At 40.5% G+C, this 437,500-nt stretch overlaps 22 protein-coding genes, 1 long non-coding RNA gene, 1 other non-coding gene and 1 pseudogene across 44 annotated transcripts in view; 17 read left to right on the forward strand and 8 right to left on the reverse strand.

Annotated features, from left to right (window-relative positions):
- The window catches only part of nanos2 (nanos homolog 2), a 2,594-nt gene extending 2,273 nt beyond the window's left edge, over positions 1–321 (forward strand). Inside the window, exon 1 of the mRNA XM_085172753.1 lies at positions 1–321. This exon is cut by the window's left edge and continues 2,273 nt beyond it. The gene's annotated coding sequence lies outside the window, so the exon portion shown is untranslated.
- Positions 322–3,082: 2,761 nt separating this feature from the next.
- On the forward strand, positions 3,083–5,100 carry LOC146511428 (uncharacterized). Its single transcript, XM_085173528.1, has 7 exons — positions 3,083–3,212; positions 3,302–3,446; positions 3,536–3,649; positions 3,983–4,127; positions 4,224–4,372; positions 4,454–4,593; positions 4,707–5,100. The coding sequence occupies exons 1-7, from the start codon at positions 3,113–3,115 to the stop codon at positions 4,856–4,858; spliced, it is 945 nt and encodes a 314-aa protein (XP_085029654.1). The 5' UTR covers positions 3,083–3,112; the 3' UTR covers positions 4,859–5,100.
- Positions 5,101–5,286: 186 nt separating this feature from the next.
- LOC146511429 (uncharacterized) lies at positions 5,287–8,678 on the forward strand. The gene is made up of 7 exons (XM_085173529.1): positions 5,287–6,533; positions 6,781–6,925; positions 7,079–7,192; positions 7,318–7,462; positions 7,592–7,740; positions 8,195–8,334; positions 8,459–8,678. Exons 1-7 carry the CDS (start codon positions 6,434–6,436, stop codon positions 8,608–8,610), a joined length of 945 nt encoding a protein of 314 aa, XP_085029655.1. The 5' UTR covers positions 5,287–6,433; the 3' UTR covers positions 8,611–8,678.
- A 2,446-nt stretch (positions 8,679–11,124) lies between these two features.
- Positions 11,125–23,179, forward strand: LOC146511430 (uncharacterized). Of its 3 annotated transcripts, none has more exons than XM_085173349.1 (16): positions 11,125–11,638; positions 12,866–12,909; positions 13,106–13,170; positions 13,267–13,409; positions 13,621–13,669; positions 13,854–14,064; positions 14,171–14,257; positions 14,649–14,792; positions 16,056–16,753; positions 16,956–17,474; positions 18,181–18,745; positions 18,850–18,920; positions 19,977–20,117; positions 22,453–22,613; positions 22,719–22,809; positions 22,951–23,179. In XM_085173349.1, exons 1-16 carry the CDS (start codon positions 11,615–11,617, stop codon positions 23,031–23,033), a joined length of 3,096 nt encoding a protein of 1,031 aa, XP_085029475.1. In that variant the 5' UTR covers positions 11,125–11,614; the 3' UTR covers positions 23,034–23,179. The 3 variants fall into 3 exon arrangements, with proteins under 3 accessions (XP_085029475.1, XP_085029476.1, XP_085029477.1); XM_085173350.1 differs by having other exon boundaries at positions 12,869–12,909; XM_085173351.1 differs by lacking the exon at positions 14,171–14,257.
- A 43,700-nt stretch (positions 23,180–66,879) lies between these two features.
- Positions 66,880–116,221, forward strand: vipr1b (vasoactive intestinal peptide receptor 1b). Of its 2 annotated transcripts, XM_085172014.1 has the most exons (13): positions 66,880–67,138; positions 76,891–76,981; positions 79,304–79,414; positions 92,513–92,613; positions 94,906–95,003; positions 97,111–97,243; positions 100,131–100,284; positions 100,416–100,476; positions 100,608–100,680; positions 104,241–104,332; positions 104,958–105,087; positions 106,914–106,955; positions 110,190–116,221. In XM_085172014.1, the coding sequence occupies exons 1-13, from the start codon at positions 67,088–67,090 to the stop codon at positions 110,379–110,381; spliced, it is 1,329 nt and encodes a 442-aa protein (XP_085028140.1). In that variant the 5' UTR covers positions 66,880–67,087; the 3' UTR covers positions 110,382–116,221. The 2 variants fall into 2 exon arrangements, with proteins under 2 accessions (XP_085028140.1, XP_085028141.1); XM_085172015.1 differs by lacking the exons at positions 66,880–67,138; positions 76,891–76,981 and adding an exon at positions 76,988–77,903.
- Positions 116,222–129,498: 13,277 nt separating this feature from the next.
- sec22c (SEC22 homolog C, vesicle trafficking protein) lies at positions 129,499–136,108 on the reverse strand. 2 transcript variants are annotated; one of them, XM_085172017.1, is made up of 7 exons: positions 135,858–136,108; positions 134,387–134,598; positions 134,019–134,182; positions 133,683–133,862; positions 133,409–133,527; positions 132,970–133,035; positions 129,499–132,869 (listed from the first exon to the last, which is right to left on the reverse strand). In XM_085172017.1, the coding sequence occupies exons 2-7, from the start codon at positions 134,566–134,568 to the stop codon at positions 132,669–132,671; spliced, it is 912 nt and encodes a 303-aa protein (XP_085028143.1). In that variant the 5' UTR covers positions 134,569–134,598; positions 135,858–136,108; the 3' UTR covers positions 129,499–132,668. The 2 variants fall into 2 exon arrangements, with proteins under 2 accessions (XP_085028143.1, XP_085028142.1); XM_085172016.1 differs by lacking the exon at positions 135,858–136,108 and adding an exon at positions 135,195–135,848.
- Positions 136,109–136,139: 31 nt separating this feature from the next.
- Positions 136,140–153,187, forward strand: nktr (natural killer cell triggering receptor). The gene is given in 23 exon segments (XM_085172006.1): positions 136,140–136,268; positions 137,936–138,014; positions 138,560–138,634; positions 140,953–141,060; positions 141,561–141,605; positions 142,955–143,042; positions 143,857–143,886; positions 144,531–144,676; positions 145,400–145,619; positions 145,803–145,970; positions 146,092–146,179; positions 146,371–146,519; positions 146,604–147,127; positions 147,130–148,667; positions 148,669–148,764; positions 148,767–148,914; positions 148,917–149,074; positions 149,076–149,136; positions 149,139–149,301; positions 149,998–150,081; positions 150,284–150,343; positions 152,248–152,349; positions 152,588–153,187. Coding segments are annotated over 22 exon segments (4,179 nt in total). The 5' UTR covers positions 136,140–136,268; positions 137,936–137,956; the 3' UTR covers positions 152,658–153,187.
- A 2,719-nt stretch (positions 153,188–155,906) lies between these two features.
- Positions 155,907–186,430, forward strand: zbtb47b (zinc finger and BTB domain containing 47b). Of its 2 annotated transcripts, XM_085172007.1 has the most exons (7): positions 155,907–156,212; positions 161,475–161,666; positions 176,096–177,478; positions 178,668–178,815; positions 179,263–179,378; positions 180,199–180,343; positions 180,957–186,430. In XM_085172007.1, exons 2-7 carry the CDS (start codon positions 161,622–161,624, stop codon positions 181,397–181,399), a joined length of 2,280 nt encoding a protein of 759 aa, XP_085028133.1. In that variant the 5' UTR covers positions 155,907–156,212; positions 161,475–161,621; the 3' UTR covers positions 181,400–186,430. The 2 variants fall into 2 exon arrangements, with proteins under 2 accessions (XP_085028133.1, XP_085028134.1); XM_085172008.1 differs by lacking the exon at positions 161,475–161,666.
- Positions 186,431–188,558: 2,128 nt separating this feature from the next.
- Positions 188,559–193,123, reverse strand: klhl40b (kelch-like family member 40b). Its single transcript, XM_085172012.1, has 6 exons — positions 190,452–193,123; positions 190,129–190,289; positions 189,922–190,029; positions 189,601–189,786; positions 189,244–189,393; positions 188,559–188,991 (listed from the first exon to the last, which is right to left on the reverse strand). Exons 1-6 carry the CDS (start codon positions 191,580–191,582, stop codon positions 188,880–188,882), a joined length of 1,848 nt encoding a protein of 615 aa, XP_085028138.1. The 5' UTR covers positions 191,583–193,123; the 3' UTR covers positions 188,559–188,879.
- A 98-nt stretch (positions 193,124–193,221) lies between these two features.
- On the reverse strand, positions 193,222–200,684 carry hhatlb (hedgehog acyltransferase like, b). The gene is made up of 12 exons (XM_085172013.1): positions 200,542–200,684; positions 198,536–198,679; positions 197,161–197,228; positions 196,959–197,072; positions 195,663–195,857; positions 195,373–195,582; positions 195,042–195,213; positions 194,683–194,827; positions 194,562–194,597; positions 194,276–194,477; positions 194,048–194,189; positions 193,222–193,973 (listed from the first exon to the last, which is right to left on the reverse strand). Exons 2-12 carry the CDS (start codon positions 198,639–198,641, stop codon positions 193,762–193,764), a joined length of 1,602 nt encoding a protein of 533 aa, XP_085028139.1. The 5' UTR covers positions 198,642–198,679; positions 200,542–200,684; the 3' UTR covers positions 193,222–193,761.
- Positions 200,685–201,257: 573 nt separating this feature from the next.
- On the reverse strand, positions 201,258–209,884 carry LOC146511437 (glycine--tRNA ligase-like). The gene is made up of 17 exons (XM_085172011.1): positions 208,128–209,884; positions 206,679–206,780; positions 206,452–206,554; positions 206,158–206,299; positions 205,999–206,087; positions 205,323–205,399; positions 205,095–205,240; positions 204,862–205,011; positions 204,625–204,787; positions 204,325–204,489; positions 204,104–204,216; positions 203,156–203,296; positions 202,985–203,070; positions 202,755–202,864; positions 202,577–202,670; positions 201,664–201,854; positions 201,258–201,568 (listed from the first exon to the last, which is right to left on the reverse strand). Exons 1-17 carry the CDS (start codon positions 208,302–208,304, stop codon positions 201,455–201,457), a joined length of 2,163 nt encoding a protein of 720 aa, XP_085028137.1. The 5' UTR covers positions 208,305–209,884; the 3' UTR covers positions 201,258–201,454.
- A 123-nt stretch (positions 209,885–210,007) lies between these two features.
- On the reverse strand, positions 210,008–217,153 carry LOC146511438 (glycine--tRNA ligase-like). Its single transcript, XM_085172010.1, has 17 exons — positions 216,856–217,153; positions 216,327–216,428; positions 215,507–215,609; positions 215,258–215,399; positions 214,851–214,939; positions 213,901–213,977; positions 213,663–213,808; positions 213,428–213,577; positions 213,168–213,330; positions 212,898–213,062; positions 212,703–212,815; positions 212,459–212,599; positions 212,286–212,371; positions 212,100–212,209; positions 211,726–211,819; positions 211,449–211,639; positions 210,008–210,515 (listed from the first exon to the last, which is right to left on the reverse strand). The coding sequence occupies exons 1-17, from the start codon at positions 217,105–217,107 to the stop codon at positions 210,390–210,392; spliced, it is 2,250 nt and encodes a 749-aa protein (XP_085028136.1). The 5' UTR covers positions 217,108–217,153; the 3' UTR covers positions 210,008–210,389.
- Positions 215,002–215,138, reverse strand: LOC146511439 (small nucleolar RNA SNORA84). Its single transcript, XR_014876269.1, has one exon. It is a non-coding gene; the product is annotated as a small nucleolar RNA SNORA84 (small nucleolar RNA).
- A 7,929-nt stretch (positions 217,154–225,082) lies between the features above and the next one.
- Positions 225,083–259,756, forward strand: ctdspla (CTD (carboxy-terminal domain, RNA polymerase II, polypeptide A) small phosphatase-like a). 2 transcript variants are annotated; one of them, XM_085173365.1, is made up of 8 exons: positions 225,083–225,704; positions 245,072–245,238; positions 246,463–246,495; positions 250,541–250,642; positions 255,298–255,354; positions 256,064–256,156; positions 256,245–256,430; positions 258,576–259,756. In XM_085173365.1, the coding sequence occupies exons 1-8, from the start codon at positions 225,629–225,631 to the stop codon at positions 258,699–258,701; spliced, it is 840 nt and encodes a 279-aa protein (XP_085029491.1). In that variant the 5' UTR covers positions 225,083–225,628; the 3' UTR covers positions 258,702–259,756. The 2 variants fall into 2 exon arrangements, with proteins under 2 accessions (XP_085029491.1, XP_085029492.1); XM_085173366.1 differs by lacking the exon at positions 246,463–246,495 and having other exon boundaries at positions 225,086–225,704.
- On the forward strand, positions 256,437–257,702 carry LOC146511441 (uncharacterized). The gene is made up of 2 exons (XR_014876239.1): positions 256,437–257,266; positions 257,311–257,702. It is a non-coding gene; the product is annotated as an uncharacterized LOC146511441 (long non-coding RNA).
- A 464-nt stretch (positions 259,757–260,220) lies between the features above and the next one.
- Positions 260,221–274,362, forward strand: vill (villin-like). 6 transcript variants are annotated; one of them, XM_085173360.1, is made up of 21 exons: positions 260,222–261,655; positions 262,795–262,833; positions 263,273–263,331; positions 265,926–266,006; positions 266,140–266,214; positions 266,312–266,511; positions 266,909–267,017; positions 267,326–267,436; positions 268,279–268,484; positions 268,588–268,666; positions 268,765–268,863; positions 269,096–269,249; positions 269,408–269,508; positions 269,620–270,021; positions 270,308–270,487; positions 270,599–270,744; positions 271,096–271,240; positions 271,579–271,767; positions 272,005–272,073; positions 272,239–272,526; positions 273,203–274,362. In XM_085173360.1, exons 4-21 carry the CDS (start codon positions 265,935–265,937, stop codon positions 273,314–273,316), a joined length of 2,739 nt encoding a protein of 912 aa, XP_085029486.1. In that variant the 5' UTR covers positions 260,222–261,655; positions 262,795–262,833; positions 263,273–263,331; positions 265,926–265,934; the 3' UTR covers positions 273,317–274,362. The 6 variants fall into 6 exon arrangements, with proteins under 6 accessions (XP_085029485.1, XP_085029486.1, XP_085029483.1 ...); XM_085173362.1 differs by lacking the exon at positions 263,273–263,331 and having other exon boundaries at positions 260,223–261,655; positions 269,620–269,757; positions 269,863–270,021; XM_085173357.1 differs by lacking the exon at positions 263,273–263,331.
- Positions 273,683–287,493, reverse strand: plcd1a (phospholipase C, delta 1a). Of its 2 annotated transcripts, none has more exons than XM_085173364.1 (15): positions 287,313–287,493; positions 283,888–284,046; positions 279,964–280,192; positions 279,750–279,879; positions 279,417–279,645; positions 279,096–279,297; positions 278,603–278,747; positions 278,304–278,456; positions 276,471–276,620; positions 276,223–276,379; positions 276,019–276,135; positions 275,748–275,926; positions 275,054–275,189; positions 274,810–274,959; positions 273,683–274,399 (listed from the first exon to the last, which is right to left on the reverse strand). In XM_085173364.1, exons 1-15 carry the CDS (start codon positions 287,341–287,343, stop codon positions 274,308–274,310), a joined length of 2,259 nt encoding a protein of 752 aa, XP_085029490.1. In that variant the 5' UTR covers positions 287,344–287,493; the 3' UTR covers positions 273,683–274,307. The 2 variants fall into 2 exon arrangements, with proteins under 2 accessions (XP_085029490.1, XP_085029489.1); XM_085173363.1 differs by lacking the exon at positions 287,313–287,493 and adding an exon at positions 285,967–287,012.
- Positions 287,494–291,243: 3,750 nt separating this feature from the next.
- dlec1 (DLEC1 cilia and flagella associated protein) lies at positions 291,244–302,549 on the forward strand. 2 transcript variants are annotated; one of them, XM_085173372.1, is made up of 39 exons: positions 291,244–291,653; positions 291,758–291,898; positions 291,996–292,152; positions 292,834–292,947; positions 293,028–293,206; positions 293,428–293,645; positions 293,805–293,870; positions 294,176–294,260; positions 294,362–294,449; positions 294,765–294,938; positions 295,040–295,176; positions 295,276–295,368; positions 295,522–295,612; positions 295,695–295,857; positions 296,105–296,297; positions 296,407–296,483; positions 296,605–296,773; positions 296,867–296,963; positions 297,071–297,201; positions 297,284–297,427; positions 297,520–297,650; positions 297,780–297,930; positions 298,085–298,201; positions 298,278–298,396; positions 298,491–298,670; positions 298,750–298,817; positions 298,893–299,044; positions 299,388–299,503; positions 299,605–299,675; positions 300,060–300,277; positions 300,405–300,566; positions 300,648–300,770; positions 300,880–300,974; positions 301,135–301,222; positions 301,338–301,535; positions 301,624–301,785; positions 301,870–302,020; positions 302,136–302,253; positions 302,365–302,549. In XM_085173372.1, exons 1-39 carry the CDS (start codon positions 291,540–291,542, stop codon positions 302,477–302,479), a joined length of 5,166 nt encoding a protein of 1,721 aa, XP_085029498.1. In that variant the 5' UTR covers positions 291,244–291,539; the 3' UTR covers positions 302,480–302,549. The 2 variants fall into 2 exon arrangements, with proteins under 2 accessions (XP_085029498.1, XP_085029499.1); XM_085173373.1 differs by lacking the exon at positions 293,805–293,870 and having other exon boundaries at positions 291,247–291,653; positions 296,611–296,773.
- Positions 302,550–305,831: 3,282 nt separating this feature from the next.
- Positions 305,832–345,718, forward strand: map3k22 (mitogen-activated protein kinase kinase kinase 22). 2 transcript variants are annotated; one of them, XM_085173375.1, is made up of 18 exons: positions 305,832–306,237; positions 317,354–317,437; positions 319,382–319,426; positions 325,096–325,205; positions 327,679–327,716; positions 331,479–331,578; positions 331,857–331,973; positions 332,193–332,307; positions 333,755–333,873; positions 334,446–334,519; positions 336,089–336,150; positions 337,560–337,631; positions 338,154–338,306; positions 339,481–339,629; positions 339,734–339,865; positions 340,836–340,965; positions 342,227–342,404; positions 343,045–345,718. In XM_085173375.1, exons 2-18 carry the CDS (start codon positions 317,419–317,421, stop codon positions 343,271–343,273), a joined length of 1,842 nt encoding a protein of 613 aa, XP_085029501.1. In that variant the 5' UTR covers positions 305,832–306,237; positions 317,354–317,418; the 3' UTR covers positions 343,274–345,718. The 2 variants fall into 2 exon arrangements, with proteins under 2 accessions (XP_085029501.1, XP_085029500.1); XM_085173374.1 differs by having other exon boundaries at positions 305,833–306,237; positions 333,740–333,873.
- A 1,276-nt stretch (positions 345,719–346,994) lies between these two features.
- cry-dash (cryptochrome DASH) lies at positions 346,995–351,994 on the forward strand. Its single transcript, XM_085173381.1, has 14 exons — positions 346,995–347,284; positions 348,223–348,395; positions 348,767–348,860; positions 348,945–349,075; positions 349,169–349,317; positions 349,428–349,516; positions 349,619–349,692; positions 349,806–349,895; positions 349,985–350,064; positions 350,161–350,220; positions 350,324–350,481; positions 350,594–350,713; positions 350,903–351,079; positions 351,722–351,994. The coding sequence occupies exons 1-14, from the start codon at positions 347,222–347,224 to the stop codon at positions 351,827–351,829; spliced, it is 1,566 nt and encodes a 521-aa protein (XP_085029507.1). The 5' UTR covers positions 346,995–347,221; the 3' UTR covers positions 351,830–351,994.
- A 478-nt stretch (positions 351,995–352,472) lies between these two features.
- On the forward strand, positions 352,473–355,930 carry myd88 (MYD88 innate immune signal transduction adaptor). The gene is made up of 5 exons (XM_085173382.1): positions 352,473–352,970; positions 353,399–353,530; positions 354,269–354,446; positions 354,989–355,080; positions 355,188–355,930. The coding sequence occupies exons 1-5, from the start codon at positions 352,661–352,663 to the stop codon at positions 355,340–355,342; spliced, it is 867 nt and encodes a 288-aa protein (XP_085029508.1). The 5' UTR covers positions 352,473–352,660; the 3' UTR covers positions 355,343–355,930.
- Positions 355,931–356,437: 507 nt separating this feature from the next.
- oxsr1b (oxidative stress responsive kinase 1b) lies at positions 356,438–396,257 on the forward strand. Of its 3 annotated transcripts, XM_085173380.1 has the most exons (19): positions 356,438–356,810; positions 365,280–365,392; positions 370,313–370,421; positions 377,063–377,204; positions 384,328–384,383; positions 384,613–384,722; positions 385,084–385,185; positions 385,277–385,410; positions 385,707–385,755; positions 387,151–387,216; positions 387,295–387,417; positions 387,619–387,696; positions 390,259–390,294; positions 391,418–391,594; positions 391,736–391,791; positions 391,881–391,933; positions 392,325–392,393; positions 393,069–393,133; positions 393,694–396,257. In XM_085173380.1, the coding sequence occupies exons 1-19, from the start codon at positions 356,741–356,743 to the stop codon at positions 393,766–393,768; spliced, it is 1,683 nt and encodes a 560-aa protein (XP_085029506.1). In that variant the 5' UTR covers positions 356,438–356,740; the 3' UTR covers positions 393,769–396,257. The 3 variants fall into 3 exon arrangements, with proteins under 3 accessions (XP_085029506.1, XP_085029504.1, XP_085029503.1); XM_085173377.1 differs by lacking the exon at positions 387,619–387,696 and having other exon boundaries at positions 356,441–356,810; XM_085173378.1 differs by lacking the exons at positions 387,619–387,696; positions 392,325–392,393; positions 393,069–393,133; positions 393,694–396,257 and having other exon boundaries at positions 356,439–356,810; positions 391,418–391,595; positions 391,734–391,791; positions 391,881–392,318.
- Positions 396,258–396,404: 147 nt separating this feature from the next.
- On the forward strand, positions 396,405–401,704 carry LOC146511449 (solute carrier family 22 member 13-like). The gene is made up of 10 exons (XM_085173376.1): positions 396,405–398,494; positions 398,716–398,819; positions 399,248–399,402; positions 399,890–400,061; positions 400,156–400,276; positions 400,358–400,452; positions 400,540–400,754; positions 400,871–400,979; positions 401,069–401,263; positions 401,340–401,704. Exons 1-10 carry the CDS (start codon positions 398,120–398,122, stop codon positions 401,413–401,415), a joined length of 1,617 nt encoding a protein of 538 aa, XP_085029502.1. The 5' UTR covers positions 396,405–398,119; the 3' UTR covers positions 401,416–401,704.
- Positions 401,705–407,656: 5,952 nt separating this feature from the next.
- LOC146511450 (solute carrier family 22 member 13-like) lies at positions 407,657–415,826 on the forward strand (annotated as a pseudogene). The gene is made up of 8 exons (XR_014876240.1): positions 407,657–410,312; positions 411,000–411,180; positions 411,436–411,607; positions 411,696–411,816; positions 411,896–411,990; positions 412,101–412,244; positions 412,343–412,451; positions 412,641–415,826. The product of XR_014876240.1 is annotated as a solute carrier family 22 member 13-like (transcript).
- Positions 415,827–416,369: 543 nt separating this feature from the next.
- Positions 416,370–426,555, reverse strand: LOC146511451 (xin actin-binding repeat-containing protein 1). Of its 4 annotated transcripts, XM_085173369.1 has the most exons (8): positions 425,609–426,555; positions 425,157–425,321; positions 424,962–425,049; positions 424,484–424,837; positions 423,384–423,462; positions 421,704–421,849; positions 421,300–421,347; positions 416,370–420,932 (listed from the first exon to the last, which is right to left on the reverse strand). In XM_085173369.1, the coding sequence occupies exons 2-8, from the start codon at positions 425,282–425,284 to the stop codon at positions 416,460–416,462; spliced, it is 5,316 nt and encodes a 1,771-aa protein (XP_085029495.1). In that variant the 5' UTR covers positions 425,285–425,321; positions 425,609–426,555; the 3' UTR covers positions 416,370–416,459. The 4 variants fall into 4 exon arrangements, with proteins under 4 accessions (XP_085029495.1, XP_085029494.1, XP_085029496.1 ...); XM_085173368.1 differs by lacking the exon at positions 425,609–426,555 and having other exon boundaries at positions 425,157–425,530; XM_085173370.1 differs by lacking the exons at positions 423,384–423,462; positions 424,484–424,837; positions 424,962–425,049; positions 425,157–425,321; positions 425,609–426,555 and adding an exon at positions 422,534–423,350.
- Positions 426,556–437,500: the final 10,945 nt, after the last annotated feature.

Raw genomic sequence — 437,500 nt, forward strand, 5'->3', positions numbered from 1 at the left:
TCAAACTTTGGAAAAAATTAAACTCTTTAAAGTCCTCGAGTGTTTATTGTTGTTGTTATTGTTGTTGTTGTTTTGTACAACTTCGGGGGTACTTCATAGGTCACAAGTGAAACACTAAAGTGGCTAACCTTTCTGTGGAATTAAATAGATTTCTAAAAATGTGCCCATAGTGTCAGTGCGTATTCAGTCTTTTAGTTAAAATGCAAATGCTATATTATCCCTCATGTCAGACAGTTTATTCGACAAAAACATCAGTATTTTGTCTTTTTTTTTTTTTTTTTTTTTTTGGTATTATAGAAAATTTTAACTCACATGCAACTCTTCCACTTGAAGTTACAGATGTTCCTGAACTCACCAGAGAACATGCGTCATAAAAATAATTAAATTAAATTAAAAGTAACACTTCAAGGCAAAAGTGAAACGATTATGTGAAGTGAGAAATTGAATTAAGGTTCAATAGTTTTAGTTTCAAAATAGAGGGGCTGGGGAAATACAGTATACAAGGTCAAAATAGAGTTTGTACAATTCTAATGAGCGTCAAAGTTATAATTTAGTATGACCACCTTCATTCTTGAGTTTTCTTTGAAGAATAGGCGGTCATTCTTCTTAGGGTTTTGCTGTTATGTGTGGACACAACACTGGTTCAGCCCTTGTGTTTCGTACTTTCAAAACATGCATAAATGATTCATAGGTCAGAGTTAAGTGGCTTAATAAAAAACAAAAGAGTCCTTTGAAAATGTTCAGGTACAAGAACTGGACTGAAAATGAATGGAAAAGCAGCAAATGTCCAAAGAAAAACTTACCTTTAGAAAGTAGTTTCCTAAAGCGCTGAGTACCTATTAGCTGCTGCTCAGGAGAGCTGGAGAAAATCATTTGAATCAGGTCTTCAGAGATCACCCCACCCTGTGTGGCACAACAATGGGGATTTTTTAAAAACACATGAATTGCTGTCACAGCCGACTTGATGTGTGCAGTAAGTGATGACATCTCATACGCCTGGATATCAGGAATCTTTTTGGTACAATGAATTTTGTCAGTTGACAAGAGGGAAGCGTAACTACACTTTTGAATGTTTCACTCTCATTTTTGCCACTTGGAGCAGGGAGTCTGCTCAGTGGTGCTGAGAAAGCTGTAGCTCACTCCTCTTAAACATGCTTAGAGACAGTGCCCTTACTGATTAGAACTAAATGCATCACATAGGAATTTATGCAAATTACAGTTTGTGTGATAAAATGTAACTTTGCACACATCATTGTGGTCTGGTGAGGCAACAAACACACTGCACGGTGTGTGAAAGATTCAACATGCTATTTGTGTGGCTCACTGCGTGTCAATGTCACTGCATGCATCAAAACTTGTGCTGTTTAGAACATGATACAGAAAAGCTCCTCTGCAGCCTCTAGCCTGAGTTTTACAGAAGAATGACCCAAATATTCATTCAGACATAAAGCCAAGATTTTTAGATCCCATCTGATTACCAGAAAGGAGTGTATGTGTAACAGAGCGGACATATGAATATATATTAAGTTGATAAAATACAACAATATATGGCTCCTTGGAAGCAAAATATTAAGAAATGAGTGGTCACTCAAGATGCTTGCACAGTGGTGTATATCAAGACAATTCAATTTCCTAATACAAGTTCTTAAAAATGTACATTTAAATACTTTTGCATACATTTAAATATGCATTATAAAGCCTACATTTCTAAATATAAGCTTATCTGAATACAATTCCAGCAAATAAATCTGAACATTATCATAGGTTTTGAATAGATAACATGCAAACAAACTTTTTTGTAAAAACTGTAAAACCCCCGCAACAAACTGCCTTTAAATACGACATTACATACTTATTGAAATGTTAATATCATCAGAATCAGAATACTTTATTGATCCCTAACGGAAATTATTTCAGTTACAGTGTTTCAGTACAAACAGTAACAAAGACAGACAATACAAGAAGTAAGAATATATATATATATATATATATATATATATATACACAACTATACGATTTATAGATCATCGCAGGCGGTAATGTTTTCCTGTGTCGTTCAGTGGTGCTTTTTAGTAAGCTCATTCTCAGACTTATATCGCCTGTTTTTTTCCCCTCAAGAATCCCCCAAAAAACAATGTTGGATATTAATTTCCAGATGGAAATGTATGAAAAAAGTGCAGTTAACATACTTCCACTATCTTTAAATGCTCCACAGATGTATAAAAATATGTCCTAAAGACCAGAACTTTATATATTACAGATATCTTTTGTTGGATCACGTGATTCAAATAAGAAACAAAACAGCTCAAAGAAACGAAAATTGACCAAACAGGTGATCACAAGCTCTTAACTCAGTGCAGCATTTTACATGTGTTTCTAGTAAAGTCTTGCTCTGATATGGTGTGTGTGGCCTTCAGTGTATGTGCGTGATCATACATGACCTTCTGTTTTCATGTGCACTCCAGCTCTATATAATCCTAGCTGATTTATTTTGCCTGTCAGTCATTAACAAACATATCATTGGCTCTTCTCATTTATCCGTAGAAGTTTTAGGATTGGGATACATAGATCTCCAGCTGGCAGCTACCCAACATTTCATAACTGTGAGGGTTAAATTGCTTAAAGCTGAAAATATCCTTTGGCTCTTCATTTCCTGGTCTCACCTGCTGCTGATACGAGTCTGCGATAAAAACTTGTTACTAAACACGACTGCTGGGGCAAAGTCCAGCTCTTATATATGTTTAAAGTTATGGAAGATGGTTATAAAGCTGAGTGAGTTTGGCAACAGGATTGTTTTCCTCCTTTTTTGTTCAGTTAATCAGCCAAAAACAGAGGACACGTGGAGGACGTCAAACATGTACACGTGCTACAGGGCTATAAAAGCTCCACTGTTACAAAACCAGCTTCGTTTTATATAAAAAAGAAAAGCCCACCCCACACAGCAGTCTTCCAGTGCTTTCAGTCAAGAAAAGACATTAAACGGTACGTCATGGCTTCTTCTGATTAGTGACATGTAATACTGATGGCAAATTGTTAATATGAAATTTAGAAACTTGTTATAATTTTTCTTCAATTATAATTCTTCTGTTTTATAGAAACTGGCTTACTAAAAATGGCAAAACACCACATCACTCTTGCCATTGCCATAGTGCTGGCAGTGATTTTCTACATCGTCACCATTGTGTTGTCTGCTCTGGCAGCGTTAGGAAAACGTAAGTCTGGCTTTTAATACTCTTAGAAATACGTTGTAACCTTTGAGCACTCTGTCTCTCTCTCTGATTTCTGTGTTTCTGCGCCACAGATCCATTTTTGTCCACCACCGCGAACATTTCAGATGAGTTTGTGACCCAGATCACGCCTTCAGGGTGGACTTTTACCATCTGGTCCATCATTTACATCTTTATGGGTTTAGGGGTGCTGTATGTCTTTGCAGGCATCTTTAGGAAGTAAGTTTCTTTTTTTCTTGAGATTTATTTTTTCTTCTCCTATATGATGTTTGTTGAAGTCTACATTTACCTCTGATTTCTTTCTGCAGGAATGCCTATGGTTATGTCTACTGCAGCCCTGCAGTTTTGCCACACGGATTTTTTGTGACTTTTTGCTTAAATCTGGGCGTCAATATTGGATGGTTGCTCCTGTGGGACAGAAAGTGAGTGTGAGAGTTTTAACTGATATCAGTAAAAAGCCATAGTATTGATTAATGTTTTTCCTTACTGCATTAGAAAAGGGGGCGTATAAATGAGGGCTGGATATAGTGCTGATTAGTTAGGTTAGTCCACCTAAGCTGAGTAACCAAATGAAGGTGTGTTGAATCACATTGTCAGGCCCTCTTGGCCTAAATATGCAGATAAGATTGACCTGAAATCATGAAATAAATGGGAAAAATAAGTATGTCCATGCAAGAAGCATGTAAACACAGCTTCTAACATGCAGGTTAATTGTTTTCATTGTTGTAAAATTCTGTTTTTCATCCCTGCTAAAGGTACACACCTGCTGCGCTGGCTTTCCTCATCCTAATCGCTTTGACTAACTACGCTGTAATATTCTTCTCCTGCCACGGTCTGCATAACTATGGTGCTTGGCTCAACAAATATCACAGAACAGACCTGTTGCTCCATCATCTGCTGGTTAGTATGGCACCTGATGTTTGCTTTTCTTTTCTTTTCTTCATGTACATGCTTATAATCTCAGCATTTCTGTCTTTTGCTTTGTCTTCATTGCAGATTCAGAATGGCATTGCCATCTATGCAACGTGGACAGCTATTGCCTCCCTGCTTAACCTGACCATTGTGCTGACGTATGATGCAAGCATGTCCCACACTGACGGCGCCACTCTTGCTCTTTCTGTTTTGTCCATTGTGCTGATAGTGTGGTAAGTTGACAAACAGAGGAAACAATAAGGGCGACTTCTTTAGAAAAAATGGATAAATAAAAGGTGCCGTCTCTCTCACAGGTTCATCCTGGAAAACTCCATTCTTGAAAAATATGTGAGATTCATCTTCAGCATTTACCCAACTGTGATTTGGGCGCTGACAGGGGTGTTCACCAAAAACTACAACACCGCAGCTCCTACCCGCAACAACATCTTTATCGGTGAGGATAAACCATCAACCGGTCTCAATGACACTATAGCACTGACTATAAATGATAACTTCATATGTGGATGCACACTGATGCCACGCTCTGATATTTTCTTTCCACTATAGCTGCCCTGCTGGGTGTAGCCTGTGCCCTGTGTGCCACTCGGATATGTTTGGTCATTTGGAGGCAAATGAAAAAGCCGCTTTACGAAGACGTAAACCCAGACAAAATGTCTCCGATGGAGATTTTAGAGAAGCAGAAAAAGATATTTAAGTGAGAGAGCGAGGAAAAGATTTGCAGTATGATTTCTGTATGATATCAGGGCTGTATTGTAAATGACTCCAGCCTCAGCTGAATATCATCAAGCCTCATAAAGTGATATATAAAGCTGAAGGTTCACATCTGTCAAAAAGTATAAACTGCAATAAAGTGTGTATTTCTGATTTCACCACATAAACATGAAAAATGTAGTTATGCTTTCATTTACTTTCCTTTCATAAGCTGTAAAAATAAACTTTAACACTGATTTTAATGGGGTCATTTTTAAGTTATTTAACAGACAGCACATCTGTTCAATAAGAGAGAAGACAAAGCAATTCAGATTCATTAATAATGAATAATGAATGAATAAAAACGTGAACAGAGTCAACAAATGCACAAAGGTAACAAATCTCAGTTGTGTTCAAAGTTTACAATTATGCGTGTTTTCTGCTCCAGTCTGAGTCCGCTGGTTTTGTCACGTACAGTCTTCAGCCTTAAGTCTTCAGAGCCAGCCTCTGTTGGTTGTACACCTTAATAACCTTTTAATGTATTGTATCAACAAGTTGCTGGTGGCAGACTGCATCTATATCTAGTTGCTGGGTGGATTTGTGTGGCTGCCTCCAAGATCTGTTGTTGTCTACTTACACAGATATGAGGATTATGCTCTTTACTTAGATTTAAAAAGCTGTACAATTTCATCAAATCTATCTTTTTATCTTGGCTTTGCTCTTTTTTTGTTTTTCAGATCAATAAAAAGCTTTGTTTAAAAAAAAAAAAAGACCTCCACCCACTGATTTCCTTATGCAAGCAATTACCTGTATATTCCACAAACCCTGTTGTCAAGAGTGTGTTCATCATCAGATATGACCTTATACATAACCAGGGATTACTATCATGCCACGCCACCCGATAAAGGACCTTCAAACTCCGAGTTATACAGTATAAAAGTAAATTTGTAATTTCTGAAGGAGGGCTGAGACAAATAGGAAGTGATAACATAATAAAATCATGCTGTAAACTGTAATTCATTAAACACATACATGTATATAAGTGCTTTCAAAATTATTTCATATATGAGTAGATATATTTATCAGCGTTTTATGATTGATTGTTTCAGAAATGTAAAGAGGATAAGAGATGCACGTGATGTCTTGAAGAGTCATAAACCTTCTTGCACAACTAGTTGCTCCATATAAAAGTTGGTCCCGTGTCCTCTGCAATTACTCTTGATCTTCACACGGCTTACACAACAAGGAGCAAAGCCAGGTAAGTCTTATTAATCTCATCATGTGGACGCTGTTTTATTAGACTGGACTAAACATGTATGTCGTATGGATAATGCACACAGGAAGCTTTAAAAAGTACTATCTGGCCCTCTCTTAAGAAGAGTAAATTTTCTTGTTGTAGTTTTGTTTTTTATGGTGGCAAACTTTGATAAAAGTTGTAAAAAGAGCTTCTGATAAATGTCTAAAGATATATTAAGTGGCTTCTGTGTTAACTGTGTGAAAGTGATCGATTGCCACTTCTTCCTGTTCCTGCTTTTGTTTTATAAAATGTTTTTTTCTTCCCATCTTAGAATAAGAGGACCGTGATGGGAAAACACAACCCAGGACGTATTGCTGCAGTACTCGTGTCTTTAGCTGCCTTTGTAGTGAGCTTGGTGCTTAATGGGCTGGCTGTAGTTGGAGTTAGTAAGTTGAAACTTTGTTAGCCATTTGTCAGCTGTGTTCAGTATCTTTGATATTCGTGTAGAGGATGGTAAATGGTAAATGGCCTGTATTTGTATAGCGCTTTACTAGTCCCTAAGGACCCCAAAGCGCTTTACACATCCAGTCATCCACCCATTCACACACACATTCACACACTGGATGTGAAGGATGTGAAAACACACGGCGAACAGTCAACTTTCCCTAAAATCTAACCTTTTTCTCCACAAAGGTCCTTTTCACACCACCCAAGCCAATGTCTCAGCTTTGTTTGACACCCAGCTTACGCCTTCAGGATGGACATTTTTCATCTGGACCCTCATCTACATCTGGCTGATCTTCATGATCATCTACATTGTTGCGGGTCTTTTCAGAAAGTTGTGTCCACTTCTTTTTATTTTCTTCTTTAAAACTACAGTGTTATTTTTAAAGCACAGATATAAGATATAATCCAGGTCTCTTCAGTCTATTTTTAAAACCCACTGAAAAACTGTTCCCACAGATTTATTGATCAACTTTTTATCTTCTAGGAATGGATATGGATATGTTTACTGCACTCCTGCAGTACTGCCTTATGGATTCTTTATTAGCTGGTGTCTCAATATGGGCGTCAATATTGGTTGGTTGCTGGTTTGGGACAGAGAGTAAGAGTCTTTGAGTGTCGTGTGTGAGTTAAGCCTGCAGTAATGCATGGCTCTAAAAGATGCAAATGAAAGTTGTTCAACAGATTCATTAAATGTGTTTTTCTGCTGTATCTGTCCTTAAAAAGACTGATGATTCCTGCACTGGTGTTTCTCATCCTCATCATCTGCACTAACTACTCCATGATATGCTTCATCTGCCATGGGATTCACGTTTATGGAGCTTGGCTCAACAAATACCACAAAGCAGACCTGTGGCTCCTCCAGGTGTTGGTAAGTGTGCATTATTAACTGTAAGCTAAGCTTTTAATCTTGCATGTAGATCAAGTTACATTAGCCTGTTGTGGTCAGACATTATTAATATAATGCTTGCTTGGACTCCATGAAAAAATCTGTTTGCAGGTCCAGAATGGTGTCATGATATACACGACTTGGACAACTGTAGCAACCCTCCTCAACCTGACGATTGTACTGGCTTATGAAACAGACATGTCCCAAGACGATGCTGCCACACTCTCATACTCTCTTTTGACTATTTTGTTGCTTGGATGGTGAGTGTGCTTCTTAAAAAAAACCCAAAAAAGCCAAACGAGAGCAATGAGAGAGCTCAGTTCCCTCCAATTCCCTTTGAAGGGCAACGGCTACACTAAAACTCAGATGCTTTATGCATCAGTATGGAAAGCTAATGTAGTATATTAATCTTTTTGTGATATTTGTCAAATAATGTTTGTTTAAAACAATAATGTTCGAAAGAGTTCAAATAAAGACCGCGCTTATTTCCCCCAATGATTAGTATATTTAAAATTTGGAGATGATCCAATGAAAGCTAAAAATTATGACCTATGACCTTGAAGCATGACGTACTAAAATTATACATTTTATGATCTTTAACCATATGACTGGAGTAGAATTGGCTGAACTCTTAGGCTTCTAACATATTAATATATGTTAGAATCTAACATATTAAAATTGAGATGCTAAAGCGATGCGTTTTGTGTTTCATAGGTTTGTTTTAGAGAATCTTGTCCTCGACGAGCATGTGCGGTACATCTGCATTACCTACCCCGTTGTGATCTGGGCGCTGTCTGGAAACCTTGACAAAAACTATGATGCTGAATCACCCAGTCGCAATGGCGTCTTCATTGGTAAGACTCCACATAAATCCCTGCATCCACACTAAACTTTTTAGATAAATACACCCACAAAATGAGCTCTGTGTCACCGTGTGTCACGTGCAAAAGCCGTACTGATTCGATTTTCTTCTCTCAGCTGTGCTGCTGGCTGCAGTCTGTGTGCTGTTTGTGATTCGGGTTAGTTTGGTGGTCTGGAGACACATCAAACAGCCACTCTACGAAGGTGTCGATCCTGAAGCCATGGAACCGATGGAGATCGCTAAGAAGCAGAAAAAGATATTTCACTGAGCAGCTTTATGATAAAAAACAAACCTGATTGTTATTATTACTGAAGGTTTTTCATGTATGATGTCATTGTTTTTCCCATCGTATTGATTTGTATTGTTTTAATGTTTATTGATGTATTAAAATGCACCGGAATTTTTTGAAAATATTGCATTAACAATTTTAACACTGATGTGTAAACATGTAAATACTGAACTTCATAAGACTATTATGTATAACAAATGACTGAATATATATTTATGTTTGCTTTGTATTAGTGCAAACTTACACTCTAAAGCCAAATGTAGTTTTCTTAACATTGACATATTTATTGTGAAATAGACCATACATGATCACAGCTGTTTATTCAGTGTTAACACCATATAAATCAAGGTGTTATAAAATATTATTTCTGATTTAAGATGTGGGCTAAAGATTTTTTTTTTTTTAATTTTAAGCAGATTTTTTTTTTACATTTAAAAAAATATAAGGCTTTTAATGTTAGAGAACATACTTTTACTATATGACTATATCATTTACATTTCCATCAGTGTAAAGAAATGTAAATACACACAAAATCCCTGAGATATCTTAATAAAAGAAAAGTAGGAAAATATCAGCTGTAGAGCTCAGTTTTTCTACATGATAAATAAATGTTCCTGAAAGTAAATGAAAAAAATCTGTCAGCATGACTCTTTTGGGCTTAAATTGTAAAAATAAATGTGTAAAATTAGCGAAAAGGTTCTGGCTGAAGATTGCCCAGACTGTCCTGCAATTATAAAACATAAAAAGGTTTTTGTTACTTCACAGAAACTGTGGACCCATTGTAAAAAAACAAACTTCTATAGCAGAAAGTGAAAAAACAGTTATTTTTATGCCATGTAATTGTTTATCTATTACTTAAATACCTTAGTGTATGGCCATGGGAGAGGCCTTTATCAGTAGGAAATGCTGTAAAATTTATGAAAATACAGTTAAAAGTCCAGACTTTACACCCTCTTTCATCTTTTCCAAAGCCATTCAGTGGGCTGCATTTGAAATTTGGCCCACGGGCCTTATGTTTGACACCCCTGATTTAGAGAATATACTCTATACAGTGCATACTTTACAGCACTTAATTATTTTTACATTCTTTATATCGCATGCAGATCATATATGGGTGTGTTATGTTACTGCTTTAGGGATGAGTTCTGTGCAGGCTGTGGTTTCATAGCAAATGACATACACCATAGAGCTTATATGCAACACATTAATATACATAAAGGAGAAACATTTTGATATGTTTTAATCAGTTATATGTCATATTTCAAAAGTACAAATAAACTTTAAGTTTCACTTATCAGTGTGCACTTGTTTTCAGTGAAATGTTACACATTTGAACATGACAATCATTTCCATTTTCTCAAGATAGCGTCCAAATTTTTGCCGTTACTTAACATTTATCTGTATATATGAAAACAAAGATATTTACCCAGTTTACCAAAAGAAAAGAAGTTTGTAGGAGTAAACGGCAACAGCTGGTAATTGTAACAACCATTGAACTCTTTCATGCATGAATTATGACAACCTCAGTATTTTTTTTTTCATCTTTAGGCATGAAAAAAATAATATTTTTTAACTTCTAAGGAGTTAGAGAAATTTCAATTTTAATTAAATAAGAAATGGTTTGTGCACTTACACTGCCTGAAAAGTGGGTGGCAGGGTATGGAGTGACACATGAGTGTCCAACGTAGTAGTTTATGTGCAAGTACACCATCAACACTGACACAAATACGAGAAAACAGCCTTTGAATAGCTGTCCACTGTAGTAACCACTATGCTTGAAAGGGTTAAAGGCCTCATTCAAAGCTGTGTAGCTTGTTAATTAACAAATCACAAAATGATACAACGTATTTCACCAGATAAATACATTGAGGAAACAGCTATTATAAACAGCAGCTAACAGCCATATTTTTTTTGCCATTAATGCACAGCTTTTGGCTGTTTGACTGCGGCTGATCAAGCCTAGAAATTAAGTCAGTTAAGTCATGTTCATGGTTCTGTTGTGAAATAGTGAAACAGCTACACCCTTTTGCACAATCTCTACAATGACCTACAATGACCAACCTAACAAATAACAAAGTTTTACATTTTAGAGTAATATGTCAATATGTATATTTCACCTCTGTAATATGCTATTTATAATTAAGTAAATATAAGTATTTGTATATATTAAGATAAGATAGCTCTTTATTGTCATTGTACAGTCATACTTACCATATGAAATTGGAAAGCTATTTATTAGAGCTATTTCCTATATTTTGTAAACTTAGTAATATATTGTAATATTGTAATAGTATTTAGTTCAGTCTTTTACTGTTATTTTCTTGGAGCAACTGTAACCACATAATTTCCTTAGGAAAGTACTGTATTCTGATTTTGATTTTGTTATCCAGTATATGGTGCAAGATGCTGGTTCCGACTTTAAACTGTAGAGGGCAGTAAGCAAAGCGCCAACTTTAATCTGCCGGAAACTAATATGTAAAAGAAGAAACAGTGAATACTGATTCCCTGTGCGTTGTTCTTCAGGCTGCAAGTCCGCTGCCAGCCAAAACTTTGTTAAAAATCAGTAGGCCCTAACAATTAGACAGTTATGTTCAAGTCATTACTTGATTAACACACTCACAGCGATGTTATAGAAGACATGGACTGTGAATTACAGCGTGCCAATTTCGCGACACTCCCGCCTTTGGTCAGTACTCGGGGCACAATGTTTCCTGAGTTTTCTAGAGTGCGCGGGAGAAGTACAAACTGTAAACAGCGCCGTTGTTGTGCTGACGAAGGATATCGGCTAGAAGAAAACGTTATAATTGGTCTTTGTATGGCTAAATAGTTATTTTTTTACATGATTTTTTAAGGTGTTCACGCGAGGGCTAACAAACTAGAGAGTAAACGAACACGAAATGATTATTACCTGTTAACTCGGGTCTCGCGGTCGGAAACAGTCGGCTAACCATACTGTTGAAAGAACGACAGCCAGCTAACACAAATGGAGATGGAGTACCCAGTCCTAGTAAGTTCTATTCGTGCTTTTTCACAAACTTATTACAAACATTACCCTAGCCCAAGGGTTGGGATTCAGACATTTTCCCGGTGACAAGTTTTTAAACTTCCGAGTCTGGCTGCAGACTGCCGTCTTTATTTACACACGCCGATCGTCTTTTGTATCTATTTGAACATGACTTGTCATTTAACTCGTCCTTTAAACTTAATATTAGGACTGCATTGTTTAATCTCTGTAGCATCTGTTGCAGCGCGATACTGAAAAAATAATCCGCGCTGCTCACTTGTGGGCTGGAATATTGTATTTCCATAATACTAAAGCTCCATGGGAAAACAAAGGTAAAAGCTTTCTTTATTTGGTGGGACTGGATCAGGTGACTGATCATGTGACTCTGACCCGTTCCTTCTCTGAAAAGCAGGGATGCTCTGATCCAACTTTTTCCACCTCCAGTAACAATACTTTTACCTCAGATGTAAATAAAATACCCCCCATCCCATTTAAATCGTGTTATATATCATATTAACAGTGCACAGGAGGGCGAAGAAGAGTGTGCATGCAAGGTGGAGTGGATGGAGACAAATGTTAGGGGTGATTTGTGACAGAAAGATAGCAACAAGAGTGAAAAAATGTTGATGGTAGTAATGCCTGCTATGACTTGAGGCTTGGAGATGGTGGCACTAAAAACAAAACAAAACAAAAACCAAGAGGCAGGCCTAGATGCTAAAATTTTCACTGGAGAGACCAAAATGCACAGGATTAGAAATGAGTACATGTGAGGGACAGCTCAGGTTAAGTGTTTTGGAAACTGAGTTAGAGAGGCAAGGCTGAAATGGTTTGGAAATGTGCAGAACCTCAAAAATGGGTTAACTGAAAAGATCCATCTTTTCTCACTTAAACCAAATGTGGGATTGCCAGTTACCAAGTATTTGCTCTGTTTGTTTAAGTTCTCTTTAATATTGTAGGATTTATTTTTACCATCTGGACAGAGACTCTTGTGAGATAATTGTTGTTATTGTAATTGGGAAGTTACAGTATATATAAACAAAACTGAAGTGAACTTGACTACATCCATGAATGTTATGATTCTTGTAAAGTTTTAGAGAGTTGATCATTTAGCCTTACATCTGTTGTCTCTTCAGACCCTTTGTATCTATTAGAACAGGGGCTGTGTTTGCTAAGTGAACATAGTTATTCATTTGATCCTGGAGTGGTTTCTAAGCTGGTTTCTCTTCACAGAAGAGACCCAAGAGGAAGCTCTGTTACATTACTGACAATGAAAGGTAAGTTTAAACACGTTTCTAAAATTTAGCTGTTTTATTTTAGTTAAATGTTTTTGTGTGTGTGTGTGTTTTTGTTTTGTTTTTTAATATCTATGAGCTTCATAAATTCATTTTCTGGATTTATTCATGCTATTGCAGATTTATTTGTATTATAAAAGTTTGGAATTACCCTTAAATTCTTACCTTTGTTTTTCAGCCCAGCTAAGCACTGGGAAGGTACGCTGACACTGCAAGATATTGATAAGATCTTTGATGACTTGGGTGAGTGAGATTCATCCGATTGGTGTAATTCTTTGTTATAAATTAGGTATTTCCATTTTATTAACCTCTTCTTGACTGTTTTTTTTTTTTTCCCAGATTCAGCCTCACATGCAAATCTGCAGCCCCCCTCTCTTCTGCTCCAGACTTCTGATTCAGAAATACACCAGAATAAGAGTGAGGACTCGGTCCCCCCAGAGAGACAGCTGATAAAAAAACCTCCAGGACACCAATTAGTAATGGTACAGTCAGTCGATACGGTGACTTCTGCTTATATTGCATGCATGTCCTAAGCTCCAGTGTTAGAAACATCTGTTGCAGTCCAGCTATTAAAACAAACACATTTTCTAACGAATTCTTGTTTACTGGCTCAGCCGTGAGCCTTTTTTAAACGGGGCAATATTTTTCGTAATTTGTGTTCATTATTTTAATTCACGTTTTGAATTTCTTCAGGGAGATGATGGAGATGTCTTGCATCCTGCAAGTCCTGAACTGGATATCGGTAAGACACTCAAATTTGTGTTCATAATGAAAATATATGCCTTGTGTGTGTGTGTTTGTTTAGTTGTTGTTGTTTGTTTGTTTGTTTGTTTTTTATTAAGATAAGATAAGGTAAGATGACCTTTATTAGTCCCACAGGTGGGAGATAAATGAATTGTTTAGGAGTGGGCTTTTTCTTGTTGCAGATTTGGACATCCTCTTTAAAGGACATCACCCAGTAAAGACTTCCAGTCCAGCAGAACAAAGTTTGGCTGCTGAAGAAGAAGAGCAGGACAATGAAAAAGCACAAGTTGTGTCCCCAATTCTTTTTATGTGTGAAGATGAAGGAATAGAAGAGGTGAAGAAAGCCTCTCTACCCACCCAGAATCCCCAGTGTAATGGACAAGTCACAGAGGAGTACGGAAATTTATACTTAGTTCCTAGCAGGAAATGTTGCCTCTACAATTTTTCATGTTTTTATTTTTTTATTTTCCACAAATCTTTCACTAATCCTGTTCTCTAGGAACGGCGAGTCTGGATTGGAGTCTCCCCCAAGTAATATTGTTTTAACAAAGATATCTGGCCACAAGAAGGAGATTGAATTACAAGGGTAAGGTTGCTTTTCATTTAAATACCTCGTTGTGTGTTTTTTCAGGAGGAAGAGACATTGATGCTGTAAATGTGACCATATGAGACCATTAATTGTACAAGATATTTTAGTTTTTTGCCATCTGCCATCTGCCATTTGCCCTGTTCTACTTAAAAACAATTCCCCAATCAAACGAACATACACAGCAATACTGCACAACAGTAATCAAAGATGAACAATATTCAAAGGCTACGAGATTATATAGCACATCAAACATACTGTATTGGTGATACGCTTCATTTTGATCAGTGGAGGCAGCAACGCCGATTCAAAAAGTTAGGGAAGTGTTTCTGGTCGCTTTTGAAAACTATTTGGTTATTTCAGTTACATTTTATGTCTTCTTTGTTTACAGGAGTCAAGAAAGCACACAGCCAGCTGTTCAAACAGTGAGCCGGGAGCCTGAAGTCGCAGCTCCTGTGGCATCCACACGAGCGGGAAAAAATATGACAGCTTTTCTGCAGAAACTAAAACATGCACCACAGTCAAAACCTTTCAGGTGAGTTGAGATCAGAGGACACCTTTATAACTTGTCTACGTAAACATGTCTGCATGACATACAGTGCTGGGAACGTTGCTTTTAAAATGTATTCCACTACAGATTACAGAATACATGCCCCAAGATGTATTTTGTAACGTTTTCCGTTATGTCTCTCAATGACAGTAACGTATTCTGAATACTTTGGAATACTTAATATATTATCATGCTTTTTACAACTACATGAATGTACTATTGCTGTGTGATTTATTACTTTTACTGAAGGTTATTCACCATACTAATACCAACTAGATTTTTAAATCTTAATATAAATGAGTAACAGTGGGGTGGACATTAGGTAAGGCTGCACTTTTTGCAGTGATCTCGTATTAAAACTGTTTCACGCGTATACAAAAAAGGTCCGTGGCTCCGAACCGTAGTAAAGGGTCCTCTGGCTAATACGTCGGGTTCCGTGTCGGGCTCGTAGCTGAAAACTAGCTTTACTTTGTTGTCTGTGTCAACTTTGCTAGCGAGAGACAAAGAGAGGCGTTGAAAGGCTGCTCCAACGGAACTTATTGTTTCGGAGGAAAACACGAACATGGTGTACAGTCGAGTCTTAATAGCTTACTTACAACTGGGCTCGTCAGGCACTCTTTTTGACTGCAGTGGTTATTATTATATTTACATGCTTCCAGCTCCCGTTTCTGCTCCGTAACAGCTCGTACTTTTCCACTCTCCTTTTTCAACCTCCATCACGCTCACAGACACATAATGGGTATGGCAGTCCATTCTCCCTGCAGCACTGCCCACGAAGCTACATTCTTTAGGGCTATGCCTGTAACACTCTACCACTCGCCTATTTCCTTCATATTAAATAATTTTTTGAAAAATAATTTGAAAAAATATTTCTTCACGTCATTATGCAAGTAGAGGTGACATGGGCCGCGAGATAGAGACACAGGCATTAGAGCCTCTTAATGCGTGTTTTGTTTGGGTTTCCACTGGTGTGGAATTACCAAAAATAGAGGGCATAGCCTAACATATGAAACAGGAAAAGACCGTGATGTAATCCATTTATTTCAACAAAGTAACTGTATTCTGAGTACCACCTTTTTAAATGGTAACTGTAACAGAATACAGTTACTCATATTTTGTATTTTAAATATGTAACACTGTTAAATGTATTCCATTACTCCCCAACACTGATCACATAATACCACGTGGCCTCAGTCACATTCTTTCCTAAAAAAATTTAATTATATGTATTTATCTTTTTTTTTTAAGTTCCGGGAAGAAACAAGTTAAAGTACCCACTCCTCCCCCTGAACCAGAGGATGATTTTATGATCCTAGAAGATGATACACCTCTGTGGTTTTCCATCCCAAGTAAAAGTGCTACCAGTAAGAAACAAAGTCACAGCAGAATTCCCAGCACAGACAAAGACAGCTCAGATAAGAGGACAAAGGATAGATCACTGGAGATGCCAGAGCCACTGCAGGAAACAGAAAAGTCAAAAAGTAAATTGGAAGATCAGCCTGTTGATCAGAAAATTAAGAAGAAAACTAAGAAAGAGAAGAACAGTGAGGAGACTGGGCCTAGAAATGAGGACGATAAGCTTCCTGCTCCTCAAGATGCTCCTGCGGGTGACTTATTGGTTCAAGAAGAGCCAGAAAAAAAGAAGAAGCAGCTCAAGAAAACTTTGTCAAAGGAGAGTGATGAAGCAGAAGATCAGCCTGAAGACACAACGAGTCGCAAAACAGAAAAAGCGAAGCCCTCTAAGAAAACAGAAAGGAAAGCAAGTAAGTCTGCTGAAACAAAGAAACAAAAGTCTTCAAACGATGGTAAAGAAAATACCAAGACACAGAGGGCTGACTCGTTAAAGGCGAGCAGGAAAGAGCTGCAGGGAGAACCTGCTGTTAAGGATGTTGATGAGCAGACCAGTGACAAGCACAGAGATACTGAAGACATAGTTTCTACTGTTGGTGAGTCCTTTGTACTTTCTAAAAATTCTTCTATAATTTGTTGTTGAATATTTGTGCTAGCTATTGTCATCTTAACCTTTGAAGTTTGATTAAAGTTTTGATCTTTATCATCAAAATATGTTAAATTTTGGAATTGCAACATAAACTTTTCCTTCATTCACTTAAAATTACTTTATATATGTTTTTCCTTTGATCCCTTTAGACAAAGAAGCTATTAATTGTGAAACAGACGGACAGGTGAAACAAAACAACCAGCCAGTTGTTTCTAAAGGGACTTCATCTGAAGACTGTCAGGTTCTCGGGAAAAGGAAATCGACAGGAGAGTGGTGGTTGAGTTGCCCTCAGAGCACAGAGGAAGCGGACAACAGCCAGCAGGCCACGCAAAAGAAGTCCAAACAGAAACCTAAAGACTCCAGCGCAGCAGTTCCTTCACCTGCAAAAGCAAAGAAAGACAAAGCCTCAAAGAAAAGAAATCAGAAACAGCTTAAAGTGTTGCCCAGTCAGGAGACGAGTGAGTTTAAAAAAAGGAAAACAAAACAGAGCAAAAAAGGAAATAAACAAGAAGAAAAGTTAGACAAGATGAAAGCAATTGATGAAGATTTAGTAACGGCTGAGCCGGAGCATGCCGACGAGCCGGAGCAGCAGGAGGTCCCGGATCAAGAATTGGACCAGGAGTCTAGCCCTTTGGTCTTTACTCAGAGGGACCACAGCCTTAACTCAGGTAAGGTCAAGGTAAAAGTGCCAGTACTACAGAGGAGTTTCTGTGACTGATGTTTTATATATTGTGCTATTGGACTCTTAGTACTGATGCATGTGTAGATAAGGAGAATTTGGCCTTTTGTGTTGGATCGACTTTTAACAGATGTCTTGACAGGTAGTTTAGCCTTCCAAAGTAAAATAGGTAAATCTTGTTGGCTATGAGTTAATACTGTGATAGTGTTAACAACTCATTACAATTTGGCTTAGATCCACCAAGCTCTTCAAGGTCAACTCAATGATTGATTTGTCTAGAATTGGCAAAATAAGGAGACACGATAAACTTGGGATCAGAAACTTTTCTTTTTATTGCTTAAAACTTAACACACATGTAAGTTACTAAACAGTGAAATGAATGCTACACATAAATAAAAAATAACTGCACTCAAAATTGTGTCCGGTATATTAAAATGAGGTTCACCAGGGCAAATGAAAAAAGGCTGTACTTTGCACTTGCTTTTATTGTACTCATAAAGCACAAACAAAATAAAAGTTTGATATATATAAAACTGTTAACTTAAAAGTAAAACTAAAGTATTCTCTTAAATGTTTGCGCTCTCAGAGTGCTCCTCGTTTGCCTCCTAGTTGGTGTGAAATATTAAGTAGCAAAGAATATAAACACAAAAGACGATCTCAAAACTTTATTTGAGGAAATGTGCTTTTTGTTACAGGAAATAAGTTATTTCAGAAAGTATATCGGCACGATTCTACTGGAAAACTGTCAGCCACACCAAAAGCACCCATGTCGCAAAGTCGACCTAAGGAGCGACTCACGGAAGCAGATTCAGCCAAACGGAGAAGGAGAGCCCCGGGCGAATGGTGGCTTGTCAACAACGTAGCTGAAGATTTGGAGAACATGTCCTCAAAGCCTCAGCAGCTTCATCCCAAGAGGCCTGAACCTAAAAAAGAAAAGAAGAAACAGTCTAAACAGAGCAAATCTCCCAGACTCGGTGTTCCCAAAAATGGCAACACGGCAGTCTCATTAAAACCTCTAGGAGGAGCTCCAGTGCCTCCTTTGACAGCAAAGTCACTGATCACTCCTAAGACTGTCAAATGCTCTCTGGCAACGTTTAAAGACATTTTTGCTTCAGTCTTAGAGTCTTCGACTGTGGACAGACGTCAGACTAATAAATGTAATGTCAGATCACGTCCGTTTGAGGAAATCTGTGTAGCAGGCAGTAACACTCATGCAGCTGACAACAGCCCAGACAACCAGGAGACCACACGAGACAGCAGGTATCAGCTACATGACATGCAAGGAAAAGCCTGAATTACTCTTAACCTCTGTCTTTGTTATATTTTCAGTATATTTCTGACTGTCGTTCATCTTTTATCGGCAGGTCACAAGTCCACAGGAGTGGACCGTCCTCCATGATTGAGCTGGAAGACTATGAAGACACTGACAGCATAAGTGGGTTTTAAATTACATTAAAACATTTTCCAACAGTTTTATCTTTCAAAGAACATTTTACACAATTCTCTGAAAAGAAAGCTTCACTATAACATTTAATAAAGTGTAAAGACTAAAACACTGGCTGCTTCACTCACAGTAAAAATGAGACGGGATGAGCTGAAGTCATTAAAATGCTTTTACTTTACATGAGAAAGAAATCTAATCAACAAGGATTTAATGTTATTGGCTTGTTTTGAAATCAAAACCCCTTTAAGTATTTCGCTAATTAAAAAAAAAGGCAGTTTATTGTTTTTTATAAGTCTCAAGGCCCTGAAATTCTTTCCATTTTGGGTCAGATTTCAAGCTGGTGACATGCCCAGAACCATTAAGCTCTGTGATCATCTGATATTTCATTCATAATCTCTCCTAGCCTCTCAGTGTTTCTGATGCTGCAGGCATCTGCAGACAGTCACACAAACCACTATAAAGTGCAGTGTTCGTGGACGGTCCTTTTCTACAAATATTATAGTATCAGTAATTGAAGCGGGAACTTGGGGCACTGGCACGTTTTAAAACCTGGATGAATAAGTAAATAACTGAGAGCAAAATTGTTTTTCACAATGATTTTCAATGTCAGACCAACTAGGAAAAAAACTGTCAGTCCCACAAACTACCAAACAGATAAAGAGACTCAGAAATGGTTTTGAAAGGATTAGAGGAGGAATTTAAAAGTACTGAAGCTTTTCCTTTGTTGTTACATAGTAGTATAACCGGCTGAAGCCTAATCTAGTGTTTGTTGTGGATGAATCAGTGTGTGTCACTGTGAGTTCAGTCTTGAATTAATGAAATGAATCCGTCACATTTGACATTTTCGTCTGTCAGGCTGGCAATACGAGCATTCATACTGTAGTATTTACAGCCCTAAAATGGTAGCCCTTGTTAACCTCAGTTGGCTTGAATATAAATGATAAATATCTGAAAGTGTGATCACTGTTTGGGTGCGTGCCCGAATGGTTTAAAAAAAACTTATTTTTTCATTATAAATATCTGCGTTTTATTTTTATTATGTTCCAGTTTTGCCGTCACCCAGGAACCCAGTTCTGCTCTCTGCTTCAGATCTTTGTGCCCCTCCCCTCAAGCCGCTGATCTTACAGCCGAAGGATACGGCCAACCTGGCTGAGTGGTTTAGGAGCCTCTGGTTGGCTACACCAGAAGGTAAGAAAATTCTAAGAAAGAAAAGAGAAAAAATAAGAAAAAATCATTTCCATGTGTTGTTTTTGCACTGACTTCACAGATACAGGTGTTTAAATGTCTGTTGTCTTTTACATTGTTAAATAAAATAAACTGTTTGTAGCCAATCTGCTTTACAAACTGCACGAACCACATTCATGACCGGTGTCTGCAGTCCATTCAGGTTGCACAGGTAGTCCAACTCCTCCAGGACAGCGAATCACAAGACGGTTTGCTATGTTTCCCAGCACAGTCTCAAGAGTGTGGAGAAGATGCCGTGACAGGGGTCATTAACCGAGGACTCCCGAACAAGCACGTAGAAGGGGATCAACACAGCAGGAGCAGCATCTGCTCCTTTGTTTTAGGAAGAACATGAGGAGCGCTGCCAGAGGTCTACAAAATGGCCTTGAGTGGGAGATTCATGTGCATGTTTCTGACCAAGCTGTCAGCAGCAGACTGCATGAGCATGCCATGAGTGCCTAATTTCCTTTAGTGGGACTCCTGCTCACAGCTCAACACTGTGCAGCTCAATTGGCATTCGCCAGAGGATGCCAGAACAGGCAGAACCGCCACTGGCCTCTCTTTTTACAGATGAGCACATGAGCACAGGGCCACACTGAGTACATGTGACAGATGTGAAAGAGTCTCGAGACAACCGTTTGTAGCAAATGTTATGCTGCCTTCAAAATCACCCTGCATGACTGGTTTGACCGTGGGTCAGCAATGGTCGGGGGAGATATATCACTGGCAAATGCCAGTTGAGCTGCACGGTGCAGAGCTATGAGCAAAGGTCCCACTAAAGGACCCTCATGCTATGCTCATGGAGTCTTTTCCTGACAGTTTGGTCATTTTGTGGGGACATTTGCAGCCATCCGTCTCCCTGCACAAAGGAGTCAATATCCGTTCTGCTGCAGTGCTGATGACCTTCTATGGCCCTCTTTGGCTCTTGTCATGTAATGGCCCATCTGTTATCTTGTCCACGCTCTTTAGACTCTGCTGGGAGACACGACAAGCCTTCTTGTAACGACACATATGAATGCGCCATCCTGGAGGAGCTGGACTACTTGTGCAAACAGAATGGGCTAGAGCAGGGGTGGGTAATCTCAGTCCACGAGGGCCGGTGTCCCTGCTGGTTTTAGATCTCACCTTGGGTCAACACACCTGAATCACATGATTAGTTCGTTACCAGGCCTCTGGAGAACTTCAGGATGTTGAGGAGCTAATTTAGCCATTTAAATCAGCTGTGTTGGTTCGAGAACACATCTAAAACCTGCAGGGACACCGGCCCTCGTGGACTGAGGCTATGTCCACACGTACACAGGCATTTTTGAAAACGGAGATTTTCCGTTTTCGTTTTAAAAAATAATCCCGTCCACACGTAAAGGCAGAAATGAAGGAAAACGCTGCTAGGAACATGCCAAAGCAGCAGGTGGTGCTATAGTCCTAACCGTGTAGAAATGTTGGCCAATCAGAAGTCTAGAAGCCTCGGTGGGAAAAAGTAAACAAAGCTGGGGCATAGAAGCAGAACCAAGTCGTATGTGTGGAGGGACAGTAACTGTGTGTGTATATGTAAGCATTTAAACACTGCAGAGAGTACAATTAACAGTATTGTAGAAATTCATTTCACCGAAACAATAACGTGGCGCACAGTGTGACGTCAAAAAAGGCGCACATCTTTGACGCTGCGTTTTCTGCGTTTTCTCCGTTTTTCTCGTCCACATGTAAATGCAAAAATTGAGTTTTAGAAAATATCCACCCTGGCCGGAGTTTTTAGAAATCTCCGTTTTCAGTGACCGAAAACGCCTTTTACGTGTGGACGAAAGGTGCAAACGCATAGAAAAATCTGCGTTTTCAAAAATACCCGGGTACTTGTGGACATAGCCTGAGATTGCCCACCCCTGGGCTAGAGGCATCATCTCATGTTACCAGCAGGAACAAAAACACAAGCAAAAAGCCAAACTGAGAACAATCAGTCAGCAGGGATAAGGAGAAAGCAGTGGTCCATGGCAAACACCTGTTAAAACCATGTTGTGGCCTCTCCAGTGCACCTGTTGTCACTTTCACTTGCACCAAAACAGCTGAAATGGATTCACAGTAGTTTATCCTTCCTAACCGGACAGATCGATCATCACGTCTTTTATTAATTTTCTCTTTATTGTCAGTTAGGATCAAAATAAAATACTTAAAATGCCTGCATCAAAAAACTCAAAGCATTTATGTGTCTAATTTAGTTTGCTTTCTTTTTAATGTAGACAAGACATTTTCAATAAATAAAGTTATGTCATCTAATGAACCTTATGTCTTCTTTGTATTACTGTAGGCGATCCTGGTGTCACTCCAGACCAGTTTGACTGGTACTTCTATCAAGACAGAGCTATGGGCCTCCAGGAGGACTTGAGCACCAACTCCTTCTGTAGTGGAAAGCTGCTGCTGGGATCCCTCATGAAGAAGCCTCTCTGGGTGGACCACAGTGCTACAACAGTGAGTATTACTTTATTCTGTTTCTTGCATATAATTATGCAGTAACTAGGCCTCTTATACAACAGTCCTAAAGTATTTCCATTATTTATTTCTGTCTTTTTAAAGGTTTTTAACTTACTAACCAGCTCAGTGGGTGTGACCATCGATGGCTGTGAGTCATGCTTCAGTCCTGGAAAATCTTTTGTGGTGGAGTCTGGTAAGAATATTTACATTTACTATAAGATCTGATCATAAAAACATTTTCAAATACATAATAGATCTTTAACATGGTTTAGTGATAAATGCACATATTTTTGATGCTTTTTTGTTTCTTACAGTTACTGTTCTCTTCTTACAGGACATGCATACGCCATCAAGAATCTGACTGCACAGCCTGCGGTTCTGTACTTCACCAGAATGTTAGCTGAAACTGTAAACTGATGCATTGTGAAAATGTAAATAGAAAATTGGCTGTAATTTTTTTTCCTAAGACCTACTTTATTTTATGATTCTAGGAAATAAAACTGAAATAAAATGTTGGTTAAAAATGTAAAATACTTGAATAAAGTTTGCTTTTAAATACCGTATTTGCCATTTCCAAAGCCTGCGTTAAACTGCATCTTTATCAGAGCGTGACTATTGAGAAATTCGGATATAATTTTAGTTCAAGATGTTTGGAGGTGGTTTTGTTTCCCCCTCTGAAGAAAAAGGTCTGCCTGTTAGCTGTCTGGCATTCACAGTTCTCAAGATATGTTGTTCAAATTTTGTGTTACGGTAGATGCCAATAACAGCTTGACCTGATTTCATTTTTGTGAAAATTGGGTCAAGGTCACACTAAATGTGAAAACCAGTAAAACTTTATATGATTCTCTTCGAACTTCTAAACAATATGCCAGGCCTTGGAGGACGAGAGTACAAAGGCTGGCTAAGCATTTAACCTTCATTTCTGGAGCCATATCTGGCTGTAATCTAAGTAGAAGAGGCCATTTATTTTTAATAATGTTGAAATTATGTTTTAGTTTCAGTCTCCAGCACTTGGATGTATGCAGTGGAGTGAAAGGTGGAGGTAGACATGTAAGCATCATTAAAACCTTTCTTGTCACATTCTCAGATTTTCACTGAAACACAGCATTCAGTGAAATCCTGACTTGTGAATGCATTCAGGGTTACTAGTCCACAGGTGTGCACAGACGGTTTGTCATTAGAGAAACTGCCCTTCAGAAGTCATGTCGTGTTAGAGGCATTGCCAGAAATGTTTGCCTCTTCCTCTGTTCTGAGTTTCTTTTCACGTCAAGTTTGAAAGAATTGTGATCTTTCAAAAAGATAAAGAGATGAGAAATACCACACGCAAACACATTATACATGCTACCAGTGATCTTTCACATCCTTAAAGACCACCTTTGAATATTACTATATTTAAGAGATACAGTATTCTATCTTTTTGCAGAAAAAATAAAAATGACTTAGCACCGTGTGTGACTCATCTGACATGCGACACAAGCTTGGACTCCACTGGAAGCATTTCTCTTCTCCCCACACTACTCCCCTCACCTGAACGCACCTTTCTGTCTTTCCTTTGGCAAGAATCCACAGAATAATGGATTATAGAAGTTTTGGTACACTCAAGGCTTTTACTGTGAAATGCAATATAAATGATGTGTAAGAAATAAAAAAGATTTAAAACAGCTGAAATTTCTGACCAAGTAACGATCACGTAACGCACGGAAGAAATAAAAAGCACATCACTGACAGCAGTGCAGTAAAGTCATACCAAAAGTAACTGATGATAAACGGGCATTTGTCATATGTTTGTTTTAAAGCAAAGCTCACACATCTGCTGGCAGGCACTAAGTCACACCCACCGCTCTGCTCTGTCATTAAATATTTACCGAACTACCTCAGGAGCCAAAATCATGTTTCCGTAAGTGAATATGGTATTTTCTCCCCCACTATACTGTTGAATAGTTTATGAGACAATGATACCAACATGTTTCTTAAACAAGAACTTTGGGGTTAATCCTTGAAGCTTCTCCTTCATAATGTATCATACACAAGTGGCTTTGGAAATCTTTCGCTGTGCAGCGAAGCGACTTCCATTAAGACGTCTGTTTCTGCAGGCTACAAAACGTCCATCACTGGTGCAGGCGCGCTGATAGTCGCTAATTAACTGATCACCACACATGACATGAATGTAAAATAAAGGAGAAATGAATCTTCTCCACGGTGAGGATCCAACCACCTGCCGGTTTGATAATTCATCACTTCTGAGCGTCTGGTTTTTGCATAGTGCACCCACGGACTGACTCGCCTCGGGGCAGGAACTCTCACTCAGGATGTGTGTGGACCACCAGAGTATTCACGGGAATTGCCTCCCAAGTTCTTTAATTAGAAACTACCGTAATATGCCGCCTGTAACGCAACATCTGTGCAAGGAAGTGAGTGAAATACATCAACCCTGATCTGCTGTTGTGAAGGAAAAGCAGTGAATAACGTTAAAGTGAATTTTTGCTCACTAACTGTCTCCCCGTGTTTCTCACGTTTAAAAAAAGAGAATGCAGGTGAGGTTGGTGGAAATGCAAAGGATGCAAGGATCAGAGATAGTAAAGGTGGATGCCTTTAAATGGCTGGGTTCAACCATCCAAAGCAACGGACAGTTCACGAGAGGGGTGAAGAGGAGAGTGCGGGCAGGGTGGAGTGGGTGGAGACGACTGTCAGGGGCAATTTGTGACAGAAGGATAGCGGCAAGAGGGAAAAGGGAGGTTTACAAGATGATGACAAGACCAGCTATGATGTATGGTTTGGAGACACTGGCACTGACAAAAAGACACGAGGCTGAACTGGAATCGAAGATGTTAAGAGTTTTGATGCAAGTGACCAAAATTGTAGAATTAGAAATGAGTTGTAGAGAGGCAAGGCTGAGGTGGTTTGGATATCTGCAGAGGAGGGATAGTGGATATATTGGACAAAGGATGCTAAAGCTAATTTCATTTAGAAGTCTAACGATATTTCAGTCACCAAAAGAACAAAGCTGCAAGCCAGTTTGAAAAACCCTCGGCTAATGAGTGACAGAGTGAAAGAAGTGTGCTGACTTAGTTTGCACTAAAGTGCAAATGTGGACTCCCATTCTCAGATAAGTTGGTTTAAGTGGTAAGACAGACACTGAATAATGTATCCACAGTCTGCCTAACACAGAGCTTAACATCAGCCTCTGCCAACGAAATTCACTCACTTACTCACAGTTTTACTCCTTAATGCATCTGACATAAGTGTATCTAAAACCGCATAATGACTCATTTAACTGCCACAGATACGGCGCTTACTTCGCCGGTCTAATACCTCGTGGGAATCAGTATGCATTTTATTAAAGTTTCACCTAAGATGTCAACATGAGAAAATGAAAGAAGTATTTTAAGTTTTGCACCCAGGGCTTGCAATGTAATCAGATGCAAATATATATATATATATATATATATATATATATATATATATATATATATATATTTAAAAGCTGATTTCAATCAAACTCCATGTGATTCAGCTCAAAGTGCAAAGCAGAGGTGTGTGGCTTCAGGCGTGCTCGGGAGAGATGAATGACCTTTTGTGTTTATCTCTTTCTGCCGAGAAACGTTTGATGCAGGAAGTTGTTGCTCAGATGTTTGATTTCTTTTGCAAAAACAGGTCCTTTGTGAGTAAAGTGCTTATCAGCAGACAACTTCTGGAGAGTCAGTGTTTACATTTCTGAGATAGTTTAAGCAGAGTTTAAGCTACGATGAGTCGGGATAGCAATCACAGCTTTCTAATCTTGAATTAAAGCAACTGGGATAAACGATGTACAGCATTTATAATGAGAAACCTGGCTGCCAGTGAGTATTTTTAACAGTCTGAGCCTACAGACATCACACAGGGCTTGTATTCACTGAGCCTGCCATGAATTCATTTGTCCAAACAAAGCCTATTCAAGTTTTCAGTCATTAATCTGAGTCTCAGTTCTTGGACCTGACTTCAGGCACTGATCATTGTTCCTTGCCTTTGTTCGAACTGGCTCCAAGTAACTGTTTGAGGCACTTGCTAATGAGCGCGTGAGTGTATGATAAACCAATTTGCAACAAAGCCGTTGTGTTGTTTCATGACTCACCCTTTATTAATCAGTGAGCGCTTTCATGTTCAGGCAAATAACAGGAAATCATTTTTTAAATGCTCATTTGAAATTTTAACACAAAGACTCGTCGAGAGGGAAAATAAAGCCTTTTAATTAATCCTGAAACACATGTTTGTGTTCCTGATGTGTACCCTGAGTCGAACAGCTGAAAGAACCAGTCTCATACCCCCGTCTCCCATGTCACTGAACTCCAGTGTGTTGTTTTACATCCTGTTTACACCCCTGCTAACAGAGGATACTGACACTTTTGGCACAAACAGAATTTAAATATTTGTCATTGAAAAATGATCCACAGGAGTTGCACTGAAGAGTACGCCCCTGCAAACAGACGCAGTGTTTTAGTTATTAGAGAGGGTAAATCATATGCACATCCATTATGCAGTGCGGGTGTACACAGAAGAAATGCAGAGATGTCCAAACAGTTTAGTTTTATCACAGGATCGATATCCTGTAATAAAACCGCTTCATTTTGACTTATTGATGTCTAAGAAAGATTAAGAAATAGGGATTAGCAGACTTTCGTAAAACTCTAAACACTCACTGGCCACTTTTTCCAGGTACAGCTGTTCAGCTGTTTGTTCAGAAAATTATCCAATGAATCACCTGCTGAAGTTCAAACCGAGCATCAGAATGGGGAAGAAAGTTGATTTAAGTCGCTTTGAAATTGGCGTGGTTGTTGTTTCCAGGCGGGCTGGTTTGAGTATTTCAGAAACTGCTGATCTACTGGGATTTTCCCACACAACAATCTCTAGTGTTTAAAAAGAACAGCCTGAAAACACGAAAATGTCCAGTGAGCACCAGGTCTCTGGGTAAAAATGATCCTATAGGTCAGAGGAGAATAGTCAGACTGCTTTGAGCTGATAGCAAAGCAACATTAGCACAAATGACCACTCATTACAACCGGTATATGCAGAAGAGCATCCCTGAATGCACCACAGATTGAATCCTGAAACAGATGAACTACAGCAGCAGAAGACCACACCAGGTGCCACTCCTGTCAGCTAAGTCAGGAAACTGAGGCTAGAGTTCACAGCCTCACCAAAACTGGACAACGGAAGACTGGAAAATGTTGCCTCATTTGATCTGCCTCAATTTCTGCTGCAACATTCGGATGGTAGGGTCATTCGGCATAAACAACAAGCAAGGATTCATCCAGGCTGCTGGCATTGCAGTGGTGTGATAGTGTCTTGTCACACTTCGGGTTCCTCTGTACCAACTGAGCATCATTCAATCACCAAAGCCTACCTGAGTATAGTTGCTGACCACAGTGTTGCCATCTTCTGATGGCTTCTTCCAGCAGGATAACGCACCACGTCACAAAGCTCATATAATCTCAGACTGTTTTATTTATCATGACTGTTTCCAACCTGGTACTAATAAAGTTTACCTAGCAAAGTGGCCGGTGAGTGTAAATTATGATTAAAATTGTAATTTTAAAACGTTTGTCTTGCCCCTGCTACAGTCCTGTATGAGAGGGACAAATATAATCGCTCAGGTTGGCGGACTTGGCTTTATAGACTGCGCACACTTTACTGGGCAAACAGACTGGAGTAAAAACTAACAGTGAAATAATTATCTTCAGCTGTGTAGGAGTCACTCTCAGCAGCAGCAGGAAGACATATTATTTGATTTCAATAACAACAACAAAAAAGAAAAAGAAAAAAGACTGGATTGAGTTTATTAATCCAAGCCTGTGTTAGAAAAGAATACATTCTGAACACACAAAAACCTTTTCAGTAAAACTCAAAGAGGTGGTTTGAACAGTCAGCCTTGTTCGTTTATTCTAACTATGTTGTAAATAGTTTGCAGTGGAGCATTCATCAAAATGAACATTGATTAAGTAGATTTAATAAATCTGGTGATGCACTGCACCAGTGTTTTATTCAAGCTAATATAATATATAATTGTAACGGTCTTTTGCATTTGATGTTTTGCATTTGATGTTTGTTGCATTTGATGTTTGTTGCGTTTGATATTTGTTGCGTTTGATATTTGTTAAGCTGTATGTCTGGATTTTGTTCCTTTGCGCCCTCTGGTGGTGAACTATGTAGAGTACAGCTTTGCTGTTTGGGTCTCCACCCAGCCACTTGTCTTTTGCTAGCGCACACGGTGTCTGCATGCGGCAGCTCACAGTTAGCTCCACACATGGAGAAAATGTTGTTTAAAGAGTGCAAATAATTGACAAAGAAGATGGAAGATAAGGCAATAAGGCCATAAAGGACTATTTAGCGCCTCCTGGATGTCAGCTCACGAGGTTTGTGTATTTTAAATGTTTTATTTTCTGTAATTAAGTATTTTTGATTGATTGACACTACGTACAAGAGCGCATTTTGATGTGATGTTTTTGTTTTATTGTTTTGTCCGTGAGCAGTTCTCACGGGTTGCCAAGACCAGAATAAACCCTGTTCTATACTACATCGTGCGTACGTCAATCCTTGAGGGTGCTACAGTGAGAACTCCTCTGCTCTGCACGGGTAGATGAAAGGACGCAGCCACCGTAGGAAAGTCAGGTGCCCCGAAAATAAGTGTTTCTTCAGGACTCAATATAATTAACCTCAAGAAAGAGGAATAAAAAGAAAAAAAATGGACAGTAAAAATAATTAAGATAAGTTTCCTTTTATAAATGAACAAAGGACTGGAATATTTCTTTTTTCTTTCTTTCTCATTGTTTACATTTCTGCTGTTTAAGTGACTGATATTCATACAGTGTTAACTTAATGTTGTGATGAGTAACCTGTGCATTGTGCATATGGTGGGCTTAAGCAGTTGCTGTAAGAAACAGTATTACTGGCTTGAACAAGATTTGTAATGTGACTTAAGTATATACGTTAAGTGATGTTTAAGGAGTAACAGTAATTACTGTGCTTTAAAGTTGTAACAGTAAACTTAGATTAATATTCAATTGCTCCTCAACTACCAAATCAAATTTAAGCTGCTGCACCTTTACATTAAGGCTAAGTAAGATACACAAAAAACAACCCAAACCCCTCCAACAATGGCAGAGTTTGAGGCTAATCCAGAAGTCAGTGAAAAGGGTGATGTGGAACAACTTTCTGCAGATGAGCAACTACAAGCAGTTGAAGGCACAGCTGATGATGTTTCTACTACCTCACAAAGAGCACGACAGAGCCAACGAGTCCGTACGTTGACGGAAAAGGGCAAAGAACTGTACGGTGAGCACGTAAAGAAGGCTGCACATCGTTTCAGTGTGCGCTATGAGAAGTGGAAGGTTGTCATTAAGGATGCCAAAGGAGCTATAGATGGTCAATGATCAAAGGATCTGCTACAAGAACATGTTTCCAAGGTTTTGAGTGCTTCTAAGGATGTGAATGCTGCCTATGATGACTTGAGACGTATTGAATCTCCAGATAGTGACACAAGACGAAGGATGGATACGTGTGAAGCCATAACAAAGACAATTATCGAATCTGTAAGAAAGTGTCCAAGCCCAAGTAGTGCGGAGGTTCAAAGAGATGAAGAACTTTGGAAGGACACTGAGTCTTCATCTAAATCCGTAGCCTCAGATGTGAAAAGTCAAAGGGATGAAAAATGGAAGGAGACTGAGTCTATGCCTAAGTTAGAAGCCTCAGACAGGATGAGTGTTAAGTCACACCACACTAAGCTCTCTTCTCATTCGAGAGTTTCCTCTAGACACTCCAGCCGGCTCTCGGCTAAAAGACAAGATGCAGCTGCTGAAGTTGCAGCAAATGAGGCTGCTCTCCAAGTTCTGCTTGAACAAGAAATCCATATGAAGGAAATTGAAAGGCAAGAAGCAGAAATAGCACAAAGACAAAAGGCTCTAGAAGCTAAGCGCAGAGAAGTAGAGCGACTTGAGACTGTAAAAAAGCTGAATGCAGCAAAGGCTCGACAGCGGGTGTATGAACAAAGTGAATGTTCAGATGAAGAAATATACAACCTACTTCACCACAGATCTGATAAGAAAAATGAAGTCAAGTCTGAAAACAATGACCAGCATATGAAACGGTGTTCCTCGCCACAAAATGTGACACCACACCGAGAGGTGAACACAGAAGATCTGGTCAAAGCATTTGCAGTGTCTCTTAATGCAAGTCGTCTTCCGGTACCAGAGCCAACCATATTCAGTGGTGACCCTATCAGATATAATGATTGGAAAATTTCCTTTCAGACTCTGATTGACAGGAAAAATATACCAACTGAAGAGAAGACTTATTATCTGAGGAAATATGTAAGTGGACCTGCAAGGAAGGCAATAGAAGGCTACTTCCCGCTTGGCACAGAGTCTGCATACTATGCAGCATGGACAGTTCTCGAAGAGAGGTATGGCAATCCCTTCCTCGTAGCAAAGGCCTTCAGAGACAAACTTGACGCATGGCCTAAGATAAGCTCTAAAGGCAGTATGGAACTTCAAGCATTTGCTGACTTCCTTTGCTGCTGTAAGACAGCCATGTCGCAAATGAAGGGGCTTGAAGTGCTCAATGACTGCAATGAAAACCAAAAAATGCTCGCAAAACTTCCAGATTGGCTTACTTCAAGGTGGAACAGAAAGGTTACAGAAGTGCAAGAAGAGACTCACACCTTTCCAAGCTTCAGCCAATTTGTAGATTTCATCTCACGGGAAGCCAAAATTGCCTGTAATCCCATAACATCTCTCTTTGCTCTGAAGCCAAGTGAAACTGAAGGGGCAAAAACAACAAGGAACAGAGGCAATGGAGTAAAGGTGCTAGCAACTAACTCAAATGAAAGGACTGTTAGTGCTAGTTGTGTGTACTGTGAAAGGTCGGGTCACAGCCTACTTAAGTGTAGAAGGTTCATAAATGAGAGCATTGTTGAGAGACTAAAGTTTGTTCAAGACAAGAAGTTATGTTTTGGCTGTCTGAACTCTGGTCATCGCTCCAAGGATTGTGAAAGGAGAGAAACCTGTGACACATGTAATAAAAGACATCCAACATGTCTTCATGACAATCGCATGAAGGAAGACAGAACAAGGAGAAATCCACACAAGAACAGTGACAGGACAAGACAAACGAACTCAAACATCTCACAAGACAACAGTGTCACACCATTAACAAGTGAAGCAACTTCTAACAGAGTCACGCAGAATGTTGACGACACTCACACATCTTCCATTATTCCAGTATGGGTGTCAACCAAAGGTGAGCCAGAGCATGAAATTCTTGTGTACGCGCTCCTTGATACACAGAGCGATACGACCTTTATTCTTGAAGAAACAGCACAAGCTCTGCATATCAAAGGTGAATCGACTCAGCTAAAGCTCACTACCATGTCTTCAAGAAACACAGTTGTGTCCTGTCGCAAGCTTTCAGGTTTACAAGTCAGAGCGTTCTACTCAAATAAGACCATTTCCCTACCAGTAACATATGCCAGAGACTTTATTCCCGCAAACCGAGATCACATTCCATCGCCTGCAACAGCTAAGGCATGGCCTCATCTTGAATGCATTGCAAATGAGATCGCTCCACTACAAAGCTGTGATGTTGGTCTGCTGATTGGGTACAACTGCCCCCAAGCACTTGTTCCTCGTGAGGTTGTGTCTGGAAAGGAAAATCAGCCGTTTGCACATGGCAATCCATGTCTCGATTATGGAGACGCCTTCGGAATAAGTCACCAAGTCATTGTGAAGGAAGTGGTGCCTGACATTCATCCCTCTTCAAACCTCACCAACAAGGTTCACTATGTCTACAGAACTCAAATAAAGGAAATGATCTCTCCCACAGAGGTCCTAAAGATGTTGGAGTCTGACTTTGTTGAGAAAGCACCAGAAGACACGAAGGTCTCTCAAGAAGATCTCAAATTTTTAACAAAGATGAAGGCCGGCATTAGGCACAAGGAGGATGGTCATTTTGAAATGCCACTCCCATTTAAGAGTGAAAGGCCGAACCTGCCGAACAACAAGGCATGTGCTATTCATCGCCTCAAATGTTTAGAAAAAAGGCTCAAGAGTAACAAGCAGTACTACATGGACTATAAGAAATTCATGGATGAGATCCTAGCCCATGGAGATGCTGAAAAGGTCCCAGAGCAAGACATTGACAAGACACCAGTTTGGTACATCCCACACCATGGTGTGTATCATCCACAAAAACCCGGAAAGATTCGTGTCGTCTTTGATGCCTCTGCCAAGTTCCAAGGCGCTTCCTTAAATGACCATCTCCTCACTGGTCCAGAGCTAACAAACACCTTGCTCGGAGTCTTGTGTCGCTTCCGAAGAGGCCCAGTGGCTTTCATGTGTGACATCGAACGCATGTTCCACCAATTCCATGTGCATGCTTGTGACCAAGATTACCTACGGTTCTTGTGGTGGGAGAACGGTGACCTTGAAACTCCATTCACTATCTACAGGATGAAGGTACACCTATTTGGAGCAGCATCTTCTCCAGGTTGCGCCAACTATGGCCTCAAGCATCTTGCAGCTGAAGGGGAAGGAAGTTTTAATGAAGAAACCGTCAAGTTCATCAAAACCAACTTCTATGTTGATGACGGACTAGCAAGTGTTGACACTGAAGATCAGGCAATACAGCTGGTTAATGAAGCACGCAAACTCTGCAGCATGGGCAAACTTCGGTTGCACAAGTTCATCTCAAACAGCACCAAAGTTCTAGCTTCGCTTCCGAAAGAAGAATGCGCTGCAGCTCCCAAACAGCTAGATATGGCACTCGGTGAAGTACATATGGAAAGAGCACTTGGCGTACAATGGTGTGTGGCATCAGATCAATTTCAGTTCAGAGTAGTTGTTAAGGAAAAACCACTCACCAGAAGAGGAGTATTGGCCACAGTCGCCTCTGTGTTCGATCCACTTGGGTTTGTGTCACCTTTCATTCTGCTGGGAAAGCAGATCTTGCAACAAATGTGTCGAGATAAACTCAGCTGGGATGATAACTTACCTGACAGACTTCGACCTCAGTGGGAGTATTGGTTGCGTGACCTGGGAAACCTTGCAGACGTAAAGGTTCACAGATGCTACATTCCTTCTAACTTCAAGGCACAGCACTACGAACTTCATCATTTTTCTGATGCAAGTGCGTCCGGATATGGAATGTGCACTTACCTCAGAGCAGTAAGCACAACTGGTGAAGTTCACTGCTCATTGGTGATGGGAAGATCAAGAGTCCCACCAACCAAAGTCACAACTATACCTCGGCTTGAGTTGTCAGCGGCCGTTGTTGCTGTGCGCACTGGTGACATGCTGAAAAAGGAATTGGAAATGGAAATTTCAGAAGAAAGGTATTGGACTGACTCGAAGGTGGTACTTGGATACCTCAGCAATGAAGCCAGAAGATTTCATGTGTTTGTTGCAAACCGAGTGGAACGCATCAAACAAAGCACAGATTCAACCCAATGGAGGTATGTAACTTCCGAAGATAATCCGGCGGACCACGCCTCAAGAGGCCTCACAGCAGAACAACTTGTAGCATCAAACTGGTTCAAAGGCCCAGACCTCCTTTGGCAGAAGGTCATACCCAGTGGGGAAATTAAGGTGGGAGAGTTATCAGCCAGTGACCCGGAGGTTAAGAAGGTTCAAGTCCACAAGATACAAGTGGAGGAACAAGGGTCCCTGTTAGATCGCTTACACAAATTTTCCGACTGGTCGAGGATGATCAAGGCAGTTGCTAGACTCAAGCGCTATGTGAAAGAAACAAAGGATCACAAGAGTAGATCACACGACATCAGTAGCCTACAAGAGAGAAAGGAAGCAGAGTTAACAATCATAAAGATGGTTCAAGAAACAGCCTTTGCTCAGCAAATAAAAACCTTGCAACACCATGATGTGATGCGGATGAAAGACAAGGTTAACAAGTTACACAAGTTATGTCCATTTCTTGATGACCAAGGCATTCTTCGGGTAGGCGGACGCTTAACACATGCAGCTTTGCACCCCAATGTCAAGCATCCTGCGATCCTGCCAAGAGACAGTCACGTGTCGGCATTACTGGTCAAACATTATCACGAGAAGACATACCATCAAGGACGAGGGATCACCATGAATGAACTTCGAGCTAACGGATTCTGGATTCTTGGATGCAGCAAGATTGTGTCATCTTACATCTATAAATGTGTAAAATGCAGAAGGTTCAGAAGGCGCACAGAGCAGCAGAAGATGGCAGACCTCCCAGAGGATCGGATGGAGACCACACCGCCATTCACCTACTGTGGGATGGACTGCTTTGGTCCTTTTTATGTCAAAGAAGGCCGCAAGGAGCTAAAGCGTTATGGCTTGCTAATCACTTGCATGTGCTCCAGAGCAGTGCATCTTGAAATGCTTGACGATCTCTCTACAGATTCCCTCATCAACTCCTTACGTGCATTCATGGCCATCAGAGGTACAGTTCGCCAGATAAGATGCGATCAAGGCACGAATTTTGTCGGCACTAGAAATGAGTTTATTGTAGCATTTAAGGAAATGGATCAAGCCAAGCTAGGGAAACTGGACTGTGAGTTTCTCATGAACACCCCAGCATCTAGTCATATGGGTGGTGTCTGGGAAAGACAAATTCGCACCATAAGGAGTGTTCTCATGTCCATTCTGGAACAATCAGCCAAACAACTCGACAGCTCCTCTCTGAGGACATTCCTGTATGAAGTCATGGCAGTGGTTAATAGCAGACCATTGACTACTGACCAACTATGTGATCCATCAAACCCAGAACCTTTAACACCGAATCACATACTAACCATGAAGTCCACAATCATCTCTCCACCTCCAGGAAGGTTTGTGAAAGAAGATCTTTATCTCCGTAAGAGGTGGCGTCGTGTTCAACTACTTGCCAACACTTTCTGGACAAGGTGGAAAAAGGAGTATTTGTTAAATCTTCAAGGCAGACAGAAGTGGACCAAAGAGCACAGAAATGCTAAGATCAATGATGTTGTCCTCCTGAAGGATGAGATAACTCCACGCAACCAGTGGAAGTTGGCAAGGATCATTGAAGTGTATCCTGGAAAGGATGGAAAAGTGAGGAAGGTGAAATTGCTGCTGAGTGATCCAACCCTGGATAGAGCAGGAAAACGTACCTCCAAACCTGTGCACCTGGAAAGACCCATTCAAAAGACAGTCATTCTGATGGAAGCGGAAGAAGATTCTCCACCGCACTCTGCTTAAAGGATAATTCATGATAGTTCATTCAAAAGCCGTTCATTAGCTCATAGGCAATACTTTATTCTTTTTAATCACAAGTGATTGGTGGGAGTGTAACGGTCTTTTGCATTTGATGTTTTGCATTTGATGTTTGTTGCATTTGATGTTTGTTGCGTTTGATATTTGTTGCGTTTGATATTTGTTAAGCTGTATGTCTGGATTTTGTTCCTTTGCGCCCTCTGGTGGTGAACTATGTAGAGTACAGCTTTGCTGTTTGGGTCTCCACCCAGCCACTTGTCTTTTGCTAGCGCACACGGTGTCTGCATGCGGCAGCTCACAGTTAGCTCCACACATGGAGAAAATGTTGTTTAAAGAGTGCAAATAATTGACAAAGAAGATGGAAGATAAGGCAATAAGGCCATAAAGGACTATTTAGCACCTCCTGGATGTCAGCTCACGAGGTTTGTGTATTTTAAATGTTTTATTTTCTGTAATTAAGTATTTTTGATTGATTGACACTACGTACAAGAGCGCATTTTGATGTGATGTTTTTGTTTTATTGTTTTGTCCGTGAGCAGTTCTCACGGGTTGCCAAGACCAGAATAAACCCTGTTCTATACTACATCGTGCGTACGTCAATCCTTGAGGGTGCTACAATAATAAAGCATTGATAAAGAACATTTTACGTGCCATGTGTTGTCAGAAGTCAGTAATCAAAAATTAGACGTAAATAAGAAAAGGCTTCCTCTGACGTCACTTCTTGTGACATTAACCTTTTCTACAAAGGATCATTATGATGCAATAATATGGAAGCAGTCTGAAAAATGTAAACATTTCACCCTGACGACCTGATTCACCTGCGGTTACAGAGAGAGGGGGCCCTCAGAGGAAAAGCACAACCATGATGGACCAGCGTTTCTCTTTATAAAGAAGTACAGTAGAGAGATGTGTTCAGGGTTACTGTCTTGATGAGGGAGCCGAAGAAGCCTTTGAATCTAAAATTTCCAATTATCTTTTGTCAGCAGGTTTGGCTGCTTCAGCCAAGTATGTTCGCTTGTCAGCGTAATACATATATTGAGAGCTTCTTGTTTTTTCTTTTTTTTAAAAGAAGAAATTTTTCTTCCCCGTGTTAAATGATAAAAGGTCCGTTTAATGGAAAATGGTTTTCCATCTGTGTGCTGTAATGACACACATACGCTTCAAGAATCCTCCCTGAACAGCTCGTTCAGGCCTCTCTAACCTTGGATTCAATCTGTTCCCGCTGAACTCTTCTACAGCTGCAGATGGATGCTGAGAGAAGCACCTTCTGCCAGGTGCACTGGCTGTAACTGGCCAGATATAATCTAAAAGAGAACAAGACGAAAAGCAGACCTGCAAATTCCAGTGGTAGTGTTTAAAAAATGGCCACGTGTGTTTTGAGTATCAGATATATTCGGTTACTAAGACCATTTAATTACATTTGTGAAAAACAAATAAATATACAGTCCAGTGAAAATTATTCAGCAGCTTGCAGGTTGAGGTAATCATCTTTTGTTTGCTTTCTCAGTGTCGCACATGGTTGTAGAGGATTTTTTTTGGCCCACTCTTCTTTTAGGCGTTGCTTCAGTTCATTGAGGTTTGCGAGAATTGATTTATGCACAGCTCTTTAAGCCCCGTCACAGTATTTCAGTCAGGTTGAGGTCTGGACTGACTGGGCCATTGCAGCATGTCGATTCTTTCATTTTTGAGCCACTCTGTTGTAGATTTGCTGCTGTGCTTGGGATCATTGTCTTTAGGCGTCAGAGAGATGGACTCTAAAACAGAGTTCATGCTCGACTCAGTGACTGGAAGGCCGTCATGTCAAAACAAACCCTAATCACTACCCCTCCACCACAATACTTGACCTTTGGTATGACGTGTTTGTGGTGATAAGCTGTGTTTGGTTTTCACCAAATATGCTGTTGAGCATCTCATCTGTCCAAAGGACATTGTTTCAGAAGTATCATGGTTTGTTCCTGGCAACAATCCTCCGTTCTTTTCTAATTGCACTCTAATGAACTTTAACATTTAACACACTAATGAGGCCTGTCGAGTCTCAGATGTAGTTCTTATGTCCTTTCCCTGCACATTGCACAATCTAACCTTCGTGTAAACTGTTTACCCAAGTATCCTTGATCCCATTTCTTCGCCGTGAGAAACTTTTAGGATGGTTTGGTAGGATGCTTTGGGTCATTAATTATCATTATCTGATCGGTTTTCTAGATTTTGGCTGAATTAGCTAAAAACAAAGACTCAAAGATTGAAACACAACTTTATGGAGAATTGATTTAAAACAGATAAACACTGGAATAAAATTTGTGTGTCAAAATAAACTGCTTAATCAGTATGAATCACAACACATCTGAGACATGACAAGTGGTGTCAGCAAAGGCTGTAGGAGTATACCTGACAAGATAAGGTGAGAAACCACTACAGCAGGACTGAAGGCACTCTCAGCAGCTGCATCCTCAGTGAAAGCTTGTGTAATATTTGAAAGTGTTTCCATTCTGTTGCCAATCTTTATTAAATTTCAATCAGTCCAATGTCATCCCATCATCTTCATCAAATGTAATCCACACGGGCCTTTTACTTTCCCTGCGTCGTCTCAGATGGTTGAAAATCAGTTGCTGATTCCCGTCAGAAGTGGCAGTTTACATTTTCCATATTTCCACTTTACAACCTCGCAGTCAGATTCATAGCAGCTGAAATCCACAAACAAGCTTTTCCCGTCTGCACCTTTCGAGGCGTATCAAATGAAAAATTCTCTCAAAAAAGTGCTCCGGCTTTAGAAAAGCAGAGCGAGAGCTTTAGTCACAGATACAGGCACGAACGACGAACGGCTCACGGATTAATCAGTGTTTTTCTGCTACAGCTCTTCTCAACTGAAAGCTGCTGAGAAATGGATTTCAGGGAAAGTCTCTTTTATTTTTTTATGATTACTTCTGCATTATTTTTAAAATATAGTTTGTTTTAACTGTTACGGTAATTGTTTTGTAATTACTATAACTAAATTGTTTCTAATGATTTTTTTCAGGTGTGACATGCATCCAGGATTCACACAAGTCTTAGCACATCAGCAGCCTTAATTTCAATTACAATAAACTTAAACCCTTTGAATGTTTAATAGTTATTTACAGCATATCAGAGCTGTGAAATTTTGTGAGGCTGCGGTTTGTGGTGTTGTGATTAAGCTGTGTGGTATTTGTATTACGGACTGTGCAGTTATTATTATTAGGTTTAGAAAAGGTTCAGAAACATTAGCCACAAACGTCCCAAACACCCACCTAACCTTTCAGTTCTGAATTTAACTTAGAATATGTACTTAAAATGTTCAGAGCATTAAAAAAAAAACACAGTGAGGCGAGAGATAACAGCTCATTTGTGCTTAGTTAAAAAAAACAGAACAAAAAGACCATAAAAAAGGAGGATTTGGCGCATGATAGATTCAACATTTATTTGATAATGAATATTGTGGAAACCCTAAACTCTCCAGACTCACAATACAGCTTTCACATACTATACCCACCTGTCAATTTGTTGCTCAAACATGATGTCGGCTCATTATTTGCTTTTCCATTGCATTGAAAATCGGAAAGCTCTGATAAAGGGTATTTTAGTAATTGTATCCATTATTTATTGACTTTATGGCTTGGCCGTTCCATCTCCTTCCCTCCCTCTGAGTCTCTTGTCTTTGCTGGGTGTGCCAGGCACCCCCTCTCCAGGAAACTCCACCTGGAGACCCGGCATCAACACTCTTCTTCCATTTTCTCATTACCTGCTGTGGATTTAAGAACCTTAGCAGCAACAATTTTCTTGTGTTTTACTTCCTGTGTACTAACCTTGCACTCTCATCCCGCTCCCTAGTTTTGCTGTTTGATCCCCTGCTGCATGAAGCTGCTGAAGTTTTGGATTGAGACTCTTCTGAAAAGAGGCTTTTACTTAAAAGTAACCACCTGTCCTGGAGTAGTTTTATCGCTCCCCTCCAAAGAAAAAAGACTCTTGCCTCGAGTACCTGCCTATTTGCCCACTCTCCATAGCCCTCGCAGTAATACTTACCCATCAGGCCTTTCCCTCCTGCTTACCTGCTCATTCATTATTATACACCCATGTATATGTGTTGGTATTAGAAGAGAAATACTGATTACTAATACACAATACCTTCCACTCAAAGTCTTCTAAGTCTGCTCCCCTGTAATTTCAGAAAATATAAGAGCAAAATCTGCCTCTTCCTGTTTGTTTGTCACAAGTTTACCAAGAGGCAGTTTATATGATTGTCAGTGTCTGCTTTGCTCCGAGATGTGTGTCTATATCCAGGAAGTATTTGATAAAAGGAGGTGCTTGGGGGTTGGGTTTTTAAAAAAAAACAACAACTCTTAACAGTTCTGACTTTAAACAGCTTCCCAAATGTTTTGAGCACCTCAATTTTGTTATGTCCTCTCTGAGGCTTTAGCCAAGGAGGTGTTTATCTGAGTGGATTTGTCACATAGATTGAACACAACCTGGCCAAGTCTTAGTGCGAGCAATGATTGAGTTAGTTTCCAGAACCAGAACCAGAACAGCTTTGAAAAGCCGATACGAGGTAGCGATTCTAATTTCACCTGTTTAGATTCATATCCATCACGCAGCACCAGCAGAGAGCTTTGGAACTCACTCCAAATTTAGTCTGCAGCATAAGTCATCCAGCAGCAAGAAAACAATGGCTCACTGTGCACACTAAATTGTAACAGTGGCATGACTGGCCTAAGAGCAATGGTCCTTTCTCAAAGTAGTTATCAGGTCCAGATTGTTTTTCAGTCTTTGAAAATAAATAAAATTTTTAGTCTGGAGAAAACGAATGTTGGGCAAATGTAAGCTGTAATATGTATAATTAAAATAAAGGATTACATTCACAACTTTTTCCATTAACTTGTGAATTTAAATAAAAATGATCTAAATCAGCCTGCCACTTACATTGTAATTAACCAACATAAAGCATGCAATTCTTCTGAATTTAGGGTGTAATTTTCAGTATCTGTAATTTTCATCATTGGTTTTAACTACTTCACATTTAGAATAGGGCAGTAACATTTTTGCAGTTTTAAATGAAAGCACAAGCTGATTATACTGTTTTGTTTTGTTTTGTTTTTTTAATTAATGTGCAACTTTGGAAAAGTACTGAATGCATTTACTTTAAAAATCCACCTGTTATCATCTTTTTCTGCTGTATCTATATATCACGTTTACATGGAAGGGTGATTATTCATTTTCTGATGGTTATTATTGCATTATTTAAATGTTATGACTCACTACTCTTAACTGTGCTTGCTACACTAAAACCACACCCGTATCTTCACATAGCTGGTCCTGGATCGTATAAATACCAGGAAAACTTTATTGATCGCGTCTGCGGTCAGTATCTTGCTGTTTTTCACAGATCTCAAGTGAAAAGCGTTATATGCTGATAGCACAAGAAAGCATGCTGGACATTCAGACATCATACACCGTGGTCATAAAAGGATGGGCATCATTAGCAACAATACTCAGGTAGGTAGGATACCAAGAAAATATCTGCCACACAGTAATGATTGATACCAGGTTGGGTGGATCCATGCTTTCATGCTTTCATGCTGTCAGAATGATCAGAACTCTGATCCTAACATCTGAATGGAGTAGCTGAAATCGAGACTCATTAGACCAGGTAACATTTTCCCAATCTTCCATTGTTCAGTTTTGTTGAGTCTGTGTGAATTAAAGCCTCGGTTTCCTGTTCTTAGCTGACCGGGGTGACACTCAGCAGCCCCCTGTCTGCTGCTTCTACATAACGTGGTTTTAATAAGTGGTTATTTAAGTCACTGTTGCTGTCCTATCAACTCAAAGATGACCTCTGACATCAACAACATATTTTCAACCAGAGAGCTGACACTCACTCGATATTTTATTTTTTATTTTTGGCCAACTATCTCTGTAAACGTAGAGATAGTTACGTGGGAAAAATCCTAGTACATCAGTTTCTGATATACTCAGATCAGCCTGTTTGCCACCAACAACAATTCCTACACGAAAGTTACTTAAATCACATTTCTTCTCCATTCTCCTGCTCAGTTTGAACTTCAGCACATTGTCTTGAATATATGCGTGAATGCAGTTAGTTGCTGCCACGTGATTGGCTGATTAGATATTTGTAGATATATGTGAACATGTGTGCCTAACAAAGCGGCTGATGAGAGCAGAATCACAAACTGATATTCTCTGAAAATGTCAGAAAAAAACGCATCTGAAAGTTGCGTTGCTTCTGTCATCCCAAAGCTCTGCTTAAAACCTTCCCACACTTGCGATCGTGGCTCAAGAGTTGGCAGTTCGTCCTGTAACCGAAAGGTTGCCGGTTCGAGCCCCGGCTCGGACAGTCTCGGTCGTTGTGTCCTTGGGCAAGACACTTCACCTACCGCCTACTGGTGATGGCCAGAGGGGCCGATGGCGCGATATGGCAGCCTCGCTTCTGTCAGTCTGCCCCAGGGCAGCTGTGGCTACAACTGTAGCTTGCCTCCACCAGTGTGTGAATGTGAGGCTGAATGAATAGAGGAATTGTAAAGTGCTTTGAGGGCCCCGAAAAGCGCTATATAAAATGCAATCCATTATTACACTCAAGAACAGAATAAACTTCTATCAAGTTCAAAAAACTTGGTAGATGCACCAATACAATTCCTCTATTCTGACCCATCACTGCAAAACTGGATCCATACAAACACGCTTCCTTCTTCTATTTCTGTGGGACGTCTTCCTCTAACCCTAACATCCACCTCTGTCTCACCAACCATTCACCACATCCACATCTGTGGATATTTAACCATGTTTGTCCAATATAACCATCACCCTCCCCTGCACGTGCCCAAACTATCTCAGCCTTGCCTCTAACTTTGCCTGTAAACAGCACAACCTGAGTTTTTAGGAATAAAGATGTCCTCTTGGGAATCTTGGGAAGAAAGGAGCCCAATTGAGCAAATTTCAAGCAGATCAAGATTGAAAAATCACAGTAAGGAATTCAGCAGGGTTTTATACACAATCTCCTCAAGCCATTAATAATGCTCTCCTAACCTCACAACTATCCACTCTTTCCTAGAAAACTCAAAGTTAGAGATAACGAGAATATTCTTTATTCCTAAAAAGATTCCCATTCCAACAGTAGGATCCAGTCCTTTATATAGCCCGTCTCTGATGCATATTAGGGGGAAAATCAGCTACTGGGGATCTTAAAGTGGGATTAATGTTGATGTTCAGATTAACTAGTAATGAGAAATGAGGAGTCATTATTACATCATTACACACTCTACTTATTGGACAGGCAACACTCATCATCTCGGTTCAACCTTCACTTTCACCTTTACAGTTTTGCGACTGTTGCTCAAAGATGTTGTTTTCGGCTTCTTGCTTTTTATTTCATCACATTAGGAACAGTGAGAAGGACTTTACATGTAACATGTCAAACTAAATCTGAAACTTTCATTCAGTTTATTTTCAGCTCCAGTGCTCCCAATTGTTGCTCTCGTGTAGCCTCCAATCACTTAAAAACTGAAACTGTCATTGCACAGAGATTTAGTGCGTGATCATGAGAGCAGTGTGGGTGACCCCCCTCCCCACGTGACTCCTTCCTGCGTCCCACTGTTCATTGTGAAGTGAGAGAGGCTTGAAATGTCACTGAGCTCACGGTTGGGAGGAAGCGGACGGATAAAGGATCCTGCCAGAGAATAGATCCCAGCAGGGCGACACACATGTGGCTATAAATTCAAAACTGCAATCTTTCATGCTGCAGAGCTCAACATTTTCCAAATATCCTGTTTTACGCTGCCAATAGAAATTTCTGTGTGAGAAACATGACACGTCAGTCATATCAACGGCACATAAAAGGACAAAAGCCGTAATTGAAAAGAGAAACGGATGTTTTGCTGCAAAATTCATCCACGGGGGGAAAAATGAATAAAAAGCTTTTTGTATTCATCTCCTATTTATAATAAAGATCCAAGGTTGGACTCAGTTCAGGTTTTTACAATCAGGCTCATAAGCTGAACATCACAAACCTTTATGCTTTAAAGGATGCGGTTTGGATTATTTTTTATTTTTGTTATTATGAACAAATCTGAAGAAAAGAAAAACACACAAACAAGCAATAATAATAATGATGATGATCAGCTGTGTACAGCTCACAAACACATGAGTGAGCCACACTCTCACATCTGCTCTACTATTCTTTGAGTATCTTTAACAGAAGGACTGTATTTTATTTTATTTTTTTATCATATAGTGTGAGATGTAACATCTGGCTACTGTTAAGCCACTCTAATAATTCATCTTGTCATTCTGCATTTAGTGCCAATAATCAGCACTATTATAAAATGAATTCATTATAAAGAGAGCTGAACGCGAGACGTTGGCATTTGCCTTGATCGTTATCAGGCTCAAGAGGTGGAGGTGGAGGTAGGTTGCCAACTAATGGGAAGGTCGTGATTCCTGCAGTCTGCATGTCGAAGTATGAAAGTTACCCTCAGTGTATCTGAGTGTGAGTGTAAGGTACTTCAATGAATGAGTGCTCAGTTAGATCATAAAAGCACTAGTCCCATGTATTTAACATAATCTGTGGTAATGCTTAATGCTAAGACCCGAACTCTTCCATGGCATGCATTTTTAATTTCTCTTTTATTTTTGGTCACATTGGGGCCCGATGAATGTAAAAACAAAGAATTACCAGATATTTTTTTTACCTTATTTTTGTTTTTAAGAGAAATGAGAGCCACATATGAGGATATTCGTTTAAAATTTTAATAGAACAGTAGCAGTATAATGTCCTCGTAAGTGGATATCAGGCCCATGTAGAGCAAAATTGAGTATTTTGGTCTAAATAACCCAAAATGTGATGTTGACATATGTGGACGCCAGGTCCTAGGAGGTTAATGCTAGAGACAGATTGTTTGCTATAACAATCATATTTTTCTACATTTATCTACACTCACTGGTCAATTAATTAAGTACACCTTTTAAATCCTTGTTTACAGAGAAAAGGTCAAAAAAGAGATGCTCTCTGGACAAAAATGCGTTATTTATGTCAGAGGTTGCTTTAAGCTGGTATAAATGAAACGGTTACTAAAATAACCGCTTTTAAAAAGAGCATCTCTGAATGCACAGCTTGTGAAACCTTGAAGCAGATGGACTACAGCAGCAGAAAAGCACCCTGGGTGGTATTCAGTGTGAATTAGGAAAAGACACTGGGGCTACAATTTGCAAGGGCTGACAAAAAGAAGCAAGAGAAGAAGAAAAGAACGCTTTAACAACATGGCAGCATTGATCTATTGAGGCTTCACACTGGTTGTGGTGTAATGTAATACTGGACTGCTCAGAAGGACTCGTGCATACGCACTCAAGCATTGAATATGTATTATTAAACAAAAGTTTCAAAATCCTCATCACATGTGCTAATTGCTAATTGTGCTAAATGTTTTGTTTTTTAAACGAATGCATACATCTGTGATCTCAAGTAGAAATTTATAGTTTCATGAGGGAATGAGGAGCTTGGTGCCACAGATCAGAAAGAGAGAGATTAACTGAGAGTCTTCTTTGTTGAAAAAATTGAATCATATATTCACATTTACTTTGTGATTTCTGTTTTTTTTATTTTTCAGCCCATCCCATTTGTACCTCTGGACAGGATGTTCAGTCGAAAACCAATGACACGAGCAGTCACGGCTAAGTTTATTTCTGGCCACAATCAAAGTTGGCCAGCTGGCTCCCTGCAGAGGGATGTTGTGTCAGGAGACTCGTCACAGGCTGTGCAAAGGAGGACTCCCCCCTCTGTCTGTTGCACTTATACAGCTACCAATTAGAGTAAAAGCTCTGTGGATCTTCCCTTTCTTCACCTTGTGAATGTGACATTTGGAGCCAGATATAATGGTGTTGAAAAGCAGCCAGTAACCTCTGAAATCCATCTGTGGTCTGACGGAGTAAATTAATCTCCAGCAGACGTTGAGTCAGCCTTCTCAGTTACCTTCTGCTTAGTGATTTAACAGCTTGAGACATCAACAATAAATTAAGGATGTGTAAGTGTGTCAAAGAAAGAAAGGAAAAGAAAAAAAGCCCCGGCCGCTGCTTGACGATCGAGACATTTTTAAGAAAACTGACACAATTGCATTCCCCATTTCCCATCAGAAATCTATATATAGTGTATTCATTTATCCTTATCTTCGTCTTCTTCAGGTAGTGATTTCCAACATGCCCCCGAAAATGATTTTTGCAGTCTGTGATAAAGGCTGTCGGCTTGTGTGCAATATGGATTTTAGCTCGGTGGACAGGAGCAGAAGAGAAAGATTTTCCGCCTCATAGCTGCAGTTCTCACTCATGGATGCGCCGTGACTTCTGGCTCTGCTGCATTTAGTGGTCTGTTAATGGTGCTGCCACATAAGAGTTTTAAAACGCCAAAAATCAGATTGAAACTTTCTTTTTTTGTTGTTGTTGTTGTTGGAGAAGAACATAATTTCTTTTTTTCTGATTTATACCATTGAGATGTAGATTCTACAGTTTCAGATAATTGGGCAGGAAATTGCACCAGTTGTGTGACGTTGCTCAAAATGAAACTTCAGTGATTGCGTGATACTTTTGCAGCCACCTTTTTACCACTTTAGAGGTTTACTCATTTTCCCTCAGTGCAATTGTCTGACCCTCCCTGATCGGTGGGCCTTTAATGACTCATGTGCAGTGTGAGTGTGTCAGCATAAAGGCTAATTGACACTCTTAGCAGTAATTCTATGGGAGGTTTCCTCTCCTGGGACCCTCCAAGATGAGTAATATAAGTAAGAGCTTGTGTTTGTATTACTTCAGTCTGCTGTGAAGCATGGCCAGGCGTAAATGCACATACTTGTGGTTTTTAGTTTATTGGAAATCATTGGTGTAATGGATGCTGTCAGCGAATGCTCTTTAAAAAATATCGGCTGGAATAAGACAATGCAGAGCAATATATTTGGATTTTACAAACATTTCTGGTTGCCAGTCTTTATGCAGGACTTGTGCAGGACTTAATGGTTTTTGATCTCTCACCTCTGTCGTTAATATTAACTGACTTTCATTTTATTTGAGAGCATTTACAGAGCATCTTCAATGCAACAACACTCCACAACAATACAGTTCAGTGTGGGCTAGACTTTCCGCCGCCTGGGAATTTAAATGCAATATTCTCTCTCATTTGTTCTCTGTTTTCAATCAGCTCTCATGGGAAATATCTGGCTATTTAGCTGCTAAGCGCTCTACTTTAGGGACACATAGAGAGGACAGGTATTAAATTGGGCACTGCTTCCAGATCAAAGTACCTAGACAAGCAGCGCCAAATTTAGCTGACGTTTTCAAACTGCCAGTAAGTAGCTGCATGAAAAATATGCAACACAAGCAAACTCAGGAACAAAAAAAACATCATGCAATGACTGAAGCTGTGACACATCTCAGCCTCTTCAGTGCAGCTTCCTGGCTCTAATGCAAGTCAACATCACACACAGTTATTTAAATGAGATTGATTTGTTTAAGACACACTTTTAAGAATGGGTTTTTTTTGTGTTGTTTTAAGAACTGCTTTAAATGTGCTGAAGTAGTGTGTTAGATAGAGGTGGAAAAAAGTGCAGTTCCTCTTTTGGCCACTTGAGGCTGGTGATAAAATGGGAATCAATCCCTATAGATTCCTATCTTATGTATTTAAATTTAACATATTCACAGATGAGGTTTGGGGCTCGATGGATAGTTTACTCCTTCATAGTTCTGAAGGGTGTGAATTTTTTTATAACTCACCTACATGGGCGATCGTGGTTCAAGAGTTGGCAGTTCGTCATTTAATCGGAAGGTTGCCGGTTCGAGCCCCGGTTCGGACAGTCTCGGTTGTTGTGTCCTTGGGCAAGACACTTCACCTACCGCCTACTGTCAGTCTGCCCCAGCACAGCTGTGGCTACAACTGTAGCTTGCCTCCACCAGTGTGTGAATGTGAGAGTGAATGAATAGTGGAATTGTAAAGCGCTTTGAGGGTCTTGAAAAGCGCTATATAAATGCAATCCATTATAATTGAGGGGAGTGGCCTCTTGATTGACATCGTCCTGTGAGCAGCTAGGGCCAGGTAGTGTCTGCTACCCTTTATCCAGTATTTCAAGTGATCAAAGTGGCCTTTTATAGTGTTTTTAATGGATTATATGCCTAATATTATGGCTGGCTCTGTAGTACAGATCATCATAGATTTTCAGTTAGCGAAGTTGGTGTTAGATTTACAAAATACTAATCAGCTAGCATGCATGTCTGTACTTTTTACTCCTAGAGATTTGGATTTGTATTTGAAACAAAAATATGAATACATACCACACAATGCACCACACAAATACACTGTGGACAGCTTTTTAGGTTCACCTTTCTAGTATTGGGTTGGACCCTCTTTTGTCCTCAGATCTGCTTTAATTCTTCATGGCACAGATTTTGTTCAATTTTGGCATGATAGCATGACACAGTTGCTGCGGATACATGATGTGAAACTCCTGTCCACCACACACCAAAGATGCTTTATTGGATTGAGATCACCATTACACCAGCAGCAGTCTGAACTGGTGGTGAACAGAAGACTGTAAAAACATTGCCAGTTTTGGCCAGATTCAGTTAATTGTAGCTGCAGGTTCCTGTTCTTAGCTCACAAGAGCAGCACCCAGCATGGTCTTCTGCTGCTGTAGGTCATCTGCTTCAAGGTTGGATGTGTTGTGCATTGAGAAATGCTCATCTGGCATCAACAACCATACCATGTCACTTAAATCATCACCATTATGATGCTCTTTAGCTCATTAAATATTTTGTTGATGACCAGTTCAGTGAGTGCACCTAAAAAAGTGGTGGTGAGTTTTTTTGTTTTGTTTTGTTTTGTTTTGTTTTTTTTTAAAAAAACACATAAATCTTCATAGCAAAAGATGAAATGAGGTGGACATCAAGTTTAATTAAGCCGTGTTAAAGATCAGATTTTCTAGAATTAACACACTGGGGGAAGATGGACTGGATTGGTTGGATTTCTTCTCTATTTGAGCACTCAAATGACTTTTCTTACTACAAGCCTCATTACTACAAGCCTCATTCACGCACAAAAAAATTTCTATGCACTTTTAACCAAACATTCATGCACACACTTTGACACATGCATCAGTGGCCACTCAGGGTTCAGTGTCGCCCAATGATGCTTCAACGTGCAGATTAGCAAGAGCCAGGAATCGAACCACTGACCTTTCTATTGACCTTTTGAACAAAGACTCTAACCCTTGAGTTTAGAGTCAAAGGTTGAAACTTAATGAGCTTAAACTTGTTGACAAAAAAATACTACCTCTTATTATCCATCTTTTACACACTCAAACGGACTGTATGGAGGAACTGAACAGTCGAAAAAAAGAAAAAAAACAAACTAATGGTATTCACATTTGGCAGGTCCTTGCAAATGTAGTAGGCTTCACCCTGCCCCCACCCCCACCCCCAAGTTAGTTAATTAAAGAGCATAGCGGGAGATGTTCTGACAACCAGAGATAACCCCACTTCCTTATTGCTCAGTGTTATTAATATTTTTTATCATACCACATTATCCCAGAGGCACATTGCTTGCCACCTGAAGCTGAGATGAACAAACACCATGGGGTATTTCTCAGCAGTAGTCATGGTATTTGCTTATTTTAAATCAAAATATAGAGAGCAGTATCAGTAATGATAAAAGTCTTACCATACCCATCTGTAGTGTTAATTGGCTAGTTGCCCCTCTAGCTGTTGGTAAACGATGAGCTACAGCAATTAAGTCTCAACATTTATACGATGTGTCCTTGTTGTGCACTATTGCAAAGTCACATTACTCCTGCCTCTGCTCCTGACAACAGCCATTACTCAGACAATACTTCAGTAGACGGACACTTGGCAGAGAAATGTAATTATGTAAGTATGTTACTTAAAGCATTTGACCTTACCTCTACTGCTCTCATATTTTTGCTGAAAACAATGACGAATGAAACTGGGCGTTTACCCCTCATCCACTCCCACAGAGGCATTAATCCCCCTTCAGATGGTAGATTATCGTGGGCATTTCCTTTCTTTTTGAAACCTTAAATTCTCACTGAATGCAAATCGCCATATAAATCTTGTAAAGAGGCCAATATACTATAGAGTACAGTGTTCCAACAACACCCACCTATAAATTCAGCAAGTGCAAACGTGTTTGTGCAACTACAATTAACTTGACAGGAAGCTGCAGCAGAGAAAAAGGGCCTTGAGATGGCGTACAGTGATGTACGAGGATTGGAAGGTTGTTGTGCCAATCCAGCAGCCAGGTCTACTCTTTTGCACATGCACAATGGGAAATGTCTACAATGTATTTGAATCCCTCACATTCTTAAGTAACCCTTAACTTTGCTGGTCACTTATTGTCTAAGCAGGAGCTTCTGAAAAAATGTTAAGGCAGTTTGCTTCACAGTCTTAATGGAGCGGAGCAAAAGTGTGCATACATACTGTGTTATAAATTCTGCTGGCAGTGATAAAGAATTTCACAGGGATCTAGCATCAAAAGGCGCTCAAAGTTAATATTCCGTCCCTCTCTGTAAGCTCTGCTATGTAACAAGTTGATTTTGTACACTAACTAAATGGACAAGAAGAGAAATACCTCTACATAATCTGACAGATCCCAGATTTCATGTCTGGTGTCGTAAATGGCCTGTATTTGTATAGCGCTTTACTTAGTCCCTAACGACCCCAAAGCGCTTTACACTACATTCAGTCATCCACCCATTCATTCACACACCGGTGATGGCAAGCTACATTGTAGCCACAGCTGCCAGACACTGGCGCCACCGGGCCCCCTGACCACCACCAGTAGGCAACAGGTGAAGTGTCTTGCCCAAGGACACAACGACCGAGACTGTCGGAGCCAGGGCTCAAACCGGCAACCTTCCGATTACAAGATGAACTGCCAACTCTTGAAACACCCCATATGGAAAAGAAATAGTAAAAACTTATAAAAGACTTCCATAAGATGTGGCCTACTTCATATAGTGAATCATATCAGGCTTATATGATTTACTCATGAAAGTGGCCACTTTCTCATTACTTTCATATATTGTTTTAGTAAGTATCCAAAACATACAAGTTTCATTTATATAATTTTTCAAGGGATCTTATATCTGTTTTCACTCTTGTATGCTTTTCATACAAGTTTCGCACAAGACAGATACAAACTTTATAAGATTTATATATATCTTTTCCATATGGGACATCGCCCCACAAATATACGTTGGTGTTCTGCTTGGCTGTCAGTAAAGCAGCACCTCTGAATTAACTCACAGAGGGTTTTGTTGTATTAAAATTCATCTGAAATTGTCCTACCCTGGCATTTTTAACCACGTTTAACACGTAATGATATGAAATTCAACATAATGAATGAGTATGACGCATGCAGGAGAAAGAAAATGAATGACCTTAAAGCAGCACACTAATTGTCCTAACGTCTGACAGAAGGACAATATTACTGTAGGGCTGTTTTCTGAGTTTGTTCAGGGCAATATTCAGCTGTGTCGTAATCAGGCTAATCAAATGGGTTCGAAGATGAACGAGCACTCTGCAGGATCACTGGAGCTGCACTACACTATATGATGTCCTTCCATTAGTGAGGATATTGGTGGAGAGGCAGTGGATATCCTAATTCTTAGCTTTCTGCACAAACCTGCTCTCAAACTGTCTGGAAAGCACATAAATGTCAAAAAGTCAGTAAATTGAGCCAAGTGCTCTAATCATGTAATTGATTTTTTTTTTTTTTTTTTTTAAACATTGATTTTCTCTTTTCAAATAAGGGCAGAGAGTGCAGTTTTTGGGTCTTCTTTTGTTCCTTTTTGGTTATTCTAGAGTAGTTCAGAGGTGAGTTTGTTCACTGGATCATTCAAATCCTTGAATCCAGTCTCTGTATGTAAGTTAACACTCTGTCAAGGAATCACTGAGTCGTTAACACAATAAATGACCAACATATGTGAGATGAAATTTTGACCAGTGCCAAGCATGAATGAGCTAAAAACAGCAATCCAGTTTCCCCCCAAAAAATTGAGTCTGCAGTTAAAGACTGAATGGGTGCAGTGAAGGTCGTGCACTGCATATGATGCACAGTAAACACCAAATACTTTAACTCGCTGGCATGGACCGTGGAGATGACCACAGTGCAGCTTCTGAAACACCTGTACTGCAGTTACAGAAATGTGAAGTGTTATGAGCGGATGATTATGGATTCAGACAAAAAATAAATAAATGTAACATTTTAAAGAACAACACAAAATGTCATCAATGTCGGCAACAAATTTGAAACACTATATTGACTTGAGTCCTGGGAAATATCTGATGAGAGAGCTTAACAAGAAATTGTTAATCATTAATATGAAGCAAAGGCCACAAAGTTCCAATAGAGATGAATAATGTGCTTTCTTGCTTCATGACTCATTGAGTGATGAAACGCATACTTGTACTGCAATCTGTCTGTGATTGTAATGTATTAATAATTGATTCATTTAGTCTGGGCAGTGGCAATGACTGGGGACTGCATAGATTGTAGGAAGTATGTCGATCCATTTTCTTCCACTTAACTGAAGTTTGGGCACATCGACAGCAGGATAAGCCGGATATTCCAGACAACTTTCTCCAAAGCAGAGCTTTCCAGTTCCTCCTGGGGGATCCTGAGCTATTCCCTGGCTAGAGGGGATATCTAATCTCTCCAGTGGGTGCCGGGTCCTAATTAGATGCACCAGCCACCTCACCTGACTCCTTTTTAACAGGAATGAAAAGCAGTTCTTCTCAGAGTTCCCTCCAGGAGAAATGAACATGAACTCATTTATTCTCACACTGTGAACTGTAACATTTTCCATTTATGAACTATGAGTGAGAAAAAAATAATTAGTACCTTAATATCAGTCTATGGATTCAATAGACACTTAAATATTAAATGAAATGTAAAGAATTTTAAGGAAAATATCCACACTGTGGTTAAAATGTCTCAGAATGAGGAACGGCAGCGTTTCCTCGTCAGATGAGGGAGGTTTACATGCTCCAAACTCTATATTTTGGGAGTTTGAAGCAACACAAAACAAAGAAATCTGATGTCAACACATGGGTCACACAGCTGTACTTCACATTTTCTCAATAGTTGTAAATCTTTTTCTAAACAATCAAGTGCCTGTGAACACCAAGCAAACACAGGCCAAGTTTATTTTTTGTTTCAGAGTGTGATTGTGTGGTTGTTTGTGTCCTGGACTTTACATCCCTGCAGTCAAAATTGTTTCTCTGAACAGACAGCCTGCAATGCCCCCCTGCTTCTAGCAGTGACATAATTACCTCACACAAGTCTCATAAGCAAGCTGTGAAATCTCTATTCATAACAAAAAACATTGAACTTCATATTTAGGGAATATCATGAGGTATGATGTAACATGTCATGCTATTCATGCTGCTCTCATGCACTCTCAGATACACAGCGCTGGAGGTAGTATCTAACAGTAGATAGGCAGCAAGGCAGCAGCAAACTGAGTCACAAACATGTCCTGTGGTGCAAATTTAAGCTAACCGCACACAAAAATAGAGGTTCTACTTCTGACCACCATACAGTACCTTCTGTTAGGACACTGGACTGTTATGATATCATCATTTCACGAAGAAAAACATGAGTCCAATTTGCTTCTGGAGACTGTGCACGACCAATGAAAGGTCTATTGAGAGAAAGAGGAAAACACTTCTTTGGATATATTAGAATTCATTGCTTTTCATCACGTCTTGAAGCAAAATGTGATGCTGTATTGCTGCAGCAGGTAATTGGGTGAATCAAAGGCTGATTCTGTAGGTTATTAAAACGTTGGGGATCATCACAATAGAACAAGAGATGGGTAGGTGGATGAATTCGAAGATCCCATCTTTATCCCACTGGGAGCATAAAGATGTGCACCAAATTACATTGCAATCCATCACAGGTTCATTATATTGCAACCTCGTGATAACACTGAAGGTGATTGCCAGTCATGCATATAGAAAGGGCAAGATTTGGCTTTTTTGACCTGCTAGTGATGCAATAGGAAAATTCAGGATATTAAAGTCATAAGGATGGGACCATGAAATAAGTGGCCTGACTGAGACATCGAGAGAAACACTTTATCCAGCCTGGTGGTGGATCTTGTGGCGGTATGTATTCCAGGCAGCATGCTAAGCACACTCAATTAAGAGAGGAAAAGCTTGGTGGGGGACAACAACTTTGTGATTCTTCTGGAGTGGAGGAGGACGTGTTTTTCCATACACCCAACCAGTGTTGCCAACTCCTCAGTAAGGAAAATCGCTATTGGTTGTCCTAAAAGTCGCTAGAAGTCGCTAAATGACGTCATCACCTAATTTGCATAATTGGTCATGCTAATGTAATTGTAACCTATGTTGTTGGAGAGAGAAATAACATCGTGGAAGAGACATAAAGTGAGTAAAAAACGTCCTAAATGCATTTAGAGTTTATTTAGAACTACAAATTAAATTTCTTTTAGCAATTATTGGTTTTTTTAATGTCACAATTCCAACCCTGCTCCTTTACCCGGGCTTGGACCGGCAAAAGTGACCCGAAATAGGCACTCTGGTGGAGTTACTTTGTGTGTGTGTATAAGTAGTTTTATACCTTGTGATCCACAAAACAGCATAAGAGTAAAAGAAGAACTGACTGCGTTACAGCACCCGCTGCTTGTTGAGAGTAAAAGCGATACGCGCTTTCACGTCTTTTTAGGGGGTCTGAAAACTCGCTAAATATTGCGACAAAGTCGCTAAGTTGGCAACACTGCACCCAACACAGCCGAATCAGAACACGACCAGAAAAGTTGGTGTGTAAAATATCACCACTGGATGTCAGTATCCCAGAAAGTTGATCCTTTTCATCTACATGTTGTGCATTAAGTGGGAGGAATGGTATGTCACTCACTTTGCAAATTGTAACGCCCGTCAATCAATAGCCACGAGTACAATTTCCAGAGAGTTGGGAATGGGTACAATGCTGTCAGTTCATTGTTTACCTCGTGTCAACATCTGTTCACTCTGGAGGAGGCTAAAACTTTGTGAATGGCATTTGTTATTATCCTTTGGGTAGCTCCTTTCTGTCGAATGACAGCAATAGTAACGTTTTGAGATACCGATTTGTCTTTTGGTAAGCGCTGGTGTTTTTGTTGCTGTTAGCTACTGTTAGCATCTGTTTCTTGCCGTTAGCCAGTATTTGTGAAATATTCCTTTTAAGTAAATGTAACATTACTGGACTGTAAATAAACTCACATATGATGTGAAAATATATTTAAACTGGTTAGCAGGAAAGTGTGATTTTTAGGATACGCCTAACATTATTTGATACAGTGTTAGCTTAAAACCAGCTTTTGTTGTTGTTTAGCTGGCTTGTTGTCAGCTGTCTGGAGGCAGGAAGGTCACATGTCGAATCTAATATCAGGAATAAATGCACAGTTTCATGTGTTAGAGTCCTGACTTGCATTCAGGACATGAGGCTTCTGTTCAATATACATAAAAAAGAAAAAAACGGCACCTTTAAAGCAGCATCAAGTGTAATAAGGAATTCTGCTTCATCTCCAGAGTACAATAGCTTCAGTTTTGCTTAGCTTCAACATGTTCTCCGACTTTCCTTTGGCCTCTCACTCCTTCATATGACTCCTGAGCAGGCTGAGTGGTTGCTGTTGTTTACCATTGTGAGACAACATTGTTTTTGCCTGAATCTCACTTGCTTTGTCTTCTTTGCCAGTTTTATTAAGTATGTTTAATTAGACGCTTTGTAGAGGTCAGATTCCTCTGATTCTGTGGCTCAATAAGAAGCTTATCATTTTTATTTTTAATTTCATGATTGATTCAGCTTTTAATTTCAAGGCAGTGTGGGAATCATCGTTTACAATTTCGGCCTTGAAATCCATGATCCTTATCTGCTTCCTTTTTGTAAAATATTAATTGGTTCAAGTCTGTTAATTATCAGACTCCAAATAGAAGCCATTTTTTCCACCATCATGTTTGTTTGGAGTCATTTTGCAAAGGGCTACAATAAACTTGTTATGATGCTCCTTGTGTGGTATGAGAGGCCGATAAAAGTAAAAAAAAATACAGAATAGGTTCTGAGGTTTACTGCACTTTGTAGCCAATTGTATTCAACAGCATATAAGAAAATGTTACAGTAGCCATCATGGCTGCTGTCCAAACCCTAGCCAATATGAAAATGTCACTTTAATTGGGAAAAACAAACAAACAAAAACACTTAAATTTAAGCAACGTGTTATTCAGCAGCCACACTAAAGTGCTTCAGTGGCCAAACAGGCACAAAAAGTACACAGGATATCAGATGAACGTTGATTTTTCTCTCTTCCAAAAAAAGAAAATAAAAAAAATCTTCCTGCCCTTCTATCTCTCCAAGTTTTCATTTCTGAAGTATTAAAAAAAAAGAAACTCGTGGGCTTTTTTTCTTTCTGAAAAACACATAACAGTTCTTTAGTGCCAGTCTACAGAGAAACTGTGTGTTTGCTGATATTTGTTGAGCTTTTCCAAATACCTCCCACTGCTCTCCTCTTCTCTAGCACTAGCAAGACACTTAAATTGCAACCCCAACTTTATTGGCATTTGCACCATTAATTCAGGACAGGGATGAGAAGGAAAAACAACCAAAAACACCACCTGGCTGCAGCACATGAAAAGTTAGCTTGATGGTAAGCTACCAGATTTAATTACTCATTAATTAAAAGTGCTGCAGTGCACTGTCCAAGCCTGCTTAAGCCATTTTCATACTTTATAAGAGGCCAATTCTTTCAATTATACCGTGGGGGCAGCTTCAAGAGAACTGGAAGGAAGAAGAACAACACAACACCACCTGGGGAATTGGACACGATGAAATATAACTCTAATGAAATATAATGAATTATATTAGCAGCTAGTGGAGGTACGTATTCAGTTTAGTTTAAACTCCAAAACCCCACAAAATTACATAAATACATTATTTTATTATAACCTGCCTACCTAAAACAAAAAGCTAAAAATCAAGCAATAATTAAAATAAATTAATAACTAAAAAATAAAAAATAATCCAAACAACACAGGATACAATACTATTTAAAATAAAGATGCTTGTGTGATTAATACATTGAATATAGAATTAGGCTAAAATACAATAAGAAGGCTTAAACAAGACAGCAGCAGGGTAGTAATATAAAAAGGGGGAAAAACACTGGAGACTTAATGGTGTGAAACTTACCATCATCATTGGGCAGCCAAACAATCACCAACAGAACTAACAACCATCAGGATCAGATTGTAACAGAAAGACAGTCATTAAATGTGCTCTAACAGTTAGTATAAACGCACTAAATCACCTTTCCACACAACTGCGACTAGAATGACAACAACAAATGTCAAGAGAAACAGACTGAATGATGGGCTGCAGGTGCCCCTTATAATCAAGCAATCAGAGGAATCAGAGTTAATGCTGCATTTAAAATCACTACTCAGATAAGGAAAAAGTGTCACTAGGAATTCCCCACTACGTATACAGTATGTCTGGAGGTTATAACCATTTTACTCTCTTGAAGCAATACATTTGGGATAAAAATAAGAACGCAGTGTAAGTTTATAGCTTACCGCTGATGTAATTTCCTCTCTGGGAGCTGTGACTGAGGAGCAGCTCTTTGACACACATGATCACACCTCTTCTCTGCCACAGCTTTGTAACACACAGGCAGTGTCCAGACAGAAGACAATACTCTGTGCTTTGTGCAGTCACATTGCTCCCACTATCTAAGCACCATTTCAAAACCCTTCATCCAAGTGGCAGTCACTATCCCACAACCTGCATCTTGTACTGATTGCCGCTCAATTGCATACTCGCTTTCTATTGGCTCAACTGTCAACAGCTTTCTATGCAGCATCAGCACACTGTTTATTATAACAGAGTCATGATTGCTAAGTGCATAATTGTGCACTCTCAGAGTGCAAGCTACAGGTGAGATGTACTTTAATGGTTGTCCTTGGAAGAAATGCTGCAGTCGTGCCCATTGAGGCTCAGATTAGACTGTCACTGCTGATTGTTTGTGAGGTGATTGTACGACTGTGCCAGTCATGCAGAACAAAAGAAGGACGCTCTGACGAGAGTGGAAGCATTCAGATTATTCAGTATTCAAATATTTTTATAGTTTTTAGAGTTCATTGTCTTGTGCAGTTTTGTGTGGAAGCATGTAGTTGTATAGAAAATCTAAAAGATAAAAATCCAAGTCTATTCAATGCTTTCTAAGCACCAGATGCAGATCTGAGTTGGTCACTGGCAAGTAAGAGTAATAAAGGAAAAACTATAGGCATTTTCTCCAGCTTATAGATATTAATACAGCGAAGGGACGGGCTGATATTAAACAATGCCAAATAAACATAAAAGAGTCTCTCTGCTGAAGGGGATACAGCTCCAGCAAAAACAATAAGCTTCCAAGGTTAAGACAGTAAAGCAACCGACTTCACATAATCTTGGAATATACAAGTTGCAGAAAGCTTCTTTAGCAGGCATTGATGTGGCCGGCCTGGTTGCGCTTGCTGACGCGAATGTGCGGCTGCAGAGGATTAAAGACGACGGCTGAGTGGCACTGCAGGTGGCAGGCTGTTCTTGCCGACCTCACCAGAGAGAGAAAATCAAGTTGGCTGGCAGTATGATTGCTGTCACTGCGATGTACCTCCATTATGATGCACCATGTGTATCACGTTTTCACCTTTCACTTCTTCCAGCAGCAGCATTTAGCACACCTCTGTTCTACATTTTTGAGGCATGAGAAGCCTTTAAACAACAAGAGCTCTTAAACTGTCTGACCATGGGGAACACTGGTAACTGAAGTCTGGCACAAACAGCCATAAATAGATGCTTCCGTTACTGACATGAAAAGCCTTCTGCTCTAACCAAAAGGCTAGTTCAAGTGAAAGGAAATCTATCTTTGAACCTTTTAAGTTAATCAAATTAAGCAATTGATCAATTTGTGTCACATTACAGAAAGTACAGTTTTATCACTGATCTGTTCAATATACAGTCATGAGACTGTATGAATGCAGTCCTGTGAAAAACTAACTACACCCATTAAAATTAAGAGGGTAAGTAGCAGCCAGGTGCTGTTAACAAATGCACTTGATTAATTGATAATCTGCAAGTGTGAGCACCTCTATACTAAAACAGACATTTTGGCAGTTTGTGGGTCTAAAGCATTCAGGTGTGTTAACACAATACCAAGGGAGAAAGATATAAGCAATGATATTATAAAAAAAAATCAATTGTGGCTGCCCATTAATCTGGGAAGGGTTATAAGGCCATTTTCATACAATCTGAAGTCCATCATTCTACAGTGTAAAAGAAGTGGGAAACATTCAAGACAGCTGCCAATGCTCCATGGAGTCAACACACAAGTAAATTAAATCTGAGGTGAGACTGTGAAATGCTCAGAAAAACTGCAAAAATCTAAGAGCTGCATGTCTGTACAGGCCTGAGTTAGCATGTTAAATGTTAATGCTCATAAGAGTACAATTAGAAAAACACTGAATAAGTATGGTTTGCTCAGAAGTTTTTTTTTTACTGAAAAAAGGTCATAGCAACATAGGTTAGGTTTGCAAAGTCTGAATCTGAACAAATCAAAGACTTGTGGAACAACGACAAAGCCAAAGTGGAGATATCTGCCCATAATCCATAGCACAGTTGGTAACAACCCACCATGCTGTGGTACTGTCAAGGATGGTGAGGGATGGGTGATGATTTGGGCTTGTTTTACAACTTTGTACTCGTCTGAGTATCCAAGTATTCCAGAGTCAACTGTGAGGACGTCTGTGCAACAGCCAAAGGTTGGCACAAGCTGGGGGATGCAGCATGACGAGGAGTCCAAACACAGCAGCAGATCTGCAACAGGATCACTGAAAAGGAAAAACATCAAGGTGTTGCGGTGGCTGCACCTCAACCCGACTCAATGCTGTCATTAGACCCTAAGAGAGCTGTGGATAAACAAATGGTCAGATGCCTCAATGAGATGAAACAACATTCATTGTAAAGACGACTGAGCAGAAATGCCTCCCCAATGAGAGACTGATAAGCTCATACAAAAAGGATTTTCTTTGAATTATTGCTGCCAAAGGTGATCCTACAAACTTGAATCATGGAGTGTACTTAGTTTTTCACACACTGCTTCCACACTTTGGCTCAGTTTTTGTAAAATAAATAATGACACTGTGTCACATCACACGTGTTTTTGTTCTTCTGACATGTTGCTTATGTAATTTTAAAACCTGATGATATTGATGATGATGATGTTCTGATAGGTAAAACCAAAGAATTAACAGAAGATGTATTTGCTTTTACCATAATTGTATAAATTAATTGCTGTGCACTTGATTTGAATAAACAAGGACATACTTATTATTTTTCCCGTGTTCACAATTAACAAAGAGATGTTCCAAATTGTAAAATGTCTTTGTGTTTAACAAAAAAAACCCCAACCCCCCAAAAACACAGGTATACAAACTATCTTCCAATTTCCTCTTGTTCTATTCACTCATAACAGGCTCAGCTGGCTGAAGTCCTGCATGCTGTGTGCTTGAATCACAGGCTGACAATGACACTCACAGATACTAATGGTCTCACCTTCACCTTGGGTTAAGGCTCTTTTTTAGAAAATGCAGGCAGGAAAGAAATGCTTGGTGCTTTGATGAACAGCAGCTGCAGCAATGGAAGAATGAATAGGAAAAATGCTGTGTGGGATTATAATGATGGTGCTTGAATTTACAGTGTTTATTGTTTCCCATGCAAACAAATGAAATGTGGACCGACTTGGGGGCAAAACTGTACATGCATTTATTAGCGTGACTGACTAGCTAAACCCTCTGCATTGATGTTTAAAAACAATCTCACTGAGCATTAATTAAAACTGAAAGAGATTATCATAAAAGCATTCTAGATATATCCCATTTATCAAATTTTACAGTTTTAGAGAGAGAACCCCCAAAATTTGATGATTTCCGGTGATTGAGTGCTTGGCGACTGTGGGGAGAGAGAACTCCTTTTTAACAGGAAGTCTGTGTAGGTCACAGGTGTCGAACTCCAGGCCTTGAGGGCCAGTATCCTGCAGGTTTTAGATGTGTCCTTGATCCAACACAGCTGATTTAAAGGCTAAATTACCTCCTCAACATGTCTTAAAGTTCTCTAGAGGCCTGGTAATGACCTAATCATTTGATTTAGGTGTGTTGACCCAGGGTGAGATCTAAAACCTGCAGGACACCGGCCCTTGAGGCCTGGAGTTCAATACCCCTGGTGTAGGTCCTCAATCATCCACATCATTGTGGTCTTAATCACTTTAGTTGAAAGAAACTGTTTCACCTCTCATCCAAGAGCCTTTTTCAGGTCAAAAACTGATGGATTAAAGATTTAACGCCTAGTGAGACTATCACCTTGGAGGTGTTGCCAAGAGTCATTGGCCCCACCTTGTTACCATGTCAATCAAACACAACTCATAAGACAGATGTGAGTGGGGGTTGAATTGACTGGAAGGGTTCTCCAGACTGAGTTGTAGGTGGCTGATATTTGGTGTCGTATGTTGTAAAAGAGGGTACCACCTTTGTTTTCACTCCTCACTCAAACCATTTTGGTCAAAAATGTGAACATTGACGCTCATAAAATTGTCTTTTCTTCGTTAAGTGCAGATGCACAGCTTAGTCCTGTTCACTTGTGTCTTACATTTGTGGCGCATGCACTTGGCCTCTCCTATGTTCTGTATGTCCAAGCTCTCCTCACTGCATTGCGCAGGTTACACAACACTGTCCATCTTGTGTTCAGGTGTTTTTGTCCTCTGGGATGAACTGGGATGGAGTTTCTCAGACAAACCCGCTAAATAAAAAGTATTATTCTACCTGTTGTTCTGTTTCCTCTGGTTAATGTCTCAGATTTTTGTCATGCTTAATAAAGACCCAGTTGGGATAATAGCATGCTTTGAGCATTCTCTTAATGATTGTGCTAACTTTCTTTCCGTTCTGCCTTGCAGGGAACGTTTTCTGCCAAGTGGCACAAGGTCCTGATAACCTCAAGTCTGTGTTCAAGTTAGTGGTGGGAGTCAAAGAGCAGGTGCTGGCCTGTATTTGGGTTTCTGGAAAACTTCAAAGTCCAGGCTATCGTCCTCCCCAAAGTACACAGCACAGTCCAGGAGTGATAACCTGTTTTCTTTGGTATCCTCCCTTGTGAGCACATTAACTCAGTGAACAGAAACAAGTTCTGCAGGGAGGATACCGAAGAATCATGATTAGGGAACAAGAAGTCCACTAAGCTACTGAAACTCAGGATTTAGGTGAGGACAAAGGCAAAAGCTTTGACACTGAGCTCACAGCTTTGACAAAACCCAACCACACTCACTCTGACTTTTTCTGTGTTAAATGTGACTCAGTACAATATCTGCCACAAACTTTAATAAACCTCTTTCTGAGATTCTGCAGTATGAATAGTAAATTCCTATAAATGCGATTGCCATAAGGCCAGCTGCAAAATTAGCTGGATAGTAAATATCAGCTGTAGGCACAAGAGGGAATTGTCTGGAACCAACTATTAGTAAATCTGGGACTTTGAATAATAACATAAAACCCATTTTATGTCGCATTCATTTTGTTTAACTCACATTAAGTCTGAGTAACCCTTGGATGCAGGGTAAAGCACCACCTACGTATAAAGCATTTCCCTTGTTAGCTTTGTAGCTGACAGATAGTAATGGGTATTATCGGCTCTGGTAACCCTCTTGTATACTTCCCACCCCTGCTGTATACCAGTCGGCTGCAGCCTTCGCTCCCACTGACAGCTGCGTTAAAATCTCCTTTTACAATCAGTTCAACACACCCTGTTATTTTATCCGTCACTGCAACATTTTATTGACAATTCACGGATGTAGTTGCCACATCGCCGCGAATCTCTTCGCATATGTATGGCCCATCAGGCATAGAAAAACTAGAGAAGCTGCTAAAATCACAGGTAATGTAACTTACTTAAACCTGCAAATTGAACCCAACAGAATTCACCCTACTTCTTACTAAAAATGTGCTGAAGAATTTGAGATGATTAAAGGAAATGTCAAAATTAGAGTCTATCTACCTAATCCTTAATATTTTCGGAGGCTTCAAGGAGCAATTTATCCTACTTGAGCTATAATTTGGAGAATTTATTTTTTGCCATCCTTTGCCTCTTCGTTGTGAAACCATCCCTACACATGGAGGTGGCCTAAGATGAATTCGGTAGCCTGAAAGACTCTTGACCTTACCCACAGAGAAGTCTGTTAATTTTCCATGGTCTGGTGGTCTAATACATCACTCTCTGGATCTAAAGGTCAGATGTGATTCAAATCCAACCAAATAAGAGAAACTATAGATTTATTTTAATCTAATGACTTAAAAAATTGTCTCTTTCAGTACAAAGGCTGCTCTTTGTTACCCCTCTGAAGGGAAAGCAAAGAGGTTTGTGCAGTCATATATACTTTGTAACAGCATCAGCTCTTTTCAGTAACTCAAAAAATAAGTTTTATAAAACTACTGTATATAAGAAAAAGATTTATCCACCTGACAGGGATCACAGCTTTTCAGTACAGTAGCAGCAAAATGTAAGCCCTGATTCATAAACATTTGCCTGACAGTGGTGCTAAAAATGTTTTAACTCGATGAAAACTGCATTTATATTTTATCTTTGCATACGATCCTACATTTATTTGTATATTCATTAGTGGTTATATGGCAAATATACTGCAGTGTGCTTTAAAACTACCAAGGCAGCATGTTTAAATGAAACACAAACCAGGGAGTGATGCCATAAGATAGAAATAACCTGTGATGTCACACAAAGAAAGCAAGGATTAAGTAAAACAAGAACACTCTATGTGTTGGTATGTGTTCTGTTGTGTTACGAGGCCTGAGCCAACCACACTATCCATCAATATTCATGGGAGAGCTCAGGCAGAGAAGTCCTTACTGTGCTGTGAGGTCTAGTCAGCTGTGAGTGGAGCCACCGTGACACAGACGGCATGAGGGTACCGCTGTGACTTAAGAAGATGGAGGGGTCGCCCGATGCTGCAGTCAGGATGGATGATGAGAGTATTTCTGTGACTGCAGGGGGACGAGACAATTTTAGAGGCTCTGCGAGAACTTATAGGCAATTTTGTGTCTCTCACTTGGTGCGGCTTGTTATTTTTAATCACACTGTGCTCATCTTTGTGCATTAGCAATTACAAAGGGATTGCCCACTTCAATTTGGGTAATGGACGTCTTGTCATTGAAGGAAGTAGCTGTTCAGTGCATCCCTCTTTATAGATTTCTTACCCTTGTGTCACATCAGGCTTTTACCCCAACATTAGGGTAACGAGCTGCTGGCCACCTACGCGTCTCCTCCTTCCTGCCGCCACAACCACAGAGTGCATCTTCAACCTCATAACTTTTGTTTTCAGAAAACTTTCAGAAACCTTTATCTTATTATCATGCCTTCAAGGATTATTTTTTTAATTTATACTGTTGTAAGAGTGGATATACACTAATGGTTTCCAAACAAAGATGCCTTTAGGCAGCTTTTTTTGTATTTGCAGGTACATTAAATTACTGTGAGTGATTATTCAAGTTACCTTTGTGCCATTTTATGTGTCAGATGTCAGTAATTTTTTGCAGGAGTTTGATTCAGTCTTGCCTAAGTTCAGAGTTATAAGGAAACAGGGAAGCTGGGTTCCCTTTTCCTAGCTCCCAGCTAAAATGTCCAGGCTTAGTGGCTTAAAGTTAGATGGTCACTTTATTTGGTAGGCAGATGTTAACACAGGCTGCTAGACATTTGCTAGGTCTAACATCACCTAATTCAAGCATTTCATCTCTGTTTTTGGAGCGTTTTCAGTGCAATTACCCAGCAAATGATACGTCTTCTTGTAGTTAATTGTTAACAGAGTACATTCAAGAAGTCTGCACTGATTCATTGACAGTTACTTGCAGGGTACACCCTGGACAGGTCCAATCCATCCACAGAGCTATCACATTAATGCCCTAAGCATCCTTCGAAGGACGTGGCCTATCACGAGGAGCCGAAGTGAGCGGTTAAATGGGATGGTCTAGCCTACAATGCGCCGCTTCTGTTGCCTAGCAGCTACAGACCTTATCATTGCTCAACATAGATGGAGGAGAAAATCTTCATTTTGCCTCATTTGTTTTTACTTTTACTAGAGGAAATTAAGATGTCTGTGATCTGTCTGAGGCTGAGAGACTATAGTCACATAAAAACAAGACTGTTAGCCAAATGTAAAACGTTAGCTTGTAAACAACAGCTAGCTAATGTCATTTATTTGACTGGTGTCATTACAATATAGTTTGAATAATATAAAAGGGCCAACATTGACATTGTTATATATATTTCTAATGAAAAATGACAAGTGGTGCAGTTTAACTCAGATGACTCATACTGAGCTTGAGTAAAAGTTCAAGATACATTTCCATTTCATATCACTGAATATCATCACTGCTCTATCTCAGCGATAAGAAATATTGTTAATATAGCGCAACCTACATTTGTCTGAAAGCTTTACTTATTTACCTGTCTTTCCCCAGGCTGTCGAACTACTTTACTACGCCCCCTTACTTCGATCACTACTCGATTAATGTGTTACAATAAGGCACTTACTGATACAGGCTATAATAGCTTTGCACACTGGACTGAATATAAGCATTTTGCACATCATGTTCCACCTACATATTGCATTTGCTCCCTTTTTGCTCATAACATTTACATATTTTTCAAATTCTGATTTGTATCCTAATAATATCTGTAGGCAGTTGGTATATATTCCTATTGTGTGCACTTATATTAATATTTATATGGCTATGTATGTATTGCATATACTATTCTATATTTTATTTCTGTGTCACTATTTTATTACACCATGAACAAACAACAAACAAATTCCTCCTGGTTTACATTTAAGCGCAGTATCCTGTAATTTTAGCAAAAGTTATAAAAAGAACTAACAAGATGTGACAATTTTATGTTTCTCATAAAGTGAAGGACAAATTGATGCTCTTAATATTTCTTTACTGAGTTATAAAATAATTTCATAACTACCATGACAGAGACAGCAAAGCATTCACACCAACAGACAGTTAATAGACATGTAAGCACATGTTATTTCTATATTTAAAAGCTAAATGCTAATTACCTTAAAAATCAAACTCACAAACTTACCCAACATGCATAGCGGACCTTCTTGCTGTAAATCAACAGGGCTAGCTACACAAAGTGAAAGTCTAGCAATATTTTATTTAAAAGTTAGCAAAGTTAGCAGCTATTGTCTGAATGCTACAGCAATACAGATGGATGGGCTCTGATAACCAAGCTAGCTTTTCTTAGCTTATAACTCAACACTTCACTGCTCCTGTCCAAACATCCAGCTGCAAAAGATAAAAGTGCTTAAACCAGGCGTCAGAACCTCTAATCTACAAACCAGTGGATGTCTTCGCAGTGACTTTTTCTATGTCGTACTGTATACAACCATATACAAACATTATGTTTCCTTGCAGTTAGTTTCACAGACCACATTTGATGGTAGTGAAATGCAAAGTAGTGACGCACCGAAGAAGAAAACACTAAGCAAGAAAACAATAAGCACGACAAATATTTAGTGAGTCAGCTTGGTAAATATTTCATGAATTCAAGAAACATATAACATTGTATGTCATGTTTATTTCTGTTTGTAATATTCTCAGTCTCTCCATAATCAATGTTTGACTCTTTGAATAATACAGTCATCTATGGTTCTAACACTTCATAAAATCTGCAGGAAAACACCAACCCACACTTGCAGGGTTTATTCCGCAGTGTGTGTTGTCACTAGCCTCGCTGTGGAGAATCGGCGTGTTTGTCTACAAAAGCATGCATTGTGTTCACAATTAACCAGCCTGACAGACTTGTCAGCAGTCTTCAGGGACGTGACAGGCGGCGTGGAGTTGTGAATGGGAGAGGGGGCGGGTACAGGGAAGCAGACGCAGCTCCTCTGCTGGAGGGGCGCACACAGAAAAGCGCAATCCGATGGAGCGTAGGCGGTTTACCTCACACACCTAGACACGCGTAAACATACGCACTCACTTCTCCTCAAACACTTAAACCAGTCTCCAAAGGAGTTTTTTTACCCAAAGAGAATAAAAAAAAAATCTAAGGACAGGATGGATTCTGCACAGCTGCTCCTTCTGGTGTTGTGCGGATACCTGCCAAAAGTAAGTCTCTGTCTCTCTTCATACTGAAACCATTAATTTATACTTTTACTACAGGCATATTAGATTAAATCCGCTGTTGGACTCTTAAAAAACATTTTTGAGTGTGTTTAATGTAATGAAACAAAAACCCTTTTACTACTATTTTACTTTTCCTGCTCTATGATATTTCCTGTTCATCTCCTCGTAAGACATCTGGCTTTAGAACGATAAACTAGGCTGCTTTCACTCAGCAACGTGAACAGTTGGCTTTAAAAAAAAAAAAAAACCGTGAGTGTAGTAAAATAAAAAGTCCTCTAAATCAAAAGATCGCACATGATAGTGGTTCAGATCAGAATTCGTTGTGAAACCTTTGTGTGTGAAATCCACCAGTCTGGCTGCTTTTTACTTTGTTCCTCCGCCTGTTTTATTTATTGTATACAATAAATATATATTTTCATCCATTCTCCCAGGTGGATGAGTGGAGTAATTTACCTAGGCTCTATTTTTACTACTCTAGTAAATAGTTGTACTCTCTCTAGGTTTATATAATTACATAGAAAGCCTTTGAGCATTGCCACCTGGTAATAAGTCACCTTTTAGTGGCACTCAGTGTTGCTGCTGGGAGTTTTTCTAAGCCTGCACTGTGAGTGATGGATGCATAGGCTTTCCCGCATCTCCTTAAAATTACACTCACTGTAGACATAAGCAGGAGTGAGGCATGAGTCTCTGCTGGTCTGCTCGGTTGTACCTTTTGGTCCTTTTGTGAGCAACAAAACGAAGCGCCGTCAGTTTTTGCCTCATTTTTCAGAAATGTTATGTGAATTTCACTTCAGTTTTATTTTTTTACTACACAATAGCACCGGTTCACAACAGTCAATATTTGAGAATATTTGGAATATGAAGAGGGCTCTCACTGCATTTCAGTAACTGAGGGCAGAGATTTGCTTGTTATTCATCTGATCTCTGTCAGGAACCTGTAGTTTCAGTGAACTGAGGAATTTTCAGACATGTGGGAGAGAAAAGAAATAGACAAATATCTACTAATAGTTATAATTTTGTGCTGATCTGAGTCATCTGTCCCTGAAGCAAGGCTTCCTCAATGCTTTCCACAGAAGCTCTCTTCAGGCAGACTACACTGTGAACATCTACTGTATTTGCCTGTGTGAGAATTTCTTCCCGCTCACCTCTCACGACTCTTTGATATCAGGCTCAGCCGGACGTTTTAGCTTAGCCAGATGTGTGATTAGTTGACATACTTTATTGGCTCATATGCAGTATATTTGTCTCTTTTTTCCCCCCTAAGTCCTTAGATGGCTGCTTTATAATAACACACCGTGACATGTTTCATCAATATGTCCAGTAAGGAGTTGTGGTGCTGAGTGAAGTGAAGAAAGTGGTTAAAAAGGGTATGTTAGTGGTAAGATGTTGCTGTTATTGATTTAACAGAATGCAGATGGGAGAAGGAGAAGAGCAGGGACAGGTATGAGAGGTAGTGGTGGGGGGTGGGTTTAATAATGATTTCTCTTCCTCGTCTCTCTCTGAATATGAAACCAGGCGAGAAAAACCTTAAGGAACCTTTCTTCCAAATAATCACAGAAACCCATTTACGCTGTTGGGTGGTGTGGGAGGTGCAGCACAAACGTATTTTATTTCTTCAAACAGTTTCCGTTCCGATGCTTGAAAATGACTTTTCTGTTTTGGTTCCTGTGTGGGAAAAAAGCAAATATATTTTCTGCCTTGTGTGTCTGTACCAGTGGCTGAATGTAACTAAGTACATTTACTCAGGTGCTGTTTTGAATTTTATGATAATTTCAATCTCTACTCCATCTCAGAGACAAATATTAACATTATGTATTTGTCCGTAAGCTTTAGTGGCATATTAAAACTATCATATTCCTCCTCTCAAGTCGAGGCGAACCGCATATCTACAAATTTGGAGATTTTAAAATAAAATCAAGCTGAAAGATATAGTGTTCCTTTGTTGGCTGACAATTCTTTTTATATATTAGCAGGTTATAAACGTAAAATAAAGCTAGAAAATGCAGAAAACAGGACTTTGAGATGCATAGTTCTCACAGGGCTCTGATCCTACAAACACATGGTGCAGATTAAACCATCCAACAGTTTATGAAGTTTGTTCAAAATAGCTCAACCTTAAATTTCTGCAGCAGTAAAACTCAGCAAACACATTAATGAATCAGTTATATTACCCCTAAAACATCATGGAAGATAGTAAAACACTTTTACTCGTGGAGTATTTCAACAGTAGTATCATATTGCTTCTTAAAGTAAGCAAGTGAAGGCACTGAATACTTCTTCCACCACGGGCTCTTAAAGCTTAGAGATGTTTCCACTCTCTCTGCAGTCACACAGTAAGTCAGCATTTCCAAACTTTGACTGCGCAAAAATAGAAATGAAAATATCTGTAGCATTAGGATTACTTTTAAAGGATAAGCATAAAGAATGCTTCAGAAATAATGGTGTGCAATCAAAAACAGTCATCTAAGGAAGCAGAAGGCCACAAGAATGCAGTTCAAAGCAGGCCTATATTTCTAAATGTGCATGTAATATGATCTTTTTTAAATACTAGCACGTGCAGATGTTACGGTATTGTTTGGTCTGTTCATGCTGTTGGCAAACTGTAATACTTAATCACATTGAAAAAACAGGGGTTGTAAATCTTATTTATATAAATAAGTAAAAGATAAATATGAGGCCTATTGTATAAAAATTAATCCCTGCAACACTCAAAGCCTGCTCTATTATATAAATCTGGCTGTAGTCTACTATTGTGTTGTCCATTATGTAGCCTCTTATGGCAACACAGTGGCATCATAATATCTACATGTCATAGTTTTGTGCATGTAAATTAGATGTTGCTGTGCTGAATTTAAAATAAAAAAATGATTTTTCGAGGTGTTATAGGTGCACGGACATTAAAAGTTATTCATTTGAGCCCATTGGTAGGTGGTTGCTTGGCAACAGGATTGCGTCATATATGTAATATTGATAAGAACCTTCTGTGGCCGAAGAGGTACCTGTGTGTCGAGTTTGGTTGTTCAGCTCCTGATTGTGTTGGAGGAGTTGGTGGACCAACAAACAAACAAACAGACAAACAGACGTTTGGTCCATTAGGATGTACATGGAGAAAACTGCGCTGTGAAAGACTGATGTGAAATATTCCAAAATTTTAGCTTTATTTATCAAAGATTGTATTTCACAAATACCGCACAATTGATGAAAGCTGAACTGAACTGATCATAGAGCAACAAGTTGTGTTAAAGCAGAGCTGCCTTTGGTTATTGGTTACAGATATGTTGCAGCAGCTACTCCGTCAGCTAATTTTGGCACTTGTACTGGCAACTGGAAATGGCACTGCATAATTGGAACCACATAAATCCACAGTTTGATCATTCAGAAACAACATGATAATCACTCAAGCTCTTTGAAGACCATGCATAAGCACATTGTTCTCAGTAACTGAGAGCAATTCAAAATACTGCTCAAGTCGTGTCAGACGTGTCCTGTGCTCTTGTTTGTTTGGCTTGCACTGCGTTTAATCCTTCGTTTTTTGTCAGATTTTTAACAACAGGCAACCATTATGTAGATGCTGCTTTATTTTTGTTCAGTCAAGTGTAGACTAACACATTAGTCCACAATGTCAGACACGAGTTTCACCTTTCATTCTTCTGTCAGCTCTTCCTCCTTTTTAGAATTTGATTGTTATCTCAAACAATGCCAGACTGGGAGCCACTTTGAATAACAACAATCACTAAATACTTCCTTGCACTGCTCACGATGAGGTCTACGCAACCAAAACTTTAAATCCTGCAGGTATTTATGAAACGTTTTCCACACTGAGACAACGTGCATACGAGTTCTGTGTGTATATGTGCTTGTAGCTAGGTCTTTGATGAGGTCCACTTATCATCTATACAATTTTGCGTAGTTTGGCGCTGAAATTTTGATTCATTCCTCAATACAGTCATCTCCATAGTTGGCTGTCTAAGTGCTTGGTATTAGTAGGTTTCCTGTATCTCAAGCGGCAAGCACTTAGTTTTTGTCTCCTCCTTTTTGAGCCCAGTTATAGATCACTGTCGCATCTCCTCCCCTCCTGTATCACTCCAGCTGTATGAATCCCTTGCTGTGAACTCTGATGACTGTTTTATCATTGGTCTACCTCTTTGTGTGCTCTGGCTCTATTCACAATATACAGGATTATGTGAACTAATAAACTACCTCCATGCAATAGAGAAAGCTTGATCCCAGCAGCCTACAGTAGAAAGCCATGCTCACATTCCACTGCTATGTCTGTTTTCTTCCCTGATGAGGGACTTTGTTTCAGTTTTTCTTCTGTTTATGCAGCATTAATGGCTTTTGGGAAACGTCACATTCAAAATGAGTTACATTTTGCAAAAGCTGCAAGACACGAAGCAACTTTAATTATCATTGACATTTTTAAAATTGTTGGCTGTTACCCAGATCTTTTTATTATTATTATTATTTTTAGAAAACACAATTTATTCAAATAAACATAAAAAAAAGAATTTAAATGGAGATTTGTCATTGTAAAGATAACACGCGTGTTGGGTGTTAATGAGATTCAGGATGGCCCTGTTATACTGTGGGGAGTCAGCATGCATAATCACTAAAGTTGAAAACACAAACAGATAAAGTTTAATTATTTAAACTTATTGAGTCTCTTGCTTTAAGTCCTTTGGTTAAACCTTGCCAGTAGGGGGCAGCAGAACAAACGTGAAATACAAAATACAAGTACATTAATCTCTATAAGTAAATATTTGCATGTTAACAGAGTCTGTATGAAAGGGACACAATTTATTGTCCTGTTTTTTAAATTTTATTTTGTAGTCTGATTTCTGTTGACCAATCACAGTTGACAGATATCGACCCGAAGTCCTGAAACACTGGCCATTCAAAAGACACCAGACGCCAAGTAATCAGAAAACACCTGACAGTAGATTACAAGTCAAAGAAATTTAGATTTTCACATATAGTTAATGACTTGGAGGGATTTTTCTAAGACATTAGGACATAAAACGGCTTTTTGCTCTCTATTTTTGGTCCCCATAATGAAGTATATGATATGACAGCTGGGACTCTGGAGGTAGAGCTGGTCACTTTCTATATAGAAGGTTGGTGGCTTGATCCTCGGGTCCTCCAAAATTTCAAAGTGCCCTTGGGCAAGACACTAAATTTCACTTGACTCTTGATGGATCCATCAGACAGTGTGACATCCATGTGACTGAAGTGCTTAAAGGCACAGAATAAAGTGCTGTATGAATGGGTGAATGAATCTCAGCGTAGAAAAGCACTCTATAAGTGCCAGACAATTTACTATTTGTTTGGCTGCTAAATTTTGCAGTAGGTTAGCTGCTTAACACACTAAATAACCAATCACAAGGCAGCAACTCAAACCATTTAGGCTTGTAGGGATGCTCAGAATGACCTGCTGAGGTTCAAGCTGAGTATCAGAATGTGGAAGAAAGGTGATTTAAGTCACTTTGGCATGGTTGTTGGTGTCAGTCTGAGTATTGCAGAAACTGCTGATCTACTCGAATTCTCTCACACAACCATCTCTAGGGTTTACAGAGATCTGTACAACTATCAAACATCAAGTGAGCGCCAGTTCTATGGGTGAAAATGCCAAGTTGAGGAGAATTTGAGCTGATAGGAAGGCAACAGTAACTTAAATTATCACATGTTAAAACCAAGGTATGCAGAAGAGCATATCTGAATGCACAAAATGGTAAACCTTGAAGCAGATGGGCTCTGGGAACAGAAGACCACACCAAGGTCTACCCCTGTCAGCTACAAACTCAAAACAGTGGCTCAAACAGTTAGTTCAATTGCTCAAATCTGCAGCAACTGCACGACACTATCATGTCACTGTGAACCAAATCTCTGATGTTTCTGTCACATAGTTCAGTCAGCCATGAAGTAGCCCAACACAATACAAGTAAGGTATAACTAAAGTGGCCAGTGAGTGAATATTTGACCCTGGGTAATCAGACTGCTGTGGGGTTGTCCAACATTTGGCGACTACAGATGCAAATCAGCTTTAATCTGCATCTGCCAAAGTAAATATAATGTTTTGATCAGTACATTTAGTGCATTGGTGAACCCTATTGCAGTGATATCATTACTACACCATTTTGCACACATTTAACAACACTATACTGATAGCAAACAAATATTCTCAATGGTGTAATGATTTTTTTAAAAGGAGCTTTTAGTGACTAATGTAACCGTCACTGTACTTGACATTATAATTGCAGTGGAGATGTTAAATCACTCGCGCACATAATAAAACTTTCTGTCACGGACTGGAGGAACTTGTAGTCTGCAATGTAAACTCACTATGAGGATAGTATTTTCCACTCAGAGAGGTTTCTGGACCCAGATCATCTCTAAAGTGCTTCATTTTTACATTGTCTTACAATCAACATCATTCTAATGAAAAACAGGGTTACTGAAAGGTCTGCCCAACATGAGAGCTAGCAGTTTTCTTTCCTCTCAAGCAGTGCTGCTACCATTTCCTGAGGATATGTTGGACTTTCTGCTGTAATCAGTCACAGGCAAAGACTCTCATCCTAAAAGTTGTGTGGATTATGAGAGTGTCAGGATGACCTTCAAGAGAGCAAGCGAGGCAATGAGCAACACTCAGGGAAGGCAGTGCAGTGTGGACAGGCAAATTACAGCGAGATTTTACATGGTTCGTACCGTGCACTGAACTTCATCATTAAAATTTTGCTAACTTTTTAAAGGAATGCCATCTTATTATACTTTACGATGTTTGAATTATCCAAGAAGGAAGGACTCAGTCTGGGAAAACATGAACCATAGCCCTGGCAGAACAACAACAACATGCAATCTCAAGTAATTTTTTAAATGTCATTCTTCTGATTGCCGACTGTTAAACAGTTTGTAAATATACAGAGAGTGTTGTTCTACTGGAAAAGGCATCAGATGAGAAAATCCTTATATGTGCTCCCACTGGAGGCAATGGTTTGCCATTTTTAGATAGTCGATAGATATCACAAGGTTAAACTAAAACATATTAAGTTTAACATAGTGTAGTGTAGTGGTTTGCACATTTGCTTAAAAAATGACCCCCCCCCCCCCCCCCCCAGTTTGATCTTGGGGGATGATTGGAAGGGTAACTACCATGTCAAACAAAATCAAACCTACTGTGGTGATTCCACAGCATATGGGAGCAACCAGAAGTAGCTTCTTCTGACAGCTTTTCTTGTGTTTGATCAATCATTGTTTGCAGGTCAGTCACTGGGGGCATCTTTTAATTATCTTTATGTTAGGTTAGCAAAGCTGTGACAACAAAGGTGGGTTCCTAGATTCACAAACATCCTCATCAGTTATATATAGTTTTCATCAAAGTGTCAAAGGTGGGGCCGAAGGGAGGCCCCTGGAACAAAATGCAACAATGGGTGGAAGCTACACAGGGGATAAAGAGGTCTCGCTAGTCCTACCTGTTAAAATTAAATATATTTACTGTTGAAAACAGATTATTTCTTATCCGGTTAAATTGCTGTTAGATCTTGTGCATCAGGGCACCTGCTATTAAATACTGGTCTCCTAATGTATGGAGGCAGGAAGTCTGTGCTCGTTACCATCATTGTAACTCAGCGAATGGTCAACTGGTCAACATCTGGTAGAAACAACCCCCCACCCCCCTTACTCATTGCTGGATCCCCCTGTGCCACCCGAATCTAAAAAAAAAAATCCTGGAAGTGCTCCTGTAAGCGTTATTTATGCATGAATAAAAACAGAGTTGTGAAGTAAAGCACTCCAGCCTTCCTGATCTCATTCAAGAATAATTTACTGCTCTTCATAATATTTTAATCTAAGTCTGATATAATGAGTAGGGAGTTGTTTTTGAACTAACTCTGTTGCTGCCAGAAGCATTGAGGCTGCACTAATTTGTTGTTCCCAAAGCTGGATCCCACTTGGATTCTACTATTTGAACTTTAACTAAAAGTAAAAGTAGGTGTAAGTTAAACTTAAATAGATTTTTACTACTAAAAAGGCTGATGGGGTATTGTTGTTACCCTGTCGGGCAGCTGGACAACTCGATTTCATAGATATACCTGCTAAAAATCTCAGCCGAACTCGAATCTCAGTAACCTCGACCTTAAGGTCAAGGTGAGAGGTCAAGTTTTCTGAACATTTTGTGAATGCAATAACTGTAAGCGTGTCTACTAGGACAATGGGGTAGCACTGGGGGCTCCCAGTATTTTTAATGTTGATGTTATGGTCCTGAGTGCATGTGATACTGCTTATTTTTGATACGCAAACAAGCTGCACTGATCACAGCAGACACACTCAGACTGATTGTAATGTCATAGAAATCTGTGTTTATAAATTAGATGGCAATTGTTTACAAAGCTTCACTAATGAAGAGTGATTCCAGTCAGTCCAAGTCAGACGATGATTGTTTGGAGACAGGTTGCTTCCCACCAGGTGTCTTGAGCAATCACCTTGACATCGAAAGTGGTCATCTAGAGGTTGAGGGTATTGCATGCTTAACCTATGAGCGACCAGTTAATCACCCCATCTTCTTGTAATTCAATTAGGTCACTGGGAAGCCGTCAATTTTCACTAATCACGCGGGTTAGTATTCTATTTTTAATCTAGTGTGACTGTGCTTTTTGTGCTTCTGTTTTTGTTTTGTGTCTCCCACCTGCCTCTGTGTTCTGCTTGTAGGTCCTCTCATCACTGTTTTATGACAGCTGATAAAGCGGGACATTTTTATTAGCACGTGTAAATGTCACCTCATTTGGTGTTTGACCTGTGGCAGTTAAGACGAATATTGGGCTCATGTCAGCGTATGATAATGCAACACTGATATATCAGTGTTCGTGCTGCGAGAGGATCACTTGTTTAACAGATGAACCTCTGACTATCCCATGCCTCATTAAACTACTAACATGAGACGTGTCCTTTTTCATTTGTGATGGTTTGAGGTGTTTCTCTCGCCCGGGGTGCGCATTGCATCGCTGACTGCTGTTTACAGCAACGTAATATCATTTGGGAACTCAACCCTGAACTAAGTAGGACATTTCTGGATGATTGATGAGGATCATTTGATGTTTGACAGTTCAAAGGTGGCCGGGTCTCATGAAGGACCACTTATAGAGAGGATGAGTCGAACAAGCGTAAATGCATCTTTGTGCTTTAGCCCTCCTCACTGTGACCTTTGCTGCTTTGAGCGTTGCCGCTTGGTTAGCAAGGTGCACACTGAAGCTCTTCACTAGCAGTTCATAAATACGCTCTGCTTCACGCCGACTTTTCCCTCCTCATCTCCAGTGACCTTCTCAAGCTCCTTACTGCTCGTCTTACACATTTTCATTGACCCACCGGCTCTCCACTAGCAGCTGTCATCCTGCATTTTTCAGCGTGTGTCGACACAGATGAACAGTCACAGCAGATTACTCAGTGGCTCCCTTCTCCTCTCCCTAATTTATTTGCACAAGACAATCTATTTCCCTGGAAAAAAAGGCTCAGTTTGAGAACATTTCTTTCTACTTAGCGTATTATTAGTTATTAGTTCAGTCTAATAACATATAGCATGAAAAGCTGGTGACGGTGACAAGAAAATGTTTACTAATATAACTGCAAGCTCATGTTTTCTGGTGTTCTTGTGTGCACCTTGCTAAATAGACGTTCTTTCTGTTGCAGGCCAATAGAGGCTTTTTTTCACTTCTGAAACTTAAATGTGCTTTCTGTTTCGTCCGTAGGTGCTATCGGTGCAGATGTGCGACGTGGTGAACGAGATCCAGCTGGAGAAAGAGCGCTGTGAAAATAGCACCTCTGGGAACGTCACTTCAGGTCATTATGGAAAACATATGTAGTCTCTCCAGCTCTTTAGGGTGTGCGAAAGGCTATTTAAAGAAAAAGGGAGGCATACTTAGTAAATATATAGTAAGGTGAGGTCAGACAGTGTGTGAATTTATATTTCAGAAATACATTTCTTCAGGACATGCAGCCACATTAAGACACAAGAGGGAAAATAACTTTCAAAATAAAACAGGAAGAGACTGAAATAGAAACATGTAACACAATGACAGACAAACAGCAGGAGACACAAACAAGGAGGCACAGCAATAAGCCACATGCATAACAGTAGTACACTTTTATCCTGTTAAAGTAGCTAAAACTACACCAATGCCTTTTAACTCAGACACCAATTTAGATTCAAGATGCAATATATGCTTCTCTTTTTGGCCCACTGAGATATCTGCTTGGCCGTCCTTCCTGTGACTTTAGGAACGCAGTGAAATATTGATGTTAAACGTCGTTGGCACTATCTCCATTTCCTTTCATTTTAATAAAAAAATCACTACACATGCTGTATATATGGCATGCTGCGTTAAGGGAACAATGGAAACAGCGTTCTTTATTGCTGTAATGGCCCTTATTTTTCTACTTTCTTATCTACTTCCTCAACCGGAAGATAGTTGAAGTGGCAGTCAGGGGTCACATTCTGAGTAACTGAGTTAACATGAGTGTTTGTGGGGAACCATAAGCTTACAGACTATATAAGCTTATGGTTCCTTGGTTTTCTTATAATATTTTAGACATTGAAACATTTTGATTGAAAGTAGATTTTAGCATGTAGCATTAATCAAGTATAAACATTTTATTAAAGGACAATATGGTGATTGCACAAGATGTCATAATGAAGCTGTTTGTTTGCTTTGCATTGCTCACGTCATCATTTCCTGGGGTTAACGCGGGTGTTATAAGTCAAGTAAGTAAGTCATGTATTTGAAAGGTGCAGCTGAATAACACTTTCAGACTGCTAGGTTTTCACTTTTGTTTTTCAAAATTATTATTTAGAAATTTGTATTTTTTATTAGATTTTATTAGATTAATAAAAATAATAATAACTAATTATAAATAAAATAATAAAATGAATTAAGAACTTAAAATACTTAAAATAAAAGCAATTAAAAATATGTTCAAAATAATAACAGATCAAAGAAAAACAATGGTGTGCTTGGTTTCAACGTAACTTTATTCTTTCTTTCATGAGTTATTTACAAGTTTCTGACCACTTATAAAATGTGTTCAATGTGCTGCCCATTGTGTTGGATTGTCAATGCAACCCTCTTCTCCCACTCTTCACACACTGATAGCAACACCGCAGGAGAAATGCCAGCACAGGCATCCAGTATCCGTAGTTTCAGGTGCTGCACATCTTGTATCTTCACACCATAGACAATTGCCTTCAGATGACCCCAAAGATAAAAGTCTAAGGGGGTCACCATTGTTTTTCTTGTGACATTACCAACAAGTTTGATGTGTCACATGGCCCTCTTCTTATTGAAAAAAACAAAAGTTGTATCCAAGATGGCCGGCTTCTAAATGGCCACCATGGTCACCACCCATCTTGAGGAGTTTGCCCCCTCACATATACTAATGTGCCACAAACAGGACTTTAATATCACCAACCATTGCCATTTTATTACGGTGTATCCATATAAATGGCCCATCCTGTAGAGTCAGAATTTGATGTAAACAACATGAAAGCATGGGTCCATTTTACCACGTATCACCATGTCACAAAGCTCGAATCATCTTAAACTCAGTATCATTTCTTATATATGACAGTGAGTTCACTGGACTCAAACGGCATCCACAGTCACCATATCTCAGCAAACCTGCAGCATCTGTGGATGAAAATCTCCATCTTTCCCTAAAAAATAGTTTCATCTATAGAATAATTATTATTAAGGTAGGGGCCTAACTCCATATTAGTGTATCTGATAAAGTTTCCACTGAGACTCTCAGGCAGTCCATTATCTCAGATAAATGTCAAGCTGATTAAATATTGTTTGTGACAAATCAATATGTTTAAAAATAAAATTCATCTGTTGCTTGAAGATTGGAGGCATAGAAGATGAAACCACCATGAATGAGTTTTTCTTTAACCCATATTATGACATTTACAAAACTCTAAACCTGTAACTAAGTCCCTAAAGTGAAACTGAGTGATAACACGCAGCTGCTGCTTGCCATTAATCATTTATTCAATTTGGCTTCAGTGTTGAACATGATTTCATTTTGTAATCGTGGTGTTGGTGCTTCCACGTTTGTCTCTTACAATATGAGCGATGCCATGTTGATGTTATTATGTTCACCTGGCAGGATGCCAAGGCATGTGGGACATCATCGCCTGCTGGCCTTCAGCTCGGGTCGGAGAGGTGGTTACAATAACCTGCCCGCCTTATTTCAGCTACTTCAGTGACCATCAGAAAGGTAAATCATTTGCATTGAGTTTATGTAAGTGCACAAAAGAAGGAATAACAGATGTTCTCTATGTGCTCTTCTGTAAAATAACAAGCTCGAGAAGAAGAAAACTAACCGTCATTTAAATGTATGTAATTTTCTTTATGAAGGAAATAACTGCTATGTGACCAAAAAGCCTAAAGATGCCATACAGATAGCAATAGCAGCACTTTGGACTAACTGCAATCGTCATAATCGTGCCTGGCACGCTCTGGCATATAAAGAACTGCAGTAATCGAGTGTGGCTGTGGTAAAATCACAGATCACATTCTGAAAGTTATTAAAAAAAATAAAAGGTCTCATTTTAGCTTTCACTGAGAAAAGCTTAAAAAAATCAAATCTGCAAATCTCATTTCAGACTCTGTTCAAATTTGTCTTTTTCTACCACATTTTCCCTGATTCCTGATCACGTGCTGTGAGGGTTTTCTGAAGGAATAGATTTTGCAACTTATTAAGATGTGCTTAATACCTCAAAGGAAGTCGTGGAGTGAAGTTTTACTGTACAGAATTTACCTGCATTCAGTTGGTTATGCTGATGTATAAATGCATAAATTCTTTTACATTTGACTGTAATTTACCACCAAGTCTATTTTATGCTGCTGGAACTGCAGGTAAAAGAGTAAAGATGAGAAGATTAAATTAAAGAATAATTAAATTTAACTTGGATGTGACCACAAATTACATTGATTTCAACATCTCTCTCTCTCTCTCTCTCTCTCTCTCTCTCTCTCTCACTAGGATATGCACTCATGTATAAATATAAATATGTTGTCAGAACTATAAGGTAGCAGCTGTCAAAGAGTGATGGTTAAGAAATAAATGTCAAGCACACGAGGGTTAAAATAAACATATTACATCTCTAAATATATTACCTCTCTTGACTCATTTGCAGGATCTGTGTTGCCTTTTGCGATTATATTTTCACATCCGATTCTTTATCTGTCCCTATCACCTTTTTTCTGATAGTGTCTTTGACAAAAATAGGCAGCCTTCAATTGATCCATTTTGTGCAGAAGGAGAGCCAAATGACACCTTTTATGTGAGCGTGCACACAGCCTGAAGCAGAGAGAGCTGATAAGCACTGTCATAATACCCGTCATGTCTGATTGAGGTTTTAAGCTGATGTGTTGTCAAGCTAATGCACAGAAAGCCTATAGCTATGCTGAGCTTGCTGCACAGTGAACTGCACTGTTAAATAACTGTGTCATCGTGCTGTGTGGAAGGACATTGTTCTGATCGAAGTGTCTGCACATAATACTAGTGTTCTGTGTTGAACCTGCAATGTGTATGTATGGTGCATATAGAATTTGAAAAAGCGCTTGATGGTAACGTTAAAACTTCAATGAGGTTGCTGTAGATGTAATGAATGGACAAAGACGATGGACTAGATGTAAAGTCTGGACAGACTCGATCACAGATTGGAAGAAAACTGCTCAGACCCCTGCTTAACCTTTATTCTGGACGAGGTACAGACACAAAGGAGAGGAAGGGGCTGCTGCTGTTTCAATGAACTAAGACAAGGAAAATAATAAAGCAATAAAACTTTTTTAATATCATCTATAAAGTCCAAAAAGGTTCTATATATCACACTTTTGCAATTGAGCCAAGTTTCTTTCCGCCCCTGCTCCCTTCTTACAGTAAATTAACACTTTTTACATCAGCAAGAATGTTTGATCTTGTTAGTGGCTCTACATAAGAAAAAAAGCTGAACGGTCATTTATCTTTTTGCAATTACATATTGCCTGTCTTGGATTTTTTTTTTTTTGTTAGCTTTACCTTCTTTTTAAACTCGTGTCCTTCAGATTTACTCTCAATGCCTTTACAGCCGAAGCTTCACATCTGTGACTAAACAAAGAAATCTAATTTCTTGAAAAAGAAGATAGATATTGTCACAGATGGTCTTTGCTCTTTGTTTTCGAAAGAGAAACGGATGTTTTGTTTTGTGTGTTTTAGGGGTTAAAGTAGGATTTGACAGACCGGAAAAAATAATTACGTCAAGGCCGGGTAAGGCTGCGATCAGCTGACCTGTGCTGCTCCTCACTATTCACTACTATTTTACTATTTACTGCTCTTTGTGGATTTAACTGAATTCAAAAAGATACACTCTGAAAAAAATGTAATAAAATTTTCACTCTCAATATACAAAAAGCAATAATTCAGAGTAAAATGAAACAGAAATGTATAAAAGCAAAGGTTGATTTATTTGAATACCTAATCTGTAAGGAAAATGTGCTTAGTATAAACTGAACGTGTACAAATCACCATTTTACACTGTACTTGTGTAACAAAATTAGGTGGAAAATTTACATGTAACTAAACTAAATAAAGTCAGCATTTTGAGCAGAAATCTTTTCTTTTCACTCCTTATACGTTGTTGTTTTATGAGCTGTATTCTAACTCATAGACACTATAAAGCTACTATAAAACATAAACAATGGCATAAACACCTTAAAGCTGCAATGTGTAAAATCTCAATACTAGATATAAGTAGATTGCAGATTGCAGTCGAGTGAGTTTTGTTTTGTAAGCCTCCCAGTTCAAGTGCATAATCCTAGCTAAGTTCACAGCTAAGTTCACATGAACTAAGTTCAAAGCTGTCAGTCAACGTCTGTTTACTCTGCAAGAGGCTGAAAACTTTGTGAAAGAAGTCATATATGAGTCAGTGAAGCTCTCTTCTGTTCGATAACAGCAAAATTGAAGTGAGTTGTTGAGCTGAACTTTTACTGTCAGTAAGTGCTGCTGTTAGCTGCTGTTAGCCTATGTTAGCTGCTGTTAGTTAACATTAGTGAAACTGTTTTTGAAGTGGATGTAACGTCGTTGTACTGTGGAGGACCCTATTTAAGATGTATAAAAACACGAGTTCTCTTTTCCTCCGCCTTTGAGATGCTACATATTGAGTCTTTAGCTACATACATAACATGTGGTTAGGCAGAACTCAAGATAGCGGGGCAACATGGTGGCATCAAACTGGTACCTTATGCACTTTTAATGGCTTGATTAATTCAGTTCAATCCAGTTTTATATATATAATGCCAAATCACAACAGCAGTTGTCTCGAGGCAGTTAATTAGAAGTTCATTTGAATGTGACAGTTTGTTGGAAGACATAATTACACGGTGTTAATGTCCGCTACCTTGATGTACCCTAGTAACAATACCCTAGATGCAGCCAGTCTAACATAGTGTATCGCTGTAAACTTTGATGCAGTACTCCAAACTAACCCACCTTTGAATAACACTGATTCAGTTGGTTTCCCAAGATGTTTCACAAAAATGTAATCCAGCAATACATCATGGAGATCCAATATCTGAGTTAAAAACTCTAAAATGATTAAGGATATTACTTGCAAATATCCTTAAATTTCCAGTTCATAACTTGCAGAGAAGTCCTTACCTTTGAAAATAATCTCTCATCTTCCTCTGTTTTCCTGTCTTTCTTACATCTTTCTCCATCTATCAATGCCGCACATTAACGTTTTTCTTTCTTCTCCCTGTGAAATGTAGCAGCTGTAATTTAGCTCATTTTGTAACAAGTAGCACACAAACAATTTGTGTGTTTGCTGGTGTTTGTTGTGCTGTTTGAAAAGTTGCATTTGACATTTTCTGCCACTTAAAAAAAAACGTTATTCCATTTATGCACGCTCCTCTTCAGTACCACTAGCTGTCCACTAAAGTACCACCGACTAAAATTTATTTACATCTGAACAAATAAACACAACACAGGAGGAAGAAAATGGTGAAAGCAGCGACAACCTTATTTTCTCATCACTGAGCACACGTCTCCATGCTGTCACTGGATGTAACACCAGGCACATGAAAAATCAACTCATTTAATAGTAATATGCATTAATCTGCCTACTGGATTTAATCACTCATCAATGGAGGTGCCGGTCCACTTTAACCCCTGGTTATATAAAAATAACCAATATAAATATTGTTGACAATGTTTTTATTTGTTTCCCATTAAAAAAAGGCATCTTGTATACTTTTTATTTGTATGTACTGCCAGGACTTGTGGGTAAATGTAGAGCAGTGACTTGGTAGTCAACATATGTGCAGTATTACAAACTATCATCTCTAATTAACCTTTTCAACCAATGCATTTGTTGCCTAAAGTTATCATCAAGGGTCTGGATGTGACCCTGGTTGAGCTTTACAAGCTCAGGTGTTGTACTAATTCACTAAATATTTTCTGGGGTGCCTGTAAGCTAGAAAGAATGGGCATTACAACAGTGTAGGTTGGTAATACGTGTGAAGTTTAAACTGAGGGAATTGCCTGTTAAATGTAAAAGTAAAATGACTAATTTTAATTACTATATGACTTGTGATGAATGAACAAATAATCTTCGAGTTTCTGGGGGCCTTAGGTGCTGAGGTTGTAGTGGTGTGTCGTTACAATATATCTACTATGCTGTAGATAATATAATAATGTATAATAATGGTTTTAATATTATTATATGAAAAAATATAAAAGGATGTAGTTTCCCAACCATCAACAGTAATGACGACAGCAGTTATGAAGTCATGAAATTAACTCAGTATTTCATGGGAGTGTAAAATAAACTGTCAGTGAACAGGAAGTAATATTTCATGAGAAGTTTAAAAAAGGAGGAGAGTCGTCCTCCTTTCTCTGCTCCTGGCAAGTTGGGTGTCAGTCACTCAGACGTCATATTGTCTTCAAAAGCATGCTGTGATTAACAGGTAATGCAATAAATTACTCTTGCTGTGATTGTTTTGATTCATTTTGCAGTAATGAGTGAAATCAAGTTAAGCATTATCTCTCACTTGAGTTTAAACCATTCATTTGTCTCACGTGCTTAGGCAGAATGTGGTTGTTACACTTCATACTTAGGTGATGAGGAAAATACGATTGTACGACACTGATGCGAGTTTTCTCTCTCTTCCCAAAAGATGATTAACTTGAAACTTTACTGAAGTCTTCAGTGAAACTTTTCCGTGACTCCCACCTTTCTCAGACCAACATAGATTGTAAATATTAGGTGATATTATGTTGCACAGGGACCTGCTACTGTGAATTTGCTTGCGTTAATCTTGTGCTGTTGAAGGTTAGCGTGTTGGACTGATGCGTTTGACTGTGACCCTGGGCTGTATTGAGACGGATCGTTAAACTCTAGTTTGTCAATTCAAGCATTATTACTGCCTTTCAAGCTGTTTAGGTTGTGAAAAACCTGCAGCAGGTCACTGCATTTTTCTATTTTCATTATATTTGCATGTGCAGTAAACAAGCTAGAAACATGAATAGAAAAGTTGGGCAGCACTTTATAATAATCTCACACGCTTAAGTGTGTGTTAGATATAGGTATCATTATTAGGTATAAGTAAGGTAATAGCCAGCACTTCATATCATTTAGATATCATTACTCCTCCTTATCATGTCATTTATAAATACAGATATGCTTATCCATCTGTTACTATTATACCATATACAGCTGTCAGTGTTGCTACATCACTGCTTGTAATAATCATAGTCCTAATAACATATCTGTATTTATAAATGGCCTACTAAGGAAGAGTAATGCTGTATAAATGATATATAGTACCTTACTAATACCTTAATATTGCCCAATAGTGTGCTATTATTATAAAGTTCTGCAAAAAATTGACTTGTGAGTGCTAATAAATGTTTACCCCAACAGGAAACAGGAAGCCACACAATGGCTCTAAAGCCTAACGGTGACGTTTCATCACCTGGGATGTCTAGCAGAGTCCCTGCACCACGTTTGTATCCACATCTTAAATAGATATGCAACTTTTATCCCTCAGAAACAAACACAATGTGCAGCTTGAACACAGTCAGTTTCATGTGCACGCGCATGTATTTGGCACAAAACATGAAGAAGGATCTGAGAGTAGTTTCGGTAAATGAAAAGAGTTTATTTTATTTATTTTAATCAACTTTATTGTAGCACTAAAGGTGTAATATAATACTGTTTTGTCAAGCTGCGGGGACACACTGGTTCACTATAAAGATAGTTTTTGCTATAATCTCGTAACACATGGATTCATATTCCCAATTTCTTCTGATTACATTTAACTGTGCCCTTAAAATCTTTAAACCCATTTTTACCGTCTCATATTCAGACGTGTTTCTCCTCTGTGTAACCTCTCTGGCCTCAGTTATTGGACATGCAGCTTTTAATAGTTTGAGAAGTATATTAATTCACTGACGTTCTTTACACTTCTTTTTTATCTGCCTCAGATTAAATGTTTGGATATTAAATTAAGCATGGCGTACAGGTGAACAGTGAAGCACGGGATCAAATAACATTTCCTGAAAAAAACCTCTCAGTCGTTTCCTTTCCTCGCTGAGAGCCATTTTTAAATTGGTGCTGATAGATAGCCATTACTTCTTTGCAACACCTGCAGGCTTTCTCCCTGCTCCTGGCTCTGTGACCCAGCAAGTTAATGTTACCCTGACTGATATGTGCTAATATCCAATCACTGACAGCTCCACTGGAAACAAAATAGGGCTGATGGGCCTTTTACTGTTACAAATCCACTTACACTAACTGATGTTCCTCACAGACAGACAGAGAGATAGACAGATAGATTTGATTTAACCATTAACATAACATAGAGTCATAAAATGGTATGTATAAGGATGTAGCTTCTGGGTATGAGGCCTAAGCCTACATCATCTGGTTATAAAATAATTGGTTAATTATTAGAGACAAAAAGGATGTAAAGCAGACTTTAGACAGTTTTTAAAAATTTTGTTTTTTAGGATATAAATAGCGTGACAAAAATAGCTCAGGGAAGACCGTTGTTCTTTGAGGGCTGCTTCTGTCTTATTAAGATGTTTTTAAACTCGCCTGTGGTTTGGCTTTAGGTTAAAACCTGGCCTGTTGTTCTGATTATTTGTATAATGTACACCTGTTTTATCTACACAAATGAATCAAAATATGGTAACAAATTATTAAAAACGTGGGAATTATTTTATCTTCTGCACTTTTATTGTCAGATTTTGCACTCAGTGTAGTAAAAATGTGTCCTCGAAATATCTTTATGTTTCATCTACACCCACTCCTGAGCGTCACAGCCAAGCAAAGAGAGACTTGAGCTTTGTGCAGTGGTTAAAAAATGTCATTTAAAACCTCTAAAGTTGAGTAATTAAAATGTTAAAATTCCTTTATTTAACCTGTAGCAAAAGCAAAATGGAAAAACACCAGCTTCTGTTGGTCAGGGATTTAGAGACGCTTGTTTTTTTGACTTAGCCCAACAGCTGATTTGTCTTTTCCAGTTTTAAGGCTAAGCTAAGTTGACAAGCTTCATATTTAACACCTAACTATTGGAAAGTGAATCAGCATCTTAAAAAAAATTAATCCCTCCTTTAAATTGTGTTGAACTTGTGTGTTATTTATTTCTGGAAAACGCTTCACTCCACAAACTGTGCCTTTTCTTACTTTTCTTACTCTTAAACTTTTTCACAAAGTTTCCAAACTTAACACCTCTCTGTATATTTTCCCGGCTTGTATCCAAAAAATGTGGCTTTTTCAATGCTGCATATTTTTTGGGTGTGATGAAAGCCAATCCATCACCTTTTAAACAGCCAGTCAAAATTCCCCTGAGCTTTTTCTGCAAGCTGATCTCTTCTTCTTTTTTTTTCCCCTGTGGAAGTGAAGATGCACTCATACCTGCATTAGCCCTTCAGAGAGTCAAACAGCAAATTGGAGTCCTGGGGAAATGTAACACTTCATAGATGGTAGATGGATTTTCAGCACTACATGTACAGATGCCTATTCAAAGCTAAAAATCTTGGATTGGTTTAAATGGACCTGTGAGTTTAAAATCACCACAGGCAGTATTGCATGTTGGCCAAATGTTGGCAAAAGACAATGTGTTGTGACAAATATAGTTTTCTTAATGGAAATCTTTATGTTTCGTCCCTCGATTTTCTGTTATTCACTTTTTGCTCTTTTTGCTTGCCCACTGTCTTATCTCTCTCTCAGATTAAAACCACGATTGACTTTTAGCTACAGCCACTCGTTTGTGATTGCTTCGCCTGTAATAAGAGGCATGGCTTTTACCTGAATCCAACTCATCTCTCTCATTTTGTGTTAAAAAGCTGTCTTTTCTATGCTTTAATCTTCGGTGCATTAAGGAGCCATGTTTATCAAAAAGCCCAGACTGTCCATATTTAGTAACAGACTTTTGTGTTTCAATAAAATTTCTGGGAGCTTATTAAACCCAAAGCGTACTCCTCTTATCAGCCTTAAAAAGCAAGGATTCAGCATTACACTTATGTCATGTGTTACATTTAGAGATCTGGGTCTCTGCTGTTTTTGTTCCCACCACTCACCAACACACACTGGATTAAAGTGAGAATATTACCGATTAGTTTCTCATTCAATTAACATCATGAAACTGTAACTAAACTATTTTTTTATTATTTTGATTTCATCAGTCTCTTATATTAGCAAGCCTCACTGAGTGAATTTTGCAGGATTCCCTTTTGGGATTTCAGGATTTCAGTCATTATTTTGGGCATAAATATCTTTCGAAGTGAAATCCATTGCCGTGCTAACACAGACAGATTGACTTCAATTGACACTGTCATTCATATCTATGGCCGAGTCACCACCTAACCTAACAGGCATTTCTTTGGACAGTTGGAGGAAACTCATCTCACCTCAAGTACATTTTTGATACCACAACATCAAAAGTAGGAGGGAGACCCAAAAAAGATAATATTCTACTGACAGTTTTTAAATGTTTCTTTCCCAAATCAGCTTTTCTGTATTGGAGTTCACTAATAAAAATAATCTAGCTTCAAGTAGAACAGATTGAAACTGCTCCCACCAGAAAAAGTGTTTTTTTGTTGTTGTTGTGGATTTAAACCCACCTCCTTCCTTCCAAAAAGCATTTTTTCCTGCAAAATAAGCATTTGTTCATGTTATTTTGCTAAATTTATATAAAAAGTGTAAAAAGTATAAATTGTAGGATTTCTGTCACCTGACTGCTCTTGTGTTCTTTTGTGGCAGCGATACCAGAGACACAAACTAAAGGAAACCATGGAAAAAAGACGTTACCTTTGCTGTCCTGGTGGGGGAGTTTCCCTGGGCGCTTGTGATAGAAAAGCTTGTTTACTGACATGCCTGGTGGACAAATCACAAGCTTTGCTTGTTGTGAGCTTCTTGTGCTCTCACAGCTTTACACCTGAGCTGCAGCTGACATTTGAGTGGCAGCATTAGCGCTTTGTCAGAAAAGCTGTGGAATTTATTTAAAGTCCGAAGTTCTGAGTTAGGTAAAAAGTATATATGTAACAGTCAGGGAGGTCGGTGGCTGCAGTCATTGAATATATGAATATCTGGAAACCTATTACAAAGACAAACAGCTAGAGAGATAAAATGTGTACATGAAATAGAAAGCTTGATGGTATTACCCGCTGATAACAACGACAAAGAGTGAATGCAAATAGGCAAATAAACAGAGAGGGAAATAGTTTGAGGTAAAGTCCTCTCGAGGGATACAAAGACTGCAACTGCATGTCTGGAATAAATCTCTTTAAATCTTCAAAAACAAAATTGGATTAAAGAAAAACATGAAAAAACAAAGTTTCCCGCACATCTCACTGCTGATGCCACTTGTTTGTCTCTCGTACATCTCTGAGACACCAACAACTTTGAGAGCTAGCACCTGAGTCCTCTCTAAGCGTATTGTAAATATTATTTACAATAGTCACATATTACATACAGTAAATATTATAGATGTTGCGCATGTCAGCATCTGGATGTGCTGCGTCATGCTGGGCATCATGATTGGCTAGCGTGCCTTTAACCAAAAAAGACAACCAGGACTGAGCCGCATCATTTTCCATCTAAACATCAATCTGACGTCAAAAGCAACACCAAATGCCAAAATGCATCAATTACTGCTGGGAAGCAGTCCGAAATATCCCAGCACTTAAATTTGTAACAATCTACTGGCTCATCAAAAATTCGATTAGAGAAAATTGCGAGCTACTAGACTGTGGCTATTAGAGATCAAATGAGTAGGAGATTTCTTTGTGTCCCAGTGCTTATTGAGTTTGCAGTTTGGCAAAGACAAATGCCCAATAAAGAAAAATCAATATCAAAGAGACGAAAATAATCTAATAAATCTTTGCCCTCACTTGAGTCATAATTGATTCGAGGGCATCTGTAGCCTTTGTGTGAGCTTTATTAAATACGCCCATGTAAATGTACTCATTTTTTTTTTTTTATGGAAATGACAGAGGACAAAAAGGAAATTAAAAAAATTAGCATCAGAAGTGATGATAAATCCGATATTATACTTCATACTTGAGGGACGAGTGAGATAAGTTCATTCATAAATGGCATTTGAAGATGCTCCTCATAGAGACCTGACCATGGTGGTGACTATGCACCAGTTCTCAGAGGGCTCTCCGTTTCTCTGCAAATGGCTCAACCCTGTGACCAGACAGCAGATCTCCACTTATGCAGCCTGACAGCATCCTGACAAAACCTTCGTCCTGCATGACAATTCACAGATTAAGCTGTTAGTCAGCGTAATGGGACTCTCAGAGTCCGCCGGTATCGCCTCTTATTATTATTGTGAATTGTGTCCATGCAATGAAAAAACAAACAGCGATCATGGATGACTTTACTGGTGTGTTTCTGCTGAAACTGTTAACATGCTAAATAAAGTGAAGAGTCCTTTGAAATCAGTTTTCTAGCTTTTGTTTCTGTACTTGAAGGTGGTTGAATTAAAATTTTGCTTTTTCTCCCCCGCTTTTCTTTTAGAGTGGGATTTGTTTGGATTATTGTCAATTATTTATTATTTTTTACCATATTTAGCACTTTTTGTTAAACCATATTCGAAAACATCTCTTATCAAGTGGTTGGTGCTGACAGACAAGCTATTTTCCAACTCTTTTGGGACATTGGTATATAGATTTCTTTCTGTAATCTAAGCGATCCATATAAACACAACATTTGTTCAAGGGCTCTATGCTAAGTTTTATTTGTGAAATGGTCTCGAGTATAGGTCAGGTCACACTGCTTCTTGGCGATTTTCTGCTTTGCCGTTTTGCAATACCCTGGAGTAAATCTAGTGGAAAGACCGAATCCCTTCCACCCAGACTATAAATGAACATGAGTCCATGTGCCTATACGATTACTTCAAGTCAGCTTTAGTCAATGTACTCATTCAGGATTCTCTGGAGGATTTATCTCATGCCGTTCGCTTCAAAAATTGTCTGAAAAGTTGTGTGGTGACAGATGAGGAATGTGAAAGATGTTGATTTAATGAGCCTGATGTTGTGTATATGTGTTTACTTACGCATCCATGAAGGTGTGTTTGGCAAATTGGGAAATTGATTTATGGTAAAATAAGACTCGAGCATCTGAGCATGATGTGTAAATGCAGTCACAGAAGAGGTATTTCAGTCACATAACCGCTCTGCGCTGAGCGGTGTTTATGCTGTAGAAACAACCTCCTGCTGCACTTTCTTTCATTAGCAGCTCACTGCCTGATATCATTTGGTTATAAGCAGCTTTGTTTATATGCACAGAGCAGCTTGTCTGTCGGTCACATTAAAATTTTAAAAGTCTTTTAGTGGTTAAGCTGTTTACATGAACCTTTGATGCCCCATCAATGAATAAACCATGAACAAATTTCACAAATAAACCAAATGACAGTTTCTGCTGCAGAGTGAGAGAAATAGTAACTAAACATCCGTAAAATAACGTGGCTCAATATTTTTTGAGACCATCTAAAGAAGTCTCTATAGGAAATCCACAAAAAAGAAGAAAAAACAAACTAAATCAGAAATATTAGAAGTGAAAGTTCAGTTCCATACAAATCAATAGAAATCAGGTTATGGGAAGCAGATAATATCGGTCACAGATTTGCGAGATTCTCTTTTATTGCATACTTCATTACAAAGTCAGGAGGTTTAAAAAACAAAAGAAAAGCTATAATGAAAAAAAAGAAATAGAAAAGAACAGAAAACTCAAAATATCACCCTGTGACAGACTGCGACCTGGCCAGGGTGTACCCCGCTTTTCGCTCTATGGTAGCTGGGATTTCTCAAGAAATTATGTTTTTTCTAGGAGTGATTTATACCAGTTTTGAAAGAAAGTCTCACACCATCCAGTCAACGCTCTCTGTCAATATATTATGGAATTATGTTGTGATTAAATTAATCTGGTGAGGCGCAAAATGTTGAGACGTGCAGTATGAATCACTCAGAAGGTTCCAGCAGAATCATTCATTTATTGTTTTTTGCCTACATATATCATCTTACAATAGAGCCAACCTGATATATCAGCATGGTCAATATCAGCCAATATATCAGTACCAGCATTAACAACAGAATTAAAAACATCAAGAAGAAATAGAAACACCCTTCAACCATATTATGAGTCCTGAGTGCTGTTTCATAGTTTACCCACCAGAGGGCACTCTGCAACCTTACTGTCACCAAGGCAAACAACCAGCTGATTTTAGCTGACAGATGGTACACAAGTAATATATACAACTTGTGACATTTTTTTGCAAAAAGATTATTATTACTATTATTAAAATATAATCTCATATTATTATAACTCATAATTAACAAATCAGGAAAATCTGAAAGAAAACATAACCCTCTATCTATATATAATATCTATAGTAGACCTATCATGATCAACATTTTTAATTATTTTTATTCATATTATCCTCAGATGTTAAACAATAGGCTGTTAGAGTAAATTTTAAGCAGTATATTGTGGGCATGGTAGTATTATCTGGTGCATGCATTCTTGCTGGATCATTATGTGGGGTTAGATGAATGGCAAGATACGGATCAGTCAATATCTGTAACAGCAGAGTGCCTTTCTGCAGGCTCAGGTAAAGTACAAGTCAATAGCGGCTCACATTAGCAGGAAAGACTTTTTGTGGCACTTTGCAGAGTTTGATTTTTTTGCCGTTGTTTGCTGTTTGCAGTGACCTGTTGGGTCACTGACAATGTCACAACGTGTCCAATTTGAACCTATTGGTGGGCAGGCAGAGGAAATGTAACGCTTGCGTGGCTGTGACCTCTTTGGTTCTTCTCCGTCTCCAGGTAACCTTTCGAAAACCTGCACAGAAGATGGCTGGACCGAGATGCATCCTATTGACATTGCTGTGAGCTGTGGATACAATCTCAACAGCACTAGCGATGATGTGAGTAGACTGACACAGTCTCATAGTGAATGACCAGAGCTGCACAGCGGGAAATGGTGTCCAGAGCCAGCGGTCAGGAAGAATTGAATGAGAAGCTCTTTTCTTTGCTCTGTGGGTGGGTGTTATTGGCTGTATTGGGGAAATTACTGTATTGATTGGTTGCCACTGTGTACCTCATATACGCTTTTGTTCACTCCTATGTATTGAGTTGCCTCAAGTGACTGAGTCTACAGAATATATAGAATGAAGCTGTCAAAGAATACTGTTTATATTTTCATGTACAGGCTTTTTATTATTGTTGGACTAAATGTCAATATAATATTGAAATGTACAGAAATGTCAGGAAACAGCAAGATGAGGAAATTAATGAACAGCTGTTTGTTAAACTGGATTTTAAGAAATTAAGAAAGCAAAAGTTAGCATGAACACAGCAGCATGCCCAACTAACTTAACAGCTTAATGCAGTATGTTCCTTAGTATACAGGTAACTTGCCAATATACTGAGGAAGGTGCATTTAATTCACTGACTCATAACTGTGAAGTGCTGAGTTAGAACCCGGGATACTTTGACTACTTCATTATAAAGTGTGGAAGTAGATAACCTGCTAGTCTTTACAAAGCTAAAGATAGCATTACTTAGCATTGCTGCATTGCTAAAGCGTATACATGCTGTATTTACATAGTCACTAACTTAAAATTGTAATCTGATGCATGCAGATTACACAGGTCTGCAAAAAAAGTTTTCCAGCTGCATGGGATATTTTGGTAAATTTGATGTTTTTTAGGTGGTGAATCCAAAAATGATCTCCATTTCCCTCCATCACATACAGTTTTTTTTTTTTACAAAAGAGGAGGAGTTTACATTTAAAAAAGCACAACAGCAATGAAAAAAATAATAATAATTTTATTACAATTAACTATGCATAATTTTTCGGAGATTCCTTACCTTTTGCTATGAACAAAATAAACCTGTTGGGACATGATCATCTGAGCTCCTCACACTGCCAAACCCACCGTGCACTCCCCTTCCTACTGACCCCCTCAATCCCCCACATTTTCTATTTGTATTTCTCTTGAGTCTCGCTCTTAGAAATATTCAATTAATGTGAGAAATCATTAGTGGATACGATTTTTTGACTCAAGTATAGGATACCAGATTTCAGTTTGAAAGGGGAAATGAAACTAAAAACATGAGTTTTGCAAGAAAACTTGATGTGATGGAATTTTTAAAATGTTTTTCCCGGTTTCAGTAAAAATCCTATGCAGTTTTTTGGTTGCAGATCTGTGTTATTTAATAGGAGTACATGTTTGTGTACAGATTCAACAAAGAGTAACAGTGTGTTCTGATAAATGTATATTTTAACTGTAAATATAACCAGAGTAGCTGTACCCTGTGCTAGTCATACATTGGGAGAAAGATTGGATTAGAAAGAAAATCTATGGTTATAAGGTCATTTGGTTTGATGCTGTAACAAAAACATTCGTATTGTAATTAAAATACGAATGTCTTTGAAACACACTTGGCATAATTGACACAGACAGGTCAGTAATAACTCCCGCCTCCGTTATCAGGCATTATGAGTCATTAGAAGTTATTCAGAATCCTTCCAGGAGTAGGACCAGAATAAATAAATCAAATGCTGCTCTTATTTAGTTCAGTTTTACTGCAGCCAGAGCTAATCTTGTCTGTGTTGACGAAGGTGGAGCAGAGTGAAGAGTGGATGTGCAATGCAGGGTAGTAAAAGCTTTCTTGGTGGGCACTTTGCTCTCTGAGTCAAAGAGGCGGCCTCATTAGTATGCCACATAGGAAGTCAGGAGGGACCTGGCCCGGTGAAGTACTCTAAAAGGAATTTGATGTCCGTCTTACTGCAAACATGATATGTGTGAGTGTGCCAGAGGATGCAGGAGATCTTAATTTAATTTCCATCAAGCGCACAACATACAGTGGCATGGCAGTAACATAGCGAAGCTTCTCTGAAAGGATTCAGAAATTCAGGATGCTGTTACAGTATATCGCATGACTGGACTGATCCAGTATTTGGTGAGAGAGAGAGAGACACACAACCGTGGTTCAAGAGCTCTTCAGTTACAACACTTAAAAATGACAGGAGTGGAGCCTAAATGCTTAACAACAATAATAAAAGACGTCTCTAAGCCAAAAATTGAAACAAATCAATGTTTTGAATGGTTAAATCAACTAACACAAGTGATGTCACTGTTTGAGTGTGTAAACACGCACCGGCTGTTTCCTTTTCTTTGATTTGTTCTCTGTTTTTATGTTTCTTTGTGCAGGGAAAGTTTTTTTGGCAAGTGAAGATCGGCTACACCATCGGCCACAGCGTCTCGCTCGTCTCGCTTACTACCGCTATTGTGATCCTCTGCATCTTTAGGTATGTAGATGCACAATAGCTCAGCTGTTTTATATTAAGTACTTATGTGCTATTTAATTGCACTCACTGTGAATTTCATTCCATCTGGATTAACTTCTTTTTATGTGGTCAGTTGTTTAGAAAAAAGATGAACGGAACAAAAAGCGCGATTTTTGTGAAGAACATCAGTACGAGCTATTATCTACAAAGCACGCTGACAGTGGCATTATCCCTGCCGGCTGATGTGACATGAACATTGTGACAAATTGCACATTTCTGTGTCACGCGTCAAACACTTTTCACTGGAATTTGATCGTCTCTGATCACTGCAACTTCACACCTGAGTATAATAGCAGGCTTAAACCAAGATGAAAGATACAAATCGTTTCCAAATGAAATAAACTGTCACTCAAACTCAGCTATCTTTTGATGGCGCATGCAGCACTTTGAAGGTTAGACGTTTGAAGTATTGCGGGATAAAAAAGGACCGGCATTTTTGCTTGATAAGCCAGGGAACGATTGTAACCTCCTCAAGTGCAATTACAGTTCTGAGGAAGAATAAGAAGCCAGCTTTAAATTGCAACATCTTCACCCTAAAAGATAATGAATGGACATTTCAAGAGTGGCTCACATAATACCGCACATTACTTTTTTTGGAAAAACTGCTGTATGCAATTTGTCTGCCTGAGTAGGACGGGAAGTGAACTTTTCTCGCTTATGAATGCTGCAAAGAAAAAACTTTTATGTACAAAGACTGTATGTGTAAATGGGTGGGCCACATTCGAGCACTTCTTCTTCCTGTGTGCTACACGCCCTCCAAACACTGTAAACACTCTATACTCTATTTTCTGTGCAGCTGCAAAAATTCCCACCTAAGTGCATGAGCTGTGAAATGATGTGTGCTGATTTTATCTCCTTCATTTTCAGTGATGATGCAACAGGTGTTTTCATTTCTTACATGGAAGCTGCTTTCTCTCAGTGTACAGCCACCCATTTCTCTTCATGGCCGCAGTGGTGGAGTAACATTTATTCTGTTATATGGATCTGAATTTTATTTTTGGTCACATTTTTCTTTTTGAGTCTTTTGCCGGTCATGTCACCAGAAAGTGCCTTATTGAATTAGTTGCTGATAAGAGGCACTTTTCATGCTTTCTGCAAAGACAAGCAATAGGTGTCAAAGTGTGTCCACCTGAGAGTTTTGCTCACCGTCGCACACCCAAAGTCACAAGGCCAGCCACGGTCAGGGAGATAAAAGGTGTGAAGGTGTGAAATCAAAACAACCCACAGATTTGAGCCAGAAAGAGAGTTATGACCGTGGGGTATTATGAGCAGTATTAGTGCTATATGGTTCACTACACGCATTTCTAAAAGGCAACATATGCAGGAACCCCAACACATTTATGTAGATTGGATGAACAGTTGTTGAGTTCATACAGACATTAAAAGTCAGGTTTACAGTTTCTAGAGTCAGATGTGAGACCATCTGTCTGACAGCTAAAGGCTGGCCGAAACTGAATAAAGAAGAACTAGAAGAAAGTAGAAGTAGAAGAAAAATAGGGATTTAAATGAAATAGCAGTTGCTGTTTGATGTGAGTATAAAATCTGGATAACAATGGTATCATGGCAATTTACTCCCCTGGGAATGAGGTAAGGTTAAATGAAACTGTTATGATGTCCAAGGGAACATTAACTGACTGGGAATGTGCTGTACTCCAGGCGAATATTTACCTGCCCAGACAACAACCATTTCTGACATAAAAAAGTGATTGAAGCTATTAGGAACCTGTTTTCCCCAATTACCTCTAAAGTATGATAATGTAGTCAGCAGAAGAAGTGTTAAAAGAACTGCTTGTTTCTACTCCTGTAACTTCTTGGAAATCCACCTCTCCTGCCTATTTTCAAAGGTGTGTGAAGAACCATAAAAACCATTTATTGTGCTCTAAAACTGATCCACCCACACAGTGAAAGGGAACTAAGAAACGTAATTATGATTTAACTGTCTGTGAATTGCTGTCTTTTTAAGCTATTAACTCTGAGGACATTGTGTAATTAGCATGCAGGGCAGGGCGCGTGTCTTGTCGCTTTGTCTTGATCTGTTTTCTTGTATCTCTCATTCTGTGTGTCCTAGGAAACTCCACTGCACAAGGAACTACATCCACATGCATCTATTTGTTTCATTTATCCTGAAGGCTATCGCTGTCTTCATCAAAGATGTGGTTCTCTATGAGGTCGGGGAGGTGGACAACTGCTCCTCGGGCTCTGTGAGTTAATGCTGCTTGTTAATGATTGCTCTCCTAGAACTTCAAATAACTCAGCAAGACCTCAATACATTCAGTATTACAGTACATTCAGTACAGTATTAGTATTGTAGCATCATTGATCATTATTGATCATTACTGACATTTTAAGTTCTCATATCATAGCTGATGAATAACTTAAAAGTTTTGAAAACTGCTTGTGTCAATTTTCAGTTTCAATCTCAGAACAAAAGCCACACATTAGCCAAGTATGTTAATATTAAAATAGTAATAAAAACATGGACTTACAGCCCACAGTCTTTGATTGTTGTCCTTTGGCTTTCAACCATCACCCCTTCACAATGAGCCACAGTCCAGAGCCCCGTCAGGTGTGTGGCCAATAAACATGAGGTTCATGTTACAGAATTTAGCCACACAATGAGCAGAGGCTCACTCTATTTGTTAGTGAGCTTTGTGGTTGGCTGCACTACGTTAATGGACTTGCTGGGTTGACAGGAACCAGCTGCTATCATGGCACATTTGAAAGAGACATTACTGGTGCTGCGGTGCTCATCGTGACCCCAACATTAGTTCCATTACAGCTGTTAGCATTGCTCCTGCTGTGTTTATCTGTATGTGTGCAGGTGTTCTGCATGCTCCATTCATTATCTCTTCTTATACAGCTGGATGTTTGCCATAGTTAAACACCCGATTAATTCAAAGCATATTTAAAAAATGCATGCAGATCCGTGTCTGAGCTTCCTGTTATTCCCTGTTTTTCCAGTGACATAATATCACACAATTTATCCTCCTTTAGCGACTAACGGCCGGCTTTTTAAAACTCAGCTCCAGCAATCAATTTGTACTGATTTGCACATATTAAACTAAGCAGCAAGGCTTAGGCAGCCCATCTGGGTCCATTTTCTTCCCCCTCAACATGCCAAGTGGGAATCAATTTATATGGGTTACAAAATTCCTGTCAGCCCAGTAAGAGCTGCTTCAATGAGCTGTCCCAAACTTTAACTCCATGCACTAGGACTAAAACAGAACAAGACATTTCTGGATTATGTGAATATTTTCAATACAGCGCATGTTTTTGGAGAAGCTAGAAGCAAGACATTTTATACATAAAGACTTCTGTCTACTCAGACAGGTTGCTCGTTTTGTCTATATTCTGCCTGTGTAGAACATAGACTGCATACAAAAGCTTGCCAAGGCCACTGAAAACAGAAAAAAAGAAATCACTCACCCATACTAGAGACTTTTTACACAGGCTGCAATATTTTTTTGGTATTAAAAGTGCTGCAAACAAAGTCAAGAGACCCAGTTCTTGGATTTAAATTAACTGAGCCACCAGCACAATGTCAGCCAAGTCTCCTAGTCATAAAAAATCCTCACGTTCAAGCCAGATTCAGATATTATCAGATAGCCATAGATTATCATGTTTATTTAGCTTTCAAAACCTATTTCCCATCGAAAATATTTTTTTTTAATTCAATATCTAAACAATATCTCCATCTAAAATGTACTACAGTAGAAAGTGGCTATAACAGAAAGCGTGCCGTGATTGCATTTTGCATTTTAGATTTTTTGCATAAGAGGTAGGTTCTGTCCAACTACACATCATGATTTGTTTGTTCTTCTTTCAACTCTATTGTCGTGACAAAGACCTGACAGCTTTTTCTGATTTCCTTTTCTTTATTGTGACTTTATTGTCTTCTTAACTGTCCACTTTTCTCTACCCATAATGCCCTTCAGCCCAGCCCTTCCTATTGTGTTGCTGTACTCCAGCTGCTAAAGTGCTCAATGTATTCACTCTTACGGGGTCTTTTTAAAGGGGCACAGTTTATTGATTTTTCTTATCTGTGTGATGTCTTCTGCGTAGGATCTCCACGTTGCTCACTCTAAAGCTGCTTGTACGCGCTTGTAGATCTGACCAGCAGAGTGAATTTAGAAACACTGCAGGCAAAATCAGCCTTTTTATACATGTCGTTGTGTAACAATCTCAATAGCAGCCTGCCTCCCCAGCATTCAGCATCGGCAAGCTCAATTTTGAATGAACTCATCCACCCTCACGCAAACGTTGTTCAGCCAACCAGAAGAGAGCTTATTGTGTTTTCCTGTGTTATGGAAATCTTGTGAATGCAGACTCAGATGTCTTACGCAGAAACATTTTATTCAGCTATCATAATATCAAGCAGAATAAGCACGCCCAAACAGGCTGTGAAGGTGTATTGTTTCCCAGCGAAGCTTATTCCCTATCAGGGCATCTACTACTACTCATAAATCTACTAATTCAGCACACTTGCCAATTCAGTCACACTCAGCTTTGGCTAATCTCAGAAGCTATGGGTCATTTTGTTCTTTGGAAAAACATTCTTTAAATCCAATCTTTCGTAAATGCTTCATGAGTGCTTCAGTGTTAATCCTGCTCACTTCCTGCATTATATTTCGGAACATTTCTGCACTTTGGCAGCTTTTCTTTCACTGAATGAGGCAGAGAGCTTATAAAGTGCAGGCTGAATAGGACACAGATTTGCACTACCTTTAAAGCCATTATTTACAAAAGTTTCATAAGTAGTAACTCACTTTTTTAGTGCAATATGTCCATGGAATTTATTGATAATAAAATAAGCATTTGAGTGAATCTCTGCTTCCAAGTTGTTAATAAGGGCACAAGAAAAACTAATTGTCATTCTACTGCAGTCATAGGATTCATATTAATATAAAAGAACACAGATATATACCTGCTTTCACCAACAGGAAATAAATAACTCCAATTTATTCTTTCATTTTCTAAATGCAGTTTTTGGCCACAACTGGGAATAAATTTCACCGCATCATCTTCAACATAAGGTTGTCCCTGTTAACTAGATCATTGTATGATTCATGCTTTTGTGTCCTTTGCCAGGTTGGCTGCAAAGCAGTGATTGTGTTTTTCCAGTACTGTATAATGGCCAGTTTCTTCTGGCTGCTGGTGGAAGGCCTTTATCTGCATGCATTGTTGGCCGTTTCCTTCTTCTCCGAGAGGAAGTACTTCTGGGCTTATATTCTGATCGGCTGGGGTGAGAAAGTCTTGTTTCTTGTTCTATTAACGAGACCTTATAGCGTGTCAGCAGTACATCAACTACAGGTCGAGAACCTTACAGCTGGAATCCACAGTAACTTTTGGTTGTATGCTTTTTTTTGCCCCCAGGCGGTCCAGCAATTTTCATCACAGCTTGGAGCATCGCTAAAGCCAACTATAAAGATGTGGGGTGAGAGACTAGCGAACTGCTAGACCAGAATCGAGCAGAAAATACCCTTTTGTGTTGTTTTGGTTTTTGAGGGGGGGTTTTGCTTTGTTTTGCTACATCTTATACATTAAAACTCTTTCACGTCTTACCAGGTGCTGGGATATAATAGAAAACACCGATGTGTTCTGGTGGATCATTAAAACTCCTATTTTGGCATCAATTCTGGTAAGTTCATGAGCTTTAAAAACATTTTCATGGTTTACATCAGCACTAACCAGCTAGCTCTTTCAAAGTAAATGGCACTAAGAGTGGAAAAGTTGTCTTCATTCGTCTATTCTGACACAAAGACTGAAAAAAGCACTAGCAAACAACAAAAACCTATCTCTAAGCTGCATACAATCCAAGATATATACAGATGTACTCGTAAAAGTATTCCCTTGCTATCCAAATCATTGAATTCAGGTGTTCCAATCACTTCCATGGCCACAAATGTATAAAAGATCTAGTCATGCAGACTGCTTGTACAACATTTAGGAAAGAATGGGATGCTCTCAGGAGCTTTGTAAATTCTAGTGTGTTACTGTAATAGGATGCCGCCTGTGCAACAAGTCCAGTTGTGAAATCCCCTCATTACTAAATATTCCACAGTCAACTGTTAGTGGTACTATAACAAAGCCATGAAGTGGTAGGCCACGTACAAATCACAGAGCAGTGAACTGTGCACCTCAGTTCACAGAATTCGCCAACTACAGATCTCCAAACTTCATGTGACCTTCCGATTATCTCAGGAACGGTGCATAAAGAGTTTGATGGAATGGGTTTCCATGACAGAGCTGCTGCCTTGCATCACACAGTGCAAAACAGTGTTGTATGTAGGTTTGGCAGTTGCCAGGAGAACGGTACTTGTCCTATGCACTGTGGCAAGTGTAAAGTTTGATGGAGGGGGGATTATGGATTATGGTGTTGTGCTGTTTTTTCAGGAGCTGGATCTGCCCCTTAGTTCCAATGAAAGGAACTCTTAATGTTTCAGCATACCAAGACATTGGACAATTTACAGCTCGCAACTTTGTGGGAACAGTATAGCAGTATGCCACTTCCTGTTCCAACATGACTGTGCACCAGTGCCCAAAGCAAGCTCCATAAAGACACGGATGAGAGAGTTTGGTGTGGAAGATCTTGACTGGCCTGCATAGAGTCCTGACAACAATCTAGCAGAATACTTTTGTGATGAATTAGACTGGAGACTACAAGCCAGGCCTTCTCATCCAACATCAGTGTCTGACCTCACAGATGCACTTGTGGAAGAATGGTCAAAAATTCCCATCAACACATAAAGCCTTCCAAGAAGAGTTGAAGCTGTAATAGCTGTGGGATGGGTGGGATGACACCATATTAAACCCAATGAATTAAGAATGGGATGTCACTTAAGTTCATGTCCTTTTGAAGGCAGACAAGTGAATATATTTGGCAGTATAGTGTAGAAACAAGTTTTAGTATTATGCGACAAAAGGACTCCAGAAGGCAATAGTGTCCAGTCAAACCAATAATTTAATCCATCATACTCAGTAAAACCACAGATATGGACTTTTACACTGTGGTTCTGTACTCGTATTCAAGTCTTTGATGAAATTCAGACAGAAATAAGCTGTTAAAAGCAGCTGCTTGCCTCATTTTTAAGTCACAGTTTCAAAGTCAAGATAACAGGCTGCTGGAAAAAAGTTTAATATTTAGCATGCAAATTTGAAAGCAGAAAGGTAATTTAAAAAATTAGTTTTTCCCCAGTGCACGGATTAAAACCCCAAAAGATAAAAATGCTAAAGTGTGACAGCTCAGATGCAGATGGAACCACATCTCTAGTAAGAAAAACAGACTCTAATCTCTGCGTGAGTGAGACTATTTCAGAGGTGTGCAAAGCATTCAGCGGATCCGGTTGAAATACTTCTTCCTTCCTTCTCTTAAATGTACTAATGTGCACTGTCATTGATGTTTTATTTTGCAGGTCTGTAATTTCCTAACCATTTTTTGTTCAAATAAAAGTGTACAACAGTGCACAAGAGAGGTGAAGAAGAGAGTGCAGGCAGGGTGAAAAGACTTATCAAGGGTGATTTGTGACAGAAGGATAGCAGCAACAGTGAAAGGGAAGCACAGAGTGGGGAACAAGATGGTAGTGAGACCTGCTATGATGTATGGTTTGGAGATGTGGCAATGACAAAAAGACAGGAGGCTGAGCTGGAGGTGGCAGAATTGAAGATCTTGAGATTGTTATTAGGAGGGACCAGGAGGGATAGGATTGGAAATGAGTACATCAGAGAGACAGCTTAGGTCTGGACATGTGCAGAGGAGGGATAGTGGATATACTGGACAAAGGATGTTGAATATGGAGCTGCCAGGCAGGAGGGAAATAGTAAGACCATAAAGAGTGTTGAGTGAAATAGAGACCGATGATCTGTGGTGATGAGCAGTTGCAGTAAAAATAAATGTTTAGAGACATATGCAATAGAGAAATGTTGCCAAGCTCATGTGTCCATTTGAACACAATAAACATTAAAGCTGCATGTTAGTGAACACTGTTAGCTTCACACAGTGTTAGTTAGCATTTACACAACCCAACACATGCTAGCACTCAGGTTTTTCTTTTTGCTAATACAAACTTTGAGCTTGAATTTCATTTAAATGGTTTAACTTTACTACTTGAACACTTGTTTTGGTCTTTAGTATGCTAATACTCAAAAGTGGCCTGCTTTTTAGAAGCCTGCCTATAGCTTTACTCGAGCATTAAGCTAATTTAACGATACCAGAAGCATTATCAAAGTTGAAAAGAAGAACAGACTCTAGCTAACAGCATGCAAAAACCAGGCCAAAGTCCAAAAATGTACATTTTTCACTTTTAAATTAAGAAAACAGATTTCTTTTCTACGATTTTTTAACTTGAAGGTCGTCTAATCTTTAAGTTGTTGTTGTTTAGTAATGATGTTGTCGCCATGGTTATGAGATTTCTAGTAACTGGCATAACATATGTGTGTTGTCACATTACCTATTTGGTCACTCGTGAAGTGACCTGAAGTGAACTTAGCATCTTATCAGCTTTCTTAATGGAAGTAATCGCTATAGTAACAAACACTGGAAATATTGTCCGGTTGTCCCTGATTACGTCATTTCTTGGCCATTTTTGTGCAGCTGGGCTCCACAGCCTACGTCTTTTTGTGTACTGGGTCACATTTATAGAAAATCTAGCAGATGCTTTTTGAACCTTTTGCAAAGAACCAGCTGTTTTCTGTGTTTAAATATTTGTGGTTAGCTAAATCATGAGTGAGTGGTACTGATCTTCTCATGGAAGGTGAAAAAAAAAAGCTTTTAATATAATTTCCAGCTATTAAAAGCTTGCTCTGGACAAAGTGTCATAGCAGACGCCTACTTGTGTCCAGATGGGTCTGTTTAGTTATGTGCTAGCAGTTGTTCCCAGAGGAGGGTCAGCTTCATTATTTAACATGAGTGTCTTGGCCTTACTGTTAGTACACTCTGTTTTTCTGTACTTAGCCAGTGACTGATAGCTGGGAGCGCATCATGATGACTGATGTGTTGCCAGTTCACACTCACAGCTCAAATCATCAGTTTAGAAATGCTCATTTTCCCACAGGCCAGCGCCACAATCCAACGCTTCTGTTTATGAGTTGAATCTCACAAACATCTCCCCATATGCATTAGAAAAAACACCCAAATCTTGTGACCGTCTTTGCAGTGTGAAATGCCTCAGTGCTTTTCTCACATGAATGTATTCTCCACAGATGAACTTTATTCTTTTCATCTGCATCATTCGGATACTTCGCCAGAAGATAAACTGCCCCGATATTGGAAGAAATGACTCCAACCAGTACTCGTGAGTGTAATTAAATTTCTTTTTCATGCTGGAAGTTTGTTTTATGTATCAGCTAATAAAGGATGAAATGTCACTGATACGAACGAGGGTGTTTGGAAAGAGCTCCGCCACTTCTGTCTCGGTGGACATTCTGTGAACAATAGCTGCTTTTGTAAGGATAAATAAAGATTCGTTTGAATAAACTTGCAAAGCAGCAGAGTAGCACGCACTTCTGAGTATTCTTTTTGTAACTATTGCTGCAAATGTAACTTTTTTTACGCTCAGAGCGATGCAGGGATAACTAGTCCTTTTGGATTTCAGAGAAGAAAATCTTAGCATGCACAGCACACTGTGGTTTTCCGCCATCCAGCAGCTGCTTTACACAGAGATGTAGTGCTATATGTATTTAAGTGGTTTTTCATATGATGGACAGCTTCTCATAAGCCAGTCATAATGCATGAGCTATTTTCCAACTGACACTTTTAATGGTGTTTTTTCCCCCCCTCCGTCCCTGGTCTGCTGAGCTGAAATTTAAAATGAGAAGTACTCCTGAGCTGCATTTCATTATTGGGGTATACACAGACAGATTGGATGCTGGTTTGACTGGAGGGAGGGATTTGAATTTGTTTTTGCCTTATCATTTCAGGCGACTGGCAAAGTCAACGCTGCTTTTGATTCCTCTGTTTGGGATCAATTATATAGTGTTTGCATTTATCCCCGAGCAAGTGAAGACTGAGCTGCGGCTGGTTTTTGACTTGATTCTGGGATCATTTCAGGTATGAGATCAAATGTTTTTGAGGAAAAAGTGATTGTTAAAAAAATACCTGTAGATTCCTCGAATCCAGTGCCTTAAAATAAATGTAGTCTTCTAGAAGTGTGGTCCAAAAATAGTGATTTGGCATGCTTTCAGCCCTGAACTGGCGAGTGCTACTATTAAAGAAAACTGCATCAGGTCTCCAAGCACTTTGCTGGCTGGCTCAGTGGCACTGTAACTGTTTAAAGCTCTGATGTTATTTCAGTTCATCATTTAATGAGGAATGATGGAGAATGCAGCCAGACAGCACAGCTGCATTACAACAGCTTGGAAGATATGAAAACCTTTCCAACACAATCCTCTCCTTACTCCTTTTATTTCCCCTTCTTATTACAACTCGACTCCCATTTGTTTTGTCTGTGTAATACATTTATGACTGTCATGACTGCCACATGTTATTTTTTTTACAGCTTTTCCTCTGTTGCTTTGGCTTAATTAAGACAGTTAAAGCTGTAAGAAGGTATTTGGAACACAAACACAACTGTCTAAAATCTTTATAACCAAGAGAGATTAAGTCTTCTTCATGAGTTAAATAGTTGTGCTCACCAACTACTTTGTTAGGTACTCGTTGCTAATACTGGACTGATCCCCCTTTTGCATTCGGAACTGACTTGATTCTCCGTGGCACAGAGTTCCTCAGAGATTTTGGGCAATATTGACATGACAGCATCAAACAGTTGCTGCAGATTTGTTGGCTGCACATCCATGATGTGAATCTCCAGTTCCACTACAACCCAAATTGAGATGGGGTGACTGTGGGGGCCATTTGGGTACAGTGAATTTGGCTAATAAAAATATCCCCAAACACCATTACACCACCATCACCAGCAGTCTGGTCTCTCGATACAAGGTAATCCAGATTCATGCTTTCATTTTGGTAACACCAGCCTACCACGTTTTTCCAATCTTCTGTTGTCCAATTTCCCTGAGCTCGTGAGAATTGTTGCCTCCTTGTCTTAGCTGACACGAGTGGCACATAATGTGGTCTTGTGCTGTTGAAGCCACAATGTTCAGTGTGTTGTTCCTTTAAGCCCCTTTTCCATCAGTACTTACTACTAGTACTCAGATCATCAAACCCATTTCCCATTAGGTCATAGTACCTGGTACCAGGTACTTTCTTAGCACCTGCTTGCCCAGGTTTCCAAGCGATCCGAGCATGTGCTAAAATGTGACATCGTCAGACTGCATGCACATCACAAAGGAGTGTGGAATTTCTCGGGACTTGGATCAGCTAATGTCACATACTGTCCAGTTACCTTACAGCTGAGGGCCATTAGTAGGAGTGTTGTAAAACACATTTACTGAGCTTTAGCGCACCAACGTGTCACCAGTTTGAAAACAAGGAAGAGCCCACTCAGATACATCGAGGAATCGGACTGGACATTGAAGAGAGAAAGGAGTAAGGAGGTGGGAGGGGAAGACGACGTAAAAAAAAAAAGTGTAGTGAATGTTTGTGGATTATACGGGAAGAGCATTAACCGTGAGGTGCATGAGAATCGGGAGAGCGAGGGAAGTCCAGTGAATCATGTCTTTTTAAATACAAGTTGAAATCATGTCTTGTTGAATCTCTCAGATAATAATAATAACAGTTCCACAGAGTAGGTATTCAAATTTGCTAAAAACACAGGGAAAACATCCTTTGTGCTAAGATCTTAAAAAGGATGCCTCTGAAACTGAGAAAAACTGTAAAAATAACAAATAATTGATAAGACGAGATGAACAAAGAAGAAATTTAACCATTACATTCTCTGCTCCTGCTTTCTTATCACTGTTTTTCTTTCCTTTTAGGGCTTTGTGGTCGCAGTCCTTTACTGCTTCCTGAACGGAGAGGTAGGTGATGTAAACACTGCTGATATAAACACACCACAGTACTTCCACACAGAGATAGCCTGCAGTCGTGCTCTCATTCTCAGAAAATGTAGTTTATCTGTAGTTTCTCCGTCGCTCCCTGTGCGCACCATTTACATTCACACACAGTCCTGACAGGTAGATGGAGCGGTGGGTATGAGTCACCGGCGCTTGTCGTTCCAGCTCCTCTCTTGGACCTCCCCACAGCATATTTTCTGCACTTTGCCTGCAGGGTGGGAGGGCTGTAAAAAGCACACAGTCTTTTTGGCAGGGAGCTATCCAGTGATGTCTGCACAGGCTCTCTGTGGGCAGATTATTTATGTTCTCAGTGCTGGGCCAGATTGAATCACAGTGATGGGCTAGATGGCGAGGCTTGACACTATGTTGCCTGAATTTTAATCTCATGCAACTTCCAGGCGTCCTTTACTAAGTGTGGAAGATTTGTGCACTGCTGGTAAGTTATGTTAGGTTTAGTTGTTGAATTCTCGGTGCTTAAGGAATGGCAGACATGTCGATAGCAAGAAAACAAATATTGACAAGGTAGAAGTGGAAGAAAATGACTGAAGAAAAAGCTATATTGATTTTCTTTTTGCCTAAATAATGCAAAACAGTTTTTAAAGTGTCATACTCTCGTAAAATTGCTGGACTCGATTGCGAGGCAGGACTGTCTTTAAAAAAGAAGATACGTGGGTCCAAATGAGGGGTTGAGGGTTTTCTGGAGAAGCTGGTGGAGAGTGTGCAGCCAGGTTTACTTAACAAGGAGTTCGCCGAACAAAGAGACACCGGCTGGTAGAGCACAAGGAAGGACCTAGAGCAGGGGTGGGCAATCTCAGTCCACGAGGGCCGGTGTCCCTGCAGGCTTTAGATGTGTCCTCGAACCAACACAGCTGATTTAAATGGCTAAATTAGCTCCTCAACATGTCCTGAAGTTCTCCAGATGCCTGGTAACGAACTAATCATGTGATTTAGGTGTGTTGACCCAAGGTGAGATCTAAAACCTGCAGGGACACCGGCCCTCGTGGACTGAGATTGTCCACCCCTGACCTAGAGAAATAAATGTGAAGCCTAAGTGTTCTCATCGCTGCTGCCGATGAAAGCACATGATGGCGAGTGTGTGTGTGGATGACTGTGGCTGTGTCCCAATTTAGGGTCTGCACGCTTGAAGTACGCGCACTACGCGTACTACGTACATACTATAAGTACGAGAAGTGAGGAAGTGAGAGGCTTGTGAAATGGGACGGTTTAGCCTACATTGCGCTGTTCAGGTTGCCTAGCAACCATGATACTAACCGCGAGAAACAGAGATTGTGTGACATAAATGAAGGAGAAAAAAATGTTTTGTTGGTCATTCATTTTTGTCATGACATCGCTTTGATTAGTTGAGTATCTGAGGCTGAGACCACAGGACTGTAAAACATGATTGTTGGGCTTCATTTCTGTACTGAACAGTTATTTCAAGATTAGTTAGTAAATAACAATTAGCTAATGTTGTTCATGAGACTAAAATCATCTCACTGTGGTAATGTAAATATAATATGGCCAATATTATAGTATTGTCAGATTATTATGATATATATATCACATAACTTTGTCGATATGTGGCCAACAGCAATGTTTTAATGTTTTTCGTTATTAAACATTCACACATAAATAAGTGAGGTCATATTCAGTACTTACTTTTGACAGTTCACTCTTCGGCAGCTCCCTTCTGCCGTATTTTGCGGCAAAATTATCCACACCCACCGCCGCGCTATGAATTGTGGGATATATGGGACCACGAAGCGTGCACCGGACCACGCTTGATATTTGGGGAAATCGACGGCGCATTTGGAGTATGCATTTGAAGTACACTTCAAATTGGGACAGCCGTCGTCGCGTGGCGGTGACGTAATCGCACTTAAAATGCGTACTTCAAGCGTGCAGACCCTGAATTGGGACACAGCATGTGTGTGGGAGGGGCGGGTTGATTAGTCGATGAGTGTCAGGTGTGCCAGCCAGAGTCCAGTGGGAGCTGGAGCAGTGCCACATAAACAGGGAAACATATGCACACACATACTCAGAGAGTGAAGGGAGACCTTGGAGATGCATGCACTATTTAGGGAAAAATGAATATAGTCTAATCCAGTAATAGAAGTGTACAGTGTGCAGAATAACACAAACACCTGGCACAGCCCCTTAACCTGTAATACATGACACAAAAAAGCAACAAATTTCCAAAACCTGCAACTGACTGTAGATAATGTTCCAACATAAGAAAATATCTGCAAAAAAACAACAAAAAAGGCACATTTAAAAATATTCAATCCTCCAGCAGAAGGTCTGCTTATTGTTTGGTTCACTTTCCTCCCTCTGACATGGTCTAAATGAAAACTAATGTCAGTGTCGGGTACTGCTTTTAATGGCGCACCACCTCAGCGCTGGCGGCATTTAATTCTGTGGATTTTCTCTGGGTGCTTTTCATTTTTTCCCCTCCGTCCTTGAGCTTCGTCTGCTGCTGAAAATCACGCCAACCAATTAGTTTTTCTGTTTAATTAAAATGCAGCTCACCCGCTTTTAAGAGATCTACAGTTTTTATAGTCGATTATTCAATCATAGAATAGTGTTCAAAAACACTTGGAGAATGACAGAGGTATGTAGGGAGTAACAGCAGGGCCTGTCCACATGTGCACGGGTATTTTGGAAAACATTTGGCAGCATTTTGTCCTTTTGTTAACATATAAACTCTGTTTTAGGTCAGAGCTTTTGAAAGTCTCCTCCCAGGTTTAGGTTTTGTTTTTTAAACTCTGTTTCTGCATTAATGCGTGGACAAGGACAAAATATGGATGTTTTTTGTAGTAAAAAGCACTTTAAGTGCTCACTTAGAGTAGAAAAGCATGATGTAAATACCAGCTTTTTTTCACTAGACTTCTAATTGGCCAGGAGAACAGATCTGACCTATACACCAGTTGCTTTGCTTTTCACATGGACAAAGTTGTCTTTTAAAACAGTGATCATCAACAAAAGTAAAAAAAAAAAAAAAAAAAGCCATGTAAATAAAGTCAAAATTTTGAGATAATAACTCAAAATGTTAATTTATGGTATATTTTGTTGTCTTTTTTTCAGTGTCAAAAAAACATTATCAGTGAATTCCCAGTAATGTTTTATGTTGGTAAAGAACATGTAGCTGTACTTACTGAATAAACATGTAATTGTCCCTTTTGATCTAATCGGTTTCAGGTCCAAGGAGAGATCAAGAGAAAGTGGAGGAGGTGGCACCTGCAGAGATACATGGGCTCAGACACCAAATACCAGCACCCGTCTATTGGCAGCAGCAACAACTTCAGCACCCAGATCACCATGTTGACACGGTGCAGCCCGAAAACTCGCCGGGCTTCATTATCCTGTCACGATGACTTGTCTAGCATCTGAGTCGCAGAGACACAGACACACAAAATGCTGTACAAAATGCTCTCATGCCAAACATTAGGCAGAACATCGCAGCATATATAAGCTTTACCATAAGTACTCTTGGGTCGTGTGTGGTGCAGAAGATGGAAAGTGATGAAAGGATTGGAAAAAGAGATATAAGGACACGATGTGACCATAATCAGCTTTGAAGCAGTTTGTAACTGTTCCAAAAAATACATTTAAATGAGAAGGTAAGTTGCACATTGCTTAACAAACAAAGCGTTTGCGGAGAGAGTCATTTTTGCGCAGGTCACCTGTACAGGTGAATTCAAGTCATATCACTACAGCTCTTATTCTTTAAATATCATGTGTGCTTAGGTGAGTGGGCTGGTGTAACTCTGAGCCTTGTGCACTCCTGCAGCTCCAAATAGTCAAGTTTGGTGCTAAAGCTTTGGAAGAAATTGAGGTGATGTATTTTTCTAACAGCAGCATCACAGGCTAACAAAGGTACTGTACCAGAACTGGACTGTGAGGGTGTGTTTGAGTGCTGAATGTAAATAGTGCTGGAAAATTTGCTTTAAAACATACTTTAGAGTATCCAAAATAAGCATAATACTATACTCCCCCCCTTTGCTGTGTAGGAAGAAAGATAAAAAGACAGGCTTACAGAGCAGGAAACTTTATTTCCATAAATGCCAAACAGATTAGGCTTCAGACCAAGTGATGCTGATTCACAATGATGTGTTTGGAGCACAAATGCCCTTCTCTGCACTATCATGCTCATGAGAGACCGGTTGCCCTTTGCCTTCTTTTATCAACACAGCCTTCCCTCTTGGCGTGTGCGATTCTGAGCCTATGATTAGGTAGATATTTTTCATTATTTAGGGCACTGTGGCGGTTTTGTGTCGTTCACTGACGAGTGCCTGGGTTTGGTGTGTTGAACCGACTTCTGCAGTCTAGTCTTTGCTGGCTGTTGGGCAGTACAGCAGCTCTGAAGAGGAGATGTCCATATGCAGCTCATTCCTTGAATGTTTACATTTACTTGGGAAGAGTAAATAAGAGTAAATGCAGTGTAAATAAACTTGGAATGCTTGTGCCATACACATCACATTGTGGTTATAATAATAGTAATGAATCACTAAGTGTCGTTTGTTCAAATTAAAGTATGACAGGATTTAAAACTTTGCCATTATGAATAATATTTTTTGAATTCTTCAGGTTCAGACTTACTTCTCCATCGGAGGAGTCTGAACTTGACAAGTCAGCAGAGAATGTTAGATCCTGTATGCAAAGCAAAGCAAAGTGACAAGGATGACTGGCCCTGTCACAACGATGCTGTCTTTGTGATTTTGAGCTCGCGTAGGTTTGAAAGTAAGGCTTGTTCATTCTAGAGGGAACAACGGGGGAATCCGGCTTTAATCATCTCAACCCACCAGTGATTTAAAGGTTTAGATCATCATTAAGTTTAAGAATAAAAAAAACCCTAATGTGGTAATATGTGTCAAGGAAATATTGAATATCAATATATCGCCTTCAGATTGCTGAAAGTAATAATTATACTTTTAGAGAAAAGGAAAAAGATTGGAACCGCTTTCATATTGTGGTCAGAAGTTTACATACACTCATCGTGCTAATTTTGGCCTATTAATGACTTCTTTGAACCGTTCTCTTTCCAAGGTGGAATGATTGAACAGCATACATTTATAATTAATTAAAAATAACTGGGTGCACACGTTTCATTTATTTTCGGATTTTTGGTGATGAACATTCAAAAGTATCCATGCAGGCTCAAATATATACGTAAGCTGAACACTGAACACTGGCAGCAAAACAGCCCCAGAGCATGATGCTACCACCATTGACATCACTTGACAGTTTGCACAGAAGTCTTAGTTTTTCACCTTTACTCCTGCAAACATAATTCTTGCCTTTGTCAACTCAATCTTTGCCTTTGTCTAAAACCTTTCTCCTTCAAACTCGACTGAAATGTGCAGTTGCAAATTTGAGTTTGAAGGTGTCGATTTTGGAGCAGCGACTTCTTTCTTGATCAGCACTTCACTGTGGACAGTGACACGTAATCCTTGGCGGTTCCTGCCTTGTTCCTGAACATCTAACCAATTTGTTCTAATCTAAGGGTGACATTTTCAGTCTTCTTCTAGACCTTGGCAAAGTGGTAACAGGACTATAACTTATGTACAATTGTTTGAACGATTTTCCTGGAATCTGCAGTATTTGCAGTAGAAATGGCTCCAAGAGATTCAACTAGAACCTACCACGTGTAGTCAATCATGATCAGTAACAAGAAGAATAATGGGCCTTGACCTTGTCAAATTAAAAGACATCGTGAAACTTCAGCACTGTATTTATACTGTTGACCCTCTTGGAGTTTGCTACAATTGATGGTAAATTCAAAGTTGTGCACCCAATTCAGTTTTTAAATGTGTACTTTTAAAAATGGATGCTGTACAATCTTTCCGTCCAAGATTTCAAAAATTGCAATCACACTCATATCAAAAGAACCAGTAAGTTACTGTACACAGAAAACATGCATTACTTCATTAATTCTTGGTCTACTCACCTTCCAAGGGACAATTTCAAACAACCAGCCCAATTAAACTAGTAACACGAACGTTTGGACTTTTCATTTTAATGGGAAGTAATCATTGCAGGTTGGAATAGGTAGGTCAGTTCTTGACCATTATTCTCTACAAGTGCATTCATTAGCATTTCTGGGATGTTGTGGCATGTCCATGTTCTGATTATGCCACAGCAGTTCAGCGGGGTTAAGGTCAGGACTTTAGCAAAACATGAATTTATTGCTGATTTACTTTTTGTGCTTTGGGTCATGGTCTTGGTGCATTAATCATTCACTTTAAGCTTCATGTCATGCGCTCTGCTACCCAGACATGATCCAAATTTAAACAAATAATTTCCTCAATGATTGTTGGGTGTCAGATTTTGTTTCACTCGTCTACAGGAGATTGTCTCTGTTAAGAATAACGTTTTCCTCCATATTGTCCTTCTATTAACCCCATTCTTGTTCAGTGTTCTTAGTGGACAAGGTCTTAACAAGCTACAGGTGTTTTGTTCTCTCTCTTTCACCTCCTTTAAGATTGAATAAAATGTTCACGACACCCACAGAATATCAGCAGTTCTTTAGTTTGTAAAAAGTTTGTCTTATTGTGCATTTCTGAACACCAAGGTTGTTTGAAATGCTTTAGTAGTGATTTTCTGCTTCAGGCATCTCTATAACGATTCTTGTCTTTGTGGTCTCCTGAAGATGTTTGCGATCAAAGCATGGATCACACCAGCCAACCTCTTTTGAGAAAAGTCTGGCTATTTTTCACTGCACTTAAAGCCTCCCTGATTGAAACACCTGACTCCAGATAGAGTTTTGGTAGAGATATTATCACAGTGTGTGTTTGTGTTCAATCAATGACATACAAAGAGTTATATAAAGTACTGCTGATTTTGTATTATTACACCACTCAGAAAATTTAAGGGAAGACTTGATCAACACAGTGTAACACAAAGACAGTTAAACTATTATGACACATTCTGTCCATTCAGGTTTCACAGGTAGTCCAACTCCTCCAGTGTGGCACGTCCTAACAAACTGTCAGAGCTGGACTCTGTGAGGGTGGCTAACCTTAGTAATAGTAATAATAATAAACTTTATTTATAGGCGCGTTTAAAGACCCTCAGGGTCACCTTACATTAGTACAAAGAAAATAAAAAAATAAGGTAAATGAAAAATAAAAAAACACGTATAAAAGTATAAAAGCAAGTATAAAAGCTAAACAAGGACAAAATAGACTAAGATTGAATCATGATGAAGGATATGCAATTTTGAATAGATGGGTTTTAAGATGGGATTTAAAAGTGGAGAGAGAGTTTGTCGTCCGGAGATCTGGTGGAAGTGTATTCCAAAGTCTCGCTGCAGAACAACTAAAGGCTCTGAGTCCCATAGTCAACCTTATAACAGCACGTATGGATGTGCCACCCCAGGTGAGCTGGAATGGGGTGCAGGTGATAGCTCTTGTAATGAGCAGCCCCCTGACTGTGGCTCAGGGTTGGGAAGCGTATCTGGGAAGCGTATCTGTAACCGGAAGGTCGCCAGTTCGATCCCCAGGCTCTCTGTCCTGGTCGTTGTGTCCTTGGGCAAGACACTTTACCCTACCACCTATTGGTGTTGGCCAGAGGGGCCGATGGCGCGATATGGCAGCCTCGCTTCTGTCAGTCTGCCCCAGGGCAGCTGTGGCTGCAACCGTAGCTTGCCTCCACCAGTGTGTTAATGCGAGAGTGAATGAATAGTGGCATTGTAAAGTGTTTTGGGTGCCTTGAAAAGCGCTATATAAATCCAATCCATTATTATTATTGGGGGGGGAGGGTTGTCCTGTTCTTGTCTTTCACCTGTTGCACCTGTTGTAACTGTGCAAATTCACAGTGGTTTATATTTCCTAACTGGATAGATTAATGTGCCTGAAGTTTAACTTTGTGTTACATTATGACGATTAAGGGTTATTTTTTTAACAGTGTAGTTTAGTTAGACTGCGTTTTTAGTTCTGAGTTACATGATAACCAGACCACATAATGCATGAACCCTAGGAATTCCAAATAGTTCACAAACATTACTGACTCTAGCTTCATATTTAGTGTGCACACATGAGTCAATTTAAGTCGCAGCATTAAGGCAAATAGACACATTTGCCAAAAAGCACCAAATCACAACAACAGTCACCTCAAGTTGCTTGATATTGCAAGTTATAGACCATGCAGAGAAATCCCCAACAATCAGGCGACTGCCTACGAGTGACCATTTGGCGACAGTGGGAAGAAAAAAAAACCCTTTTAACAGGAAGAAACCTCCGACAGAACCACACTTGGGGAGGGCCAGCCACGACAAAAGGCACATTGTGGAAGAGAATCAGAGATTAAAATGTCATTTTCCACGTTGCTTATAAGTGTGTACTTTAATACTCTTACATTTTTAGCGTTTGTCTTTTGTCGTCAGTAACTTTAGTGTAATTTTGTGAATTTTCCAGTATACCTCTTAAAATGGTGAATGTAAATAGATGTGTACAAAGTGGGAAAGCAATTATATTAGACAGTGTTTCTCAAATTCAGTCACATATGTCTCTTGGGTTGATTGTTTTGGTTACCAAACATTAAAAAGGGATAATATATATATAAAAGAGTGCACTTAGAGTAACTATGCGCAATGTAAATCTGATTTTTTGTTAACTGGATAATGTGTTGTGCATATCTGGGTTTAAGATCATTTGTTTGGTTTGCTGTTGTGCGGTTTGTGTAAGACTGGTGTAAAGCATTACATTGTAAATCTGCAGTTGTACAATTTGCTCGCATCTGTGTACACATAAAGCCATGCTTTCCTTTTAAAAACTGCTTAATATGCTAATTAATTTTGCCATTTTAATGTGTAACTTTAAAGGTGTTATATCAGCAAAAAACTTACCTTACCAAAAAACCTTTTTCCTCGTGTATTGTATGAAATAAATTATTCAGAAACACACGAGAAAGTGGAAGTCTAGTGTCCCTTTGTAAAGTTCCTCTGTGCTTCAGTATTGTTTTAAATTCCTATACCTTTAACGCAAAATGAGCTTTTTGTGTGAAAGATATGCTATACCATGCCTTTGTTACCAAAGTAAGGCTTATTTTCATAAGGGCTTTTGGCTACTCAACAAAGGCTCGGCTTTAACCTCCTAGGACCTGGCGTCCACATATGTGGACATCACATTTTGGGTTATTTAGACTAAAATACTCAATTTTGCTCTACATGGGCCTGATATCCACTTACGAGGACATTATACTGCTACTGTTCTATCAAAATTTTAAACCAATATCCTCATATGTGTCTCTTATTTTTCTTAAAAACATAAATAAGGTATAAAAAAAAAATCTTGTCATTCTTTGTTTTTACATTCATCGGGCCCTAATATGCCCAAATATCAAAGAGAAATTAAAAATGCATGCCGTGGAAGAGTTCAGGTCTTAGGCAATTAAGTCAGTTATTTCTTTATATAACTCTCAGGAACACTCACTTAAAGCAAGTTTTTCATGCGAATATGCTAATGCCTGCAATAAGAACAAAGATCTGCCCTCCTTTCCTTGTATACTTAAATATTCACATTTTACACCCATTTCCTCTTTTACCAGCAATTCTGATCATGTTTAGCAAATATAAATGTGTCTATTTCAGGACAAATTTCAGCTAATATGAGTGCATAATATCATCACAAGGCAGTACATTCGATTCTTGTGGCAACAGCGTGTTTGTAGCAGACAACCCAATGGGTTGAAAACACTCCCTCTCTGCAGCCCACACAAAAGTATTATCCCAGTAAATGGCTGTACTTTTTCCCTTCATTTTGTGCCGTTACAGGTCACAGTGCCCTGAGAAGAACAAAATATCTTAAAACTTACACAATACACTTTTTTCCCCTCCCGGGGCTTCAGCTATTCAGTTAAGCAAAGAAAGAATAATCAGATTTACATACAGTGGGGCAAAAAAGTATTTAGTCAGCCACCGATTGTGCAAGTTCCCCCACTTAAAATGATGACAGAGGTCAGTAATTTGCACCAGAGGTACACTTCAACTGTGAGAGACAGAATGTGAAAAAAAAATCCATGAATTCACATGGTAGGATTTGTAAAGAATTTATTCGTAAATCAGGGTGGAAAATAAGTATTTGGTCACCTCAAACAAGGAAAATCCCTGGCTCTCACAGACCTGTAACGTCTTCTGTAAGAAGCTTTTCTGTCCCCCACTCGTTACCTGTATGAATGGCACCTGTTTGACCTCATCATCTGTATAAAAGACACCTGTCCACAGCCTCAACCAGTCAGACTCCAAACTCCGCCATGGCCAAGACCAAAGAGCTTTCGAAGGACACCAGGAAAAGAATTGTAGACCTGCACCAGACTGGGAAGAGTGAATCTACAATAGGCAAGCAGCTTGGTGTGAAAAAAATCAACATCATACAAGACCACTGATAATCTCCCTCGATCTGGGGCTCCACGCAAGAGCTCATCCCGTGGGGTCAAAATGATCATGAGAACGGTGAGCAAAGATCCCAGAACCACACGGGGGGACCTGGTGAATGACCTGCAGAGAGCTGGGACCAAAGTAACAAAGGTCACCATCAGTAACACACTACAACGGCAGGGAATCAAATCCCGCAGTGCCAGACGTGTTCCACTGCTGAAGCCAGTGCATGTCCAGGCCCGTCTGAAGTTTGCCAGAGAGCACATGGATGATACAGCAGAGGATTGGGAGAATGTCATGTGGTCAGATGAAACCAAAGTAGAACTTTTTGGTATAAACTCAACTCGTCGTGTTTGGAGGAAGAAGAATACTGAGTTGCATCCCAAGAACACCATACCTACTGTGAAGCATGGGGGTGGAAACATCATGCTATGGGGCTGTTTTTCTGCCAAGGGGACAGGACGACTGATCCGTGTTAAGGACAGAATGAATGGGGCCAAGTATCGTGAGATTTTGAGCCAAAACCTCCTTCCATCAGTGAGAACTTTGAAGATGAAACGAGGCTGGGTCTTCCAACATGACAATGATCCAAAACACACCGCCCGGGCAACAAAGGAGTGGCTCCGTAAGAAGCATTTGAAAGTCCTGGAGTGGCCTAGCCAGTCTCCAGACCTCAACCCCATAGAAAATCTGTGGCGGGAGTTGAAAGTCCGTGTTGCTCGGCGACAGCCCCAAAACATCACTGCTCTTGAGAAGATCTGCATGGAGGAATGGGCCAAAATACCAGCTACTGTGTGTGCAAACCTGGTAAAGACCTATAGTAAACGTTTGACCTCTGTTATTGCCAACAAAGGTTATGTTACAAAGTATTGAGTTGTATTTTTGTTATTGACCAAATACTTATTTTCCACCCTGATTTACGAATAAATTCTTTACAAATTCTACCATGTGAATTCATGGATTTTTTTTTCACATTCTGTCTCTCACAGTTGAAGTGTACCTCTGGTGCAAATTACTGACCTCTGTCATCATTTTAAGTGGGGGAACTTGCACAATCGGTGGCTGACTAAATACTTTTTTGCCCCACTGTAAGTGGGCGACATATATTTATACATATATTTAGAGAGTATCTTTCACCAAGGGCGGGCCAGTGGTTTACAATGGAAGAACTCACTGAAATCGCACAAATCTTGAACAATCCTGACAAAATATAAACTTCTTGACATAAAATAATAATTTATGCCAATAAGATTTGTAAAGACTTGAAGAGTTCAGTTGTTTGACATCTGCGTCATCTGATCAGCTGCTTTTGGGTTTCATTTTTCATTAGCTCTGTCCATGAAGGCAAATTGAGCTTGCATGTAATGTGATTACCAATTCACTGGAAAGGTAGCAAATGTAAATAAATGGATTAACCGCTTTGGAGGATTCTGCATGAAATTCAATGCAGAAAATAAAAAGAAGAACCTTGAGGCTTGTGTGTGATCATCTTTGTACATTTATGCTATGCTGCTGAATATCGTGCAGTCAGATGAAATGTTTGGACTACTTTTGGTCTAGACTTTGAAATTTGTCAATGTAAGGTCACAGCTGTGAGATTTCATGACGACAGCGTGGGATGCAGACAAGACAGAAGACGGATGAAGTTATTTTCAGATTCCCTGTGACTCTTAAAATGCGAGACAGGTGTCTTGCCTTTGAGCATCATTCAGTATTCATGGCACTGGTTAAATATTCATGTGACAAATAAGGAGAAGCTTGGAAAGGTGAACGACTGAGCAAACAAGTGAGCTCTGTGAGGCTGTTTTGATCACATCTGCTGATTAAAAGAGACATTGTCTGCCAAATCCGACCTGATCTGTGGCTGAGAGTCAGTAATAAATACTGAAGGTTTGCCTACTTTCCATAAGTAGTGCAAATCTAGGACTGAGTTATTGTACCCCGTGTATGGGATGGCTCCAGTAACTGGCTGTAATTCACAAAAATATACCCACTGACTGATGACAAATGTTAGACTTTCTATGTCATATGAGGAGCAATAGCAGTGATTTGCATATAACGAGTGTGTTACAATAAACTTTGATTTCTCACCTTGAACTTTATGACCATTTCACACATTAGCATGCCAACCATGACTTGGTGATTTTAAAGAACACAGTGGCCCTGAACTGACCCGGCTCAATGACCCCCAAAGATATTCTGCCACGTAAACTCCCCAGTATTTTCCCTCAAGCAGCCACCTCCACACACTTGAGGCAGGACTGAGACGACTGCCATGTGCACACACAGCAACAAAGCCACTATGGACAAATCCATGAATTTGAATTGATTTGTTTTTATCTACATGGTTGCGTGGAGTGTGGTCTGGGGCTCCGATGCAGAGGAGGGGCGGTGCAGTGGGTTCAGGGGCCAGTGCCGGGGAGGCTGGCTGGGGCTGATCCAGTAATCAGCCTCTCCCTATATCAGGAGGTCACTGGGTCCAGATGAGAGAGAAATCACTGTAAATAAAATGTCACCAACCCTTCAATATTGTATACACGACAGGTCCTTTGGTCACAAACATGAAACTAAATTGTCATTTTTTTCAGGTAAATCACCTAATAAATAACTGTATAGTATTACTTTTAAACAACTTTTTGACAGACATAAAAAATAGCGTTTTCTTATTTTTATGACAGGTAGTCTAATAAATCGGTTACAGGTAAATTACTTATGTTACATAACTGCCCTTACATCATAAATAAAGGCAATGCCATTAGGTCACTCTTTTGAAAACTCAATCAGTGCCACCGCCTGACCCCCTCACAACCAGCTGATTCACTATTTATTTAATTAATGTAAAATAACTTTGGCATCTTTAAATAAACCCTGAAAACTTACAGTACATATGGGTCAAAATGTTGCATTTTTTGAGTATTTTTGAGTCCTTGTCACTTCAGAAACACAGGAGATATCCACCTGAAATTCTTAAGGAGATGTTCAGTGCTAAAATATCTTCTTTTTTTTTCAGCACTGTTGCACTAACATCATAATAATTGGATATATATTAGTTTAAAAGCAAACCTCCACCAGTGTGATGTCAAAATGCTGATTTAATGCTAAAAGTGCATTTTGTGTAAACTTATATCATCATGTGGGATACTAAGTGGTCGGTCAAAACAGGTTGCAGCACATGAAGGGACTCTTTTCATCTACATTTTGAAACCAGGCTCTATAACATAGAGTAACAGAAACAAGCAGATCGATCACTGAGGTCAAAGTTCAGTTTGCAACCTCTGACACCTGTAATGTAAGGTATAGGATGTCATTTTTCCTTTCGATCTCTATGGCTGCCGAGCTGCTCTTTCATCTTGCTTTAAAAAAAAAAAATGCTCAGCTATGATTAAATCACACCCCAGTTAATTAGAATGAAACACATGTGCTCATATTCAGTATACATACAGTGATTTATCACCACCAGCACATTTGCCTGGTTGGGCATGATTCATGCCTAACCAGGCAGGGTGTAAACAAGCTTGGGAAATTACACCACACATTTATACAATCACGGGAACCTTGATCTCACGTATGAAATGAATGCACAATTCATCAATGGAAATTATTACTCACATAGCATTTAAAGTCTTGTCTGGGTCAAGTATTTGTATTGTTTGAAAGTTCTTGTGCCTTAATGTGGAATTTCTGTGCAGCTAAATCAATTTAATTAACACTTAACGCACAACTGTATCAAAAATAGGTTTTGCTTGCATTATCAGATTTAGATTTAAAAGCCCTGCAGCAATGTCGTGAATCCACCAAAGTTCCAACTTCAAATTTAAAAAAAAGAAACTAAAGAAAAAACTAAAATATACCTGTTTAAAAAGCAGACTGTGTTTTAAAATAATGACTTTTCATCTGATTGCTTTTCTAATATTCATTTGCAGCAGCTTTGTAGATAGCTCACACAGGAGCAGTTAGTGTGGGACTGATAGAAGAGCCAATTTCTGTCTATCTCTGTGTTCTTATAAAAGGACAGGAGGTGGATGAAAGCAAGAGTAAAGTAATGGGATTATGGGGGGTATTTTTTTTTAAAAGGCTTTACATCAACACCAGAAAAGGGCAAATGAAACACACAGAGCTCAACGTGTGCTCTTTACATGCATGAAAAGATGTTTAGAAAAGTGCAGACTTTCAGCTTTAATTCAAACGCTGTAGCAAAAGTATTGCAATAACCGTTTAGGCTTTACAGCCATTTTTATTCACAGCCCCCCATTTTCAGAGGCTCAAAACCGTCAGTATGCTGAGAAAAATGTGAATAAAATGGAACGCAATGAAACCCAAGTTTCTTTCACAGCAGAACATAGAAATCATATCAAATGTTTAAACTGAGAAAAATGCCGCATTTTAAGAAAAATATTACTTCATTTTGAATTTGATGGCAATAACACATCTCAAGAAAGTTGGGACAAGACTAAGTTTACCACTATGAAATATGCAGGGCCTTCAGCTGGATGGGAGCAATTGTTGCTCCAAAACTTGAGTATACCTTCAGCACTGATGGTGCCTTTCCAGATTTAGAACTTGCCAGTTTGATGAAACGTACCCACATACTATACATATCAGTCATACAGGCTTTTGAACTGAGTGCTAATGACAACTGATGGTCCTTCTCCTTACTGCAAAGTGATTTCAATGACAGAATCGTTCCTGCTTTTAATGCAGTGCTATCTCAGGGCCTGATAATAATGGGCTTCCAATATTATTTTTAACCTTGTGCACAGAGATTTCTCCAGATTCTCTGAATCTTTCAATGATGTTATGTGCTGTGGATAACGAGAGATTTCAAGTCTTCACAATTTTTTATTATTCTGAAATAGTTCCACAATTTGTAGACGCTTCATTGTTGTTTTTTGTGTGTTGCTTTTGTTCTTTTTGCAGATTGCTGAACCTCCGTTCATCTTTATGACTGAGAAACCCTCTGGCTGTTTCATTTTAGCACCACTTAGTTTTCCCGCCTTCTGCAGCCCCTGTCCCAACAATTCACAAACTCATCAGGGAACAATTAATTGAACAAGCAAATTAGGATTTCAATTCACTAAACTCTATCACCATTCTGATTGCTCCAGCAACAGATAACTTGACTTTGTGGTGAAATTGGTTCTCATCCTCTGTTTCTAAAAAGTCAAGAATGAACTTTGAGGCTTAGCTTTACAGAGAACATCTTAAAGTCCTTAAAAACTGAATATTTGTCAGCTTCATGAGTTATAATATCAATCCATGGCAGACATGGGTCCTTAGTCAACTCTGTCTGATAGGCTTCAAATTCAAGTGGCATAAAAATAAACGTGTATGTCTATATTATTCTGTGTAGAAATGGCCAAGCTGGATCCCTGAGCAAGGAACATCAAAGACTCAGGGCTTCTGAATTGTTAAACGTATGATAAGCATGAGGAAAATGTGGTTTTGCCTTAAGGTTTGGAGTCCCAGACTTAGATTCACCACATCACAGCTGGAACATGATGAGAATGTAAAACCTTAGCTATTATTTTTGCAACAGTAGACATCTAAAGAGTGCAGAATGCAAAACTGAAAAGGTGTCTGGATGAAAATAATAAGTGCTTCCTTACAGAGACTCCAAAATCTAAAAACATAGGGTTTGAATTTGACAGTGTATCATGGAGGATTTGGATGATTTGGTGTGTTGATATGCGCCCAACCAAGAAATCTGTTCATTTAAAAACCTGCACTGTAGTCACAAATACAATAAGGAAAATGTAAGCTTTAAATGTGAAGTTCATTGCTGCCCACAGCTAATGAAATAAAGAGAGAAGGAGAAAAGTCCATCATATTTTTTTACACTTTTGATATTGAAGGCCTCCCCGGGGAAACTGTAACACTCGTGGCACCTGGAATGAAAGATGAATGATGCGTCTGAAATTAATGGGAAAAGCCAAAGTGTAGGCTGTCAGCTGAGCAGTGAACCTGAGACAAAGATTAAAAGGATAGAAATGGCTGTCAGAGTGACTCACCTTGATTAAATCTGAGAGTAATTTCATACAGTCCTACTTCAGAAGACCAGACCCTGCAATCGCATTAAACAGGACACTTTTGAATAACTTCTGAATAACGTTTTTTTTGGTGAGTTTCTGCGGTCACAGTCATGTTAACCCTCTCGGACCGAAAAACTAAATTTAACCAAATCATGTCAATAATACACCTTTGAATGTATTTAAATGGATGTCATTATAAAAGTGTAAATCACAATCAGAACCTCTCTAAGTAATGTTTCCAATCCCACTGCTGATGTTAAGGTGGGTTTGGCCGGGTTTTAGGGGAAGTCAGATTTTACTTACGTTATGTTTTACTTGTATGTTTAGAATTTATCAGTTTCAACTTATGATTCACCTATTTTCAGCAGTTTGATCAATACTTGGTACTCAAACCTTTTTTTTTTATCTATACCAAAAAACACATACATTTTTCAGCTTAAATAATTTAGTCAATAATTTATTTCAAATAATTATCTATAAGGGGAAAACAATTATCCATTATGTACCTTCTTCCTTTGTCTGCTTGCGATTTCTGACACTTAAGTACTCCCACAGTTCAAAGACATGGTGTTAGTGGGGTTAGGTTAAATGATAATTCCAGATGGCCCATAGGTATGAATGGTGATCTGTCTCTCTGTGTATTCCCAGTGACAAACTGGTGACCTGTCCGCAGTAGCCTGCATTTCCCTCCATGACAGCTGGGATAGATTCCAGCCCCTTACGACTCTGAAATGGATACGAGGATAGATGAATGTATCTACTACTTTTGGGTTTTCTGTGTGAGCTATTTTATTGCTCTATCATTATTCTTCCTATTTTAAAATATATCCATTACCTTCACAATACTGAGACAGCTTACTTCAACACTGTATCCACATTATCCTGAAAAGTTATGCGTTTTTACTAATCTTCTATTATTTATTTGAATTTTGGGTTTTTAAACTTGTATCTATAACCCTTTGCTTATACTTGTTCAGTATATGCGATTATGGTTTGAATCCTGGACATGCCCCCATTTGTTATGCCTGGCTCATTTAGGATGTAACAAAAAAAGTAGAGTTACAGAGCAAAAATGTATTGATCATAATTCAAAAATGGTGAACAAAAGAAAACGGATCTAAAGCTACATGTGGCTTAAACTAGGAATAACTACAACAAAGTCAAGCCAAAGCAAATAAAAAACAAGTGTTCCAGGAAGAGAGAGACACATTTCTGAAGGAAATCAGCTTGCATATGCTCCCAATCAGGTGAAGTTATTTCCTTTATTAGATGGGAGAGCTGCTAATTAGAACCTGAAAAGGAGAAAACAAAGGGCAGGCCTACTACTGAAGGCATAGGACAGTCAAAATACGGAAAAGCACGTAGCATGATTACCCCTGTCATTTGCAATGGAGCCTAAATGAGGCCAAGAGATAGCTTCTGATATACCCATCTTTCTCACAGTGGGGAAAAAACATTTTTCTTGGTGTTTATATATTTCTAATGGAGCTACTGACATGAAATTTTCAGCAGATGCTGGTGAACCTAATTGATGACATAGAAAAAGGCTGTTATTAAGAGGGCAGGATTGCTTTCTAAAAATAGAAATATTTCAGCTGGTTTCTTGAATTGCCCTTTTGCACATGCTTTTCTTCACATGTTCAATACTAATTCACTGTATCGCTCCACATTATCACACATAACTTAATTTATAGAATTATTTGTTTTGATTTCTTTGCATGTGTGGATTACTCGCATTGTTACCAACATCTGGTGAAAAAAACAACTCTATAACTCCCTTAGTGATACATTTACTGAAAAAATGTTGATGTGTTTTGTACTTATTTTCCCCACTGTATGTGGGAAACAGGACAAGTGGGAAACCTACCAGACACTAGACATGCAAATAAAGAATAGAAAACATTAGTTTAATATTTACTTACCGTATTTTTCAGATAATAAGGTGCACTGTCGATGAACAGGTCTGTTTTCATACATAAGGCACACTGGATTATAAGGCGCATTAAGCAAAAGAAAACAGTCATATAAGTCAAACAACTCAACTCATTCTTCTTCCTTCCTCCACTTCCGTAACATTGATTCATTAATGTTGAATTCTCTCGCAGCTGCTCTATTCCCATGTTGTTGCAGTATATTAATGACTAACCTCGTATTGTGGATGGATTATCTCAGTTGTTCTCCTGACTGAAGTTTGGTCCGTTTACAGCATCCTGCCATGCGATTGCATTTGTCCCTAACCATCGGGAATCCTCACGTTAACTTTTATAGAGTGGAAAAAAGTTGGCGTTCATCCTTCAGCTTCACTGTGCTAATGTCATGCTAACGTAGCTGTGTCGCTAGTGATCACATAGCACATCATTATATACCAGCTAGTCCAACTTCAGTAACCCTATAAAAGTCACTGCTGTGCAGTTTTCTGTCTTCATTTATGTTGGAAGTGATAACAGAGCTGTATGTTTTATTTTCAGAAATCTCTCAGTCAGAACATGGGTGGAAACTAACGAGCTAACTTTCTGCTAACTTCTAACGCCGTTAAATTTAATAAATTCTGTTTTTATGGATGCCTGGATGTTAAACTTAATTGTTACACCTGGTAAAGCAGCAATGCTGATTATTTTATTAAAGACAAAATCATTTAGACAGTTTGCAACTCTCAGTGATGCCGCAGTGCTCGTTTGACTTTGGGACCTGAAGGGGACGGAGTTTTGGACCCAGATTACTATGAGTCCGCGAGGCTCCTGACTACAGTAGCCATAATGCTACGACAGCCCATCGAGCGGTGCGGCTCCGTAGCTTACCAAAGTCGTACAAAAACATTTTTTGACAGATTCTAAAGTGTCGTGTACCACATAAAATTGGTTTGAGGTCAGTAAGCACAACCAGAATTTGTACATAAGGCACACTGTCGATTTTTGAGAAAATTAAAGGATTTCAAGTGTGCCTTATAATCCAAAAAATATGGTACTGAGTAAACTGAAAAGAGTCTATTGTCAATCAAACCACTAACACCCCCAAACTTACCTGTCTTTTATCCAAAAAACTAACCTAATAATGGAACTAGCACACAGATCAGAAGGAATGTTTTTAGTGAATACTTTTGCGCTTTAGGAACCTGAGCAAAGGCTTCACAAGCCATGGTTGTTCCAACTTATTTGGAATGCTCTACTTGTGGCTCACATTTTACATGCACTCTCTCAACACATGTGTTAAACCAATTAACATTCCGATTTTTAAAATGTAATTCCATTTATATAACAATAAGGATTTTTAAGTACCCTGTGAACAAGTGCTCCTGGGATATGCAAACATACACCGTGCAGCAGCAGTACCTTCTTCAAACCACAGCTTGCATTTTTTACTCTGTAAACTTGTTTATCACCCAAAGCAGACAAGGCAAACAGTGCTGCTGTTCTGTAAACATGTAGGAGGAGAAGCGCAAAAGAAATGTGAGCCATAAACACTTCAACAAGACCACCCAGCTGTTACGTCTATTTGTTATGGGAAAGAGAGCTTCTCGACAGCAGCAGCCCCCGCCAATTAGGATAAAAGGGGTTAATCTCTGCTAATGAGGATCACATCTGACACTCATTGTTTAATTTAGATGCAATGTGGCACTGCAGGATTATATGTGAGCTCCTTTCTAGGTTGCAACTTCAAATATTTCTTTCTATATTCGGCGCGAGAACACTGATAAACACTTAAAAGACTGTGCTTTACAGAGATAACGCAAATATGTCAGTGCTTTTGAATTAGTGGAAACAGAGACAATCTGTCAGAGTTGTAGGATACTTTTATGGGTTCAGCTCTCAGATATTAAAAAGACACTTGATATACTTTTAGGCTAAAGATCTTCAAAGACCAATGCACATTTCAATGAAACTACTTTAGCATCATTCCCATCTCTGGAGAGCCTGGCATCAAAGGCTGCATATGTTCTGGACCAAATGTTAAGATTCAGACACCAACAACAAGAGAAGAACAGATACAAGACACTTTATTTTTGACTGAGAGCTTTTCTCATTACTCTCAAGGCTGGTCCTGTACCTTCAGCTGAATAAAGATTTAAACCCCTGAAAAGCACATCAATGACTCTGAACACTGACCCTAATGTGGAATGCTTAATTTTCTCAGACACAGCAATTTACTGTAAACAGCTTCTTTTTAAAAATCAATTTACATTTAGTCAAAAAAGCTTGATTTTTTGTAATATTCTAAAATATTCATTAGAAACAAAGACTGAGGATTTAATATAAACATCCTATACAGTGCGTTTACACCCTAATCTTCTAAGACTTCTTTTATGGCATAAAAAGCATATTGTTTGTTCGAGTCAGCACCAGCTAATCTGAATCGACACATTCATAAGGTCAGGCTGGAGATGCTTCTGCATCCTGAATTGCCTTTATTCCTCACTAGCACGTCATTGGAAACATTCATCACATAGGTTTAGTCCATGCTGACATGATAGCATCCAAGTTTCTGCAGATTTGTTGGCTGCGCATCCATCCGTGACACAAAACACCCAAACCCAAAGGTGCTCTTTTGGATTGAGATGTGGTGATTGTGGAGGCCATTTGAGTATAGTGGATTCAGTGTCATGTTCAAGTAACCGGTCTGAGATTATTTGAGTTTTATGACACGTTGTGTTATCCTGCTGGAAGCAAGCATTGGGTGGGTAGACAAGACAAGTGGGTGTACAAGATGGGTACACGGCAGTCATAAAGGGATGGACATGGTGAGGAAGGATACTTATTTATGCTGCGGTGTTTAAATGATGCTCATATTGTACTGAAGGGCCAAAGTGTGCCAAGAAAAACATCTTACACCAGTACACCACCATCAGCCTGAACAGTTTATACAAGGCAGGATGGATCCGTGCTTTCATGTTGGGGGCACGCCAAATTTTGACTGTACCATCCAAATATCACAGCAGAGATCAAAACTCATCAGAAGTTTTTCCAGTCTTCTGTTGTCCAATTTTGGTGACCTCGTGTGAACGGTATCCTCAGTTTCCTGTTCTTTGCTGACAGGAGTGACACCCAATGTCATCTTCTGCTTCTGCTTCAAGGTTTAAAGTAATATGTGCATATCTTGGTTGTAATGATCGGTTATTTGAGCGAGTGCTGCCTTTCTATCAACTTGGTCATTCTTCTCTGACCTCTGGCATCAACAAAGGCATTTCACCCAGATAACTGTCGCTCACTGGATATTTTCAGACCATTTTCTGTAAACCCTAGAGATGGTAATGCGGGAACATCCCAGCAAATCAGCAGTTTCTGAAATAACCAGACCAGCCCGTCTGACCCCAACAACCATCCCACATTCAAACTCATATAAATCACCCTTCTTCTCTATTCTGACTCTCAGTTGGAACTTCAGCAGATCATCTCCAATACTAAATGCACTCATTTGCTGCAATGTGATTGGCTGATTAGATATTTGAATGAACAACAATATAATAAAGTGGTTGGTAAGGATATATGTGGATTTTATTTAGGCCATGTTTAATGTCATAACTTTAAAGCTTCTCTATCAAGTGTGTTGTGTAACATGTTGCAACACTAGTAGTTTTATGCACATTTCTCCCTTCCCAACAGGCTTTATTCTATCTTAGATGTTAAATACATAAATAAAACTATATTTACTATATTATCTAGTGTCACGGGGCTGTTTCACAATATTCTCCATGTGTTTAAAAGCTTCAAAACATTTTTGAGTTTCGTTTGTTTCTGTCAGTGACTGCAAGTCTCTTTGACACTGTAAGAGCTCCATCTGGTGTAATATTTGGAAAGTACACTCAGTGTGGTCAGTGTTTCAGGTGTGCTGTGGCATATTATTTCTAATTTGGTTACTTGGCCAAAATCTTTTTTGTTTTGTTTTGCATGCAAGTTCAGATTTAAAATTCTGCATATAGACATATATAAAAGTTAAATGGGCCCATTAGTCAAAGTAATTAACATTTTTCATGTTGGTACTGTTCAATCACTGCTGCAGGTTTTCCTGCCATGAACTCACAAAGCAAAAATAAGGAAATGGAAAAAAAGACACTATTTATTAATGAAATGTCAGTTTTACCAGATGGGGAAAATGCCCTGTAATCAAAAGCGTTTTTGGCAGTTACAATAAATGACACAGTTCCATCATTTTCAATCATTATAAATAGAGTCACAAAACAGTAAACCCACAATTTATACAAATAAGGAGTCCAAGGATTAGAGACTCAGGCTGGTCTCGCCAACATAAAGGGTTTTCTAACCTGCAAACTTGAAAACTGTCACATTTCAGTCAGCATTTGTACTGTATGTTTTCTTTTAAAACAAACTTTATCCTTCGTTTTCATTTCAAGAGGAAAAAAAAAATGCTCCAAATGGTTTGGTTCAACATCTTAAAAACATTTTGTTACAAATCATTTGGTCAGCAGTGTATTTAAATACAGTTTCTCTACTGGAAAATGCTGAATCAGTAAAACCTCCTACATATCAAAAATATTAGCATCACCAAAATCCTCCACACAAAATATCCAGTAGCGGCTGACAGGCATAGGATTTTTAAAACCAATACCGAACAATATTTTTTCTTCTGGGTTCACAAAACATAAAGTTCCCAAACATTTGTTATCTGTCATTTCTTTATGAGTCCTTACTGAGATATCATGTCAGCGTACTTTAAAAATAATCTTGCTTTATAGTCACAACAAGTTGCAGATTACTCGTTTATGCTCAGCCCGACTCTACTCAGATCAGCTGCTTGTGTTTGTGGCGTTCACACTAATGCTGCCCACAGAGATGTTGCAGAGGGTCCTCTGGTTCACACACTACACCAACATCAACATTCATACCATGGATGAAGGGCGTGTTCTCCATCTCTCCTTTACTTTTTAATTTTTATTTATGATGGTTATACATAGATGCCAATATCAACAGCGAACATACCCGCCGCACCAATATAACAGTTGGACTCAATCAATCAGTAGCATAACAATTAAAAACAAAATTATGTTGTTTGAACAGTTCACTATTCCCTAATCTTAAAATCTACTTGAAACCTCGCAGCCCCAGTGAACTTCAGTGAATCTAAAGGCTTTTCATCAAGCAAATGCCAGGAGTTCAGGATAAAACAACCTTTTTAAGAAAAAAGTAAAGTCTAGCATTACTAAAGGGCACACGTGTAAACTGAAGCTACATTACAATAAAACTAATGATAGCTTTTTTGTCCCTCTCTAACAGTGCAATAAAGTTAAAGACCTTCAGATTGCTGTAAGAAATGCAACCTTTAAAAGTCCTTGAACAAGGGATCAAACATTAAAAAAGAAAGGATGGATTTTACATAATTCCTGATGCTACGTGTTTAACTAACTATATAAAACTAACAATCTACTTCCTCTGATATTGAGTGCAACTTTTAGCCATTAAAAACGGAGTGCGTAAGAAAAACAAAAACTGACAGTAAAATTATTCTTAGTCTACTTCTTCAGCAGCACAGCGGTGGTATTTATCTAGATTTCTATGTTTACATCAGTGTGAGAAACAAATATTGGATCTACTCCACTCCCTAGGAAATAGAGGCTTTTTAAACAAACCAACAGGTAAACAGAAAACAGGAACGTATTCAAAGGACAATTTCCATAACTGTCTCCATAAATAGTGCAGTTTTTCTAACAAACTGCAATATAATCAGTGCTTTTACACGCTCACATACTTTCTCATATGTGGAAACATGAAATAGGAATTACACTGGAGAAGAAGGATTACTTATTGTTGGAAACACATACATTCAATACAAAATATGCTGTTTACTATCCTGTTATAGGTAGTTAAAACAAACCTTTCATGTTCTTGTCTACGAATTTTAATAATACCTTTATAAGAAGAGCTTGCTTCTTCTTTTTGCATCTTTGTGAATGCATACCAGACTCCCAAGGCCCGCACTATGAAGCTGGATTTGGCAGACACTCATCTTGCTTCATCTTGCTCTGCAGTGGGTGTGTTGCTTTCAGTCTCTTTTATGTGTTTAACCTTTTCATGTTTCTCCCATTGTATTATTTTATCTTCCTTTGTAAAATCAGCTGCTATACTGCCAGCAGTTATCCACGTTTGTGATTGGTCAGATACTGCCAACACCACCCCTTTCAATTGAAGGTCCAAAGGAGACCCTGGGTTAACTTCAGGGAGTCAATAATTAGCTTCACGTGACTGCTGATTGCCAGCGTTAGCATAAGTGAACAGGTAGCATAAAGACACCCTGGTATGTTGAACTTTCTTCATAGTACAGGCCTCAGGAAGAACAGCTAATGCTGACCTTAGCAATAGCTTAATAAAACAAGCATATTGATATTATCACAATTTAGAGATCAACAGACAGGATGCAAGCAAATTTTGGAGATGAGGTGAAACAACTTTCTTCTAACGAGGGGTCTAAAATTAGTCGTTGTTAAAAAACAAACAAACCTCAAAATCAAACCACAGCTGAACATATGATTAACACATTCCCTTTCAGAACAGACAGTGAAGTTACTAAATAACGGAGCCCTTAAATGTGAACCTTTGCAACGAGAAGCTGAGCACTGGCTATAAAATATATAACAAAATAAACCAAATCTATCAACCATATTTGCACTGCCACACAGAAAGAAGTAAAGCAACCATAGCTTTATATTTAGACATTTTTCCTTTTTAGGCTATAGAGTAATTCAGTTAAACTACATTAAATAATTTAGTTATCATACGCCTACCAGCGCGGGACGGACTATCTTATTTTCTGGGAAAAGTACAACTGAAATCAATTTTAACTTGATGTCACTGAGTGTAAAATGATTATGAAAAGCTAATCAGTGCTCTGTGACAGCAGAAATACCGAGCTGGGTGTGAGAACAAATGCATTCAATTATAAACCCACCAACATAACGGGAAAAACTTTGACTGAAAAAAGGCTCTTCCATCTTCTTTCAAAACTTTTCCTAAAAGTTGGGCTTGACTGGGATTCATCAGTGTTGTTCTTCATATGCATTTTTTCCTGGTTTGCAGTTAATCGGAGCATTTTAAGATTCCAAAAATCACTGCATTTTCCGATATTCTTGTTGTACACAAATGTACAGAAAGTTCGAGTACATACTGCACATGAGAAAATACGAGCCTGTTATTGTACTTTTTCAATCTTTTGTTAAAAATCCACAAGGCATCTTCGTTATCGTGGATCGAGTCGATTACGTCCTCGCTCTTTCTCACCTGCACTGAAAACTGCAGCGGTGCAACAAATTTTGCTGTCCTGCGCTCCTCAGACGCCACAGTCGCTGGTTCTGTCTTGGACTTTGCGAGTCAGGATGAGCACGGTAGACAAGGAGGCAACGGAAACGTGGAAGAGGAGCTGCCACGCATTTCTCAAGCCGAGCAGGTGCAAGTTGCATAGGACGATCACACTTAACAGAGTGAAGCACTTCAGTTTCTTCAAAGATGAGTGGAAAAGGTAGAGGTGGCACTACGGAGCGATTCACACGGAGAAGCGTCAGAGAAAGATGGACGGCAGCATATTTCTGTTTGCAATCAAGAGTCAAGCTACTATGTGAACTACTATTTACCTGAAAAACACAGCAAGCAAATGCCAGGAGAAATGCCACAACATTCCAAATGCTTTCATAATCATCCTGCGAAAACGAAAATAATACATAAACTTTTAAAAAAGTTGATTTGTAATTCAACTTCGGTCTCAGTCGGCTTGCTGCGTTTATTTCTGATTAATTCACCCAATTTGTGCACACCTCATGATAACAACTCAGCTTTCACAGTAAAATGCTAATGCACAGCGGTCAGTTCAGCCAGCTTACCTTATCTGTAATTAAAATTAGCTCACGCAAGCCTATTTCCAAATCTCCCGACTTAAACAAACAAACAGGTTTGCTATGCAAGAGAGAAAGTTACAGCTTATGATTGTTTTTCACATAATTTAGACTCCCCAAATAAACAGCACCATTAATAATATTTGAAATGACAGTAATCAGATGCCAGAACTAATTGTACCTGGAACGTGTACTCCATGAGGTGAACCCCACGGATAACATTCAAAGACGCACACATGATATTGAGGATGAGAGAGAGGATGCCCGGGGCCGTCACTGGTTCCAGTCTTTGATTTTGACCTGTTAAACACAAGAAAGCAACAATATAAACACTTCAAAACAAGAAAACACAATGAGAAGCAAGGAAATATCCTCATTCCTGCATTACAAAGAATTCATACAGGCTGTCAAAGGCAGGAAGCAGAGTGCTCTGTTTCAAGTGCTTTTAGCCTTACCAGATCCAGGACCCTGCTCCATGTGCCCATTTGCAGTGCCATTGGTTAGCTCCACCTCATCCAGGTTTATTACTTGAGGTGGATGGATCCTCAGCTCCTCCTGGACTTCTGCCAAAGTCACCTCTAGGGCCGGGCCACCACTGTGGTTGTACTGCTGCTTCAGCTTCTGAATAATGCTGTCTGTCAGTTGGCAGCAAGATTCAGAGGTAAATTCAAAGATTTAATTTATTTAATTGTGTTTTAACACATCTTAAATTTAAAGCAAAAGAAAGAAAAAACTTTTGCAATCCCAAAAGACACTATCAAATCTATACGAGGCAATTTCGCTCCCCTCACCAAATTCCAAAAATGGATATGGCCTGGCTGCCAAGGCAACAACAGTGCTTTTGAAGCATGCTGTGAACTCCCAGCGCAGATCTTCCAGGAAGCAGAAGGCTTTAGCAACAGGGAGGCTGCAGTGACACACAGTCATGTAGGATACACCCTCTGAAGAGACGAAGCTGAACAGGTGAGAGGAGAAAAGGTGTTTAGTAAACAAACAGCCTGAAGCAGCGTGACATGGATGCCCCTCTGTTCACATGGACAACACTGCATATGTCGACCATACCACAAAATGAAAGTGCTGATTTGCTTTAAGGCTGTGTTGTGCATTTTTGCAGCTAGACAGGTTCTTATGAATCTGTGTGCTGCTGCTGCTTTCTTACTATATATTGAGCTCCTGGCCCTTAATGGTCCCTCTGTCGGGGAAGCGGGCCAGTGCCTTGCTGATGGTCTTAATCTGCTGCTTCCTCTGCTGGAGCTCTCGGTTGTGTTCAAAGTCTGTGGAGGCTGACAGGGGGAGTCCATCCCTGACCCGAACCACAAAGGCAAACAGGATCACAGACATTATCCACTCGGTCCATGAAGCACACACTGCCTACACGGAGCACAAAGCAAGATCAGATTACTGTTATCATATTGATTGGAATAGCACATTTAAGTTGGGGATATAGTGCTGATGATAACTGTTATATAAACTGTCAGTAGTATAAATAAATACAGCTGGTATCATGCTAATAACACATATAAAATAAACTGAGCTGTTAGTCTTACACTCAAATTTAGTATTCTAGATTTTTTACACTACATTTTCCTTTCTTATCAAATTGTGTGTTATTATTCTATTATAATAAAATACTTCATGTAGAATATTTTGGTCACAATATTTCTTCTTTTTCTTCTTTCAGCTGCTTCTGCCCCCATTGGACCCTATCCTCAGAATTGTCCTCTGGCACACCAACTCTCTGCATGTCCTCTTTCACTATACATCAACAAAGCTCCTCTATGGTCTTCCTCTTTTCCTACTGCATGGCAGCTCTGTATCCATCCACTACTCCTGCTTTCCACATATCCAAAGCATTTCAGCCTAGCCTTTCTAACTCTCTAGCTCTAAACCTGAACTGTCTGATGTATTCATTTATAATCCTGTCCATCTGGGTCAGTCCCAATAAAAAAAAATCTCAACATCCTCACCTCTGGCACCTCCAGCTGTGCCTCCTGTTTTTTTGTTTGTTTTTTTGTCAGTGCCACTGTCTCCAAACCATACATGAAAGGAGGTCTAACTTGCAAACCATCTAGTAAAACTTCCCTTTCACTCTTGCTGGTATCCTTCTGCCACTAATCGCCCCTGACATTCGTAACACTCCACCCTACCTGCCTTGTTTTGGATGATTGAATCCAGGTATGTAGCCCATCGACATTCATTACCTTTCTTCTCCCTCTTATTTTACTAACTTTCATTCCTCTTTTCTCCGGACCAAACCTGCACCTTTTCAGGTTCTTTCCCACTTGCTCCTTCCTCTAAGTACAAATCCCAACGTTGTCTGCAAACATCATATACCAGAGAGACTCCTGTCTGACCTCACCTGTCAATCTGTCTATCACCATTGGTAACGATATTTGTCTACGTGAAATGTGATATTGTTTTCATTAATATTCCTTACATTAACTAATTAAATAAATAACTAAACACTGCATTTCAGACTGCATTAGGTTCAGTTGGTGTGAATAGATGGTAACTGAACAGGGAAACTGCGTAGGTTTAAAATCTCTGTAGTCTCTGTAGTTAAACACCACTTAGAAATCCTTGAGCTAAGACAATTTAAACACTCGTGACAACATCTCGTTGCAGCTTACCTCATTATCATGGGTTTCATGCTGCACCTTGTCCCTAAGCTATTGTAGTTTAGCTGACTAATGCATCTTATCACAAACAAAAACACGCCATAAGCAGGCAGGAAACCCGCCCCAGCTTCACGATGCAAAAGCAATCAATGATCGATAAAGAGAGCCGTCCTTAATAACGACTTATAATAGCGAAGTAAGACCTTAAATCAAAATTAGTCCAGCGAGCTAACTTCAAATGTGCTTCCTGATACAACAAAACCACAACAAATCTTCTACAGCAAGCCGAAAGGGACAAAACTACTAAACCGCCCACCCACCAGTCGGCTTTCTAACCAGCACTCGTCACTCAAAAAAGGGAACTCAAATGCTAAGTGGCGACCGTCAGTGACTGGCTGATTCTTGGCTAGCTACTGTACAGAGGTAAGTTACATAAATCAAAGCTTTTAATAACATTTGGTAGGATTTTCAGCGTTGAAATAAATGCTAACAGTCTCTGCAAACGAGTGATTTTTTTTACGTAAGCTGCTTAGCTAACTTTAGCCAGCTCCTAGCTGTTAGTTCCGCCGCTTTGGAAAAGCGCCTAACATTTGTGTGAACAGTGTTCTCGTTGTAGCCTGGGGAGATTTCAAACCGTTTTAATACTCGCAGCATGGCTTAAACCCTCAGTAACCTTAGGTCGTTTTCAGATAAACCTGAGCTACAAGGTGTGCCGTGCTGGCTGCTAACGTTATACAAGAAATGCAAATGGACATTCTCGGTTTCTGGGTTTACAGCATTGTTTTAGGGTTTTGTGTTTTGTTTTGGGGGGTTTTTTTTGGGGGGGGGGGGAGATGTCCGCTTTAGTGGTTACTGTAGTCTGCATGACATGCAAGGTAAATATCTAAAGAGCTCAGTGGAGGAGGGACTTCTCCTGAAGTTGGTTATTGTTTGCTATTCGTAGCAGCCACGAACTAACTGTTCATGCAGATGCCATTCCTCGTTAACCAAACATAGTCAAGGCTAGTAATATGACACGAGTTCTGCTGGAAATGCAGTGCAGCTCTGCTTATCTGAAAAGACAGGCCCCTTAGGCGGCTATGTATAGATTCAGTATTATCATCTTGACACCTTGATATACTTCCTCCTGTGCAGTAATGCCAGAAAACACTCCAACTTAACACCAAGCTCACTTCTCTTCTTGTGTTCTGGGGGAAAGCTAAAGTTAAACTAGAGCTAATAACACAAAACACTGCAGCTCATGTTCACTCACATCTCTGTACAGTTAAAAAAAGAAAAAGAAAGAAAAGAGAAGAAATATTGAGCACATACCATGGACATGAAAAGAAGAGAATTTGATGAATGCACATTGCTGAGAAGTTGTTGTGATTTCTTTTTTTTTTTCCTCTTCCGTACTGTGTTGCACTTTAATTACTCGTAAAGCTCTTTGGCATTTCAGTCTGCTCACCCACACAAATTCCAGATAGACCAAACATTTCCTTGTACTGTAGCTGTGATTAAAACTGCACTAAAACATTGTGGTTTTCCAACTCATGGCTCAGCAGTAAAGCACGGACATTAAACAAGTTGGTGCATGGTTTGAGGAGATTTTTTTTTTAATGTATAGATATATATATATATTTTGTCACATGATGAAGGTAAACATTGGGATCTATTGATGGTGCCTGCTTTAATTGCCTGCTGGGTGCTTGTCCATATATAAATCAAACATGCTCAAACTAAAAGCTGTAGATACACTTCCAGGTTATTGTTAATGTTACAAAGCAGGCTCAGCCGGAGTGGTGACATTTCAGTGTTTGTCACAGAGCAAAAAATATACAGTAAGGAGTCTGTGGTGCACTCTGCTCGGATTTGCATAGTCTCTGTATTTCCCCACAGACTTCTCTCTGTCTCTCCCTCTCCCCACCATTGCTCTCTCCTCCCCTTTCTGTTTCTTCCTCCTTTGCTGTCATTTAGTCTCTCCGTTGTATACAGCCTCTTTCCAATGTGCTGTGGCTCTGTTGGCTTAAACATACGTATAAAAAAAGGGGGGGGGGGGGGGCAGCAGCATTGTTTTTTTATGCTTAGCTTCTTTTGTTTTTGCATTTTAGGTCATCTGGACTTTGATCACAATGGGGGTGAAAGACCGCCCTCAGTGTTATTTTGATGTGGAGCTCAACCGGGAGCCAAGTAAGGGAAATCCTTATCAATTTACAGGTGGAGGGAATAGTTAGTTAGAGCCTACCTTAACTTCCATACTTTGAACTGATATGTAAAAAAAGGATTTTTAAATTAATGTTATGTATAGATTTTGTTTTTGGTGTTAAATTTTCATTGATATTCATTTACAAAATGAAAGTGGCTCACTCAGTGGTGAATAAACTTGGTAGACTGGTTTAGCGTCAGCTGTATCTGTGCTGAGAGCTTATATTTCTATATAACCCCTGATAGCTGCTGAGAATGGAAATATTGACCAGACTGTTTTAGTGACTTTATCCTGAAAGATGTAGCTGATGCTCTTCTTCCACAGCTGTCCCTCACATAGTATCAGACTTGCCATTAGCTACAGTTTCTGTAATAGAAACTTGTAGCTTGTAATAGAAAATGTAGCTGTGAACTATTAAAGATTGTTTTCGGTTGTTTACATGTTGTTGTTGTTCATATGTGATTTATTTTGACTTTGTTTAAAGATGATACTTTTAGTGACTCTTCTTTCCCCCTTATGTGTCTTGTAGTTGGGCGTATAGTCTTTCAGCTTTTTTCGGATATTTGTCCCAAGACCAGCAAAAACTTCCTCTGTTTGTGCACTGGTGAGTAATCCTCATTCAGAGATATCTTCCAGTCAAATGTCATGATTTTACAGCATTTTGTTAATCGCATATTTGAGTAATTCTGCTTAAAAATGTGATTCAACATGGCAAAAACCAGACTAAATTGCAAGATTTTCACTACTTTTACTCTAAAATTTCAAAACTACTTGATTAACATGGAAAAACAGATTTCATTTATGTAGCTTTCTTTTCTTTTTTAAATTCATTTTTATCAAATGTCAAATTGTCCCCAGTGGTTTCATAACGATGCAGGTAAATAGTGAATTGTAGCAGGTTTATAAATCGCCAAATAAATAATCCACTTTGTTGACAAAAGGTTGTTTATCGATCAAAGTCTGCACAGCATTATCACCACAGGCTAAAGACTGAAGAGTCGGCAGGATCGCTGATGTGGGAATTATTGTCCAGCGGTAGTAGTGCGTCGGCAATCGTTGGTAGTCCGTTGATCCACCTGCACAGATTTTCCATTGTCAGATAGGGGCAGTGTCAAAAATCTCTGGGGTACTCCAAAGCTGCAGAGAATAGTGATGGCACTATTGCCATTGCCATTCATGGCAGATTGCACAGTGTTTTAGTTTCATTTAGTTTCATTTCTGCAACTCTGAGTTGAAGACACGTATGAAGTGTATGATAGTCAGTTTTTAATTGCAGTTTTAATGATATATCCATACACAAGCTCATAGATTGACACACTACACATGGAGGGAAGCTACGGCAGTTTGAAAAGATTAGACTTTCTTGAATAAACACACACGGCAATGTCTTTGCTTCCAGTTTTGACTTCTTTCCTTTATCAGCGCTGACGTGGCGACACATAACCTTCAGGAGAATACTGCACACGCTACCTGCGCTTTAACAGTGAGCATAAACAGAAGTGGCTCTGTGACAGTGATAACATCAGTGTGCAAAGCGACTAACGTAGGGGTTATACCGGGATCATTGTAACTAAAAGCTGAAGTGAGGGGAACACAAAGTTAAAAACAACAAAACTCATTTACTGCACCACACCAGTCCGTAGTTTTCACGCTGTATCTTTTCATCTGTGATGGATTTTTGGGGGGTGGGGTTTTGTGCTTCACTTCCTGTTGAACTTTGAAGGAATTTACAGAAACATATTTGCAGTGGTTTAAACCTCTTTCCAAAGGCTCGTCTGCTTGTACAAATGACCATAAATAAAGTGTTAAAGGGGCAAATTTCCCTCGCTGACTGATTGGGTCACAGCTTTAGAGAAGAGGTTTTCTCTCACAGTCGAGAGGTTTGCTGAAGTTTAAGCATCAGAAACTGTTCAATAAAATAAAATTTTCTGACAGAATTTTGAGAGATAACGTCCTGTGATGTGCTGCATCACAGATGTTGTCAACCTCATCTGTTTGGCCTCACAGAAGTGCAACTTAACAAGGTTTATCCAAGCACTGCAATACAATAGCAATGAGAACGTTATTAAATAAGTGAAATAAAATGACAATAACGTAATAAAAAACATATACCATTTTATGACTTATGTTGTGGCTGCTCTGTTTCCCTAGATATTTCATCCCACAGAGCAGTGTAGTGTACTGTAGAGGCAGTGGTTTGCCTAGAGAAAGTCATAAATCTGCAGACACATTGCCGAGCAATCCCCCCGTCTCATTTTTCACCCTACCTGGCCAACGGGAATGCGATGGCAGCAAAGGCAGACATGGGAAAAGGCTCGTTAGTCTGTTCCTGAACCAACACATGCACAGACAGCACACCAGTGAAGCAGTAATACACACCCGCATTCAGCTGGTGCAGTTTGCTGACTTTCTCAAAGTTTCTAATGTGTCCTTTTAGAATTGGATCAGCTCACTCCAAAGGAAACCAAACCCCTGGAACAGTGCCGAAGCCAAAGAAGTAAAATACTAAACCCTTAGCTTAGCTTTTCAATAGGACACACAGCCTCTTTCTGCTGAAAGCCACCTTCAACACATCACCACATCTAATTAAATCCTGCCTTCACGTCATTTCACCCCAGGAGTAAGGGGACTCTGGAGGGTAATAGCTTTGGGCCAGTATTGTGTCCCCGGTTAGTATTGGTCCAGTGGAAGATTTATTAATGAATTTGGCAGTCCTCCAAGGGAGTACCAGCAGGATGCCAGACTAAAGGCATATAGCTTACTGAAAGCCACCACCCAAATGTGGTTTTCATTCCTTTGTGGCAATATTAAAAGCCTTTGTTTCTTAAACCCATCTAGTAAACACAGAAGCACTTTGTGTATTAGCAGGTTGAGTGTTTTTGTTTTTTGGCGAGAGCTCAGTTAACATGCATGTCATTGCAGGTGAAAGGGGAACTGGGAAAGTCACAAGGAAAAAGCTGTGCTACAAAGGCTCCACGTTTCACCGAGTTGTAAAAAACTTTATGATTCAGGGAGGCGACTTTACTGAAGGTAATGTTATAATCCCCTGTTTACCTAAGAACGTGTTCACAGTGCTCCACCTTTTTCTAATTTGCTAGTTTGTTCGTTTCAGTCCAAAATCTAATGAAAGCCAACAGAGCGTAACACAGCTTATGTGAGCGGGGCGAAAAAACCTCTCGTTTGGGTTGTTTTAAAGATGGATTAAATGCTCTCCAGGTGGGAAATGTTTTTCAATAATAACATTAATTACAGGCCAAATTAAAATGGATAAAAACTGATCAAAGCTGTTAATCTCATCAAAGTGCCAACATACCGTAAACATGCTCCGCGGCTTTGTTGTGGGTGTTCATGGCAGGAATCCAGGAGACTACAGTTTCGTGAACATGGCACTTCAAAAATGAGCCCAATAAACATGAATCACTGATGCCTTTGCTGATGAGGCAGCATCTTTTTCAGCGGCTACACACAATTACACTGCTGCAATATAAAGAAGCTGCTGTGAATTTATTTGACTTTATTAATCTTTGCAGGAAATGGAAGAGGAGGGGAATCCATATATGGAGGCTACTTTGAAGGTATTTGGAATATCAAGTTATCTAATAATCTAATAATAGTGATGCATATCTGTACTAAAAAAAAACAAAAACAAAGCATGCATATAAAGTTGCATAGATGGTTAATGGGTTTTTGTGTGCGAATTGTCCTATGTTTGACTGCGCTGACCTTCACTTTTCCATTGTGTAGTTCTTCTATGTAGTAACAGCAGTAGGCTTTATCAAATCAACATGGAGAGTAGGCATTCTCTTTACTGAAAGCTACAATCTTCCTGCCTAAAATTTTCAACATATTCTCTTATTTATAGAGTGGTCTTTTGCATAATGAAAAGGTAAGAGATGTACACAGCTCCGTAACACCATGCCAACATCGTCCCCACCACCTTCCTCAGTCAGTGAAAGCAGTGCAAATGCTCGCAGCGTCACAGATTCACATTTGTACTGAAAGGTCCCCCCCGCACAGATTAGGGTTTTTATGTAAAATAGGTGGAACTAGCAGGACATGGAGCCAGAACCAGACGGGTGGTTTTGCTCATTAGTAAGAAGATATTCCACTTTTATATCATCTCTTTGTTAAAACTGTACATTACGGGGACTATTTTGTTTTTGCAAAGCACTCATTAATCTCCAGCTTTGAAAAACCCCTTGAAACTTAAAGTGATCCAACAGCGTCGTACCGCCTTATGTTACTGTTACAGCCGTAACTGCTTTTTCTAAGCAGGGCCCTCAAAGTAAGCACTGTCAGTGATGGTGCTTACTTTTGAGATGGACCAGACCCTCGTTGAGAATCTCCTAAATCAGTGGTTTGGACATTTTTCTCTAACCTTTAGAAACAAAGCTTATGTCACCCTGCTAAACCCGCGGGTGAACTCCAGAGCAATATGTAAACCAGACTTCTAAACACAACTTGCAAAGTTCATTCCTGGTAGCTGTGCAAGCAAAAGATAATGGTTCCTTTTATAAATTAGACTGAGTGTGTTTTCTGGAACTCCTACAGCGGATTAACCTTCGAATATATCAGAATGCAGCTCTGACTTGAAGACTGTGATGTAAGGTTGACTTTGAGAAATGCACGTAACATATTGCACACATCAGCAAGCAGATCTGCTTGTAGCTATGATGTGAACAGAAACCAGTGTTGTACCTTTTCATCTGAAAAGTGCAAGTTGTTGAAAGTCATTACTGGTTTGGTACTTTATAAAAAGACTGCAGTAATATTTGGCCCGACAGAAACTTTTTGTTAGAGCTGACTTTATGGAAGGATAGGTTGGTGAGACAGCGAAAAGCTTTAATGAATTAATAAACCTTTTTGTTTTTTTTAAATGATTATTTTTATTAACACTTGCATTCTCTGCATCTGCCCCCGACAGATGAGAACTTCACTCTCAAACACGACAGAGCCTTCCTGCTGTCGATGGCCAATCGTGGGAAGGACACCAACGGCTCACAGTTTTTTATGTGAGTAACTTTTAAATTAAAACATTGCTTTTAAAAACTTACCCCCCAACCACCACTATTTTACTGTCATTCTTAAGTAAGTTTCTTATTAGTTTTTGCTTTCTATCCCTTTTTTTTTTTTTCCTGTTTTGAGATTTTAGAGTAGAATTTGTCATTAAGTGTGACCATCAGCAGTCCCTTCTTCTGTGTGCAGTTAGTTTCAAAGTGCAGAGAAACATTGGATTCATTCTTTTTCACCTACAATTGTTACATTTTTTCTCTTGCCGTTTTTGTGTAAAATTTACAGAAACTCTAGCATCCTGCTCTTCCAAGGTAATGTGTCTCAAAGGCTGTGTTTCTCTCTCTCCTGACTGTATTTATCATTGAGTAGTTTGTCTTTGCAATTGTTGGACTTGCTTAAATATTTGACAAATGGCTTGAGGTGACTCAAAATGTTATTTTGGCTTCCGTTGTCACAAAAGCAGGTTCTGAACATACGATTGACATTTTCCTCCATGATTACAAATTCTCGAAGGAGGAAATGTAGATATGTAGTCTTTGTACAAATTGATTTTTATAACAGGAAAAAATGATAATGTAATTTACCACACTCTGCTGTTGAGTGTTTTCATAATTGAGTTGCAATCAGATGTCATTAAAGAAAGGTTTGTTGCACAATTCCTTTTGAGATTTTCCCTGTGGTACAGTAGCATCCCCGCTTTGATTGAGGTATTTGTTTATTGTCATTCTTTTCTCTTTTTTCCCACTTTCATGGCCCGGCTTCCACCTTTGGTTGACTCCCCACCTCACTTACTGCTGGATTATCCATAATCAGCACAACTAAGATGGCACCTCATCTTGATGGGTAGGTACATCTGATATATTATTTCACATTGTAATTCTATATAGAAATCTGAAAATGAGACTTTCAGTGTATTGATATGAAACTTTTTGTGAAAAAAAAAATCCCAACAACTATCGTTAGGTTTCTATGTTACTAAACTGATTATAGCATGTTTGGCATTAGTCACACAGGCTGGCAATCACTCAGCAAGCACCTGTTGCTAAGGAAAGATGTGTATTCCTTGACCGGTTGCTGAATATTTGCTGGCTATCACTAAGTGAAATGGGTTGCAAATAGGTTGGTTCACCAAAAAACCTCCTGGTGGTTCCTTTGGTCTTTAGCAGATTGCCTCGGTCACTCGTAGTTTCCATGGAAGACGCTGTGCAAACAACGTAAATGGACAATTTTACCGAGCATCAGGAAGCAACCTCCAGCAACCACTTGCAGTTGCTAGCTGTTACGCAGGCCTGTGTGAGTGGGATTTTAATAGATTAGAACCCTTTTGGTAGTTTTCAAACTTTAGCTCAATGTACTGTGCTAATGTAGGATATTCTGTCATAGGAAGTTGATTGAGGCAAAACCTAAATGCTCTCCAGGACTTAAAACTAACATAATAGTACATTTAATGTTGCTTTTAGTTTCAAGTCTGTCTTGCGTCTATGCAGAGTCCACGTCGTCTTTGGTCTGGTCATCTCTGGATTTGAAGTGATAAAGAAGATTGAGGGGCTGAAGACTGATTCTGCCAGCAGACCGTACGCTGACGTGAGAGTGATCGACTGTGGTCAGCTGATCACCAAGTCTGCAAACGATGGTACGTTCAGTAACCTTCTTAATTGTTAGGATTAGCTTTGTTGTATTTATTCAGTTATTTTTGATAAGTAAATCTGATGAAAAGGTCCCGTGCATCCTGGGTACTGTAGTTTTTGGAGAATTGTATCCAATTTTTTTTTCTTTGAGAAGATACTATTAGACAATACCCTTAGAATACAGACCCACTGTATGAAATCTTTGGGTTTGTTTAGATTAGATGTGTTGCCACTCAGCCAGTGTAGTGTGACTGTAAGTTTTGTTATAATACAAAAGCTTTAATAGAATATCTGTAGTGAAAGTTACACATTTTATGCTCATTTGTTTTTGTTTCCCGTGAGGGATAACGTGTGTTGCCTGTGATTATAACTGGCTCATATTTCATGCTGGTGTTCATTTTGTTAGCGTTTGGATGCCAGCGTCTCCCCCCGCCACTGGCATTAACACAGGGCGTGTAACTGGATCTTCTGTTTAATGAGGATCAGCGAGGTGATCTCTGTGGAGTTCAGTTGGCTTCAGCCCACCTGACTCTGCCAGGGCTGCTTTCATTGCCTTGAACATACCAGGAAAGAACAGACAAAGCTTTTCTTGTACTTGTACCATCATGAAAATGACTCCTGGCGTCTGAGCTTTCTCTCTTCTTTTACTAACTATACGAGTCAAGTATTCTTCAGAATTAGCACATTTTAATTTATTTCCACACGTTCTGTTGTATTTCTTCCTGCAGTGCTAGAAGGCAAGCGGAAAAGAACTTCCCATTCTGCTGACTCGTCCCTGAGCTCCCATGACTCGTTCTCCCAGTTCTCCTCAGTGGAGTCTGAAAGTGAACTTGATAAAAAGCACAGGCGTTACAAGCAAAAGAGACATTCGAAAAGTAAACGGCCTAAAAAGAAAAGGAGACTGTCAAGGAAGGACAAAGATGCAGATAGTCTGCCTTCCAAGCAAAGGTGATTTTTATTTATTTTATTGTGCAAGTTCTTGTTCATGATCACATTATAACGTTCTTTAATAAATACTTACACATATCTTGTGTGTTGTCAGTTTTCACCAATTGACTGTATAGACTTCAGTACTGACATCTGTAGGAGCTTTTTGTTGTTTTCTTAATAAAAATATAACTGCTGTCACAGCCCTGTGGGAAGAGAGCTACGGGAGGGAGAGAACGAGGTGGAAGAAGAGAGGGAGCTGGGTGGGAAGAGAGAGAAGCCCGTTGTTCGGCCAGAGGAAATACCACCTGTGCCAGAAAACCGCTTCCTGCTGCGACGGGACATGCCATCTCAGGAAGATAAAGCAGAAATGTCAGTTCAAAGTTGTTCTTCATTTATATACTTTTTTTTTTTTTAATGAGCAACCAAAACACTAATCTAAGTAAACACAGCAAGTGCTGCAATTTGATTTCAATTTCAAATTAATTTTCAGAGATGAAAAAGAAGAAGCAACTCTTCCAGCTGACCCGAAACCAGCTGTGTCCAAGTCTGGACGGAAGATCAGAGGCAGGGGAACGATAGTAAGCTCACCTCAACTAAGATCAGAGATTGCTAACATAATGTATATGCAATTATTCAAATTTTTGGATTTCTTTTTGAGTCACAGGAGTGAATTTTGTAAAACCTGTTTATCTAGTCTAACTCTTATGCAGAATTAGTTTTAATGAATTGTTTGCAAATGCACAGTTTTTACTTTTTTTGTCTTTCGCAGCGGTATCACACTCCTACGAGGTCTAAATCACGCTCTGCATCTGTAGAGGAGCGTGGAAGCAGTGAAACTCCGCCGCACTGGAAAGAAGAAATGAAGAGAACCAAAATTTATCAACCCCCAAGCATCGAGCGGTGGAGCAAAGGAGACAAGTATGACCAAGTGTTTTCCTTCCTCACTTTAAACACTAGTTTTCTAGTTTTCTATTTGCTTTCATGCGTCTTTTGGCTTAACAGATTGAATGACCATTCCTCAAGCAGATGGGACAACAGAAGCGACTCTGCGTGGTCCCAGTCTGCAGAGCACTCCTCAGACCGCAGCTCGGAGAGGTCCAGCCAGCGCTGCCAACAGAAGAAGGCGAAGAAGAAATCTAAACACAAGAAAAAGGCCAAAAAGCGGAAACATAACAAGAAGAAGAGTTCCAAGAGCAAACATCAAAACCAGTCAGATGGAGAAAGGTCTGTGTCTTCAGAGAAAGGGTTCAGGAAATCTCGTTCGCTAACTCGTTCTTCTTCGAGTCAACACCACTCATCAAACAGAAGGAGACGCCGATCCTCGGGGTCATACGGAGATTCCCGATCCTACTCTAAGTCATACACATCCAGTCGATCCAGATCTCAAGGAAGGTCCCTGTCTTACTCAAGATCTAGAAGCCGGTCTGGATCTAGAGGGCGATCTTTCTCTAGATCTAGGTCTTGGTCCCATTCTCACTCCCGGTCTAAATCAAGGTACAGATCCAGATCGAGATCTTTGACGCCACCCAGAAAAGGAGTTTTTCCAGATCTCCGAGAAAGAAAAAAACAAGCAAACCAGACGCCATGATCCCTGTGAGTGAGAAGCTTCAAGAGAGCAAAGTCGCACCTGTCCCCAGACTGCCAGCTGTCCCGGCTCCTGAAAGTGTCCCTGTGATCCCATTGAGCGACAGTCCACCTCCCTCTCGCTGGAAACCGGGTCAGAAACCATGGAAACCCTCCTACATCCATATTCAGGAAATTAAAGCTAAAGTAGCTCCCAGCAACATTTCCTCCACTGGGCAAGCAGTCGATGGCGCAGCAGATAAAGCTCAGACTTCAGCTACGCCAAAGTCTCTGCCAGGTGACTCTGAAGACAACACAGCACAAAAACCTTCACGGCGCTCACGCAGCAGCTCATCCAGGAGTAAATCTTACAGCCGTTCTTATAGTCGCTCACGGAGTCGGAGTTACAGTAGGTCCAGGTCCAGGTCCAGGTCCGCTCACCGGCACAAGAGCAGGTCATCGTCCTACAGCAGATCAGAGTCTGAAAAGTCCCCAAAAACAAGTAACGCAAAGAAGGAGTCACTAGACAAGGAGTGGAAGGAGTACTACAGTTCTCTGAGCAGAGTAAAGAATTTGGATAAGTTAATTTCAGTAAGCCTTAGTCAAGATGGTCACTCAGGATCGGAGAACAGGACAGACAGTGAGCGCAGCACTGGTGTCATTGGCTCTGTGGAGAAAATAAAAGACAAGGGAAGCTCAGAGGATCTGGAGACGAAGCATTGCAGTTCAGTGCCAGCAGAGACTTTTAATAACAGGTCTGAATGGGACAGTGACAGTGATAAGGTGAGCCAGAGCAACAGCGCTATCCCATTGAAAATGCAGATAAGGGTGGCTCAGTATGCCGAGTCTCTGGAAAAGAAGTTATCTTCTATCTCTGGATGGAATTCAGAAAGTGACTCTGAAAATTTAACAGCCAGGACATTAGCTATTTCTGAAAAAGAGGAAGGGGAAGCTAGTTCAGAATCGGATTATGAGATTTCCAGAAAAACATCTGATGGAGGGAATGCTCTGGCAGCTTCTGGTCAGTCAGAGGAAAGCCCAGAGAAAGCAGCAGAGCCAGAGAAGCACAAGAGCAAGAAGAAAGCTAAACGTAAGCATAAACATAAGAGGAGAAGTGAGAATAAAGGCGGTTCCCACCACAGTAAGGACAAGGCCAAGAAAACTAAGCGAAAACATCAGAAGCTGAAAGAGACTTTTCACTGGCAACCACCTTTAGAGTTTGAAGAGGAGGAAGAAGAAGACGAATCCAAAAGGGAAAGACATAGTCCTGGAAGAGTTGTTAAAAAAAGTGCTGACGTTAATAACCTCAATGCAAAGGACCAAACTGCAAGCTGTAATCTTACTAAAGAAGAAGAAAGGGGGCAACAGAGGACAAAAGAAGGTATCAACAAAAATGCAAAACACACTGAACCTCATCTAGAGTCATCCAACAGGAATAGCGCCGGCGATTCTCACTGGCCAAGTGTCCAGGAGCCGGAGACATTAGATGACATGGACATTTGTTACTCCGGAGCATGATGCTGAAATTGTTGAACCTTCAGTCCCATGTCCATCCTCACAACAGCCGTTTCCTAAAATGACCCTAAAATCTACCTCAAATTTCTTTTGAAGATGGAAAACAATGACACTGCTTTATCTCATAGCAAAGCACAGCCTGCTGTTAGTTCCACAACAACAGCTGGCGGATCGCAAGACAAAGGAACCGCTGGCAAGCCTGCTGCCACTGTAATCAATTTAAAATGGAGGCCACTGAAGGAACGTCAGCTGTACAGACTGTGAATGCTCCCCCTGTCACTGTGAAAAATGTCCAGGCTCAAGAGAACCAGACCGGCAACATGCAGGGAGTGAGAATGGAGATAAAAAGCAAAAGCCGGGTCCGACCGGGATCTCTGTTCGATGAGGTCCGTAAGATCCGCGCGGCTCAACCAGAGGCCGAGAAACCAGGAGAGCTCCAGTGAAGAGAGATCCCCCTCTGTGGGAAATGCAAAGGAACGTCACGCACACGATCTCCAAAGACGTCCAGGTCCTTGTCTAGAAAGTCCCGCTCTGTTTCCAGTCACCGGTCACGCTCCCGGGGGTGGTCCCACTCCTACAGCAGGTCCAGGAGTAGATCCCGCAGCTCCAGCTATTCCTCCAGGTAAGTGAGAATAAAGCATTTACAGACGCCACCTTTGAATCCTAATAAATTGTTTGATGTGAGTAGGAATGGTAATCAAGAACCGTTTTTTTGTAGAAAACTGATTCCCAGTAGTCCAATTATTAGTCTGGCTGCTTATCGATCAATCTTGCACTCACGCTACAATCAGCTGACTTTAATTCACGTGACAGAGGAAAATACCAACTTAGTCTAGAGCGTGGTTATGTACGAGATCAATGGTAAAGTGGAAAACTGCATCCAGGACAGAAACAACCGTATTATGCTGCTAACACAACTTCAGTTCTTTGCAAACAGCATAACAAACAGTATAGTATAATTATTAATTACTTGTCCCAGTAGTAATTAAGTAACATGCTGCATGACTTTTAAGAAAAGTGTTGCGTGTAACAATGACTTTTTTGAGTAACGACTCTAACACTCATCACAACAAAGAGGGGAAATCTCAACATGCACAAACATTTGACCCACAGCATGTATTTATTTAGATGAATGTAATTTCTTTACTGCTGTTTAACAATGGCATTGACTCTCAAAACTGATCCAGTGAGAACCCAATAACAATTGATAAGAGAATCGAATGGATAAGTGATGCTGATAATGGAATCGCTAAATTCTTTTCAATTTCCATCCCTGAATGTGAGTGAGATGTAAGTTACAGCATCGTTGCTCTTTTAGGAGCCGTAGCCGGAGTTGGAGGAGACGTGGGAGAGGACGATCTCGCTCTCGCAGCACCATGTACCGCAGTTACAGGAGTCACAGGTACACTATGAAACACTCATGGGAAAAGTGCAAGATCTGATAGGGATTATTCTGTAGTTGGCATTTTAGATTTCTGTGTAGATTCCTAAGAAGAAAACTCAAAAATGTCTTTATAAATGTGCCCACAATGTTTTAACAGTTACTAACCTATGATGTTGAAGTTAAACCTCTGATTTTTGGTGTTTTCCGTTGTTCCCGTCAGCCGGACGTACAGTAGAAGTCATTCCAGAAGCCGCTCATATATTCGCCGGAGAAGATCCAGGTGTGTGATGACACTTAAGTCACATTTAGAAATGTGGAATTGTTCATAGAAACGCAATGAAGTATGTTGAGCTTAAAAAATGGCAATATAATTGTAACTGAGAACACGCATAGAAACGATGCGTATAAGTTTGTAAGAGATCAGTTGATTTTTTTTTTACAGCCCTCATATTTGGCCAAAATATCGCCTGAGGTTGTGAATATTTTCTGCTTCGTCTTATTAAGCAGCAGGTTTACCAGCAGGACTGTTGGTCAAACAAAGAAACGTTTAGACTTTTGATAAATAGTATAGATATTTCAAAACCTAAAAGCATGTGCAGATCCATCAGTATTTTCAATAACATTTAATGTGGCACCAGAGAAGATGATTGCTTGAAACTGGAAAAACAAAACTCGGTACAGTCAGATTGATGGGATTGTTGTAATGATCAGACATTAGACCAAAAACAGGATCCATATGTCTTAAGATGGACACAAAACTTTGAGCTGAAGGTCTTTAAACAGGGCTTGAAAGGTTTTAAAGTAGGGCTGTGCGATATGACCAAAATCTCATATCCCGATATAAGACATCTATCGTCCCGATAACGATATAAATCACAAAATCTTCTGTCAATTCTGTGAATCTCGGGCAGCTCGACTTGCGTGAAGTGTTTCCAGCTGCGCCTCATGATGCTGGAGTCGAGTGTTTTAACTGACACGTGAAACTATATATTTTTAGACATAAGTTGTAACGGCCGCCGTTTTCTTTGTGAGTATTTATTACACGGCGTGCTGCGGGGAAAAGCCTGTTGTAACGTTTGAGTCTAAGGTTTATTTTTTAGCACCTGACGGCTCTTTTTTGCTTCTCATCCGTAAATATTCTGCATACTCTTTCACGTGATTCAGTTTATTTTGAAAAGTCTCAACAGGATCTTGAGCTTTATTGTGAAAGGTTTATGTGGAAAATAAACAAGCAGACACACAATGCTGTTACCGTCGTTGTTGCTAACCACAACGCATAAAAACAGGCACTTGTCCGTCCGTAGTGTGGTTATATAAAATATAAGAGAAAGAGAGAACTTTCGGAAAGTAATATAGCCACTACAGTGACCATCAAAACGATGAAAAAATATTGGCGTAAACAGTTTATTTTGTGACACCACGAAACAAACGATAGCATAAAATGAAACGATTGACGTTTTTATATCGTCATCCGATATATATCATTATATCGAACAGCCCTATTTTGCAGGGTAGTAAAATTAATACTGAAAAGTCTGCTGTTGGCACTAAATGTCACCTTTTAAAATACAATGTGTCAAAGAGAATCATCAGAGTTAAAAATATATTATATTTTATAGTAATGGACATAAAATCTTGAAGTAAATGGCTTAATATAAAATTTTACACACAAAATTTAAAATATCCACAAGTGCTCAATGTTAACACACGTCATATATCCATACGATAGTCAAACTAGTCCAGTACTTTTCCGAGCACATCTGGAGCCACTGCTGTTGTTACGTATCAGAAACCACATGAAACTCACCAATCCGCTCTTTCTAACAGTACATTCTAACAGCCGATTCCCTGACACATTGTGTTCCCTTATACCATTGTTGAGCTTGTTTTTCACGGATTACAACTATTAAAATATTTAAATTCTCAGTGATGTTGTCCTTGTTTGCTCATATCTATTATTTTTGGACTGCATGTCCTTTTAAAATGATAAGTAACCCACTTTTTGCTGCTTAAAAATAGTTAAAGTTAAGCTTATGAAGCCCTGATAATTACTTTTTGAGCTGTATTTGTAACCATGTCAGAAATGGGTCTTAAAGCTTTACATGTCATCGCTGAATTCGGTGTCATTCTGTTACTGTTCCCAAAATAATATCTGTGTTGTCACCTGGCTGGATGTTAATGCAGGTCAGACTCCTATGACAGCTATTCCAGTCGGAGTCGGAGTGTGAGCAGGAGACGAGGGCGCAGGCGAAGTGACAGCTACAGGAGCTCAGACCGCCGCTCGCGGTAAGACTGAGTTCCCAGGTGAACTCTGACAGACACTAACGATGTGGCCGGTCTCACTTCAACCTTTTCGCCCTCTCAAATCTTTCTGTCCTGTTGAAAATCATTGTTTTTTCGCATGTGTTTTGGTGTCTTTAAGATAAAAGCAGCCAAAACACCCCACTAAATGTTCTCCACACGTCTGTGCATTGTAAACACCTCTGCAGTGCCTCAAAGGTGAAACGTTTTCTTTTGTCTGCAGGTCGTATGGCTCATCCAGTCGCAGTTCTTCTAGGCGCAGGAGCCACAGTCGCAGCAGTCGGTACAGCTGAGCTGCGCCTTAAGGCAGCCTGCTGGTTTACACCTGATGACAAGGATCAGAACCACAAAGTCTGGACACTGTCATATATTCAAAGATCAGCTCCTAAAGCTCTAAGAGGAAGAATTAAATCCAGTCTGATGGTCAGTTTAACATGGTTGTGTATGTCCACCTGGCACAAGCTGGCATTATAATTACTGAGGAAATGAATGTAAATTTATAAACCACTTTACAAGCTGATACAAAGGCCTCCTTTTTGGGGCTGTCACAACAAGTGGCTGAAAATCTGCCAACACAGTCCATCAAACAGAAAGTTTGAAAGTGAAATATGCTCTATACTTAATACTAATATTATGACAAATTTACTCTAAATAATTAAATAATTTTATATTCATGGATTGTGTTTTCTACTTCTTTTATACACTGAAGTTGTTACAGTATAAGAGTCTAATCGTCTCAGTCTTCATGTGTTTTTGAGGTTTTGCATTAAGCTTTGAAAGTTTTCCTAAAGTTATCACTGAATGGAATAATTTGTTTTTATAACTTTTTTTTCAGTGCTTTTAGTTTATTGTATCATGAATGTTCAAACTAAACTCAAAGTATGGTACCACAGATGTAGTTTTATTCAGTTCTAAATGTTTACATTTAATAAATACCAACACATCTTGAACTCTGGTCTGGTATTTTGTGTTTTTCTTTGCTTTCTCAGGATCTCTGAATTATTTGTACCTCAGCAATGGTGCCATCTACCTTCAGTTTATAGCTGTAGTGTGCTTAACTATGTGTGCTTAAGAGAACAAAACGGTAAGCCCCACCGTGAAGTCCTAACTGTGCCATATTCAGTCAAACGGATGATATGGATTCCAGTTTTCTTTCATTACAAATAGAGCAATGATTCCAATCATGTGTTACTTGTTCTAAGAACTGTCCATGAGCTACATGTTATGCTCAATAACCACTGTATTAGGTAGTGCTCCAGTTTGCCTTTAAGACTGCTAAATTCCTATAAACATTCCTCAGAGATTTGTCCATATTGACATGACATCATCACACAGTTGTCGGCTGCACATCCGGGATGAATCTCCCGTTTCACCACATCCCAAAGGTGCTCTATTGGATTGAGATCTGGTGACTGTGGAGGTCATTTGAGTACAGTGAACCCACTGTCATGTTCAAGATTGTGCTCAAAACAGCCAGGAGAATATAGCTACACTGTGGTCATAAAGGGAAGGATGTGGTGTTTAATCTATGTACAGTCTGTTGGTACTAATGAGCCCAAAGTGTGCCAAAAAAATATCCATCACACATCACAGCACCACCACCAGTGGCTTGAACTGTTAATATGATGCAGGATGGATCCATGCTGTTTATGACAAATTCTGACTCAATCATTTAAAAAAAAAAAAAAAAATCAATCTTGTCCAATTTTGGTGAGTCTGTGTCAACTGTAGCTTCAGTTTCCTGTTTTTTGAGTGGTGCTGGGTGTGGTCTTCTGCTGCTTCAAGGTTCAGTGTGTTTTCAGAGATGCTCTTCTGCATACTTTGGTTGCGATGAGGGGCTATTTGAGTTACTGTTGCCTTTGCCTTTACATAAAAAAGGTCATTTTTCAGTGTTATAGAAAAGCTAAGACATCTCCCAGATTAAAAGGCGTTAAAGAACAAAAGAAAAATAATATATTAGGCTATATCGCTTGTTCTTTTCTCTTGTTTTGTCTAAAACGTTGAATTCCTGGTTAACCTGAGCAACCTAAACAGCATAATGTGTTTGTTTATGCCTCCTGAACATGAATTAATACAGGTATGGGACTTTCTCCAGGTTGTAATTCTTCCCACCTTGCTATGATTCCACAGAGAGGATATTCAAAGGAGGTGTTGTGGTGCAGGAATCTCACAGGGGGCCTCGAGACAAGCATGATTTACCAGAGGAAACCTAGCCTCGGCCCAGGACTCCAGGGATGTCAGGAAGTTCCAGTGAGTCGAACATGAGAAAATACAACTTTTGTTGGACAAAACATGAAAGGTGAAATCTTGTCTTGTATAAGAAAATGTGTTTAGTCACTCCTTTCTGACCACTCAGTGTTGTAAAGTCGCCCTGTACCCTTAGCAAAAACACAGCCCAAAGCTTGTTTCCACCTCCGTGCTTGACTGTGTGGATAGTGTTCTTTGGATCATACTCAGCATTTCTCTTCCTCCAAACATCAGGTTGAGTTCGTGCCGAAGAGCTCGATTTTGTTTTCATCTGATCTGACCATAACATTTTCTCCTAAACCTTCTCTTATTCGTTTAAACGTTTACTGGCAAACTTCAGATGGGGCTTCTTGAGCAGGGGGAGCTGCAGGATTTCAATATATAGTCTGTTACTAATGGTGTTCTTGGGACCACAGGAGGAGCTTGTGGGTGGCTGTGGCTCAGGTGGTAAAGCAGATCAGCTACTGATTGGAAGGTTGGTGATTCAATCCTTGGCTTCTCTAGTCAAATATCCTTGGGCAAGGATACTAATCCCAAATTAGCCTCTGATGTGTTCATTGGAGTGTGAATGTTGGTTAGTTTGCACTTGAGTTTATCCATGTTGTATACAGCGCTTTGAGTGCTCTGGGAGATTAGAAAAGTGCTATATAAGAATCAATCCGGTCCATTTTGGTCCGATCCGCCACCTTTCTCATGATCATCCTCACTTGATGGGGAAAGATCTTGCATGGAGCTCCAGAGTGAGGGTTTGGAGCCCATTCCAGCCTTGTGCAGGTCCACAGTCGTGCCTGGATGGAATTGAAACTAGCATGAAAATGAGAGACTGTTTATTTCCTTTGAAGTGAGCAGACTCGGTGTGGTTCCGTTAAGTGTTTCAAAGCCATTCTTGGCCGCCAGTAGCAGGTAATGGGGCCCTAATGTAAAGGGGGGATTGCAGTGCGGATTTTTATTTGAAATTTTGCACATTTTGTGGATTATCTCTTAGTTACCATTTTGCACAATGTGCATAACATAACCATATTTCTGCGCTCTTAGCACGCACTCAAAAAAAGAAAGTTAGGATAGCGCAGATGTGTGGCGCCAAATGAAGTTAGGATGACTTCTGTAATGTGGGAAACCGGTGAACTCGCTGACCTCCGCATCTGTCTGCCCGCCCTGACGTCACACCGTTACAGGAGCGCACAGTGAGAGAAAGCGCACCCGGGGCTTTGCGCCATCCACGCCTGCGTCTGTATTCCTCCTCCTCGCTTTAAAACGCTCACGTGCAGCACAAAAGGAGGAGAGAGAGAGAGAGAAGCGCCTGTCTCGCAACTCCAGCGTTAAACAGTACCGTGTCCCTTTAAAAACGTCTGACAAAAAAGCCCATATGATCCCTGAGCTCCAATCACCAATTCCTTCTGCAAAAGCAGCCTCTGCATTTTTGTCTGTCTGAATGCTACAGCAGCACGGGGGGGAAAAAAGATTCAGGATAAGGCAAAAAAAAAAAAAAAAAAACTGGAGAAATGTGACAATCCAACGGTCATTTTCATGGCGAGGGGGAAACTGGTGCGAAAGGAGTTATTCTGGGACTCCTTTGAGCCTCGAAACGCTGGATCAAAATGGTAGGCTACAGAGCAGAGCTGCATTTTTGTTTATTTTTTTCCCTCTCTCCCTCTCTCTCTGTCCCTTCTTGATCTCTTGCAAATTTGAGCTACTTAGCAGGCCGATCAAACTTGCCACACTTGCGCGTCGTCGCGATCCCCTACAGCTGGCTGTCACACGCGTGTTTCGTGCTTTGTATCGTTTGCGGTGAAGTTTGTAACTTGCCGACATGGCACAAGTTGAGGGGGCTGGTGGTGGCGGTGTGGGGGGTGGATCGAAGCAGACCCCCTCTGAAAGAATGCGATGGCTACAATAGCCACATTGATGCGGAGAAGGAGTTAAATTCCTTCATATTGGACGCTTCTGCAAAGCACTCAGGTTGTGACTGGTGCGAGTGAAAGTGCCACCTTTCCCTTCCTTCTCCAAACGAGCCAGACAGCCGGTGCAGGACAAGTTAGCGAGGGTTTCATGAGAGATGCCGCTCTTCTCGTCTCCATAACTTTATTTTGATTGCGGCTGACACTCAAGTGGAGGTGAAAAGAGGTAGAGATGGAAAGCATCACCAGTGAGATCTGATAAAAGAAGCTGCCTGGTTATAAATAAATAAATAACGCAAACAAAGTCCAGCTGAAGCAGAAAATGTGCAATATTTTATTGGCTTGTGACGAGTTTTCTAGGCTGCTGCATGAGGTCAGTCGCTTTAGGGAGACGACTGATTCGTATTTGTACTGACTAATGCTCTCCTCATCCTCTTGTCAGCGTGGATAAGTTGTGTTTTCCTCCACGCGTTAGCAGATCGGAGGGTGATTGTGACGGAGAGGCTGAGTTGTGGGAATAGAGGCCGACAGTACAGAGGCAGACAGTCCGCTCTGTCTCCAGGGTCATTTTAGGATGCCTCATTAGGAAAGCATGTGGAGCTTGATGCAGCGGTGGAGTAATCCCAGTACGCGTTCACATCTGGAGGCTTGGGTTAATATCTGGGTCAGGTCAGCGGGGTTAGCCCTGGTGCTCGCTGGGTGGCTTCTGGTGGGAGCAAATAGGGTGAGGGAGGTCTGATTGATGTTGTATTTATGTTCTACTTATTTATTTTTATTTTTTTCTCGTTTTTTTCTTTGCAAGTGCAGAAGAATAAACTGAGGTCAAGTGCACAGTGTGCATGGCGAATGCAATGCACCAGAGATCAGACAGAGTGAATCTTTTAACTATTTTGGTGATTATTTCATAAATTAGATTGTTGATGTATCCAAGGGGGGTTAATCTGGGTTTATGTTGATTTTAATCAATACCGAATGGCTGGATTACACAAAGGGTTTAGCAGCAAAGACAACAGGTGCCCACGGTATCATGGGGCCCATGAACCAGATCCTCACTATGCAGTTGTCTCTTAACATTATTATAAAGTCGCTCAGATGACCAGAAATAGAAAAATAACTCAGTGGAAGGGGCAAAAAGTGAAAACGACAATAACAAAAGCTACACCTTTGGGACAAAATGTGTAAGGTGACACACGACAGATGGAAACAATCAACAGGGACTTTTAATTAGTACAGAGACACAGTAATAAATAAAAAGATTGAAAGTGACCCCAAAGAGTAGTTGAAAGGGGGAAAAAGAGACAGAAATCATCCACAGAGGGACATAAAACATCCTAAAAAAAAGATGCGAAATACAAATATGAATGGTCGCAAGAGGTGCAAAGCTAGCGCAAAGTGATCTTTAACCTGTTGAGGTGCAGTGGTTAGTGCTGTCACCTCACAGCAAGAGGCTTCTGGGTACTATCCTGCTCGTTTGGCTTGGCTGCGATGCTTCTGAGCGCAGCTTGCGTGCTCTCCTTGTGCCTGTGCTGAGTTTTGTTTGGTTCTGCTTCTTTTTCTCCCACAGTTCAAAGGCGTGCATGTCAGACTAGCTGCTGATTGTTAATTTGCGTGGTTGCATGTCCAGGGTGCACTCTTGCTCTCTTCCCATCTCAGCCTAGTTAGACTTCAGCGCCACCCCGACAGGTTTACTGTTGAAAATGAATGGCTGGAGTCTTTTTTTCCCCATATAGTTTGCACTGAGGGGGGCGTTTGCATGGAGATCCTCCTGTTCAAATGAAAAGACTTTATTTGGCTTTTTTGTCTTCATTTATTGTGAAAATGTAAATCTGCCTTAGTTTCGCACACACTAAAGACACTTATACTGTACGTTTCTGGCCCTGTGATACAGTTTGGCCTCAGTCAGCATTGTGAGGTCCTAAGCAGCTCCTTCTCTATCCTCCCAGGGTGCTGTGAGTTTTTATGTAACTGCCTATTCAGGGCATTCTTGCCCACCCTTGACTTTGAGGCTTCACTGTCTCTGGGTGCTGAGTGAGAGAGCTGTCTTTAGTCTTTGTGACAAGTGCAGTCATTCCCCGAGACCCAGCAACAAACTCCCGCTGACTTCTCCGCTCTCTTGGAAACTCGGAGCATGCTGTAGGTGCTGCTAATTTATGCCCCTGAGATTAAGAACAGTGGACAAGGCTGCGCAGACAGCAAGGTCAAACTCACTGGGCTTATGTAAGGTTTCCTTTGTTCTCGTTGGTTCAAGTGGCACCAGCTTGCTTGAAGTACATTCAGGTTGTTGTTTTATTTTTTTACGTTTTCAAATAAAGATGTGGATTTATTCATTCTCAGCAGTGCCACCCAGTATTATTGTCTTTGTATCCAAGGGGGGAAAGTTACTCTAATTTAACACTATGGCATTAAAAAAAAAAAGAAAAAGACATTGAACTCCATTATCAAAGAAGCCAGACAGCTTTTTATTTTCCAAATGCTCGATATGAGGATTTCTATTAGCCTTTCATTGTCAGGCATTTAAAGATATTAAGCGAGTTTAAAACGGAGCGGGCTTCTAAAGTGTTCTTATAGCTTTTAGCAAAATTCAGGTCAACGAGAGAGACTTAGGAGAAGCTTTAGTACAGATGAGTTTTTGTGCTGTTTTCAGACACTTGCCAAGCAGAGAAGAAGGGATCCTTGATCTAGCAGTCATAAAAATGTGTTATAGACATAGATTAATGTTTGGATTTTGAATGGGAATGACATCATTATCCGTTTTAGCTGCTTATCTGTATTAAGAGTAGTATAAATAATGAAAATAATAATGCACAGAACTAATTTGAAACGAAAAAGGTCAAGTTAAATTAAAAACCTTGTGCCGCCTCAATTTAATATTTATTTATTCAGGATTAAGCCTTAAAGGAACAATTTGATGCATAAATGCATCTAGAAAAAGATAGAACTTGATTAAAGTATGAGCCATGAGATGGTGAGCTGAAGTGAGGCCAAAAGCGTGAACTTTTACCGGCATCATCAGGGAATCGCACCATTGTTCTCACCGGTGGCCTCACAAATCCATGTTTGAGACCCTGAACTAACTTCATGCGAGATGTAGCTTTATATAAAAACAAGCATATGTTTTCTTATCTTACAAAGCAAATGTGTACATTTGCAAAATGTGTTAACTGTACTGCTGCTGGTGTTCCTTTAAGATTGCATTCATTATTTCCCTGCTGTCCACTTATTGGTTGCAGCTATAGAAAGCTGATGCTCCTACTCTACCTTTTTTTCCCCCTCCTTCTCTGTCCTCTCTGACCTTCTCATCAAACACATCAACGCCCAATGCCAACACACACACACACACGGGCACATGCACGCACGAGCATTTTGCCACAGCAGAGAGATTCCTGTGATAAGGAGCTCTTTAGAGGCTTGTGTTTGCCTCTTCTCTTTTTGTGTCATGCTATGAAAGGGATAATGAAGATATCAGAGTTTCAGCCTGTGTAATAACCCTCGGGTATGTCTGCACCTGCTCTCTGCTGCACATCAGAGTTATCTGTTGTCTCTAATAGATCACTTCAAAGGTGCATCTTTCAGCCAGTATATCATTCACATGGACAAATTTAAATTTAGTCTCTTCGGACCTGATTTTCTTTTTTTCTTTTTTAGAAATTAAAATATCTCTGCAGTTTTTTGGGGTTTTTTGGTGCCACAGGTATTTGGCGTCATATCCCTGCGTGTATACACGCATGTGCACCCGTGTCGTGCACATACGTGCGCGGTGCTGGCTTGGGAACAGCGTGTTATGACTCCAGTGGGGCGGTGGTGTGCGAACCATTGTAACGTGTGTGCGAGGAGGAGATGCCAGCACCACAGGCCCCTCTCTTGGCCGGGGTTCCTGACTCAGCGCTTCCTCTCCCAGCTCATTGGCCCAGACACAAACTTCCTGGCAGAGCTTCAGTGCGGACACTCTAACCTCATCACCCCACCTCCCCCCCCCTTTCACCCAGCTCCTTTGATTATCCCAACCGCTCAGTTCCAAGCCACCAGCGGCTGATGTCTTCTTTCAGCGTCGCTTCTGATTGGGCGATGCAAGCACTGTCTCCAGCCTCCCCCAAACTGATAAAACCCGTCATCGACCAGTTCTCAAAGGACTGGCCGCTAAAAGGACTTTGCAAATCGTGCGGCCGAGGCAATCCCGCTCACGCTGTCAAATTTTAATGTACTGTACGTCGCCAAGATGCTGCTCATGCCGTGTTCTCATCCTTATTTTTGTTTGTGCTCCCCAATTTCATGCTCGGGTAAACGCATATCAGTTGTAGATTGGCTTGTCACCTGTGGTTGCATTAACATATAGATGGAAATGTATTTAAATCCAATCAAGGAAGCTGGTGGAGATCCACCAGGGCAAAGCTGGGGCAAGTCCAAACTGCTAGATTAGGATGAGGGAGGGAGGGTTGGGGGGGGCAACAGTGTGAAGGGGAGATTGGATGTCTAGGATTAGAGCAGCATTAATGCTGATAATATTGTCTTTATTAATTGCAGCCAGCAGTGAATGCTGTGGTTAAGAAAGTTAAATGTTTTAATAGGCTAAAGGGAATAAAATAATTAGCTAAAGTGGTGGAAAGAGAAACTGAATAACCAGCAGCAAACTGTAAAGTAATTTGGAATTTACCTCATCCTATATCTGAAATCGTCTCGCTGTACATTTTACCTGCAATCTCATTTAGCTTTCAGGTTGTTGATGAAAGTCGTATAGAGTTCATTTGACTTTTTCCTCTTTGCATTTAAGGCTTCGTGCCTGCAACTAACAGTGATTCTAATTACTGAGCTTTGCACTTGGACTTTTCCAACAGAAGATCTGCTGTTCCCGCATCAGTTTGACAGAAGACATTATCCTAAAGCCGGAAATGTAAAAATACAATCATTTGTGTCTTTAATGACAAGTAAGTGAACCACTGGATAATCCACTTTCTGTTGCTTATGCAGGGCCATGTCACGGGGGCAACAGCCTAAGCAGAGAAGCCCAGTCCTCTCCCTCCTCCAGCTCATCCGGGGAATACCAAAGCGTTCCTTGGCCTGCCGAAAAATTTAATCCTTCCGGCCTACCCCTGGGCGCCTTTCTCATATTAAAACATGCCCAGCACACCTCACCAAGAAGGCATCCTCTTCAGACACAAGGTTATTAAAGTGAACTAAAACTAAACGAAAAACTAAAACTAGATGTGAAAAACCTAAAATAAAGTAAAATTAAAACCAGGTTTTTGAATAAAAACTGAAATGATTTTGTGAACTTGTAAAACTACCTAAACTAATTATTAAAAATATAGAGCAAAGTATATTTCGTTTTGTTACAGCTTGCCTGTTGAGGCATTGATGAACATGTTTATTGAGACTGGAAGACTCCAAGACTGATTCATCTGCTTTCAAAAAGTTTTTCTTGTAATACCTGTGGCTGAGACACATGCAAAAACAATTAAAAGACTAAAACTAACGCTGAGACTAATAAAGACTAAACTAAAAACTAAACTGAATTACGACATGCACAGATACAAGCAAATATTTAATAAAAGGTAAACCGAGGAGCTGGCTGAGGAAGGCTGTTCCACAGGTCGGTCGCAACAACCTCAGGAGAACGATCATGTGGTTTTAAAATCAGAGCGAGGGGAAGTCAGGAGACCCTGGTTAGATCGGAGAGACCGTCTGCAATGATAAGGTCTTAAAGGCCTGTCTGTGTAGAGCTTTATCTTTAGTAACAGGATTTTAAAGTGGATTCTGAATTTCACTGGAAGTCAGTGAAGGGATGCAGGAGTAGGTGTAAGTTCCAGATGACTGAATGACAGAAAAGGTTTGTTTTTTTGCAATATTTCTTAAGTGAAGGAAACAAAAGTGGGCGAGCCAAAGGCGTAGGCCCTGCCGGTCCAATCCCTGGCTATTTAGTTTGACTCCTCCACCCATGGATGAATATTCTAATAACCTGAAATCACTGCAGGATCTGCTGATTAGACCTACCACACAGTTCAGGTGAATGTTGAGCCATTCATCTGCCTCAGCTCAGACGTGTTATTTGGATGTCTGGTGTGAATAACTCTCTTGAGGTCATTCCACAGCATCTCTATTAGGTTAAAGTCTTGGCTCTGACTGGGCCTCTCCAAAAGGTAGATTTTTAATTTGGTATATTAACTCGTGCGCCTCATCCATCTTCTGTTGAGCTTCAGTGGGCAGGCAGCCACCCTGATATTATTATGCAAGATACCTTGATAGACTTGGCGGCCCTGAAAACCTCTATGCTCCCTCCATCGTAGTTCACACTGGGACTGTGTTCATGTTTGTAATTAAGCTGTATCCGGCGCTGGATGTTCTTCACGAGCAGCTCATTTCATCAGCCCTCAAAACATTTTCTCAGCGGAGTTTAGGAAAGAGCTGCAGCTTTCTCTGTGGTGTCCTGCCATGGACAGCGTGCCTGTTCTGTGATTTTCTCATGACATATTTACAAACAGTGTTAACTACCTCCAGTGGTTCATTTAAGTCGTTAGCTGCTTCTCTGGTCTTCTAATTCACCTCAATGAGCAATCTGCAGTATGTGTCAGTCATCTCAGCGGAGTGCCTGCTCTTAGGGAAGCTCACCCTGGAACTAAACTGATAGGATTTCTAGACACTTTGGCTGTGGTTCTGTCAATAGTTAAACTGTTCATGTGTGACCTTTACCAGCTGTATGCAAATGAGGAGTTGTTGATTGGAGCTCTTCTCGTTCAACGTTCACAGATGCTTCTTATGAGAGCTCTACCTCACACCTCCGCTATCGTTGTCTTGATTGTACTCCAGGTTGCTCACTCCTGACTCCAATTAGCTTGAGTTGATGTCGTTAACCTCAATGATCGCATGTTTTTCAAACCCGCACTGTGAGTCTTTTTCGGTGTGGGCGAGAAAGTTGAAACATACTAGGGTTTGTTTTTGTTTTTTTTTTAAGTACTGTAACTTTATAAAAATCTGAACATGTTTTGAAAAAAGCCCCAAATTATATGTCACCGGTGTTGTTTACAACTGATGTACTCACCTTTTCTTGCCATTGCCTAGTGCGGTAACTAATGGCATCATCCGGAAGTCATAATATGCTGACTGAGGAAAGTGTTCCAGAAATTACATGCGTACTGAACAATTTTGCACCATGCAATTACCTTGAATCAGCAACCATCAGTGCCAGTACAGCCTTGCATATCAAAGCAAGAAGAAACACTTCCAAATAAATAAGCATGTCTTAATTTATGATTATTATTATAAACCATAGAAGAAGTTAAGCTTATGCATAGGTTCAATAAGGAGATCTGTAATCACTCATCTTCCTGCTTTCCTGGGTTTTAAGCTTCTGTTCTTTACATCAATACCTCAATGCTGACATCATTACTCTTGTTATTACTCATGGTTCTGCCATGACGGGTCATCAGAGTCTAATTACCAAATACACTGTTTAATTTCTCCATACCAACAAATCATATATAATCAGATATTCACTGGCAAGCAAGGATTCTGCCCAGACCCTACACCCCTGCTGGACTATATATATAAAACTCTTGTGTTATTGCCCGTCTAGTCTGGACAGATGTGGGCATAATACTTTTGCACTTATTCTGTTTTAGCTACACAGTGAGTCAGTAGCTCTCCATTGATAAATTCCGACATTATGGCCCTCATCTTCTATGTTGAAGCCTCTGGGCATAGCATTTCTTCTGGTGGACACCCTGCACTGTGAGTAATCTTACACAGACTTTGGATGTCTTTGTAAGCTGTTGCTACATTTGGAGCTTTGGTCCTACCAGAAGAAACTTTGCAAGTTAAACATCATGCTCACCCTTCATTCCTTAAATCTCCAAGAGTTGTCTTCAGCAGTGGAGCGCTACTCCAATGCTTTCTCTTGCTTTCTTTTCTACGAGTTAATGCTGATGTTTTTATCTTCCTGTCATGTTGGACTTGGGGCCAGCTCGATGCTACGTTGACTTTGCGCACCGTCTTGTGTTGCACAAAAGTATGGCTGGGCCCCATTTTAACTTCCACTGATATCTCAGTGCCCAGCTCGGTACCTTAGTGTTTTGGAGACAAAGTCTTAGTGGTTTGTTCTTCTTCTTTTGAAAGCTTTACTTAAGTTAGAAAATTTGTAGCTATTTTCAGTTTCCAGTAAGTTCTCTTAAGGCCCTTCCATAACCAGGTTTCATAAGCAGCCTGAGGTTCATAGTCGTAGTGTTACCATTAACTGTCAGAGTTTTCATTGGAGGACAATTATATTTGTATTTTTTAAGGATTGCCCTGCAGTTTGGTAGAATGGTTGGAATCGTTTTTGGCTTTGAGTTTGTAAAATCACAATTTAACACCTTCATCTTCTATTGTTCTTTAAATGTGGTTGGAAAACAGCTTATAGGTGCATTACTGACACTACCAATCTTTCCTTAGATTTGACAGTTTCTGTAGTTTCCATGCGCAGGTATCATAAAAAGCTTTAAAAAAAAGTTTGCATTGCATCTTAATTAGTATGTTGTCTAAAGATTGTTTTTTTGTTTTTGTTCTATATATTGCGTACCGAGAGCAGTTTTTAATATTCTGATATTTCTGACCACACAGCTGTTTGATTGTTTATGATGGCTGATTTTGACTTTTTCCCAATCTGCCTACACTCACAACTAGTTTTCTGGATTATATACATAATCCCTTAGTCTACTATCACAAGGTGTAACTGTCAGCCTTAATACCATTATTATCCGATAAACAGTGCCTGCCTGGAGAGTATTAAACTCCACTTTAATGTGGCTGTGCATGTGACCGTGCCGTACGTGTGACCTTAGCAATGAGCTACCCGCTGCTGTGGCTTCCCCTTTAGTCATTGAACACTGATTTTTATTTGCATTTTTTATCATAGTACTGTAACGATCACCACAGGGCTTGTTAAACGCAAGACCTTGTCACTTGTGCTATTATCAGTCTGGCTCATTTGTGCAAGAGCAACACGTCTGATGAAGGGATAGCGGGAGTCCGGTTATAGTCAGAGCCTCACCTTTATTTCTGCAGTGTCGTCACCTATGCCAAATTTCTTTACTTCCTGTTTACTGAGGTAGGAGCAAATGCATGTTTACAATGAAGGAATGCATGCATAGAGTTGCGGGCTCATGGTTGGCTGTGCTCATGCATCCGCTACTGTATATTCTTCTGTCTCAAGGTCAGCGGCAGGTCGCTGTGCTGATTGGATTTAGAGAGCAGAGGAGGGAGTGCAGACTGCAGACAGACGTGATATCTTCTACTCGACACAAGGATGAATTACAAGACAGCAGGCCCACGGCACAGACATGTAAAAGGCCCAAACCACTCTCAAAGAGCCGTACACCAGAGCATAACATTCATTTTTGTGCGTCTTTGTGATTCATTGGTGGTTTGCAGCTATTTTGTTGGCTGATCATTTTAATCATTTGGCTTCCCATATGGTTATTTTGCATCAGTAGTTGTTCTGTGCCCCTTTGTTGTTGTTTGAAGTATATTTATTAACAAAAAGACACAGCTTTAAAGTTTTAGGCTTCAGATATGGTCCACAACTTCAGGTCTTAGGGGTCCTAACAGTGGACTGCGCCTTGGGGTCTGAAAAAAAAAGCCAATACTAAAATGCCGTAAACCTGAATTCTTTCTTGTGGTCAGTAGGGGGCATTCTCTGTTGAAGCTTGTTTTCTGCCACTGAGACAAAATAAGGAAAGCGCAATCAATAACTGGAAATTTCAAGTTGGGTATCTCAAACTTTTGAGTTAATAAGCTCTGCCAATCAGAGCTTCCTGATTGGCAGAGCTTATTATCCTTGCTAACAAGTAAAGCTTCCAGGAAAGCTTCCAGCCAACTAGGATTTCCTTGTTGGCTGGAAGCAGAAGGCGCAGATGCAGGCACACTCAAAATCAGGTAGTGGCAGCACCAGTGAGCTACCAGTGTAGTGCAAACATGAACAAATTGGCGCCAGATTCTTCAGCTTTGAATGCCTTCTAGCAAAGGATAACTTCACAAAAGATGCGAAATCATTGTGTTCATGTCGCATCAAATTCAAAAATCTGATTGCAAACATAAGCGTCGAATTGAAATCTCTGGGAAAATTACTCTCACCTAAGTTGGTACAAATCCACACTAAAAAGTCTCCCAGTAAATTGGCTGACTTGCTTGTTTGAATTCTTATTGATTACAATGTGATATTTTATTGTTAAATCATGGTTCTTGGTGGCAGTCATAAGACAATAAAGCAGGGTTTGCTATGGGGTGGGCCAACTTGTAAATAAAAAGCAACTGTATGAGCGAGCGGTTTCTCTCGGTTTTATCGACCCCACGCTTGTGCAGAAACAGGAACTCATAAATGAATGGGTGATACAGTGGCTACTTCCATCTTTTTTTATACAGTTTGTGTTGGTAGACCTATTCAATAATCACAAGCTGACAGTTTTGCAGGCAACTTTCTGTCCGTACTTTCCACGTATCATGAGCAGATTTCACCAGAGGATTAAGTCCTGCCAGGATATTCACCCAGAGAATCAGAATTCACCTCTCCTGATCAGCATCTCTGGGACTAAACCTGTTGTTTGGCGTCAGCAGCAGGGACCGGTCTGGTGAGCACACAGAGGACACAGTGTCAGTCATTACCCTGATGACTTTTTAATGGCTGTCTGATTGGACTCTGCCAGAAATGACATGCCCTTGTCCCGTTCTGTTTGGTTTTGTTTACTCGTGAGCTGATTATTTTCCCGCCACGTACAAGCGCTCTGACGTTACTGGGAGACTGAACTTGCTGCTAAAAAGTGGGTGATCCGTCTGTGGGGAGTTTATAATCAGGCCTGTCATGCTATGCTCCCAACTGACGATGACTCAGGGATAAGAGTGTAGGGGGTGGGCACTGCTCTCCTGCCTTCTCCGTGCCAGTGAGTGAGATCTGGCCTGACACTGTGCCCACTCTCCTTCCTCTGGGTGTCAGTCACGTCGAGTCGTGCGCCGGACCCCTCAGCAGGAAGCCTGGCTGTGAAGAGGGCTGCTGAGTGTGCTTTTTAGTGCAGGTTGATGTGCTCTGCGGGTGGAAGTGGCATGTCAGACCCCACAGCCGTCTATCGTCCTAGTGGGCGACAAAGGAGCCGGGAATGAGCTCATGGGATTGCTGACGTCATGCACACGGATGGCTGGCAGATCTCCTGCATCCCTGATGCTCATGTAGAAATGGAGAGACTTCTTCGTGCGTATGGAGAGTTTGGCATGCACTTATTTGTAGATCCCTTCAATGAGCTTTTTGTGAGATTTGTAGTGAAATTCTACTGAGATTAGCAGAAACACTCTAAATCATTGTCATTGGCAGCAGCTTTGTGATCTGATGAATTATATCTCTGTTATTTGAATTAGGGCCACATTAAAATGTCAAAAACATCAAAAACACAATCACATTTCACATTGTGTTTTTTTTTTGTTTGTTTGTTTTTTGTTCTTTTAGGTCAAGATAAAATCCAAAAATGATATATTCAGGTGGCCAGGATCACATTTTGCGTATGGACACTTGTGTTTTTGTAGCAGTAATTTCTGTTGTTCAGCATTTGTTTGTGGCCCGGCTCACACTTGATCTGTTTGTCTCAGTCACTGTTATTTGAAGTATACAGTGTCAAAGAGATGCCAGATAGCTTTCTCGAGGCGTTACTGCAGAGCGAGACAAAGTGAGAGTGCAGTTAACTTTGATTTTGGATTTTATTTCTACAAAGAAGGTCTGTGCCGCAACCTGGAGCTCTTTATTTTGTGTGTGAGTCAGACTGGAAAAACGTCCTCTGGCACTTTCTCCAAGTCTGCAGATTAAAGTTATTAAGCATTTTAATATGAATATGATTTTAATGTTGTACTGGGACAAAAAATGCAAGTAATCATGTATTGTGTCAGTTATGGTTCTTAAAAAGAGACAAATTGCACAAAAAATTGCGATCCAGCTGCACATGAGATGAGGTAGTATCATCACATTTAAAATGCTGGAACATCAAGTTTTTCCTTTTTTTATGCTGTGAAAATTCTCAAACAGTCAGTTATTGTTTCTTTGCTGTTGATCAATTTTCTGTTGATCTCTTTTCTTCCAATTCGTGTCTGAAACACTGACAAAAAGCAATGACCATCTACAAATAGATTGTCTAAGGCAACAGTAATATTCCCATTGAAAATAAATGCTCAATAATATCCTTTGCTAATACAGTCACCAGCCACTTCAGCTCCTGTAAACACAAATATCTAATCTGCCAGGGACATGGCAGCATCCTTGTGTCTTTAGGCGTGCAGCCATGGTCAAGACGACCTGCTGACGTTCAAACTGAGCATGAGAATGAGGAGGAAAGGTGATTAAAGTGACTCTGAATGTGACACAGCTGTTGTTGGTCTGAGTATTTCAGAAACTGCTGATTGGCTGGGATTTTCCCACACGGCCATCTCTATTGTTTGCAGAGAATTGCCTAAAAAAGACAAAATATCCAGTGAGGCACAGTTAACTGCTAATATCTAATCAGCCAATCACATGCACAGCAACCCAGCATATTTAGGCATGCAGACATGGACAACATGAGCTTTAAACTAAGAAGTTTGGACAGAAAAATTCCAAAAATTAGGAAATATTCTGGGAGCGGCGACTCTCTTGGAGAAAACGCCTTGTTGAGACAGAGGTCAGAGGAGACTCCTTTGAGCTGATAGGGAGGCAACAGTAACTCAAATAACCGCTTGTTACAAACAAGGTACATAGAAGAGCATCTCTGAACACACAACCTTGAAGCTGCAGCACACTGGAGCACTCCTGTCAGCTGAGAACAGGAAACTAGAATTTGCAAGGGTTTCACTAAAATTGGTGATTGATCGGCCCAAACCAGTACCAGTAAGGTGTACCTAATAAAGAGTCCAGAAACTACATGTGTATTGAATTGTATGTAATTTTGCAAAGCTAGCTTTACATGCTTATTACTAATGTGAGCCACAGTGCTCAGACATGGTTGTGATTTAACTGGTGAAGCAAGTATTCAGTAAGATAATACAATAACAGATAAACAGATACACAGTAGTGGTCATTTTTGCTCTAGCCGGCTCTAGCCAGACTAGTCCCTTTTGAAACGATGAAGAAGCTGATGTAAGAGGACACTGAGTTCAGTCGAAGCAGTCTGTGGGCAGACTGAGAGAAAGCTTTAACCCCCTGCAGTGTTTTCCCCCTGGGACTCCCTCCTGCCTGAATACAACCTGCCCTCCCTCGCACTATTGATGCATCCGTGACTCGGTGCTATGCTCTGACATTGGCCCCTGCTAATGGCTCACCGGTCAGCAAGCAAACAAGACAGCCAGGGTAGACGTTGTTTGCCTCTCTCCTCGTAATTCAAGGTGTGTGTGCAAAACAGACTGAATTATGTAGATTTCTGAAGGAAAGCACACGTCTCTGCTTTGTTTTAACACAACCAAAAATGTTAAAAAGGGTGAACAACACTGAGTTTTACTGGGGATACGGATTAAGACATGCATGCGCTCCCCCTGCTAGTGGCCTCGCGATCGTTTTTAACAGATAAACATCATCTGCGTTGCCTGAATCGGACTGGGGAACCTTTAAAATGGCAGCTCTGCAGAGGTCACGGAGCAGTCGCAGCCTGTAGTCAGACCGCGCAGTGATCGAGACTTTATAGAGCAGTAAATCCACCCAGACTATCCGTGAAAAGGTGTGGGAGAGAAGGAGCATTCTCACCAGAGAAAGTCAGATTAGAAAGAAGGGTTTCATCCTCACGCTCAGCTCTGTCTGGCTCAGGTCCAGCTGCCGAGGCGCTGCCAAGAGCTCTGACGTGGCTGAGCCGGGTGAGGATTCAACACTTCTGATTTTTTTTAATCACTTTGACTGACCCAAAATTAGATTAATGATAAAGACGTTTAAAACCACCAGTTTCTATTAAAGCATTGCTACTGGCAGTTTGACACATGCACACATACTTGGGTGAATTATGTTTTCTTTAATACAGCATCCCATTATGACCATTAAACAGTAGCTGGCTGTGGATTTGTATAATTTGTTGCCTTTCAGATTTTGACATTTACAGTCATTCTAAATCCTCCATCAGGTCAATTAGTGTAATGTTTAAATGGGAAGTACTGTGAAATAATACGTGTACAATAACAGTACAGCTGGGGTTGAGTTAAATATCCCAAGTAAGTCTTCAGTGGATGGAGTGTTACCTTATTAACCTATGCCAACAACAAAAAACATGCTTTATTGCTTCTATGGGACTAAAATGCATCAGTCCTGAGTGCTACCTTGCAAAAGACAGACCTGCTAAGGCATGGGTGGGATAATAATTTTCCCAAGGGGCCACATGAGAAACTAGGAATGTTGTGGAGGTGTGCATCAATGAGCTAAACTCATTATTAATACTGTCTTTATAAGCTTATTGATGCGGCCCTCCACAACCGTGCCAGTTTCTCATGTGGCCCCCGGGGAACATGAAAAGTCCACCCCTGTGCAAAGACCTCTACAGTGCAAAAGGATCCTCTCAGATTGTTGTGTTTGGCAGAAGATGAAATAAGCTGCGTGTAAAGGGTGCGCAGAGCTTTGATTGAAGCCAGTTTAAATGACGCCTCGTGTTGAGCGCGTCAGTAAATCCCCCTGGCGGTGTGTTTTTCGCAGGTCAGGCCACATATGAATAATGTATTGGGAGACATCTGACTGAGAGGCTGGTTAAAGGTGGCACTCTCTCTAATGACAGCAAACAAGCTCTCTCACTGACATTTCCAAGGAAAGGAGTGAGACGGAGAGAAAGGGGGGGGGGGGGTGAGCGAGGGAGATAATGGCAGACAGGGATCAGGGGAGTCAGATGAGTCTTTCAATTCAAAGCACTCAGTGAATTTGTTTGGATACAGTGTGTTGAAATGTGACAGATAACTTTGTCTTTGGCACACGGTGTGACATCCACGGCAGTCGTGTCGTAACTACAACTATTGGCAGATGGATTAAATAATTTAAAAGCGTCTGTCAAGATAAAAATAATGGATTTGTTCACCAATTTAAACTTCTCTGTCATCTAGGAACTTTTAATAAAACATGTAGACATCCACCTGCAGAATGATGAAGTTATGCACAACCAGTTACTACAGATGAAAGACTTTATCACTAGTAGCTAGCTAGGTAAATTATACCAACTCCTTGAGTTGGCTAGGATCTCTTTTTGACTTTCTAGTGTTTTGTTTTGGGATTAACGGTTATGAAAGCGGTGAAACAAATCTCCATGGTGCTTTGTTACCTCCCACCTGGGCTGACCTGCTGCCATAATTACTGCTGTTAAGGTTTCCTTTTATTACTAACAGAATATGATAGGAAGTTGAGGAGGTGTTGTAAACGTGCAGCAGCTCAGTGCTTAAAGAAAACAAAGATGGTGAATCAACATTTGGTCAGACCACCTTTATTCTTCAACACAGCCTGAACTCTGTTAGGGAATCTTTGTTGTCATTTCTTTAAGTAGTTCCAGGAATGAACTTATTCAGATTTTTACTGACAGCTTTCTAAGCTCTTCTTCTTCTGTTGGCTGCCTTTTCTCCTGACTCCTGTCAAAATGATTCTACACTGCTTCAATAATGTTGAGATCAGAGCTCTGGGGAGGTCAATCCATGCCTGATCATGTTGCATTGTGTGTTTTTTATTGCACTGGCAGTACAATCAAACCTTAAATGTACATTTGGAGGCTACTTAAAGATGGACCACAGACCTTAAAAGAGTAGCTTGGTCTTCTGCTATACTGACGGCCACATTTTTAGCCAGATGAGTGTAAGTATAAATAAAATGCACACATTAGTCCATAATATCTCATTCAACATTTTAAGTTTACGTTCTAGGTAACAAACCTAAGCGGTCGTACGCTCACTTAGAATCTTGTTTTTGTGAGTCAATGTGGAAAACGGTATGTTCTGCCTTATAATTCAAAATATAGTTATAGAGAATAAACGCAATCTTTAAATTAAAAGATGCCGTTGGTTCTTTTATTTTCAGTCGTGGATGTATTTGAATGTATTGGTGCTCCTCTTCTAGAATTTAATCTTTGACCACATTGTCCTGTTTGAATCCCAGAAGAAGAAGCAGATCGTTATCACCATAGGAACATAACTTCCAGTCTGCAACTTATACTTGATCTGATTAAGGCTGCTGCGTTTTGCCCTTGGGCAATGTCTGTAGCCTTGCATGGAGAGAGATAACCCGATCTCCTCTCCTCTAGCTCAGAGTCCAATTTAGCAGCTCAAAACTATGAATAAATCTAACACTCCATAATTGAATTCTTCAAACAGAGCAGATTTTCAAGGTTAGGCCCCAATGCAAATCCATTTTTCAGGCTGCACAATGAAAAGTCATTTTCAATGATCTTAGGAATAAAATATGTCGTGAAGCAAGGAAAACAAAGTACTTAGATATATTTTTACAATAAAAGAGACGTACAAACATTGTAGGAGACATGAAGTGTGATTCATGCCCATTAAAAGTCTGTCTGTTACTTAAATACCACAGTTGTTATTGTCTGACAATGAAATGCATTATGAATAAAAATTAATTTCTATCTTTTCTTTGTCACGTTTCGCCCTGCACATGCAGCTGAAAATACTCAAAAATAAGAGGTGTAGAAGTGTAATTAGGGCTTGCCGCTGTATCGTCTCTGGCAGTGTGTTAACCAAAACAAGGCTTGTATCAATACTTATCCTATTCTACCTTCAAAAGGTGCCCTGAATTATAATTTCCATTAATTGTTTGGAGGGTTAGTTAGTATTTATTCAGCATGGTTTCCCTAATTATTTCTCCGGACGTGTTTTGTCGTGTGCATAATTCGTCATTCCTCTGGGACAGTGTTGTGAGTGGGTGTGCTGAGAGAGCCGGCTAATAGGGGGGAAATGGCATTGAATACCAATGCACAGAGCAGTCAGTCCTTGCAGAAGAGGCCAGACACTCTGTTTGTGTTTGTTGTGTTCGGCTGTGTGTGCACGCGCATTTCTGCTGTCTTTGCATGGATGCACATCACATATCCGTGTGTGTTAGAGTGTGTGCGCGGTATTTGCTGTTCTGTCCCCACTCACATCCCGTCTGGATCGAAACCCTGCCCTTCCTGTGCTAAAATAAACCCACCTTGGGAAGTTGAGGACCTTGCACAGAGCGCTGAGTGTTACACCTTTTGATTTTTCACTGACTTGTGTCTTGCTTCTTAGATGTGGCGGGTGAATTTGTGCCATACGTCACAGTAAAAACATAAAGGTTTATTTCAGCATAATTGTAGCTCTTGTTACATTTCTTCTTATTTTGAGAGAGATCATTTGGCCAAAAACGTCCATTTATTATGGTTTATCTACATTTAAAACATCTACCAGTACCAAATACAAGAGCATTTATCTGCTCAGATCATTTGCCCTGTATGTTTGTATATGTTTTTACAACTCAATAAGAAAATACACCCGATGAACTGATGAAGTGACCTATACAGTGGGGCAAAAAAGTATTTAGTCAGCCACCGATTGTGCAAGTTCCCCCACTTAAAATGATGACAGAGGTCAGTAATTTGCACCAGAGGTACACTTCAACTGTGAGAGACAGAATGTGAAAAAATAAATCCATGAATTCACATGGTAGGATTTGTAAAGAATTTATTCGTAAATCAGGGTGGAAAATAAGTATTTGGTCAATAACAAAAATACAACTCAATACTTTGTAACATAACCTTTGTTGGCAATAACAGAGGTCAAACATTTACTATAGGTCTTTACCAGGTTTGCACACACAGTAGCTGGTATTTTGGCCCATTCCTCCATGCAGATCTTCTCAAGAGCAGTGATGTTTTGGGGCTGTCGCCGAGCAACACGGACTTTCAACTCCCGCCACAGATTTTCTATGGGGTTGAGGTCTGGAGACTGGCTAGGCCACTCCAGGACTTTCAAATGCTTCTTACGGAGCCACTCCTTTGTTGCCCGGGCGGTGTGTTTTGGATCATTGTCATGTTGGAAGACCCAGCCTCGTTTCATCTTCAAAGTTCTCACTGATGGAAGGAGGTTTTGGCTCAAAATCTCACGATACTTGGCCCCATTCATTCTGTCCTTAACACGGATCAGTCGTCCTGTCCCCTTGGCAGAAAAACAGCCCCATAGCATGATGTTTCCACCCCCATGCTTCACAGTAGGTATGGTGTTCTTGGGATGCAACTCAGTATTCTTCTTCCTCCAAACACGACGAGTTGAGTTTATACCAAAAAGTTCTACTTTGGTTTCATCTGACCACATGACATTCTCCCAATCCTCTGCTGTATCATCCATGTGCTCTCTGGCAAACTTCAGACGGGCCTGGACATGCACTGGCTTCAGCAGCGGAACACGTCTGGCACTGCGGGATTTGATTCCCTGCCGTTGTAGTGTGTTACTGATGGTGACCTTTGTTACTTTGGTCCCAGCTCTCTGCAGGTCATTCACCAGGTCCCCCCGTGTGGTTCTGGGATCTTTGCTCACCGTTCTCATGATCATTTTGACCCCACGGGATGAGATCTTGCGTGGAGCCCCAGATCGAGGGAGATTATCAGTGGTCTTGTATGTCTTCCATTTTCTGATGATTGCTCCCACAGTTGATTTTTTCACACCAAGCTGCTTGCCTATTGTAGATTCACTCTTCCCAGTCTGGTGCAGGTCTACAATTCTTTTCCTGGTGTCCTTCGAAAGCTCTTTGGTCTTGGCCATGGCGGAGTTTGGAGTCTGACTGGTTGAGGCTGTGGACAGGTGTCTTTTATACAGATGATGAGGTCAAACAGGTGCCATTCATACAGGTAACGAGTGGGGGACAGAAAAGCTTCTTACAGAAGACGTTACAGGTCTGTGAGAGCCAGGGATTTTCCTTGTTTGAGGTGACCAAATACTTATTTTCCACCCTGATTTACGAATAAATTCTTTACAAATCCTACCATGTGAATTCATGGATTTTTTTTTCACATTCTGTCTCTCACAGTTGAAGTGTACCTCTGGTGCAAATTACTGACCTCTGTCATCATTTTAAGTGGGGGAACTTGCACAATCGGTGGCTGACTAAATACTTTTTTGCCCCACTGTAGCTACATTTCAAAAACTGTCTCAACCTTGAGTTTTAAACGATCCCATTAATGATTGACTTTGAGTTCTGTGGGTGAGGAGATGCTCGTATTGATCCTCTAAAAGGAGAAACTGTCTGTCAAAAGAGGTTTTTATGAAAACACAAATCCCTATTGAGCCAGCCTAAGTTACAGAGGCCTCACGGGGTTTCTCCACACCACTGAGCAATCCAGCAGCCTTTCTAAAGTTACCTTAGCAAACACAACTCAGCATATTTGCACAAGGAAACCTGGGCACTTAAAGGACTTGTCCTTCTTGGCTTAAATCCACAATTGTATGTTAACTGAGCAGACTCACTCAGATTAAGGTAATGTATTATGATGAAAAGCTCCAGAACAGTAACTGAAGGGGACACTGTCGTGGTAGTTTTGATGGTGAAGTTTAAAGAGCTTCTTTACTATAATATTTATTGGCTTTTGAATGATTATGACACATTTTTCTGTCTCACTTCTTCCTTTCACTTTCTCTTACAGCTCATAGTGGAGAAAACAACAGACTTCCCCTCTGCTGAGTTCTCTCTAGTGGAGGATGTGGCTCTGCACTTTACCTGTTTGATGGACAGGCTGAATGAGCAGCGCCTCTTCCAGCCTGACCTGTGTGACGTTGACATTGTTCTTGTGCGTCAGCACAGCACCTTTCCGGCCCACAAGGGTGTGCTGGCAGCTTACAGCCCTTTCTTCCACTCACTTTTTGCCCAAAGCAAACAGCTGCGGCGGGTGGACCTGTCGCTGGATGCCCTGACCTCTCAGGGCCTTCAGCAAATCCTCAACTTCATTTACACCTCCAAACTGCTGGTGAGCAGCCGCACTGTCCGCGACGTGCTCAACGCCGCTACCCTGCTTCAGATGAGCGACATCGCAGCCTCCTGTCACGACCTTATCAGCAGCCACTCGCTGAGAACCACCTGCACAGATATGGCCAATCAAGAAGGGCATGCCAGCAGTGAGCCGGCTTCTGTAGCGATGCCCCCCAGCCAGATGTACCGTGAGATCAAACAGGAGTCAGAGCTCGGCAGGGTGTACACAAGAGAAGGAAACAGTCCTTTTTCTGTCAGAGTAGAAGAGACAGGCAAGACGGCTTCTCAGGCAAAGCAGTACTACCAGAAGGAAGAAGGCTCGGGAAGCGGGGCCGGCACAGGTGTGGCTAGTTTGTGTAAAGTGGAAGGAAATGGAGAGGAGTCAAAGACAGCAGATGGCCACGCCTCCTTCAACAGAGATCAGATCATCGTCGAAGTCAACCTTAATAACCAGACTCTTAATGTCTCAAAGGGATCAGAGGGCAAATCGGCCACTTCTACAGAGACTTCCACTATGTTTGGCCGCTGCCGTAACAACCAGCAAGATTCAGAGGGCGATGAGGATAATGAAGTCGAGAACGATGATACAGATGGAGAAGAGGATGTGGAAGATTTGAAGAGGGGTGACATATTGGGGCAAAGTAGTGAAGAGGAAGATGAGGAGGAGGATGAAGAAGAAGAGGAAAACACCCTCAACATTCCAGGCTTGGAGCAGCCAGCCATGATGGATCGACCTCGTCGGGGCACCAGAGCCTTGGCTATGGCTGGTACCACTGCCTCTCTGCGGCAGACGCTTGCAGAGGCCACGCTGGCCAACCAGCGGCAGGGTGGGAAGAGGGCGTTGGACCTGGAGGGCCTGGGCCAAAAAGTGAGGCTGGAGGAGAAGCAACATTACCCATGTAAAAAGTGTCCTCGCATCTTCAACAATCGCTGGTATCTAGAAAAACACATGAACGTCACTCACAACCGCATGCAAATCTGCAATAACTGCGGAAAACGCTTCCTGCTAGAGAGCGAGCTGCTGCTGCATCAACAGACTGACTGTGAGAAAAGCATCCAGGTACGATTAAACCATAATCATTGTATAACTTATATGCTTGGGGACAATTTCTTTCAGCTAACATAATATAGATCTATGAGAATTGTTTTGGGCAGTTCAGGTGTCTGATCCCGGACAAGCCCCCATTATTATGCTAGGTCTAGCTCGAATACATTAAAGTTAATTGAAAAGATAAGTCAATAGGATGAAAAAGTGGTACAAGTGACCTCAAAGGTGCTGCAGAGTGGACAGAGAGAAAGGCAGGGAAGGACACATAAACATAAAACTTTTTTTCCTTTTAGGGCACAAGCAGTTGTGTAAGCATTTCACTGCATATTGTACTGTGTATGACTGTGTATGTGACAAATAAAAATTTGAATTTGAATTTGAAACAAGGAATCTACCTATATAAGCTCAGCCAACAAGCTAGCAAAGGTGCTTGCCCATCAGATTGGAGCTTGGAAAACTAAACACGTAAATAAAGCAGGATGTAACACCAATAACTAACCTTAAAACGTGTTACTTCCTGGCAGTGCTAGCTACAGTTGTCAAGTTATATGTTTTGCAAACACTACATGGGTAGAAAAAAAACCCTTAAAAGACACTATTTTTAATAAATTAAGATTTAGCTAAAGGTGTGAAGCCAAACCTATGTGTTGTTTGAATCAGTTAAACTAAATATGACTTTTGTTTGTGGTTATTATACCTTTTTTGTCAGTCTTTTTTGTAAGACAGCCCTCACTTCACACCAGAACTGTTCCTTTAAGTCCTAGCAGTGCTACCTGTTCTGACATTAGTTTTATTTTAGGAAGTTGTTTTATAGAAAATAAAATAAACTGTCTTTTAATGCATGATTGTTATTTTGTTTCTAATTAATATATGCATAATTGCAATCACTAAAACCAGTTGGAGTCAGTAACTCAGTGAAATGGCAGTTAGTAATAATCAGTTCTGATATGTCTCACTACCTCCATTATTACCCCTCGGCACCGAGCAGCTGGACTCCTGCTGTGGTTTTGAAGATCATTTACTTCTTTAATCTAGTGACTCTAATTGCTTTTTTGCTACAGTGCATGCTCAAGTGTCTGTATAAACACACACACACCTGGATTGTATTTGTAAAGACTGTTCCAGATCACAATCTCTCTAATATCTCATCCCTAAGTAAATTCCAGTAATCATTCCATGCTCGCTGTCTTGTTTCTTCAAGTGTGTGACCTGTGGCAAAGCCTTCAAGAAGCTGTGGTCGTTGCACGAGCACAACAAGATCGTCCATGGCTACGCCGAGAAGAAGTTCTCCTGCGAGATCTGTGAGAAGAAGTTTTACACGATGGCCCATGTCAGGAAGCACATGGTCGGTGAGTGACAGTAAAATCAACTATCCTGGTTGATCACTTTGTTCTGTGTGTTTCTTTAGGCTTCCTTTTTCCACATTCCACTGATTGTTTGGCAGGATTTGTTTTGGGTGTTGCTTTCCTTTTTCATTTTCTGGAGAGATAAGCATCTTACTTCCCAGATGGGCTTACCTCACTCTATGCTACTGCAATTTAAGGAGTTCCTATTATCCAAGGACTATTAATAATATGGTCCTAATTAGCCACTTTCTAGTATAGGAGAGATTGGATAGTCATATTCAGACTTAAGATGGAAGAAAAAGATGAAATGGACCCTTTGCCCTCAGCATTTATTTAGTGAAAAATAACCTCAGTGTTGTTCCTTAAATGCTTTAGTTTAATTTCAGTCATGAGTGGCTCAGTATTGAATCACACAAACTAAGCATGCTCTGTGTTTGTGCCTTTGTGTAGCCCATACGAAGGACATGCCATTCACCTGTGAAACGTGTGGGAAATCATTCAAGCGCAGCATGTCCCTGAAGGTTCACTCTCTACAGCACTCAGGAGAGAAACCCTTCAAGTGTGAGGTTTGAGCTCCTTTTGTACACTGCAGCTCTCCACTTTACTTGAGTGATGAGGTAGATTTAAAGATATTTAAAATTACTGGCGCTAGGAGTGTCATTTAAATCTGAGAAATTCACAGGTTGAGATCAAGTAAACCAGAGTCAGATGTCCAGATGTGCCGGTCTCGATTAAAAAACACTGATCGTTTAAAAAAAACACACATAGATCTAATCAGAGCATCTCTTAAGAAGTGAGAAGTATAGATGAAATTATTTCAGTGAAAGAATGTCTGTTCAAGTTCAATTTGGGAGTTGTTTTTTTTTAAACAAGACTGTGACAAAAGACCACCAGAAGGTAGTTATTCAATACTGAAGCGTTTTGCTGGGTGCTTATAGTGACATCATAAATTAGTTTAGGTTGGCTGAGCATAAAGACAGAAAATGGGGGAAATGCTACTCGATTAGATCAGTCCTTGATGATAGAGGTCCCAACTGGCTGCTGATTATGTCTAAGGTTCACCATACAGGCGTGAGAGTGGTATTGAAATCTACTTGTTTAACCCTTTGCAAGAAAGCCTATTTTTAAAAAATATCAACTTTTTTTATGAATGAAAACTGAGCGCCATGTCTAATAGGTTCACAGGAAGGTCAATAAGGGGCAGTTTTGATTTAGTAGTACATTTTACAGCCTTGCTCAAGTCAGTCCCAGTGTGTTTTGTTGAAAACACCATACACAAGTTCTGCTTTTTCTCCACAATGACTGAAGTACAACCTGTCGAGTCCATCTTTGACAACCAGCTGTAAAACGACTTTGCGTAAAACTGTTTCCTGTGCGCCGTTTCAGAACTGCAGCGAGCGCTTCCAGTACAAATACCAGCTCCGCTCCCATATGAGCATCCACATCGGACACAAGCAGTTCATGTGCCAGTGGTGCGGAAAGGACTTCAACATGAAACAGTACTTCGATGAACACATGAAAACACACACTGGTGAGTCCCTTTCTTTTGGTTGTGTTCATGTTGCTTCAGAGCAGAGCAACATTTATTTTAAAGGAGCATTTAAAAAAGAAAATATTGCAGAGCTGCAAACACTGACACCTTTGTGTTTTTGCAAAGCTTATTTGCACACCCAGCAGATGTGAAGCACTATTATCGTTCATGCTGGAGTTTTTGTGGCCTCCGTGTATTCTTTTGATTTAACTCAGCTTTGCTATTTAACAAAACTGCTGAGAGAAACGCGTGACTCTTTAGCTGCTTGATTGTTTTTCTCTTTTATCCGTTTGTTGCCGTGCAGGTAACACCAATTTGACTGTTAGAGTTCTTTTACTGGAAACAGCTGCCTGCCACAGCTGGAAGAGATTCTGGTGGAGAGCATCCAGAGTGAATTAAAACAGTCAAGTCACAGGCCATAAATCAAAACTCTGTTCTGAAAGATACTGAAAAGGTCAGAGGAGAACTGCAGAGTTACTGCAACCAGCCGCCCTCCACGTCAGAATCATTTGATGTATGGCGAATATAGAAACACTGACTCTGTGGCATTAAACTTAACGATGCATGTTGAAAATGTATCGAGCAGGCGTCTTTTGTGTGTCCCGTTTTGCAGGAGAAAAGCCGTACATCTGTGAAATCTGTGGGAAGAGCTTCACGAGCCGGCCCAACATGAAGCGCCACCGCCGCACCCACACCGGAGAAAAGCCATACCCGTGTGAGGTGTGCGGCCAGCGTTTCCGCTTCTCAAACATGCTCAAGGCCCACAGGGAGAAGTGCTTCCGCGTCACCAACCCCATGGTTCCCGACGGTGACCCCCTGGGCCTCGACCGGCCCTTGGCGCCACCCGCTGCGGACTCTTCCGGTCAGGCCCAGCTGGGCACGGCACTCCCTGCCACGTCCGTGACTACACCCGCTGCTGCCTCTAGCCCCCACCCCCTCCACAGCACCCAGCTGTCCCTCCCCCTGCTGCACTCCATGGGGGGGCTGCCTCCTACCCCGCATTTACCCCCGCCGCCTCCACTGTTTTCTGCTGGTAGGATGAACTCCAACAACTAACAAATCTCTGTAGCGTTGAAAGCACTTTGTTACTTTTTGTTTTATTGTTTTTCTTTGAGCTTTTAAGAGGACTCCTGCAGAGGGAGAGTGATGCGCCTCAGTGACATTTACACAGAGGGGAAGAACAGAAAAAAATGCTACATGGAGGCCTCGTCAAAAAAAGAAAAAAAAAAGGAGAAAAAAAAGAACAAAGAACACACACACACACACATAGTTTTAAATAATAATTTTTTACTCTGTTGAATACAATAGATAACCTCAGAGTCCAGTAGGACATTTCACCGTTACTTTTCAACTCATAAATTTCACAGATGTGTCCTGGTTTCATTTGGGATTTTTTTTCTGACAACTCGCCTCTCTCCTGAGCCTTGCACAATGTATTGATTGTAGCATCTTTTACGAAATGGTAGGAAGCGCTTCCTAAATCTCCACTCATACTGGGATCATGAGTAGAGGGAGAACCACGTGGTAACGAGAAGAAATGATTTATTTTTTGTTCTCGGCCAAGATGTAGCGAGCGGTTCTGGTCAGACCCAGCAATAACCAAATGCTGATTTGTCTTTGAGCGTATACATGTATATGGCGTTGCCAATAACCAAATCCTGTTAGCTCACCTGCTATAGTTAAGTAATATAATTCAGCATTTATAATCGATCCTGCACCTTACATTTAACTCCAGTGATATTTAAAGTGTACTCCTAACCGTCTTCGTTTTTATTATTGTGAATAGTGTGTAATTCGTGGCACGTTACGTCATTTCTTTTAATTTTTTTCTAAGGACTTAAGGAGAAGTCGGCCGTGCAATGCAGCGTGTGGCGTTCGTGATGGTGTGTGCGCGTGTTTGAGATGTGAGGCAGAGACTTGAGATAACAATCGTCAGATCAACGTTTAGCTAATCAACATGCGAGCTTTCCCGAGTCAAGAGATGGAGTAATTTGTCGACTCTAATCTTTTTTTAGTTTTTTGCTTTTTTTGGCTTACATTAAGCAGGCGTGCATCGTCTCCTGCGAGATCTGGCTATGAGATGTTATGGCACTTTTCTGTGACTTGTTAGTAAAACCTGATGTACTCTGACCTACAATATACGTGTAGGATGAAATTCAGTGTTACTGCTATTGTTATTTACTGCTTATTTTCCCAACTAAACACTGTGTGTTAGATGAGTGTAGGGAGAGCAATGTTCACAAAAACGTGCTTACCTAGCCAAATCAAATGGCCACATTTCATTGCAATCTGATGTAATCCGTGTTGTGAAGTGATAAATACTAAATTATAACCTAACAATTAAAATTCTTAAAGAGTACTGGCAGAGATACATTTTTGGCGCATCAGACGTGGCCACTAAAAGGAGCTCTTAGTGTTGAATTATATTATAACAGACTGATTTATTTTTGTTAAAACAGTAACGTGTAGCAGCTAATTAAAACTGGGGAAGCACAACGTAATACCCCTGAAAAAAAGGCTTTGGCTCTGTGTACACTTTTGGCTATTGTGTGTCATAACCATAGTAGATCTGGAAAAAAAAATCATGATCCGTATAAACTGCTTAAAGGAATAGGTTGGAATTATCTTTATTTGCGTTCTCGTTGAGAGCTGAACAAGAAAATTGGTACCACTCAAATATCATGACTATTTCTTAACCTGCACACCATAGTGACCTGAAATTGTAATTTTTTTGTACAAATTTAAGATATTTTACTTGTGATTTTTGCGTTGAATTTCACTGGCCACTTCATTAGCTACACCAGTAAATTGGTCATTCATGCAAAGAGCTAATCAGCCCGTCACATGGCATGTAGACATGGTCAAGACAACATGCTCAAGTTCAAACTGAGCATCACAAAGCTGATTTGAGTGACTTTGAACATGGTATGGTTGTTGGATTCAGACAGACTGGTCATAGTATTTCAGTCTGAAAAAGACTATAACATAAAAATATCAAGTGAGCAGCAATTCGAGCAGATAGCACTCAAATAAGCACTTGCTGCTAACAACTTGTGAAGAAGAGCATCTTTAACATATTAGCAGCAGAAGACCACACTGGGTGGCACTCCTGTCAGCTAAGACCGGGAAACTGTGGATACACGGGCTCACCTTTGCCATTTGGATAGCAGGGAAGAATTAGGGATAAGGAACATGAAAGCATGGATCCATTCTACCTTTGGTGCTGGTGATGTAATGGGATGGTGGATATTTTCTTGGCACACTTTAGGCTCCTTAGTAGGAACTGAGCATTATTTAAACACCACACCCTACCTGAGTATTGCATGTCCATTGCTTCCAGCAGAATAACATGCTGGTTCGAATGATCTCAGACTGGTTCCTTTAACGTGACATTGAGTTTACTGTAGTCAAATCCACAGTCACCAAATCTTAACAGAGATCCAATAGAACACGTTTGGGGTGTGGTGCAACAAGAGACTCAAGGCGGTTCTGAAGGCAAATGGGGTCCAACAACAACTAGCAAGGTGTAACTAAAGAAGTGGCTCGTTAAAGTATTTGCACAGAAAATGCAGAATCTGTAGGGAAGTGACAAGGCTTTTGGTATCAGAATCATTCTGGTTTTCTTCCAGTAGTCACCAATTCCCAAGAAAGAAAGCGTATGCCAAAATGCAGTTTCAGAACCTTTGTCTTTTATCATTTAGTCAGCCTTTAGGAAGCCGTCGCCTAGATGTGCTGGAAGCGTCAAAATACTGTCAGTTTTCCCCAAAGGTTAAGTTAGCAGGCTAGTTTTTGGTTTTCCTGACTGGGAGAGTGTCACTATCCTCGGTTTTATATCAAATCAATTTAAGAGTGGTGCCAATCACTTCATGTAACTCCTATTTGAAAATTAAAATAAGAACTCTTGTTTGACACTTCAGTCGATTTTGTATTCGTATCGGTCTTTGAATACGCACTATCATTCTGCTCCCGCTCACTTTATCTACTTATAGCCTAAGTGTAGTATGGCATTAACCTGTAAATATTGTTAAGATGTGCTTCTTCCTTGTGATTTATTCCTCATGTTTACATTCGGAGAGTCAGTTGAATGTGCCCCAAAATGTGTCCTGGCTGGTACTACGGAAAGTTGGAATTTATGGACATGCTTTTGTAAATGTAATAAGCTGTTTTATATTTTAAAAAAAAAATTAAGCACCTTCATGTAGTCTTATGTCTAAGCTCACCTCCTATGTATTTCTTCAATTTCCACGGTTAAACCGTTAGGGCCACGTCAGACGTAATTTAATAATGGTACACTTTGTGTTTTTCTTCATGTGTCCGATACCTGTTTTGTATTTTGGTTTGCTGCTTTTGTACAGAGTCCTGTTTGAGACTGCCCTTTAAATGATTTAAAAGTGTAGAGTTCTTGAATTTAATGTAACTGAACAATATTCTGGCTGTGATTACAGTGAACTCCAGGATTAGAAGTGAGCTAAAAATGAGACATTTGGAGCACTGTGAGGAGGTAATGGCCAACACTGTCAAAGTCAAATGAAACTTTATTGCCATTCGTGACCATACAGTGAATAAAACTCCTCGATTAATGTGCAGAAGAATCTAAAGACATAATAAGACATATAGACATATATAAAACATGCCAGTTAAGATTTAATCTGGTAGGCTGATTGTTTAGTGCTGTTGCTCTCTTGTGGCAACTCGGTAAACTGCACTCCAAGCCTTAGATGTACATTAATGTTCATAGTATGTGTCTCGTTATCATCGGAGAAGCATGTAAAAGCTCAAAATTGAGATTTTTCCCACTTCCCTGTTTTTAAGAAGCACTAGCCCAAGAAACAACATTGAGATACCGTGGTTAGAGGTTGTGTGTTTGCCTTACATATGGAGGGATTTGAATGTTTTTGCGTTATGGATAGTGACAGTAGCTGACGGTAAAGGAGGAAGTATAGTAGTTTATACTACTGATTTATGCACTTTTGTTTTGTGTTTCCAGATACAAGGTGAAAATGGGTAGCAGACATCTATAAATTGAAGTAAATTCCAGCATTAAATTCCTTTTAGGTTTTTTTAAGGGTTTTTTGTTCAGTGTTGGTCTGAGTTTGTGGTTAGTAAGTTGCACAGGTGTCAGCCCAGAGACTGACCTTAGTTTTGTTTCCCTGAATAACTTTACTTGCTTGTGGTGTAGCATGTGGCACACCGAGAATGACTCTGTGTTATGCGTCAATCTGCTGGTGTTTCTGCATTCTGGTCAGTCTCTTTAATACTGTCCCACTGTTTATCTTCCTTGAGGGTGCAATCAGTGCAGGCGGTTTCTGACTGGTTTGCTCACTTCCATTATCAAGAGAAATTACTCTTAGGTATTTCCACTTTGCCTCTGTTGAAGGGACTTAATATGTGAGTATTCTTTTTCATTGCATGAGAAAACATAAGGGAAGGACGGAGTTGCCAAATTCAATTACGAGAAAAACTTTTAGTGCACTTTATCCTTCAATCTAGTGGAGATACAGATATAGTAGCAGTTTCCTTGATCCTTCCTTTCCTTAAAATACTTTCTTGCCTTAATATGGGAAATTATCAAAATGCAGTTATTGACTAAATGTGTCCTTGGCAATGTTCAGTCCTCTGAAGTGAAATTTAAAGAGAAAAGGGACATCAAAAGTGTACCTGTGTGGAATCAGACCAAGAAACCGGCTCTAAATAAAGGCTTCTAAGCATGCATAGGATAGGAAATCAAAATTCATCATACTGCTCATATTTGAAATTATTTGATGATATTTAAAGCTCAAAATAGTGTATTTGTGCTAAGAATATATTTCTTTTATAACACTTGCACGTTGTATCAAATATAGTATAAAGTGGAGGACACAGTAACCAGAGGAATTTGGGTATAAAACTCTAAATTGACTTGTTAATCCTCCTTTGTTTGTTTTTGTGAACTAGTCTTCCTTCAATCCAGCTGCAAAGATAAAGCCCATCTGTGACATCAGAACAAGACTTCAATGAGTTGTAAAGAGGAAATGTATCAGATATGGACATTTATTATCCCAGAGATTACCTAAATTGTGAAAAATGAATTAAACAGGCTGTTTTTTTTTTTTAAAGTGTTTTACAGTGAAACGGCAGTAAAGCTATGATTGTTAGAAATGAAAAGGGAAATGTTGCACAGTGTGCAGGAGTCCTGTATTCCAGGCAGGTTGACTCTATGTATTTTGATTAGCCAAATTCTAATTTACTAAGGCTAGCAGCCAAAGGCTTGTATTAGATTAGGCAAAGGTGGACCTGTCCTTGTCCTTAAATGAAGGTTTGTCAGTGATTAAGTGGGTGCCTAGACACCACGGTGACTGTGCATTCTGCATTGCACCCAAGGTTGCCACATAGCAAACTGTGAGAGTGGCACTTCAGAGAGTGCTCATGGGATTACTAAGTTAGGCCTCTCTCTTTTTTTTTCTTTTGAAAGCTGCTAATGATGAAGTGTGTGTCCAAAAGAATTTTATTCTGTGGCCTTCACCTTCAAGAAAAGTGTTGGGAATATTGCTGTCTTATTTTAGAAACTGAAACTAATGATGGATATTGGAGAGAAAGTAAAGAGTTGATTTTTTTCTGTTAAATCTGTTAGTGTTTGGGTAAACACATGGAGCCCCAAAACTGACAAATCTAATGATACCAAAAAGTAGCATTGTTAGTGCAATACAAATGAGATTTTAAGAGGTTTCACTTGTTCAAAACCACTCGAATATGGGCAAAAGTAATTGACCACACACAAGGTGTAATGTCTAGGTTGCCCAGTACTTCTGTCCCAACAGTCTATATTTGGTTGGGTTCTTAAATTTTTTGATTGAGATGAAGCTAATTACCTCCTGGTTTTCACTAATGCCGCACACATTTCCACTAATTGTGAACAAGAAATTGTGTCAAATTTGATTACATTTATAGACAAAGGATTTATCTATTGTGGAAAAAATGACAACATCTAAAACTTTTTATAAAACTGCAATTTACTTGGTTAAACTTTGAAAAGCTAACATAACAGTCTAAATGCTAGCACAAAAATAGTCTTTTGCAGTCTGTTGTGATGTCAAATGGCAAACTGTAGATTGACTATTACTAAGAAACTTTGTTTTTGAATACCTGTTGGCAAAAGAATAGATTTATTAACACTACTGTATGTAATGCTGGCTGGCATAGTTTCATGATAGCTGCCTAGCTAGCCAACAATGCTTGTGGGCACTGTTTTCAGCTAAGCTAGCCACAAAGTGCTCTAAGTTACTCCACAAGTATTACATGAATTTCAAATTAGTCACTGTCATTAACAAATGCTCATCCATATTTATTATATATGCATTAGGAGAATTTAACACATGGTGAGGAAAATAAAACATCAATAGGTCAAAAAGCCTGAGTGAAGAAAAACGAGCATGTGATTTGGCGAATAGTAACTGCAATAGTAAAATGAGAAAACCACAGAATACCTGACTGAATTAAACAACTTTGTGTTTGTTTTACTGAAAGTTATGTATGTGTGTGTGTGTGTGTGTGTGTGTGTGTGTAATATTCCTCAATTCAAGTTAAAATGAATCTTTTGCTACCTTTTGGCAGTTTGAGGGCTCCATATGAACTAAAAGTGGGAAACAAGTGTAATTTTTGCATGAGAAAGTTTAGTTGTTGTTTTTTTTAATATACAGTATGTTTTATGGTGGCTTCCCCCTGTTTTTGAGTGAAGCTACATGTGATGGTAACCATAAGCATCAATGCCATAGTCTATTCAAAGCTGTATTATTCACATTCGCATCACATTGCATTTCCCTTACTCATACTGCAGCGGTGTTAAAGAAACCATAATGTGTACTGTTATTTGCTGACTCTCTATAATGTTAACACTACAACTTAGTTAACTCTGGTGTACAAAGCCCATGTGTAGGCAGTAGTCGTCACGTTCAGCTATGATAAAATACTAAAAACAGTACAAGGACAGTAGTGTCTAGAGGTGCTAATAACATTAGACTGTATTTTCTGTCTTTTATTGTATTATTGACTAGTGTTTACTGTCTGTAACACAACAGAGCGTAATGAAATCATTTCAATATTAAACAGTATAGATATATTATTGCAAATTCAGATGTGTCTTTGTGTTTTGTTTTTTATATTACAGTAGTGCTTTTTTTTGGCAACTTTGCTGCCATCTGTTGGGAAATGCTTATATTTTCCAGTCAGATTTAGACACTTTAATATTTTGATTTATTCCACACAGTGCAACAGGTGTCTTTAGGTTACTGACTCTGTAGTTTTAGTCTGAATCAGATTTAAACTTGTAGAAAGACATATATAAATTATTATAGATCAAAAAGAAACAAAAAAACAAATCCACAGTATTAATTTGTTATAATTAGAAAAGCTACAACAAAAAATCAAATGCGTAAAATAAAACGGAGAACAACAATAGAGAACAATGAACACATTGAGCTGAATATTGATGTCTGTGGCCCTGAACCGTTCTTTGGACTCTAAACAGGTTCATGTTCATAAACGGGGACTGGAGGGGGTTTTACATCTTGGTGAGACGCAAGGTATTCAGTCGCACCCCCAAAACTGAAGCCCCTGAGGCGTACTTGATCTCTCTGAGGATCCCATTCCACTTCTTCTCCATCTCATTATACCTGAGGAGGTTAAGAGACAGTCGTCATAGTTTTTCCCAGGGCTCCTATCTCCCTCATTTGCGTTTAAACTTAAGTAATTATATATCCACTATGAACTCAAGCAGGACTGTGGCATCTTATGTTGGGTTCACTGAGTAACATTTTAAATACTAACACAATTGAGTAAATACTAAATATAATTAAGATTACAGTTGTGCAAAGACAATTTAACAGTTGAAATAACTTTTTTTTTAAAAGTCTGTTCCGATCTACCTCCAGATGTCGTTCATCTCTTTAGGAAGAACCTCTTCGCTGTCCTCTAACGGCATCATGGCAAAACCTCCAACAGCGTAGAGGGAACCAGCCAACGACACGAGATTCAGGGAGCTACGTTCCTGAGGAAACGGCACAAAGTCTGACCACCTGCACCGCGTTAACACACACACAGAAAAATGTTCAGTTAGATAAACCATTTAGCCACAGTTTTATATACATACATTACATTACATATACATTTATTATGATATGTTGTAACTTTACACTGACTGTGTGCTTTACAACAGATAATTAGAAACTAACTAAACTAAAAAATAAAGTAAAAGAAAAGAAATATAAATACAGGAAACTCACTTGTTGGTAGCGATATCATACACCTCCATAGTGTCTGTCAGGCCGTTGTCAGTGACGCCTCCTGCCACGTATATTTTGTTTTCATGAACGGTGGCCCCACATAAGGAGCGTGCGTGCTTCATGGGCGCGAGCTCCTTCCATTCAAAACGCTTGGCGTCGTAGGCACACATCTTCTTTAGACAGCTCCTTTTTACAAAAGGGACAAAGACTCACAATAGTGACCTCTGAGATAAAGAAAACCCTCCTTCTTTAAATCCTGAAGCCTTCTAGGGTCACACTTTTAATATGAACATTAATATTTTGCTTGAAGCATGTACTCACTTGTTGTCTCCCTTTCCTCCAATCACGTATACAGTGTCATTATGAGATAATGTTGTATGGCCGTAAACTGGGTATGGAATCGGCTCTGACTCGCCCCATTTAAAGGATCTGTGAATGACAAAACACATTAGGTAGTTAATTATTAAGGATGACAAACTGAGTGCTTTTCCCCTAAAATTTCATACATGAACTCAAGGCTGTACTCACTGTCTGTCGTATACCAAGACTGAATCCAGCATGTGCTCCTGCTCCTTCAGCTCCTTTCCTCCCAAAACAAAGATGGAGTTCTCAGCCTCGCCCATTCCAAACAGAAAACGGGGAGAAGGAAGGGGAGGCATGCCGATCCAGTCGGCACTGACCGGGTCGTACTGTGGTCACAGGAGTCAAACATTTGTAAATGTTTACAGTGTACAGAACTACAGTGTAGAAAAATATTTGCACTGAACTATATTCGTATGTGTACCGCATGTAATTGGAAGTTTTTCATCTTCTCTTTTCTTTCTACAAACTTTGTCTTGACGTTCTCCTACCTGCAGGAAGTATGAGCACAGTGGATCATCCTTGTTCTGTTCATCAAAGAATAATCCTCCGGCCACAAAGATCTGGTTCTCCTTGGTCACCAGGCTGGCGTGGTTTTTGGGAATCTGTGTGGAAAGTGATGCCAGAAAGCAGTCGTTCCCCGTTGGGTCGTAGGCCACAGCGCCAGCATCATTAACCATCAGGATCAAGTCTCTGACAAACATCCCAAATCGAAGATTATCATTCAGGATGCTTGGGAGAAGGCCCTCTTCATCATCTTTATCTTCACTCTCTCCATCATTCCCTGCTCCACCATCCTCCTCCTCCTTGCTTTTTCTTTTTTTAACTTCTGGCATTTTCCCAGCGTGGGCATCCTTAACCAGCTGGAGTTTCTGCTGCAACTCGGGGTTAGAGGAGATAAGTTTGTGTTTCTCCACTTTTTCTCTCAGATAGTCCTCATTGACAAGACGCAAACGAACGCAGTCCAACAAATTCGGCAGCTCTTTCTCTCTGGTCTCTTTGTTCCGGGACACCCAGTTCATCAAAGCTTCAAATACCTGCTCTTCTGTCTCTACACTTAGATTGTCATTTGATAAAATGGCTGCCAGCTCACTGGGAAGCAGCTGGAGGAATTCTTCATCTCTGGAGATGAGCTGAAAGCGCTCGCAGGCATAGTTTCGAGCAGAGATGGCCAATCTGGGACAGTCCAGCATCAAGCCGAGCCTGAAGATAGCCAGACAGTTGCTGAGGCTTAGGCGCTTTTGTAAGAAAGACACACATACAGTGAAAATTGAAGGGATCTGGTACATATTAGCGACAGCAAATATATCCTGGACATTCTGCTCGGTCACATTGATCTTGGAGGTGTACAGATACTTCACGATGAGCCCCATGACACCTGGCTCCACATCCTCCAGGATAATTTCCCTCTTTTTGCTCTCGTCCAGGTCAGAAAGAAAGATGGAGCGGAAGTATGAGCTGCAGGCGCACAGAACGAGCCGGTGGCAGGGAAACTCTTTGTCTTTGATCTTCAGCACACAGTCGACCAGCTTATCATTCTCCAGCAGGTCATAGAGGCCATCCTGGAGTAGAGTCTGCTGGTACAATCTGGGCTCGTCCGCTGGGTTTATAGGCAGAGCCATCGTTCCTGGCAGAAGGAGTATGAAGAGCCTTTCAGGGGCTAAAGAAATCAGACAAAATGTATCTCCTCTATAACTAAGCTGTTCTAGTTTCTAGCCTGGAAAGAGGATTTAAAAGAGTATTCAGGCACACCAGAGACAGCCCACTTCCTCAGCTGTCCTGACCCTTCAACTGAACTCCAACTGGAGGTTTATTTATAGACTGGGTGCTCGGTGTAGAGCAATGGGCTTTATTCTGGAACTTGAAATGTAATATCCATGCTTCCCCTTGTCCCACCTCGAAGTCCACACCGACCCTCTCCCAGACAGCTGACACACTGCTTAATGGGAACTGTGTCCAGCATGAGTCATGGCGGACCCTGGAGTATATGGTTTAGTAGGCTTCTCTGAGGGGGTCATTTTAGTATTTTGTAGCATTACATACATGTGACGATGACTGTATGGAAAACAGAGGAAACTCTGAAATGACTAATAGAGTTATTTTAATACACAGAATGTTTAACATAGTGTTCTTGTTCATTTCAAAGAGACAGTTACAAATAAGGATTTGGCAATATATTTGTTCAGCTGCTTCGCTCTTTTAGACCGGTCTTTTTGCTAAGCTAACAGTTCTCAGTTTATTGGTGATCTGATAGGCTGCCCCTACCACTATGAAAATTATTGTTTTCTAAAGAGCTTAATTAGTTTAAGTGTTGTTAAGAAGCAATTTATTTTATTTGAACGGAACCAAAATACTTTCATTAAAAAAGAAAGGCATGTAATAATCACATCAACCCGGGTAAAATGGGCCATTTAAGGTTTGACTGTCTTAGCTCTTTAAAAGCTGTCTTTAAAAGTAAACAGTACTTAACATTTAGCATTTGATGTGATTCGTCTGAGATTGCTAGGATGATGGCTCATTTTGCCACAGAAAACTCCATGGTGAGTGACCTGACGTATTAAAACTTACTCTTCAATAATAAGGTGAATATGAACCAAATGGACATTTTGATTCATAATCCATGTTGTGCTGTCCTCTGCCAGAAAAATGCAGATAATTTTCTAAATTAAGCAAATTTGTATGAAAAACATTTTTAATTACCAGCCCAATTTACCCACATGTATTAGATAAAATGGGTGATTCATTTCAGGTAAAGTGGGCCACCCTCTGAGTTGAGTTGTTTAGATATTTTTAAAGTTCCCCATTTTAACAATATTTTTGATATATTTCTTATTCTATGTCTTACATTCCATTTTCACATTACACTACCTGAAAGAAGGATGAAAGAAACATGTTGATATAGAAGTGATAAATGTGACAGACATCAAAAGTGTTTTAAAAATACAACCAGTGGGTAGAGGAAAGGATGGGAGGGGCTTTGGCTGAGTACAGTGGGATATTTTCACTGATCAGCTGAACCATTTTACCCTGAACACTGCTCGTGTCAAAAAACATGGGGCAGCTAATGTCTCAAAAGCTGTAGAGGCTCAAACACTCATGTTTTATTGCATCAGTTTAACACAAAAATATTAAAAACATTTCAGGTAATCATGAAAACACAGTTAAATGTCACACATATTTTTTTGTCTTAGTGACCCAAGTGATTTGTCAAAATTACCTGGTAAATTTACCCTAACAAAAAAAGGGAACCTCCACTGTATTATGTTATTAAATCCATTTTATTGCCTTGTTCTGGTCAGAGCAGTGATTCACCACAGGTGTCTGTAGCACTCCCTCCCAACAGTATTCAAAGTGTTTTCCATGTGGAAGCAGCAAACAGGATTCAGTGACAAAGTGCTGATGTAATGCAACAGAAATGGCTCACGGTACTATGACAAGACTCAACACTGACTCATGTAGTGTAAAAAGCACAAGCAGGCTCATCAGAGAGAACAAAAACTTGCATGAACACACAAAGTACAAATGTTTTCACTAATCTTTGCAGTTTACTTTTGCTCTAGACCAATCACAGTCCCGACAATGTAGTTTTATTGTATACAGGTGAACTTCACAATATGTTACAGTAAATATTCATTTACTGTAATTGTTTTTCATTAAGTTTTAAATTCTCCCTTAGGTAAAAATACTTTAAATTTTATTTACAGTGAGCTTGTCTGCATCCATTCAAACTCGTAATACTGTTAGCATTTGGACAGAACTCACATTTTTCATCATTGTAACCATTCGTTAAAAATTAAATATCTACTCTGCTTTTTCTTTGCTGGGATCTGCGACCGGCTGAGCAGCAGTGGGTGCAGTTGCAGAGGTGGTAGGACTGGTGGCAGCGTTTGGAGGCGGTGCCGGTGGGAGTGGATCGGGATCGTCTATGAGAGCCTGTCTCCTCTCTTGCTCCTTGATCACTTGAATCAGACAGTAGGTCACAAACATGACGATGACGGTGGTTATGGGGAAGCCTGGGAAGGTAATTCATTGTTAATAAGCTGGTAAGAAATGGCAAAGTTGCCTCATAATTAACAACCAAAATCACCTTTTAGAAGCAGCCGTTTGGCAACCAACTTTGCAAAGTCCAAACTGTTCAAGGCCAGAACGTTGTACAACACAATGCTCCAGAAGTTAAAAGTGTTTAAGATGGCTCTGATGCGCCGAGACATCGCTTCTGACATTGCCATCTGCAAATCATATTTATATACAACATGCACATTAAATCCCTTATAAACTGCTTATTGATGTGTACAAACAAACTCATCTAACCAACCTCAAAAGAGCTAAATGGCTCCACGGAGAAGAATTTGGCTGTCCACAGCTCAAAGTTGAGACCAAAACAGTTCAGGAAAGCCCAGACCAGGACCACCTGACAGGGTCCCAACCAGAGGATGGTGATGCCGAAGGTGCACAGTGTAGCCACAAGCTCCTCCACCATGTTCTCATGCATTCCACCCAGGTAATTATACACATACCTGTGGATTAGGGCTTCATCAGAACCTCTGCTTTTCAAATGATTAACATGACTTTAATATTGGTGGCCTTTTGGAGACACTCACTTGCACAGCCAATCGTTGATCCCTCTGTCGAAGTGACTACAAAACAAAATCAGCTTTAGTACTATAGAATTATACCACACGTACGCCTGGAACCACTCACATGTGTTCAAGCCTCACTCACGTTTCAGCAAACACATAGAGCATGGTGATGCATTTTGGTGGTTTAGGAGGGTCAAGGTGATCCAGTCTGGATACCGTGTTGATGACTCCAAACATCACAGCTGCTTTCACCCAGTCATACACCAGGTTAAAGTAAGCCAGCCCCACTGGAAACAATGCAGTGACATCAGTTCTGCTGCAAGTTTCCTTTCATCTCAAATAATTGAAATTAAAACTGGAAATTTTTCATGTTAATGTTTGTTTGCATAAAGTCAAAGCTTTTAATTATATGTTAATGTTCAGTCTTCATTTGTGCTTTTTTTTTGCATGCCGTTGGGTTTAAAAATATTAAAACGGGAATTTTCGGGAAGTGGCACAGACCTAGAGCCCAGTCAGACAGGTGCTTCATCAGCTTCAAGTCAGTGGGGATGGTGAGGATGTACATGAAGTGGAAGAGGATGTCCACTACAATGATGACGATAAGGTGGATCACACCGTGCAGGTTGATATTCCACATCTCCCGCTCTTTCCTGGTAAGGTCACACCTGTTGACCTGCAGAGGGCAGCAAACACACGTCACAACTACGGAGAAAGCCAGAAACTTTCAGCCTCAGCAGACAAGAGCACTGTTATTTAGGGATACTTTAAATGTCAGATTTTTTTTACTGATGGCGACATAAATGAAACCTGTAAAGAATCAAATTCAACTTACTTGAACATAAAATTTATCAAAAGTCATGATAGGCCCGAAATAGAAGAAAGGGAGGTAGAAGTTGTACTTGAGCAGCTCCAAGATGTTGTAGTTGCCATCTTTTCTTTCACAGTTCTCCAGAGCAAAACTCATACAACGCATGATTGTAAACCCACATCCTCCATAGAAGAAAACAGGACGCAACTCAAAGTCCCCTTCCACAAAACCTGCCTGTTTAGAGAAGACATGGGGAATTGACCATGAGAAATGTATAGACAATACACTGAGGTGTTTGGGTGCCAGCAGTTTACCTGCCAGGAAATGAAGGGTTCACACTTGAATGTAGCCAGCGTACAAAGACCAGTGACGAAGCAAAGCCAGCGGATTTTCACTAAAGAGATGCTGTAGAGCAGGATACAGTGGGAGAGGATGAGGGTGACATAGGTCCAGCCCATGCTGGTCCACACAGCAAGCAGGCCGTACACCATATATACCAAGGACCGATACTGTGGGACAGAAAAATGGTGTCACCATTGTGGTTTAAAAGTTTTCATACATTCATCATGGGCATGAATATCATCTTTAACGAGTGAATGATACATACAGGGTCAAAAATGTACATATACTCACTTAAATCTTTGAAGGTTCTACAGTGTTTTTTAACTTGATGAACCCAAGTGATATAAACTTGCTCCAAAATCAACATCCTCTAGCTCAACTGAAATTTACAGCAGCCCACATGGACAAGCCAAATATCTCATGGAGAATATTTTTTATGCTCAAATAAGAAAAAGATTGAGCAATCATAACACATATACAAGAGATATGTTAGGACGAGTAAAGCTGAGGCTTTCAAACCGAAGAACAATGTCCCAAGTGTCAAGCATGGTGGTGGCATCATCATGCTCTGGGGCTGTTTTGGTGCCACTGGTACTGATACATTGCACAAAGTGGACGGAACAATGAAGACTGAGGACAACCTCCACGTTTTTAACCTTCACCTCAACAACCAAACGGTTAAAACTTAGAAGCAACTGTGTTTTCTAATGGCTAAAGCAGGCTAACATTAAGCTTCTGGACTGGCCTTCCCAAGGGGTTGACCTCAACCCTGCTGAAAATTTTTAGACCACACTTAAAAGGCAGGTTCATGCAAGGAAATCAGACGATTTAAATGAATTCTTGTGCACCCAGTTCTTGTTTTTAAGGTCATTAAAGATGTATGGTGTTAGATCATACCACCCTGGGAAAAGAGCAGCTCAAAAAACAAACAAACAAACAATTAAAAGCTCAAAATTGCCATGACATTCATACCTATTTTATATGAAATCTCCCCAGTAATTATGGTTTTGTCTATCCACATGGTCCCATTATTCACCCACTGTTTACTGAATGATATAAAAGTCACTGTGCAATGTTGTAAAAAAAAAAAACTGTGACAAAGAAGATTTTGAGGTTGCCAGATAATGGTGAGAAATAAACTTCATTGCAGTTCAGTGCTTCACTCAGATTATTAACACTAGCAGTAAATATTGGATCTGTCCTATACTACATTAATCCGCCTACAGAAGCTCAATGAAAACAATCCATCAATCTGTCAGGAGAAGCACCTGTGGAGCCAGCATGGAGCAGATCTTGGCAAACAGCACATGACCAGATAGCGCAAATATGATGTGGTCTCTAAAGGTGGAAAACCACATCAGCCATTCGAAATCTGCAGTTTCCTGTAGACCAGCGAGCACAACAATATTAGAAATATTAAAACACTTCTGCAAACAAATGATGACAAATGGGCTGCATTCATTTTCTTACCATTTTCCTCCCAAAGTAGTACCATCCTGGCTTCACGCTGGTTTTGAAAGTCTTTCTGTTTGCACTGGCTAACAATGGAACAATGGGACAATGAGGGGAGGGGGGGGGGGGGATACAACATTTTATAGTTTGGTACAGAAGCCAAGAGTTTCTGTGCACCATGTTTTCTTTTCTTGCCCTTGAGTGCAAATGACAAACCTTTGCTAGATTGACAGTGAAACAAATGTAGGCCAAACAGAGGGCCTATTTTCTTCTTGTGCTCGGTGGTATTAATATCGACACCTGTTCTCTCCAGCGTGGTCTACATAGCTCAGACTCCTCAACCTTACACTGTGACACTACCCCCATATGTATACTTCACAGTGTATTGTCTGTACGTGACTGTGCTACAGTCTCAGATGAACTTTGCATTCGAGGAATCTAATGTATGCTGATCAGGAAAAAGAGGAAAATAATTTAGTCAAGCTTTGTTTTAGTCTTTTTTATGATTTAAATTGCAAGATAATTTGTTTATAAAGTATAGATAGTCTAGGATAGAGTCACGGAATTAATATATGATTAGCTAGTGCTTCGTAGGTATTTATATGCTATAAATATAAATAGATATCCTTTAAACAAAATGGTCTTCTTAGTAGTTTTCTGTCACCTAGTCCTGTGCTGGTTCATCATATTCTGTACACGTTTAGTTGTTGGTCACCTCTGGCTCAAAAATCACATCATTCAAGAAATACATGTGACCAACAAGCAAGCAGAGGGAACTAACCAGGAGCTAGATGCAGGTCTCTGGCGTGTGGCATCGACCAACAGGTCCACCTGGACTTTCCAGTTTACCTGGAAAGAGTACTCACCCAACTCTAACTCTACGCTGGTCCTTTTGAAGTTGAGGTTCTGATTAACTCTGTGTGTGTCTGTCTTAAGCTACCCCAGAATATGAGAATTGACAGCATGTGGAACATTGCACATATTCCAGTCAAAACCCACTTAGTCCAGTCTGTTGTACCCCCCTTCCAACCATCTGGGTCATTGATGGACAGCTTGCCTACACAGTTAGTAGCATTTTGGATGCTTCTGTGCAGAAACTCTTGAGAGAAATTTGGAAAGTTTGTTTAAAGAGAGTCCTGTGGGAAAAATTAAGCTGTGGACTTACCTGTTAACCTGACATCAGACCTCGTTGTGTTAAAGCTTTCAGATACAATTCCTGGTATTTCATTGTTGTAAATAAACCTGTGAACTTTTAACTCAGAGTCCTAAGTTTGAATCCACCTACACCACCAGTTAGGACAGTTTTCATTATAAATGACCAAATATAGTAGGCTTAATATTCAGATACTCTTTTTCTGTGTGCATGTGTGTCCGTGTGTTAACTCATACTCACAACTGGACACCTCAAAGATCCAGCTAGTGGCCCAGAACATGGCCAGACACAAAACAGTGTTGTAGAAATAAATCTCATACTTGGGAAGAGCAGCTTTGAGTCCCATGGCGATGCAGTCAGGATAGCAAGGAGCTCCGGAGGCTCCTGAATATAAACCACAGAGAAGTCAGAGTACTCGGCATTTAATCTGTCTGTCACACCTAAAACAGGCGGTGCCAAATAGCATTGCTGAGTTTTCTTATCCTGCCTACAGTAAGACACATATGCCAGAGGTTCATCCCCTTTCCCCTGATGTCATCTTTTATTTTGGGGATCCTTTGTATCCCACTCACTGCTATACAACAGCAAGGGTGGCACATTATTCTTCATGAACAGCTGTAATCCTAAAAATAAACTGAGCCTCACTAAAAGTGTCACAGGCCGTACTGCAGTATTTGTAAGAGGGCATTTATTACATTATTTTGTATAACCCAACTAAAATAGACCTCTAATCCATCGCTGATTCTAAATTTAGGTAACTGTCATCCGTGAACTTTCTGTGACACATTATCAGAGATGGAAAGTAACAAAAGCCATTTGCTTCCTCTTAACCTGTAACTATCACAGAGGGACATTCCACATTTTTACTGTACTTATCTTTGTACACATTCATCAAATGGATTAATAACTGCTAATTTTAAAGATTATTAGTCCAACTGTCAACAAAGTTTCCACATCCGTTATTCAAAGGAAAGCAGAGCAGTAGGATTTTTATTTTATTTTTTAACACCTCAGAGTAAAAAAACATCAGTGTTGCTATTGGATCACTCTTACTAACGCATCCGATTTTAAATGGTACTTTTAAAATATGTTGTTTTTTCTGGTTTATTTACACTTAGGTTGTTTAAATTGAGCAATTCTTAAGATTTTTGGGACCAGGAACCACTTATAGGATTGCAGTTTTTGACTTAACCGATGACTTACTCAAGGATTTCTCTATGCTCACAAGCTAGCCAGCTGGCTAATAAGGTAAGCTACGTAGCAGCAGTGGCTGATTGCACCCTGAGATCTACGAATGACTTCATGACAGAATGACATGACTGGTCACGATGCTGTTGTATCATTGTTTCTAATAGTCCAGTGATAACATGGGAAGAATTAAGTCACATGACATGCTGGTTTTACTGGCATAAATTAATCACACTTTTCATAGTCGCCATGTTGTGAAGGGTGGAGCTGACAGAGGAACTGAGAGACACTGAAATACCATAGGGGTCATGACTTTTCTGTTACATGGGAGGCCTGCCCTAAAACATATTGTATCATTATTATTTTTTATTATTGTTAATATTATTAGTAGTAGTATTTTGACTCTAATAGGTACCAGAATTTGCTTTAGTAAGACTAGAAACCAGAAACTAAGGAACAGTCAGAGTCAGCTATAGCAAAAAATCTGTTAAACCTAAATGAACTGTATTAGTAGGCCTGGTCTGATAGTTTAATATTTGACGTTAACCGTATCTTACAAGATCATATTTGATTATAAACTGCATAATTCACTATAAGCATGCCCTCTTATTGTGCCAAAGAGTGGTTCTTTTTACTATTTATCTATTGCTTTGTGGAATCTGATGCATCTTCTTTGGTACCATAAGAACCTGCTTTCTCCTCCTTATTTAATATATTCTGTTCCAAAAACCTTGCTGTATAGTGCCTGATTTTAAGTTTCAATTATTTAAGAATATTGTTTCTTTGACATGTTTGACACATTACTCATTTATCACAAAAAGGTGGAGGGTAAACTGGCCGATTAGAATTTAAAGTGCAGCTGCCTGCTATTTTTAACTAAACGATTTCTCTCTGATGAATTGCAGCTTAAGCTTGCACACAATGAAACAGCTACGTGTTGCTATAAGAGAAAAATCAAACTCAGCTAAATGAAGTGTCTGAATGAGATGCATGCTGTCAAAATGCCACACGGTCATGCACTTCAGTTTGTCCTCCACACCACCTGTTGTGATACTGACCTTGATTGCAGTAAGCCCAAAGTAGTTGTTAAAGAAAATTCAGATTGTTTCAAAGGCACTTTAAAATGTCACATAAAAAAAGAACATGGAAGGAAAGGTAAAGTTTTGCATCTGCTGTGCTTCCACAGAGTGCAGGTCAAGCTGCAGGTCCCTCTGACTCCCTGAGAGGGAGCTGCCACCCGTTAAAGGTGACATGATGTATTTGTACTTTGTCCACTGACACAGAGGGGGCGGAACGGGAGGACTGCTAAAACAGTATAATAGACTATGAGCCACACAACATTGGACATCTATTCAGGTCTCCTATATTTGCTAATAAGCAGCAAATAGTTAGCAAAACTCACTGAAGCCATATGTCGATATTTTCATATTTAATACTGAAAAGTCTGAAGTTGAAGCCCTCATTATATTTACGAAGTTACATGTACTCATGTCTGCATTGCGTCACACTGCTTAACATAACATACTTTAAAGATTTGAGGAACTATTTTTACTGTCAAAAGAAAAAAGACCCAGATATTTTATCTGTAAAAAATTTTCCATTCTACATGTTGCCAGGTCTGTTTTGGAATGGTCTAAGCCTCCTGCAAATTTGAGCAGCCTGAAGCTCCGTGTCTCAGATTCTAACAACAGCTCACTGGGAGATATAAAACAACACGCAGTGCCAACTAGTGACAATATCTCAAAATACAATCCAGTTTGTCATTTAAGCGGCAAATGAACGGAACTGTAGGACAAATATTTTGTTGTTTATTTGACAATCAAACGTGACAATGTAGAAAATTATAGATTATTAAACCGTTCTCCTCCTTCATAGGAACAGTTCAACATGTCAGTTGGTGATTTGCTTGAGCAACACTGTTCTCTGTACAGAGTGTGTCCCACTTCGTGACACGAATGGGTGGATGGATGGTTACTCCTTCTTGGTGGACTCCTGTCCTTCAAAGACGGGGTACTTGCTCTCGACATCAGCCCACTTCAAGGTGTCACTAGCCAGATGTTGTATAATGTCTGGCAACTCTGTGATCTGTGATATATTTTAGTAAATTAGTATCCAAAAAACCAAAGAAAAAAACCCCCAGATATGGCACCTTCAAAAATCAAAACAGTTAACTGGTTTACCTCGGCCCTGATTTGCCTCATCGAGTCACGGTCTCTCAGAGTGGCCGTGTGAGGCATCTTGTTCACTGTGTCAAAGTCGATGGTGATTCCAAAAGCCACTCCGATCTCATCTGACCGCGCGTAGCGCCTCCCGATGGACCCTGAAGAGTCGTCTACTTTGTAAGACACACCGTTTCTGGTCATAGCCTCAGCTACAAGAGGGAAGATGATGACAAATCATTAAATTTGCTTAAGTATGAATATACAGCTATTAGCTGGGTGTAACATTAAGACTATAAATAGGAAGAGACTATTGCCAACCTCTAAAACTTGCTAAGTAATACTACATGTATACTCAGTATTCCAAGACCTACCATGACTTATAACCCTGGCAAAGTCACTCAGTAATCTGAAAAAGAGAATGTAAAAGCAGATGCTTTGGCAGTTTGTTGGTCTGGAGCACTCAGGTGTGTAATAACACAATTCCCAGCAAATTCAGCCCAAGGTCAGACCGTGCAACATGCACAGGAATTTAAATGCCGCTAGAGCTATAGCTAAGACTCTGCAAGCCTTAGCATGTTAAATGTTAAACTTCATAACAATACAGACTAAACAAGTATGACTAGTTTGGAAGGTTTGCCAGGACAAACATATGCTGTGTTCGGTGAAAACAAAACACAGCATATTAGCGTGTGCACCTCATAGCAACTGTCATGCACGGTGGTGGAGGGGTGATGATTTTGGTTTGTTTTTAGCTAACAAACTCGGATACCGTGCAGTCACTGAAAATCAAATGTGAGAAGATCTGTCTGACAACTAACTGGCTCTAGTGGCTCTAGTATTCAATAGTATTCACCAAATACTATTGAAAAGAGCATTTGAGTATTTAACTGTAACAGCCAACACTCTACTGAAATGGAAAGACTATACTCACCTAACTGGTGGATGAATGGCACAAAGTCCTGGTTCTGGCTCAAAGGCAGGATGGAGCATTTGTATGGAGCCACAATGGTAGGAAAGCTGAAATACTGACCACAGAATAAAGCACCTTAAATCAAAACAAACACGTAACCGTTACTCAGATCTGTTTTCTTGTTGTGGAGTATTCTTACCGTCCTCTGTTCATCCCCCTCCCGGATGTGGAATGAGTGCTCGTAGATCGAGTACATGATTCTGCCGATTCCAAAAGAGGGTTCAATTACATTGGGAATAATCTCCTCCACTGTGACAGGGAAAAACAGAGACATTTGAGGGGTTTTTTTTGTTGTTGTTGTTTTTGCCACCCTTTCACAATAACTTGCCTACTCTGGCATTAAAAAACAGGATTGATGTCACCTCATACCATGCAGGGTTTTCTGGAACCTCTTCACACTGACCATGTCTTTGGTGAGTTTGAAGGTTTTGCCGTCTGTCTCAAAGCTGAACTCCCTACAGACAGAAACACAACATCAAGTCACAAAATGCTTCATAAATGAACTTTATGGTTGTTAAGAGCATGAACGTCATTAATTACCCTGTTTCACTAAGAAGCTTTTCCTGATCGCTGATGTAGCAATCATCACAGACTGCCAGGTACTCCAGAGCCAGCTTGGCATCCTTTTTGTAGGCCATTCCGATGGCACTTTTGTTGGGCTCAAACTGGATGACATTTACTGTTTTGTATGAACTAATTAAGGCATAAAACTTGGGGGGGAAAAATATAACAATGGAGAAAGGATGGATAAAGCCACTGAGACATCAGCCACTGGTTGGTAAAGCCATGTTTTGAAGCCTTGACTTAAGCATTTTGGCCATCGCCATCTTGTGTTTTTGAAAGAAGACCCCGCTGAGAAACACTCCACATCCTATACATGGTTTAGGTCTATTTTACTCTAAATAGGACTGTAATTTACAATATAAACACTACATCTATATCAAACAGGGCTTAAAACTGGCTACTCAGATCATAAACTCATAAAAAAAAAAGTGTTTACTGAGATCATAAAAGTGTAGTAGGGTTCTTTTCTCAAACTATATTGCCTCTTTTTGTAACCATGAGCCCCCTGCTGACCAATACAAAGAATGCAGGTTGAAGACAGAGGCTTCGTTTTTCAAACCTGTAACCACAGCCTGAGTGATTTTAGCATGAAATCTAACACTCCTCGTCACCCCACGCAGTCGCAGTAATGACTCCCCCTGCTTGAGCTGGTTCTAATGGAGGTTTCCTGCTGATAAAAGGGGAGTTTTTCCTTCCCACGGTTACCAACTGTAGGGTCTTTACCTTTTAATATAAAGCTGTTGGTGTGAATTGGTACTCTTTAAATAAAATTGAATTGAAATGAAGGAAAATTGTTCAAAGGTAAAAACCTATATTGTAAATAAATAAAGTTGGATATTTAAAATATTTTATTAATAGGCTATATGTCTGACCTGACACATTTAGTGTAATTATAGTCAGGTTGTTGGACTGGGACCACAGAAGGATATGGGCTCTTTTAGCATCTTTTCTGCCACCAGAGGGACTTTGGTAGCTCTGGAGTGACACGAAAGGTCGTAACAGGAGCGATCCGCACAGCCCACAATTTCAATCCAACCCTGAAGAAGAAGAAAAGAAAGGTACAACAAAAATTTAAAACTGGACGCTGTCTTTATAATGCTTTCAATGGTTTTATAAGTCTGTTAGTGGAAAGAAAAAATATTTACATAGGAGGTTTTGGACTCAGCATCCCAGCAGTCACATGCGTAATGAGCCATCTCGTTTTCCATGTGCTGACGGAAGCGCACTTTGTCTTTGGATAGTCCCACTTTGATCAGATACAGGTAGATTCTTCCAATGAAGTAGCCCAGCACAGAGTTGTTGATGACTCCCTGCAGCAGAGAGACAGTGAATATAAAGATGTGCGTCAAATACTGAATTAAATGCCAAACTTGCTTCTAACCATTCATCTTTCATCTATGCTATAGTTTTGGTGCTCTAAGGTATGTCAGTAAAACGACACCTACCTGCTCCACAGCATCTCCCAGCCTCATCATTTGTGCTGACTGTCCGCTTGTCTGAGCCTGCGAGGAGAACAGCATGATCTCCAGGTCGGCCACATTGGAGAATTTAGGGTGGACCTTCTCATTTGGGTCCACAAAGTGCTCGATCTCAGCCATGGTGAACTCCCTGCAAGCAGGAAATGCTGATATTTCACACAACATCCCTTTTGGAAGGCAGCAATAATTCATTCTAAGCACTACCTAACACGAATGAGTCCAGAGCGAGGAGATATTTCATTCCTGAAGGAGTTTCCGATCTGAGCAGCAGCAAAGGGAAGCTTTCCCTGGTTGAACTCCAACAGACGTTTGAAGTTGAGGAACATTCCCTGAGCTGTTTCAGGTCGCAGGTAGCTGCAAAATTACCAACGTGCACAATTTCAACACAGCAAAATAATAAACCTTGAAAGGAATGTTGCAAGTGCAGATATGAGTACCCAGGCATGTTCCCTCCAGGACCGATGGACGTCTGAAACATGAGGTTGAAGGAGACAGGAGGTGTGAGGTCATTTCCTGTGGCAGGAGACTTGACGTTGTATTTCACAAACAGATCGGCCAGCTCCTGCTGAGCGTAGTTATCCATCTGAAACAGAGGGACCACAAATGCATCACAGGATTATTTCTTCACCAACACACCGGTGCATGTGTGTTTGCGAGGCACACACCTGTGTGATGACATCTTCCATTTCATTCACTTGCCCCGCTGAGCACTTCTCCTCACACATCAGTTTCTTTAAGTGAGCTGTGAGGAATAAAACGAAAAAGAAGATAGATGCAAGGATTAACACGCACATTTTTAGATTATTGTTTCATTGATGTGTTTGTCTGTTTGGTTTTAGCCAATAATGAGATCTAAGAAAACCAGCCAGTCAATAAGTCCTTTATATAAAATGTACAATAAAGGTTAAATGTCATACAAAGAAACCCATAGACAACACGAAACTATCTTCATGTGCAAAATTGCTCTAAATATCCCTTTAACTAAGAGTACAAGGTTAAAATAGGTATTTATTACACACTCTGTTTAAATGTTAAATAATTATTCTCATTTTCTTTCTTTTTTAAAAGGTCTGTTGACCTGCTTGACCGATGTCAGATGGAAGAAAAACCTTATCAGTTATCTGTGCAGCTCGAAATCAGTTCCTCAGAGGAGATACTAAACAGCAAGGCAGGTAAAAACCTGTTCAGAACTCGCTCTGCAGGGAAATAAATATCACCAAAATATGTCTAACATCAGCAAGATTATGATGCTACTCTGTATTTCTCATAGTTCCGTTAGTTTTCTGTCATTTTCTGTCCGTGTCATGAAATTTGACACCTTGTCAGAAAGTTTAAAGCCACCTTTGAGAAGATGATCTGCCCGGTAGCATTCGCCTGTCTTGGCATCTTTCACCATGTAGTCAGCAAATTTATCCACATGTCCTGAAGTCCTGAAACAAATGGGGAGCTGGTTATAGGACAAATCTATTAGAAGCCAAACTTGAATTTGTGCTTACCCACTTGAGGACGGGCTCAGGGGTCAGCATGGTGCAGTCGATCTCCAGTATCTGCTCCTCCTGGATGAAGTGCTGCCTCCACACCTGCAGGATGTTGTTCTTCAGAGCACAGCCCACAGGCCCGAAGTCGTACAGGCCGCTCACACCTGAGGGACAAGTAGATTTTTTTTTAATAAAATAAATATTTATTAAAAAATGAAGCATTTCCACAAGTGTTTTCTTGGTTTTTTCAGCATGTACTCGGTTTTTCAGCCTTTCCTGTATCAGCTTCTGTTATCCTTCCTTTCTGCTACCTTACCTCCATATATGGCAAATGCCTGATCATAGAAGAACCTCCTCTTCAATGTATCTTCCATCTTCACTCGATCCACTGTGTCCTCTTTGGGCTGCAGAGCCAGTTCCTGTAATGGGAAATGATATCAGAGTGGGGGTCATAAAAATTAGCAGAGAGGCACGCGAGGAAAAACATGTCGAACTGAAAGCAGAATCAGTGCAAAGGCCAATCAGGAGCTGTGAGACTCTCACCTTTGCTTCAAGAGTCTTTTTCCGTGATTTCAGCTCTGCAGCGGCTTTGCTCACCTCCTGCTCCGGAGCACCTTTCTCCCTTAACTCACGGAGCAAGTCACCCTGCAGAACAGAACTACACTTTACCTTCTCTCCACACTCGAATTATGTGGTTTTTCAGTTTCAGTAACAAAGGCTAAGCCAGGGGTCGGCAAGTATAGTCCTTATAGTGCAGCTCCGCGAGGTTTGGGAAAATTAGAAGTATTTAGCTGAAGTATATTTTATTTATGTTAGATCTTTTTTAACTTGTAGTTCTAAATTGGAAGATTATTGTGATATTGAAATATAAAAATACAATTATATTCTATTTTTTTTTTCATTGCTCAAAATAAGCGTCACACTCGTGGAAGCTGGTAAACCCGCCGAAACGCCGTGCATTTATCGAGACTTTCAGCCCCAGGTAGGCCAGTTATGGATCTTCGGATCCACATTATGTCAGCAGCTATTCTCCACCGTGAACTATGTTAAAAACAAACACCGCTCACGCCTCACAGATGACAGCTTACAGTCCTGCGTAAAGATGAAAGTGACTTCGCACAGCCCTGATTTGCAGACACTGTGCGCAGAGAGAGGTTCAGGAGCAGAAGTCCCATTGTAAACATATCACGGCCAACACCCGACGATGTTTCCATGAACACGCTTTTCAGCATCTCTTTATTGACCACTTTTCACACACGGTTGCTGTACGCATACAGCCGGCTGTAGCTTTTCAGCTCACAGCCCGACACAACAGCATAGAGAGCACAGACCGCGAGGCGTTGCGTGTGCCGCTCAGGTGCGTCCGTCTCCCCTGCAGCGGCGCTGCAGACCACGCCCCGCCACACACATTAACCAGGTAAAATACATATTTAGGCAGAATATTGCAAATATCTATTTTTCATCTTTTAGCAGCATAGTGCTTTTTTCCAATTATTTTTTTTAAAAGCCAGGTCAACGCCCCAAAAGCCCAAAAGCGATATAAGGGCGGCGGCTCACAACGGTTTTTGTTTGCTACATGGATAAGCAACACACATTAGAAGTTCACAAAAAGCATAAAGGTAAAAAAAACAAAAAAAAAACAAAAAACAATATATACAGTGTTATCTTCATTTTAGTTATCAAAAAGTATTTGCGGCTCCCAGTTTTTTCTTTTGCGTGGAAACCGGGTCCAAATGGCTCTTTGGGTGTTAAAGGTTGCAGACCCCTGGGCTAAGCAATGCTCTGATATATGTGAAAACAAAAATGACAGATACTTGAAATGATCATGATCTATTTAGCGAAACAAACTATGATTAAAAAGTAACAAGAATAACGCTTGTTGAAGATCTTCAGATTTCTTTTCTCAAACAAACAACAGCAGCTCGAGCTGCTGTTGTTTGTTTGAGAAAAGAAATCTGGAAAACGAGCATGATCTTCAGATGAAAAACCTACCTGTTCCCGCACAGCCTGCCTTAAAGGAGCCAGTAATTCTTCCATGCTGACACTCAACACGTTGTAGCTCTTGTTAAAGTCTCCCCTTAGCTTCAAGCTTCCTTCAGTCTGAGACACAGAGAGGGAAATGTTTTCTTCTAGTCTGACTCTGGCAACGAGGTTGTTGTGTTGCATCATCCAAGAAGCTCAAATTAATTCTGCACTCCAGGTTGAAAACGAAACCACACTGGTCCTGACTTTCTGTCAACAGTAGTGTTTAGTCATTAGCATTAACAGCCTAGTAATGTAGTGCAGAACAATGGCCCCAGGATAGAAATAACATGATGTGGCTCTTTTGTTCCTCCATCCAAGTATGAGCTCTGACTACAATACTAAAAGATTTTTTCATTTTCTGAGACGCATTTAATAAATTAATAAATACATATCATGGTGCATAAATGCACAAAGTAAAACTATTTGACTATTGTACACAGTGAACTTGAAGCCAATGTGCTTAACTCTGCAAGAAAGTGTTTTGGAAAATTTGTCCTAAACAAGTATAACCGAACATCAGTGATGTCTGGAAGTCAGAAATCTCATCCTGCTCACTCTCTGTGTCTCTGAGAAGTTTTATCCTTAACAATTATTTAGTAGCAAAGTAACATCTGGTGTGAACATCTGTCAGATGAAGTCTGATACTCAGTGCAGTGTGATGACCCCCTTTGTGAATGAGGAAGAGCCGAAAGAAGCTTTGGTAGAAGGCACAGTCTCATGGTTAACTGAGGTGAAAAAGGCTCCAAACTCTTGATCTGTACATGTGGCAGAATTATTAGTTTTTGGAATAAAGAGGCAACATAATCTGACTAACCAGCTAAACAAATATCCATTTAGGATGTTTGTGCATTAGGCCTTGGTTTTTTCTAAGTAATAGCAGTAATAAAGGAAGAACCCACACTTTAAAGCCTTTGTAACTTCACCTTAACAGTGGTGCCTTATTGTGCATGTAGGACCGCAAAAACCTGTTTACCTTTACCCACCTTTGAGAATTTAACAGGCCCTTAATAGAAAAAAATTAAATAAAAATGAGCTAGTAGTGGAAGTAACAGTGAATCAGTGGTGCCAGCTAATGGTGAAAAATCATACTATCAGTCCTTTATTTCCCACCCATCTTCTTCCAATTAAGCATCATGGGGGTGGAGGGAACACTGGAGCATATCCCAGCTGTCACAGGGCAGAAGGCAGGATACGCCCAAACAATTTAGAGTTGATTTTTAACCAAATCTAAGTGCATCTTTGGAAGTAAACCAGAGTACTCATACAGAAAGATCCCAGGGAACCAGTGGATTTGAACCCACGACCTACTTACTGTTAGGCCTGCTAATCACAACACCACTGTGCCGGATGCTGCTTTGCTTTGAATTCTCAGATGTTGAGCTGAGGCAAAAAAATAAAAGAATCCCACTTTTAACAAAAACAATACAAACATGGTAGGACGCAGAATATCTGTCATACACATGAAACGTGAATCGATACGCTGTGTTAAACACATCAACTTGTCACGTGTTAAAAACAATTTAGCTGACTATTCTTCTGTTTTTAAATCACACTGGATTTACTTGTTTCATTCATGTTGGCTCTGATACACCGTTTATGTTCAAACTAATAAAACTGATGCTTTGGACATTTTTAGTCCACATTTTTTCCACTGGAGGGGAAAAAAAAAAACCTAGCCAAAAAGAAGCAAACATTCAAAACATGGTTTAAATTTCCAAGCATTAAGATTTTAGTTTTGGAGGTAATCTTAAAAACTCCTGAATTGCCGTAAGCTTAAGACATTTTTGAGATTAAAAGCAATCGCTGAGCAGCAGTGGCTCAAAAACAAGAAGAAAATATCACAGCTGTTTGTCCGTGTCCTGTAAGTGCCGACTCTTTTTATTGAAACTGTTAAATATCTCAATCAGATTTGCCTGAAACTGGAATGGTGGACGCTTCCTTCCACTGAAAACACCCTGATTACATTTCTCCCTTTTAACATCGTATTGGCATGATCGTGCATGGATGAAATGCTGCTCGTCAATGAAACAACAGTCCTGTGCAAGCTTTACCACAACTGTTAAGATATGATAAATACATGACAATTTAGTGATTGCAGTGGTGTGGATCACAAAGAGGGCTCTGTGCGCCACTACAGCTCGTCACAATCCAGTCGCGGCAATCTTCGCGGCGGTGCATAAGCAACGAGTTTGTGGATTTATTATGAAGTGGCTGGCAGACGGGAAAACTCTACTCTTCGCTCGCGTCCTTCTTGCTGGTCTCCTGTCCTTCGAAGATGGGGTACTTGCTCTCCACTTCCACCCAGGTCAATGTGCCGCTGGCCAAATCCCGAACGATCACGGGCAGCTCGCTGACCTGTGAGGAGAGAAAAAGAGGAGTGTTTTTACTTAATGGTGTTATATGGTGTTTGTGGAGCTCGAGGTGAAATGCACTTGGAGTAGGGTTAAGTCACGTTGCAGGTAATTTTACTGTCGACAGAATTATCAATCAAGTCTGAAGATATTTATGGCTCGTGTCTTGGCATCACTCTGAGCCCAACACAAGTGTAAACCAGAGAAAATGGACTTAAAGCCTAAAAACACAATTGATTTTGTTGTTGTTGCACGACTAAAGAGCAGTAGCACAGTTTATGCATGCAGGTTATTCTTCTGTCGAGGTGATGGCACATTTTCAGTGTTTTTGTTTGCTTGTTTATCCCTTCGTGTGTTTCAACATGACAATCAAACAGCACCAAGCTGGAGAGGTGAAGCATAGGCAAAGGATGAAACTCACTGGGCCTTAAATGCATTTCTCTTTGGTCGTCATTTATAGAATCATTTGATCTGATTTGTTTCAAAGTAACAGACATAAAAGCTTACGGTAAATTTTAAAATACGTGGCTGAACAGAAAGGTTTAGGTGGGAGGTTTACTGTTAATGAAAAATCATGCTGCACAGCTGTCACAGACTCACACAGAGGGCTTTCTCTTTATCGGTCGCCAGCTTGAAAATTACTTATATCATTGTTGGATGTCATCACTTACAATCAACTTCCTGCAACTATCCCATGGATGAACAGCAAGGCGCTATATAAATGGAATACATTAAACACCAATTCTACTGTACAGTCTATGTTTTGGAGACCATTTTTCATACTAAACCACACAAAATGAATGAGCTGAGGGTTATGAAAATCACTACCACGGTTGCTCAGTTTTATCTGTTTTTCTGTGCTGTGACGAAAGCACAGCCCTAGAGTTTACCTGCGCAGCCCTAACGCATGTAAAAATGGAGTGAAGTGAAGCAGTACCTCGGCCCTGATTTGCCTCATAGAGTCACGGTCTCTCAGAGTGGCTGTGTGAGGCGTTTTGTTCACACTGTCAAAGTCAATGGTGATTCCAAACGCCACTCCAATCTCATCCGTCCTGGCGTAGCGCCTCCCGATGGATCCTGAAGAGTCGTCCACCTTGTGAGATACGCCGTTTCTGGTCAGCGCCTCCGCTAAGGAGAAAAGAAAAAAGCAGTTGCAGAAAGTGCCGTTTTTCTTCTTTGACTGAAATAGGATGTTTGATTTTAGAATCACTTACATAATTCCCTCACAAAAGGCATGAACTCTTGGTTTTGACTCAGAGGAAGGACGGAGCACTTGTAAGGAGCGACAGTAGCAGGGAAGCTAAAGTACTGCAGTGAAAATGAAGACACATCAAAACCAGCAAAAATAAAACAAAGCATGCAAAAATACTCAACTCTGTAAGGAGCTACAACAATATAACAAAATCAGGCAAATGAAATTAAGTGCTACTCTTTAACTTGTTAGTAAAATACACATAAATCAATCACAAGGATTTAACGTTCCAGATCAAAATCGAACCATAAAGAAACAGATGAAGAAAATGAGTGCAGCAGCACTGAACATGGTGTCATTTTGTAAGGGCAGAAACATCGATGTTGTCAGACTTACCGTTCTTTGTTCGTCGCCTTCTCTGACCTGGAATGTGTGCTCAAAGATGGTGTACATGATCCTACCGATGCCAAACGAGGGCTCGATCACATTGGGAACAACTTCCTCGACTGTGGATGACAGAGACATTATAAAACCGCTTGCTCCAGTATCATTTCCCTCACGTTTCTCTCGAGTGAAACTCACCGTGCAGAGTCTTCTGGAATCGCTTCACGCTGACCATGTCCTTTGTGAGTTTGAACGCTTTGCCTTCTGTCTCGACAGTGAACTCTCTGAGGAGCACAAATGTGATAAACTAACTCTTTCCTGAAAATGTACTTGAAACAACCATCAGTATGATGGTTAGCCACAGCACTCACCCACTCTCACTGAGCAGCTTTTCCTGGTCTGTAATGAAGCACTCGTCACACACAGAGAGGTACTCCATGACTATCTTTGCATCCTTTTTATAGGCCTTCCCAATGGCTCCTTTGTTGGGCTCAAACTGGATGACATTTACGGTTTTGTGTGGAGAAGTTAAGGAGAAACACCGATCACCAACATCAAAAGGCTCTTTTGTGTTTTGGGACTTTCTCTGAAGTTGTGTTTCTACTTTGATTTAAGGATATGGGTTCTTTTAGAGGCTTTTCAGCAACCAGAGGGACCTTGGTGGCCCGTGCGTGGCACTGCAGATCGTAACAGGACCGGTCAGCGCAGCCTACGATCTCGATCCAGCCCTGCAGGGAACAAACATTACTTTGAGCATCAGCATGCAAAGAAGCTGATAAAGCTGTGAGGAAGCGCTGCAGTGGAACGTACGTAGGAGGTTTTGGCTTCGGCATCCCAGCAGTCACAGGCGTAGTGAGCCATCTCGTTGTCCATGTGCTGTCGGAAACGCAGCTTGTCTTTGGCAATTCCAACTTTAGTAAGGTAGAGGTAGATCCTCCCGATGAAATATCCCAGGACGGAGTTGTTGATCACTCCCTAAGTGAGACAAGATACATTTTTTGTTGCTTTTCATCTTAAACTCTATATATAATGACTATTTTGGATTTGACACCATCATTGGTGTTCCAGTGTTATGGCTACCTGCTCTACAGCATCTCCCAGCTTCATGATCTGTGCAGACTGGCCGCTGGTCTGAGCCTTGGAGGAGTATAACATGATGTCCAGGTCAGCTACGTTGGGGAATTTGGGGTGATCCTTTTCATTCGGGTCCACAAAGTGCTCAATCTCAGCCATGGTGAACTCTCTGCACAAAAATATATATCACACAGTCACATTCCCGTTTTCTCTCTCAGCTTAAAAACAAAATATTATTTGAACCAGAGGACACACCCTCTCCTCACCTGACACGAATGAGTCCAGAGCGAGGAGAGATTTCGTTCCTGAAGGAGTTTCCTATCTGAGCAGCAGCGAATGGCAGTTTTCCCTGGTTGAATTCCAAAAGACGCTTGAAGTTGAGGAATATTCCCTGAGCTGTTTCAGGCCTCAGATAGCTGCAAATGCAGATTGATTTAAAATCAAAATTAATGACACAAATGTGAGGGAACGTTTCTGCACAATGCTGAGGAGTCATTTTACCCTGCCATATTCCCCCCTGGTCCAATGGACGTCTGAAACATCAGGTTGAAGGAGATGGGAGGTGTGAGCTCGTTTCCTGTGGTAGGGGACTTGACGCTGTATTTTACGAAGAGGTCAGACAGCTCTTCTTGGGTGTAGTTGTCCAACTGGAAACCGGTAAGCCCATAAAATGCAAAATCTGTGATTTACAGCCACGTCACAAACAAAGGTTTTTCATTTCGTCTAAATTAACACAGACCTGGGTGATGACGCTCTCCATCTCAGCCTTCTTCTCTGCTGTGCACTTCTTATCAGACATCAGCTTCTGAAGGTGGGCTGTAACACACAGAAAAACCAGACAGTGGTGTTTTTGTTGTTTTTTGTGACTTCCCACCAACATCCCAGCCTGCCCCCAGCACCTACAGCAAGTCCTACAGCAGTGCTCAACGTAAATATAGTCACTGTAAAAAGTATGAGTGAATGCGTGTGTGCTCAGCTAACACTGTGCATTAAAAGAAGCACAACAAGTGAAGTCTAATTCCACCTGGTAGGAGACCGGGGGGCTAAGGCACCCAACAACCCCTGAACCAATCACACCCCACAGACCCAGAGGAGGCCTTATATGTCCTGCACATTGGTTGCACACACTATTTATGTCATCTCCTAATGTATAATCTGTTAAAATGGCAGCAAATTCATTCATGTTTATTTACATTGTACAATGTCACAACTCTGGGATATGTACTCATGACAGTTGCAATGTTTTTGTAAGCTGCAATAACGATAACAAACAGTACGTGAAATACAAAAAACTGACTATATGTGAAAATGTGCTGCAAACTAAAAAGCTTCATGAAAACATGCTTGTTTTGTTTTTGTTCTTCATGTAATTTGAAGTACCTCTGTTAATAAATATTACACACTTTTGTGTTATCTGGGCAAATAAAAAGCCTTTTGGGACATGTCCTCAGTCCATCACAAGCTCTTGGTACAGTTCCAGTGTCTCGGATTCTAGCGGCTGTATTACTTTGTAAGCCCCGTGTGATTTCTGCTGGTCCAGCCACTTCCATCCCCCCCTCAGGCACAACAGCGATACTCAGAATAGGTCACGAGCAGCAGTTGCCCCTCCTGTCTGCAGTGTCCCATTAATAATACAGATCCACCTTTAGTTTACACAGTGCTGGGAAACTAGAAGCAAACCATGCTCACCTTTGAGGAGGTGATCAGCCCTGAAGCATTCGCCATTCTTGACATCTTTCACCATGTAGTCAGCAAATTTGTCCACATGTCCTGAAGTCCTGGTGGAAGAAATAACGTAATAAGTGTATTAATGCCAAGGATTTAAAACTCGTACATTCAACAGTGTATCTGCAACCGGGCTATGGAAAGCTGCAATTAGTGGCAGCTTCCATGCATAAAATCGCAGAAATCAATATGCGCCCGTTAACAAAAACCTATAGTTCAGCACTTTGGAGCTGACTCTAGGAACCACTAGGCGCCTTTTTTTTTTTTTTTTAGCATTTTCTGAATTATCCTTTATTAAATATAAATAAACAGCCTATAAAAGCCTAATATAAATGTTGAGACCACGACTACAACAGGTTCAGTGCACCTACTTGAGGACGGGCTCGGGGGTCAGCATGGTGCAGTCGATCTCCAGTATCTGCTCCTCCTGGATGAAGTGCTGCCTCCACGCCTGCAGGATGTTGTTCTTCAGGGCGCAGCCCACAGGGCCGAAGTCGTACAGGCCGCTCACACCTGAGGAGCATTACTGCATGGTAACAGAACGCTTAAAGACGCCATCATACGCTGGCTTAAGCACTAATCGAAAGCTTAATTTCCACTGCTGGCTATCCAGGTCTTACCTCCATAGATAGCGAAGGCCTGGTCGTAAAAGAATCGCCTCTTGAGGGTATCCTCCATCTTGGTTCTGTCGACGATGTCATCTTTGGGTTGCAGTGCCAACTCCTGCAATACAACGTGCCAAGATTAAAATCACAACAACATCTGAGCATTAAAGTCTGTTCTAGGCCTTAAAACACAGAGCCTTGCTGGCATGGTTATTAGAGTTAACTAAAACTAGATGAAAATGCTTTCAGAGGGTTGTGTGTTATTATTGTCAAATCTGTGATGATCAATTTTGGCACTGACATACGCCATCCACATATTACACTAAACATTAAACACTTCCAAACAATAACGACACTGAATCACAAATCTACCCTGGAAACAAACTGAAGCTAAACTGAATTAAAAACAAGTCAAAATAAAACAAAAAATAATTAGAAAATACAAAACCATAACAATAGCTTTGCTTCCAGGACCCTCTTACTAGCTTTCGTTTACCCGTCAGGTCTGACTCAGGTATCATTTTGTGAGACATGTTAAGCTCTTTTATAGCTCAATATCTGATCGTCTTATACAGGAGAGAGTTAAAAAGGCTTAAAAATACTCAGAGTGATCTCAAAAACCCAGATTTGATCATTCTTTGTCATTTTGATATAGTTTTTACAGCATCCCAGCCAGGTGGACCGATGATACACTTCTCAGCATTAATGAAAAGCATCGTATTTTCAGAGTGGTCTGGCTGTCTGGGGGGGGTGTAAGCACTTGAAGAGCATATCATATATCTAAAGTTTAACTGCTCCAGAGTACCATGAGCTCAAGTGGACTTGATTTACTTACCTTGGCCTCCAGAGTCCTCTTCCTCGCCTTTAGTTCTGCTACAGCTTTAGTAATATCCACATCTGGAGCTCCATCCTGTTTCATTTGGCGAACCAGGTCCCCCTAAACAGAGAGAGAGGTGGTTTCAGACACAGATAAACCAACAAAACCATACTACACGAGTATGGGCATGCTTACAAAAAATATGCTGAAGGATCAGTGTTGTGTAGGGATTTTTGTTTTGTTTTGTTAGCAGTACAAATTTGGCTTCCAATCATAACCACGCCCTTTCCACAAGTGTATGCAAAAGCAGCTGCAACAGCAGCAGCTCAATGAAACGTGGCAGGGAGCGCAGACATAACTGACAGTTAACGTTAGCAGCTAGCTAGAAAGCAACTGATTCATTGAAAGCGAGCAGCCGGGTCGTGTTAGCCGGCTAGCCTTACGAGCGAGAAGGCTAATGTGGGAGGTACTAAAATATATCTAATCACACTGTGAACAAACACTCTTTATCTATAACGATAAAGCTAAGGCGATAATTCCCAATTACCTGTTCTTTCACTGCAAGCCTCAAAGGGGCGAGAATCTCCTCAATGTTGCCGTCCATGGTTTGTCCTTCCACCAGCTGCAGCCACAGGCTTGTTTTCTTCTTCTTACACAAGCACACCGACGTTGAAAACGGCCGGTTTTTACGCGGGTAGCGAAGCGACTGCCGAACAAACCGGACCGTGGACACCGGGCAGGAGCGTAAAATCTCAGTGGTGGTCCTCAGCAGTGCTGATGCTGCGCCGCGAAGAAGCATGGACCGGAGTAATGGGAGAAAGAGAATGATGAAATCTCTGAGAGCAAGTAAACACTGCTTCCGCCGCCGGGGAGCACTTTCTCTACGCCACACGGCAGATTCGTCACACATGCTGAGGGGTTAAATAAAAATTAATTAATTAATTAATTTAAAAAAAAACAAAAAAAAACCCCATTATAAATAAAATTTAAAAAAATGAATAAAATAAACTGAAATAAAAATTAGTTTAGACCGATATTTTTTTGTCAGCTAAGATAACAACTTAATTCTAAAGTATATATTCTGAATTACTGCTCCATCACCCAGTTATATCCGTTGCCCTTTTGATCTAGCTAATTAATATGTGTTCACAAAATTCAATTCACTCCAGTTTTATTTATTTGGCGCCAAATCACAACAACAGTTCCCACGAGACACTTTGTATTCCAAGGTAAAGACCATACAACATTACAGACAAACCCCAGCAATCAGACAAGCCAGCCAAGCAAAAAAAGGAGAAAAACTCTATCCACTTTATTCAGTAAATGTGAATTTATTTGTCTATGGGCCGGCATTCATCAACAAATCTATTATCAGCTCATACAGATCTACAAGCATTTATTTCAGTTATTGACAAAAATAATGACATTTTCCGAGAGAAAAGAATAACTAAAACTGCTATAAGCCGATTTCAGTCTGTTTATTGTAGGGTATGGGCCAGGATTAAATCATTACAGTCATTCAGAAATAGTAACCTTGTGTCTCTCTGTGGATACTGTGGAGTTGTGCCCATGAAGCCCTCTTTCTATCTTCCACTCTTCTCACAAGAAAAGAAGGAAAAACAAACTTATCAGACCTCAGATCCCTCTTTCTTTCTTTCTTCTTCTTCTTCTTCTTCTTCTTCTTCTTCTTCTTCTTCTTCTTCTTCTTCTTCTTCTTCTTCTTCTTCTTTTAGATCTGTGTGAATCCATATTTTTATAAGATATTTCTTTGATGTCTTTTCCACAACTGGCTTTTTTTTTTTTTTTTTTTTTTTTTTGCAAGGGTGAGGAGCAGATCACTCTTCCAATAAGACAAATGCCAGACACTTCATGTGTCCCTTAGGGCTCAAATCTCATCATCTCATCCTCACTAAAATGTGCCCTTATTCTGCAGAGGAATGACAAAATGTGACCTGCAGGGTTTCATTCATTTAGCACTCACTCATCAATAAGAAAAGTTACTGGCATTTGATTGATACTGGATGACTTGTCAAGGTCTTTTCAGTGCAGATCCTACTATTTTTTTAAAACCTGCATGCTTCATCTGCTTCTTGCTTTACTGTAAACAGATAGGAGTGCGGGTTTTCATGCTTGGCTATGTGGCTATGTAAATTTAATTATTTACATGTTTTCCCCCCTGTGATATGCAAAATATTCAGTCATTTTACAAATAAATATTCAAAGCCATTTAAAGCCGGTAGAATCGGTTCCTGGAATAACAATGGTCTTCAGTATGTAAAACTATTAAAACAGTCGGCTACTGCTTGGATATTGCAGTTACATTCAAAGTATAGGATCAAGTGGCCAAAGATGACATATTAGAATGAAAATAAAATAACAAATAGTCCTAATGACGAAAAACTGTGATAACACTTAATCCATGAAGGAATATTTCATTAGATTAGTTACAAAATAAGATATACAGAATATTCATTTTTCTGTCTATTACAAGTTTATATCTATTCCACTAGGTGGCAGCAAAGGTAAACTAATGAGCCAATACAGTCCAAAGCGTGATCTGTGCGACCTTTTCTTTCCAACTAGACGTGAGAATACCCAAATTCAAGAGTAGCCAGGGAAGTCAGCTTCATGCCTCCTTTTTCTTCAAAGAGCCAAGGCCCTAAACTGGGGTTGAAGTCTTAAATTTTATAGTTCTGTAGTAGTCATACTACAGATCGGTGACACCAAAGTCTTCCCATAAAATCTCTGGTTACTCCCAGGTAAAATAAATCTCCAGGACACTGAGGTCTCTTATATCTTAAGGACTTCTTCTCTTTTGTAAATACACTTTGAGGGACTGAACAGGCTGAAAACTCATAAAATTTACCATTAATGAAATTCACGAAAAGCCATGAAAAGTTTCATGTACTATGTGATTGACGGATTTCGGCCATGGGTGAGAGAAAATGGAAATAATTAAAATTACAGTGAAATCAATAAATATAATGAGACAACTTCAGGTATCACTTCTGCTTCATCTGTCGTAAATAACAAGGGAACAGGCCACACCTGGTCATGAAGCTGCTTATTACTGCTTATTACTTTTTAGTCTAAAAATGGGGGGCTGTCTATAAAAATGTATGCAATTTCTAAGCAGTTAATGCAGTGCTGTTGTTTTAATTAAAACTGAAAGTCTGCACTTTGATCACATCTTGATAGTTTGATTTAAAATCCACCGTGGTGTTGTGCAGGGGCAAAACTACAAACTTTGTGTCTTTGTCCAACAAATTATGGACCTAACTGTACATATAGTCTAAGGAGCTTGGAAAGAAAAGCATGTGGACTTCTTTAAGTTTGTTTCACCTCTCATCTGAGAAGTATCCATCTCATCAACTTTTATCTGAGAAACTTCTTCAGTTCTTCTTCAGCTTCTTGGATGAGAGGTGAAACGTCTTCAAGCAACTTAAAGAAGTCCACATGCTTTTCTTTCCAAGCTCCATAGACTACGATGACCTGGATGACTGAGAACCTTCACAGACAAACTGTATCTAAATGAAATATGTGGGAAATATTGGCTGATTTTTGACATTTTTATGCAACATCACCTGACATGTGGACACAAGAAATTTCTTATAGTTCTCATCTAATATGAGCCCAGACGTGAATATGGATATATAATTTATATATCAATTACCAATTACCAAAAAAGCAGGGATGCTGTTTAAAATGTAAATAAAAACAAAATGCAATGATTTACAAATCTTACAAAAACATATATTATTAATGGTACCATAGAACACAGGAAAAGGAAGGAACAGAGTTATGTTTACTGTTGTGTAGCAGCCTGTAAATGTTTGGGAACTGAACAAACCAGCTGCTGGACTTTGGAGAGTCCCAGGTGTTCTTTGTTGTATTTTTTGTTTCATGATGTTTTCAGTTGTTAAAAGGTCCAGCACCTGGACTCTATATGAAGTTAGCTGTTTAATATGTATGTGGTTTAACATTTCTTGCTGAAACATGTAAGGCTTTCCCTGAAAAATGTTGCCTGGATGGGAGCAAATATTGCTCTAAAACCTCAGCATTGATTGTGCCGTTCCAGATGTGCAACCTGCCAGCTCCATAGACACTTATGTATATATACTGTATATGCAGTATTGATTTGGGGCCTTGTCTAAACTTTTTTAAGACGTGTTGCTATGATCGAATTCAAAATGATCTAATATTTTTTTCATGGAACAGGATAATGTCTGAGTTGAAACATTTGATGTTATGAGATTTGCACATCACTGAATTCTGTTTGTATACATTTTACACAGGGTCCCATATTTTTGCAATTGGACTTGTACATTTGCTGCAATAAAGCACCTGCAACTCTGAGTGTCCCAGTTTATACAAAAGTGTCTTTGGTCCAGTTGCAGCTTTAATACAAATGTGCTGCCTTACATTGCAGGATTCAGGCTACTCTGTGTCCCTTTACACGCTTCACTGTGCCACTGATTATACGATGCTGAAAGGTATATACAGGTTTAAGAGCAACCTGAAAGGCTCAGGAATGTGCAGACACAGAGAGACTCATGCAGAGCGAGAGAGATTATTCAGTGATACCAGCTCCTTACTGAACTACACCCACACTCATAAAACATTCAAGCACCCCGCAGTCTGACAGCGCATTTGAAGGCATTGAAAAAGATCATCTGTGTCCTATCAAAGTTAATATCAAGAAGATATTTATTTTAATTATTCATCAACAGAAATCTGGTGCTGGATAGCGGTGCCATTTTCCCCCGCCTCAGACAGAGAAATGTCAGAGGCCAACAGCGTTTGATGTCCATGATCAAAAAGTGACTCCACCAGTGTTTGTTCTCATATTTCACCGTAGTATTGGTCAGTCATGCATATATCTTTATCCTGCTGACACGCTCCACTCTCCAAGTACTTGTGTCTTGCAGCTGTTATTGCAGAGCCTAATCTGTGGCCCTGAATAAGCTTTAAAGTTCTTTATTCACTATTTATTCTGGACTGACTTTCTTTGGCTGCTGCTTCAGGGCCACAGTAAACTGATTTCTTTTTAATAGAACATGCAGAAGATCACCAAGGAGGTACTTACGTGTAATATTTATGTGCTGAACATTATATTTATGTGATACAGCTCTCTGATTACCTGCAGATGAAGAACTGTATATAATTGCATGAGTTGAGCAAGTGTAACAGTTAATCGTTGTGGTTTTATTTGTAGTGTTTCATGTGATATGAGATGCTAAGCAGTGCTACACCCGTGAACTGATCTGCTTTGGAAATACATGTTCCTATAGTTTTTCCTGTATATTTTTATGTTTATGAACTGATATCATGGGATGTTGAACGCCATTAATTAGAGTAACTTTTTGGTTGTCACTCAGTAATCAAAGTGTTGTTTCCCTCATAGCATCATTGCTGAAATTGGAAATAATTACTTTTAAGAACCTTGGGGGCCGTGATAACAAGCTATGAGCGAAACACTGCAATATTATTACTTTTTAATTTAATATGGTAACATCTGAGTAGTTCAAGTATAAGTTAACTGAAGCTTAACTGGGACTTGTATTTTCTGTAAAGTTTCTGTTTGGCCAAACCAAAGTCCTAAATATACTTTTTTCACTCTAATTTGTTCTTCACCAACTCTACAGTATTTTTTAACAGATAATCATAAACTTTATACTGAACTGTTAATCATCCAAACATACAAAAGGCACCTAATTCAAGAGCTGAACCAGTGTCAACTGGACTGAAAATCAATGACGACACATCTGATGGAGTCTTGAATCCTAATTTGAAAATTTTGGTTCAAATCATCATCAGCATGCACAGAGGAATTCAGGAGAGAGGTGAGACGCTACAGTTTACAGGCATCTGTAAGACAGTGGAGGCTCTGTCATGGTTTATGACTATATTTCAGACAGTGGTGTTGTGGATCTTCTCAAAACTGAAATTATAAACACAGAAAAGTGCCCTTAGATTTTATTAGGCTTCATTTTTCAGCACGACAATTACACAAACAGACTGACAATGCAGTAAAAGCATACCTGGACAGAAAAATACAAAATACAACACTATCAGTCATGGATTGGCCTCCACAGAGCCCGGACCTCAACATTATTGAAACAATGTGGGATCATGTCTGTGAAGGTTCTCAGTCATCCAGGTCATCGTAGTCAAAGGTGTGACTTTGATCCCAATGTGGGATCATCTTGAAAGGAAACAGAAGAAAAGCCAGCCGACATCCAAAGAAGAGCTTTGACTATCCTTCAAAAAGCCTGGAGAACTATTCCTGAAGACTACTTAAAGAAATGACAAGAAAGCTTGCCAAAGAGAGTTCTGGCTGTGTTGAAGAAAAAAGGTGGATGCACAGAATATTCACTTTCAAGCTTATACAAACTCTGTTTTTGCTTTCGCACATGTAAATCGATGCCCTTATTTCCCACTTTCCCATATAAAGAAAATAGGGGCGACTCAAAGACAGTATTCTAGTCTAGAGCCTTTTCATTCATCAGGAAAAGCCCCTAATTGACCATCAAGCAAATGTGTTTTCTGACAGCTTATTAACAGGTATAACTGCACACTAAAAAGTTTATAGAAGAATGGATAGTTATGAACATGATTTAAAAAAGTTGGGTATCTATTTATTTTCCAAATAGAAAGGATGCAAAGTGATTTTAGACAACATCAAAGCATTTTTACCATTTTTAATGAAGACATTGGTTTGGTTTTCTTCATTCTTCTTTGTGGGCTACATACAGCCCACTTGAGATCAAAGTGGGCTGTATGTGGGCCAAACCAGTGAAATTCCCCTCTGTTATTGTAAACAGTGCCTCAAATGTAGTATATCCACATGATAAAGAAATGCTGCTGTAGTAAATAAAAGAAGCTATCCAGTGGGACAGTCTTTGCTGAGCTGGTTCTGGCCCCTGGGCCTTATGTTTGGCACCCCTGTATTATAGGCTGTTAGCATGATGAACTTGTAATCCATCCAGTGTGGTTATGATTATGATTATCATTAATGCTAACAATCCTAAATCCTCTTGATAGACTGTTTCTAACAGGTTCTTACACATATATTTACTGCAACATTTGTATTTGCCTTTGATGAGTTATCTATGCAAAGTGCCCCAGCATGGTTACAGACATGCTCCATCCCCTCGGATTTCAAGAAGCCATGCAGTCTTGACAGATGCAGAAACCTGAGACAGACTGCCAGGTGGGGACAGACAATTGTGCAAAGTGGTTGTGTTGCTGTTACACATACATTATTGTAAACATCACAGCCGAGGCGCTGACCTGCAGTGAAAGCATCGTTTCAGCGGGGAGATTACATACTAATTATCAGAAGCATCGGTTCTCCTGCTGTCCATGCGCAATCATACACGTGTCTCAGGTGGGGTCATTTAGGGCTTTGTGGGTTTCGGCTCCATTAAAGTGACAGCTAAGGTGAAGAGGGACGAACACTAAGAGACGTCATCATTGGCAACGGACCAGAAAACCACTTTATCTCCCCTGTTGTCATTCTGTGGTCCACTGAGGCTGAAACAGCATGAATAATGTTTGTTTAGCAGTGCACGTGGAGAATCTGCAGTGCACGCGCAGGTGTATACGGGATGGTTGTGAGCTACATGATGTAAACAAGAAGCAATTCATTGATTTTACGTGTAATTTATAGGCTGATCTCTTGGTTTCAAAACAACAACAAGCATTCAGCCATCAGGGTCATCTCGTGTTGGGATTGGAGAATGCATTTAAAAACAAATACATTTAAGGCACAGGGCATGTCAGAGTCAAGCTATTATGGGATACTTGGAGTTTAGCCCCATTTAGGGACAAACTATGGCGATATCTCAGCTTTTGCTCTACTCAATATTATATGCAATGCTTTTTGAAAAGGCTTGAACATTAAAAGTGGAATGTGAATGCTTTTGAAGTATATATGAGTTAATTTTTTAAACTATCTTTCAGGTCGGTTGTTTCAAACATACAGCAGTACTTGCCATATTTCTTCTGTGGATTTAAGCTGTCTGGGTTTCTTTTGTCTTTTCATGTAATCCCAGACTGACTGCATGATGTGGAGATCATGTCTCTGCAGGGGCCACACCATCTGTTGCAGGATTCCAGATGACCTCGGGTGTAGGTTTGGGATCATCATACTGTGATCTGAACATGTCTAATGCTGTAGCTCAAGATTGTAGCACTTCGCAAAAAGCGATCTTTGTGTAAAAGGTTTATTTGTAATGAAAAATTGTTTTAAAAACAACAAATGGGCTAATATTTATCTTTTTTAGGCAGGCTTTGAGTTGCCAAAGCTATAAAAAAAAAAAGAGAGAGCTTTTTTTCCCTTTTTTTCTGGAAATGTTTACAGCCATATGATCACCCCCGCCCCCTCCTTTCTTTAAATTTCGGGGATTAATGTGTTTTTTTGTTGTAGTAAATTTGTTTTAAACAACTTAAGGTAAATTATACACAGTCATCTTTTTACAGTGTGAGATTTTAAGTGTTTTACTTAATTAAATATTTTTTTTGTGCAGTGTTATTTTATTGAGAAGTTCATAATAATAATAATAATAATAATAATAATATATATATATATATATATATATATATATATATATATATATATATATATATATATATATATATATATATATAAAGCAAACGCAATGAAAAAAAATAAGATAAAAAATTACAAAGCAGGTCGTAAAACGTGTCCTGAGTTTGCATGCAGTGTGAAGTTTTTCTTTCCCCTCCCTGAGCTGCAGGGATATGAAAAGATAGCAACAATCGGTGGGTGGTGGGCGGACTGAGAGGGTTTTTCAGCATGGACTGACGAGGATAATAGAAATGTTGCAGGCGTGTTGCTGTTGTAGTCAGCCTGCAGGGCCGGTAGGACGACGGTCGCCATCTCTGGGTAAACACTGTAACCGTATCACGCAGTTGATATTGTAGTGTGTGGATAGAAGCTGGAGCGTACAGTAGCGGCAGCAGAAGGCGGGGGCTATGCTGCCTGCAACAGCCACATCGGACACGAACGGCTTCGATGCGGGACTGACGCTTTGTTTGTCTCCTGCACATCGGACTGTCACCTCACATTTTGGACCAGCCGTCGTGACCGCTTCTTCCTCTGTTTCTTCTTCTTCTCGCTAATATTTTATCTCGCTCGTAAGCACCGGGGTATGGGAAGTGCAAAAATGGGATTTTAACGTTGCAAACAGCGGACGCTCCAAAGCCTGCGCACAGCCAGGGGGACTGTAGTGCGCCTGGTAATGTTTGCCAAGGAATAAAACGGTGTAGCCGAAGGTGCGTAACATCTCGTTTCCATGGACAACACGTCCATAATAACACAGGTTGCAAATCCGAAAGAGGAGGAGAGCATTTCTTCAAGTCAAGATAAAGGTAAGGCGCACCGAAATGTCACACATGACTCTTTTTTTTTCACACAAAAATAATCATTTAAAAAAAAGCGTGAATTTTCGGTTTCCATGTATTCCGGAGAGCCCGCTTCTTGTTTAGATTGACTCAGTGCCCATCTGCCAGATCTGCAGCCCTCGGTGCAGAGAGGATACTGAGCTCCGGACTGCAACAGCAAGACAAGAGTATCGACGGAAAACCTCCATTGTTCAGCTTGAAGCAGGGAAACATTAAGAGCCAGAGCCCCCATTTCAGCCTGCAAATATCTATACAGTCTGATGCTGGGAGTCCGCTCTAACTTTATGTCACTCATAGCTTTATTTATTTTAGCCAGAAATATCCCACCAGCATTTTCTTACTTAACACATGTGCCATTTCTTTAGGTCTGAGTGAGCAGGGTTTACTACTGGGGGCGGGTACTCTACTACTTCTCCCCCCTCTGCACTCTCAACATCCCTGTATCTGCCACCAACACTGTAAAATGCATTGGAAACAGCACACCACCAATAACAAGCGATCAGAGGAGGTCGTGGTATTTGCAAACTGCATGCACATGAATTTAAACATGTGATTGTCTGTGCAAGGTCAGAAGACGGTGTCTTTATGCGCCTATCAACATCAAAGTCACTAGTGATAGGTTTGCACACATTTATCCATCTGAGCAATAAAATAGCACTGAAGCAACAACAACAAACAGAAGTTTGCATTATTATCTCTCTTCTGTACATCCTCCATAAAACAAGTATCCTCGTGTAACTGAAAGTGTCTGGGCTATTCACGCTGCTGGGAAATGTCCCCTTGCTGCTGAGTTAAAAAACAAAAAAGTGGCTGAAAACAACAGCTCAACAGCTGCTCTGCAGATTATGCAGGCCGAGCGAAAACACATTTTCTTTTTTGTTGTTGTTGTTGTTGTTTTTTTTACGTAAGACTGCGCTTCACCATGTGGCGACGACATGAGTGTCAAATCCCTCTCATCAGTCAGGAGTTTTCATTAACTTTGAAAGCGGTTTTTGCCAGTCTTTTTAAAGTGATGCATATTTCCATTTTCATTTGAGCTGACATCTTGTTGTGTAACGAGCACTCGGGATCTGTGTGCACACACTGGGGAGGTACACGAGCGTCCGCGGAGCTCAGGGCTCTGACATTTCCCCCGCCAGCCACCAGCACCCATCCAAGTGAGCCGCAGGGTGCCTGGAGGCCAGAGGGACCACAGCTTCCTGCTACACCCAGTGCTCTGTTGGAGAAAAGGTCACCTTCCCGCATCACCTACCACTGAGCAACACTGACATACACGAGCCACTCTGAGTCACTGCTTTCCCAGCCTGCACTGTTAAAATGGGCTTCGCTTTAATGTGAAATTGACTCCAAAAATTGTGATTTATGTGCCACCATATAATTTCCCAATGTTTACCCCCCTCCCCAGCAGCTTACTGTACCTTCATAATTAAAACCCACCATAAACAAATCCATCAAAACTACCACTAAACGTACACATTCATCACCCAGTGAGAAGGCGTAAGATCATCCAGGAAATTAGTTGGAAAAAAAAATTAAAATATTGCTTCTTTCCTTCAGAGCGCTTTTTTGCACTTGTTTCCCACACTTTGCTGCCCCTTTCTGCTCTTCTTGAACACTAAAACCCAGATGACATGTGGAATCTGACAGTTAATCTGGCGGGATAAAATCCAGGGTCAGTCACTGACCAAAGAAGGCTTAACACACACCCACACACACTTACACACGCAAACGTGCACTGTGGCTCCCCAAATGGCTGCTGTCGTACATAAAAAAGTATCAGCAGGGAGCTTCCTGAACAGCGCCCCGGCCCTTCACTCCCGTCTCTGTCAAAGCAGACAGCAAACAGCACTTGTTGTCCAGGAAAGTTACTCTGCGGCCTGCTTGGGCTCCACTGAAGCCACAAATCATTACACTCACACGCGCACGCACACACACTGAATATTTCAGAGCACAGGCAGGCTATTTTCAGAGTCCTATCGGTTTCATTCCAAGTAAAGACGTAGTAACTCATTAGCGCCATTTTTTAAAAACATTTGGTCAGGTGCTGATTAGAGCTCTATGCATAATGGAGGATGTTGAATGAGATGAAGGATTTAATCATAATGGGGATGGTGGATGAAGTCATGCATATCATACATTTGGAAAATAAACATTGCTTGGAGCACGTTCGGGCTGTGTTTTGCATCACGTTTTTCTTTTTTCTAATCTGACAAAGAAGCAAAATATCTTCTAGATGTTTCGAAGCAACCAGAGTCATCTTTCCAAACTCAAATTACACTTTTCATTTGGCAGCCATTATCATTTTTATTTATTTATTTTTCTGATGCAATGAAATGCAATGGCTGGACTTGCAGCCGGGGAGGGGAGCCACAAGGCCTGCCAGGCTCAGTCTCGCTAAGCAAAATCACTCAGGCTTTGCTCCGATAACTTCACAGCAAGGCAGGTATCAGTGGACGAGCCGTTTACCTTAATCAGATTAGGTCACATCTGAGTTTAGCTCTGCACTCCCGCAGAGTGAGTGATGACAGATACTTAGGGCAAATTACAATCTTGCGCTCGCAGTAATGGCAAAGCAAGAGTCTGTTTTGCTTGAAAATCTTACCGAATTGGCTTTAAATTGTGTCTTACTTACTGTCACAATGAAGCTGCTTCTTTTACACACTGCTGAATGCATTTGTTGAATTCAGCCTGGAGTCACTGGAACAACTCTAACTAAGAAAACCTTCTTGGAAAACCAACAAATACAAATAACGCTTTTATCCCTTTCTGAGGGTGAGCTATTTGCATTCTCCTGAACAGACGTAATGTCATTCTGCCCATTCTCTGGTCCAGCAGCAAGATTAGAGCCTGAGCAATACTTCAGGCCAATGCCAGCTGTGATTTAGTCAGGAGAACAAAAAATCTTAGAGTTAATGAAAATACTTTTATCATTTTCAAAGACTCGGGTATTTGCGATAACTTCCCGGCAATTATTTTATTTAATATTTACACATTAATCAGCAATTTAACTAATCAGACAGGTCCTGAGAGTATTGCAAACAATGATATCCAAAGAGCTCTCCTGGACAAAGAACTGTTCACCATTTCCACCCTATCATCGTTATTTAACCATTATGTTCGTTTTTATATCCAAGTAGGGCTGTTCGATATAACGATATATATCGGATGACGATATAAAAACCTCTATCGTTTCATTTTATGCTATCGTTTGTTTCGTGGTGTCGCAAAATAAACTGTTTACGGCAATATTTTTTCATCGTTTTGATGGTCACTGTAGTGGCTATATTAATTTCTTAAAGTTCTCTCTTTCGCTTATATTTAATATAACCACACTACGGACGGACAAGCACCTGTTTTTATGCGTTGTGGTTAGCAACAACGACAGTAACAGCATCGTGTGTCCACTTGTGTTCCACATAAACCTTTCACAATAAAGCTCAAAATCCTGTTGAGACTTTTCAAAATAAACGGAATCACGTGAAAGAGCAGATTATTTACGGATGAGAATTAAAAAAGAGCCACCAGGTGCTAAAAAATAAACCTTAGACTCAAACGTTAGAACAAGCTTTTCCCCGCAGCACGCCGTGTAATAAATACTCACAAAGAAAACAGTGGCCTTTACAACTTGTGTCTAAAAATATATAGTTTTATGTATTGTATGTATGTTGTTTGTATATGTTAAAACACTCGACTCCAGCTACATGACGCACAGCTGGAAACACTTCCCGCAAGTCGAGCTGCCCGAGATTCATAGAATGTTACATTTTTGTGATTTATATTGTTATCGGACTATAGAATTCTTATATCGGGATATGAGATTTTGGTCATATCGCACAGCCCTATATCCAAGTACTGCAGGCAGCATAGCCCAGCAAACATGGTTGAAACCCTGACATCATCGCCTTGGTCAAAACTGGTCGCAGTATGACACCAAAACCTGAACTTTAGCTGGACAGACGTTACGTTGTTTCCACATAGAATAGAGCTTAGTTCTTACAAAAGTGAAAAATACAAATCAAATTTCTAAGATGGAATATAATGTGTTTGTCTTTTTTAACAGCTAACAAGTTTAGTACAGTTGCATACGACCACCTAACATCTTCCCAACGTACACAGACCAGTATTACCAGAGTCTATTTATGGTTTTCTACACCTAAATTCAATTTCATTTGTTGTATAGCGAACTCTACATGTCAGACTCTTATAATCATCCCCTTTCTGTCCAACATACCAGCCTCATAAACTCAGGAATGCTAACATTCACATATGAAACCAGTTAGCTCAGTAGCATAAGTAATAAACTCAAAAGCTTTAGATGAAGCTGAGTTGAAGCCACCCTTAAACTTTTTTGTATGTTTGTTCATTTTATTCTAATCAATAAAGACAACAAGGATTTCTAGGTGACGTAACATTGAAGACGTGACTCGATCTGACATTGTAATAACGTCCACGGCTTTAGTCCATCTTTCGTTTTGGAACTACTTTTTTATCCTGACGTTATGTGGAGAAAAGAAATGCTTGCTGGGATTATAGGACGATATTAACATTTCTCGCGATAGGCAAATATTAGGGAATAGTATTGGCCAACCTGTCACACTTACGCCATCCTAGATGCTAGACGGTCCTTAACAGACTCCATTAACCTTCGATAATTAAAAAATAAACTCAGTCATTAAAGTACTCAGTCTGTTTACATGCAAGTGGAGATGTATAATATGAGAAGATGCATGGAGATGAAGAGCAGTCACTGGGATTTCTGCAAACCGATGGCATCTCCAAGTATGATTTCCTCCGAGTCTTCTTGGTCAGAGATTATTTTTGTTGCCAGAGAGAAAGGACAAAAAATACTGAAGCTGCAATTATGTATGAATCTGGAGAAACGCCCGTGGTTTCATCCACTCTTGGTTTTTGAGGTTATTCCTGGAACAGGCTGCTGTACATTAATAAAGTGTTTATGATGTGTGGACCACACCTGCAGGGGTGTGTGCAGCATTCGGCTAGCGAGAGGAGCTACTGTGAGTTCTGGCTGGCTCAGAGTCCTTCGCACAACCTGCCACTCTGCTGTTTACAGCAATTTTCTAACCAGACCGGGCTCAAGTGTTCAACAGACAATCTTTTACCCAGAGCATAGCCTTCCACCTCTCTCGAGAATCACATTGGACTTCTGTGTGCGTACAGCGAAGTCGATATTCAGAGCGGCATTTTGATGGAGAGGAAGATAGAGAGAAGAGCTGGAGTCAGAGCTGTAAAGTGCAGGTCCTTATTACAGATTTATGAATCTATTTCAGCCAGTGCTGCTCAGAAAAGCTGATTATCTGCACCTCCAGGGAAGTGTTGGAGTGTTAGATGTTTCCCAACACATCTTCATTAATACCAATAGCATACTGGACAGCTCATTGGGAAGAATTGAATGTTTTAGCCTAGCCATAAGCTCCTTGACTGAAAAGCTTATTAACTGTTTGTGTGGGATCAGTCCATGTCTCTGTGTTAAAATGAGCATGCCCAAAGCGGAAGTGGGGCGGTTGGAGGGGGACTGTAATAATTTATATCATTTTAGTCCTGCTACAGTGGTGGAGCATGTTTTTAAAGTTGTAAGCAGCAAATGAATTGTTGTGTGGCCTTTCTGTGTAATGTAGAGTTTAGAGTTAAGAAGATGTGAAGCAGCTCACAACCTTATATTATAACTGTTCTGTATATATGAAACCACAACCAGCAGCTGGTTATACTGTTCAGATTAATTCATTTCTTTTTAAATAGCACCAAATCACAACTACCATCACTTCAAGGATCTTCATATTATAGGATGAAGACCTACAATATAAAGAGAAAACAATTTGAAATCTACAATCAGACCACCGCGTTGAGTCAGTACTTGGCAAAAGTGGGAAGGAAGAACTCCCTTTTAACAGGAAGAAACCTCTGACACAACCAGGCTCAGGGAGGGGCAGGAATGTGCTGTGAGCCAAACCAAACCAAGCTTGATTTATCTAATTTTTCAGATGTGAACAAACAGATCTAGCCAATCAGACCGCTGCATTTGCACTGTAGCTCAATAATCCTATTTTACCTCACACACATAGCTAGATGCCACTTCGAGTCACTCAGCTCTCTGAAATTATTATTCTGCCTCCTCAGATGTGGTCATCTGACAGCCCAAACTGCCCCACTGACATCCTGAAATATGTACTAAAGTGGCCGTGATACAGCTGCAACTCCTGGAGTAAGCCATGAAATTCTCCCTGCCTTCTTTTGAATTGGATGAATCCAGAATCTCTGTTTCTTCCCTTTTCTTGTTTAGAAACATCAGCACCGGATCCTCATTGCTTCGTGGTGACTTCATTTTGATTTTGTTTCAAAAAAATTTTTTAGGACAAATTTTCCCCAAAAAATGCAGCTCTTGAGTATATGTGTTGAGTATTGGTGTTTATTAGCCTTAATAATCAGAAGGAAAAAATTGTGCAGAGCTAATTCACTTGCTGTGCTGGCAGTCCCATCCCTCGGTTTATGACGCTACCACATTAAAATTCACTCCAATATAGTTTTCATTAAGGGAAAAATTCACCATAGCAGGATTTGGACAAAGTTTTAATCACATTTTTTCCTTTTGGAGTCATTTTGACAGGCGGCCTCTAGTGACCATTTACAGAACTGCAGTGTTTTCACTTCTATGCTTACTTGATTTTCATCTTGACAAATTCCACTCAAATGCCAGAAACTGTGCTCCTCCTTAAAAATATACAACTTCCTATACCAAGGTGCTCAAATCAATTGACATTTTATTATGGTAAGTTTATCTTTAATATTACATAAATAGCGTCTTCAAAATGACTACTTGCACTTGTTCCATAGTTTAATGGTTTACACATTCACCTGACTTCTCCGATTTGATTCCCTGAGGGGCGGCACACATGCTTTTGTGGTTGTGTCAGCAAAGAAAAGCCTGCAAAATCAATTACGGTGCCCTTGTGTATAAAGGAACACCTTCAGATTTTTCAGAATCACTACTTGCATATGCTAAAGCAAACTGGAAAGGAACCCAAATAATATTTTCCCTACATTTCCTCAGTTGGTAGACTTTGATCCTGACAGCATATTATAAAGTAGCCAATATTCATAAAAAAGTGCTGTAATGGCCGGGAGAGTTTTACCAGCACCAATTAGGCTTATCTCGCATGACGCAGAATGCATTAGAAAGATTTATGTTGGATTTTCTTCTGCTTGCAATAAAGATTTGAGTGAGAAATCAGCAAAGTGGCCCTTAATGATTAGGTAGCCAGTAGATCTATGGATTAGGAGACACAACGAAAGATGCAATAGCACTGCAATCCATCCTCAGAGAGGCCACAGGGGAAAATAGTGTGGGTGGACTCCTCACTCCCACCCTGGATGACTGTGATGTCTTAAACTTTCACTCTGAAGCAGCTGTAACAGAACATATTCTTATTTGACTAGCGTCTAGTTTAAAATAGTTTTAAGGTTATTTCTTGATTAAATTGATATACCGTATACCACTAAAACCCTACATGATCAATAGAAACTTTCTCACAGACCTGACCTGAGGAGAGATCAGAGAGACAATTTTGCTTAAACCTAAGGTCACTTATCACTGTTCTCTCGATATTGCAAGAAGAAGGGAATTACTGTTCTCTAAAATCTATTAAAAACAGATAAATAAGCAACATGCTTCTTAAAACCCTCTGCTGCTGTAAATGCTTGCTAGCATCAAATGTGTCCCAAGCTGTTCTACATTTTGGATTCTATCATGTTTTAATTTTGACCAATTACATTTTGTAACTATTTTGATTCATTCTGAATAAATTGAATTGTAAAATAGCTTAAAATGGTAAAGTGAAGTACTTAAAAAGACACTATTTGTGTCCAGGAATAGGGGAAATGCATGCACCACCACTGTTCTATTTAAGTACATTTTTGCGGCATGTTTCATATCATGTTCTTGCTTAATCAAGTACTAGAAGACCTGAAAGCCACATGAGTTTATGTTCCTGTTTCTCATTACCAAGAGTTTCATTCCTGTGTTTCAAGTATGATGGTCGGCCGGTGGATTTGAATTAGACTGACAGTCATGTAAGTGCAGTAATTATTTCACTTTAAAACTTGCCTGTGGTGAGTGAGCAGCATTTTTTTTTTTTGGAAAAAGCACTCTAGGATGTTTTACAAGCAGCAAAGACTGTTTGAATTTAAGCTTATATCAAAATTATTCATGTTTTCTCTCGGCTGGCCTCGAGGGGAACGCGTGTCAGAACGTGTACATGATAAACTAGACGTGCAGTTTGTTGTCCCGTTTGTTGGTTCTTCAGCACAAACCAGCTTTGGGTTTTTCTGGGCCTCTTTTTATGTCTGTGTGCTTTGGACTGCGTGTTTGACAGCACTGTGGGGAAGTTTTATGTTTGAATGTGGCCTCAAGTGCAGCTCGTATGCTGTGGTTGCTTGTTTTGGAGCAAATGCTGTTTCAAAATGTCCGGCATGGCCTTTAAAACCACTGTTACAGTAGGATTTCAGTGAAATTCGCTATAAAACGATACACTAACCAGCAGACGTCCATCTTGATCTGGGTTATATTGATTTTCATGAGAAAGCATGCACTGCAGTTCAAGAAAAACATCGAGCATACCAAACTTCAGCGGATAACAGCATAGTGTTGGGTCTGTTTTCAACTATTGGTTTAATTGACTGCAGCTGTCAGGGACATTCGACCCGTCAAACTTCAGACTGAAACTCCTTCTAATTAACTACAGAAGATAAATGACTGACACTCTGGTTCTTCTGGTACGTGCCTGCCATACTTTGGTTTGAATGCACAGTATTGTTGTGGGGTTACATCACCAGCCTTTCCTGTATATCTTGACACATAAGGCATGCAGTGACTGTGAAGAGCAATTCAATGCTCCAAAAGCCACAGTCCTTTTGGAGCAAAAGGACCGTTTGCCGCGCGGCCACAGCACCCTGCACGCTTTCTGCTCTCAGGGACGCTCCTAAAACGATGGAACCGTTGAGTTCTGGAGTCGGACGTGCAACAAGCTGACGTTTAATTGAGCATCCATCCATCCAAACGGACGCTGTCGAAGAAGATCAATACACTCAGAGAAAGTTCGGGGTCAAGAAAGACCAAGAAAGAGAGAGAGCTAGAGGTGTTTGTGTCAAGGAGGGAAAGAGCAAGAAAAAGCATCTGGGTTGCAGGCCGGCCCTTGACAAGGGGACGGCCTCTATGCATATTTTGCCCTCTTCTCGCTGGCATTTATCATCAGTAATTGGCTATCTGAGCAGCAGATCATGTTTTGTCCACAATGATTTTCTGTCACCCTCCCTGAATTATGCTGCGCCCCAGTTTGTGAGATATTTGACAGAAGAGCATAAAAGGTTCATACATTTTTAAACAGATGATCCGATAATAAGCAAACGCACATGCACCGAGCCCGCGGGAGATACAGAGAGGCAATTCCCCCCCATCCCCACCCACGTCATCCTCCAGAGGTAAAAGGTGAATACTGTTTAACTGTAAGTCTCAGGGGACTCTAAGTAGGACATTCTCTGTGTGGAAATGTGGAGATGAATGCCCCTCAGAGAGCAGACGCACGAGAAAGTGTAACAGCGAAACACAACCAGGTCTACTACATGCTCACACCAACACATGCACACAAGTATATGACCTACTTGTTTCCCATTCATTCATAACAAGCAGCATTTTAATGAGCAATACTTAAAAAAATCTCTTTTTTTCAGTGCCTACTTGTTTCATCGATGACTTTGTACTTGAGAATAACACTGAATACTGAAAAACTTCATTACTCATCACAAGAAGTCTTTGTTATCTCCGCGGGGCCCTTTAAAGTCTGATATCAGAGATTTCTTTAGGAGGATGTGGAGTTTGAAAGACACGGTTATTTACCATGCTAAAAGGGGCTGTTGATTGCATTCTGGGAGATCAAGTGTGATGGCGTTTGACTCATATTAGAGACTTAATAGTCAGCTTTGATTTTAACCAGTTTTTCATTTCTTTCATTTAAGAGCCCTAATTCTCTAAAAGATCCTCCAACTCTTGGGTCACTGAATAGTTAAGCCTGTCTGTATTAAAGTGGAGCCTAAAGACGGCCCTAATTACATCTCACATTAATTTCTTTACTGTCGTAAAGAAGTAGATGGGCAAGGAGGAGTTCCCATCAGTCACTGAGCCTCTGGCTTTCAGCGCACAGTAGTAGATGAGAATATACAAGGATATATTAATAATGAACTACCGCAGCAGCCCCAAACAACGTGGGCTGTGTTGCTGTCGGTTGCGTAACTCCACCAGAATAGTCAGATCTCTCTCATTATTCCTTCCTGGGCCCTCAGTGGGCTAATTCCCCCGCTCTTGTCATCTCCTTCATTTCACTGAGCGCTCGAGAAGCGGCAGCAGCCCTCATCCCTGAGGGGCTGTAAGCAGGCTGGCACCGCCACCACAGCGCCTATGCCACTGTGCAACTAAGAGAGGAAAGCAGGGGCAGACCCACCCACGGCTGTGTGTCAGAGTTCACACAGCAGCGGCGAGAATTTGTACCTTGCATGCAGTGTGTGCCAACCAAATGACTTATGCGATTAGGTCCCTGCAAACCACATCTTGGCTCAATCAAATAACTGAGTTACTGAGTAATTTTAGTTATATAAGATTATGTAGGATGCACATGTACATGTAAATCCTCTCTATAAGTAGGCGAAATAAAGCCAGAAGGGCAGCTGAGGGTCAGTGAGAGTGACTAAAGGCATCTGTTGGAACTGAATGTACCTCCACAGCCTGTAATTTTCACCCCAGCCTCAGCTGTCTGTGTGGGGAAGTAAGGAGGCTTAATGGGAGTTTATTTTATCATACTGTGCTATTATTGCCCTGATGGCCTAACACATAACCCACCCAGGACCTCGGCACAGTGAACGCACACAGACTGACAGACACAACTGTCAGTCTCAGTTCATCCAGTGCTATCTAACGCCACTCAGCTGTTTGGATCAGCTGACTGTGTTCGATTCTGCGCACACACATGTAACCAAACACACGTTCGAGTGCAAGCAGATGCTCTTTGGTGTTAATATTGTTATGGAAGCCAATCTGTTGTAATTGTCTTCTCCTTTCTCAGTGGGATTTTTCTCCTGTGTCTCTTTTTAATGAGCAGCAGCGGAGGTTGTTTATAATTCTGTTTTCAAGTTGTTTTTTTTAGCATCCTTTAACTAGTTTTTGCTCATTGATTTGGATGCTTTAGTCCATGTGTGTTAGCATCCACGAGCAAGGAAGCTAATAGCCGAACTGACTCTTGGTGTATAGCATAGTAGTTTGAAAAAGTGTCTTTGAATACAATTATCTGCAGAATACTGAATTGATTTGCTAAAAAAAAAAAAAAGAAGAAAAATCTAGTTATAGCTTCTCGTGAGGGAGCATTTGGTGCTTCTAGTCTCTGTTTTAATAAATCTTAAGGTTACACTGTAAATGTCCAGGAATAGGGGAAATGCATGCACCACCACTGGTGTCTGTTAATTGTCCAGTATTTAATGGATTTTTATTGAAGTGTATGGGCATTTCTATCATTGGTAAACAGCAAAATTACATGCATAGTTGAAAGGAAAAAAAAGGAAATAATCCATCCATCCAGCCATCTTCTTCTGCTTATCCGGGGCCGGGTCGCAGGGGCAGCAGCCTAAGCAGAGAAGCCCAGACCTCCCTTTCCTCGGCCACCTCCTCCAGCTTGTCCGGGAGAACACCAAGGTGTTCCCAGGCCAGCCGAGAGATATAATCTCTCCAGCGTGTCCTGGATCTGCTCCGGGCCTCCTCCCGGTGGGACATGTCCGGAACACCTCACCCGGGAGGCATCCTTGTCAGATGCCCGAACCACCTCAACTGGCTCCTTTCAATGTGGAGGGAAAAAATCCTTTGTTTTTAAAAGGGTTCATTAAACTGTATTTTTACAGAATTTTTTTTGTTGCTTTCTTCAGTGTATAAAATTAATCACTCCTCTTCCAACTGTTTAGTGTTTCATTTCAGTCTTTGCTACCAGTGGCTGAGATCAGATCAGATAAGCGTCACTCAGGTTATTTCACCTGTCATCGCTACGAGTTGCTGAATTTTATTGGTGTCTTATAGTCACCACATTGCTGCTGCCTTCCTTCTTGCGTGTGTCCTTTCAGAGTGTGAGTTAGACACGATAAATTTGAGGACCTCTCCCTAGATATCATTTTCAACAAGTGGTTTGAAACTAGAAGATAAAAGTTTTATTTACATTCTGTTGCAGATATGGACATAGACAGCTGGAGATCCGACAGCTGAGTAGTCATTTCTGTTTTACATATTTGAAGTCCACCACCTGGGATGCATCCATAGTTTGATTTCCACATGGACCCTCACGCTTAATATCCGATGCTGAAATTTGTTACTCAGACTCCAACTCTGAAGGGACCAAAGCAGTTGTGCGGATACAAAAAAAACAAGGCTTAAGGCTGTTTTCACATGGTTTGTAGTCATACAATGCACATTCAGTCCAATTATTGGTCTGATGTGTCTGAAGTGGGAACAACATATAGAAATAAGAAGGTGCTGTCTTCTGGACTTGTAGATAAAGGATCTGTCCAACTGAGGTCTTGATTCATTCTATGTCTCGTTGCTACGGTTTGTAAACCCTGCCACATCCAAGAATGAGAAGCATATCACGCTACAGGAAGACTTTTAGCTCAAACTTGAAGTGTACACCTGGTATTTGGGTCAGATTGAGATTGGATCACGCCATGGAGTCTGTTTGGAACTGGACCAAAACCACATCCCTCTTGTTGCATTTATTTTGGGCTGCATCTGAGTGTGATTACAGTATCCACATCTGCACCAACGAACCGCACCAAGGGTGAAAATGAACAGAGTTCCCTTTATAGAACTAACTAGTGTAGCACAGGTTTAAAACCCACTTGAGCAGCTATGATATCCTGGCATCTGGCATAAAACTAACACAACATTTCATAAAAAGATCATCAAAACCAACAGTCAAACATGGTGGTGGTAGTGTGATGATCTGGGGCTGTTATGCTGCTCTGGGACTTGGATGATTTGCTGTAAATGAACAACTCTTCATCACTCTTCATTTCATGTCCTGATCCTCAAGCGCACTTTCGTTACGTAGCAGGACGATGATTAGAAACACATCAGCAAGTCCACCTCAGAATATCTCAAAAAACAGAAAAATGCTAGAAAACCCTCCAATGTGGCTGAATTAAAACAATTATGCAAAGAAAGGTGGTCCAAAATTCCTCCATAGCGATGCGAACCACTCGTTACCAATCATGGCAAATTCTTGATTGCAGTTCTTGCTGCCAAGAATGGCATGAGAAATTAGGCATTGGGGGCAATTAATTTTTCAAACAGGGCCATGTAGGTTTGAATAACTTTTTCTAAAAAAAAAAAAAATCATCATTTAAAAACTGCTTTTTAATTTTACTCGGGTTATCTTTGTCTAATATTAATATTGTGGACAGATTTGCCCAAACTGACAACAGTAGTAGTTTTATGTTAACATTAATTTTAATATCTTTGGGTTTTTGGTTTTTTGTCACACGTAGCATGATAGCTTGTGATTTCGGAAATTGTAAGTATTTCCATCCTTTGTTCAAATCCTAGTTGTAGATATAGCACATTGCTGCAGGGATTCCTTCCACACTTACTGTGCGCAACAAGGAATCCCCCCTTTCTGTTCCGGTAGTGGTAGCATGGGACAGAAACAGCTTCTTCACATGATTCTGAAAGCTGTTTGCTGAAGAAATTAGATCCCAAGCTGCAGGCGAATAGTGGATTACCTATTGGTGTGTGTGTTTGTGTGAGAGCCCCGTTGTTTAGCCTGGCTGCAGGTGAATAAGGATTTTATCTGAGCTTTAAACAGCTTCTAATGAAAACACCCCACTCTCAAAAATCTCAGTGAGGGGTGGCAGCAGATAATCTGTGAAATTATGCCCTGTTTCCTGAAGGAATAGCAGGATTTTAGCATGTGATATTTTTTGTCAACTTGTGTCACATTTCACCATCTGAAAGCTTTTGTTCAGTTATACAGAACAGAAGACACGTTGAAGTCTTCCTATTTGTTGATTGTCTGTGAACTAGCTGAGTGTACTATTTAAATCCGACCTCTTTTCCATCTAAATTATTAAAGCACCACATTCACATGCACTGTTCTCACGTTTACCATCATACCCCCAGGTACTGTACACTTTACCCGCCTGGCTGCTTAGCTAAGTGTTACTGGAGTGCCGTCAGAGCATGTTGCAAAGGCACTACTAATATCACTATAATGGTATGTAATCCTTCTCACTAATAAGAGTGCTCTTTTGATTGGCCGAAGGTTTTCCTGCACTCAAGTTGTCTAAGTTACATAATTTGTTTTGTTAGCAGCCAGTAGTTTGCCTAAATTTGGATGGTAAGCCTTCAGCTGCAGATAGGACTTGGATTTAAGGGCTAGAATGCTCCATTTACTCAGTCAAACAGGATAACCGAAGGACCTGAGAGTGTGGAGGCTTTTAAACTGTTTGGGAAAAACGGACAATAAAATTCAAATAGCGAGTAATATAAAAACTCTAAACTGCTTTGCTGCTAAATATAAATACTTATGTTTCTATAAGTGTTTATTATACATAAAATATAAAATGAAAATGATCAATTAAGTAGCAAAGCTTTGTCTTAGGGCTCAGCTTCCAATCCAAAATTGCTGTTCAGTGTAGCTGTTTTTGATGGCTTGCAGCTGATCTTGTGATCCTTTCTCCCCATTTTTCCTTCACCTGAGGTATATGCTTTGCCTTTACTTGGAGTCGGAATGCCATCCTTTTCCATGGCAAAACCATGGATTTAGACTTAAAAGTGCTGATCCACAAACCAATTAAGCATTCATACTTAATTGCACATTGTTCCTTTATATGCTGGTGAGAAAAGAACATCGTCTGCAAAAAGAAGCACGATTGAATGTAATGGCGTGACATCATCAGGGTGAGAGGTTTAATTCCACAATGAAAAGAACTTGGCTCTTTGGCAATGAGAAGAGGCAGTTTAAGTGGCTCCTGTTAAAGATGTCCTTGGGGCAGCGCCAGCTGGAGGTTTACCTGGCATGATGAACTGAGACAAAATCTTGAGGTTGACTCATGACCCACTGGAATGATCATACATACCTGTTGGCTTGGGTTTGGTTGGTGGATCGCCAAAGATGAGCTGAGAGCTGCGAGGATCTATCGCAAATGGGCTTCTCTGTCACCTTTTAAAAAGTACTATGAGAAGAGGAAAATACTAAAAAGACAACAAAAACTACATTGAACTCTGTTGTAGTAGTGCTCCCTTGTTATAACAATTAACACTGTGGGTATATTGTTAACTAATAAAAATAATGGCCAAAAGCATGTATCATAAACAAAAATAAACCTTGAATTGTCTGCCTCTCTGGGCAGTTTCACCCAGAGGGAGATGGATCAAGAGTGATGGACATCCTAATATAATACTATAAGACCTTATGTGGCATTTTTTGTGCCTTTAAAGGAACAGCAAAAGAGGCCAACTCAAAAGTCTCAAGGTAAGGCAGAGATCACAATCCCTCTTGGAGCCTGGAATTATTCCACACTGTGGGTCACAGGGTGATTATCTCTTCCTGTCAAGAATGCTGAGAATTTCCTGCATCCCCCTCACCACCTCCTCTTCCGGCCGTGTTAGTGGTTGTGCCTGAACATGTGGCAGAGAGCTCGGGCCTGGCCGTCTCTGTTTGAGTAGCGTGCTTGCTGTTACTGTTACCTAACGTTCAGCTGGAGCTTTAACGTAAGCACTGAATTGAAGAGCCTTTTACGCAGTTCTTAGATCAAGCAGGGATGCTGAATCGGTTGAAGCGTATTCAGCAGGGCAAATAATGTGCACCTGCACACATTATTATAAGAGGCTACAGACATGGCCTGATATTGCTCGCTGTTCTTTGAGCTTTGTGTTGGAAAAGGACACTTTCATGCATCACCTTTTACCCTAGATTATGTATCTGTTGCTAACTAAGCCACATACTGCTGAAGTGCTAACTAATTATTATAAATCTAGAGCCTTTGTTCAAGTCTATCCGCCTCTGTTTTTAATGGCAAGTGCTGCCCTTTAACCTTTCTCTGTTATTCCCAGAGCTGACGAAAGTTGCATTACTATGCAAGGCGGGCTGACTCCACATTCCTCGGCAAGGACACTGAAAGAAACGTTTCTGTGTGCCTCAGTGTGTGAAGTATGCTATTTGTTGATCACTGTGTACTTGGCTCTCTGCCTAAACATGTGAACATATGCTGCATGCATGCACGAATGTGTGTGTACAGTATGTGTGTTTGCTCAGGCTCCAGCAGCAGTCAACTCTCAGCTATGTTGTTTGTGTCCAAGGCAGAAAGGAAAGCTCTGTTTGTGTAGGGTGGTGGTGCAGGAGGAGGTGGAGTAAGAATCAGACCCAAGTATAGGCTGTTTCACCACAGTAACTCTCTCTCCACCCATTCTACGCCCTTCTCTCCCTCTGCGTTCTCTCCCTCGTGCACTCCCACCTGCTTTTTCAGGAGGCCAACCGGGGCACCAGAACGGGGCGGGAAAATGTAGACGACCTCAAAATGGAGGAGCGGAGAATTACACGAAGGCGTTTGAGGCCAACTTAATAAAGAGGGGAAGTGATTGAGTGTCTCAAATGGGACATATAAAAAGATATGATCACAGAGTTGAAGTTTTTATGTTTTTAATACGGTTTTCTGCAACCACGTGGATAGGTTTGTTCAATTTTAAAACATATCTGTCCTGGAGATTTCTCCCTTTGTCACAAAATAACGAAAGCAAATGGAATTTATATTGTGGTGCGTGAAGAATGACATTTTCCAGAAACGCTAACCTTGTTACTTAAGGCCTTACTTTGTCTGTGAATTATCCAGAGTGACACGGTTTAGGAACAAGATGCTGCTGTCATTTTTCACCTGAGTCATTGATAAAGTCATTAACAAAGTAAGGCTAACAAGCGTTTCGCTTTCTGATTAAGTAATTATAGGTGCTATAGTGTTTCTGCATTAGAAGTCCAAGTCAAAAAGTCAATCTGGCCAAGTGATTTCCCCCGTGTGTGATGAAAATCTCCGCAAATGAATCTGTGGATGGCAAAAGCCTGCTAAGCCCTAAAGGGGGATTTAGCTGTTTTTAGCTTGCAAGTTTAGCACATCCAGCATTGCCTGGATGCATTCAGGAACCAATTTGCAACTCTTCAGAGCAATAGATAAATTGAAGTAAAGACAAACAAATACTGTCAGTCAGCATGGAGAGGAATGCTAGAATATGTGTTTGCTAAATCAATAGCACAGCATCAACAAACAGTTTGGTGGCTCTTGGGACACCAGTGTTCCTCCTTGGGATTATGGCTCACAAGGACGTGGTTAGCATTTAGTTTCTTTACAAACAAGAAGTGGATTCCCTACTGATAAGATCAGCATATGGAGCTTATACTATGTGTTTAATTCCACCAAGCTACGTACATGACTTTATGTGGACTGTTTATGTGTGCTTATGTGATTGGTGACCTTTATCTACTGAGGTTAATGCTTTCAGCGAGTGCAGTGGGTCTTTCCTATAATCAAATGAATTCCCGTTGTGCTTCAAACAGTAATGCGTTGTCTCTGTACCAGAGTGTATTTACTTTTATATCCACAAAGAGAAATATAGAATGTCAGCCGACAGACTTTAAACTGTGGATCATGTCTGCATGGGCAAAACATCTCCTTCAGTATCCACGCGGGTTTTAGTAACACAGCAGGTCGCCTTTCTTTTCCAACCATATAGTTGTGTTTGTTTACTGAAGTGCTGCTTCTCTGGAACATCTATCAGAATAGAGGAAGAGCCACACCGAGCTTTGGACTACAAAGATGACGAAAACAAAGAAGACGAACTGCCCACAGCCTGTCAGATCCAGTCTGAGCAACCCGAGGACAGTTCCAGGCATCAGTCTGAAGGCTCTCAGAACAGGAGCAAGCTGCAAACAGCCCAAGCATGCATGGCTAACTGTGCTGCCTGTGTCACACGGCTGTATGAACACGTTAACAAAACAGTAGCAAACAGGGACACTGTTGGATGCCTTGAAAACAGTGATTTCAGCTAAAGCAAGCCTGTGGACACTTTGAAGACTTGAACAGATTTGGGATTTCCAAGTCCGAGAAATCACCTTTAAAGCAATTAAGCTGGCAGAACGTCTGCTTCGGGAACACCTTGTGATAATTGCACTGTCAGATTTTAGCCATTGTTGTACCGCTGCTCAGATTTCTATTTTTATGCTCTAATCCTCACTAGCAGAAAATGTAAAAAAGAACATTAATAGAGGCCTTAAAGACTATTCAAGACTGCTTGTTTCTGTTCTGTCGGTGTGAAAGTAGGCCATGGGCTTCAGAGACTGAAGGAGAAATGATGTAACTAGGGACACACATGTGTATGTTGTTTTCTCCCAGGAGCCCCGATCAACCCTTCTTGGCAAAGATGTAAATTTTGCTTAATTCTTGTCAAATAACAGAAATTATCTAACATCTGTCTATCTAGACAGTACACTTTAATCTATATCTTGACCTCTCTTCTTCTCCTGATGTTAATTAACTGGACTACCTTCCCCAGAGGGCTCTCTCAGACGGGCTATTTTTATCCCAGTGCTCTGTATTGCATGAACTGATGCCTCACTATGTGGTACATCTCAGCTCCTTTTGTCACCATAATGCAGTTATGCATGTGCAACACAGTCTAGCTCCAACGCAGAGGATTGCTCTGTTGTTTCTACTTCAGACATTCGAACAGTAGCATTTGATACACTGAGAGGAGGAAATGTTGAAAAGTCTAAAAGCTGTAGGTGTTTTCTCATGTTTGTATTTTGATGTTGACACCGTTTTTGAAAATGGTAAACCGAGTTCTATCGCTCACTTGGTCAGAGGCACGGCTCACTCAGGTTGTTTAGTATAATAGGGATAGATGGTGGGCAGTGTGTCACACTTCTTTACAACGAGCCACTTTAGCTGTTTCCCACTAATTTCAATCAACGCTAAGCAAACCGTCTGCGAGCTATAACTTCCTACTCTCTGCTTTCCAAAGTCAAACGCCATCCATTCATCTCTCCATTTTCTTAACTGCTTAAGTATATGAGTTGCAAGTAGGCTTGGAGTCTATCTTGCATGATGATGAGCAAGAGATAAGGTGCACCGGGGATTGGTCGCCAGTCTCCAAAGTCATATTAGTAGCAATTTCAGTGCAGGTCTTTAAGGTAAAAGAATGTCATGTAACCGCTCTCCTCTCTTTCCCTTTTGGCTTTTATTTCTTTCAGTCTCCCAGTCCAACAGCAGCCTAAAGAAGCACCGGAGCCGGAGCATTTTCAGCCCCTTCTTCTGCTGCTTCCGCAACTACAATGACTACCACGTGGAGCCACCACCTGCCAACAACAAGACACTTTCTCTGCCCCCGCCCCCAGAGGAGAACGGCAGTCCTCCCAAGGTAAAGCTCATTTATCTCTCCTGTCAGAGTTGGCCGCAGTCCAGATTCCATACCACTTACATCTTAGGTGTCCAAACACAAGAATTAGTTCATATTTTATGACTGAAGTGCTAGTTTGACTGGAGTTCCAGTAACAAGTAACATTTGTTTGGTTTTGTTACAGAGACCTTGTTAGGGTTTGCCTTTTCCTGCAGAGAGCTGAGGCGCGCTCAGCCTCGCTGAGCTCCCTCAAATTTTTCCAGCTGCTTCAAACCCGTTGAACCCAGAGGTTGTTTACCATCCACTGCTTGAAAAATACGGGCTCACTTCCCATCTTGCATTCTTCGATATCTGCCTACGCACAAAACTGCACACAAAATAACACACTGAGCACGCCGAGAAGCTCCAAAAAAAGACACGCACTGGCTCTTTCTCGTGCACGAACCCACTACAACGCATGTACGGACACACACAAACACACATATGCACTCGAAAAACCCTCCTGCTTCTCTAATCCCCATAAAGTGGGCCTTGTGTGTCGGGGGGTGATGGATTGCTTGGCACCCACGCCTCCCCCTCTCCTCACTACACTCTGACCAGTGTAGTGAGGATGTGTGAAGAGAACGTTCTGGCTGTGGAAAAGGCGCCAAACCCTGAAGCTCCTCTACAAACACAGTGTTCTGCTGCCAAGGCAGGTACACGGGGCTAAAAATGGAGCAGACGTATCACATTTCCACTCCTGTTTACCTGTAAATGTCTCTCATTCAGGGGAGGAATGTGTGGCCCTTTACAGGCACTATACATGTGGTCAGTAATGACCCGCTCTGGACCTCCTCTTAACAAATGATTTCCCGTTAATTTAGAGTGAACCGAGCGAACCTCGCCATAAAAAGCCTTGTTATAGTACGCGGCTGATTTTTGAGCTGGGTCCGTGCCCACCGTCCCTCCCAACAGTGTACTGTTGCTGGATTTCTGGCCAGCCGTATTTGTTACTATGGCAGCTGTGTTTGTTTTTGACTGAGTTGTTCTCACTTTCCTCTCACCGTGTGTACTATACATCCCTTCCCTCTGTCTCTCAGGCTCGCTTTCTCCCCTTCCCATTTGCTGATTGGTATATTGACGTTGTCGATTTCTTTTTCACGGTTTTTCTTTCGCTTCCCTCTTTCTCCCCCTCCCCCCTTGTTTTTCCACCCTGTCTCCCTTAATCTCTTTCTCCTTTTCTCCCTCTTTGCTTGTTTTCTCCAGTGTGACCAGGTCCAGGTCATCCCCATACCCAGTGTATGTATTATTATCTTTTGTTTTTCATCATCTTGCTCCAGCTCGCTAACCTCCTCCCTCTGCTTGCTGTGCCTCATCATTCTTGCTGCATGCAGCTGTTGACACGGAGGTGATTTTTCTTTGCTGTCAGATGAAATTTTGCACTGTCCCCTCTCGCATGATCATGTGGCTTTCAAGGCTTTCCTTTGTGCTGCTTTGTCTCCACTCACAGGACTGATAGAAAGAAACAATTCAGTTCCATCTGCTGTCACATGATTTATGTGTGGTTTTGTTGTCTTTCCCATCTCTACCCTGCTTCTCCAACTATTGAAAGAAAAGAACATGAGAGCGATTTTTCTCCGTAGATCAGATTGCAGCTCCAGTTTTGGGTAAACAAGTGGACAGACCTGATTGAATTAGGCGTTCGTCTTCATAAAAAACTGTTTTATTGGGATTATACAATCAATGGTCAATAAACTGCTGTTAGTCCATTAGAAGGGGGCTTGGTTTCAGCAACTTGTGCTTCATCTGCTCACCAGAATCATCTGATCCCTGCTTTGTTTGTGCTGAAACGGTAATTCATTTAGCTATTTTGGAATCTATGCGGTGCCTGTGGTTCACTGTAATTTAGGATATTCACACTCACAGCATCCCACATCGCAGCCAAGCTTTAAACTACACCACCCAGCAGACACCTCCCTGCAATAACAGGAAATGCATGCGGCGGTGAGGTCTGCTCTTTGTCTTGACGGGTAGGTCCAAACAGGCGGCTTTAAGATCTGCGTCTGAACTGGACGGGTCACAGCTGCGTCGATTGTTGTTGTAACACAGTGTTAAAAGAAGAGACAAAATATTACAACACGGCAAATATCACAGTAGCAAGCAGAGTCCCAATAACACATTTAAAATGAAGAATTTTTAAATTCTAGCTCCAAAAACTCATCAGAAATACAGAAAGATGTCAAAAATAACAAACTTTAATTTCAGGTTAATCTTCCTTGATCAGAAACCATCCAATTTAGACTAATTTGAAATGTTTATAACACTATAAACAAAGTATGGAGACATTTCTTATTAAATCTTTTTACCTCAAGATTCTAATAATTTATTTTAGAGCTTTATAAATAAATAATTAAAAAATAAAACATATCTAAAACAATAAGACATGTATCACTTGCAGTACTTTGCAAAAGTCTTGCATCACCTCTCATTTCTTTATAATTTGCTTTTAAGGAGACCGGCTCTTTGTTAAAGTGATCTTGAGCAATAGTTCACAGCTCTTTCACTCACTTTTTACTCCGGTCCTCATGTCTCACTATTTCAGAGGAATATCTTTTTCTTAATCCACTCAACACTAATCATTCAAGCATTAAAAAAACACACCTAACTCAAGGGACGCGTCAGTGTTGTTTTTACACATAACAGACAAGTTAGCAACGAGCCGATTTTAAATTGGACCTTTAGGCAACTTCTCATTAGCATCCTGTTGCAAAAGCACAATTTATTTCCATTTCTTTAGCTGAACCCAAGAAAAATCCCAAAGATAACACAGTCTGCCAGGCATAAAAAAGAGCTATTAGCTAAAAACTTGGCATAATCGGTATGATGTGCAGCCTGTCCTTTATAAAAAATTAAGGAAACTGGCCAAGTGGAGGACGAAAGAAGAAGTGGCAGGACTAAGAAAAAAAAACTATCTACAGCAGGTGAATCTGAAAGTCATGTTCTTAAAAAGCAGGAAAAAACTGAGCAAAGACAGGACTTGATAGAGTCGATTCATCTACCGTTCACGGTGGAGACTCTGTCATAGTTTGGGGCTGCATTTCAGCCTGTGGTGTTTGGGATCTTGTCAAAGTTGATGAAATCAGAAAAGCACCATTAGATTTTAATCCATCATGGCTTAATTTTTGAGCATGACGATTATCCCAAACATACTGCCAACGTGGTAAAAGCATACCTGGACAGAAAAACACGGACTGACATCAGTCATGGACGGGCCTCCCCAGACCTCAACATTATTGAAGCAGTGTGAGATAATTTTGACAGAGAACTCAACGAAAGCCGGCCAACATCCAAAGAAGAGCGTTGAATGTCCTTCAAGAAGCCCAGAGAACTATTCCTGAAGCTTGTGGCTCAAGACTTTTGTGTGTAGCACAAATGCAAATGTGTTGCTTACTTGGCCAATTCTTGTTATTATCTCAAGTGTGGTTCTCTTACATATATTCAGTCAGCCTGTTCTCACTCCCGACCCATAATGTACTGACGATTTGTCACGTCCCGAGGCGCTCCATGGGAACACGAAAGGTGATCTTCCACATTCCTATGCTACGCGCCGGATTGTGGATGAAATCGAATAGAATGACGTTCACGCGGTAACACACGTTCCAGCCATGTATTCCAGCCCTGACCCTAACCTTATCCCTAATGTTAACCACCACCTTAATCATGTTAGATAGTGTTTTCCAAAGCGATTTAAGTAAAATAAATGTACATGTGTAGATTCATTCCAAACGGTTCTCATGTTTCCTAATGTTTCTGAACTCGTAATATAGAGACGTGTTGGGTGGCCGAAAGCATAATATACCGACGATTTGTCACCTAGCCTAAAATGTTACACTTTGGGAGCGAGAACGTGTTGATTCAGTAGCAGTAGTATAGACATTTCCTTCTCCTCTCTATATGCTCTAATAATAATAAAAGTAGAATTTCTGTTGCAAGGGATTGCATGTACATGTTCTGTGGGTTCCTTGAAGACAAACTAGGACATGTTGGAATTTTAATTTCCTCATAAATCCAAAGAGGATAAATTTGCCTGTTTATTTGATCTGTTGCTTCCAGCTGATCAACTATCAATCAGTTAGCACATTTAACAAGTCTGTGAGAGCGCTCCCCGGCTGTGCCTTTGGGAGCATGCTTATTTTAACTGCTGGTGAGAATGTCAAGGTCCCAGTAAGCCTTTCTTTCTTTGTTCAACCTGCATGTGTAAATCACATTCATCACGCCCTGACAGGATGCCATTCAGTGCCCTTGCTCAAAAAGAATGCTTCCTGTGATACATCAGCATGCAGTCCTGCCATTAGCCATAATAATTCAGTCATGGTGGACCAAAAAACACACACAGAAGTACACATACATGCATATGTATTTAAGGATGGCAGAGTCGTTGATCCCAGCCTCTATGTGTGTGGATGAACGTGTATATGCTGGTGCACGATCTGTATGTGTGTGTGTGGTTTGAGTGTGCGCCCCCCATGGCCGGACCATCTGCCCCGTGCCTGCCTGTAACCTCAGGCTCACCTCGTAGAGGACAATAGTGTCCCACCCGATCATAAAGACAGCATAGTCACAGAACTCTGTCATCATGAGGTAACACAGAAAATATCAGCGCCGAGGAGAGTCCAGCAAGAAAAGCAGGCATGTCACTTTGAATATTATCATCTGAAGAAATAACTCCTAAATTTGCATACGATGGCATTTAATTGGACATCAAGTATGTCAGGAAAAAACTGCTCCCTGTTGATGCTCTTAACACATTCTGGGGATAGTTTGGAAATAAGCACTGGTGATGTAGACAGAGCAGAGAGATAATTGGAGCTCTTTTTTCCTTATGTAGGATAGTCAGATGAGCTCATATAATTTGGCCAAATCATACAGCTTGTGGGTACACACTAAATCCCTTTTCCTCTCTGTGCATCGATGATTTTCTAAGCAGTTTCAAGACTTCTTGTTAAAAAAAACTTTTAAGTGAAATCTATATGACTTAGTGATTTTCGCATACTTTTAATAATGTAACATCTGTAATCAGAGAAGAAGCATTCCATGTTATCAAAGTGCTGATATATCTCTGAGCCGCAGAAGCTTAGGGACACCCGCCTGCAGGTCATTAATCCTGAGAAGTGTTTCTTGAGTGTCACCCAAAACACCCGAAGTGATCTTATCCAACACTCTGACTGAGCCACCAACACACCCTCAGTGTGTGCGTGTGTGTGGTTGTGTGGCCGCCTGTTCCCGATAATGCACTTCTCTATATGCGTACCATTAAGTATGCATGTGTGTGTTTTCTCTGCAGCCTCCAGCCAAGTTCCTCCTGCCAGAGGTCAGCATAGCAGACTATGGCAAGAACTGCGTAGTGATCGATCTGGACGAAACCCTTGTACACAGCTCCTTCAAGGTACGGCACCTCCCTACATGACCTCAAACACACTGTGCACTTTGAAATACGCCGACGCTGCGTTTTGTTTTTCCTCATGCTGTTGCTGTGCAGCCACAGTTGGATTAAACAGAAATAGGTCCTGAAAAATGACTCTACTGAATACGGTCTGAGGACAAATAGCATGAGCCCTGTTAGCATCACTGAGCTACACATAATCGCATGAATCTATGCCCTTCAGAGTATAAAGGGTTCTTAATACCTGTTAGAACAGGTGAGAACGAGAAAGAGCAAGAACAACTATCTGACTAAGAAGACCTGGAAGACTGATTTTCTCATCAAGTTTCTATCCATGCATCCATTGCAAACTGGGTTTCAAGGGAGGTGAAGCATCAAGCGATCCATAAGAGAAAACAGCACAGCACAGCACACCATTGATGCACAGCATCCACATCAGTGGCCAGTTTATGCTTCTCAATTAATGTAACGTGTCTTTAGTCGGTTGGGGGAAATTCACCTGGCAAACAGGTTAAAACCTGCAAGAAAAACCAGCGAGTTCAAACACAGAATCTTCTTTGTGGTGCTTAATATTAATTTATTAATTAATCATCAAATATCGGTATCGGTCTTCAAAATATATATCAGCCTACCGCTGCACCGCTGGGTTGCCCAACAGTTAGACATGATCATACCACATTGTCATCTAATTTCATTACGATAATTAAAATAATTTGATTTCTCAAACCATAAATAATTCAAGCCAAGTTTCAAACTTAAAATTCATGACATTTGGATATTTGTGGTTTTCGTTAGACTGCAATTTGTATGTAGCTTAATTGGTGCCAGCCCTGCTTTTGTTTTCAGTAGTGAGCAGTACTACTTAGAGGCTGAAAATATGCTTAAAATGCTCCATCTGTATATGTAATGGCACAGATGTACGGCTATTTTTCACTCACAAACATGTTATAGTGCTTTTTTCAGCCTGCTGCAGGCACTTAAAGGGAAAGCCCAGTGTAGTAGGTACTAGTACACTATCCTTGTAAATGGCTCTTGTCTCTCACCATCAAAAGCTCCCTCTACTGACACACCTGGCACACCTAGTGACCCATTTGAGCACAGCTCTGCCCCGGCTTCAACTGATCTCGTTATGCCTGTGAGTACTACCTGCGCTCAGTGTCGGCGAGCTACACAACAAAATAGCTCAAAGTAAAGTTGAAGTAGAAGTTTTATGTTCCACTTAAGTGGAACTCCTTTTAATTAAAATGATTGTAGAGAAGAAAAAAAAACTTTGAGTACATTGACTCGATTGCTTTGGACAGTAAAAGGACAAAAGGCACACAAACGCACACACAAACATTGAAGCGGACACACCCATCAGAATCACATGCCAGCAGGTCAGGGCCACACACTCACACACACACACACACACAATCATACAGGCTCACCCACACACTAGGGTGTGTCCAATGCAGTGTACTCTTGGTTTGAATGGCTGTGGAATGGACTGTGCAGAAATCCTGGATCTAATACACTGCAGGCCAAAATGAGCCCAAAATTATTCTTTTTTTCCTTTTGATCAAACTCACACACCAGATACCCAGTCCATCAAAATTCATTTAGTTCACAGATCAGTGTGCGGTATGAAATGGATTCACAATGCATTAAATGTAAATACGTTGAGAGAGGAAGAGAGGGAGACAGAGAGTGGCACCACGCAGCATTTTCAGTTCCTTCCAGAAGCATAGCAGGATTTCCTGTAGCTTTCCCGTTTCAAGGTGATTTTGATGTCAAATATTAAGCATTTTCTTTCCAAAGAAAATACATGTGTCCACTGGAAATTACACAATTATAGCAGAATAACAACAACTGACAAGGGATAGAGACGCTGCACAGATGGACGTAGACTAAAAAAGAAACGTTACATAACACATCACATACTCTTGCTTTTATCCTGCATATTATGGATGGGGAGATAAATCCTGAGCCCTCTCTGAGATTAGCTGCTGTGTGTGTGTGTTAGATGTGCACAAGTAGCTGAAATGAATGAAGACTGATCGGCATGCTGTACACTGTAGTAATTTGAACAGCGTGCATTTGCAAAGCACTTGTCAAAAGATGTCTTGCTCAACATCTGAGCATTAAAATTCCACAACAGCCTTTTCCTCTCTTGGGATCGATTTCCCTGATATTTTTGGGACCTGGCTGCAGGGATGCAGTCCCGTCCAGCCACAACGGTATTAGTGAGACCAACACCTGCACTTGGTGTCGCAGTCCATCTTAAAGATGTTGGATGGGGTTTAAGTCATCACTCTGTGCAGGACATTGCAGTTCATCTGATTTATGTACTGAGAATTGGCATTGTCCGGTTAAACTGGGTCTTATCCCTGAAGCAGAAGGGTGAAAAAGTGCCAAAAAACATGGTCAAATTAAGAACTTAGGCCATGCAACATGCAAAATAATCAGTCTTTTAATACAACCTTTCTTCTTACCTTACCCAGGGACATCTAACTTCTTTTACTGTACACATATGAATATAACAGGCCAGCTAAAGTTTGAATTAATTGGAATGCTAGCCAATGAGAAAAGGTGTATTTTAAGTAATTTGTGATGTTAGGGTATGCTGTAGAATTACATGGAGATGTTTTTAATGGCACTAATTCTCATGAAGTAAAGGTGCGTAAATGTATGTAGAGCCCTGATTCTGAGCCAGAGTGTGGTCATCAGGTGAAGCAACCCACGGTTCGGCAGAAATCCATAATTACACAACTGCCCGCATAACGTTTACCTTGGTTGCCCCCCCACATATGTAATTCTGCTGCATTTCCGCATCTCTTGCCGACTCTGATCCGAGTCTGTTACAGAGCAGGGCAATTAGCAGCTGTTGTGTGTTCAGTCTTCAGATGATGGAGTGATTCAGCAGAAGAGCAGTAGGCACAGGAGCAGAGCGAAGTCTGTTTCTGCATCTCTGGCTCCGTCTGTATCGCACTCATCTCTTCCCATTCTCTTTGTGACGGTATGCTGGCATCCTTGTCCTCTTTCCAGCTTGTCACTGTTTTTATTTATTTTTTTAGACGGTTTTAGAAGAGCTTCAGTCATTTGTGCCCTCTGGTGTAAACATTAACCAAAGCTAAATATCATAATGCAAAACCGAGGCGTAGAATAAACACTGTTTATCTAGGGAGGCTTTTACTGTTAATTGACTCACTCTGATGTCAGATAAAGGAAGAAGAAAGCACCTCTGGTTGTCACACTGATCCTATTAGACTCACGTATGGACATTTGGAAGGTCAAAGTGCTGCACTTTGTATTCCTATAGCAAACACCCCCTCTGCTGGATGGTATTGAACTGTATTTTCCAACTGGTGTTTAGTAACAACACACATGCATAACAAGACATTTTACAGGCTTTTTAAAATGTGCATTAGTTGTGAGTACTATACATACAAGTTTTAAATAATTGCTCTGTATCTTACTATATTGTAATTAATTTAAACAAAGAAAATGCAATTAAACATTTGGGCTTAAATACAGGAATCTTTTGATACGGTTTAACATGGTAGCATTAGCATGTTATATTAGCATGTCTATAAAGCTAAATAGCAAAAAAAATCACGATAACTAGACTAGCTAGTTAAAAATAGATGCTCTCTCATTTTGTCTTATCCTATATGCTAGATTTGGGGAAATAGCTTCTCATGCTCCGCTGCAGTGGCTGAGTTTAATACGTCATTAAAACTGTAGGTAAACGTAGTTCAATTAAAAGCTAATCTGAGGGAAAAAGCAACAACAAATAAACAAGTTGGCTAATTAGCCTAGCTTCGACACTCTTTAGTCTTCAAACAGTGAGGGCAGGATCTGATTTTATCTGCCAAATGTTTTGGGTTTTTTTTTTGCGGGGAAGGAAGGAGCTAATTAACATTTTGATTAAAATAGCTTTTGAACTTCAAACGCTTGTTTGTGTAGCCACTGGTATTTGACTCTGTAATGCAGAATTAAGCAATAAATTCGGAAGCAAAGTTGTCGTTCCCAGACATTATCAAAGACCAAGCTTTGGAGATTTCTTTAAAATTGAGCATTGGAATTTAAATTTAGTGATATGTCTAAATAATCTTCAGTTAGTTTTCTTTCTATACAGCAAACTATAAGCTCCTACATAACATTGCGTGTCTCTGAAAACAAGCAGATTTTCCCTGTCACCTGTTTTTCTTCCTTTCCCTCTCTGAAATGACACCGTCGTGCCTCCTACCTAATCCTTTCATCCTCCGTCTTTACACCCTCTGCTCGTCTTCCACCCACATCCCCTCTGGCATCTATCTTCCTCTTGCCTCCTGCTCTTCTCCTCTCCCCTTTTCTTGCGTTAGGAGAAAAAAAAATGACACAAGTCATGCAGAGTAAAAAGGCAGCACTCCTCCTGTCCGCGTTCAAGTCTGTCATCTTGTTCGGCTCTCAGGTTTCTCCCCAGAGTCTCACGCCTGGTTGTTATTTAACACTGAGATACGGAGCACTGGAGCAGAGGGAACCACATTATGCTGAAAGCCTTCATCATTTGCCTGGGGCACCTTACAGGAGTTTTTAACCTGTCTCTCTTTTTAAACCGCATGCAAGCTTGTGGCTGGGCTGTTTCCCTGTCAGAGTGAAGTTTTTGAATCTTTTCCTTGTTTCTTGTCCTCCTGCAGCCCATTAGCAATGCGGACTTCATTGTTCCGGTGGAGATTGATGGCACCGTTCATCAGGTAATACTGCACCGATATGGAGGGCTTCCAGAAATGGGCTTGAATAAAACAATGTGTGAATTTAAAGGGTGGAGACCTTGGCTTCACTTTACTTTCCTCTGTATTTATTATTCCCTTTTATCTCACAGCAATTTAAGCTCAAACTGTTTAGTTGTCTTTGATTTATTCTTTGAATCCTTGCTGCAGTAAAGATAACTGGACAGTGACACGAGTGTTTCGGCGCATAATGTTGAAGCTGCTGTTGAGTTTGTAGCAGAAGACATGTAGAAATGTGCATAAAGGGCGGCGTCCTTTTGAAGGTTTAATTGTCTGTGTCCGGTTTGAAGCAAAGGAAGTGATATTGTAGCTGTAACCTGGTTCAAGTAATCCAGGATAGGCTTTCTGCATCTGCTTTGGCCTATGCTTGATTACTTGCACTTGGAGGCAGCAACTAACCTGCAGAGATCTACTAAGAAGGACGAAGAGGACAAGCAATGAAAAATAAGACCTCAAAGCATCCAAGTATTGCTCAAAAATGTTTTAAGTTTTATTTTTGTATCCCAACTTTACTTAAACACAAATCTGCAAGTGGATAAAATTGAACTTAGTTACAGAGCAGCTAAAGATTTCAAGAAGAAGAAGATTTCTTGTTTGGGTTTTTGCTCCAAAAAATGTATTTTGAAAAAAAAAGACATAACGAAGACGTGTTCGTTACGTGTCTCGGTTTCAGGTGTACGTGCTGAAGAGGCCTCATGTGGACGAGTTCCTCCAGAAAATGGGGGAGATGTTTGAATGTGTCCTCTTCACAGCAAGCTTAGCCAAGGTTGGTTCCCAGCTGCTTTGACAGTTACAGTAATGCTTCTGTTCATTTGCTGTGTGCTGCTCAACCTGATGCGCTTTGGCCTGTTTAGTATGCTGACCCTGTGGCGGACCTGCTGGACCAATGGGGGGTGTTTCGCGCCCGTCTCTTCAGGGAATCCTGTGTTTTCCACAGAGGAAACTACGTCAAAGACCTCAGCCGACTGGGCCGAGAGCTCAGCAAAGTCATCATCATAGACAACTCACCTGCCTCTTATATCTTCCACCCTGAGAATGCAGTAAGTTATTTTTTAAAGAGATTTTTGATCTAAAACATACAGATTCAAAGTCATTCATTCTTGGTAGCAGGAAGTAGAACACTGTGATAAAGTCTTCAACCATGCCTCGTTTGTGCATATTCTGCTTCCAAGGAACCGGATTTTCTTGGAATTTTTTTAACGTGGTCTTGAGCAATAGTTCTTCAGGTTTTCAAGGTCTTTCCTTTGGACATTTGCTGTTTTATCAACAGTCCAGTCATTGTGTCTGACCATTTTGTTATTTCTTCAGAAGTAGGCGCCAGTTTTTTATCCACACATAACAGATAACAAAAAACTCTTGTTCACATTTGTTCACATTTCTTTAATTAAATGTATGGAAAATGTCAAAGACAACACAGTTTCACAGCCACAAATGAGTATTTTGGCATCGTCTACTAGCTAAAAACTTGGCATATCTCAGCAGTGTGTCATTAAAGAATTTGGAGAAACTGGACAAGAGAAGGATAAAAGAAGAAGAGGCATCTGGCCCTTCAGTTGATGCATCTACTGTTCACAGAAGCGTCTTCAGAAATGGTCTCAGTGGAAAAGTGGCTGTCAAGAAGCCATTCATAAACGAGAAAACAGGAATAAAAGACAAATTATGCAAGAACTGGACTGAAAATCTGTCAAGGCCTAAAGGCCGGTAGGTGGGAGTGGACCCAAAAGCAGACTCAATGGACACACGAAAAATGATTTTTAACAAACTTTGAATGCAAGGGAAAGGAAGCGTGGGGACGTAGTATGAGTCCCCGACACAAAGGCACTGAAACAGAGGGAAAAGGTGGTCGATATCCAGAGCTAGGGTGCAATGGCCAAAGGTAAGAATGAGGTAAGGGGTCAGGCTTATGGGGATGAAAGGTAGCGGAGGGTAGCCGAGTGAGTGTCTGGAAGGGTGTGTGAAAGGGTGAGGTTCCAACCTTATGCTTCCAGTGATCCAGAGATGATGGCAGGGAGGTGTGAGCGGTGAGTAGTTGAGTTTCCAAGGAGTAAAGTTGCAGGCTGGATCGGTGAGTTGTGACTGAAGCAACTAGCGTCCAAGTGAATACGCAGCAGGTGGGTTAACTTGGAGTCTTCACAAGCAGACTGAGGACACATTGAGATAGGGGTTAGTACCAGGGAATAACATGACTTATAAGAGACAAGGAGGCCTAGTTACCACAGCGAGGTAGCTAACGAACTGGACTGGAGAACGAGGCTAGTCTTAAATACTGCTTTGCTGATTGCCGTCGATGGGATGCAGGTGGGAAGAACAGGTGAGGAACCCGAGTGCAGTAAAAGCATAACTGGATCCAAAAACGCACAGTGGAACACTTTGGGTCATGGATTGGCCTCCACAGAGCCTGGACCTCAGCATTATTGAAGCACTGTGGGATCATCTTGACAGAAAACAGAACAAAAAAAGGCAGCCAAGATCCAAAGAAGGGCTTTGTATGTCCTTCAAGAAGAAGGAAGCTTGCCTAAAAGATGACAGACTATGTTGAAGAACAAAGGCGGTCAAACAAATATTAACTTTCAAGCTTGTTAGAATTGCATATATTCATTTGTAGTGTATTTCCATGTATGTTTGCACGCTTCATTTAATCACTGCACCTATTTTCCAGGCAAAATATAAAGAAATTAGAGGTGGTGCAAGACTTCTGCACAGCACAACTCCTTTTTCACATGATCCCAAAACATGTGACATCTTAAGAAGTTTTAAGGTTAAGCTAAATGGTGGCTACAATTGCACTTGTTGCCTAATCAAGAACGGGGTCAAAATACACTGCTGTGATGGAAATAAGTTACTTATGAAGTGATTATTGATGTCGATGATTGTATCTGTAAGACACTGTCAGGGTTTTTAATAATAATAATAATAATAATTTAATAATAATCACCATTGTTCTCGTGCCAGAGGCAGTGTTCCCAATTTTATGAGAGTTGTCAGCTCTGTGGAGAAGTTTCTGCTGATGCCACTCTTTGATTTATTTCCCTCATTAATTATTTACACAAAACACCCCGACTGTAATGCAACATTTAAGCGTCCATGGTATCTATTGTCAGCCACTTCTTCCTTCTTTAAATAAGATCGGTCTTTCTTTTTCTTTCTGATTCTAATGTAAATGCGGGTGTGTTTTTCTGCCACAGGTCCCAGTGCAGTCTTGGTTTGATGATATGACAGACACGGAGCTTCTGGACCTCATTCCCTTGTTTGAGGGTCTCAGTAAAGAGGAGGATGTTTACAGTCTGTTACAGAGCCTAAGGAACAGGTAGCAGACAGCCACTCCAGCTGATCCCTCCTGCCTAAGCCCTGCTGAACAGAAGCCTCCCCTCTCTGCCACGGCCCCGTAGCCCGACTCCAGTCCTTCGAAGAGCTCTTGGAAGCTTCCCCAGTTGGAGGATTTCAGGCAAATGATCTACTCTTGATCAAAATAAAACAACAGTATGGATTCTCTGGGTTCTTGGACTCTTTGTACAGGACTCTAGCTGAAAAAAGATTCTATTACTGTATGTACATATTAAATGTTTCTAAGCGCAAGACAAGCATAAAGTAATTTTTCTATCAAAAAGAGGAGGTTTTACTATTCCAAGTATTTTAGTTACCGAAAAACGATCAAATACACAGAACAAATTTTTTGATTTTTGTTTTGTTTGTTTCTGAGAATCGATGACCTGTTGGGTTTTTGTGTTGAGCAGTGCTATGCAGGCCGTCGTTCCTCGTTTAATTTTTTTTTTCGTTCTAACCAACTGTGATTTAACTTCTCTTTACAGAATGAAGTGCCTTCATTACTGTGCTGATTTTCTTGTGTCAGGTTATGGGGTGAGCATTTTTATGCTGCATATTTAGTCAATTCTCCAAAAGCGTATTCACTGAATCTTTAAATTGAAGTTGAAAATGAGTCTTTGATAACGTCATTTAATCCGAAAGAAGTGAAATGAACACTTCCTTGGATTAGAGAGGGAAGAAAAGTAGCTTGTTAGTCCTGGATGACTTTTGATTTTCAGTTATGTAGCATTGAATTGTTAAATTTACCAAAGGTTTTTACAATTCAATGTGATTTGTGACTAAACAACATCATTTGATCCTCGGCAGTGACTGTAAATTGATGATTCTTGAGGACATTGAAACGCCGTTTAGGTAACTGAAGAAAAAAAAATATCTGTGATGACACTGTCCACCAATAAATGTTTGAGGAAAAAAAATAGAAAGATTAGCTTAGATATATAAAATTATATTTATTCGGGGAAAGGGTCCTGGGTGCATTGTAAAGAATGCTGTTGAAATCGTACTGTACAACGTTATTAAAGTTGCAAGTTTGCACACTGTCTGTGTCTGTCATGGAGTAATGATTCTCACAAAACTCACTTAATGGCAATAACTGTGAAAATAATTTTACAATGAACTAAAGGACCAGCGCTTAGCATTTAGCGATGCCTGAATTCAACACCAGCTTTCACGAACCTCTGTAACAACCCATGTCCTTAACACAGAAAAAATGGTAAATAGCCTGTATTTGTATAGCGCTTTTACTAGTCCCCCTCGGGACCCCAAAGCGCTTTACACACCCAGTCATCCACCCATTCACACACACATTCACACACTGGTGGAGGCAAGCTACATTGTAGCCACAGCTGCCCTGGGGCAGACTGACAGAAGTCAGCGCAAGACAAGCATAAAGTAATTTTTCTATCAAAAAGAGGAGGTTTTACTATTCCAAGTATTTTAGTTACCGAAAAACGATCAAATACACAGAACAAATGCTGAACAGAAGCGAGGCTGCCATATCGCGCCATCGGCCCTTCTGGCCAACACCAGTAGGCGGTAGGTCTTGCCCAAGGACACAACAACCGAGACTGTCCGAGCCGGGGCTCAAACCGGCAACCTTCCGATTACAAGGCGAACTCCCAACTCTTGAGCCACGATCGCCCCACGAGAAAAACATTAATAAGCCATATGAACAAAGCCCAAAACACAGCAATGTGACAGCTACAGTAAAAAAATGAAAACACAAAATATATGAACCTAAAAACATGCAGAAACATATGAACACTTCATTGATTACAATGTTTACCTGCTCATTAATGCAAATATCTAATCAGCCAATCACATGGCAGCAAGTCAGTGGATGTAGGTATGTAGACATGGTCAAGGTAGCCGCTGAAGTCCAAACTGAGCACCAGAATGAAGAAGAAAACTGATTTAAATGACTGAATGCGGCATGGTTGTTGGTGTTGTGTTGATGCCACAGGAGAATAGATTGATGGACTTCTCTGAGCAGACAGGAAGGCAACAGTAAGTCACAACCACTTGTAATAACAAAGGTTTGCAGAAGAGCATTTCTGAATCTAGCAGCACATGGGCCACAGCAGCAGACGAGCACACCAGGTAAGAAAGGGAAGCCCACAGTTCACACAGGCTCACTGAAAGCGTACACTGGAGGCCAACTGACTCTTCCCATTGGCCAGAAAACACAACTCTAAATGAATGATAATGTGCAGATAATGATGAAAGTCTAAATATAGCATAGTTTATCAGTGCTGTATTTAACGTGGCTATAAAATGCTACCTTAGCAGAGGTGACAAGGATTTCTAATAGTTTAGGAGAAATTTTGAAGCAACTGAAGGAAGCGTTTGCCTTAAATAATTTTTGATTTGAGTTGAAAATCTCACCAAATGAATCAGTGCTGGAGCTCTGTGCACTGTAGTTTGTGACATTTGAACATGGATGAAAAAGCTCTTAATGATGCTAACTGAAGGAATTGCCAAAACATTCAGTGTTTTCATTTGCAATCAGGTCTTTGGCTCTCACAAAGTTTTCTTATTTACAATTTTATTCAAAAGGAACTGATGTTATTGTGTTTTAATCAAAACTGTAAACCCAAGGAAATCCCAAGAAGTTCACACTTGAGCTCCGCTGCTCTCTGCTGTGGCTGCTGGGTTAAGTACATGAATTTATGAGCACGAGCATTTATGAGCTGGTTAATGTGCAACCAAAGGAGAGCTTAGCTTCATGTGATATCTTGATGTGAACTTTTAGCTTCCGCTGGCGTATCAGCCACTTTTACTGCAGCAGTGGATTAGGTATTACCGAGCCCTTTGTACAAGCTTGGAGAGCGCTTGTTTCTTTTCTCCTCAGATATGCAGGGACTGAAGTTCAGTGCAGGGTTTAAGTCATTTTCTGGTCATAATGGAACCCAAGAGTGAACTAAGAAGTGAAAGGTCAAAGGTAAGAAAAGCTTTAGCTTTCAATTTGTGATCTAAGACACGGTAGTGTTCAGACTCGCAGGCAGGGATTGTGTGAGTTATATGACACAAAGACAAGCATAAGCGACGTAACGCTGAACATAAAACAGCAAGATAGTCTGACCTGTGATTTAAGCACTGACTGCAATGCACATTAAGGGGACTTAAAAGATTTCTCACTTACTTTGTAAATGTGCGGGGTACCAGCAGATGCAGGGCTTGGTGGTCTTGGTTGGGAAATAAAAGAGCTTTGATTCTGAAGTGTTTAACAGCAGTCAGCATTCACAGGCTCTTTTCAATTAAGATCTGGAAGATTCTTGCACTCTTAATTCTCAAGGGTGTTCTTAACTTTCTAAGGAACCAACCCATGATTGTTTCATTACATTAACTTCAGTGTATGGCTTAGGAATAATGTTTTCCCCCTTCTATTACTGTGCAAATGGCTTTGGATGAAACTTTTAATATCTCTGCACATTTTGCAAATAAATGTAAGCACAATCTGCCATCACCTTCACCACTGGGAGCTTGAACACCCGGTGCTGTAAACCTTCGATAATGTCAAGCGTTCTTTTAAGTGTCAGTGTGACTACGCGCAGAACGAGAGATTTAGCCACGGAAAAGCGTCTGACTCCTTTCCAATAGCACTCGGAGCTCCCTAAGTCCAATTCCCCCATCTGCTAGTTGTAACGGTTGTAAAATGAATAATTGGTGTCAAGTGGTCCCTGTAATGCCCACTGTGCTGCTGAGGACTCAGACATAAACACAACTGTGATTGGCTTCTATAAATCACAATCAGGACACCGAGTGAAGCTGGGGTCTGTCTCAGTGGCTTTCCTCAAATATGTTGACTCTGTGGTGTATTGTGCAACATACACACACACACACCTCCCTTTCCACCTGCATCAAGTGTGACAGCTGGGAAGAAATGAGAGGGGGCGTATCTAACACCGTGGCACTGTAAATATCGAGATAGAAGATGGCAGGTGTGTTCATACCTGGGTGTGGTAACAAATACATCCAGCCCTCTATGCCTCGCACTGCAGCTTGCGCATAAGAGGAAAAGGCAGCGGTATCTTATAAATACAGACCTTTTACATAAATCACTATCTCCACAACTTGTAGGAACCAGCCAGGACTTCACCACGGCAGTCACAGGACAAGGTAAGACCCATCCTACTACTATTTCTTTGAGAATAGCTACCTTGTTTTCTACTTTGTGAACACACCTCTATTTATTTTCACTGACTCAGTGAAATCTGGAAAGAATAACATATTTATTATCACATTTAAGGATTTTATAAACACAGGTTTCCAGCGGGGTTTTTTTTTTTTTTTTTTGGGGGGGGGGGGGGGGGGGGGGTTAACCAACGTGATTTTACACGAGTTGAAGAAATACGTACGGTGCAGCATTAACAAAAGTGATTGTGTATGCTCCACCAAAGCACAATGCAGGTTAATTGATAGGGAACCAGTCTTTCCTGTCTGAGTAATAGAAGCAATACCGCTCGCAGGTTTATCTTTCCTGTGTTATTTGCTCAAGTTTTCAGTAATTGTTTTAAGCTGGGATCAGATTGCACAGTTTATTTATTTTTTATAACAGGGATTTGCAACCACAGCTGAAGCCACTGATAACTGGCAACCAGGCGTGATCGTATTGAGGTGATTACTTTCAATTAATCAAATATCACAGTGGCATCACTTCTTCATCTAGATGTTTGTTTTTTATCAGTATGTTATAAGGAATAATCTCGTGTACATACACTTTACAGCTGCTCTGTTTGAAATGGAACTATGGCATTCCTGTCAAAATCTAATGGGTAATGGACAAACGTGCAGGGCAGGGTGTACCTTGTTTTTAAGAAAAGGGAAATAAAATTTGGGGACTACGTTTTAACAATAAACACACACAAAGTTAATTTAAAAAGAATGACATTTAAATATGTATTGTGTTTATTTGTCAAGCTTTTAACAGACGCCCTCCAGTCTCGTGGCTGATAGTAAGTTCACAGGGCACGACCAAAGTTTAGCACGAGTTCACAGACACTTTGAGATTGCATTACTTTTTAATTTAGACAAAGTTGAGTTGAAAAGCAATAAAACACACCCTGTTTTTGTTCACTGGACTCGGGTCATTATGTTTGATAGAGCTCCCTGTTTTGACCTTTATCTAGATAATTTTTTTGCTGTGTAGCTGATATTTCAATCGACTGATTACGATTAGATATTTTAAGTCTTTATATTTTTGTCAATATTACACCTGTACTTCACATGTACATTTGGCAACATGCACTTTTGGCACCTAGCTCTACTGGATGCCTAAACTTGGATAATCTCTTTTTAAAGCTGCTCATACGCAACCTGATTAATTGCTTTATAAGCTAACATAAGACGTTAGCTTAAAATTAGCTATTTAAGCTCAAGTGCTATCTCTTCATTTTCAAATCTCACCTGCTTCTTTTGTTTGTCGAGTGTGTGTCACCTCTTTATCAGAAGACATAAATACCAGAGCCTGTTAATAATACTATAAAGGGTGTGGTTAACTAAGTGTTCATCTCACACCACCAATCACTGCCCGGATAGATATTTTATTACTAGACCCGGAACAAAGATTAGAGCTAGTACATGTAATAGTGCTTTATATTACTTCTCCCAAGAATAAGTTCAACCACATCTACTCCAGCTGTTTCACAATGTCATTATGGCATCAGTGTTGCAAGTGCGTTCATAATATGTTCTTGTTTCCATACAGCCTAACGTTGGCTCAGCTGGTGATACTGTTTGCTTATCAGTGCTGTTGTTTCTGATATCCCAGTCAAGAGGCTGTTAAAGCACCGCTGATTGCTTGTATTTTCCTACAGCACCAAGCTGATACTCATTAGCAGGATTAGAGGTGCTTTGCTGTCAGAGAGTCAGTCCTTTGAAAGCATTCACTTGTCATTTTGGAGACATCTGTTTCCAGTGAAAAGACAGCGATGCCAGGATGAGGAAGAGTGAGGAAGAGGTCTCTAAAGTGAAATATCTTTTCTGTTCAAGTACTGTTTAAGGAGTCAGGAGTGAACATGTATTTTTCAGTGTGCTAGTTAATCTTCTAAGTATTTATCTCTTCAGAGTTTGTGCTAATTTTATATCATTTAGCTGTTTTATTTTACATTACTTTTTCTTCTTCTTTTTGCAAAAAACAGTTAAAAACAAACAAACAACAAGTAATTAATTCTTATAGTTTTTACTCTTTTTCCACAGGTAGCTAGCTATTACCTTTTGCTGAAAAGCTAAAACAAGCTAGTGGTGGTGTCAGTGGACAACATGAATAAAAAGGAGATTATGTAACAGGGATAGCTTATTTTAGTCACTTGGCAAAACACAGTGAAAGGTCCATAGGCTGTAGACACCATGATGTCATCTCTTAAGTTCTGCTTTTTTACCCTCTTTTTTTTTTTTTTTTTTTTTTTTTTTTAAGGCCTTGACCATATTTCTTGTTATAGTTAATCAGTTTATGCTAACGCTATCAACCTGGTTTGATTAATAAGGTGTATGCATTAATGACTGTGTATTAAGTGGGTTGATAGCCTTGGGTAACAAAAATACAAGCGTAAAAGAAAGTGCAGAAAACTCTGAAAACCTGTTATTTTTAAGATTTTTTTTGTCTTTTACAGTCAAACAGTGAACGTCCTCTTTCATTTTAAATATGGTCATAATTTACTAAATGAATATTGCCCTGTGTTGTACTTAAACTAACAAGATCATAAACTCATTAGAAGAGTGTTTACTAGTAAAACCATGTCAGAAGTTTCTTATGGACTTTTACATTACAACTTCTTTTCGCATTATGAAAAGCTGCCCCCTTCTGGCCATTAAAGCTAATGTAGGTTAAAGGCACTTACATGTACAGTGACATCATTTTGTAGAACTAGAAGTTATGTCCATCTTATATCTTATAAACATATCTTATAAACTGATACCTGGTTATAACCGTGGTATAACAAAAAACCCAAAAAAACTTTTCGCTAAGCGTCTTAACAGCTTGTTGTCACATTGTGGCATGAAGATGTGTTTTTTGGGGCATTAACAAATGTGATGGCACAGTATATAAACCCTAGCAAACCTACATTCAAATTTAACAGTGAGAATATTTTAAGTTTAATCTATAACATTTAAGACATTAGACGCTCATCAATAGTTTTCATGCAAATATGTAAACTGTTTGTGACAATAACGATAAGTACAATTTTTTGTTTTTGTTTTTATGTTTACAGTTCAGCAGAATGATGAATGAAAACAATAATGCATTTAAAAATGTCCGCCGAAAGCCAGGCCTTCAGATATGGACCGTCAATGTGAGTCTAAAACGCATTACACGCACCCTATGTTGTTGACATTGTTGTCCACACTGCTGAGCTTTATGTAGAGCTGCAGCATGTTGAAATCTCATATTTGTTTGAGGTCTAAATGGTTGTTTTCTTTACTCAGAAAATGCAAATGGATCCCGTTCCACCGCAGGTCTTTGGCAATTTCTTTGAGGGAGACTGTTACATAGTTCTATATGTGAGTAAAAAACTGGGTGATTTCATGAGATATATAAATATATATACATATATCTCATATATGTGTCACCTCTCATGCTTTTCATTATTATCATCAGATAAGTGAGAATAAAGGCTCCCGCCAGTCTGCTGATATCCACTACTGGGTTGGAAGAACCACCTCTCAGGATGAACAAGGTGCTGCTGCCATCTACGTCACCCAGCTGGACGAGTACCTGGGTGGGAGTCCGGTCCAGTACAGGGAGGTGCAGGGCTACGAGTCACCGCGGTTCAGGAGTTACTTCAAAAATGGCCTGATGTGAGTTCCCGATGAAGGCAGCTGGTGTTTGAACGAAAGGGGGATGGTGACATACTCAAGGGAATGAGTCTCTCTTATACACACACAAAAACACACACACTTATGTTGTAATCTTCCTGAGTCATGGCTTACAACACTAATCCGCCTCTATGAAATGATTATGACACAAAACACACTTGTTTTCTGAGGCCTAGCATTAAAAAACACCAATTTCTCTTGCCCAATTTATTAACCTTTAACCTTTAGTTGCATGTTTGCTTTATGGTTATACAACCTTAAGGAAGAAAATCATACTGATGAAAAAAATGTTCCTTTAATTTTTTTTTTTTCTCTGGGTCTCTGGGTTTATGTTTTTATTGCACTTGAACTTTGGTAAAGTACACTTCTCTCTCCACAGCTACAAGAAGGGTGGAGTGGCCTCAGGTTTCAACCACGTTGAAACAAACGCCTACAACGTCCTGCGACTGCTGCATGTCAAAGGGAGGAAGGATGTCACAGCAACAGAGGTATTCAGAAAACAAATTAAAGGGATATGAAAGGCTTTACGAGAGTCTTACTCCCTGCCTCCCTCTGCTGCTATCAGTGGCTTCACACAGTCACGCTACAGAGAGGTGTTGGCACCCCTCCTTAAACAGATTATGTCTTGTTGTCGTAGCTGTCTCTGTAGGTGTTAATTGCCCGAGGGGTGGTATGAGAGTGTGATTAATTAATACGCTGTATTGTTTCAGACGGTGTGTACTGTCCGTTTGAATGAAGCACAATCAGTTATTCAACTCTCCACTGTGTTTGCGTTTGTGTGTGTTTTTCCATGCAGGTGGAGGTGTCATGGAGCAGCTTTAACAAAGGAGATATATTTCTTCTGGATATCGGGAAAGCTATAGTGCAGTGGAACGGCCCCCAGAGCAACAGAAGAGAGAAGCTCAAGGTAATCCTCTGCACTGATTGGTTACAATAAGCAGCGGCACGAGAAGTACTCAGATCTCGTGAAAAATGCACACCGTGGAAGCAAAGTGAGAAAGAGGAAAGAAATTTAACATTTTACGAACAGAAAGGTGATAAAATATGTCTGCACTAAGGCTGTTTCTGACAAAGGGAGAATGACTAGATTGACTAATGACTAATAGAATGACTAATTTAATTTATTCTTGTGTGTCAAGTGAATTTTATGAACTCAGGGCCTCGGTTGCATTAGGAAGGACATAGAAGGTGTGCCAAATCAAACGTGCATCCATCCACTGTGGCAAACCCTTGGAAAATTAAGGAGAATTTTTTTTGAATTCTTGAAACCTGTCGGCTGTGGATCTTTAATAATGTACACCACTGCCTTTAGCAGTAAGCTTTCAGTTGTCTGTGAAATTGGAAACATGCATGCAAGAAGAGTTAGGAAGGAATGGTAACAACAGAAAAGGAAAAACCAACAGCTATTTTTTATTTATTTTGAAAAGCGCTATATAAGAATCAGTCCATTTACCTTTTAGGGGTGGCTGTAGCTCATCAGGTAAAACAGGTGGTTTGATCTCCGCCTGCTCCCGTCTGCATGCAAAAGTTTCCTTGGGCAAAATACTGAACCCTGAGTATCAATGTTAGATAAACATTAGGCACAGAAAAAGTGCATGTGTTTGAATGAGATATGTGTACTATATAACAACCAGTTCTTTTACAGGGATAGTGTAGATTTTTGTGTAACACGGGAACCTTTAAGTCACTGTTGTCACTGAGCAAACAGTTTTCACTTTTGTGTCTTTGTTTCTCCCTCCGTCTTTTCAGGCGGTCTTGTTGGCTCAGGACATCCGGGACAGGGAACGCGGAGGTCGTGCTCAGATCGGTGTTGTGGAGGGAGGAGATGAGCGGAGCTCGCCCGAGCTCATGAAAGTCCTGACGACTGTGCTCGGACCAAAACCGGCACAGCTGAAGGAGGCCACTTCCGACGATGTGCCTGATAGTGCGCAGCAAAACAGTGTCCGACTCTACCAGTAAGTACATTATGCTTCCACTGCATTGCTCACACAAAACTGTAGAAATTGATTTCAACTATTTACCAATATCACACCCATTTTTTCTGATTTTCTTCCTCAGTGTTTATGACAATAGTGGGAATCTGGTGATTCAAGAAGTGGCCAAACAACCTCTGACACAAGATCTTCTGAAATCCTCGGTAATTAGTGTTCACTCTTTGAGAATGTTCCCTAGATGCTAGTATTAGAAAAGAAAAGTGGTTCAGTTTCAATGGGTTTTTTTCTTTTGGTGTTTCAGGACTGTTTCATTCTGGACAACAAAGGGTCTAGTGTGATGGTCTGGAAAGGAAAGAAGGCCTCCAAAGAAGAGCGACAAGGAGCTATGAATCGGGCACTGGTGTGTATACAGAATGATGACTGCAAGGATCTCTTACTGCCTCCTGTTCTGTCTTATAAATTAATTGTGTCAATTTTAATCCTCTTTCTCCTTAAATGATTTTGGATAAATATAAATTCATCATTTTTTCTTTTCCAAGGATTGCATGGCTTGAGGGGATTATCTCAGTTTTTATGTGCTTTTTTGGAGATGTTTTTCACTACAAGCTTTGTCCATCAATCTTTTCCTCCAGAGCTACATTAAAGCAAAAAAGTACCCAGCCAGCACCACTGTGGAGGTGATGGCTGAGGGAGCAGAGTCAGCAGTCTTTAAGCACCTGTTCAAATCCTGGACAGACAGAGACCAAACTCAGGGTCTGGGTACCACACACAACGTTGGAAAGATAGGTAGCCTCTTCAAATCTACTGCTCAATCCACTTCTTCAAAATAAATTCCAGCACAGTTAACATGTTTTCTCTTGATATGCTATTTAATCTTATTTGCTGATATTATGCTGTTCGTCATTAACTCACATTAACTAACTTAACATTTTGTGTCCGCACAGCTAAGGTCGACAACGGAAAGTTTGACGTGATGGAGCTCCACGCGCGCCCTGAACTGGCAGCACAGTACCGCATGGTGGACGATGCATCAGGAGACGTTAAGGTGGGAAAACATATGCAGGAATCTACGAATACAGACAAACACAGTGCAGATACTTTTCTGACTTCAGTTGCATTGTTGCGTGTTGTTTGAGCTGTTGTTTGCCTGTGTCAGGTGTGGTGCATTGAGAATTTGGAACTGGCTGAAATAGACCCAAAAACCTACGGGCAGTTTTATGGAGGAGACTGCTACTTGGTGCTGTATTCATATAAAAGAGCAGGCCAGCAGCAGTACATACTCTACATGTGGCAGGTCAGTGTCAAACCAATCCATGCTTCCTTGTTCTCCATTTCCTCCTGCTTCTGGAAAACTGACAAGCACCTTCATTGTGTAAACTTCTTTTCTTTGTTACTTCAGGGACGCCATGCCACAAGCGATGAGATTGCAGCAAGCGCTTTCCAGGCTGTCAATATTGATAACAAGTACAATGGAGCCCCAGTTCAGGTCAGAGTGGTCATGGGAAAGGAGCCCCGCCACTTCCTGGCTATTTTCAAAGGCAAACTTATCATTTTTGAGGTATGATTTTATGATTTTCACACTGAAAATGATTCTTAACTGGATTAGAAATTCTCACCAACGACAAAAAGTAAAATATCTATTTGGTTTGTGTGTATCCATGATGCAAAAATAGATAGATAGATAGATAGATAGATAGATAGATAGATAGATAGATAGATAGATAGATAGATAGATAGATAGATAGATAGATAGATAGATAGATAGATAGATAGATAGATAGATCAAAGCTTTAAATAAAAGTTGAAAGAAACTGGAAACTCAATGTGTGTGTGTGTGTCTAAAGGGAGGAACAGGTAGACCTGGTGTGGTTAACCCTGCCAAAGATGCCAGGCTCTTCCAGGTGAGAGGGACTAATGAGCTGAATACTAAAGCCACAGAGGTGGTGGCCAGGGCAGCTTCTCTAAGCTCCAATGACGTCTTCCTGCTGAAAACTGACAATATCTCCTACCTGTGGTATGGAAAGGTATGCATCATGGGGCTGTGTAGCAGGCTTTGAAATAACATGAATATTAGTTTAGTTTGCATTTGACACATTAAAACCATTTCTCCCCCCTGATTTCTGCTTCTATCCCAGGGCTGTAATGGGGATGAGAGAGAGATGGGGAAAGCGATATCTAACGTGCTGTCCAGGCATGAGAAGCGGGTGGTGATGGAGGGCCAGGAACCTGCTGAATTCTGGATAGCTTTGGGTGGAAAGGGCTCCTATGCCAGTGACAGGAGGTAAAATATTTTAATGGCAGCATCGCTTTTGCATATTGTGACAAAAATAGGATATTTTGGGCTTTTCGCTTAACAACACACTCCAGCAGTCAAGTATTTACAATGAAGGGCGCTCAATCTGGGTCCAGAAAGTAAAAAAATAACCAGTATAATAACAAATTAGCAAGGGTTCAGGATTCATCCAAAAAGGCCCTTTAATCATATTTTGAACCATTTCCAAGCTTACATTAAATCTGCCTGGATTATTTTTATACCAAGGTCAGTGGAATATGCCCAATGTCATCATACACAGAGAGAGAGAGAGAGGGAAGATTATCTGCTGTTACGACAGGAAGGCCTGTGTCATTTCAGATTCGAGAGGGAGGAGCCGCTTCACAGTCCCCGGCTGTTCGAATGCTCCAATCAGACGGGGCGCTTTAAGATTACTGAGGTGGATGATTTCGCCCAGTGTGACCTAGATGAAGATGACGTCATGTTGCTGGACACCTGGGAAGAGGTAAGTGATCAAAGGAGCTGAAATCAGTCAGACCCTGCTGTTGATTTGGGGCCTGCTTCCTGTTTATGAGCATCTCATCAGGAAGATTGTGAAACTCACTGCACATTGACTAATAGATATGAAACAAACACTATACTGTATTACACAAGCTTACTGTTTCCTCCTGCTATGGTTTCTAATTAATCTATACTGGTGGTAGTGACTCAGCTCAAGGTTATTTATGTAATACTTCACACGGAAAGACAGAATCAAGCCTAAAGCTCAGTTTTCGGGAACTTACACAGCAGACTCTTTGAGTAATTTGTCTCTTTTTCTTGTTTTCTGTCACTGAATCTCAGCTTTTCTTGTGGATCGGTAACTCCTCCTATGAGTATGAGACCAAAGAGGCGTTGAACAGCGCGCGGGATTACCTGAGAACTCACCCGGCTGGACGTGACCCTGACACGCCCATCGTCTTTGTCAAACAGGGATACGAGCCGCCCACCTTCACCGGATGGTTCAACGCATGGGATCCCCACAAGTGGAGCGTGAGTTTATAACAGTTTCCCCTTTCATCTTTCTGGGATCCCATAGAAAGCATGATCAAGGCATTACAAATTCCCATTACAATAACATGCAATACAATGATTTAATCATCTCAGAAGCTAGGAACAACTTACAAACACAAGTGGATGATTCAATGGAATAATTGAAGATGAAAAAGTCACTGCATGATTACTAACCTTTACTGTGACGAATCTTGGTTCTGTTGATCTTCTGAACAGGGAGGCAACTCCTATGAGGAGATGAAAAACAAGCTGAGTGATTCAACATCTATCTCACAGATCACTCTAGTAAGTGACTCACACTGATGTGCTAATATCACAGCTGTAATACCTACTAACATCTTTAATGTCATATATAGTAGTGTTGCTAACCTGTGAATGTCTACATTTCGGAGGTTTACCTTTGTTTTTTTGTGAAACTGCTTCTGTAAAACTTCTCTTTCGTGGCTGCAGGACCTGCAGAACACTAAGCTGAACAAGACTCCCATTGGGGGAGGTGGGGGTGGTTACAGAGCACCTGGGGGCCCCCTAACTTCTCCGCCACCCAACAAGGCCTACTTCCAAGATGAAACAGATTTTTTCCCTAGACCCTCTAGTCCTACAAGACCCCAGTCTGGGATGTCCTCCTCCTCTGCTAGTTCCTTGTCCTCTTCTGGAGCTGGAAAGTTTTTTGACCCTGAGCTCCTCGTCAACAAGACTCCAGACGAGCTACCAGAAGGAGTGGATCCCACCCAGAAAGAGGTGTGTGTGCAGATCAATTATAAATGGTAAAAATCAGCATTTGATTATTGTTTAACGTCCTTCTCAGGGCATTAATTAACACCTTTAAAAGTGACGTCTAATCATGACAATTACAATTTAGAAGTTATTGTTTTTGGGGTTTTTTTTTAGTAAAATTAATCACGTCACCATAAAAAAGACTTCAATATGATTCGACACCTATTTAGTATGTTTACCTGCAGCAAAGCAGATTTTTGTGACTGTACCGCCGTTTCAAGTCAAAAATCCACAGCCACCAATCGTGTGATATGTTGTCTAGCATATACAAAAACATAATATGCACTTGTTAGCAAGTTAAACGTATTATTTCCATCAGATGGGATTCTTTCATTGCTCTGAATTTGGATTAACATGTAGTAATATAAATGAAGCTATTTTAATCATCAACTGAAAAGGTCACTAAACAGCTGCAAATGCATGAAAAGTGACTACAAAGAGATTAAAAGTGACTGCAGAGCCGCATAAAATGCTTCTAGCGAGTCATGAACAACCGCAAAAAGACACAAAGACACTACAAAGAGACAATATGGGGCTTTCCAAGAAAGGGTGGGAAGCCTTGCCATTGTCTGTGCCTAGAGCTCTGTGTACAGCAGAGGTCAGTCTAACCGTTTCCCATCCTCTGTGCTCCGATTGGCAGGATTATCTATCTGACCTGGACTTTGAGAACCTGCTCGGTACTACTCGCGCAGACTTCCGGCGCTTGCCAAAGTGGCGCCAGAATGATTTAAAGAAGAAAGCAGGAATTTTCTGAGAAGGAATCACACATCTCCAACCTGTCTGCTGAGAAATCCGCTTGTAAACCAAACTATACGGCAGCATTTTAGCTTCTGACCTTCATCTCAATATTTTGTTTTGCTGTCAGAGGGGTAAAAAAAAAATCGACCAACATCCCAAGTTGTTTAGATTTAACAAATGGTATTTATGATTATGACCATGAATGTAACTTGTAATAATTTAAAGGACGTGACTGACATTTCTAAGATTATTTTTTTAATTATTCTGCTTTATATTTATCTGTATATTTTCATTTCATGTAGATCATACTGAGATGATGTTTTGTTAGCATTTTATCTGAATCACAAATGCAGTGAATAAACAGAAAACCATTGACCGGGGATTCGGGGAGTGGTTTAATTCAAGAGCTAGTGCAAAAATGTGTGAACTGTAAAAATGCTGTAGAGCAATGGAAGACACAAATAAACCATGACACAAAATATTAGAAGTTGTTTCAGGCACCATCTTGAAAATCTTCTATATACAATGCTGGGAGCATTCATAATGCACTCATAATGAAAGGACAGAAGCACACAGACATACTATGTCACTTGCTATCAACATTGTCATTATCACTCTTATGGCATCAAGATGGACAAAGTTTAAATGAAGTCTCATAAGACTATCCCGTAAAGCTGCTGAGAATCTAGTATATTTCAGGTGGGATTCACACAAAACTCACATAATAATGCACATTAATTATTAAACTTCTCCAGAGAGTGGTGAATATAGTTGGCTACTTTTCCTCTCATTCACTTCATTCTTTCTTTGTCACTTTAAAGGCTCTCCACCAAACCGGCTTTTAAAAAGCTAAAATTATACAATGACCTAAAAATCTCAGACACTTGTGAGTCAGCAGCTGTGGTATGTAAAAAAACAAGTTATTTAGCTTTAAAATCTGGGCTTTAAATTCCATTAAAGTTTACAAAAGACGTGAAGTTGGTTTGGTTTTCTTTTTGCAAACGGGCCTACGGGGCATCCAGGAGCATGAGGTGCACAAACAGACTGGCAGAAGAAATGTTGTCCCCTCTCTTGTTGAGCACCGGGACATGGCGATATCCTGGAAAACAGGAAGTGAGCGTGAGCTTTGTCAGCAAAATGAGAAGCTGTTTCATAAAGTGTAGCACAAAAAAAAGATGCAAAACAATCACTTGAGCTATGATTTGCATGAATTTGTATCTGTTTAATTTCCGTGTTGTTGCGGTCCACACAGAAGAATTAAATAAGGGAGAAAAAGTATGTTTAAAGTGGAATTAAAGAAGATAATAATGTGATAATAGTGCACAAAGAAAGTCAAAGCTGTGAGCGAGCACTGAAAAGAGAGGATGCTGTCTTAACACTTCGATATTTTAATTACCGCACAGACCATTTCAGTCATCGTCCTCTTCGAAAATTAGATTGTTGCTAACTCTGAGTTGGTGTTGCGTTGCTTTATCGTGTTAGCTTCATCAAATCTGTGAGCTTTCTTACCGTTCTGTATGCTGGTGAGTGGCAGACAGTACTGCCCGATAAAATCGTTCTGCGATGCTGTGTCGTGGTCCTCCAACAGAAATCGCACCAAGGCCAGCTCTGGCACACTGATGTCAAACTGGAATTTCTTATTCCACATAGGGTTGAATCCTGCAAGAATGAATATCTGTGTTTTTTTAAATTCTTTGAAAAAATGTTTGACAAGTAAGTGCACTTATGCTATACTTGCACATATAATGCTCACCATTATTTTCAATGTGATGTGTTTCCTTGCTGGCATTGTCTGCCCGGACACCATGGATCTCCACCTTCACCAGAGGGTCTACGATGGATTTTTGCTTTTCCTTGTTGATTTTAGGTAACTGCTGAGCTGAGATCACCTGTTGAATTGTGAGACAAAAATGCGCAGACGCGATCACGTGACAGTCCGACTACAGTCTACGTTCAGATCTGATTAGATATCTGCAGCATGACGTCCAGCTTCCACAGCACGCTTCGATGCTTTCACCACCAGCATGATAATTAATCTGTTTATCAAGTGGTGGCATAATCAGTGGTTAAAAAAGGCTAAAAATCCACTTTCTTTATTTTAAGTGCTACTAGCTACTGTGCAGATCATAACTAGAAATACAAAATGTAATAAAAGGACTTGAGGATCAAAAAACATTAAAAGTAACTCCTCTTTTCAAGATAGGTTATGTCAGTAACTATTCAGCCAATGATCGTGTTAAAATTCCTTTAAATAGCTGCAAGCTGGCAAACAAAGATAAAAGGATTCAAACTTCTAGGCCAGAGCTAAGGGAAATGATTAAAGCTCATTAGCAAGTTGACACTACACATACTGTAAACTTTGTGAACTTTGTTTTCTTTTAAAAGGAAATTCCACAGGACACCGTTAACCTCTAATATAGGCTTATCTTTCTGGAAAAAATTCCCACCATGACATGAAAGATCTTCTTCTTCAGCCACGACCCTTCGGTAGGTGTGTTGGGGTTAAACTGAGAGGACAGGCTTCTTTGAAATTCAGGTTTCAGGATGTAGCCGCAGAAGCCGTTCAGCAGAAACCGTCCCTGGTTTAAGTGCATCTCCTTGGAGTTAGTCTGGAAGTTCAACGCCACTAAAAACCAAATCAAAGAGGAAAAAGCGTCAAACTGTTTCATTCGTTTTAATTGGTTTACGTTAGTTTGTGTGCTGCGTATTGGAGCACACCTATCTGGCAGCCAACGTTCCACATGGGCACCGGATTATAGTTGGAGGAGTCGGTTCTGGAGCCAGCAGGGTAGATCCTGCTGAGTTTGTCCATGTTGTGGTGCATGAAGGCAGTAGCTACAACAACAAGTTAAAGCAGATGTTTTTTTTTAAACTGTGAGTTCTAGCATGACAGTAAAGAAAGTTAATGCAGCGTGTGTTTACCTGAGGTCTCAGCCAGGTTGAATGCTTTACTCTCCTTGAAGGACGACATTTCATAGAAGTCCTGGTTTTCTCTGGCGTGTTCAAAGCTGTTAAAGTGCACGCTCTTACAGTAGATGACGATGTCTGAGAGCTCTTTGTCGAGTTTGATATTTGATTTCTGAAACAAGAACAGAGAGACAAACGTGAAATCTGAAACTGAAAATTGTTATTTCAATTTCTTGTAAATGAGTAAAAAGCCTTTGGCACACCTTTGGTTTTTCTTTCTGGCTATTCTCCTTACACTCTGCAGCTTCGTCCTCCTCAGACACGGTGCCATCCTCTATCACGTTGTTATTGGTGAAGATCGAATCCAGTTTGTTCAGTCGTTTTCCCTTGATGAGGAACTTTCCCTTAAGTGCCTACAAAGAGACACAAAATATGTTTTGTTGTGCTTTGCTTTGCTTAATATAGAAAAGCACACATTTAACTTTGTGACAACAGAGACTGTGTTCCTGATAGTCACCCTCCAAACAGCCAATAGACTAAAGCATAACTTAAATTTGTGTTGAGGCTGAAAATGCCACAGGCATCCACTTCATGGGAGCTGAATTTAAAATATTTTTATTTCCTCTCTCTCTCTATTTCTTGTCTCTTTCAGTAGTCAAGGTCTTCCAATCATGGGAAATAATGATTTGAGACCCCTTCTGAATTTGTAAGTTTGCGTACTTACAAGGAAATGAACAGTCTGTAATCTTTATGCTAGCTTCCTTTTAATGGAAAGGGACAGACTGTTATCTAAAAAATCCAGAAAAAGTACAATAAGCAGAAGTTAGAAACTGATTTAGCCGTCATTGAGGGATGCTTTTAATCCCTTTTTATCCTCAACCAAAACACGACTTAGTACTTATGTTCTTGTAGTTGGTCACCAGGTTTGCCCATATCTCAGCAGGGGTTTTGGCCCATTCATCCTTACAAACACGCTCTAAATCTTTTAGCTTTCTTCCCAAAAAGTTGATTCTGGTTATCTGGATTTTCTTTTCTCCCACTCCCAATGAGTGACAAAACGTTTCTCGCACTGAAAACCCTACGCCCACTTTTGGGGATTTTCTTACCTGAAATTTTAGCTTTTTGGCAACTCAAACTTTCAGCTCCCTCCACAGCTTTTCTGAAAGACTGAGGTCTGGAGACTGGGTAGGCCTCTCCGTGAGCTAATGTGCTTATTCTTTAGCCACTTATTTGTTGCCTTGACATAATGGTTTTGGTCACTGATTTGAATGCTGGGTCATGCTGGAAGACCCATCCATGACCCATATTTATATATATATATATATATATATATATATATATATATATATATATATATATATTTTTTTTTTTTTTTTTTTTTTTTTTTTTTTTAATAAATATTCAGGGAAGGAGGTTGTCATCCAAGATTTTATGATATATGGCTCTGTCCATTGGCCCCTCAATGAAGTGAAGTCATTCTGTACCCTTAGCAGAAAAATAGCCCCAAGCATAAAGCTTCCACCTCCGTGCTTGACTGTGGGGATGGTGTTCTCTAGATTATATTCACCATTTCTCCTGTGCAGAGGTTGGAATGGAAAAAAATAGTTTCTGTGGACAGATGAGCTTTATACACATAAGAACCCAGTCAGTGGGAATCAGCATTGTGGCTGGGTTGTAGGTGATCAACACTTATTTCATGTATGACATGTAAATCTGTTTCTAGCATTTATTATTATATTGTATTGTATTTGGAGACTAAATTCTGTTCACTAGAAGTCTCTGTTATCAAACAAGGTGTTGTCGCAAACACACTCACTCAGCTGTTACAGCAAATCATTAGCTACTCAGTAGGTGCAAAGTGAGACAAGCTTTATCTGAGGCTATAGATCGATGATGTCTTGTATCACATTAGCTTTGTTTCCTAAACAAAACTTGGGTCACGTTAAGGAAAACAGCAAAGTGAGAAATCTGGCACAGTAGCGTGTTAGGAATGAAAATGTTAAGGTGTGGTCTTCCTTTGGTGATTTTTTTTATTAGGGTAAGGATCCCAAGATGATATATTGTATGTCATTGAATACAGATAATGGGTTCCACACCTCAGGTGATGGGAAGTTAGTTGGCATGGTGTCACCCAGAGGCTTTTTGACCAGAGCGTCACCCAGGAAGAAGACCAAATGACGGGCCATAAGCTTCTGTTGCTCAACTGTACAATGGTTCTCCAGAGACAGAATCACTGGGTACTGGGAAGTCTGGAAAACAAAGGAAACAATGTGAAGGTGAACTTCAGACCTTTTCCAGTTTCTAATGTGTTAAGGCGAGGAAAGGGCTGGGAATTCAATGCGGTCTCCAACATAGGCAGAGTAAAACATCCAAAGTCAGTGAATATCTCACGTACTTTGAAGGCGTAGTCATTGATGGCTTTGATAACATCTTTGAAGAGCACTTTGGATGTGAGTGTATGGCCATGGTAAATAACAGGTTCTCCATCAGCCCCATCCCAACAGTCCAGCTCCACGCATCGGCAACTCTTCATCAGCGCTCTGCAAGCAAAGAAAACATTCATGACCAATTAGTGATTTTACATCCCTGAAACTCATAAACTTTGCCTGTGAAAATAGAGAGATTCCTGTGCTGTGACTTCTGTTCCACCAAAAACTCCTTTATCCCAAAACAGTATTTTATAAAGGCCTAGGAACTACTAGGGTGGTCTAAAACAGGCATGGCAGAACTTCAGTTCAGTCTACCTGGAGGCTGATGCATATTTTTAAAAGATAAACCATTAATATTATAAAAAAAAAAACATCTATCCAAAGTAGCACATTTATTCCATGCTTCTATTTCACTTTTGTTTAATGCTGTCGGTATAAAAGTAATTCTGCAAAATTTACTTTATGTAGGCTTCTGTGCTGCTTGGCCCTTTGAGTTGGTCTGCCATCAGATATGTGTTGTGTGAGGAGGAGATGTAGTAATGGTTGAGGGGCTGGTTCATGTCCTGATACACAGATCTGTGGGCTGGGTTCAGAATACAGCCGTCGTCCTGCTGCAGGTACATCAGGAAGCCATCTTTGGTCATGCGATTGTTCTGCTTTGCTGTGACACAAATGGATGAAAGTGTTGAGTGGAAAATTGTGTATAACACAGTTGAGTTAAAGCTTTAATAATATGGTTAATATAATTTTATCATTCCCTGGTGTCCAGAGTAAGTCTACCTGTTTGGTCCACTTCATATTTCTCAATCAGCCTGTGGGCGTCCTCTGCAGTCGCCTGCTCCCGCTGCTCGTTCAGCAGAAAGTTCAGCAGGTCTCTGTCGCTCATCTGACCCTCTGTTTGAGCATATTTCCCATAAATGACATCAATCTCCTCACGGTGTGTCAGCATGTCGTAGAATTGCTTGATCTCTTCGCCTTCCAGGGTGCCTGAATTGGATGTGTCACATTTCTGTGCAACACAATCAGTGAATTATTTAACCAGATCTAACATTTTATGAAAGATTAACAGTGAATTTCAAAGATATATTTTGTAATTTTCTGACAAGGTCTCACCTTAAAAAGGTCCGCTGCGTAAGAATCATCAACCTCAACATTGATCTGCCTCAAGAAGTGTTTCACCTCCTTTAGTGTCATCATGTTGTCGCCATTCTTGTCAGCCTTACGTATGCAGCTGAATATCCAGCTGGCATTCAGATGTAAGGATTTGATGTATTACGCACAAAAACATGCAAACACATTTCTCTATTTAGGAGTTTGCTAAGGATACTGTTCGCTCTTCTTCTGGTTACTGAGGTTGTGCATGTTGTTGATGACCTTCTCCAGGCTGCTGACCCACTTATTTACATCTTCCGGAGATTCTGCCATCAGGTCGAGATTCTTCTTGCGCCCCTTGAAGATGATGGAGAAGCAGAGGTCTTCAACATTGGCATCGGTGTATTTTTTAAGGCCCTCAGAGTGGCGACCCTTTCGAACCGATTCAATGTCATCAATGGAGACTGTTTGGAGAGCGAAGGGGTGTTTGTTAGAAAGTGTGGCCCTGAGAAATCACTGAAGGTTAGTGTTTTAATAACCTCAAAGTCAATATTTGGTAAGCCCATCTGTATTCTTCAATACAGCCTCTATCAAGATGATCCCACACTGCTTCAGTAATGTTGAGGAGAATGTTGCTCTGGAGAGGCCAATCCATGACTGTTAGTGTTCCAGTTTGTTATTTTCTATCCAGGTATGCTTTAATAGATTGGCAAAGTGTTTGGGATCACTGCCATGATAAAAAAAAATGAAGCCATTGTCATTCAGATGCTTTGCAGATCAAAATCTGACATGACCACCTGCTGAAATGCAGCTCCAAACAAAATTTTTTCCTCTTTCTTAATAACATGCTTTTTGCACACTTTTCATCCGCAGTAGATAGTTTTTTAGGTATTGCACGGTGGATTAAAATTTCACTGTACTTTTCTCCATGCATAATTAATTTTAACAAGATCCTCAAAGTCACTGCTCGAACTGCTCCAGTTCCTCAAATTTTTTAAGGACACACTGCACACCATGCCAGGTTTTTAGCTAGTAGCTTGTTGGGAAAGGTTATTTGAAAACAATCATCGTGTACAAGGAGTGGACTGAGGAAAAGTGAAAAAGCAAAATATTTTTAAGAATTCAGGTATGGCAAGTACTGATATCTGCACCTCTAATCTATATCATAAAAAACAAATTGTGATTATTTTAATATATTCATTACTAACTGCTATGTTGTCTAAAATGTAACATCTTTTATTTCTGGCATTAACAACAGCTATCAGGATGGTAGCATTCAGCCATTATTATCCCTTGACACACAGTCTTTCCTAAGATAAGCCCATATCTTGTGGCGGCCGACTTTTTGTCCCAGTGGTTACAACTGAAACTGTTTTTCTATCTTATCTACAGGAAGGCTTTTGTCTCAACAGGCCACATCTGTTGCCTTCACTCACAAATCTGCAGCACAAAACTTACGTCTTCCAGGCAACTTTCTGCATGCACTGGTGGGAACCCAACAACATTTATGAATCAAAGGCTGACTTTTTGATATTTTATGTGTGTAAAAAATGCATAATGTGGTACCAAGAAAGTTGCTTTTTTTTTTTAGCAAGCATTGTCTATTTACAGGACATCAAAGCTAGCATAACATTTTTGTTATATTTTTGATTACTATAAAGCCTTAGCCAATGGCCTTCACAAATTCTTGAGAGCAGCTAAATGCTGCACCATGTTCACGAGCTCGTCACTATCTTTTTTTGGTACTAGACAGTGAGCTTTTTAGTGGAAACAGATGAATCCTGCTGAAAACAGAGCTCTTGACTCAACACTGTAGGCCATAAAAGCAAAAAATTAGGTAAAAGACGCTAAAATGGTCAACCAAGTTGAGTTGGGCAATAATTTCATTACAGATAATCCTTTAAATACTTGCTAGGATGAAAAAATTTGATTTATGCAGATTAATCTGTAATAGACTATTTACAACATTGCAACAGCAAGTCTTCATGAATGTCCTGCTGTCAGACGTACTACTAAATCATGTTTATAATAAACCAGATTGAGCCATTTTACCCAAACAGTCTTAATGTTTATGAGTCATTTTTAGGCCTAACAGATGGGTTCTCCAACATTTGTGTTGTTATCTCCTGTAAACCTGAATTCTTTTGCAACACAAACCCACTCCAGATTTGATTTTGACTTTACTGCACTTTAAAACATTTTTACACAATCTGACCTCTCCTGAACCTCTTTTCAAACACATGCACCCATACAATCAAAGTGTCTCGGACTAAAATGTTTATCTATATCACCCATACAAAGACAACATACATACAAAAGGTCACTGCACACTGATGCAGCCAATGCATCGGAGGCCAGCTCTATTGTTGTGCAATAGAGCTGGCCTTAATGTACGGAAGAGCATGCACTGCCGCGTGTGATGTCATTGCACTACACAGCAGCACAGGCCCTTGTAACAAAACAGCAAAAGACTCCAGGCTTAGCCATGAGGCCATATATTACGGCTGGGCCACAATCACTCCACATCTACTCCCTGCATCCCAAAGTTAGAGAAGCTAATGAATCATTCTACTTTGAAGGAGTCTAAAGTTCAAAATAGGTAAAAACAAAAACAACACATTGAGGGGGCAGTGGAGTGAAACACACCCTTGTTTTCCAAGCCCTGCCTCAGCTGATTGCTGGATGACTAAAATACCTTAAAAGCACTCAGCAGAAAAGGGAGTGTTTGGTTGATCTGTGCATGCACATTATCTCCAACAAAACAGAGGTTGTGAATTTGGACCAATTTCAGGGAATCCCATCTGGAGAGACTTGCCACAATGTCCAAGTCGTGTTATCCGTGTCACGCAGACATTGTTCAAATACCACATGAAATGTTTACACAAAGAGAGTTTTGTGAAGGCCTGACGAAAGTTCACTCTGTTGTTTCTAACAGTCTTTTCCTCAAAGGGAAGTTTGACTTAAGGGTTAGATAGCCGTGCCAGTGAGCGAACAAACAAAACAACTTTGAATGTCAGTCACTCTATGTTCCAGTGCTCACCTGTAATTATTAGAAAAAGGTCATAATACAATGAGTTTCCTTCTTAGGGTGGCTGGAATCCACGTTAGAAAGAGTAAGGACCTTGAACATCCAGAGGGAGCTTTGAGTACAGCCGTTAAATACCAGTTTGGGCATTTAATTAGGATGTCTCATGGGCAGTTTGCCTAAAATAATCGATTGATAGATTAATGGATCAGTTATTGAGTGAATCAATAGATGGATTAAAACCTCGTTAAATTGCCCAAACTAAGCTTTGCTGTCAGTGACATAAGTAGGCTAAGCCAGCTTTTCAAGCTGACAAATTTGACTTGAGTAAAGCACAGCAGCAGATGCTCTCATGAAAAATATGGTAAAAAAAAAATACATGCTGTCCTCCCACAATTTCCTCTATTTTAATCAAAGCGCTTTAGAGCTGACTGGTAAATGCAGCTGGAGCCCACAGGAAAGCAATAAAATAGCAGCTTATTTCCGTAAACAAAGAAATTCCTGTGTAGGCCCATCTGTAAGAAAGCTTGGTAACGTTAGAAAACATCGTGTTTGTAAAGAGAATATTAGAGTCATTATTCTCAGTGTTTGTTCAAGGCTCAAGTGCAGGGCAGAGGTGAGCTCGGAAACCTGAGCTACCTGAGTCCCAGTGGATGCACACATGCTATACATTCACAGCCAGACAGTGGCTCACTGAACCGAAAACCTAAGGAAATAGTCTCTCTAACACACACAGACAAACATACAGCTGGGAGTCACACTAGTATTTCCCAGTCCGGCTTTCGCCACACCACAGTACCTATCAGCATGGAGCTGTTTTCACACATATTCACTACTATTATCATATGAGGGTGTGCTTGTGTGTGTGTGTGCTGTAAGGGAATACGCTTTTGTTAAGATCTGAAAGGAGAGCTCTTAGCAGACAGAATAATAGAAGAGCGGTCTGCCGGCCAAACAGGTAGATGTTCTCATCAGACTAAAATAATTTAAATGGAACACAGAACTTGTACATGGACCTGCAACAGACTGGAGGCCTGTCCGGGATATGTGGAAGACAATGGCTAGCTGGATGGAACGCTGGGCATGTAAATATACAAACATATATAATAAAGTAAGCACAGAGGTTACACTCACAGGTGTGGTTTTGCTTGAATGCTTTCTTCGACTCATGCGAAAAGGTATGGCAGTCTTCCTCCAGTTTGAAGTAGCGGCCATGCTTCCAGGATTTTGAGCGAACCTTGACCAGTTTTCCTCCTACCAACAAGAACTGGAGATCTGAATCTCCCTCCAAACCTGCGGGTGTGAGGACAAAAGGAGCAGTCACGCAAGTTTCTGCCTTCTGTATTTTAAAATATACATAAAGTACACTTGGTTAGATATTGCAATAAACTGAGCATTGATAGCAGAAGTAAATAAATGTTATAAATAAAACTGATCAATATGCTATCAATACTTGCAATTTTAGCCATGTTTAATATGAGGATGCACCAGTTTAATGGTATATGTGACAGAAAATGAAGATAAGCATTATTAGTTACACCTTAAATTAATTTATAGGTCCCGTATGGCTGTCATACACGAGTACCAACAAAGAATTTTGGAACCATCGATATCTAGAATAAAATCTAAGCTATGTGCAGTCCTGTGTCTTTTTTATCCCCAGCACACCTGTCGTACTGTAGTACAGTGCAGTGTGTCACAACATTTCAGACATGTAGAGACAATAGCCTATCATTCAGGTGCAGCAATTTGCTGAGTGTTGCATTCTGGGAAGGGTGTGTGCTATCATCCGAACGAATGACTCAAAGCATATTTGTTAATCAGTGCTTGCGTTTATCAGTGTAAAAGTGTTTGTTTCACACAGCTTTATGAATTATAAAATTCTCTCTAACTGAGACTGAGAATATGCAACACTTTCTAAGTAAACAAAGGGCATTTGAGGATAACACATTAAATACGACTCAGAAGGGAGTGTTTTTATGGCCGTGGGCAGGATCGCAACATAACAGACATTTCTTTTTCGCCCAGATCACACCACAAGCCCACAGAGGCTGTTTATGAGTCTCTGGCCTCTCTGCAGCCAGGGAGGAGGACTGGCCAGCGCTGCACCACCCCTGCCCTGTCAGGCTTTCTGTTGGAGGCTTTGCTCTGAGCACCTTCTACGTGTTTGTCAAGCCTCTTTTCTTGTAAGAAAAAAGAGGCTGTTCTTGTCTACTTCACTGTGAAGAAGAGCAGCCCGCTTTCCGTCATCCAACAGCTTCATGTTACGAAAGCAGGCGCTGACATGTTCCTTACGCATCAAACTTCTCTGTTTGCATTTTTTTAAAGCAAACTAATCAGTTTCAGATGGGAAGAGCTCTGTGTGCACCCAATTATACAAGCTAGCACAAGAAAATTCCAAGAACTGTGAAGTGAGAGGGAGGCGTGATGGCACAAGTTCACGTCATATGTTTGGATGCCAAACAACCCCCTTGCCCTAAATAAAAAGACTAGTTTGACGATCAAAAAGTGAGTCTTTGTCACATTGGAAAACCATTCCCACACAGTACAATGTCATGTGACCTGAGTAGGGAATGTGACTATTTCAAACAATTCTGTTTTCCTACAAAAACAGGCATAGGACATGGTTTTAATTGCATAACAGGAATGCAGTGTTGTTAGATTACGACTGTGTTATAAATGACACAATAAAATGTTAAGAAATTTAGATATAAATACTGTGCTGCCCTCCTCTGTGCAGATGACTAATACTCAGGAAACTATGCTGTCTAGAAGAGGAAACAATAAGAGACAGAAACCCGAGAATCGAACAACGCAGAGGTTTTCCCCTCAGCTCATGAGGTGTTATTGAAGTTTAGCACATCCTGTGTCTGTAGTCTCATTTGTCACCTCGTTTTCAGCTCCATCACACAGACCCTTACGGTGCAACTTCCCTAACGTCAAAGAATTTACCGCTCCAGGCAACGAGGAAGCCTCCATAAAGCGTTAGAGTGCACGGAGTCAAAACACAAACCATATGTTTATTCTCAACGTCACGACAGAAACATTTATCGTCCAAGGCTGCACGTCATTGGTGATATTTTTTTCCCTCTTATTTGAAGATATAAAGTTTCGCAAAATCCATGTTATCCAAACATTACGCGCACGCGCCTGCCAACATTGGCAAAACAGTCGAAGGCGCCTCAAGCGTGTTTGCACCTTTGGAGGACTCACCCAGGCGTTTTCCGTTCTCCTTCGCAACTTTTTTCAGGTGTTCCAGAAATGCTTGTTCCTCGGATTTTGTCCTTTTTGGCCGTTTATGAAAACAAGACATCTCGGATAAACTTTCTTGTTTACCCCAGTGGGATAAAGAGACTGGCCGGTCGGGTCGATGCTCGGCGTTGAAGAGAAGCAACACGTAGATCTCCCCTCATGGGGCGGGTCCCAAAAATAATCTGTTTCTGTGTTAGAGCCGCAGTAACTTTGCTTACCTGTCCTTGTTTGCACACTCTGAAGGAACCGTTCAGCGCTATGAGGGTGTGAGTCTGCTCTCACCTAACCTGTAATCTTAGTGATAAACTTTTTAAAAACTTCTAATGGTCGGAAACACATCTGACTGACTTAAGTGGGCCATCACTCTCACAGAGTGAGGTTTGTCTGCAATAATAAAAGGTCTTGTGCGCTGAAAGAAGAAATTTGCGGTTGCTTATACAGAGGTAAAAGGTTACAATATACCTTTAAATAAATTTCTATGTAAAAAAGCAGTACGCGTTTTGCACATCACTATTTTCATGTCTTCACGGGCTGCTGTAGCTGCTTCCAAACACAAATAAAAGCAATGTTATATATCTATACGTTTATGAATATTTTACGTAATAACCATTTTAGTAATGAGATGTGAAACAGCGCCATCCTAAGGGAAAAGCGGATTGGCCTGTAGTTTAAAAAAAGGATGTATAAGAACTGCAGCTCATCGATAAAAACCTGTGCTACCTGATCAACGATCTCTGGGTGTGGTTAGAAAGCAAAGTGAAAAATTAGATGAAACGTAACACCTGCAATACCTTCAATATTATTCGTTCAGCTCGATGAAACGTGTCATTGTCGTGGTAACAGAAACATGTCACGATGCCAAAACCAGGAGCCCACCTCAGTGTTTTGAATGGCAAATGTGCGTTGAAAGAAAACCAACAGAAAGCAACCAAGGAACGTGAGAAATTGTGAAGCATTTCTCTAACCAGGAAACCACAATGTTTTTTGTTTAGAAGCACTGGCTCTTTTTTTTTTTAATTTTATGATATATATGTATAAGTATTAAAAGCTCCTGTTGATTAATATTTGTTATTTTTGTCTCAATTTTAGACATTAGACAGGAGACTTTGTTATTTATTGAGGAGAGAAAATAAAATAAACCCAACTTTCATTCAAACATCAAAAATAAACATGGGTTTGGTGAAGCTTGCTTAATAGTGCTCTAACTGGCACAAAATCGATAAATCAAACACATTAAAAACGTGCGCTTTTTAGTGCAAGTAGACTAAATCTGTGCGCTCACATGCACAGATTTTTGAGCAACTCACCAAGTTTGCTGGATGTGCCATTGAGGTCCATTTTTATATCAGCTTATAGAAATCACCATATGCAGTGCAGCAGTTCCCGGGCTGAATAACAGGAGCTATCCTGGACATAAAACGTGTCTTTTTGCCCTGTGGAGGAATAAATCCTGTCCGCGGTGCCCTCCACACAGTGTGCAGTGAATGCCAACCCACTTGGGACGCTCTTGCGTGCTTTCGATTCCACACCCACTGCAACACCGGTCGGACAAGTAAAGCACTGTGAATATTCTTGTCTTCTTACAGTGAAAATTACACATGTGGAAAGAAATACTAATTTTGCTTTCATAAAGTCAAACTTAAACCTCCAGATAGTTTTATAATGTAGCAGCATCGACCTGATTGCCATTGTGTTATTTGTGCCATTCTGGCACCCAAAGTGTGATGTGATTTATTCAGTGTTTTGCCCCAGTCTGGTACAGAACTGCCATTTAAAGCCCTCATGCTTTAGCCTATACCTCTTTGCACTGCAGGGTTAGTGTTGTCATTATTGCACAGCATACCACCTCCATGTCATCGTCACTTCGGTTTTCTTTTCAAAAACACATCTGATCTCGAAATCTCACTCTAAAGCCTTCTGACCTCAACACACAATGAGAACTGCTCTAAAGAAACAGGTTGAGCAGTGGAAAAAGAAAAACAAGCAGAACCAGATTTTCATTCTCACAGAGTCAATCTCTTGTGCACGCAAGAATGCTCCTGATCAATTGTGTGTGGGGGTTTGGGTTGTGTGTGTTTGCTTGCGTGTGTGTCACTTAATGTGGATGCTTTGCTTTGAAACATAGGTAAATAGTGTTTGCTTTAGTTGCACAGACTCCTTTTAGTTGTTGACAGATCTCTCTTTGTGCCGCTTTATTATGAGAGTCTCCCTGTTTTCTCTGGCCTGTGAGCCCTTGTGTTCGAGCATGTCTTGTGGGCAAAAAAAAAAAAGCCTGACAAACCACAAGGAGGTACAAAGCCAGCCTCACAATTGGCCCTTTGACAATCCCACTTGAGCACCATATGAGCTGATCGACACAGTGAAAGATTTTGTTCTGGAATCGTTGGCCTCTTCAACACAAACGACTTTCAAATGTGTTTAAATAACACTGCTTGGTGCAGCAGCTATTTCGAGTGACACAGACGCATGCCCACACTTTAATGCTTTGAAATGCAGCTTGCATCACACAAACAGTTAAAACCTGTTTGTTTTTTTATCTTCCCACGTTGTGCAATGACAGACAGCTTTTTTTTCTACGAAGTTTCTTGGAAAACTAATTGCATGTGTACAGAAGAGACAATATGATAGTGTGGTATGTGCTTGTTGTGTTTTGGGTATATCTGGTTTCATCGGGTGGTTTGTCTCAGACTGTTCACTGTATCAGAGCCAACAGAAAATAAGAGGGATTTTATCAAATTCATTCAACTTTATCGAACGCTGAAAGAGTCCTGTCATCTGGAAACTACTGCTTAGACTCTTTGAGTTTAAAAAATGAGCTTCACACTTTAAGTTGCTTCGGTCAGCCATCCAAAGCAACTGACATTGCTCAAGAGTGGTGGAGAAGAAAATGTAGCCAGGGTGGAGTGAGTGATTGTCAGGGGTGATTTGAAACAGAAGTGAAAGGGCAGGTTTACAAGATGGATGTAGTGAAGACACCTGACACCTGACGCAGGTTCAGGTGTCACAGACAGAGGAAGATGCTAAGGATAGGGCGAGATGGAGGCAGATAATATGCTCTGGCATCCCCTAAAGGGACTGCGGTCAAGTGAGCCTTCATATGCAAAGTCACCGTCAAGCTAGCCGCACTCCCAGCTGCAAACACAATGTTGCTGCACTTTTCTTACGCATGTTACGGTACGGGTGCCGACTGGCTTAAAAACCTGAGTCTTCTGTATCCTGCCATTTTCACTATTTTACCTCTCAATCCACTTCAAGTTTTGAAGTATTAGCAGTTGATATATAATATAAATTAATTTCTAATTCCTGCACTATGCATTGAAAATTTAAAAAAAAAAAAAAAACCATTTATATATCCTGTAAGAGTTGATAATATATTTCCAAAGCAATATCTTCTCACTATACTGTACATTCCTCTTCACCCTGACCTGATCCCCAACTAAGTAAAATTGCTGCACTGTATTTTTGATTATGTGCAGTTTTTTTGTTTGTTTTTTTGTTTTTATTACAGGAAAACTGTTAAAGGTGACACAAATATTTCACTGGATTCTTAGTCTGGATCACCCTCACTCTTCCTCCTCTGGCTCACAGCCCAAAGAACTGTATGATTTCTGAGAAAATTACAGTACTGTGCTTTATAATGATGAAGTATATTTTATTGATCCTCGTGGGGAAATTACTCTCTCTGCATTTAATCCATTCACTCAGTGAAGCGGTGGGCAGCCACTAACCAGGCGTCCGGGGAGCAGTGTGTAGGGATGGTACCTTCCTCGGGGGGAACCTCAGTGTAGCTGTTCATTGGAACCGAATCCCCGTCCTTCAGATCGTGGGGTGACCATGCTATCTACTGAGCTATCCCGGTCCCGGCTTTAAACTAAAACTGCAAAGGGTGGCACAAATATTTCACTGGATTCTTACTGTAGTTTACCCTCACTCTTACCCTTCCAGCTCACAGCCCAATGAACTGTACGGTTTCAGAGAAAATTAATAGTAAACTCTATCCAAATTACTTTGGACAGAGTTTACTATCCTGAAGTGTTGTTCGTGGCTGAAAGGTTGAATCAGTTAGAGGCAGAAGGAGCTCTGCTGGTTTACAAGTGTGGAATGAAGAAACTATGATGAGTTGTCACCTTCTGTGGCATGCTCCACTCCCACTGGTAAGCAAACTGAAGAGGATCAACACTGATGCAGGGGCGGATCTAGAGAGGTGGCATGGGGTGGCATGTGCCACCCTAAAATGATCTCTTAACACTCCTAATGCCACTTTAGCTTTGCATATGACAGTGTTCTTTATTAAAATAAGATAGCATTAACACTTTGAGCCCAGCAACAATTACAGCTGAATATACATTCTAAAATTGAATATATTGCATAATTGTACCCCCCTTCCACCATTAACAAATGGTGTTATGAGTGTTGTGAGTGAGTGTTATTAACCCTCCGTGTGCTGCAACTCCAAATCACATGATCGACATGTGAAGCTGACATAGCAACAAGCTGCAGTTAGTATATTGTGTTGTCTTGTGTAGTCAGTGTTTAGTCTAAGAAGCTTTTTTAAGTTGCTTGAAGACTGGATGACTGAGAACCTTCACAGACATAATCTATGTGCCAGTGAGGTTATTAATCAAATAAGACAATTTGCAGGTGCAAAAGACCTCAGCCCAACAAATGATGAAAAACATTTGCTCATGACAGTGCAGATTTCTGACATTTTGTGTAAATGTAAGCAACAATTTGAATTTTTCGAACAGAAAACAGTGTGAAACCTAAGTTAGACTTGTGTTTGTAAATGAATCGCCCCATGTTGTGTAGCTTTCTGGATTTTATACTTATTGGGCTACATATTTATTTATTATACAGGCTATATAGTACATAAAAACAAAATTGACATATTTTTTGTAAGTGAGATGTTTAATTATGTGGGATACAGAAAATAATTAAGTTATAGATTATATTATGTGTTTAAAAAGCGCTTTGATTTTTCCACCTCATTTGATTTCCATGCCACCACAAGAAAATTTCTCTAGATCCGCACCTGCACTGACGACACTGTATTGGTTGCAAATATTTCAAAACTGGAAGTGGATCGAGTAGCAGAATAGTGATAAATGGCAGGACACAGAAGACTCAGGTGTTTTTAAGCCAGTCGGCACCCGTATCGTAATACGCGTAAGAGGTGCGGCTGGCTTGACCGTTACTTCACGAGTGCTGCTCACTTGACCGCAGTCTAAGGAGCAGAGAAGAAGAAGATACTTAAAAGTGATTTGAACCGATTTCAATACAACTAAACTGTCGTCCTATTATTAACACGAATTAGTACTACTACTACTACCAATAATACATAGTTTAAATTTACATATAAAAATGTTAAAACGTAATTTCCGGTCTAGAAGGAAGTTTGGTTGTTGCTATAGCAACCCCATGTAAGAAAACATGGCTGATACATTATGAAGTTATCGCACCAGTTTATAAATGACTTAATCTAAGCTACGAATATATCTCTTTCTTACTAACACCTCTGTAACATTTGGTGTAACATGATCCATTTAACTACAGACGTGTCAGCTATGGAAGAGGAGCCGGAGACCAGAGGAAAGCTGCGGGATGACCCTTCTGTGAACACTCACAGACCCGCGTGTGGAAAATCCCAGGTAAGATCCAGTATATACCTGACACCTTTAAATGTCTAGGAAACATCGAAACTAATTATAATAATACTAATGAAAAAGCTAACTTCTCTTTCGTTGTATCCCAGAATATTTCTCGTGTACTAGCAAGCATCTTTAAGCATCTTTACACAAACGACATAATTAGAAAAGACACTGTGTCCAACCTAGTTCAAACAAAACATGTACGAGGCAGCTATCATGACAGATATGTTGAAGAACTCCAACAGGTAACCATATACACTCATCTACAATTTATAAAAGAAATCACTGTCAAAAGTCAGCTGAAGAATAATACAGTGTTATTTTTACCCTATTGCCACACAGGTTCATTCGGAGTATGAACAGCATATTAAGCAGGTGGACATGCTGGACAGTCACATGATTCAGGCCAGTGCATGTGCTGCAGCCAAAGAAACCCAGGCCTATGAGAGAATGAAGGCGACAGCAGGAGATGTCTGTCATCACCAGGGACTGCTTACAGGTGAGATACTTTTAAAAACTTTTAAAAATATAACTGTGTTATATTGCTGTAATATACTGGTGTTTCTGTCCCTAAATGTATGGCTCAATGGAACCTAACATATAAGATGTCATGACGCTGGTGGCATTCAACAAGATTTTAATCATGAAATTACAAACAAGAGGTGGGAGCTCCAGCTAAAACAAACAAAAGAGGAAGAAGTCCATGAACCAACCACACAGCGGGCTATTGGATTCAGGCTTCTCTCCTAGTAGTTTTTGTAAACTAGAGTAATAGAAACACAACAGAAAACAGGTCTGCTGGTAACTCCAAACTCAACTATACTTAGTAAACAAAGCTGATAACAGAAAGATAAAGTCAGTGCTCATGGAGTTGAGGGATGAGGAATGAGGGACCAAGACACTAGTTGCTGACCACCACTGCGTTGTCTAGGTTTATATGTGTGTGGTGAGCCTTCTGCAACCAATTGGCACTAAGAATAAATCAGAGAAGTGAGAGAGTAGTAATGAAGGTGAGAATAAGAACACAAAAAGATGATGAGGGGAATGATTCACTGAGATCGTATGTATCTCTGCACTCATTTACCAAAGAGCTCATCATGTTTGCTTAATCCCACCATCTACATGTGTTTATTTGTTTTCAGAATGCCTCATTTGATTTGATTTTTATACCTATTTTCAGTCAAATCAGCCTTTTCCTGGTGTGTGGATGAAGATCTTCTTGAAATGAATAATCTGATTTCCCCAAAGGATTACTTGGCTACACAAAAACCACATGTACGAGCACCAGCAGCAGGTATCTGACCCTCTTTAACATTTATCTTAAATTTATTAGTTGCCAGTGATTCGGTGCTACAAACTTTCTTTTCTTGTCAGAAAAGTGGAATCCTGCCAAACCGACCATTGCCTTCACCATGCATGTGTCCCGAAAGCCTCAGGATGATGGTTACACAGTCATTCGCCGCCCAGAAAAGACGGGCTTTGTAGACATCCAGTTAGACCACAGTGTGACCTTTGAGTCCTGCTCAGACACCCCAAGGAGGAAGGAAAGGGAGGTGAGGAGATTGATAAGATCTTTATATATCGCTGCTGATCCCTTTTTCCTGGGCAAAGGTTGAGTAGGTATTTTAATTCAATTTTTGTGTTTCTTCTCCAAATACAATCAAAAATAATAATGATTGGATAAAAAGGTTGATAAACAATAGCAAAAAAAGACAACCTGGGAACAACGTGCATTCAAATTTTAAATGTAATTCCATCAAAATCATCTTCCAAGCCAAACCAGACCAAGCCTAAGCCAAAATGGAAGGGTGAGCCAAGTGTGAAGGATCGAGCGGAGGGCTGGGAGAAACTTCAGAAGCTGAAAGATCGACAGAGCTTCCTTCGCAATCCGCGCTTCCTTCCCTTAAATTCACAGCAGGGCGGCACGTCCCTCATCAGGCCCAGAACCAAAGGGAAGGCAGAGCCTGAGAGCAAAGGCGCTAAAAAGAAAAGGTATTTAAAGAGAATAAAAGGCTTTTTAATAATTTCAAGGAACATCCTTATCATTTTGTGATAAGGAAGCATGTACAGTTAAGGCATGTTGCTGATAGGACATTTTTGCATGGGAAATGCAGGAAGCTCAGGCAAGACAATCCCCTTCAATATCCACAGCAAACATGAGTATCATTTACCTCAGTGGAAAACAGCTGTACCCCCTTTGTGCCATAGCAGAGATGTGTAAGTTGATACTCTGAACATGATGTAGTCTCACATAATGTAGTCAGGCTGTTTACATCAAATGCACGTCCCCACACTCTGCTAGACACACACAGAATCAATATGTACTGTACATAGATAAACTCTGCTGGTACAGCCAAGCGTCTCTAAAAAAAGACAAGCTGACTATTATGTGTGTTGTGTGTTGTAGTGTGACTGAAAGCCACAACTGATTGTTTCCTATCTATCACTTTCTGTGAGCCTGTGTTTATTGTGAATACACACAATGCTCAGGTGCGGTTGTGTTTGTACTCTTACTTTGAAAGCCCCGCCGAGGAGCCGATTCCAGTCTTCCTAGCAAAACCTTCAGTGGTGGTTTTCACCGACTATAGTGTGGGAAACATCTATGAGGTGTGTTTCAGAGCTTTTATAACCAGACAAAAACTGAATCCTCCTTTTTCTGTGAATTGGTGCACTGTAACAAGCCCTTGCCCTGCCCTTTCCTGTCTCAGACTACACTGGAGCTTAAAAATGTGACTTCTTCAAGCCGCCACATCCGAGTGATCCCTCCCACCACTCCTTACTTCTCTATTGGCTTGGGTGAGCTCCTTTTAGTTCTGATTGGATGGTGCATATTTTCTTGTTGTTGATGTGGTGAGGAAATAAGCAAGTGTGTCAAAGTGTAAGTGACTGCATTAAACAGGAATGCAACAGAGCTTTAACCACAAAAAAAGTTTTAATTTTGGAGTACAGTTTTAGCATTCCTGCGGAGACAGCAGCTCCTCTGTATGCCAATATTAACTTCACATGTTTTAACTTACACTAAGCTATCTGAAGATAAGCAGTACCCCACAAAATTCAGAGTTGCATAGTCATAATGTAAATAGGGGTTGTCATTGTGATACGTTTTGGCAGGGAGATTCCCTGGTGAAGGGGGCGTTGTTGCCCCGGGGATGAGCTGTAAGTACACGCTGCGTTTTGCTCCAGACTCCCTGGGAGACTACAAGGACTTTATAGTGGTGGAGACCCAGACGGAGGGCCCATTTGTGGTACCGATTGAGGCATGGAGACCTCCTCCTATTCTCACCTGTATGTTTTCACTGCAGTCTGCCCCACCAATATTGTTGTTATGCACATTAGTTACTTCATTTGCCGATGTACTGCTGATATGCTTCCCTCTTATTCTTCAGTACCAAGAGTCCTGGACTGTGGTTACTGTCTCATTGGAGGAGTCAAGTTTGTTGAGTTTCTGTGCCAAAATGTGGGCCTCAGCACTGGGACCTTTTGCATTATTCCAAAGGACGAGTGGCCAGCTTCAAATTTTAGGGTAAAAAACTGACACATATAAATATATTGTTTTAATTCAGTTTTTATGCAACCAAACAGCTCAGTCTCATTATCATTAGCTCCAATTTTCTTTATCTAGTCTTTGGCCAGAACATACTTTTCTGAGCAGCCACCCTTTGCTGTCAGTCCCTCCCTTTTTGTACTGGAGCCAGGAGAGGCCACTGTTGTTGAGGTGAGTCTGGATTTAAAATCAGGTAGAGTAATATGTTAATTCAATTCTTCTTTGTTTTTTCCTTTCAGTTCCCCTACCTCTGACTTCTAATCAGCTGACTGTATATATGGAAACTGAGCATGTAAAAAAAAATGTGTTAATGTGGGTTTACAGGTGGTTTTCTTTCCAACCACCGCTGAGAAGAGCTGCCAGCTTTTCACTGTTGTGTGTGACAACTGCCAGGTGAAAGACATTTCCATTGAAGGTAAATCCCAACAAGAGGCATTGCTAAGAGCTATGCTCCGCAATAAATTATGCATTGTGTGTAATGTGCGTTTGCTTCTCAGGTGAGGGCCAGCTGATCGCACTGGAGCTGGTGTCTGTGTCTGGGGGGGAGGAGCCTCCTGTGGTTGGAGAGGTGCGTGACCTTACTGCAGAGCACTTTATCCGTTTCAGCCCATGCAACCCTCACTCTGTGCAACAGAAGAAGCTTGTCATCAGAAACAATGTGTAAGAGTCTCACGTCTCATGTGTTTTCTAAGCAAATCTCTTCCTTTTCAAATTTTTGGCCACAGGGTAACATAAGATAGGGTTCAAGCACCCGTACTAGCTGTAATAATGAAATAATGAAAATGCTAATAAACTCTGTTTCTGACTCTGTGTTGCTGTTTTTTGCAACAGCAACATTCCTTTCAGAGATCAGTAAATAACACATTTTCTGTCTGTTTCTTTCTCCTTTCTTCATCTGGGAAAAAAGCCACTTGGAGCTTCCTTTTCACTGGCAGATCATGAAGCCCAACTTGCATCCTCTGCTTCCAGGGGAAAGCCCTGATGCCACACATATCCAGTTCCACTTGGCCACAGACGAGGTTTTCCATGTCAGCCCCTCAACAGGCATCCTGGCTCCCTGCCAGGACCAAGAGTATCTGCTCATCTTTTGTCCTAAAGAGGTAAAGAGGACTCGGGATAAATAGCTGAAAATTAAATAAATCCAGCAATCATTGTATCATGATGGTAAACAACGTTGCATTTCTTGAATGAAGAATGTGTTTTCTCAAGTTGAAGGATTATCACAGTGTCTGCCAATTAGTCCTGAGAGACATCCCCCAGCTGCCACCAGAGCCTTCTGACAGCAGGTTGATAAATGTTAATATAACAAATAAAATCACAAGGTCTCCCACATGATGCTTACTAAACAATGCCTGCCTTGTTCATTTTTTATTTTTTTGTATCTAACAAATTGTATAATTTGGGGAGATATAGCGTCCTTCAGCCCGTGCAGCCTGGCTCCAAGGTAACAAGCGTCATCATCATGGAGATAGAGGTCAAGGGGTCAACGGAGCCTTATCAGATCTTGCTGGAGCCTTACGCCATTGTGATCCCTGGAGAGATTTTTATTTGCACACCCACTTCAAGGCAGTTCAAGGTTAGTTTCTAATAGTGGAGTTAAATCACGTCATTCTGCGCCCAGATCGCTATTATTAATGAATTTATTGTTTCTGTGTTGTACGTGCACCAGATGTGGAACCACAGCAAAACCTTCATCTGTTTTCAATGGGAGAGAATTAACAGCAGCTGTCATGTAATAGAAGTGGAGCCATCGTCTGGCAGATTAGGTGCATTACAGAGTTGATCTGCTTAATGCTGCAAAAAAGTATAATTTTTAAATGTTTATATCTTTTTTGTTTTTTGGCTTGACAATTCTTTTCTGGGCCGTATCCAGAGGAGAATGAATGTTTTGACTTCAGTCTTACTGTGATGGGAGGGAAAGCAGAGAATATTGTGACCAGTTTGGTTTGCCACATACAGCACCACCGTGAGCCGGTCACTCTGGCTGTAGAAGTCTCCTTCAAAGTAAGATTGAACCACACAGCATAAATGCATTACTGTAGCGTCTATTTTTGTGACATTACTATCATTTGGTGGTGTTATACAGGGCCCCACAGTGACTCTCAATGTGCCCAGCATTGACTTTGGACCCATGAGACCCAGAGAGCAGACACAGACCACCCTGCTCCTTACCAATACCACCCAGCTGGAAGCCTCTTGGATCCTGGAGAGCAAGCATCAATACTCACAGGTACATAGAAAACACGATAAAATGAAAGCTAGGCTGACTGTTCATTCTGTTCATGAAGTGACTCCATATAAACAATCTGTGTTGCTGCTTAGATCTCAGTTGAACCCAGCAGGGGTCTCTTGCCTCCCTTGGCCTCTTGCAATGTGGACGTGCTCTTTAAGCCACATTCCTGCCAGCTGTTTGAAACTGAGCTGGAACTGACTGTGGAAAATGGGACAGGATGGTAAGGAAGCACAGTCACATAAAACAATATGAGTCCTCCTTTTAGTCTAGAATACGATCCACAAAAACCATATTAACCATATTAATAAGACGTGAGTAAGTAACAGCACTACCTGTGTGTTCCCTACAGTCACCTGTCAGTGCGAGCAGACGTGCAGTCGTCCCACGTCTGTCTTCTGAACTGCACGCTGTCCTTCCCTGAACTTTATGTTGGAGCTTCTGCCACAGGCACCGTAACTCTTTTCAATCAGACCCTGCTGCCATCACAGTTCAGTTGGCTGGTATGCAACACAACATTTACTGTATTAAGTTGCACTAGCGTATGCAGGAAAAGGTTGTTTCAGTACATATTATTAAAAGGGAAATAGATCTTTCTCCATGGGCATGTGGGCTATATCGAGCTTGTCTTTTAATAGTTATTGTTGCTTTGAACAGGCCCAGCTGCAGGGCAAACAAGCGTCACTGTGTTCAGCCACCTTTGACCCCTCCTCTGGTACTCTGGGACCTAATGTCAGCATGGAAATCACAGTGACTTTTACTGCTCACACAGACGTAAGTGCTACTTTGCAGCATTTTTTTGAACACACCTAAAGTTTGAAAGAAAAAAGTCTCACCTTTTTTCTTCTAGCTCGAGCTGACCGAGGTGGCTGCTGTCTGTGAAGTCCAGGGAATGAACTCCCCTCTTGTTGTTGGAATTGTGGCCAAACCCAAGAAACTCAGTGTGTCTTACAGTGTGCCCGGTGTCTGGTAGTGAACTTGCCTTAAAGGCTTGCATCTAAAAATCCACTGCATCAAATAACTCAGTTTCAGATACTGAAAAAACTGTTTTTTCTCGTTCTAGTCCAAATGGTCACAGTCCTTCAACACCAGTACTTGACTTTGGAGATGGTGTCATTTTGAAGAGTGCTGTTAGCAAGCAGTTACTGATAACCAATCAAACTGCTATCCCGGCTCCTTTTACCGTAGAGGCAGAATATTTCACCTGCCATGCCTTGAAGCCAAATAAGCAGCCAGAGAAAAGGTGAAGGGAGCTGAATTATTGATCAAAGTATAACTCTGCTTTGACAGAAAATCTGACACTGGCTGCATCTTAATCGCAGATTTGCATACGTCACGAATCCGCTCCACTCTGTTCAAGCTAAGAAAGCAGAGGAAAAAGCACACGAGGGTATGCATCATCTTTATATCGTGCTTTTGATATAAAGAAACAAGAAACTGATTCTGTTTATTTGCTCGTTGCCAGAGTTTGTGAGTAGCCTGCTGGCTCATGGAAAAGGCGCCGCTTTTTTTGTCACGCCACACACGGGGACACTCGGAGCGTTTGAGAGTCGGGCTGTGGACGTGACTGCCTACACTGACATGTGGGGGGAGTACACAGACCACCTCATATGCAAAGTATGTTGCCACAGTTTAAGCTAATAAATGTGATGTAACTGATGTAATAAACTGGATATAAAACATGGATGTAGCTACTAAGTCTTAAAAGGTAAAGCCATTGTAGAACCACCTTAAATCTGCATTTCTTTTAATGGCCAGCAGGTGGCAACACCTGTTTTCTGCTCTACGACCTCAGAAAACATGTTCCTGATGAGTTTATGGTGTCATTTAGTACACACTGATGTTCATTTTGTAAACTGTGGATAAAGCAGGGAGTGATTGTGCAGTGTGTCTTGAGTTCTATGGTGAATCTAAATGGCCTCTTTCTTTATTTTAATTCAGTGATTTATTTTTGATCCAGGTGGGGGATCTCAAGCCTGTGCTTATTCCCATCCATATGACAGTGAAAGGCTGCCCCCTCTACTTCCAGATGATGGGCCCACGAGGACAAGATCAGAACCAGGGACCAATCATACAGTCTGTTCCACAGTCCTTTCCCCAGCTATTTATACCTATATTTGTGTATTTTTAATGAGCGGCTATCTCATTTAATGAGAAATACCTCTCCTCATCGTTAGGTTTGGCACTCATGTATCGGGTGGTGACACCGTTTCTCGTTCTCTTCGCATCAACAATCCCACCATGTTTGGTAAGTGTTCTCAGTAAACACTGTGTGCTGGAAAAGGACTTAATGACCCTCTCGTTTCCTGTCTGCGGGAGTAACTGCATTCCAGCTTGTTACTGGAATAAAAAATATCAAATGGGAATTATAATAGAGCTTAATAGATCGATGTCAGATGGTACTGGGAAAACAGAGTTTCGGCTTTACTGGTAGCTGCTGTTTTGGCACTTTTAGGTGTTTTCGAGTGGCTTTCAGTGCTTTTGAAAGTGCTGTCCTTGCCATTGTGAAATCCTATTATCTGCTCATCAGTCAACTGGAAAGCACTTTGAATTGGACTTGCCCGTAGGACATAAATACAGCTTGAAGAAATAAGTTCTAAATGATATAATGTAAATGTCGGCTGGGTGACAGATATTCGTTTGGACTGGGAGACTTACAACGTAGATCAGAACGACGGTAAACTGCTGGACTTTGTGGTGGTGTTTGGAGACGCTTTCCCCCTTAAAGATGCGGATGGCAACGAGGTGCTGAGCAGCGCGCTGAGGCTTTCTAGCCTCAATGAAACAGCATGGGAAAAAACACGCACCACAGTTTCTGAGGAAACAAGTGCTTCTCTCCAAAGCTTGACTGTGAGTATATATTGAACACCATGATGCAGATGCTTAAAGATTTTACCACACATCCCGTGGGAAAACCTCATAAACGCACATTTTCTTCTTTGAATGGCTCGACCTAGCTTTCCTGTATTGATTTCAGGATGTGGAAGAGGAAGAATATACATCTGAAGATGAGCGTGGGGAAGAAGAGGAGACTTGTCTTTATCCCTCTCTTGGAAAGAAAAAACTCATATCGGTCCACATCAGGCCTCACATGGGCAACCTCTCAGATTACCCCTTCTGCATCACACCGCAACAAATAGTACGGTCGGAGGATTTTAGCCACGTGATTGTTGTCTGTTATTTCATCCAAGTAATGATGCTTTTCTTTGTAAATCTCAAGGTGATTCCAGCAAAGAGCAGCAGAGCCATCCATGTGTCTTTTACTCCTTTGACCCTTTCTGGGGCTGCTCGTAAGTCCAGATGTGTCGGCTTTGCTCTGGGTTTCATGAACCTAGACTCCGAGGTAAGCTGCTTGGAACATTGTGATTCGATGTTACATCCTGGGAAATGCAAACAGTAGATAACTGTGATCCAGCCTAAATCCTTGTACTTTATTGTTGTGTGTAATTCAGCTGGTTGCTTGTGTTCCCGGTAAAGTTGGGAGGGCTCAGGGTTTGGATTTAGAGCCCGTCAGAGTGGATCTACTAGCAGCCGTTCAGACTGCAGCGTAAGCAATTATATTCCTGCTATTTATCCCCACCCGGACACCTAATGCATCCTGCTCGATTTATGTTTCTTAAATTAAAATAAGCTGAGGTTAGGTAAAAGCAGCTCAGAGGTGGCCTGATTAAGTTGCATATCTTCCTCTTGACTTCCTGTCGCTGCAGGCTTTTATTGCAGGCGGAGGAGGACGACGGGGTGCTGGAGTTTCGTGCTTCGGCCGGTGATTTACTGATGGCAAACTCAGACAACGATGTAGGTCTGAGAAGTGTACAACACTAATCAACAGTGCTCTGACATGCAAGTGCACACATGAGATGTTGATCCCAAGTTCATTTTGAACAGTTTCTTTTTCTTTTTTTTTTTGCAGATAGTAGTGCGTGAATTTGACATCACACAAAGCTTCCAGCTGAAAAACACTTCAGAGATGCCCCTGCACTTCAGCCTGGGGACTCAGCCTCCGTTTTCAGTGGTCAAACCAAAACCCAAAGGCCCGACCAGCACCTCCAGGAATCCTCCGTCTGGCGACAATCAGTCTTTAGTGCTTAAGCCACAACACAGCATGCGGGTGAGATGAGTCATGGATGCAGCAGCATCATTAGAATTTGATTTACACAATTATTTGTAAGTGGTGCCCTCTTTTGTTTAAATACTAGGTGAAAGTGGCCTTCCACTGTTCCCTGGCTCTTCTGGACCATGTGGAACAGACAGATGAAGAAATCCCTCCTGGGGTGAAGCTGATCCACGGTGCAAACAGGCAGATGAAGCTGAGGTTCGAGCAGAATCTCCTGATTCACTACAGCAACAACACCCTGCAGGTTAGGGACATCTGTTCAATGCGTGTATAACAGCTCGGTTGGGAGCTGCTATATGACCTCACATAGTCTATTTGCTCTGTGCAGACGGTGCCACTCTGCGCTCATCTGGATCTTCCAACACTGCGTTTTTCTGCTGTCAGCGTCGACTTTGGGCTCTGCTATGTGGGCCAGACGCAAACCAGAGAAGTAAATCTGTACAGCTGTGGAGCCCACGTGTTCTGGAAATCAATTACAAGTAATCACAAATCAATCAGTAACCTCTTTGTTGCCTAGAAATCTATTTTTCTATGTGAAGCCCAAATTGCTTTGCATAGCATGTCAGCCCTACTCGTGTCATTCACCCTGTGCAGAGTCAGTTGAAGGGGACTCCCATGTGTTCAGAGTAACACCTGACTTTGGACTGCTCGGGTCCAAGGAGCACCGCATCACCAGCAGCAGCCAGCGTCTTCAGATCAGCTTCACTCCCGGGTAATGCAGCAAACCATCGAAATAATTTTTTACTATTGAAATCGTAAACAGTAAAAAAATACCCAGCTAGCTTTATGTAACACGTTCAAAGTATGGTTATGTGTGTTTCAGTGATGACAGAGAGTTCAGCGCTCTCCTGGTTATCCAGTCTCCTCTCATAAAGATGTCTGTCACGCTGCAGCTCCGGGGAACAGGATCCTTTGATGAAATGTACAGGTCGAGCTAAATAAGCTAAAGGTGTTGAATCTCTTTATTTATAGTTGATCTGTAAGAATATAAATAAATATAAAAGGTAATTTCTCTGCTCTTCTTTTGTTCTTTATATACAACGGCATTAAAGTGCTTGCAGCGAACGCGAAGTCATGACTGTTTTCATAAAGACATTTAATTACGAAAAGATGCAGACAGAAAGATGCAGCATGTTAAGACTCGCAGTAGCCATTCTGAAGAGTTTGTAAACTCAAACTTCCTGTGTTTAAATATTAATTAGTGATTTATCCAGTAAAACAGCAATGTGGCTTCTTGAGGCCACTTCATTGTGAAATAGCTATATAATAGCTACATTCACATGTATCATACAACTCCAATTTAAAAAAAAAGTTAGTAAACTTCAAAATCTAAATAAAAGGAGAATTCAGTAGTTTGCAAATGTTCGAACCCATATTTTAATCACGACAGATCATAGAACAGGTATGAAATGTTTAAAACTGCAGCAATCCACAATTTTAAGAAAAATATTGGCTCATTTTGAATCTGATGTTAGCGACACACCTCCAAAAAGCTTGGACAGTGCCAACAAAAGGCTGAAGAATTAAGTGGTTCTAAAAAGAAACAGCTGGAGAAACATTTTACAGTTAATTCGGTCAGTATCATGACTGGGTATAAAAAGAACCAACTAAAAAGCCTTTCAGCAATCTGAAAGAAAAACCACTAAACAAATTGCATCTACAAATTCTGAACACATTTCAGAATAATGTTGCACAACTTAAAATTGTGAAAATCTCATCATCTACAGTAACATAATATCATCAAAAGATTAAGAGAATCTGAAGAAATCTATTCTGTGTTTTTTTTTAGATGTCTTATGCAGTCTGGAAAATTTGAGGCAGCAGCTAACCCTCCAGTTTAGTCCCAGTGGACCTAAAAACCATGCAAAATGCCAGAGAGACAGTAGCCAGAGCAAAAAACTGCCAAAGACACTAGAAAAGCTTTGAACATTGCTTTAAAAAAAGACTTTCCCAGTATTTTAAGGGTTCCCTGAGGCGCTCCTATTACTGACAGAGAGGCCTCATTGATTCCCAACAAATCAATATCAGCCACAGTTTGCATGTGCATTTTTTGCATTTTTCTAGGAGACCACTTAGCAAAATGTAAAGACTAGAAGGATAAGTGCCAGTATGTAAACATGTTCATTAAACATATACTGTATTCTAACTGCTTTTCCCAGCACTCGTAAAGGCAAAGGTTCAATACTCAGCAATCAGTTTAAAAATCATTCCGCATGGTTTTTTACACATGAGACACATGAATATTAGTATGATTTTAATATTTCTGCAGATGGCCAATAGACAAAGGTTATGTTATATACTATGACCTATATGTAAGCGTATATGACTCAAGTATATAATGGTATAGTATGTGGTTTGTCTCTGGGGAACCCTCCTAATCTCCAAAATTCTCTCAGGTGATGCTAGAAAAAAAACAAATAAAAAACATGTGAACTCCCCCACACTCACAGGCTGTGAGTGTTCATAACAGCTGCATGCCGTGTTCATCTGCAGCACAGTTTAGCATCTACAAGCACTCAAATCCATAGAGAGATGCAAATGTCCAATTGATATTCATTGCACTGAAGCAGTCTTACAGAGAGCAAGGGCATGTCTGATCACAATAAAACACTGCTGTTTGGAACTAATCTGATGCTGGACCCAAGGTCAGTTAAGCATTCGTCATTCTGATTGTCTCCCTCCGGGTTTTGTTTTTATGCCCATTATAAATATTTTTTGTACACAGGTAGCCTTTGTTTCCCCAAGATACAAATGAAATGCACAATGCAAATGCTCAGCAATCAAATGAGAGGCAAAAATAGTCAGTGATGTGTGGTTAAGTAGAGCATTTGATCATTTAGTGAGGTGTAATACTTATAATCCAGTTAGCAATGTGCTGCCATGTGTGTGTCTCCTATTAGCTGAAATGCAGGGAAAAGATACAGATTATTATCCATGCTAATGGTAAAATAGTATCACAGTGTTTGCAGATGTAATGGACATCTTACTGACATATTTGAATATTTATTTGAACCAAGTTCATGCACCTCTTAAGCCTGCTGCAGATCCAGTGAAATTGTGGCCATTTAGAGAGGCTTCAGTAATGTAGGCAAGTGTTCGTGCTCTTTATCTGACAATTTAAAGCGCTCAAATGGAGCTATGATGACAGTCAACAGGCACTGTCAACCCACTGAGATCAAGTGAGGGGAGTTAGAAACACTTCAGCTGCACTGATGAGGCAGGCATGTGTGGAGAACTGATCACTGCCCCACCACCACCAAAAAACCCCCGTAAAACCAAAACTTTGCCAGATTGATGCGCAGCATGATATGAAAATTTGACATATATCTAATCAGACTCATGCTTGCTCATCTTGCATAACCTTTAAAGTGGCAATCCTCAACCCATCAACAGCTGTGTCACAATTATTGTCCTTTCTACCGCATGCTATGTATCGACATACGGATACAATCAAAATCACACACTGTAGTTAAATAAAGGAAACAAACAGGAGGGGAAAAAAGCATAAATACTTCCCCCAAAAAACAATGACATTTGGATTTTAGCTTGTCTTCCTTTGGATGGGAGGGTTGACTGGGTACATGAAGTTTGTCCAATCTGATTGTGCCTAATGCCAACTTCATAACCTGCTGTGTCCACCATATTGCTCACTACATGTAAATGTATGAATCAATACCAAGGCTGGTATTGGTATCTGACTCAGTAGGATTGATACTTTGTTTCTATCTTCTAAGTTCAGCATGTAGCTTTAATTGTGTCACAGTTATAGCGCAACAACACACAGCAACAGAAGAGGACCCACAATGCTTTAGAGACAGGCAAAATTTAAAAAATGTGTAAAATTCAGTGTTTTAGTGGTAATTAAAAATGTCAGAATTTGCAAATCGATGATGATTAATCTCACAAGTCATGACACACTGCCCTCCCCTACACAAGCTGCTTTTATACGTTAAGTTGGTATCAGATCAATACCAAAAACTTGCAGTATTTCCCAGCATTATTGTACGGTGGCCCGGAGAGGTCAGCTGCCTTTATAAATTAAAAGTATTGACATTGCTATCATCACTGCTGCCCCATGTGTTTACTTGGCATTGGATCGATAGCGGTATTTGCAGTATAGCACAGCACCTCCGTCCACCTGAACTTTTCGACACAGAGCGTAGGAGCACAGGACAATATGTATTTGCCCCTGATGTCCACAGTGTGGCGGTACTCTCTGAGGTTTGAAGCCGCTGCCGTGGAAACGCACCACCGGACAGCGTCACCACTTCCTGGAGCTCACGTTGTTGCTGACATCAGAGGCGCAGCTCCAGGGTGAAACTCGGCTCTCTCGCTCCTCTCCGTAGTGTGTGTTGAGACAAGCAAAGCGCAGGGCGAAGAAGAAGAAGAAAAAAACTTTACTCTGAAACACATCGGCCACTGCAGGTTATTCCCCTCTGTCCACTCCACTCTGGATTTATGCACCTCTGAAAGAAGAATAAGAATATCTTTGCGCCTGAGTGCAGCTTGTTCTTGTTGTTATTTCTGCGCTTAGTCCAGAGCGCAGTTTCCGGATATCAGCTCACTGTTTTTGGAAGATTTTCTCCGCATCTGTTAGGATTTTTCCGCTCTTCTGTGATAACTTACAGCCCACAATCAGTTCATTTTCAAAAATCCTGCAGCCGCAACTGGATCATGGGCACACACAGATAACAAGGTAAGAACTACTGTGGGGTTTTCCCCCTTATTTGGGAGCACCGCTTGTTACTATTATTTCTCATTTATAGGAAATAAAACTCCACGACAGTACAGTAGACTTGCAGATATTAATTATGTTATTATAGGTTCTTTTTAAGTGAGTGCTCGTAACACAAATCACGTGCAGTGCATTTACAGGTAGGCCTTCCTGCAAGTGGAAAGTGTTAGTTGGAGAGCCTCCAGGTGATTTCAGTGCGGCTGTTATGTTGCTGAATTTGGATTTGGACAAGGAAAGAGACACAATAAAGTTTTAAAGACACAACAAACTGTTTCTGTTGCAACAAAAAGAAAATAGTGGGGAGGGGGAAAGTTTGCTTTTTGCTAAGTGGTCGTTTCCAGTGCACAGCACTGGATTGAGCAACGTCTGAGGACATAAATTGCATGTCTTTAGATGTGTCTGATTGCTGGAAAGTCAGTGCCATCATATGTGATTGTAGAGTCATTCATAGTCAGTGTCCTTTCTCTCTCTCTCTCTCTCTCTGCTGTCAGTTTTCCAGTCCTCTGTGATTCACTGTGGTTACTTTAGCTGGTGTTTTTCTTGAAAAGAGGAAACCTCTGTGTTCTTGTCCTGAAAAGTCCTTCGTGTGTTACTTTTTTTTTTTGTTTCCTGTCCTTTTGTTTTCGGTTTCCAAGAGATTTTTCTGCCTTCCTGAGGCGGTGAGAAAGCGACGAGGATGCAGGTGAGCTTCATCCAGACATGGCAGGTCTCTGAGATGATGCGCTAAATTAGATCTTAATGAGGCCACCGTCTTCATCAAATCAAATCAATTGGAAGTGCACTCACGAGAAGGAGCCTGAGCGGCACCCTGATGGATGAGTTCATCATCGCCGTGGCGTGCCCTGGAGCTCAGGAATAGCCTTAAAGTGAGAGTCAAACTGTCAAGTGGAAACCACCCACAGATATGGCTGGCGTGCCTCTAGCAAAACAAACCACTGTGCTGATAAGAGGACAGAATCCCACAGTGAATGGTGCCAGACACAAACGTGCTGGGTTATTAATTGCATTTTGATGGGACTAATGAGGACAAAGGTCAGGGAGGAGGGAAAAACAGGTGAAAGTCTGTTAAGCAGAGTTTCACAGCGTCTCATTTTAATCTGAAAAACCTTTGAGAACTGCATGGGAGTATGTCATGTGCAACAGAGTTTGCTCATGCAGATTGTATTATTATTATTAATATTAAGACCCCCCCCCCCCGCAGTTTACTTATGAGAAAGTTATGTTCACTCCTTTTAACATCATGGTGTCACCTCTTAGTGTCACACGGGAGGCTTTGCCGGTCATTAGTTCAGCATCACGGCCTCCTTTACCTCACGCTGTCCGCTCCACGATGACCATAAACCCGTGCTGTCATATGCTGAATTCACAGGAGCTTCACTGCTTTCCAGATGCCCACTGAGGAAAAGCTGGCCTTTCAAAGGTTACTGTGAGAGAGATGGCAGAGTACAGAGAGATGGGAGGATTGGTTTCTCTTGAATCCTTGTTTTCTTTTAATATATTTTTTATATTGCTTGATTACCAGCTGTGATAATATGGCTGCTGTTGTTTTCACCGAGTGAGCGTGAGTGTTCATGCATGTGCTATCGAGGCAATGTTGTCCCAGTGGCACCGAGTGTGGCGAGAACCTACTAGAGCAAAATGGCCTGTCAGGGATTTATTGGTATTTTCTCAGGTGTTTCTAATAAGACAACTTTTCCCTTTGCAGACCATAATGCAGAAACTGATGCTTGTCGTGACAATCACATAGTTTATCCAGCAGAGCTGCTCAGAATCCTGTGTCAGCAATACTCTGCAGTAGGGCTGTTTGATATAATGATATATATCGGATGACGATGTAAAAACGTCTATCGTTTGTTTCGTGGTGTCGCAAAAGAAACTGTTTACAGCAATATTTTTTTCATCGTTTTGATGGTCACTGTAGTGGCTATATTAATTTCTTAAAGTTTTCTCTTTCTTTTATATTTAATATAACCACACTACAGACGGACAAGCGCCTGTTTTTATGCGTTGTCGTTAGCAACAACGACGGGAAAACCCTCGCGTGTCCGCTTGTTTATGTTCCACATAAACCTTTCACAATAAAGCTCAAGATCCTGTTGAGACTTTTCAAAATAAACTGAACCACGTGAAAGAGTATGCAGAATATTTAGGGATGAGAAGCAAAAAAGAGCCGTCAGGTGCTAAAAAAATACACCTTACTCAAACGTTAGAACAGGCTTTCCCCCGCAGCACACTGTGTAATAAATACTCACAAAGAAACGGCGGCCGTTACAACTTATGTCTAAAATGTATAGTTTCATGCATCGGTTAAAACACTTGACTCCAGATACATGACGCCCAGCTGGAAACGCTTCAAGCAAGTCGAGCTGCCCGAGATTCACAGAATTTACAGAAAATGTTAAATTTTTGTGATTTATATCGTTATCGGACGATAGATGTCTTATATCGGGATATGAGATTTTGGTCATATCGCACAGCCCTACTCTGCAGTGAGTCCTGCAGCACATGTTGCAGAGTAGCGTCATAGCTGAGCAGACAGTGCAAAGTCAAACTGTCTTCCTGGTGAATCGCAATCTAGTTTGTGAAGTGCAGTGCTGAAAAGTTAATAGACAATAACTCCATTATTTGTTCCTATTTCTATACAACTCTTTTATACTGTGTGTACAGTACTGTGCAAAAATCTTGAGCTACCCCTAATTTCTTGATATTTTGCAATGAAAGTGCAGCGGGGGCAGCAATCTATTAAAATGCGCAAACATGCAAAAAAGTACTGTAAATAGTCACTGTTGTACCTGTGTCCTGGCTCCCTCTCTACATATTGACAATTTGAACCAGAGCTTTCAAATTTGGATTCACTTCATCAGACCTGTTGCCACTGATTTTTCAGTCCAGTTCTTGTGTAACATAGCCTCTCCTCTCCGTTTACCTTCCTTAAGAATGGTTTCTTGACAGCCACTCTTCCAATGAGGCCATTTCTGATGAGGCTTCAGCAAACAGTAGATGGATCTGCTCAAGGTCCAGATGCATCTCTGAGGTCACGCGTCAGGTTCTTTGATGGATTTGTTAAAGACGTGACTTCCCGGTCATGTTCATCTGCTGTAGATTGTTTTTACTTCTGCCGCTTCTTGTTTTGTCCTCTTCTTGTCCAGTTTTGTCAAAAATGTTTAAGAACAAACTGCGCAACATCCTGAATTATGCCAAGTTTTTAGCAAATGACTCGTTTGGAATCACTTTCTTGGTGCCAAAATACTATTTTACGCCTGTCACACTGTGTTATCTTTGGCATTTTATTGTGAATTCAGCTAAAGAAAGGGGAACAGATTATGTTTTTCCAATGTGCTGGTAGTAACAAAGTAACAGAAGATACCATTTTAAAATGTTTTTCTTTACTAAGTTATCTGTTATACTGTATGTATACAGAGTGATTCATAGGTCAGCGTTAAGTGATGTAACAAACAAACAAAATTCTTCAAGTACAAGGACTGGACTGAAAAATCTGTGAAAAAGCACCGATGTCGAAAGAAAAACTTTAAAAGGCCTCCAGAAAGCCTGGAGAACTGTTGCTCAATACCACTTAAAAATTACAAGAAAGCCTTCAAAGTAAAATATAAAGAAATGAGGGTTATTTTGTGCAGCACTGTTTAAATCTATAAACACCAGATGTAAACAGATCAGTTTCAGATGTGTTTCTCAAAAATCTGGTTTGACTACATAAACCAACTGTTGGTTTGGCAGCTTTTATAATATACATTTAAACTTTGAATGTATGAAGTCAGAGTTTGAAGAAGGTTGTAGTCTAAGACATGAATACTGTGTGAAGACTGATGGACCAAAATAGAAGACAAAGAAAACCTTTTTCAGTTCAGTTAATGGAAAGGAGTGCAGTTTAAAAATGTGGAATTGAGCTTTGGCTATAGTTTTGTCCTTTTGATTTCCGTCATTCTTTAATAGACTACCCATAAAATCTGAGCTGAGTCCATGTCTGTCAGATTCACTTGAAAGCCAAAATCCTGGCTTTGATGCGCAGAGCAGAGAGAAAGTTTTCAGGAGCACTGCAGTTTTTATTTAAGGCTCATAATAAAAATGTTTAATACCAACACTGTGACTCTTTCTAAAGAAGTTTAAGTGAACTTGTTGGTCATGTTGGTGCTGTGAAGTGTAAGTCACCATGCTCTGCCAGGTCTTTCTAGTAGATCGGTGAAAGACATCATTCAAAAGTAAAAGACTCATAAAAGCGTTTCAGGCTTTGATGAATCACTCTGAGGTTGAATGAAACAAAGACTGTGTCGTCTGGTGTGACTAAAAAAGGGCTTTGGCCTGATTTCTATGTACTGTATTTGCAAAGTGAAATAAAAGCCACATGGATTTTGCCAACTCTATGGCAAAGCCTGATAGTGGCAGTAACATATTTCCACAGCAGGAACTCGGAAGCAGATCCAAACCAAAGCAGCATATATTCAAATATACAAAGAGATCATGCTTAAGGAAAAATATACAGCCTCAGTGGAAAGATTGACTAAAAATGCTTTAGTGGGTTTGAGACTATTTTCTGTCTTTACCCAGCCAAACCCAGACATCCATGAAAAATCTGTAAATCGACTTCAAGATAACAGTTGTTGCACAGCTCGTGTTAATACGTCATGTTTAAAGAACACAGATTGACGCTGGACAAATACAGGTGTGTAGTGCTTCCTTTGCCACACATTGCTAAGAGTAGCATTACCATTACGCGCTGCTAGTTTGCATAGATAAATTTAAGCCTCTTTTCATTCATCTCGGACACAGTTGCAACATGTTAAGACATGCTCTGTTACGATGTAGCTGCGGGGCAAAAAAATACGACTCTGATCGAATGTAAAGTGAGCCGACGACAAGCAGATATATGGACTATGTGGAAGGACTTAGTCTGGGTCAGCTTACTTTATCTGTGAAAGTGCAGTAAGATCCGGTAAGATCTGTTCCAGAAACCAAGAGGAAGTTGTCCTGATTGAGCTTTGTCTGCACGGCTTGTTTGACTGTAAGGACGATGCCGTCAGCAGCAGCAGAGCCCGAGGCTGCAAGGACAGGCGGCCAGAGAGCAGAAAGTCTACATACTAGGTCATACATGTTGAGGCTTGTGTGTACACAGTTATATAAAATGCTACACAAGGCAGGTGTCATTGTTTTCCATGTGTAATGGTTTATCCCTATAAACAGAAGGGAGGCCAGTTTGCAGTTTGTTGAGGAGATTGCAAATAAAAATGACTCGGGAGACTCTTGGAACTTAATTATCACTTTGCTTTTGGATTCTTCACTGTCGCACTTATTTAGCCTCTGTGAGCATCAAATGCCCAGAACCGAGACGCTCTTCATGGATAAACAGCTTGCTGGCAAAGCCGAAACGCTTCCTTTAGTCTTCCTGAACCACAGCTGTTTGACATTCTGTCTCGTGAAATGGGTTTAAGTCCACGAGCTGTCTCTGCATGACTGCCTGTGGGTGGAGAAACACAATGAATCAATGTGCTTGTAACAGCATGCCACCTCGTAACGGAAAATACAGCTTACTTTACAGATCGTACAGATTTCTCTCGGGTGGTGAGTAGGGGTCTGGTGATCCAGGGAGTGGATGCATTGTGGATGGCAGGAGAAACCACTCTTTCTTTTGGCTATTTTTAGCCACTGCTGTGCGGTTGATGATAATGGAGGGCAGATCTACTTATCTCCTAGCTAACAGAGCCATCACTATCAATGAGGAAGATCATCTTACGCTGGAATCTGATTGGTAGCACTGGACTGAGTGAAGATAAAACACTGAGCTCCACTTCATACACCTCTTTAGGTTCTGGTTACACGCCTTTCTCCCAACATTTGTACTGTCTTCTCAGATTGCCGCAAACAGAAGTGACGAAATGAAAGTTTAAACTTTCAAGCCAGCGTTCGACCCGGCAAACATGCTAAACCTTGATTGGTTCCAGATTTATAAAGCCTGACGTTTGCTTATGTCTCTTTTATACCATTGGAAACTGACAGTGTTAAGAAATTTGGCTTCAGGAAATTGATATAATGTTGACCTTGCATGCTGAAAATGGTATGCTAGCTTTCGGTGGTTAACAGATCATTTTAACCACGCACATCATCTGTTACCTGTTGCGTTACATCAGTTTTCCCCTAGTTGAATGTTCCAAGATGGTGTGATAAAGGGCTGCATGACTTTAGAACAGTGATATTCATTCATACAATGAACATCAATTGGTTCTTCTGGAACAAAGTGAGCCATTGCATAACAACTGAAGTAGAATAAACAAAGATGACGATATCAACGTTGGCTGTTGGCCAGATTTCTATTTTTAAGCTTCGGTGTTTGCCCAGAATTTCGCAATCAGTGCATTCCTATGTAGGTTGAAGGGAAAGCTGTTGGGTTTTGCAGCTTAAATGAAACTTTTAAATGGTTGTGCTGCGTAAAATCTGCTTGTTTTGGAAGTCCTTTTTTATAGTGTCGATGTAAACATTTCAGTCTCCATCTTAGTTGCTTAAAATCGTGTGCAATATGAAGCAGTGGGTCTGAATGTGAGACTACAACAGGGGTGGGCAATTCCAAGCCCCGAGGGCCAGTGTCCTGCAGGTTTTAGATCTCACCTTGGGTCAACACACCTGAATCACATGATTAGTTCATTACCAGGCCTCTGGAGAACTTCAGGACATGTTGAGGAGCTAATTTAGCCATTTAAATCAGCTGTGTTGGTTCAAGGACACATCTAAACCCTGCAGGGACACCGGCCCTCGAGGCCTGGAGTTGCCCACCCCTGGACTACAAGCTCCTTGGCTGAGCACTTAAGTTAGGCTTAAGTTAGCCACGGATCATTTGGTTTCACACCATGATAATCCTTCGTTTTTTAGTCATATGGTATGACCAAGATTTATAAAACAAAAACTACTTTTTGACCCAAAATGAGCAACTGGTAAGGTTCATACTTGGTGATTTTCCCTCTTAATAAACCTTCTATCGCACTCATTTGTGCAAAGAGATAAGTTTAGTCATTGACCTTCCAGTGCAGCGTCTCTAACTGAACATGCATTTGATGTATAAATAATGGCTTCACATCCAACGGGAAATTTCCTTTATTTGAAATAAACCGTAGATTTAGTGCTGGAGGACAGGAAAAATCCTCTTCATGTGCTGTAGGACACAATCATTAAGCCTGTTGTTCCACTAAAGGGCTTAGATCTCTTCTCAGCAATAACTCTCCTGAGACAAAGAAAGGGGAACCAAGGTTATGATAGAGCGCTTAGGCCCCACACAGAATGACATTCTCCCACCCACACGTGTCTTCCACCACCCAGAGGTCCTCAACTGTGTCCCTGCATAGAAATCCCTCAGTGGGCTTATTGAGCAATAGGACATGAGGTATTGTCTTACTTCCCAGAATCAGCAAGCATAACCCTCTGACTCATGCGGGGTGGCCACAACACAATCTTGGCAAGCGTTTAGCAGACAGGACACCCCTGACCTTTTTAAAAAGCGTAAGTCACCTAAATAGCCACGTCTCGCTTAATCACCCTGCACTTCCTGCGGGAGTTGCAATTCAGACGGTCCACCGGGTATTATGATGTCAGGCTTGCGATGCATTGTGCGGTTTCATTAACAGTAAAAGATGTTTGTTTTAACCTTATTTTGGATACAGCGACCTCCATTACGACCTTTGCTTTTGTTATAACAGGTAGTACTGTTGCTACACTGTAACAGGACCTTGGATGTATTTTGTCCACTGTTGCAGATCTGTTGGCTTCCAATAACTCCCACATGCTTTGGAAATCATTTAGCAGACTCCTGAAACTTGAATGTGTAATTCATCACTGCCTGTAACATCTTGCCTGGATTAGCTGGTGTCACTTTGATTACTTGCACAACAAAGGCGGTTTCACATGTTTCATATCAAGCGTTGTTGGAACTGAAGGATCGGAAACTGTGTAGTTATTTGGGTTTAACGGTGTGTGTTATCGTTGGATGTCTCTTTCTCCCTGTTTCCATTCTTCAATCTGACCTGAGCTGACCGTATGATGAGAAATATTACAGGAAGAATAAAAGGGACCAGAATAGCCTGGTGCTTTGCATATCTTCCACAGGTATACTGCCACAACATTCCTATATCTCGTCACTGATCACTTCCTCTTCTGATGTCTGTGGATCCATTTCTTGTTCTGTGATGGTTGGAGAGTGGAAACCCAGCACCCAACCCCCTCAAATAAGAAAAAAAAATATATCTAGAGGTAAACCTCTGAAATGGTGATTTCTCTGGGACTCCATGTCAAGAGTGATGTCACATATGAGATCATGCTGCTTTGGCTATCAGGCAGCCGGAGGACAGACCTCCCACTTTCTCTAGTCTAAATTAGGAGGGTGTTTCCCTCAGAGATGTGGCCCACTTAGTTACTTAGTTGGAGAGTGATGTCATAGACCCATAGAAGGTTAGTGTACATGCTCACAACCATGTACACGTCGAGCTGCACGGTCATGGTTGTAATGCCCTTTTAAAATTAAAATGAAAAATAAAAACTTGTGGCGTGCGGTTGAAGAGTTTAGCTCTGCTTTGTTATTTCTCTATAAAGCGCCGTCCTCTTATGTAGTGACAAAGGAGAGGTATCTACCAGTGAAACATTCGCCTGCCTGACTGCTGATTTTTTTTTTGTTTTCTTCTTTTTCCTCTCTTTCCCCCCATATCTTGACGGTGGAGTACGTCACAGTGTTTCAGACACTTCTGGAGCATTTGCAAGCTCGATGCATGCTTTTCCTCACAGACCATCTAGCACACAGACTTGACAGTCCCCTCTCGTAAGACATGTGGCTGCTGAGCAACAAGAGCGAGCGGCGATTAGCATTTGATCTTCAACAAGCGGGGCTGTCACATTGCCCGCCTGCCAAGAAGTGTGTGGAGAACTGGGCTTGCGATCAGTGGGTACCACTAGCCTGGAATCATGCTGGGCAGAGGAGGGAAGCAGATGGCCCATCTGGTGACTTGCTGGCATAAAACAGAGGCTGTTCTGTTCCCGTGTGCGTGCGTGCATTTGTGTGTGGCATCAACAGACTGGGCGACGTGGTGTTAGGAGACCACCTGTCTCGTGGCTCATCGTCTCTTTCATGTGTGGTCAATGGCACCGTACAGGCAGAGCTTTGCTCGTATTCCCTTTCCTAATAATGTCCTCGTCTTTACACCAGATGTACTGAACACACTGAATATATTAGTTCTTTGCAATCGTATTATCCGGTGAATTCAGCCAAATTTAACGCTGGTATCACGACACATTTAGAGCACCCTTGCTCTTCCACATTTCCTTTAAGTTTCAGCTTTCCAGCTTTTTAGCTCGTGTGATGCGAGTGCACTGACAGCAGTACCCTGTCTGTTCCCTTGTTCAAACTCTGTTGGCACTCTGTGACTCTACCCCTCAGGCTGTAAATTGCTCCAGTGGCCGCTTTTTATTGCTTTTATGAAAAGTTTTCTGGCTGACACAAAGAGAAAGTGTTTGTGTCTCTGCAGGCACGCCGGAGCATTTATCTGGGCTCAGTGTTTGGGGTAATACAGACTTTGGCGTAGGTGAAAACACACAAACTGGATTTCTTTTGTGTTTTAATTTCTTTTTGTGGCTTGTGTTTGCTATTTTGTTTCCCGTATTAGCTCTTCTCTTCACTGTGGTGTTCTGACTTTGAGCTGGACCGTCCAGTTAACCATGCGATTGCGGAGTTTACTGCAAGGAATTAGAGCAGAATTACTCAGGGATTTTAGCCAAAACTGACATCAAGTGCGTCACCGGTGACTCTGCTAGTGTCAGACTGTAGCCACTGACAACAGTAGCTGTGATTTTTGTGTTGTCTGTGTGTAGCAACGAGCAGCCATTAGCAGCTATGCCTCTGATTGCTCAGCCAAAAGAACCTTTTAACCCTCTACTGCAAGAAGAACTTGTGTAACTAAAATGTAGTTTTGCTTCATCTAAATACTCAGAGCTGCTAGGTAATATGTGGCTAACATTAGCAATCTGAGCTTCAATTAAGATTGAATTTCCCATGTAGCTAGCAATCACTCATAGCTAGAAGTGTATTTTAGCATTTACTAAAAATAATATCGCGTTACGTTTGAGCACAGTTGCTTTTCTTCAAGCTGCTTCAAGCTGTCTTTAAATGGATGTAAACATAGGTTTAAAAAGGTCTTGAACTTTTTTGGATTTCTGAAGTGTGCACAATACCTTCTATGGCTCTGTGATTGATGCTGTAATGGGGAACACACTGAAGTCCCAACCACTGCAAATATTCAAATACCACAACACCGTTTAGAGCAGCTGAGGCACTAGTTCTTGTTCCTCTTTTTTGTTGTTGTTGCATAGACTGCATTCAAAGAACAAACAAATGCTTCCTGCAGTCTTGGCGTGAGAAATATTTGCACGTTGGCCTGTTTCAGGATATAAGCGGTGCGTTTAAGGGCAACGCTTCAGTGGCCGTAAGCATGAAGTGGTGATTAAGAATGCACGAATACTGTGAGATGGATGTATTTGGCTTTAGATCTACCATAAGCATGCATTTTCACTCACTGTGCTGACTGCAACACAAAATACGGATGCGAGTACAGATTCTCCGCTCTGTGTTCACCTACTTTGTTTTGAAAATTCTCAAGGTCTTTACTTGCGGCAGGTGTTCGGGCAAACCCCCACGCCCGCCTCGCCGCTTCAGCGCCCCATCTCAAGGGCGTGTGGAGCCCTCATCACCAAACGCTGAGGGATTCCTTCACTGATGCCGTCTCACGGTTTTTGTGGTGGCAGTAAACACACACTGGGGGCATTCACGGGACTATGACTAATGGCTTTCATGCTATTTTTCAGAGTAGAGGATATGTCAATCTCAGGAGACCAGTTTAAATACAAAAAAAGAACAAATAAAAAACACAAGCAGTCACACCGTTGCGGAAAAATAACGCGCTGTGTTGATACTACCACCTGCGTCCTGTTTTGTCTTTGTTTTTGTGCACTCTCAGAAATAATGCGCGCCTCGCTGAAAGAAAATGGCACAGTTCTTGGATGTTGAAACCTTGTTGTTTTTTTGCCTCACTCTCAGGGTGAAGTCTTCAGCAGCAGAGAGAAGTTGAGCTCTGTGCTCGAGTTCAACAGGGCCACTTCCTGATGATGACAGTAAACATGGGTGAGTAGCGTTTGAAAGCGAGTTGCTTTAGGCTGCGCTGTGTACGTACAGAAACATGCTTGCTTACTGGGAATATACACACCTCTTGCTCTTCCTCTGGCAGGAACAGTGCAGACAAAAACAACACATGTAAAAGCAAAGTGTAAAACAAAAAAAGAGGGAAAGAAAAGGCAGTTATTTTCAGATTTTGCACTAAGTTTGCATTGTTTTTTTTTTTCTGTTGTTCCTCATTTTTAAACCTTTCCTCAGATATGAAGTCTTGATTTTGGCAACTTGAAGGTTGTAGGAGATAACATAACTCCTTAAAACCTTTAACAACAGTGTGCATGTTTCCAGTGTACTGTGTTTATTTATCTCCTACAAAACGAACTGTATAAGAATGTCTCTGAAATCACTCATGCATGCCTAATTTTTGCAAAAAAAATTGCTAGCTGTGCACGCAGTGCTTAAAAAAATATCTGCACCCTTCCTGATTTCTTAGTTATTTTGCATATTTGTCACAATCGCATGTTTCAGACAAAGTAAATTTCAAGTAAATAATATTAGACATGAATGCAGCTAATGAAGAAATGAAATGACCATTTTATTTATTAAGGGAAATAAGTCATCCAAACCTATCTGACCCTGTGTGGAAAAAGTAATTGTCCCCACAACATGAGGAGTGTTTGTGCCACCCTTGGCAGCAAGAACTGCAATCAAGTGTTTGCAATAACTGGAATTAAGTGTTTTACATCACAGAGGAGGAACTTTGGCCCACTATTCTTGGGTTCCTGCTTCCAGAACATGCACATCCAAGAAAATGCTTGGATGTGCATTAGAAGTTAGTGAGGGTGATCTCTGCCTGTGCAGCTTACTAGGGCTACACCACATCCTTTTTGACACACATTGAGGTCTCGAAACACATTACAGGAGGTTTTCAAATGCCATCTTTATGGGGGAGAAATTAAGGTTCAGCAAAAGCATTGCAATCAAATTTGAGTCTGGACTTTGACTAGGCCACTCCAAAACCTTTATGCTGTTTTTTTTTTTTTGCGTCATTCAGAGGTGGACTTGCTGGTGTTTTTTGGATCATTGTCCTTCTGCATAACCCAACTGAGCTTGAGCTTTAGAACACAAACTGATCGCCCGACAGTCTCGTTCAGGATTTTCTGGTAGAGAGACGAATTCATGGTTCCACCAATTACGACAAGTCGTCCAGGTCCTGACACAGCAAAGCAGCCACAGACCATCGCACTACCATCATTATGTTTGACTGTTGGCTTGATGTTCTTTGGTCAGCAGTGGTTTTTTCCTTTGAACTCTCCCATGGAGGCCACTTTTGCCCATTGTCTTTCTTGTTGTTGAATCCCGAACTCTGACCTTAACTGATGCAAGTGAGGCTTTCAGTTCCTTAGATGTTGTTCTGAATTGTTTTATGACAACCTGGATGAGTCATTGATCTGCTCTGGGGAGTAATTTTGGTAAGTTGGCCACTCACCACTATGCCAAGTTTTCTTCATTTGTGGATAATGGCTCTCACCGTGGTTCACTGGAATCCCAAAGCCTTAGAAATGGCTTTGTAACACTTAACAGACTGACAGATGTCCATGACCTTGTTACTCAGCTGGTTCTTTAGCTCAAGGCACGATATGCTGCTTTTTAAGATCTTTTAGCTTACTTCACTTTTGTCACACGGGTTCTTTTGGGGTTATAGATTTTTTTTTCCCCCTAAAAATTAAATCATCATTTAAAAACTTCTTTTTTTAATTTGCATTTACACATAAGTGTGACAAATATGCAAAAAATGTGGACGGGGATGAATGCTTTTCACAGCACTGCACGTTGTTGTTTCTCAACAGTAGATTCTCTGAACTCAAAGTATCAGCAGCCAGCATATGCTGTCAATTGTTTTATTATGGACCTGGTTTCACTGTGATCCAAAATGATGATGTTTTTTTTCCACAGATGACGGTCTCCAAAATGGATCTGGACAGCACAGAAACTCACAAGGTAAACACCCAGCCTTGATGGAGCTACAGGAATTGTATGACATGCTAGGCCTGTTCTGTAAATGTATGTAATGCTTTCTGGACAAAAGAAGAAATCAGCTCCACAGTCACGTCAGTGTGTTACGTAAGGTTTTCCACCTGACATAAATGTTGCCGCATGTGGTTGTTCTTGGCATTGGGCTTGCCGTGTCCATGCATCAGTGCAACAACGCGAATGGCTGGAAGCGTTTCCTGATCCAGGTGTTATAAAGATGATTGAAGTTTTGGAAACGGGAGCAGGAATTGTGGGATGCAACCTCTACCCTCAGGCGTTATGGAAATTCTCCTGTAGATTTTTTCCTGCTTTTTTAGACGGTGTGCGTCTCTTATTTTAGCGTGGCTTCGTATGAAGTCTTTCAGCTCTGTCGAGAGTTCAGTAAATAAACAGAGCTGCAGCAAATTTCCTAGCTGATTGTGAGCTTTGGAAAAAAAAGAACTCTGAAATTCTGAATTTTGCAAAATGTACATAATGCTAAAACTACTCCCCGTATTTAACACACATTAGACTGCTATTAATAGCTCTCCTCAAATAATTGCTTAACAGATCTTCCCAGATCTGTAACAGTAGTGGTGACACGGCTAAGCCAAGCTGACGCAGGCTGAGAGAGGAATGCCACGGCCTGCAGATACTGAATGGGCATATTTGCAAACATTGTCCAGTGAAAAGCCTTTAGAACAGACCTTGTACAAACATTAATTGCACAACCACTGTTGCACACCCACCTACATTACATCAGGGTCATTATTCTTGGTGAAAGATTAACTTCTGAGGTTTAAACATTACATCCATTAGGTGTCCAATTATATCTGCCACGGTTTTGATAAACAGCGAGGTGAGAGCTGGGAAGCCCACCTTGCTTGTTATGGCTGACTTGTGTGTGTGCATGTGCTTGTTGTGCGTCAGAGCTCGAACCGTAGTGCTGCAGAGTGAGGACACGTTTGGCTCCAGCCGCTAATCCTGCCGGATGCCTTTGGCATGATGCGTCTCTCGGCACCAGGAAATCCCCTCAATGTCTTCATTCAGGCAGCCTACATCTCTCACTCTCACACACACGCACACAGACGCTCTGCCTCGCTGGTCCTTAAATACTTTTGGCTTGCAGAAGTTGTATCCTCTCGTAGCTTGTTCTATTTTGTAAGCAACTTTAGGGTTTGGGGGAGTTGTCTCGCTCTACCTTCATCTCCCAGCTTCTGCTCTGCTTCCATAAAACCCTCAGCTCGAGCAGCAGTTACGAGAAGACGTCTCCTTTTTATTGTCACCCGTCCTGAAGCAAAGTTCCTGCTTTATTTCGTCCACTGCCACTTTCGCAGTACCCAGAGTTAGCCTGTGAAGAGACGAAAGATGCAGGGCGATGATGCAATGGGCAGCAACCGGTCGACATTGTGTAATGTTGCTCGCTCTGCCCGGCTTCCTGGAATTCCCCCTTTTTCTTATGCGTGTCACATTTTGCGCAACACACAATGAGAGCAGATTGGGGGGGCTGAAGGTAGCCCATTTATCAACCCTCCCCTCCTCTTCTCAAAACATTTGCAACTATTCTGGGTCACACGTTGCCATGGGGTTCCTGAAGCAGTCACTGAGGCTGCTTCTGGCGGTGATGTGTGTTTGGTGTATGTGGCGGTTGCTTTCCACTGTGCTGGTGGTTAGCCTTGGCTGGCCTCAGCCTGGCAGTGGCCGTGGATCAGTTGGGAGTGATGTAATAACTTCACTTATAGGCAGCCATCAGAGCCAGCTCTGTGCACCACCACACATTTCTCACATGCTCTCACTGCCCCCACCCCTGTTCCAATGAACCCTCTCACACTCGCTTCTCCGCTATTATCCATAGGCTACAGAGAGCACAAACACACACACACATATATGCGCACACACGCACACATATACACATGCTGGCCTCTGTTTGTTTTGTATCCTTGACTGCAAGTGCACAGGGTAGTCTGGAGCTGTAAGCCTGTAGAGGCTGGACTCAAACAGCAGATTTCACGAGAGAGAAGCAGTGCAAATGAGAAACCATGACAGAGGTAATATTTGTTAGATTGTGAGATTAGTATTTGGATGTTTAACAGTTTACATATTTATTTATTTATGTATTGTGATTCCTTTTCTCTATTTTAACAGAATATCGTTGGATTTGAGGGATTTTGTGTAAAAATTAGCTTATTCAGCAAATTAATTGATAATGGCAAACATTATAACGAGCTGCAGCCTTGCTCTCATGTAAAATCCTGTCACTACAGAAGGAAAAATAAATATTTTTGCATGCTTAATATTTTTTTTTGTCATATTCAGAGTTTTTTCCCTTGTGAGTCAGTCAAAAATACATGAATTATCCTGATGTGGAACAACATGGTTAGCACAGCTCTGTGTTCAGAACTTAGACAGTGATTCAGTTCCTTCCTGTTCAGAGAGGACATGCCTGGTCGAACAGTTAGTCAGCCACCGCTGCTGACAGCATACGTCATAAGTACCCGGGTCTCCTCTCGTCTTCTCAGGGCAGTTTACAGCACTTTGCATGCGTTTGTGTGATGGTGACAGGACACATTGTGTTGTTTTACCAGGTTATTTACATAAATAGGTGTTATTTCATCTGTCTTATCTCTAGAATCTCCTTAAGGGAGAAAACTACCAGAAATGACTCAGCTGCCTCATAGTTACTGTCCTTTTCTCAAAAAAACATAAAAAATAAATTCACCCACACAGGTATTCATAAAGTTGTTAGAACATAAAGGAATATATATTTTTGCCTGATAGGAATTTCATGTTGGATATACTGACTTTGCAGTCATTTTAGTGCTTTCAGACACTACGTGATTCAATGTGCAGTCTGCACCATGCAAGAGTACTTCTTATATTGTTGTTGCTGTTTGCTCCGTGGGCGCAGTTTTTTGTAGGTGGAATTTTTCTTATCAGTCGGCATTATTTAGTTTCTTTTTAAGTGGAGGGACCGGACCACACAGCAAAGAAGAGAAACATGTCATTCACACTTTGCTCATGTGGCTAATTTGGAAGTGTCCGCTGAAACTTAATGCAACTAAGTGGCAGATGATTGAGCCGGGGTAAACATAAGTGGATAACGAGAGAGCTGTTGGAGCAAATGAGCTCTGATTGAAATGAAGAATACTTTAAATTCAGGTCAGTTTTGTTTACATAGTGCCTAATCACAACAACAGCTGTCTTAAGGCGCTTTAGATTATAAGGTAAAGACCCTTGACGTCCTATGAGCAAGCAACAGTGGGAATAAAAAAAACCCCTCCCTTTTAGCAGGAAGAAACATCTAGCACAGGGGTGTCAAACTCAAATACACAGTGGGCCAAAATTCAAAACTGGAACAAGGTCGCGGGCTAACATTAATATTTATTAAAAAAAAAAAATCTTCCTCCAGATTTAAGAATGAATCTCTTCTTATGGACTCAAACAAGTTTTGCTGAAAAACTGAATATGGAACAAGCAAAGCTTAATACTAAACAATATATATATTAGCTGTATAATACCAGTAGGCCAGCTCTAATAATAATTTGGTATGGCTTCGCGCCACAGTTTGACACCTATGCTCTAGCAGAACCAGGCTCCAGGAGCGGCAGCCATCTTTTCAGACCAGCTAGGGTAAAGAGATGGAAGAAAATAGTCAAGTTGAGAGAAAATTTAAAAAAAATATGAGATAAAACACACTTTTAATACATTCTTAACTCTGATATTTGGTTGATACAGACTGTGTCATCTGTTTTCACCATTAGCTTTTCGTGGCTAACATTAGCTAAAATTAGATAAAATTAGCTAGCTGCGTGTTTAGCGTCAATGAGCCCAGTTTGTGATTGAATATCTTGTCTACTTGGTTTGCATTTTAATAATATCCCACTACTGTTACGTTGTTTCATTTTAAAGGGCTGGTTGGTCGATACATCTTCCCTGTTCTCTCCCACTTGTCCAGGAGTCAGCAGGCGAGCTTCGTGCCGTTGGGGGTTGTGTAGGTTTTATTCTCTGTGAGCAACTACCTATGCAAATAGATGCGATTGCAGCACCACAAAACCAGCATTAGTCAGTACAGTTGGTCTGTCACGCTTCATAACTGACACCACAAGCCATAGGAGAAATAAATAGGCCCCTTTATGTTGGGAAAGATAGCATGTCATTAAAGGTGCCATTAGTATGAGTGGCTGTTGCTTTGTACTCCTGTAATATGAACCATGATTTCAGTTTCTTTATCCGTGTCAATAGAAAACTCTGTCTCTAATAACTTTATTCAGGCGTGAGGAGGTAGGTTTTAACCCCACTCTGATCTTTGACCTCTAACTGTCTTACTTAGAAATACATGAAGAAAATTTACCATACAGTAAGGTATATCAATTTGAAAAAGAGTTACACAGGGCTCGGTATGAGAGGGAAAAAAGAAAGGTAGTCTGACAGTGACGTGTAAACTGATGTTTATGCATGAGTGCATCCTGACCTCTGAGTGAACCTGGTGTACTGGCCTACTGTCTGAGAACAGCTGCCCACAACCGCCATACAGTAGGAGCAAGATCAAATGCCATCCCAGACCCCATCTGCTCCCTGTGTTACTATGACTCTATCTTTCATTCCCTGTGGTCCTTTACACACACATATAAACATCTATTCTATTAAAGAATGCGGTTTTTCCTGCAGGTGCTGTTTGTATTGCACTGCACACACCCAGGTGTGTGTGTGCCTGCGTGTGCATTTTTTAAAAATTATTATCATGACTAGACCTTGGAATTATCTGAGAGACGGGAAGAAGCTGAGGTCAGCGACCTCTTCCTTATACTGTAATCACCCAACTCGGATTCCATTAAAGACTTTTGATATGGTAAAAGATGACAGAATGCCCTTTTTTGTGAGCATGTCAAAAAAGGTGAAGTGAGGAGTAGAAAACTGAGAATTGTTGGCTTTAATACCTTAAAGGTTGTTTTAATGACACAAACGGATGTGGCACTTTAGTCCCAAAATATTTCATTGAAACGTTTTCGACTTTCTCTTTTACCGCGCAGTCGCTTTTTTATAACATTTGTAACTGAAGAAAGGCAGCCTTTATCTGAATTATGCTCCTGAAATATCTCCACTGATATATATGTATTAGACTGCTTAATAAGCAAGCTGCAGGTGACCACGTCGCCCTTTTTGACAGGCGTGCATGAAGCCCATACACGTGTTCCATTATTAAAACAACTTTTGTCTCTTTTGTGGCTTTTCTATGCTTAAGTATAGCATTTAAGAGTGGCCTGCATTGTTATGTTCACCCATATCATCAAAGCGAAAGACTTGAGTCACACATATCTCAGAGAAATATTATGCAATATTGCTTTTTTTGTTTGTTTGTTTTATAGAGAGATAATTTTACCCTTATTAGGTATGTACCGAACATAAACTAGATTCTTCTCCATTAATGGAAACTCACACATGAAAACAGGAAGAGACATGCCAGATGTTGCCTCACTGGCTCTTCTGAGCCGGCACAAACTAATAACTAAGGTCATGCTAAATGTCAAAGACCACTCGTGTGTGGCCAGTAAAGTCATCAATAAAGTGAGGTCATTTGAAACAGATAAGGTATTTCTGCTTTACTTCCTACATTTAAGCACAGAGTGTAGCTGACACATTTCTTCTTTCTTCCTTAGACGACGAGGAGGCACTTAACTCCATCATGAAGGACTTAGCAGCCTTGGGCCGTTGTTACACCCAGCACAACAGCCACAAGCCCAAGAACCGAACCTTACTCTACAAACAGGTACTCATCGCATCCACATGTGCTGTTTCTCCTTTTATACATTCAAAATTGTTGAGGTGCTGATTTGAATCTATAAGAAATTTTAAAATTGGCTGTAAAATGTGTCTAAATATATATTTTTTTGTTTTTATTTCGATTGCTCTGTTGCCTGTGTAGTATGGGAATCAGTTTGCTTAGCCATATTTCAGTTAAAGAGCTGAGAGGATGTATAATGCTGCAGTATTTCTTTGGTTTAAAGCTGCCACACATCCTGCTTAGTTACACTTCTTTAACTCTGTTTTTACTCAATACCTCAGCCCTGCTTCCTTTTTTTTTAATTTTATTCACTGGAGTTTGAAGGTTGTGATCTAGTTTTGGAGATGATGAAACAAAAAAGCAGCGTATTCACCGCCACAGCAGGTGCAAAAGTCTCGAGCCACTACTCATTTCTTCATATTTTGCTTCCAAGGAGCCAGTCTTTGGATATCAGCTGCTTTTTTTAAAAAAAAAAACACACACACACAACTCCTTTTCAGTCCAGTGCATGACACTTTTCAGAGGATTGTTGTTTGTTTGTTCAGTTATTAAACGCTGACCTATGAGTCATTCAAGCATAAAAAAAACAATGCCTAAGTCGAGGGATGACATCTTAGTGAAGGACTAATTTTAAATTGTGTCTTTAAGCGCTTTGTTATTTAAAGCCTGCCACACAAACACATTATTTGTTCACATTTCTTTAGTTGAATCTATGAAAAATGTCAAAGATGATGCAGTTTGGCAGACATAAAATAATATTTTTGCAGAAACAGCATGATCTCTGCATGGTGTGCAGCCTGTCCTTATAATAAATAGTCTTCTCAGAACTGATGGAACATATGAAGGCAGAAGAGTAACGTCAGATCCCTTTGCAGTTGCATCAGAAAGGGCATCAAGCATAAAAACTGTCAAATCAAACATGCAAAGCTGCCTGTGGCGAATCCCTGTGAATAAGTGAGCAGCTAAAAGTAGCTTCTAGATTTTGATACTCTGTGCAGTGTTATCTGGAAAGCATCTGATTCTCAACAGCCAGGGAAGTGCCTAGAGGGGGACCCGGGGAGGCCTGAGCACTGCTAATCTTACAATACCCAACACATGTTTAATATACGTGCACTTCATTGAAATATTTCTATTTCATGTCACTTTCTGTTTTTACTCTTTAATTACATTAATTTCACTGTTAATTTTTCACAGTTTTTATTTATTTTTTTAGTCTGATTTCTTCTGGCCCCTCCCTTCTTTGTTCTTAGTCAAAAGCATACCTGGATAGAAAAACACACAACAAATAAGAGTCTTGGATTGGCCTCCCCAGAGCCTATACGTCAACATTATTGAAGCACTGTGGGATGATATTGAGAGAGGCAGCAAACATCCAAACAAGAGCTTTAAATGTCCTTCAAGAGGCCTGGAGAACTATTCCTGAAAACTACTTTGAGAAATTATATCAAAACTTGACTAAGAGAGTTCAGGCTGTGTTGAAGAATAAAGGAGGTCGTACCAAATATTGACTTTTAAGCCCATTAGAAATGTATAAACTCTTATTTTTGCCTCGTATAATATATTTCCATATATGCTGACACGTGAATAATTAAACTGCTGGACTTAATCACGTTTTCCTAGCAGAACAAAGAGAAAGGAGGTTTGGCTCAAGACTTGTGCACAGCATTGTCTTTCAAGCGTCTTACAGACACCGTCCGTCAGAATGACAAAATCCTTTCTTGATGCCTGGTGGGCTTTTTTTTTTTTTAATAGTTAAATCAAGTTGTATCATGAAATCTTGACAAAAGCAGTATTTGCTCGAGTACTTGCAAAAATATTCTGTATTGGAGTATTCCATTCCAATGGTTTCCGGTATTATGTACATTTATGGCAGTTTAGAAACTAAACCAACACATTTTGGACAGCTTATCGTTCCCTTCAGTCACCTTGTGCCTCTTTGAAGTCGTTTCCTCGTGTATCTTTGCGTGTCTGTGGAATGATAATTGGCGAATCCTCTTAAAGCAGCAATGTTTATGATGAGACATAAACAAACAGCGAGGAGCAGAGAGGGTTTCCGGCCGTCACGGTGCTGCAAGTTGTTGGGGGTAAACCCTTACGTTTTTTCTTCCGCATCGATGTGATGACAGCGTTAGTGTAACAGCGTTACCTCATGCAGACATGCAGGCTCCTCCAGATTCCTGCTCCCATTGGCAATGACTACGAATAGAAAACAAAGATTTGTCAGGCCATCATCGGTGTTGAAGGATAATGTTGTCTTTGTGCTGTAGAACAAAATCCGCAGCAAATCCAGCAACGTGGATATAAAACATGTATCATCATAATGCTTTTTGTCACCTCAATTCCTGGTCCAGCTTATCGTTTTCATTTATTAGGCATGCCAAATCCCACAGACAACTATGAATCATTTTAACTTTCCACTTCCATAACTCCCCTCTGTTGTTATTTTTCCTCTCAACAGGATTTAAGAGTCAAGCTGGAGCATGAGAGAGAAAAACGGTATGTTTGAACCTCTGTATTGTTTTTTCTGCTCTTCTGTCCAAGCCTTTACTCTGTGCTTCGGATCTTTTTTGTGTGTTATGCTTTGCCATGCCTGGGACTTTGTGTCTAGAGGAAATCACAGTTACATGCCAGAGGAGCATAAAGAGAGGGAAAATTTCTACTTTGACATTTAGCCGAGGCCTTATGTTTCAGGCTCGGATGGGCTGTTTAAGAGGGAGGAGAGGGGAAAAAAGAGAAGAGGGTCAGAGAGAGAGGGACATCAAAAAGATGCAGCGAGAGCCAAACATTTGAGTACAATGCGCAGACTTCCAGGCACACCCCAAATTAATGCTTCATCTTGTGCGTTTTTCTCCTGCTTTCCCTCCACATTTTTCAGTCGCGAGGCATTTGTACTCGATCACACGGCCAGCTTTTGACTTACTCAAGAGGCAGAGCTGGTTACTCAAACTGTTTGGAGACAGTCTAGCAAGCAGGTTTTAGTTTTTTTGCCTCATAGTTTGTTTACCCAATGGGATGTTTAAAAAAGAAAGACGGAGAATTTCTGACACTTAATTTGGTGTTGGTCTTCATTTTGTCCGCGATGGGATCCCAGTTCTGTCATGCCACGGATACTAAGTTGTAGATGTGTCCTTGATCCATCACAGCTGATTTAAATGGATAAATTACCGTCTCAACTGTCTTGAAGTTCTCCAGAAGCCTGGTAATGAACTAATCATGTGATTCAGGTGTGTTGACCCAGGGTGAGATCTAAAACCTGCAGGGACACCGGCCCTCGTGGACTGGGATTGGGGACCCCTGCTCTAAAACTTTGCTCAGGAGCCCGCAGAGACTGAACTGAAGTGACAAACACAATGTTCTGTTAACACTGGAAACATTGGAGGGAAACTGACCAGAACCTACTGCAATAATTGCCTCGATTCATCAGAATATAGACGAGGAGAACGGGCATCGGTTCAGCGATACTGTGATAAGAAAGCTACAGGCTCAGAGGAGTGGGAAAGAGAAGGAAAGCGGCATGCTCGGCCAGCAGAGCGCTGCTTCACACTGGGCCTTTTCACTTTTTCACAGCCCTAATTGGCTACTGCTGAGGAAGAGACGAGTTTTTCATGTTCCTGTCTCTCTGTGTTTCTGCGCCCCCCCACCCCGCCCCGTCTCGCAGTCTTCCCTTTCTCACGATCTCCCTTCACTCCACACTGCTCAGAAAAGACAGCCAACAGCTCACTTTAGAAGATGCCATTCATAGACTTGAAAGGAAAATCTCTTTTTTATTTAATGATTTTTTTTCTTTCATCCGCTTTGTCGATTCACACCCTCGCCGACCTCTCTCCACGTTACACTTTCCAGAGCAGAAAAGGATCGAAATCACATTAAAACCTGTGTAACTTAAATATTTATTTAACGCAGCTTTAATCAATATTTCTGTATATTAACAGGGGATCGAGTAACTCGAGGTATGCGACAGTGAAAAGGGTCACTCAGAGAGACAAACCCTCTGAGAATTATTAACAGGCTACAGTCAACACCAGCTCTGCAGAGCATTGCAGGACCTTTCAGCTCACTGTTTTGGTTTTCCACTTCAGGTGGTCTAGAAAGCATGACTCGATGAAAGCTAATGATGTGTTTATGACTAATAGCTGTGGGTTTTTTATTTAAGTAAAATAAAAAAGCAGTTTTGTGATTGTGATCTAATTATTTAAAGCAGGGATGTCAAAGTCATTTTACATTGTGATTCATGTACATCCTACTTTGATTTTAAGAGGGCGGGATCAATGAAACAAAGAAATAAATGTGTGATAAAACTGTCTCTGGAGTCACTGTAGAAAAAAAAATATAAAAACTGTAAAAAAAAATTCATTTAATTGCTACCTAATTATTGTGGTGTAATATGAATTGCAGTAGGAGATTTTTATTATAAGAGAAGGTGTAAAACTGTTAAAACTGTTAAAAGTTCTTATATTCCAGAAGGCCGGATTGAAGTCTCTTTTTGGAACGATTGTGGCCCTCGGGCCTCATGTTGAATACCCCTGGTTTAGAGTTAGCAAAAACTTTTTTCCTCAGTTTAAGCCTCTAAACGGGGCTAAAACTGCAAATACTCTCAGCTAAGTAAGAAAGCAAAGCCTAAAAAATATAACCCTCATAAAAAATTCAGTGAAGGGAAACTGAACTGCATTTCTTCAATCTCGGTCTAAAATCTCTTTCAGCACAGACCCTACGAGCCGGTTTATGTAGACAGATTACAAGAAGAAAGAAAATAATCTGAACTTCCTTTCATACTCGAGCAGCTACTATCAAGACGATCTGACTGCACAGATATAATCCCAGGCTGTGCGGTGAATAGCATTATATTTGAGGGTCCTCTACCTAACTCGAGGTATCAGAAGTCCCTGAGTCAGGATGATCGTGTTGTCCGTCCACAGTGGAATCGGATCCAATGGTCTCTCTCTCTTTTCATTGGCAAGCACTGAAGGTTTGGGGCAGGAAATAAGAGCTGTAGAGCGACTCGCTCTTCTTCCTACCTCAAGGTCTACAGCCAGAGAGAGAGAGAGGGAACCGAGCCAAACCTTTTTTTTTATCTTAGTGTTTATATTATTGTGATTTTTTTTTTTCCACGAGACAAAAGGGAAAGAGAGTGCGCTGGGACGTGTGAAAGCATTCTTCCAACTCTGCAAACCTCTGCGACTGAGTGTGTCCGCATGCAGAGGAAGGAAAGCCATATCTTTTGGAGCCGCATCCTTGTACAAGCCCCCCAAACCCCCTTCCCCACATCCCTCCAGCTCTTTATCGCACACATCATCACCAAATCTAAACAGAGACGAGGAGTGTTTAGCTGTGCCGCCGCTTGCCTCTGATCTGCAGCCTCCCCCCTTTTCCCAGAATCCATCCAAATGAGGGAACCAATGAGCGGTCATTAAGATAGGCAAAGCTTTGGCCTCTGATGAGGAAGTGATGGGATAAAAACAAGTCCCTTTTATCAGGATACTATAAAGAGATAGTAGCGCTGCAGATTCTTCAGAAGCAGAGAGTGAGGTGGGGGTAGGTGGTGGTGTTGGGGGGAGGACAGGACAGGAGTCTCTCTGCTTCTCTCTCTACTTTATTTTCTCAGGCTGCCTCCCCCTTTATTTTCTCTCACAGTTGTCTGTAAATATCTCCATGTCTCTGTATCTTTCACTCTGTCACTCTTTAAAAGACGAGGGAAAGACACACATCCTGCTGCTTTTGCTGCCGCTCCAGATTTTTCCCCCCCCTTTCCTCTCAGGAAGTTTCCCATCTGCCTTTGTGCTGGCTTAGCGGAGAGGCCCGATGGTGTTGAAACAGTGGCCGATGCACACACTGATTGGGAAGCACACTCATGCATGTAAAGTTTTACAAACACACATGCGTCTCATATATACACTCACAACAAGACTTTTGCTGATAAGGTCGGTCTCGGACGGGAATACACGTAAGCATACAGTAGATAAGCACAGACATGCAAGTGGAGAGTATGTCTGCACTTTCTGTTTTCACTGCACTGATTAATGCCCTCTTAGCATCTCGGTGGTTCGGCTCACTCCTCTCCTCGACCCTGCTGACCCCCCATCCATTTATCTTCTGTTTCCCGCTGCTGTAAAGTAAATGAAAACGGGTTCTTAGAGATTTATCAGGTGCAAGCTAATGCTAAAAACCATTAGCCAGCAGGCTGTCAGCTCAGCTGCAGCCAGACACAACATGACCGTCTTTCTCCCACCTCTGACCCAGCTGGCCTTCTCCTTTTTCCAGAATCATCCTGTTTCAGAGGCCGCTGAAGATCAAAGAGCTGCTGCAGAAAGTGACCGAGGCCTTTGGCCAGCAGATGGACATGTTCTTCATGGAGAAAGAGGTAAGAGAATGACTCGTGTAGCTGGCGTGTTACAGTTTTATCTGTTGTTTTTCGTGACAATCCTGCAGTATGCAAGGCAGTACGCGTGTCCTCGAAGCGGCGTTACGTTTGTTTTCTCAAGCTGTCAAGATCCAAGAAAAGCTTTGTTTATTTACATGTTTTTTGTTTTTTATTGTGAAACCCTTGATGTCATACATGTGCTGCTGCATTCACGTGCTCTTGTTGCTGAACAATAGAGAATTGAAGCTCATGTGCTGTGTGCTTTCTTGTCCTATCAGCTGCTGCTGCCCCTGAAGACGCAGGAGGACCTGGATCAGGCGGTGCTGACGCTGGGCTGCAGTTCGGGGACCAATGGGCTGCTCAGGATACTGCTAAAGACTCCTAAAAACAACCATGTGAGTTTTTAAGATGCTTACTTTTGGGCAGTTAGTGGGAACAAAGGTGAATGAAGTCATCCTTTTAGTTTTTTTCTTTTCTTTTCTTTTTTTGCAAAATGAGGAAACAAACCGCTTCCACACACGGTGATGTAACTGAACAATGAGGTAATGCTGTCCTCCCTTCCTCTGCTGAGCCGATTCCCTTTTTTCACTCTCTCCTACTTCCTGTGTTTCCAGTACCTACAGGTGAACAGCAGGGACAAACAGAGCGAGATGAAGTCATCAAGGTCACTGGGAGATTTGAAGGGCTCCTTGCTAAAGGGCTCAGAGAGGGTGCGCAAACACTCAACAGGTGAGCATCCATGTTTTTTAAAAAAAAAAGTGTTTTTATGCTGTTTTTATTTGTTTTTAAATGTGAGAGGAGGCAGAAAAGCACTCTGCTGATGCAAAGGCTTCTCAGTCATGTGCTAAAGCCTCGAGGATGACTTATCAGTGTCACCTGACGAAGCAGACGGCCGTCAAAGTTGCAGGAATGTTAATGGAAAAGATGGGGCGCATGCTTTATCGGAGTAGAAAATGCAAACCGGAGGTGAAAGCAGCCAAGGACTTGTCATGTCAAAGCAAGGACAAACTCCTGCACTCATGCTAAGCAACTGTCTGGCCGCTTTGGCCTGTTAGCTTTTTGTCATGTTAACTGTGACCATACTTAGATGTAATGTATAAATATATAGTAGCTTTAGTATTCAAAGCGCATGCATGAGAGCAGTTTCTGTCTTCTCATCTAAAACTGTACACACAAAAAAAAAATCTTTTCGTGTCACGTCACACTAGTCCCCCTCTCCTCGTCCCCAGGCATGTTTGGTTTATTTTAATATCAGCTCTGTCCAGAAAGTTCAGCGTCTCGGTCGTATCTCGGCCTCAGACACGCTCAGAATCAAACCGGTGCTCGCTCCTGCCATCACGTTTGCATCTTTGCATAGCAGCTGAGAACCCTTTGTGATCGCTCTTGTGAGCCTATCTTCGTCATGTGGCCGCAAGCGCATAAATCGTCCAGAATTATCGGCCCTCGATCAGTTTTTCTCCCTGCCAGCGAGGCACGAGTGCGAGACGAGGCGAGCGGGCCGAGATAGGAGCGCGGGGAGTAGCGGCAGATGAGAGGTGACGGGAGAACGGTCACGGTGTACGGCTGAGTGAAGACGAGATGTGAACCCGGGTACCTCGATGACGTACGGGAGCAGACTGTGGCGTCAGGGGGAAAGAGGCAGAAAAGCTGAACAGTCGAGACAAAGCGGTTGTAATTTGCAGCCTTCAGTCAAACAACAAGACTTTGATCGTACTTCCACGCTTCTATTCGTCTTAGTGCCTTTTAGCCTCTCTGCGCTGTTTCAGTATTCCTGTCAGCCCAGTCTGCGATAGTTTCAGTAGATCTTTTTACCGTGACAAGGACGAGTGCTCAGTCTCCGCCGCAGCTCAGCCAGGAGAGCATTCGTCACAGTAATTGAGGTTAGAGGTGGCGGCAGTGTAGTTTAGTAAATCATTTCTTGCAGTCCTGGCACTGCTGAACTCGTACCCATGAATAACACTGTGACGCCGTTTTCTCCCCTCTGTCCCTCGTTCCCATCTCTTCATCTTCCCGCACTCCCTCCACTTCTCCGCAATTTCTCCTCTCGCTCTCATTTACCTCCCCCCTTCCACCTTTTGCATTACTCATCTGCTCAACTTTAATTGTTTCATTCCCCTCTCTTTTATTGGCCGCCCCTGGTGCTTCTTTTTGTCACTTTCAGGTTCCCTCCACACAGGTCGGACGTCCCCGCCGCCAGGCAGCGTCCCTGAGGAGCAGCAGCAGATCGCCCGCCAGGGCTCCTACACCAGCATCCACAGTGAAGGGGAGTTCATCCCAGAAAACCCAGACCAAAGTGTAAGAGTCCATCAGCAGAATAAATGCGTTATGCATTGTTGCTTCTTGAAAAAGTTTGAATAGACTTTTAGAAAAAATATCTTTTTGATGTCTTTGGCAGGTTGACATTTATTCAACCAAATGTAGTTAATTTATTGCAGGTAATGCACTGAAATGGCCAATATTGGCTGTTTTCATAGATTCTTTTCCCATAAGTTAACATAGTTCTGAAATATTTTGAGTCCTTGACTGGAAGGCTGAACTTTTGGGCAGAACTGTGTTTTTGTCGAGATTTAATCGTCTGAACAGTCTTCGGTGATTCATTGTTTACTCTGCTCGTATACTGGATTGCCCTGTATTGTTAGCAGCAGCAGCAGTACTAGCACTAGTTTGATTTTACATGGCTATATAGCCACATATAACATTTCTGTGCAGTATTTAAAGAGGATGTCAGACATTATTCAAACCCCTTCAAATTCTTAAGACGTGAGACAGTAACAAGCACAACTCCACCCGCACTGCTTAGTATGCTCTTTCCTGTATGATTGCATGCTCCGTGACCCTCGGTCTCCTTGTGTTATTGTATCTGTCAGATGTTGGATCCCTTTGGGAGTGCAGACAACTCGCTGTCGAGCAGCTGTCAATCAATAGATCAAGCACTGGACAGGTGAGTCATCATGGAGCGGGTGATTTATAGCCCTCGTCGTTGTGGATTTATACAGTGGCTACTCAAGAACGTGCACTGTTTTCAGCTGATATAGCAGATAGCAGGCTTGAATTCTTTCTTCTTCTTTAATTTTTATTTATTTTTTATTTTTTAAACCAGTGTGTTCAAAGTTTACTGCAACCTTTTTTTCTCATGTGGTTTGTCATCCATGTGCATTTAAGAAAATGCATGACTGTAGTCATGCCCATTGGGGAGTGTGTGATAAAGGTTATTTTCTGTAGCAGCACTAAACATATTGTTACGATAAACACCTCATTTGTGGGTTGTGTGTTGATGTCAGAGGCTAAAAAGTGTTCCCCAGATGTCTGCAGAAAGTCTGTAGATTCTATAAGTTCCTGCTGTTCCCTAAACGTCTTAAGTTCAGGCTATCGGTAGGAGCTGCAATTTATCGATGTTGCCTAAATGGCTCACATGCTGGTGATTGGTGTGATCAGCTGTTAAGTAGATGGGACGAGGTTGTCAGCCACACATAAACTGACAGATACGGATTCCTTCATTAATCTGTAATATATATGTACACGTCCTTGTGAGACATGGTTTGTATCACAGAGTGCTTGTGTACACACTTGGATGTGAGCGCCTGTGTTGCAACAGCCAGAGGCTTTTAGCAAAGTTTGTAAATGTGCTAAAGACCAGCGTAGCTTCCCTGCGACCCTTCCTCCGCTTGTCTGTGTCGAAAAGGAATCGGGTCACTTTGCTGTTGCCATAGCGACAGAACTCTTATCTGGACGCCTGGATTCCTCTGTTATCACGAGAGAGAGTGCGTGAGAGACAGACAGAAACAGAGACTGAGTGGGAGATGTGAGAGAGTGAGCAAGCAACATGCTGGAAAAACTGAGCCAGAAAATGAAAAGTGGCGAAAGAGTGAGAGTAAAGTGGGAAAGGCTGAGTGGAGAAAAGAGTGAATTTGAATCAAAGGGAGAATAAAAGCGAGCAAGCATGGAGCTGACAGAGAGAGAGCAGGACGGAAACAGTTCTACCTGCACGAGGCTTATCAGGGCTCCAGGCTGCAGAACAATGGCAGGAAACGAGTGCATGGAACTTTTCCCTGCGAACAGGCATGCGTGCCCCTTATCCAGGGGTCTCGTGGCCCCGCGCCGCCCTGCGGTCAACAGAGACGTCACTCTCTGTCGGTTCGTCGGGACGGGGCTTGTTGGAAATGTCCAGGGAGGGCAAGAGGTTGGATGCACATACAGACATTTAGGGACATATGTTATATCGCTGCTAGTTCAGTGGCGAGCAGTTTGACTTTGTCAGTCCACAAATCTTCCTAGAGCTCAACTTTTCAAATTTTGCCACTTTGTTATTTTACATCAGCTGTGAGTGACAGGAAGGTAGTTTGAATACTAAAGCCATTCACCGCGTTTTGTGCCGCTTTGCAGTCAAGCCCCATTCTTACGTTTCAGGCCAGCAGCTGTAGCCAGACTTTGTTTGAAGATAAGGGGAAATCAGCAACTAAAAGAGCAAATTTTTTTTTCAACTTTCCCTTCATGCTTCCTGTCATTTCAGCCCTCCTTACTCACAGAACACCCGTGACAATAATTACCTGAACCTCAACTTCGAATACAAAGGTAAGAGGGGACAAGTCTTGCAGCAGTTTCTCTCCAATTCTAAAAATGTCTTTTTCTCAGCCCCCGGCTGCCAAACAAAGAGAGGTGTAAAAAGCGTGTTCGTTATTTGGAGGCTTTGTCTGTTCTTACTTTTTGCTGTGGTTCTCATAGCTCCACATTCAGTTTTACAGGAGAGGCTCTTGCTTTTCTAGAGTGTTTCCCCTTGAAGAGAATGCTAATGAAAGTGGAGATTATATTATTTTAGGGCTGTATCTGTAAAATAAACAATGGGTTGTGGTGAATCTCGGCTGTGTTTCTTAAGTTTGATGAGGTGGTGAAGTAAGATAGTGTCTCTTCCTTTGCTATCTTCCATACACTCCCCCTGTACAGACCCCTCTATTCACTGCCTTTTTCTGTTTTACCTCATCCCATCTTAATAGATGTTGCTGCCCTGCCGCAGCATGATCACTTCCCCTCTCTTCTCAATGGCCCCCTGCTCATCTCGTCTCTGTCCCTGGGGTCTCGGTCTGTCCTCTTTTCCTTCAGAAGGCAGATCAAATGAAGCAGGATGAGAGATAAAGCCAAACTAGCCCTCGTGAGCAGAGAAGCTGCCTTGGCTCTCTCAATCTGGCCATTTCTCTTTCCCCTTTCAGCTCACCCCATGCTGTAAATGAAAAAAGGGAGTTCTGCACATTGTCTGTGCCGATGAGGGAACGTCATCCTGTAGCTGCAGCAGAACTTGAAGACCCACTTGGGTACACAAGCACGTGCTTGCACACACACGCACCACCTTCCCAGATGTAAAGCTGTGTGGCCCTTCTGCTGAGGCCTACAGTATTTGTTTACCATTCCCTGTGAGTAGATTTTTCCTCTCCATCCCACTCTGCCAAACACAAAAAATAACTCCGGTATCCATGGGATACAGCCACAAAAACAGCATGAGGGGAGGCAGTCATCTGACAGAACAGCTGCTTTCAATTCCAAGTGGCTCCGCTCCTCTCCGTTTATTGTGTGTTTGCTGTGTGAGGGGGGAGAGTGTCAGTGCTCTCATGCGTCAGCCCCCCACACCCCGCCTTTAGTTACTGCTCCACTGTTCAGAGCTAATGCTAAGCTAGCACACGCAAGCTGCTTTCAGTTTCCGCATTGGCTGCAGGGAGGCGGCCCCGTTCAGCGTGCAAAGAGCCGCGTTCCATTCTGCTGCTTCACAGCTTGATTTGACACATCAGGGATGAGCAAAAAAGGGAATGCAGTGTCTGAGTGCCCGTCCAAGCATTTAAACCGCCATTATTAGACTTAAAAAGTGGATAAGCACACAACTGTGAATCCAGAAGCATTGTTTCTGTCATTGGGGTGTAATGCGATACTAATTGTCAAGGCTTGAATTATTTAACTTGCTGACACCTCTCTCTGCCTCAATCCTCTCTTTTCAGGTCGCCATGGAAAAGGAGGGACTTTCCCACGCCAGTTCCAATTGCCAAATCGCAGCAAGGATTACGGAGATAGTAAGAAACCAGCTTTGCTTAAACAATTACAACAGCGCTGTTACACAGAAATAACAACAGAACATGTACAACACGGACACAGACCACTCTTTGTCCTGCAGTGTAGTCACAGTCTTCTAACTTCAGATGCATATTTCTTACTTTCAAACAAGATATTTTGAAATATTATCCTCCTCTTTTAGAGAGTTTCTTTGCACCTCGTGGAGATTTATTACACTGCTGGCTCGCTGTTTCAGGCAGCTGCTAGTAATTGCTTACTCAGAGGCTAACCTTGGCTAGCAGTGATTTACGTTTCCCTGCGGTGAACCCAAGCTTGTATAAAAACACAGCGCCCTGCTTCCTGTCTGAAGGGAAGTGGGATGGAGTGGCGAAAGGCAGTCTGCTCTGGCTGGCCTCAAGTCTCGGCCAAGAGCAGACTTTATGCACTGCACCTGTGAAGTTAACTGTGTGAAAACAGATTCACAATGCAATCAAGAGTAAAGTGTATGACAAGTCTGATTATGTTCGTTTATGTGTTTTCAGGACGTAGGACACTTCCGCGGAGCTTCATGCCGCAGGAGAACCTTTTTCAGCTGGTTCCCTCCAGCCGCACTCGAAGCTATAATGGAGACAGCACGCTGCAGTACAGCGACCTGCGCTCACTGGGCAAAAGCTCCCAGCGAGGTACAGCCAAGTGTAAGTGATTCACTTGAAATCTTTTGAAACAGGGGGAACATGCGCTCGACACTGTAAAATAACCTGTAATAGTTGTGTGTTTGGCTCATGTGACCAATTGCTATCGATGACCTGAATATAAATACAAAAAATGGACACGGGCAATCCAACTGTTAGTGGACATGTGCTGATCATTCGCTTGATTAAATATTAGGCATTTAATATTTGAAAACTAAGCAGCCACTTAAAAAAATACTATACTTGCATTTTCAATCGCATAAAACAGAGAAAAGCAGAAAATCCTCTCAGCAGAGAGGCTGAAACTGGAGTATTTTAGTGTGAAAGTGACTGAAAATGTGAGAAAAATAGCTTCCACATAATTATGTGTTGATTAAACTGTTGATTGTCACATTTGCGGTGTTGTTCACTTCCACTTTGATCAGATGGTTCCTAATTTAAACAGAGGAATGATTGATTTCAATGATTCAAGATAAAACTTTTGCAGTTCCACTATTTCAGGGTTGTATCTTCCTTAAACAGATGCATTATAATGTGTAATAGATATCAGTGAGGATAGATGTAATGCACAGTCGTACTGTATGTCACAGGCAGAATTCCCCCCTCATCGTCCAAATTAAGCTGTTTTACGGGCTCACTAATCACATCTGTCCTCATTTAGTCTATACATCCTGCCCAGAAACTGTCTTCATCATAATACCAAAGCTTGGCTCATAAGTCTGTGGTCGATGTGTCGGTCTCTGGTGTCCGTCTCACCCACGCGCGACCAAACAGTCTAACGCAGCCACAGAGAAGCCTGCTGGTTCCAAAACAAAGTCCCGGAGTCTGAGCCTGAGAACATGGGAGCCGCGCAGATGAGCTTTCTAAGCTTTCACAGTTTGTGTGTCTGTTGGTGGGTTGCGGTTCCACTGCTTGACTGTGATATCTGGGGTTTCCCCAGTCTAAGAAGGGTCTGCAGTGGGAGTGATTTAACAAATTGCGGTGCGCTTAACGTCTGGTCTCGGTGAAGTTGATGTGTGATCAGTGGATTTTGATGTTTGCTTTAGTTTTTTTTTTTTTTTTTTAAACATGCTCTCAGATCCGTATATCATAGAGAAGCTGGCTGTCTTAGGAGGCTTAGCAACACAATTAATTACTGAGGGGGGGGGATTCATAGTCTGGCGTTTCATTTCTGCAGCACCACGGGCGCCAGTCAACTGGAGACAGGGAAAGCTGCTGGGGCGAGGAGCGTTCGGGGAGGTCTACCTCTGCTACGATGCCGACACAGGCCGCGAGCTGGCCGCCAAGCAGGTGCCGTTTGATCCCGACTGTCAAGAAACCAGCAAGGTGAGGGGAAATATGTCAAAACTGTTTGGATTTGCATGAAGTTGATGGCATAAGATGGGCTTTTTTAATTAATTGAAGACTCTAACTTTGGTTTTTTGCTGCAGGAAGTGAATGCTCTGGAGTGTGAGATTCAGCTGCTGAAGAATCTGCGTCACGAGAGGATTGTGCAGTACTACGGCTGCCTTCGAGACCTCGACCAGAGAAAACTCACCATTTTTGTCGAGTTCATGCCCGGGGTGCGTATTCTGCGGGACATTTTAAGTAAATTTAATCACACTCGAGCAGCCCTCAAATTTTGAAAGAACAATTAACGTCTGAGAATGTGCGCGCCGGACTTGGTTTGGCTATAAAGATAGGTACTGAGACATTTAACACAAACATTAAAATCAAACCCTTACCAGCCACATCTGCTAGAATCTATTTAGAAATGTCACCAGCTGTCAACAACCATGTCCTCCACGCAGTTGATGTCAGCAGAACAGCTCATTTTATGAGATCATATTCTCCCTAAATGAGCAACTTTAATGAGCTACTGTCGCCTGCGGACCCTGTCCCCGAGCCTGTTTTTAATATTTCCTGAGCTATTTTTTTTTAATTTCCCAGAGACGCTGAGTGTCTTAGTCACACATTGTCTGGAAATTGGAAATGTTTACGTTTCGCCAGAGTTGGCAGAAGCAAGACAGGAGGTGACAGAGCCAAGCTTTTGTGTGGCTGCGTGGCACGGCTTCACTGCTGCGCCTGACCGATAACACTTTAGTGGCCCGAGGGAGGGAGGGCCGTGTGTCCCTCGGAGAGACCCCGAGAGCTCCTAAGGTGTCCCGTTGACAGCTGAAAGTGAGGAGGCAGAGGTTTTGTTTTCACCGCAAGTCCAAGAGTGCGTCACAGGTGTTACAGGATCAGGTCTTAGCTCCTGCCGTGTCCCCAGGAGGAGTGGAAAGCAGGAAATTGAAGGAAATGCAGCTCACTGGTGCAGTTTGGACTCAAAGTCAGTCAACAGACTTCTGTCAGCACGTTATATGCTTACATTCTTGGCGTTTGGCCTTGAGAATTGGCCTAGAGGCTGCTTTCACAAATAAACCCCAAACAAATTAGCTGGAACACCCACGTTTTCCAGAAAAATAAGTGTATGTAGATTTTTCTCTAATTTCGCATGCGTGTCCATCCCATCTATTCATTCGCTCACAGGCTTTCTGTTTGTCGCTGTAGGGCTCGATAAAAGACCAGCTAAAAGCCTACGGGGCCCTGACGGAGAAGGTGACGAAGAGATACACCAGGCAAATCCTCCAAGGAGTCTCCTACCTGCACAGCAACATGATTGTACACCGGGACATCAAAGGTAAATGAAGCCGCAAGCTCGAAAAAGGCCAAGGTTGGATTTTAATTGGATTTGTAACTGGTAAACACTCACACTTGGAAATGCTTTCTTCAGTGGGGTCCTATAGCAGTAGCTGCTGCAATAGGCGGGGGGGTCAAACTACAGATTCATTCATTTTCATTCGGGTTGACATTTCCTCATTTGGTCATTCGTCGTCTGCAGAACGTGCCTGGAAAAATGTGCTATTTTCAACTCCCCTTTGAGATATATTAGGCTTCGTGCTGGTGAAACTGGCCGTTCTAAAAATGCTCAGCACCGGACGGAAAGGTTTTGGTTTGGCTGCCCACAGCTTTGGGAGTTATTGGGTCGTTAAGCGGCGGCCAAGAAAGAGGGGAATATACTGTCTGGTGGGGGGAAAAAGATAGTTGGTCTCACAGGACCAGGCAGGGCTCTATGAAGAGCACATGTGGGTGTGATCTTTCCACTCAAAAAGGCTCTGCATGTGTAATATACGGTGTGTTCATCTCTCCACAGAACATTTCTGTTTTTGCAGTAAAAAAAAAAAAAAGGGACTTAAGCTTGGCACCACACGCACGTCCACATTCACTCCGGACCAGCTGGAAGTTTCTCTGAATTTATTTGCAACGGCTGGAATTATCAGAGAACCTGTCGTCCTACGTACAGGAAACGTGCAGGCAGTGGAAGAAGCAGCTCGGGGCAGTAAAAAGTAAAGGTTATAGTTTGAGCCTCCAAGTTTCTTCTTTTGCAGCCTGCCAGTGCTTTGGTGGGGGTGGAGGGTGAGTGGCAAGTGGTGCACATTAGTCACTGATCAAACAAGCGGCGTGGCTGAAGGAAATGGGATAGACAGAGCTACATTTGGAAAATTACTAAGATAGGAGGAGAAAGGGTGTTGAGGTTCGACGTGTCTCTTGTGGAGCAGACGGTTTATTTAGTATTTAATTTTCTGAACCCATCGAGGCTTTTTCCTCAGTGTGAGAAAAGTGAAAGAAAGATAAACTTCCCTGTTTGGCGTAGCTGACTAAAGCGCAGGATTTGTATAAAGACTGCTGAAAGATATGCTTTTTAAAAATAAGTCTGCCAGTATTCAGTTACCCAAACAGTCAAGACCTTTCGCCTTCTTCCGTCAGCTTGAATTGCTGGCACCAATCGCTTTTTACCCAAAACAATAATTGCAACTCTAAATTGTCAGCGTCCCTTTGCGTCTGACAGCTCTCGGGAGAGTCCTGAATACTTTCAAGCTCGTTTTGTTTCGATCCACCAGGTGCTAACATCCTGAGAGACTCCTCGGGAAACGTGAAGCTGGGAGACTTTGGAGCCAGCAAACGTATCCAGACCATCTGCATGTCTGGTACAGGCATCAAGTCTGTCACTGGCACCCCCTACTGGATGAGCCCTGAAGTCATCAACGGGGAGGGATATGGGAGGAAAGCTGATGTGTGGTAAGGAAATTATTAGATGGAACTGTATTGATTGAAGGGGCGAACAATATCAGATTGCTGCCGTCGCTGTAAAAGCAAAAGCAATAAAATGACCTTGAGCAATAAATGATATTGTTATCAGTTGCTGCGATATGCACTCTGTTTACTAATACTGTTGATATTTAACACACTGAGGCGTTGAAATTAGAAATGCAGTCGAGTAATAAATGGAATAAATGAACTTTTCAGTTACACGCTACTTCAGAAACTCACATAAATATGAACTTTAAATAAGGGCTATATGTGTCGATAGATTAGAGCACTACATACAGTTTTCTAAGAGAGCATGCTTACTTAAAGACTTGATAAGAAGCCAGATATACTAACGTATCATTGCATTGCCAAACAGTGTTAACTTATGCGTCTCCCATGTCGATTTTTGTGAGATTCAGCAGTTTTTGGGCCCATTGTTCTAGGGCGTTATTGGTTGCTCCAAGCTTTAGGGAAAGAGTACAATACTGGAATAAGTTTGTTTGGATTTGAGCTCGTGTCAAAGGGTTAACTCTGGTATTTGACACAACAGTTGGAGGTGCAAGGTAGACAATAGACACAAGCCGAGCTCCATTCAAATCATTTTTCCTGCTGTGCTGTTTTCCTTCAGGAGTGTCGCCTGCACCGTTGTTGAGATGTTGACCCAGAAACCCCCGTGGGCCGAGTACGAAGCCATGGCAGCCATTTTTAAGATCGCCACCCAGCCTACAAAGCCCACGCTTCCCGAGGGTGTGTCCGACGCTTGCAGGGACTTCCTGCGGCAGGTGTTTGTGGAGGAGAAGTGGAGGCCCACTGCAGACTTTCTGCTCAGCCACCCGTTCGTTCAGGGCAGCTTCTGAGCTCCTGTGGATCCCCTTCCCCTTCCCTGCCTGTGAGGCCTCCGTGGCCCCGGTGCATCCCCTCCTCTCCGGCCCGTCCCATCCCCAGGGCCCCCTCCCCTCGTCACCAAGCTCCAGGGCTCAGTACCACTCCCAACTTCCTGTTATCCACCACTAGTGTCTGCCTTGTCGAGACTCCTGCATCCTACTAGCTCCACCTGGACTATTCCCTGAGAGGGAAGGGTGACTGCTGTGAAGACTTCCAGAGTCCTCTGAGGTTTTGCATGGTGTTCCCTCAGGAGGGCACTAACAAGAAGGCAGTCTCACAAGCTCCAGACCGCTGTCCTTTTAACAAGCGCAGGAAAAGTGACCGAGAGAGCAAAGTGTCGCGTCTCAACCTTTAGGTCTCACTTTACACCCACTTACTGCTGCAGAACAGCGTCTCGGGATCGAGGAGACGTAATTGTGATTACATTGATCACACGTGACCGTACTGTAAGTTTCTCATCAGCCTAAAGAAAGCTGTGGGTAGAATTAAGATGGTAAAATATTTTTCTATGATGCATATAAAGTCATCCTAGCAGATGAGATGTCTATTGTCATTCTAAAACAAAATGTAAATGTATTTTTTGCCAACGCCTTACAATAAGAATTTGTAAGTAAGAATGTCTTTTATAACGTCTGCGAGGGTCTCCAGTACCCTGCTTTCATAAGCACTCACAAAAACAACCCCATTTTAGGAAGGATTGTCAATGTTGCACTTTTTGATATCATGCATTGAAACATTTCCGACGTGCAGGATAATCAGCCGAGGAGATATTTTTCTATTTGATGCATTTTTTTTTATATATTACTGAGAATTGTGTTTCAGTGTAAAAGAAGAAAAAGAAGAAGCGAACTCTTTTTGCGCATTCGTGTGCAATGTCTCTTAAGCAATACCAACACTACTGTTGTCATTCCATCCTCCCATGCAGCGAGCCTTGTTCCATTCAGAAGTGGCCAAAGAAATGTTGCAGAGACTGAAACCTTTCGATAACTTTTAGAAAACGTGCAGTATTAGTCATGTCTGACTTTTTTGCCACCTCAGAGCCCCATATAGCCTTTCCTGTGTTATGGCAGCTTTGTGCACAGACCAAATCGGACGCATTAACGTCACATTTTTTTTAATATATTTTTTTTTAAAGATTGTGAAATTAGACCGAAGGAAGCGTCTTGTTTATATTTTTGCTGTAACTTCACCCCACGCCTTTATTTAGCTTTCCACGCCATCTCGAATGGGTCTCTTAATGACTTTGACGGCACACCGTGGTCTCTGTGACGTCATGTGAGGCGGAGCTTATTATTACAAGTTGCCAAAAAAAACAAAACATTGAGTTGGAAGGATGGAGCGGAATGATGTGTTCTTTAAAGTGGAGATGAAATGAAACTTTAACTGTGGGGTGGGGGGGGGTTGATGTCGGAGGTGTCGTGACTTGCTGTAACACACAGGCACTTAAAAGAATGACGATCCAATCTTTTCAACCCTTAGTGCCTTACCTGAGTGTGCTTGCAAACACAAACGTTCACTGCCAAAGCAGAGAGCTTCCTTGTAAGGCGAGCGGCTGTTTAGTAGAAAGCACACGCAGGATTTGCTGAAAATCTTTTATATGGAAAAACCAACAAAAGATTATACTGTACATACATATTGTTCTGCACTTTTGTATGAAATTTCTTTTTACATTATAAACAAAATCTATTTGAAATAGCTACGTTATACAGTAGATTGTACTGTGATTTAGACAGGAGAATGAATGGTTGCCTCTTTTAAGAGAAGGTAGGCAGGATGAACAGACTGGGAGGCTTTCGAATGGGACGCAGTTTGTTTGGTCTGAATGACAAAGCCTTGAAACATGAAATGTATCAAGTCATTGAACTTTTGTACATTTAACTTAATAAATTGAAGGTCTTAAGACAATGTTTCAGAATGCTTTTTTACAATTTGCAAATTGAATTAAAAGTTGACTTTTTTGACACATTTTTTTCCATTAATGTATGTATTTATAGTTGTGATCTCATGATTGATAGATGGATGGTTGAATGCTGAAATTGATATGTTCTTTTCGACTCTACCAACAACTTTCTTATTGGGCTTATGATTTGGCAGCTGTACCTCCATGGTGGGAATCTCCTGTTTCACCACATCCCAAAGGTGCTCTATTGGATTGTGATGTGATGATTGTGGAGGCCATTTGGGTACAGTGAACTCATTGTCATGTTAGCGAAACCGCCTGAGATGATCTAAGGTTTGTGACATGGTGTGTTATCTTGTTGGAAGCAGCCATCAGAAGATGAGTACACTGTGGTCATAAAGGCATGGACATGGTCAGCAGTAATACTCTGTGGTATCTAAACAATTCTTAAAAAGGCCAAAAGTGTATTAAAAAAAAAAAAAATGCCCCACACCATTACACCACGACTGCCCTTAACTGCTGGGCAGGTTCGATCCATGCTTTCCATGCTGTTTACACCAAACTGTGACCCTGTCATCAAAATATCAACAGAAATTGAGGCACATAAGACCAAGAAACATTTTTCTAATCTGTTCAGTTTCAGTGAGCCTGTGTGAACTGCAGGTTCAATTTGCTGTTCTTTTTTGACAAGAGTAGCACTCGGCATGGTCTTCCATAACTGTAAACAGTAGAGATGGTTGTGTGGAAAAATCCCAGTAGATTAGCAGTTTCTGAAATACTCAGACCAGCTTGTCGGGCACCAACAACCATGCCACGTTCAAATCATTTAAACAGCCTTTCTTCCCCATTCTGATGCTCAGTTTGAACTCCTGCAGGTATTCTTGACCATCCTTAAATGAATAACAGCCACATAGCTGATTATATGTTTCCATTCCAAGCAGCTGGACAGGAATAAAGTGGCCATGAGTGTGCATTTTATTTCACCCACTTGCTTAATTCTTTTCTATTTAGATCACGGGTTCTCAAATTTTTCTGAATCACTTACAGAGAAGAAAATTCTCCATGGATCCCTTCATAATCGTAACGCTAAGGGTATTACTCTTATTACTATTTGTGCTGTTTACATATGTATTCTTACTGGGCACATGTGATGTGACCTATCAAAATCAAAAGTTTCTTTTGGCACCAAGATAAAGTGGATGGGAGTAAAGGACACAGCATGATTGTTTTTGTCATAGATGATCTCCAGCTGTTGATATGTACTTTTATATATTACAGAACAGCTTTATAAATTATTTTGTGGACCTAATGGCTATGGGTGTAGACACCTGGGGGTTTTGCAACGTCATTTGCAAGAGGCTCAGTTAAATGACTGAACCTTTTGTAATTGTGCCTTACGTTTATATTATTTTGTTGTTTTTATATGTCAGTCTAACTAAATAATAGTTAATAGTTATAACAGACACATCCCTATTACATGGCAACTCTGTTTTAAAGAAAAAATTGGATGTAATTTAAAATTGTGTGTATATATATATATATATATATATATATATATATATATATACACAGATACATATAATTTATTGATGGCCTTCTTACTTTTTATCAATTAAGACTCAATAAAATAGCTTTTCTTCAACTCTGCAAACTCATGGTTAGGACCATATTTTCATAAGACGGTATAAGAAAAGGCAACACACAAACACACTACTTAGTAATCCAAAGTCAATACGAAATATGATTTATTTTTTTATATGTCAGTATAAAGTATAAACAATATAAATAGATAATTTTGACTAAAAACGATTAACACCAACACTGTCGGAGCAGCTGTTAGAAAACCACCTTACAAAACCTGCCGTTTTGTAACGTCGTGTCTGAAAACGTGACTGCCAGAGAGGAGCCGCCGAAGAGACAACTGCCGCTAACCCGGGAGGTACAACTCTCTGACACCGAGGTCTCTCTTCCTCAGTGCTTAAAACAAGACTATTGCTGCTGTAGTGGAAACAAAGCAAACATGTCTTCCTCCCGTACAGTAATATGTTTGCTAAGAAACGACTTGCGTCTCCACGACAACGAGGTAAGAACATGAGTTTGTAGAAAAAAGTGCGACGTTGTTAAACTTAAATGTTTTTAAAAAAACACGATTGCTTCGCATGTTAATTATTTGCTTTGTGGACGACTTTAAAGAAATTGTCTAAACATGTTAACGTCGACATTAAAATTACAATAACTCCAATATTGCCTGCAGCCACGTTACAGCGGTATTACTACCGGTACAAGACCTTCAGAATAAAAGCATGTTCCCCAAAGCTAATGATTACACACTTAATTTTTAAACTGGACTGCTTTTTAACCCCTATCCTGTTTTAAGTATCTAACAATATCGAAGGTTATTTTCGCAGCTGCAAAATTGCATAAATAAATCAAAATTTCGAGTTAGTATCTTGACTCAATAGCTTAAAATTTCGAGTTACGTATCTCGAAAATAAATTCCAAATTTGGACTCTGCCCAATGACTGTAGAAAACATTGGTTATGCCTGGCATTTCCCCCCCGGTGGTGGAAACAAGCTTCCACAAACTTGTGACATCTAGTTACAATTTTTTAAAGATTATATATATATATATATGAAACTGAACCAAAAAAAAAACCCAAAACAAAAGACCAATGAGCATGCTTGCTAACTTTCAGGGAATTTTAAATATTAAATTCAATTTTCGTTTATTAGGTTTTCTTTTTTTTTTCTTTTTTTTTACAAAGTAGCCATATCTAGGGTGGTACTGAGAGGTTAAATGTACAGCAACTTAAGAAAGCAACAGCAAATAGAAAAAAAATGCAAAAGTACACAAAATGTATTTATTTAACACAATTCAGTGAGTCACATACTCTACTTGGAGGACAGAAACAAGCCCACCTCTACCATCCATATCAATAGTCAAATGTGTTTCTATCATAAAATCAAATGTGCTGTTTCACATAATTGCTGCAGTATGTTTATTGTATGCTCGATATGCAGCTTTTCCACTGGGCCCAAAGAAACGCTGAACACATAGTCCCGCTGTACTGCTTCGACCCCAGACACTATGTGGGCACTTACAACTACAGCTTACCAAAGACTGGGCCTTTCCGTCTGCGCTTCTTACTGGAGAGTATCAGAGACCTCAGAAACACACTGATCAGCAAAGGCAGGTAATAAAACTATCACTCACGAGATTTTTCTTTACCTAACCCCACTGTCAAGTTTCGCCTTTGCTACACTGTCGCTAACTCACAGTCTCTATGAAAGGTTTATAAGAGATCAGTTTACTTTTCTATCATGTTATTGTTAACTCAGTGAAGACACTGGCCTTGGCTTTCTAGGATTGAATTGATACATGTAACAGGATCAGGACGCACCTGGACTTACAGCGGTTATGTTTATATTAGCATTGCTTCTGCACACACTGTTCCCATCACTTTTTCCTGTCAACTAGCACTCTACCCAGGATGCAGCTTGCCTGGCATGGAATGAGGCTTATATATGTGTCTCTGTGTTTACTTTGTGTGTGTGTGTTTGACAGCAATCTCGTGGTGAGACGGGGTAAGCCAGAGGAGGTAGTTGCAGACCTCATCAGGCAACTGGGCTCTGTCAGTAGTGTGGCTTTCCATGAAGAGGTGCTCTCTCATATTACAGATAACAGCAAAAGTGCTGTCTGGTCATTGGAGCGTGGTTTTCACCTTCATGTGCTTTTTCTACAGGTTACCTCAGAAGAGCTGAATGTGGAGAAAAGGGTAAAAGATGTGTGTGCACAAATGAAGGTCAAAGTTCATACCTGCTGGGGCTCTACATTGTACCACAGAGATGATCTTCCGTTCCCCCACATGTCCAGGTGTGAAAGCAGATACAGAGAGGAAGCTATCCTTTTCGTGAAGGATACACTGCAGGTTAAGAAGTGCCTTGTAATATTTCCCTCTGTTTTTAGGCTTCCCGATGTGTACACTCAGTTCAGAAAGGCAGTGGAGAGCGAGGGCAGGGTGAGGCCGGTCTTCTCAACCCCAGAGAAGCTAAATCCCCTTCCTCCAGGCCTCGAGGAAGGAGCCATTCCTACAGCAGAGGACCTGCAACAGACAGGTGAACAATCCACCAAGACACATGTCCGTGCATTTATTCTATGTGTTTATGATTTGGGATGTTTATTATGTCTAAAGAAGCCTAATGCTGAAACGCTTTTCCCCTTCCAGAGCCCATGATTGATCCTCGCTCAGCCTTCCCCTGCAGCGGTGGGGAGAGTCACGCCCTGGCCAGACTTAAACACTATTTCTGGGACACTGTGAGTGCAACATGTGTTTTACATTAGCTGCTGTTTAGAGAGCTATGGAGAAAAAAATCCCAGATTATCTATTAAAGATCCTCCATGATGTCTGTTTCAAAGGATGCAGTTGCAACGTACAAAGAGACTCGTAACGGTTTAATCGGTGTGGATTATTCCACCAAGTTTTCACCTTGGTGAGTACAAATGTATCACTGCCTCTCTGCTCCACTTTGCTACATGGAGTTTAATATTTCATTGAGGTAATTCCCGTGATTCTGTCTAATGGTGCGGCTTTGGTATCCTGCAGGCTGGCAATGGGTTGCATTTCACCCAGATATATTTATCATCAGATCAAGCAGTACGAGAAGGAGCGGACAGCTAATCAGAGCACATATTGGTGAGCACACAGGCTGGTGATATGTGAAAATCTATATTTGTCATATTTTATTTTTTCCCTATCTGATGAGCTTCCCTGCTGTCCTACAGGGTAATTTTTGAACTTCTGTGGAGGGACTACTTCAGGTTTGTGAGTGTGAAGTACGGAAATAGGATTTTTCAGGTCAAAGGTACAGTAAGCTGATGTTTTTATGTTACTTTTATTATTATTGTTGTTGTTGTCTGCATGAAAAGGTATATTTCATGTCACTGTGACTTCAACTCAGGACTTCAAGACAAATCTGTGCCATGGAAAAAGGACATGAAGCTATTTGATGCATGGAAAGGTTTGTGCTCTTCACTCATCCTGCATGAAATATTCTTTGAACTGAAACAGTACGTATAGTATACGAATATAAAGGTGAATTTATGTGCAACTGGAACGTACAGAGGGACGCACCGGAGTGCCTTTTGTTGACGCCAACATGAGGGAGTTGGCAGCGACCGGCTTTATGTCCAACAGGGGGCGTCAAAATGTCGCTAGCTTCCTCACAAAGGATCTGGGCCTTGACTGGAGGATGGGAGCTGAGTGGTTTGAGTCCCTTCTGGTAAGCAGTAGTTGTTTATTGTCTTTATACATTATTTCAAAGCTTAGTTGTTTAAGAATATAATATTCAGATATTAATACAAAACTCATCTTTTTAAATGTTCCCTACAAAGATCGACCACGATGTCTGCAGCAATTATGGTAACTGGCTGTACAGCGCTGGGATTGGAAATGACCCCAGAGAGAACAGGAAGTTCAACATGATCAAACAAGGCCTCGACTATGACAATAATGTACGTTTGACGAAGTAAACACCGTTTCATTTCCTTTTGACATTTGTCTAAAACTTCACCTTTTGCGCTTCAAGACAAAACTGCTGAGTCACCTGTTGTGCAGGTTTTGCTGCTTTGTTATTGAGATTAAAAATAGGACAAAATGTGAGGATATTAGTTTTGACTCACCGGTTTGCGTTTGTCTTTCAGGGAGATTACATCCGACAGTGGGTTCCAGAGTTGCAGAATATCAGAGGAGGTGACGTGCACACACCCTGGTCACTCAGCAACGCTGCGCTGGCCCATGCTCATGTGACCCTCGGCGACACCTATCCCGCTCCCATTGTCACGGCACCTGAATGGAGCAGACATGTTAACAAGAAAGCGGTGGGTGTCTGGGGGAAGGGAAGTAGTTAGTGTGATTGTGTAGTGCTGCTATATTAGTGTTTAATCCATAACTGCTGCAAATAAAAGCGCTTGGATATAAATAGACTTACTCCACTATTGTTTGTAGGTTCTAGTTTCAACTAAATTTTATTTAGTACTTCTTATCTACTACAGCTCTAAGGCCTAATTGCACTTTTAACCCACTACATGTATCTGGCAGATATTACTACATGTTACTCTTCAGCTTTATCTAAACTTAAACTCAACTTTCCATAAATAAAAACATACACTTATATCTCAGTAAATAGAAAAGCGTCTGCTGCTCCAGTCTATTTGGGGCCCCTTGTCACGTTGTCACCAGTTCCGCAACAAGAGAAACACTTCCCCTTAAAGTGTTTCATTTATTAAAATCAGAAGAGGTCGACACTTCCATTGTATTTTCTTAGAAAATAAAAAAATGTTAATATAATTTGTGACATAACATTGTTTTTGTGTCTTTTCTACCCAGTGAAATATCTTGCCATCCCTCAGATGTATTTGAAAACAAATTCTACATTTCTTTTCTTATTTTATTTTTAATTGTGTGTATTTTCTTTTATACAGTTTTAAAAAAGTTTTTTTTTCTTTCTTTCTTTTCTTCAGGGTGGCACAGGACCTTCACCAAGAGGAAAGAAAGGCCCATCTCACACCCCCAAACAGCATCGGGACAGAGGCATTGACTTCTACTTCTCCAGAAGCAAGAACCTGTGAACACGTGGACGCTCCACTGATTTAATCTTGAACTGTTTCCATGAAAATCTGTCTGGCACATTGATGTATTGATTCAGGGAAGCTGAAGAATGAGGATTTGAGGAAGCACACGTTACGGTGCTTTAACTTCACTGATCAGGCCATCAGTTCTGTAGAAAATTGCCACATCGAGGGCCTTCTATGGATCCTTCGCTGCGTTTCCGGCTATGCAGCGACTGTGAAAAACCACAGTGTGGTTTTGTTATGATTCAGAATCACCTGTAATGACCTCATATGATGTTTTGAACAGATTACTGTTACTTTGTTCTTGCAGGTTTTCTGTGCATTTATACTTTGTTTTTGCTTTATGTGTGACGGTTACAAAACGGCTATATTAAAGTTGCTATCTGTTGCACTAAATCTTGACCTCCATTTATCAGAGCAAGGAAGTCAGTCCGCTCTTTCTGAGCAGCTATGAATACAGATGAGAGTAAACGGGAACAGAAAACGCGCGTGTCTATTTATTTTCTGTGGAGCTCGCTCCGGTGAGAACTTCAATTCATCCTTGACAAGCTCTCTTCTTTTGTGGTCGCAGGAGTAATAGTAATAACAATAATGTCGGTGTTTTAAAAATAAAAAAAGAATGACTGTTAGCTCCACTTGGTAAATAACACATCTCCACCCCCCGTCTGTGACGCACTCCAGCGCAAAGACTTCACTTCCTCAGTCAGGTAGGTTGTGTTGTAGACTTCCGACACAACACAGCATTTCACATCACGTCTATCGTTATAATGTTTAGCCTTTCTTACTTATACAAAAAACTCCGTTAACTTAACCGGAAACTTTTGGAACATGGCTTGCGCCGACTCGCAAGTTGACTTGGAGAAGATTCCTCTCGTTGCGCTAAACATGAGCGTGAGGAAAAAGCTGGGACTTTATCTGAACCCCAAGCACACGGTAGCAGCGGACTGGATGGCGCTCGCAGAGGCCATGGGCTTCAACTACCTGGAAATAAAGAACTACGAAGTGTCCAAAAACCCAACCTGCACGGTTCTGGAGGACTGGCAGGCCCGGAGCACAGACACGTCAGTGGGGAAGTTGTTGTCAATGCTCTCGGAGCTGGACAGAGAAGACATCGTGGAGGATCTGCGACCACTGATAAGTGCGTTACTGCCATTCCACTTAGATCCACTTGTCTTTAATAAATAAATGCCTCTCGTCGATTAGGATAGTTTTTTTTTTTTTTTGCATTGATTAGGACCGGTCATAACTTGTGCTTATTCTTAATGCACGCTTGCTTTTGTACCCCACCATGTCCCTGTCGCCTGGTTCAGGAAATTATTAACGAAATTAATGAATTCCAGTGTTGCTTAAATAGATCTTACACTCGCGACTAAGAGAGTGTCTTTCGCAATATTTGCCCAAATGCGTAAGCGATAGTGTAATAACCGAGTTTAAACACAGTTATATCCATCCATTATGTCCATCACATGGAGTCTGCTGCGTTTGTACCTACATTCCCAAAGCATCTCCCTGAACTGACTGCATGTTTGCGCTCATGTGTGCCGTTTTGCGCCGTTTTGTTCCCAGATGAGGATGTCCGGAAGTACTGTGAGAATCTTAAAAAGAAAGCTGAACCCCCGCTCCAGGTTCCTGAGGTCGACAGCTGTGTCCCTCGCACCCCTGAGAGGTCTGGGATCACTGTGGACGATGACCCTGAAGGTGAGCATTTGTATGAACTTACAATAATATATATGCATACACATATGCTCACATTATTTCGAAATATTTTATAAAGAACCTCCCATTAGCATTAACAATAATGCTTCAAAGACAGCGTAAATGACTCAGCACATGTCCTCTAATCTGCTCATCTTCAGCATGGGTGCAGTATTACTGCCAGTGTCACTGAAAAGCTCTCTTTGCTACATTTGGCTGATATGGTTAAGTTCTGCAGCCCTGTATGCATTAGTTTTAACTGATTGCAGCTTAACCAGCTACATCAGCGGTCACTGTATTTGCATAATGATTTCCTTCACTTTGTAAATGTAGGCTTCCTTCTAAATTCACAATGCTTATTAATATCAACTTATTATAGTTTTTTTCCTTAATAAACAGCACAGACTCATCTGTTATATGTTCGAAACTTCGAGACTTTGTAGCTGTTTGTTTGTTCGGGTGTTTTCTGTGGTAAACTATCACAGGGGAAAAAACCACTCCTACTTGTCACTTGTCTCTTCATCTGACCATTTATCTGAAGCACTAATCATGCACTGCTACACGGCCTCGCTGCTCCTGTTTCCTCCGCAGCCTTGTGGTTTTCTTATTATTCTTATGTACTTCGCTCTAGGAGTTTTATGTTGTGTCAGTGATGCGAGATGTTTCTGATTAATGGCCCTCTGTGTGTGTGTTTGTGTGAAACTCTAACCACTGAGTTGAATCGAGATGTTTTGAATCCAGGGGTTCCCGAGATGTTTGATGCCTTCATCTGCTACTGCCAGAGCGACTTTGCGTTCGTCCATGAAATGATCCGTGAGCTGGAGCAGACAGACTACAAGCTGAAACTGTGTGTGTTCGACAGAGACGTCCTCCCGGGCTCCTGCGTGTGGACCATCACAAGTGAACTCATCGAGAAGAGGTGGGACTAACCTGGTTTTTGTTTGGTCTTTTCCGTTTTTTTGTTTTGTTCTAATTTTAACTTGAAAAAGTGATTAAGCGAATAACGTTATGGGGCCAGGTGTGAGTCTGAAACTGCAAGTAGGTCATTATGGTCCAAAAAAAGCACAAAAAAGCAGTTTACATGATACTGATTTACAGGTTTGTTTGTTTTTTGGGTTTTTTTGCAATTCAATTTTGCATTTGTTAGTCAGATGCAACACGAATTCCAACAGGCGCAGTCATGAAGCATGCACTAGCGCAGGATGTGGTTCAGACTTGTTTACCGTTTGGTTAATAATCTGTGTATTCGTGCCTGTGTGTGTCGATAAAATGTAGAAATGGAAAGTTCAGAGATGGTTTAGAAAGCCAGACATAACTAACGTCAGTTTCATCTGAAATTCAGATATCGAAAGTCACCTGACAGAAGAAATCCAATTCTCAGCCAGTCATGTTTCCTGAAATCTCTGTTTTCTTGCTCTCACAGTTTTTGCAACTGACTATAATATGTGACCTTGCTCGCAGGTGTAAACGGATGGTGGTGGTGATTTCTGATGAATATCTCGACAGCGATGCCTGTGACTTTCAGACCAAGTTTGCTCTCAGCCTTTGTCCTGGTAATGCTCACACACATATATAAATATTTTATATTAAACAACCCTGTGTTAATTTTTCTGGCTTATGCAGGCAGCTTAATCATTTATATTCTTTTTTTCTATTTCAGGAGCTCGAAGTAAACGCCTGATTCCAGTGATCTACAAGCCGATGACAAAGCCCTTCCCCAGCATTTTACGCTTCCTCACCATTTGTGACTACACCCGGCCTTGCACGCAGGCCTGGTTCTGGACTCGGCTTGCCAAAGCTCTGTCGCTGCCATAACTGTGGAGCAGGTGGTTAATCATATTTCAAAGTGCCTTTTTGTTATTCCATTAAAAGATTACGTTGGACAGTGGCCAAATGCAACATTGGAGGAATCTCATGATTACACTGTATGTATATATTTTACTGCTTCAAATTGCACTTCCTTTGGAGACGACACAGATTCCTGCCCAATGTCATTATGAAAGTGAGACTGCACAGTAGTATCCAACGCCAACAAAGTTCTCAGTGCACAGAGTCATTATCATATTATGAGATTTCCACTTCTAACAGCGGTTTTGTGTGGCCCTATTTTGTATTTTATGTGTGTTGCATTGAGAAGAAGGGTACATTCTTTTGCCACTTCCTCTTATGAGCAAACTTGTTCATGAAATTGAAGCTTAAAGAGGAAGAACTGTTTTGGCTCTGATACTTTCACAAGTTCAGTTCTACTGACAGCTGACACCTGCCTTTCTGTGCAGCAATTCTGTTACTGTGGGATCTCTACTTTTGAGTTTGTGTTTTTAAAATGCTCTTTTTAGACCAATTAAAATAATGGTTTTTTTTTTTTAAATAAACGAATAAAGTTAACGTGGTGTATTATTCAAAGTCTTTCTTTGTTTTTTTAAAATAAAATAATAATAATATGGAACTATAAAATTAAATATGCCTTTAGTTTCCCTGCATTTGTTGTGACTGTGCAAATCCTGTATGGTATGAAATAAACCACCAGAGGTCTCTAATTTAATGCGGTAAGGAAAACTGTGGTTGTCTACGCTTTACAGTAAATGCACGAACACCCAATCAGAAAGCAGCATACGTGGTTCTGTCCAATCAGAGGCAGGCTCTGCTGGAGAAACATGCCTCCTCTCGCAGACCGCTCTTTGAGAATGTTAATCCCTGACTTTTCCCTGTCAGGTGTTTGAGTTGCCTAGCTTGGTGGTTTGATGTTTTCACATTGTACGCCATTCAAACTGTATTATATGATGAATCAGTAGAAGCATAATGTGCTAATTTTAGTGGAAAAGAAGTGGTTCATATTGAAGTAATAAGTTGAACCTAAACCTGTAAGGGCACACTCTGGGGCGATGTCGCGTCGGGTCTGCCATTAAAAGTGTGGCGGAAGCACTCGGCTTGTTTCGGCAGTTTTCCGAACCGCAGCACTCAGCGTCGATAGTGTGCCACACTCAATATGTCCGCCAGGAAGGGCCACATTTTCTCAGTAGGAATGCGGTAGGCGGGGCTGCTAGGCTAGTGTCAAACTTTGGGAATGACAGGAGTGCTGCAGGATTCGCAAAGAAGGGGAAGTGTCGCTCTTGTTAGTCCTGTTTGGATTACTTTGACTAATTTTTACGCCCGCTTTTTGGATTCACCACCTTTCTACACACAGAGAGTCCTGCCCCAGCGGATCCCTCAGCCATGTCGGAGGACCTGAGCTCCCAACCCTGGTCCATCAACAAAGATGATTACGAGCTACACGAGGTGATTGGTATGTGATCCTTAGCTTGTTAGCTACGTGTAAACCGTCAGTTTGAATTTCCCCGTGAGCTCTCTCTGAACGCAGGGGTTAGGACAATGAACACAAGCTCGTACCATTCAGATGTTAACCGAACAGAAAGAAGGCATCCTCCTTCTCCTGAGCTGCGTTGAGTTCTTCGCCTTAGGTAAATTGGCCAATTCTAGCCGGGCGGTGTTGTGACTTGGGCAGTCAGAGGAATGCCTCCCCCGAGAGCGATGACCCCGTCCGCTGGGGCTATGCCGAAGTCGTAAACGAACGTTAATAACGTCCAGTCTACGTGCTGGAAAATAACTGCTTTCATTGAGCAGCTCTCCATACATGTGAACAGCTAGCTTGATACTTTCATAAATGCACTTTAGCTAGAGGACGCCGTATCTGTGGATAGCAATAGTATTAATTGTGTCACATTTAACCTGCAGGATTTATTTCATTATTTTTTAATAAAAGTGACAAAGTTTTTTTGAAGGGGCTGGGGCAACAAAAAGTAACCCATGTAAATGCACTGTAGCTAGGCTAAAACCTAAACCCACTGTGTTATTATTAACTCATTCATCTCATTTTTTAATACACTAAACCCAGGAGGCTTGTTTCACCTTTCCTTGCAGCGTTAAGAGGATGACTTAATGAGGAACTTTCACTTGTGTAGTTATGAAAAGTCCAGCCCCACAAATAGATGACCTGTCCTACCTTTGGGCTGGCTTTGTTTAAAAAGACTCAAAGGGTGAAGGTGAGGAGAAGAGTGTGAAGAATATAAGACCAGACTGATTCATTTGTGCCTCTGGTTCACTTTTGCCCCTGGTTCACTTTTGCCCAGGCAGTGCATGCTTCCTCTACAGGGAATCTGTATGTTTACAGAGGGTCAATTTTACAAGCCCTAAAGCACCATTTTGTGTATTTTTAAAAGAGCTGAAATTAACTTTGACCCAGTTGTGCCCCCCAGTTTCTTGGAAAATTTGTACCGGGTCACCACGCAAGATAACGCCCTGAAATTTGGCATGCCCACAAAGATAAAGCCCTTCTTGTACAGTAATCAGCTCTGCTGTAGTTTCTTATGAAGTGTTTTTAACACAAAATTACTCACAAAAGTTTGAAACTAGTGAGACTGTTTCATTGTTGAACCGATTATTAACTTGACCTCAGAAAGTGGTTGTACAGTGAGCCTTAGTTTGGTCCCCTCAGATTATTTTCAGGTTGTGCCCCTTAAATCTGAACATGCTAGTTTACTTTGCATGTCATCGAGTTTAAGGAGATAACCATCCGTGTGAGGCTGCATCCTCGGGTTCACACTTCAAACAAGAATATTCCTGTTCCTCCTCAGCTTCAAAATTACAGTCCCCCCTCTCTCTCTTTCTCTTTTAAAAGTTGAAGGAAAGATCTAAGATGCTGCAATTTCCTCTCTTGAGACCAACCATGAGAAGAGCTATTGGTTTCTTTTAAAAAAAGCTAAATTTCCCTTTCTATTCTCAAAGCTTGTATGTTCTTGTTTAGTCCACGATTACGCTCTTAAAGACTTCTTATGTTCTTAGCACAAGTGGGAATCACATTGAAGCAAAGTCACACATTCAGTCTTGCCCTCGGGAGTTACATATATGTTTGTCATTATGAAATAACTTGCTGAGTGTCTTCTTGTTTCATAAAACGTCAGGCAGGAAATACAAAAAAATCCTCATGACACCAACTTAAATCTTAAGGTTGCTTGTTTTGAGACAAAAGCAAAGCGGCTTACTATTGCAATAACAAGGTTGAAAATGGAAAATCACAGGCCTTTTTCTTTAAGAACTTCATCTCACTTTCTTTTTAATTTAATAAAATAAACGCTGACTTCTTTGCTGCTGATGGACTTTCAATAGACAGACCAATTGGCTTGGCTTTTCTTTAGTTTGTAGCGCTTACCACTTTAACAGGTATTCATTAGTGGAGCTAAATTACTACTGCAGATAAGAGCATGAGCAAGCCAGGCTCCCCTCTGAACCCACCTCTAGTCCTCATCCTAGCAGAAAGTGTTGCATAGATACTGTATAAATGGTCTCTTTTCATGGAGATGCTGCACAGCTCTCTGCTCGGCTGGGAGGCTCCTGCGTCGAGGATGGCTCTGTATACACAGCGTGCTCATCGGAGCTATTGTTTTCTGTAACTTCCCTGGGGAAAGAGGACTTGCTATTACATGGTTCACACCCACTCTCTCCCTCTATTAAGCATTGGATCATACTGGACATGATCCATAGGAAAATAATACAGCTCTCTCTCTGATCCTGGATCATAATTTGGATCATTCATGTTGGCAAATCTAGACTGGAAACTTTCTGCTTCCAGTGTTTGTATCCACCAGCAACCATGTTTCCTCCCTAATGCTTGCTCTGTCCCTTAGATGGCTTTAAAAAAACCTTCAGTAGAAGGTTCCAACAGGATCCAACCTCAGGCTAAGATTTCTGTAATTTAATGCCAATTTAAGGCTTTAAGCCTTAGTTTTTAAAGTAGTTCAAGCTGGAAGATGAACATGGAAGAGGAATATGCACTAAAAGGCTGTAAGTGCTGGACCGGTGCAGTTTCTAGTCATGTGGGACATTTCTCGTTGTACCTTTGAATAACTTGTGGAATGTCAGCCAGGTATGCAGAAGAAATGTAATAAACGACAACTGATGTCAGGCACTGAAATGGCCTGGTGATAGCAGGAAAGACATGGTGAGAGAGCCGCTGTCACATTGCAGGCCACAGCTGAAAAGGGGAGACATTGACTCAGGCCTTATTTCGTGACATCATAAAGTATTCTTGCATACAAGCTGGTTTATTTTGTATGTCATCGAGTTTTAGGATGTATTGTATACAAGTGCTATTTTGCACTTGTATACAGAGAACGCATAGGTACAGGTGAGAATAAGAAACCACAAAAACATCATCCATCTGGAAAACATTTTGAATTGACTTTTTGCATTTTCATGGACAGAATAACATAATTGTATGTTTAAAAAATGCTTTTAATACTTGGATGAAAATCCTTCGCAGTCAATCACTGCCCAAAGGCTAAAACCTATGGACGGCATCCAATGCTGCGTTTCCTCAGTTGCTGCTTGTTTTTTGGTCTTTCCACATTCAGTTGTATATTTAACAATTGAGCAGAGTGCTCTGTTGGGTTGAAATCAGGCGACTGACCTGCTCGTGCTCGTTTCTTTACCCTGAGAAACTCTCGGGTCGCTTTTGCACCGTGAAGTGCTTTCTGATCGGTTTTGCAGCGTTTGAGCTGAGAATGTAGCTCTGTATGCTTCGCAATTCATCCTGCTGCTTCTGGGAGCAGTCACATCATCAATAAACACTGCCGACCCGTTCCACTGCCAGCCATACGTGCCTGAGCCATAACATTGCCTCCATTATGTTTGACAGATGATGTGGTATACTTCAGATTGTGAGCTATTTCTCTACTTCTTGATACTTTTCCCATCCAGTTATATTGTTAACCTTGGTTTCATCTGTCCAAAGATTAAATTTGACTTTTTTAAGGACTGTGCAGACTTTTTAAGATGTTTTCTGGCAAAGTCTAATCTGTCCTTGACTGTAACCTGTGCTTTGCACCTTGTTGTTTAACACTCTGTATTTACATTCCATCGCTTGAATTTAGACCTTGACAATGTTACTCCTACTTCCTTGAGCATGTTCTTGACTTTGTTAGACGTTATGAAGTTATTTTTCTTAACCATGGAAATAATTCTGTCATCATGCACTTTAGTTGTCTTCTGTGCTCTTTCAAGCCTTGGCCACTGGTTTTGCTGTCTGATAAGTTTATTATGATTTTTCAGTCTAATGACTGGCCTCCTTCACTTGCATTGACATCTCTTTGGGCTTCATATTTAAAACTGCAGTGGAAGGCTATTAGATAAAAACTCAACACTTTGCATCCACTTCAGATATTAAGGAAATGGGCCTCAGGTAATCATGAAACTAGTCGTGCCTCTGAAAATGGTGGACTGTATATATAAATGGGTGTAATTCCTAAACAGTTAAAACAAAACATTTGTAAAAAACCCTCGAATTAAAGCTGAAAGTCTGCTCTTTAATTGGCCATTGTTTGTTTAGTGGCAAAACTACAAAAATTCTGAACCCATCTGTATGTTGGCTCTCATTAAACCTTCATTACAGTATTTAGACTCAAGTGGTAAATGCTTTTGCCCCCCCAAAAAATAAAAATCTATAAACTTTGATGTGTCATTCACAAATAACCGGGTTATAGTATAATGCTGCCATGCCAAACTCAACTTGTTTTGAGGAAACATGCTTACTGGAAACACTTTCGTCTTCTTCTTTTTTTTCCTTCTCCAAAGATCAGGATTGTTTTGTCAATGCTTCTCTTACACAAGTTGTTTTCACGCTGTATGCAGCTGTACTTGCTATCTGGAGGCAAACAGGTTGTTGCACATACAGTGTTTTAAAACTAAATGTGATGAATGATCATAAACTTCCCTCTGATGGTAATTAAGACTCAGACAGCTTCAGACAGTAAATGGACCCTTTGGTATATGCAAAATCTGTAGGGATGCTTCCTCTTGACTCAGCACTTGGGTAATTATAGATCTTAATTACTGGAAACCAGGAAGAAGTATCCCCACTCTAACTGCGTTCATACAGTCATTTCTTTAGATGTTTTGGCTATAGTTCAGACAAAAAGATAAAAACAACACTTGAAAAATCTTGATTTCAATTAAAATGTTTCTTTAAGCGATTTGCAGTAACAGCCATCTTGAAATATTAATGATACAATGAAGAGTGCAATATAAAAACAAAGTTGCGTATGAAAACACATAGAAATAACCAAGGTAGCGTAACGCCATGTCAACATGTCACATTTTCAGCTGCCGGCTGGATCATCTTCATTTGATTTCTCCTAATGAATTAACTTAATATATGAATTTAATTTTGCCATCAACTTCCAGAACAAGCAAAATGTCGTTGTTGTTGTTGTGCTGCTGGAAATAGAAAAAAAAAAAATCTGAGCCAGAACTTTTGAAGTATTTCTTTTCATTTATGTGGTTTTGACAGTAAATAAAGTTGATTCATTTATTTATTAATTAATGCACAAAAAAGGGGGAGGGGAGGGGGGGGGGGGCAGAAGAAGAAGAAAAACTACTGCTTTATATTTGCAGCCTTTGTATCTGTGCCAGACTGCTTAGTAGATTAGATGCTTCAAAGCCCTGGCACTACTGCAGTGCTTGCCTTTTGTGAGTATGGCTCTTTTGTGTGCTCTCTCTCATTCGGGGAGAAAGGTTGGTGATGATGTGCTGTCTGTAAGAATGACAGTGATGTGACTGAGGCTTATTTTGTAAGATCTCGATTTTTTTTTTTGACTTTGCTGTATTCAGTGAGTCATAATAACGTCAGACTTATTCTCAAACCGTTATTAGATTGCTGGCTTTTACCTAATGAGATTTTCTGCATTTCCCTCTGTGTGCATCATAGTATATTTACTTAATTTATGGGGGTTTTTTTTTTGTTTTTTGTTTTTTTTAGAAACTAAAAGATGAGGTATTTAAAAATCCTTTAAATGAACACGTAGCAGACACGCCTGCTCTGTGAAACTTTGTGCTAAGGTGGGGGAGTTGCAAAGAGCAGCTGATAAATTGGACTACATGTCCTGGTGGCTCTTGGTACCCTTTGACCGCGCCTGCTGTTTACCCAACAGCCTTCCCCTTTTCCATGCTCTCCACACACATGCTTTCCAGCCTGTCCAGCCACCCCTGACGACTCACTGTTTGTTTGTGTGGAGGAATTTACACTCCACTGTGTACAGGGAAACTGTCTCTCTGTGGTTCTGCCAGGGGCTGAACTCCCATCACTGGCCAGTCTCCAGAGGTTTGTTTGGTATTGGTGCAGGGAGTGGAGGGGTCGGGAGGGGCTGGAGGATACATTTACAGCACTGTTCAGCCACCCCTCCAGCGTCCAACGGTGGAATGATCCATGATTACTTGGACGATGCAGAGTTGTGCAAGGACAACCGCACATTATGAAGAGGTTACAATTAATAGATCGCAGCCACCCTGTAGGAAGTAGGATTTCATATTTTGTGTATTCAAGATCATTGAGCACTGCTGTAGAGGGATGGAGGGGTGGCAGCGAAAGAGGTGGGGAGAGGACAAGCACTTTTAGTTAGCAATATTTCCTCTGTGCCACTGTTGTTTAAAATACAGAGAAAACGTATATTGTAACTTTCTAATGTTTGCAGGTAACAGATTAACATTTGATGGGAACATTTTATTGGAGCTGCAATAATTTGATAAGTAGTCATCGGCTGGAATCGCTTTTTTCTTTTGTCTTTTTCTGTCACCACATCCTTTGCTCCACCTTGCGTTGTTGGTTTGAAGAAGGCAGATACATTAATTACAATTACAACAGAAACTTGTACAGGATAAATTGGGATACACGGATTTTGCCATTTTATCCTGTACAGAGCTTGAAAATACGCAGATATCATGAACAAAAACAGCTGGATTGTGTTAACTTCATGTCTGTCATGTCATTAGGGAGAGCATTAGTTTTTCATTTGAAAAGAGTTGGGTTTTTTCTGTAATATGCCCCCTTTTTAAACTTCTATAAACAACAGTCTCAATGAAAACTCCAAACAATGAGGACTTTGTTAATATTTGGGCATAGCTTAATATGAGGGCACTAGAGGTTAGAAAAAGCATACTGGGGGAGTGGGCCAACTCACCACTAACTCCTTCACTTACCAAAGCCTGTTGCAAGAGGAGAATGTGCTACTTGCATTGGCAGGCGTCACTTATACACAAGAGATCTTGTGGAAGCAACCTTGTTTGCGCGTGCTTGGTGCTAAATGAGAGCAGTGAGGGGGCAGTGAAATTACTGCGCACTATACAGGGGAACATTTACATGCTTTTAGTCCTAAAGTATCATGTTATTCAACATAATGATCACCCACTTGTGTTTAATTTGCCATAAACTTTAATCAGATTGCAATCTACATTTTTGTTTTATTGTGCATCAGAGTAGTAGTAAGCTAAACAGATTTAAGGGTTTAACGTATGCATTACACTGAAAATGTTGTGTATTGCCAGCTAGAGTTTCTGTTCTGTAAGCCCTGGTTTTTCACTTCAGTAATAGAGCAATGTTAAAAAAAAGAGGGAGAGGGAAAAAAGGGACTTGTCAGGGATGAAGCTCATAAGGATATGTAAGGTCAAGCAGTCACTGGCTCCGATCAAGCCTGCTTCATGAGAGAGGATCTGCCAGAGCGGATTCATAATTGATAATTCATAATAATTGATGAAAAAAACAGTTAAGCTGTACCAAAGAGAATTTGGATGACATGTCGGAGTATCACACGGTTTAACCTTCTTGAACTCTGAAGGAATTTGAGGTAACAGATAAAAGTTATGTTTATTATCCTGCGGTAGCCGTGAATTTTGGATGTGCTGCGCAAAAGGCTTGAGCCACCGCTCGATTTCTTTTTATTTTGCTTCCAAGGAACCAGATTTTCTTGTAGTTTTCAAAGTGGTCTTCAGCAGTAGTTCATTTTCAGTCCAGTCTTTATATCTTTATACTTTATCATTTATTTATTGTTTATATATAAAGATAATTAATACTCTACTGTGAGTAATTTAACCATTAAAAAGTCACCTAACTCAAAGGATTAACCAGTGTTTACACGTAACGGACAACTTCACCAAGAACCAATTTAAACTGTATCTTTAGACGCTTTGTTACTAGCAGCCTGTCACAAAAACGGCCTATTTCTTTAGTTAATCTATGAAAAAATGCCAAAGATAACAGTTTGACGAGCATAAAACGGCATTAAAAGCCTCATCAGAAATGGTCTCAGTGGATGGGTGGATGTCAAGAAGCCATTATTAAGGAAATGTAATGGAGAAAAGGCTGAGGTTTGCCAAATTACATAAGAACTGGACTGAAAATCAGAGGCGGCGAGTCTAATGGAGTGATGGAGCCACATTTTTGGTTCGTCCTCAGGCGGTGAAGGCTCTGTCATGGATATATATATATATATCGGTTATTTCATTACATATAAACTCTATGTGCTTAACACAGAAGATAAAGACATAAAAACCTGTGTATGACAGTGCATTGAGGAAGTGATAACAGCAAAACAAATCAATCACAAAACCAATGAAATCCCAAATAAAAGTTAGTATAGGACAGTTTCCTCCACTGAGTGGCTTGAATCACCGTTAGAGTCGGGGTAAAGAGTTCAGACATCTGGAAGGAGCTTAAAATAAAAAGGAGATGGCTGATGCGTATCAAACGGTGATTAGGATTTCTCTTTGATGTCTTCTGTTGGAAGTTTTCAGGGCACATATAACTTTTGGAAAACGCCGCCACCCGTCGGGAGAGGCTGAAAAACATTGCCGGGGAGATGAACTATGACCCACCTTCGAAAGAATGACCGATCAAGGCATTAATAACTTGTTTTCTTGTGCGTTTCAGGGAGTGGGGCCACAGCTGTGGTTCAAGCAGCCTACTGTATACCACGCAAGGAGAAGGTGGCCATTAAACGCATCAACCTGGAGAAGTGCCAGACCAGCATGGACGAACTCCTGGTAAGACACATGACACTGCTAATTAAATGCATGTCAGACTGAACATTTTTGTGACCTTGTTACCTTTCCTGTGTGATCAAAGGCCAGCTACTCCCTTACAGCGCAAGATTTCATTTAGGGCTTTGTATCTGTACATGTGGATGGAGTTAGTTCCACCTCTGCTTTTCATTACTCGTTTTCTCCGAGCCCTCCTCCAATCATCCCTGTCACTTCAAACACTATTCTGATTGTTCTCTGAAGGAGGACTCCACTTATACTGCCAGGAAACTATTAGACCACCACGGGACATCTTCCTCAGGGCTGTATTGGAGCCTTCAATACAATCGTTTGCTGCCGCTCTGAACATTTGCTTTATGACTTGTGGTTTAGATTTTAACGGGAAAGGTAGAGTGATTAATGAAGTTCCTCTGCAGAGAAGGGGGGAGGAAAAAAAATGGGATTCTTGCTCGTGGCTCCTGTTCTGGCTTTGTTGATGAAAAGACGTTTCTCACGCAGCTTATGTATTTGTCTTCTTTTTACCTTTGTTTCCCACTTCATAACAGGAAGATGGTTTGCTGACAGTTCTCCTATTTCAAAGCAGGCCTTTTTAATAGCACACTACTTGGCTTGGACACAATCTAGGCCAAACTGTGTATTAACTGTCAGTAATGTTTTTCCAGAGCGTGCACACACACTCCAGATTTCAGGTCTTTCAGGTGATAAATGAGCTGATGTATAGACCAGAAGTCTGCTCTGCTACTCATCCAAGACTCTGTGGGGGGAAAAAAAACCTGTGGGAAATGAATATTGTGTAAACCTATATGTGTGCATAGAAGATCACGATAAGAGATTGCTGTTAGCTCACTTGCAATACAACCTGAAAAGGATCCTATCCCCCTGCCAGCCCTCGAAATTCTGGAGGATGAATTAGGGGAGTGTTGCTCCCGGATTCTCGGAGCAGGCAGTCACATGGAATACAGCAAGATCGGATTTCCTGCCTACAGTTTCTCCCCTAGCTCCACATCCAGCTGGGTGCCCAGTTAAAGGATTTACTCTGTGAAAGAGCTGCTTTAAATTAGGATGCAACAAGCGTTTGAAATTCTTCCTTTACACTCTAGATGTAGAAGGCCCTGAAGTTTAATTCGACAGGTACTTCTGAGCAACTTGCATTGGATCAGTTTGTTAGGAAGCGTATTTACAATCTGCGCGGTGCAGTTGAAATATCCTCTTGCGATTTTGTAGTTGTTACTGCTTTTAAAGAGATGAACGTCTTCCTGTTGAGGTAGTAGCTGATTTTATGCTGCGTGGATGAGTTTTCAGCTTTTAAAGATGTTTTGCTGAGTTTTGCTCATTACGACCTGCGATCGATATTTTAGAGGTGTTACAAAAATATAAATTCCAAAAATTAAAAATTGGTATTTCTGACAACAAGCAGTCTAAATTGAACCATTTCTGAGAACTAGATGAGAAAGACTGATTTTTGGTATATTTTGCCTTAGATTTGCAGTAGTTGTGTGTGCACGCTGTAGTGACATCGAGTCACAGTGAATGTGCGTGTGTGTAAGGTCCAGAGTCGCTGATAATGACGTAAACATTGCTTCTATAGTGGCTTCTCTGTGTGTCTGCCATCAGTGTGTTTCTGTGGCACCAGTTTGTGAGCCACCACTGTATTCAGTTGGGGACAATAGCTCATTTATTTTTTGCTCCGTTTTAAGGCCATCGGATACTGCAGATACTGAATAGATCATTCCTTATATAGAGAAAATCTAAGTGGCGTGAAGTGTTACTCTGTTTCCTGGAAAATGTAAACTTTTTTTGAAGGCACACGCTGGTGATCAGCCTGGTGTCATTGCAAATTTTTAGACCCATCACAAGATGTAGAGACGAGGTCGGTGTCACTTCCTTTCATGTTGCATCACTTGTGTCACAAGGTCATTTTAAAGAGCATCTTCCCTATTTTACCCACTCGTGGTTTAGAAAAATGATGTTGAATTGGCAAGCACTGCTATTATTGCTCTATATATAAACAGTATAATTTCATTAGTGTAGTTGATTCGACATTTTGTCCTATTTAGGATACCAAAGGTGCTTCTTCTAATTTCTTCAATGGCTTAGATATTAAAATCCTAATTGTAATCTGGTCCAGGTGAACTTATTTGTTGTGCAGAGGTGTGTCAGCTGTGTGCTTTGCAGGTTAGATGCACTGAATGAAACTGCTCTATGCGCTGGCATGACATCATCGTAACACCCAACACCCAACAAAGGCCAGGGGAAAGACTGGTTGGAGGAAGTAGTTTTGCAATTTTTATGATTTTAGCTTCAGTAATCCCTCAACAGAAAGCATATAGAACATGTGGATGACAATGAGGTCTATCAAAAAAAAAATGTCTGCCAACAGTTAATGGTTAGCACAGTGACTACATTGCTCAATTTAGGTTTAATGTTTTGACAAAGTTCCTATTATTAAGAGGATTGAAGAAGAATTTCACCTATTGCATAAAGTACAAAGTCAATGACATTGTACTTTATGCGGGTAAAGTATTTGGAAAATACTTGAACTACTTTTAAGACAAAACACAACGAGTGAGCATTAAGTATTGAAGGTTGCACAGTTAAAAATATAAAAACTGTGTTTTGTGTCATGAGAGCATTTCCAGGATCATTGCTGCAGAATGGGTTTACAGCCACCTAATCCTCACAACAAAGAGTCTCCCTTTCTCACATTGTCTGCTGGAAAAGATGAGAACTGCCAACTGCCCGAGTACCATATATCCCCTGTTATCTCATTGTTTTTCTCTGCTGGGGTTACCCTGCCTGCTCCACAGAGCAAAGAAGAGGGAGGGAGAGCCTGTCTCACCCTGATGGGGAAGACGACTCGCATTGCTCACTTTCACTGACAGACTTAAATTTATTCAGCTGCTTGATGATCAAATATAACTTAGTTTAGAAGCCAAGTGTGGGTATGTGGGCTCACCTGTTGGTTAGTAAACTCAAAACATCTGTGAGGTTGCTCAGTGTCTTTTTTCCTTGTTTATTTATTTATTTTCTGGGACACTTGGGTACTGCTGCCCTTTACACTCTGTGTGCATTTAAACATGTCTATAATTTTTGTGGTCCAGTCACTTTCATGCACGCCTGTAGACTCCCTTATTATTATGTCACTTCACCTTCTTAACCCTCTTTTTGACTTCTAAGGACAACACGGCATCGCTCACCAACCCCAGAGTCAATAGTGATGACTCTGCAGCAGATGCTCGCTGCTGCTAATGCACATTGTGTAGCTAAGCATTTATGCTGATTGAATATTTGACTTTGATTGCTTACTCTTTGGCTCGCAGGCATCTATTGATTGATCCCTTAGCTTGAGTGTTAAGGCTTCTCCTTTAAGCACCTTACGGGGGGCAACCTAATACCCTAATGTCATAATAGGAGGGTGTCGTAATTTGTGATAAAACCCCAAATCATCTTAAAACGTTGTTTGCACCTTTTGTATCAACAGTATATTTATACTAATAATATGTTTATACTTGTTTATACTATATGTTCAGATAAAATGGTGTCTATTCTGAATCTGAATCAAAATTATTAGCCAATCACCTAGAAAACTGTAAGTTTTGTCAAACTTTTTTCCCAAGGGTTTTTTTTCCTTCAACATGGCTATTCAGCGTTCTGCAGAAAGCATACATTATTTCTGTTTGCACACAACAACGGAATTATTTAAACAAAAATAAACTAAAATTAGCAGATGAGCCATCTGGAAAAACTGACTTTATTATCAAGCCGTGTCACAAACCTCTGCTTTAATGATGGGCTTTAACTTTGTAATACTCAAAGATTATCATATTAAGTTAAAACTGAGGGTTGTCTTCCATTTTGCACACAGTACAGAAACTTTAGCAAAGGTTTGAGCTGTCGCTTGATAAACCAACCAAATGAAAAATATATTATAAAATGCTTAAATTTCTTTTTATTTCTTTTTTGGACACACAAACCAAACTTTTTGTAATTTTTATTATTTACTCAACACTCATACCAGGGTTGAATGGTGTTTCTCTTGTCTTTACTGTTTAAATGTTGCTTTTATCAGCTGTTGTGAAAGCTGATATCAACAGATGAACAACTGGCAGCTGATAATTTTGGCACTATTTAACATAAAACTAAAAGGATTTTAAAAGTGGTTGGTGGTCTCCTCACTCTTCTGCTCGAGTGGTTAATAAGAAATAAGTTGCGGTGGCTCTGCAGCTACAGGTTCATTCACTTGCCGAGCCTTCAAAACCTGCGTGAATCAGTGGTTCCACCCGCGAAGTCGGACAGATTTTATTCCTCTGAGGAAGCTTGACTGTCCTCGAATGAATTTGGGACTGGTGCTGAAGTGATGGATTAGACCTCTGTGCCAGCATTACCTCAGCTCCCTTCTTTACTCACACACACGCGCACACACACACAGCTTTAAAGCTGTATAAAAGGCTGAGTACAGACTGCGTTGTCTTTTGTTTTTAATCTTTGCAGGGATGTGCATTACACTGTCTGTGTCTGTGTCTCTTGCGAATACTGACATCATTAAAATTTTAAGGATCACCCTAAATTGAAAGAATAGCAGCAGCATCAATGCATTTGTCGTGACTGTTCAGTTTGTTCCCTCCAAGCTTGTCTCATCCTTTTTGGATGAAGTGAAGTTATTATAATTAGCTATTAGGCTCTATTTTTTTTTTATTTTGTTTTTGAGATGAAATCACAAGTAAGATGTATTGAGTCTTATGATAGCTAATCTTAGAGCCGACGACTCTGTTAAGAGCTCTAAAAATGTTTTTCTTGCTCTTCAAATCATTGGTATAGAACCTTTTGGCTCTGAAAATTTCAAGCCATTTTAATGAACTGATGGTGTTACTGTGTGTGTGTGTTAGCAGATTAACATATATTTCATTTTTCTTCCTTTAACAGAAAGAGATTCAGGCCATGAGCCAGTGCCACCACCCCAACATTGTGTCTTACTACACCTCCTTTGTGGTAAAGGATGAGCTGTGGCTGGTTATGAAGCTGCTCAGTGGCGGTAAGTGATGCTCCCCCCCTTATTTATAATCTGTCAACACCTATCAATTTAAGTATTTTGATTCCTCTCGGCCAATTATATGTAATCTTGTTCTAGAAAGAAATTACTGTCAGAGAGGAAGATGCGAAGGATCCATTTGTTTGTCCTGCCCCCTTAAGTTATGTTATCGGGGTCCACAATTCTTTGGCAAGAGTGTGAGTGTTAGGAAAACTGGGCTTCTTGCTGTCGGTGATGTTAACTGTGATTGTGGGGAATGTGACAACACTGATCCTCATTGTGTCCCCTGTGAGCTGCAGTTCTTTCCGGGCTTTAACTCAGTACAGTGCTGGAGCTAATGACAGGGCAGAGGTAATAACAACCCACAGGCTGGCGTCATGGCATCCATGTGGCAGTGCTGCAATTAACTACTGAGAGGAGCGTGAAGAGGAGGCCACCGTGGAAGAAGAAAACCTCAGAATACAACTGTTACATCTGGAACTGATTATATTGTTCAGGTTTAATTTCATCAACAACATGTATTTGCGCTTTTCCATCAGGGCTGTGAGGTAGTCGAGATTTTACCTTGGACCTTGCAGAGACAGAAAAGGCATCGAGAGAAATGTGTTTTCTGGCAAACTTTTGTCATCTATGAGAGTAATGAGAGTGATGGTGATTTGTTTACAGTGATGCAGAGACCACTCATCTGCCTCTTCAACCTGCTTTCCATCTCAAACACTTAGCTGTTCAAGCACAAATGTACACAAACACACTAACATGCTAAACATTTACACTCCCTTGGTACTCCAGTCCCCCTGTGTAAACAGCGTCCCACTGTAACGGATAGTGCCCAGGTGGCGTGCTCGGCGCACTCAGATACTCGAGTCAGGAGTCCCTTGGCAGCCGTCTTGCAGCTGTGCCCAGAGCACTGTGCCCGCCAAGCGACGCTTAAGCAAACGGCCAGCTTCACAGCAGGAGCAGACACCACTCAAGATGGGCTCTCTCGTTCCCCTTATCCCAGTTTAACAGAAGGCCTTGATGTTGGGTTTTATTGTGCAGAGTAATTAAATGATGGCCATGGCGACGTCTGCCATGGAGACGGACCTGAAATGAGGTCGAGTTTATAGACCATCACTCCACAGGCAGAGCATACCAGCCCAGAGGAAGGCAAGCTTCTGTCTGCAGCTGCTGTGGCTTGATGGAGCGTAAGAAACCCTCCACCCTACAGCCCCACCGCGATTTGTTTCTTATGCTTCTGGAAGACTGATGACAGCTCAACAATTGGTCAGATAAACACTGGACATGTTTTGGATATTTTTTTAAAGACATTTTAAACCGTTTTTGGCTAAAAAGTAAAGTTCATCAGGTGTCATTGCTAGTAGAGAAAAATGTTGTACTACATACTGCAGCACCTATTCACACTTTCAGACATAACTTATGTTTTCTGAAACTATAACATTAAGAATAAGATGATTTCTGACTATTGCTTATGTTGAGTAACACAAAAGGAACTCTAAACTGGGGGTACTTTTAGCTATGGAATAACTTTGTTACTTTAACTATCTTACAGTTAGAATTATAATGGTGTGAGACTGATAATACAGACAAATGTAATCAGCCTCTCAAGTGAGTCTCTTATCCTGCTGACAAACTCCAAGGTCCCCTTCTTGGACTGCAGGTGGTGATTATAGTTTTTGTTCTCTGCAGCATCAGGCAGCAGAGCCCATGAACCAGTTCTCCACCTGTGCAGTTTCTGATTAGTGTTGCCTGGCTGTCCGTACTAGTGCCCGACCACATTAACAGACACTAAGCTTTGTCTGACTACAGGAGAGGATGCTGTCTGAACAAGCAGCTGAATAATATTGAGGACCTCTTTGATAGGAGCTTGGCCAATAGGCAATAACTTAAACCAGAAAGAGCTGGGCCTAGCTGGTTAGCTTAACTTTATTCATGTGTGTCTCTTAGGTAGGTGAAAATGAAAATGCAGTACATCTGGGACTGAATGCCTTTGGAAAATCTGTGTATGGGAAAAGGGTACTGCAAACTATAAGAGACCTGTTGAAGTGGACACTAATCTCAGTAAGTCGTCGAGATCATAGACGGTGATTTGGAGAATGTAAAAGCCAACGAGCACCGAAGCAGAAAAAATGAGATCACTAAAAGTAGTTTGTAAATTGAAGTCAGTTCTTAGAAACCTTTGGAAACCACTCTAACTTGTTCAAGTGCCATTTAGGGGTTTTCCACTCCTAACTGGCAACACGCCTGAGGACTAGCATGTGCTACTGGGATAAGAGTGGCACGCTGTTAGCCACCTTTTGATAAGTAGTAAGTTGGTGATGATGCTTCTTTAGTATATGTGCCACAGTGTTGTAGATTTAATGTTCCCTTTAATGTATTTGAGGTCTAACCCTAACACGGGACGGATCTCTTATCTGACTTTCCCATTCAAGGCTTAACTTGTAGAGTTGAGTTTCAAAGTAGGTGCGCTGCAGGCATAGTTTTTCAGGAAATTCCTGTTCTGAATGTGACATGTGAAGGACTGTTTCATTACAGCGTCACTTAAGCTGTCACTGACTCAACTCTCAACGAAGATACATCTTCGGAAACCCACAGGGATGGAATGAGTCGTGCCAAAGCAAGAAAAGGAATGCGTTTCCAGATCAATCGGCAGCTTTTCCCAGCCAACTGTACCTGCGCTGCTGCTGAGCTCAATGCACTGCCATCCAAAGTAGAGCCCGGCTGACAGCAGATATGATTGAATTTAGCACATGAAAAAGCTCTGCCGAGTTCGGAGCCGGTGGATTTCTCAGATCGTAGTGTTCCTCAGCTACTGCTAAAAGCTGATGGGGAGCTTTTTGAGGCGTCTCCAGGTTCACGTAGGGAAGACTATGAAATCCAACCTTCCTAAAATTTTGCATCTTATTAAAAGTTTCTGACAGAGGCTTCTTTCAGTCTGAACCAGTAACCATATTTTTACACCACCCTTGCCTTGCTGCAACCCCTCCCATATGCTGCCGTCACTTTCTTCCTCCAACTTTACTTGGCATTCCCCATTGGCCTTTAGCACAGTTGGCAACAGCTCTCACTTCCCCATACCCCTCCTCCCCCTTTTTTACTCTCTCATCCTCTCTCTAGATCTCAAAGTTCCTGCTCTGATCATAAGAATAGATAAAGGTGATGTTCATAGATAAAGCAGAGAAATGGAAAAGTGCTGCCTCTTAGTCACTAAAAATGTGCATGAATTGAAATAATTATTTTTGCAGTGTTTATATTCTCCACAGTGCAATCCACTGTGAAGGCTTAATTTATTCCCTGTGATTTGTATGAACTCGTCCTCTGGATTTCTAACCCATCAGGTGTCTTTCCCATGCAGAATGAACCTTTGGACTGTTAACCTGTCAGTCATTGTCAGTTTGCTAAAACAACCTAATGAGGCATGAAGAGTTCAATCAGATGAATCTGAAAGAGGCTGACAAGGCTGGCATTTAGTAATCCTCCAAAGCCTGCATCATGCTGTGTGTGTTTGCACTTGCGGGACCTTTTCCTCGGGCCACTTTAGTTTAAAAGAGACTTGTCAGCAGCCTTGCCAGGCAGTGGGATTCTTGCGCAATTCATGAGATCACAATCACAAGAGAATCAATCTCTCCAGATTTCAAGCTATTCACTTGTAGCCAAGCAGTCAGTTACTCACCAAGCAGTGTTCCATGAGAAACTACTGGCCAACACCTGAAACATGCAGCTCTGAGCATGTTATAAGTGAGATATAATAGCTGGTTTGTCCAGTCACTTGCCAAAGCAGTTCTGTGAACATGCTTTCCTGCAAGAATCTTTTTTTAGGTGCAAGTTTTCTTTACAAAAACAGCAACAGTTGCCTAAAGAGAAACGATCAGCACGGACAGTGCTCGAGGCCCTTGCGACCGATCAGTTTAAAGTTAGCCCACTGTATGGAGTGATAGACAACTCATACAATCATCCCAACCACCTGTCAAGTATTGTTTTGAATGTATGTGGTGGTTTTTCTTTCCTCTGTAAAAAACCTTCAGGTAGCAAGTAAATCTTACCATAGGAAATTATTGATATTTTACATCTTTAACAAATAAATTAGATCAGCTGAAGTAAATGGACTGCTACTTATAAATTGCTTTTCTACTGTAACTGCACTCAAAGCGCTTTTTTACTACAGCCCAATCAAATACACTCATCCTCATGCAAGTGCTTTTTTAAATACTTCAGTGCTTTGTCTAACATTTGCACACACATTTGCACAGGGGGTAACTAGCTTGCCCAGGAATACTTCAACAAGCAGACTTGGGAATCGATCCTTTGGATTGGTAGACCCTCCCACTCTACCTACTGAGCCTCAACAGCCCTGTTAGTGGACTTTAGAGGTTCTGGTCGGTGTGTGTTCTGAAATAAAGACTTTTAGTAACGATCTTTTAATCTACCTCTTGGCAAGAAAGTGAAATACTACATTGCCTTATAATAAAGTGATGCTTTTATTTAATAGTATAAAGATCAAGTGGAGTCATGACTTTTCAAATTCTCTTGCGTAAAAAGCCTGTAAGCTCTGCTACACTAGCTTCATAATCATCCTATTATTCATCTGCTAGCTCATTTGGACTACATAACCCCTGATTTGGATTTCGCTCTGTTCACCTAGCCTCCTTTTCCGCAAAGCTTCCCTCATTGTCAGCTGTCACCTCTTTCCTTCTCTCCTCCATCGAGCCATTTCACATATGGAGATGGAAAACAGACTGAGCAGAAGCTCTGCGAGAGGAAGGAAACTATATACGAAGGAGGGGAGAAAAAAATCAAACCGGCTGCCTTTTCTCAATGAGCTTCAAAGAGCCGTCACATCAGAGAAGCGAAGCTGCACACTTCTTTTACTCTCCCAGTTCACTCCTTCACATGCTCACGTACACACCTATTATTTCACACTCAAACACACATCTAGGATGCATTTCCTGCCGATCCTCATGTGTTTTTTTTTTTCCTTGAATTTTCGTTGTTTCATTCCCTCAGCGCTGAATCACATTTTCTGCTTTGCACCGTCACTGCGCGATAAACCCGTTGAACTCATCGTCTCTCCCTCGCTCCCCTCTTCCTCTGCCTTTCTGTCTCGCTGTGTGTACGACTCTGTAATAACACTGTCTAGTCTCAGGTGGCCCATCATCCTCGGCTCCTCTGGGGTAATGCAGCGAGTGCTCGACTAAGTGCCGCAGGCGAAGACATCCTGAAATGATTGAGCAAATAAATATCTTTGCACCTCTAGTCTGGCATTGTTTGCTAAAACACAATCAATTTAACCTGGAATTGTCATGAGCCGTCGCCAGACCTTAAAGGGACCTTTTTCCAGCTTCTGTTTTAGAGTTGCAGGGACAGATGCACAGTGTGGCTGTGTGACGTTTGTGTCTCGCTGCAGCACAATAAAGGTTGTCAGGCAAGTGGCTTTCTTTTCGCTTCTCTGCTTTGTTACCACTCACCAGTGTCGCCCAATTTCCTGTCACACAGAATGCAAATAACTCGACCTCTTTTCTGAGAGGTATTTGCTTTTTTTTGTGTGGGTTTTTCTTTTTTATTTTGTGGAAAGCTGCACAAAGGAGCTTGTATACTGACAGCAGTCAGTTATAGCACTCTTTTATGTAACAGGAGCAAAGCAGTTGGAGACACAGTGACCTGTCTTTTTTGCTCTAATCAGGGCAGGTCAGTTAACACAGCTACTCTGGTTCTCCATTCACTGAAGACAAAAACAACTGTTTGACTCGTACCCTCAAATGATGACATATATCCATTTCCAACGCCATTCACGTCAGGTTGTGCTTAGTTTTGTCCCCTTTCATATAAGATCAATAATCAAGACTCAAATCACTGAGCTGTGCTGAAATTGATCTTAAAATGTTCCGTTATTACTTACTTCTCGAAAAAAATCTCTGCATATATTGTATATTTTATTTTCTGCACATACTGTACATATGGTGTTTACTTATTGTGATTTGCTGGCCTCTCTTCTAGCACCAATGTGGGACCGTATTTAGTTGTACTGTTGTACAAAGTATGACTGCTATGGCAATAAATAGTTAAAGTTATAATATGATACTTTACACGTTCATCAGAAATTCAAGCGTAGCTGCTGTTTTCTTATTTGATCTTAAAAATCCTAGCACAGTAGGGATTCTTCTAAAGGTTGGGCTTACCCTTTGGTTATTAATGTTCTGGCTTGTTCCAGTCTCCCTCCATTTCCCCATCTATTGTTTGTTTTGCCATTGCCAAATTAAAAGGTCATGGAGCTGTTTATGGTTAAAGTGCTCTATCTTAACAAAGCTGAATGATTTGTTTTTTCGTATAATTAAATCAGTTTTACTGGAGCCGGGAGAAAGATCCTTGTGTACCCCAAAATCTAATTTGTCCAAACAATGTAAGATTATACTTTGAGTTATCTTGACTGAATGTCTACCAATCCATGAGGAAGTATGTGTTTTCATAAAAAAGGATTTGGTTTGGAGTAGACTTAACAAATGGTACACGCTGGCCTGCGGTGACTCTGGATCATCATTTACAACGAGAAACGATTTTTCTGACCAGTCTGAACATTGTTGAAAACTGATTGTTAGCAGTAAAGTAAAATGAAGAGTTGCAATGTAAGTCGTGATGTTTTTGCTTTCCAGGCTCAGTGCTGGATGTGATCAAGCATATCATCTCACGAGGGGAGCACAAGACCGGCGTCCTGGATGAGGCCAGCATAGCCACAGTGTTGAGAGATGTTCTTGAGGGCCTGGAGTACCTACACAAGAACGGACAGATCCACAGGTAACCAGGCTTGTTGTGTTGAGGGTTTATTGAGCAGAAACACAGCCCCTGATATTCTCTCCTCTGTTGCTCTAGTAAGTGTCATGCTAATAATATGTCTGCTTTGCTACCCTAGGAAGTTATGTTTTTATGCTGGGCAGTTTGTATTTGTATTGAAGCATATGTGTGAACACAGTTTAACTGCAACATTAAATCACATCATGCTGTCTGCATAGAAGAGATTCCTGTATAAATTTATGGTAGGCCACCAAAACTTGATGTTTTTGACATGCAGATTTAATTATTAGTCCTTAATATTAATGAATACATAAATCAAGCTCAGACGTCTTTCCTTAAAAGCCATGGTAATGGCTGCTCTCACTGGGCTCATTAAAGGTTTTTATAATGGACTATATCAATCACACATCTGTAGTAGAGCTGTTCTGGTTTAACTTTCTTAAAGAAACAGAAAAACAAATGTAATAAAAAAACAGGCCTAAACTTTGACTTAAAGTATATTAATAAAATTTTAAACAGCCATAGCTGAATTGGTGTGTGATATGGTTAAGAGGGTTAAAAATATTAATTAAAAAAATTAAGGTTGTGCAAATCTGGTAATTGAACTCAATGAAGTAATTTCTCATAATATAACAATATTGCTAGAGCCTGCTATCCTCGTGCTTTGTTTTTGTTTTTTAAACCACAAGTGGCACAAGTTTATGCCCCTTCTCCATCATCATGGATTTCCAAGCTAATGGGCTGTTCAGAGTCTTTATACACTGCACTGTCCGAGGTAGCTAGGAAGAGAAAACTTAAACTCGCAAATGCTAGTTCTGTTTCCATAAACATGCAGATAGTAACTGATCTCAGAGCATGCTAGTCTTCCCATCGATCTTCCATCAAAGACCAGAGGTTTATCCACAAGGGGCATGAATAAAGAACCAGAAAAAGCTGGTGACATCACAGCTTGCCCAGCTCCAGCCTTTGTAAACCGGACACTGCCATGAAAATGACACATGCTACAGATTCCAGTGGCCAATACTCAAATAGTTAAATTAATAGCCACCCACTGATATAAATACAGATATAAATATAAAAAATATATTTATATCTACATTGATTAGATAGTTTGTTAAAGGTTGCAGCCACCTGCTGTTTGAACCTTCTGTTTTGAGGGGCAGCCAATCAGGAGAAAGTTTTCTAAGTATGGAATATGAGTTGAAATGGTTTCTTTCCCACAGGATAAACAGATATGCTACAATAAGGTCCAGTGCTTTAAGATAAAGAATCATTTTGAACTTGCTTGATTTTGTTTTAAGAAAATGATATGTTAATGGTTTGTATCAGATTAGTCATCAGATGAGGCATTTGACTGCGCACTAGTAATGGACACGTTCACTTCTGAAGGTCAGGGTCATTGTTATGTATATTGTGGCAATACTTCACCAGTGGGATGCAACAAATGGGGAGAAAAAGCAGCAATGATTGCTTTGTGGCTTACCACTTAAGAATGATTGTGAATGAAAATCAGTCTGTTCAATTTAGATGTATCATCTTAGTTTAAAAACTGTGAAGGCGTAATTACTGTGTTTTTAATAGGTGCTGAAAAGCATCTGAAAGCAGACTCACAGCTTTCACAGGCTAATGATGATAAAGCGTTTCTCTATGAATATGCAAGTTAAATGTGTCAATGACAGATTTGCATGCCACAGGAAATACCAAAAGCTCCCCTTTAAGCCAGTTCAAGACCTAGCTAAGTCCCTGCATTCAGGCTGTTATAATGAACTCTAAGCCACCACAATATTTCCTACGAATGTAATATTCATTGCTCACTTATTCACACTCCTCTGTTCTCCCACCGGCATTCGCTTAGCCTTGGTCAGGCTACGTGCGTAAATAATGCATAGCTTTTTGCCATGGATAAGTGCTCAGCAGTAATCAGAGTAGCATGCCAATGAGAAACGGAGAGAGGCTTGTTCGACCATGAGCTCGGATGAGGAATGTATTGTCAACAGCTGTTTGGTGAACTAATAGACAATGATATCATCAGCTCATTAAGCTGCTAATTAGAAAAATACTGTGTCATATAGAAAGTACAGATGGAGGTAAAAGGACTTACAATAAACACTGTTTAAATTACGGTGTTAATTAAAAGAAAACTCCACCACAGCGGTGCTCTGCTGCAGGATGCAAGTGTCAACTTTCAGCATGATCTGACAGGGTTATCAGTCAGTGCCAGAAAAATGTTTTTGCCTTTTTTACTGGTGTCTGTTGGAAGGAGACAATATAGAATTGCGACTAGATCGTTAATCCAGCCCTGGACTACAAGGTGTGATTTGTGAGAATGAAAATGTAACGTAACTCCAGCGTTGAAAGTTCTTGACGTGAAGAGAGTAAAGGGTCCGCTGACGAGCGTTTGCTGATGTAAATATCCACGTACGGCCCTGTTTTCACCCCATGTAAGCTGGATCATATGAGTCGGAGCCTCGGGGCAGGGGTGAGGAAAGAGTCAAGGGGGTGAGGCTTTATGAGACAGGAGGGGAAAACAGAAAGTGTCACATGATACGTTCCATGCAGGCCAGGACTGCAGGAAAGCAATTAGAGTCTTACGACCTGAGCTGTAGGCTGAAGCGGAGACATTTATCACAAGACGGTGAATTTCTTCACCTTCTCATTCACAGCAGTCTGAAAAGTCCCTGATTCAAAGGTGACACTTGTCCTCTAATTTTAACAGCATTCAGTCACCAAACACATAAGAGAAGAATAAAACTTGTGCTTGACTTTTTTCCAAGTTGATTTGTTGGAGTTCAGTAGCTAAAGCCTCCTGGGCAGCAGCGATCTTACTGTTGTGGTGAGCTCTTGGTGTTACTCATCTCTTAAACTTCACTAATGAGGTACATGAGAGGGCTTTGCTGAGCAAATGACTCACTGCGTGGTTTGGGTATGATCAAGTCATGGTGGTCTCGGGGACCTCTGCGTTTGATTTCAAATACAATGTGAAATTCAGGGATATGGAAACGGCAATTAAAGTGGATGCAGAAGAAAAATCATTTTGTTGGGATGATGGTATTCTGGAAAGAGGGGAGGATGGAAAAATCTGCAGAAGACCCACAAGGCACCTAATAAACCTTCTTTTTACTGCCCTGTTAGGGCCACTGTGTGCCTGGCACCGGGATGTAATGTCATAGGAGGTGACCTGGTAGAGATGCAAGGTGCACAGTCTGCCAGATGAGAATGATAAATCTTCTTGACAGTTTCATACCACGGCTGTTCCCACCTGACTATTGCCCGGCTATAATTTCAGCAGGTCGTAAATATGAAAACACCACATGTATCTTGTTCACCATTTAGTATCTTTTGCTCAGATAACACCTTTTAAATTCTGGAAACATTTTAGAATTTGGTTACACTGGATATAAAGGGGCGAAACACTCTACTGAACATATGTCTTGATAACTCTAAGAGTTCTTTTTTTTTCTCTTTAAATTTACTCCCCCCACCCCATATCTGCTTCAGTATTTCTTTGAACTTGCATGGTGCATTGTGTCACCAGCTCCACTCTCCTCCTCCTCCTCCTCCTCCTTTTCCTTTCCTGTGAATCTTAATGACTGGCCACACTCTGCAGCCCTTTTTCTCAGAGCATCACAATCTACTGCAGTGAACCACAGCCTACACAGTTCCTGAATGAATGCAGGAGGTTCAATTAGATCGTCTTCATCACGCTTTGTGAATGATGGAGCGCTTCACGTGTTTTTGTTTCACAGCAGAGCGTGTTATAAGAAAATCCTCATACAAAATTATTTTCGAGGGATTATTTGTTTTCGGTCAATTTCAACAAGCTGAACAGGAGCATGTCACGACTGCAGTGGTGATGATGATGTCATATATGGAAATGTAGATGCTGAAGTCACTCTGAGGACATGAGAGAATCATTGCTAACATTACAGTTTCTTTATAAAAGAAGCATTAAAGTTAGGACTGATGTACCTTGAAAAGAAGCTGTTTTGAGAAACAAAGAGTATTTGTCCATTGGTATCAATACATCAACAGTGGGTTTTTTTGTTTTTTTCCCTGTTTGAAATACCTAAGCAGCTGTATAATATTACAGTCACACTAGGAAAAACAGTGGTTAGTGGTTGGAGAGCTAAATTATTGCAATCATGTGTAATAATTGTGCTGTCTCCTTGCCTTTTGAAATAGTTGCTTTGAAGACAGGGACCAGGTCTGCGATCAGTAACGGTCAGTTGTCTTCAAAGTGACTTTGGTGCATCAATACTGCGATAAACTGGCACTAACACTGACTCAATCTGCTCTTAATTTGCAGTTGAATGTGTTGAAATTGGAAATTACATGCAATCTGTTTGTGATTAACTATGATAAATTGCAAATTTGTTGTTGTCTGCATACAGAGAAATCCACATTAACTCCTTACATTCAACCAGAACCTCACAGATTTAAGACAAATTCAAAAATGCTTCCACAAATTAGGACGTAGATTCTGCAGGATGACGGTGTAACTGCAAAATGACATTGCATGGCAAGGCATGGTTGACCTTGTTTTTATGTAATAACTGGTTGCTGCCTGGTTTTATTGAGTCGAGTCCCCTGTTGTAAAGAGACACAATGCAGATGAGTTCGATTCACTGGGACATAATGACTCAGATTGCAACTTCTTGCGGCCCTCAAGTACTTCTTTAAAAATTTCCAATCCTCCAATTTTGAATCCTGATAACTTTTTTCCCTTGTTGCCTCCAGCAGGTTGAAATTTTAATGTCCAGTGATATATCAAAACAGTTAGGCGACGTTAATGGGCTACATATAATTTAATTTGATGTCATGTGGAAAGAACCATTAAGAAAAAAAAAGAAAAAAAAAAGGTTTAAAAACCCACCTTTTAATATAAGGAAGTACAAGTAAAACTGTAATCTAATTCAAATATAGAGTTTTAGGAACTAAACACCTCTGTTCTGTCTGCTTTAGCTGTAGTCTGTTTTTAAACTCAGATTAGTAAATGTAGCATGCCAATGCAACAGTCAGCATTGCTAGCACCAACATATTTGACTTGCAGCAGTGAACATGTTAGCTTACCAGTGTTTGTATTTTGCTCAGAAGACTATTGTGCCCAAACTACTGGCTGTACACTCTTAGGCTTAGACTTTAATACTGAAAAGAACCTACTAAGACGGCTAGAATAAATGCTGAATCACAAGCATGAAAAGACACGACTGGACCTTCAGAGAAAGACTGTGACTGTGCAAATGAGGAGAGGTAATCTGAGGATACCTCCAAACCTTCCTTTTAGCTTAGTTGGTCCACTCAGCACCCCCCCTTCCAGTCCTGTTTTAAATAGCAACATCTAACTATCAGACGTAAAATCTTCCTATCCTAATTTCTGAAGTAAAAATGGTCGTCTAAGAAAAAGTAGCAAGTGCGGGGAACTATGAGATACTGTGACCTGATGTCACCGAGCTGTTATGTCAGGGCGGCGAAGTGACAGCGGGACAAGCCGGAGAACCACGAGCTCAGACACTTGTATGACAGAAGACATTTCTAACAGTCTGTCTCAAAGCCAGCAGCAAACGCTGTCATGTTCACTTCTCATCCACCCTTTCTGTTCCTCTGCATCTGTGTCCCTACAGTGACTGTTACATAATTGGGCTCCCCTAGATATAAATTCACATTAAAGTATTGAGCACAATCAGCTCTTTCTGCCTCAGCTGTAGCTTAGAGAAGACATTGGTACAACCAGCATGCTTAGTATCCCAGCCTGCTTCTCCATAAAGTCACTTAGCCCTGAAGTAGGGATCTCCATCTTTAACATTCCTAATGTCCTAATATTGTCACGTTCGCTGCCTTCCTTCCCTCTGGTACTCAGCATTTACCCACTCCCTGCCACTACAACATCTTTTGGCTGTGTGGTGTTTTCAGTGAAGCACTCTTACTGAAAGTGGCCTCTACACTCAAGTATTCATCAGCATTTGAACCAAAAATCCAAAGCGTGGCCTACAAACTCTTGGCTCCCTTATGCACACTTTCTTGGGTAAAACTGTGCACCCAGCTTGTAGCTGCAGGAGAAAAGGCCTGAAGCCAAACTGCCTTCTAGATCCTTGAGTAGTTTTTGATAAACTGGAACCTCTGGACAAATCTGAAAATCTAAAGGTGTAAACGTGCTTCAGCACTCGTCTTGTCTGACTATCTTTCATCAAGAATCATAAGAATCTGTGCAAAGACCACACTTCTCTCTGCAGCGTTTTCCCCTCCACATATTTGGTATTTGGCTTGTTCTTTTACAGTCTTTCTGGATTGAATTATATTCCTAATTAAGTGGTGAAGAGAGCCTTTGTTTCTTGGAAGCTGTGTCAGTCTCATCTCAAACACTGTGCTCTGTAGCCTATTCTATTTTTACATTCATTCAGATGCATTTTAGTTTGCAGGCTGGATCCTACAGCATTCGATTTCCAGGCTTTTTACTGCACTGCCTCCATCTGGTAGCAACATAAACTGCTCCGTGATTCTGTCTCCTTTGAATCGTTTGTCTGCTTGCCGATGCAATTTAAAGTGCAGTCTTGGGGTGATTTCTGGAAAGCAAATCTTTCGGGTGTAGTAATCTGTACTTGGCATTCTGTGAGCTTTTAGTGTTACGGTGTTAAAATGTACAGTGATTTCCTGAGAGGCTGGACAGCACAGAGCACTAGCTGTGGTCCTCAGTGACACTGCTGCTATCCTTTATTTATTTTTATTTATTTTTTTATATCCTCGCCTTTCGCTTGACCCTTCATCATTATCTCTGTTGCTATGACAACTCTGTGTCTAGCTGGTGAGGTGGCAGTATTCGTTCAGTGTGGCAGACAGGCAGGCAGCCGTCCCTGCTGAATCCTCTTATCGCCACCAGGGGAGGCTGAGCAGGGATGAACAAATTAACCACAGACTGTGTCTGTAATGAAGTCTTTCAACAAAAGAAATGGTGCTAAAATTATAAGAGCTAGTTGCTTGATGACGCCTCCTACACATTGTAAGTGGGTTTGAAGTGAAAGAATTCCTCAATACTCAAATTATTCAGACTTTAAATGTCTTTGCAGTGTTGATGTGACGGCTGTGTGCGAAATGTTCGTTTCAGATACAAATTCTTGTCTTGTCTTCGCAGAGATCTTAAGGCTGGAAACATTCTCCTCGGGGATGATGGTTCAGTGCAGATTGCAGGTATTTACCCAGAAGGCAACAGCGCCTTTCCTCTGCTGTCATTAGTGATTGGAGTTAATGTGCCGCAGCCTCATTTATTGCTCCCCCGTTCGACATCTGAATGTTTCTTGGTGTATTTATGCACAAGAGCTGCGGCCTGTGGAGGGAAACAAGCTCTCTTGACAATAACATTATTGACTCGCTGCTTTGGGCTATTTGTGTGTGTTTGTCTCACTTTCTTTTCATTCAGACTTTGGCGTCAGTGCCTTTCTAGCCACGGGAGGTGACATCACTCGAAATAAAGTGCGCAAGACTTTCGTGGGAACGCCATGCTGGATGGCCCCAGAGGTCATGGAGCAGGTCAGTCCTCGTCTAGGAAGGAAGTAGCCGAGTTTCTTGGAGGCACAAACGGCCAATCGCAAAGCAGATAGTTTTGTTTTGACCTAATTTTAGACCGTTTTAGAAATCTGCCATTCTGCTGCACCACCACCAGTAAGGCAGGAGGAATTAAACTAGCAGATTATGATGAATTACTCTAACAGGGTGAACAGCTTCTGCTTTGAGCAAATAAAGTTTTTACCAAGTAAACAGTCTTATCTTGAATTTTATTTTTTTTACTGCAGTGCAGAACTAGCTGGAGCTAGTGAGGAGTCTGATGTAGCTTTTGAGTTGTATGAGGTGATGCGGTACAAAGTTGTAAATCACTGTCTTTCTTGAACAGGTGAGGGGTTATGATTTCAAAGCAGATATTTGGAGTTTTGGGATCACGGCCATTGAGCTCGCTTCAGGAGCTGCACCTTATCACAAATACCCACCGATGAAGGTACAGTTTAATATACCTAACAAGCTAGATTATTACTATTTTACCGTAACGGTGAATAGACGTGAGTCAAAGTCTTTCTCGTGTCTTTTAGGTCTTAATGCTGACACTGCAGAATGACCCTCCAAGTCTGGAGACCGGCATCACAGATAAGGAGATGGTAAAGAAATACGGAAAATCCTTCAGGAAGATGATCTCACTGTGTCTACAGAAAGACCCTGAGAAAAGGTGCTTTTATTATAATTTACTTGTATACATTTTTTAATCAAACACAATTTTTGCTCATCTGCGGTAATTACAAAATAGATTTACAGTCTGTCAGTTTACACTGAGTAGAGCGGATTTACATGTGAAACAAAGCAACCTGTAATTGGAGTCATACTGAGCAGACTTGTTGTTCCAGCAACATTGTTTCACTAGAAAAAAAACCTAGTTGTACAACATTTACAAATTTATTATTGGCAGCCGCAAAGCCGAATCAGTCAGATTAACAGAACTAATTCAGTGTCGCTGTTCTTTTTCAGGCCAACATCATCAGAGTTGTTGAAGCATAAATTCTTTCAGAAGGCAAAGGTAGGTGTTTGAGCTGCCTCCACACCTTAGACCGAATCTTTCGCACAGTGAGTCAGCAGCATCTCTGCTTCAGGCAGCTCTCGAGGTGGTTGATGAGTAAAGGTCTGTGTCCGCTCTAGTGTTTGTGTGTGAATGGCCTCAGCTCAGACTGTGCTGTTCATGACTGGATGGATTGTTTGTTGCTCGCAAAGTTTTCAGATGATAGAAGCAGGGAGTGTAATTGATGAGTCACAAGATGAAAACAAACCAATAACAGTTTGTGCACTTTGGGTACTTTTTCAACTTGTCAGTGTGTCTGATCCAAGCTGAGATCATTGCAGCATTACTCTTATTATTGTTATGTTTCTAACAAAGGCAGGGATAAGCGGTCTAACGCCAGTGTCTGGCTGCCCAGTACCCAAGCAGCTGGAACAACCAGAATGCTGGCTCAGCAAGTCACACAGCCCAAATACAACCTGGTTGGTTTTCTAGCTGTGATCCCTGTTTGCTGTAATTACTACAGTACCGTGGGTGGACAGAAGAGGGCAGACTTTGTCAGTCTTTTATAGCTGGGGTGTTGTTGAGCATGCAGCAACTACTTTTAAACAGCCATTTATAAATTTTTCTGTTCATCTTGTTAAATGTTATTTGTTGTTATCTTGCAAACAAGGATACTTAACAAACTTGCTGTAACTTCAGTCATCAGTAAGGCATCTTATTGATTGAGGCTTAGTATGAGATTTAAAAAGACTAGCTGACTTGACTCTCAGAGTGAGACTTTGATAACTTGGCAGCAAAACGTTGCCCAGTAGAAGTCTTGAACTCATCAATGTAAAATTAGAGGCCCTTATTTTGATGACTCAGTGGACTCGTGTGCCATGTTACACCACACTAGTAGGCGGTTGAATGTCCTTTGGCCACCAAAACTTATTCAGTTCTTTGCAGCGTAGATTCAATAAGGCAACAAGCAGTTTAAGAGGTGTACTTAATAAAGTGTGCGTATATGATTCAAATCTAGGTCAAGCTGTCATGTTTAAAGTAAAGTAACTGCCCTTTTGTGTGCAGTCTGTAACCATGTCAGAAAGATGGTGGCATATTTAGTGGCTGTTTTTGAAATTTCTTGGATCGGTTTGTCAACTTCTTAGTGAATTTGGTGGATACTTCCCAGCTTTGAATGCACAGTTGTCTTAGCGATACCTCTGGTGTACCTAATGAATTGACCAGTGAGTGTATACAGGGTCATTGGATCCAAGTGTTGCATGTTTTTAAGACGGGTGTGAAAGATTTTGAATTCAGTCCTAAATTTGACCAGAAGTCAGACTGACCCATGATAAGCTTCCGTTTTTCCTCGTCAAACATGTTTGAATAAATACAAATGTTGATGATTTTTGAGTATGTTTCTTTCTCTCCTGACAGACACACGAGTATTTACACGAGAAGTTGCTTCAGAGGGCGCCGACAATAACGGAGAGGTCAAAAAGGGTAAGGCAGCAAAGCTTTAAACCTGCTTCTCTACTGCTATGAAGATCAGCTCAGATGTGTTACATGTGAATGCATCAGGTACGTCGAGTGCCAGGCTCCAGCGGTCGGCTGCATAAAACAGAGGACGGCGAATGGGAATGGAGCGACGACGAGCTCGATGAAGAGAGCGAAGAAGGCAAAGCAGCTGCTGCAGCCATACGGGTAAATGGAACTTCCTCCTTTTTTCCCCCCTCACATGCACATATTAACACTTTAGCTGTAGTCCACGTGTTGTGTTGTGTTGTGTCCTTTGATCACTGTGCTCTGTTTAAATTGTCATTCTGTGCAGTAGCATGTTTGTCCATGTGTCTCACCTATGTGTGTGTGTGTGTGTGTGTGTGTGTGTTCTGTCTGATGGCCAAGGAGCAGCAGGTGAAGCCTGTTAGTGCCCCCAGGCGACAAGTGCGCTTCTCCTACCCTCTCGAGCTGCCTGCACCCAGGGTTGTTCACTTGCCACCCTAATACAGATGGCATTCCCCTAACAAGGAAGGACTCTCACATGTTAGCTGGGTTAAGCCTCATGAGGGGAAAAAAAACTGGATTATAAAGTTTATCTTTAGAGCTGTGATGAAACTGATTAGCAGGTCTCGTTTGAATAGAAAAACAAATCTGCACATAAATAAGCTGTTATCCTTGAGATAATGCTTGGTTTGTTTTTAGCTTTCTGTAACTTTACACTAGTAATTAGCAGACTGCAGAAAAACTTTACTGCTTTGTTTCTGAGCTGAAATCTGGACATGCTGTAGATCATATGTTTGTAGAATTTGACCCACAAGTCATTCTCATCAGAATCTATTAGTCAGGATTGCAGGTCTGTCTTTAAACAGGGAAAAAAGATATATATATTTCACAGGGGAGGAAACCAACTGTAGCTCTCACAGAAGTGTTAGATTTTAATTGGATTCAGATTATCAGTAGCGCTTTGCTTTTGGAGAGCATTATTTAAATCAAAGGCGTGAGAGTTACCGTTCCTGGAAGCCATCTGTATTTTTAATCTGTCTTTTTAAAGTAACTTTTTTTTTTTGTAATTTCTACTGACCAAATCACATTTAATTAAAACAAGGCAGGTAACTTATTAGCCGTGGAAAACGATCATTAAGTGCACTAATAACCATCAAGGGAATAAAACAGTGTCTGCTCCTTTCTCGCTGCTTTGTAATTGGCTGCTTGATGGCAAACTGAACTTTCACTGGCTCTAAGGCTCTAAAGCTCGTTATATCTCCAGACTCCTTGAATTGGCGGTCAGTTATTTAAACTCTGCATATTTTTAATACCAACCTGAAAAACTCCTCTCCACAGCGATGTAATTAAAGATTGTTTGTGCTGTGCAGAGTGGCTTTGTGTGAGTCCGAACACAGAGCAAATGTGATTTCTGGCATCAGTCCAGTCCTTATCATGTCCTCTCAGTGAAGTCGGTTTGTCTTCATTTGGTCTGCAAGGCTTTTGTTTATCGCCACATATTTTTTGGAGTTGGGTTAAATATGAAGTTTTCCCCTTTATTATTCACAGGTATGCAGTTTGACTTTTAAAAACGTTTTTTTTATTAACTTATTCCGCTTCTCTGCTTTGCAAATACTAAAAAATATAACTGTGAAATATGTTACCACTCGTTTATACCTCAGTCATGTTTCAGTTTAATTTCATGAGGTTTATAGTGATGATGTAATCTTTCTGGGAAATTAAGCTGAGAGGATTTCTGTGGATAACACAGGTACAAATTAATTTATTGCTGGGTATAGCTGTAATACAAACTGAGATAGCAAAGTGTGGACAAACTTGCCTGAATCCAGACTTTAAATCACTCTGCTCCACTGAGTGGACTGACAGTTTTTTTTTGTTTGTCTGGTTCAGGCGAAACGGCAGTTTCTAGGTTTAATAAGCAGTGACAGGGAAAATCAAATCCACTCTTCAGTGTCAGACTTGAGGAGTCAATAGAAGTGAGATAGAATACGTGTGAATGAGGAGTCAGTGAAGCTGCAAGGAACAGAGGTAGCGAAGGTAGACGAGTTTAAATACCTCGGATCAACAAGAGACGAGTGTCACGGGTGATTTGTGACAGACAGCAGCAAGAGTGAAAGGGAAGGTTTACAAGATGATAGTAAGACCTGCTATGATATGTGATTTGGAGGCAGTAGCACTGACCAAAAGACAGGAGGCAGAGCTGATGAAAAGATGTTAAGATTTTCATTGGGAGCAACCGGGATGGGCATAATTAGAAATGAGTACATCAGAGGGATGGCTCAGGTTGAGATGAGAAGTTGAGAAGTTGGAGAGGCAAGGCTGAGATGGTTTGATGTGTGCAGAGGAGGGATAGTGGATATGCTGGACATTGCATTGGATTTCGAAAAGAGGAAGACGACAGAGGATTACAGGATGTAGTGAAAGAGGACACGCAGAAGCTTGGTGTGACGGAGGAAGATGCTAGGGTTGGGGTGAGATGGACGTAGATGTGACAACCCCTAATGGAAGTAGACGAACGAAGACAAGTGTCAAACTGAGGAAGGAAACTGAGTGCAAGGAGTTAAAAATTCTGTGTGATAGGAGGGAGGTTGATGGGTTTCTGTCAGCTTACCTAGAAAACAGAAAAGGCTGTTTTCAGTATGTCTGAGATGGGATTAAAAGTCCTACAACTCATTCCCAAAACCTTGCCTGACTAAAATTTGAACCCACCCTCTCCTTCAGTGTAGTCACTGTTGCTGTTAGAAGTTCTGCTTACTGAAACCAGATAAATCAGCCCTTTTAGCATCAGCCACAATTAGCGAGTATTGTTAGCACCGGTTATTGCTTTTCCCAGTCTAATGATATCTTAAGAAAGTTATAATTAACTGTGCGGACACATAAAGGAGGAAAGTAAACGAGTGAGCCTTTTTAATGAGTTTACTACTTTTGTTTCCAGTGTGATTCTTTCCATCCATGTGTGCTTTTATTCTTTTTAATTAATTTAACTCCATCTCGATGAAGTCGTCGTCCTGACTGTTGCTTTCTTTTGTCTATTTTTAACAGTCACCAAGAGTGAAGGAGGGATCACAGAATTCGGAGGTGAGTTTAACCCCTTGTGGACCCATTTTACAGACTCTTTAAATGACCGTAACTCTGTTACCATTTGTGCCGGAGACAAAATTCTAACAGTTTCAGAAAGAAGAGAAAGACAAGCTTTTTAAGGATATTCACTGTATCATGGTAGCACAAAGCATTCACAAGGTATTTGACAGATTACAACAGACAAGGCGAAGAAAATTAGTTTTCTGGGTATGTGTGAGGTGGGTTGCAAAGACTTCAATTTGGAAACCATTGCCTTCACTGTAGTCATCTTGGGAGTCCTGCTTTATTTGGATTGCTTGCAGAGTCCTGTTCAGTTGCACAGACCACAAGCTTCAACATCCAGCACATTAATCTGACTCAGTTTCCCGTCAAAGCTTATCCCTGGAGGTGAGAGTTGGGCTTTCACCTACAAATCAGATCAACCAGCAGTTTTCGGTGGGTTTTCGGCTTGAGCTTGGACTCTGCAGAGTCCAAGCTCAAGGGCGTTATCGCACTAGGTCATACTGTCAGTGGATTCTTCTCATTATCTTCTGAGGCGTCTGAGGGACGAACATTTTGCACAAGTGATTTAAACTTTGCCCTAAGACAGCTGGGATAGGCCCCAAGATCCTGAATATGGATAAGTGGAAGGAAATGGATGGCTGGTTTTGGCCACATCAGTACAACCATTAGTCACTACGCTATAGACTCGCCAGATTTGGCTTCATGTAAGTTTTCTTGAAAATGAAATTTAAGTCATAGGGTCGCCGTCGTGACACAGTGGATGTGGGTACGTGTAGCTGGTTAAAAAGGGGCTTCCAGAGAGTGATCCAGGGGTGCACGAGAGGACCGCCTAGGAGCGGGGTAGTGGCCGAATTTTAATCGGATAAGTTTCCAATTCCAGTATTGACCTGTATATGACACAAAGGTTTGAGATCATCAAAAGTTTCGTCATGAAATCATCCTGAGAGTGACAAATCTTTGTAGCCAGTTTGAGTACGTCTAGTAGGTGTTAACATTTTGACTTTAAGCTAAAAATAAAACCTTATAATCTTCCTTTAATAATAGTCAAACATCACCAAAGTCAGCGACTATCTTAATATACAGACCGAAAAAGTCAATCAACCAATTTTCCCTTTAGGTTTTCCAGACTCCTGAGCCTTTAAGTAGTCATCTCCAGCCTATGGCCGCAGGTCTGGCTGAACTACCTCAGGCTGCAGGTCAAGTTCTGCTGCAGCCCACACCAGCCACCGCTCAACCTACTGCCCAGGCTGCATCTCCCCCACCAGGAGTACCTGCTGCTGCTGTTCCCCCTCAGGCTAGTCTCCTTAATTAATACTTCCCATCATAAGCTTTTACTTAAATGCGAGGTAGAGGTAGTTTGCTCATCTTTCATGTAGGTATCAAAATATAGTATGAAAGTGCAATTTTAGTAAGATTTTTCCTTCTGTTTCCACAGATTTCAGCTGCCTCAGGGGATGTTCAGGCTCCCATTAGTTTGGTATTAAGGTTAAGGTATGTTTGACTCATTTCTCATCGTATTTTTACCTTTCGGTAAACTTTGCGCCTCTCATTTGCATTCTTTCTTTCCATCATCCCTTCAGAAATTCAAAGAAGGAGCTAAATGACATCCGCTTTGAGTTCATGCCAGGGAGAGGTAAGTGTGGATGTCACAAAGCAGTATACAAAATGTCCCGAGGCAAAGAGTTGACTGTTCGGGGTGTCACATTTGTGCATAATCAGTAGGAAAACCGACAGTTTAATAAATTGCATGAGCTGTATTTGGTAAATTGGCTTTTTGTCATTGCAGCCAGGAAAGCACATGGGTGCAACAAAGCACAAACGAGCTCATTTAGAATGTAAAGTGCTGAGAACAGAAGGTGCTGAAACTGCCTTTTTTTGGTTTGTTTATTTGTTTAAGCAGGAAGAGCGTGAGTGTTTTGAAAATTATTAAGCCGCGGTCGTGTTCTGTTTAATATTTGCTTTTATTAAACTCTGTTGTGTTGGTCCACCTGTCACAGTCGTCGTCTCATGCTCTGACTTTTCAGACACAGCAGATGGTGTGTCTCAGGAGCTGGTGTCAGCAGGCCTGGTGGACGGGAGGGACTTAGTAATAGGTCAGTGATTTCAAACATTCCCCTGCCACGTTAACAAAATCGCCTTTTCTCACTCAGCATGTTCTCCTCAAGGCTGAAAATGAGCCTTTTAAAGGGGGATATTTTTAAGTCAAGCAGTTCTGCATTACAGCACATTTACTGCATTAAGCAGGCATAATAAAAGCCTTGCTGTGCAGCCACAAAGGCCAGGGATTCAAGAAAACCTAAAAACAAATAAGGAATATTAGCTGCAGGTTACAGTGCAGGGTTACAGAAGGGTTTGAGATTACAGCATACTTGTGGTATTTGATACAGAAGTTTAAGATATTTAAGATATTTGTATTAAAACACTGTGGGTCAGATTTACAGTGTTACAACAGTTTAAACAAACGAGTTATTTAAAAAAAGAGAGACAAAATATAAACATAGCTTTAGAAATCAAAACTGTTTTTGATAATTGGGTATTGTAACACAGCAAGGTGGAGTGTGCCTCAAGTGGCTGTTCCAGGAATTGCCATTTTTGGCATTTAACTCAGTTTTAAACTCCAAAAGTTGCAAATTAGATCAAAGAAATTGAGCAGGTAACAGCATAATGTTAAATCTCACAAAGGCCTATTCTTGGTTTCCGAGTATAGACAGTGATGTTAGGATGTATTTCTTTTCATTCAACTTAAAGATTTCATCTTTCTTTTTTAGTTGCTGCAAATTTGCAGAAAATAGTCGATGAACCTCAAACCCATAAAAATGTCACTTTCAAACTGGTGAGTGTAACATTTTTCATACTGGTTAGAGATCATATATAATTGAATCTAAATAAACTATAGAAGTTGTATTTCTGAAATAATTTTCAGCTCTGTGGTGTAGTGGATTACACACTCGCTTGTGGGTTAGAACCTGTGAGGAGAACAAATCCCCTAGCATAGGTTTGGGCACTTAATAAGAGACTGGGACTGTTGTGGATTGCCACACTAACCGGCTTATAAAGAGATCAAATGAATTGGTTCGGCCATCCACAGCAGTCCTAGTCTCCCATTTAGACCTCTTGAAAAAATGTTAGAGATCAAACATTAGGAGCTGCCTCACTTGATATAATATAACACATAACAAATGTTTGGAAATCTGTTCAAGTTTCTCATGCGGGAAAGAAAAAGAAAAAACGTCTGCTATGTTGGCATATTTTGGTATCGGTCTTAAAAATCCTGTATCGGTCGGCCTTAATTTATTATAACAAAAAACTCTTTAAAGGAAAACAACGTTATTGCTTTTCTGCTTAAAGATGTTTCTGCTCATCATTTTAAATCCATGTATTTATCTTTTTCAGGCTTCTGGAATTGAGGGATCTGAAATACCAGACGACATCAAGTTGATGGGCTTTGCCCAGCTCAGCATTAGTTAGATGTTCTACCTGGGACCGTGACTTGCCTAAAAAATGTGAAATTTAAAAAAAAAAAAATAGTTTGAATGCATTTTTTTTTCTTTCCATGGCTGTAAAGAAACCACTACTGCCAAAGAGAACCAGTACCATTATTTTCTTTTTCTTTTTTCTTTTTTTTTTTTTGTTGTCACGTATAGGATTATAAAATGCCACCTTGTTGAATTTTAGGTGGTCAGCTGAAGTATCAGAACATACAGTATGAGAATCACTCGAAAAAGTTTACAATGTACATGTAGAAGGATGCAATTATCCACAAGAAATGTTTTCATTTCCCATCCCGGTCTCCCTCATCCTGCTTAACCCCCTCCCCCCCCCCCCCCCTTCCTATCTCTAATGTGACGCATTTGCACAATCTGAACTAACACCCTTGAACCCTGACAAGTGTAACAATGCCTTATATATTCATCAGAACTACTGAATGCACATTTTTCGGGGGGTGGGGACATCCCCGGTTACCGTATGGAGCATTACATTGTCTGAAATGCACAAGTGTGCTTTCAGGTGCAGATGCCAAACTTTTTGCTGCAGCTTCACACGCCAAATAGAAATAAAAAGTTTCACATACTCTTGTTTTGACGTTGCAAAAACAAATTACTTCCTACAGAAAGAGATGGATGCATCTTAGTGTCTCGGAGTCTTTGCATTTAAAGGTTTTTCATATTCTTTATATTTTCCTATCATCAACAAATCCCATGAAAGACCAGTTACTTCCTGAAACATCTGAGCAGCAGCTTTTTTTCAACAAAGTAAATGATACACGTCTGTGGGGACTATTCAGCACTTAACTGATAGACATTAGCTCTCTGTGTAGCATGTTTGCATTGATTTAAATTAAATACCAGAAGCAAAGTATGCGTAAAACTTTGGATGTGCAGATTATTATTATTATTAGTATTATTATTAGTAGTATGATCACGTCTTGGGTTATGTTATGGGATTTAATGACAATAAATAACCTAATAAATAAAATTTTTTTTAATGCCCTTCTTTAAAAAAAAAAAAAAAAAAAAAAAAAAAAAAAAAAGCATCAGTGCTTTTCAAAACTCCAAATTGGCCTTCGTGTTGTGATTGATTGAAATACGTGTAAAGTAAAAAGTTTTGCAGCAGCTGAAACCACATGTGCTGTCTGAGCAGATGTGTCCCTCTGTTGGTGTTTGTTTGTCTGTTTGGAATTAGTTTTCACAAATTCTCAAAAAGAAAGAGAAAAAGACTTAAGTGCATATTTGTTTATGTGAATGGATTCTAAGTACTTGATTTAGTATGTAAATAATGACATTTGGCTCTGATTGGTTTGTTTGATTTTATACTGGGTGTTTCACTCTTGGCCTTCTTTCTCTTAAGACACGATTGGGGTTGTTTGGCTGCGTGAAGGATTACAACGATGACACTGCACATCAGGCTTTGAATTTGCTCGTTACTTTGCAGGACGTATTGTTGCTTGATCTGTCACGTGTGATCATTTGCGCATCAACAGTTTTCAGCTTTTTAACTTTCTCGCCTTTTGAAAATGTTGAATATATTTTCCCGTGGCGCTGTCCCCATGCAACATTTCCCCCCTCCAAAAAAACCCCCCCAGAAAAAGTGTCTCTTAGTAAGCACCAAGTGTGGGAGCTGTTTACAGTAGCTAGTCCTTTTAAGACGCATCTGAAGTAATACAGCTGCTTTGCCATCGTTTCTGAAAGTGGCTTTAATGAAGATTTCTTTCCGTCACTTTTGAAGACCTGAGCCGTGATTGTAAACGTGTTGAATGATCAGAACTGTTCGACCGCGCTCTGGATAATTTTGTGCATTTATGTCCACCGATGACGTGGCTCGATGATGAATGTCCATATCACAGTTATTTGGCACCGACGGCTGCAGAAGGTTCATTTACAGCTCTGCTCTTATGTGTGGATCTGAAACGCCAGCGAGGTTTTAGTGTTTCATTTGATGATGTGACAACTTTGTAACCAGATGCCATACTGAACCAATCTGAATGCATTAGTTTTTCTTTGCTTGCAGATGAAATGTTACAAGGAAATATTTGAACACGATTATAGTCAAAATACAATTTTACGCTAGCCTTAAATTGAAAATGACCAAGTGTAATTTTTTTTTCTGTGTGTGCGTGTGATGTTTCTCTCTGGTTTTGAGTTAGACTTTCGCTGTCCTTGAAATGTACTTCCTGTTACTTGTGAAGCTACCTTAAATAAAGATGTACAGGCGTGTCGACCCAGGTTTCTCCCCTCGGAAGGGAAGCGACAAAGTCAGCCACGCAATGTTGTGCATACGTTTTCAAACTGCAGTATTTGGTGCCATTCTCCTGTTATAGTCTGCAGGCAGGATTGGTCTGTATGAGCCCTGAGAGACGTGTGTGTGTGTGTGTTACATAGATTGAGCTCTGCTTTCGGGAGAATTGCAGATCTAATGGCTTTCTCATCCTTTCTCCAACAGTCCCACTTACACGCAGTCTAACAATAAACTGTAGCAAATGAACAGATGACTGGTTAAAAAAAAACTAAAACAACCCAAAATACACTTTTGTCCAGGCAATAACTAATCAAGGCTGTAATATATTTGAAGTTTGCACCTGTTTTCAGTTTAGTTTCTTTCCATTCTTTCATTTCCTCTGATTTTAATTGTTTTGGAGTTCAAAGCATGTTTCTCTTGATTATTTTTAATCAATAAAGAATGAGCATATCTGCCTCCTTTTAGAGGTTTGTCGCTTCTTTTAAATGCACCATTCGCTGTGATTTTTGCAGAAGATGTGGGCAAATTGCACACAATAAACAAAGGCATCAGAACTGATTCTAGATCTGTGCATTGTCATTTTCCTCACGTTGCACCTGTTTCTGTTTCAGACTGAGCTTGCTCCTTTGGTATCAGTTCCTCCAGATTTATTGTCCTTACTATCAGTTTTATTGTGTTCACTTTCTCCTCACTCAGCATTAAAGGGCTGCATCAGCATTGTTTAAAGCAGGAAAGCAGGGGGAGACGGATTCTGTAAGGCTTTGAAAACTTTTTACATTTAGCATAATGAGTTGACCCTCCTGTCTGTGTCTGTAACTACGAAAATGCAAATGTTATTTTTGAGCTATGTAAGGGAAACACTGTTGAAACGAGGGTCAGACTGGGCAAACATCCAGGTGGACTTTGTCTCTAAATCGCCACATTGCCAATGAAAGGCAACAGAAGTTATCAAATTCTGCATTGTTTTCTTTTGAGGAAAAAAAGAAAGAAACTGAGAATAAACGTGCTTTTTGCTCACAGAATTTCATTTTAGATGTGTAGTCTGTAAACCTGAGCTGATGCTGATCACAACCCCTGCTATGTTGGCTTGATCACAGCTAATGGAGTTACTGACAGCAGTATTGCTGTTATGAGGCCTTTTCCCATTGTAACCGGTCAAATTCGGGTTATCCGATTACATTGAATATAAAGTATTGTCTCGAATGTTCAATGGATCTGAGGTTAGTTTATTCACACTTTCTCCCATATAAGCACTCCAAAAGCGAGACGCTTGGCCTGAGATGGCATTAACTCATGATACGATACCAATCGTATCACAAGACATGATCCTGTGATACGCAATATACATCACGATATCTACATAACTGCTAGGAGGAGGGGACTTCCAAAAAAGGCAGTAATCGCCATATAAGATAAGAGATAAGATAAGACTTTATTGATGCCACAACGGGGAAATTTTTGCGTCACCTCAGCTCAGGTACAGATATCAGAAGGAAAATACAAAAATACAAATAAGTACAATCAATGAAAAAAAGTAAGATAATACATTATATACATATGTGCATCATTATTAGCCCAGAGACAGATCTTGCCCCTCTGTGACCATTTATTGGGTAATCAGAAGAAAATGGATGTTAAATGTGAACTGTTAACTGTCCTGAGCTATATATTTAGGTTATGACTTTTATAATTTAACTTGTTCAGTTTTTCTGTCTAATATTACAGAAGTTTAATGGAGAGTTTTGAGAGGCTAATGCTGGCATTAGGTGACAAATAAGATGGCATTACTACTATCAAACGTACTAACTTAAAAAAAGAAAAACTAATGGAGTGTTGTTATGTACCTTTATCAGATATATGCAGCTGTCATGTCCTGAAACATAATCAAAACCTGATACTAATGGATCACATTTGGCAGTGTACAGTACATCAGCAGTCTGTTAGCGAGTTTGGAGGTCGTAAAAGCACAGTGATTATCAGTTTAAACATTAACCAAGTCACGTTGAGTACTTGTGGATGAACTCTGATTAAAACCAAATCTTTTCTCATTTTCACATGAAGCTCTGAGGACTTAGATGTAAATATGAGCAACTTTGGGGAGATTTTGAAGGAGATTAATTCATTTGGTTTATTTCAGAAACGTTTGGTGGTTGCATTATGCATCCCAAGCATATTTCTAGCTTTTGACGTTATTGGCCAGGTGTTTGTCGGCATGAGCTTTCCACACAACTGCAACACCGACTGGATCATGGAGTGTGGGCCCAACCTGACAGAAGACAGGCAAAAAAATCTGACCATCCCTGTGAAGGAGGATGGTGGATTTGAGAGCTGTTTGATGTTCACGCCGGTGGATTGGGATTTGGAAATGATTGAAAAATATGGGATCAACACCACAACAGAATGCGTTAATGGAACAGATTTTGAGGCATCTGGTGGTGCCTCCAGCATTGTGACAGAGGTAAAACGTCCTTAGTGCTCGCAGGAATGTACCTAGTTGTTCCAGGAATTCTGTTGGCTTGCTCTGTATGAGCTGATGATTTGACCATCAGAAGAGTAAATCACAGCAAAGCATTTCAGCATCTTTTTTTTATATATAAATGTCTCCTCTTGGGTTGGTCCTTTACAAAAGAAAGTTGGTGTTTTGCATGACAATAACACCGACTTCTTCTCTGCTACCAGTTTGACCTGGTGTGTGACAGGAGCAACTTCATTGAAGCGTCACAGTCCATCTACATGGCTGGTCTTCTGGTTGGAGCACTGGTCCTGGGCTCCATGGCTGACAGGTATGGATCATTATCCTTATGTAATGACACTGATTAAATGCAAATCAACACTGAATAGTTTGTGTTGATCTTTTAACCCATGTAAAAATAAACTTACAGTAGCTTTAATAGTAGTCAAACTGTGTAGTTGTTATTGCTGTGATTGGGACGTTAATGAGGATGCACAGAAACAGCTCATCCCAATGAGTATGATTTGTTTTTCATTCTTGTCAACAGATTTAGTCCAGATGCTTTTTACACGCAGTGATTCAGACTATATCTACACCGTTAGGGTTGACTGCCAAGTGCAGCATATTAAATCAGGTCACCCACTGGACATAATAAACATGACGTTGGTTTATTTTCTAAATTCTGAGGAAAGGCCATACACATTATGCTTGCATATTCAAGTCCAGGATCAGTGAAACAGCTCTTTCTTGTCTCTGTAGGTTTGGTCGCCGCTTTGTTGTCCTGCTTTCACTCCTCTTGCTGATGGTTTTTGGTGTGGGAGTTGCTTTCTCACCCAACATCTACGTTTTTATAGTTCTCCGATTTTTAGGCGGAACCTCGGTCTCTGGCATTGTTGCTAATGCATTTGTAATAGGTAGGTACAATGTTTAGTCACAGCTGAATTTAATACCACGTTGTACTCTTGCATCCTACCTGGTACCACTGGAGATGATCTACACATCACAGCACTGTACATGCAAAAAAAACCCAATAATTTCTTGGTTTTTTTGTATATTTTTTGCACAAGTTAAATGTTTCAGATCATCAAACAAATGTTAATATTAGACAAAGATAACGCAAGCAAATACAAAATGCACTTTTTAAATGGTGATATTCATTGTTTCTGTTGCAAATCATAGTACACACACACACACACACACACACACGCACACACGCACACACGCCAGCAGTGAATCTAATAGATTTCAGCTTGTTAATTTAATTGTATCTTATGATCCAGGTGTATGTTGTATACAGAAGTATAAATGAGTTTAGCATGATCTTGTCAGGGGACATACGCATGCTAAACAAAACTGTAAACCAGAAATCATTCTTTTTCCACATTTTCTGTTGGGCTGAAGGAGGAGAATGGAGTGATTCTTCCAGGTTTGCGTTATGCACCATTATCTGCCACTCCACTTTTCCTCTTGGATTGATGCTGATGTCTGGTGCTGCCTATTTTATCCGCAATTGGAGGATCCTGCAGCTGGTGCTCTTCTGCCCACTTATCCTCGTTCTGGGTATTTTCTACTGGTCAGTTGCCACTCCTGTCACATTAAATATTATTACCAACATTGTGTAGAATAACTTTATAAATAAAATTACGGTTTGTGATCCTTTTAACCAGGATTCTTCCCGAATCAGCTCGCTGGCTCATTACCCAGGGCCGCAAGAAAGATGCTATAAAGGAGATCCAGAGGGCAGCCAAGGTGAACAAGAGAAAGGTCTCCAAAGACCTGTTGGAGAAGGTGATCAAACTCTTTGGCTTCAACCAAAATCAAAGAAAATATAATACTGAAGCACACTCACGTAAAAATGTAATTGTTTAGCTGGAGGATGAGACTACAACCAAAAGAGGAAACATGTTGGACATCTTCAGGATATCATATCTGAGAAAACGTGCTCTCATCATGAGCTACGTCTGGTGAATATAATTTTTACCCTCTAAAAGGTGCCATATTTATTTCCTTTCCTTTTTGGGTTGACTAAAAATATCTCTCATGCTTAACAGGTTTGGAACTAGTCTGCTGTACTATGGACTGAGCCTGAACGTTGGCAGTTTTGGTCTGGATATTTATCTGACACAGTTCATCTTTGGTTTGGTAGAATTGCCCGCACGTCTGGGCAGTCTGCCTGTCCTCCAGCTCATTGGGAGAAGGATTGGTATGTCAGTAGTGTTACTTTTTGGAGGTTTAGCTTGTCTTGGGATCCTTGTCATACCAAAAGGTACTTATATGCTTTTTCATTTATAATCTTGAAGATTAATTTTCCTAAAAAAATAGTCCTATAAAAGCTAAATCTGTTAAATGTTATGTGCAACTTGTTTTTTGTTTGTCCATCAGATCTTCCCATAGTAATAACAGTCATAGCTGTATTGGGAAAATTTTCTGCCACTGCCAGTTTTTCCATAGTCTATGTTTATACGGCAGAATTATATCCCACCAATATAAGGTAAAGCATTATAATAATGAAATTCTCAATTTTATTTATTTATTTTGATCCAGTGAGTTTGATGATTGGTTCATCGTCTGTACTTGCAGGCAGAACGGTGTGGGTCTGAACTCCATGTTGGCTCGTGTGGCAGGCATCCTTGCTCCTCTAATCAGGCTTCTGAGCACCTACCATTACACCATTCCCATGCTGATCTATGGAATCATCCCCCTTGCTGCTGGGGGTCTCTGTTTACTACTGCCCGAAACCCGTAACGTTGAGCTTCAGGACCATGCCGAACTTACGTTAGTTACCAAACTCCACCTCAAAAACCAAAACATCTAAAGGGTTTTTCATAAATATTGTATTCTTTTATTTCAGCAAACTTGAGGATGAGGCTGCTGAGGATGGGTCTTTGACTAAAGTGGACAAAATGGAAAAGAGCACAAAACTGTGATTTATATGGTGAATTTATATGGTTCTCACCTTTTTACACTCATTTTCTAAACCAGTGCACTGGTAAAAAGATTTTGCATATGGTTTGCTAAAATGACCAACTTCAGTTGAATGTTTTTGGTAGTTACAAACTGTTAATAAATCTTGTTCTTCCAAAAGTTATATAATATTTGATCAATTAGATGTATATGTATAGTAAAAGAAGCATAAACTGTAATTGTTATATACTTTTTTAAGCTTTGTACTAGATTTTTTTTTAAAACTACCTATTTAATAAACTGTTATTTACCCCCAAATAAAACTCCCAAACACCAACCCCCTGAAGACTATGCCCCCCCCCCAAAAAAAATCATATAGATATATATATATCTATCGATCTACATATCTATATATAATACAAATACAAAAAGCCTGTTTCATTTCTTGTTATCTATCAGTAGTCTTCCCCTTTTTGAGTTTCTATCTCATTTCTTAGACTTTTTATCTGATTTAGTGCTCAGTTTGTATAAAGGAATCAGTGAACATTTATCTACACGTTTCAACACTGCAATTAATTTATTATTAGATTCAGCTGAGCCCACTCACAGTCCTCAAACCCCTGTGTCACTAGTGAAGACTCTGAAAAACCTCCTAATGGCCTCTGGTAGGAAAAACATCTCTGTGCTTTTCCTGCTATCTCAATGCAGCATTCAGTATTGCTGATCGTAATATTTTACTAAAGAAACTAGAGTTCTTTCTGTAGCAAAATTACACATATTTGATGATAGTAGCTGTATTGAGTAATGTGGCACACTCACACAGACTGCCCTGCCCCGTCTACACTGCAGATGTCACCAATGAGGTGATTTGATGAAAATGCCAAAAGTGGATACTTTTGGCATTTTGTGAGTAGGGTTTTCATAGTAGCTTAACAAAAAAACAAAATTCAAGTAGGAATATTAATAATATAACGTATAAGGGTAGAACGGGACCTTTACTAAACTACAGTTTGTTTAGCAAACATCCTGCAATGCTAAAGTGAAAACTCCCTAAATTATTTGCCTTCCTGTGAGCAAGCACATGGTGACAGTGGGAAGGAAAAACACCCTTTTAACAGGAAGTAACCTCTGTCAGAACTAGACTCAGGAAAAGGTTTTAAAAGCCTGTGAAGATATTATATTTACTTTTGATCCTTTCAGCAAATTTTGTATTTATTTAATGTTACATATTGTAACGATACACTCAGTGTGTGCTGTTTTTATATCCAGTTGAATTGTTGTTATCTTTGTTGTGCCACTAATTTGACTGAACTTCTTAGTTTGAATTAAGTATGGATACTCGACAGCCTGTGATTGTTGCTGTTAAAGCGTTTTTAACAGAAACTCTGTAATGGAAACTTTCCAAAAGATACAGACATTTTATTTTATAAATAGTACTGAGAATTGATAAAGCCAGTTTTACTTTACATAATTTGCTGTTGGCTAAAAACAACGCATTTTGACACAATCCCTATTCTAGGAACATATTTCCTGGTGAAGACGTTTTCTTTTTCCTGTCAGCACTTGAGGTTACCAGGAATCTTTTTCTTGCCATTGTCACATTAAAAATATGTACCTGATGTATGTCAAGTTATGTTTATCCATGGCAGTGATATTTATGTCGCCTCTTTAGTACTTTAGAAATATATAGGATAAAAAGTTTAGCGTGGCTTTACGATACTAACAAAACAAAAACAATAAAATAAATATCGTCGATGTAGCACAAAACATTGAACTCTAAATAAAAGCTGTCTCTGATCTTTCTACTTTGAGCTTCATTTCTCAGTTGAGCCAATGACTGTACAACAAGCTGTTTTGGTTCTTTTGTGAACAGTAATGAACTGTTCATATAGCATCATTTATACATTTAAGATATTTCCATAAATCAGTACAGGCTGAAATCGCACCATTTTTCACTATTACTGTATAGTTATGTGAGGTTTTGCTTGGAGCATTTAAGTGTATGTTATTTTCTTCATTTTAATTTAAGTATGTAATGGAATTCTTACTTTACTAACCCTTACATTAAGAAACTGTTAGACTACTGTACTGTATAAAGACATCAATTGTATACAGAAAAAAAGAATTTGAATAATGTTTGATTTGCAGAAAGAGACAAAAAAGAAGTCGCTTTCTTGAACTACAGTGTAATGATTGACAAACATGAAGGCCAAAAAAAAAGAGATTAGAGAGCCTCCATATTGTGTATACAAACAATTTAATTGTGACAGTTTTTACTTATAAAAAAATAAATAAAATAATATCCATACTTTTCAGTCTCTCTCGCTCTGTCTCTCTCTCTCACACACACAAACACACCAAAACAGAAAAGTAATATAAATAAAGTGCAGTGTATCATAAGGTTTTTACATTTTTTTTTTTTGCATTAAATGTTGAGCAATACTATCCACCGACGTCAACCTTCAAAGACACATGAAGTACATAAAACATCCAGAGTTCATTTCAAGTGTTGAGCTTGTGTCTGATAGCTGTTCACTCCAACTCTCAACATGACAACTAAAGAGATGTTGGTATTCAGGGGCGATTTTAGCCCAGTTTTGGAGGTGCTTCAGCACCCCCAAAATGAATCAAAGCACCCCCAAAGATGTCTTACTTTTTTTGAAAATATGTGCCGTTTGTGGGACACACTACTAAAAGTATAAAAAGCATACAGTACTTAATTGAGATGGAACATTTTAACAACAAAAGTATAGATAACCCCTCCCCCCTCCCAAAATGGTTTGTTCCAGCTCGGCTCTTTCCTACTTGCTTTAGCGCCGTTGCTACCAGAGCGATGGTGGCTGAGACGCAGCGGAGCAGAGGTGGAAGTGCCTGGCTTAAAACAGGACATATTAGCTGCATTTAACTTTCAGTTACTCTTTATATAGTTAGGTAGGAGTCAGACCGTGTTTCTTTTTAACTGAAAAACATTACACCAGGTAACCTGCTGTGTTGAAAATAGGGCTGCCACGATTAGTCGACTAGTCACGATTACGTAGACTATCAAAATCATCGAAGACTGATTTAATAGCAGTGTCGCCAACTCCTTAGTAAGGAAAATCGCTATTGGCTGTCCTAAAAGTCGCTAGAAGTCGCCAAATGACGTCATCACCTAATTTGCATAATTTGTCATGCTAATGTAATTGTAACCTACGTTGTTGGAGAGAGACATAACGTTGTGGAAGAGACATAAAGTGAGTAAAAAACGTCCTAAATGCAGTTAGAATTTATTTAGAACTAAAAATTAAATTTATTTTAGCAATTATTGTTTTTTTAATGTCACAATTCCAACCCTGCTCCTTTATCCAGGCCTGGACTGGCAAAAGTGACCCGAAATTGGCACTCTGGTGGAGTTACTTTGTGTGTGAGAGTGTGTGTTTATAAGTAGTTTTAAACCTTGTGATCCACAAAACAGCCTAACAGTAAAAGAAGAACTCATGCGCGATTCATTTGCAGTTTGGACGCACAGGTGTGAACGTCTCCTGCCCTGATAGCAGCTGGGGGAGGACTATCCTCCACCCGTGAGCGCTTTGGCACGGGTGAGGCGCCCACGGCAGCACCTCTGCTTGTTGAGAGTGAGAGCGATACGCGTTTTCACGTCAAAAAGTCGTCATAAATAAGTCTCCAATAATACCAGAAAAAGTCGCCAGATTTGTCGCAAGTCGCTTTTTAGAAAAAGAGTCGCTAAGGGGGTCTGAAAACTCGCTAAATATAGCGACAAAGTCGCTAAGTTGGCAACACTGTTTAATAGTCAACCCGTCGTTTGAAGCTTTGTAAGATCACAAACAGTGTTGCCAACTCCTCAGTAAGGAAAATCGCTATTGGCTGTCCTAAAAGTCGCTAGAAGTCGCTAAATGACGTTATCACCTAATTTGCATAATTGGTCATGCTAATGTAATTGTAACCTACATTGTTGGAGAGAGAAATAACATCGTGGAAGAGACATAAAGTGAGTAAAAAACGTCCTAAATGCATTTAGAGTTTATTTAGAGCTACAAATTAAATTTATTTTAGTGATTATTGTTTTTTTTAATGTCACAATTCCAATCCTGCTCCTTAATCCGGGCTTGGACCGGCAAAAGTGACCCGAAATAGGCACTCTGGTGGAGTTACTTTGTGTGTGTGTGTTTATATGTAGTTTTAAACCTTGTGATCCACAAAACAGCATAAGAGTAAAAGAAGAACTGACTGCGTTACAGCACCCGCTGCTTGTTGAGAGTAAAAGCAATATGCGCTTTCACGTCTTTTTTTAGCGACTTTTTTTAGAAAAAAAGTCGCTAGGGGGTCTGAAAACTCGCTAAATATAGCGACAAAGTCGCTAAGTTGGCAACACTGATCACAAAAGACGCAGGAACAAGTAGTAGAATTTAAGAGTGTAATAACGGACTGAAACAGAAGATGGCAGCACTGCATGTACAAGGATGCCAGCTGCCGTTTAACCCCAAGAAGAAGAAGGAGCTGTGTCCCAGAATTCATAGCGCAGCCCAGCTCAGTTTCCAACAATGGCGGCAGCTAGTTAGTTTTAATATTACTCTTATTATTCTTTCTGGGTCACAAAATAAACGTTTAGCATATTTTCAGGCGAGAATGTAGCTGTGTAAACCTCAAATATCTGCTCAGTTTATCAAGACACCACATATTTTCAAAAGCGCTCCGACGTTTTCGGAGACGTTTGTTACCCACTAGCTTGATAGCTAGCCGGGGGCAAGGCTCACTAGAGCCCGTGAGAACACCGGACTCGGCAAATCGTTTTCAAACCCACTGCGGTCTTTCGCTACTCAGGTCACTTAGATAACTTAAAAATGTTATTGTTTGGCTTTTTTTTAGTATTTTATTTGTCCCTGAGTAAATCGGTTAGGCTGAGATTAAAGTTATAGTTTTTACACAGCTGAATAAACGTCAAGCAGACAACTGATTATCAGAAGTGTGAGATGCTCGAGAATATACTCCGGTGTCCCGTTATATTTTAGATAACAATGAGTTTATTAAACTTCACCGAAACAATCTGCAAATTTCATTCAAATTTAATAAACTATCATCTTGTCTTTATTTTTAGTTAGCACATACCTTAAACACTTAGAGCTGTAAGCTAATGATAGTTATATGAGAGCAGATGCATGCTGGTGCAATAAGCTGTACGCTGTACATCCAATGGATGCATGATCTGATTAGTCGACTAATTGCAAAAATAATCGGTGACTAGTCGACTATCAAAATAATCGTTTGTGGCAGCCCTAGTTGAAAACGTGTTTTCCGACGATGTTTGCTCTGTAGTAAAATTAGCGATATTTGACTGCCCTGTTGATCTCATTGAAATGTATACAGCCTATTTAAAATCTAAAACTTAACATTGTCCATAGCCTGCTGTTGTTACCACTGTCCTGTTTGAAATGTAATGAAAGAAACTGGTTATTTTGCCATATGTGCATGTGCCGATATTGAACCCAAGGTACTAACTAGCTAACTGACTGGATGCCCATTAACCTTATAACTCCTGTTGTGTGTGTGTGTACAGATTGTCAGTCCAAAGAGGGAGAGAGGAAAGAGGGGAACATGAGGACAAAGTACAGGATCAGGAAGTACCTGGTAAGAAAACAGACAGGGAGTACTAACAGGCAAAACAGTAACTGTTTAACTGGCAAAGAAAAAGAAAGACAAACAACTAATACAAACAACTCATACAATCTGGAAGTTGTGTTCTCCCTATATTAAAGCTGCTATACAGAATCTGCAAAACAAACTGGGTTGTCAGCCCTGGCACTGCATTACCATATTGAGCTTCAGTCAGAGGAAGTCACGGTTGCCAAAGACTTTATAAAGCTCAAGAGTGAGGCTGGTGCCATTCCAGCTATGTTAACATTGTACAATCTTCTGGATAATCAGATCTTCCCCAAACTGAAAACTGTTATTCAGGTTGCCCTAACAAACCCAGTTAGCAGCTGTAGCTGTGAAAGGTCTTTTATTGTCTTGAGTCAGCTCCATACCTGGCTGAGAAGGACCATGGGTCAAAGCAGACTCCAGCACCTGGCTGTGATGTCAGTTGAGAAAGAGATGCGTGAGAGACTTGACCACCAAAATGTGATAGACAGATTTACCAACCTCAAGGTGAGGCGACATAGGTTAAAAGAAAAGAAAAAATCTGCAGAGCCATAGTAGTATCTGCAGTAAAGATATTTTCATACTTTGTATACATTGTACCAAAGGCCAAGTGTCTCCATTTTCTAATAATATTTTGTATATTTCAAGGACTCTTCTATTTTTGGAGTGTATTTTTTATGTATCTGTATTGTATTATACATACACTTTAGAAGTGAATCTCTGTCCAAAAAACGCACACAGTTTACTTTTTACTCACTATGAGCATCCTTTATCATTTTTCCCCAGTAATTAAGGTTAGGATATTTTTTTATTTTTAATTCCAATCCATTCTTCTTTGGCAGCATTTTAATAACCTTGATCAGATTTGATGATTTTGTTACAGACTTTTCAAAAAAGTGTTTTGCTATTCTTTCAAAAATGTGGGGATTAAATTGTGTTAAAATGTACAAAACAGTGATGTCATGTTTTGTGACAAGGACCCAGGCACAGAGAGACTTGATGAATTTAAGAAACTTATGATTTAATAAAGAAATTTGCAGACTTGCACAGAGAGGGGAAAATTATGATGACTGATAATGGAGATGAAGACAACAGAGATGAGGACAGGGAGGAACAGGGGTTCACCAAGGAGGCAGTCAGAGAGAACTCGGGACAACTGGAGGCATTTAGGGATGCAGGGACTGACAGAGACGGGGAAGAAGTCTCATTGTGATGAGTAAAGTTTACCTTGCCTGGATGGGCAGCTCTGGGTGCTCAGCACCCCCAAAGCTCTGATCCTAGAATCGCCCCTGTTGGTATTCATTAGGATGAAAAACCACATTAAACCTATCAGAGAGATAAAAAACAAACAAACAAACCCAAAACCAACAGTCTGGTTCTTAAAAACACTGAATGCACAGAAGACCACTAAAGTGCATGATGCCAGAATTATTTTCATATTTAATAAAAACCCTTGCACAACAACTAACCAAGCTGCAGGTGTCAATGTGAGCATGAATGGTTGCCTGTCTATGTGTTAGGCCTACAATAGACTGGCTCCCTGTTCAGAGGGTATCCCGCCTCTCGCTCTATGACAGCTGGGATAGGACGGACTACAAGGCATTTTTGGAAAATCCCATTACAGCACATCTCTATCTACAACTATAGTAACCAGTCATTATTTAGATCAGTTACTGTTCACTGGCTGCCAGCCCTAAACTTTGCCCCAACACAAGGTGATTATTTTATTGATAGTGCTTTTAAAAAGAAGGTCATTTAAAGACCATGAACTTTGTTACAAACAAATTTGTGTCATGAAAATCTGAAATAATTTAAGGTTCACACAACCATGTTGTCTCTGTAAGCATTTAATATTTATAGAGGCAATTATCAACTGCAATCACACAACGTTATTGGGACATGATAATAAAAGACAACTCGTACATGGACATGTGGCATGAAAGATTACAGAGGACAGTACACCACAGATTAGAGGTTTCCATTCAGCAAGGTCAGGTTGATGAATGGTTAATGCGTGGCATCTTCTGTCACTGTATAGCAGCTTTAGAAATATCCATAAGATTCTGGAAGGAATGCCTTGTCAAAGGCATACACAGGATAAGTGATCTTTACTCAGGGGGAGTGTTTATGTCATTCGCTGAAATAACCCAAAAATATGGTTTGATAAGAGAAAATAATTTTTGGAAATATTTACAAATAAGGGATTGTATTACCAAAGGAAAATTTACTCGAAGCTCAAATATGGTGGTGGAGTTTTTAGAATTGTCCAGTACAGCACATAGAGCAGCTGTTTTCTACAAACTGTTTAACAATCCCAAAAAAGAGATATGTGAAAACTTGAGGATTATATGGCAGAGAGATTTGAGTTGTGCAATTTCTAAAGAAGACTGGTGTAGAATTTTGTCACTCTCTGATAAATATATAAGAGAGGCCAGGGGTAAATTTACTCAGTACAAATTAAGACACAGATGGTACTTCACTCCGTCCAAACTTTATAGAATGGGAATCAGTCCCAGTAATATATGCTGGAAATGTAGTTCAGATCCAGGGACATTTATGCATGCTATTTGGGAATGTGGGAAAGTTTATCCCTTTTGGCAAAAAGTATTGGACAAAATAGGAAGGTGGATTGGTTTGATAATACCCTTGTCACCAAGACTGTGCTTATTAGGGGATCGGTCGGTGTTACCTGGGGTTTCAAAATATGACTTTGTGGTTATAAAGGTGGGGGTGATTGCAGCGGCTTGAGTTATTCTCAGTGTATGGAAGGAACCATCTCCTCCAGAATATAATAGGTGGAAAGAAAATATGGTGAAAATGGTGTCGTATGAAAAATTCTTGGCTAGGATTAATGATGATAGGGAGGGCTTTGTTAAAAACAAATAAAGACTTCAATTACAAAAAAAAAAGAAAGAAACATCCATAAGACCTGGTTTATGTTCAGGACACTTCACTCATGTTGCCTCACGATGACAATTTTAACATTTACTTCATGCAAACAATCTTACAGAACTGCTTTCCAACTAGCATTGAACTGTTTAATTACATTTTACCCCTTATTTTCAAATTAAATCGAATAAATCTGCAGCTTTAATTCTATGACTGCCTTATTATTATTTCTATACTGTACCTCCATTGCATTTCAGTACCTCTGTTTTCTCTCCCATAGTTTGTGCTATATTCTTTCTGTCCTCATTCTCTGTCTCCCTGTTTCTGTATTTAGATGTTTTTGGCTCTGGAGCTGCACTTTTCTGATATTTGGTTACCAGGCCTCGCCAACCCGGTGAGTATTTACTGGTTCTCAGTGGTTTTAGTTTAATATTCTTGTGCATACTGTTTTTTAAAAAAAAAGCCTTATTCTGCTTGAGGTTTGTTCCTGATTTTGTGTTATTCAAATGTTGGGTATCCAAATACTGGTCCAAATTTACACCAACTGTGTACTGTCTAGTATATATATATAGCATAAACAGTATAGCATCAGTGTAGGGGATGGACATCAGCCATGATAGCTGTGAAACATCTGAAGCTCACATTAGACACTCATACTCTACAATGTAGGCAACAGAATATATTTATTTATTTAAATTCTCTGTCACTGCAGGTGTCCAACATAACACGTTCAAACTAGAATTTAGATTTATATTTACTAATGTTATTTTATTATTAGATTAATATTGCACAAGTTTCAGTTACCTTTGCTACAAAAAACGGTTAATAACATTACTTTTTCAAACACAGGTATCTGTACTTCAACTTAAGGAAGTCTGTACTTTTGCCATCTCTGGTTAATAATTAATTAGCCAGATAAGGTGTGGCCTTAAAAAACCTCAGCATGCCGAGCCACGCATCATTATTATCACCACGAGTGATTTCAAACGCAGAAATCGGCTAGTTTGGATTGTTTCAAAAATGCCTCCTTTTTTCATTATGCATCAGCACCCTGTTTATACCTTTTGGTATTATTGGCCAGGTGTTTACAGGCTTGAGCTTTTCTCACCACTGCAACACGGACTGGATCTTGGAGCGTGCACCCAACCTGATGGATGAGAGACAAAGAAATCTCACCATTCCAGTGAACAAGGATGGCGAATTTGAGAACTGTAAAATGTTCACGCCTGTGGACTGGGATTTGGAAACCATTAAAAAATATGGTATTAACACCACAATAGGATGTGTAGATGGGTGGGACTATGAGGCTGCACCAGGTGTCTCCACCTTGACCTGTCTGGTGTCTAAATCCAATCGAGAATCTGTGGCAAGATCTGAAAACTGCTGTTCACAAACGCTGTCCATCTAATCTGACTCTTCATGGCTGTCATTGCTTAACAAAGGATGTGATCAATAACTTACTTTGTTCACATTAAAGCAGAAATAAACCATTATGCGTATTTTTGTTTATCTTACAGCTTTGGAATGGACTGATCCCTCAAAGTCTGCATTTTGCACAAAGTCCATCATAGCTTTCTTCGCTGTTGGACAGATTCTGTTGGCTGGTATTGCCTATTTGATCCAAAACTGGAGAATCCTGCAGCTAGTGCTTTTCTACCCTCTGATCATTGTCCTGGTGGCTTTTTATAGGTCAGAAGCTTTTCACATCATAATGAACATATTTTAAACAATGCTGAAAACTAAAAGCTCATACAGGTTTGAATCTGCTTTTTAACAGGCTGTTGCCAGAATCAGCTCGATGGCTGATCACTCAGGGCAGGAAGGAGGAGGCACTAAAGGAGCTCCAGCGGGCAGCCAGAGTCAATAAGAAAAAAGTACCAGAAGATGTCCTAAACAATGTGAATAGCATGTAACACAGAGAACTTTGGTTTATCCATATGATATCAATGTTTTCTAAAGATTCTTTTCCACCTTCAGATAGAGATGGAGACTACATCTGAAAGAAGAAACGTACTGGACATCTTCCGCATTTCATATCTGAGAAAACATTTTCTGATAATGGGTTTTGACTGGTGCGTCTTCTCAAATGGAAATCACATGCATGCTGTATTCTTTAATAACTAAACAATAAATCACAAAAACAACTTGAAACTAAAAACATCACTGTGACCTCTAACTCTAGGTTTGCATCAAGTCTTCTGTTCTATGGGCTGAGTCTGAATGTGTGGTTTGACTCTAATTCAATGCTTTGGAAGGAGGATATGTCAAGCGTGTTTCCTACTCTTTGGAGGTACCGCTTGCCTTGTGGTCCTTGCTGTGCCAAAAGGTATCTTCCCAATCTAAAATTTATTGTTATAATTTTTTTAAAAAAAAGTCACTCGAGGGCTGAGTTTTCCATGTGATTTTCTACTGTTGCCCTATCAGATCTTTCCGTGGTGGTAACAGTCTTAGCTGTGCTCGGGAAATTTTCTGCCACTGCTTCTTTCAGCACAGCCTACGTTTATACAGCAGAATTATACCCCAGAGTTTTAAGGTAACGTCACTCACCAGCAGTGATTCTGGTAACAGCAAGATTTTCTTTTCTTTGTGTTTGTTTTAGTACATAATCTTACAGTGAATTTTACAGCAACAAGTTCTGCTAACTGTCGGTTTGATTGATTTTTCGAGCTAATCAGTAAAATGTAAAGCATTGCAAAAATCACCTCAGTTTGTGTTTGTGCAGGCAGAATGGTGTAGGTCTGAACTCCATGTGTGCTTGAGTGGCGGGTATCATCACACCACTGATCAGGCTACTGGAAAGCTACCATCCCATCATCCCAATGCTAGTATATGGCATTGTCCCTGTTGTTGCTGGATGATTCTCTTTGCTGCTGCCTGAAACCCTCAATGTTGAATTTCCATATCACACCAAACTCAAGTAAGATCAATAGTATTTCTCCTGATACTGATATTTGTATAAATGCACTATCAGTAAGTGTGTTTCTTCTTCTTTTTGACTTAGAAACCCAGCGAATGAAGCAAAGGGAGACGGATATTGTGCTGAAGAAGTTGAAGAACACAAACTATAATTTTTACTGAAACCATAATGGGACTAAGTATAAATCTGTTATGTTAAAAACTGAAATGTACAGTGTATTAAGTGGCTAATCATTAGTTATTGAAAGAGAATTTCTCAGTTTTTATATTAACTTCTAAACGTGTACAAAAAATGGATATAGCCATATATTTAGTTATGTTTTTGTGTTACAACAAACATGCTGAGATCCATACACATCATTTACAGACAGAGGAATTGGGCTAAAAGTTAACCGTGTCTGTAATCAGAGCAGTTTTCCACAGATTGCGTAACTTATCTCAGTTATCTGCATGTACAGAAGTATTTTTTTTCTATGTTTTTGTCTCTTGCACTAAGGTGAAACCTTTTTTTATGCAAAGTGTTTTGTTAAATGTACTGGATAAATAAAATATAGCAAGTTACCGCCTGGTGTTTTGAGTGATGTGTCACCTACTATGATAAAGTGAAGTGGGAAGGAAGTGAGAGGACTGTTTTTACAGCCTTTGGTTGTATTGGTTTAAATATTAATTAGAAATGAGATGTATTTGTGGAGGTAAGAGCTGGGGATGCAATGCTTTAATGAGGAGGCTCTGCTGCCAGTTAGAAATTTAGACAAATCCCAAAACCAGAGGAGAGTCAAGATTTTGGTTTTATTTGGTTTCTTTTTGCTCTTTCTGTGCTCGTGTAAAATTGAGTGCAGTTTTATTTTCATTCAAATGTTATGTCACAGAGCTAATCACAGTTATAGTGAACAGAATCATTATGGCACCTTTAAATGTAATTTATGAGCACTCAAGGAGAATGGAGCACCGACAATTCAGCAGTAATGGAAATTGAAGGAAAGTGTCCTCTTTATTATGATCTGTACAGACATAATAATCCTAATGCATTTGCCTTTTCATAGTTTGTATTACCGATATAAAACAAGAACAAAGAACAAAAAAAGTCCCAAGTGTTATTGCTTTTATGCAATAATAATAAAATCAAGCTAATTTCTGATTTATTTTTTTTATCGCACTTTAAACAGTTTCTTAATTTAATGTTAATCTGTTTAATTCTTTGCATTTTACAAAAGTATTTGCAAGAATTCTTTTTAAAAGCTGTAAAGTTATTTTTGTAAATGCACTTTTAAGTTAGAGTGCATTTACAAAAATAGCTCAGTGTCAAGGAGATGATTCCGATGTGTGAGTATGTACAGGCCCTGCCCAGTTTCTAAAATTAGTTACCTATCGTTGCAATTAAGTTGTAGGTTATGTCTCGGCACGCTATCATTCATTAACAAGAAGCACATGAACACACTGCAAAGCTTGGACAGGATGGCCTCAAACACAGATTCAACAGGGTTTTCTGTGCCGTCACCGTCTCATCTGAGCTGAGGATAGAAAGAGAGCCCAATTTTATAATAATCAATCAATGAGTTTAGTCAGACATTCATAAAATAAAAATGCCTTGTGGTACTTGCATTTCTACTGACTGCTCATGCCTCAGATTCATCATGCACCAAGTCAGCTGCATGCAAGCCATCGATCCTTGTGTTGAGCGTGTCCAAATCCCTCATCGTAATTCCCCTTTCGTCTGAACAGTTGTTGGTAGTGAAATATGCAGTAGAACTCACCGTTTAAAGGCGCATAACTGTACATGCTACAAATGAGCACAAGGTTTGTCAGTCATTGTTCAAAATAAAGAGAGCAGTGGGGACAGTTTTTGATTAACAGTCGATGTAAGCATCTTTCAGCTACTTCTTAAACATATTCTGGCATATCTCCACTTTTCTAATCAATAGTGGGAAACTTACAGGTGGTCCTAATCTGTACATTGAATCAAATTAGCAATTGCTATGTTATCTGCATCACATATTGGACTAAATAAAATGTTTCAAAGATGAAATGTTTGGTGGCAAATGATAACGTTTAACTGCAAATGTCTATCTATCTATTCTAGCAAGCTTTTATTTTGTGTTGTTTGTAGCCTTAGCTTTGCTAGTAGTTTTATCCTGTAGCCTATATTTTAGTAGTAACCATTTGCCAAGTGATTAAGTTAGCTCTCAGCTTTGTGAACGGGAGATGAGAGAAGGAAAGTCTAAAAAAATGCAGACTATAAGAGCACATGAACAAAGATCATCATCACAGTGACACAGAGCAGATTGATATATATGATGTAGCATGCAAAACAGGGCTAAAGTCTTTAAGTTTTCTAAAATTTCACAAATTCTACATTAGCACACAAAAGACAGATTTAATCTATCTTTGTTTATTTTTTTTGACGACTTTTTAACCTGACAAAGTCAAACTGAACGGAGTTCATTATTTGAATGATTGTGGCTTAGTAATGATGCAAATGGAGAAACACATCATTTGTAGCATGTTAAGATCCACTAGATTTACAAAAAATTGTTGTTTGATCACAAACCAACAGTCTTATCAGCACAGGCTAAATATGGAAAATTCACAGGGCCACTAAGAAGACTTTCTAACACCCCCCCCCCCCCCCCCCCCCCCGGCCTGTTTGTGGCTCAACTGTTGTGAGCTCGTTTTTCTTTTCCTCATTCCCTAGAGCCTTGTTGAATGAGGATTTGGGGAAAAACAGCGTGTTGTATATTTACAGTTTATGCATCAGAAGACATTTAATAAAATACATTTCCCTGACATAGTTTTCAGAGATATGTGCAGACTGTGCAGTTCCGATAACAAACACTGGAAATATGGGAAAGTCTCTGTGTTTGTTTCTTTTATTTTTTGCTTGCCTGGTTGCGCAGTTGCATTTTGGCCAAGTTTTTACATGCTGCATCACATATCTGCAGATCACAAAAAACATGAGTATCCAGTTTTTACATTCATAGTTTAGTATGTTTTTTTTTTAAATATTTCAATTTAGTAATACATATTAGATATCTAACACATCTGCTTACAATTATAAAGTTATAAAGCTGGAAAGTTATATATATAAACAATATAAAGTTTAAAAAAAAGGACAGACACTAATCCATCAGACAAGAGGAATCACTGATTAATGTTGCAGGTGATTTTTGTTTTTGTAGAAGTCCAACATCCCACCTTAATTTTTTCTTGCAATGTTTGCAGCAGAAGCACGCTTTGTGAAAAAAGTATTTGTCTGCAGTTATTTTTTCCATCTGATAGACTGGCTTTAGACATGCTGAGCACATCTCTCCAGAAGCCGGTTGAAACTGAAGAAAAAAAAACAAGACTGACCTTAGTGGAAATGTTTTTTTTTTTGTTTTTTTTTTAAAAACCAAAAGCATTTATAGTAAACCACAGTGAAATGAAAAGTGAAAATCAAATATATATTTTTACTTTGAAATGCAAATCAAAGACAGTTTTTAAGATCAAAATAGATACAAAAGCTTAAATAAGCAAATAAAAAACAAACAAACCAAACTTTAAGCCTTATAATTGATCTCTTTTCATACACAGTCATATATGTGACAGCTTTCACATAACGAACAGGTAAAACGCTGCCAATGTGCTCCTATTCGGGCACCAGTTTATCAGTCTGATTGATTGGCAGCTTCACTTCTGGGTCTGTGGTGACCTGAATTGTAGATGGACTGATTACGACATGCCTTGTGGACGATGTCACTCTTTCTGTATGAGAGTTGACCACAGCGGAGGTCTTGGAAGAGTAAAACTTTGTTCCGGATCCTCCGGTCTTCTCATGTTTGTCGGTGACTGGTTTTGTTCCTGTGATACTGTTCCCGTCACAGTCTGTCTGAACCTCGAGCACGCTGAGCTGTCGAGGACTGAGTGGGATGGAGGTGGATTGTTTCTGACCTTCTTTTCGTGGGTCATTTCTGTTTTGAGCAGGGCTGTTGCATATCAGCGTCTTTGTCGTCCGAAAAGTCTCCTCCAACTTTTGGCTCTGCTGGCACGTCGGGCAGATCAAAGCTTCTGGTGGTGCCAGGTCGGTTTTATCTGTCTTTCTAGCTGCTGATTGGATAGTGATAAATGCAGGTGAAGGTGGAGGATTCGACTGAGGTTTCACAGAGGCTTCATCAGTGCTCGCATCTTGCCTTGCTGAATTAGTTATGTTTCCCTGCATAGTAGCACTTTTCAGTGAGTTTGTTCTGCTTGACCCAATGCTAATTTTATTATCACCGCCAGAGGATGGGGATCCTTGTATAACCCCAAAGGATTCTTTGAACAGACGTGATAAACCAGCAATATCTGAGTCAGATTTCAGTGTAGAGACGGAATAAAGTGCCTTCTTTATGGCTTCCTCTACATCGAGGATTCTTGCTAAAGTCTCCTCTTTAAGAGTCGTGATTTCCACACTCGCTCGCTCAAGATCTCCAAAAACGTGTGCCATCGACGACTTGTTTTCAGCGCTTTCTCTTGATACTGGCAACCTTTCGTCTTTGTTGTCAGCTCTGACCTTGTTTTGTTTCTTTTTGTTAGAGCTGACAACCCAATCGGGGACGTTCTCAAATACTCTCCTCAGAGACCTTACATCAACCTCACTTGTGTCTTTTTCAATTTCTTCAACTCGGCTCAGAAAGCTCTGCAGTTCCCGCTGTTTTCGTAAGTTGTCAAATATTTCCATTGCTGCTGGTATGTTCCCTCTCACGATCTCATCCATGTGAACTGACAGTCGCTGTCGGCGCTCGTCGTCAGTCTCAGTTCGCCCTTTCTTTTCCCTCATCTCAACTTTGCTTTCTTGCTTCTTGATTTTTTTCTCATGCTTGTCTCGACTGTCAGTGGTTTCTCCACAGGTGTCACATGATTGATTGCTTGTAATTTCTACCACATCTGGATCCACATGTGCAAGAACAGACATTTCTTTATTTCTAGCCACTGGTTTCAGGTTTTTGTTGTCTGGTTGGGGGATTTTCAGTCTTTTGGGCTTTACAGGGGCAGTCTTTGTCTTTTTACCTCCAAATTTCTCAAATGCATCATGGAAATCTATGTGACTTTCATCTGTTTCATTCGTATCACTTTTGGCTGCTAAATCCTGGGTTCTTTTCTCCTCTGCCTTGATATCAGAATTATTTTGGGTTGACTCATTATTGCTTTGTTTCTCCTTCAGATGTTCTGGTTTAGGTGGAATGGCTGGTTTTGGACCAGTAGGCTTTTTGCTTTTCTCTAAAATGAGTCTCGTTGTTGGGTTACTCTGGGTTTCGTTTTGGTGTGGAGGCTCTGGATTTGCTGCAGTTGCCTCTTGTTTCACTGATATTTGACTTGCTTCAGTTTCAGTCACAGTGAAAAGCTCGTCAGCACTGGTCGTTTGAATAGACACCACATCCACGTGTTGAGCTTTTTCTCTGTGAGGCTTTGAAGAGTTTCTGTATATCATAGCTGCTTTAAAATCTCCTCTTGTGACATTAACGTTAGATCTTTCTAAAGATTGCAAAGCTGCTTTAATTTTACCGTGAAAAACAACTTCCTCATCCTCCTGTTGTGCAGGACTTGTTTCCAAACTCTGTGTAGTGACCATAGGAGTTTCTAATGGTTGTTTCTGCGCCCCCCCTGCACCTTCCTGACCTTTGTTGCTGCACGATTCAGGAGTGTGTGTTTCCTCAGGAGTAGCATCTTTGTGGCTTGTCTCTATATTTTTGTGCTGGTAATCTGTTTTCTGTGCTGAGGTGAAGTTTTCTTGAGAAAATTCTTCTTCTACTCTTGAGCGTTTCACAGTATCTGCTGTAACCGAGGGAAAGAGCTCCTCAGATGATTTCTGAATAATAGTCTTTTGTTTTTCTTGTGATGACTGATACAGTGCAGTTTGGAGGTTAGAAAGCTCTTCATTCTGATCTACCACCTTGATTAATTGAGCTTCGTGGGCACCAAGCTCGTGATCTTTTTTCTCAAAATTTTCATAGGACTTCTGCGTCGCAACTTTGGGACATGCTTGCTCTTGTGCTTCATCAGTACATTCACTGCTTGTACTATTTTCCTGCACATGAGATAATACCCCAGAACTGCATCCTGCAGAAACATTTTGACCTGCGTATATATTTTTGTGGATCTTTTTCTTTGGTTGGTTTTGACTTGGGTCTCCAGAGAACATGCTTTTAAGCCTCTTTACATCCACGGGTACCCACTCAGTAGTTTCCTGCACTTGATCACTTTCCTTTTCATGAAGAACTTCCTGTCCAGCCATAGTTTGGTTTTCAGGGAGTTCTTGAACTGCTTCTTCAGTCTGAAGACTTTTTAAATACTCAAAATCTCCCTTTTCAATGCAGCTTTTGAATAGTTTTACACTCCCCTTTACTTTCCCTTCTGGTGTTATTGATCCTGGGCATGTTTGTTCTTGAGAGAGTTCTAGTAGATCATCTTGGACTGACTTAGTAGCAACTTTTATTTCTTTATGGCCTTTTTTACTCATGTCAGCCCTTTCCAGCTCTGATTGATCACATTCAGCACATTTTGGAGGGACGAAGCTCTTCACATCCTTCTCATTATGGTATTTGTAGAGGGAGTAAACAATGACTTTGGCACAGTTGTTGTCATCCTCTTGGATTACCACTCCTTTTCTCAGAGAGTTATCTTGATTGAGAATATCCTCAACAAGCTGAACCACACTGGCAGTTCTGAACTCCGTGTCCTTGTTCGCATTGAACTGATGCTGTTGAACAGGCGCCGTCACCGCCGTGGTCTCGATATCCCCTTTGCTATCCTCCTTTAGGTAAGTGACCTGAGGTTTTAGGTTTACCCGTGGTAGCAACTGGAGTATGAAGTTTTGGGCACCGCCTTCAGCCACCTCGTCATGTTTTATCTCAGGCCCACTCTCGGATAGTGTAAACTTAGCTTTTTTAGCAATCATTGTCTCATTGACCTCAATGATAAAGCCAAACGATTGGATGACTCTAATCTGGTACAGGAAATTCAGCGTTTCCTTGATGTTCTCCACCATTGTCTCAATTTCATCCTCGTTCTGACATCTAATTTTGTCAAATGGCATTGATTCAAAAAGATGGGTTCTGTTTTTAACATTGGTGGTCGTGTTGTCCTCACTTGCACCGCTACTGCTTATGATTTGAGTTTTTGATGTATGCACAATGGAGGGCTCTCTTTGTATGTTGGTGGAGATAAAGGGGTTGTTTTGAAAAAGAGCTGCCCTTGTTTTAATAATTTCATCATTCTTTTCCAAATCGGATAAGCTTATAGACTCCTCTTCAAAGAGTGCTTCCTCAGTGGAAAACTCATCGTTACATGAGAAGTCGCGTTCAGTTCTTTGACTGACATGAGGACATGGTTGTTCACGGAGCTCTATTGCTAAATCATTGCTTGTGCTTTCATTTTTTCTGTGTATACTCTCACTACAAGCCATTTCAAATAGCTTTTTTTGTTTTTGGACTTCCTTTGTCTCATCCCCGTTAATAGAGACCTTTCCCTGGAACATTTTACCCAGATTTGGCCCAGACATGTTCACAGACTGACTCTCAAATATCCTTCTGGTAGCCTGAACGTCTAGTCTGACCGTCTCTTCCTCACACTCTCTGTCAGTGTCTGGACTAATACCAAGAGATTTTTCAGCTTCCATAACCTCTTTAGCACTTTCTGCACGAGGCGTTTCTTTTGTTTCCTCCAGAACAGCCAGCGTTTTACTAAAATCACATTGTTTCTCACTTCCCCCTGCCATGTGCATCTTGGGGGTGTAGTGAGACACTTTGTTACTCGAGCCACAGTTCTCAAATATCAAGCGTTTCGAAAGGACCTCTCCCTCGTATCCGGTTACGTCAGCTGTCATCCTCTCTGAGCTCAAAACTTCAGCAAGCTCTTCATCCACAACATCATCCAGCATCTTCAGCTCTGGATGGGTGTGCTTCAGCAGACGCCTCAGTTCACATTTCTGCCTCTGTTGGTATAACATTTCTTTGGAAAGCTGCGGCAGATTAGGTTGCGGAGAATTTGTCCTACAGCTTTCTTCTAATTCTGGCTGATGTCTTGCTGAAGGAGGTAATGGTAAGTCCTCTTTCTTTTCTTGGACACTTGAGTCTTCTGACATCTTAGAAGAACAAAGGAATGTTTCTTACTGTTTCATCCATTTAGAGAAATTCATGCTCCAGAGCAGTCACACCTACTCACAGGAATGAGAGCCATGCCAGGTGATTTGTTTTCCTCATGCCACGTGTTAGCTGGTTAGCTGAACTCCAGCAAGTACAACCACAAATGCAACCACAAAATGAGTAAAAAATAAAAGCGTGAGGAAGTCTGTGAAGGGAATCTGTTTCTTTATTTTGCAGGTAAGCAGCATATTTTGGATTTTTGAGCCAAAGGGAACACGATACTGCTCACTGTGCAAATCCAGTGTGCACAGAACAATGTGCATCAATAACAACATCATGCAACACCACAGTGACATTTCACTTTACCTTGATTTGGTTTACTCTTTTCCCAGACTCACGTGACACTTTTCGTTCCTGCAAAGAAATAATAATAATAATAAAAAAATTACACCAGCATTATTGTTTGGCTGCTGCCAGAAATTCACTTATCAATAATTAATTTATGATGTATTATGATGACATATAGATAACAAACTTCAATGTGTAGCTGAAAATCTACACTATAAAGGCTGGTGGAATAAACCTTTAACTCTTTACTTTCACCTTTACTTTTACCTTTTACCAAAAAAAATTTTAGTTTTTTTTTTTTTACCTTGCATAAAAATCTCTGGGATAATTCTTTCAGTGTGTAAACTTTAAACAAGTTTACTTTCTATAGTTAACGGTGAACTAAAAAGAAGGGGAGATGTAACGAGTAAGCTGACATGTACCAATTTTACAGGACTGTTTGCGGATTCCTTGGTTCCCGCTTTGGACAGATAGAGAGCTGATATCGCTTTCACCGAGACAGAAAGTTTCTCCTTGGTTTGGACGAAAGAGCTGTCTCTGAAGTCTGCAGCTGACCTCCTCTTTTCATCTGCAGAGACATCAGACATGGGAGCTTTAATGTTGAATTTTGTTATGGCTCTGTTTAGAAGTCAAACTGATCAGGGTTGTCTCGTGGCATTTTCATCATCGCCATCATCGACACGCAGCCAGAGTCCCTCAGAAGTCGTGACTCCTTTAACACCATACGGCTGACGTCTGCATTATTAACAAACGGCTCGTGCTGTTTGTTAATAACACAGGTCCCAATTCAGGGTCCAGCACTTTCGAAGCTGATATTTAACAGCTGTCATGTGGCTGAGTTATAAATGTACCGCTTGTTGTGGAGCAGGAGAGATACCCGACTCTGCTGACACGCATACTAGTTAAAACAGGCAAGTCACTGCAACAACGGTTGACTAAGCATCGAAGTTCAAAGGTAAACAGACGTGTCTCAAAGCTGTTTATGAAAGTACAGATACTTTATGAAATCATGAGTCCACAAGCTGGAAAACACGGCAAAACATTCTCTGCGACCAAAGAAGAAGAAACATAAAACTCATTGCAGTACCAGTTAACTAATATTAATAATAGCTACTAATATGTCCAGATTTGGGCAACTGTTGAAAATGTGAATAATAGCCATTAGTTTTCACCTTCTACCATACATACTGTATTAAGCTTCTTTAAGAGCATGTGCCACTCCTTTCATTCAAAAATATAAATCTCTACTCACAGAAGAAGAAATATTCCCAGTTCCTTCCTCCCTATCTTCTTGGTTTCTTCCAAACTTTAGTTGTCTGTTGGTTTGTGTCGTGTCATGGAGCCTCTGCCACTCGCTCCTTCTTTCTGTCTCATTCCTCTCCAGGAAACAGCTGACCCTTTCACCCTCCTGCACTTATTCTGGTCTTGTAGCACACCAGCTATTTTTGTCCGGTTGTGGAGTGGCTTACTATTCCTACACCAAGTTGAGTCATCCAAAGCTTTGACCGAACTCACTGAAGACAGCTCTCCAAGGCACGTCTAACGTCTTTGTTTATTTTTGTTATGTTTTTGTGCCCAAAGATGTTTCTTTCAGAACAAATTTTTGAAAGAGCCACATGTTTATTTTCTTTCTGATATTTTCATCTTAAGCTGAATCGTCTTCATCAGTTTGTTACTTGACCCTGAATTTATAGAACCAAACCATATTCATCATAGTTCACTGTTTACTCATTACCTAAATCAAGGCGCAGTATTTCCCGGTTTTATCAGCCGGTCTTTTACCTGGAAGGTTGCACTTTGAAGCTCGCTGTAGCTGCTTTCATTATAGCAACGTGTAATTTATGACATGAACTCGCGTTGTTTGTTTATGTTGCTACTCACGTATCCCTAATCAAACTGTAAAAAGTTTTAATCCGAGCTCTGCTGATAACTACTCAATAAAGAGATAGTCCTTTAATCTTAGAAAAGTGCCACTATTGTTCTGAATGCTTTAAAAAAAAACATTCATTTTGTCCGTTTCTTTCACATGATAGCAGGCAGGGTAATATGATATTCAGGCTGACACAACCAAAGCTTTGCTGAGCTAGAAAGAAGATACTCACCAGCTTGAGATGCTGCAATTTTTTCAAAATCAATACCCCCTATTGTTCTTCTCCTCTCTGGCTGGGTCTGATTTACTACCTATAGAGAGAAACAATAAACATGACTGCTGCTAAGTAAACTCATTGTGCATCATAGTTTCTATGTGTCAATACAGTTACATGGAAAATCTAAGCATTACTAGAAAAAATATGCTATTATATGAATGAGAAAGAAGTAAGGATTCATTAGACCTAAGGCAGGTCAAGAACCACTGAAGTGTGTGATGGATGAGCCAATCTTTTGTGAAACAAGTGCTCAAAACGATGTTCAAAATTAATGATTTTTCTCACAAACAGCTGAAAACACCTTATTAACTGTTAAGCAGACAGGAAAATGAAGTGTTTTCAGTGTGTGTGGTAGTTATTGGCAAGGGAAACGCTGTGCAGCTAGGAGAGAGAATGGATTCCACCAAATGTTGGGAAATTCTAAATGCACGTCTTTTTCTTCTTCTTCTTTTGGCTGTTCCTTTTAGGGTTCTTACAGTCTCTCTAATATCTTTCTGCACCTCATCCTTCACTGCATCCATGAATCTTTGGTGGGGTCTTCTGCACATGTCCAAACCATCTCAGCCTTGTCTCCCTAACTTGTTTCCAAAATGCTTAACCTATCCACCAATGAAAGTCTTAGCATCTTCAGTTTTGTCAGCTCCAGTTTCTTTTCCACTACCACTCTGTAAACCTTCTTTTCCACTCTTGCTACTATCTTTCTGTCACAAATGACCCCTGCCACTCATTTCTACACAAAAGATCACTCCAAAAGTTCCAGCTTCAGTTTCTTAAACTATTTAGCGGCAGCATAATACTGAAAGTGAAAAGGTGGTGGTGTGAAATACTTTAAGTTGACTGAAGCTGGAATTTCTGGAGCGAAATCAATGATAGCTTTGTTTATGCATCTTTGCACTTCAAGAAAGAAGAAATGAATATTTGCTGTATTTACAAATATATAAAAACCCTGATATTTTTCACACATGCTTTCATCTGTAAATATTAAAATTCTTTACCTTTTAAACTAACTGTGGGTCTATTAGGGAATCTTAAAGTAATAATGAGGTTGTATTTACCTTTCGAGTTACACGATCATCCTTCACATCAGTTTTATCAGCGCATGTTTCCATTCCCTGTTCCTCCACAGCGATCTGTACATCCTCAACCTCTCCGTTCATCTTTGACACGTCTGTCGTGTAACTTGATGTGAAGTCTGCAGCTCTAAGGCTGGTCTTTGCGTTGTTTTTAAGAGAGGCCTTTGACTCAAACAGAGCTCTCAAGGCCTCTATGGACCCTGTGCTGCTTTTAAGGCTGCTCATTGATTTGCTGCGGGTCAAATTGGTTTTGGCTCGAGACTTTTCCTTCTCGCTGTTTTTCCTCATCAGAGACTCCAGATGAGTCTCTTTACTTTCCAGTCGAGGTGGCGTTATCTGAAAAGGATACACAAGGGAGGGAAGTGTGTGTAAATCCAGCTGCAGTGATTATTCTTTTTCCTGCTATGCCATTGATGCTTTTCATTAATTGGACAAACAGCTAAAAAACACCAGAAGTTACCTCCTTTAGCACCTGGTTTGGCTTTCTGTCATCATTATCTACTGAGGGTCCTTGAATGGATTTGTTCCCTTTCACAGCAGTTTGATATCTGTCACAAACACTGCATTAATGATTTGATGTCACTAATGACCTACAAGTAGCTTAGAGGGCTGCACAGATACAGAGAGACTGATGCTTTTTCTTTTTTTTTTTTACCTGGCCACCAATTGGGACACTGATGTCGTCTTGTCCTGCAGCCCCGCATCCGTCCAGACTGGCTTGTCACATGACGAGCTGAGGCTCTTCAGCGATTGGGTACGCCTGATATTGCTCTTCCATTCCATGATCAGGTCACGGGTGCACACAGTTTGGATAAATCGCCTAGAATACAGACGCATAATCGATAACATTTGATTATGTTTACATTTCAAGTCCCATAACAAGCATTTATCTTCACTTCATTCAGCTCCACTAACTCACAGGTATGAAATGCCTTGACATCAATAATGCATAGCTCTCAGGGAGTGAGAGAGAAGGATTTGGACGTGTGCCTTTCAATTTAACAGCGATGCAGAGTGCAGCAACTGCTCGATGTAAAGACACGAACTCGAGTTTGATGAAAGCGAGATGACGGTGTAAGTAAAGGAAGTTTTGAGAAGAATAGTTACCTTACAGATGTCGGTCAGTGTCTGCTCTCTGGGAAAATCAAAACACTTCCGCAGCATCACAAGACCTGCACACGGTATAAAGGCTTTGCGAGCAAAGTCCTTTTTCTTCCTCATTACCTTTGACTGTAAAATGTTCGATGAGTAGCAAACCGGGTGTACTCTAAATCCACTGACGTTATAAATTAGGAAAACGTTTATCGTGCAATCCTCATTTTGCTCTACCATGTATCAAAGAGCTATTGCATTGTGTTGTGGCTCCTGTGCTCTCAGGGGAATCATTGATGTTGGATTTCAGATTAGCCCTCTGATGTAATTGTGTGATCTTTGAGCAGCAGTACACTCTCTATTAAGTAAAAATTAGATGTACTTTATTGATCCTGAGGGCGCCTGGGCCATTACAGCTGCAATGTGGACAAAGGAGAAGCATGTAGAAGGCATTATTAAATCAAAGGAATTATGATGATACTCATCTTTCATGCTGACAGAGCGACCTGGTTACAGATTTACAGATTTATCGCTATGTGAGAGTAGTAGCAGTATTTTGACTGTCCAAAGTTTGCACTGTTGTGTTCAACTGAAATTTTCCTAAGCAAAATAGAGAATCAGGAAGGAAGAACAATAAGTTAGATACAAAAAAGACTTAAAAAAACAAACAAAAATTCACATATGTGCAGAATTCCCAACGTTAACACACCATTAAAGCAGTTTGGCTGTTCATGGAAACGGCTCATTATGAGGTTATGAGGCTCTTATACTTTAACTGTGAATAGTTATGCTTGTTGAAGACAGGCAAGTGTGTAGATGTGAATGTATGCAAATCAGCGTGGATCTGAAGTGGGCCAGACTAGTGAAATTCCCCCTTTCTGTCACTGTAAGCAAGTTTAATGCATTTAATCCCCGAAGTGCATTCTCAACTTAGTTTTTCAAGAATTGCTCTTGTAGTGAAGGAAATAAGTCTTTGAGCACTACGCTTGGAAATGTAAGAAATAAATGTGTAGCTCATTGATCAGACTGATGTATATTTCTAAAACATGTTTATGTTAATTCACAAAAAGATTTTTTTTTTATAGATAGTGAAGGAAAAGGGAAGTTTTCTGTCATTTAGTTATCTATTAATTACTGTGGTGTCGTATGAATGGCCAGGTAGAGATGTTTAAAAACTGTAAAGCTGTAAAAATACAGTAAAAAATTCCAAAGTTGATTCAAAGCCATCCAGTGGGCCAGATTGGAGTCTTTGCCAGAGTCAGTTCTGGCCCCCAGGCCTTATGTTTGACACCCCTGATTTAAATAATTTTAAGGAACTTTTTCAGCATTTACAACGTTGTCATTTAAAAAAAAATATTATTTATGAAATTAATTTATAAAAAGTCATTAGCTTTGTAAAAACCTCTTTGGAGGCCCCATTTACAAGGCTCTTATTTTAAATCAGATTCCAAGTTGCTGACTTTCCTTTGGTTTCAGGAAGCCAAGGGAGGAGCAAGTGTTGAGTAAATGTGTCTCCACCCAAGAATTCCAAGAGCTCCTGACCCCAAAGTGTCAAATGAGAGAAGGAGGAATCTTGCTGACAGCATCAATACTAACGCAGGACCCCCCCCCCCCCCCCCCCCCCAACCAGAATTCACTGCCACACGCTGCATTATAATGTCTGTGAAATGTGTACGCAGACTGCCAACCTGTGAATAAAGCCCATATAAACCACTGCTGGCTTTTCCTACAGCCATAGCCACAGTGTGTATGCAGACACAGCAACTCCCCACCCCCCTTATGTTAAATAATGCGCAATTTTTGATAACTGTGCCATCTTATGGTGAGATATATTTACTGCAGTAAATCCATACAGGTTAAGTAATGTGTTTAAAGCTGCATTTAAGGTATTGATTTTTTTTTGGCCACTTGGGGGCAGTGAAACAACCTGAACATTTACATATTATGGCTAATTTATTATTTGCTGTTTTTCTGTATTTTTGTGAGTCTGCGCTGTGAAACACAGAACAGTTACATTTTCTATATAGTTAAAATATACACGAATTGCTTTGATTTTTAAGGTAATCTGACTGCAGACACGTCTTTAAAAATTTTTTTTAATTGTATTGAATTAAGATCTTCCAGTGTGTAGAATCTAATTTGAATGCGGTGGTATTTAGATTCTTACCCGATCTGAGCACATTTTTCATGTGTCTTTTTTAATTAATTAGATAAATAAATTATTGATTTATTACCTCCATTTCACCAAGTAGATGTTATAGACAATGGAAGCTTTTGTCAGAGCGCACAATTCATATTCCCCCTCTTTAGTCTTCCTTTCTGCTAATCAGTCTTCAAACAAAGAGAGAGCAACAGCAGCAGCACACACCCCTGGGGCAAAACTGTGAGAATCAGCCTGGTTGTCTCTCCCCCCCGCCCTCCCCCCTCTGACTACAGCCCTCATCCCTCCCATCTAAAACCCACTCCTGTCTCTAAGGCACCAGGGAGATGAAAGGGAATATGCAATGCGCCGCCTTTGACTGCGAACTGTGCGGCGTTATTAGGGGAAGTTTACTGGCCTTGTCTGCGTTTTAAACACACTTGCTTACATCAGGCAAGTGTTTACAGGGAGGTTCCGTGGTTGATTGGTTGGTGTGAGCCTTTTAGTACATGCACATTACACTCCGTGTCTGATCCGGGGCTGCAGAGAGCACCAGCAGACGCACACTGATCTCTCTCTCTTACTTACTGTCCTTTCTCACTGTGCACAAGCAACTAGGAGAAGAAGCTCGGCCATATTTCAACCCGATAACATTCGTAGACCAGCAGAGGGCGCAAAAGACCACCGACGGGCACAGCTGTGTATGTTTCTCAGCCACATTCGGGTTATGTGGGAACATTACAGTGAGGCTATTCAAGGCCAAACTAGGTTATTGCAGTGCACCAAAATAACTCACAACATACAGCAGCGAGAACAGACAGCAGAGAGCTGTGGAAGATAAGGTCAGCCCTGCTCAATAAATTACGTCGTGCATGAAAGTATTTAAAATAAATAAATAAAAATCCCAGACAGTGAAATTCATTTAGATGCAGGGTAACTCTTCGTGTACCAGACAAATAGTCCCCTAGTCAGGCGTTACCTCACTTAAACCTGCTGCAGTCGTGCATTTCTGATGGGCCCTGTCTGCATCACAGAGGAGCCAGACTGTGGCTCTGTGGTGTTTGCTCATAGGCTCGTGCACGAGAATGACGCACGCGTGCGCGCGCAAAGACACATCACGCACCTCATATGGCCAGCTGTCATGAGTTTGCCTGAAATGGATAATATGCATGCATTGTGACACAGCGTGTGTGCGTGACTCAGTACTGGCCTGTGTGCGTGCGTGTGTGTATGTGAGTCATGCTGCCGCTACTAGTGATACTGCCCAACATGTAATTGAGGTAATCTAGCTGCTGTTCATTCAGAGTATTCATGACATATGTGGAAGGAAAAAAAAAAAAACAGGCTTAAAAGATTAATTATTAATCATTAAAAATTAAGCAAGTAATTATTGTTACCACAAGCTTCTGCTAAGCAGTGTGCTGCACCTTGGATTATTTCTTTAACCACACATTCTTTCAGATCATTTTTTGGCACATGTTGGGATATCTTATTTATTCAACAGTCATTTCTTGGCCAGATCACTTTGATGCCAGTAGGAAGCCCAATTAGTTAAAAAAAAAGTTCCATCTGTAGTTTAGATCTCAGTCTTCCTTTTAGACTCAGACCACCCTTGAAGAGGCTGAAACAGACAGCTACAAAGAGAGGTAACTTTAGTTTGCTGGTTTTTCTCTCGTGGTCAAACTTTGATGCTGTGTTATTTTGGTAGTTTTACATTTTCCGTGGCTTTCATGTTTAACTTGTTTGTTCTGGCTTTTAGGCTAAAGGTGACTGCGTCGGGCTATATGAGTGCATTTCTTCTGTGCAGTATGCAATCGAAAGTCTCTGGATTAAATGTAGTAAATGCGACACATTCAGATCACTTTGATTTCTTTTTTTTTTTCATTTTAATCTCATTCAATAACTTAGTTTGCTCAGTGTGTTACTGGCTTTCCTAACGTTCAGACATTTGAGACAGAAATCCAACATTTCTACGAGCTACACAGCACAGATTTTTCAGCATCTTTGAAACACATCTGCTCCGCCGCAATATGCATTCTTGTGCGTTCATCTGTTCTTCATGATGTGTTTTTGACGTAAGAGCAAATGTTCTGTGTGTGCATCCAAAACAGAAGTGTTCACACAGAGAAAGAGAGAGCAGATGATGGTTTCCGGATCGTGCTGCCAAATGTGTAAAAGACGTGGAAGATGCACTGTGTGATGATTTGGCTAAAAAATAAGAAATGCAAGATTCTTTTTCCTACTGACGTGACACTTCTAATCTAATGTTTCACGTATAGTGCTGTCAACCTTTAATAAATGAGATTAGTCATTGATCCAAAATGCTGCAGAGAGAGTAGTGTCAGGGAATAGAAAGGGAGAGCACATTTCTCCCATATTGGCTTCTCTTCATTGGCACGCTGTTAAATAAGAATCAAATGTAAAATCCTTCGCCCCACATACAAGGTCTTGAATAATCAGACGCCATCTTATCTTAAAGACCTTGTAGTACCATATCAACCCAGTAAAGCACTTTGCTATCAGACTGCGAGCTTACTTGTGGTTCCTGGAGTATTTAAAAGTAGAATGGGCGGCAGAGCCTTCAACTATTAGGCCCCTCTTCTGTGGAACTGGCTCCCAGTTTGGATTCGGGAGAATCCAAACTGGGAGCTCCTCCCTGAGCTTGGTTCTTCTGGAGGATTCTTCCTGTTTAAAGGATGTTGTTGTCGTCGAGTGCTTGCTCTTATGGGGTCCTTTGATTGTTGGGCTTTTCTCTGAATTATTTTGTCTCTGCCTTACAATATAAAACAAATATAACTGACCTTATTCTGCTGATTCACGTATATGACTAATTGTGCACTCTGGATCGTTTTCTTGGGCCTGTGAAAGCACAGGTAGAAAAGTCACACAAACACAAATCAAAAATGACTTTTTTTTCCCTTTTACACTGATCACATATTCATAAGCAGCATCAGAACCTGACAATTAGGTTTCGTCTTTCATTTTTTGACTTGATTGATAGTGAAACTTAACCTTTGCAAAGTTGTTGCCACAGACAGGTTTACGCTGAAGAACTTGCGGAGTGTTGAAAAAAACTACAGCGGAAATGATTTGTCAGAGTTTCGTGGAATATATACACTCAACATATAATGACATTTATATTGGTAATGATTACGATGCTGGAAACATATTAGAAGACAAAGCATCATGAAAAGAACTTTATAATATTAATGTCTATGTCAGTAATAAGAAATTCCCTCTATAGATTATGTCAACTGCTTTTGTGATGCTTTGATTCCACATTTGAGCATCTTTGTCAGTTTGTCTGCCACTGACTAGTTCCTCCATTCTTCTCTCAGTAAAGAAAGTGAGGGGGAGGAAGGGAGAGGGACGGCAGGAGAAAGAATGAAAGAAGCTAGATAAAGGTGTATATATTTATTCTTCAGCTGAGTCACAAATCAAAGGGAGAGCTGGAGAGGAGCCGAGGCTTAAAAGAAATCTTATTTTAATGCAAGTGGAAGCATCAATACCGATCTGCGGCTGCTGAGTTTACATTACATTTTTACAGTTTGAGTCTTAGTTATTTATGTGCTTCTTATTAGGCAAAATGAAAAACTATTTAAAAAACAAAACAAAACATAAAGAGCTTAAAAAGCTTTTGTTCGCCATAATTGCAAGGAGCTTGTAGTAGGAGTCGACGCAGTCACTGATAATATTTCTGCTTCTGCGGAGAAACAGTACAGGACAGACACGGTTTTCTTCTGTTGCCAGAGAAACTCCACTTGTGTTTTTCTTGTACATAATGGATTCTAACTAGGTGTAGCAGTTTATTCAGGCAAGCATCATGTTTTGGAGAACGGTGAAGGAAACAGAACAAAAATAAAACTGAGAGTTACCAGAGTATTTCACAGATGATTTGTTTCCAGTGCCTCAGGACCTAAGTGGGAATCTATGTGTCATTAGGAAAGTCTTTCCAGTGCTGAAAAGACAAAAAAACAAAACAAAACAAAGTTCAGGGACAGGCTGTCAGCTTCTACCGACACATGGCTATGATTTGCAGGAGCACTCAACCCCCTCCCTCCTCCCCACCCTTTCCAAAGGAGAACATGAGCAGTGCTAAGAAGCAGCACATTGTGTGTGCGTTCCCTGCCCCTGTCCTGCATGTTTTCCTGCAGGTGTGTGAGCCAGCGTGTTGTGCTTGAGAGAAAACGTGCGTCAGTACAGCTGAGTGGGAGTGACTATAACCTTTTTTTCCCCCTGTCCCTGAACAAAACCCCGCCTATTTCAGTGTGGCCGCGCACATGGGTAGTGCCGAGCCCGCGTGCGTGTGTTTTGTGTGTCAGCGAGAGTGTATGTTTCACACGTGTGACCACTGTGGAGGAGCCTGGTGCTCTAAGCTGCTTTGCAGAGCTTAGGAGGGCAGGCGCTCGCTGGCTACTCAAAGGGCTGTGCTTGCTACATGCCTGGAGGGGGTGACGGCATAGCTGAGCACTGGAGCATGGTGCCCAGGGTTTCACATAACAATGCTGGGTCAGGGGCAGCCCACAGAGGCCCTGCACTGAACTGTACATGGCCACAAACATAGCTCTTGTTCAGCAGTCGGAGAAAGTGGCAGCAATTTATCAGTTAATGAAAGTGAAAGTACTTCCTGCTCTTTGGTACATTGGTAGAAAAGTATTTCTTTTTAATCACGTATGATGTCTTTTCACTGCGTGTGATAAATGTGATATCGCTGGTGGTATTTTGCTGCTCATATCTGATGAAGCAGGTTAAAACCTGCACAGTTTGCGCTGCTCTACATCTTGAGTTAGTGCAGATGTACTGTATGCACACACAAACACATAAACACAAACGGACAGCACGCATGCAAACATGTACGCATGCAGTGTACACTTTTACTAAGAGCATGGAGTCCTGCAGGACTTCATGTTCGCTGCTGTTGATATCACACACACACACACACACACACACACACACACACACACACACACACACACACACACACACACACACACACACACTTTTTCTGCCTCTCCCCAGATTCAGTTCATGTGGGGAGCTGGAATATCAGGTTTCCTGTCTGTGTGCACAGTTTGTACTTGCAGCGTCACCTTTGCTCCTCCTCCGTCAGCACAAGGCAGCACTGCATCGGGGCACTCTTTGCAACTCTCCAAGGATATGGCAACCAAACCACTGGCGGGCCCTGTCACCAGTGGGAATAAAGGGTTGCCAGGAGATAATTATCACAGGGAGTTAAAACGGGCCTTTGTATGCATTTGGATAATTGGTTGCATATAAAGAACAATGAATCTTAAAAGTGTTTAATGAGATTTTATTGGTCAGTGCTGCTGGGCTTTTGCTGGCCAGAGTATTTTGGGGCTTTGTGTGTGGTTCATTCATGGTTTCATTCTGTAAAAATGTGCAATTGTTGTTTCTGCGCATTCCCCTCTTCTGTGGAACCCCAGACGACCCTCCGGTGGCGCCAGTCGAGGCTGGGCCCTGTGAAAGAGGATGGGAAAGAGGAGGAGGAAGACAGGAGACATGAGTATGAGGGAAATGAAATATATTAGGACAATAGAGTATATTAGGAAGCTGGAAAAAAGAAGACACACAAGTGCTTAATACTACAGCACAAAATTTCAATACTAGGAAGGAAAATCAAGATGCATCTGTTTGGTTTCCTTCTAGTTTCTGAGAAATGAATTGCTCCTGTGTGTACGGTCGCTTTTATCTAATAAGCCAGTCCCGAAGTTAGTTATTGTTAGTTAAGCAATCAGCTGCACCGGGAAAGACTTCTGTGGTTTGACTGTGGGCCCAGTGGAGCCTTGCCTTTTGAAATACGATCCTGCACGAGAGACGTCACACGGTGCAGCTCCTGGAATGTCCTGCGTAGACCGAACAAACGCAAACAGAGGCCTGCTGTAATCTCTTATCTCTGCCTGTGACACTTTGTACTGCAATACCATTAAATAGGCAGATATCTCAGAGAAGCTGCATTATTGATCTTTTATAGCTGGAGAGGATCATATTATCTGCATATGCAGGGAGGTTTTGTGATGACACGTGACACTCGTCCTTTTAACAGTTCTTTTACACTTTATATACAGTCACTGGTCATGACCAGATATGTAATTTCATTCTTATATACAGTTATAAAGTCATCTGCACCAATTTTGTCTTTGTTTATGAAGCATTTGAAAACAAATAATATCTCCTTTTTATGTCATTGTTTATGTCATCAATCTTTGATTTATTTTTGGGAAAACTGATAATTTTAACAGAAACCTTGAGTTACATGGATTTGGAGAATGGTGACATAATGAGGACTGTTGGTCATGATGTCATGGCCTTTGCTGCAGAGATCTTTTGAAGGATTGTGTAACTGCAAATGCAGAATCCTTCTGTCTCACAACCTGTATATGTTGCTTCTTTGTCCTATTTGCACTCGTATCACGAGCCTATGAAATTATAGGACCTCTCATGTATAACAACAAGTGGAATTGAGGTCTTTAGTAAACAGTTAACAGTCTCGGTTAAAACAAACAAACAAATATTACAATGCTCAAAAGCTTTGATCTAAAACCCATTCTACACAATGCTATTCATGTTGTTTTGTTGTGGTTGGATTTGCTGCAGCACTTCCTTCAGGATCTGTTTTGGTCATACCAACCCTCTCCACTGGAGGCACTGTCCCACAGGCTCTCTGCACAGTCCTTGCTCATGAAGGGCAAGATGCTGTAGACAGATACTGTAAACATAATGCAATCATATTGAATGTCACCCAACTATTGTAGTGTATGCTCTCATTTTATGTGCATGTTTTAATGACTGAAAGAACAATAATGTGTAGCAAAGCTTAAGAAGTCTTATTTTTTGCACAGGAGAATAATAGAGGAAACAAAATGTAAATTCAACAAAATGCAAAATGCTGCATATATAATCCAAAACATGTCCACAGATTGGCAACTGGGTTGCCTTTTCTATTGTGATTAATACTGCATCTGACCTCAGGTTGTCCACTCGGACATGTGACGCTTTGAAACTGCACATGCAGAATCCTCCCCTGTTACACAAGGCAATCACCAGATCTGTGCATGTGTTTGTGTGCGAGAGTGTTTGAGGGCTCGGGAGCACATGACCAGTACAGATATGATTAATTACTGCAGCTTGAATGGACATTCAGACAGAAAATGGACTTTATTTGCACATCTGTGTGTACTGAGATAAAACTCCTCTTTACACGTTAACACACCCAGTTTATATCAAAGTTTAACATTTACACTCAGGGCAGCTTTTTTAATACTTGCCTCATCCTTATACTCACCTTTTTGATTTATTTCTCATATTTAAATCACGCAATCTGAGGGTTTATCTCACGATCTTTTATTTCATATTAATAGTCAGCCTCCAACGCTGATTATTAATATGCTCCTGGGATATTAGCAGGCTGCAGTGTTATTAAAGCACTGCAAAATCCAGCCCTAATTCATGACTTCTTGTTTACAGTTTGTGTGTTTGTGTTTGTGTGTTTGTATATTTTTTGCATTAGATTGCATAGGATCGACTCCATGGTCGCTACTATGCAAAACTACTAGTATTTTATGCAATCAGATTGCATATTGTTTATGTTTTGAGAGTTAAAGCATAAAATAATCATGCTGAAAAGGTAATGTGACTCGGGACACGTCTTCCTTCGGTTGAAATCATGCACAAAGATGTCAGAGAGTCAGACATAAAGACGTCATTGTTGTTCCCAGCAGAGGGAAGTTGGAGAAAAGATGACAGACTGTTGGTTGTGTGTAGTCTTGCTGAGCTCTGGCTGTAAGTCCCTCCACTGCCGCTCTCTTTTTCTCTCCCTCTCTCCACACACCTCCGCACCATACTCTCTCTCTCCTGAGGCACGACTCTGGTCACCGTGGATATTAATACACTGCTCTGCCACTGAGTGTGCTCAGCACAGAAGTGAAAATATCTGACAGGCACTATTTATAGACCCTGCAGGCGGACAGGCAAAATCCACAGCAACACGATCCAGCCTATTCTGGAGTCGTGTTCCACAGAAATCGCCTCAGCAGAACGGAGCTGCAAAACCCGGGGGCCGGGAGCACAACTTGGCCATGGTGGGGTTTTTTTTTTGTTATAGAACGGTAGTGGCAGTTATGAGTGGGGAAAGCTGTTGTGGAGTGTACAAATGAAAGTGACACATTTGACTGTAAAGAAAAACAAGAAAAGTGAAAATGCACGCACATTCACAGGTGTGTACCTTTGCTTGCTTCTGTGCCGTTGCCATGAAGCTGTGCAGACATTCATACAACCTTGGTGAGGATTTACACAATGTACAGCATGCACATGTTAATGATGAGGGCTGTGTATGTTCCAGCTCATGCTATTTGGCTCACATTTCGATGTTATGCGTTATTAAAGATGAATCACACACACCAGCAGCATAAGAGTGTAATCTGAGGCAGGTCAGCTTGGTGGACAGATCTGCTTCAGGCATCCTGTGTCATCCTGAGAATTGGAACACAAGTGGAGAGGCGAGATAGATGAATAATGAAAAGCAACTTGGGTGCATGTTGTCCTCTGTCACCTCCCTGATTATGTAAATCTGAGAAAGAAAGCGCTAATACACAGGGACTGAGGAGAGGTAGAGTATCTCCTTCTCTTCTCAGATCTACAGTGGAGACCTGCGCAAGGCTGATTTAGCCTCTTTCATCACCTGTGACATTTTAATAAGAGGTTCTTATGACGAGCCTGCAGCTCTGTCCCAATAAAACAATTTTATTTTTCTAATTGGGAATCTTTTCATTTCAAAACATCACCAGTATACCAGTACACCAGTACCTGCAATCTATTGTACCAAGGCTCCCTGCAGCTGCCTCGGGATAGTTTGAGCGTCATACCCAAGCACAGAGTGAGGAGATTTTCTCCTCTTATCTCCCTACAACAGGAGACAATAGAGGAGAACTCACAGAACATCTTTTTTTCTTGCAGCTGAAACATCATGAAACATGGGAATCTTTATGATGCATATATGTGATTGTGAGACACTGACTCTCTAATTACACTCTGTCTAATGATGGGTAATTTCTGTCTTTCTGCAAGCGCTTTCAAGTCTGTCTTTACCTCAGATTTTTCCAGACTCTATGCGGCAGAGCATTCAGTGCACCGTGGGCTTAACTAAAATCTCCAAAAATGTACAGATTGATTGATAACGTACAGAAATGTATTGTTTCAGAGGATGAAACCATATGACTGGCAACTGCACTGACATCGACTGCCACCGGGGGTTGGTATTTAAGGTTCTCAGTGACATGCTTTAAACACTATTTTGCAGATATGTCACTATGCTCTGTATCTAATAGTTTTCTTACTCTCTGCATATAAAAACTTTAAATCTCATATACTGTATATAAACGATGGAAGTGGCCCCATTCAGGTCATCCATCATGTTTGAAGCCTCCAGATGTGACCCTCACCATGTTTCTTTTTCTTTCTTTTTTTTTATAGCCAAACATGTCCATATGTTGAGAAGAGGCTAATGCTGCAAATTATTAGGAAATACTAGCACAGGCTCTCTAGCTTGGTAATTCACTATTTTATTTAATAGCATTATTTTTTTCCCTCACTTTCCAGTCCAGTTATTCCAGTTATCATAAGGCAGAGCTGGAAACACTCCAACAGTCAATTTAAAGTCAGTTAAGTTAACATACATGTCTTTGGACTGTGGGAGGAAGCTGGATTACCCACAGAGAAAAACTCCACAGTTTCCACAAACTCCCAGCTGG

This window comes from Neolamprologus multifasciatus, chromosome 9 (genome assembly GCF_963576455.1).
Source record: "Neolamprologus multifasciatus chromosome 9, fNeoMul1.2, whole genome shotgun sequence".
NCBI lineage: Eukaryota > Metazoa > Chordata > Actinopteri > Cichliformes > Cichlidae > Neolamprologus > Neolamprologus multifasciatus.

Coding starts and splice junctions, on each gene's coding strand:
- LOC146511438 (XM_085172010.1), bottom strand. CDS start 217,107: ATGCTTCTTCGCGGCGCAGCATCAGCACTGCTGAGGACCACCACTGAG. Junction 213,578..213,662: donor CCAGGGGGGAATATGGCAGG/GTAAAATGACTC, acceptor CTGCATTTGCAG/CTATCTGAGGCCTGAAACAG. Junction 212,816..212,897: donor CCGAAGCCAAAACCTCCTAC/GTACGTTCCACT, acceptor TGTTCCCTGCAG/GGCTGGATCGAGATCGTAGG.
- ctdspla (XM_085173365.1), top strand. CDS start 225,629: ATGGACAACACGTCCATAATAACACAGGTTGCAAATCCGAAAGAGGAG. Junction 225,705..245,071: donor TTCTTCAAGTCAAGATAAAG/GTAAGGCGCACC, acceptor TATTTCTTTCAG/TCTCCCAGTCCAACAGCAGC. Junction 256,431..258,575: donor TCTTCCACCCTGAGAATGCA/GTAAGTTATTTT, acceptor TTTCTGCCACAG/GTCCCAGTGCAGTCTTGGTT.
- map3k22 (XM_085173374.1), top strand. Junction 333,874..334,445: donor CAGAAAACCCAGACCAAAGT/GTAAGAGTCCAT, acceptor TGTATCTGTCAG/ATGTTGGATCCCTTTGGGAG. Junction 339,866..340,835: donor TTGTCGAGTTCATGCCCGGG/GTGCGTATTCTG, acceptor TTGTCGCTGTAG/GGCTCGATAAAAGACCAGCT.
- klhl40b (XM_085172012.1), bottom strand. CDS start 191,582: ATGGCTCTGCCTATAAACCCAGCGGACGAGCCCAGATTGTACCAGCAG. Junction 190,030..190,128: donor GTCTTGGTATACGACAGACA/GTGAGTACAGCC, acceptor TGTCATTCACAG/ATCCTTTAAATGGGGCGAGT. Junction 188,992..189,243: donor GAGATGAACGACATCTGGAG/GTAGATCGGAAC, acceptor TAACCTCCTCAG/GTATAATGAGATGGAGAAGA.
- dlec1 (XM_085173372.1), top strand. CDS start 291,540: ATGATCCATTTAACTACAGACGTGTCAGCTATGGAAGAGGAGCCGGAG. Junction 295,613..295,694: donor GAAAGACATTTCCATTGAAG/GTAAATCCCAAC, acceptor TTTGCTTCTCAG/GTGAGGGCCAGCTGATCGCA. Junction 298,397..298,490: donor TACAGTGTGCCCGGTGTCTG/GTAGTGAACTTG, acceptor TTCTCGTTCTAG/TCCAAATGGTCACAGTCCTT.
- plcd1a (XM_085173363.1), bottom strand. CDS start 286,066: ATGTCTTGTTTTCATAAACGGCCAAAAAGGACAAAATCCGAGGAACAA. Junction 284,047..285,966: donor GGAGAACGGAAAACGCCTGG/GTGAGTCCTCCA, acceptor TCACACCCGCAG/GTTTGGAGGGAGATTCAGAT. Junction 278,457..278,602: donor TCAATGACTACGCCTTCAAA/GTACGTGAGATA, acceptor TTTGTTTTCCAG/ACTTCCCAGTACCCAGTGAT.
- LOC146511428 (XM_085173528.1), top strand. CDS start 3,113: ATGGCAAAACACCACATCACTCTTGCCATTGCCATAGTGCTGGCAGTG. Junction 3,213..3,301: donor TCTGGCAGCGTTAGGAAAAC/GTAAGTCTGGCT, acceptor TCTGCGCCACAG/ATCCATTTTTGTCCACCACC. Junction 4,128..4,223: donor TGTTGCTCCATCATCTGCTG/GTTAGTATGGCA, acceptor TCTTCATTGCAG/ATTCAGAATGGCATTGCCAT.
- oxsr1b (XM_085173380.1), top strand. CDS start 356,741: ATGTCGGAGGACCTGAGCTCCCAACCCTGGTCCATCAACAAAGATGAT. Junction 387,217..387,294: donor TAACGGAGAGGTCAAAAAGG/GTAAGGCAGCAA, acceptor TGAATGCATCAG/GTACGTCGAGTGCCAGGCTC. Junction 391,934..392,324: donor TGAGTTCATGCCAGGGAGAG/GTAAGTGTGGAT, acceptor CTGACTTTTCAG/ACACAGCAGATGGTGTGTCT.
- LOC146511451 (XM_085173368.1), bottom strand. CDS start 425,350: ATGTTATCGATTATGCGTCTGTATTCTAGGCGATTTATCCAAACTGTG. Junction 425,050..425,156: donor GTGTCCCAATTGGTGGCCAG/GTAAAAAAAAAA, acceptor TGTTTGTGACAG/ATATCAAACTGCTGTGAAAG. Junction 424,838..424,961: donor CAAACCAGGTGCTAAAGGAG/GTAACTTCTGGT, acceptor TATCCTTTTCAG/ATAACGCCACCTCGACTGGA.
- LOC146511449 (XM_085173376.1), top strand. CDS start 398,120: ATGAGCAACTTTGGGGAGATTTTGAAGGAGATTAATTCATTTGGTTTA. Junction 400,062..400,155: donor GTTCTGGGTATTTTCTACTG/GTCAGTTGCCAC, acceptor CCTTTTAACCAG/GATTCTTCCCGAATCAGCTC. Junction 400,755..400,870: donor GATCCTTGTCATACCAAAAG/GTACTTATATGC, acceptor TTTGTCCATCAG/ATCTTCCCATAGTAATAACA.
- LOC146511429 (XM_085173529.1), top strand. CDS start 6,434: ATGGGAAAACACAACCCAGGACGTATTGCTGCAGTACTCGTGTCTTTA. Junction 7,463..7,591: donor TGTGGCTCCTCCAGGTGTTG/GTAAGTGTGCAT, acceptor ATCTGTTTGCAG/GTCCAGAATGGTGTCATGAT. Junction 8,335..8,458: donor TCGCAATGGCGTCTTCATTG/GTAAGACTCCAC, acceptor TTCTTCTCTCAG/CTGTGCTGCTGGCTGCAGTC.
- LOC146511437 (XM_085172011.1), bottom strand. CDS start 208,304: ATGATGCAACACAACAACCTCGTTGCCAGAGTCAGACTAGAAGAAAAC. Junction 201,855..202,576: donor GCCATTCATCCACCAGTTAG/GTGAGTATAGTC, acceptor TCCCTCTTGTAG/CTGAGGCTATGACCAGAAAC. Junction 201,569..201,663: donor TGAGGCAAATCAGGGCCGAG/GTAAACCAGTTA, acceptor AATATATCACAG/ATCACAGAGTTGCCAGACAT.
- vipr1b (XM_085172014.1), top strand. CDS start 67,088: ATGGATTCTGCACAGCTGCTCCTTCTGGTGTTGTGCGGATACCTGCCA. Junction 79,415..92,512: donor CTTCAGTGACCATCAGAAAG/GTAAATCATTTG, acceptor CTCCGTCTCCAG/GTAACCTTTCGAAAACCTGC. Junction 105,088..106,913: donor TGATTCTGGGATCATTTCAG/GTATGAGATCAA, acceptor CTTTCCTTTTAG/GGCTTTGTGGTCGCAGTCCT.
- cry-dash (XM_085173381.1), top strand. CDS start 347,222: ATGTCTTCCTCCCGTACAGTAATATGTTTGCTAAGAAACGACTTGCGT. Junction 348,396..348,766: donor ACACTGATCAGCAAAGGCAG/GTAATAAAACTA, acceptor TGTGTTTGACAG/CAATCTCGTGGTGAGACGGG. Junction 349,693..349,805: donor TCCACCAAGTTTTCACCTTG/GTGAGTACAAAT, acceptor GGTATCCTGCAG/GCTGGCAATGGGTTGCATTT.
- hhatlb (XM_085172013.1), bottom strand. CDS start 198,641: ATGGGACTCAAAGCTGCTCTTCCCAAGTATGAGATTTATTTCTACAAC. Junction 195,214..195,372: donor TTGATAAATTTTATGTTCAA/GTAAGTTGAATT, acceptor TGCCCTCTGCAG/GTCAACAGGTGTGACCTTAC. Junction 193,974..194,047: donor CAAACGGCTGCTTCTAAAAG/GTGATTTTGGTT, acceptor TTACCTTCCCAG/GCTTCCCCATAACCACCGTC.
- sec22c (XM_085172016.1), bottom strand. CDS start 135,269: ATGTATGGTTTGGAGACAGTGGCACTGACAAAAAAACAAACAAAAAAA. Junction 134,599..135,194: donor CACAGCTGGAGGTGCCAGAG/GTGAGGATGTTG, acceptor TGCTCCGTGTAG/GCAGTGTGTGCTTCATGGAC. Junction 133,036..133,408: donor TCATGGAGTACACGTTCCAG/GTACAATTAGTT, acceptor TCGTTTTCGCAG/GATGATTATGAAAGCATTTG.
- vill (XM_085173357.1), top strand. CDS start 261,617: ATGGAACCCAAGAGTGAACTAAGAAGTGAAAGGTCAAAG. Junction 268,485..268,587: donor AACAGTGTCCGACTCTACCA/GTAAGTACATTA, acceptor TTTCTTCCTCAG/TGTTTATGACAATAGTGGGA. Junction 272,527..273,202: donor TGGATCCCACCCAGAAAGAG/GTGTGTGTGCAG, acceptor TCCGATTGGCAG/GATTATCTATCTGACCTGGA.
- LOC146511430 (XM_085173349.1), top strand. CDS start 11,615: ATGGAGATGGAGTACCCAGTCCTA. Junction 18,746..18,849: donor GAGACCACACGAGACAGCAG/GTATCAGCTACA, acceptor TTTTATCGGCAG/GTCACAAGTCCACAGGAGTG. Junction 20,118..22,452: donor CTGGTTGGCTACACCAGAAG/GTAAGAAAATTC, acceptor GTATTACTGTAG/GCGATCCTGGTGTCACTCCA.
- myd88 (XM_085173382.1), top strand. CDS start 352,661: ATGGCTTGCGCCGACTCGCAAGTTGACTTGGAGAAGATTCCTCTCGTT. Junction 353,531..354,268: donor TGTGGACGATGACCCTGAAG/GTGAGCATTTGT, acceptor TTTTGAATCCAG/GGGTTCCCGAGATGTTTGAT. Junction 354,447..354,988: donor AGTGAACTCATCGAGAAGAG/GTGGGACTAACC, acceptor CCTTGCTCGCAG/GTGTAAACGGATGGTGGTGG.
- zbtb47b (XM_085172007.1), top strand. CDS start 161,622: ATGCCCAGCACACCTCACCAAGAAGGCATCCTCTTCAGACACAAG. Junction 179,379..180,198: donor AGAAACCCTTCAAGTGTGAG/GTTTGAGCTCCT, acceptor GCGCCGTTTCAG/AACTGCAGCGAGCGCTTCCA. Junction 180,344..180,956: donor ACACATGAAAACACACACTG/GTGAGTCCCTTT, acceptor CCCGTTTTGCAG/GAGAAAAGCCGTACATCTGT.